Source organism: Dipodomys merriami, unplaced genomic scaffold (assembly GCF_024711535.1).
Source record: "Dipodomys merriami isolate MVZ:Mamm:240054 unplaced genomic scaffold, mDipMer1.0.p SCAF_37, whole genome shotgun sequence".
Lineage (NCBI taxonomy): Eukaryota > Metazoa > Chordata > Mammalia > Rodentia > Heteromyidae > Dipodomys > Dipodomys merriami.
The window spans coordinates 12,261,188-12,836,718 of NW_027205270.1; the positions used below are offsets into that span (position 1 = coordinate 12,261,188).

Genomic DNA, 575,531 nt, shown 5'->3' on the forward strand with positions numbered 1-575,531 from the left:
CCTAAACCGGAAGTTCCCTGGCTACTTCCTGCCACATGGTTTGCATGCTGGGACTTGGAAGAATCCTTTCCAGTTTTTCAAGGCCTTACAAGAGATTTACTATTATTTCCCATTTCCATAGTCATAGGTAATATGACAAAAAGTACCTGATGTACAGGGGTTGTGTATAAGCTCTAGAATCCTGACTTTTGTGTCTCCTTCAATCTCATCTGCAATGACAATGTGTTTCACCACAAAGTTTCTTCATTTCTCATATTTAAGAAATTGAGGATTGATTATTTTCACAATTTCTTGAGTTCAGTGCTTGGTCCATGAATTATATATAGTTGGTGTTACCCAGGTTTGAACTCAAGGCCTCACATTTGCTCAGCTAGCCCTTTACCACTGGAGGTATGCCTCCAGTCTTGCTTTATTTGCTGGGGTTTTGTTGTATGTATACCTGTCATGGGGCTTAAACTCAGGGCCTGGACATTTTCCCTGAGCTTTTGTGCTCAAGGCTAGCATTCTACCATTTGAGCCACAGCTCCACATCTGGATTTATTTCGCTAGTTAATTGGAGATAAGAATCTCATGGGTTTTCCTGGCTGGACTGACTTCAAACAGCAATCCTAGAATCTCAGCTTCCCGAGTAGCTAGGAATACAAGTATGACCCACCAGTTCCTGGCTGCTAGTTATTTTTACGAGATGGAGCATCTCAGACTTTTCTGACTCTACTGGCTTTGAACCATGATCCTCTACATCTCAACCCCCTGACTAGCCAGGTTTACAGTCATGAGCCACTGGAACCCAGCAACTCTTATTACTGGCACTCAGTAACTGTTATAACAGTTACTTTATGTCCATTTTTTAAACTTTTTATTGGCATAAATTAATTTCTGACTGACAAACAGGGCACATTGTGATTTATTTACAAATTGTATATAACATAGAGTTCACCTCCAGTGCTACTGTAGTTGCATTCCATATATTTTAAAGATCTTGAAGGATAACTTATATGACAAGTACACAAATTAGAAGAACTACCTGATGAACCTTCACAAGCCTAACACTTACATGCCACCATCCAAATGAAGAGACAGCCCCTTGGCACCCCTCATCTGCCTCTACAGTTAGGGCTCCCTTTTCCATTTGAAAGCGTGTAGAATTTGGGGGCCCATCTCTTTTATTATTCATAATTAGTGTTTTGAATGAAATTGCTTCTGCCACTATTTAGAGCTTTTTTTTTGTAACCCATGCAAGTTCAGGAAAATGTTCCACATGTGTCATTTATTGCATGCAAGTTTCCATGCATGACATTTAACTGCAACTTGCTAATTATCCTATTAATGTTTATACTTTTTCTGTCAGATTTTAAGAGAATGTAATAAGGAATACCACTTTGATTGACCATTTGTCCTTATAAATTTGGAACACTTGCCATTATATCTTACAAAATTATGCTGTTATACACAGATGGATGTAGGTAGATTATCTCCCTAGCAAATTTTTCCTTTTTAAATAATATTTCTCTTTCTGCTTCATCAATATTTTTACCTTAAAATATATTTTCTAATGTTAGTACTATTATAAAAATTTCATTAGTGGTCACCATCTCTATATTTAATCTATTCTCTATTTCCAGTCCTTTTGTATCCTAATTGTGGCTTTGGTATCTTCAGTATGATCTTAGGGTTTTGAGGCAGGAGAGTCCTTGTTGTTTAACAGGCAGTTTTTTTTTTTTTTTTGAGATGAAAATGTGAGCTTTATTACTTATTTTTTTTTTAATTGTATTTTATTTTATTTGAGAACATACTGTACAGGGGGGCTACAATTACATGGGCAGGATAATGCATACATTTCTTACCAAGCATTGCAGCCTCCTCCTTTGTTTACCCTTCACTTCCCTTCCCCGCCTCCCCCCTCCCCCCACCCAATTTTACCCCCCTCCCCCCACCCAATTATACCCCCCTCCCCCCCCCCACACCGACATTGTAAAGCTGGTTTTGACATGACATTTTGTACTTCTCATTGTTGCAACAGGTCCACCTGAATCCTTAAACGACTTGTTTGTCCCCATCTCCTCCACATGTTATACTGACATCAAATATAGTGAAAGCGGGGGTTACACTGTGGGGGAGGGACATACAAAGCAACAAAGAAATAATCTTATAAATGTGTTAGAAACACATGCATGAAAGAAACGAAAACATTAAAATACATATTTAAGGGTTCATTTTCCTAACATCACATTATCTGACCTTTTCCGCTTGACTCATACCTATACTAGATATTGCAAATAAGGGAAACCATGGGACCTATGCTTCTTTGGGCCTGGCTTACTTCACTTAATATAATTTTTTCCAAACCTTTCCATTTCCTAACAAATGGGGAAATGTCATTCTTTCTGATGGAGGCATAGAATTCCATTGTGTATATATACCACATTTTCTTGATCCATTCATCTACTGAGGGGCATCTGGGTTGGTTCCATATCTTAGCTATGGTAAATAATGCTGCAATAAACATAGTTGTGCTGGTAGCTTTAGTGTGGTCTTGTTTGTAAACATTTGGGTAAATGCCCAAAAGTGGGATTGCTGGATCATAGGGGAGATCTATGTGAAGTCTTCTGAGGAACCTCCATACTGCTTTCCAAAGTGGTTGAACAAGTTTACATTCCCACCAACAATGAAGTAAGGTTCCTTTCTGTCCACATCCCCTCCAGCATCTGTTGTTGTTAGAGTTCTTGATTTTTGCTGTTCTAACTGGAGTGAGGTGATATCTCAATGTTGTTTTGATTTGCATTTCTTTTATGGCTAGGGATGTTGAACATTTCTTCATGTGTCTATTGGCCATCCTTGTTTCTTCTTCAGAGAAGCTTCTCTTTAAGTCTTTCGCCCACTTATTTATTGGGCAGTTGATTCTTTGAGGATTTGTTGTTGGGTGGTTTAATTTTTTGAGTTCCAAGTATATTTTAGATATGAGACCCTTGTCCGTTGTATGGCTAGTAAAGATCTTCTCCCAATCGGTGGGCTTTCTATTGATCTTGCCAGCTATGTCATTTGCCCTGCAGAAGCTCTGCAATCTTATGCAATCCCATTTGTCCAACCTTTCTTTGATTTGTTGTGCTTCCGGGTCTCTATTCAGAAAATTTCGACCTGAGCCAAGGAGACCTAGGGTTTCTCCTATTCCATCCTGTAATGTTTTCAGAGTGTCTGCTTTGAGTTCAAGGTCTTTGATCCATTTGGAGTTGATTCTGGTACAGGGTGATATATAAGGATCTAGCTTTAGTTTTCTACATGTAGTTAACCAATTTTGCCAGCACCATTTACTGAAGAGGCTGTCTTTCTTCCATTCTATTGTTTTAGCTTCCTTATCGAAGATTAGATGGCTATAGGTCTGTAGGTTCATTTCTGGGTTTTCAATTCTATTCCATTGGTCCTGAGGTCTTAACAGGCAGTTTTTAATCCAAGATATTTATTACAATTATTGGTCTCCTATTTTTCTCAATAGGGGAGGGTTTTATTCCCTGGAAAACACAATGTCTGCAGATGTTTTTGTTTGCCACAGCTGGAATGCTGCTGGTTGTATCTGGTGGGTAGAATCCCAGGATGCTACTAAGCATCCAACAAAGCTCAGACCAACCTCCACAATTAATAACTACTTGGTCCATAACATCAATATTAATGACATTGAGAATCTCTGTTCTCTTCGGACTTGCTTCCATTATCTTCTCTATGAAGATTGGAGAAGAGGGTAGCTTTTTCTTTTTGGACTTCTTTCTTGACTTCAAGTGGATGAGTCAGACCCTTTTTACTCACATTCACATACACACTCACACACACACAGATGCACACTCACACTCTCACATTCACTAATACACATGCACTCACATTCACTAACATACTTGCATTCACACAAACATACCACTCATACACAGTCACACACAAATTAAATTGAAATTCAAGTTATATTTATTATATTTTTCTTAATAAATTACTCCTTGCCAGGTACCAGTGGTTCACACCTATAATCCTAGTTACTCAGGAAAGCTGAGATCTGAGGATTGTGGTTCCAAACCAGCCCAGGCAGGAAAATCTGTGAAACTCTTATCTCCAATTAACCAGCAAAAAGCCAGAAATGGAATTGTGACTCAAGTAGTATAGCACTAGCCTTGAACAAAAAAAAAATCTAAGGGACAGCACTTAGGTCCTGAGTTCAAGCCCTAGTACTGGCATAATAAATAAATAAATAAATAAATAAATAAATAAATAAATAAATACACTAGTGCGACAGTGATCGTGTAATAAATGAGAACCTCCAGGGAAGTTTTGGAGAGTCGGTTGCTTTGGTTTTATTTTAATTTACAATGAGTATTTCAGCTACCTCATCCTCAAAGGAAGTCAACCCCTTCAATTAAAGATGGCATGATGAGGTTGGCCCTGAATCATACTGTGGATCAAAAATCTTGCAAAGATTGTGAGGACACAGTCATCATGGCACCAAATTTTTTTATGTCATCGAGCTCTTCAGTTGCTATTATCAGGCTATGAGAGCATAGACAGAAAGAAAAAGGGGTTTTCAGCCTGAAAATTCAAGCCATCTCTTTCATCTGCTGTTCATCAATGGAAAACACACTGGCTATGTCTGCTCTCAGTGAGGCTTAACGCACACAGTATACCTAGGCCAACAGAAACCAGTGCTAACCCATACTATATGTATGATATAAACATTGTAGGACCAAGGAGAATTCTGTCATTTAGGATACAAGTTCATTGCTTATATTCTATCTTGGTGGGGGAGGAGATATTTCATTGTATTCTGTTTATTGGGCATAACGTATAGATGTCAGTTTATTTGTCTGTTGTTTTGTCATTCAAATTACACATGCAGGAATTTTCAGTCCTTCTGTCATAGGCTGGTGATTGTGCACCATTTCTCACCACTATTATGTCTTGCCTGCTTTCTCTTTTACCTCCAACAGTGATTATATGATGTATTCTTATGTTATTATCTGACACATTTATTGTGTTATGTTTATGTTGTGTTATGTTTTTATTATGACACTCTTTAGTACTAGGGATTGACCTTGGGGCCTTACACTTGCTGTGTAAGCATTCTACACCTTGAGTAATATACCCTGCCATTCTGCTTTGTTTTTTCTTTATGGTGCTAGGCTTGAACTTGGGACCTTGTGCCCTTACTCAACTTTTTTTCTCATGGCTAGTGCTCTACAACTTGAGCTGCACCTCTGTTTCCAGGTTTTTGTTGGTTAATTGAAGATAAAAGTCTCTTAGATTTATCTGCTGGGACGGACTTCTTACCAGGATAGTCAAATCTCAGCTTCCTTTGCAGCTAGAATTACAGACATGAGCCACCAACACACAGCTTTTTAAATTTATTTTTCAAATTGAGTCTAATGCTTTTCTCAAGACTGGCCTTGGACTATATTTCTTCTCCCTCTCCCTCCTGAGTAGCTAGGATTAGAGGCATGAACCACAACACCTGGTCTGTTTTTTTTTTTGTTTTGTTTTGTTTTGTTTTGGGTCCAGTTGTGGGGCCTGAACTCTGGGCTTGGGCGCTGTCCCTCAGCTCTTCAGCTCAAGGCTAGCGCTCTACCACTTGAGCCACAGCGCCACTTCTGGCTTTTTCTTTTTGCTTATGTGGTGCTGAGGAATCGAACCCAGGGCTTCATGCATGCAAGGCAAGCGTTCTACCACTGAGCCACCTTCCCAGTCCCTACCTGGCCTGTTTTTGCAATAGGTCACTCTAACTTTTGTCCAGGCTAATCTCTAATTGAGATCCTTCTTTCTCTGCTTTTTAATTAATATAACTTGACTTACACTTTCTCATTCAATGATTTGCCTTGAATTCTAATTTATCCAACTTATCACTTCAATTTTTTTCTCACATTTGCTTGGCATAATGCATCCCTATTTTTTAGCCTCTCTATTGTTTTAGTTTTTGTTTGCTGTTGGGCTTTTTTATGTGTATGATCTCATTTAAATGCTTTATTTTTAACTAGTTTGAATAGGGTAAGATTAATGCATTTACACTTTGGGTTATAACTTCTAATAAGAGCTGGGTGCTGGTGGCTCATACCTGTAATCCTAGCTACTCAGAAGGCTGAGATCTGATGATCACAGTTTGAAGCCAGCCCTGGCAGAAAAGTATATGAGACTATTATCTCCAACTAACCACAAAAAAACAGAAGTGGAACTGTGGCTCAAGTTGTAGAGCAATAGAGTATGTAGAGTATGAACGCTAAAGTATGAACACACTTAGATCCAGATTTCAACCCTAGGACTGGCCAAAAAAAAAAAACTTATTGTAAATATAGAGGGTTTTATATTATTATCTTTAAGTAGTTGAACAAAGGAGCTACCACTCAACAAAGCAGCTTATGAATATAATGCATCTTGATTAATGTCACTTATCCCTCCCAACTCATCCCTTCCCTTATTTTTCTTAATTTTGTAGGATATACATTGAATTCTTGACTGCATTCCCCTCCCTTCTCTTCATTTGTCAATCCCTCTCCCCTTGACCTCACCCCTGCTCTTACCACTGTTTCTTGGTGTTTATCTTGCTGACCTTTGATTTCACCTTTTTAAAGAATTGTGCCAGAAGTGGCGCTGTGGCTCAAGTGGTAGGGCACTCGCCTTGACCTGAAGAGCTGAGGGACAGCACCCAGGCCCAGAGTTCAGGCCCCATGACCGACAAAAAAAAAAAAAGTACAGAAATAATTGCACCATTTGAGATCTCCCCTGACTCTACCATATTTCAGTTAATACCTTTGTATGCACCTGCATACCACCCAAGGTATTTACTTATATGCTTATAAATGAATTCTAGCTTCCACATATGAGAAAAACATACCACTTTTGTCTCTCTGGACCTGACCTACTTCACTTAAAATAATTTTTTTCCAAATCTTTCCATTTCTTTGCAAATGATACAATATTGTTCTTTCTAATGAATGAATAAAATTTTGCTACACACACACACACACACACACACACACACACACACACACACACACACACACACACACACACACACACACATATATACATTACATTTTCTTGATCCATTTGCCCATTGAGGGGCACCTGAGCTGGTTCCATGCCTTGGCTATGATGAACAGTGCTGCAGTGAACATGGTTGTGTGGGGGCTTTTACTGTACCCAGGTTTATAATCTTTTGGACAAATGCCCGTAAGTGGAATTGCTTGATCATAAGGTAGTTATATGTTTAGTTTTGAGAAACTTCCACACTGCTTTCCAGAGTGGTTGAACAAGTTTACATTCCCTCCAAGAGGGGCTTTTTTAAAATGAACACACATGTACTTATTTAATTTAAGAATGAAGACAACTCAAGTTAAAGCATGTCTTAAAATTGCCTTTCAGGAAATTTTGAGGCTTATATTAACCCACAGTTTGGGGAAAGCCATCTTGAAATGAATGTAGAAGAGGAAAATGAAGCAACTGGGACATCTTGGATTTCAGAACTGAGCTCTTTCCACAAGCTAATTCTCATTAAGTGTTGTAGAGAGGAAAAGGTAGGCTATTTTTCAATTAAAAGACAGTATCGTGGTTATTAGATATTATAATTAAATCTAGCTGACCAAATATCATTATTGCATTTATCTGAGCCTAAATGGCCAAGTTTGGTAAATGACACTAAGAACATAAAGTCTGTACTAGAACATAACACTTTAAAGGGAGAATCATGAAGGAACTTACAACATCTGTGAAAATGGGACAGGGCTTGTCAAACTTGCCTTTAGCTGGGACTTCACAACAGTGAGGAGGGAGCACTTGAACAGCTCAGTCCAGGCTTCCTCCAACCTCCAGAAAGGAGGAATGACTAGCAGCCAGTTTCTTCTCTGTTGAGGGGAGAGGACAAGGTAATCAGAATCCCAAGGGTGAGATCTCACTTAGAGCAACAAATGCAAGGCTTTCCCAACTTGGGAGATTCCAGTTGTATAAATGGAACTTTAAGTCTTTGGTGTTAATTGTTGACTATTTATTTAAGCAAAATAGTCTGTAGAAGAAAAATTCCCCACCACATCTTCATTAATGCTTTGCACTATTGCTTGTGAAAACATTGCTGTCACAGAAATGAGGTAACCACGAGTTACCCAAATATGTTAAAGATGCCACTTAAAGCCAAGTGTGGTGGCTGACACAAGTTCCAAGGTGCTCAGGAGAGTCAGATACGAGGATTATGGTTTGAGGCCACTATAGTACTATGTGCCTGTCATCTGAGCTATTTGAGAGGCTGAGATTGGAAGGATTGTAGTCCAAAGCCCATCCTAGCCAGAAAGTGAGGGCCTATCCCAAAAATAACCAGAGCAAAAAGGGCTGAAGGTATAATTCAAGTGATACCAAGGTTGAAGCCCTGAGTTCAAACACAAGTAGCACCCAAAAAATGCCACTATTGAAGATATAAATATAAAGAGAAGGTTATGAAGTCAGCCTTACTGAAGCATAATTTATGTGCACCTAATTCACCCATTTAAGATGCTGGTTTGAATGGCTTCTGGTGTCTTCACAGAGTGTTGAAGAGGAACAGAAAGTCACTATTCCCAAATACTTAAGCTTATCTTCTCTCACCATAAAAATACAAAATCACTCCCTTCTGGATAGGGGTTCCTGGGCACAGAGAACTAGTGTTTCTCAATGGTGAATTCATATTCCATCAGCATATTGATACCAAAAAAAAAAAATGTTACGCAGTCACTGGTGGCTCATGCCTATAATCCGAACTACTCCTGAGACTGAGATCTAAGGATTGTAACTCAAAGCTAGCTCAGACAGAAAAGTGTGAGATTCTTATCTCCAATCAGCCACCTAAAAACCAGAAGTAGAGCAGTGGCGAAGCTAGAGTACCAGCCTTGAGTGAAAAAGCCAAGGGAAAGCAGGAAAGCCTAAGGTCAAGCCCCAGTACTGGCACAAAAAAACAAATGAAATATTCCTCCAAATATGCTCTCAGGGCCTAAGCCAAAGACTATATGAAAGATCAAGCAACAAAACTAGAAAGAGGTCTATGAACATTACAGAGTCACATACACCAGAATTAAAAAACTAAAAAATGGTTTCTAGAGATCTTGGTATGAGAAGAAAAAAAGAAATGACCAACCCTTCAGGACTGGAGGGGTAGCTTAGTTAGTAGAGTGCCAGCCAGTGAGCAAAGTATGAGATACTGAGTTTAAATCCAGGTGTCAGAGGAAAATGAAAAGAGATGTGGGTGCAGAGAGATCACGTAGATCTCTATACATTATAAAGAGAAATGTGTCCTACTTTCAAGAGAAACTGTCTGAATTCAAATGCATTTTGTGAGTGTTACCATGTGGGCATTTACATAGCAGCCCTACAAACAAATTACTGGTTTTGAGTATTGACATGCTTTGTAAATCCAGGAGCACCTTCTAGCAAATGTGAAAAGAAAATGAACAGTTAATAATACAAATCTTTTAGATAAAAATAATAATGAAATGAATGTCAGAGAAGCCAAATGAGTGTACACTTAGTTTCACAACTAGCCCCTTGAGATGTTCCTTCTGGACCATAACACCTTCCTAGTTAGCATCTAAATGGGCAAGCACCTTTCCCAGCTGGCCACAGGGGGAATCATCCAAGGCCATGGCCCTAGGCCAGATTGAGATGCCCTTTACATCATCACATAGACTTTGTATCATCTAACATCATCAGAAGAATGAGCATAAGAAGAGTGTACGCTGGGTGCCAGTGGCTCATGCCTGTAATCCTAGCTACTCAGGAAGCTGAGATCTGAAGATCAAGGTTCAAAGCCGACCTGGGCAGGAAGTCTGTGAGTCTCTTATCTCCAATTAACCACTAGAAAACTGGAAGTGGCGCTGTGGCTCAAGTAGTAGAGTGCTAGGCTTGAGCAAAAGAGCTCAGGGAGAGAGCCCCAGGCCCTGAGTTACAGCCCCATGACCAACAAAAGAAAAAGAAAAAGAAAATATGTGTGTGTGTGTGTATATATATATATATATATATATATATATATATATACATATATATATATATGTATATGTATATATGTATATGTATATAAAAGTACCCACAGTTTTGGTTACATACTGGAGGTCTCAGAATGTGATCTCAGTGAGTGAGCAGGAACAAATCGATGAGGGACCATCCTCTTTTTTTTTTTCAAAAGCTGAAGGCAACTTTATTGACAGTTTGTCTTTTCTTCTAGTTAGTAGCTTCATACAGATCCCTGTAAAGCCCACACCCATACCACAGAAGGCGGTCCAGGCCAGTAAGAGTAACTTGAGTGAGAAGCTTTTCCTGGCAACTCTGCCGCACCATTGATAACCCTCCAAAGTGGGGTACTTGAGATCTTGTCTGGGGGTTACTAGGCTTATGACTCAGTTGGGGGAAGAACTTCATACATGTGCAACCTTTCAACTGAAGAGAAGTCCATGCTGATGTGCATGGACAAGAATGGCAGAACAACAGTTCATCATGAGAACCCTGGCTATCAGTAGATAAGCGTGTGCATGTCCATCAATGTATGTCTTTAGGAAGAAGGCCACCCAGTCAAGAAAGAATAAGTACAGAAATCCAGGTACTACCCTCTGAGGAGTCAAAGAAGACAATTGCAGAGGATCCTTATCTAACAAACGAGTTTTAATATTTTTTTTTCTTTCCAACTTTCAGGTTGTTTTTGCTCTTACAGACTTTGTGATAGAAAATCTTGGGAAACAGTTTGTAGAGACTCCACCCGTGGACCTGGCCACTCTGTATCAGGACATGTCAAGCTCCACACCCTTGGTGTTTATCCTAAGCACAGGCTCTGATCCCATGGGTGCATTTCAGAGGTTCGCCCGTGAAAGCGGATATTCTGATCGGTAAGGTTACACTGTGGGCTTTTCATAACCCATGTGAAATCTTCTCCATTGTCCTTTGGTGTGGGGATGGGGAGATAATGTCTTAGTCTTTCCCCAGAGCAGCATGAACTATTCTACTTAGATATCCCTTTCTAAATATAGTTAGCACTTATGCTAAAATTGGGAGGGGGACCCACAGAGCTTTTAATGTTCTATTATTAATCCAGTTTTCTCATAAGGGCCTCCAGCACTGATGAGCTCCTGCATGAAGTGGCTGTTCTAGCCTGCTCCCTGGGGTGATCATTATAAGGGAGTGATAGATCCCACATCCTCCTTTGAAAGTCATGTTCTGTGTTAGTCTCTGCCAAGGAACAGAACTAATAGGAAGTGTATATGTGTGTGTATCTGTATATGCACATATGTATTACATATAGAGACTTATTATAAATAATGCAGTTATGGACTGTGAGAAGTTTGTATTCAGTAGTAAGAAAGCGGGGTATCAGAAGAGCGGATGATATGTAATTCCAGTCTGAGTCAAAAGTCTGAGAGGTTGGGCAGTTACAAGACTAGCAGGCTTGAGACACAGAAAGAACCAATATCACCATCTGGAGTCTAGAAAAGACCATTGCCCCAACTCAGTATTCAGACCAGCTGTGTTACCCTCCTATTCAGCCCTGCTGAATATTGGAGACAAGGCCCAAGACAAACACAGAGCTCTCACACAATTCTGTTAGGATTTTCATTGTGACAGTCACCTCTGGAAAGAAGAAAGGAGATAGGGATGGAAAGGGACAGAGAGGAAACATCACTGGGAGATCAGCGAAACTTCTCAACCACAGCTGTTCGGCTGTGATTATTCATAGAGCTGTATAAGAAAACTATTTGCAAGCCAGGTGCAAATGGCTCACACCAGTTATCATTGCTACTCAGGAGGCTGAGATCTAAGAATTGAGTCTCAAAGCCAACCCAGGCAGGAAAGTCTATGAAACTCTTATCTCCAATTAACTGCCCAAAAGAAGTCTGAAATGGAGCTGTGGCTCAAGTGGTAGAGTGCTAGACTTGAGCAAAAACGCTGAGGAACAGCACTCAAGCCCTGAGTTCAACCCCCAGGACTTTCACAAGGAAGGAAGGAAGGAAGGAAGGAAGGAAGGAAGGAAGGAAGGAAGGAAGGAAGGAAGGAAGGAAGGAAGGAAGGAAGGAAGGAAGGAAGGAAGGAAGGAAGGAAGGAAGGAAGGAAGGAAGGAAGGAAGGAAGGAAGGAAGGAAGGAAGGAAGGAAGGAAGGAAGGAAGGAAGGAAGGAAGGAAGGAAGGAAGGGAAAGAAAAAGAAAAGAAGGAAGGAAGGAAGGAAGGAAGGAAGAGAGAAAGAGAGAAAGAGAGAGAGAAAGAAAAGAAAGAAAAAGAAGAAAGAAAGAAGAAAGAGAAAGGAAGGAAGGAAGGAAGGAAGGGAGAGAGAGAGAAAACTATTTGCACACCTATCAGAATTAAGACCAGAAATGTATACATATTATAAGCAAACCATTTCACACCATATTTAATGTCTTTTAAAATGCCAATACTTGGGGCTGGGAAGGTGGCTCAGTGGTAGAGTACTTGCCTTGCATGCATGAGGTCCTGGGTTCAATTCCTCAGCACCACATAAGCAGAAAAAGCCAGAAGTAGTGCTGTGGCTCAAGTGGTAGAACGCTAGGCTTGAGCTGAAGAGCTGAGGGACAGCGCCCAGGCCCAGAATTCAGGCCCCACAACCAACAAAAAATAAAATAAAATAAAAAATAAAATACCAATACTTGGGCTGGGAATGTGGCTCAGTGGTAGAGTGCTTGCCTAGCATTCATGAAGCCCGGGGTTCAATTCCTTAGTAGCACATAAACAGAAAAAGCCAGAAGTGGTGCAGTGGCTCAAGTGGAAGAGTCCTAGCCTTGAGCAAAAGAAGCTCAGAGACAGTGCCCAGACCCTGAGTTCAAGCCCCAGGACTGAGAATAAATAAATAAATACCAATATTTGTATTACTTTAAAAAAAATCAATCCTTTGTTGTTCTCATTGGATTCAGAGTGCAGTCAATTTCACTGGGACAAGGACAAGGACCCATTGCTGAGAAAATGATCAAGGATGCTATGAAAGCAGGAAACTGGGTGTTTTTGCAGAACTGCCATCTTGCTGTTTCTTGGATGCTGGCAATGGAAGAGCTCATCAAAACCTTCACAGACCCAAGTACGTGAGCCCATAGCCCAGCTTAGTGTAGTTTTGCTTGTAGTACTCAATCCTTATTGTAGTTCCCTACTATAGCTATTTACTACAGCCTGGAAATCACCTTACTCAGTGCTACCTTGCTAGGGGAGTTACCTCATTCACAGGGCAGCCAGCCTGCACTGCTCACCAACACCTTCCCCCAAATAGCCCCCGATCCTAGTCCACTCCCAGCCTTCACCCTTGCCAACCAGAATTTCTGTCTGCTCTGCCCACCCTTTTGCAGCAAAGAAAATATAATCTGTACTCAATGGAAATGAAACTTCTATGAAAAAACAGGGATCTCTAATGATAGAATTTTGATTAAGAAATCAAATCTCTAGGAAAAGCATCAAGCTTCGTGAACAGAAAAAAAACATTAGCCAGGGATCCAAGGATGAACACCAGCTGAACTTGTAGGTTTGAGGTTAGCAAACTGGAAGCAATATGAAATAAAATACATTTATGTAGTAAACTGAAAAGGCAAAGGGAAAGAGGAAGGAAGGAAGGAAGCAAGGAAGCAAGGAAGCAAGGAAGCAAGGAAGCAAGGAAGCAAGGAAGGAAGGAGAAGGAGAGAGGGAGGGAGGAAAGAAGGGAGGGAGGGAGGGAGGGAAATAGTAAAATAAAAGACAAAGCCCTCTGGACTTGAAGAGCTAAGACTGAATAGAGCTTCACCCATTACTTCTTGACTGTGTGCCACATGTCTTTTTCTGCTCCTCAGTTTCCCCTGCTATAAAATTACTGCAGACCATCCTTCCCCAAAATCCTGTCCTGAGTTCTCTCCTTGCTCTGAATTTCCACATGTCTATGAAAATTGCAGTGCTTTGAGACTGAGGCTATGAGTGTAGCTCAGCAATAGACTAAGTGCTTAGCATGCTCAAAGCTCTTGGTTAATAAGGCTCTTGTTATCATTATTATTATTATTATTATTATTATTATTATTATTATTAACAAAAAAGATGTTTTATGATATTTCAGTTGTAACTGGATAAGTATGAACAAGTACTTTTCCAAATCTACTCTTTTTCTTTCTTTTTGGTTAGTACAATCACTGGCCTATAAGATTTCAATCATAGCTTATTTCTACGAGTAATTTTTACGCATAAGCAACCTTAGTACTGGTCTAGAACTGTACTAGAACTAATTTAAAATGTTGGCTATTTAATAATGTGGCTCGGGAGTTTACCAAACCAAGAGCCATCAATTCAGCTTTGAATTGCACTAGTGCAATGGGTATTTCAGAATCTGTTATATACCATGCCCTGTTCTGGGTACTTAGAGTATGCCTGTGAATGAAACCAACCTCATGGAGCTTGCATTCTAGTGGAAGGAAACCGTCAACGAGTAAGCCACTAAAGGCATGATCACATGTGCTTGTACTTTGGGAAATATTTTAAAAGCAAGTAAAATGAAGAAGGTGAGAAAGATCGGAATGGGCTGAGAGTATAGAGGAAGGAGGATCGTTTGAAATGGTGTGATCTGTGTGGACTTCCTTGAGAAGGTGATGTTTGGCCCAGACAGAAAGACAATGAGAGAATCTGAGAGAATATTCCAGGCATAGGGGAATGGCCTGTGCACAGACAACAGACGAGCCAGACTGGCATGTGTGAAAAACAGCATAATGTGCTTTTAAAATGATGGCAAGAGCCTTCTGCAGGAGACGCGACTGTGCATGGGGAGCTCTGTCCGGGCTGCTCACCACTGTTAAAGACACTGGAAAAACACCTGTGGAGCCGGAGGTGGCGATTCACCGGATTCGGATCACCCTCACCAGCCGCAACGTGAAGTCTCTGGAGAAGGTCTGTGCTGACCTGATCCGAGGCACCAAGGAGAAGAATCTCAAAGTAAAAGGAGCAGTGTGCATGCCTACCAAGACTTTGAGAAAAAAAAAAAAAACCCTTGTGGTGAAGGTTCTAAGACATGGGATCCACAAGCGACTCATTGATTAACACGTCCTTCCAAGATTGTCAAGCAGCTAACTTCCATCAGTATTGAGCCAGGAGTCGAGGTTGAGGTCACCATTGCAGATGCCTAAGGCATTTAACTTACTGTTAAAAAAAAAATGATGGCAACAGTTCATTTCCCAACATTCCTTTGGCCTCCTGAACCTACAGTGGAGCTTTGTTCCTCATGCTGTTCTCTAACCATAGCTCAGAAAAGAAGCATCCTGACTTGCCAGTTCTGTTCATCAGTCTCTCCTTATCCCTGCCCTGGTCCCTTTGCAACTTCTCTACTAAGGGGCTCCCTCTCTTCTCCCACGGGGCTTTCTGCACATTTGTATACAGTTTGCCTTAAAGTGAACAGCTTAGGGGAAAAATAACTCACAAGCTAACAATAAATATCCTCAGTTATGGAAGTGGCACAAGTGATAGTGGCTCAAGTGATAGAGCACTAGCCTTGAGCAAAAAGAAGCTCAGGGATCTGGGAAGGTGGCTCCGTGGTAGAGCACTTGCCTTGCATGCATGAGGCCCTGGGTTCGATTTCTCAGCACCACATAAGCAGAAAAAATTAAAAAGCCGGAAGTGGCGCTGTAGCTCAAGTGGTAGAGTGCTAGCCTTGAGCTGAGGAGCTGAGGGACAGCGCCCAGGCCCAGAGTTCAGGCCCCACAACCAGACCCCCCCCCAAAAAAAGAAGAAGCTCAGGGACAGTGCCCAGCCTCAGAGTTCAAGCCCCGGGACCGGCAAAAATAAATAAATAAATAAAATTAGCCTGCGTTGAAAAGGCCTTACATCTCATCAGGTATTAAAAAATTCATGGGTCCCTAATTTCTTTACCCAAATGTGCTAGCTTGTCGACTGCCAGATCCCCCTGCTGTGAAATTTCTAGAACTCCTCCACTCCCATCTTAAGATGGTTTGGTTTACAGCTTACTTGAGGCAAATCAATTAAGTCTTTAAACAGAGTTCACAGCATTTTTTTCTTTCCTAAAATAATTATTTCTTATAGAAAAGTGCTACTACAAGCTACAAGAACATGTTTCTTCCTTTTTTTCTTTATTTTAAATAGAGGCTGTTATCAAGGATACTTTCCGACTATTTCTAAGCTCCATGCCTAGTAGTACATTTCCTGTTACAGTTCTTCAGAATTCTGTCAAGGTAAGGCATTGCATATGGTTGGAATGCGAAATGATTGATCCCAGAATGTTTGCCAAGGGGACTGAGAAAAGCACAGATCCTGCACAGAGCCATGTTCTGGTCTGTGTGGCCAAGTAGAAAGCAAAAGATTCCTGAAGTCAGTGCTATCCATGCATGCCCTGGTGTTATTGGTCATTCAACTTCTCTAGTTCTTTCCTCTACAATAAAATGTTTAGCAGAGAAATGCTAAAAAGAATATCTCAGCATTGGATGGACAGAAAGGAACGCAGGGGGTGTTACTGCTTGAATTCAGTGTAGGAAGTTTCCATTATGTGGGATACTTACCAGTAGGGGTTACAAGAGGTACTTCTTCCCTCCCTGCCCACATCAAGAGACATCATGCAGGAGATACAGTGCAGGACAATGCTATACTTTAAGGTGACTATAAAATCCAATGACAAAAGCCTGGATATGCCATGCGACTCACATGTAGAAAACTGCACAGCAAATAGAAGTGACTTGAGGTTTCCAAGCAGGTGATTCAAGCATTATAGGTCTGAAGATCCCACCAAGTCCTGTGCTCCCTGGACTATGATTGAGTAAAACTCAGATACATGCCAACAATGCCTCCATAGGAATTAATTATCTACAGCCTCTCTGGGCATTTTTCAGAATTAATGCAACTCTGTGACCTCTCGCCCTCTCTGCTTTCTGAAATGCAGGTAACCAATGAGCCTCCAAAAGGCTTACGTGCAAATATCAGGCGAGCATTTACTGAAATGACATCTTCATTTTTTGAAGAAAATATACTTGGAAGAAAATGGAGACAAATAGTATTTGGCATTTGCTTCTTCCATGCAATTATTCAGGTATATTCAGTTCTGCTTTTTAGTACCAACAAGGAAGTATAATATTAAATAAGTAAATGATTAAAAATTAATTTAAAAAAAACTTGCAAGTGGTATTGTGAAACTCGGAGGGTGTTGTTTTGGTTTTGAACCCAAGTTGTTTTAACTCAACCACCAATCTCTGTATTCCCCATGCCTCGGTCTCTCACAACTTTGACTCCCACCTCTATTCTGTCCTGTCTATAGAACACGATCTCCTGGGTGAATGGAAAAAGTCCAATTTAACAAACACCAAATCTACCTCTTCTACCTCTTGTTTCCCCTCCAGAATCTCTTTCTAAAATTAGTGGTCCCATCTTCTCAATTACCTACAATCAAAAACTCAGGATTTTTTTTGGGGGGTGGGGGGGGTCGGTCATGGGGCCTGAACTCTGGGCCTGAGTGTTGTCCCTCAGCTCTTCAGCTCAAGGCGAGTGCTCTACCACTTGAACCATAGCACCACTTCCAGTTTTCTAGTGCTTTATTGGAGATGAGAGGTTCACAGACTCTCCTTCCGCCGGCTGGCTTTGAACTGTGATTCTCAGATCTCAGCCTCCTGAGTAGCTAGAATTACAGGTGTGAGCAACCAGTGCGTCAATAAAAGCTTTTGTCTACCCAAAATTAATGTTATTTTTTATTTCTAACTATTTTCATTTCCTATTCTAGGAGAGAAAGAAGTTTGGCCCCCTTGGTTGGAATATCTGCTATGAATTTAATGACAGTGACAGAGAATGTGCTTTACTGAATCTCAACCTTTACTGTCAAGAAGGAAAGATTCCCTGGGATGCACTAATTTACATTACTGGTCAGTAATTTATATTACTGGCCAGGACATCCAGCTGGGTATCTAAAAGTTGGGGATTTATGCTTACCTGACCCCTGGGAGGAGAGTGTCCTCCCAGCATGTGACTTCTCACATGCCCTATGTGAATTTCAGATGGTGGAAACATCATGAGAATATTTACATATAGAAAAGTGGGCTAATGTTTTTGATGATGATGGTGGTGGTGGTGGTGGTGATGTCAATGATAGGGAAAGCTTATATAACTCTTGCTATCTGCCAGTCCATATATTAAGCACTTCCCAAAATTGAACCCTAACAACTACCCTGACAATGTCAATATGCCATGAAATACTTCCAGGCACACAACACATGGAGAGGCATTAAAGCAATGATTGGAATTTCCCAAGGAGTTAATATTCACATTAGATACCAGTCCAGAGTGGTTCTTTCCCACTCATAATTTGGGGTGGGGGTTCGGTGGAACATTCTGAAAATAGCTTCTCTGTGGAGAGACCTCATCCGGATCACCTCAATTCCCCAGACATAATCTCTGTGAGACAAGGTCACTCTTTCACTTTGGCTCTGTCCCCCTATACAGCTTAGTAGCAATAATTTATACAGTGTGTAGAAGGCTAACATATCTATCTATAAATATTGCATTCTGTTTTATTCATGGGCCCCAAAGAGAAGCACCATTTGAAGAAAAGTATATATGTTCTGGAATTGTGTAGCCAATGACAGAATAACACTCAAAATCAATATGCTGAAGCAAAAGGACAAGAAGGACAGCCAGGCGCCGTGGCTCACACTTGTAATCCTAGCTCCTCAGGAGGCTGAGATCTGAGGATCACGGTTCAAAGCCAGCCCAGACAGGAAAGTCTGTGAGATTCTTATCTCCAGTTAACTACCAGAAAACCAGAAGTGGCCCTGTGGCTCAAGTGGTAGAGTTGTTGCCTTGAGCTGAAGAGCTCAGGGACAGCACCCAGGCCCAGAGTTCAAGCCCCACGACCAACCAAAAAATAAATAAATAAATAATAAATAAATAAAGGACAAGAAGGATAAATGTGCCTATGGAGATCAGGGGCTTCTGTTGCTGTTTTTTGGCAACAGTAAAATTATTAGACTAGAGTAGGTAAACTAAGGTTTTCTTCGTCTACTTTTTAAAAATCAGCTTTCATCATCTTGGAGGTGGGGCAGATCAGAAGGGAGGTCTGGTGCACTCTTTCTGGCTTCAGTACAAAATAAATTTGTGCCCAAATAACATGTTAGAATTGGGGTATGCTTATCAATTGAAAATGCCAGTGGTAATGTATTTGAGCATACAAACTCCTTTTCAGGTGAAATCACCTATGGTGGTAGAGTAACAGACACCTGGGATCAAAGATGCCTTCGTACTGTCTTGAAAAGGTTTTTTTCTCCTGAAACATTATATTCGGATTATAAATACTCTGATTCAGGTGAGTGACTTTTCAAGCCTCTGAAAAAGACATCTCCCAAGAAGCCACTGGTAGCATCTTGCAGTTTTCCATCCGGACACCCTCTGTGACCAGTCTTCACAACTCAGTCCCTGCCCCCACACTCAACACCTACAGTGCTGGTTGGAGAGCAAAGCTACCTATTACCCAAGTATTTTTTATTAAAGTTGATTGTATTGTGTCTAAATATGTTTTAAAGAAGCCATATTATAGTATCTCTTGGGAAACTTCCACGATAGCAAATTGAATTAAAACCAAATTTATGAATTGGTAACAGCTCATTATGAATAGACCTGAATGTTGATACCTGGAGAGGGAGTGATGTGATTAGTATAGAATAAGCTCAACAAATCTCCCACCATTGAATTTCAAGAAGCTAGACTCACATGTCCTTTCACCATTAGGCAAAACTAAGTGAGCACAGATTTCAATATATTGCAAATGCAGCTTTTAGTTTGAAGAATTTGGAGAGGACTATTATTCATCTAGCATGAAAAAAGTATATTCTAAATGAGCATAAATTTGGAGCCTTACCTTATTCATGGAACTGTAACCCCTCTGTACACTATTTTTTAAATAAAAATATTTTTAAAAAATTGTAGCCTTTTCAGGAGACACACCTTTCAGGAGTGTGTCACTGGATTCTCCGAATCCTTACACCTTCTAGGGGAGACAGCCTGAAAGCTTAGAGCACTAATATGATTAAGGCCTCAAGAAAAGGGAACAAAACTAGGCAGCACAATAAAAGCAGGAAGACTTAGAATAAGCAAAGACTCTTTTCAACTTGAGTCAGCCATCATCTGAACAAGACAGCGAAGAACCAAACCTGGCAGTTCCGAACCAGTCCATTTGAGATGTTTATCTTCTGTGTTGTTATAACAGGCATCTACTTTGCACCCCTGGCTGACAGCCTACAAGAGTTTAAGGACTACATTGAAAATCTGCCTTTGATAGATGACCCAGAAATTTTTGGAATGCATGAAAATGCCAACCTTGTTTTCCAGGTATGTGATCTTTCGAGTTAAAATAGGTATTTACGTCATGGATATGAATTCAAAACATCAGTCATCACCTCACTAGCTCCAGGGGCTGTAATACCCCTAATAAAAAGCAAATCATTGTCCCATCATACATTTAACAATAGTTCCGATTTGACCTGTTGCCTCTGATCCGTTGTAGGATCAGAAGGCCATGCATTTCCCCTGCACCAGCCTCTTCTACTTCCAAGCCTCTACTTAGTCCACTATCCACCTAAACAACACAGCATGAGGGTGTGAAGACCCACATATACTGTTTGTCCTGTCCTTTCCCCATGCTGAACATATTTATCTCATGTTATACAAAGTTTTAATAGCAGATTAAATGTCCTTGTGTTTTTTAAGAACTTTTCTCGTTTCTATATGTAAACTATACTGCTACAAATTGCATGCGAAGAATTTGAGTCTTCACTGTCTTTGTCTTAGTATAAAGAGACCAACACTTTGGTCAACACCATCCTTGAGATCCAGCCAAGGTCATCTTCTGGTGGAGAGGGGAAAAGCAATGATGAAATTGTCCAAGAACTTGTTGCTTCTATCCAGTCTAGAGTTCCAGGTAATGAATGATTTCTGGCATCTGTAGGTAATAGAAACTGAAGGAATAAGTCAGAGAAATAAGTGATAAGATCATATTCAAACTTTTCCTTTCCTTGACAAGTTCTTTTGACATGAACTCCTCTGTTTATAGAACTGAAGCCTATAGCACCTTAACATCCTAACTCCCAGAAGCAGTAGGAGCCACTTGGTTTCTTACCTACCTAATTTTAACCAGACTTCTCCTGAGTTTCACTTGGATTCATAATTCTAAAGTCTCTAGACCTGTGCTGTCCAAAACAGTAGCCAGTAGTCACATGGAGCTACATAAAATCAATTAAATTTCTGTCATATAATCAATGTGTACTAATAAAAGATATATTCATTTTAATTCCTAAAATTAAAATAAAATTCCTCTGCACACTATCCATATTTCCATGCCACTTTATTGATCAGCACAGGCAAAGAACATTTCTTATCATTTAAAGTTTTATGGATTCTATTGGATAGTCATGCTCTAGAATCCATTTCACTGTTTTTCTCTATTCAAGAGAAATGTCTAGACTACTTTAACCTTGTTTTCTGATAAGAAATTTTCCTGAAGAATCATAAGATATCCACTCTCACACTTTTCATAGACTAGCTATAGATCTAAATTTGTAGATATGTTGTCCATTATTGCAAGAAATGTCAATTAAGCTAGGCACCAGTGGCTCACATCTGTAATCCTAGCTACTCAGGAGGCTGAGATCTGAGGATCACGGTTCAAAGCTAGCCTGGGCAGGAAAGTCCATGAGACTCTTATCTCCAATAAGCCACTCAGAAAACTGGAAGTGGCGCTGTGGCTTAAATGGAAGAGTGCTAGTCTGGAGCTGAAGAGCTGAAGGACAGTGTTCAGGCCCAGAGTTGAAGCCCCATGAGGGACAAAAAAAAAAATGTCATATTAGTATGAAGAAAATTAAGGCAGATTAAAAAAAAACTGGCTAAATCCTGTCAATACTCTCCAGACCTCGAGTAAAACAGGCACTATGTGACCTCAGAAGAATTGAGCTTTAGTCGTCTCTGAGAAGCCATTTCATTCCTCCAGTAATGTCTACTTGGATAGAAAATTCTAAAGCAAATCCTGAGTGACTTATTTTAGGAAGCAATTTCTAATAGGTTTCTAATCGATTAAATTGATTCTAAGCAATTTTGAGTGTATAAAGTGCTTGGCTGGTGAAAAAGACAGGCATAGATGAATGGAGGGCTACAGGAAGAGTGAACTTGCTTCATGAAGTCCCATTGCTCCTCAGGAGGTTTTTCTTTCCAAGCTTCATAATATTTATGCTTTTACTATGAAATGTAGCTTCATCTGCTGAGACTGAGAGACAGAGATACAACTGGCTTAAGAAAAAGACCAAGGATTTGGAATTGCTCCTGAGGAGAATGATGGAGGGGAATGACAAAGGCATATGGACTTAAAGCTCTGTGGACCCAAGAGACTGTACTAACACATACTTCATCACCATTCAAGTGGTTAAGAAGAAATCTGACACATGCATTTTTGGAGCCACTGATTTACTCACACTTTCCTCAGATATGCAAGGAAAATGCATTTCTTTCCTTTTTTATAGCTCATGTGGTTCTTTACCCACCATTGAGTGCACTGTGTGGAGACAGAAGAGACCAGTTTTTCCATCCTGTTTAAATCCAGTCTCATAATTCAGCTAACTTTAAAAAGTAATCCTCAGTAACTTAGGATAAACACTGTCTCTTTGAACTTTCAATCTCCCACACCTTCCTGTCCTAGTCGCAATCAGTTCTACAGAAAAGAGCAAGTTGTTCACACCAATAGGGTAGAAGAGAAGACTCAGAGCTTCTAGGCCCTCTGGCTTCTGGAATGCCACCTGCTACTGAGGTCTTCAGGGCTCTGCCTCCCATTCAGCCAAAGCCTGGTGCATCTTCTCCAGGTCTACAGTTCTCCTCCTCACCCACTATGGAGACAGCTTTATCCAAATCCCTGTCTCATATCTATAGATATCACTAAGTCACATTGACCTTCCACATCATCCTTTTCTCTCTCATCCTCTTCCCTTTATTCCCTCAGTCACAGAAAAACGAAAATAGGGCCACTCTCCCTTGAGGCTATGTCCTTTTGTATTAGCATGGCCAGTTTCTCTTTAGCTTATGCAAGTAATCAAGAACCTACCCACCTATGTTCTGGAGCCAAAGACCACATAGCCCAAACTGTGACCAAAGATGAAAATACCCCTGGGAAGAAATGAAATGCTGGGTCAGTGTTTCTTCACACACACACACACACACACACACACACACACACACACACACACACACACACACACACACACACACACACACACACACACACAATTCTCCCTGATACATAAGGAAGTTCAGCTTGATTTCTGTGATTGCTTCTATATAAACACAGTTGAGTCACCAAAGAGCTCTAATAATAGAAAGTCTAATATTTCTAATAATAGAAAGCTTGTCACACGTAAGCTCTGTGCGTTCACATTAAATAATAAGGGAAGCTGGCTTGCGGGGGGGATGGGGAGGGTAATGTAAGGTTAAAGCCAAATGCAGAGTGATGAGGAGTGACCTCTGTGTATTTCAGAGATCCTGCAGATGGAGGGTGCTGTTGAAAGCCTTTTTGTCAAGGATCCTAAAGGACGCCTGAACTCCTTGACCACAGTTCTTGGCCAAGAAGTGGACCGGTTTAATAACCTGCTGAAGTTAATACATGTATGAGAGCTTAACTTCATCATTGCTTCTGGCTATCAAATCCTTGTAGAAAATAATATGAGTGTGCTGCAATTTTCCATTCTATTCATTTCAGATTTTCCATTTAGATATACTGCCAACTCTTAGATTCATCTAAGATTGAATTTACCCTCCTAACAAGTTCCCATTTCATGTTTCTAATAGTGACTGAGGGAATATGTGATATCAGAGTTACCATGGACTCACTAGAAACTGGTCAGTGACCTAAGCAGTTGAGAGTGAGCCAGGGCTCCTGGGGCTGTTCCTTATGTCTGTCTTTTGCCTTTAATTGCAACATCTGTCCAAGACTATGCAAATCAATATTTCTCAAAGGATGGGCCACAAAATACCTGCATTAAACTACTCTGTAGTGTGTGTTCAACATGTAAATTCCTAGATCCCACTCCAGAACAAGTGAATAGAATTTTTTTTGTCAGTATGGGGCTTGAACGCTGTCCCTCAGCTCAAGGCTAGCACTCTACCACTTGAGCCACTGCACCACTTCTGATTTTCTGAGTGGTTTATTGGAGATAAGAGTCTCATGGACTTTCCTGCCCAGGCTGGCTTTGAACCCTGATCCTCAGATCTCAGCCTCCTGAGTAGCTAGGATTACCAGCATGAGCCACCAGCTCCCAGCATATTGAATAGAATTTCTTAAGGACAGGGCTGGGAAGGTGGCTCAGTGGTAGAGTGCTTGCCTTGCATGCATGAGGACCTGGGTTCGATTCCCCAGCACCACATAAGCAAAAAGAAAAAAAGCCAGAAGTGGCGCTGTGGCTCAAGTGGTAGAGCGCTAGCCTTGAGCTGAAGAGCTGAGGGACAGCGCCCAGGCCCAGAGTTCAGGCCCCACGACCGGACCCAAAAAAAAAAAAAAGAATTTCTTAAGGACAGATTTGGGAGTATGAATTTTAAATGAACTCCCCAGCTGATTTCAATGCAACTGAAATGTGAAAACAACTGCTTTAATTTTTGTCCTGTGCTCCCAGATGCTGACTCTGGATTTCCTTGCCTTGATGATGGCAAAAGATTTCCTACTTACTCTGTCCACTAATTTGTTAACAGAAAAACAAAGACTACTAGAGATCAAATATTGAGCATAAGAGTAAATGTGTCACTGCTAAGCAGAGAACCAAATACCTGGTCTAAGGCCAGGGTAAAGTCTCCTGGGAAACTTGGTAGATCTTTCTAAAGCCAAAGACCATGTCTGTCACCTGTTGGAAAAGCAAAGTCTACAGATGTGCAGTTTGGCTGGCAATGATAGGTTTGTCAGATAAGTGGGCACTGAATCAGTTGAATATGTGAAGTCCTTACTTTAGGACCATAAATCTTCACTGGTAGGAATCAATATGAGCAGGCTGCCTGGCCAGATCAGGATTTCTCCCTTCTGCTTTGAATGGATTAGGGTACAAATGAAGCTTCTGTGATCAACACCCTCAATACTATCCAAAACAAGATAGTTATTCACTTTATCCTCCCCTCAGAGCTAGAGGAAGTCCTATCTAGGGCACACAGCTCATCAAGTTGGCTCTTCCAGCCCCAACAGATAGCATCTATTTTTGCATCTAATCTCACTACTCCAATTATTCTTTTTTGCCAATCAATGGGAAGGGGAAAAGAGAAGGCCCCAAACCAGAGCTTCCTTTGAAAAATGTGATCCAGAAGTTGCACATGTTATTTCTCATTGCATCTCATTCATCTCCATAGCAGAGAGGGTCATATGTTGTAAAAGAGTGTAAGGTCTGGCAAAGCAGACAGTATGAAAAGAGGCTGGAACCCTTCATGAGCATCGTCTACATTGTTAACTATATCTGGAAAGACCACCAATCTCTTTTGTTGTTTCAGATTTCTCTACAAACCCTAGATAAGGCCATTGCTGGGCTCGTGGTGATGTCTGAAGAAATGGAAAAGGTTTATAACAGTTTCCTCAACAACCAGGTCCCTTCTCTGTGGTCCAACACAGCCTATCCATCCTTAAAGCCACTGGCATCATGGGTCAAAGATCTTATTCTTAGAACTGCATTTCTGGATGTAAGAAACTTCATCTCTATGTGGTTTGATGAATACAGCCCTATGGATGGCTCTGAGGTTCCTAGGGAACTCTGCCTAACAACCTTTAAGGGATTAAGTCCAGAAAAAAAAAATAAGGAAATACCTAGAAATACCTAGAATGCAATCTCTTGAAAAGTCTTACACTGATTCTGATGTGGTTTTTCCATCGGTCTGTATTCCCACATTTCAACTTAATTCCAGGACATTCTTGGGATTTTACCTTTAGTGCATGGACTCTACTATGAGGTACAAATCAAAGCAACATGGGTCCACATAACACATGTGGATTTTTACTCTGCCCTTCTCCACTGGCTCTGTAGTAACCACGCTCCAGCTTTGCAGTCTAGCTGGTGGATGGGGAAGGAGAACTGGGCAGGCAAGAAAATGGGGCTGGTGACTGACTCGGGACTAGTTTAGATCCCACCCTCCAAAATATGACTTTGTTTGGTTCAGTTTGGCAAACTCTACTTCACATAAAGTACATGATGAAATAATGTTTCTCCTTCAGCTATGGCTCAGAAGAGGACAGCCAAAGTCCTTTTGGATCTCTGGTTTCTTCTTTCCTCAAGGATTTCTAACAGGTACAGGAGGGGCTGGGAAGGTGGCTCAGTGGTAGAGTGCTTGCCTTGCATGCATGAGGCCCTGGGTTTGATTCCCCAGCACCACATAAGCAAAAAAAAAAAAAAGAAAGAAAGAAAAATCCCACAAGAAAGGTGGTGTTTTGTTACTTGGGGTTTCTAGAAGCTGTGGAAATAGCATGACTGCGAAAGGCCTGTTAATAGGACCGCCAGGTCCTTGGGGAATCTGACTAGAGAGCCCAAAGCTAGCCAGACTTTAGGGCCTCTAAATGTTAATTATCCAGGCCCTTCATTTGTCTCTTAATACTTAACACATAATCCATATAAACCAAGCTGGGTAAAAACTCCCAAACTTCAGCCGGGTGCTAGTGGCTCATGCCTGTAATCCTAGCTACTCAGGAAGCTGAGATCTGAGGATCGCAGTTCAAAGACAGCCCAGGCAGGAAAGTCTGTGAGACTCTTATCTTCAATCACCAGAAAACCAGAAGTGGTGCTGTGGCTCAAGTGGTAGAGCACTCTCCTTGAGCTGAAGAGCCCAGGGACAGCGCCCAGGCCCAAAGTTCAAACCACAACCAACAACAACAACAAAAAAAAAACCACCCGAACTTCAACAGATCTTCCCCTGAAACAAACTCACTAGTTTGCCTTCTTCATGGAAGGGAAATACACTTGAGACTTGGCCCTCTTTCTCCTCTTCCCAACACTCAGAACCTGTGTGTTCCTTGGGTCCTCCCCTCCCCATATGACCCGCAGAGTTCCATTCTCTATAAAGTAGCTCAGCAAAGAGTGTTCTTTGTTGGAGGCTCTCTCATGCTCCAGTAACCTGATTGGAACGAGGGGTGCAGTGTGGGCAGGGGGGTGAGGAGGGGCCGCAGGGAGGGAGTTTACAGATCAAAGGATCGAGCTTTCCAGTTTTCATATTTTTTAGGAACTCTTCAAAACCATGCTCGGAAATACAATTTGCCTATAGATGAGCTGAGTTTCAAGTACCACGTGATTCCTGCCTACCGGGATCAGGCTGCAGTAATAGAGGCTGCCAAGATAGTGAAGTTTGGACAAGATTTGCCCATGGACCTGGAGGTACTGTCCACCTGACTCTTAAGGCAAAGAAGCTACCACTGCAGAATGCAGCCAGTCCCCCTTGCCCTCCCCTCCCTCTCTCCTTCCATTTCCAGGAACAGGAGGGGCCCAATGGTCACCATAAACCCAAGACAAGCTCTCCACTTAGTGCTAAGATTAGCAGTGACTGCCTAAATTTATAGAACTATTTTTCTGAGCATTGCTATTTTACTTCTTGAAGATATTTATAGTACCTTTTGTGTGTGTGTGTGTGCCTGTTCTGGGGCTTGAACTCGGAGCCTGGGAAACTGTCCCTGAGCTTTTGTGCACAAGGCTAGTACTCAAACCAGTTGAACCCCACTTCTACTTCCAGCTTTTTGATGGTTAATTGGAGATAGGAGTATCATGGACTTTCCTGCCTGGGCTGGCTTTAAGCTATAATCCTCAGATCTCAGCCTCTTGAGTAGCTAGGATTACAGGTCTGAGCCACCAATGCCTGGCTTATAGTAACTTTTCTCACCGTACAGTGGCAATATAACAAGGTATTAAAAATAAGAGTTCCAAGAAAGCCTAAGTTTGACTCATGACTCTCCCCGCCTTTTCAGCTCTATGCCCCACAGCAATTGCTAACATGCCTGCACTTCCATGCTCTTCTCTGTAAAGTGGGGTGAATGACAACCCCTTCAGTGGGGGACAGTATTAATGAATGGAATGTGCCATGTGGCCCACATACTGTACAAATAGTGAAGGGCTAGAATTCAATTTGCCTATGCATCTACTCCTGGCCTCCTAGGAGAACTGATACACTGACATATATTCTCCAACTGTACCACACTAATAGCAACACTCTTTGAAAGCAGTCTACCTGGTTTACTCCACTGGTGCATCGATTCTTATCCATCTCTGCACTAATGGTGTCAGCAGTGCGAATCCCCACACTTCCCTCTAAATCATAAATTCTGAGCTGGGGTCTGGAAGTGTTGGGGGAGGCAGGGTTTCTGACAGTGCTAGGGACTGAAATCAGGGCCTCACACTCGCTAGTCAAGTGCTCTTTCACTTGAGCCACACCCCCAGCCCTTTGGACTTCAGTGTATTTTCCAGAGTCTCATATATTTTACCCAGTCTTGAGCCTCAGTCCTCCAACCTCCATCTCCTGAGTAGCTGGGGTCACAGGTATGCCCCACCACACCAGGCTCAGAAGTTTATACTTTAGCAAGTCCTAAATGGAGTTTTTAAGCCCATAAAAGTTAGATAATCGCTGCTCTAAACGAGGAGTGATTCTCAACCTTGTTCAAATCACCTGATGAGCTCTTTTTAAAACTCCCAGTTCCAGGACATACCCTGATGACATCAAAATCTCTGCAAGATGTTATTTTTATAAGATCCCTGTGTGTGTAGTGTTCATGCAGGATTGAAGTCTGCCTTTGTCAGTCTCAGCTGTGCAGCTTAGCTGTGCTGAGACAGGATTGTAAAGAGGAATTTCTGTCTTAAGGCATTCCTCCACACGTGTATACCTTACAAATACCACCTTCTATACTAACTGCAAAATCAAAGACCTGGTCCACATTTCTTTTTCCAAGAAAGTCTTTACTAACCAATTAGTATAGTTGGAATAAGTGGCTTTTATTAAGCTTTCCTTAAAAATTCACAGTATTTGCATGTAAGGTTGTTGCTGGTGATTCTATCTCTAGCCACCCAACTCAGATCTAACCATTGCTTTGATTAGCAAAACAGACAAAGATTAGATTGACCTTATATTCTTCACTTGCCCTATGAAATACTATAATATCATCCATGCCCCCACAGGTCTTTAAAGAAATTCTTCACATCAAATATTTCCCAAGTAAGGAGGAAACAAATTTAGAGATGCGCTTCTCATTATTTTTGGAACTTTTTTTGGCTAAAAGGATGTCCCAGGCCCATGTCAAAAAAAATCACTGAGGCAGCAGGAAGACAAAACACCCCTCACATAAAAGCCCTCACCAAAGCCTTCTAAGATGCTGGCCCTCCTCTGTGTTTTTCCACACTCTATCACAAGGGATAACTGACAGAAGTTTACAAGTTCCATCAGGGCCTCTGCCACTGTACCCTACCCATCCTAAGTCTCAGCAGTGCCAACCTGGGCTCTCTGAGATGGGAGGGGACTCAGGTGGTCTTGCTGGCCCATCTATTGGCCCACTTAGTAAATGCCTGTTACAACTATGCAGAGTTACTGTCATCACATTTGCCCCCCTTTTAGCCAGTTATTAAAACGCTGGCTTGGCAAGTAGGTGTCAAGGTAATTTTTCAGACAAACTTACACAAGAATGTATACAGCAGCCCCCTAAACAGGAAGGCCACCCCACCTGGCTGCACATAAGAAACCGAACTTCAGGACACCAAAATAATCTATTCACTATAAAGTGCACTACATGTACCCTCACAGTGCTGAACCCTCTATCCACAGAGGCGGGCTCCTGTAGTTCTCCAAAGTGCCAGGCCCAAATTGGCCAAAGTGTTAGAGGAAGGATGACTAGGGTGCATCATGGAGACGTCTGATCACAGGACGAAAGGCCTGGCTAATCACAATGGATGATAATCCCAACCCTCTTATCCCATCCTCTTCCTAGGAGAAAGGGAGAAGTCATTACATCATGATATCAAATAGTTTGAAGCCCCTGAAAGAGTTTCCAGGGTCTCCTCTTTTAGGCATCCTCGTGGAGTGTGACAAGCCTGAGATTTGGTACCAAACTAAGAAGCAAGTTATCTACCTTGACGTGCCCCTTTCTGACCTGTAAGAACTGTAACTTCAGTGGTTTTAGAACCACCTGGAGAGGACCCAGGACATAGATGATGGCCTGCTCTTCTTCCCCTTTAAACTCTTGGGTACTTTTCAGCTGCCTTCTCCTGAGGATGGTGTTCTTGTCCATGGGATGTTCATGGATGCGTCCCGATGGGATGATAAAGACATGGTCATAGAAGACGCGTTGCCCGGACAGATGAATCCAATGCTGCCTGTGTTGCATTTTGAACCACAACAAAACTATGAGCCATCCCATATACTTTACCACTCCCCGCTGTATAAAACAGGGGCCCGCGCAGGAACACTCTCTACCACAGGTGAGGATGTTCTTACCATTAGTTCATACGATCACCAAGATACACGCCAATCAAAGCCAACTCACTCTGTGGTACAGCAAGGGAGTTTGGGAGCCAGCTTATACATTGTATCTGTTCTAATATTGAGTGTGGGTATTTTGAAGTTAGTGCCCAAGACTGGCACTAAATTAATTAATTTATCTGAATCCAAAAGAAAACTGGAACTAACGTCTCTTGAGGCAGCTAGGTCATAGAAGCCAGATGTCTCAACTCTCCATACCTGTCTCTCTGCTTGAGCCACAGTGTCACTTCTGGCTTTTTCTGTTTATGTGGGACTGAAGAATCAAACCCAGGGATTCATGCATGCTAGGCAAGCACTCTACCACTGAGCCACCTTCACAGCCCTGGAAGGTTATTCTTTTTTCTTTTTTTTTTTTTTTCCTTTTCTTTTCTTTTTGTCAGTCATGGGGCTTGAACTCTGGACCTGGGCACCATTCCTCAGCTCTTCAGCTCAAGGCTGGCACTCTACCACTGGCGCCACAGAGCATTTCCAGCTTTTTCTGCTTATGTGGTGCTGAGGAAACAAACCTAGGGCCTCATGCATGCAAGGCAATCACTCTTACCTCTGAGCCACCTTGCTAGCCCCCTGGAAGGTTATTCTTAAAGTAAGAACTCCTTTTCTACCCTGCCTCCTTTATTAGGCCATTCAACCAACTTCGTGGTGACAGTCCTCTTACCATCCAAGCTCCCCAGCGACTACTGGATTGCCAAGGGATCAGCTTTGCTCTGCCAGCTGAGTGAGTGAAGGAAAAGGTGCCAGCCAATCCAGACATCTTCCATGACCACTTAAATATGAGCAGAACAATGTTACTTTCATTTGACCTTTTTTGTTGTTGTTGTTAACCCAATGAACTGTTTTCTTTTATTCATTTGACTTAAAGGTAGTAAGTGTGAATTTTATTTCTCTTCTGACCTAAAATAAAGAGTTTGAGGGGGAGTTTTTTGTTGGAAATCCAGATTCTGATGTGGAGGTGGTGGGTTCTTTCTGTCCACTAAAACTTCCTAGGTCAAAGGGCACTAAGCATTGTCTTATTATTCCTCCCAGGACTCTTAGGACTGGTGTCTTTCCCTTGGTTTTCTTTTCCTCCCTAAATACTGCCAACTAAAGGGCCAGAGTTCCCCCTTGCAGCCCCAAGGACACACCAATCATACAAGGGCCTCACTGAGTATCCATCTAATGGCAGAGGCCTAAGGGAATATGGCCATGCTGAGGTCCTCCAGAGCCCCAAAGATCACATTTAAGCCTCTAGCTACTCCCCAGCAGGATAGATGAACAGGAAGGTTACTTGTGGATGCACCATCCAGCATGGCCCATGAAGGGACATTCCATAAAAAAAGGGGGCAGGAATATTTTAGCACACAAGGCTAACAAAGACACTCGAAATACACGCTCCAGAGGTACTGCCTGTCCAACACAATACAGTTCCAGCCAACTTTCAGTACTGGAACTCAGGACAGCCCTGCAGAAGGTCAGAGATAAGGACATTGAAGTTTACAAAGATGCAATAAGTTACGTGCACAGTCATCTTACCCAGCTAAGTGGGGATAAAGCCTAGACATGCAGGCTTTGAGAAGTAAGACCTGGTAAAAACTTCCTAGAGGAAGTGACACATGCACAGGATCCTAAAGGATGGGACTGGTCCAGGGAAAATAAGAGATTCCCAAATATGAGGAAGCAGGTAGACTGCAATTACTGAAAGGGTGGGGTAGCTACTACCCAAACATAACGTTCTTGAAAAAACTAAGGCAACCTTATCTAAAATGTGTCCTTTTCTTTCTTTCTTTCTTTCTTTTTTTTTTTTTTTTTTTGATCAGTTGTGGGGCTTGAACTCTGAGCTTCTTTTTTCTCAAGGCTAGTGCTCTACCACTTAAGCCACAGTACCACTTCAAGTTATTGAGTGGTTAACTGCAGATATGAGACTCATAGGGACTTTTCTGCCAGGGCTGGCTTCAAACCATAATCCTCAGATCTCAGCCTCCTGAGTAGCTAGGACTATAGATGTGAGCCACTGACACCTGGCATAAAATGTGTCCTTCTTAGAAGTCACAGCATAAGACCTGTCTTTTGTGGTCTTAGGAGCCATTATCAGGGATCCTAGGAGCACACAGACAGCACAGGGACTACTTAGAAAGGAGAAACAAGGCTTCTGGTTTTACTACTAAACATCTTGGAGAAAGGCCTCAGGCACCAAGGAATGGCTCTCAGTCTGTTTCTGACTAGGTATCCCCTAGAGAGGAACAAGAGTCTTTATTCCCAGTGGAAAAGTTTGGCAAAACTATTCCCTACCTTCCCCACAACACCTGCAGCCTGACCCAACTCTAATTAGAAACAGACTTCAGGACAGGGGGACAAAGCCATGACCTAGAAATAGTGGGGTGGAGGGAGGGGTTGGCTAAGACTGCCAAAGTCAGTCCAGGCAAACCAGAAGCCAACTGTCAGCATGTGCTGACTTAAGATGGCACCTAAGTAAGGACAAATATTTCTAAGTAAGGACACTTATTTCTTCAGAAATGAGGAAGGGGCAATTAAGAACACAAGATTATAGTTTTCACTGAGTACTCCAGATTTCACTCCAATTTTTTACCTTCACATATCTTCTCCAGATCCCAGGACAGATGCTTTGGTTAAATTTTAAAGCTCTTGGGCTGGGAATGTGGCTTAGTGGTAAAGTGCTTGCCTAGCATGAATGAAGCCCTGGGTTCGATTCCTCAGTACCACAAAAACAGAAGAAGCTGGAAGTGGTGCTGTGGTTCAACTGGAAGAATGCTAGCCTTGAGCAAAAGAAGCTCAGGGACAGTGCCCAGGCCTTGAGTTCCAGCTCCAGAATTGGGGTGGGGGGAGGGGGAAAGCTCTTGTGGTTTGAGGTGTTGATTTGTCTGCATTTTGCAATTAAACATTTGCTAGACACACATCTTTTTTTGTGTGTGTGTGTGTCCGGTCATGGGGCCTGAACTCTGGGCCTGGGCACTGTCCCTCAGCTCTTCAGCTCAAGGCTAGCGCTCTACCACTATGAGCCACAGCACCACTTCCGGCTTTTTGCTTTTTGCTTATGTGGTGCTGAGGAATTGAACCCAGGGCCTCGAGCATGCAAGGCAAGCGCTCTACCACTGACCTTCCCAGCCCTAGACACACATCTTTTAAACTGCCAAGGTTCCCTCTGCTCAACACCTCTTTCTCCCCAAAGACACAAGGAGAAAGCAGTAACCGGAAGGAAATGTGGTCCTAGAAGGAACCATCCAGTCTCTTCCAGGGACCCAGAGGCTGCAGGGCCTTTCTCCAGGGCTGCATCAGCATTAATGAACTGCTCTGAAAATCAGGCAGGCCCAGGTATCCATGTGCAACCCCCCCCCCCACCCAGCACAATCCTCATCCCAGAGCCCTCATCCAGCATAACCCTTTGTCCCAGCCACATTATCCCAACCCTGGATACCGAAGATACTTCAGGAGTCCAACAGGAATGGAAGGCAAAAATCCTCACTGGGCTCCTGCACTGGGTCACTTTACACCCATGCAAAGCCAAAACTGCACATCAGGACAAACCTCCAGCTACTTGCTAATGTTCAAGCAGGGGATGAGCCAGGGCAGGCACATGGGGCCTGCACCATCCATGCCTGAAGGGTAAGAGTTTGGCTAGTAACTTTGATAGAAAGCCATTTATTGAGGCTACTGGGATAAGCACAGGCCAAAAATGCCATAGGGTGCACAACCCAAATACAGAGCATGAGCCACCAGAAGGGAGAGTCCACGGACTCACAGACACCCATGCAAGGCTGTGTACATGGCAGAAAGTGAAATTTGCTTTTCAGAAGAGCTTATCAATGGACAAGATGGGAGAGGCACAACCCCCCTCCCTCTTTAATGCCAGTCCTGGGGCTTGAAATCAGGGCCTAGGCACTGTCCCTGAGCTTCTTTTGCTCAAGACTAGCTCTCTACCATTTGAGCCACAGTGCCACTTCTGGGGTTTTTGTTGTTGTTGTTGTTTATATGGTACTGAGAAATCGAACCCAGGGCTTCAAGCATGCTAGGCAAGCACTCTACCACTAAGCCACATTCTCAGCCCCACGTGTTGCTTTTTGATGGCTAACTGGAGATAAGAACCTGGAAGACTTTTCTGCTGGGACTGGCTTCATACCACAATCTTCAGATCTCTCTGTAGTTAAGGACTACAGGCATGAGCCTCAGCTCTTGATTGCTTGCATATTCCTCTGTTCTGTTAACGCACATAAGGAACCTCTTTGAGGTCCTAGAATACTTTATTGAGTGTAGAAGGTTGTTGGTGGCTCCAAAAAGAGGGAGGGAGGTGAGAGGGAGGGAGAGAGGGAGGGAAGAAGGAAGGAAGGAAGGAAGGAAGGAAGGAAGGAAGGAAGGAAGGAAGGAAGGAAGGAAGGAAGGGAGGAAAGGAGGCAGGGAGGGAGGCAGGGAGGGAGGCAGGGAGGGAGGGAGGGAGGGGGAAATAACCTATGGAGAGGCCTCGCGACAGATTCAAAAGAAGATACAGACCTCATTAAAAGCCACATATCCTATTGGCATGTTGATGTTGGATTTATCAAAAAACAACAACTATATCTATCTACCTACCTACCTACCTATCTGTCTATCTCTCTAGCTATATATGGTCATGTGAAGAGGTGAAGCCCTGCAACAAATATGCAGTCGCCACACGGTGGCAGCAAGAAGCCAGGCCTGGTGCGGTCCCATCCCCCTCGGCTCCTCCCGCCCCGGTAGAAGGCGTAGCCCCACCAAACCTCAGGGGAACACTGGTGAGGCTGCACGTGCTCAGAAAGGTTTCTATTAGGCCATCTTCTCAGTTGTCCATTATACATGGCCAGAGGTGGAAGAGGGCCGGCGATGTGATCAGGGGTCCTGGAAAGAGGACACACCCTCCTGGACCTCATCGTCCCGAGTCCCAGAGCGCTTAGGCAAGCCTGGAACCCCTCTACCCAGATCTAGGGATGTGCAGAGGTGAAAAGCACCGATTGATGAGTGCAAAAGTCAGCCCCCTCCGCGCTCGGAAGAGAAGGAGAGGACCACACACAATTCCAAGCGTAAGAAAATTGACCAAGGGAAGGAAACGTTCATCTGTTGGCCAGGGTCGCCCGTTGAAACTCCCCGCACGGGCTCCTGCAGGGCTAAGTGGACCCGGACAGATCGCTGGGTCGTACTCGCCTGTCTTTCCCTCACCCTCGCTGCAGTGATGCTAAAGCAGCTCCCCGTGCGCGGACGAGCGGCGGTCAGACAGTGGCCGCTCCCCGAAAGCGCACCGAGGTCCCCCTCCAAGGCCCCGCGGGAGGGTCCGGCTCCAGCTTACGAATCAGTCCTCCAAAACGCCAACGGCGCAGGCTGGCGAGACCCCCAGGTCCCCTCCGTGATGCCGCGGGGGCTAGCGGCAAGCCACGGTCTGGGCTTCCTGTCGCCTGCAGGGAGCAGTTTGAAGCCCGCTGGCCAGGGGGGACCCGAGTGCACGCACGGGCGCGCGAGCTAGGCGGCGCCACCCGGGTAAGGTAGAGCGGGCTCGGGGTCCGGGGGCGCGGCGCGGCGCGGCGCGGGGCGGGGCTGGCAGGACACCACGCCCCCGGGGGCAGGGCGGCCGCGCGCTGCGCGCCCCAGTGAGGGGCGTGAGCTCCCTGCGCTCCGCGCTGCGTGCGCCCTGAGGCTGCGCCCCTGGGCAGAGGCAATCTGGCCCAGGGACTCATCCTTCTCCACGCAGTTCTGCGACCCAGGACCAGAACGGGAGCACAGCGGTGGCCCGTTACCAGGTTCGCCTGAGTACCACGCACAGCACGCGGGGCTCCGGGTGCGTCCTGACCTTGGGCCCGGTGACTCTAGCCTGCCGCCTCTGGCCGTGGGCGGGGCCCTCTGCCGGTAGGACCTGGGCGATCCAGATGGCGGTGGTCACGTGGGTCAGGCCCCGCTCCCACGGTTTGTACCTCCACGCGGGAATCCCGGCTGCGTTTCTCCTGCCATAACCTTTCAGGAGCTCCTGCCACACCTCTTAAGCCAGCAACCAGGTCCCGCAGTGGCTTCTGCGCTCGGCCTGGAGTCATACCAGTTCCTGCCCTGAGTCCTGTGCTCATGCTGTGACCTTGATGGAAAGAAATGCACCTAACAAATAAAACGCCATTTGCAAAGGAAAGATTGTGTTTATTTGTGCTGGTCGGAGTTTTGAACTGAGGACCCAGGGTGCTGTCTCTGAGATTTTTTTTTTTTCTCCAGTCCTGGGGTTTGAATTCAGGGCCTGATCACTGTCCCTGAGCTTCTGCTCAAGGCTAGCACTCTACCACTTGAGTCACAGAGCCACTTCCAGCTTTTTCTGTTTATGTGGTACTGAGGAATAGAACCCAGGACTTCATGCATTCTAGGCCATCACTCTACCACTAAGCCACATTCCCAGCCCCTGTCCTTGAGATTTTTCACTCATGACTGACACTACCACTTGAGCCTCACCTCCACTTCTAGCTTTCTGTGAGATGATTGTAGATAAGAAGCATTAGAATTTGTCTGCCCCAGCTGGCTTCCAAAGGTGACCTCAGAGCTCAGCCTCCTGAGCAGCTAGGGTTACAGGCAAGAGCCAGGCAGGGAAAGATTTTTTGAAACAAAGGAAATCGCATGAAAGATTGGCTATAAAGGAATAGACAGTGTGTGCATCCACTTAAGATCCAGAATTACAAAAGGCCCCTCTCTCTTAAGTCCTCTCAAGGGATTGAGAGACTAATATTAAGGATGTTGGCATCGTACTTGGAGGATTGCTGCAAAGATCAAAGACATTTATGAAAATCACCTCCTTTGGGACACAGTGGGCCCCCAAAAGTATAGTTGCTTAGTCGGATGCTGGTGGTTCACCCCTGTAATTCTAGCTACTCAGGAGGCCAAAATCTAAGGATCCCAGCTAGGTAAGAAAGTCAGACTCTTATTCCCAATTAACCAACAAAAAAACTAGAAGTGGAGCTGTGGCTCAAAGTAGTAGAGAGCTACCTTGAGTAAAAAAAAGCTCAGGACCTTGAATTCAAGACCCATAACTGACAGAAGCAAAATGTAGTTGCTCCCTTTTGGCTCCAACACACACACACACACACACACACACACACACACACACACACACACAAAACTTTTCACAGCAATGACTCTTAAGAATGAACACAAATTATTAAAGTGTTTACATACTTCCTGCCCCACCTGCCATCCATCTTCCCTTAGAGCACCTTTACTACCTCCCTGTAGAGGCCAGGCTTAATGTTTGCAATAAGTTTTATTTTTGTTAAGAATTATTTATATGGGCAGTGGGGGAGATATTTTATTGTCTTAAGTGTTTTAAGTCACTGTACACTGTGGACAATTTCCCAGAAAGAAGAAAAGCAAGTAGGAAGGGGGCGGGGAGAGAAAGAGAGGGGAGGGGAAAGGAGAGTGGGGGTGGAGAGATGAAGGAGAGGGGAGGAGGAGGGGAGGGAAGGAGAGAGTTCAGGTGTGCCTGGTGGGGGAAGGGCATTTCTGAGTCAGGGAAACCTGTCTGCAGGATTCCTCTATTGTAAAAGACCATGTTTTTCAAGCTCCACTTCCACAAAGGTGTAGAGCTTTGATGTTTTTATGACATCCCTTTTTTCTTGTACTAAATTTGAGTAGGGATTTTCTTTCTGGAGGTGATTCCTGGCTAGTCTAGTAATGACTTGGTTTGGACTGGAGGACAATTGGGGCTCTACTAGGAGTAGCCGAAGGCAAAGTGATAACCTGGATTTTTGAGTGACAGTACTGCTACCTACTGGCAAGACCATTCTCCAGTTATAAGGTAGGGAAAGCCACAAGAAGTAAGAAGGAAGTGATTACCTATTATTACTAGGTTCTCTTTCCTGGACTCCACATGAATTCAGATGTGACTGAATTTATATTTTTCCTATTAAAGCCTTTAATTTTGTTTATCTTGATTTACATTTTCTTGATTTACTTCAGGTTGACTTTGCTATTCATTTTATATCTTCAGAGTCATTGACTTTAAACCTTCCTTCTTTTTTAATGGAAGTGTTTAAAGCTATACGTTTTTCTGAAAGTTCTGTAACTTTAAACTTTTCTCCTCTTTTTTTTTTTTTTTTTTTGCCAGGGCTGGGGCTTGAACTCAGGGCCTGGGCACTGTCCCTGAGCTCCTTTGGCTCAGGACTAGTATTCTATTACTTCAGCCACAGCACCACTTCTGACCTTTTCTGAGTAATTTTTTGTAGATAAGAGTCTCATGAGCTGGGCGCCAGTGGCTCATGCCTGTAATCTTAGCTATTCAGGAGGCTGAGCTCTGAGGATCGCAGTTCAAAGCCAGCCCAGGCAAGAAATGCCCTGAGACTCTTATCTCCAATAAACCACCAGAAAACTGCAAGCACTGTGGCTCAAGTGGTAGAGCACTAGCCTTGAGCAGAAGAGCTGAGAGACAGCGCCCAGGCCCAGGGTTCAAGCCCTATGACCAACCCAAAAAATAAAAAAAAAGTCTCATGGACTTTCCTGCCCAGGCTGGCTTCAATTCAAAATCCTTAGATCTCAGCCACCTGAGTAGCTAGGCTTATAGACATGAGCCACTGGTACCTGGCTTTCTTTTTCTAATATAAGTATTTAAAACTATAAATTTCCCTATAAGCTCTGCTTTTGCTGCATCTCACACACACACACACACACACACACACAAACTCATATACAAAACATGTTTTATTTTCATTAGTATCCATCTAATACTGGTGAATTTTTCTTTGACTATGGATTATTCAAATGTATAATATGCTAACTTCAGATTATGGAGTTTTAAAGCTCTTTTAATGTTATTATTTTTATTCTACTTCCATTAAAATCAGAGAACAGATTCTGCATGATTTCAATTATTTTAAACTTGGGAAGATAAGTGTTATATGTCTAATTCATAGACAACTCAATTCTGACCCCCTTTTTTTTTTGCCAGTCCTGGGCTTGAACTCCAGCCTGGACATTGTCCTGGAGCTTCTTTTGGAGATAAGAGTCAAGGCTAGCACTCTACCACTTGAGCCACCGTAGCACTTCTGGTTTTTTCTGTTTATGTGATATTGAGGAATCGAACCCAGGGCTTCATGCATGCTAGGCAAGTACTTTACCACTAAACCACATTCCCAACCCTTCAGACACCTTTTAAGTGTGCCTTCTTATATAGCCAGATCCATGGTCAAGTTTAATTTATTCTGTAAGACATTCAGGTCAAACATTAAGTAAAATCACATCTACTCTCCTCAGACATCCCCAAGTCTACCCTATCTAGTTCACAGGGACGCTATCTTCTGAAGACTCCTGGGTTGGAGACCTTCCTCCCTTTTCTTACCTGGTTAGGAAATATACCCATGGTGACTGACTTCTTTGCTGATTCACTATGTTTCTGCATTGTGAATTATTACTACAACACACTTCTGGCTGCCCACTTTAATAGCCTGCATGCTCTGAACCCTTTCTATGTTTTCTTTTTCCATCATGAACAACTGATTTCCATAGCAACCTTCCTTGTGTACACTCACTCTTCCATTCTTCTTTTGTGCCCCCCAGAAATGACCGCCTGAATGTACACAAACCTGTGGGGCTCACCGGGCACCAGTGGCTCACGCCTGTAATCCTAGCTACTCAGGAGGCTGAGATCTGAGGATCGCGGTTCAAAGCCAGCTGGGGCAGGAAAGACGGTGAGACTCCTATCTCCAATAAACCAGCAGAAAACTGGAATTGGCGCTGTAGCTCAAGTGGTAAAGTGCTCACTTTGAGCTGAAGAGCTGAGGGACAGCGCCCAGGCCCAGAGTTCAAGCCCCATGACAGACCAAAAAAAAAAAAAAAAACCTGTGGGGCTCAGCCCTTCAGAGCAGTCACCTGGGGAATCCATGCTATGAATGCCTCTTTGCCCTTTCCCAAAAAAAGTAGATTTACCCTGAAAACTAAAAGTCTCAAGAGCCTGCAAAGGAGGGCTGGGAATGTGGCTTAGTGGCAAAGTGCTTGCCTAGCATGCATGAAGCCCTGGGTTCAATTCCTCAGTACCACATAAACAGAAAAAGCCAGAAGTGGCACTGTGGCTTAAGTGGTAGAATGCTGGCCTTGTGCAAAAGAAACGCAAGGACAGTGCTTAGCCCCAGGACTGGCAAAAAAAAAAAAAAAGTATGCAGAGAACTAAAGGGAAGAAAAAAAAAAGTAAAATCCATTTACCACAGTACCAAAAAGATTAGATTATTTGAATATAAATTTAACTAAGAAAGTTAAACAACGAATAAAGAAACTTGAAGTTAAAAGTTAGCAAATTAAAAAATATCCAGAGGCCCATACCAGAAATAAACAACATCAATAAAATACAAAAAAATATATATATATCCAGAGGAAGCCAGGTTCACCTGTATAATCACACCTCAGCTACTCAGGGAGGCTGAGATCTGAGAAATGAAGTTTGAAGCCAGCAAAGGCAGAAAAGTCTGTGAGACTTACATTAACCACCAAAAGACTGGAAGCAGAACTGTGGCTCAAGTGCTAGAGCACAAAAGCTAAGAGATAGTGACCATGCTCTTATATTCCAGCCCCAGTACTGGTACACCACACACACACACACACACACACACACACACACACACACACACACACAGTACGCAGTATAGAAGGGTTTTTGTGGCATCAGCCATACTTATGTGCCTATATCCTGCCTTTCCCTGCCTGGCCTGGCTAACCTACAACCCTCCATGACCTGACTCAGTTGACATACTCTATAGATATCCCAAGGTGATGGAGACAGCCCAGGTATAGCAGGAAGAGTCTTGATGTTGTGTTTTTGTTTAATGTTGCCCTTGAGTGTGGAAGGATCTGTGACTTGCTTCTATTCCATGGAGGGTAGAGAAGGCAATGGGATGTACCATCATTACTTATACTAGAGTAGGTAATGACTGCATAAGCCTGTGTGCCTGCCTGGAAACAGCAGCTGCTCTGAGGCCTACAGCCAGAAGATGAGCTCTGCCAACAAGCCACATGAGTTTGGGAACAAATCCTTCCCTCTGTGAGCCTTTGAGAAAACCCAGGCCTGATCAAAACCCTGACTGCAGCCTAGGGAGACCAGACCCTAAGCCCAGGACCATGTATGCCCTCCTGCTCTTTAACAGAGATAACACTGGGCCCTAGTAGCTCATCCCTTTTAATCCTCGCTGCTCAGGAGCCTGGAATCTGAAGATTACCTTTCAAAGCCAGCTGCAGCAGGAAAGTCTGTCAGGCTCCTATCTCCAATCAACTACTCAAAGAAAAAAGCCAGAAGTGAGGCTTTGCTCAAGTGGTAGAGCACTACCCTTGAACAAAAGAAGCTCAAGGACAGCACCCAGGCACTAAGTTCAAAACCTAGGACCAGGAAAAAAAATTGAGATAAGCCAGACACCAGTGGCTCAGGAGACTGAAATCTGAAGTTCAAAGCCACCCCAAGTAGAAAAGTCCACCCGACTCTTATCTCCAATTAACCAGCAAAACATTGGCTATGGAGGTGGCATTCAAGTGGTAGAGCACTAGCTCTGAGTGAAAAAGGATGAGGCTTTGAGTTCAATTATCAGTACCAACATGTACCAACACACACACACACACACACACACACACAATCCAGCATCCCCCTATCCTGGCTAATGAATGACTCTCGCTTCTTTACTAATACTTACTTTAGCCTCCTTCCATTTCCCTACCTTATAAATGAGAAAGCTCTATTAAAATACTGTCTGGAGATTAACCACATCCTCCTGGAATCCACATGTTGAAACACTAACCTTCAGGGTCTCAGAATGTGACTATAAGTGGAAATGGGTCTCTAAAAAGCTAAGTGACTCAGTTCAAATGAGCCTATCAGAAGGCACAGTAACACAGTTTGACTGGAGTGCTCATAAGAAAGATACTAGAGAGATACTAGAGATACTAGAGAGATACTAGAAGCACACGGATCCTGCAAGATGATGGCCATTTTCAAACCAAAGCATGAGGCCAAGAGAAAGAGATCTGCCAACACCCTGATCTCAGACTTGGCCTCCAGAACTGTGAGAGCATTCTATTGTTTCCGCCTCCCAGTCTGGGGTGTTTTTTATGGCAGCTTGTGCTGACTAATACAGATACTCGCTTTCTGCCAGTGCCGCACCCACAGCAGAGCTCCACTTTTTCAACCTTCCCCAAAATCACCTGATGACACAAATCTAAATCCTACAACAAGTGTTCCTGGCACCTGTGGCCTGTGACACCCACCATTCTCCCCCACTATCAGGGAATCTGGACAGAAGACACAGGATCTGGTGAAGGGCATTGATGCCTGGATGTCTGCTTGGAATGACATTGATTAGTTCACAGGGTATTTTTCCTGTTTCTACTACCCTTGCACCAGGCTTGGGAGACCACGTTGTGTTGGCTGATGCTCATTTTCCTCTCATACTCCTCCTCTCCTGTCCTTCCCCTCCCCACATGCCACACTAGTGATGCTGTTCAGGGATTGCACAATTCCAGGTAGGGGTGTACAGTGATGGTGCTGATAGACATGACTCCTGGCCCTATGGAGATACCTATCCATGACTGCCATTCATGGTTGCATATAAATACCACCTGGAGAAGCCAGGTGCATTGGTGGATCACTCCTATAATCCTAGCTACTTAGGAGGCTGAAATCTAAAGATCTCAGTTTGAAGCCAGCCTGAGCAAACAAAGCCAAGAGATTTTCATCTCAACCTTCAAAAAGCCAGAAGTGGATGGGCCAGGAGCCAGTGGCTCACTCCTGTAATCCTAGCTACTCAGGAGGCTGAGATCTGGGGATCACGGTTCAAAGCCAGCCCTGGCAGGAAAAGTCCGTGAGACTCTTATCTCCAATAAACCACTCAGAAAACCAGAAATTGTTCTGTGGCTCAAGTGGTAGGGCACTAGCCTTGAGCTGAAGAGCTGAGGGACAGTGCCTAGGCCCAGAGTTCAAGCCCCACGACCGACAAAAAAAAAAAAAAAAAAGCCAGAAGTGGAGGTTTAGTTCAAATAGTAGATCACTAGCCTTGAGTGAAAAAGCTAAATAAGAGTTCAAGGCCCTGAGTTCAAGTTTCATTACTGTCTCACACAGACACACATATACTCACACACAGATCACTTAGCTTTTAAAACACCAAATTCAAGGTGAAGGGTGCTGGTACATATCTATAAATCCCAGCTATTTGGGAAGCAGAAATAGGAGAGCTGTTGTTCAAAGCCAGCAGAGGCAAAATAGTAATATCCTATCTCAAAAAAAAAAAAAATGTGGACATCTATGTCGGGTCTTCGTCCGTCCCACGAAAGACAGAGGGGTCCGAGGAAAGGTAAACTGCTTGCCCATTCCCCAGCCTCCATCAGCCCAGGAGACAATCAGACGCAGCAGGGAGTCAAGTCAAGCAGGAAGAAACTCATTTATTAACACAGAGCAGCCCTTTTTTTAAAGCAAAAAAGAGCGGGTGGCATGGCAGGGGAGGAAGAGGAACCAATCACTGTCAAGGTCACACCCTATCATGCACCTAAGCTTCCACGGGCTGGTTACGCACTGAACATAAAGCAAATCGGGCTCTGCCCACTCAACTCCCTCTCAGCGCCATCTTTGCTGCCCATGTGCTCTACACATCTATCCAAAATGTCACAAGCCAGGATACCCTAAAGACACTTGCACATACGTGTTCATTGCTGCACTATTCACAATGCCAAGTTGTGGAAACATCCCAGATACCCTACAATGAATGAGTGGATCCAAAAAATGTACCTATACACAATGGAATTTTACTCAGCCATTATAAAGAATAATATATCATTTACAGGGAAATGGGTGGATCTAGAACAAATTATGTTAAGTGAATCAAGCCAAGCCAAGCTCAGAAAGATAAAAGGCATAAGTTTTCACTCATATGCAGAAGCTAGATCTAAAATACTGGGACATAATAAATTACACAGGTCTCATGGGGTGCTGGTGGCTCATGCCCATAATCCTAGATACTCAGGAGGCTAAAATCTGAGGATTGCAGTTCAAAGCCAGCCCAGGCAGGAAAGTCTGTGAGACTCTTATCTCCCATTAACCACCAGAAAACCAGAAGTGGCGCTGTGGCTCAAGGGGTAGAGCACTCACCTCGAGCTAAAGAGCTCAGGAGTAGCATCTCGGCCCAGAGTTCAAGCCCCAAGACTGACAAAAGTAAATAAATAAATAAATCAAACAGGTCTCCAGGCTTCACACATAATGAAACCAAAGGAGAATACTCTTAGGAGAGGAACAGAAAGGTATGTGCGTCTGATCATGCAAAATAATATCAAAATGAACTCCAGGAAATGAAAACAAGAGTTTTTTTTTCTTTTGCTGGTTTTGTTTTCTTTCCCTTTTCTTCTGTTTGTTTGTTTACAGGTCTTTGGAGCTTAAGAGAAGGCACAGAATGGAGGGGCAAAGGGTGAACAAATCCAGTAGTGATACTCACTGGACACTATGTTGAAAATGAACTAGACAACTTGTGGGTGGAGATAGGAGGGAAAACCTGGGAGAGAGCAGGGAAAGGGGTGACATTGTCCAAAAAGAAATATACTCTTTACCTGATTTATGTAACTCTTGACCCTCTGTACATCACCTATATAATAACAATGTTTTTAATTAATTAAAATTTAAAAAATAATCTGGGGACTGAAGGTGGGGCTCAGCGGTAAAACCCCTGCCTAGCAATCTTGAGGACCTGGGTTCAAATCTCATTCCTGGAAAAAAAAATGTGATGGTACACATTTGTAATCACACTATGTGGAAAGTGGAAAAGCACATGACCCTGTCTGAAAAAGCAGCTAAAGCAAAAAGTATGGGGTCATAATTCAGGTGGCAGTTCACTTGCCTAGCAAGTGCAAGACCCTGAGTTCAAACTCCAATACCACACATACACACACACACACACACACACACACACACACACACACACACACACACACACACACACACAATTACTACCAAAGCCCAGGCTACTTCCTGGTTAGGTAACGAGAAATCTCTGGAGGGTATGACCCCAGCACCAGCATTTTAAAAGCTATCCTGGTTATTCTAATGTGAGTCCAGATTGGAGGGACAAAGAAAATTAGAAGATGTTAGAATTTATGGTAGCCCAGAACCAAGCTGTCATTCCAGGAGGATTTCCAGTGGAATATTATCCAAATACAACCCTAAAATTTAAGTGGGAATTAACCCAAGACCAGCATTTCAGAGAGAGGAAATTACATAGGTGAAGGCCTTGATGTGAGCTATGTTGACAGGATTCAGTAAGGGCAGGTAGGGGTGAGGAGAGGGGAGAGCAAAAGCCAGAGCTGAGGGCCCACAGCTGCAGAGGCACATCCCCCACAGCCTGAAGGGCTGCTGCAGAGTTCTGGCAGGCTTGCTAGCGGAGGATTGCACCATCAAACGCACACCGTAGAAAGCCTCTCAGGTTGGGGCCTCAGACTGGAAGGGAAGTCAGACAGACTGAAAGTAGAAGTGGTAAGATGAGTAGTTAATAGAGGTACTGGAGACCTGCTCTGGGCTCTGAAGGGACAGAGGAGAATTGGTGACCTTAGAGAGTTAACAGCCACTCTTCTCAATGGCTGATTGGATAGAACCTTGAGAAAAAGTTATCTTCCCAAAATTAGGCCTGCAGATCACACCCACTAGCCTCCACTCTGTAGCCCCAGCTAAGGGGCACACACACACAGAGCCTCCAATTTCATCAGCATCTCTGAGTCATGCACCATATAAGGACTTCAGAGAAAATAGGGGGAGGGCTGTCTCTCATTTCCTCCCTTCTCAAAAGCACCAACTCCCAGATCCCCAAACTCTTTCCCTCAGCACCTTCTGAAACCTCTTGATCACTCCTAGCTTTTCCAGATACCCTGTGAGCGCTGCCTGCCCAGGGCAGAGTGTCCCCCTGACAGTGTCCCCCTTGGGCCTGAATGTTGAAAAAGAAGTCAGAGGGACAGGGACCTGCCACTTATGAGCAATCATGTGGCCCTAGGCAAGTCACAGAATCTGCTGAACTTTAGTTTCCTCATCTGCGAAATGAGAATGGAAGAGTTTTTCTTGCACAGATATTGTAAAGATTAGACCAAATGTAATATATAAGGACTCAAGCAAAATAAATGTATTTGATGAAGCAAAGAACATCCATGAGATAACAAAGCTTCTAAATTTAAAAAGAGAAAGAAAAGGAAATCAGCTTCGTTAGAAAATCTGCAAAGGTAAGAGAAATACGATGAGAAAGAAGGAAGAGAAGCCAGGAAGGTTAGGAAAAAAGGAAAGAGAGGGGAAAAGTACTTAATAGTGACAGGAAAAACTGCTAATCAAATTAAACCAAATTAATTCCAAGGCCACCTATAATGCTGCTCTCCCAATAGTGTGAATGTAGCAGGGCTGTGTTAATGCAGCAGAGCTGTACAGTACCTTTTATTTTATTTATTTATTTGTTTTTTTTGTCGGTCGTGGGGCTTGAACCCTGGGCCTGGGCGCTGTCCCTCAGCTCTTCAGCTCAAGGCGAGCGCTCTACCACTTGAGCCACAGCGCCACTTCCTGTTTTTTCGTGGTTTATTGGAGATAGGAGTCTCACGGTCTCTCCTGCCCGGGCTGGCTTTGAACCGCAATCCTCAGATCTCAGCCTCCTGAGTAGCTAGGATTACAGGCGTGAGCCACCAGTGCCCGGCTGTACAGTACCTTTTAAAATGATTCAAATGGTAAATTATGCATTAGGAATATTTCACCACATTCAAAAAATAAAACAACTAGAAGCTGGGTACCAATGGTTCACACCTGTAATCCTAGCTACTCAGGAGGCTTAGATGTGAGAATCATAGTTCAAAGCCAGCTGGGGAAGGAAAGTCCATGAGACACTTGTCTCCAATAAACCACCAGAAAATTAGAAGTGGCACTCTGACTCAAAGTGGTAGAGCTCCTGTCTTGAGCTGAAGAGCGCAGACAGTGCCTAGCCCAACCAAATCCCCCTCCTCTCCAAAAAATCCTAGAGGTGTCTTTCACCTCTCATACTGGCAAAAAGGAAACCTAGACAACATCTAGTAGGAAAGTTAAAAGTTTTTAGTAAGGCTATTGGTAGCTCATACCTATTATTCTAGCTATGTTGGAAGCTGAGATCAGAAGGATTTTGGTTCAAGATAGCAAGGGCAAGAATCAAAACCCTATTTGAAAATATTAAGGTTTTAGTAAAAGTAGCTGGGTGCCAGTGGCTCATGCCTGTAATCCTAGCTACTTAGGAGGCTGAAATCTGAGGATCACAGTTCAAAGCCAGACTAGCCAGGAAAGCTCATGAGCCTCTTATCTCTAATTAACCACCAAAAAAGCCCAAAGTAGAGCTGTGGCTTAAATGCTGGAGTGCCAACCTTGAGCAAGAAAAAGAAGCTCAGGGACAGCACCCAGGCCTTGAGTTCAAGTCCCAGGACTAGCACAAAAAAGGGAGGGAGTCTAGTAGCTTGGTTCAAGTAATAGAGCAACTACTTAGCAAGTACTAGGCCCTGTGTTCAAACCTCAGTAACACAAATAAATAAAATGTGCATGCTCTTTGACCTAGAAATCCCAATATAAGAATCTATCCTAATAAAATATTGGTTCCTACGGCACCTATACACACAGGCTACAATTTAGGAGTTACTGCACTGTAGTAACTGCCTGGAGAGGGATGGAATAGGTATGGGTGAGATGTTGTAATTAGCTGGGGTGACAGGCATGCATCACTGTGCCCAGATTTTTTTTCATTTTTATTGTTATTTCAGAGGTGATATACAGCGGGGTTACAATCACATACATGAAGTAGTAAGTACATGTCCTTTTGTATAGCCTCATCCTCATTTTCTCCCATTCCCTCCCTCTCATCTCCACCCACAAGTTGCATAGCTCTCTTACATCCATGTCTAGTGAGGTCCACTTTTTCACCCTTTTTCCTTGGATTCTATGCTTGCCCCCTCCCCCAACCCTCTGTGCCCAGCCATTTTTTTTTTATTGAAAGAAAGTCTTTTTGCAGGGGCTGGCCTAAAATCTTGATCCTCTTCTGATCTCTGCCTCACATACCTATCGCTAAGATTACAGATATGAGCCAATGTGCTCATATCTGTAAGTAGCAAGCACTCCTTTTTATCAGTTCTTAAATTCTACTGATTTTAATTATTTATTTATTTATTTTTGCTAGTCCTGAGGCTTGAACTCAGGCACTGTCCCTGAATCTTTTTGTGCTCAAGACTAGTGCTCTACTATAGTGCCACTTCCAACTTTGTCTGAGTAGTTGGAGATAATAGTCTCATGAACTGGGGCTGGGAAGGTGGTTCAGTGGTAGAGTGCTTGCCTTGCATGCATGAGACCCTGAGTTCAATTCCTCAGCACCACATAAGCAGAAAAAGATGGAAGTGGTGCTGTGGCTCAAATGGTAGAGTGCTAGCCTTGAGCTGAAGAGCTGAGGGACAGCACCCAGGCCCTGAGTTCAGGCCCCACGACCAGCAAACAAACAAACAAACAAACAAACAAAGAATAGTCTCATGAACTTTCCTGTCCAGCTTGGGTTCAAACTGTGAACCTCAGAGATCAACTTCCTGAGGAGCTAGGATTACAGGCCTGAGCCACTGGTGCCCAACTAATTCTACTGATTTTTAAAAACTGGTGTGTGAGCCAGGTGCCAGTGGCTCACGCCTGTAATCCTAGCTACTCAGGAGGCTGAGATCTGAGGATCACGGTTTAAAGCCAGCCTGGGCAGAAAAGTCCGTGAGATTCTTATCTCCAACTAACCATCAAAAAACCAGAAGTGGCGCTGTGGCTCAACTGGCAGAGTACTCACCCTGAGCTGAATTGCTGAGGGACAGTGCCCAGGCCCAGAGTTCAAGTCCCATGACTGACAAAAAAAACAAAAAACTGGTTGTGTGTGTGTGTGTGTGTGTGTGTGTGTGTGTGTGTGTGTGTGTGTGTGTGTGTGTGTGTGTGTGTGTGCATGAGTGCATGCATTGGGGCTTACATCTTGAACCTAAGGCCTCAAATTCTTACTTGGTTTTTACACTTACAGTTGGCACTCTATACCTCTAGTTCAGCTTTTTGCTAGTTAATTGGAGATAGTCTCTGACTTTGGACAGGCGCATGCATGCACACAAACACGCATACACACACACACACACACAACAAGCTATCCCAGGTAGCTAGTGAAGCTTTCCAACATACTAAGTTACTTGAAGTCATTTAGGGTACCATGACAACCTATATGTACATTTGTAAATACAAAAATAAACATAATTGCTAAAGTCTGCAATAAAAGGGTCTCTGGCTTCAAACAGTGGTCTTCAAATCTCAGTCTCCTGAGTAGCTAAGATTATAGGCCTGAGCCGCCAGCATCCAGCTGAATCAAATCAGTTTCCTGAGCATGTGTTATGTATCCAGTCCTGTAGAAGTATTCATCCACTTTAGAACATAATCATCTACAGCCTCTTCCCAGTGGCAGCCCAGCTTTCCGCCAGGTGACTCAATGGCTACTTTTCTTGGTCATACACCCTGCAGGGATTCATGAAGTGAAGAGAGTTGCTGCTATAGGAAGCAACAAGAGATTATCACTCCTCTTTTTCTCTTGCTCTTCATCCTGGTTGGTTAGGAGCAGACCCCCACTCCACCCCACCCCCACCCAAATGCTGCAGCTGCTGACCAGAAGCAGAGTGGCGCTGACTGCAGCAACTCCTGCCACAGTCTCTGGGCTGGCTAGCTGTTCATGACCCCCATCTCGCCCCACCAACCTTTGGAATTCCACCCTAATATCTTTCAACTGATACTTTTATGGCTGGGCTGAGAGTGGGAGTGGTGGGGGAAAGAGCAGGATTCTCTCCCACTTCTTTTATTGATTTGTTCTTCAGATTTTACCCATTAGTCCTTGTTTCTTGGAGAGCAGATTGCTTTTGCCTGCTGCATGAACAGCAATCAGTAAGGACCTGATAATAGCGTGGGCTTTTGAATCTTGGGCGGGTATCTATCTATCTACCTGTAGGCAACAAGCCATTCTTACCTAGAGAGTCAGGAATCTGCTTTCCTTCTTGCCGTGGTCCCTAGGAAACTTCCTTGTAGCCCATAATTATCTGTCACCAAACGAACAGGGACATGTGCCCTGGAAAGGAAGATCTGTCTTCACAAAGAACAACATGGTTTACAGCCTCCCAGAAATGAAGTATCCATAAAACACCTGCATGTTTTCTTATATGTATACGTGTGTAAATGGAATGATGAAGTTTGTTGAGATTAGTTTGGGAAGGCAGAGGAAAGAGAAGTAAGAGAGAGTAATGGAGGGATGTGTGTGATGTTACATTGCATGCATATATGGACATGTTAAAACAAGACCACCCCTGTACAGCTAATTGTTAATACAAAATGTGGGAAAAGCCAGGTGCCAGTAGCTAACGCCTGTAATCCTAACTCCTCAGGAAGCTGAGATCTGAGGATCATAGTTTGAAGCTAGCCCAGGCAGAAATGTCCATGAGCCTCTTTTTTTTTTTTGTCGGTCATGGGGCTTGAACTCTGGGCCTGGGTGCTGTCCCTCAGCTCTTCAGCTCAAGGCGAGCACTCTACCGCTTGAGCTACAGCTCCACTTCCGGTTTTCTAGTGGTTTATTGGAGATAGGAGTCTCACGGTCTCTCCTGCCCGGGCTGGCTTTGAACCGCGATCCTCAGATCTCAGCCTCCTGAGTAGCTAGGATTACAGGTGTGAGCCACCAGTGCCTGGCTTCCATGAGCCTCTTAACTCCATTTAAACACCAAAAAGCTGGAAGTAGAGTTGTGATTCAAGTGGTAGAGAGCTCACCTGGAACTAAAAAGCTCAGGGACAGTGTCCAGGCCTTGAGTTCAAGCCCCAGGATCGGCATGCACACACACACACACACACACACACAGGGAAAATGTCTGCAACTTTTCCCAGTGCATGTGTAAAAGAGAGAGAGAGAGAGAGAGAGAGAAGGCATCTTACAGGAGCCACACAGTGCCCAACTTTGTCCAGAAAACAATTCCACCCAGAAGTGGGGATTATTTGTCCCAGATCACACGTGAACAGGTGCTGGAGTCAAGACCCTAACTTTAGAGCCCAAACTTTCACTCACTTCCCTCTCCAGCTGGCATTTTCTTTAAGAGGGAAAAGTACAAGACCTTTTCAAATGCATGCAAAAGAGGAGAGATGAGTACAATAAATCCAAACGTATGTATGTACATATCACCTAGCTTTTTTTTTTTTTTTGGGTCCGGTCATGGGGCCTGAACTCTGGGCCTGGGAGCTGTCCCTCAGCTCTTCAGCTCAAGGCTAGCGCTCTACCACTTGAGCCACAGTGCCACTTCCGGCTTCTTTCTTTTTGCTTATGTGGATGCGAGGCAAGCACTGTACCACTGAGCCACCTTCCCAGCCCTCACCTAGCTTTTGAAGGACACATTTATAGCTCCATGCCTGAGCTCCATGGGACACAGTTTGGGAATCACACACCTCAGTCACCATGAATGGCCCCAATAAATGTTGGCTAAAGTATGGAGGGTTATGTAAATTGGGCCCAGATTACGAAAGGAAGCATAGACAGCAGATAAGAGAGAGGTCAGAGGGATTGGGAAAGCTGGAGGAGGCAGGGAGAAACCCCTGCAGCAAGCCAGTTCCAATCTTAAGACAATCTCCCCCTAAATTCCCTGGGAGGCACCCTGTGTGGTAAGGGGCAAGTTTCCCCTCAAGGGAAGACTTGTCTCAGCAGGCCAGGAAAATCACCAGCAAAGAAGTCTCCAGGCGCCAGCCCCTGCAGCTCTAAGTTCAGAGAGCCAGCTGTTCCAAGGGCCATCTCCACCCATCTTGGGATAACTCTAGCTTCAGCAGTGCTGCTGAGCAGCAAATGAGACATTTCACTAGCACACACTGGGAGAAGAGATCAAAGGTGACAGTAAGATTCATATGTGGAGCCAAGCACCAGTGGTTCATGCCTAGCTACTCAGGAGGCTAAGCAAGATCTGAGGATCCCAGTATGAAGCCAACCCAGGCAGAATAGTCTGTGAGTTCGTATCTCCAATTAACTACTCAAAAGCCTGAAGTGGAGCTGTGGCTCAGCTGGTTAGAGTTCCAGCCTTGAAGGGAAAAGCTAAAGGACAGCAGGCCCAGGTCCTGAGTTCAAGCTCCATTCCCATTGACCCCCACCCCTCACACACCCCAGAAAAAGACATCCATAGGTGGAGAAATGCAGCTATTTGTCAGGAAGGCCTGGGCACCCTGAGCAGATAGGGCCTGGGTAAACTAGCCAAGGGTGACTGGATCACTTTCCGTCTAAAGCTTCACTGAGTCCTCCAGCAGAAACACTGTCACTGGGATCTTCCCTGACCCTCTGTCCTCCTAAGGAGGCCAAAGCTCCTGTAGCTTCATGATTGTCAGGGAGATAGGTTGCACTCAGCTCAAGTCCATGTCTCTCTGTCGGTGCTATGTCTTAGTGTCTGCTTTATCCACTGAGGTGAGGTCCAGTGGTCCCCAAGATATTGCGCCTACATAATGCATTCAGACACATCATCTCACTGATCTAGGCAGCTCAGTTAATATTTCAGTTCTTAGATGAGGAAATTGAACTTGTGAGAAAGGAACATCTGATGGTCAAGGCTATGGGCAGTGATGCCAGCCCTTAGATACAGGACTCCTGACCCCTGCTGCTTCCCAGTATCCATATATCTACATTTTCTCTAGGAAAGGGGATTTGTCTGAAAGCATGCATTTTACCAGAAGTGGGATATTAAAAAGTAACTTTTTATTCTGCTTGCCTCTTATAAATTACTACTCCTTGCTCAGTGAACTGAAAATTGTCTTTTCATAGGGGTAGATTGAGAAAAGGAGAGGGATGCCTAGAGCTATGGCTACAAGCTAAAAAAGGGAGGGGGGGTGGGGGCTGATGCTTGTCATTAAAAGAGTCAGAAAAAGAGCCTAAATTCTGAAAGGGGCAAATAAATACAAAGAAAAGTGATAAAGGTGGGTGCTAGTGACTCATAACAGTAATCCTAGCTACTTTGGAGACTGAGATCTAAGGATCATGGTTTGAAGCCATCCTGAGCAGAAAAGTCCATGAGACTCTTACCTTCAATTAACCACCAAAAAGCAGGAAGTAGAGCTGTGGCCCAAGTGGAATGGAGGTATAACTCAAGCCGCAGCCTTGAAAGGAAAAATAATTTTAAAAATACAAAATAATAAAATAAAATAATAATTTAAAAAAACACAAGCAATGTCAAAAAGCCCTGAGTTCAAGCCCCAGCTCTGGCATAAGAAGACAATTTGCATCTTCCTAAAGGACAGGATTCTGAAAGAGAGAAAATGCAAACTGAATAGAAGTCAGAAATGAAGATGAGTGAAAACTACCAAGAAGAATAAAGACATAGTGAAAGTGTGTCCTATAGTTGATTTCACAGGTTGTTACTGGTGTGTTTCTTTTGTTGTTGTTGTTTACTTTCTATGTTTTTGTTTTGTTTTGTTTGCCAGTCCTGGGTCTTGAACTCAGGGCCTGGAAACTGTCCTTGAAGATCTTATGCTCAAGGGTAGTGCTCTACCACTGAGCCACAGCGCCATTTCCGGTTTTTGAGTGGTTAATTGGAGATCAGAGTCTCACAGGGACTTTTCTGCCCTGGCTGGCTTTGAACTGCGATCCTCAGATCGCAGCCTCCTGAGTAGGATTACAGGTGTGAGCCACTGGCACCTGGCAACTTCTGGCTTTTTCTGAGTAGTTTTAGAGATGAGTCTCATGTACTTTCCTGCCCGGGGTGCCTTCCACCTGCAACCCTCTCAGATCTCAGCCTCCTTTGTTTTGACTCATTGTGTGGAAAGTAAACTCTCCTAGGCCCAGGAGGGTCTGTCATCTCACAAGTAACATGTAAGCCCTGGGCCAAGGCTTCCCTGCTCTGTGTCCTGGAAGCAAAGAATGGCTGCATCTCCAGACAAGGGAGTTTTGTGGGGAGCCCTCCCTGTCTGCAGCAGAGCTGTTGCAGCCTCTGTCTGGGGATTATTGGGGCTGGAAGTTCTTGCCTAGGAACTTTGTAATCAGAGCTTTTCTGTCTGTGATGAACAGAAGTGAACAGTATCCATTTTCCTGCCCCTTTCCCCCTCTTGCCATCTGTGGCTCCAGGAACTATCCCAAGAATTCTACTGGCTGCAGAAGTTACTCACCAATTTGGAATTAGGGTTGTACTGCAACAGCTGCATTTGACAGCTGAGGAACATTTTTGCTGTAGTAAATAGTTCCCGTTATTCTTGGATCTGTGTATGCACACCAGTCTGTATCTAACAGCCATGAAGTGACACAGATTGTTGGCATTCACAAGATGGGCAGTGAAGGTTAGGATGGCAAACTGTGTAGTTTAATAAAATTAGCAGATGAGTTGATTTACATCTACTGGAATTTTAACTAACTGTTTTATTTTTGCATACTTTGGGTTTCCACTTTTAGGTTAATAGTTATTTGAACTTTGCTTTATTTTATTTATTTAATTTTTGGCGGCACTAGGATTTGAACTCGGGGTCTTAAACTTACTAAACAAGTGCTCTACTTCTTGAACTATGCCTCCAGCCCTTTCTGATTTTAGGTAATTTTTCAGAGAGGGCATCACACTTTGTGCCCAGACCAGCCTAAGAAAGAGTCTCTGACCTATGCCTCCCATTTAGCTGGAATTACATAAATGAACTATCATACTCAGCTTATTTGTTGAGATGAGAGTCTTTCTAACTATTTGCCTAGGCTGGCCTTCAACCATGATCCTTCCAAATCTCTGCCTCTTGAGTAGAGGCAGAGATTACAATTACAAATGTTAGTTTTACTTGAAATCTAAGATAAGGTTAGTCTTCTGGAAGAAAACAACACAAAATTCATTTGGCTTTTCTTTATTAATATATTTTTATTTTCTTTAGGTTATTGTACAAAGGAGTTGTCATTTAACAGAACAGTTTACCAACACAGTGCCTCTTGATCAATGTCAGTCAGCCCTTCTAACATTCTCATCCACCGCTCCCCATTTTTTATATAATTGAATTGTATATATAGTATATATATAATTGAATTGAATTGTATTTTTAATAAAAAAATACACTTGATCTTAATTATTCATGAATTCTAGAGGTTTCTTTGTTTGCTTTGGTTTTGGGCTTGGTTTTAGATTTTCTTTGTGCCAGTAGACTTGAACTCTGAATTCACACTCTCTTGACTTGTTAATTCAAGACTGGTAACTCACTCTTTGACTTGAGCTACACCTCCACTTCTGGATTTTTGCTGGCTAATTAGAGATACAATTCTTACTGGTTTTCTGAGCAGGCTGGCTTTGAACTATGAGCCTCAGATCTCAGCCTCCTGAGGAGCTAGGATAACAGTTGTAAGCCACCAGAACCTGGCTCATATTTCTTAATCGAATTGTGTTAGAAATTGTATCTGATACACAGAAGGAGAGAATAGAACTGGTTTCACAGCATGTCAGCTTACTTTAGAACATAAATATTTTTACATACTGTTTTGTGAGTGTCTGTTTCTGTTCTTGCCCTGGACTCTGCCAATGCTGAGAAGGAGTTTGTAGCTACAGACCTTGGACACAATATAAGTGCAAATCGCCATGGTCTTGGTTAAGTAACACACCATACATCCATCTATGACAACTGCATGTTGTCTCTTTCAGCATCTCTGCATCACTCATAGGCCATAACACAGAAACTCAGAAAAATCTCAGTGGACTAAATGAAGAAATCACACATTTCCTCATTTCCCTACAGTTCCTCAGTTCCTGGCCCCAGGTTTTCCCTTTACCTCTTCATTGGCTAATTCCATAGCACAGACATAGAAATTTCACAACCTTAAGGAGTAAAATCTCCGTAAGGCCAGGAACTGAGGGCTCATACCTGTAATCCTAGATACTCAGGAGGCTGAGAACTAAGGATTGAGATACAAAGCCAGCCCAAGCAGACTACTCTAAGACTCACCTCCAAGTAACCAACAAAAAGCCACAAATAGAGCTATGGCTCAAGCGGTAGAGTACAAGCTTTGGCAGAAGTAGCTAAGGGTAGCCTTGAGGGAAAAAAAGCTCAGGGAGGGTGCCCAGGCCCTGAGTTCCTGAGTTCCTGAGTTCAAGCCCTGGCACACACACAAAAAACATATGTAGAGGTATGGGATTAGGGGAAGAGAGGGTACTCAAAATTGATGCTGGCAAGGATGGGAATAACAGAAAATGCAGAAAATGGAGATGTCAGAACAGACCAGGCACAGAAAGCTGAAGGTCTGAAGATGCTAAGTAAAGTGTGTGTATCTTTGATAACTGTGTACTTCTGGTGACTGTAAAGTTTGAAATCATCTTTTTTAATCATGTTATAAAAGTGAAGAATTTTGTTTTGCTTTTTTTTTTTTTTTTTTGGTCTGTCACGGGGTCTGTACTCACTGCTTAGGCACTGTCCTTGAACTCTTTTGCTCAAAGCTAGCATTCTACCACTTTGAGTCACAGTATCAGTTACAGTTTCCTGGTGATTAACTGGCTATACGAGTCTCACTGACTTTCCTGCCCGGGCTGGCTTTGAACCATGATCCTCAGCTCTCAACCTCCTGAGTAACTAGGATTACAGGCATGAGCCACCAGCGCCCATCTTGTTTTCCTTTTTTTTTTTTCCAGAACACAAAACACTTGTTTGGGGAAAAGGAGCATCTGTCACGAATAGAATGTTTCCAAAATGGGATCACTATGGAGGGGAACACCTTTCACCGCTAGTTTTGAGAGACTTCCAGTGGGAAGGATTCCCTAGTGCTGACACACAGCCTCCTTGTCACAAACACCTTGTGATGTGGAGAAACTCAAAATAGTTTTGTCCTCTTCCCTCTCCATCATCAGCATAGAGTTAACTCTCTTTAAACCAGTGAGACCTTGGCTAACGCTGCTTCCCAGTGTGCCAGCACTCTGGACTTTATAGTGGCATATTCAAGATGATGTTCCTTCAAATCGTAGTAGTGGATTTTCAGAATGATCATTCTGCCATTTTCATTTCATTTCCTGAGAGTTAGGGTTGGCTGGTGAAAAATTGTTTACCATGTTTAATGTGAAATGTCAACCTTCACTCTACATTTCCCCCATTCAGAGCTTCAAAAGAAGATGTCATTGGGCTTTAGAATGACTTTCTGATTTTGACCGTCCATCCAAGAAGGGAGTGTAAACGTTATTATCTACTGTTAGAAAAAAAAAGATTATCTGCCATGTCCTGCCTGAAATACCATGATTGTTTATGAAAAGTATCCTTAATAAAGCTGGATACTGTTTGGCTTGGGAATAAAAGAAGATAAAAAGAAACAGAGAAGGTCAGAGAAAGAGAGATTTCTTGTGGCGATACTTTTGTTTCATTTGAGAGTTCATGTCATGCTGGGTCACAAAGTGAAAAGCACTTTTTGGGGATGAGGGGGGTTCGCTGAGGTCAAAAGCACCTGGAAATCTACAATGTAGAGAGCAAGATGGGCTGACTCAGACACTGACAGGGAGCAGCAGATAGGCATGAAGGAGTTAAAACTGGTCCAATTCATTCAGACCGCTCCCACCTCACCATATGCCTGTCAAGCCTCCTACAAGTTTTATAATGATCTAAGAAATATGGGCCTGGTATTATTCACCATAGCTAAGATATGGAGCCAACCCAGATGCCCCTCAGTAGATGAATGGATCGAGAAAATGTGGCACATATACACAATAAGATATGGAGCCAACCCAGATGCCCCTCAGTAGATGAATGGATCGAGAAAATGTGGCACATATACACAATAGAATTCTATGCTTTCATCAGAAAGAATAATATTACTCCATTTGTAAGGAAATGGAAAGTCTTGGGGAAAATTATATTAAGTGAAGTAAGCCAAACCCAAAGAAAAGTAGGTTGCATGATTTCCCTCATTTGTAAGAACTAGAATATGTCTATGATAGTCTTAACAGGGGTTACTTAGTGGTCTAAGATCTGAGTATCATAGCTCCAAGAAAGCCCAAGAAGGAAAGCCCATGAGTCTCTTACCTCCAATTAACTAGCAAAAAGCCAAAAGTAGAGCTATGGCTTATGTGGTTTCAGAACACCAGACCAGCCTTGAGCAAAATAGCTAAGGGACAGCCAGATGCCAGTGGCTGATGCCTGTAATCCTAGCTACTCAGGAGGCTGCATCAAGATTCAAAATTAGCTTGGGCAAGAAAGTCCCTGAGACTCATATCTCTAATTGCAAACCAAAAAAAGCCAAAAGTGGAGCTGTGGCTCAAGTGGAAGAGCACTAGCCTTGAGAAAAAAAATAAAGCTCAGAGACAGTGCCCAGGCCCTGAGTTCGAGCTCCATGACCAACAAAAGAATTTTTTAAAAAAATAATCAAATTAAAAAAGAGAAAGATGTTTCTTTTGCAGTATGTCATGATCTATCTTTTCTCTCCATATTTTTTTCTTTTCCAATAGCACAGAAGTTAGAACTCATGACCCTGACTCACAAGGCAAAGGCTCTACCACTTGAGGCACATCCTCAGCTTTTTTTTCTTTTTGGTTGTCAGATAAGATCTCAAGCTAACTTTGACTTAGTTAGCCTCCATGAACCCTAACCCTCCTACTTCTACTCCCAAGTGTCTGGCATTTTCTTCACTGTGATAAAATATAAATAGCATAAAATCTCCCATTTTAATTAATCTTTTGGGGGGGCAGAGAGTACTGGGGGTTTGAACAAGGGCTTTATGCTTAGTAGGCAGGCACTCTACCACTTGCGCCATACCCTCAAGCCCTTTTTTGCTTTAGTTATTTTTTCAAATAGGGTTTCATGTGTATCTCCCAGGACCTGGGAGTCGCTGAGTTGACAGTTTTCATTGCTTGAAATGGGAGTCTCAAGATCTTTTTTCCCAAGCTGGCCTTTAACCTCTACCTTCCTGATCTCTGACTCTAAAGTAGCACGGCTCACAGCCGTGAGTCAGATGTGCCACTTGTGAGTGGCCTGTTCCATAACATGAAGCTCATTCTCACTCGGTGGGGCACCCATCACAATTTCTCACTTCTAGAACTTTTTCATCATCCCACACTGACATTCTAAACTCAAAAATCAGACCTCCCCTTTGGCTGAGGCCCTGCGTTGTTCAGGGTCTCTCATGAAGTTGCAGTTGACTTATTGCAAAGGTTGCATCAATCTGAAGACTCATCTGGGGCTAACTCATTCATGTGGTTTTTGATCAGCCGTATCTCCTCACCAGAGATTTTAGGGAGCTTTGTTGTGTGTTATTGTTGTTTTGGTTTTTTAGTGCTTCTGAGTGTTTGAACTTAGGACCTTTTGTTTGCGAGGCTGGTATGATATCACTATGCCATACCTCCAGCTCTATTTTTTTCACTAGCTATCTTCTAAAATAAAGTCTCATTTTCCCATCCAGGCATGTGTCTAGAGCCTCAGTTTATCTACCTTAGGCTTCCTATCATCACAGACCTGGGCCATGTCATTCAGCTTCCCCTCTGTGGAGATCAAGTCTCTTGAACATTTCTGTCTTGCTGTCCTGGCACTACAATCCTCTCCATCTCAGCCTGCCATGTAGCATGGGATGACAGGTATGTGATTCTAAAGTTTTGAGAAGAAGGTTTCACTAACTTTTTGCCCAGTCTGACCTCAACCCATGATCCTCCTGAGCTCAGTCTCCCAAGCAGCTAAGATTATAGATAGGAGCCACTAGCATCTGCTAAGTCTTCCTTTTTTCTTTTTCTTTTGTTGTAAGTCCTGGGGCTTGAACTTGGGGTGGGGGGGGACTGTCCCTGAGCTTCTTTTACTCAAGGCTAGCACTCTACTTCTTGAGCCACAGTGCCACTTCCAGCTTTTTCTGTTTTTGTGGTACTAAGGAATCAAACCCAAGGCTTCAGTCATGCTAGGCAAGCACTCTACCACTAAGCCACATTCCCAGCTCCAAATACTTCCATTCTTTACTACATGGGCCTCTTTAAATGGGCTGTTCACAACATGACAACTAACTGACTTGCCAAAATAACTTGGGCGTGGGGAGGGGGGGCAGGAATTCACCTCAGTGCCACTATACATAGGAAAGAAAGCTGGAGTCACTGAAAGTCATCTTGAAGGCAGATTACTACAGATAGAGACCTAGAAAAATACATACTTCTCCACTGTTTTCAGAACACCAGCCCAAACACAAAAGAAGCAACTGATGTAGGCTTCCATGCTGGGCATATATTAGAGAATGATGGAGAAGCACTGTGTCTTTTTCACTCAAGGCTACCACTTGAACCACACCCCTACATCTTGCTTTGTGTTGGTTAATTGGAACAGAGTCCTGTGCACTTTCCTGCCTGGGCTGAACTGAGATCCTCAGATCTTAGCTTCCTGGGTAGCCACAATTACAAATGTGAGCCACCAGCTCCCAGCTGCTCATTCCATTTTGATGAGGATGTCTGCACATTTGTCAATGTGTACTGATTGGCCAGTTACTCTGTGAGCACAAAGCTAAGGAAATATCATGGTAAACAAGACAGATGAGGTGTCTCATTTTTCAAGGCAGGGTATAGAAATGAGGACATGCAAATATAGAATGTTTGGATATATATTACGTAGAGGTGAATTCAGTGAAGGAACAGGAAACTTGGTGAAGAGATAGCAAATGACAGCAGTGTGACTCTACAAGAGTAGCCTATGATGGCTCTCTGAAGAAAAGGAAATTGCTGCAGCTTCCTAAAGGAAGCAGAAAAGTCATGGTGAATGGCTTCCTGTCACCGAAAGGAAATCTGGGCTGGGCTCTCTCTCTCTCTCTCTCTCTCTCTCTCTCTCTCTCTCTCTCTCTCTCTCTCACTACACAGCCACTGATCTCACCATCTGAGAGTCAACTTTGTATATCGTGAACCCTTGCACTGGTAATTTTTGTGTTAAGGCCAACAGGGCCCCACAGCTGTCCCTATTGGGTTCCTCACATATTTTGTTTATTCCTCTGCTCATTCTAGCTGGCTCTGACACTTTCAGAACTGCATCCCTTGTGATGTAATCAGTATTCAGTCTCCATCCTCATTCTAGTCCCTGATTAAAAATGTCAGACTGGACAAGGCTGAGAAATGAAGCCCCATGCAAATCTCCAAAGACCCACCAGGGCTGACGTCATCAAAGCACTCTCGGGTCCTTCTTATTAGTTCTATGCTTGCCAAAGCATTCTTTTCAACAAAGCCAGACATGTAATTGGAGATGAGTGATTCAGCTGTCTCTATACCATCTGTGAACCACATACAGTCTGTTCCAAGCAGCAAGATGGAATGCTGTCACATGTGAATGACATCCAGAATCATAAGTAAACACAAAGTGTGAGCGCCATTGGTTGAGTCATTCTATCTTCCACACTCAGCTACTTTGTCCACAAACATTTCTCTAACTATATATGTATATATATATATATGTATGTATATGTGTGTGTATATATATATATATATATATATATATATATATATATATATATATTTGGGGGGGGTCCGGTCATGGGGCCTGAACTCTGGGCCTCAGCGCTGTCCCTCAGCTCTTCAGCTCAAGGTTAGTACTCTACCACTTGAGCCACAGCGCCACTTCCGGCTTTTTTTTTCTGCATATGTGGTGCTGAGGAATCGAACCCAGGGCCTCGTGCATGCAAGGCAAGCGTTCTACCACTGAGCCACCTTCCCAGACCCATGTGTGTATATATATATATGTGTATATATATATATATACATACATATACATATACATATACATATATATGTTTATATGCATGTGTATATTATATAAGCATATATACACATTATGGAAGACATTTAGAAAAAAAATCTCCAAATAGGACCTGAGACCCTGGTACCACCCTATTATCATTCTTCTGTTTTATGCTATTCTGGTTATCTGTCCTATGTAACAAACTATGCTGAAACTCTGTAACTTCAAACAAGTGCAGGAACAGTTTGTCTCTTCTGAGATCTGAAGTATGTGACACGTGGCCTTCCCTTGCAGATGCTTGGTTTCTTCACAGCCTAAAGGCATCCTGTCTGAGAAACTATCTCCAGGCATGTGGTCTTTATGATCTGGCCACCACAAGGCACAAAGAATCACGGATGACACATTTTAGTCAATAAAACAAAGTCACTAAGACCAATCTCTATTTAAGAAATGGAGGGAGAAGTGTCAAAGAATATACAGATGTTTATAGTCACTGCTCAAGAGATTGGATGACACTAAATATCTGACCATGGTTCTTGAGCAACAAATGCCAAAGAGGCTGATCAGAGACAGGATCACAATGCTGCACTCAGAAGGAGACAGGAATGTCTACAGGTTTGCTTAAAACTCCTTTGTTTGGGAATGCTACATGCTTGCTCCAAATGTGTGTCTCCATGACTATATCTAGAACAATCAGATTCCTTTGTTTCCTAAGTAAACTTGGAATTAGAATTCACTATGGCCCAAACACAGACAATCAAATGTTTCTATGCTCAGGCCAAAGGTAGTGCCCAAGAAAGAATATCAAGATAATGGTTGGCACTACATATGAAAGCAATCAAGTACCAGTGAAACCCTCTCAAGAGTCACTGTCTCTGGATGTCTGAATACTGTCACCTCCAAATTTATCCGATACTTCAGAGACTGCTTCAAGCCCTCGTGATTTCTTTTTCTCCTGGGCATAGCCAGTCTACATTTCTTAGACTCGCTTACAGTTAGGCAAGATCATCTGACTAACTTCTAACAGAAGTAAAGGAGACTATATCTAAGTCCGGTCCTTGAAAATCTAATGTCACCATTTATCCTCTCCCCTCTCCTCATTCACGGAGAACCAAGCAGGGCAGAGCAGCAAGAGAGAAGAGGCCTGAGTGCTAGTGTCATTGCATGGAGAAGAGCTGCAGACCAGAAAATGGGCACAGTGTTGCAGCATCAGTAAAAAGTGAAATGTATTGCCTGATGAGGGTTTTAATTATCTTTAAAGGTCGTGTGGGTGTGTGTGTGTGTGTGTGTGTGCGCGCGCGCACGTGCCTTTAGGACCCTGAAGTCTAATTTTTCTTACATGATATGACAGGAATGGGAGTTTAGGACAGAAAAAAAAAAAAGAATGGGTGACCGGTTTTACCTGGAGGCTGTTAAATAATGGAACTTCATTATTTAAAGGTGTTGCACAGGCTGAAAACACACCTTTTCTAGGACAGATTTGAATGATCGCCTTACACCATTTCAGGGATGGACTCTTAAGCAAGATTTGCAGGCGTTCGGGTCTCTGTACCATCTTCAAGGTGAGCTCAAGGAGGAAAGCTGCCCCTGTGGATACAGTGTTCCCCGTGCCCTCCCGGGACACGGCGCTCCCGCCTCCGCCCTCACACACTGCCTGTAACAATGTTTAAGCAGCGCCAAGCCCGAGAACAGAGAGGGCTCTGGAGGACTAATGCCGGAGACGTGGGGCGACACGGGTGGGGTGTCTCCCGCGAGCAAGGACTGCTGCAGAGCGCGCATGCACACGCGCACACACGCACCCCCACACACTAGCCACAGACACACAATAAAACCACACACCCACCCACGCCCTTCCTCCCGCCTGAACAGCCGATTTTTGAGAAGGAGGGACAGGCAAGCCCAAAAGAAAGCCCGCAGCCCCGTGCCTGCCACCCCCACACCGGAACCCAGCTAGCTTGGGGGCGCGGGGCGGGAAGGGCGGCGCCCAGCCCGGGGGGAGGGGGGACGGGGGCAGCGGGCTGAGGGCGCGGCGCGGAGCTGCCCGCGCTGGCCCCGCCCCCTCGGTGCCGGCTCCGCCCCCGCTGCGCTGTGGGGGGGGGGGGGGAGGAGGGAAACGGGCGGGGCGCGGCGTATATAAGGCGAGGGGCGGGCGCCGCTCTTTTGTCTCTTGCTGCTGCAACGCGAGTGGGAGCACCAGACCTCGGGCTCGGAGCGAGAGGCCGCGGTGAGCGCCGCCCGGGGACGCGGGTGCGCGGGGTGGGGTTGGGGCTGGTGCGGCATGCCTGCGCGCGGTGGCCCCCCGAGCGGGCCGCGGGGCCGACCACGCCCTGGGGTGCGGGGGGCGGGTATGCGGGGTGCACCCCGGTCCTCGGCCTCGGGACGGCCGGGAACGCCCCAGCAAAGAGTGCCACGTCGAGAGGCGTTGGCGAAAAGCTCCGGGGCGCTGGCCACCGGCTCAGGGCCAACCGCCTCGCTTTGCCCCCCTAGAACTGTTGGAAGAAAATGGCAGACAAGCCCGACATGGGGGAAATCGCCAGCTTCGATAAGGCCAAGCTGAAGAAGACCGAGACACAGGAGAAGAACACCCTGCCGACCAAAGAGAGTGAGTGCGCCCCGGCTCCGGGTGCCGCGGGTCTCCGCCCTGCGCCCCACCCCGCCCTTCCCCGGCCAGCCTCGTCCTCCACCCCACCCCCACCCCACCGGGGTCCCGGGCCCCGGCGTCCCCAGACACTCTCTCCAGTCGCACAAAGCTCCCGGTGTCTCCCCAGCCCCCAGCCTTCGCGGGTGCCTCGCCCACACCGGGTTTGTGAGCTCCCCGGTGGGGTGGGGGGGTGGGGAGGAGGTGGCCAAAAGGCTTCATCCTCCAGTGCCTGCTTCCCGCTCTCTGCAGCCATTGAACAGGAAAAGCAGAGTGAGATTTCCTAAGAACCTAGAGGGTCCATCACCACCACCTCCCCGCCCCCCCACCCCCGTCATCTCGGAGACACCTCGTGATGTGGAGGAAGAGCCACCTGAAAAATGGACACGAGCCACCAGCCTGCACTGTGAACCCCGGGCACTCCGTGCCAATGCCATCGGCCTGTGGGTCTCTGAAGGGACACTACTCCCCGCCCTCCCCCCTCACCCCCCATCGGACTGCCAAATTCTCGGTTTGCCCTGGGATGTTATAGAAAATTATTTGTATGATTAATGAAAATAAAAACACACCTCGTGGCAAGGCTGGCGTGGTCTGGATCTCTTTTGAGTATGCGTGGGCAGTGCCACTGCAGCAGAGCCCCCACCCCCCCCCCCCGTCGGAGTTAGTTGTGCGGTAGAGGGGAGGGAAAGGAAGGGGGGTGGGGAGGGCAGAGGGGGAAATCACAGAACGGCTGTGGCAGTTTTTACCCGCCTCTCTCTGTTTCTTAGGTTCTAGTGACTTGGCTCTTGCTCTTAATGCAATTCCCCGTAAAAATTCAAGCCCCACTTTGTCTCCTTCCACTCACTGGCTGGGGGGAGGGGGGATGCAATCTCTAGAGAGTAAGATTTGTTATTGATAAGATTTTCCAGGCTCCGTTCTTTCACTTTTGATTCACACAAACGGTTTTAAAGTCTGGGCGGGTGCCGGGCGGGAGGGTAGGAGAGGGGGAGAGACTTGATCTGAAATGTTGGAAATGGGTTGAGGTTACAAAGCCCCCAAAATGCTTCTGGTGGTGAGTGTAGGGGGAAGGAGTCATAAAGACACAAAAAACAAAGGCAGGATCTAAGGAAACCACAGCAGGAACGGCAGAACTCCAAGCCACGGGGAGTTGGGGGGCGGGTGGGGGGTCGCCCAGCTTTTTGTCTCCACCCAGCTCAGAACCCTGCGTGGAAGCTTTAGCCATTAGAGTGCTGCGATCAGCAGGAAGGGTGGGAATGTGCTGGGGAGGCAGAGCCCCTAGCGGTCACACCCTCCGGACCCGGGGGAGGGGGGCCAGCCGGAGGCCCCTAGTGGAGGAGGAGCCTGAGGCTGCTGGGCTGGTGATTGAGGAGGGGTGGGGTTTTCTACCGGGAGAAAGGAGTAGAGGGAGGGGCATTGCCTAGTGATTTGCCCCACATTTTTGCTTGACCACGGTGGGTGAGGAGAGCTCCTTCAAGTGAGTATTGCAGTCCTTGTCCACAAGAAATTAGTGGGCCAGCAACCACGGAAGACCAGAGTGGGGAACACCTAGGCTGAGAGAGCCACAGCCTGTTTGATATAAAGGAGTGACCCCCTGATCTACTGAGACCAGCTAGGACCTGGACATATTACCTTCCCAAGTAAACAGGTGCAGGATTCTCATCCACTGATACTGTGATCCACTGCAGCCAGGGTGCGATAAACACTCAAGAACTGCACAGCCTCACCCCCTGTCTTGATCATGCTAACGCCAACTTGTTACCACAACCCCCTCCCCGCTCCTTACCGGAGATTCACAGGACCCAAGGATGGTGAACTTGTGGGTACTTCCGTGGTTCAGGGAAGGCAAGCATACTTCATTTCCCTTCCTGGGCCCAGTCTAGAATATTGTCTTAGTACAATGAGGGGAAGGAAATACTGCAATTAATGATGGAAGGCTATTACCCAAATGACAACTACATTGGTCAACCTTCTGTCACTACACAGGTCACTGCCTATACGATCACTAATAAAGGAAAATGCTTAGCTGGGCACAGGTGGCTCACACCTGTAATCCTAGCTACTCAAGAGGCTGACATCTGAGGAGCATTGTTCAAAGCCAACCCAGGCAGGAAAGTCTCTGAGACTCTTTATCTCCAATTAAGCACCAAAAAAAGATGGAAGTGGTGTGGCTCAAGCACTAGTTTTGAGCAAAAGAGCTCATGGACAGTGCCCAGGCCCTGAGTTCAAGCCCCAGGACTGGCGTGCGCACGCGCATGTATGCCTAAAGGCCTTCTACTTGATCCCATTTCACCACCTCTCAGTAGTACCACCCAAAGAACTAGGTTTTCACAGGAAATATAAGGGCCAGTTGGGATCCAAACTAAAGAAAGAACTGGGGTTGGGAATGTGGCTTAGTGGTAGGGGGCTTGCTTAGTATGTATGAAGTCCTGGATTCAATTCCTCAGTACCACATAAACAAAAAAGCCAGAAGTGGTGCTGTGGCTCAAGTAGTAGAGCAAAAGATGCCCAGACTCTTGAGTTCAAGCCCCAGGACTGGAAAGAAAGAACTGTAGATCACAACCAGCTAAAAGGTTTTGGATAGCCAGGTGCCGGTGGCTCCTGCCTGTAATCCTACCTACTCAGGAGGCTGAGGTCTGAGGATCACGGTTCAAAGCCATCCGGGGCAGGGTTATCTCCATTTAACCACCAGCAAAACGGAAGTGGTGCTGTGGCTCAAGTGGTAGAGCACTGGCCTTGAATTGAAGAGCACAGGGACAGCACCCAGGCCCAGAGTTCAAGCCCTATGAGTGACCCCCCCCCCAAAAAAAAGATTTTGTATATTGGATTAGCGCTTCTCTGAAAGTCAGAGGTTCTTTCTTGCTCTGTTTAAGTCAGCCAAGGGCTTTCTGGGCACCCATGCAGTGTTTATCCCTGCATTAAGACTGTGGAGGTTATAAAAGACATGTGCAACTAACCACAGGAAGTGCTCAAGAGAGACATAAGGAACACACCATGGGAACACAGACAAAGAAGTAAGCTGGGGCAGGGGCTGTTTACATTCTTTGAAGAGCAGGACTTGAGAGTGGGAGCAGAGCTTTCTCAACAGAAGTTGGGGCTTTACAGAACAGCAGAACATATTCAGTGAAAGGAAAAGGTAACAGTTCAGTGAAGATGGAAGCAGCCTCAAAATTAGCCTATAAAATACATTGGGTGTGTTTAGTCCTATAGATATTTAGAAACCACTTCACACATAAGAGGTAAGGCCAAGCTATCTGAGATATATGTCAGAGGATGTGGACCATGCTGTGGCAGACATAGATGGTCATCTACTCAACCATCACCACGACTACCATCTCTATAATCACCTCCAATGTCATCACCATCACTATCAATTCTACTATCTCACTATCATGGTCACCTCCACCTGCATCACCATTTCCACCATCATCACTACCCTATCTCCACCATCACCTCCACTATTACCACCACCTCCACCCTCAATACCATTACCTCCACCATCATCACAATCTCTACCATCATCACAACCCCCTCCCATCACCACTGTAGCCTACATCAGCATCACCACCTCCACTATCTCCATAATCATCACACCACCTCCACCATCATCCCCACCTGTACCAATCACATAATTATCACAACCTTTACCACTATTATCAGTACCACAACTACCATTTTCACCATCATCACCACCACCAATATCACCACCATCTTCACTACCACACATAACACTACTACTTCCATCACCACTAGAGCTACCAACAACACCTACACTTCATTCCCTCCTCCCTGCTTTGAAAAGCAGCCAATGGAAGACAATTCAGACACCTGGTAAGTTTCTAGAGACCCAACTTACCAAGGGATTCCACATTATAAAATTCATTATGCCATATTGTTGTCCTAATGATTCAGGGATATTATTGGCATTTCAAAGATAGACACCAGGAATGTTTGATGTCTTGCAATGACTGGTCTTATGATCTCAATGACTCTTTTAGAACTCTTTACTGTAGAATAACATACACATGAAAAATACACAGAGGTATAGAGTTTGATCAGTCTTCATAAACTGAATAAACTCTAGTACCTCCTTCCACTAATACACCTACGGTGTTTTTTTTTCCCTTTTGTACTGCTGGAGATTAAGGTCTTGTGCAGTATGCACAAGACCTTAGCACTCTGCACTGAGCTACATCCACAGCTCTCACCTGTGGTATGTTCTAACAGCATATTTGTCCTGTTTTTGAACCTTATACAAATAGACCCATCACATTTGTTCATGTAGATAAATTATGAATCTAGCAACAACTAATTTTCTTAGGCTCCATTTGCCAGAAATGTTCACTAACATGTACACAGAGGATTTTTTTTAATTCACAGTTTCACTAACAGTTGATCACCACTGACAGAAAAATCTGCCACTAGTAGCAACAGTTCTCTTGATTTGTGAATGGTTCCCTTCAACAATTCAGAATCTGCTGGACCATGGTATCACTATGTATAGGTGAAAACATATATGAAATGCAGACCGATTTTTATTTCATAGGTTTTTCTGTTGTTATTTTTGTTTTTTAGTACTAGGCATTGAATCCAAGGGCTCAAGCTTACTAGGCAGGTGTTTTACCACTTGATCTACATCCACCTCAAACCTTTTTTGTTGTTGTTGTTGTTGTTGTTTCAAATAGGAACTTGCTTGTTTCCCAGGCTGATCTGGACTGTGATCCTGCCTGGTGGCTGGATGACAGGCACATACAATCAGGGTCAGCTTTTGATTGGTTGAGAATAGAGTGTGGCAAACATATTTTATTTGGGCTAGCCTCTAACTTCAGTACTCCCAATGGCAGCCTCCTGAGTAGCTAAAATTAGGCATGAGTCACTCTGTCTAGGTTTTAGTTTTTTGTTTTTTGGGTTTTTGTTTTGTTTTGTTTTGGTACTGGGGCTTGAACTCAGGGCCTGGGCACTGTCCCTAAGCTCCTTTTACACAAGGCTAGTGCTCTACCATTTGAGCCACAACACCACTTCTGGCTTTTTCTGAATAGTTTTATTGGAGATGAGTCTCAGAGATTTTTCTGCCCAGGTTGTCTTCAAACTGAAATCATCAGATCTCAGCCTCCTGAGTAGCTAGGATTACAGGCCTGAGCTGCCAGTACCTGGCTCCATGGGTTTTTTGTTGTCATTATTGTTTTATTTTGCTTTTTCCAGTCCCGGGGCTTGAACTCAGAGCTTGGTCCCTGAGCTTTCGTTTGGTTTGGTTTGGTTTCGTTTTTTGTTTTGTTTTTTGGTCCCTGAGCTTTTTTTGCTCAAGGCTAGCACTCTATCATTTGAGTCACAGCACCACATCCGGCTTTTTCTGTTTACGTGGTACTGAGGAATGGATCCTAGGGCTTCATGCATGCTAGGCAAGCACTCCACCACTAAGCCACATTCCCAACCCTATGTTTTTTGTTTGTTTGTTTTTATTTTTGTCAGTCATGGGGCTTGCACTCTGGGCCTTGGCACTGTCCCTGAGCTCTCAGCTCAAGGCTGAGCCACAGAGCCACTTCCAGTTTTTCTGGTGGTTAATTGGAGTAAGAGTTTCATGGACTTTGCTGCCTGGGTTGGCTTTGAACCATGATCCTCAGATCTCAACCTCCTGAGTAACGAGGATTACAGGCATGAGCCATTGGCATGATGCTTGGCTTTTGTTTTGTAGTTGTTGTGTTTTTTGTTTTGTTTTGTTTTTGCCAGTCCTGGAGTTTGCACTCAGGTCCTGGGCACTGTCCTTGAGCCTCTTTGTGCTCAAGACTAACATTCTATCATTTGAGCCACAGCATCTATCACTTCTGGCTTTTTCTGTTTATGTGGTAATGAGGAATTGAACCCACGGCTTCAGGCATGCTAGGCAAGCATTCTATCACTAAACTACATTCCCATCCCTGTGTTTTTTTGTTTTTGTTTTTGTTTTTAATCTTCCCCCTGTAGTCCTCTACTCAATCTTGGCTGCCACAATCACGCAGACAGAAAGCGCGAGGACACTTTTTCTTGCATCTGTACTGGAAACCTTAGCAGCAGACAGTAACTGCCCTAGGTCTGTCAAATAGATGTATACCCTGTGTTGTTTTTTTGAGATAGAGTTTCAACGACTTTGCTCAGGCTGGCCTTGAACTAGAGGGCTTCTTGCCACATCCCAAGAGTAGCTGGTATTATCAGCATTAAAGCCAGACTGCTTTGTATATGTTAGTCCTTTACCATGCTGTACTAGTCAGATTTTGATAGGTTATGTAGCAATAACAAACAGACCCCTAAATCTCAACAGCTTGCCACAAGAGAAAAGTATAGTTTGTCCACATTACACAGGAGTTACTTCTCTGTTTCTGTTCCATGTATCTTTAGCATTTTGAGGGCCATGGTAGAAGAGCAGACCCTACTCAGGACATGCTATGTTTATGCAGGACAAAAGAAAAGAGAAAAGCAGTCATTCAATGGACTTTCAAGCTGCTCTGAGATATAGCATTCATATTACATTGAACAAAATAAATCATAAGGCAAGCCTGAAATCAATTGTGTGAGGTACTGTATGTCACAGCCCTTATGCCGAAATGAATAATTCTATTAAAGACACAGGAGGAAGTAACTGAAGTCCATAATGCAACCTACCATGCATATGATGATATACATATGATAATTTTTTTATGATTCATCTTTCTCTATTTTACCTTTATATTTCAGTTGGCTTGTATTGATTTATGGTTTTAAAGTGTGGGGTGGAGAGTCATATTACATTTGATTTCTATTTCAGAAAAAAAGGAGTGTTATAAAAGATCTAGTAGCCAAGCACTGGTGACTCATACCTACAATCCTAGCTTTCAAGAGGCTATGATTATGAGGATATGGTTCAAAGCCAGACAGAGAAGACAAATCCAATAAATTTTTATCTCTAACTATCCAACAAAAGGCTGGAACTGGAAGTGTGGCTCAAGTGATAAAGCACCAGCTATGAGCCAAGCAATGAGGTAAAAAAGCTGAGCAAAACTAGATGCCAATGGCTCACTCCTATAATCCTAGCTACTCAGGAAGCTGAGATCTTATAATTGTGGTTCAAAGCCAACCCAGGCTGGAAAAAAATCCATGCAATTCTTATCTCCACTACCAAAACAGCCAGAAGAAGAGCTGTAGCTCAAGTGGTAGAGCACTGGTCTTGAGAAGGAAAAAAAGTACAGAGACAGCAGTCAGGCCCTGAGTTCAATCCCCAAAACTGGCACCAAAAATATCTAATATATAATATGGTGTGTGTATATATATATATATATATGTACATATATATATATATATATATATATATATATATATATAAACTGTTAGATTGGAAAGCAGTAGTCTGAAGCAGTCAAATTCCATTACCTTGTCTGTGACTGACTTAAGAGAGGTATGTGCATAGCTACACAAGAGGCTGAGATATGAGGATCACAGCTCAAAGCCAGCCTAGGCAGTAAAGTCTGGGAGACTCTTACCTTCAATTAACTACCAAAAAGCCAGAAATAGAGCTGAGGCTCAAATGGTAAAATTCTAGCCTTGAGCACTAAAGCTCAAGGATAGCTCCCAGGCCCTGAGTTCAAGCCCCAGGACAGGCACTAAACACATACATACATACATACATACATACATACATACATACATACATACATACATACATACATACATACATAAATGTGTTCTAACAATGGTCAGCAAGAATGAGAGAGTCTCAAGGCAGAAATACTAATTAGAAGGAGAAGGTAAGAGGAATGAAGACTCAAATTAGGAAAAAGCATGGGAGGAGCAGCATGCTAGGAAATATCTAACAATTGGCCCTGTTCAGCCAAGTGGAAAAGAGCTCATTTGTAATATTTGCTGACTGTGTGTTTGTGTGTGTGTGTGTGTGTGTGTGTGCCAGAGGCTCATGTTCTTGCTCAGCCTTCTTGCTTACGACTGGCTAGCATTTGAGCCACACCTCCAGTCCAGCATTTTGCTCATTAATTGGAGATGGAGTCACATAAACTTCTCTGGCTTCAAACCTTGATCCTCCATATTTCAGGTACCTGAGTAGCTAAAATTACAGACAGGAACCACCAGTGCCCAGCTTTGCTGATTTTATTTTATTTTTTGCCCAGGTACACAAAGTACCATGTTTCTTTATAATAAGTCAAATTGATTTCTAAATGCTGTTAAATTTAAGGTAATAGAACGTTTAACCTCCATTACATTCAGTTTCCAAATAGCTTGCTCCCTGAAGCTATAGAAAAGGTAAAAGGCTTTGCTGGTTTTATGGTAGCAATATTGTGCCCATTTCAAGCTGCCAATGGTATCATAGCCAACAAAGTTAACTATTGGTTCCTGGAGAATTTGGTCCAACTGGCTCAAGAACAAGCACTGACTACAGGGACAGAAAGGCAGGAAGACAGAAAAGATTTTGCAGAGAAAGACTTCAGGTCTTATGGGCAATTACACAAATTGTAATCTTTGAGGGTGGGGATGGATGGGAGGCAAAAACTAGGAGAGAGTGAGGGAAGGGGTGACATTATCCAAAAAGAAATGTACTCATTATCTGACTTACGTAACAGTAACTCCTCTGTACATCACCCTTATAATAACAATAAAAATTTAAAATATTTTTCAAAAAAAGAAGTTGTAATCTAACTGACACAGAAACTACTGATGTGTGTGATTTCATTGTTCCACTCCAAGGTCTGGAGGAAGTCCAAAGCACCCTTTGACCAGGGCATTTCCCAGAAGTCACACAGGGAGTGCAGTACAGCTTGGAGATAAAAAATCTTCCAGGTTCCCAGAGAACTTTAGAAATTAACTTTATAGCCAGTATACTGTACCATGAGACAATAGTAACACAAGGCCATGCTTCCTAGTATCCTAGACCCAGTGTCCTAGAACCTGCAGCAAGCAAGCCCAGAACACCATGCTAATGAGAAAATGGGAAAAACAGAGGCTAAGTTGGTAAGAACCAGTAGCTAGTTAGAGCTGAACTGTAGGGGTTGTAATTATTCATTGCTCCTTGCTTTCTCCCTTTATTCCAGCATAGTATACCAAGCATCTGCTAATTCTTGTATTCTAGACTAGGTTAAGTACTCAAGAAAAGTGAAATAGAGTCTTCTGGAACTCTTTGTCTCTCAAGTAGAATGAACAGAAAACCTAGATTCAGGATGTGGAATCTTTTCTGTATCCTGATTTAAAATTAATAGGGCCCAGAGTTTTTTGGTTTCTTTCCTCCCCTGTGAAATTCAGAAAAAGCTTTAACACTCTGAGAGACTAGCCACATTTTTACTGTGGCTTCCTGTTGAGTCTGTCTTCGTCTGTATAAAGTAAAATTGGAGTGTTTCATAGACTTGCCTACTGGTTGGAAGATAAAACTCATACACACTATTAAAGTGTTTATGAACACCCATACCTTCTGGAATTTTTTCTTCTACATTGTAGAGAAATCCTGTTCTTTAGGAAGGCAATTTTGCCAAGAAAAACTTTCACTCTTATATTGATGCAGCCCCAAGACCTCCCTCTGAGTATCTGTGGCTCAAAGAAACTTCTTTTTTTTTCATTTTTTTTAATTGTGAAAATACTGTACAGAGGGGTTACAGTTACATGGGCAAGATAATGAGTACATTTCTTATCAAGCATTGTAGCCATCAAAGAAACTTCTTTGAATCTCTTTTTCATGTTCAAATGTTATCTTCTGCCAAGCTTTCTTATATTTTGTTTTCTGCTACTCAAATGTCCAGGTTATTTGATCTTGTTTGTTCTTAGGTATAATGCAATAAGGTGAAGCCAGGCGCCAGTGGCTCATGCCTGGAATCCTAGCTACTCAGGAGGCTGAGATCTGAGAATTGAGGTTTGAAGCCAGCCCAGGCAGGAAAGTCTGTGAGACTCATCTCTAATTAATCACCATAAAAGCTGGAGGTGGAACTGTGGCTTATGTGGTAGAGCAATAGCCTTGGGCAAAAAAGCTCAGGGACAGGAAGTGGTGCTGTGGCTCAAGTGGTAGAGCACTGGCCTTGGGCTAAAGAGCAGAGGGACAGCTCCCAGGCCCAGAGTTCAAGCCCCATGACTGACAAAAAAAAAAAAAAAAAATGCTCAGGGACAGTGCCCAGGTCCTGAGTTTAAACTCAGAACACACACACACACACACACACACACACACACACACACACACACACAAACACACACACACACACACACACACAGAGTCAATAAGGTGCATAATTGCCTCATGTAGTTTCCTTGGTTTGTAATCAAAAAAGGAAATAAAAATCCTTCCAATGCAGCTGGGCCACATATCCAACCCCAATAGATGCATTTTTTTCCCTCTCCTCTCCTTTCCTTTCCTCTTTTCTTTTTTCTTTTTTTCTTTCTTTCTTTCTTTTTTTTTTTTTTTTTTTTGGCCAGTTGTGGGGCTTGAACTCTGGGCCTAGGTGCTGTCCCTCAGCTCTTCAGCTCAAAGCTAGTACTCTACCACTTAAGACACAGCACCACTTCCAGTTTTTTGGTGGTTTATTGAAGATAAGAGTCTCACAAACTTTCCTTCCCGGGCTGTCTTTGAACTGTGATCCTCAGATCTCAGCCTCCTGAATAGCTAGGATTACAGGTATGAGCACTGGAGCCCAGCTTCTCTTCTCTTTTCTTTTTGGGTTCAAGATGAGGACTCAAGCTTGGTACCTGGCACTGTCGATCATTGGCTGGCTCTCTACCAACTAAGCCATGCATCCAATACCCCCCCCCAATAAATACCTTCTTTAAAAGAGAGAGTAAGCTACCCCTGATGGCTCACAACTGTAATCCTACATATTAAGAAGGCTGACCAAACAGTTCAAAGCCACATGGGCAGGAAAGTTCCTCAGGACTCCATCTCTAAAATAACTAGAAAAAGCTGGACTGGTGGCATGGTTCTAGTGATAAAGCATTAGCCCAGCAGCAAGCCAATTAAGCATAGTAGTCTGACTTCAAACCCTGGTACTGAATAAGTAAGATATAGGCATTACTCTCAGAATGCAACTCTTTAGAAGACCAGATGTTGACAAAGCTGACAATGAATCTGACTCATCATAAAATTCTTTTATCTTTGCCCTAATTTTGAAAAAATGAAAAGAAAACCCCTAGCAATGTGACTTAGGCTGTTGATGAAATATTTACTTTGGGAACAATCCATTAAAGCAACTAGGAAAGCAAAGCACAGGCACACAGTGACTTCTCAGAGCCTAAAGTGGGGCTGGGAAATACAATAATAGTAGCTGTCTTTTTTAGGGTCAAGAAAGAAAGCAGAAGGCAGGCTCTGATGATTCACACCTGTAATCCTAGCCCATCAGCAGGATGAGACCTGAGAATGGAGATTTGAAGCCAGCCTGGGCAGTAAAGTTCAGGAGACTCTTAATCTCCAATTAACTACAAAAAGCAAGACATGAAGCTGTGTCAGCCTCGAGTGAGAAAGCTGAGCAACGGCATTCATGCCTTGAATTCAAGCACCAGTACTGAGTTCAAGCCCCAAGATGGGCAGAGGGGGGTGGGGCATGGGGAAGAGAATCTACACAACTTGTGGGTGGGAACAGGAACAGGAAGGAAAAATGAAGAGAAAGTGAGGGAAGGGGTGACATTGTCCAAAAAGAAATGTACTCTTGGGGTGGGAATGTGGCTTAGTGGTAGAGTGCTTGCCTAGCATGCATGAAGCCCTGGGTTTGATTCCTCAGTACCACATGAACAGAAGCTGGAAGTGGTGCTTTGGCTCAAGTGGTAGAGTGCCAGCCTTGAGCAAAAGCAGCTCAGGAACAATGTCCAGGCCTTGAGTTCAAGCCCCAGGACTGGCAAAAGAAAAAAAAAAAAGAAATGTACTCTTTACCTTATTTATGTAACTGAAACCCTCTGTATATCACTTTTGTAATAACAATTGTAAAGATAAATAAAACAAAAATAAAGCTAAAAAAAAAAAGCTTACGGAAAGCCAGGCACTGGTGGCTTATGTTTGTAATATTAGCTACTCAGGAGGATGAAATCTGAGGATTAGGATTCAAAACCCGGAAAGGCTGTGAGACTCTTATCTCCAATGAACCACCAGAAACCAGAAGAAAATGCCAGAAGTGGCACTGTTGCTCAAAGTGACACAGCTCTAGTTTGGAGTGAAAAAGCTCTGGGACAGCACCAAGGCCCTGAGTTCAATTGCCATGACCAACCATAAAAGAGGTTACATGTAAAAATTTCTCAAAAAAACAAAAAGAAAGAAAGAAAAATTACATTTTGTTTGTTTTGCTTTTTGCCTTTTTTTTTTTTTGCCAGTCCTGGGGCTTGAACTCAGAGACTCGACACTGTCCCTGAGCTGCTTTTGTTCAAGGCTAGTGCTTTACCACTTGAGCCACAATGTCACTTCCAGCTTTTTTCTGTTATGTGATGCTGAGGAGTCGAACCTAGGACCTCATGCATATAAGGCAAGCACTCTACCACTGAGCACCTTCCCAGTTCACTTTTGGCATTTTCTCTTTTTTTTTGGGGGGGGGTGTCCGATTGTGGGCCTGAACTCTGGGCCTGGGCGCTGTCCTTCAGCTCTTCACCTAAAAGCTAGCGCTCTACTACTTGAGCCACAGCGCCACTTCCGGCTTTTTTTTTTTCTGCTTATGTGGTGCTGAGGAATCAAACCCAGGGCTTCATGCATGCTAGGCAAGCACTCTACCACTATGCCACATTCCCAGGTTGTTTTTTTTTTTTTGGTTTTTTTTTTGGGGGGGGGTCCAGTCGTGGGGCCTGAACTCTGGGCCTGGGCCCTGTCCCTCAGCTCTTCAGCTCAAGGCTAGCGCTCTACCACTTGAGCCACAGCACCACTTCTGGCTTTTTTTTCTTTTTGCTTATGTGGTGCTGAGGAATCGAACCCAGGGCCTCAGGCATGCAAGGCAAGCACTCTACCACTGAGCCACCTTCCCAGCCCCCACATTCCCAGTTTTTAAAATTACATTGTTTGAAATGTATTTCCCATTTTCTCCTCATCAGCATGGAGATTCTAAGCACGCTAAGCCTGGGTACCAGTCTATGCCAGGCTTGGTTTAGCCTACTGTGGGACACAGTAAGCAGGAATCCAGTTCCCACCCCATCCAGAGCTAGGAAATGACCCTAAGAATGCTGGGTCATAGGACAGAAAAATGGTTCTGAGCTTTAGACCTGAAAACTGCTATACTAGGCATAGGGAGCTACTCTTGGACATCCTTGTATGCAAAGGGAATAAGCTCTTATAAAATTTCTATTGCTGCCGGGTGCTGGTGGCTCATACCTGTAATCCTAGCTACTCAGGAGGCTGAGATCTGAGGATCATGATTCAAAACCAGCCTGGGCAGGAAAGGCCATGAGACTTTTATCTCCAATTAACCACCAGAAAACTGGAAATGGTGCTGTGGCTCAAGTGGTAGAGCTCTAGCCTTGAGCCAAAGAGCTCAGGGACAGTACCAAGGCCCAGAGTTCAAGCCCCATGACCAACCAACCAACCAACAAGCAAATAAATAAATTTCTATTGCTAGCCAGGTGCCAGTGGTTCATGCTTTGTAATCCCAGCTAATTAGGAGGCTGACAGCTAAGGATCCAAGTTCAAAAGTAGCCCAGGAAAGAAAGTCTGTGATATTCCTATCTCCAATTAACTACTAAAAAGCTGGAAGCAGAGCTGTGGCCCAAGTGGTAGAGCACCAGCCTTGAATGGAAAAAGTCAAATAAGAGTGTAAGGCCCTGAGATCAAGCCTCAGTACTGGCATGTAATAAAAGGCACTGCTGGGGCTGGGAAGGTGGCTCAGTGATAGAGTGCTTGCCTTACAGGCATGAGGCCCTTGGTTCGATTCCTCAGCACCACATAAACAGAAAAGGCCAGAAGTGGCACTGTGGCTCAAGTGGTAGAGCACTAGCCTTGAGCTGAAGAACTCAGGGACAACACCCAGGCCTAGAGTTCAAACCCCACAGCCAACAACAACAACAAAAAAGGCACTGCTTCATGGGGCTGGGAAGGTGGCTCAGTGGCAGAGCGCTTGCCTTGCATGCATGAAGCTTTGGGTTCGATTCCTCAGCACCACATAAGCAAAAAGAAAAAAGCTGGAAGTGGCACTGTGGCTCAACTGGTACAGTGCTAGTCTTGAGCTGAAGAGCTAAGGGACAGCGCTGAGGCCCAGAGTTCAGGCCCCATGACTGGACCCCACACCCCCAAAAAAAGGCATTGCTCTCTGGCCTGAACTTTAATTTGTTTGATGTTAACATCTTTACATATTAATCTTACCTTTCTGGAAAGTTCTCTCCCAGATGATCCTTTCCTGAAAAAGATATAGTTGAAAATAGCTTGGGCCTAATCTGAGAGTCTTTCACAAAGATTTTCTAAAAATTAATTTACAACCATAGTAGAAAAAAATCCTCTTTAGTCTAAGTTCTACTATCTTTTGTTTTGTTTTTGTCGGTAGTGGGGCTTGAACTCTAGGCTTGGGCATTGTCCCTCAGCTCTTCAGCTCAAGGCAAGCACTCTACCATTGAGCCACAGTGCCACTTCCAGTTTTCTAGTGGTTTATTGGAGGTAAGAGTCTCATGGAGTTTCCTACCCAGGCTAGCTTTGAACCACGATCCTCAGATCTCAGCCTCCTGAGTAGCTAGGATTACAGGCGTGAGCCACCGGCACCCAGCTTAATTTCTACTATCTTGAGTTATGCTCTTTAAAAATTCTTCCTTGTACTCAAGAGGCTGAGAACTACGGATTGCAGTCCAAGGCCAGCCTGAGTAGGAAAGTCTGTGAACTCTCATCTCCAATTAACCACTAGAAAACCGGAAGTGGTGCTGTGGTTCAAGTGGTAGAGCGCTAGCCTTGAGCTGAAGAGCTCAGGGACAGTGCCCAGGCCCAGAGCTCAAGCCCCAGACTGACCAAAAAGAAAAAAGAAAAAATGCTTTCTTGTAGCTGGGAATGTGACTTAGTGATAAAGTGCTTCCTAGCATGCATAAAGCCCTGGGTTCAATTCCTCAGTACCACATAAACAGAAAAAGCTGGAAGTGGTGCTGTGGTCAAGTGGTAGAGTGCTAGCCTTGAGCAAAAGCAGCTCAGGAAGTGCCTAGCCCTGATTTCAAACACCAGGACTGGGAAAAAAAAAAGTGCTTCTTGTACCAGGAACCAATGGCACACACCTGGGGCTGGGAAGGTGGCTCAGTTGTAGAGCACTTGCCTTGCATGCTCGAGGCCCTGGGTTCGATTCCTCAGCACCACATAAGAAAAAGGCCGGAAGTGGTGCTGTGGCTCAAGTGGTAGAGTGCTAGCCTTGAGCTGAAGAGCTTAGGGACAGCGCCCAGGCCCAGAGTTCAGGCCCCACGACCGGACCCAAAAAAAAAAACAAAAACAAAAACAAAAACCAATGGCACACACCTGTAATCCTAGCTACTCAGGAAACTAAGATCTGAGGATCAGTTTCAAAGCCAGCCTAGGTGGAAAAGTCTGTGAGACCTTTCTCCAATAACTACTAAAATGCAAGAAGTAAAGGGATAGATCACTAGCCTTAAGCACAAAAGCTCAGGAATAGTTTCCAGGCCCTGAGTTCAAGCCCCAGGATAGGAAAGAAAAAAAAAAAAAACAGCTAATGCTGGTGGCTCATATCCTAACTACAACCTTACCTACTCAGGAGGCTGAGATCTGAGGATCAAGGTTCAAAGCCAACTCAGACAAATCTAGTTAACCAGCAAAAAGCCAGAAGTAGAAATGTTATTCAAATGACAAAGTGTGAACCTTGAACAGAAAAAGCTAAATAAAACAATAAGACGAGCTGAGAATGTGGCTTAGTGGTAGACTGCTTGCCTAATATGCGTGAAGTCCTGGGTTCAATTCCTCAGCACCACATAAGCAGAAAAATCCAGAAGTTGTGCTGTGGCTCAAGAGGTAGAGTGCTAGCCTTGAGCTGAAGAGCTCAGGGACAGTGCCCAGGCCCTGGGTTCAAGAGAGAGGACTGACAAAAAACAAAAACAAAAAAACCCAATAAGGCCTTGAATTCAAGCCCCAGCACCCCCCCACCTTTCCCCACACACATATCAGCGATAATCCTTATGAATATCTGAATAACATAACACTCACATAAATCCTTATGAATAACTGAATAACATAACACACACACACACACACACACACACACACACACACACACACACACACACACACACACACACACACACAGAGTTGCCACTTAGAAGAGTGCCAGGCCCAGATGGTTTCACAGATGATTTCTTTCAAAGATGCAGGAAAACAATAACTTCAACTTCTCAAGATTTGTTTCAGTAACTTGGAAAGGCCATATGTCTCCTAGGATGGTTCATTTTAAGAATTGGCTAGTTTAAGAACACCTAGAGAACAAACAAAGCATTGTTTCTGGAGTGTCCAGAAAAGACTGCCCTGTGTTGGTGGCTTGAGGAAGATTTCTCCTCCTGCTCTAATCAACTGGCTGAGTCTCAGTAGAGCAAAAGAGCAGAGGAAAGATATATCCTCTTTATTTTCCTTTTTTTTGAGGGGGGGAGGGGTTATACTGGAGTTTGAACCAGTGAGGCAGGCTCTCTGCCAAATAAACTATGCCTCCATCTTTTTTTGTTATTGTTTGTATCTGTTCTGGGGTTTGAACTTGGGGCTTAAGCACTGTCCTTGAGCATTCTTGCTCAAGACTAGCACTCTACCACTTGAGCCACACTCCCCTTCTGGCTTTTTGGTGGTTAATTGAAAAAAAAAAGTTTCACAGACTTTTCTGCCAAGGCTGGCTTCAAATCAGGATCCTCAGGCCTCCCTCAGCCTCCTGTGTCATAGGATTACAGTTCTCTGTGTCTTGTCCCTTCCTCCCAGCGCCCCCTTTTGGGGTTAGTCCATATCATCTCTTCACCATCACTCTTTAGATTGATGAATTGGCCCAACTGGGATGCTGAAATCATTGACATTCCTTATGACCATGAACATACCTCTTCGCTGCTCATAAAAATACCATCATCCAGAGCAATTATGTCTATGTACCATAGTACACCATAACTATAGCCTTCATCGATCTTGTAAATAAAATAGGAACTTATAATAATGCCCTTGTGTGAGTGTGAATAAACTTGTTTCTAGAAATATTGTTGCTTATAGGTGGGATAAGCAGCATCCTTCCTAGTCACACATATCCCTAAGTGCTTCCCTTTTCTGCATCCCTTAGACCACCCCCATCCAGCCAGACTGATGCCCCTGGGCCCTTCTCTGTAGAAATTCTAGAGGTGCTGATGGAAACAAAACAAACAAATGTATCCATCCCAGCTCTCCTGGGAGGTACAGGAGCTAGCTGGCTACGCCTTCCCAGAGCTGGCTCTTCCCCATCAGTGCATAGGCTAGGGAAGATGCTGAGCCTTCCAGGACCCTTATCTTCCATTGTAACTGAGGTTGGCACTCTGCCTAGCCCACCAATATACAAGCCCAGTTCTGTCCCTACCTACCTACCCTCCAAGCCAGGACACAGGTAGACAATCCAAGCAAGTGAGATATGGAGCATAATTATTATATCCTAAGCATCATAAAAATGAAGACTCTGGGGCCAATTGCTTTCTTGTTTTGTGTCAGTACTAGGGTCTCATGTTCAACTTTGGCTTTTTTTTTGCTCAAGGCTGGCATTCTACTACTTGAGCCACAACTTCACTTCCAGTTTTTCCCTTCCTTCCTTCCTTCCTTCCTTCCTTCCTTCCTTCCTTCCTTCCTTCCTTCCTTCCTTCTTTCCTTCCTTCCTTCCTTCCTTCCTTTCTCAAAACCATGATCTCTGGATCTTAGCCTCCTGAGTAACTAGGTCTACAGGCATAAGCCACCAGCATACAGCTCAGGGACCTATTTCTTGATCTCATATTCCTCTCCCAGGGAGGAAGTTCGATTGCTGTAGGGCACAGAGGGCTGGACATTTCAGTTTACGGCAGATTTACAAGGCTCAGGAGGTCTAGCATCATTTGTAACAAGCCATTCTTTATAGCTAATAGAGCCACTAACATGCCCTTAATTGAGCTTCCTCATCAATTTGTTTCTGAATGCAGAGCCCCATCCTAAGACAGGAAGATCGCCATCTGGTGGCTGGCCATGGAAGTGGTCTAGAAAAGAGTGACTTCAGTGACTTGGTCACACTACTCTCTGCACAATCCCTGGAACACTAGGAGGTGTCAATCTCACAGACTCTAAGGGGAAAGGTGCCCCTTTGGAATTAGGCAGCCAGGTAGTTCTGCCTGTGCCAGCTTAGGTCCCCATAGCCAAGACCCATGTGTACTGGACCATCAATGAATATCCAGACCAGGAAAAGACAAAGAGCCTTGTGAACCAAGGACCTACATCCTCAACAAAGAATGTTGAAGGTCATGGCTGGGGGTTTGACTAAATATACATGGGAAGAGATGAGAGAAGGAAGAGGGATAGCAGTGGACAGGAAGAGGGATAGCAGTGGACAGGAAAGGACCCTGCAATGTAGCTTGGATATAATACTATGCCAGACATTTTAAAAGTAAGTAGCTTAAACTGAGTGCCAATGGCTCATGCCTATGATCCTAGCTACTCAGGGGGCTGAGATCTGAAGATTAGAGTTCAAAGCCAGCCCAGACAGGAAAGTTCCTGAGACTCTGATCTCCAATTAACCATCACAAAAAAAAAAAAAAAAAAACAGAAATGGAGCTGTGGCTCAAGTGGTAGAATGTTAGCCTTGAATATAAAAGTTCATAGACAGTACCAAAGCCCTGAGTTCAAGCCCCACAACTGACAGAAAAAAAAAGTAAGTAGTCTGAAGATGTGTACTTTTAAGCTAATGTGGTTTTTATTGTTATTTTAAAAGTGAGGTACAAAAGGGTTACAGTTACATAAGTCCGGTAAAGAGTACATTTCTTTTTGGACAATGTTTGAAACAATTTTGAATTTCAAAACATTCATAAAGAGCTTTCTCTGCCATTAGGCCCCACTTCACTGCAATCTGTAATTACCTACTAGCTGCACCCTCATAGACCGCTGAAGTATCTGCTTTTGTAGCCCTGCAAGGTTATTGGGTGGCCTAGAATGGTATGACTACCAGTAACAGGATTTGTGTGAGGCCAGTCTACATGCCTTCTCTCTGTGTCGTCATTATACAATGAACTCGTGTCTGACATCCCTCATGAAGCTTCTAGGTAGAGAATAGCAGTTAGCCTTCCTGTCCTCGCATGAACAAAAGCATAATTTGGGATGCCCTATTTCCAAGATGCCTAAGCCCAAGCGCAGGTCTCCAATTTTTGTGATTCTGTCCTCCCCAAAGAAACACTAAATGCTTTAGAGGGAGAATAGACATCATTTCTTATTCAAGGTTAGGAGACCAAGGAATTCAAACCACCAGGCTACAGGCAGCCATAGATGACTCCAGATACGGGAGTGAGAAAGGGGAAGGCGCTCCATCTGGTGGTCATTTTTGGGGTGGCAGTGTATAATTGAAAACCCATTTTGTACTTTGTTCCATGACCCTGAAGCAGGAAAAAAATTGGGAGAGTAGGGTAATAACTAGGGACCTCAGCAGACTACAAACAACTCAAAAAAAAATGCACTAGGTGCTAGTGGCTCATATCTGGAATCCTAGCTACTCAGGAGGCTGCAGTTCAAAGCCAGCCTGGGAAGGAAAGTCCATGAGACTCATCTCCAATTAACCGCCAGAAAGCTGGAAGTGGTGCTGTGACTCAAGTGGTAGAGCTCTCCCCTTGAGCTGAAGAGTGTAGGGACAGCACCCAAGGCCAGAGTTCAAGCCCCACAACTGACAAAAAAAAAAAAATGCTAAAGCCAGGAAGTGGTGTCTCATACCTGTAATTCTAGCTACTCAGGAGGCTGATATGTGAGGATCATGGTTCCAAGCTAGTCCAGGCAGGAAAATCCATGAAACTCTTAATTCCAATTAACTATTAAAACAGAAACAAACAAACAAATAAAAAAGCAGAAATGGAGCTGCAGCTCAAGTGGTAGATAGACTTGAACAAAAAAAACCTTAGGGACAGCACCTAAGCCCTCGGTTCAAGCCTCAGCACCAACACACACACACACACACACACACACACACACACACACACACACACACACACACACAATGCCAAAAGAAGTTTTTGTTTTTGTTTCTTTTTTGCTTAAAAAAATATTGTTGGAGCTGGGAATGTGGCTTAGTGGCAGAGTGCTTGTCTAGCATGCATGAAGCCATGGATTCAATTCCTCAGGACCACATAAACAGAGTGCTGTGGTTCAAATGGTAAAGTATTAGCCAAAGAAGCTCAGGGACAGTGCCCAGACCCTGAGTTCAAGCCTCAGGACTGGCAAAAATGATTGTTAAAATAAAGGTGATATACAGAGGGGTGATCATCACATAAGTCAGGTGATGAGTACATTTCTTTTTTGACAATGTCATCCCTTTCCTTCCCTCTCTCCGTTTCTCCCTCCCATTTCCACCCACAAATCATACAGTTCATTTTCAACATAGTGTCTAGGGAGTACCACTGCTGCATTTGTTTGTCCTATGTCCCTCCTTTCTATGCCCCTCCATTGCCCTCTCAAAAACAGATAAATGAAAACTTGACCAAAAGAAAAGACAAGAAAAAGAAGGAAAAAACCCAACTCTTTCATTTCCTTGAAGTTCTTTTAAAAGAAGAAAAATGATATAAATTAGAAACTCAAATCCACACACAAAAAACTAAGAGTGAGCTAAGGTTACAGGTTTATTCTTGTAACCCTAACTACTCAGGAGGCTGAAATCTTGAGGATCAGGGTTTGAAGCCAGCCCAGGCAGGAAAGGCCATGAGAATCTTCAATTAACCAAAAGAGGGGGGGGAAAAGCCAGAAGAGGAGCAGTGGCTCAAGTACTAGAGCACTATCCTCAAGCAAAAAAGCCTAAGTGAAATTACAAGGCCCCAAGTTCAAGCCTCAGTACTGGCACAGAAAAGAAAAGTTACTAAGAGTAGGAATGTGGCTCAGTGATGGAGTACTTTCCTAACATGTGGGAAACCCCTTGATTCTATCCCAGTACTGCAGGGGAGAAAAGAAACAAAGAAAAAATATTACAGAGAAGTAAGTACAGGTAAAATAAAATTATCATTTTTTATTCTTAGTCAAATAGTTGCAATGCAAAGTTATAAAGCAACAATGTATCTAGCAAATGGAGTATATGCATAGTGAAGTATGAAGTGAATGATTTTAATGTTATAAAGTATAACAAATAAAGAAATAAACTCACCATCCAGATTACAAAGATCAAAGATCAAAACTATCTGAGTCTTGTCTTCCAAAATCTAAAGATGGTTTAGGAGATTATTTAATCAGTTTTCCCTTTGGGATGTAGGAAAAATGTCTGTGAATGAGAAGAGAGAGGAGAGATAAAGAGAGGGAGAAGAGAGAGCAAGAGACAGAGAGACAGAGACAGAGAGAGACAGAGAGAGAGAATGAGAGGAAAAGAGGAAGAGAGGAAAAGGGAGAAGTAAAAAAAGAAGGATCCAAACTATGGAAGAAACAAGGGAGCCTGGCACCAGTGGTTCATGCCCATAATCCTAGTTACTCAGGAGGCTGAGATCTGAGGCTCACAGTTCAAAGCCAGCCCGGACAGGAAAGGCTGTGAGACTCATCTCCGAAGTGACCTGTGGCTCAAGTGGTAGAGTGCTCGCCTTGAGCTGAAGAGCACAGGGACAGTGCCCAAGCCTAGAGTTCAAGCCCCACAACCGACAAGAAAGAAAGAAAGAGAGAGGGGGGAAGAAGAAGAAGGAGGAGGAGGAGGAGAGGGAGGAGGGGGAGGGGGAGGAGGAGGGGGAGGGGGAGGAGGAAGAGGAGGAGGAGGAGGAGGAGGAGGAGGAGGAGGAGGAGGAAGAGGAGAAGGAGAAGGAGGAGAAGGAGAAGGAGAAGGAGAAGGAGAAGGAGAAGGAGAAGGAGAAGGAGAAGGAGAAGGAGAAGGAGAAGGAGAAGGAGAAGGAGAAGGAGAAGGAGAAGAAGAAGAAGAAGAAGAAGAAGAAGAAGAAGAAGAAGAAGAAGAAGAAGAAGAAGAAGAAGAAGAAGAAGAAGAAGAAGAAGAAATTTTCATGGACAACTAAGGACAAACGGATCCACAACTGAGGGCAAAGGAATCCACTCATCTTTGCTGGTAGAGCCTCATACACAGCAGAGTAGGAGCCCAAAAGAAAAAAGGCCTAGGAAAACTCAGGATCCTAGGCCAAGGAACAGCCAGATCTTACTTGTGCAAAAGCTGCTGAAGAAGAAACAGGCATGTGTGTTCTGTGACAGATGTTCTGCATCGAGCCACAAAACAGCCACAATTCCTGGGCCAATAGGACAATGTCTGCCTGAGGAGGCTCCAGTCACATAGGCACAAGCCAGGATGGATAGGACATCCAGATCTTCTCCACCTTTTTTTCAAATTAGACAAATCCTTTTTTTTTTTTCTTTTGCATCCAGTCCTGGGGCTTGAACTTAGGGCCTGGGAACTGACCTGTCCCATCCAGCTTACTCTTATTTTCTTTGGATTTGAGTTTCTAATTTATATCATTTTTCTTCTTCTTTTTTTTATTTTTATTTTTTATTTTGTCAGTCGTGAGGCCTGAACTTGGCCTGGGCGCTGTCCCTCAGCTCTTCAGCTCAAGGCTAGCGCCCTACCACTTGAGCCACAGCACCACTTCCAGCTTTTTCTGCTTATGTGGTACTGAGGAATCAAACCCAGGGCCTCATGCATACAAGGCAAGCACTTTACCACTGAGCCACTCCAGGAAATGGAAGAATTGGGTGTTGTTTTTTTTTCCTGTTTTTCTTTTCTTTTCTTTTGATCTTGTTTCCATTTATTTGTCTTTGGGAGGGTAAGGGAGGGGCACAGAAATGGAGGGACAAAGGATAAACAAATGCAGCAGTGGTACTCAATAGACACTATGTTGAAGATGAACTATACAACTTGTAAGTGGGGACCAGAAGGAAAAACTAGGAAAGAGGGAAGGGAAAGGGTGACATTGTCCAAAAAGAAAGGTACTCATCACCTGACTTATGTGATGGTCACCCCTCTGTATATCACCTTTATAATAACAATCTTTTTTTTTTTTTTTGCCAGTCCTGAGGCTTGAACTTAGGACCTGGGCACTGTCCCTGAGCTTCTTTTTGCTCAAGGCTAGCACTCTACCACTTGAACCACAGTGCCACTTCCAGCCTTTTCTGTGTATGTGGTACTGAAGAATTGAATCCATGGCTTCATGCATGATAGGCAAGCACTTTACCACTAAGCCACATTCCCAGCCCCCTAACTATTTACTGAGGAAACATTAGCTGAAACATAGGAATTCGGCTGGAGAGTGCTGTGCTTTTTAATACAAAGCATCTGTTTCTTGTAAAGCTGATTGTCTAAGCTAGGATTTGCTTGCACAGACAGCACAACCCTCCCAGCACCAGCCTCTGGAGTAGAGGAATCCTTTTCACTCACTGCTCTCTGGGTCCCATTGCTCACCAAATGGGTTTATCACTGTGTGTGTGTGTGTGTGCGCGCACGCGCGCGTGCGCATGTGTGTATGCATGTGTGCGCACATACATTAAACACCAGTACTAAGACTTGAATTCAGTCCCTTGAATATCTTGCTCAACTTTTTCACTCAAGGCTGATGCTCGACCACTTGAACTATGTCTCTACTTCCAGCATTTTGTTAATTAATTAGAGGTAAGAGTCTAAGGGACTTTCCTGCCTGAGCTGGCTTCAAAATATGATCCTTAGATCTCAGCCTCCTGAGTAGCTAGGTCTCCCTTACCTTCTCTCCTCCCCCCCCCCACTCTCTCTCTCTGGATTGAACTCAAGGCCCATACTTGCTAAGCAAGCACTTTACCATTTAAGCCAATTCATCATCCTTTTATGTACTGGTTATTACTGAGACAGGGTCTCACTCTCTGCCGAAGCCAGCCAGGGCTTCAATTCTCTTACTTTTGCTTCCTCCAGTCTCTAGGGGTGTCAGGCGCATACCAACCACCCCATTGCACCCAATAATCAGGTGAGATGGAGTCTAACAAGCTCCTTTTTGCAGGGCTACCTTCTAACACAACTCCTAAATCTCTACCAACCAAGTAGCTAGGATTACCTTTACATGCTTGAGCCATGGCACCCAGCTTGTTTTTTGTTTCTTTAACCACTTATAATATGTAAAGCATTCTTTTTGTTGGTGGTGGTGGTCATGGAGCTTGTACTCAGGACCTGGGCACTGTCCCTAAGCTTTTTTGTTCGAGGCTACCACTTTGAGCCACAGCTAATTCTGATTATCTTACAGTTACTTGGACATAAGAGTATCACAGACTTTCCTGCCCAGGTTGGCTTTGAACCGTGATCCTCAAATCTCAGCCTCTTGAATAGCTAAGATTACCAGCCTGAGCTACTAGTGCCCAGCAGTAAAAAGTATCTGTGTGTATTTGTGTGTGTGTGTGTGTGTGTGTGTGTGTGTGTGTGTGTGTGTGTGTGTGTGCTTGTGTCTGTGTGTGTACCTGTCCGGGATTTGAACTCAGGGTCTAGGACTGTCTTTGAGCTTTTTCACTCAAGGCTTGTACTCTACCACTTGAGCCACAGTTCTACCATTAGCTTTTTGAGTAGTTAATTGGAGATAAAAAGTTCATGGACTTTCCTGCTTGGGGTGACTTCAAAATGTGATCCTCAGGCCAGGTGCTGGTGGCTCATGCCTATAATCTTAGCTACTAAGGAGGCTGAGATCTGAAGACCACAGTTCAAAACCACTCTGGGCAGGAAAGTGAAAGTGGCACTGTGGCTCAAGAGGTAGAGCACTAGCCTTAAGCTGAAGAGCTCAGGCACAGCACTCAGGCCCAGAGTTCAAGCCCTACAACCAACCAAAAAAAAAATGTGATCCTCAGTTCTCAGCCTCCTGAGTAGCTAGGATTACAAGCATGAGCCACTGGTACCTGGCTCCCAAGTCTTTTTTGCTTTAGGATTTTTGTTGTTATTGTTGTTTGGGGTTTGGTGGTGGTGGTGGTGGTGGTAGTGGTGGTTAGAATCTCATGTATTTTGCCAGGGCTACTCGCAGACCAAAATTCTCTTACCTATACTTCCCAATAGTTTAAATCACAGAAATGTACTGTCACATCCAACTTGGTTGAGATGAAGTCTTCTCAACTTTTTATTTTGCCTGGTCTGACTTTGAACCACCATCATCCAATCTCTACCTCCCAAATAATTGAGATTACAGGTATGTGCTAATGTACCTAACCCTCAATTTTTCTCTCAAAAACAAATCAGTACAAATAAATAGAGTTCTGTAAGTATAAGTAAAATATACATTTAATTAAATATTCTTCTCAGGCGCTGATGGCTCATGCCTGTAATCCTAGCTACGCAGGAGGCGGAAATCTGAGGATCATGGTTTAAAGCCAGCCTGGGCAGGAAATTCTGTGAGACTCTTATCTCCAATAAACCACCAGAAAACCGGAAGTGGTGCTGTGACTCAAGTGGTAGAGCACTCGCCTTGAGGTGAAGAGCTGAGGGACAGCACCCAGGCCCAGAGTTCAAGCGCATAACCAAATAAATAAATAAATGTAAAATGAAATATTCTCCAATTAACCAACAAAAAAGCAGGACAGAGGACATGGTTCAAATGGTAGAAAGTTAATCATGAGCAGAAAAAGCCAAAATAGAGTACAAAGTCCTGAGTTCTAACACCAACACACACATAAAATATGCACAAATGCTCATAGAAACGTTATTCACAAAAACTAAAAATGTAAAACAAGGACAAGTATATAGTTCCATGGCAGATGACTGGTTTCTCACACACACAAAATGGAAACAATTTAAATATCCACTGATCAATTGGTAAAAAATGCATTATATATATATATGTATATATATATATATATATATATAATATTGTGTGTGTGTGCGTTCAATTAAACATTATTTGGCAGTAGAAAGGGAATGAAGTATTGATTTATGCTATGACATGGATAAATTTTAGAAATATGATGCTAAGTAAATGAACAAACACAAAAGGACACATTTTGCCCATAAAATAACCAGAAAAGGCAAATCTATGGTGACAGGAGTAGATTAATAAGAATCTAACCTAAGGCTGCGAAACATTTTATTAGGAGCAGGAACTGGAGTTGCTGCCAGTAGGCTTTCTTTTTGCAGGAGCATAAGAAAATGTTGTAAAGTCTATTGTTGTGATGATTGTACAACTTTATGCATATAGTAAGAGCCATGCATTGTACAATCTAAACAAAGTATGTGAATTTTGTCTTAATCAGGCTGCTACCAAAATAGTAAACTGAGAAAATAAATCTCTAATCAATAAAAAGCATTTGTGGGCTGGGAATGTGGTTTAGTGGTAGAATGCTTATCTAGCATCCATGAAGCCCTGGGTTTGATTCCTCAGTACCACATAAACAGAAAAAAAGCTGGCACTGTAGTTCAAATGGTAAAGTGTTAGCCTTGAGGAAAAGAAGCTCAGGGACTGTGCCCAAGCCCTGAGTTCAAGTCCCAGGACTGGCAAAAATAAAAAATAAAATAAAAACATTTGTGTGTATGCATGTATATGTATGTATATGCATGTATGTATGTAAGTGCTAGTACTAGGCTTGAACTTGAAGCCTAAGCATTGTCCCTGAGCTCTGTGTGTGTATGTGTGTGAGAGAGAAAGAGAGAGAGAGAGACAGACAGACAGACAGACAGACAGACAGACAGAGAGACAGACAGACAGACAAAGAGACAGATAGACAAAGAAAGAGACCAAGAGACAGAGAGAGAGACAGAAAGTACTGGGTTTGAACTCAGGGCCTGTCCTTCACCTTTTTTGCTCAAGGCTAGCACTCTACCACTTGAGCCATAGCTCCACTTCTGGCTTTTTTAGTAGTGTATTGGAGATAAGAGTCTCACAGACTTCCTGCCCTGGCTGGCTTCAAACCAAGATCCTCAGATCTCAGCCTCCTGAGTAGCTAGAATTATAGCGGTGAGCCACCAGCACCCAGCAAAAGCATACATTATTTTAAACAAGTTTTGAGCCAGGCACTGATATCTCTCCTATTCAGGAAGCTGAGATCTGAGGATCATGGTTCAAAGCCAGCCTGGGCAGGAAAGTCTGGGAAACTCATCTCCACTAAACCACCAGAAAACCAGAAGTGGAATTGTGGCTCAAGTGGTAGAGCACTAGCCTTGAGCTAAAGAGCTCATGGACAGCACCCAGGCCCAGAGTTCAAGCCCCACAACCAAAAAAAAAAAAAAAAGCTGAGGAGGAGGAGGAAGGAAGGAACGACAGACGGAAGGAACAAAGGAAGGAACGAACAAAGGAAGGGAGAAGGAGAAGGAGACGAGAGACATGAAGGATACTCAGGAGCCTTGACCTGAGGAAGTTCAAGGACAGTTTCCACATCCCGGAAGGCAAAGGCTGTGAGTAGAGAGGCTTTCTCAAGTGCTTGTGGGTACTGCTCAGACATTGGTGATGGGTAGACCTTTAGATAGAGGAGCTGGAGTTCCAGAAATGGGTGTGGCATAGAAATACAAATGTGGGCTTCACCTGTGGGAGAGTGCACTGAAAACCCTGATAACCAGATGAGGCCTGTGTGGACAAGACTTAGTACCAGTGAGAAATTGACAGAGCTCAGTGATAACATGCTTGAACCCTGTTTAATCCCTTACACCAAAGATTAAATAATTAAAGAAATAAACACATACTCAGCATGGAATCTCATGTGCCTCCTTCTCCCATGGAAAAAATATAGGCCAGGGGTAGCTTTTAGTACACCCACAACCACCACCACCACCACCACCACCACCACCACTACCACTGTCTCACCCTGGTAGTTACTCTCTGCCTGCCTGGCCCTTAAGATGCACCCTACCCCTCACTTAAGGTTTCCTAGGGAAATGGGGTGATGCCTCTTCAACCTTTCTTTTCTGAGAAAGAAAAATAGAATCATCTACTGGCTTCCTTTCACCTTTCAAAAATGATCTGCAATTTTTAGCTAAATTTAAAACATGAATCATAAAAGAAAAAGCTTGAGAAGAGGGAGCAGGGAACAAAAAAAACAACTACTCTCTGGAAGGAAAAGAATTGTAGATTCAGAAAGTGCCAGGGGTTGGCTTCCTGGAGCCCCCTGGTCTTGGCCTTGGCCTTGGATTTGTTAGGGAGGGGGCCATCTGTGAGGGTAGTAGAAGGTAGCTGGGCTGTGAAGTAATGGATGTGGGGATCTCACCCTTTTGGTGGTTGGCAGTTAGACTTTGGTTTCAGTTTAAAGCACGTGGCTTGAAAGGGGACTTTCCCTGCTGGAACAGGAAGGGCTGACTCCTGGCACAGCCTTGAGTAAGAAACATACTATGCATGCAACACAGAGAGGCTGAGCCATTTACATGATGGCTGACAGCTAGAACCAACTAGGAGACTGCCAAGTCTGAGACCTAAGACCCAGAGTTCAGGCACCATGACTGACCACACACACACACACACACACACACACACACACACACACACACACACACACACACACACACACACACACACACACACACACACACACACACACACACACACACACACACACACACACACACACACACACACACACACACACACACACACACACACACACACGGTTCAGGCAGGAAAGTCAATGAGACTCTTATCTTTATGTAACCACCAAAAAGCTGGAAGTGAAGCTGTCATTCAAATGGTAGAGCACTAGTGTTAAGCAAAATAGGTCAGAGACAGCACTCACACACACACACACACACACACACACACACACACACACACACACACACGGTTCAGGCAGGAAAGTCAATGAGACTCTTATCTTCATGTAACCACCAAAAAGCTGGAAGTGAAGCTGTCATTCAAATGATAGAGCACTAGTGTTAAGCAAAATAGGCCAGAGACAGCACTCAGACTCTTGAGTTCAAGTCCCAGGATCAACACAACGTAATAATAATAATAATAATAATAATAATAATTTTTCTATTATAATACAGCATATTAAAAAGCAGATCAGATGCATGGTTTTTTTTACTTAGAGTATTTGGGAGCATGTTCTAAATCAGTACACAGAGTTTTCTCCTTGTTCTCATGGTTGCATAAAGTTCCTTCATATGATTGCACTGTTTTCATTATTTGTGTTAAACACCAGGATTCTTTCTAAATTCAGTGATTAACAGTACAGATGCAGTGAAAAACCTGGTAAAATTATCCTTCCTCACATATGCAAGGAAAGAAAGAATCCTAGAAGAAATGAAATAGGGAAGAACAAAGTTCATGATGAAACAGGGAAGAACAAGGTTCTAGGCCAATTGGGGTGGGGATGGGGGTTGAGAAACTCCTTCCCAATAAGAGAAGCTGGGCATAGTAGTGTGCATCTGTCATCCCAGCTGTGGTGAGAAGTGTAAAATGGTAGATATCTTTTTTTCTTCCAGTCCTGGAGCTTGAACTCAAGGCCTGTCCCTGAGCCTCTCTGTGCTCAACACTAGTGCTCTACCACTTGAGCCACAGCACCACTTCTGGCTTTGTCTGAGTAGTTTATTGGAGATAAGAATCTCACAGACTTTCCTACCTGGGCTGGCTTTGAACCGTGATCCTCAGATATCAGCCTCCTGAGGAGCTAGGATTATAGATGTGAGTCACAGGTGCCTAGCAGGATCTCATTTTAAGTGCATGCCCAGGCAGGAAGCAAGATCCCATCTCAATAACATAGCCAGTGCAAAAATAGGCTAGAGGTATGGATCAGCAGTCTACTGTTGGCACTCTACTCTTTGAGCCACAGCTCCACTTCTGGCTTTTTGGTAGTTAATTGGAGATAAAAATCTTGTGAATCCCTTTTTTTGGGGGGGTCCAGTCATAGGGCCTGAACTCTGGGTCTGGGCGCTGTCCCTCAGCTCTTCAGCTCAAGGCTAGCGCTCTACCACTTGAGCCACAGCGCCACTTCCGGCTTTTTTCATTTTGCTTATGTGGTGCTGAGGAATCGAACCCAGGGCCTCAGGCATGCAAGGCAAGCACTCTCCACTGAGCCATCTTCCCAGCCCCAATCTTGTGAACCTTTACAATAAAAATATTTTTTTTTTTTATGGGCTGGGAAGGTGGCTCAGTGGTAGAGCGCTTGCCTTGCATACATGAGGCCCTGGGTTCGATTCCTCAGCACCACATAATCAGAAAAAAAAAGGCCGGAAGTAGCGCTGTGGCTCAAGTGGTAGAGCACTCACCTTGAGCTGAAGAGCTGAGGGACAGTGCCCAGGCTGAGTTCAGGCCCCACGACCGGACCCCCCCCAAAAAAAAAATATATATATATATTTATTTATATATATATATTTTTAAAGGCTTGTGAACATTTCTTCCTACACTAGTTTGAACTGTAGTCCTCAGATCTCAGCCTCCTAAGTAGCTAGGATTACAGGTGTAAGCCACCAGTGCCCAGTGGGGATATATTTCCCTGGAAAGATCAGTCTTTAATATCTGAAACAAAAAAGGCCTGTGTCTTGAAGGCATAAGGACATCTTGACTCAGCTGAAGTCCTCGTCCTTTGGGTTCACACTAACCTTCCATACCTTATTTTCTATCTCAGAATCCTGAGTGAAGTCTTTCCTAGGAGTTGCAATGTGCCAAGTGATGGGAATGTGTGAGCTCCACCTCAGGAGAGATTTCAGAGCATATTGAATACCTGGCCCTTATGCCCAGCTCTTCCCTGGACCCATCTCTCTTTCTCCAGCATAGCTTCCTGATCACAGAAATCATTCAGGGGCCAACAAACAACCTTCCTGGTCCCATCAGAGTGACTTGGGGACTGTTGCAGGCACTTAGAGATAACAGGCTTGCTCTCTTTTTTTTTGGCTTAAGTATTAAAGGAACAGGCTAGAGCTACTGCAGCTGTGTTTTGCCACTGCATGAAGAGAACCTCCTGAAAACAGAGCTGAGAGACAGGAAATGAAGCTGAATCATCAGGAGTAAAATCAAGGGCTGGATAGTGCTTACAACCCTAGATTTAGCCATGCTTCAAGTTAAGGCTTACCACACCCCCACCCCCACCCCAACACACACACCCAGTTTTCAGTTGTGTGAGTCAATAAATTTATTTTTTGTTTAAACCTATGCAGGCCATGCTTCCAGTCATACACAAGGAAGAGTCCTTGCCAAGTGTTCTCTGATCTTTCTGAGTAAAGAAAATGAGTTTTATGAGCTTTATTTCACAAAGTTGCCTGAGCTATAAGTCTGGACATGGGTAAGAGAAGAGACTTTGCTGGGCACCAGTGGCTCAGGCCTATAATCCAAGTGACTCAGGAGACTAAGATGTGAGGACTGTGGTTCAAAGCCAGCCCAGGCAGAAAAGACCATGAGACTCTTATTTCCAATAAACTACTCAAAAAAGAAAGCCAGAAGTAGAGCTGTGACAAAAAGTGGTAAAGTACTCAGCTCTGAGCAAAATAAGCTCAGAGACAGTGTCTAGGTCCTGAGTTCAAGCCCTAGGATTGGCACAAAGAGAGAGACAGAAACAGAGACAGGAAGGCAGAGACCTCTTGTAAAAACTGAGGGAAAAAAATTCTCTAGATTCATGGAAAAAAAAAAAAAAACAACATTCAGCCGGGCTCCAGTGACTCACGCCTGTAATCCTAGCTACTCAGGAGGCTGAGACCTGAGTATCACGGTTCAAAGCCAGCCTGGGCAGAAAAGTCTGTGAGACTCTCATCTCCAATAAACCACTAGAAAACCGGAAGTGGCGCTGTGGCTCAAGTGGTAGATAGAGCGCTTGCCTTGAGCTGAAGAGCTGAGGGATCAGCGCTCAAGCCCACAGTTCAAGCCCATAGCCAACAATAGCAAAAAAAAACCAAACCAACATTCATTAGGGGCAGTTCAGAAAGTAGCCTTCTGCAATACATTAAGATCTAAGAGATGAATAAACATGTGGAAGAGATTAGGGAGTTTTTTGTTTTTTGTTTCCCAATCCTGGGGCTTGAACTCAGGACTGTCCCTGAGGCTACTGCTCTACCACTTGAGCCACAGTGCCACTTCCAGCTTTTTCTGTTATGAGGTACTGAGGAATCGAACGCAGGGCTTTATGTATGCTAGGAAGCATTCTAATACTAACCTACATTCCCAGCCAACATTAGGGAATCGGTGTGTGTGTGTGTGTGTGTGTGTGTGTGTGTGTGTGTGTGTGTGTGTGTGTGTGTGTGTGTGTGTGTGTGTGTGTGTGTGTGTGTGTGTGTGTGTGTGTGTGTGTGTGTTGGGGCTTAGGGCTGTCCTTTAGCTTTTTCCCTCAAGGCTAGTGTTCTGAAACCATTTGAACTACAGCTCCATATAGGGTTTGGTGATTGCTAATTAATTGGAGATTAATCTAACAGAGATTCCTGCCCCAGGGGACTTGGCACCATAATCCTCAGAACTCAGTCTCCTGAGTAACTAGGATTTATGTGAGTGACATGCTCATAGTCAAAGAGCCCATCCAGGGTAGGGAGCAAGTAAGTTATCAGCAAAACACAGGGTAAGCTCATAAGCAGCCACCAGCCCAGAGGCTTGCTAATGTCACCCATCCATGGACCAGGTGGCCTACTGACCAGATGGCCTGATGACCAGAAGGTCTGATGACCATAGCAAATGAATATAGCCAAGGTCCTCAGGTCCCTTCCCTGGATCCATGGTAATGAAATGACATGGGCATAGCTAATGAACAAACCCCCAGGTGCTGGGAGAAGGCTGGATAAGCTAAACTAACCCTAAGGTGCACTAGGTGGCTCTGACATGCTTTAGGTCAATCCTAAGGTGACTGGGCAGTGGTCTTTTGTTGTTGTTGTTGTGAAGGTCCTGGGACTTGAACTTAGGGCCTGGGTACTGTTCCTGAGCTTCTTTTTGCTAAAGGCTAGCACTCTACCACTTGAGCCACATTACAAGGATAGTTGTCTTGATAGCTAGCAAGATAACCCTTAAGGTAGCCTGGATAAGACTCTGGGAAGAGACCATAAAAGCTCCATCTGAAGATAATCAAATCAGAGCACAGTTTCTCTTGGACCCCAAGCTTTGTACTCTAGCCTGAAGGCTCTTCTCCTGCCCTCCCAGGTCAGCCTCTCCTGCCAGCCTCCCCACTGCAGCAAAGTGCTCCCTCAGTGTGCAGGTGAACACACTCTCTTGGTCTTAGTTGGTCCTAGTCCCATCATTGTTGTCATTGCATGAACAACATAGACATTGCCATGTAAAGTGTGAATAGTAACTACTTGTTAGAATGTTATTTTTCAGTTGTTTATATATATATATATATATTTGGGTCCAGTCCTGGGGCCTGAACTCTGGGCCTGGGCACTGTCCCTCAGCTCTTTAGTTCAAGGCAAGTACTCTACCACTGAGCCACCTTCCCAGCCCCGAGTTGTTATATTATTGAAAAGCATTTTGCATTTGAATCTTTATTACATACCTTCTCAATAGGTAATCTTACACCCCAAGTGAACAAGCAGACAAGGCATGATCTATAGGTACAGGACTAAAATCTCCAATTTTTTTTTCTTTTTTTTTTTGGCCAGTCCTAGGGCCTGAACTCAGGTCCTGGGAGCTATACCTGAGCTTTTACGCTCTAGGCTAGCAAGAACTTCTGTGTGTGTGTGTGTGTGTGTGTGTGTGTGTGTGTGTGTGTGTGTGTGTGTGTGTGTGTGTGTGTGTGTGTGTGTGTGTGTGTGTGTGTGTGTGTGTGTGTGTGTGTGTGTGTGTGTGTGTGTGTGTGTGTGTGTGTGTGTGTGTTGGTAGTGAATTGGAAATAAGAGTCTCACAGTCTTTCCTGCCTCGGCTTAGCTTTGCACAGATCTCAGATCTCAGTCTCCTGAGTGGCTCGGATTACAAGAATGAGACACTAGTGAGGTTTTCTTGAGAAGCCTGGTGAGAGACTTGGCTGGAGGCCAGGCACCGGTGGCTCACACCTGTAATCCTAGCACTCAGAAGGCTAGGTCTGAGGATCACAGTTCAAAGCAACCCAGGCAGGAAAGTCCATGAGACTCTAATCTCCAATTAACCACCAAAAACCTGAAGTGGCACTGTGGCTCAAGTGGTAGAATGCTAGCCTTGAGCTGAAGAGCTCAGGGACAGCGCCCAGGCCCAGAGTTCAAGCCCTACCACCCCCCCCCCAAAAAAAGTGATTGTGAAGTTGTAAGGTTTTATGTGTTGGGGGGGGGTGGGCAGCAGCAGGCTGGGAATGTGGCTTAGTGGTAGAGTGCTTGTCTAGCATGCATGAAGCCCTGGGTTCCATTCCTCAGTACCACATAAACAGAAAAGGCCGGAAGTGGCACTGTGGCTCAAGTACTAGCCTTGAGCAAAAGCAGCTCAGAGACAGTGCTCAGGCCCCAAGACTGGCAAAAAAAAAAAAAAAAAAAAAAAGTCATCAAATGCAAAATGTTTTTCAATAATATAACGAAGTAAGGAGGCCAGGTCTGGCCCGCGCCATATTGGCCACATGGTGGATGGTAGGGTCTGGCATCCTGTCTTTATGCTGGGGGAAGAACCTCCTCACCCCCAACACCTGCCTTGCAGATAATGGGCGAGCTCCGGCTCGGACTCCTGGAGGCAGGGGCAGGCACTTGGCTGATAGGTTACTGAATCTGTTAGTCTAGTGGCTGGGACTGGGAATTTCCTGAGGATCTACCCCCTGCACTGATCCTATTTAGGCCCTGACCAGCCTAGCAGCTGGACTCCATGCCATGTGTGTCTCGTTATCTAGTACTGTGTCCTGTCTTCAGTCATCATGGAGTTCCAATTCAGCTCTCCATTGGAGCTGAATTGGCTTGTTGGTGTTGTTCTTATTTCTTTCCTCTTTAGCATGTTTCCTAGCTGTGTTATGTGTATTTGTGTCCCACAGGCCTCTGTAACAACTGGCAGCCTGCAGCCTGTTAATTGTAAAATAAAGACTCTATATTTTAAGATGTGACTTCTAGGATGATTCACCTTACAGTAACAATTCAAAAATAACATTCCAACAAGTAGTTACTATTCACACTTTACATGGCAATGTCTATGTTGTTCATGCAATGACAACAATGATGGGACTAGGACCAACTAAGACCAAGAGAGTGTGTTCACCTGCACACTGAGGGAGCACTTTGCTGCAGTGGGGAGGCTGGCAGGAGAGGCTGACCTGGGAGGGCAGGAGAAGAGCCTTCAGGCTAGAGTACAAAGCTTGGGGTCCAAGAGAAACTGTGCTCTGATTTGATTATCTTCAGATGGAGCTTTTATGATCTATTCCCAGAGTCTTATCCAGGCTACCTTAAGGGTTATCTTGCTAGCTATCAAGACAACTATCCTTGGGCTAGTAATGTGGCTCAGTGGTAGAGTGCGAGCCCAGCAAGTATGAAGCCCGGGGTTTGATTCCTCAGTACCACATTAACAGAAAAAAAAAAAAGCTGGAAGTAACGCTGTGGCTCAAGTGGTAGAGTGCTAACCTTTAGCAAAAAGAAGCTCAGAAACAGTGCCCAGACCCTGAATTCAAGCCCCAAGACTGGCAAAAAATAAAAATAAAAAAGTTTATATAGGTACATGCGCACGTGTGTGCTTGCACACACACACACACATTGAACACAAGGGCACCCTACCTGCTAGACAAGCACTCTGCCACTGAGCTACACCCAACTCACAGGCAATTTTTTCTGAAATAACCAATGAACTCCTGGTCCTAGGAAAGCTGGATCCTGGGGCCACAGTGTAAAGCTGAGGAATGCAGAACAGCAACACAGGAATTCAGAAGTAAGCCCTGGGCTAGCACAGTTGAGTGGTTCCAGGCTCCCTGGTGCTTCCTGGAATGCAGGTAGACCAGCAGGCCCTAGGATGAAGAGGCTGCTGGGAAGCAAATAGGAAGACCAGCAGGCTTTCCCCAAAGTATCTCTGAAGTGGTAGGCAGAAAGTAAATATGAGGCAGGACAGAGACTAGAGCTGTCTGGATAAAAGCAAATACTCTCAGAGAGGGCAGACATGTGCCTCAACTCCCCTAAGCTCCTGAGGCATAGCTCAGAGATAAAGTGCTTGCCTGAGTCCCTGGGTTTGAGCCTTAGCATTGCAAAACCACAAAATTCTCATGGCTTTTATGTCCCCTTCCCCAGAGAGTGCCCGTAGAAACATCACTACCGAAGCTGAGCTGCCATGGACTCTATCCCCTGTGCCTTGCCCTGGCTCAAGTTACAGAAAATAGCAGTAGAGCCAGCTCTTTCTGGGCCCAGAAGCTGTGCTAAGTGACTGTCATTATAGTTTTATCTTCTCCATTCTTTCTTCTTTAAGGGACTTTTTCTTTTTACTATGACTTATCAACCATAACGTCTGCAAAAGCAGTTGATTTAGACGAAATGACCAGCATGTGTGATAAGTAGTCCAGTGCAGATTACAAAGAAAGGCAAAGGCTGTTATTTTCTGCTCTTGAGAGGAAGCAAAACAGATGTTAATTGAACATTCTAGGACTGGAGCACTTGTATGTAAGTGGTTCTTTGACACTGTTTTAGGTTGTTTTTTTCCCAATATTTTTCTTGTTATTTAAAATACTGTTACTGTTACAGAGGATCACTGTTTCGTAAGTCAGATAATGAGTACATTTCTTTTTGGGCAATGTCACCCTTCACTCTCACACGTTGTTTTGTTTGCTTTTGTTTTTGTTTTTTGGTCCGGTCTTGGGGCCTGAACTCTGGGCCTGGATGCTGCCCCTCAGCTCTTCAGCTCAAGGCTAGCGCTCTACCACTTGAGCCACAGCGCCACTTCCGTTTTTTTTTTTTTCTTTTTTGCTTATGTGGTGCTGAGGAATCGAACCCAGGGCCTCAGGCATGCAAGGCAAGTGCTCTACCACTGAGCCACCTTCCCAGCCCTCTCACAAGTTGTTTAGTTCATTTTCAAGATAGTGTTGAGTGAATACCACTGTTGGATTTGTTCACTCTTTGTCTTTCCTTTTTTGTGCTTTACACTCCCAAAGACAGACAAACAAGACAAACAGAAAAAACAAACAAACAAAACCCTTTATTTTTCAAGGCAGCCCTCAGCCATGGTCCTCCTGCTACAGTCCTCCTCCCCCTGTCTAAATTGATGACAAGCTACTGCCACCATGTTCAGCTTATTGAGATGGGAGAGTCAATAAATTTTTGACCTGATTGGTGTCAAACTGTGATCTGCCCAGTCTCCATGTCCAAGTAGCTCAGAGGCCTCACCACTTTGAGGTTGTTGGACAGCATAACATACTTAACCCTGACATAGAAGAGTATGGAGGTATGGAGGTTGGGACTAGCTTTACAGAAAAACTGGGGCAGAAATTAGAGCAATTAGAGCACTGGAGACCAGAAAAAAAAGACATTCCAGAAAGGGGATTGGGGTTGAGAGTTACAGAGCTAGCTATGCAAGCCACTAGCCAATCTAGTGACCTGTTGTACCTGGAGAGAGGGAGTGGAAAGGAAGTGCAGAGGAAGATAGGGCCAGAGTGTGGTGAGTCTTGAACACTACACTAGCACTAGGTACCACTGTTCACAACTATAATCTTAGCTACCCAGGAAGCTGAGATCTGAGGATCAAGGTACAAAGCCAGCCGGGGTGGGAATGCCCATGAGACTTATATCCAATTAACTACCAAAAAAGCAAGAAGTGGAGCTATGGCTCAAGCAGTATCAAAAAAGCTCAGGGACAGTGACAAGGCCCTAAGGTCAAACCCCAGGATTTGGTGTGTGATCACACACACACACACACACACAAACTACACTAATAGGTTGCAGAAAAAGAGGAGTCAACAAGGTTTTCTGAGTAGAGTGATAGTCCAATGGTATTTGTATATTAGAGAAACATCTGACCACATAGTAGAACAGAATGGGAGAGGAATATCAGTAACCTAGAGAGGCCAGTTAAGTACAGCCAGAGGTAGTGGCTCAACCCTGCAATCGTAGCTACTCAGAAGGCAAATATCTGGAGGATCATGATTCCACGCTATCTGGGGCAGAAAAGTCCTTATAATTCCATCTCCAAAATAACCAACAAATAGCTGCGTTAGAGGCATGTCTCTAGTGTAGTGAACCAGCTGAGCAAGTCCAAGGTCTTGTGTTCAAGCCCCAGTACCAGTCCCTCTCCACTACCTGCAAAAAAAAACAAAACAAAACACAAGAATAAAGTGATAAAGGCCTAAATTACAGGTTGACAAGCTTCTCCTGCAGGGTAAACTGGAAAACACTTAACGCTTTGCATACCATATGGTCTTCGTTATAACTCGTTAACTATGCTGTGTTATTACTGAAGGGCAGGGCTGTGTTCTAATATAACTTAATTTACAAAAAAAAAGTTGGTGGGGGGCTGGGAGAGTGCTTGATACCATTCAGGAAGCCCTGGGTTCTATTCCTTAGCACCACATAAACAGAAAAAGCTGGAAGTAGTGCCGTGGCTCAAGTGGTAGAGTGCTAGCCTTGAGCAAAAAGCTCAGGGACAGTGCCTATGAGTTCAAGCCCCAGGACTGGCAAAAAAAAAAAAAAAAAAAAAAAAAAAAAAGTTGGTAAGGACCACATTTGGCTCATAAATTGTAGTTTCCCTACCCATAATCTAGCTATCATTTATTGAGGGCTATCATGCAGAACCATGTATTTTACAGTTTTTATTCCTGATTCTGACAGCAACCTACTGGGAGGTATTACTGACTCTATTTTATATATAAGGAAAATGAGGCTGAGAGAAGTTGGATAATTTTCTTAGGATCACACAAAGGGTGTGGCAAAGCTGGGATTCAAACTCAATTCTAAGTGCTGAGCTCATCATTCATCATACTGTTACTACTTGTACCTGTAGTTTCAAAAGGATGAAATGGGAAATACATAGGATTCTGAGTCTGAGTCTAAGAGAATTTCACTTATATATCCATTCATTCATTCCTTATATGTGTGTGTGAGTGTATTTAAAATTTTTTTTTGCCTTGAACTCAGGGCCTGGGCACTGTCCCTGAACTGTTTTGCTCAAGGCTAGCACTCTACCACTTGAGCCATAGAGCTACTTCAGGGTTTTTCTGTTTATGTGGTACTGAGGAACTGAACTCAGGGCTTCATGCATGTTAGACAAGCACTCTACCACTAAGCCACATTCCCGGCCCATATCTATAACATATACAAAGTACTAAAGAATACAAGTAAAATGAGTTATGATTCCTGTCCTTGAATGGCTCAGGAGACCAGATCTGATGATCACAATTCAAAGCCAGCTCAGTCAGGAAAAATCCATGAGTCCCTGGTCCATTAATCTGCAAAAAGCAGGAAGTGGAGCTGTAACTCAAGTGATAAGATTAGCAATTTTGAGTGAAAAAGCCAAGCAAGAGTGTGAGGTGTCAATTCAAGCCATAGTATTAGTGCAAGCATGCATGCATGCACACACACACATATCTGTAACTAGATGTAGAAGACAAAGAGAATATGATTTATTAATGAGATCAAGAAATCACAACACTTAAGTTGTTTTCATCCTGCTTCACTCCTTCCTCTCAACATCCAGAGAGCACTCTCTGATCCTTAGGGATCAGACACCTGATATTTTTACCCATGCAGTCTTAGGCATAAGCAAATGACTGTGAAACAATTAAAGCCCACATTTGAGGGTCCTTTGACTCCTAAACCAGGGCTTTCAAGGCCCATTGTTCAAAACTTGCCTTTCTTCCTTAAGAGTCTCATTTCCAAATGCATAAGCCTTGGGCTCCCAAAACCCCTGGAATAAATGTTTCTCAGGTTCCAATTTGATAGAGGCACTTTTAAAGGAATTACCGAGCCTGGGTGGCTCAAGTCTGTAATCCTAGCCACTCAGAAGGATCAAAGTTTAAGCCAGCATGGGCAGACAAGTCCATGAAACTATTTTCTCTAATTTACCACCAAAAGCCAGAAGTGGAGCAGTGGTTCAGGTGGTAGAACACTAGAGCTAAACAGCAAAAGGGAAGGAGCCTAGACCTTGAGTTCCACCCCCAGAGCCAGCACAAGACAAACAAAAACCCAACAAAAGAGATTACCACTGCAGGATTTCCCTCAGGAAAACTAAGGACATGCAACTAACTTCGAAGTCCCATACTTAGTCATAGGAACAGCCAATACTACATCTATTGAGTCTTCTCTCCTCCACTTACAATCACCAGCTAGTTACCTGTCCTCCTCCTTTAACCTAACAGCTCCAGGCTCTGTGCTATCAGCTAACATAAACTCTTTGAAATTCCAGTTGCTCAGAAATCCAAGGCTCCAAGAATCCTTCTACCACCTCCCAGTAGACCGTTTAGGTAGACCGTTCAGGTGTCTTATGCCTATAATCCTAGCTACTCAGGAGGCTGAAATCTGAGGATCAAAGTTTGAAGCCAGCCCAGGCAGGCAAGTCTATAAGATTCTTATGTCCAATTAGTTTCCCAAAAGCTAGAAGGGGAGCTGTGGCTCAAATGGTAGAACCCTAGCCTGGAGCCAACCCCCCCCCAAAAAAAACAAGATACATGCAACCCTAATGAGGTCAGGGGTTTGACTGGGAGATACTGAAGACAGGCTACTGGCTTTGGCATTTTGTCCCAGAGCCGAGATGTCTTATCAGCTTTGTATTCTGTATCTAGGGAAGATTTCTGTGTGAGCTGTATGTGATTCAAATTAGAACATTATTAATGCAAGTACAGGAAGGCTAACTGGCAGAATAATTAGCTATGGTCCTTTTACTCAAGGGAACTATACCCAACCTGGCAAAACTACAAAGCATACTGAATTACAGGTTGAAAATCTGATGAGTAAGAAAATTTGTGACAACTTAAGATACAGATACAGGACCTGTTTGGTTCATTGTCACAACTCAAAGATGGGGCTCTATAAAGGCTGATAAAAAGAACAGGAAGCCGGTTGACAGTGTCTCATGCCTATAATCCTAGCTACTCAAGAGGCTGAGATCTGAGGATCACAGTTAGAAGCTAGCCAGGGCAGGAAAAGTCTGTGACTCTTATCTCCGATAAACTACTCAGGAAAAGCCAGAAGTGGCACTGTGGCTCAGTAGAGTGCTAGTCTTAAGCACAAAGAGGCTCAAGGATAGCACCTAGGCCCCAACTTAAAGCTGCAGGACCGGCAAAAAAAAAAAAAAAGGAACCAACTGTTCTAAGTGGAAATTAAGTCTTTCTCCTAAAATGAGTCTGCATTTCTTTTAACTAGTTCTCTAGTTCAGCAGTCCAGCCTGGCACTGGTAGCTCACACCTGTTTTTTGTTGTTTTTTTTGTCCGTCATGAGCTTGAATTCACTAGCCCTGAATTCTTTTTTTTTTTTTTTGTTGGTCGTGGGGCTTGAACTCTGGGCCTGGGCGCTGTCCCTCAGCTCTTCAGCTCAAGGCGAGCGCTCTACCACTTGAGCTACAGCGCCACTTCCGGTTTTCTGGTGGTTTATTGGAGATAGGAGTCTCACGGTCTCTCCTGCCCGGGCTGGCTTTGAACCGTGATCCTCAGATCTCAGCCTCCTGAGTAGCTAGGATTACAGGCGTGAGCCACCAGCGCCCGGCTTAGCCCTGAATTCTTATGTTCAAGGCTAGTGATTTGAGCCACAGTGCCACTTCTGGTTTTCTGCAGTTAATTGGGAGATAGTTTCATGGACTTTCCTGCCCACACTGGTTCTGAATAACTATCCTCAGATCTCAGCCTCCTGAGTAGCTAGGATTATTGGTGTGAGCCACCAGCACCCGGTTTGTCACACCGGTAATTCTTGCTAGTAGGAGGCAGAGATTGGGAAGATGGAGATTTTAGTTGCTGGTGGTCATGGGGCTTGAACTCTAGACCTGGGAGCTGTCCTTGAGCTCTTCAACTCAATGCTAGCGCTCTACCACTTGAGCCACAGTACCAGTTCCAGTCTTTTGTTTATGTGGTGCTGAGGAATTCAACAGGGCCTCAGGGCCTCATGCATGCAGGGCAAGCACTTTACCATTGAGCCACCTTCCCAACCCCAGAAGACCGAGATTTAATGCCAGGCCTGGAAAAAAAATTTTTGTAAGACCTCATCTCAACCAAAAGTTAGGCACTGTGATGTGTTCCTGCCATTCTAGATAGGGCAGTAAATATAAATAGGATTGTGGTCTAGGCCCACTAAGACATAAAAGCAAGACCCTATCTCTAATTGTATTATTTTTTACTTAGGAGGGAGGGAGGGAGGGAAAAGAGGGAAGATAGAAGGGAGATAGGGAGAGGAGAAAGGAGGAAGGAGGGGAAGAAGGAAGGCAAGGCAAGAAGGAAGAAATGGAAGGAGGGAAGGGAGAGGGAAAAAGGAAGACCCCCATCTCAAAAATAATGCAGGGATGGGAATGTGGCTTAGTGGTAGAGCGCTTGCCTAGCATGCATGAAGCCCTGGGTTTGATTCCTCAGTACCACATAAACAGAAAAGGCAAGAAGTGGCACTGTGTCTCAAGCGGTACAGTGCTAGCCTTGCAGCTCAGGGACAGTGCCCAAGCCCTGAGTTCAAGTCCCAGAACTGGAAAAAAAAAAAAGGCTTATGAACTTTTCTACCTGGGTTGGCTTTGAACTGTGATCCTCAGCCTTCTGAGTAACTAGGTTTACAAGCATGATCCTCAGCCTGCTCAGTAACTAGGTTTACAAGCATGAGCCACCAGCACCTGGCTGTCTCCCCACACCTGTTTCCTTCTCTTTTCTTGTGTGTGTCTGTCCTGGGGTTAGAACAGAGGGCCAGGATGCTCTCCATGAGATTTTTGTTGTTGTTCAAGGCTATACTTTGCTATTTGAGCCACAGATCCACATCCAGCTTTTTGCTGAATAATTAGAGATGTCTCATGGACTTTCCTGCCTGAGCTGGCTTTGAACTGTGATCCTTAGATCTCAGCCTTTTGTCGGTCGTGGGGCTTGAACTCTGGGCTTCGGCGCTGTCCCTGCGCTCTTCAGCTCAAGGCAAGTGCTCTACTGCTTGAGCCACAGCGCCACTTCCGGTTTTCTAGTGGTTTATTGGAGATCAGAGTCTCTCGGACTTTTCTGCCAGGGCTGGCTTTGAACAGTGATCCTCAGATCTCAGCCTCCTGAGTAGCTAGGATTACAGGCATGAGCCACTGGCATCCGGCTCCTTCCCCCACCCGACCCCCACTCTCCACCCCTCCCCTGCCCAGTCCTGAGGTATGAACTCTGGGCCTAGGTACTGTCCCCAGTTTCTTTGGCTCAAGGTTAGTGCACTACCACTTGAGCCACAGTGCTATGTCTGGCTTTTTTTTTTTTTTCTCTTTTTGCTAGTCCTGGGGCTTGAACACAGGGCTTGGGCACTGTCCCTGAGCTTCTTTGCTCAAGACTAGCATTCTACCAGTTGAGACATAATACCAGATCTGGCTTTTTCTGTTTGTGAAAAATCAAACCCAGGGCTTCATGCATACTAGGTAAGCACTCTACCACTAAGCCAATATTCCCAGTCCACTTCTGGCTTTTTTGAGTAGTTTGTTGAAGACACAAGCCTCACAGAGTTTCCTGCCGGGGCTGTCTTTGAACTGTGACCCTTGGATCTCAGCCTCCTGAGTAGCTAGGATTGTAAGGATAAGCCCCCAGTGCCAAGTTTCATTTTCTTTTGGCTAAGGATGTTGAACATTTCTTCCTATTGTACTTTGTACAAATCATTTGTACTTCTGCTTTTATTTTGGCTATTTATTAATTGGACTATTTTTTTTTTTGGTATTTCAGTTTTTGAGGGGTTTTTTTTTTGGCCATTCCTGGGCTTGAACTCAGGGCTTGGGCACTGTCCCTGAGCTTCTTTTTGTTCAAGGCTAGCACTCTACCATTTTCAGCTTTTTCTGTTTATGTGGTACTAGGAATCGAACCCCCGGCTTCATGCATACTAGGCAAGCACTCTACCACTAAGCCACATTCCCAGCCCATAGTTTTTGAGTTTTTAATATACTCTGGATATTAAACCTTAGTCTGATGTATAGCTTACAATGGCTTTCTACAATTCTGTAAGTTTGTTCCCTCTAGTAATTATTTCCTTTCCTGAGCAGAAGCTTTTTAATTATGTAATTTCTCATTTGTTAGGTTTTGCTATTATTTCCTGATATATTGGAATCTTATTCAGAAAGTCATTGCCTATACATGTATCTTCAAGTGTTTTCTCTATGTTTTGCTCTAGCAGTTTCAAAGTTTCAGGTCTTACATTAAGATCTTTGATCTTGGGAGGGGGGTTGGTTGTGTACCAGTCCTAGTGCTTGAACTCAGGGCCCAGGTGCTGTTCCTGAGTTGTTGTTTTTTTAACTCAAGACTAGAGCTCTACCATTTGGGCCACAGCTCTACTGGCTTTTTAGGTGGTTGACAGGAGATAAGAATCTCAGAGCCAGTTGCCAATGGCTCACGCCTATAATCGTAGCTACTCAGGAGTCTGAGATCTGAGAATTTCAGTTCAAAGCCAGCCCAATCAGGAAAGTCTGTGAGACTCTTATCTCCAATTAACTACCAGAAAACTAAGTGGCACTGTTGCTCAAGTGGTAGAGTGCTAGCCTTGAGTTGAATCGTTAAGGGACAGCACATAGGCCCAAAGTTCAAGCTCCATAACCAACAACAACAAAAAAAATCTCAGAATTTCCAGGTACTGGTGGCTCACACCTGTAATCCTAGCTACTGAGGAGGCTGAGATTTGAGGACTGCAGTTCAAAGCCAGCCTGGGCAGAAAAGTCCCTATGAGACTCCTACCTCATTGATGATTATATATCTGCTTAGTTTTTTTTTCTTTTATATCCTTCTGGTAGGTTATGTATCTAGAAATCTATCCATCGTTCTTAAATCTTCTAATTTACACAAATATAAAATTACAAAATATTCCCATTTTCTTTTTTTTTAATTTTTTTGGGGGGGTTCCAGTCATGGGGCCTGTACTCTGGGTCGGGCACTGTCCCTCAGCACTTCAGCTCAAGGCTAACGCTCTACCACTTGAGCCACAGCACCACTTCCGGCTTTTTTCTTTTTTCTTTTTTGTCGGTCGTGGGGCTTGAACTCTGGGCCTGGGCGCTGTCCCTCAGCTCTTCAGCTCAAGGTGAGCGCTCTACCACTTGAGCTACAGCGCCACTTCCGGTTTTCTGGTGGTTTATTGGAGACAGGAGTCTCACGGTCTCTTCTGCCCGGGCTGGCTTTGAACCGCGATCCTCAGATCTCAGCCTCCTGAGTAGCTAGGATTACAGGCGTGAGCCACCAGTGCCCGGCTAAGATTTGCTGACTTCTTTCTTTTTTCTTATGTGGTGCTGAGGAATCGAACCCAGGGCCTCAGGCATGCAAGGCAAGCGCTCTACCACTGAGCCACCTTCCCAGACCGAATATTCCCATTTTCTTAATTCAGGACTTTTCTTTCTTTATGTTACTGTGCCTAACGGTAGTCAAATTTATCTTTTCCCAAAGCCACTTCCATTGATCCTTTGTGTTGTTCTCCACTCTCAACTATACCTTGTGAGATTCTGATCTGATTGAGCTAGGAATGTTCAGGCACTTTGAATGCTTATCAAACAAGTCTTTAAACTGTTATTAATTGTTCAAAGGGGCCACAATTCCACAAACCAGGTTATGAGTACAATGCTTTTTGGATAATGTCATCCCTTCCTTTGTTCTCTCCCATTTTCTCCCTTTAACAAAGCCTACATGTGATTTTTATTTTTGTCAGTCTTGAGGCTTGAACTCAGGGACTGAGCTCTGTCCCTGAGCTTCTTTTGCTCATGGCTAGTGATCTACCACTTGAGCCACAGTGCCACTTCTGTCTTTTTCTGTTTATGTGTTACAGAGGAATTGAACCCAGGGCTTCATGCATGCTAGGCAAGCAGTCTACCACTAAGCCACATGATTTTTTTTTTGGGGGGGGGGTTCAGCTGTGGTGCTTGAACTCTGGGCCTGGGTGCTGTCCCTCAGCTCTTCAACACACACAAACACACACACACACAAATACACACACACACAAATACACACACACACAAATACACACACACACAAATACACACACACACAAATACACACACACACAAATACACACACACACACACACACACACCCCAACCCACTACACCTCATCAGCACGTGCGCACGCACACACACACGCGCGCACACACACACACACACACACACGCACACACCCCAACCCACTACACCTCATCAGCTTTCTGGCTTTCTCTTCCAGATCTATTCTCTAAGTCTCTAAACATGCTGGTATTTTTCCCTTTCCAAAGCCAGAATTGTTCCTTTTCTTTACTCTAGGCCCTTCCACTTACCACCTAGTTCCCACTTATGTCTCTGCCAAGCTTGTTTATACACACACACAAAACTCCTGAAACCAGTATAGGATCACTATAGGAAATTTCAAGACCAAGAGGAAAAAAGTCCTTCATATCTCCTTTAAAAACTCTCAAAACGCTGGGCACCGGTGGTTCACGTCTGTAATCCTAGCTACTCAGGAGGCTGAGATCTGAGAATCGTGGTTCAAAGCCAGCCCGGGCAGGAAAGACCGTGAGACTCCTATCTCCAACAAACCACTAGAAAACCGGAAGTGGCGCTGTAGCTCAATTGGTAGAGCGCTTGCCTTGAGCTGAAGAGCTGAGGGACAGCGCCTAGGCCCAGAGTTCAAGCCCCATGACCAAAAAAAAAAAAAAAAAAATCTCAAAATATAGTAATAAAAACAAAAGCTTTCAAAACACTTTTTTTCAATTAATTTTGTCACTAGAATGAAAACACCTTGAGGATTGGGAATGTGGCTTAGTGGTAGAGTGCTTGCCTAGCATGCATGAATCCCTGGGTTCAATTCCTCAGAACCGCATAAACAGAAAACTCCAGGAATAGTGCTTTGGTTCAAGTGGTACAGTGTTAGCCTTGAGCAAAAAAAGCTCAGGGACAGAGCCCAGATCTTGAGTTCAAGCCCCAGGACTGGCAAAAAAATAAAACTAGCAAAACTGTCATCATAACCAGGTTGATTCTGATATCCATTCAGTTTTCTTGTATTTGACTTAAAAAACAAGACTGGGCACTAGTAGGTGGCTCACACCTGTAATCCTTGCTACTCAGGAAACTGAGATCTAAGGATTGTGGTTTAAAACCAACCCAGGCAGTAAAGTTCATGATGCTCATCTCCAATAAGCACCAACAAAAGTCAGAGGGGAGCTTTGGCTCAAATGATAGAACATTAGCCTTGAACAAAAAAGCTCAGGCCTTGTCGGTGTGTGTGGGGGGGAGGGGGGTATGTTTGGGTGGGGGGGAGGGGGGTGGCTGGGAAGGGAGGTGAAGGGTAAACAAAGGAGGAGGCTGCAATGCTTGGTAAGAAATGTATGCATTATCCTGCCCATGTAATTGTAACCCCTCTGTACAGTATGTTCTCAAATAAAATAAAATAAAATTTTAAATTAAAAAAAAAAAACAAAAAACAAACAAACAAAAAGCTCAGGCCTTGAGTTCAAATTCCGAGACCACCCCCCCCATACACACACAGCACATAATGTTGAATGTACATCACTTAGAAGACGATAAGCACATGTTTTGAAGCCTTTAACTAAAAACATAATAAGCATACTTTATATAATTTTTGCCTGACCTGGGGCTTGAATTCAGGGCCTGGGCACTGTCCCTGAGCTTCATTTGCTTAAGGATAGCACTCTACCACTTGAGCCACAGTCCCATTTGTTTACATGGTACTGAGGAATCGAACCCAGGACTTCATGCATGCTAGGCAGACACTCTACCACTTGAGCCACAGAACCACTTCTGGCTACAAGCATATTTTTAGTTCATTCCTATTCAACTATAACTTTTTTAGCTTTGGATAAATCATAACCTTAAGGTATCTTCAAGATTACACATTAAAAAGACAATGCAATAAAACTTTTCCACGTATTATCAAATAAACTAAATGAGACAAGGGAAAATTACAATGTTAAAAAAAAAGGGCAAAAACCTTTGGCTTTTGAAATGCACCATGATACCTTGTTTGGAAATTAATTAAAATTATTCATATTCATTTTGTCACTCCTCATTATCAAGTATAAAAATATTGTCCTCCCATCTTAAGAGGTGATATAGTATCTCCTTGTAGTTTATATTGATAATTCCTAGTGATGAAGTACTTTTCTCTTATTCTTTTTTTTTTTTTTTTTTTTTTTGGTCGGCTGTGGGGCTTGAACTCTGGGCCTGGGCGCTGTCCCTCAGCTCTTCAGCTCAAGGCGAGCGCTCTACCATTTGAGCTACAGCGCCACTTCCGGTTTTCTGGTGGTTGATTGGAGCTAGGAGTCTTACGGTCTCTCCTGCCCGGGCTGGCTTTGAACCGCGATCCTCAGATCTCAGCCTCCTGAGTAGCTAGGATTACAGGCGTGAGCCACCAGCGCCTGGCTCTCTTATTCTTTCTTTTGGAGGGCATCTTCTCTACCACTGTCAGATTCTAGGCTTCCCAGGATCCCTTCTGCCTATGGAGAGTATTTTCCTTTAAGATATTGAAGCTGAAGACAGTTCCTAAGTATGAAGTCTCTCTACCTTTTCCTGTTTGCCTAATGGCAGAATAAGTACTCAGACAAAAAGTCTTTTTAGCTAGGCATGGTGGCATGTACTTGTAATCCCAGCCCTTAGGTAACACTGGCAGGATGCTGAGTTATAGGCCAGTCTGGGTTACAAAGTGAGACTCTGTCTCAGTAAATAAATAAACAGGCTTTTCTATCCTTCACCTTTTGCTGGCTAAAACCCAACATGAATCTGAATAGTCCCTTACCAAAGAGAGTACTGATCAGACCAGCAGAGCAGCAGATGCTTCTGCAGGTATTCCCTCTGTCCCAGCTTCCTCTGAAGCCAGAGTAGAGAGCTACTTACTTCCCTAATTTCTCTCACTAGATGTCTACAGCATGCCTAAAACAGCTTGATTTTTCTTTCTTTGCTGCATTTCATTAACAGGACTCTTCCCAGTTAAGCCTTAAGAGTTGGAAAATGGAATTTTCTTTTCTTTTTTTTCTTGTCGTCATGGGGCTTGGGCGCTATCCCTGCGCTCTTCAGCTCAAGACAAGCACGCTACCCCCTAAGCCACAGTGCCACTTCCGGTTTTCTAGTGGTTTATTGGAGATAAGAGTCTCACGGACTTTTCTGCCTGGGCTGACAGAACCGTGATCCTCAGATCTCAGCCTCCAGAGTAGCTAGGATTACAGGCATGATCCACCGGCGCCTGGCTGAAATTTTATTTTCTTTCCTTGCAGTTGTGTCTTGGGTCACTGACTATGTTGACTCTGGACATTATATATATATATGCAGAGTACAGGCATGGAAGATGGTGAGTGGATCCCAGAAAAGAGCACAGGCAACAGTACAAAAGCCCAGCAGTCAGGTGTCAGGTGACAGCTGGGCAAGAGAAGTGGCAATTCTTCCAAGCTGCTTGTCTAGGGAGACAGGTAAACAGTAGGGTGAAAACCAGAGAATGTAGTTTGGTTGGGGAAAATGAACTAGTAGACCCTCAGTACTGAAAAGTTCAGATGTTAAGGGAGTTGTTCAAACAACAGAATGATGTGGGCTCACAAAGAGGTAGACCTAACAGGAAAAACGACCCCACCAGTATTTTGCAGGAGGTGTAAGGGTGTGTGACAGCAAGGACAAATTATATTAGTGGCTCACAGAGGGAAATTATCTACTGGGTTATGAAAGTACAGTTTTGTTTTGCCAGACCTGGGGCTTGAACTCAGGGCCTGGTCACTTTCCCTACGCTTCTTTTGCTGAAAGCTAGCACTCTACAACTTGAGCCACTTCTAGATTTTTGTTTATGTGGTACTGAGGAATTGAACTCAGAGCTTCATGCATGCTAGGCAAGCATTCTACCATTAAGCCACATTCCCAGCTGAAGGTACAGTTAAAGATAAGTTGTAAAGGAGGGAGAGGGAGGGCTAATCACAACTACTGCTTAAATGCTACAGCTGGTGGCTCACAAGTGTATCACTATCTATTCATGAGGCTGAATCTGAGGACTAAGGTTCAAAGCTTGCCAAAGAAGGAAAGTCCATGAGATTTGGCTGAAGTGGTAAAGCACCGACTTCAAGCAAAGGGACAGCACTCAGGCTCTAAATTCAAACCCCAGTAACGGTATGTATGCATGTGCACACATGAGCGCACACACACACACACACAAACTCAAGGTAGAAGAATTTGGGATACACATTAAAGCAGCATTAATAAGCCTCACGGAAAACAGTGTTGGTGAGGTAACCAAGTAGCATGAATGTTTCAGATCCTTCTGAGGTCTAGGCAGGTGGCAGAAATCTGCGGTTTAGCATCAAGGACTCTGAAGTCCACTGGGGCTCAAATTCTTTCTTTTTTGGGGGGGGGTCCGGTTGTGGGGCCTGAACTCTGAACTCTGGGCCTGAGCACTGTCCCTCAGCTCTTCAGCTCAAGGCTAGCACTCTACCACTTGAGCCACAGTGCCACTTCCGGCTTTTTTCTTTTTGCTTACGTGGTGCTGCGGAATCGAATCCAGGGCCTCATGCATGCAAGACTAGTGCTCTGCCCCAGGGCTCAAATTCTAATTCCCACCAATGACTGTCTCTGTGGCCTTGGGCAAGCCAATCTGCACTAACTTATCAGTAAAATGAAGACAGCATTTACATATAAAGGCATTTGTGCAACACCAGCCCCACACACCAGAGATGTCCATCACCCTCTCCTCTCATTGAATAAGGGTCTATAATGGCTCTAAGGCAGAGACTCTCAAACTATTGACTGTATAGGGCTAAAGACTAGGCTCAGATTCTCAACTTTTTGACTCAAAATCACATTACCTTTAAAAATAAAACTTTGGGGCTGGGAAGGTGGCTCAGTGGTAGAGTGTTTGCCTTGCATGCATGAGGCCCTGGGTTCGATTCCTCAGCACCACATAAGAAGAAAAAAAAAAGCCAGAAGTGGTGCTATGGCTCAAGTGGTAGAGCGCTAGCCTTGAGCTGAAGAGCTGAAGGACAGCGCCCAGGCCCAGAGTTCAGGCCCCACAACTGGACCCAAAAAAAAATAAAAAATAAAAATAAATAAAACTGAGAAGCTCGGCACCGGTGGCTCACGCCTGTAATCTTAGATACTCAGGAGGCTGAGATCTGAGAACAGCAGCTCAAAGCCAGCCTGGGCAGGAAAGTCCTTGACACTCTCATCTCCAATTAACCTCCTGAAAACAGGAAGTGGCGCTGTGGCTCAAATGGTAGAGTGCTCCCCTTGAGCTGAAGAGCTAAGGGACAGCGCCCAGGCCGAGTTCGAGCCCCACGACTGACAAAAACAAAAAACTGAGGGTCTAGGGATGTGGTTCAGGTGGTAGTGGGCTTGCCTAGCATTCAATCCTGAGTATCAAAAATAATTTTTTTTTTGTTGGTCCTAGGGCTTGAACTCTGGGGCTGGGAGCTGTCCCTCAGCTCTTCAGCTCAAGGCTAGCGCTCTATCACTTGAGCCACTTCTGGTTTTCAGGTGGTTAACTGGAGATAAAGAGTCTAATGGTGGTCTGTAATAAATGAATGTATGTATGTGAGCATCCAAACCATTATTCTTGCTATGAATGGTATGTCTCAGATTAGTGTTATCAGAATTTCTTCTCCTCATGCTTCTATTTTATATGAGTTGCTATCTTTGTTTTTATTGACAGTAAACTCATCATGTTTTTGGAAACAAACAAAAAAAAAAGAGTCTAATGGACTTTCCTACCTGGGCTGGCTTTGAACCACGATCCTCAGATCTCAGCCTCCTGAGTAGTTAGGATTATAGGTGGGAGCAATCGGCACCTGGCCAAAAATTCTTATACACCTAAAACCACTAACAAATTACCTAGATATTAATTATTAATAAATCTGTAAGGGTAGTATTATACATGAATCTTTTTAGTGTTACTAAACAGTGCATACTAAGCACATACTAAAATACAATCCTATCAACCCACTATAATATAGTCCCCTGCCAAAAACAAAAAAACAAACCCATACAAACTTTGTGGAAGGATAGTTTGATACATACATACATACATACACATATATATATATATTTTTTTTTATTTTTTTATTATTATTATTTTTTTGAGTCCGGTCGTGGGGCCTGAACTCTGGGCCTGGGTGCTGTCTCCACAGCGCCACTTCCCGCTTTTTTCTTTTTTTTTTTGGTCGGTAGTGGGACTTGAACTCTGGGCCTGGGCGCTGTCCCTCAGCTCTTCAGCTCAAGGCGAGCGCTCTACCACTTGAGCTACAGCGCCACTTCCGGTTTTCTTGTGGTTTATTGGAGATAGGAGTCTCACAGTCTCTCCTGCCCGGGCTGGCTTTGAACCGCGATCCTCAGATCTCAGCCTCCTGAGTAGCTAGGATTACAGGCGTGAGCCACCAGCGCCCGGCTCCCGCTTTTTTCTTATGTGGTGCTGAGGAATTGAACCCAGGGCCTCAAGCATGCAAGGCAAGTGCTCTACCACTGAGCCACCTTCCCAGCCCCTAGATATATATTTTTTAAATTTATTATGTCTTTTGTCCGTCATGGGGCCTGAACTCTGGGTCTGGGCACTGTCCCTCAGCTCTTCAGCTCAAGGCTAATGCTCTACCACTTGAGCCACAGCACCACTTCCGGCTTTTCTGCTTATATGGTGCTGAGGAATGGAACCCAGGGCCTCATGTATGCAAGGCAAGCACCCTACTACTGAGCCACCTTCCTAGCCCTATTTTTTTGACATTTTGCAAGTCTTTTTAAAAGTCTGTTTTACTTGAAGACTTATGAATCGTACTCATCAGTGGAGATGCTGATTGCTTAAGGTATGAAAACTAGGAAGCACCCTAAAAGGGCTTTGGGGACATTGAACCACTTTGAGAATCATTACTTTAAGCTTTCCTCTAGCTCTAAAAATCACTCATTGATTCATTTATCTAACACTCTGGGATTCCTAAAGAATGAGTGAATCCCATGGCCCACTGCACTTCAAAGAACCTACCTGAAAAGATGAAAACACATTTAAAATTACGAACATTAATATAGGAGCTATAGAGGGGAAAGTTATAAGTTACCAGAGAACCTAAGGAGTCAGGAAAGACATATTGAGATATAGGCAAAAAACTTTTTTCCTGGAGATAGGGTTTTGTAATGTAACCCAGGCTGGTCTCGATCTTAAAATCCTCCTGCCTCAGGATGGGTCTACCTACCACCATGCCAATTGCCTTTTTTTTTTTTTTGCCAGTCCTAGGTCTTGAACTCAAGAGCTTGGGCACTGCCCCTGAGCATCTTTTGCCAGCACTCTACCACTTGAGCCACAGCGCTACTTCTGGCTTTTTCTGTTTATGTGGTACAGAGAAATCAAACCCAGGGTTTCATGCATGCTAGCCAAGCATTCTACCACTAAGCCACATTCCCAGCTCAAGCACTTGCTTTTTGTGTGTATATGTGCTGGTCCTGGGGCTTGAACCCGGCCTAGATGCTCTCCCTAGGCTTCTTTTTCAAGATTAGTGCTCTACCACTTGAGCCACAGTTCTATTTTAGTGGAGAAAGCCTCACAGATTTTCTTGCCTGGGCTGGTTTTTTTTTTTTTTTTTTGGGTCCGGTTGTGGGGCCTGAACTCTGGGCCTGGGCGCTGTCCCTCAGCTCTTCAGCTCAAGGCTAGCGCTCTACCACTTGAGCCACAGCACCACTTCCGGCTTTTTTCTTTTTGCTTATATGGTGCTGAGGAATCGAACCCAGGGCCTCAGGCATGCAAGGCAAGCGCTCTACCACTGAGCCACCTTCCCAGCCCCGCCTGGGCTGGTTTTGAACCCCAACGCTTAGATCTCAGCCTTCTGAGAAGCTAGGATTACAGGCATGAAACACCAGCAACCTGCAAGCGCTTGCTTTTTAAAGTAACTTGTATTCTTTTCAGGTGTAGAGATCTTCAAGGCTTAACAAACTTGTTCAGTAATAGAAACAGTATCACAAGAATACATTTGTCATTAGTGGCTTACTAATCCTAACTACCCAGGTGGCTGAGATCTGAGGACTGTGGTGTTGGAAGCCAGCCCAGGCAGGAAAGCTTATACTTCCAATTAACTACCAAAAAGCTGGAAATAATGGTAGACTGCTAGCCTTGTGCAAAAAAGCTCAAGGAGGGCTGGGAATGTTGCTTAGGGGTAGAGTGCTTACCTAGTATGCATGAAGCCCTAGGTTCGACTCCTCAGTAACACATAAACAGAAAACGCCTGAAGTGGCACTGTGGCTCAAGTGATAAAGTGCTAGCTTTGAGCACAGAGAGGCTCAGAGACAGTGCCCATATGCCCATATCCTGAGTTCAACCCCAGGATTGGGGGGGGGGGGGAGAAAAAAAAGCTCAAGGATAGTGTTTAGGCCCTGAGTTCAAGCCCTAGGACTGGCACCAAAGTTTTGTTTAAAATCTGCATACATAAAATGTAAGTATTTCTAGTGACAACATCCTCATACTCTATAGCTTATCACCAAATAGTCTGTGGGTAGACAGAAATAACCAAAAGTCTATTCCCCCCTCCCTTTTTTTTTGGTGTGGGCCCTGGACCTTGAACTCAGGGACTAACCACCACTGTCCCACAGCTTTTTTGCGCAAGGCTACGATCCTACTCCTACACCACATAAGCAATACGTACCCTCAGTCTTATACTAAGCCCATTTTTAGATGGGGGGGGGGAGAGTTAAGGCACAGAGAGGTTAAGTAAATCAAACCTCCAGCAAAATGGGAAAGGGTGTGGTAAGAGGCCCACACCAATAATCCCAATCCCAACACCTGGGGAAGGTTGAGTCAGGAAGACTGGGTCACCTGACTACACGAGACCCTGTTTCAAAAAAAAAAAAAAAAACCGACACAGAAAACCAACCTCAAAGCAAGCAGTGCCTAATAACCTGGTTTTAGCAGACTTCGCTCGGGAAAGGGGTCCTGCCTTCCTTTTTAAGAAAAATGGCAGAATTTCAAGCGTAAATGACAAAATAATCACACACACACACACACACACACACACACACACACACACACACACACACACACACACACACACACACCCCTCTCAAAGCAAGCAGTGCCTACACACACACACACACACACCTCTCAAAGCAAGCAGTGCCTAATAACCTGGTTTTAGCAGACTTCGCTCGGGAACGGGGTCCTGCCTTCCTTTTTAAGAAAAATGGCAGAATTTCAAGCGTAAATGACAAAATAATCACACACACACACACACACACGGAAACAAAACAAAATACACCAAGCCGAAGGGAGGCTCGGCAGAGTTCAGTAACTTCTCTAAGGGTTATAGGAGACACCCGAACCAGAATCCCCCGGCCGAGGAGCGACCTGCGGTCCCCGAACGCCACGCAGCCGGCGACACGTGGCGAGGGGGAGACGAGTCCGGGCCGAGAAGAAGCCTGAAAACAAAGTGGACGAGGGGGAAGCAGGGAAGAGGGCAAGCAGGGAAGTGGGGAAGAGTCCAATATACATCAAAGCCGACAAGCAGCAGACCCGTAGGAAGCTAAGCCAGTCCCCTGCGCCCCCGGGACAGTGTCCCGCCGGCGGGCCGCCGCGGCTGAGGTCGGCTTGCGCGGGTCCTACTGCACGCCCGGGCGAGCTCGGGCCGGACTCAACCGACATGGCTCCCGAGGAGGCCGCGGCCGCCGCGGCCTCCCCTGCCCTCTGGGCCGCGAGTCACTCGGCCAACACCGGAGGCCGGCTAACTTTCCCTTCTGGGCGGCGGCGGCGGCCTTGGAAAGAAACACCAACACCGGTCCTCAGGAGGCCCGCGCCGGCCCGGCAGCCATGTGGCCTCCGGGAAACCGGGCCCTCCGGATCGCAGCCTCGCCGCCCGCGGTCAGCCGGGGCGGGACGGGGCGACACCTCCAAGCCGGCCGCGCGGCATTTCCTCTTCCTGCCCACACGCGGCGTGGCGGCGGCCCGCCGAGGCTGGGTCCCGAGGCCTGACCGCGGCCTACCAGCGAGCGCGAACCACACCGCGCCCCGAGCCGCCGCGCCCCGAGCCTCCGTGCCGCGCCGTGCCGTGCCGCCTCCGCCGCGCCCGCGGGCCGCGGGGCCTCCGGGCGGCTGGGCCCGGCGCGGGCAGCGAGAGGCGGGGCCGGCGTGCGGGCGGAAGGAGGTGGAGGAGGAGGAAGAGGAGGAGGCGGCGGCCGGGAGCCGGGGGAGAGGGGCGGGGGGCGGGCCGGGGGAGGGGAGGAGCGGGATTTGCGGAGCGCGGCGCCGCTGCCGGGAGCCGGCGGGCCCGAGAGTGACCGAGTCACGGCGGGCGCCGGCGGAGCCGCGGCGACGGACCCGCCTCCTGGAGGAGCTCAGCCCCGGCCAGGCCCGGCCCCATTCCCGCCCCGCGCCGCCTCCCCGCCGCCGCCGCCACCGCCGCCGCCGCCGCGGGAGCGCTCCCCTGCCCACCCCGCCCCCGCGGCCGAGCCCGGGAGTCGAGTGGGAGTCGGCCGGCCGCCGCGGGTAGCTCTGGGACCCCGCGGGGGACACTGCAGCCGGAGCCCGGGAGGGGCCGCGCCGCCACCGTCTGAACTAGGATGTCCCGACATGAAGGTGAGAGGAGCCTCCGCCCCCACCCCCACCGCCCGGGCCTCGGCCTACCCCGCCCGGGCCCCGCGGAGGGCGGCCGGGGAGCGGCGGAGACTTCGGCAGAGCCCGAGCCGGGCCCGAGGCGCCGGGCCCGGAGGCGAGCAAGCGAGCGAGGGCGGGCGGTCGCGGTGCGGCTGCCGCCACGGTTGCGGCCGCGGCCCAGAGCTGGGCCTGGTGCCGGAGGCGGGGCGGTCGCCCCGGCCGGAGGGTTTGCACTGTCATGGGGCGGGAGGGGGGGGAGGGGAGGCGACGGGGCCCGTTACCGGCGGGAGCCGGGCCCTCGGGACTGATACCGGACGCCGAGGCCCGGCCGGCTAGCCAGGGGCCGCGGGCCTCAGCGCGGCCTAGCTCCTGCCGCCCCGGAAGGGCCCGGTGCGATCGCAGAGCCGGGTCGAGGGAGGCGGCCGGAGGATAAGGGAGGCGGCCTGGGACCCGGCGGGCGCGTCCGGTCGCCGGGAGACGACGGCGAGTGTCCCCGCCTGCAGGCGACCGCGGGGCGGGCGGGAAGGTTCTGTGACCGGGCACGGAACTCCTCACAGACTCGAGCCCGCCCGGCCTCGCGGCTAGGCCTCAGCGCGTCCCTGGGCTCGGGTAACCAAGTTCCCGGGGTGGATCAGGGCCGGCCGCGGCGAGCAAACTCCCTGCTCGGTCACCTCGTCGGAGCGGGACCTGCTCCCAGCCGTCCCGGGGCCGTCACCCGCGTGCGCTGCACCCCCAAAACCAGGTTTAGGTAGATGGCCGTGGTGAGATCCTGTTAATGGTCGGGGGAAGGGTGTCTTTGGACTCGGTTGTGTGATTTGAAAACACGCTTGGGGTACAGTTGCAAATAAGCCGATAACTCCAGTCCCAGGGCACAAAGACACAAATGGTACGGGCCCGATGGATAGATTGGCTTTGAACAGGTAAAATTAAACACTACTAAATAAATAGCGAACTTCAATTTTACTACCATATGGTTTAGGAAAGGGGGAGGAGGGCTGTACTTTCTTTGTTTCCCTACTGTAGGTTTTTAAAATAAGTATTGACAGACTTGAGAAAAAGTTTGTGCTGGTCAGGTTATTGCTAGATGTTAGAAGTGACTTGGAAGTATTGTGTACTTTAGATTTTAACATCCTCTATAGGTAAACTGGGAGTGGAGTGAGTTTAGTAGGATTAATGTGAGATTCACATTGTGGGAAGGGCGTTCTTAAGGAAATACAGGTCTTAGGATTTCAAGGCTGAAAAAAACCCTCAGATTTATCAACGTTTTATGTAGAGCAAAGTTTCAGAATTTGCATTACTGATTGCAAACGGGGGGGATTGACTCCAAGAGCCTTTTGTGTGTGTTCAAGTATTCTGTGTTTTAGAAGTTAACAAAACTAGTAGGTAATAAGACTGTTTTCTTCAGGGAGCATTTATGGAGTAGCTTACTGTTCCAAGAATGGGACATTTTGAAATAGTAGGTTACTTAGTTTGATCTCATTGAAAAGAACAGAAATATTTGGAAACTGTGCCCTATTTTCCCACTTAATGGAAACGTATCCCCATTTATGTAATTTTTAAAAGTTGTGATTGAAGTTACATCAAATTTCGCCCGGGGGGCTTTGGAGGCATGACTTAGTTGATAAGAGTGCCAGCCAATGCGTGAGTCAGATACTGAGTTCGAGTCCAGTCTCTGACTAAAAAGAAAAAAAAAAACGAAATTTAACTTGGGGATATTAAAGTTTATCTTAGATTTGTACTGCTGTGTACATCGATCACTTTCAAGACACAATGAGAGTGAGCACTGGCTGCAGGCTTCCTTAATGGTAGGAACTGGGAGAGTTAAAATTGCAGAGTAGCCTTGGGAGTAAGGTGTTGGAGACACATGCTTTTATTGCCATAAGGAAGCATCCTGATAGCTCCAGACTGAGTATTCTAATTGAACTGTGAGTGGCCTGGGAAGGAAGTTCCTTTATATATAAACTCAGTGCTCCACTGGAATAATTAAAATATCATAGTTGGGAATATTCTTAGTCTAATATATAATATACATTGTGTAACTGAAGTCCATCCTTACCTATTTGCCCCTGTGGGAAGGTGTATTTTTATAAAACTTTCAGTTACTATCACTTGACTATTAACTGAACTGAGGCACACTAATGGACACCTTTCCTGGTAACTTATTAATGCTGAATGTTTCTGAAAAGGAGACCTATATCCCTTTGAAGACTTAAAACAGTACAATGGTTGACCAGACCCTTTTAAGGGTCTGGTTAAGGCCTAAAGCAGGAATAGCAGTCTCTGAATCACATTTAATTCATGAGATGTATGTGTCTTGTAAAATATTAATTCAGACTGCTGTTATTTTCATCAGTAGGAATCTTACCTATCTGCAGATGCACTTCCTTTCTCTTCAACTAATCCTCACCTTTCTTTTTTTTTTTTGTGGTGTGTTTGTAGTGCTGCTTAGGTTGGTGCTCAGGGCTTCATGCTTCATATGCAGGCCTTTTAGCATTTCTTTAGTGGTATGATTTTTTAGTTCTTCGGGGGGGTTTTGTTTCTTTTTTTCTTTTTTTTTTTTTTTGCTTAGTTGTGAGGCCTGAACTCTGGGCCTGGGCGCTGTCCCTGAGCTCCTCAGCTCAAGATTAGCGCTCTACCACTTGAGCCACAGCGCCACTTCCAGCTTTTTCTGCTATGTGTTGCTGAGGAATGGAACCCAGGGCCTCATGTGTGCAAGGCAAGCACTCTACCATGAAGGCACCTTCCCAGCCCATAGTTCTTTGTTTTTAGTGTGCATATCTGCACACATGCACATATTTGTGTGTATGTATGGCATTCATGGGGCCTGAACTCAGGGCCTGGGCATTGTCTCTGAGCACTTTTGCTCAGGACTGGCTCTCTACCATTTGAGCCATAGTTCCACTTCTTGCTTTTCAGTGGTTGGAGGTAATCTCACACTTTTCTACCCAGGCTAGCTTTGAACCACTATCCTTAGCTCTCAGCCTCCTGTCCTAAGGTTACAGGAATAAGCCACTGGCACCTGGCTGATTTTTGAGCTCTTTTAATCATCTGTCTACTTCCAATTTTGTAGTTATTACTTTTCTTCTCAGTTGTATGACCTAGAACTGGATATAATAGTCCAGTAAAAGGCCAGGCCAGAACTGTGCTGCCTTGTTTCTGATGGGTTTCTGTACCCAAGTAGCTTGTTACTTTGTCTTTCTGCGCACTCTAATGAGTTGTACTATATTATATGACTGTATTAATTATGTAACTTTGGACCACACAGCCCCAAGATGGATTCCTGTGAAGCTTAGAGGCTCAACTGATGAAGCAGTGAACTGACTGCCTCTGTGAAAAGAGATAAAACCAGGAGCAGAGAGAAATGCCCTAGACCAGGGTCAGCATTCTTTTCTCTGTGAAGGGCCAGGTAGTAAACAGTGTAGGCTTAGAGAGCTATAAGATTGGTAAGCTCTGCAGTTGTCCTTTTGAAAACAGCTATAGACAACATGTAATCCAATGAGCATGGATATGTTCCAATTTATGGACACTGACCTTATTTATGGACACTGACATTTGAATTTTATGTAATTTTTATGTGTCATGAAATATGACTCTTCATTTGAAACACCACCACCATTTAAAAATATAAAAGCCATTCTTAGCTAATAGGCAGCACAAAAACTAACAGTGGCCAAATTTGGTTCATGAGCTGGTTTACCTACTATGTCCTAGAGTAGACTTTATTTTATTTATTTATTTATTGGGTTGGTCATGGGGCTTGAACTCTGGGCTTGGGCGCTATCCCTGTGCTCTTCAGCTTAAGGTGAGCACTCTACCACTTGAGCCACAGCACCACTTCCGGTTTTCTAGTGGTTAATCGGAGATTAAGAGTCTCACAAACTTTTCTGCCCCGGCTGGCTTTGAACTGTGATCCTTAGATCTCAGCCTCCTCAGTAGCTCAGGATAACAGGCATGAGCCACCGATGCCAGCCTTTATTTTTTTGTACCAATCTTGGGGTTTAAACTCGGGGCCTGGATGCTGTCCCTGAGCTTCTTTTGTTCAAATTTAGCGCTTTACTACTTGAGCCACAGCTCTACTTCTGGCTTTTTGGATGGTTTATTGGAGATAAGCACCTCATAGACTTTATTGCCTGGGCTAACTTTGAACCGAAGTCCTCAGAGCCTGTCTCCTGTGCTAGGATTACAAGCAGGAGCAGGAGCCACCAGTGCCTGAGTTAAGAGACCTTTAGAGAGTTGAAGGAACTAGAACTGCAGTTCTGAAAGGGTCTCTCTGCTAGCTATTCAGCCATTCCTACAGATAATGAGAAAGAGTCTCTGTATTGACCAACTTTGCTCATTATGACTTTTCCAGAAGTGTTCCAGAATTCTAAGGCTTCTCTTAAATTCATCTGATAAGATTCTTGTCATGTTATAACACTTATGGTCACTTTATGTTCTACATATCATGTTATCTAATTCTGTGTTATAGGCAAAATAATAATTTTTCTAGTTTGTGTATTTAAAAAACAAAACAAAACTCAGAGCTGGACACCAGTGGTTCATGCCTGTAATCCTAGCTACTCAAAAGGCTGTGATCTGAGGATCATGATTCAAAGCCATGAGGAAATCCATGAGTCTCTATCTCCAATTAACCACCAAAAAACTGGACTGGACATGGAGCAATGGCTGTAGTGGTGGAGAACTAACTAGTCTTGAGCACAAAAGTTCAGAGACAGTGCCCCAGGACTGACACCAAAAAATCTCTAGGAATGTAGAGTGAGTGCATACTTAGCAAAGGGCCTGGGTTCATCCACACACACACACACACACACACACACACACTTTAGATAAAAGTTCATAATTGTGATCAATTGGTTTATTCCTCAAACTACAGAAACAATCTATAAATGTATCTTCCCCACCAGACTTAGGTTGTGTCTCATCCATTATTTCACACATTTCTTGGTTAAAAAAAAAATCCAACGATTTAAAGCCAAATATGTTTTTACTCCAGTTAATCAACTAGGCCCCAAATCAAGTAAGAATATTCATAACTTATCTAGTAAGCACTGAATAATGTTATTTCAAACTCTGAGTAAACATACTTAATACTTTAAACATGTTGGTTGTGTGTGTATGTTTGTTTTTGCCAGTCCTGGGGCTTGAACTCAGGGCCTGGACACTGTTTTTGAGCTCAAGGCTAGCACTCTACCACTTTGAGCTACATCTCTACTTCTAGCTTTTTTGGTGGTGTATTGGAGATGAGAGTCCCATGGATTTTCCTGATCAGGGTGACTTCTAACCATGATCCTCAGATCTTAGATCTCAGCCTCCTGAGTAGCTAGGATTATGAGCATGAGCCACTAGAATCTGGCTGAATCTATGTTTTTGAAAGAGTCTAGCAATGTTGCTGGGATACCCTCAAAGCTAACGCTTGGACTCAAGCAATGCTCCTGTCTCTGTCTCTAAAGATGCTGTTGCTGCTGCTCCTCTTCCTGCTCCTCCTGCTCCTACTCCTGCGCTGCTACTGTTCCTTTTCCTCCTCTTTCCCACTCTTTCTTTCCCCTACCTCCTTCCCCCCCCCCTCCTTTTTTGCCAGTCCTGGGGCTTGAACTCAGGGCCTGAGCACTATCCTTGAGCTTCTGGCTTTATCTGTTTATGAGGTACTAAGGAATCAAACCCAGGGCTTCATGCATGCCAGGCAAGCACTCTACCACTAAGCCACAGTCCCAGCCTCTGAAGAAGCTTCTTACACGTGATAGCTTACCTGACTTTTTTGTGTTTAAGGAATGAACTTAGGCCCTCTGCTTGCACAGAACCATAATCCTCCTACTTATGTCTCTTTCTTTTCTTTTCTTTTTTTTTGTTGGTCTTGGGGTCTGAACTCTGGGCTTGGGTACTGTCCCTCGGCTCTTCAGCTCAAGGCAAGTGCTCTACCACTTGAGCCACAGCGCCACTTCTGGCTTTTTTCTGCTTATGTGGTACTGAGGAATTGAACCCAGGGCCTCATGCATGTGAAGCAAACATTCTACCACTGAGCCAACTTCCCAGGCTACTTATGTCTCTTTCATAGCTTAGATTACAGGGGCGTCGTGTGCCACCATACCATCTTTTTTATTAAGATTGTAAGTGGGGTATCTATGGCTTATTCCTGTAATCCTTAGCTACTCAAGAGACTTGAGAACTTAGGATCACAATTTGAAGCCAATCCAGGCAGGAAAATCCACAAGACAATTACCTCCAGTACCCCCAAAAAGCTGGAAGTGGAGTTATGGCTCTAGTGGTGGGGCTAGCCTTGAGTGAAAAAGCTAAGAGACAGTACCCAAATCTTGAGTTTAAGCCCTAGTGCGATTGCGCGCGTGCGTGCGTGTGCGTGTGCGTGCGCGCACACACACACACACACACACACACACACACGGTTTATAGTCTCACATGAGTTTGCTGGTGGCTCAAGCCTGTCAAAAATAGTTATCTGATATTTAAGGATCACAGTTCTGCCTGAGAGACTTTTATCTCCAGTTAACCAACAGAAAGTCACAATGGAGCTGTGGTTCAAGTGGCAGAGCATGGACCTTTGAAAGTGGAAGTGTGGCTCAAATAATAGAGCACACTTGGAGTGAAACACATTGAGTTCAAGCACCAGCACCAAAAATTAAAAAAAATTGCAGTCCTGCTAACTTTTGTTCAGGCTGATCTTAAACTATGATCTTTCGATTTTTGTCTCTGGAGTATCTGATTACAGGCATAATCCACCACATCTTGCCCCTCTGATACTTTATATAATACTCTAATAGCTTTCTGTGCTACTCCAGATTTATTTATTTTACTTTATTTTATTTTGGGGGGCTTGAACTCAGGGCCTGGACATTGTCCCTGAGCTTTTGTGCTCAAAGCACAGTTCTACTTTAGGCTTTTTTGGTGGTTAATTGGAGATAAGAGTCATGGACTTTCCTGCCTGGGCTGGATTTGAAGTGTGATCCTCAGATATCAGCCTCCTGAGTAGCTAGGATTACAGGAGTGAGCCACCGTTGCCTGGCCTCCCTGAGCATTTTGCTCAACTGCTTGCTCCACTACTGGCTTTTTGGTAGTTAGAGATAAGTCTCAGGGACTTTCCTGCCTGGGCTGACTTCAAACCACAATCATCAAATCTCACCCTCCTAAGTACTGGATTCATTCTCTGAGTTCAATCTCTAGCATTCTCTGTCTTGTCTGTCTCTGTCTCTGTCTCTGTCTCTGTCTCTCTCTCTCTCTCTCTCTCTCACACACACACACACACACACACACACACACACACTATACATATATATATATATATATATATATATATAATAGAATTGTATCTCCTGTAACTAGTGCTTTTGAATATATGTATACACACATACACATTATAGAGTGCAGTCCTAACTTTCTGAAAGTTATGCTACTCTTAGGTTACATTTTTCTCTTTAAAAAATCCATTGAGGGCTGGGAAGGTGGCTCAGTGGTAGAGCGCTTGCCTTGCATGCCTGAGGCCCTGGGTTTGATTCCAGCACCACATAAGCAAAAAGAAAAAAGCCAGAAGTGGCGCTGTGGCTCTGGTGGTAGAGCGCTAGCCTTGAGCTGAAGAGCTGAGGGACAGCGCCCAGGCCCAGAGTTCAGGCCCCACGACCGGACCCAAAAAAACAAACAAATAAAAAAATCCGTTGAAAACGCATGGGACAATCTCAGAGTAGGTTGTAATAATTTTACTCTCAAAGCCAGACCTGGTAATAGTGTGATTCTTAAAATTAATATTTTTATTTTCTTTAGTTATACAAAAGAGTTGCCCTTCAACAAAGCAGTTTATGAATACATCTTAATTAAAGATACCACTTTCAACATTCTTACCCAACCCTCCCAACTCACCCTTTCCCTTATTTTTCTTAGTTTTTTAGGATATGCATTGAATTATTTTGGTGCTGCTTCTGGGGCTTGAACTCAGATCCTGGGTGCTATCCCTGAGCTTTTTTTCTTTTCTTCCTCAAGGCTAGCACTCTACCAGTTGAGCTACAGCTCCACTTTCAGAACTTTTGGTGCTTAATTGGAGTAAATGCTCATGGACTTTCCTACCAGGGCTGGCTTTGAACCATAATCCTCAGATCTCAGCCTCTGGGTAGCTAGGATTATAATAAGCATGAACCATCTGCACCTGACTTCATTGATAATTTGTTTTTACTTTGTTCTCTCCTTCTCTTCATTTCTTCTCCCCCCCCCCCCCCCACGTTTCCACCCCATCCTACCCCTTTGAAGTACCAGTTTCCTGATGTTTATTTTGTGGACCTTTGATTTAGACTTTTTAAGGAATTAACCCATATGAGATTTCCTTGAGGCTCTGTATTTCAGTTAGTACATTTATGTACAGTTGTGTACTACTCAAAGGGTTTACTTATATATTTATAAACTAATCCTAGCTTCCACATAAGAGAAAACATATAACTTTTGTCTCTTTGGGCCTGACTTTATTTTTAATATAATTTTGTCCAGGTTCTTCGATTTCTTTGCAAATGATGCAGTATCATTCTGTTGGATGAGTAACATAACCACATTTTCTTGATCCATTTGTCATTGATTCCATTCTCAGCTGATTCTATACCTTGGCTGTGGTTTATAGTGCTGCAATGAACATAGTTATGCTGGTGATTTTTTTATGTGGTCTTTTTGCCTTCATACAACTCATTAAAAGAGTATAATATTCTGAAGACTTTTAGTTTCAATAAATCATGATTTACCAGCAACTTGGACCTATATCTCTATTGCTACTGGTGCTATGTGGATTGTCCCATTTAAAAAAAAAGTCATGATTTACGTTTACTATGCTTCCAGTAAATGACAGATAAGAACATAATTTTATGGGGAAATATATCATATTTTAATTTCTAGTGTCTGTGATTTCATATAAAGTTCTATCTGAAGTGTGTTTGCCCATATTTTGGCACATTGCGTTCAAAATGTAATAATATATAACTTTCTTATTTTAACATAGAAATTTCATTGGGAGGGGTTTCCTTTTTTTAAATCTTAATATTTTAAGATGTTTTAGCACCAATTTTGTTTAAAGATAGTAAACTTTTTTTTTTTTTTTTAATGCCAGTACTGAGACTTGAACCTTAAGCCTTATGCTTTCCTCTCCCTAGCTGGATATACTTTTACTTTTTTGCCAAGCAATATAGTAAACCCTTTCATAGTAGAAACTTATTTCAGAACTTTTTCTTAACGGGTCATGTGGCTTGAATTCAGGGCCTAGGTTCTATTCCTGATTGAACCATAGTTCTACTTAGAGTTTTAATTGGACTTTGCTGTCCAGACTGGCTCTGAACTGTATCCTCAGATCTCAGCCTTATGAGTAGCTAGGATTACAGGTGTGAGACACCAGCACCCAGCTATTTTATAACTAACCAGCTACCTTTCTTCCTTTCCTTCCTTCCTTTTTTTCTTTTCTTTTTCCTTTTTTTTTTGGGGGGGGGGTGCTATTTCTGGGACTTGTATTCCAGGCCTGGGTGCTATCCTGAGCTGCTTTTACTCAAGACTAGCATTCTACCACTTGAGCCAAAGCTTCCTTCAGTCCTGGCTTTTTTGGTAGTTTAGTTCAGATAAGAGTCTTAAAGACTTTCTTGCTCAGGCTGTCTTCAAACCATGAGCCTTAGATCTTAACCTCTTAAATAGATTACAGGCATGAGCCACCACCAGCACTCAGCTTATTTCAAAACCTTTGATCAAACAAATGCTTTCATATTTGGCTTATAACTTTTATTTATTTTTTTTGGCCAGTCTTGGGGCTTGAACTCAGGACCTGGGCACTGTCCCTGAGATTCTTTTGCTCAAGGTGCTAGCCACTTGAGCCACAACATCACTTCTGGCTTTTTCTATTTATGTGGTACTGAGGAATTGAACTCAGAACTTCATGCTCGCTAGGCAGAGGCAAGCACTCTATTGCTAAGCCACATTCCTAGCCCTTAATTTATATTTTGTTATTAAAAAGGTAATATACAGAGGGGTTACAGTTATGTAAGTCAAGTAATGAGTACATTTCTTTTTTTGGGGGTGGGGGGTCTGGTCGTGGGGCCTGAACTCTGGGCCTGGGCGCTGTCCCTCATCTCCTTAGCTCAAAGCTAGCGCTCTACCACTTGAGCCACAGTGCCACTTCCAGCTTTTTTCTTTTTGCTTATGTGGTGCTGAGCGATTGAACCCAGGGCCTCATGCATGCAAGGCAAGCACTCTACCACTGAGCTGCTTCCCAGCCCCGTGAGTACATTTCTTTTTTTTTTTTTTTTTTTTGGTCGGTTGTGGGGCTTGAACTCTGGGCCTGGGCGCTGTCCCTCAGCTCTTCAGCTCAAAGCTAGTGCTCTACCACTTGAGCTACAGCGCCACTTCCGGTTTTCTGGTGGTTTATTGGAGATAGGAGTCTCACAGTCTCTCCTGCCCGGGCTGGCTTTGAACCGCGATCCTCAGATCTCAGCCTCCTGAGTAGCTAGGATTACAGGCGTGAGACACCAGCGCCCAGCGAGTACATTTCTTTTTAAACAAAGTCATCCCTTCCCTCACTTTCTCCCAGTTTTTCCCTCCATGATGTATATATAACTTCTTAAAAGAAATGTATGTGTGGCCCTAGTGGTTTACATATATAATTATAAGTGCTCAAGGAACTGACATCTGACAATTACAGTTCAAAGCAGGCAAATACTTGAGGCTCCTATCTCCAACTAACCAGCAAAAACTAGAACTGGAAGTAGTAGTAGAAAAGACATGGGCCTACCTAGCTAGAACATAAGTCCTGGAGTTAAAACCCCCAGTATTAGGATCAGAAAAGCAAAGAAATCTATTTATGAGTCATAACTTAGTTTATACAATTACCCAGATTTGGGGTTTTTTAATTGGAGGCTCTAAAAGCTGTTTTTAGTGGAAATTAAGGTATCATTGAGTTGTTCTGGAAAACTATTACATTATAATTATTGAGGAATATGGATTCAGGTGAAACATTCTCTTATACTTTATAAAAGTAGAAGGCTGGCCAAATGCTGGTATCTTATGCCTGTAATACTAGCTACTTAGGAGGCTGAAATATGAGGATCAAGGTACAAAGCCAGCTTGGGCAGGAAAGTCCATGAGACTCTTATTTCCAATTAACTACCAGAAAACTGGAAGTGGTATGATGGCTCAAAGTGGTAGAGTACTAGCCTTGAGTGAAAAGAACTCAGGGATAGCACCAAGGCCCTGAGTTCAAGGCCCACGACTGACCAAAATAAAAATTAAAAAATTGTTTATAAAAAAAATTTACAAATGATTACGTTGTTTCTTTTGTTGTTTTGTTTTTGTTTTGGCAGTTCCTGGGGCATGAACTCAGGCCCTGGGCATTGGCCTTGATTTTTCTTTGCTCAAAGCTAGCACTGTAACACTTGAGCCACAGTTCCACTTCTGACTTTTTCTGTTTATGTGGTACTGAGGAATCAAACCTAGGGCTTGGTGCATGCTAGGCAAGCACTTTATGGACCATGTTTTGGTGTGGTTTTTTTTTTTCCATTTATAAAATGACAGGTGTATTTTTTTTTTCCTGCTTCAGAAGTTACTCATTAAAATTCAGGGAAAAGGGACTGGGAAGGTGGCTCAGTAGTAGAGTGCTTGCCTGGCATGCATGAGGCCCTGGGTTCGATTCCTCAGCACCACATAAGCAGAAAAAGCCAGAAGTGGCACTGTGGCTCAAGTGGTAGAATGCTAGCCTTGAGCTGAAGAGCTGAGGGACAGCGCCTAGGCCCACAATCAACCTCCCCCCCCCCCCCCCAAAAAAAAATCAGGAAAAAGGCTTTAAAAAGTGTACTGGTAGAGCACAACATTTTATTATTGTAGTAATTTGTATATATTAGCCACGTCCTGATTGATGTTGGAGATCTAGGATAATAAGGTAGTTTCCTAGGGAAACATATTACCTAGACTACATGGGAAAGCTAGGAGAACTTAAGAAAAGATATGTTCTTGGGATAGTAAGGACAGGAGGCCTGATGAGTGTTGGCAGAGGAAAGATAAAGACAAGGTGGTTATGAAGCTTGGAAATGACATGTAGCTAGAGATAGCAGAAACAAAGTCAGCCCTTACACTAAGTATGCAGGCATATTCCAGCACTTTGGAGGGAAGAACAGGAGAAGCCCTCATTGCTTTCCACCTATGGCTATAAGACACTTTCTCCAACAAAGTCAGCACTCCTGCTTTGTGAATTGACCTTAGAATGAGGGTACCAGAAGATAAAAGCAAAATGAGCTTTTTACCAGTAGGTAAAAAAGAAAGAATTGCTTTGTTAGGTACCTTTTTTTTTTTTTTTTCTTTTTTGGTCAGTCCTGAGGCTTGAACTCAGGGCCTAGGCACTGTCACTGAGCTGCTTTTGTTCAAGGTTAGCACTCTACCACTTGAGCCACAGCACCACTTCTGGCTTTTTCTGTTTATGTGGTACTGAGGAATCAAACCCAGGGTTTCATGCATGCTAGGCAAGCACTACCACTATGCCACGTTCCCAGCCTCTTGTTAGGTATCTTCTAAAGTATTTCTCCTGCCTCCATTGTGGCTCTCCATATGTGTGCATGTCCAGGGGTGTTGGGGGGGGGCATCAGCTCAGGGCCTGTGGCTCTCCTGTTGTATGTGTGGAGAGGATAGGGGGCAGGGGTACTGGGGCATCAACTCAGGGCCTGAACAATGGCCTTGAGGTTTTCCAGCTTTAAAAGTCTCAGAGGCTTTCCTGCCCAGGCTGACTGAACTGTGAGTAGCTCCTGAATAGCTGGAATTAAGGCATGAGCCACCAGCAACCAGCCAGGCCCTCTTAAGTGATTTTGTTTTTGTTTTGTTTTGTTTTGGTCAGTTGTAGAACTTGAACTCAAGGACTGGGCATTATCCCTGCACCTCTTTGTGCTCAAGGCTAGGGCTCCACTACTTGAGCCACAGCACTACTTCCCGTGTTTGAGAGGTTAATCGGAGAAGAGAGTCTCAAGGAGACTTTTCTGCCTGGGCTGGCTTCAAACTGCAATCCTCACATCTCAGCCTCCTGAGGAGCAAGGATTCCAGGCATGAGTCACTGATGCCCAGCTCCTCCTAGTGAATTTTTTTTTTAATTTTGCCTGTCCTAGGGTTTGAACTCAGGGCCTAGGCACTGTCCCTGAGCTTCTGTTGCTCAAGGCTTATATTAGTCTACCAGTTGAGCCACAGCACCACTTCCAGTTTTTTCTGTTAATGTGGTACTGAGGAATCAAACCCAGGGCTTCATACATGCCAGGCAAGGACTCTACCACTAAGCCACATTCCTAGCCCAGAAACAAATTTCATAGTCAGTAACCTCAATTAAAAATCCCTAGGAGAGGGCTAGGAAGTGGCTTAGTGATAGAGTGTTTGACTAACATTCATAAAGCCCTGGGTTCAATTTCTCGGTACCACATAAACAGAAAAAGCTGGAAGTGGCTCTGTAGCTCCAGTGGAAGAGTGCTAGCCTTTAGCAGAATAAGCTCAGGGACAGTGCCCAGGCCCTGAGTCAGGGATAGGCAAATAATAATAATAATAGTTTCTAATTGTTATCTTTCTGAACTGTAGCAGAGTAGAGTTGTGGCTCCATTAATTGATGCACATGGTCAGTTAGTTTAATCTCTTCTGTGGTGACAGCCTTCCAGCATACAGTGCAGCAAACTTTGTCAGTGGCCACAGGCGATTCAGGGAGAAAGTATGGATAGATCCCTGTAAATCCATCACTGCTGCTAAAGAATGGGTGGGGGGAACCTGTGATATCAATTTTGTCATCTACAGCTAGTGGGGGGCAATAATGATCCAGGCAAAACTTTTGACATGACTTTTGGGGGGAGGGGCACATTATTTCTGTCAAATTGTGTGAGATATTCAGTCTGAGAGATAGCATGAGCCCCAGTACAGGCACACACACACAAAAAAAGAAAAGTCAGTGTATTCTACCACAAATCATTTTGGCTATGAATTTCTTCTCTTTTTCTTTTAACACTGTCCTCATGCCCCTCTTGGCAAAGTTAAGCATCCCTCCAATGGCAACTCTTCCTTATATTCCTGGCATTTTAAAGCTGTAATTGCTTACTTGTCAGTCTCCCCCACCAGCTCTCTGAAGAACAGGAATAGTGTTACATTTACTTTTTTTACTGTATTATCTGCCTTAATGGTAGCTTAATCTAGCCCCTGCAACATTTGTGATTGTTAGATATGTTAGTAATTGTGTAAAAATACTATGAGGTCAGGCACCATGTCTTACACCTGTAATCGTAGCCACTCAGGAAGCTGAGATTGGAGGATCAAGGTTCAAAGCCAGCCAGGGCGGCAAAGTCCATTAGACTCTTACCACCAGTTAAACACCAGAAAATCTGGAATTGGTGTTTTGTTGTGTGTTTTTGGTTTTTGTTTTTGTTTGTTGTTTGTTTTTAGCTATGACTCAAGTGGTAGAGTGCTTGAGCAAAAAAACAAAACAAAACAAAAACCTCTCAAGAACAGCACCCAGGACCTGACTCCAAGCTCTAGGACTGGCATACACACGCCCGCATAAGCACACAAATGGGTTCTATGAGACTGGAAATGTTCTCCTTTATCTGGTAAGCTGATTAACAAGGAGGAGATTGTTGGAAACTCAAAGAAGAGGATGAACAAACTATATACAGCAGAAACTACTTAAGGGAGTTGACTCCTGTGATAATGGCATGTTTTGGTCTGCCTCTGGCTCTGGTTTCAAATTAAGTGGACATGGGTTCTACATATTAGTTGCAGTGAGTGTTTCAGTTTTTTTTCTGATTCCTTTCAGCCGTTGGTTAGTGGCTATTTATGGGCTGCCTATTCTAGTACCACTCACAGTTGCTTCCAGTGTTGTTGATCCAGTGCTAGGGATGATAAATAATATTCAGTAGGTTTGAAACAGATTTGGAAATCAAATACTTTCCAGTGTGCTGGAAATATGTCTTTAAGTTTATATTTTATGACCGGGTAGTTAAAACATGTAAGTATTTTACTATTTTGGCAATATTTGCACATACTCCCTTCTCTTACACTTTTTTTTTCTTTTTGTGTGGATACTGGGGCTTGAGCTCAGTGCCTTGTGCTTTTGCTTGCTTCTTCCCTCCCCCCCCCCACACTGTTGTTAGCGCTCTACTACTTGAACCAGGCCTCTAGCCCAGCTTTTTCCCCCCCTTGGTAAATTCAAGATGAATCTTGTAGGCTTTTCTGCCCAGGCTGACTTTGAACTTTATACCTCGGATTTCAAGCTTCTGAATAACAAGGATTGCAGCCATGAGCCACCAGCACCCATCTGCTTGTTTTCACTTACATTTCACAATTCTATTTCTTCTGCCCAGCAGTTTATTTCTTTCCTTTACAATGTTATCCTTAAACTATAGTATCATTCTGAAGTCTCATATTCATCTGTATGTTAAAATATGCTCAAATATATTCCTCATAGGTTTACAGTTAACACATATTAGGGTACAGCTAGACCCTACCCTACTTCTGTTATTCTTGGTCTACCACTATTTACCTTTGGTGCCTTTTGTGGATGTGGAAGTTTGACAATATAATGGGAAGATTCTAAATTAATTAGGAGGTAAGGACACTGAAGGGAGGGAAGCAGGCAGAGATTCTATAAAGGAATGGCTACAGATGTGTTCCTTTTCAGGAGGAATAAAATCACAGGACAAGCTGGGGTTGATTAGATGATGGATGGGAAACAAGTAGTTCTCATATTCAGATATATTGTGCTTAGCAGTATTGACTTTTGAGGATTCTGATACAATTAATTATAGTTATGAATGAATGTAAACTGCAGTGTTTGTGGGGCTAATAGGTCAAGATATGCTACTGGTGACAAAGGTGGAACTAATTTTCCCTATCCTTGGAAAAACGGTCTTCAGATATTAGGCCAGGATCAGAATTTTTACACTATCTAGGTGAAATATACTATATCTCTTCATGTTCTTTTATTGTTCTGGGTCATTTTCTACAAACTTTTTTTCATTATTTCTGGTAATATTTTAAAATTGGTATAAAGGTGGTGTACAGAGGGGTTGCCATTTTATGTCAGGTAATGTGTACATTTCTTTTTGGACAGTGTTACTCCTTCCTTCACTGTCTCTTTTTTTTCCTCCTTCGCCCACCCATAGGTTGTATATAGTTCATTTTCTTTTTTTTTTTTTTTTTTTTTGGGGGGGGGTCCGGTCGTGGAGCCTGAACTCTGGGCCTGGGCGCTGTCCCTCAGCTCTTCAGCTCAAGGCTAGCACTCTACCACTTGAGCCACAGCGCCACTTCCGGCTTTTTTCTTATGTGGTGCTGAGGAATCGAACCCAGGGCCTTGAGCATGCAAGGCAAGCGCTCTACCACGGAGCCACCTTCCCAGCCCCTATAGTTCATTTTCAACATAGTATCTACTGAGTTGCATTATTTTTATTGTTATTATTAAGTAGTTGTATATAAGTCAGCTTATGAGTACAATGCTTCTTGGTCAATGTCGCCTCTATTCTCCCGTTTTCCCCTCCCATCCCTACCCTCAATCTGCAAACTTTTATTTTTGCCAGTCCTGGAGCTTGAACTTTGGGGTCTTAGCACTGTCTCTGAGCTTTTGTGCTCAAGGCTAGTGTTCTATCAGTTGAGCCATTGCTCCACTTCTGGCTCTTTGTGGTTAATTGGAGATAAGAGTCTCACAGACTTTTCTGCCTGGGCTGGCTTCAAACAAACAGATCTCAGCCTCCCAAGTAGCTAGTATTACAGGCAGGAGCCATGGATGCCTGGCTGAGGCTGATTTTAAGGACAGCCTGGGAACCATAAATAGTTCCCAGCCAACTTATGGTACATATGAGAACCTATTTCAAAAACCAAAGGCTAGGGCTAGTGGCAAAGTAGCCACTTGCCTACACATATAAGGCCCTAGATTCCATCCCTAATATTGTGAAACAAACAAAAACTAGATTTGGAAGACAATCTGTAAGAAATGAAAGGTTTAGTATTTTTTGCCTTGATTTTACTGAAGCAGCAGTTCCACTAAGCAGGGTTTTTGTTTGTTTTCATTTTAGTACTGGTCCTTGGGCTTGAACTCAGAGCCTGAGCACAGTCCCTGAACTTTTTTGTTCAAGGCTAATATTCTACCACTTGAGTCACATCACCACTTCTGGCTTCTTTGGTAGTTAATTGGAGATGAGTTTCATGGGCTTTCTAGCCTGGGCTAGCTTTAAACCTGTGACTCTCAGATCTCAGCCTCCTGAGTAGCTAGGATTACAGGCGTGAGCCACTGGTGCTGGACTTTAAGCAGTCAAGTGTGTGTGTGTGTGTGTGTGTGTGTGTGTGTGTGTGTGTGTGTGTGTGTGTGTGTGTGTGTGTGTGTGTGTGTGTGTGTGTGTGTGTGTGTGTGTGTGTGTGTGTGTGTGTGTGTGTGTGTGTGTGTGTGTCTGTCTGTCTCTGTCTGTCTGTCTGTCTGTCCAGTACAACCAAATTACTGAAACATCAGAATTTACTTTTTTCCTCAATAGATAAAAATGCTAGAACTGTAGTTGAGTGCTCTTATCCAGTGACTCTTTTAAGTAAGGTGGAAAAAGATCTGTAGTTTCATCATTACCAGGAACTTGTTAGAAATGCGTGTCCTCTGATCTCACTCTAGATCTATTGAATCAGAATTTCTGAAGTGGGCCTGGCAATCTTTTTTTTTTTTTGGTCAGTCATGGAGCTTGAACTCTGGGCCTGAGTACTGTCCCTCAGCTCTTCACCTCAAGGCTATTGCTCTACCACTTGAGCCACAGCACCACTTCTGGTTTTCTGGTGGTTTATTGGAGATGAGTTTCATGGCCTTTCCTGCCCGGGCTGGCTTTGAACCTTGATCCTCAGATCTCAACCTTCTGAGTAGCTAGGATTACAGGGGCGAGCCATAGGCATCTGGCTGGCCATCTCTATTTTTAACAAGCTCTTCCCTGGACCCAGGCATTTATATATGAAATTGCTGGTAATGGACACATGATGATCAAGGGACCATTTACCAAATGGAAATGTTGCTGGCTGCTTCATTTTTGAACTGTCTCTTGAAGAGATGGAAGGAGGAGTATAGCTCCTCCATTTCAGTCTATCACTGATTATACACATTTATTGAATACATATTTGAGTTAGGCACTGTTCTAGTAATAGGGATACCACAAAGCAGCAAGTAATACCACAAAGCAGTAAGTTCCTATTTCTGTGATACTCAGATTATCTTAGAAGGGGAAGCAAACTATGGTTCATAGGCCAAGTACTACTTTTATTGTATTGTGTGCTGATACTGGAGCTTGAATTCAGGGCCTCATGTTCTTGCTCAGCTTTTCTTGGTTAAGGCTGATGCTTAACCACTGAGCCATGTCTCTATATCTTTCTTTTTGCTGGTTAATTGGAGATAAGAGTCTCTGAGGTTTGACTGCCCAGGTTGGCTTTAAACCATGGTTTCTCTGATTTCAGCCTCCTGAGTAGCTAGGATTATAGATATGAACCACCAGCACCCAACAACTGCTATTTTTTAAAGGTAATTTTATTGTTATTATTAAGGTGTTACAAGAGGAATTACCGTTTCATAAGCCAGCTAATGAGTACATTTCTTTTTTAGACAATGTTACCCCTTCTTTTGCTTTCCCTCAGTTTCCCTCTCCCATCCCTGCTCACAAGTCCCATAGTTCGTTTTCCACATAGTGTATACTAAATACCATGACTTCATTGTTTGCCCTTTCTCCCTCCCTTTTTGAACTCTCATAGCCCACCCTAAAAAGAAAAAAGAAAAAAACCCCAGAGTAAAAACAAATGCCACCACCAATTCTTTTCTATAAATACTTGAAATGTTCAGAGGAGTTATGCCTTTGGGTTTCTCCCCCTAAGAATATCCTCCTTTAGTCTGCTTCTGAATGCTTGTAAGTTGTCCTGTCCAGTTAAATTTTAAATCTAGCTTCCACATATGAAAGAAAACATGCACTGTTGGTCTTTCTGAACTTGGCTTACCTCACTTAACATGATTTGATCTAGGTCCATCCAGTTCACTATAAATGACATAATCTTTGCAATGGATGAGTAAAATTCCATTGTGTATATGTATCAAATTTTTTGGATCCACTCATGTATTGTAGAGGATCTGGGCTGTTTTTATAACTTGCCTATTGTGAGGAGTGCAGCAATGAATGTGGATATGCAAGTGTCTACCCTATCATGACTTGTAATGTTGTGGAGATGCCCAAGAGTGGTATGACTGTGTCATAGGGAATTTCTGTTTAGTTTTTTGAGAAACCTCCAAACTACCTTTCAGACTGGTTGTACTAGTTTACATTCCCACAAGCAGTGTAATAGGATTTCTTTTTCCCCACATCCTGACTAGCATTTGTTTTTGTTCAAATTCTTTTTTTTTGGTCGGTCATGTGGCTTGAACTCGGGGCCTGCGCGCTGTCCCTCAGCTCTTCAGCTCAAGGCGAGCGCTCTACCACTTGAGCTACAGCGCCACTTCCGGTTTTCTAGTGGTTTATTGGAGATAGGAGTCTCACGGTCTTTCCTGCCCGGGCTGGCTTTGAACCGGGATTCTCAGATCTCAGCCTCCTGAGTAGCTAGGATTACAGGCGTGAGCCACCGGCACCCGGCTTTTGTTCAAATTCTTAATGTTGGCCAATTTAATTGGGGTGAGATGGAATCTTAAAGTTGTTTTGATTTTCATCTCCTATAACAATTGCTATTTTCAAAATATAATTTTATTGTTATTATTAAGCTATTATATGGAGGGGTACTGTTTCCTAAGTCAGGTAATAAGTACATTTCTTGTTTATTTTATTTTTTTAATTTTTTATTGTGAACATACTGTAGAGTGGTTACAATTACATGGGCAAGATAATGAGTACATTTCTTATCAAGCATTGTAGCCTCCTCCTTTGTTTACCCTTCACATTCCTTCCCAGCCTCCCCCAGCCCCCCCATAAGTACATTTCTTTTTTCGGACATCACCCCTTCCTTCATTTTCTCCAGTTTTCCCCTCCCATCCCTGCTCACAAGTTACATAGTTCATGTTCCACACAAGTCAACTGCTATTTCTATAAATAAAGGTTTATTGAGGGCTGGTAATGTGGCTTAGTGGTAGAGCGCTTGCCTAACATGCATAAAGCCCTCAGTTTGATTCCTCAGTACCACATAAACAGAAAAACCCAGAAGTGGCACCGCAGCCCAAGTGGTGGAATACTAGCCTTGAGCAAAAGAAGTTCAGGGACAGTGCCCAGGCCCTGAGTTCAAGCCCTAGGACAGGCAAAAAGAGAAGTTTATTGAAACACAGTCATATCTATTCATTTTTGTAAGGTTTAACACAACTTTTGTGCTTCAGTGGCAGAACTGAGTTGTAAGAAAAAAAAGCTGCAAATACACACACCTAGCTCTTTACAGAAAGTGTGTAGATACCTGCAGTAGACTTTGAAAGATTAATATGTAATAGAGAAGTAGAAGGTGATAAATGTTTGGAAAACCCTAAAGCTGGTTAAGGGAATTGAGAGGGAATTCTTTAGATAGAGTTATCAGGGAAAGCCTATCTGAGGATGGGACTTTAAAGATAATTATAAATGAAAGGTATTCAAGGAGACTGGAAATCTAAAAGAAAAGCATATTTAAAAGAGAAAAGATACAGGAAGTGTGAAAGTCCTAAAACTTGGGATGTTCTTGAAACTGAAAAGAATGTGTGGCTGGAAGACAGTGGTTGTAGTAGACAGGGTGAGGAAAGTCAGTACCATGTCCTGCACACCCTTGACTGTCTCTTGCAATAAGGATTGTTTAATTGTGAATGCTTTAGAAACATATCACAAGCCTTGTGGTAATAAAAGGTTGTTTGTTTTTTTTTCGTCTCAACAGATGGCAAACTGGAAAGTAAATATCTAGTGCTATCTTCCAAACATCTCTAACAAATACTTTTTTTTTGTCTGAACTTTCTACTGTGTTCATCACTCTTAAGTTATATCTGTCTCAGTCCCCATGTATTATGTGTCTACTTAACTGGTTATTCTTGGAGAGTGAAGCATTGGCAGAAAGCAAATTTCCTTTATTTGAAGTAGATTGTTGGGGCTGGGAAGGTGGTTCAGTTGTCTTGCATGCATGAAGTCCTGGGTTTGATTCCTCAGCACCACATAAGCAGAAAAGTCGGAAGTGGCACTGTGGCTCAAGTGGTAGAACACTAGCCTTGAGCTGAAGAGCTGAGGGACAGCGCCCAGGCCCAGAGTTCAGGCCCCATGATCAACAAAAAAAAGAAAGATTGTCTATGTTAGCAGCTTTTAATTTTTTTTTAAAAGAATATATAGTAAGACATACCATTATAAGCCAGTAGTCACATAATCATGTAAATCTGTACTAAAACAAGTGTAAGTGTGTGAGTGTGGGTGTGTGCGCGCCTGTGCATGTGCCCACGTGAGTGCATTTATCTTGGGGCTTGAACTTAGGGCCTAGGCTCTGTCCCTGAGCTTTTTTCTCTCAAGGATACTCTACCATTTGAACTACCACTCTATTTCTGGCTTTGTTGGTGATTAATTGGAGAAGATAAGAGTTTCAATGGACTTCCCTGCCCAAGTTGGCTTGGAACAGTGTCTCGGACCTCAGCCTCCTGAGTAGCTAGGATTATATGTGTGAGTCACCAGTGTCTGGCTTAAAACAAGATATTTAAAGTTGTACTTCTCCCCCTCCCCCACTTCCCCCCTACTTTTAATGATGGAAACAAAAACTAAAACTGAAGCTTCTCGAAGAACCACTTGTTCTTGCCAGTCTTGTTTGTCTCCTTAGTCTTGACCTTGGCCTCCCGTTGGGCCTTGTGTTTAAGAGCTGGGTCTCTGAAGACATCCTGTTGACCACAGTTTTGTCCAAGGGGATACCCACAGAGTACCTTTTGGGCATAAGGTGATGGCAGTTATAAGCCTTCACAAAGGACTTGGTCTTTGACCTCTTGGCTATCTTCTTGCCCATGTTAGCTGTCACTTTTTGGGGATAGCGATCAATTTCTGCCACCAAAGCATGGCTGTAGGGGTGATCTGAGGTGCCATTATCATCAGTGTTCTTCACGATGATAGCTTTACATCCAGACTAGCATCTGGCCAGGACCAGCACCACTTTCCCAGGTTTCGTGAACTTGCCCATTTTAACAGCACCCAGCAGCCAGCTGCCCCACCTTTTTTGTGATACTGGGGTTTGAACTTGGGGCTTTACACTTGCTAGGCAAGTATTCTACCATTTTTGTTATACATCCCTGCAAAATAGTACTTTTATTTGAGGATACAATCCGTTTTCTGTTATTTCCATTACAAACAAAAGTACTATGTGGCTGGGCACTGGTGGCTTACGTCTGTAATCCTAGCTACTCAGGAGGCTGAGATCTGAGGATCAAAGCCAGCCCATCAGGAAAAGTCTGTGAGACTCACCTCCAATTAATCACAGAAAAAGCTGGAAAGTGGAGTTATGGCTCAAGTGATAGAGTGCTAGCCCTGAGCAAAAAAGAGCCCACAGGTAGTGCCCAGGCCCAAGTTCCAGAACTTGGGGGGGAAAAGGAAGAAAAAGAAAACTGTAAACTTTTAGGTTGATTTTTACATTCTTCATAGGAGTTGTGACCTGCCATTTGGAGAACACTGGCCTCTGTTGATTATTCAAAATGTTTGAGTCCTTAGATGTAAAGTATTGTGATTGATAATGAGAGTTACATAGAATTTTTTTCCTGTTTCCTTTTGAAGAAGTATATAGTATGGATAGAACAGACAGACCCAAATATGTAAAATAAACACTTAGGATAATCTTAGCAGATGAGCAGAGTAGCTCAACAGCTATGTACATATGACCATATTAAGATGATGCTAAGCAAAATGAACTCTAAGACGTGGACAAAAGAGGTTTTTCTTTGTTGTTGTTTTTACTGTACTATGATTTTTTTTGTTTCTTTTGTATGTTCTTCCCCCTATGATATATCCCCTGTTGTCACTGTATTTTATTTTGGTACCCTGGGATTGTATATACCAGGGTATATACAATATAGGGAAGGGAAGGGGAACAGAATGGTGAGACAAAGGACAAGGGGAGAACCAATGCAACAGTGATATATACAAGACAATATGTTGGAAATTATCTGTACAACTTTGTGGGGGGGGGTCGGGAGGGAAAGTGAGAAAAACAAGGGAGGGGGTAACAAGATTGACAAGAAGTGTACTCACTACCTTATTTATGTAACTGTAACCTCTCTGTACATCACCTTGACAATGAAGTTTTTTTAAAAAAAATTGGAAGCTGGGAAATAATTTATTGGGACTTACGGGAGAGAAACCCAGATTAGAGAAGAATTTTTAACCCCCTACAAGAAGCCTGGGGATAAGCTATCTCTAAGGAAGAAAGTATGGAGAAGAGAGAATGGGAGTTCATATTAGGAGCAAGAGATAGAGAAGGGGTCAGAGTAGGAGAAATTAGCTAGGAACCAATGCAGTAACTTGAAAGCCATCTTCTATAGCAGTTCTTGCCTTACAGGTACTGACTTGTTTTTTCCGTTAAATATAGGCTTGGGAATAGCGATGGAAGATAGAGTAGATAGAGAGGCAGGAGGTGGGGAAGCTAATTAAATCAAACATTTGCACCCCTACACCCAGAGGTTTAAACTTAAGGCCTTGCACTTGTTCAGGTGGCACATGGGCCAGGCCTTGGTGGCTCAGTCCAACTTTTGGCTAGTTATTTTGGAGGTGGTGTCTTGATGACTTTTTTTTTTTGGCCAGTCTTGGGGCTTGAACTTAGTGCCTGGAGTACCATCTTTAAGCTTCTTTTGCTCAAGACTAATGCTCTACCACTTGAGCCACAGCACCACTTCTGGCTTTTTCTTTGGTACTGAGGAATTGATTCAAGCATGCAAGGTACTCTGCCCCTAAGCCACATTCCCAGCCCTCTTGATGACTTTTCTGCCCAGGTTGGATTCAAACCCCAGTCCTCCAGATTTTAAGCTATTGAGAAGCAAGGATTATAGGTATGAGTCACCAGTGCCCAATACATTGTCACATTAATGGTAATATTTTTTATCTTTTTCATGTGCTCAACACCATTCTTCTCAGTATTTTACATATACAAGCTAATTTAATTCTCAACAGTCTTGTGACGTATCTATTATGACCCCAGTTTTAATATATAAGTAAGGTGAAGAAGGTGCCTTTGTATGTGATAGAGTTGGAATTTATGTCCCAACCCAAGCTCTTAACACTAAGTTATCTTTTGTATCCTACACTCTGTAGACTAGTTTCTATACCAGAGATTTCAGCATTAAAATTCCAAAACAGGGCTGGGAAGGTGGCTCAGTAGCAGGGTGCTTGCCTCGACTGCATGAGGCCCTGGGTTTGATTCCTTAGCACCACATAAACAGAAAAAGCCGGAAGTGCTCTGTGGCTCAAGTGGTAGAACATTAGCCTTGAGCTGAAGAGCTGAGGGACAGCACCCAGGCCCAGAGTTCAAGCCCCACGACCTATTCCCCCCCAAAAATAAAATCACCCTGGCAAAGTATACATTTTTTTTGTGTTGTAGATTAGGAAGATGAGAGGTTATTCATCCTAAATCACACAAATAGTATATGTTCATGCCAAGATTCATCTTTTTTAAGTTACTGTATATTATACAGATATTTCATTATGATATTTCCATTCATGCATACATATAATATACTTTGACTAAACTTACCCCATCTATTACTCTTTTATATATATTATATATGTGTATATATATATATATATATATATATATATATATATATATAATATAGATAGACAGATATTTGGGGGGGTTTTTTGGTTGGTCCTGGGGCTTGAACTTGGCCTGGGCACTGTTCTGAGCTCTTCAGCTCAAGGCGAGTGCTCTAACACTTGAGCCACAGTGTCACTTCTGGCTTTCTGGTGGTTATTTTAATTATTTATTTATTTTTGGGTCCGGTCGTGGGGCCTGAACTCTGGGCCTGGGCGCTGTCCCTCAGCTCTTCAGCTCAAGGCTAGCGCTCTACCACTTGAGCCACAGCGCCACTTCCGGCTTTTTTCTTTTTGCTTATGTGGTGCTAAGGAATGGAACCCAGGGCCTCATGCATGCAAGGCAAGCACTCTACCACTGAGCCATCTTCCCAGCCCCTCTGGTGGTTATTTGGAGATAAGAGTCTCATGGACTTTCCTGCTGGGGCTGGCTTTGAACTGTGATCCTCAGATCTCAGCCTCCTGAGTAGCTAGGATTATAGGTGTGAGCCACTGGTGCCCAGCTTAATATATACACATACATAATATTTATATATTGTATATGTATATCCAACATACGTATATATGTTGGGTACACAAGATTAGATAGATAGATAGATAGATAGATAGAAAGATAGATAGATAGATAGATAGATAGATAGATAGATAGATAGATAGATAGATAGATAGTTTTAAGAATGCTACTGGACTTGAACTTAGGACCTGGGCACTGTCCTTTAAGCTTTACACTCATTGCTGGTGCTATATACTACTTGAGTTACATCTCCACTTCCAGTTTTTTGCTGGAGATAAGAGTCTCATGGCCAGGGCTTGGTTGCTCATGCCTGTAATCCTAACTACTCAGAAGGCTGAGATCTTAGGATTTTAATTTGAAGCCAGCCTAGGTAGAGACCCTTATCTCCAATTAACTACCCAAAAACCAGAAGTGGAGTTGTAGTTTTAAGTGGCACTAACCTTAAGCAAAAGAGCTAAGGGACAGTACCTAGGCTAAAAAAAAAAAAAAAAAAAAAAGGAATCTTAAGAACTTTCTTGTCTGGGCTGACGTTGAGCCCTAATCCTCAGATCTGTCTCCTAACAAGGAGGCAAGAACCACTGCACAGACAACCCCATTCTCCTCTCCCCCCAAAAAATGCATTTTGATTGTTAGTTTGCTTTTTGTTGTTTCTTTTTTTTCCTCATTTGCCTTTTTTATTTTTTTAGTTTATTATTATAAAGGTGATGTACAGAGGGATTAGTTATACAAGTCAGGTAATGAGTGCATTTCCTTTTGTACTGTGTTTTCCTTTCCTTTACTGTCTCCCAGTCTCTCCCTCTGGTCTCCACCCATAAGTTGTATGGTTCACTTTCAATACAGTGTCCAGTGAGCACCACTACTGCATTTTTTCACTCTTTTTCCCTCGAGGTCTCTGTCCCTCTTCCTAAAGATAGACACATAAATAAGCCATACAGAAAGGAAAGTAAACAAAAAGAACAGCAAAAAAGAAAGATCTTCTTTCCATTCTTTGGAGTTCATTTATATATATAATTTTATATAAATATAAAGAGAGGCACATAGGCATTTTGCCTTAGTTTATAAGAGTATCCTCTTTTGGTCTCACTGTGTGTGACTGTCTAAAATTCTGAATATTTTATTATGTACTGGTGTATTTAGATCTAACTTATGCAAATAAGAGAAAACGTGCCATTTTTCTTTCTGAACTTGGCTTATCTTTGTATGTGGGAGGATTGGGGGGCGGCTCATGGAACTTGAACTCAGGGCCTGGGCACAGGACCTGAACTTTTTGTGCTCAAGACTAGTGCTCTGCCATTTGAGCCACACCTTCATTTCTGTTTTGTTTTGTTTTGTTTTTTTGGTCCAGTCGTGGGGCCTGAACTCTGGGCCTGGGTGCTGTCCCTCAGCTCTTCAGCTCAAGGCTAGCACTCTACCATTTGAGCCACAGCACCACTTCCGGCTTTTTTCTTCGTGGGGCCTGAACTCTGGCCTGGGTGCTGTCCCTCAGCTCTTCAGCTCAAGGCTAGCACTCTACCATTTGAGCCACAGCGCCATTTCCGGCTTTTTTCTTCTTTGCTAATGTGGTGCTGAGGAATTGAACCCAGGGCCTCAGGCATGCGAGGCAAGCGCTCTACCACTGAGCCACCTTCCCAGCCCCTCATTTCTGGTTTTTTGAAGATTAATTGGAGAGTCTCATCAACTTTCCTATCCAGCCTTCAGATCTCAGCCTTCTGAATAGCTAGGATTATAGACATGAGCCACCAGCACCTGACTGGTTTTTGTTTTTTTGTTTTTTAATTAAGTAGTTGTACAAAGGAGTTTCAGTTCCAGAAGTCAGATTATAAGTACAGTGCATCTTGATGAATGCCACCCCTTCCAATGTTCCTCTACTTCTTTCTCCATCTCATCCCTACTCTTAGGTTATGTAGTTCAATTTTTACATAATGTATATTGAATATAATACTGCATTTGCTCACCCTTCCTTCCTCCATTTGTGTAACCTCATTTCCTTCCCCTTCTATTGCTCACATGTTTAAACTTGTATTTATTTTGTTAAATGGTTAGTTGTTCAAAGGAGTTACACCAATGCATTCCTCCCCTAAGTATACCATCCTTTAGTCTGTTTGTTGGTGTGTATATGCATATAATTCTGTATATGTTGTCATGTATGTTTATATTTTAGATCTGACTTCCACATACGAGCAAAAACATAAACCATTTGTCTCTGAGCATGACGTCATTTAACATTTTTTTCCAGGTCCATCCATTCCTCTGCAAATGATACACTATTCTTTTTTAAGTTAAAGAAAATATTATTAAGTAGTTGTGCAAAGAGATTACAATTCCATAAGTCAAGGTATGAGTACAATGCATTTTGTTGTTCTGGTCCTGGGGCTTGAACTCAGGACCTGGGCGCTGTTCTTGAGCTTTTTTGCTCAAGGCTAGTGCTCTGTAACTTAAGTTATGGCTTCACTTCCAGCTTTTTGGTGGTTAATTGGAGATAAGAGTTTCAGACTTTTACCCAGACTGGCTTCAAACTGCAGTCCTCAGATCTCAGCCTGCTGAGTAGCTAGGATTACAAATGTGAGCCATCACAGTATAATGCATTTTTATCAGCCATCCCTTCCATTGTTCTCTCTCATTTTTTTCACCTCCCATGTCTACCCTCAAATTATGTAGTTCAATATTGGCATAAGGTATACTGAATATAATAAATGCATTTATTCACCTTTCCTCCCTCTATTTGTGTGCCCTCCCACATTTCCTTCCCCTTCTAAGATGTTTCTGCTTCCTGGTATTCATTTTGTTAAACAATTCATTAGTTTCTCAGAGGAAGTATACCATCCTTTAAGACAGTTTGCTTGTGTAAATATGCATAATGACCTATATATCTTATTGTGTATGTTCACATTTTAGATCTGACTTCCACGTGAATGAAATCCTGTGCCATTTGTCTTTCTGAGCATGACTTAACATAATTTTTCTAGGCCCATCCTTTCCCTGCAAATGGTATAATATTCTGTCTGAGTAAAATTCCATTGCATATATGTACCACATTTTCTTGTTTTTGTTTTTGTTTTTTTGATCATGGGGCTTGAACTCAGGGTCTAAGCACTGTCCCTAAACTCTTTTTTCTTTTTTCTTAAATTTCTTATTGTGATTAAGTGGTTACATAATTTCCCAAATTTCACAGTATTGTGGGATAGTGATGCTTAGTTAAAGTCACAAACACATTCTAACTTTCATGGAGCAAATTGTCTATCATGGTCTATAACATGTATGAGTTCTTTTTTTTTATTGTGAAAATACTGTACAGAGGGGTTACAATTACATGGGCAAGATAATGAGTACATTTCTTATCAAGCATTGTAGCCTCCTCCTTTGTTTCCCCTTCCCATCGCTAACATGTATGAGTTCTATGATCTTTGCAATACAGCCTAAACTCTTTTTTCAAGGCTAATGCTCTACCACTGTGAGCACAGGGCCATTTCCAATTTTCTGGTAGTTAGTTGGAGAGAATAGTTTCATGGACTTTCCTGCCTGGGCTGACTTCGACCTTGGATCCTCATATCTCAGCCTACAGTGAGTAGCTAGGATTATAGCTGTGAGCCACTAGGGCCCAGTTACATTTTTTTCAATCTCATCTGTTGTAGGGTTTCTGGGTTGTTTCCATATCTTGGCTGTTGTGAATAGTGCATCAGTGAATATGGACATGCATGTGCCTTTTCCATATCCTGACTTGTGATATTCTGAGTAGATGCCCAAGAGTGGTATTTCTGGATCATAGAGTAGTTCTCTGTTTAATTTTTTGAGAAATCTCCAAACCACCTTCCAGAGGGGTTGTACTAGTTTACATTCTCAGCAAGGGTGTAATAGTTCACTCTCCTCTTCCCTTCCCCCCACCCCTACTAGCATTTGTTATTGGTATTTTTGAAGCTAGCTAATTGTACTAGAGTAAGATAGGATCTCACTGTTTTGATTTACATTTCCTTTATAGTCAGGGACGTTGAGCGTTTCCTTATGGGTCTATTGGCCAATCTTGCTGCTTCTTTTGAGAAGTCTATTTAGCTCCTTAGCCCATTTATTAATTGAGTTATTGATTGGGGGGGTCATTTCTTGAACTACTCTTGAACTTGTTAATCTGGATATTAGGCCTTTGTTGGATGTATAGTTGGTGAAGATCTTCTCCCATTCTATAGGCTGCCTTTTTAGGTTGTAAGTATGTCCTTAGCTGTGGAGAGACTTCTAAATTTGATATAATCCCATTTATTGATTCTCTCTTCAGTTACTGAGTCTAGAAAGTTCTTGCCCATGCCAATGTATCCTAATGTTTCTTTTATTCCTTCCTGTAGTGTTTTTAGGCCTGACATTGAGAAATCTTTGATCCATTTTGAGTTGGTACTACTGACAGACAGGCCAATTTCTGTCTTCTACATATGAATGCCCAGTTTTCCCAACACTATTTTTTGAAGAGGCCTTTTTCCAACATTCGTTGGACTTCCTTGTCAAATATCAGATGGCTTTAAGTATACAGTGTCTGGATCTTCCCATCTATTCCATTGATGTTCAGGCATGTTTTTCTACCAGTACCAAGCTGCTTTTTTTTTTTTTTTTTTTTTAACATCCTCTCTCCCTATTAAAACCAGAATTTTGAACCAAGTTCTACCAGAAACGAAAGCCCAGGTTAATGTATATTTAACTCAAAAGTCAGCAAACATTTTTATGTATAGGGCCAGTTAGCAAACATGGCTTTATGGTTTGGTCGCAAGTATTCTACTCTGTTGTTGTGTAAAAGCAGCCATAAAACTGTGTATAAACAAGGAGAGGTATGGCTGTGAGCTTGTAAATCTTTATAAACACTGAAGTTTAAATTTCATACAGTTTTCAAGTGCCACTAAATACTAATGTTATGGCTACCTTGGGAATATTAGGTAAATGCTCTATCACTGAGTGACACTCTATCCATATATTTTACTTATTTATTCAGATCTTAGGTTTGTTTGTTTGGTTTTTTTGTTTGTTTGTTTTTATGGTCTTGGAGCTTCAGGACCTTGGTACTGTCCCTCGGCTTCTCAGGCTCACGACTAGCACTTTACCACTTTGAACCATAGCACTACTTCTAGTGTTTTCTGAGTAGTTTATTGGAGATAAGAGTCTCAGGAAGTTTTCTGCCCAGCTGGCTTAGAAATGTGATTGAAGGTCAATCTAGACTAAAGTGTGTAAGACCCTTTGTCAACTGATAGCTAAGCATGGTCATCCATATTTGCTATCCAGCTATGACAAGAAGTCTAAAACAGGCAAATCATGGTCCAGACACATAACTTTGGCAAGAAGTGAGACCCTATCTCAAAAATAACCCTGGTACAAAAGAGCTAGAGATTGACTTAGTAGCAAAGCACCTGCATAGCAAACATGAAATCTTAAATTCCAGTACTATTTCCCCCTTAAAAACAACTTTCCTAGTCATTTAAAAATATAAAAAATATTATTAGCTATAGACTGCAGAAAAACAAATGGCATGTCCTATTTGACTCACAGGTTATGATTTGCTGACCCTTGCTTTCATTAAATTTACTAAGCATATATTGATACTCTGTGGAGAAACAGTGGCATTGGAGAGTTTCTGCCTTCTAAGATGAGATGGATAGTACAATGTGCTAAGAATTATAATAAACTTACAAGGAATGGTGGAGAGAACACATAGGGAAGCCTCCTCAGTTTGGTAAATTAATGTAACTCCCCCACCCCACCTCCAAAAATAAGATAGCTGTTGAATTACTAAGCCTCTGATCTTTTATAAGGAAAATGCTCTGAAGCGTGGATTTGCAGAGAAGAAGACGGAGGGGGACAGGTTAGTTACAAAATAAGACAATTGGTAGCTGGTGACAGTGTCTCACATCTGTAATCCTAACTACTCATTAGGCTGCAATCTGAGGATCCTGGTTCAAAGCCAGACCAGGCAGGAAACTCCATGAGACTCTTACTCTCCAATAAACTGCCCAAAAGCCAGAAGGGGAGCTGTGGCTCAGTTGGTACGGTTCTGACTTTGAGGGAACGAAAAAGGTCAAGAACGGCACCTTAGGCCCTGAGTTGAAGTCCTAGAACTGGCACACACACAAAGATAATTGCTATAGCTAGCTTTAAGGGAGATATTTATTAATTTGTCAGGGATCAGGTTTGTGGAAGAAGGGAGAGTTTCAGAAAACTGATTTCTGGCTTGTGCTATTCATCGGTGTATAGGACAGAGAAGCATGCTTTGAACATAAGTGGGTAACAGGAAAAAGAGAAGTGACTTCAGTATGTAGCTCATTGGAATTGAGGTACATATTAAGATGTCAGGAGGAGTTAAACATGGGAGCTTGTGATTTGGGCTAGTTGATTTCTCAGAGATGATGAGAACATGTGGATTGGGAAGGAAATTGGTCATACTTAACATTGAAGAAACCAGGAGACTAACAGCTTAGAGAAGAGAAGTTGGTATTGAAACTTAGGAAGATGACTTTCCAGAAAGATGATATGCTTGAGAAAGATCAAGAAGATAGCAAATGAGGAATACTCCTTAGCTTGAGCCCTTGGAGTAGGAAAGATTATGGTAGTTACTGAACAGTTTCAAAGGAGAAGGTAGAGCCCAGATTGTATTGAGTTGGGCCCCAAATGAACCTGAGGAATTAAGGAAACTTCCACAGATTTGACTGTGCAAAGAAAGAGTGAGAGGACAAAAATTGGAAGTATCTCTATAGCCTAGGATTTGGCATCTAATAGAAACAAAATTCATTCACCTAACAGATACTGTAACCACTGTTATAAAGCTAGACTAGAATAATGAAAGATAACATACAGTTCTCATTATAGAACTTCTTGGTGGAGTGGGGAGATGAAACAGCTTGGGTAGCAACAAATACTGTACAGAAAATAAAGCTACAGTAAGAGAATACGAATTAAATAACTGGCAGATGTTGAGTGGTCTGTGTGGGTATTTTAGAAAGGAAGATCAGGAAGGCCTTTCAGAGGAAGTGACATCAGAGCAGAGACTTCAAGTATAAAGCCCCACAATTAGAATAAGGTAAGTTGAGAAATTGCCTTGGGCAAAAGATGAAGGTGGCTTGAACCAAGGTGAATGCCTGTCAGTGAGAAGAGGTGGAATGACCTGGGAAGGAGGAGGCAGAGGCACCCTTTTTTCTCTTTTTTTTAAGTAGTTATACAAAGAAGTTCCCATTCTACAAAACAGTATATGAATACAAGGTGTCTGATAGCATTGCCACCCATTGCTCCTAACCCCATCTCTTCTCTTACTTTCCTTTTTTTTTTTAAATTGAGATTAGGTGATTACTTAAATTTCACATTGTGGAATAGTGATACTTAAAAGTAACAAACACATTTTAACCTTCACAAGGCAAATTGTCATTATCATGGTCTATAAAGTTTGTGAACTCTATGAGCTTTGACAATACAATTATTCCATATCAGGTGATGTTTACATTTCTTTCCTTTTGTTAACTGTAAGCTGTTCTCTTTCCCTTTTATTTTATAATCACAAATAGGACTTTGTCTTGCTCATCTTTTTTTTTTTGTCGGTTGTGGGGCTTGAATTCTGGGCTTGGGTGCTGTCCCTCAGCTCTTCAGGTCAAGGCGAGTGCTCTACTACTTGAGCCACAGTGCCACTTACAGTTTTCTGAGTGGTTTATTGGAGATAAGAGTCTAACGGACTTTCGTGTCCTGGCTAGCTTTGAACCACAATCCTCAGATCTCAGCCTCCTGAGTAGCTAAGATTACAGGTGTGAGCCACTGGCGCCCAGCTTACTCATCCTTTTGAATCTCCTATAGTTTACACCCAATACATGTCTTCCCAGTTAAGCTAAGTGTCACTCAGTTGGGAAACTGAGCTCCACTGTTGTACCATTAGCTAAACCTTTTGGGAGAAGGAAACTGAGAGATCTACCTTTCACATTTCACATCCCTAGGGAATTCCCAAGAGTCTCTTTGGAAAAGTGATTAGGCAAGTTCACAAGGGAACCTTGGAAGCTTAGGGAGCCCACTAGAGAAGGAGGGAGATCTGGCTGGACTGTCCTTGGGCCAGGGTGGATTTCCACAAGGAGCTATTCAGAGATGGCTCCTCACCATGGCCCACCCCCAGCTCTCAGGTCAGAGCAGGACATTTCCTTAGGGTGAACAGAATCCTTAGCCAATACTCTGTCTTGGAGGACAGAGTCAGCATATAACCAAGACTAGCCAAGTGGGGATAAGAAGCTGGATCTAAGCTGCTCCCTGAACTCCTTTCTGTTTTCAGATTAAAAAGAAAATGTAGCCAGGTGCCAGTGGCTCACACCTGTAATCCTAGCTACACAGGAGGCTGAGATCTGAGGATCACGGTTCAAAGCCAGCCCAGACAGGAAAGTCCATGAGACTCATCTCTAATAAACCACCAGAAAACGGGAAGTGGTACTGTGGCTCAAGTGGTAAAGTGCTAGCCTTGAGCTAAAGAGCTGAGGGACCGCATTCAGGTCCAGAATTCAAGCCCCACGACCAACAAAAAAAAAGAAAAAAGAAAATGTACAATATTATGTGGTTTGACTCAGTATATTATATCATTTTATGTATGGTTTTGTTAAAAGATTCTTTAATACATTGTCAGATTATTAACATTTAACTCTTGACCTATTAATAACACTATAACTCATGCCCAAACTAAGCTTGTCTTGGAGATATTAGGAACACTGGACAGTACTTCAGCATTACTCTTAGGGGCCTCATTAGAGAAAAGACTAGTAAAATAACAGAAATAGTGAAAAACATAACACTAACTAGACCATCAAAAATACATGTGTAATATGAAAAGTGTGTATTATGAAAGCTGAAACAAGAAGACAAGTATTACTTTATTCAGACTGAGCTGGGGATCTCATCTGGGAACACACCTCAACTTCTATACTGTTCTGTGCATATGATTGTGAAAACACTACAAGTATTGATAGGTATTTTTAATGCATAAATTCACATATATGTAAAGCGGGCTAAAATAATGTAAGATGCTAAGGACAGTAACTTGGAGTAGTCAGTAGAAAGAAATGTAGGGTAGACCTTTAAGGTTCTGGTAATGTTCTTGGTCCAGAACATTGGTTATTTAGTGTGTGTTCACTTTGTGAAAACCAAGCTGTGAATTCATGCTTTGTTTTTGTTTTATGTTTGTTTGTTTGTTTGTTTTAAATTTTACTCCTTAGTAAAATTCAGGATCTTGGTCAGACTTTTGAGTGTCACATCTCCAGCCTTTATCAGCTTCAAGCCTGGGATGGCATTTTCACCATCTTCCTAGTGGTTTTGATTGTTTCTCCTTCAGAATAAATTTACTGTTTCAATATCCATCTCCCCTTATTATTATTATTATTTTTTAAATCTCTTTATAAAAGGAATAGTGAGCCACCAGGCACCAATAGCTATACTGCTAGCTACTCAGGAGGCTCAGATCTGAAGGTGGTGGTTTAAAGCCAGCCAGAACAGAACATCCCTATGAGATTCTTATCTCAAATTAACCACTCAAAAACCAGAAATGGCATTGTGGCTCAAGTGGTAGAGTACTAGCCTGAGTATCAAGCACAAAGAGGCTCAGGGACAGCACCCAGGCTCTGAGTTCAAACCCTGTGACCAACCTGAAAAAACAACAACAGAAATAAAAGGATAGTGTATTATTTTCTCATTGTTGTGACCAAACACTTAAAAACAACCTAAAGGAGGAAAGATTGTTTAGCTAATTTCAGAAGATTTAGTCTGTGGTTTTGCTCCCATGTTCTTGGTGGCCATGTATTATAGTGGCAATAGCCTGTGGCAGAGAATCTTCCTAAATAGATAGAAAACAGAAGCAGACTGGGGGACCCAGTATAACTTTCAAAAGCATGCCCCCAGTAACCTCTTCCATTTAGGTCCCATCTCTTAACCTTTCTAGAGCCTCCCAAAATAGTGCCATCAGTTAGAGCATTTGAAAATCTGAACCTGTGGGGAACATCTTATATTCAAACTGTACACATGGTTCTGTAGTTTCTGAAGAAAGTGATTTTTCTTCAAATTACACATCTGAAAATGTTTTACTGCCCTCATACTTGAATACTAACTTTCTTGTTTTTAAATTAGCACATTTTAGTACAAGGCTGGTCTTTTTGGAACGTTTCCACACGTATCCACTATATGCTGTCCATTCGCAATCCCTCTATCACTCTCGCCAGTCTCATTCCCTGTTCTTAAAACAATTTCAGTTCTATATTTATATATGTAATTAAACTACATCTACTATAATAAATAACTCTTTGGTATAGAACTTTAATTTGTATTTTTTTTAACATTGATGGCATTAGTGTATAAACTTCTACAGTTCATGATCCTATTGAAAACAGACTTTTTTGGGGGGGAGGGGTGGTGGTGTCTCCCTATGCAGCTCTATGGCCTTGAATTTAGGATTCTTTTACCTCAGCTTCCTCCATGCTGGGATTATAGATATATATGTATGCCACTGTTCCCAGCCTGGCCAAGGTTCTTGATGGGTGGTGGGGAGGAAGAGCTTTGTTCTTTTCCCCTACCTCTTTTCCTGAAAGCTAGTAGGCTATCCTCTTTTTGTGTTGGTTTTCTGGAGTGTGATTAGTATAGATGCCTTAATGTCCCTTGTGTTTGTGTGCAATTTCAGCCTGACAATTCAGATTCTCTCTGCTGGGAACATTTCTTGAATTATTCTGTTGATTATTTTCTCACTTTTAGAATATTGAAGTTCCTAGACTGGTATTCCAGTTTTTCCTCTCTCATGTTTTATTTCCTTTGTCTGCTCCTTCCTTTTCCCTTCTCGTCCCTTCCCTTTCTTCCTCTCACTTTCCTTCCCTTTCCTCCCTGTAAACCTTTCCTGTTACCGGATCCCACTATTTTTATTGCAATATGCACTTCAGTCAGAAACCAACTTTTTATGATCCTTAGTGAATTTCCTTCTTCTTTTTTTTTTTTTTTTTTCTTTTTCCCTCTTTAGTGTGGGCCAGTCCTGGGGCTTGAAATCAGAGCCTGGGCACTGAGCTTTTTTGCTCATGGCTAAGGCTCTACTACTTGAGCCATAGCTCTACTGCTAGCTTTTTAGTGATTAATTGGAGATAAGAATCTCATGAACTGGGTAGGGGTGGCTCACACCAATAGTCCTAGCTACTCAGGAGGCTAAGGTCTGAGGATAATTGGAAGCCAGTCCAGGCAGGAAAGTCCATGAGACTCTTATCTCCAATAAACTACTTAGAAAAAACCAAAGTGGTGCTGGGTCTCAAGAAGCCCACAGACAGTGCTCCCGGAGTTCAAGTCCTAGGACTAACAAAAAAAAAGGGAGTCTCGTGGACTTTCCTGCCTGGAGACTGGCTTTGAACTGCAACCTTCAGCCTCCTAAGTAGCTAGGATTATAAATATGAGCCATGGTGCTTAGCATGAATATACTTCTAAAGTGGAGTATGATTTCTAATGTACTTACCTAATTCTCTCAAAAAGCTTTTACCTATCATTTGTCATTGAGCAGTTTACCATAGTTCTAGTGATATCTGATAACTATAAATTGTTTCTTATCTGTTTTCCTTTGCCATAACTAAGATTATGCTTTTCCAATTTTCCTAGTTTAGTTATTTAATTCTACTTTCCAACTTCCAAATATTTGCTGCTATTATTTACTTTTATTTTTATTTATTTATTTTTTTGTCAGTTCTGGGCTTGAATTCAGGGCCTGGGCACTGTTCCTGAGTTTCTTTTTGCTCAAGGCTAGCACTCTACCACTTATACCACAGTACCACTTCTGGCCTTTTCTGTTCAAACCCAGGGCTTCATGCATGCTAGGCAAGCACTCTACCACAAAGTCACATTCTCACCCAGGACTTGTAATCTTAAGTTATATCTACTACAAGGAATGTTTTGGTTGTTTTTTTTTTTTTAATGTTTCATTCTCCCTGATTTCCTTTTCATTTTTATTAGTATGCTGTACTCATGAATTCTCATTCAATGGGCTAAAAAATCTCTTGCTTCTCTTTTTTTTTTTTTTTTTGAGTCCGGTCGTGGGGCCTGAACTCTGGGCCTGGGCACTGTCCCTCAGCTCTTCAGCTCAAGGTTAGCACTCTACCACTTGAGCCACAGCGCCACTTCCGGCTTTTTTCTTATGTGGTGCTGAGGAATCGAACCCAGGGCCTCGAGCATGCAAGGCAAGTGCTCTACCACTGAGCCACCTTCCCAGCCCCTCTTGCTTCTCTTATACATTGTGGTGTTTAGATCATTCCCATTTAACAATGGAAGCTTAAGTATTTCTTTCATGTCCTTTTGGCATGTACCCATCCTTCTTTCTGGATCACCTCTGTATCATACATACATATATATATATACAAACAAACAAACATACAAGCTCAAGTACTTGCTCTGTCACAACCTCTTTGATCATCCATTTCTCCTAGTGAGGTGTCATTTAAACACAGGAGTTGATACTTGCCTGATGTGCCCATAGCTACTAGGCTATCACTGTTTCTAGATATCAGCGTGTGTGTGTGTGTGTGTGTGTGTGTGTGTGTGTGTGCGCGCGTGCGCGCGTGCGTGTGTGTGTGTGTGTATGTGTGTGTGTGTGTACACATGTACACTAAGGCTTGAACTCAGGGCCAGGACACTTAGCTTTTTGCTTAAGGTTGGTGCTCTGCCACTTGAGCCACACCTCCATACCTCCCCTTCTGGCTTTTGGCTCATTAATTGGAGATAAGAGTTTCATGGACTTGTCTTTCATGGCTTTGAACCATGATCTCACCCTCCTGAGTAGGATTATAGGCATGAGCCACCAGTACCTGGCTAAACCATGATTTCTTAACCGTGACATTATTGACATATTGAATGAGCCAAGAGGATGCTTTAGCAGCTCTGTTGCTACAAAATTGGTGACAGTTGTCCCTTTTATTCCCAGGGGTTACAACTGAGAATATCTTCTTATATTCTTCTTATATTTCTTCTTCTTAAATGGCCCTAGGAAATGCCCAAGGGGGATAAAGGCAATCCAGCAGACTATAGAAGGATGGTCTTAGAGCTGAGAAACAGTACTAATACAGTACAATATTTACATTATTTTAATAACAGTAGTAATAAGTACATTATTTACTTCAAATGTCCTTGGGAAGAGAAATGAATATTGATATGCTTATTATAGTTCTATAATGTAGATTATTATGTATGTTGTTGTTATCCCTCTCTCCCTCTTTGAACCCCATGCCTCATACTTGTTAGGCAAGTGTTCTACTACTTGAGCCATGCTCATCATCTCTTTTTGGCTTTTTTGTTTTGTTTTTAAGGTAAAGTCTCGGGCATTTTGCCCATGGGCCAGCTTTGGACTACAATCCTATCATATATACCTCCCATATAGTCTTTCAGATTTACTTGCTCAGGCTGACTTCAAATCTCTATCCTCACATATCATCCTCCTGATTAGGATTATAAGTGTGAGCCACTGCTGCCTGCCTCTCCTTCCCCTACTCCCAGAAGAAAAGATTGTAGAAAATCAGTTTGAAAATATTTAACTAATAATTCAAGAAGTTCCAATTCAGGTAGGAGGAAGATTTAGCTGTTTGAAGTGACATTCTCTCCCAAATACATGTGGCCTGTTTCTCTGGGCCAGAAGTCATCTGTTCTATGTTCATTATTGACAAATACAATGGAAAGCTTTCCAAGAAGCCTCTAGACCATATTAGAGCCAGTCATACAGTCTTAACATCACTTGTAAGGTGTTGTTTAGTATGTCTTGATCGTATACCATGGGAGAGGAGCTAAGAAGCACTTAGCTGAAAAATCAGTTCATACAGAAATTAACCAGCATAAAACAATTCAAGATCGTATACCATGGGAGAGGAGCTAAGAAGCACTTAGCTGAAAAATCAGTTCATACAGAAATTAACCAGCATAAAACAATTCAATTCTGGGGACAAGGAAGAGGAGGGTATGTTTAATTCATACATTTCTAGATTAAATATTTTACCTTTTTATACCTTAGTATAAAACTAGCTGGGCACCAGTGGCTCACACCTGTAATCCTAGCTACTCAGAAGGCTGAGATCTGAGGATCGAGTTTCAAAGCCAGCCAGGGCAGGAAAGGCCTTGAAACTCTAATAAACCACCAGAAAACCGGAAGTGGTACTGTGGCTCAAGTGGTAGAGCTCTAGCCTTGAGCTACAGGGCTCAGGCCCAGAGTTCAAGCCCCATAACTGACAACAACAAAAACTAATCATCCTGTTACTCAAAACTATCTTACTTCCTAGCATGTACTAGGTCTTTAATGTGATCCCCAGCACTGCAAAACCACTCATTTTACACCCTCCTTTACGATGAAATGAGATGGCAAATTTGTGGCACTTTTAATAAAACATTTTAAGTTCTCCCTCCCTGCCCCCCACCAGTACTGGGCTTGAACTAGGGTCCTGGGCACTCTCCCTGAGCTTCTTTTGCTCTAAGTAGCACTCTACCACTGGAGCCACAGCCCCACTTCCAGCTTTTTCTGTTTATGGTGGTACTGAGGAATTGATCCTAGGGCTTCATGCATGCTAGGCAAGCACTCCACCACTAAGCCACATTCCCAGCCTCAAGCATTTTAACATATAGAAAGAAACTGGTTTTAGTTTCAAATAGATTCATTGTGCTTTTTGTTTGTTTGTTTGTTTAGTTTTGTTATGCTGTGCTGGATATGGAATGCAGGGCTCTACCACTTGAGCACTTGGTTAGTGCTAGTGGTACTTTGTACCACTTCTTGATTTCATTTAATTTTCTTTTGTCTCCTTTTATTTCCCAGCTGGCATAATTGATGATGATGATGATGATGTTGTAGTTGTACAAAGAGATTACAATTCCATAAGTCGTTATGAATAGAATGCTTCTTGACCAGTGTTACCCCTTCCCTTATTTTTCCCCATTTTCCACCAGTATTTTTCTGCTAGTATTGTGTATTTCCTACTCACATTTCACTACATTTTCCACATATGTATATGTCCATAACATTTATTATTGTTTTATTGTTTATATGCATGGTATCATATCGTCTGTATCTTACATGTTTGAAAAGGCAAAAGCTAAACAGTAAAGTATTTGTTTGAGAATCAAATTGATTGTTACTCCACAGTACTATGGATTATGACACCAGACTTATTTCTAGTTTTTTTTTTATAATGTTTTAGATAAAGGAGATTGCAAGGTTTAAAACACCTACCAGTAAAAGAACATGGAGTTTCAGAGTTGAGAAATAGAAATAGTCTAAGCACTGACAAAATAGTCTAAGAACTGAGTTAGGTGTGGATAGCTGTATGTAATTGGTTTTCATCCTTTGATAAGAAAGCAGTGTTTGTAAGCACCTGCTTCAGTGCTTCGATTCCACTCATCTTAATCACTACTAATTGTCCTATGCTTTGGAGCAAGTGCTTAGTCCCTGTGTGCCTTAGATTATTCATCCATTGAAAAACAAAAGTTAGTAACCAAATCTTATCTAGGGCATCAAGGCTAGTAAACACTAATTGAAGTATCATTGCTCACTAAAGATATTCTAAATGATTTTTGCAGGCTCCCTCAAAACATTTGAAATTTAATATATTTTTCAGTAGTACTCTTCTTTAGAAGTCTCTGCAAAATGCTCACGTAATCATCAATTACAATAAAAATTGTCATCTTTTCTAAAGGGCTCTTGTCTTTTGGTGTGGCTTAGAGCCTAAACCAAGCTCTCTGCTTTGACCCAACAGATAAGGGAGAGGGGCATCTTCAGAACACAGTAGTTTGTTTCTCTCTATGTGCATTGTGTAAAACAACTGAATGGATTGTATATGTATATGAAAATGCCAGGCACTCATGGCTCATACCTGTAATTCTAGCTACTCAGGAGGCTGAGATCTGAGGATCACAGTTCAGACTAGCCCAGGCAGGAAAGTCTGTGGGCTTCTTATCGCCAATAAACTACTCAGAAAAAGCTGGAAGTAATGCTATAGCTCGAGTGGTAGAACCAGCCTTCAGCAAATGAAGGTCAGTGGCAGTACTCCGGCCTTGTGTTCAAGCCCCAGGACCAGAAAAAATTATTCTGGATACATATTTATCCCTTTTTCTCTTTTCTGTTTATGTTCTTTTACATGATTACTCTGGGAAATCAGCTCTTTTCATTCATTTTATTCATTCAGGAAGTATTTGCTAAGTCCTTACCCTGTCCCAGGCCCTCCTTTAATACTTCTTCCTTCCTGTTTTTCTTTTTCTCTTTGATTTGTTGGTTCTTTGTGAACTTCAGTGAAACAATGTTTCACTGTATTGCAAAGGCTGGCCTTACCCTCCCAAGCCTCCTGCCTCAGCCTACCAAATGTTTAATAGGGATTACAAATGCATATATCACCATGCCTGATTTCTTCCTTTGCTTTATGAGTTGGAAAATTGTTCTGATCATTGCTGGGTATAATAGTTAATTGAGTAATATAAAAACTTGACCATTACCAGGTAGGAGACTCTGAAAGACTATTCCTAAGCTTACTGATAATGAAGGCCGTTGTCAAATGATAGATTTCTGTTTGCAGACCAGGAGTGCCCTTTTTTGGGGGGAGGGGGAGCGGGAGCTATTAGTCATTGGGCGTGAACTCTGGGTCTGAGCACTATGCCTGAGTTCTTCAGCTCTAGGGTAGCACTCTACCACTTGAGCCACAGCACCACTTCCAGTTTTCTGGTGGTTTATTGGAGGTAAGAGTCCCACAGCCTTTCCTGCCTGGGCTGGCTTTGAACTGTAATCCTCAGATCTCAGCCTCCTGAGTAGATAGTATTACAGGCATGAGCCACCAGCGCCCAGTATGGAGTGCCTTTTTTATGAACAAATAATAATGTCTATGAGTGGTTTAAAACCAAGCAGTCAGTTATTTCTATTTCTTTTTTGGGGGGGTCCGTCCGGTCGTGGGGCCTGAACTCTGGGCCTGGGTGCTGTCCCTCAGCTCTTCAGCCCAAGGCTAGCGCTCTACCACTTGAACCACAGCACCACTTCCGGCTTTTTTCTTTTTGCTTATGTGGTGCTGAGGAATCGAACCCAGGACCTCATGCATGCAAGGCAAGCACTCTGCCACTGAGCCACCTTCCCAGCCCCACTCTTTATTGTCATATATCACAAGGCTTACAGAATTCTACTGGAGGGGGGGCAAAATTCCACCCTGGTGCTTCTGGCTCACACCAGTAATCCTAACTACTAGGAGGGTGAGATCTGAGGATCGCAGCTGGGAGCCAGTGCAGGCAGGAAAAGTCTGTATAACTAATCTTTTTTTTTTTGGTTGGTTGTGAGGTTTGAACTGGCCTGGGTACTGTCTCAGCTCTACAGCTCAAGGCTAGCGCCCTACCACTTGAGCCACAGTGCCACTTCCAGCTTTTTCTGCTTATGTGGTGTAGAGGAATCAAACCCAGGGCCTCATACATGCAAGGCAAGCACTCTACCACTGAGCCTCCTTCCCAGCCCCAAAGGGTTGCTGTCTTTTTAACTCAAGGTAATGCTCTTGCACATGAGCCTTTTTTTTTTAAGTGGTTAATTGGAGATGAGAGTATCATAGACTTTTCTGTTTGGGCTGGCAAGATGCTCAGATCTCTGTCTCCTGAGTAGCTATAATTACAATGTGAATCACTTGCCAGTGACCTGGCTACAGTCTTTTTCTTTTTTTATAAAGGTAATATACAGGGGCTGGGAAGGTGGCTCCGTGGTAGAGTGCTTGCCTTGCATGCATGAGGCCTTGGGTTCAATTCCTCGGCACTACATAAGCAGAAAAGGCCGGAAGTGGAGCTATGTATGGCTCAAGTGGTAGAACACTAGCCTTGAGGTAAAGAGCTGAGGGACAGTGCCCGCCCAGAGTTCAGGCCCCACAACAGGCAAAAAAAAAAAAAAAAAGTGATATACAGAGGGGGTTACTCTTTCATAAGTCAGGTAATGAGTACATTTCTTTTTTAGACAGTGTTACCCCTTCCTTTGTTCTCTCCCACTTTTTCCCTCCCATCCCACCCACAAGTTATATAATTCATTTTCAACATAGTTTCTACCAAGTGCAACTGCTTCATTTGTTCATCCTATGTCCCTCCATTTTTGTGCCTCCTCTTACCCCTCCCCAGAGACAGAAAAACCAACAAGACAAAAAAAGAAAAAAAAATCCCTCTTGCTTCAATTTCCTGGAGTTCATTTCAATAAATACTGTTTTATATGATCAAAGGCACATAGGCATTGCATCTTTGTGTTGTTTCTCCCCTAGGAGTACCCTTTGGTCTCACTGTGTGTGAATGCCAAGTCTTTCATAATTTATCATATATTTTAGATCTAGATTCTGCATATGAGAAAAAACATGAGCTGTTTGTCTCTGAGCGTGGCTTACTTCATTTAACATCATTTATTCCTAAGTCCAGGATACTTCTGTAGGTCCCTGTTCCCCGTTTTCTCTAGTTGAGTTTCTTTTTTTTTTTTTTTTTTTTTTGGGTCCAGTCGTGGGGCCTGAACTTTGGGCCTGGGCGCTGTCCCTCAGCTCTTCAGCTCAAGGCTAGCACTCTACCACTTGAGCCACAGCGCCACTTCCGGCTTTTTTCTTTTTGCTTATGTGGGGCTGAGGAATCGAACCCAGGGCCTTGAGCATGCAAGGCAAGCGCTCTACCACTGAGCCACCTTCCCAGCCCCTCTAGTTGAGTTTCTTAAATGTATAGCATAGATTATGTATGTGTTTTACTAATTCTAAAAATAACTAGAGTGCTCTTTTAATTTAACTTTTTTAAGAGGCTTACATTGGCTGGGGTGATTGTATATGTCTGTAATCCAGCTGCTGAATAGATGGAAAATAGGAGTGTAGAGGTTTGAGGATAACCCCAGTGTCTAATGAATAGAAAAAGCAGAAATGGTTGGGAACAAGCTGTATGTGGAAGCTAGACCTACAACACAAACATAGTCATGAACTTCTGTGTGCGTGTGTGTGCGTGTGCGTGTGTGTGTGTGTGTGTGTGTGTGTGTGTGTGTGTGTGTGTACAAAAAACATGATTCTAACTATGGGCCTGTGCAGGAGGATGAGGATCAGGGTAGGAGATAAAAGAAAAATGGAGGATAAATGAGTGCTTACTAAACCCTAAGTTCAAACACCAATACAACTACAAAAAAATAATCAAACATCTCACCTTTCATTGTTGCAAGGCATGATTGTTTTAATTTCCTAGATAACTATTTTACATAGAAGAGGGGAGAGGAGCTTTCTACTCCTGATTTAGGCTTCCAGCTATGAAGTATCATAAAACATGTTTTAAATTTTTTATGCCAGCAATTGGAAATATTGTTTGGCTTTTGTTCCCCCTAGTTCTAGAGCTTCAACTCAGGGCTTGGTACTGTCCTTGAACATTTTTTGTTTGTTTAGTTAGTTAAGGCTAGCACTCTACCACTTGAGCCACAGTTCCACTTCTTTTGGTGCTTAACTGGAGATATGAGTCTTGTGAGCAGAAATTTCCTGCCAGGGCTAGCTAGCTTCAAACTTCAATGCTTAGATCCAGTGTCTTGAGTAGCTAGGATTTCAGGCCTGAGCCACCAGTTCATGGCTTGACTATCTTCTTTTTGTTGTTGTTGTTGTTGTCGGTTGTGGGGGCCTGAACTCTGGGTCTGGGCACGGTCCCTCAGCTCTTCAGCTCAAGGCTAGCACTCTACCACTTTGAGCCACAGTGCCCACTTCCAGCTTTTCCTGCTTATGTGGTGCTGAGGAATCGAATCCAGAGCCTCATGCATGCATGCAAGGCAGGCAGGCACTCTACCACTGAGCCACCTTCCCAGCCCCCTTGACTATCTTCTTTAAACCAAAAAATCTGACTGCTTCTGCTATTTACTAAGTTGTTATAGTACATCTGAAGTCCTCTTTAAAGAACTGTACAGTTATTCAACCATCTAAATGCAAAGAGTGTCTTTGGGGGAGTTATCTTTACTTGTAGTTATTTTTAGTAGCACTGTATATATCATTTTCTGTTCAGTTCTCAATATTAAATTCATAGTGCAACTTTTTTTTTCCTGGTCCTGGGGCTTGAACTCAGGTACTAAGGGCTGTCCCCATGCTTTTGTGCTCAAGGCTAGCACTCTACAACTTGAGCCATTGCTCCACTTCCACTTTTTATGGTTAATTGGAGGTAAGAGTTTCATGGACTTTTCTGCCCCAGCTGGCTTCAAAAAACAATATTCTCATATCTCAGCCTCTTGAGTAGCTACGATTACAGATCTGAGGTACCGCACCTAGCCTGCATACACTTTAAGAAAGTCAGATTTGTTGTTGAGGTGCATGGTTCTTGAAAAGATAATAATGATATTATTAGCTTGGAGTTTCCCCTTCAGAAAGCTGTAGACAAAATTGAGAAACCACATTCTTTCCTTAAAAAAAAAAAAAAAGAGGGCTGGGAAGGTGGCTCAGTGGTAGAGAACTTGCCTTGCATGCATGAGGCTCTGGGTTCAATTCCTCAGCGCCACATAAGCAAAAAGAAAAAAGCCGGAAGTGGTGCTGTGGCTCAAGTGGTAGAGCGCTAGCCTTGAGCTGAAGAGCTGAGGGACAGTGCCCAGGCTCAGAGTTCAGGCCCCACGACCAGACCCAAAAATAAAAAGAAAAAAAGAAAGACTTCTTACATACTATTTCAGTGTCTTAAAAAAATTTTATTCCTGCAAGAGGGGATACTTCCTTGCCTTCTGATTTTTGTTCTAGCTTTTACGTATTCCGTTTTTCAAAACTACTAAATAGATGGTAAATGCTGAGTATATAATGTGTTCAGAGTTAAATTTTTAGGTAGAGATGTCAGGCACACTGTCAGGTTTTACCAGTGTCAAAATTGGTGTTAAACGCTTTGCTAAAGTTTTATTTATCTGGCTAGATGAACTTGATCATACAAGAATCACAAGTATCTGGGTGTTGGTGGCTCATGCCTGTAATCCTAGCTACTCAGAAGGCTGAGATCTAAGGATTGCAGTTCAAAGCCAGCCTGGGCAGGAAAATCTGTGAGACTCTTACCTCCAATTAACCACCAAAAAACCGGAAGTGGTGCTGTGGCTCAAGTAGTAGAGTGGTAGCAATGAGCTGAAGAGCTGAGGGACAGTGCCCAGGCCCAGAGTTCAAGCCCCACAACTGACCCCCAAAAAAAAAAAAAGAACCACAAGTAAGCCTCCGCCATCTTATAATATGGCATATTCTAGTGGATATTTGTTGAAGCTACTGGTTGAGTTGTTTGTATTGTTGTTTTAATTTATTGTGTAGAGTAGAGGCTGACCTAGAACCATATAGCCCAGGTTCATCCTCATTCCCAGCCCAGGAATTTGATTCTTAATATCTTAATTTACTAATATTTCATAATTTACTAATATTTCATAATTTACTAATATTTCATCAGAAGCAATCTGTCCTTACCAGGTATTGACAGTTTTGCTTATGCCACTCTTCTGTTTGAAGTTTTCCTGAGTCTCCTGGTACCAGGGAACAACACTGTTAAACCTAAAAAAAGGAGCTAACTTGTTTTCTGTAATAAGAACTTTAAGTTTCCTGTAGTTGACATTAAAGGAGCAAATTTTGTTACTCTGCTGTACATGATAGAAGTTCTAGAAAAAAATATAATTTTGAGTGGAAAATCTGTCAGGCCATCCACTAGAAGTTAAGTGTTCAGAGGTTGATTTACCTTTTTGGCCTCTGGGCTCACACCACACTTGTCAAGATTATGGTATTCAGTCATGTTAAGTAGATATTTATTCCCTTTCAGTATTTTTGATCTTAGGCTTAAAAGTATTAGCATGGCCGCAAACTATTTTGAAATACTGCTTTGGAATATTCATCTTCTTGCTCAAGTATTTCCGGAACATATTACATGTATGCATGGACAAAAACCTACCCAAGGAATATACTTAAAAATGAAATTGTAATATCATAGGAATTCGACACATTGAGGTTGCTCAACATAGTTCTGGGATGTACATTTCCACCAGTATGATCGAAGTAGCCCCCTTTTTTTTCTTTACTAGAACTTGATATGTAACTTTTTGCCAGATATAAAAATATAGCTCGTTTTTATTTGTACCTTTTTGATAAGTAATCTGAGCATCTTTTCATACAATTTGTGTTTGTTCTTTGTAGTGCTCATTGACAGTTTGTCCATTTTTCTACTGTATATAGGGTCATTTTGCTATTGATAGATTAGAAATATTGAGCTGTTCTGAATATAAAATTTTTTTCTGAATATAAAATTTATTATGTATGTCATGCATAACACCAGTTATGGGTCTTGTCTTTTTAGTCACTCAAGTGTTAAAAGATAAAAAGTCCTATGTGTAAACACTTGCCAGTACTGGAGCTTGAACTCAGAGCTTATCTTTTTTTGCTCAAGGTCATTGGCTCTACCACTTATACCATGCCTTCAGTTCTGGCTATATGCCAGTTAATTGGAAATATGAGTCTCCAGATTTTGTCTGCATAGGCTGCCTTCAAACCAGGATCCTCCTGAATAACTGGGATTAATAGGTACTAGCCACCATCACTCAACTGAAAGTCTTAATATTAGAGTGTTTTAAGTTATCTCTATAGTTTGGATTGTATGCTATATGCATGTTTGAGAGAGAGATTGATTTGAGAAATTATTTCCTGGGTTTTTGTTTGTTTGTTTGTTTTGTCAGTTGTGGGGCTTGTACTCTGCTCCTGGGCAAGCACTCTACCACTTGAGCGGTTTTCTGGTAGTTTATTGGAGATAAGAGTTTCAGGACTTTCTTGCCTGGGCTGGCTTCAAACCACGATCCTCAGATTTCAGCTGCCTGAATAGCCATGATTTCAGGCATGAGCCACCCAGTGCCCGGCTTTTATTTCCTGTTCTGAGCATATAAAATACCATCCTAAACTGTATTCTGTTATCAATTGTTTTTTATTTTCCTTTTGCATTTTTCTTTAAACCATGTGAAATTGATTTTTGTATATAGAGTATAGGGAAGAGATCCAATACTATTTTTCTTTGTACAGACTATGACAGTTTACACTGTGCTCCCTCCTTTCCTGTATTTATTTCTGTAGTTTTTTTGATATGCTCAAGTCCATCCTTCCATCTTACTTTTCTTTAGAAGTCTCTTGACTGATCTTGGCTTTTTGCAGCTTGCCTAAAAGTTTGCTCAACTTACCATGTCATAAAAAGATTCTTTGTTGATATTGATTAAAATTATGTTAAATCCACAAATGAATTTGGGGAGAAATTAGTTTTATTATGAACTGTCCTGTTTATGAACCTAATATTTCTATATTTTAAGTCCTTTAATGCCTTCTTTGAATATACTTTTTATTTGCTTCATAAAGGATTTCATAGGCATTTTGTTCATAGTCATTTTTTTAATGCTGTTGCAACTGGCTTTTGTTTTGTTTTTGGTATGTCCTGCAGCTTGAACTCAGGGCCTTGGCACTGTCCCTGAGCTTTTTTGCTGAAAGCTAGTGCTCTACTACTTGAGTCACATCTCCGCTTCTATCTTTTTTGGGGGGGAGGGGGGATTTCCGGTCATGGGGCCTGAACTCCGGGCTTGGGCACTGTCCCTCAGCTCTTCAGCTCAAGGCTAGCGCTCTACCACTTGAGCCACAGCGCACTTCTGGCTTTTTTCTTTTTGCTTATGTGGTGCTGAGGAATCGAACCCAGAGCCTCATGCATGCAAGGCAAGCGCTCTACCACTGAGCCACCTTCCCAGCCCCTCCACTTCTATCTTTTTGGTAGTTAATTAGAGATAGTCTCATGATGGATTTTCCTGTCTGGAATAGTTTAGAACCATAATCCACACATCTCAGCTTCCTGAGAACTTAGTATTACAGGTGTGAGCCACCAGCACCTGATGAAACTGGCTTATTTTTTCTGGTGTAAAATTCATTGTTTTTATGTCTTGTATTTACAAATCCATGGCATTAAGTACACATACATTGTTATTAACCATTACTAACTATCTACAATGGGTATCATCACAAACTGAAACCCTACACAATTAACCAATTCCCACCTTTCCTTGTCCCTTGGTAACCAGTATTTTACTTTCTCTCAGTTTGACTGATGTAGCTTAAATCATAAATTATTTTTGCTCTAGTTTTTTTTTCCCCTGAATAGCCTAAGGTAGCCTCCAACTCAAGTTCTTCCTGCCTCAGCCTTCTGAGATTATGCTCAGTTGATACATTTTTTAAAAATTTGTTCTGTTTTGTGTTTTTTGGTTTTTTGTACCATTTTTGGGGCTTGAACTCAGAGCCCAAGCACTGTCCCTGAGCTTTTGTACTCAAGGATCGCACTGTACCACTTGGGCCCCAGCTCTGCTTCTGCTTTTTTTGGTGTTTAATAAGATATAAGAGGACATTCCTGCCCAGGCTAACTTCAAACTTTGATCCTCAGATCTCAAGCTTCCTAAGTAGCTAGGATTATATGCATGAACCACCAGTTCCTGGCTTGATATATTTTCAAGGAAATAATTAAGTTAGTTTTTGCATCTAGCACCTTTGCTTAATACACAATTCTGATTCTAGTTGTACATGAGTTTTCTGCATAAATAAGCATGTCACATGTAAATACATGGCCTTTTCTATTTAGCTTGCTTGCCTGTTGAGTTTTAAATTTAGGGGGTTTTGTTTTGTTTTTACATAACAAGAATTGTTACAGGGAATCAGATGAAGTGTGATGCATGGCCTTAAACTTGTAATCCCAGAATCAGGTAGCTAAAGCAGGGGAATCTTGAATTAGAGGCTATCCTGATCTACATAGAGACCCTGTCTAAGAAGAAATAACAAATTTGGTGGGCTGGGAAGGTGGCTCAATGGTAGAGCGCTTGCCTTGCATGCATGAGGCCCTGGGTTCAATTCCTCAGCACCTCCTCAGCACCACATAAGCAAAAAAAAAAAAAAACCGGAAGTGGTGCCGTGGCTCAAGTGGTAGAGCACTAGCCTTGAGCTGAAGAGCTGAGGGACAGCGTCCAGGCCTAGAGTTCAGGCCCCACGACTGAACCAAAAAAAAAAATAACAAATTTGTATATGATACATATTTCTGTTATGAACTGTTGACAGCCTCAATTCTGCTGTCACGATTTTTATTTAAAGTGTATTTATTCCTTAGAAGTTTAGTCCTCTTAGGTAATACTAATTTAAGAGCACATTAAACTACATTGTTCACCCTGGCTTTTGGAACCATTTTGTAGAATTTGGACTACAAACCTATAAGAAAGCTGCTCTGTGGTTATGGCTTTTCGGATTTTTTTCCCCTGCCCCCACCTACCCTTGCCCTCCAAATACAGGTTGGGAATTCCACTAGAGCACTTTTTTTGCGGGGGGGGTGGGGGTCTGGTCCTGGGGCCTGAACTCTGGGCCTGGGTGCTGTCCCTCAGCTCTTCAGCTCAAGGCCAGCGCTCTACCACTTGAGCCACAGCGCCACTTCCGGCTTTTTTCTTTTTGCTTATGTGGTGCTGAGGAATCGAACCCAGGGCCTCATGCATTCAAGGCAAGCACTCTACCACTGAGCCACCTTCCCAGCCCAAGAGCACTTTTTTGTAATCCCTTAAAGGAAAAGATTTGTCTGCCCAGACTGGCCTCAAACTGCAATCCAGATATCAGCCTCCTTGACCTAGCATAGGATTACAGGCACAAAAAACCAGCAGCCAGCCTTAAAGCTGTTTTTATTGTTTTTGTGCCAGTACAGGGGCCTTAACTTGGGGTCTTGGTGCCTCTTGGCTTTTTTGCTCAAGGCAAAGACCCTACCACTTGAGGCATGCCTTCATGGCTGGGCTGGGCTTTTTGCTGGTTAATTGAAATTTCAGGGACTTGTCTGCCTTGACTTGAACCATAGTCTTCAGCTTTCAGCCTTCTGAGTAGCTTGAATTACAGGAATGATCATCAGTACCCAGCTTAAAGCTATTTTTGTGAGGTATATAAATCCACCATACTGCTGGAAATTGTTACTTCATTGTGGTGTTTCTAGTGATTTTGGAAAGGATATATGGAATTAAATCAACCCTAAGTGTTTATAAAAGTGAAACAGAGAGTGTACTTTTATAACTGCTAATTAAATATATTCCTTTTTAATGTTTTCAACATAGGTGTCAGCTGTGATGCATGTTTAAAAGGAAATTTTCGAGGTCGCAGATATAAGTGTTTAATTTGCTACGATTACGATCTTTGTGCATCTTGTTATGAAAGTGGTGCAACAACAACAAGGCATACAACTGACCACCCAATGCAGTGCATATTAACAAGGGTAGATTTTGGTAAGTATTCAGTGAGAATTTCCATGAATTATCTTTTAGAATTTTTTGCATATATGTGTAAGAAGTCAAACAAAATTTTCTGAAACCAACTATGTATAGCATACATCCAAATTTATTAAAACCAGAATGAACTTGTATTTGTCTCAATCAGTTTTATGGCCTCTTCTGAAAAATCCATAACTTACAAGCTATGAAATAAAAATTCACGCAACATTTGAAAGTATCTCAGGAAAGGAGTCAAATCAAGCAGACTGTTCTTGCTAATAGTATATAGTACTACTTCTTGCTCTGGTAACTAAAAAAGCAAATTGTGTAGTGTAAAAAGAGCATTGTTAGTCTGTTAGAAAAGCTGGGCTAGGAATATGGCTTATTGGCAGAATGTTGCCTAGCATGTATGAGGCCCTGGGTGAATTGAAATTCCTTGATACTATATAAACAGACCAAAAAAGAAAAAAAAAAAAGCTATAAATGTTTCATGTTATAACATCTTACTTAGCCATCACTTGTTTTTTGTTTTTTTGTTTTTTTTGGGGGGGGAGTTGGTTATAGCCTTTGTAGTAGGTGTGAAGTGGTATGTCAATGGTTTTGGTTTGCATTTCTGTGATGGTTAATTCTCATAAGCATCTTTTTTGTGTGTGGTTATTATTCACTTGTATCTTTTCTTTGAAGAAGTATCCAGATCCTTTGCCTATTTTTGAAATTATATAAGATGCATTATTGAATTATAATAATTCATGATATAGACATGTTCTGTATCACATGGGTAATTTACAAAAATTTACTTTTGGTTATCTGGTAGGTTTTAAATCATTTTTATAATAACTAATTTTTTTGTTACATGCTTTTGGTGCCTTGTCTTTAAAAAGAAATATTGCTTAATGTGACATATAGATCTTTTATCCATTCAGAATTAATATATATGGTAGAAGGTCAGCTTTTGCATAGGAGTATTCATTTGCTTTAGCATCATTGGTTTAAATAACTATGCTCTATCCTAGTGAATTTTGTGTGTGTGTGTGTGTGTGTGTGTGTGTGTGTGTGTGTGTGTGTGTGTGTGTGTGTGTGTGTGTGTGTGTGTGTTGGTCATGGGGCTTGAACTTGGGGCATTGGCTGTGTGCTGTCCGTGTGTGTGTGTGTGTGTGTGTGCGTGTGTGTGTGTGCGTGTATGCACGCGCGCATGTGTGTATGCATGTATGCTAGTCATGGGGCTTGAACTTGGGGCCTTGGCTGTGTGCTGTCCCTGAGCTTTTTCAAAAGCTCAAGGCTCACAGTCTACCATTTTGAGCTGCAGCTCTATTTCTGGCTTTTTGATGGTTAATTGGAGTGAGTCTCACAAACTTTTCCTGCCCAGGCTGTCTTCAAACTATGACCATCAGATCTCAGCCTCCTGAGTAGCTAGGATTATAGGTGTGGGCACCTGGCATCTTTGTAATCTTGTTCTGTTGATCTACATGTCACTGTTTATTTATACCAGTCCTATACTATCTTCATATCTATAGCTTTGTGGTAAGTTATGAAATTGTGTGGATTTCCCAACCATTTGTACAACAGAATCAATAAGATTTTGATAGGGATTTGTATAATCATCAAAATACTAAATCTAGTCATCCATAAACAGAATGTTTTTCCATTTGTTTAGATCTTTGGTTTCTTTTGACAGAATTCTGTAATTATCAAAATATAAGTTTGTGCTTCTCATTGAATGCATGCCTAAGTATTCTTTTTACTGTTGTAAGTGAAGTGCTTTTTTTAAAATTTAAGTCTCAGGTTATTCATTGCAGATATATAGAAAATTTTTATATGTAGACTTTGTATCCTGCAATGATGCTGTACTTGTTTATTTGATTTTAGTAGATTCCTTAGGATTTTATGTATTCCAAACTCATAAGATTGTTTTATTTCTTCCTTTCTGTCTGGATGCCTCTTATATACTCTGGTTATATCCTTCAATAAAATACTGGGTAGAAAAGTGGCAGAAGTAGACACAATGTTCTTGTCTTCCTGATCTTATGAGAAAGACATTTAAAAGTATAAAGTTTGTTCAGTTTTGGTAAATGCCTTTTATCAAGTGAGAAAACCTGTTCTTTATCCTCAACTATCCCAAATCTACCTGGCAAATCTTGTGCAGATAATAATGCTCAATATATATATATACATATATATATAATATATATATGTATATATATATATATATATATTTCCCTGGAAATTAATATGAAGAAACATAGTGAACATTTTTATTGTTTTTAGTTTTTAAAAAATTTTTTTTGTCAATTGTAGAGCTTGAGCTCAGGGTCTGGGCACTGTTCCTTTTGCTCAAGGGTAGTGCTCTACCACTTTGAGTCACAGCTCCACTTTTGTTTTTTTAGTGGTTAATTGAAGATCAGAGTCTCATGGGGACTTTTCTGCCCAAGCTGGTTTTGAACTGCATTCCTCAGATCTCAGCCTCCTAAGAAGCTAAAATTACAGACATGAGCCACTGTACCCAGCATTTATTTTTCTCTTCTAATAGAAGTGATCTTTTACTCCTAATTTGGTATTAGTTTTATGTTTAAAAAGTAAATACCAGTGCTAGAGGCTCATTTCTTTAATCCTAGCTACTCAGGAAGTTGAAATCTGAAGATGGTGCTTGGAAGCCAGCCTAAACAGGAAAGTCCATGAAAACCTTATCTCCAATTTCCACCTAAAAGTCAGAGGCTCAAGTGGTAGAGCACCAACCTTGAGTGAAAAGCTAAGGGAGAGTGCCCTGACCTTAAGTTTGAGCCCCAGTATCAGCAAAAAGAAAAAGAAAAAATATAAAGAATACTTAATTTTTTAGGTGAGATTCTTTCATAATGACATTTTTTGTAGGAGTAAAAGAAACATTGATGGGCCTGGCGCCGGTGGCTCACGCCTGTAATCCTAACTACTCAGGAGGCTGAGATCTGAGGATCAAGGTTCAAAGCCAGCCCGGGCAAGAAAGTCCCTGAAACTCTTATCTCCAATAAACCACCAGAAAACCGGAAGTTGGGCTGTAGCTCAAGTGGTAGAGCGCTAGGCTTGAACTGAAGAGCTGAGGGACAGTGCTCAGGCCCAGAGTTCAAGCCCCACAACTGACCAAAAAAAAAAAAAAAAAAGGAAAGAAAGAAAGAAAGAAACTTGATGGATTTCCGAAATGATTTTTTTTTTTTTTGTCATGGGTCTTGAACTCTGGACTTGGGCGTTGTCCCTGTGCTCTTCAGCTCAAGGGGTGTGCTCCACGGCTTGAGCCACAACGCCATTTCCTGTTTTCTAGTGCTTTATTGGAGATAAGAGTCTCACAGACTTTCCTGCCCAGGCTGGCTTTGAACCCCAATCCTCAGATCTCAGCCTCCTGAGTAGCTAGGATTACAGGAATGAGCCACCGGCGCCCGGCTCCTAAATGATTTCTAGTGTGTGCAAAGCATTCATACAGGCATTTAGTGCTCTAAGAAACCAAACAGGTTTGCCCTAGAGGAAGAGAGACATGGAGATTGGCCTTCTGTGCAATGAAGGTTGCTGAGGCTCTGACCCAATGTATCGTAGAGGAACTAACCCTGTGCCTCCCATTCTGATCACCCTTTCATTCCAACAGTGAATCTATTAGCACAGATGTAGTTAATAATCCCTTTTCTATAAATGTGTGAGAACAGGACAGAACAGTGGTTACAGGCAGGTTACTTTTGCATATAGCCTAACGGCTAACAGAAGCAGAGGCTTTAGAGGGTTAGCAATAATATGACTAAAGGTGCCAGCAATATGTAAAAGCGCAGAATCCTCTAGGATACCAGTAATATCCTACAGAGTTCATGTTTTCTTTGAATGCTTATTTAATTTTTACTTAGTATTTTGCAGAAATCTTTTTATTTTTCAGTTATGGGGCTTGAACTCTGTCCTTGAGCTTTTTTGCTTTATGCTAGAACTCTACCACTTTGAGCCACAGCACCACTTCAGTTTTCTGGTGGCTAATTAAAGAGTATCACAGACTTTTGAACCATAATCTTCATATCTCAGCCTCCTGAGTAGCTAGGATTACAAAAGTGAGCCACCAGCACCCAGCTAATAAATAATTCTTTGAGGTGAAGTGGCATAACATAGTAAATGTACTTTGACTTTTCTTGATGTGACCTATAGAGAAAAATAGGGTTATTCCTGGAGAGATGTTAATGAGGCAAAAACATTCTTTACACAGACCATAATCCATTGAGTAATGTGTTATAGTCATATTTAAGTTTGTATCACTGGAACTGAATACCTAGGAATCCTTCCTGCTGTAAGAATAGTATGGTATATAGACAAGTAATTCCATGTAGGAGCTGGCATATTGACTGTGGTCATCATTCTTTCCCTCTGTAAACTGTGTCCTTGTGTATAGAATGCCTTTTTTTATTCTTTCTGTTGATATTAATGTTGTCACTGTATATAGAGAGGGAAAAAAGTTACAATAAAATTGGATACAGTTGTAGAATGACCATTTTCAAAATTAAAGATTGTCAGCTTTCAGACAGTGTGACAAAATACTTGAAATAATCAATTTAAAAGGATCTACTAGCCAGGCACCGGTGGCTCACACCTGTAATCCTAGCTACTCAGGAGGCTGAGATCTGAGGATCACGGTTCAAAGCCAGCCCCGGCAGGAAAGTCTGTCAAACTCTTATCTCCAATAAACCCCCAGAAAACCGGAAGTGGCGCTGTGGCTCTAGCGGTAGGCGCTGGCAGGGACAGTGCCCAAGCCCAGAGTTCAAGCCCCAAGACTGACATAAATAAATAAATGAATAAATAAATAAATAATAGGATCTATGTGCCAGTGGCTCACACCTATAATTTTAGTTCCTCATTCCTTAGGAGGCTGAGATCTTAGGATTACAGTTTGATGTGAGCCTGGGCAGCAAAGTCCATGCATCTCTTTATCTCCAACTGAGCTATGGTTTACGTGGTAGAATGCTAGCCTTAACCAAAAAAAACCTTAGCAACAGCTCCCAGAGCCTGATTTCAAGCCTCTTACACACACACACAGATTGTTTTAGACACACACACACACACACACACACACACACACACACACACACAGAGAGATTGTTTTAGATGACAATTTTTGAATTTTCATTCCATGATTGTGTGGCCCTGTTGTGTTGAGTCTCTGGTGGGATACTACATTATAGCAGGAACCCATGACAGAGGAAGGTTGTTGTTTACCTCATGGTAGCTGGAAAATAAAGAGAGGAGTCTTTAGCTCCCATTTACTGCATAAGAAGCACAAAATGTTTCTCCTTTCCTGTTTCTCCCTTAACCCTGCTATACTAAATTCTTGCCAAAACTTAAAAAGAGGGAGGGTGGGGGGAAATGAAGAGAAAGGAATGGGTTAAGGTCCCAATATCCTCTTCAAGGACACATCCCTAATATTTTAACTTCTTCCAACTAGACCCTACTCTTTTTTTAAATTTCCACCACCTCCCAATATGCCACAAACTGAACTTAAGCCTTTAACATTGGGGCTTTGAAAGATACTTCAAATAATGGGGAATTGGGGTAGTGAGAGGTACTTAAGACCTTACTTAACAAAGGGAGACATTGACGGATTTTTAGGTCCATTTTTTTACTTTAGATTTTTATACCTTATGATTTTATTTTGTACATTTAGAAACTGAATTGATTCTCAATACAATACCACTTTATTTTTCAGATTTATACTATGGTGGGGAAGCTTTCTCTGTAGAGCAGCCACAGTCTTTTACTTGTCCCTATTGTGGAAAAATGGGCTATACGGAGACATCTCTTCAAGAACATGTTACTTCTGAACATGCAGAAACATCAACAGAAGTGGTATGTAGAATAGTCTTGATCTAAAATGTTGTCATAAAGTATGTTTTTCCTAATCTTGACAAAGCTAGGTAACTTTATCATCTACATCTTGCTTAGTATACTGATGTCATTTGTATAATAATTAAAATTATTTTACAAAATCATTTTCAGTTCTAGGATGCTGCATTGTATAAGATACTTGTTCACACTAGCTTTTGCCCTCTTACTGAGAGTAGTACAGCATGAAGTCTTGACCTTTTTAAACTACTTTTGCTATTGCTTGATGCCTAGTTTTTCTTCTATAAGGAACTTTCACACCAATTCTTAGAAATCTTTGGTTGTCAGCCAGGCCCCAGTGGCTCATGCCTATAATCCTAGCTACTCAGGAGACAGATCTGAGGATCACAGTTGAAAGCCAGCCATGACAGGAAAGTCTGTGAGACTCCAATTAACCGCCAGAAAACTTAAGTGGAGCTGTGGCTCAAAGTAATAAAGACTAGCCTTGAACAAAAATTGCTCAGGGACAGTGCCCAGGACAGTGCCCAAGCCCCAAGCTCAGACCCCATGACCGCCAAAAAAAAAAAAAGAAGAAATGATAAATATACCCAAAAGAATCTCTGAGGGGGCTAGGAAGATGGCTTAGTGGTAGAGTGCTTGCCTTGCATGCGTCCGATTCCTTAGCACCACATAAATAGGAAAAAAAGCCAGAAGTGGTGCTGTAGTTCAAGTGGTAGTACCTAGCCTTGAGCTGAAGAGCTGAGGGACAGTGCCCAGGCCCAGAGTTCAATCCCCACTACCAACCCCCCCCCCCAAAAAAAAAATCTGAGGAAATGAGTGGTGTGAAGCTCAAGATAGTGATTCTGTAGGGAAGAACAGATGGAGGTAGGGAGGAATGCATATAAATGGCTAGATAGATGGATGCATAGGTAGGTAGATATCTGTATAGTAACTATATCAGGCAGAGCCAGATCCAGAGTCAGCTCTTACTCTTTCCTACTGGCAATAATTGATAAAGTGATGAATTTGGAGACTTTTGGCACAGTTGCACACATATCAACAATTAAGTATACTGAAATCCAGAAAAATAAACTAGCACTCTCAAGGACAGGCAGATGTTTGCATTTCACCTAGAGGTCTTGTGAGATCCAGAGTCTCTACTTAATTTGGCTATATCTCTTCTGTCTGGAATAGTGCAATGTCACCTTTGTTCCCATGGACACTGCCAATTTGTGCTTTCTAAAATGTCATAAAGGATTTAGAGTTCAGACAATTGGTAAATTTACTTTCATTAGTCTTTAAAACAAATTTTTCTGTCTACAGGTCAGGAATGGTCTTACCTTCTTCTAGGGAAGCCTGTTGTTCCACTATACTTCTACTCTTGTTCTTTTGTTCTGTAAAATAACTTGGCTTCCATTTGGTGCAGTCTACAATAACAACATAAAGAGGCCTGATTCCTTGTATCACCATCCCAATAGTGTAGAAAACTTACTTATTTTACTTTTATTTAGTTTCTGTTAAGTTTGGGTCCTTATTACCTAGATACAACAAGGCAAGAAGTAGAGTGGGATGAGTTTCCCTTATTGTAGAGTAGATTAGTCTTTAGCCAGTAAGCTTAGTATATGTAACCAGTAGGCCTATAAGTAGGCAAGACAAGTACCTTGTTTTAATATCCAAAATTGGAGATACACTGGAAAGCTAACTCCAGTGAGTGAAAATCAAGTTACTAATTTTTTAAATTAAGAATCAGAAGCTGGGTGCTGGTGGCACAGGCCTGTAATCCTAGCTGCTCAGGAGACTGAGATCTGAGGATCTCTGTTCAAAACCAGCCCAGGCAGGTAAATCCATGAAACTCTCATCTCCAATTAACCACCAGAAAACTGGATGTGGCTCAAAGTAGCAGAGTGCTAGCCTTTAGCAATAGAGCTCAGGGACAGTGTCCAGGCCCTGAGTTCAAGTGCCACTACTGACCCAAAAAAAAAAAAAAAAAAAAAGAATCCAGCACTGGTGACTCATGCCTATAAATCCTTAATTACCCAAAAGACTGAGACCTGAAGATTGCATTTTGAAGCCAGTCTAGGTAGGAAAGTCCATGAGATTTTTTTTTTTTTTTTTTTGTCGGTCATAGGGCCTGAACTCTGGGTGCTGTCCCTCAGCTCTTTACCTCAAGGCTAGCACTCTACCACTTGAGTCACAGTGCCATTTCTGACTTTTTCTGTTTATGTGGTGCTGAGGAATCGAACCCAGGGCCTCATGCATGCAAGGCAAGCACTCTAACACTGAGCCACCTTCCCAGCTCCTATGAAATTCTTATCTCTACTTAACTACCAAAAAGCTCGTGTTCTGTTCTTTTTCCTGAAAGTAAAGAGCCAGTGGCTCATACCTGTAATCCTAGCTATTCAGGAGGCTGAGATTTTAGGATTGCAGTTTGAAGACAATCAGGGCAATTAACAACTCAAAAACAGAAGTGGTACAATGGCTCAAGTGCTAGAGCGCTAGTCTGGAGCGCAAAGAGGCTCAAGTACAGTTCTCTGGAGCGCAAAGAGGCTCAAGTACAGTTCCCCGGACCTGAGTCCAACCCCTACAACCATCCAAAAAAAAAAAAAAAAAGATTCAATATCAGGTTGCATTCCTCTATACCTGATATATAATTTGGAAATAAGTACCATTTCCAAATGTTTTTGTGGTCTGCCACCCAAAAGTAGTATTTAGTTATTTACTTACATTAAGTTGCCAGGCTTTTGGCTCCCAGCCCAAGGCAGTAACCATTTTAGTTTTCCATATTGGTTTTCTGGAATATTTCAAGGATTTCTCCTTCCTTTTAAACCTTAGTGTCTTTTTTTAATTGTTGTTATAAAGATTTATACAGAAGGGGTTACAGTTACATAAGTCAGGTAAAAAGTACATTTCTTTATTGGACAACGTCATCCCTTCCCTCACTCTCCCCATTTTCACCTCCCATACCCACCCACAAGTTGTATATAGTTCATTTTCATGATTTTTGTTTGTTTGATTGAGTGGTTGGATTTTTTTTTCTTCTTTTTGTAAGGGGGTGTTGTGGGCTTGAACTCAGAGCCTGGGTGCTGCCCTGTTCCTGAGCACTTTCGCTCAAGGCTAGAGTTCTACCACTGGGAGCCACAGCACCACTTCCAGTTTTCTGGTGATAATTGGAGATACAGTCTCATAGACTTTCCTGCCAGGGCTGGCTTTGGAGCACGGTCCTTAGATCTCAGCCTCCTAAGTAACTAGGATTACAAGCATGAGCCACCAGCGCCTGGCTTGTATAGTTCATTTTCAACAGTATCTAGTGAGTACTATTGCTATATTTGTTTACCCTTTGTCTCTCCATTTCTGCACCTCCCCTTACACTCCTAAAGACATATAAATGAACAAACAGAACAAAAAGGAATGAAAATAAAAACAAAAAAGAAAAAAACCTCGTTTTCATTTCCTAAAGTAGTTAACCCTTAGTCTTTGAATGATTAACACATCTGCCTCTTTACCTACTGTTAACACACCCAGACATTTCAAAGTGAAAAACAGCAAGTAAAAATGTTTAATGTAAAGGTATAGAATTTTCTTATTGATTATGTGGGTTGGGTCCTCCATCCAGCACTAATATTCACCAAGCAGACTAAAGTATGCTTACAGAGTAGTGGCCATGCTGAAGGATTGGTGACTGCCAGACAGGCCTCTCTATACATATGTATACATATTATCAACTCTGATATGTTAGTTACATGAAAATGTCAGTATTGCCACACAGTATTTTGCCACTTGTAGTAAATCAGACTTTTCTTTGTATCACAGCAGTGTTCAAGAGTGAACCATATCATTTTGGTAGACTATTATATTCACATAGCTATATCTATATCTCCTTTTCTATTCCTCTTAATGTTTGGTTTTCTAAGTGCTATCTTGATTTTTGTTGAGTTATTTTGTTGTTTTTTTTTTTTTTTTCTCAGTCATGAGGTTTGAACTCAGGACTTGGGCTTTTGTGTCCTTGAGCTTTTGTGCTCAAGACTAGCATTCTGCCTCTTTGAGCCACAGTTCCACTTCACTACCTTGCTTTACCTCAGTGTTACCTACATTTGTCTGCTAGACCACCAATTCATATATTACTGTATATTACTTTTAACCAAGTTTCCTTTGGAACATGTAGGATCCAGAGGATATATCACAACGAATATCATAGTAAGTGCTTGGAGAGCTGATAAAGTAAAGACTAATTTTTCCAACAATCTTGTTATCTGTCTTTCTGTCTAATGCATTTTTTATATATGTGTACTTGTATTTGTTTTGTTTTTGCGTCCTTTCCCAATGGAGCCAACAAAAGTTACTTGCTTTTTTTTGCTTATAGTACTGAGATTTTAACTCGGGCCTCCTGATTGCCAGGCAAGCACTCTTATGACTTGAGCCATGCCTCCAGCCCTTGTCTGTCTCCTTAAGATTAATTTAAATTAATTTTAGAGGCTTAGTTTTGAGCTGTGCCAGTGGCATACAAGCACTTACTCTAAGTGCCTAGGAGGCTGACACTAAGAGGATCACCATTCTATGAAGCCCAAGAGATTTTGTTGCCACAGAAGGAAGCCAAACACAGTGATACCCACTTGTGAACCATCAGTAACAAGAAGTCTAAAGTTGGTGGGTGCAGGACACAAAACCCTATCCTAAAAATAACCAGGGAAGCCAGGTGCTGATGGCTCACTCCTATAATCCTGGCTACTCAGGAGGTTGAGGTCTGAGAATCATGGTTCAAAGCCAGCCTAGGTAGGAAGTCTGTGAGATTCATATCTTCCAATTAACCACCAGAAAACGGAAGTAGACCTATAGCTGAAAGTGGTAGAGTGCTAGCCTTGAATGAAAAAGCTCAGGGACAGCACCCAGACTGAGTTCAAGCCTCACAACCAACAAAAAAAAATAAAAAAATAAAAAAAAGAGAGAGAGAGAAAGCGGGGCTGGACACATAACGTTGCAGTATCACCAACTTGGCAAGTGCAAGGCCTTGAGTTCAAAAACCCTAGTTGCAGGCTGGGAAGGTGGCTCAGTGGAGAGCGCTTGCCTTGCATGCACGAAGCCTTGGTGGGTTCGATTCCTCAGCACCACATAAGCAAAAAGAAAAAAGCCGGAAGTGGCGTTGTGGCTCACTGGCCTTGAGCTGAAGAGCTGAGGGACAGTGCTAAGGCCCAGAGTTCAAGCCCCACGACCGGACCCGCCCCCCAAAAAAAAAAGCCCTAGTTGCCTCCCTCCCTCCAAAAAAGGAGGCTTAATTTTGAAAGGATGAAGGACTAAAACCATATACCATAAACTGGGGGCATGGTTTTGGTAGTGGAGTGCCTGTCTAGCAAGCACAGAGCTATGGGTTCAAACTTCAGTACCGCTCCCCTCCAAAAATAAAGGGGGACAAAAAGCAGATAGCAGGCAAATAGGTAATTTTCCCCCCTCTTACAATCAGGATATAAGCATTTAAAAGCAAGATACATTTAGAAGAGGTGAAAAAAAGCCCTGAGATTGTGGTGACTCACACCTAATGTCATAGCTACTAGAAGGCTGAGTCCTAGAGGATTGCTGTTTGAAGCCAGCCTATGCAGAAAAGTCTATGCAGCTTCATCTTCCATTATCCAGCAAAGTAGGAATTTAAATAGGAAGGCGTGGCTCGACTTCTAAAACACCGGCCAGAAGCAACAAAGCTGAGAGCGAGCTCAAGGCCCTGACTTCAAGCTCCAGTACTGGCACCTAAAAGAGGGGGGAGGGAGAGAGAGTTGGGGAGGGAAATCTTAGTCCACTTCTTTCTAAATACTAATTCATCTGAGTTAACTTCATGTAACCCAAATATGGTAACAATATTATCTACTTGGTTTTAAATTGGTTCTCTTAATTTTCCACACCAGTTGTCAAACTGATTAATCCACCTACTCTAATAGTTTCCTTATGCTCTGTAGGAATAACTAGCATCTTGAGTCATTATGGATGCTGATTGGCAGATTCTTTTTTTTTTTTTTTTGGTTGGTCATGGGACTTGAATGCTGGGCTTGAGCGCTATCCCTCAGCTCTTCAGCTCAAGGCCAGCTCTCTACCGCTTGAGCCACAACGCTACTTCTGGTTTTCTAGTTGTTTATTGGAGATAAGAGTCTCACAGAGTTTCCTTCCCCAGGCTGACTTTGAACCTCGATCCACAGATCTCTGCCTCCTGAGTAGCTAGGATTACAGGCATGAGCCACCAGCACCCAGCTGGCAGATTGTTTTATTTCTCCCTGAACACCTTCATTTCTGCTCTCTTAGCACAGTTTCTGCAATGTACCTTAAAAGACTTTGAGTATCGAACTGAAGTTAATGCACAATAGTGACAATCTTAATTTTCTAATTTTTAACTCCCATGTCAAAAGTGCTTCTCTAGTTTGTAGAATATCTAGTTAGGGCATTTTTTTGGGGGTGGGGGTCTGGTCGTGGGGCCTGAACTCTGGGACTGGGCGTTGTCCCTCAGCTCTTCAGCTCAAGGCTAGCACTCTACCACTTGAGCCACAGCGCCACTTCCGACTTTCTTCTTTTTGCTTATGTGATGCTGAGGAATCGAACCCAGGGCCTCAGGCATGCAAGGCAAGCGCTCTACCACTGAGCCACCTTCCCAGCCCCTAATTAGGGCATTTTTTGGGGGGGGGGTCGGTTGTGGGGCCTGAACTCTGGGCCTGGGCACTGTCCCTCAGCTCTTCAGCTCAAGGCTAGCGCTCTACCACTTGAGCCACAGCGCCACCTCCGGCTTTTTTCTTTTTGCTTATGTGGTGCTGAGGAATCGAACCCAGGGCCTCAGGTATGCAAGGCAAGCGCTCTACCACTGAGCCACCTTCCCAGCCCCTAATTAGGGCATTTTTAATACACTTATTTATGCTTTATATGCTGTCTTCTAACAGTATATGTTTTTAGATGGCTTCTCATATATTGGATATATTATATATGCATATATTGGATATATATACATATATATGTATATTTTTAATTGGCTGATACTAGGGCTTGAATTCAGGGTTCAAGGTGCTTCTCACAATTGGTGCCCTACCATTTGAGCCACATCCCAGCCTGGCATTTTTTTGAAGATAGAATATCAGGGAGTTTTCTGCCGAGGCTAGCTTCAAGCCTCAGTTCTCTGATCTCAGCTAGAATTGTAGGCTTATCTAAGAATATCTAACTGTGCCCTTAAAGCACTGAAGCTTCTTCAGCTATCTTGGTTCAGTTCCAGTTCTGTCTCTGCTTAATCCAAAGGCCTGCTTAAAGGAAATATCTTAGAGAAAGATCTCTTTGGGTACTATTTTCTCTTTGGATAAAATGGCTTGGTCTGGGAATGTGCCTTAGCGGTAGAGTGCTTGCCTAGCATGCATGAAGCCCTGGGTTCAATTCCTCAGTACTACATTAAAAAAAGCCAGAAGTGGTGCTGTGGCTCAAGTGGTAGGGTGCTATCCTTGAACAAAAGAAGCTCAGAGACAGTGCTCAGGACCTGGGTTCAAGCCCCAGGACTAGCGCGCGCGCGCGCACACACACACACACACACACACACACACACACACACACTTGTATATATATGGCTTATGATACTGTAAAAATGAAGAGTCTCAACAATATGCTTGTTTTGTCTACAACTGAAACTTGTTTCTGTTTCTTTTAACTTTGTCTCTCTCTCTCTCTCTCTCTCTCTCTCTCTCTCTCTCTCTCTCTCTCTCTCTCTCTCTCTCTCTCTCTCCCTCCCTCTCCCTCTCCCTCTCCCTCTCCCTCTCCCTCTCCCTCTCCCTCTCCCTCTCCCTCTCCCTCTCCCTCTCCCTCTCCTTTCCCTCAGTTAAAAAACAAAGGAAATTTATACTTCCCAACATCTCCCAAAAGTTTCCAGTCTAAGCTGGGCATGGTGGTTCATGCTTGTAATCCCGGCTGTGCAGGAGATGTAAATAGGAGAGTTGTAGAGAGTTGTAGTCCAGACAAACCCCAAGCAAATTTATAATCTAGCCAACAATACAGAAATACAGGAGAAGTAAAATAAGTATATCAAACACAATCAGGCAATATCAGAGCACAGGAGTGATAAAGTCTATAAAACCTAAGTTCTAGGAAAGAGAAAATTGATAATATACTGTGACCAGGGAGGAAAAGAATGTTTAACCAACCTTTTGACATCTTTTAAGAAAGTCTTGAGCCTGTCTTGTCTTTTTCATTTACCCCTCAGGCACATTCCATTTTGGCCTTTATAGTTCTTTAGCACACTGTCATGTGTGTTATCTTTCAAGACCATCTTTGGGTTTTCTTGAGGATATTTCTCAAGTTGTGAGTCACAAAATAAAGATAGCTGACTGGGCACAAGAGAGACTGATTTCAAATGAGTCAGACTCTCAAGGATCTTCTTTAGTCATAGAAGATGAGAAGTTGTATTTGCTTAGGTTTTAACTTATCAGAGCCTAAGCATTGTCCTTCTGCAACTCACCTTTCGAATCTCATCTTTTGTATTTCGTCTCCCACTCTGCTGTAAACAAACAGTAAAGTTGGCTGGTGACCTGAATTTTACACATGGAAGATAATATTCACATATCCTGTCTTACCAATGGAGTAGGGCATAATCCTTAACATTAACTATGTTCCTGGGATTCCCTTTGGTCATAGCCCCTTTGCATCAGGCCTTCTTTTAGTGGCTTTCTTGATGAATTAAATTCTTCCTACTCCAAGATTTAGCCACCACTGTTAGACTATCTTCTAAAAGAAAAAGGATCTTGACTATTAAGGTTTTCTTTCTTCCTTTCTTTGTTTTTCCTTTTCTTCCTTCCCTTTCTTGTGCTGATCCTACAACTTGAACTCAGGGCCTGGGCACTGTCCTTGAGCTTTTGTAATCAAAGCTAGTAGCACTCTACCCCTTGAGCCACCACTCCATTTCCAGCATTTTGGTGGTTAATTGGAGGTAAGAGTCTCTTGGCTGGGTGTTGGTAGCTCACACCTATAATCCTAGTTGTTTAGGATGCTGAGATCGGAGGATTACAGTTCAAAACCAGCCCATGCAGGAAAGGATATCTCCAACAAACTACTCAGAAAAAGCAAGAAGTGGCACTGTGGCTCAAATAATAGAATGAAAGCCTTGAGTAAAAGAAACTGAGAGAGAGACACACACACACACACACACACACACACACACACACACACACACACACACACACACACACACACACACACACACACACACACACACACACACACACACACACACACACACACACACACACACACACACACACACACACACACACACACACACACACACACACACACACACACACACACAGAGCTAAAAGGACCGATGACATGGCTTGAGTGGCTGAGTACCTGCGTCAGACAGGCAAAATCCTGGGTTAAAGTCTCAGTACTGCAAATAAATAAATAAAAAGAGAAATAAATAATATTATAAAATAAAAAAAAAAAAGAAACTGAGAGACAGCATCCAAGCCCTGAAGGACTGGCATACACCTTTAAAAAAAAAAAAAAAAAGGTCTCTTGTACTTCTCCTGTCTAGGCTGGTTTTGAGCCATGACCCTCAGATCTCAGCCTCCTCAGTAGCTAGGATTATAGACCTGAGCCACCATTGCCCAGCCAAGATTCTCATTCTTCCTCTCCTTCCTTTCCATTTTGGTGATTCTGTTGAAACTACTATTTCAAAAATGACCTTCCCTCTGGGCACCAGTGGCTCACACCTGTAATCCTAGCTACTCAGGAGGCTGAGATCTGAGGATCACGGTTCAAAGCTAGCTCATGCAGGAAAGTCCATGAGACTCATCTCCAGTTAACCACCAAAAAACTGGAAGTGGTGCTGTAGCTCTAGTGGTAGAGCACTCGCCTTGAGCTGAAGCTCGAGACAGCACCCAAGCCCAGAGTTCAAGCTCCACGACTGACCTAAAAAAAAAGGTCTTTCCAATCAGGCCTCCTCTGAACTCTGCTTTGTACATATTGTGTTATTTTTACATTTTCTTTGTCTTGCTCAGTAGGAAGAACTTCCAAGTTTTTTTTCCCTTGAACTTGGCCTGGCCACAAATTCCTACCACACTGCTCATCTTTCTGAGAAATAAAGCTTCTTGAATGAGTTCCCATTCTGTTTGCCAAAATCGAATTTTTGAATTTAGAGAACACATTTGTACAGTAGTAACCATTACTGAACTTAATTTACCAGTCAGTGGATATAAGTTTGTACAGTTGCATTTTAATCAGGATTTTAAGGAGTGGAGAGTAAAAAACTGAGGTGTGAAATCAGAGCCTTGGACTTGTTAGGTAGTTGCTCTACCTCTGAGCCATGCTTCCAACCCTGTTTTGCACTGCTATTTATACGAGTACTAGGGCTAAATTCAAGACCTTATGCTCTTACTCAGCTTTTTCACTCATGGCTGAGACTATACCACATCTCCACTTCTGGCTTTTGGCTAGTTAATTGTAGATAAGACTCAGATTTGTCTGACTTGGCTGAATCCAAACTTCAACCTTGATTTTCAGATCTCAGCCTCCTGAGTAGCTAGAATTATAGGCTTGAGCCACTGGCACTTCGCTTATACTTGTTATTTTTGATACAGGGTCTCAATTTCTGTCCAAGTACCTAGACTTTAATCCATATGCTTTAGTCCTCCATCATTGCCAGAATGACAGGTATACACCGTTGTCCCCACCTTCCCTCCCTAAAATGGGGTCTACCAGACTTTTTTGGGGGCGGGGGGGTCCGGACGTGGGGCCTGAACTCTGGGCCTGGGTACTGTCCCTCAGCTCTTCAGCTCAAGGCTAGCGCTCTACCACTTGAGCCACAGCACCACTTCGGCTTTTTTCTTTTTGCTTATGTGGTGCTGAGGAATCGAACCCAGGGCCTCATGCATGCAAGGCAAGCGCTCTACCACTGAGCCAACTTCCCAGCCCTCTACCAGCCTTTTATGGCCAAGAGACTGACACTAGATCTCAGCCTCCCAGTAGCTAGATTACAGTTGTGAGCCACCTACATCAATGTTAGTTGAAAATTGACCCGTAAGGATACCTTGCTTTAGAGACTATAACAGACGGCTTATATCTTTCTTTATCACTCAAGAGTGGATTTAGCCATATCTATTGCAGAGCATTTTTGTAAAACAATCTTAATTTATTGTTTCTATTAAGGTATTGCACACTGGAGTTACCATTTCATAAATCAGATAATGAGTACATTTCCTTCCCTGTTGTATGTAACCTTGAAAAACTGTATTTTAGTTGTGTGGGAGCATTAATTTGCAGTAGTTCTTGCTTAGGTCTCTACTGCTCTTCAGTAGTTTAAGATCTACTACTATATTTTTGTCTGGTTAAAACTTGGTAATAGTAGAATTCTGATCCAGAAAAGTGTCTGACCCTCGTCCACTTATTAAACCTGCTTTCCTTACTTTTATTTCAGATTTGTCCAATATGTGCAGCGTTACCTGGAGGCGATCCTAATCATGTCACAGATGACTTTGCAGCTCATCTTACGCTTGAACACAGAGCCCCTAGAGATTTAATATCCTTACAAGTGCAACATGGGAAAGAATTCTTGGTAGCATTAGTCATTTTTGTTTCTTGCTTTTTGGTTTTGTGCTGGTCTTAGGACATGAACTCAGGACCTGGACACTGTCTCTGAGCTTTTGTGTTCAAGGTTAGCATTACCACATGAGCAACAGCTCCACCTCCAGTTTTTTTTTTATTTGTATTTATGTACATATTTATGTATGTATGTATGTATGTATGTATGTATGTATGTATGTATGTATGTATATATTTATGTATTTATTTTGCCAGTACCAGGGCTTAGACTCAGAGCCTGGGCCCTCTCCCTGAGCTGCTTTTGCTCAAGAGTAACACTCTACCACTTGAGCCACAATGCCACTTGCAGCTTTTTTTTTTTTTTTTGGTCCGTCGTGGGGCTTGAACTCTGGGCTTGGGCTCAAGGCTAGTGCTCTACTGCTTGAGCCACAGCGCCACTTCCCGTTTTCTAGTGGTTTATTGGAGATAAGAGTCTCACGGACTTTCCTGCCCCGGACTGGCTTTGAACCATGATCCTCAGATCTCATCCTCCTGAGTAGCTAGGATTATAGCTGAGAGCTACCAGCCCCCAGCTAACTTGCAGCTTTTTCTGCTTATGTGATACTGAGGAATGGAACGCAGGGCTTCATGCATGCTAGGCAAGCACTCTACCATTAAGCTACATTTCCCACCCTTTTTTTGGTATTTAATTGGAGATCTCATGAACTTTCCTACCTGGGCTGGCTTCAAACCCTGGACCTCAGATCTTAGCCTCTTGAGTAGCTAGGATTATAGGTATGAACCACTTGAGCCAGCTTTTTTTTTGGGGGGGGGGGTCTGTCATGAACTCTGGGCATGGGTGCTGTCCCTCTACAGCTTTAGCCACAGTGTCACTTTAGGTTTTTCTGGTGGTTTATTGGAGATTAGTCTCATGGACTTTTGTGCCTAGGCTGGCTTTGAACCACAATCCTTAGATTTCATCCTCCTGAGTAGCTAGGATTACAGGCGTGAGCCACTGGGGCCCGGCATGCCTGGCGTGCCCGGCATTTTGATTGTTTGAGTTTGGTTTGGTTTGGTCAGTTGGGCTTGAACTCAAGGCCTGGGCACTGTCCCTGAGCTCTTTTTGCTCAAAGCTAGTGCTCTATCACTTTGAGCCACAGCACCAGTTTTCTTTTTTTTTTTTTTTTTTTTTGTCGGTCGTGGGGCTTGAACTCTGGGCCTGGGCGCTGTCCCTCAGCTCTTCAGCTCAAGGCGAGCGCTCTACCACTTGAGCTACAGCGCCACTTCCGGTTTTCTGGTGGTTTATTGGAGATAGGAGTCTCACGGTCTCTCCTGCCCGGGCTGGCTTTGAACCGCGATCCTCAGATCTCAGCCTCCTGAGTAGCTAGGATTACAGGCGTGAGCCCCAGCGCCCGGCACAGCACCAGTTTTCTGGTGGTTAATGGAGATAAGAGTCTCATAGACTTTCCTACTGAGGCTTGCTTCAAACCACGATCTTCAGATCTCAGCACCTTAGTAGCTAGGATTACAGGCATGAGCCAACACCCAGCCAGTGACTCACTCCGTGTGTGTGTGTGTGTGTGTGTGTGTGTGTGTGTGTGTGTGTGTGTGTGTGTGTGTGTGTGTGTGTGTGTGTGTGTGTGTGTGTGTGTGTGTGTGTGTGTGTGTGTGTGTGTGTGTGTGTGTGTGTGTGTGTGTGTGTCAGTCATGGGGCTTGAACTCTGGGCCTGGGCACTGTCCCACAGCTCTTCAGCTCAAGACGAGCACACATTTCCAGTTTTCTGGTGGTTAATTAGAGGTAAGTCTCACAGACTCTCCTGCCTAGGCTGGCTTTAAACTGTGATCCTCAGATTTTAGCCTCCTGAGTAGCTAGGATTACAGGCGTGAGCCACAGGTGCCTGACTAGTGACTGACTCAGTTTTGAGAGGCAATTTCTTAATTCTGTTTTTATAAACTTGTTTTAGGACAGGGAGGGAAGTAATGGAGTTTGAGTTCAGGGCATTGAGTTCACTTAAGCCCCCACCTCCTCTAATTTAGTTATGTTTCAAATAGTCACGTGCTTTTTACCCAAATTGTTTTCAGACCACAATCCTTCTACCTATGCTTTCCAGGTAGCTGAGATTACAGATGTGACTCATCGTGAGTGGACCTTTTACTGTACTTTCCACTGTTTCATGAATGAGGTTTGTTAACATGATAATCGTGTTTGACAGGTGACCTCCACATCATCTTTAGTTCATTATAATCAAAAATTAACGACAGTTTGAACAACTATAAGGTTTTCAAGAAGATGTTTTCATGAAAAAGAGGATAAGGTTAATCCAAATTAAAACTGAATTTTTAAATAGAAGGAAGCTTGTTTCACTTCTGTATCTTGTTGGGAGATGAGGAGATCAGTGAGTTTCTTTCCTGCTTTTATTTCTTGGTCTTTTCCCCCATCTCTTAATAGTTCCTGGTTCTGTTTCCTGAGAGTACTTACCTACTAGAGTAGTTATTTTGAAGACTTGGTACTTCTGCAGACTTTCAGGCTATTATTTTGTCTTTTTGAAATTTAAGGTTCTGTTCTCCTGTGAAAGTTTCAATTTTATTGAAGCACTTCAGAGTTAATCAAGTCTTTTCTCTTTGCTCAACATTCTTCTGATTCCTTTAATTACCTATTGGCCATCATAACACCACTTTAGACCTGTTGGTGTTTTGTATTTGTGTATGGTGGGTAGGCGTGTAAGTGTATCTTTCCCAGCACTGGAAGTTCACTAGAGCCTATGCATAAGTAGGCAAGCTCTCTACCACTTGAGCTATGCCCTCATCCTTTTTTTTAGTCCAGGGTCTCAACATTACTTTTGCCCATTCTGGCCTCAAACTCAAAATCCTCCTGCCTCCACCTCCTAAGTAGGTGGAATTATAGGCCCGTACCACCATGCCCAACAAGCTTGCAGTTTTCTTTCTGCAACTCCCATCCTCCCTCACAGTTTATAATTTTCTAGTTGGAAATGTGGCTCTTGTAAATGAGGGTAAGTAGAAACTGAAGATAAAAGATGAAAAATAGAACCAACCTGAGTAATAAAGAGACCTAAGACAGTCCAGAGGCTGGCAGTCAGTGAACAGAAGAAACCAGTGAGCCCTCCCTCCCTATGTGAATGGGACACTGAGAAACTACAAAGAAAACAGAATGGAAGCATTCAAGTGACCTAGGAATGCTTACCACTTTTAAGTACCAGTTCATTATCTATTAAAGAATCTTTGCTGGGCGCTGATGGCTCACACCTATAATATTAGATAAAGCCAGAAGTGGAGCTGTGGCTCAAATGATAGAGCACTAGCCTACCTGCACAGTACCCAGGCTCAATCCCTAGGGCGAATACACACACAAAAAAAGAATCTTTAATGATTCCCAGAAGGGTTATCCTTGTCCACTCATCATTCCATCTTCATGGAGAAACTAAGCAAATAATTGAAAAACAGGCTGATATCCTGAATTTTTCAGCAAATTCTAGGGACTATTCAGGATATTATCATCTATGTCCCCTTTCACAAGACTTTTACAAATATCTCTAGTCAGCATGATTAAATTATGAAAAAATGTAAGAATAAAAGACATTTTATAAAAATTCTTGCTAGGTGCTGGTGGCTCACGCCTGTAATCCTAGCTATTCAGGAGGCTGAGATTTGAGGATCATGGTTCAAAGCCAGCCCAGGCAGGTAAGTATATGAGACTCTTATCTCCAATAAACCACTAGAAAACTGGAAGTGGCACTGTAGCTCAAGTGGTAGAGCGCTCACCTTGAGCTGAAGAGTGCAGGGACAGCGCCCAAGCCCAGAGTTCAAGCCCCATGACCGACCCAAAAAAAAAAAAATTCTTACCATTAAATTCTGAAAGCAAACTACTATGACAGTTATCTTGAAAATTTGTTCATTTTGTAGGTACCCCAGTGTTACCATATAGTAAATTTGTTTATTGGAGGGTGGGTACCTGAGCACCAAACTATATATTCGTGTTTTGATGGATGTCTCCTTAAGTGCACTCCACACTAAATACCACCATAAAACCATGCTTATTGCCATGGCACCTGAAGGGCTTGTAGAGCCATTTACCCTGCCCCTTAGTGACCCCATCAGTTCCAACATCAGTTGACAAACTGAAAAGCCAGCAAAACAATCTGAATTACTACAGAGCTGCTCTGTTTGCTACTTTGAAAGAAGTTTTTTTCAACAGTATCTGTCTTTTCCCCCACTCCTATGGGAAAATACAAGGTTGTCCTCATAGTTTTGTTTTGTTTTTTCAATGTTCTTTTATTGACAATCACTGGGACAGATGTAAGACATTTTCACGGGGCTTGGAAATGAAGCAAGATCACATTGTCTGCTCTCCTCTCGCCCGATCCTGTGGCCTAGCCCCTCCAGAGTGTAGTGTGCATAGTGCTCATATGTTCTGAGAGGCAGACAAGAGTGAACCGCCGCAGACTAAGTCACTAAGACAGCACGACTCACGGGGAGACACAGGCAGAAAGTGGCGACCACATCCGCTCAGATATGTCCAGTGGACAAAGAACATACTGAAAAACGTTTTCTGACCTTTCGTGTTTGAGGGAAATGGAATGTTTCCAGAACTCCTGTTTCTGTATTTATAAGTCTTCTGGTTGTCCTCATAGTTTTGACAGGTATTTGCCACTCAAGACCTTCATCAGTTTGACCTATACTCAGCTATTTAAGATGGATGAGGCTGCCAGAAATATGTTTGTTTTTTTTTTAAGACAGCTCATTTAGCCGGGCGCTGGTGGCTCACACCTGTAATCCTAGCTACTCAGGAGGCTGAGATCTGAGGATTGCGGTTCAAAGCCAGCCTGGGCAGGAGAGACCGTGAGACTCCTATCTCAAATAAACCACCAGAAAACCGGAAGTGGCACTGTAGCTCATGTGGTAGAGCGCTCGCCTTGAGCTGAAGAGCTGAGGGACAGTGCCAAGGCCCAGAGTTCAAGCCCCACCACCGACCAAAAAAAAAAAAAAAAAAAGTTAGCTCATTTCTTTTTTTAATTTGGGGGAGGGGTCCACTGTTAAATTTCTACCCATGTTTCCTCTGTATTCCAATTTCACCTCCTTTGTTCCATTCCCTTCCCTCAAGAAATCTGATTTTTTTTAATATAATTTTGTTATCAAGATGTTGTGCAGAGGGCTTACTGTTTCCTAAGTCAGGTAATGAGTACATTTCTTTATGTACAATGTCATCTCTCCCTTCTTTTTTTCCCTTCTCATCTCTGTCCACAAGTTACATAATTCATTTTCCATATAGTATGTACTATGTACCAGTCCTGCATTTGTTCATTCTTCATCCCAGAAATCTTTTTTATTATAGACAAAAAAGGTTTCCTTTTTTATTTATTTTTGTGGTTCTATTTTTTTACATCAAGAAAGTTTCTTGTGGTATCAAATATAAAAATTGACAATTATTATTATTTACATGTTGTAAACATTTGAAAATCAATACTGTGATGGTGGTATGGGAAAATGTTCACCTTGAGTATCCAGTAACCCCTTTGACCTTATGTGGCATTGTTCCTTTGGAGCCTGGAAAGAAACCTCTCCCATTCCATGGAGAAAACACACACACACACACACACACACACACACACACACACACACACACAGAGAGAGAGAGAGAGAGAGAGAGAGAGAAACTTTTTTAGGTTTAATAGGCTCCATGGATAGAGTTGGGAAATTTGTGTTCTAATTTACTTAGGTTTTTTTAAACTGCTGACAATTTAGGAGTTCTAAATGTCTTATCTAGCAATGGCTCAAATGATTTTTTTTCCCTTTGTGAAATAGTTGGTCATTTTCTTAACTTAAAATTATGATGAATCGAGTGGTGTTCGACATGTACGTAGAATGTTTCACCCTGGCCGGGGATTAGGAGGTCCTCGTGCTCGTAGATCAAACATGCACTTTACTAGCAGTTCTACTGGTGGACTTTCTTCTTCTCAGAGTTCATATTCTCCAAGCAATAGGGAAGCCATGGATCCTATCGCTGGTAAGTTTGTTTCAACTTCATTAAGGAATTGGCAGGGGTAGAAAGTGCCTTTTAAAAATGTTTTTCATGGATTTGTGGTTTTAGTCTTTTCTCATACCTATGCTCCATCACAAAATATTTTAGATTATTTCAGAATTATAAAATTATTTTTAAATAGACCATATAAGGAAGTTCATATTGTTTTGCATTTTAATTAAGTAGAGAATTAAAATAAAACAGAAAGCTTTATTTTGTATTTACGGTCTCTGTTGAAGCACAATAAAATCATAAAAGGCTTCAGAGTAAACCTTCATACATTCTTGGTTCAACACCAGAATACAGAAAGGCTCATTGACAAGACCATAAACACTTGAGCTCTTAACATGGAATGAACAAGGAATTTCTCTCTCTTTGTCTTGTTTTGCTGTGGAACATATACTGAAGGGTCATATATTAGCTGAGAAAATCTGAACACAATATTTGGTGGTAGTGGAAATGAAACCCAGGGCCTTGTACTTGATAAACAGACACTCTAGGGCTAGGAAGGTGGCTTAGTGGTAGAGTGCTTGCCTTGCATGCCTGAGGCCCTGGGTTCAATTCCTCAGCACCACATAAGCAAAAAAGAAAAAAGCCGGAAGTGGCACTGTGACTTGAGTGGTAGACCGTTAGCCTTGAGCTGAAGAACTGAAGGACAGCGCCCAGGCCCAGAGTTCAGGCCCCACAACCGGACCCAAAACAAAAAACAAAAAAAAACAGACACTCTATCATTTGAACCATCCCTAAATACTTAAAAATATGTTTGGACCTGTTTTTCATAGCCATGTTACTGAGACTAATGTATGACAAACCTGAGAACCTGGGTCAAAATACAGCATCTCAGAAGCCTGAGAATTTTTAAGATTCTCTAATAACACAAGTGATAATCCCTAGAAGTGTGCACGAGTTTTAAAGTAAATTCTGAAATGTGTTCACAATTTGTATCTGGAACCCATGATGCACCTTGCTGAATACCTGAGAATAGTGTCTGTGATGCTCAGAATAGTTTTACTCATAAAATATTTAAAACATGATATATGAAGCTGGAGCTGGTGGCTCACACCTGTAATCCTAGCTACTCAGGAGGCTGAGATCTGAGGATCATGGTTCAAAGCCAGCCCAGGCAAAAGTCCATGAGACTCTTACCTGAAATAAACTTCTTAGAAAAAGCCAGAAGTGGTGCTGTGGCTTAAGTGGTGGAGCCCTACCCTTGAGCACAAAAAGAGACAGTGCTTAGACCCTGAGTTCAAATCCCAGAATTGGCAAGGAAAAAAAATGATATAAAATTTAGTCCCAAATGTGCTCTGAACATTTGAGTGTGACAATAAAAATAAAAACAAGACCAATAAACTGAATTTAGGGAGTATTTCTTTGCTAAGCACAAGTGGGCTCACAGCTGTAATCAGAAGGCTGAGACCTGGAGGTTCAAGATTTGAAGCCATTCTAGGCAGACAAGTCCAAAGACTCTGTTAGCCAGCAAGAAAGTCAGGCTTCAGGTGTGGCTTAAATGGTAGAGTGTCAGCTATGAGCAAGAAAGGAGACTTAGATCATGAGGCTCTGAGTTCAAGCCCTGTTCTTGCAAAAAGGTAAATGTATTTATTTGTCCAAAAGGTCTGCCTTATCTGCTCTTTACAGCCCCCAAGAAGCAAAATTCATAAATGAAATACTACATTTTTTTCCATCAATGAAAAATTGTTTATTTTAGTAATGGGCTGGGGCGGGTAGTGAGTGTGTGTCCCATTACAGAGTTTTGTAAAAAACCTCTGGGATGAGCGAGAAAGCAATAACAAGCCCTATTAATAAGTTGTAGTATATATTGTTTTTTGTTTTTTGTTTGAACTCAGAGCCTTAAATTTGCCCAGCTTGCTTGTTAAGCCATCACTCTACCACTTGAGCCATTCCTCCAGCTTAGCTTTTTGCTAGTTAGCTGGAAACTTAATTCTTATACTTTTCTGCCCAAGCTGTCTTTAAACCACAATACTCTGGATTTCTACCTTCTGAATGACTAGGGTTTCAAGTGTGAGCCACCAGCATCAGCTTGTTAGTGAGTTTTAATAGTGAATCAGAGCTGTTGCTGACCTGGGAACAGAAGTACGTCATCAGTTAGCCTGTAAGATGCTCCACTCAGGAGATAGTAATGATTGCATCTATCTTAGATGAGAACATAAGGACAAAAAGATTCAATTGCTCTTGATGAGTGAACTCTTAGAAATACAACTCTGGATCATAACAGCCCACTTAATAGCCTACAAGGTCAATACTTCAGGCTCTGAGGACCATCCCTGCTGAGAAATGCTGGTAGCACTCTGGTTCTCTGAAACAAGAGGTACCAGAGAGACATGACAGAAGTAGATATGCAAGGGCCACAGTTACAAAAGGAGACAGAATTTTGGATTTGTCATAATTTTCTCTGATTTAATAAATATTGAAATCCTAAGAGCTAGGATTATAATAAGCAGTAAGCTTGATCCTTGCTTTCATGAAACTGTACATTGAGAGAGTCTACATTATGATTTTGACCTATGAACCAACCACTTCAATGTGTTGCTAAGAGGTAGTATAAATTTTTATAATATGTAAGTGATTTTTAAAAATCCCTGAGCCAAGCACTGATGGCTCATGCTTGTATAATACTGGCTACTCAGGAGGCTGAGACCTGAACAGTCTCAATTTGAAGCCAGTCTGGGCAGAAAAGTCTGCAAAACTCCACACCATTTATTTAACTATCAAAATATAGAACTGGAGATGTGACTCAAGAATATGAGGTCCTGAGTTCAAGTCCTGGTAGAAAATATTCACTGATTTCATCTCCAAAATAATCAACAAAAGACAGGGCTGGCCAGGTGCTGGTGTCTCACGCCTATAATCCTAGCTACTCAGGAGGCTGAGATATGAGGATTGCAGTTCAAAGCCAGCCCAGGCAGGAAACTCTTATCTCCAATAAACCACCAGAAAACCGGAAGTGGCGCTGTAGCTCAAGTAGTAGAGCGCTAGCCTTCAACTGAAGCACTGAGGGACAGCACTCAGGCCCAGAGTTCAAGCCCCATGACCGACAAAAAAAAAAAAAAAAGGCAGGGCTGGTAGGATGATTCATGTATAGAGAGTACTTGTCTAGCAGTCCTCAGTGCCACCAAAGAAAATACTCAAGTTTTGCTTTAAGCAGAAATAATTATATATCAGCTAGCATTCATGCATTTTCTTTCTTCATTAACAGAATTTTCTGCCTGTTAGAGGCAGGAATTGAGCCCTTAGCTGAACTGTTTATTGCTCTGTTTACCTATTCCCAGTGCTTTTGGTGTTCTCCCAGTGAAAGAATGATCTGATCTGTAGCATTCTATTTGCCTCCGTGTTAATCGTCTTCATTTCCATTGGCAGAGCTTTTATCTCAGTTGTCAGGAGTGAGACGTTCTACAGGAGGACAGCTTAATTCTTCTGGCCCTTCCGCTTCTCAGTTACAACAACTGCAGATGCAGCTGCAGCTAGAACGGCAGCACGCCCAGGCAGCACGACAACAACTGGAGACCGCTCGCAATGCAACCCGGCGCACTAACACAAGCAGTGTCACCACTACAATCACACAGTCCTCAGCAACAACCAACACAGCAAATACAGAAAGCAGTCAGCAGTCTCTCCAGAATTCCCAGTTTCTTTTAACAAGGTACTCATTTATTAATAGATTTGGGGTGGGGGGGGTGGGGAAGAAATACTGTTTTATTTGACTCTATGTAGTCTTAATATATATATATATATATATATATATATATATATATATATATATTTGTGCTCTTTGATCAAATCATGACAACTGAAAGCTCCCCAATTAAAACTACAAGAAGTATTCCACTGAGTGGGAAAAATAGTTATTTTAGATAAAGTAAGTTATTTTAGATAAAGTGTATATATATATATATATATATGGGTTATACCGAGTGTATTTATTATCATAATTAGCATTTATGATTTTCAGTCAGCTGTGAAATATGAAGAGATACAAAAGATTTTCTAATACAGTGGTGACTTTCTTTAAATTTCTGAAAACACTATATATAAATTCTTATGATTAGCACATAAAAGGATTTAAGAAGTGATGTGCCATTCCATAAATAATTTTCAGTACACAGAAGCCACCCACTGGATAAAGTTCTTATCTGCTTCTGAAACTGCAGTTTTCTGCCAAAACATCATAGGCAAACAGAAGACTGAACTTAGGGCCTCATCTTGGTAGGCAGGTGCTCCACCACTTGTTGCCATGCCTCCAGCTCCTTTATGTCTTGCCTATTTTCATGGTATTTTGAGCCAGTTGGCAGTGGATCACTCCTGTAATTCTGGCTACTTAGGAAACAGATCTGAAGATTGTGGTTCTCCTCTTTATCTACTATCACTCAGCAAAAGCCAGAAATTGAGCTGTGGCTCAAGTGGTAGAGCTCCAGTCTTGAGCAAAAAATCCCAGGACCACACCCAAGTGCTGAGTTTAAGCCCCAGTAGCAACACACACACACACACACACGCACGCGCGCACGCACGCACACACAAAAGGGAGGGGAGGAATGGAGGAAGGAAGAAATTTTAGAACAGTTTGGGATTTTAATGAAATAAAGAATATGAAGAGAGGGGCTAGGAAGGTGGCTCAGTGGTAGAGCACTTGCCTTGCATGCCTGAGGCCCTGAGTTCAATTCCTCAGCACCACATAAGCAAAAAGAAAAAAGCCAGAAGTGATGCTGTGGCTCAAGTGGTAGAGCGCTAGCCTTGAGCTGAAGAGCTGAGGGACAGCGCCCAGGCCCAGAGTTCAAGCCTCACGACCGGACCCAAAAACAAACAACAACAAAAAAAAATATGAAGAGAAAAATGAAGAGGGCTGGGAAGGTGGCTTAGTGGTAGAGTGCTTGCCTTGCATGCATGAGGCCCTGGGTTCGATTCCTCAGCACCACATAAGCAAAAAGAAAAAAAGTCGGAAGTGGCGCTGTGGCTCAAGTGGTAGAGTGCTATAGCCTTGAGCTGAAGAGCTGAGGGACAGTGCCCAGGCCCAGAGTTCAGGCCCCACGACCAGACCCCCCCCCCCAAAAAAAAAAAAAGAAGAAGAAGAAGAAGAAAATTAGTATACAGATCTACCTTTGTAGTGGGTATGATAAATTAGGATATTAGAAGAAACTATGAAATGAAAAATATGAGGGCCCATGATTTTGCAAAGTTAGATTTGGGTTATAGACAAGTGACTTGATTGATTTCTCATCAGTATCCTAGCAGTTTGCCACAAAAGAGAATTATTGAAATGTTGGGACCAGTTTCTGTCTTGAATCCAAGGAAAAGGTTTCAAATGAGAGGCATGAAAAGGACCTGTTTTCACTCAGTGGGCTTAATCTGGGATTTTTTGAGGGGGAGTGGGGAGTAGGAGTCAGTCATAGGTCTTAAACTCAGGGCCAGGGTGCTTTCCCTGAGGTTTTTTTTTTTTTTTTTTTTTTTGCTCAAGGCTAGTGCTGCTAATGCTCTACCACTTTGAACCACAGTGCCTCTTTGGTTTTCTGGTGGTGAATTAGAGATAAGAGTCTCACTGACTTTCTTACCCAGGCTGGCTTTGAGCCGCAGTCCTCAGATCCTCCTGAGTAGCTAGGATTATAGGCATAAGCCACCAGCTCCTAGCTCTGGTATTTTTTTTTTACCTTATACTCCCAGAGCATGAGGTGGGCTACCTCTTGAGTGCTGTCCTTGGATTCAAGTTGTAACTTCTGGAAGGACTTCTTGTCACCTTAAGTTGTGCGTGCAATTTGCATACCATTTTGTTAAGGGTATTCTTGTTGTTTTAAAATAAGGTCTCATTAGATATTTAGCCTAGGCTAGCCTCAAATTCACTATGTTCCTGCCTACACTTTCCTAGTTCTGGAATTACAAGATATATCACCCACCATGTCTACATTTTGAACATCTTTTTTTTTTTTTAATACATTGTTATTATCTGGTAGCTAACAAAGGAGTTGCCATTTGTCCACATCTTTTTTTTTTTTTTTTTTTTTTTGGTCGGTCGTGGGGCTTGAACTCTGGGCCTGGGCGCTGTCCCTCAGCTCTTCAGCTCAAGGCGAGCGCTCTACCACTTGAGCTACAGCGCCACTTCCGGTTTTCTGGTGGTTTATTGGAGATAGGAGTCTCACGGTCTCTCCTGCCCGGGCTGGCTTTGAACCGCGATCCTCAGATCTCAGCCTCCTGAGTAGCTAGGATTACAGGCGTGAGCCACCAGCGCCCGGCTCTTGTCCACATCTTTTATTATACCATTTGATCCAGACTCACTTGATTTATCTAAGGCAGCACTTCTCAAAAAACTTTCTCTGGGCTGGGAATGTGGCTTAGTGGTAGAGTGCCTTGCATGCATGAGGCCCTGGGTTTGATTCTTCAGCACTACGTAAGCAGAAAAGGCCTTAAGTGGCACTGTGGCTCAAGTGGTGGAGTGCAAGCCTTGAGCTGAAGAGCTGAGGGACAGCACCCAGGCCCAGAGTTCAGGCCCCACGACTGACACCCCCCCCCCCAAAAAAAAAAAAATGTTCTCTGGGCTGGGAATGTGACTTAGTGGTAGAGTGCTTGCTTAGCATGCATGAAGCTCTACACTTGATTCCTCAGTACCACATAAACAGAAAAGGCCAGAAGTTGTACTGTGGCTCAAGTGGTAGAGTGCTAGCCTTTAGCAAAAGAAGCTCAGGAACAGTACCCAGACCCTGTGTTCAAGCCTCAGGACTCCCCCCTAAAAAAAGAAAAATACAAATATATATAATGTATATATAAATATACATTTTAACATGTATAATGTGTGTATATGTATATACCCTGAAACTATATTCTGACAAATATATAATTTTCCATGTTCATTCATTTTTCCTAATGAAAGTAGAAAAACTAAGTAACAAAAATAAGATTTATTCATTGTTGATCTCCTCATAATATGACATTTTAACATACTTTTTAAGGTAAGGAAAGCAGTGTTTGTAAGATCTCTGATCATGCAATTAGTATGTAGTATATTAGGGCTGAGTTTTTTTGGTGTTTTTTTTTTTTTTTTGTCTTGTTTTGTTTTTGCTTTTTTTTTTGTGGGGTTTTTTGATGGAGGGACAGATCCTAGATACTTGATGTAGAAAGTGATCAGTTGTCTTTAGTCAGAGTTTGGTAATGGGGCCAGCTAGTTTTGCTAACCCCAGTTTGAAGATCTTTGCTAAACAATTCCTTTTAGGTATCACATGGAGTTGGCCCATCAGAAAACTAAGCCCTGCACAGAACCAGGGAAACAGGAAAATATACAACAGAGGGGCCCATCAGCTACACTGGACATTGATGAAAACAAACTTAAGCAACTCAAGGGCAGCAATGGAAGGGAGGGTATGAGAGGGAAAGAGGGAACAGCTTACATTAAGCAAAAGGAAAGAAATGTACCTATCACCCGGGGTGGAAGAATAGTTGTATTAACTAAGTATCACTATCTCACAATACTGTGAAATTTGTGAAATATATGTAATCACTTAACGTCAATAAAAAGTTATTTTTAAAAAAAAGAAAGAAAAGAAAGCCCTAGAACCAGGTTATGTCCTGAAAATCAAGACAATAGTATCAGAAACATATGCTCTCCAAAGAGCCACAGGCCTCTCCCTGTTAGTTTATAGCTCTCCTGATATAAGTAATCTATGCAACCTGTACCTTCATAGAATAGATTTGATTGGCCTTTTCACAGCAGTTGTTTTCTTGTGCCAATGTTGGACTTGTACTCTAGGCCTCAGCACTTGCCCTTCAGCTTTCTCATTCAAGGCTGGGACCCTACTACTTTAGTCACAGTTCCACTTCTGGGTCTTTGGTGGTTAATTGGAGATTAGACTCACATATTTCCCTGAGTTTGCTGGCTTTGAACTCAGATCTGAGTAGTAGAATTACAAATGCATGCCACTGGTACCTGGCCTTGCCCTTCTGTAGTTCTCATTGAGACTATGTAGCCTTCTACCCAAATGCTAGTCCATTAACTAATCTCTAGTGACTTTCTTAATTTTTTTTTTTTTTTGGTGGCGGGGGGGGGGGGGGGGGGGGCTTGATCTTAGGGCCTGGGCACTGTCCCTGAGCTCTCTTGCTCAAGGCTAGCGCTTTACCTCTGAGAACCACAGCCACAGCTCCACTTCCAGTTTTTGAGTGATTAATTAGAGATAAAAGTCTTACAGGGGCCCAGCACCTGTGGCTCACACCTATAATCCTAGCTACTCTGGAGGCTGAGATCTGAGAATCACAGTTCAAAGCCAGCCCAGGCAATAAACCACTCAAGGTGAGCGGTAGAGCACTCACCTTGAGCTGAAGAGCGCAGGGACAGTGTCCAAGCCCAGAGTTCAAGCCCCATGACCAACCAAAAATAAAAAAGTCTTACAGGGACTTCTCTGCCCAAGCTGGCTTAGAACTGTAATCCTCAGATCTAGGATTACAGGCGCGGGCCACCAGCACCAGTGCTCTTAAATTTGTCAATGTGATCTGTCATTTCCTTTCATTGCATAGTTAGTGGATGTTATACATTTTCTTTAATTTCTACATTTAGAGCTTTTCATTTCCAAACCCCAAATCTAATAATCATTCATTCTAGAGTTTTAACACCTGTGAGATTTTGAGTAACTCAAACTCTGCTTCAGGCTCCTATTCCTGTAAAATGTTGTTAATAGGTCCTAACTGACAGTTGTTCAAAGAGCTAATGCATACCAAAAACACTTAGACTAGGGTCCTGTGATTAGGGCCCAGTACATGCCATCCATGTGGCTTTGGGATGCACTTGGCCTTTCAGCCTGAAGTTAAGTCAAGCAACAGAATTCAGTAACAATGAGCTCAAGTACTCGTGGGTTTTCAGAAGTCCCTGCTATATGTGCTGCTGGGCTCTCACCAACCCCATCTTCTAATTGGTTTTGTTGTTGTTGTTGTTGTTGTTTTTATCCCTGTACTCTAGGTGGCTTTCCTTCTTTGTCTCTAAAAGCAAAATCCGTTATTGAACCAGGTGCTGGTGGCTATAGCTATAATCCAAGCTACTCAGGAGGCTGATTTCTGAGGATCTCAGTTGGAAGCCAGCCCAGACAGGGCAGTCTGTGAGATTCTTATCTCCAGTTAATCACCAAAAAGCCAGATGTAGAGCTGTGCCTCAAGTGATAGAGCACTTAGTCCTGAGAGAGAGAGAGAGCCCAAGCCCTGAGTTAAGCAAAATTTCCATGATTTTAATGTTTCTTTAAATTTAGAGCTTGACCCTTTTTGTGTGTAGGGGTGGCAGTACTGACTTGAACTTGGGATCTTGTGTTTTCTGAGTACTTGCAGGTACTCTCCCACTTGAGCTATATCCTCAACCGTTTTGCTTTAATTATTTTTTGAGTAAGGTTCTCACGTTTATACTTTTTGCCCAAGCTGGCCTGGAACTACAATCTTCCTGAGTAGCTAGGATTATAGTCATCAACCACTATGCCTGGCCAAGAACTGACATTGTTAAAAATTATTTTAACAAGTTAGTGACAGGTGATAAGTAGGATTCTGTTCATTTCTCCATGTTCTGTGGATAAGCCATGTTTCCTAGCCTAGCCCATATCTCACCAGAACACAGGTCAGCTCAGCATGGCGGTTTTTTTGCTGTTGGGTTGGGATTTTTTGTTTGTTTTCTTTTTTTTTGCCAGTCCTGGGGCACTGTCCCTGAGCTTTTTGCTCAAGGCTAACACTCTACCACTTTAGCCTCAGCACCACTTCTGGCCTTATCTGTTTCTGTGGTACAGAGGAATCAAGCGCAGTATTTCATGCATGCACCACTAAGCCAGATTCCCAGCCCATGCTGTGGCTCACACCTATAGTCCTAGCTACCAGAAGGCTGAGCTCTGAGAATCACAATTCACTGTCAGCCAGGGCATGAAAGCTCATGAGACTATTTATATCCAATTAAGCACCAGAAAAAGCCAGAAGTAGCTTTGTAGCTTAGAGTATTAGACTTGAGCAGAAAAGCTCAGGGACAGTGCCTAGGCCCTGAGTTCAAGTGCAGAACCAGCAAAAAAAAAAGAATAAAATGGAAATAATAGAAAAAAGTCAAAAGATATTTTAGAGCCGGGCGCCGGTGGCTCACGCCTGTAATCCTAGCTACTCAGGAGGCTGAGATCTGAGGATCGCGGTTCAAAGCCAGCCCGGGCAGGAGAGACCGTGAGACTCCTATCTCCAATAAACCACTAGAAAACCGGAAGTGGCGCTGTAGCTCAAGTGGTAGAGCGCTCGCCTTGAGCTGAAGAGCTGAGGGACAAGCGCCCAGGCCCAGAGTTCAAGCCCCACAACCACCAAAAAAAAAAAAAAAAAAAGATATTTTAGATATCCCCCCCCCCTCAAAACTTGAATATTCTACTGACCATGTATAGGTTTTGTTTTGTTAGCAGAGTTGCTACTTTTTCTCCCAACCCACACGTGAAATTCTGGCTAAGGAAATAACTACTTCCCTAATCATCAGAAATATTTTCTCAAAAAAAGAAAAAAATTAAACCGGTACCACTGGCTCACACCTATAATCCTAGCTACTCCAGAAGCTGAGGCCAAGGCAAAGACCCCCCATCTCTAAATAAACCAAAAAGGCAGGAGTGAGCAAATGATAGGTGGCCACCTGTCAGCAAGAAAGTGGGTGAGGCGCCCTGAGGTCCAGCCCCAGTAAGACACAGAGAGAAAAAAAAAAAAAAAAAAAAACACTTTTTTTCTAGAGGGAGTAGAAGTCTAAATGTTTATTTTTATTGCTTTGTTTTATGTTCTCACCGAGCCTAATTGAGACAGTCATACCTCAGGGCAATGGTATTGCTACAAGTGTGGGGAATTCATGTGGCTATAATACAGTAATGAGTGCAAGGCGCTCCAGTGAAGTGTCCCACATTCTGAGTGCTGCCTCTGGAGCTGGCGCAGTGGATACTGTGCCCCTAGTCTCACTGACTTTTACCAATGAATTCTTTCTCTTTTAACTTACACAGGTTGAATGATCCTAAAATGTCTGAAACAGAGCGCCAGTCCATGGAAAGTGAGCGTGCAGACCGTAGCCTGTTCGTCCAAGAGCTCCTTCTGTCCACTTTAGTGCGTGAAGAGAGTTCATCCTCAGATGAGGATGAACGGGGGGAGATGGCAGATTTTGGTGCTATGGGCTGTGTAGATATTATGCCTTTAGATGTTGCTTTAGAAAACCTAAATTTAAAAGAGAGTAATAAAGGAAATGAGCCTCCACCACCTCCTCTTTGATGACCTCCCAATTCGCAGACAATGTCCTCTGTGCTGTATTTGCCAATGAAAGTGGACAACAACTATCCTGGGTTTGTTTGGTGATTGTAATTTCAGGTCTGTCACTCTTGTTACATTGTGTACATTCAAAAGGAAGAGAGAAAATATATATGATAATCATTTCCACTTAACTAATTTTTACTTCTAGCAGGTAAATGTAGGTAGCAGTGCAGGGTGATCTCTGCTTCCTGTACCTTGACATGCAAAAGGCTCTCCTAATATTCCACATTCAAACTGAAGAGGAAAATTGAAATCTCTAATGAAGCTGCTGTGTGTATTTATGAATATTAATGAATAAAAACTGCTTGGATGGTTTACCTTAACTACTGCATGAGGTTTTTTGCAGCGTGCATGAGTTTTAGTGACCTTGTTATTTAAAAATTAAATACAAGGAGTAAAACTTTAAAAAAACAAAAACAAAGCCCAAAGCTTTCCCAAACATTATTCAATGGTTATGGGACAAAATAGCTTTTGAATAATGTCTGCCTGAATCACCTTTCTTTGTGTGCCTCCTGTGCACAAAGCCAGCTCTGCAGTGGAATCTGGGGGTCCTAGCAAGGTGTGGCGCTCCGCCTGTGTCCTGTCGCCCTGTTAGTCATCTTGCCTGTACGGAGCCAGCCTGCCTAACTCATCTGTAGAAGACACCAGCACAACAGCTGTCGGAATCTGCTGCAGGCGCGCTGTGTGCCTGCCCTTAAAACAAATCCTACTCACTATTTGTTTCAAGTTTTTACTTTTTGTGGTTGTTTAAAATTTTTTTCCGATTGTTAAACATGTTTCATTCAGGTGTAGATGAATTTCATTTATTTTACTGTTCAACAAAGTTAACATGAATTATGTTGTCTGTTTTTAAATTTTTCACATTTTCAATCATATTCTGTGTTATTTATGTATTTGCTCTGTAGTTTGCTGAGACAGATCAGTATCAGGGGAGCTTTGAGGATTTGCCTTCCCAGATTTTGTCATGATGTTACAACCAAATTCTAAATGCTAACCTTAGCACCTTTTATTTATTGGGGTTTTTCTGGCATAACAAGTAAAGCCTTTTAATTGAATCATGCCACCTATATGCCTATATTATTAATTCTATGTAAAAAAAAAAAAAAGAAACTGTACAGCCTTTTGGGGTTTGTTTTGGGGTTTGGAGGGGCCGAGTTATTTTGTTTTCTGTTTTAAGTTTTGTGCATAGATGTTCACAATCGCTCCAAGGCAGGGACAATGGGTCTGGGGGTTGGGGGGGGCAGTTTTTGGAATGTAATTTTAGGACTTTTTAAAAAGGTGCGCACAGCTTCTGATAAATTTATAACTAGACTCAAACCTAATCATGTCTCGTTCCATTCCTCTTTTCTCCTCTCTCTCTCTCCCACCATCTTTGTCTTTTCCTGTCTGTGTTTCTCTGTTTCTTCAACCTGACAAGCATACAGACTTGAGCACCTCTCCGGTGTTCTACTAAGAACTGTGAAGTTCATGTTCATCCAAATGTACCAAAAAGAAGTCACCTCTATGTCTAAGAAACTGTTGCTTCTTCTCTGAAACTCCAACAATTTCCAAACATAATAGCTTTGTTTCCTTTAGTTTCTGTAATTGAAAATGTTTTGAAGGAAAATTTTACACTGGGCTTCTAGTTATACTAGAAGTTAAGTTCAGTGAGATTTTTCTTTTTCTTTCTTTTTTTTTTTTCTTTCTTTTTCTTTCTTTTTAATTGGTTGTTGAGAAGTTTTCAAAAACCGGTTTTCAAGCTGTGGTTTTTTCAAACACATCTTCTACACACAAATCATACATTTCAATAAAGCATTTTCAAGACTGTTGACCACTTGAATTTCTTTGGTGTTGGTGAATTAGCCTAACCATAGAGATTTTATATCTCTGATACAGTATTTTTTTTCTTTTTATGCTAAGTATGGAGGTCTTGATTTTGTGTGAATGCATTATTTTGGATATGGAGAACAGAAATTGCCAATTGTGTACTTTCCCTTTTCAGCATAAATTTTGGGGAAATGTAAGAGCCTCCATTTTGAACATGGTTTTAGGGAACAATTATAAAAGTCTGTTCAGGACAATTTAAACTAGATGATCAACTTATCACTTCAGAAGACTTAGAAGTTCATAAGGTTCCATCTCATGTAGAATACTGTATAATATAATTATTTTTATCAAATATTTTACAAATACCTCACCTCATCTTGTATGTAATCAATAATAATGTATTATTTTAGGGTAGAAAGACACAGAATATCAATATAAAAATATATTTAAGCCCTTCAAATTCTTGTGTCCTTTTTCTTTAGTTTCTGAATCAACATCGTATTGTTGGATGTACTACTGGATAAAACTAACTTGCAAAGATTTTAATGGAGAAAAGACAAAATTGAAAAATACTGTTTATTTCAACACTTTAAAATTTCTAAGGACCAAATCTTACGTCTTCGGAGGTTTTTGTGTGTGTTCTTTTCTGAGTGTCTATAATATAAATTTGTAAATTCCATAGTGCTTGTCTTTACTTCCTGTTTAGAAGTAATTGTTTCTGCCCAAGGTTTTCTGGAAGGAGTTTAATTTTAATAACTTGCAGAAAAGTAAGCACTTATACTAAAGGGTAGGAAGTACAGAAAATGTTTCTCAGTACATTTCTACTTTTGTGAAGTTTATAGAATGGAATACATAAGTACGTTGAACCCCAAAGTATTCCCAGATAAACTATGTGAAAACTATCTCATGGGCGATCAGGGAAAATAATGGAATTTAAAAATTGAAATAATTCACATCTTTCTCTAATTCTTTATTTTTTTGGGGGGGGCGGATCAGTTATGGGGCTTGAATTCGGCCTGGGTGCTGTCTCTAAGCTCTTCAGCTCAAGGCTAGTTAGTGCTCTACCACTTGAGCCACAGCTTCTGGTTTTCTAGTGGTTAGTTGGAGTCTCATGGACTTTCCTGCTGGGCTGGCTTTGAAGTGTGATCCTCACATCTCAGCCTCCTGAGTAGCTAGGATTACAGTCATGAGCCACCAATACCTGGCTAATTCTTGCTTTTCTAAGATTTTTCCAACTCTGAAAAAATGCAAATAGCTGTGCTTTCTTTTTTGACCACAATCAGAAAAATGAAATCTTATGATTTGTGTTTAGGTTGCATTATTTTTGTTTAGTTTCATTTGTTTATTTTTGTGTCAATCTTAAGGCTTGAACCAACAGGGCCTGGGCACTGTCCTGCAGCTTTTTTGCTCAAGGCTAGCACTCTTCCACTTGAGTCACAGCTTCACTTATGACTTTTGGTGGGCTTTTCCTGCTGGGGCAATCTTCAGAGCTCATCCTACTGAGTAGCTAGGATTACAGGTGTGAACCACACCAGGACCTGGTTTTTGTTTAGTTTTATTCCTCAGAATTTGAATCCAGGTTTGAAGCTAACAGCATAGTGGACCCTTATTTATGATTAGTTTTTTGTTTTCTGTGTACTGGTACTGCCTTAAGCTCAACTTTCTTGCTTGGGGCTGGCCACACTACCACTTGAACCAGACCGCTAATTTCAGCATTTTGCTGGTGAGATGGAGTCTCACTGACTTTTCTGCCCAGACTAGCTTTGAACCATGAACCCTTACTATTAGACTGAGGTAAAATAGAAGTATTGCCTCTGTAGTCTCCAAATGTAATTCAGGATTGCAGCTTGTTACAAATAACATAAGCAGCACAGAAATCGATTCTTCAACTTTTCTCTCAATATTTTAAAATAGTATTTTAAGTAGTACACTAATTTTCATCAAACATCTTTTCTGGTCCATTAGGCCTCAATCAAAAATCAGTGCCAAGCAGATACAGGTGGCGCACATCTGTAATCTTCTGAGAAGGCTTGAGATTTGAGGTTCACAATTGGATACCATGAAGGCAGAAAGTCCATGAATTTCAAAAGGTTGGAAGTGAAGTTGTGGCTCAATTGGTAAGGTGCTAGCCTTGAGCACAAAGAGGCTCAGGGATAGTGCCCAGGCCCTGAGTTCAAACCTCAGGACTGGCAAAAAAAAAAAAAAAAAGTGAAAGCAGAAAGGGCTAGGGGTGTGACAAGGAACCCCGAAAGTTTTCTCAATGGGTCCTAAAGAGAGCTCACAGCAGATACTCCACATCCTTCACATATTTTACTTTATGGTTGTTGAGGCTAGACAAACTTCAGTCCCTCATAGTACTATTCGAAGATAAATAAGAAAAGTGGGCATGGGGGGTGGGGGGAATGCTGAAAGGATTTGTATACACTTTGTGTATTCTGTAGAAACAAATGCTTTTTAAATAAGATTCCTGGAACTGAACATGATTGTCCACTGTGATTGGAATCTACTTTGGATACTACAGTCCAGTGACAGGTGTGTATAAGAAAGATAACTATGTGTATGACGGGAGAGCAAGTGCTAGAAATTCTTGAACAGATATATTTTTTTGTTGTTTTGTGTTTTGTTGGCTTTTTGTTTTGTCTTAAAGTCTGGGCCTGGGCACTGTCCCTGAGCTCTTCAGCTCAAGGCTGTTCTACCACAGCACCACTTTGATTTTCTGGTGGTTAATTGGAGTTTAGAGTCTCACAGACATCCCTGTCCAGGCTGGCTTTGAGCCACATCCTCAGATCTCAGCCTCCTGAGTAGGATTACAGGCGTGAGCCACTGGCACCCAGCATATATCAGTTTTATAAAGCCCCACAACCACATCGGCTACAAATGAGGTATGTTTTTAGTCTTCTTTTGTCAGTACTAAGAATGGAATTCAAGGCTCAACTTGCCTACCTACCATTCCACTTCAGCTAAGGCCCCAGCCAAAGGAGTATCTGTTGTGTGTTGTGAGTTACTTGGATGCACAGTTGGGGCCCATGTTACACTGGCTTCAAGTGTGGTAAAGTAAAATGTTAGGAAGGAACGTTTCCTGGAATTAGGCAAACGTTGATAATGCTGGTGAAAGGTAATGACTATGCTCTTTTTAAAGCTCAGCTAGAGCCTTTAAGACAATTTTCTTCCTGAAATGGGAGGCAGCAGATACATGAATTATCTCATGTCCAATTTAGCATGGGGAGAAGTTATTATCAAAATGCAAGATAAGGAGGGCAGCACTTTGCAGATTTTTATTTTTATTTACTTTTTTTGGTTTTGGGGCTTGAACTCAGGACTTGGGCACTGTCCCTAAGCAATTATACTCAAGGCTAATGCTCTACCACTTTGAGGCACAGCACCACTTCTGGTTTTTATGTGATTTATTGGAGATAAGAGTCTCACGGACTTTTCTGCCCAGGCTGGCTTTGAACCATTATCCTCAGACCTCAGCCTCCTGAGTAGTTAGGATTACAGGCATGAGCCACCAGCACCCAGCTTGATTTTATTTTTTTAGAATAGCGTAATTCCATGTAGCCGTCAACTTCAGTCTTGTTGAAGCAGTGTTCCTTTCTGATTAGTATTCTTGGTACTCTGATTTCTCTTTCTGAAGCCTGTCTCTTGTTGAATAGTGTTTCTATAAATGCCTGTGCTCAGGGAGTTCCTTAAGGAACCTGCAGTAAACCACTTGAAGATGTAGTGTTCAGGCTGGACTGCTATGATAAGGTGCTGAACACGAAGTCCTGGGTTCTATTTCTACCACTGCCAACTTAAAAAGGAGACGATATTTCTTGCTACTTTTTCTGATTGGTTAGCAAATTCCATTTTGAAAGACAATTCACATCTTCCAGAGAAACCTGAAACTTAAATCCAAGTTATCTTTAAGCCACATGCTGTCATGGTAGGTGCCTTGGTTGATTTCCTCAAGTTACAAAGCCTGGAAGTTCACAGGTTTTAGAAAGTTGAAGCCAGGGGCTGGGAAGGTGGCTCAGTGGTAGAGCACTTGCCTTGCATGCCTGAGGCCCTGGGTTCGATTCCTCAGCACCACATAAGCAAAAAGAAAAAAGCCGGAAGTGGCGCTGTGGCTCAAGTGGTAGAGCACTAGCCTTGAGCTGAAGAGCTGAGGGACAGCACCCAGGCCCAGAGTTCAGGCCCCACGATGACCCAAAAAAAAAGAAAGTTGAAGCCAGGCCCCTGAGGCTCACAGATGCAGTCTCAGCTACTCCGGTGTGAGAGACCTGAGGGAGCACAGTTTAAAGCCTACCTTGCAGCAGAAAAGCCTGTGAAATTCTCTCTCTAGAGAAAAAAATAACTTTGCTGCAAGAGTGGTTCATATAAAGCACAGCAGAGCCAGAGCATGAGCCACTGAGTTAAAGCCCCAGAACCAGCAAAAAAGGAAAAAAGTCAGGCTTCACAGCAGCTAGTAAAAATGCATGGCCTGCAATATCCTATAATGAGATACAGGAAGCTATCAAAAGTCTTCCAACAAAAAAAAGCCCAGGACCAGATGGATTCACAGCAGAATTCTATAAGACCTTTAAACAAGAACTAATACCCATACTCCTCAAGCTCTTCAGAGAAACAGAGAAGGAAGGAGCTATCCCAAACTCATTCTACGAAGCCAATATCACACTCATCCCCAAACCAGGCAAAGACCCAACCAAAAAGGAGAATTACAGGCCAATCTCCTTGATGAACACAGATGCAAAGATCCTTAACAAGATTCTAGCTAACAGAATCCAGAAACACATAAAAAAAATAATTCACTATGACCAGGTAGGCTTCATCCCAGAGACACAGGGATGGTTTAACATACGTAAGTCAATAAATGTAATCCAACATATCAACAGAGCCAAGGTCAAGAATCACATGATTATCGCTACAGATGCAGAAAAGGCCTTTGACAAAATTCAACATTCATTCATGCTAAAAGCTCTGGAGAAAATAGGAATAGAAGGAACATTTCTAAAAACAATAAAAGCCATTTATGACAGACCAATAGCCAATATTATACTTAATGGGGAAAAGCTACAACCAATTCTCCTAAAATCAGGAACAAGGCAAGGATGCCCACTGTCTCCACTCCTCTTCAATATAGTACTAGAACCCTTAGCCAGGGCAATAAGGCAAGAAAAAGACATTAAAGGGATCCTCATAGGAAAAGAAGAAGTTAAACTATCCCTTTTTGCAGACGACATGATACTATACCTCCACGATCCCAAAAACTCCATCCCCAAACTCTTAGAAATCATAAATCACTTTGGCAAAATAGCAGGATACAAAATAAACCCACAAAAATCAGTTGCCTTCCTATACACAGATAATGTACAGGAAGAGAGGGAAATAAAGGGAGCAACCCCATTCACAATAACCTCCCGAAAAATAAAATATTTAGGAATTAACCTAACCAAAGATGTAAAAGAACTATTTAATGAGAACTATAAAAAGTTAAAGAAAGAAATTGCAGAAGACACTAGGAAATGGAAAGACCTCCCATGCTCCTGGATAGGCCGACTTAATATAGTAAAGATGGTAATACTTCCAAAACTAATATACAAATTCAACGCAATTCCTATTAAAATCCCAATGACGTACATCACTGAAATACAGAAAACAGTCCAAAAATTCATATGGAACAACAAAAGACCTAGAATAGCCAAAACAATTCTAGGGGATAAAGACAATATGGGAGGGCTATCCATGCCGAACTTCAAACTCTACTACAGAGCTATAATAACAAAGACAGCATGGTACTGGCACAAAAACAGACCCGAAGACCAATGGAACAGAATAGAAGATCCAGAAATAAATCCACAGGCCTACAGCCAGCTGATATTCGACAAAGGAGCCAAAGACATACAATGGAAGAAACACAGCCTCTTCAACCGTTGGTGCTGGGAAAACTGGGCAGCCACATGCAGAAAACTAAAAGTGGACCCCAGCCTATCACCATGCACCAACATCAACTCAAAATGGATTAAAGACCTTAACATTAAACCTGAATCTCTGAAACTACTGCAGGACAGAGTAGGAGAGACACTTGAACTAATAGGCACAGGAAGGAACTTCCTGAACAGAGTCCCAGGGTCACAACAAATTGGAGAGAGACTCGACAAATGGGACTACCTTAAAATAAAAAGCTTCTGCACAGATAAAGCTATCGCAACCAAGCTAGAAAGACAACCAACTAATTGGGAAAAAATATTTACCAGCAATATATCAGACAAGGGGTTAACATCCTGTATATACAGGGAACTCAAGAAACTAATCCCTCCCAAACCCAACACACCAATTACTAAATGGGCAAGGGAACTAAAGAGGGACTTCTCAAATGAAGAAATAAAAATGGCAAAGAAACACATGAGGAAATGTTCATCATCCCTGGTGGTGAAGGAAATGCAAATAAAGACAACCCTGAGATACCACCTTACCCCAGTCAGAATGTCCCACATCCACAAATCAGCCAACAACAAATGCTGGAGGGGATGTGGAGAACGAGGAACGCTATTACACTGCTGGTGGGAATGTACACTCATACAACCACTTTGGAAAGCAGTCTGGAGGGTCCTTAGAAAGCTAAAGATTGACCTCCCTTACAACCCAGTCATACCACTTCTAGGCATCTACCCTGAACAACAGGAACCAATATACAAGGACACGTGCACCTCCATGTTTATTGCAGCACTGTTCGCAATAGCTAGGATATGGAAACAACCTAGATGCCCCACCACAGATGAATGGATATAAAAATTGTGGTATCTATACACAATGGAATATTATGCAGCCATTAGAAATGACAAAATAATGGCATTTGCAGGGAAATGGATGGAGCTAGAAGGAATCATGTTGAGCGAGGTAAGCCAAGAACGAAGAGACAAACAGTACATGGTCTCCCTGATAAGTGGATGATGAATCCAAAAGGTTAGGTGATATGACAAAACTAACAGGACTTAAGAAACAAAGAACTCCCACTCATCTGGTTGAACCACTACTAAATATCCCCATGCTGCTGATCACATATATGGTATATAACATATGAGCACCGTTATATATTACAGACTGTGATAGACAATTTGCTCCAGGAAAGTTAGAATGAACTTGTGACTTTAAATGAGCATCATTATTCCACAATACTGTGAATTTCCGGAAATTAAGTAATCACTTAATCACGATCAAAAAAAAAAAAAAAAAAAAAAAAAGAACCTTGGGGAAGGGAGGGAGGGAGGGGATGGTAGGGGGAAAACAATGGAGGGGGTAACAATGTTCAAGAGGAAGTGGAAGTGTACTCATTACCTCACTCATGTAACTGTAACCCTCTGTATAGTATCTCTACAATAAAAAAAATTAAAAAAAAAAATGCATGGCCTGTCCAATTGTAACTGTTAATTGTACAGATAACCCACAGACATGGGTAAGTATTGGGTGTGCCTGTTTGGAAAAGTCTTGGGAGCCATGTGTGCTGTCAGGCTGCTTTCCAAGGCTGGGTGGTGGTCTTTACCTACCAGGGTCTGGTTTTTGTCCTCAGCAGGCAGTGGACATGTTCTTCTGTGGACATGTTTTCGCATTCATTCCTACTTTTTGTCCCCCAAAGGTTTGCTTCGAGTTTTCTTTCTTTTGTTCCTTCCTCCCTCCCTCCCTCCCTCCCTTTCTTCCTTTCTTTCTTCCTTCCTTCCGTCAGTCATGGGTTTGAACTCAGGACCTGTGCGCTGTACCTGAACTCTTTTGCTCAAGGGTATCACTACCACTTTGAGGCACAACGCCACTTCTGAGTTTTTGAGTGGTTAATTGGAGATAAGAGTCTCACAGGGACTTTCTGCCCCAGCAGGCTTTGAATTGGGATCCTCAGATCTCAGTCTCCTAAGTAACTCAGCAAGGATTACAGGCATGAGTCACCAGGGCCCAGCTTGCTTTAAGTTTTAAACAACCTGCAATTTTTTTTTTGGTCGGTCATGGGGCTTGAACTCTGGGCCTGAGTGATATCCCTCAGCTCTTCAGCTCAAGGCAAGCGCTCTACTACTTGAGCCACAGGCCACTTCCAGTTTTCTGGTAGTTTATTGGAGATAAGAGTTTCCTACCTAGGCTGGCTTTGAAACATGATCCTCAGATCTCAGTCTCCTCAGTAGCTAGGATTACAGGCGTGAGCCACCAGCGACCAGCTACAACCTGCAATTTTTACAGACATCCTCTTTAAAAGACTTAGCCGGGGGCTGGGAAGTGGCTCAGTGGTAGAGCGCTTGCCTTGCATGCCTGAGGCCCTGGGTTCAATTCCTCAGCCCCACATAAGCAAAAAGAAAAAAGCCGGAAGTGGCGCTGTGGCTCAAGTGGTAGAGCACTATCCTTGAACTGAAGAGCTGAGGGACAGCGCCCAGGCCCAGAGCTCAGGCCCCATCACTGGCAAAAAAAAAAAAAAAAAGACTTAGCCGGGTGCCAGTGGCTCACACCTGTAATCCTAGCTACTCGAGAGGCTGAGATCTGAGGATCTCGATTCAAAGCCAGCCGGGGCAGGAAAGTCCATGAGACTCTTATCTCCAATAAACCACCAGAAAACCAGAAGTGGCACTATGGCTTAAGTGGTACAGTGCTCTCCTTGAGCTGAATCGCTGAGGGATAGTGCCCAAGCCCAGACTTCAAGCCCTATGACCGACAAAAAATAAAGACTTCTTTAGAAACAATTTCCTAAAGGGACCTTTTCTTACAAGCCCAGTGTTTTCAAGATACCAAGCCTGTTAGAAGATCAGATGACTGAAGTGATCCTGGAATGAGCTCCTTAAGTCTACCACATTTATATGCTACAGTGTAGAAATGAACCTCAAATATGAGAAATCAGGACTGTTTAATACTGGTGCTGGCATAAAGTAGATACATGCAACTCTAAGCTAGACAGTCCACAGTCTCCTTTTAATGTCTGACCACTCCCGTCTCCAAGGTTGCAGGTGTGAGCCATGGGTGCATGGGCTATTTTGTGGCTTCTTAAACTTAGTCATGTAAGCTGTTCTTCCAGTCTTAAATGCATATAATTTTGCCTCAGAGCCTCTCATGACAAGACATTCTCCAAAACCTTCATTTTTATGAGACATGATCTCCTTTGTGGTAAGGTTGGCCAAGAGCGAGTGCTGCAATTTTAAGCCTGTGCTACTACCATGCTCCAACTAATGTTATGTTAATGTATGTAAATTAGCAAAAATGTTGCATTGTAGAAGAGCTTGTAGCTGCCGCTACAAAGTGTGAGTCCCAGTCAGATGGCAGCCCACATACTTGCTCACCACACTTGGAATTAAAATTTACCTTTAGCTGGGCACTGTCAGCTAGTCAGGAGGCTGAGATCTGAGGATCACAGTTCAAAGCCAGCCCAGTCAGGAGAGTCTGTGAGACTTTCCAATAAACCACTGGAAGTGACACTGTGGCTCAAGTAGTAGAATGCTTGCCTTGAGCTTAAGAGCTGAAGGACAGTGCCCAGGCCCAGAGTTCAAGCCTCACAAACAACAACAACAACATTTATCTTTGTGGTGGCTCATACCTATAATCCTAGCTACCCAAGACACTGAGACGGTCAATAGTAATCCTACCAAGACTACTACCCTTAACCTAAACCTTACCATAAACTTAAATCTAAACATACCTCAAACGCTAACCTTACTGTTACCCTACCTTTTAGTGAGTGTGTATGCCAGTACTGGGGCTTAAATTTGGGGCCTTGTGCTCTTGCATAGCTTTTTCACTAAAAGCTGGCAAGTTACCACTTGAGCCACACTTCCACTTATGACTTTTTGTTGCTCAATTGAAGATAACACTGTCATGGGCTTTCCTGGCTTTGAACTTGGATCTTCAGATTTCAGCCTCCTGTCCAGCTAGGAATAATGACAGAGGAATTGTGGCTCCTAGTTACCCCTACCTTTAAACCTAATCATAACCTTAACTCTAAATTCTACATCTAATTCTACATCTCTACATCTGTGTGGAGTGTGTGTGTGTGTGTGTGTGTGTGTGTTTGACAGTCCTGGGGTTTGAACGCAGGGCCTGGGCACTGTCCGTGAGCTTCTTTTGCTCAAGGCTAGCACTGTACAACTTGAGCCACCACCCCTCTTCTGCTTCTGTGTATGTGGTACTGAGGAATTGGACCCAGACTTCATGCATTCTAGGCAAACATTCTATCACTAAGCCACATGCCCAACTTACATCTAATCTTAACTCTGAGACTACCCCAAACCCAATCATTATAACCCTGACCCTGATCTTTTCCCAAACCCTAAACCTGACACCCTGGAGCCACAGGTCACCCTTTATCTCTTAATCTTATCACTACCCTAAGCTTTAACCTCTTAACAAGAACCCCTACCTCTATTCCTAACCCAGATCCCAAACCTAACCCTAACCCTAACCTACCCCTACTTAAAATCCTACTTCTAGCTAACCCTAATCTTAACCTTAAACCTATCCCTAACCCTATTGTATGGTAGCTCAATCAGGAGACACAGAGGAGCCACATTTTGAGAGGTTAAACTGGGAGCCTTAATTGGAAAGCTGGTGGTTGCAGGTAGACTTGTCCCAAAGACCTGCAGCCCCTCAAATACACTTAATACTGTTAGAAAACTGAGCCATGAGAGTAGTAAAGCAAAGAAAGAGCAGGAAAACAACAACAAACCACATCAACTCCAATGGAGAGCTGAAATGGGATGCATGGTGACAGGAGATACAGGACACGAGGCATGGTGTATGGCACCTGAGCTGGTCTGTGCCTAAATAGTGTCAGGAGCAGGGGGCCAGGGTCACAGGAAACTCGAGAGTCTCCCAAGTTCAAAGCACAGTAACCTATTGTCCAAGTCCCTGCCCCTGCTTCATGGAATTCAAGCATGCCCATCACATGGGAAGTTCACCTTCCTCCACCTTGAAGACAAAAGGGTGCCAGTTACACCCAATTCCCTATCCACCATGTAGCCAAGATGGTGCCGGCTAGACCCCACCTCCCCATTTCAACCCTAACTCTGTCCCAACTCTTGCCTTTAATATTCATCCAACCCCTACTCCCAACCCTAGCCCTAAAGCTAACCCTCCTCCTAACCTTAACCCTATATCTAGCCCTACCTCAACCACTAACTGGACCCTTAACCCTAGCTGTAACTTTACCCTACACCTAACTCTAACCCCACCATTAACTCTATTGCTAAATCTAACCCTAAGTCTATTCCTTACCCTAACCCTAAATATACCCCTAATTCTTTTTTTTTTTTTTTTTTTTTTTTTTTTTTTGTCAGTCGTGGGTCTTGAACTCTGGGCCTGGTCCCTATCCCTAAGCTCTTCAGCTAAAGGCTAGCTCTCTACCACTTGAGCAGGTGGTTTATTGTAGATAAGAGTCTCACAGATGTTTCTGCCCAGGCTAGCTTTCAACCACGATCCTCAGGTCTTAACCTCTTGAGTAGCTAGGATTACAGGTGTGAGCCACCGGTGCCCGGTTTGTACCCCTAGTTCTAACTCCACTCCTATCCTTATGACTTCCTGTACCATCTGTTGTCTGGCCCTCCTTATTTGGTGTCACCCTGCAGGACTAGAGGCACAGAGAGATTCTGATCTCTCTTTGTTTTGTTTTGATCTGCTTACTTGTCTACTTACTGCCCAAAGTATGGATATGTGCCTGGACAGGTCACAGCAGCCGTGGACTGATCATCACCACTGCTGCTGCGGCCTCACATCCCACAGATGCACAGAAGAAATAGATACCCCAAGTCTGCCGCTGCCAGAGCTAGAAACCTGTCCCAAGAGGTCTGACTCAAGTCAGACAAAATCTATCAAATGTCTGAGATGACAGTATCTTTAAAAGGACCACTGTAAGCTGGGTACCTGTAATCCTAGCTACTCAGAAGGCTGAGATCTGGGGATCATGGTTCAAAGCCAGCCCGGGCAGTAAAGTCCATGAGACGCTTATCTCCAATTAACTACCCAAAAAAAGCAAGTAATGGAGCTCAAAGAGGTAGAGCACTAGCCTTCAGCAAAAAAAAGCTCAGAGACAATGCCCAGGCCCTGAGTTCAAGCCCCATGACCAACAACAACGACAAAAAGATAGCTGTAGAGAATGCAAGATTTGTTCTGGTGTTCACTCCCACCCCTCCAGAATGTCTGCCTTCTCTTTACTACATCAGACTCAGGAAAGAACTCAGAAGTCTCTGGGGATGTGGGGGAAAATCTCCAGGGAGGGCCATCAAAGAAGCCACTTGATAAGTTAGAAACACTGGACTAGCCGACGCACACCCAGCTGTCCTTCACAGAGTTAGACAGGCAACTGCTGATCTTTCTACTATATTGGAACATTGTTCAAAACTGTCAGCAAAGTTTCCAAGATGGAAGCCCTTGCCTGTGGACTTCACTTCGGCCTACCACCCTTATCTTCCAGCTGCGGCTTCTGTATTCAGAAGCTAATGTGGCTAATTTCTGGGAAGGAGAGGTATAAGATCTTGAGAAGTTTCTGGATAGGTTCATTGTCTAAGATGTGCTATATGTAGTATAAGCCGGTTGCGCTTCTTTTTTCTTTCTTTCTTGTTTATGACTAAACCAGGACTGAGCTGAGGGCCTCTCCCTCTCACATAGCTTTCTTGCTCAAGGCTGGTGCTCTACCACTTGAGCTATCAACCTCCAGCATGGCATTTTTCTGGTTCATTGGACATGGACTCTCTCAGACTTTTCTATATAGGCAGGCTTCAAACCTCAATCCTCTCTTCTCAGCCTCCAGAGTAGCTGGGATTATAGATGTGAGCCACCTGCACCCAGATGCCCTCTTTGTGCTGGAAGACTGGAAAGCAGCCATCCTGAAGTGGCATCCAATGCTCTAAGGACACTGGGCCATAGAGAAGCACCCAGTCACTGTGTGAGCCCAGAGAAGTCTCTGATCTCTCAGCCTCTCTCCTGCTCTATGTATCTCAGAGCACAAGGCTCTGTGCTCAAACCCCAGTATCAAGCCAGGCACCAGTTGTTCATGTCTAATCCTAGCTACTTAGGAGTACAAAGCCAACTCAGGCATGTAAGTCTGTGACACTCTTAGCTCCAATTAGCCACAGAGAGAGAAAGAGAGAGCGAGAGCGAGCGAGCGAGAGAGCAAGAGAGAGAGAGAGAGAGAGAGAGAGAGAGAGAGAGAGAGAGAGCGCACCAAAAGTGGAATACAGGTGTGGGTCAAGTGATAGAGTGCGAGCATTCAGCAAAAAATCTAAGGGAGGGCTGGGAAGGTGGCTCAGTGGTAGAGCGCTTGCCTTGCATGCATGATGCCCTGGGTTCAATTCCTCAGCACCACATAAGCAAAAAGAAAAAAGCCGGAAGTGGCGCTGTGGCTTAAGTGGTAGAGCACTAGCCTTGAGCTGAAGAGCTGAGGGACAGCGCCCAGGCCCAGAGTTCAGGCCCCACGACCAAACCCCCCCCCCAAAAAAAGCTAAGGGATAGTGCTCAGGTCCTGAGTTCAAGCACATTAAATAAACAAATACCACCAAATTTTTTTTAAAGAAAAACGCCTAATCTAGCAAAATGCATCTTTCAAGGGTCTTGAAAAGGATGTGGGCTCTTGTTGAACACCAGTTCCCACCATCTGCTGCTCACTCATGATGGTAGAAGCCAGAAGAGAAAAGATAGAACCTCATCCTTCAAAGGCCCCTAGATCCCCAAACTAGGTGGATTATTTTTATTTCATCAGTTAATTTAATCTAATGTCATGTCATTTTGGAAATAATGTAGCTAAGGCTCAAGAGAGTAAAGGATTCTTTCCCAGTTTACAGAATGCTGTCTAAGGCCAGTAGGGGGTATGTTTCCCACCAGGTAAGGCTCATAGCAGTTTGGGACTCAATGAGGCTGACATTTTGAATGTGGCCACAAGAGGGCAGTAGATCAACATGAAATGGAAATGCAATCCCTTGCCCAGACCTTGAAAGGCAAGTCTTGTGTTACCATTCAAGATTTCCCAGGCAATAGTTGGAATTGGGTAAAAACATAGTATCTGGGGCCAGACTGCTTGGTTTCAGGACCACCTCTCATTTATTGCCTGTGTGATCAAAATTTTGTCTTCCTGTTTGCCTTCCCTGAGCTTCTTTCCTTCCCTGCAAAGTGGCATCACAATGAACAAGCAGGGTTAGAATGACAGAAGATAGTTATAGGTAAAGATACTTGAATTTGGTACAACCAGGTGCAAATTTAGCTCTCCAACTAACAACCTTAGAACCTTAAAGCCTCCAGTGAAATCCAGGATGGATGATACTGGAAGTTGAAGACAGTGGCTCCAATGACAAGTCACACTGCTCTGCTCAGTTTGTACGTGAATCCATTTAATTCCCAGAATCTACTTAAAAAAGGGTTCAGGAACTCCAGGAGGAAGTCACATATAACAATTGTACTTGTCAAGGTTTCTCCTGACCTTTCCCCAAAGGGATCTATAGCTATTTGCATGGGTGATTGAGAACTGGACCAGTGAAACACTTAAACATTTTGGGTTTGATGCAGACCCCTAGTTGACACCAGTAATCCAAGCTCCTGTTCCAAGAGGCGCAGATGGGGCTAAATGATAAATGTTAATAAATGAAAGTCTGGCCAAAGACCAGGACTCAGGGTTTCAATGATGTCCCTGAAGTTTTTTGCTCAGGCTGATTCTGTACTACTTGATCCAGGTGCCACTTCTGGCTTTTTGCTGGTTGATTAGAGATAAGAGTCTCATAAAGTATCCTACCCAGACTGCTTTGAACCTCCATCTTCATATCTCAGCCTCCTGCATAGCCAGGATTATGTTTTTTTTGGGGGGGGGGTCCAGTCGTGGGCCTGAACTCTGGGCCTGGGCACTGTCCCCCAGCTCTTCAGCTCAAGGCTAGCGCTCTACCACTTGAGTCACAGCACCACTTCCGGCTTTTTTCTTTTTGCTTATGTGGTGCTGAGGAATCGAACCCAGGGCCTCATGCATGCAAGGCAAGCGATCTACCACTGAGCCACCTTCCCAGGATTATGGAAGTATGTACCTGGCTCTTCCTAGTTTTTTTTTTTTTTTTTTAATTTTTCCCCCAAATTGACTAATGATGTTGAATATCCTTCATATGCTTATTAGGTATATTTTCCCTGGTAGGATATCTATTTTGCCCCTATTTTACTTTTGTTGTTGTTGTTTTGTTTTGTTGGTTGTGGAGCTTGAACTCTGAGCTTTGGTGTTGTCCCTGCACTCTTGTGCTCAAGGCTAGTACTCTACCACTTTGAGCCACAGCTCCACTTCTGGTTTTTGATGATTTTTTTTTTTTTTTTTGGTCGGCCGTGGGGCTTGAACTCTTGGCCTGGATGCTGTCCCTCAGCTCTTCAGCTCAAGGCAAGCGCTCTACCACTTGAGCTACAGCGCCACTTCCGGTTTTCTGGTGGTTTATTGGAGATAGGAGTCTCACGGTCTCTACTGCCGGGGCTGGCTTTGAACTGCGATCCTCAGATCTCAGCCTCCTGAGTAGCTAGGATTACAGGCGTGAGCCACCAGCGCCCGGCTGGTTTTTGATGATTGATTGAAGATAAACTTGCCTTGAGCTGGCTTTGAACTTGGATCCTAAAATCTCAGAATCTAGAATTATTGGCATAAGCCACCTGCATTTATTTGGCTTTAATTATTTAGTTGATGTCAGTTTGGGGTTTGAACTCATGGCCTGGGTGATGTCCCTGAGCTTTTGTGCTCAAGGCAAGCACTCTACTACTTGAACTACAGCTCTGCTTCAGGCTTTTTGGTAGTTAATTGGAGATAAGATTCTCAAGGACTTTTCTGCCAGGGCTGGCTTCCAACCACAGTCCTTAGATATCAGCTTCCTGAGCAGCTAGGATTATAGGCATGAGCTACCAGCTATACCTGGCTATTGCTCCTATTTTAACTGAGTGTGCTTGTCTTATGACCGAGTGAAATTTTTTATAGATGCTGATTACAAGTACTTATCATATATATGATGCATTCATAGTTAGCTCCCACTTAGTTCCAACTGGTAATTTGTCTTTTTGTTTTCTTTCCTTTTTTTCTAGGTCTGTCATCGGACTTGAACTCAGAGCCTAGACACAGTCCCTGAGTTTTTGTGCTCAAGGGTAGCGCTCTACCACTTTGAGACACAGGTCCACTTCCAGTTTTTAGGTGGTTAGTTGGAGATGAGAGTCTCAAGGACTTTCCTGCCCGGGCTGCCTTCAAACCACAATCCTCAGATCTCAGCCTCTTGAGCTAGGATTACAGGTGTAAGCCACCGGTGTCTGGAATGTCTTCTCATTTTCTTTTTCTTTTTTCTTTTTTTGTCCCATTTCCTGGATTTCTTTTCAATAATCTTTTCATTTTCTTAACACTCTTTCATTTGTTAAAAAAAAAAAAAAAGGTTTTATTTATTTTCTTGTATAGTTTCTCATTATATAGCCAAGGCTGGCCTCGAACTCGAAATCCTCCTGCCTCATCTTCCTGCATGCTGGTATTACAGAGAGATGTACCGCCACACCCAATTTACATGTTAATACTGATGAAGTCAAATTTTCTTTTGTGGGTCTTTTTTGGGGGCATCATGTTTAAAGATTCTTGTCTAACCCCAGGTCATGAAAGGATTTTCTTCCTATGCATGCTTCTAAGAGTTTTACAGTTATACTTTATATTTTGAAACCTATAATCAAATTTATTTTACCATGAAATTCTATTACATCATCCAAGAACTATACAATTATATTTTTACTGAGTTTAAATTCATACAACATAAAATTAACCATTTAACGTGAGCAACTCTGTGGCATTGAGTGAACTTACAATGTTGCACAACCATCATATCAACATTTTCAAAACATTTTCATTGGGGGGCGCCGACCGGAGGGGGGGGGTGGGTCACAAGTCATGTGACAGCAGCCTGCCGGGGATTTGCCTTGACTTCCAGTATGATGGCGATATTCCCGTGGCCCAGACCCCCAGGCTTGCAAGATTGATCCTGCGAAGGAAAGGGGTTCGTCATAGCGGATGTATGCTAATAATACATCTCAATAAATTTTACCAGCAGTGTCATGCTGTAGATTCTATGATTATCTCTATTGAACTGATACTGAATCTGAGACTTAGAAGAAAAGGACCTAAAGCGATTCCTGTATAAGAAGTTACCAAGTGTTGAAGGACTCCATGCTATTGTTGTGTCAGATAGAGATGGAGTACCTGTTATCAAAGTGGCTAATGATAATGCTCCCGAACATGTTTTGCGACCTGGTTTCCTCTCTACTTTTGCCCTTGCAACAGACCAAGGGAGCAAACTTGGACTTTCAAAGAATAAAAGCATCATCTGTTACTATAACACCTACCAGGTAGTTCAGTTCAATCGTTTACCTCTTGTGGTGAGTTTCATAGCCAGTAGCAATGCCAACACAGGGCTAATTGTCAGCCTAGAAAAGGAACTTGCTCCATTGTTTGAAGAATTGATCAAAGTTGTGGAAGTTTCTTAATCTTATGATGGTTTTGATGTATACCTTATCTTGTTATAAAAATACAAGTCAATCTAGCAATCTTTAGACAACAGTAATACTTTTCTCTGTATGTATGTAAGAAAGAACCCCTTTTTCCACCTTATACTAAAGAATCAGCCTGTAGGTGTAATTTATAGACAGATCAGGTATTACATTTACTTTGTAAGGTCTTTTCTTTAGCAAGATCTGGGGATAATGGGGATAATCCGAACTGGTTCAGTCTGTCACAGCTCCTGTGGAGTTAGTGCAGTCGCCACATACGGATGGGATCCTGTTCAGTGGATCAGAATCAAAATGGTTCATTGGTCCACATGAGCCAGCGAGTGCTCTCTATCATTCAGGACTCCCAGACTGCAAGGGCACAGCAGACCCTCTTATTGTGAATAATAAAAAGGACATATTTTTCTTCTGTTGTGTTTTATTTGCACTGAGTATGAGAAGATAAAATGGCTTAGTAAAAGTAATAAAATCAGTACAATCACTAACTTTATATATATATTTACTTTGCAGAGTAGATATGTGTCACTAATGAGTTTTTTCAGAGGGTGCTTCTCTTTAATGAAAAGGAAAATTATAGCTTACTCTTTTCTTCCTACTCTGCTCTCTATAACCAGTGTTTTAATGATTGTTCTTTATAGAATTTAAATATGACTTATTACTGAATCCTGTTTTCAGTATGTATATAAATGTGATAGTTTTAGCCATTTTTTCATACATGGGTATAAATAAAATAGTATTTTTTTTTTTTTTGTCGGTCGTGGGGCTTGAACTCTGGGCCTGGGCGCTGTCCCTCAGCTCTTCAGCTCAAGGCGAGCGCTCTACCACTTGAGCTATAGCACCACTTCCGGTTTTCTGGTGGTTTATTTGAGATAGGAGTCTCATGGTCTCTCCTGCCCAGGCTGGCTTTGAACCGCGATCCTCAGATCTCAGCCTCCTGAGTAGCTAGGATTACAGGCGAGAGCCACCAGCGCCTGGCTATAAAATAGTATTTTTAAAAATAAAAATAAAAAAAAAAACATTTTCATTGTAGCTGGGTGCTGGTGGCTCACTCCTGTAATCCTAGCTACTCAGGAGGCTCAGCTTGGAGGATCAAGGTTCAAATCCAGCCCAGGCAAGGAAAGTCTGTGAGACTCTTCTTTCTAAACCACCAGAAAACTGGAAGTGGCACTGTGGCTCAAGTGGTAGAGTGCTCACCTTGAGCTGAAGAGCTGAGGGACAGTGCCCAGGCCCAGAGTTCAAGCCCCACAACCAACAACAACAACAACAAAAAAAAAGTATTGGGCTGGGAAGGTGGCTCAGTGGTAGAGTGCTCGCCTTGCATGCCTGAGGCCCTGGGTTCGATTCCTCAGCACCACATAAGCAAAAAGAAAAAAGCCGGAAGTGGTGCTATGGCTCAAGTGGTAGAGAGCTAGCCTTGAGCTGAAGAGCTGAGGGACAGCACCCAGGCCCAGAGTTCAGGCCCCACGACCGGACCCAAAAAAAAAGAGTATTCATCACCACAGCATGAGCTACAGAGGTGGATCAGCTGTTGAGCAACAACTGCCTAGCAAGTTCAAGGCTCTGAATGTAATTGAAAGAAAGTAGGGAAAAAGGAAGGAAGGAAGGAAGGAGGGAAGGAGGGAGGGAGGGAAGGAGGGAGGGAAGGAAGGAAGGAGGGAGGGAAGGAAGGAAGGAAGGAGGAAGGGAGAGAGGGAATGAAAGAAGGAAGGAAGGAAGCAAGGAAAGGAAGGAAGGAAGGTAGGCAGGCAGGAACGAAGGTACGAAGGTACGAAGGAAGGAAGGAAGGAAAAAGAAGGAAGAAGGAAAGGAAAGAGGAGGGAGGAAGGTAAGGAGGGAAGGTAAGCAGAGAGGAAGGAAGAAAATAAAAAGAAAAGTTGGGGAAGGGAAGAAAGGGAAGGAAGGAAAGAAAAAAGAAAAGGAAAAGGAAGGAGGGAGGGAAGAAAGGAAGTAAGGAAGAGAGAAAGAAAAAAGAGAGAAAGAAAGGGGGAAGAAAGAATGAGAAAGAAAGCCTAAAATCTGAGGATCACAGTTCAAAGTCGGCCCAAGCAGATAAATCCAAGAAACTCTTATTTCCAATTAACCAGCAAACAACAACACAGAAGTGGAGGTGTGGTTCAAGTGATGGGAGGACCAGCCTTGAGCAAAAAGCAAAGTGAGAGAACAAGACTCTAGAATAAATAAATAAATTGATTAATTAATAATTTTAATGTATCATTACTTTACAAGCTTCTGGGGGCAATAATGATTAACTATATAGTTATTATATAGTTGTTGTTTTGTTTTGTCGGTTATGGGGCTTGAACTCTGGGCCTGGGCGCTGTCCCTCAGATCCTCAGCTCAAGGCTAGCACTCTACCACTTGAACCACAGCGCCACTTCCAGTTTTCTGGTGGTTTATTAGCTTTTCCTGCACGGGCTGGCTTTGAACCTCTATCCTCAGATCTCAGCCTCCTAAGTAGCTAGGATTATAGGCGTGAGCCACTGGCACCTGGTTATATAGTTAATATATAATAATTATTATGTTATTATATATAAATTTAACTATAATAATTTCACCGATGAGAACCTCAGAGCACAAGGGTTACCTCAATTGACCAATGTCACCCAGGACAGGCATTCATCTACATTAGACATCTGGCTTAGACTTTAATCCTGGCTAACTAGGAGGCTGGGATCTGGAGGAACATGGTTCATGGCTATCCCATTTCCATTTCCAATTAGCCAACAAAAGAGCTGGGCTGGAGGCATGGCTCAAGTGGTAGGGCACCATCTTACAAACATGAAGCTCTGAGTTTCAACCCTAGTATCACAAACAAAAGAAAACGAAACAAACAATAGGACTTCTTGCTGGGCACCAGAGGTTCACTCCTATAATCCTAGCTACTTCTGTCATCTAGCTTTTCAGGAATATGACATAAGAGGATTGTAATTTGAAGCCAGCAGAAAAGTCCAAGAAATTCTTATTTCCAATTAACCAGCAAAAAGCTGGACTGTAGGCTTGGCTCCAGTGGTAGAGAGCTAGCTAAGCAAGCATGGTAAGTCCTTAGTTTAAACCCTAGTGTTGCCTTAAAAAAAGCAAAACCAAGCCAGGTGCCAGTGGCTCATGCCTGTAATCCTAGCTACTCAGGAGACTGAGATCTGAGGATCATGGTTTAAAGCCAGCCCTGGCAAGAAAGTCTCTGAGACTCTTATCTCCAATAAACCACCAGAAATCAGAAGTGGCGCTGTGGCTCAAGTGGTAGAGCACTAGCCTTGAGCTGAAAAGCTGAGGGGACAGCATCCAGGCCCAGAGTTCAAGCCCCATGACCGACAAAAAAAAAAAAAAAAAAGCCAAACCAAAAACACAGCCTGGCTGCAGAGGCTACTCTTGACTACCTGTGATAGAGATAATGGCCTTTTTCCCCCCTTTCCCAACTGAAAAAAAAAATCTTACTGATTTTTCTGATTTGCAAAGAACTAGAGAGACATAAAAATATTTGAACAAGCTTTGTGCTGGTGGCTCATGCCTGTAATCCTAGCTGCTCAGGAGACTGAGATCTGAGGATAGCAGTTCAAAGCCAGCCCAGGCAAGAAAGTCTGTGAGACTCGTATTTCCAATTACCAGAAAACCAGAAGTGGCGCTGTGGCTCAAGTGATAGAACACTAGCCTTGAGCTGAATTGCGCAGGGACAGTGGCCAGGCCCAGAATTCAAGCCCCAGGACTGGCAAGGAAAAAGAAAATGCTATCATTCTACCACTTGAGCCCCAGTTCCACTTCCAGATTTTTTGGTGATTTAACTGGAGATAGGAGTCTCACAGACTATTCCCTGGGCTGGTTTCAAACCACACTGTACTCCTTGGATCTCAGCCTCCTCAGTAGCTAGGATGGTAGGCCTGAGCCACCGTCACCAGGCTCTATATCAAGTTCTTAACACTTCATAATAGAATCCGTTCTTTGGAGATTAAATGTGCAAATCAGATGACCTGTCAAGCCCTGCTGTGTTACAAGCCAGGGAGCTTGGACAGAGAGGAGGAGGCAGAGGAGTTGGGAGAGGAAGAGGAGCTGAGTCCTAGTTTGTGGTGTCTGAAGCAGAAGGCAGTGGAGGCCATGTGCCAGGGGGCCTGAGGAGCTCACAGGCCTGGCCAGCAGCTCGAGGCTTTGGCACTTATGAATATTCCAGGCCAGCTGCTGGACCTGCAGGAGTGCAGTCTGGCGCTCAGCAGCGAGCACAGCTGGGGCCTCAAGCTGGCACCATGCAGAAGGTGAGCAGTCTGGGAGGCCCCCAGCCCCCTGCCTGGGCCTGGGGCTGGCAGGGGAGCAGAGCTGCCCTGGACACACCCACACTCAGCCTCTTTTAATGAGCCCCACTAGGAGCTCCAGCTGTCAATCTCACACACACACACACACACACACACACACACACACACACACACACACACACACACACACACACACACACACACACACACACACACACACACACACACACACACACAGAGGCCAGCCCAGTGTGCCTGCTGCTTAAGGCTGCATTCTAGCAGCAGGAGGGCAGGGCCAAAGGCCTGGCTGGCATCTCCCTGCAGTGGAAGTCCTGGATTCTCAGAGATGCTAGGGACCCTCAACAACAACTGGGCTGTTGTCTGCTTTGGCCCTTTGGGAAGCCTAACGCTGCCTTCCCCCTTGGGTCCCTGCTGAGTGTTGCTGGGGAGAGAACACCTGATAGACGAGGTAGAGCTGTCACATGAAGAGAATGTAGGAGGAGGTAAGAAGCGTGTTAGAGGAAGAGGCATGGGATGTGTATGGGGTGGGGGTGAGGAGGACACGAGATAAGAACATTCAGAGGCAGGGGGCAATAAAGAGTCTCTTAAAAGCTGTTACTGGGCTGGGAAGGTGGCTCAGTGGTAGAGCGCTTGCCTCGCATGCATGAGGCCCTGGGTTCGATTCCTCAGCACCACATAAGCAGAAAAAAAGCCAGAAGTGGCGCTGTGGCTCAAGTGGTAGAGCGCTAGCCTTGAGCTAAAGTGCTGAGGGACAGCGCCCAGGCCCAGAGTTCAGGCCCCCCCAAAAAGCTGCTACCTTGGCCCAGACTTTTTGGGCTGACTTTGAACTACAATTGTCAGATCTCAGCCTCCTGAGTAGTTTAAGATTACAGGAATGAGCCACTGGTACTGACTTAAAGTAACTTCTCTTTAATTCTTCTTGCTTTTTGTTTCTTTTTTTAATTGTTTGTGTCAGTCCTGGGGCTTAAACTCAGGACCTGGACTGTGTCTATGAGCTTATGTGCTCAAAGCTAGTGTTTCTACCACTTGAGCCACAGGTTCATTTCTGGAGGCTTTTCTTTTTTTCTTTTTTTTTTTGGGGGGGGGGTCCGGTCGTGGGGCCTGAACTCTGGGCCTGGGCACTATCCCTCAGCTCTTCAGCTCAAGGCTAGCCCTCTACCACTTGAGCCACAGTGCCACTGCCAGCTTTTTCTGCTTATGTGGTTCTGAGGAATCAAACCCAGGGCCTCATGCATAGGAGACAAGCACTCTACCTCTGAGCCACCTTCCCAGCCCCACTATATAAATCTTTTATTGAAAATTTGTGCTACAAATATAATTTTCCTATTGGAAATCCAGCCATGCAATGATGCTCTTAGATTAAACATTTTTTTATTAACCTTTGAAGCTACATACAGGATTTGTTTTTAATTAAAGCACATATGCATACATTTTTTTAAAAATCTAACAATGGTTTTAAAAGTGTGTAATGAAGCTAGGTTCTGGTGGCTAACGCCTGTAATCCTAGCTACTCAGGAGGCTGAAATCTGAGGATCACAGTTCAAAGTCAATCTGGGCAGTTAAGTACATGATACTCTTATCTCCCAAAAAATGCCAGGAAACCAGAAGTGGCACTGTGGCTCAAGTGGTAGAGCACTAGTCTTGAGCTGAAGAGCTGAGGGACAGTGCCCAGGCCCAGAGTTCAAGCCCCACAACAGACCAAAAAAAAAAAAGTGTGTAATGAAATCATCAGTCAGCTTTTTCTTCCCTCCTTTCCCTTTTTCTGTCCTCCTCAGCTCCTCAGAGACAGCCAACATTAATTGGTTTCATTCTCTGAATTACCATTTATATGTATATTTGAAAATATTCATGTGCTACCATCTCCTGATAATTGGTCTTATTTATTATTCATTCATTATTCACTGATTTCCTCTAATGTGGTTTTAAAAAATGGGGAGGGGCTTTGGAGTTTTGTTTGTTTTGTATTGTGGGGTTTGTTTTTTTTAACCTTGGTTTTACCCCTATCTTCTAAATATTTCACAATTTTTGGTGAAATCCACAATCACCACTTTCATGATAATGCCTAAGATACACTTCACAACTAAGCAGGGGAGGTCCTGTGATTCTATTCCTTTTTGTGTGTGTTTTCTTTGAGCAAGAGACAGAGACAGACAGACAGACTTTATAGATTAACTTTGTTTTTGTTTTTGTTTTTGTTTTGGTTTTGGTTGTGGGGCTTGAACTCTGGGCCTGGGCGCAGTCCCTCAGCTCTTTAGCTCAAGGCTAGCACTCTACCACTGGAGCCAAACTGCCACTTCCGGCTTTTCTTGCTGAGGAATGGAACCCAGGGCCTCATGCATACAAGGCAAACACTCTAACACTGAGCCACCTTCCCAGCCCTATAGATTAACTTTATAGTCCAGACGAGGCTAGAACTTTTTTGCCTCAGCCTCAACTGCTAGGATTCCAGGCATGCACCACCACAGATGACCTACATTTCCTTTTTACCAGAACTTTTTTGCTTCCCATTGGCACAATTTTTGGCCATGTTTTCTATATTGCAACAATTCTAGGCAATGCGTCTTAGCGCATGTTTCCGAGGGAGGAAGGGCACCTACCTCACTACTCCCTGGCATGCGCCCTGGCTCTCCCTGCCATTCTTTGCTCCAGTCTGTCTTGGTGGGTTTCTGCCTGTGACCCACAGTAGGTTATGAGGAAGGGGCGGGGCCAGACCTCTGTTTGCTTGTTGGCTGTTTGGCTTGTTTGTTTGTTTTCATTGTTGTTGCTGCTGCTGCTGCTGTGGTCCTAGGGCTTAAACTCAGGGCTTGAGCTCTTCCCTGAGCTCTTTTGCTCAAGGCTACCACTCTACCACTTGAGCCACAGTATCACTTCCTGTTTTCTGTTAGTTACTTGGAGAGAAAGGTCTCTTGGACTTTCCTACTTGTGCTGGCTTTGAACCAGCACAACTTTTAACTTATCCTCCTGAATAGCTATGATTACAGGCATGAGCTACCAGTGCCTGGCTTAACTTGTTTTTTGTTTCTTTGTTTTTGTTTTTTTGTTGGTCATGGGGGTTGAACTCTGGGCATAGGCACTATCCCTGAGCTTCTTTTGCTCAAGTCTAGCACTCTACAACTTGAGCCACAGCACTACGTCCAGCTTTTTCTGTTTATGTGGTACTGAGGAATTGAACCCAGACTAAGCAAACACTCTACCACGAAGTCACATTCCTAACCCCTTAGCTTATTTTGTATTTACAAGTACAATGATGTTTTTAAGCTTCATATATGCATCATTGATAGTATAGCAATTTGTGGGATAATTTCTTGGATTAAAAAGCATCACTATAAAAAAAAGTATCATCATAAACCAGGCACTCCTGGTTCACGCCTGTAATCCTAACTACTCAGGAGGCTGACATCTGAGGATAGCAATACAAAGCTAGCTTGGACAGGAAAGTCCATGAGACTCTAATTGCCAATTAACCACCAAAAAGGCAGAAGTGGAGCTGTGGCTCAAGTTATTGAGTGCTAGCCTTGAGCAAATAAAAGCTCTGGCACTAGGAATGTGGGTGGGAATGTGGCTCAGAGGTAGAGTGCTTGCCTAGCATACATGAAGCCCTGGGTTTGACATCTCAGTACCACAATAATAGAAAAAGCTGGAAGTAGCACTGTGGCTCAAGTGGTAGAGCACTTGCCTTGAACAAAAGAAGCTCAGGAACAAGTTTAAGCCCCAGGACTGGCAAAAAAAAAAAAAACCTCTGGGGACAGTGCCCAGGCTCTGAGTTTAAACCCCAGGATGTGTGTGTGCGTGTGCGTGTGCACATGCTTGCACACACACACACACAGCAGCAGCAGCAGCATTATCACAACCTACCACCACCATAGATTGGAAGTCTCATAAACTGAGAACATAGCTTGTGGTAGAATAATAGCCTAGCAAGCACAAGGCTCTGAGTTTGGGCATGTTTTTGTTGTTGTTGTTGTTTTGTTGTTTTTTTTGTCGGTCATGGGGCTTGAACTCTGGGCCTGGGACCTCTCCCTAAGCTCTTCAGCTCAAGGCTAATGCTCTACCACTTAAGGCTCTGAGTTTGATTTCCAGCTACATACACACACAGACACACACACACAGACACACACACACAGACACACACAACATCAGGTAAACAGAGAAGGTGTATAAGAGTGAAAATGTATTCTGGGTACTATGGATGCATGACAAAAATAGAAACATGAAACCTACTAAGAAATGGAAAGGGGGAATAGGGAAAGTGATCGAGGGGAGAGAATGCCAGGGTGTGCTGTAGGCAAGTATGGAAATGTAATAATAAGACCTTCTTATACAACTAATATATGTGAATAAACATTTTATTTTGTAATGAACTGAGCACTGGTGGCTCACACCTGTAATCCTAGCTACTCAGAAGGCTGAGAGCTGAGGATCACAGTTCCAAGCCAGCCCAGGCAGGAAAGTCCATGATACTCATCTCCAATTAACCACCAAAGAGCAGGAAGTGGAGCTTCAGCTCAAGAGCACCAGCCTTGAGTGATAAACCTAAGGACAGTGCCCAGGCTCTGAGTTCAAGCCCGTGTGTGTGTGTGTGTGTGTGTGTGTGTGTGTGTGTGTGTGTGTGTGCGCGCGTGCGCACGCACATATATATTCATGCATACATACATACATATCTAGCTGCCTTCCTCACCCCTACTTGAAATGGGAATTGAGGACATCTTTGTGAGCCACCCAGCCCTCTCAATAAGGAGGATGGTGATGATGAGTGCTGATGGAGTCGAGCCCTGGCAGCAGGGCTCTGCTTCTCTGATGATGAGAGGTAGCATTTGTGCTGGGTGGTTCCTGACCCTCTCTGCCCATCAGAACTAGCTGCTGAAGACAGCTTCCCTGAGGTCAGAGTAGGATTTGAAGTGTCAGCTGCTTTTCAAATGCTTCCTAGGTGACTGTCCCACACAGCCTGACTGAACCACAGACAAGTCCTGGGGAAGCCCTGGCTGGATTCTAAGAAGATTCCCCAGGCCTGCTGGGGGATCGCTAAGCCATGGGCACAGATGGTGGTGCGGGCTGGATTGGAGCCATGGCAGCAGTTCTCCACTCCCCATCTTTGTGCGGCTCCTGCAGGACACTCTCCCCAGCCAGCCGGGCCCCCAGCCGGCCATGATGAGATCAGCTCAGAGTGCATGGGTCACAGCTGTGCACCTGGCAGGCAGCCGTCAAGCGGATCCACACAGCCTTGGGAGACACTAAGCAGACAGTTGTGCGGGGGTGGGCCGGGCTGGGGGTCAGCTGTCTGGGGGCCAGCTTAGTGTAGAGGCATTGCAAACCTTGGGGAGTGAAAGCTTCCAGCTGGGAGATGATGCATTGTATAAAACATGTTGGGTCTTTTTTTTTTTTTTTTTAAGTTTTTGATTCCATTAAAGTAACACATGATTATTTAAAACAAAACAAAAAATTCACAAGTACAGAACAACTGGAAATCACGTGAGATTAGCCAATCAGTGATCATCCCTGTTGATATCTTGGAATATCGTCCTGTGTCATTGTCCAGGGTACAGTCCAAAAAGCACATGATTTGTTGACCTGATCGATTGTGTTCCAACACCAGAGCAGACTTCCACACAGTAGGATAGCTGTCTAGCGCATGGTCTCTAGGTGATAACCACCTTGCAGGACCACCTTCCTATATCAGGTCTAGTGTTGATTGAGATGGGAAAACAGCTGGATTTTCTAGGCCTGCTGTAGGTCATGACCCCACCAGCTGTTGAGTGTAGTAAACACTGAAGTAATCAGGGCAAGCAAAAGGTGAGCTTGTGTTTACCACCTCATTAGATCCTGCCATAACACCAGGTGTATCTACACCTCCCCCTACCCAGAAGAAACCTACCCAGGGAGGCTGAGATCTGAGAATCAATGATTTGAAGCTAACCAGAGCAGACAGATCTGTGAAACTTTTAGCTCCAATTAATCAGCCAAAGGCCAGAAGTGGAGACATGGCTCCAGTGATAGAATGCCAGCCTTAAGCAAATAAGCCAAGTGTGAATGTAAGGTCAAAGCCCAGAGTACTGGCACAAGAGTCCCTCTTTATTAATATATTAATTAAACAAAAAATTGGCCAATCATTATGCCTTTATTGTTTCTTTAGGACTACATAAGCAAATATCATCATATGTTTCTATGTCCACTTTTTTTTTCAGTCAGTCATGGGGCTTGACTCAGGAATAATCAAGCCCCACAACTGACAACAACAACTAAGTGCTATATTGCTGGGGCTCTGGTGGCTTGTGCCTAGAATCCTAGCTACTCAGGAGGCTGAGATTTGAGGATCATTGTATGAAGCCAACCCTGGGCAGAAAAGTCTATGAGACTCTGATCTCCAAATAGCCATTAGAAAACCAGAAGTGGTGCTGTGGCTCAAAGCACTAGCCTTGAGCACAAAAGCTCAGGGACAGCACCCAAGCCCCACGACCAATTAAAAAAAAGACAGGAAGGAAGGACGTGGACTATCCTATACCTTGCTTATTTCCATTTAGCTGTGTATCCTGAAAGGCCTCCATTTTTCCATTGGGGTAGGTAACTCTCAGGTTTTTTTTGGGGGGGGGGCGATTGTTGGTCATGGGGCTTGAACTCTGGGCCTGGGCACTGCCCCTCAGCTCTTCAGCTCAAGTCTAGCTCTCTACCACAGTGCCACTTCCAGCTTTTTTCTGCTTATGTGGTGCTTAGGAATGGAATCCAGGGCCTCATGCATGCAAGCACTCTACCACTGAGCCACCTTCCCAGAACCAATTCTCAGTTTTTCATACCTTGCAATCGCTCTGTTGTGTAAATAAAATCTTCAAGCAGTCTCCAAATATTTATGTTTTTTGCCATCATGTCATCACAATTAGTGTGACAATGAATTGCCTTTTTTGCATACTGTTTCCAAGTTCACAATGAGTCCTGGAGATAGATTCCTAGAAGTAAGCTGGCTAAGCCAAAGGGTAATGCCTATTCCATTTTGCTAGAGATTGCCAAATAATTGCCTCCTGGAAAGATTGCATCCTTTTTGGGGGGTGGGAAGAGTTTCCATGAGGGCTTAAAGTCAGGGCCTCCCACTTGCTGGGAAGATGGTCTACTAGCTGAGCCAGGCCTCCAGCCCACAGATCATATTATTTTGTATTCCATAAACTATATGTGTGAGAGCCTGAGTCCCAGCAAGTGTGTTGTCAAGCTTTTGGAATTTTCCTAATCTGATAGGACAGTTATGTTATCTCAGGGTGACTTAATTTGCACTTTCTAGCACCTTTTCCATTTTTCTTTCTTTATCTACTATCTATGTTCATGTCTTTTGCTTTTTACAAAGACCAAGAACTTTATATTTTAAGAGGTTTATATAAAGCCGGGCACTGGTGGCTCACGCCTGTAATCCTAGCTACTCAGGAGGCTGAGATCTGAGGATCGCGGTTCAAAGCCAGCCCGGGCAGGAGAGACCGTGAGACTCCTATCTCCAATCAACCACCAGAAAACCGGAAGTGGTGCTGTAGCTCAAGTGGTAGAGCGCTCGCCTTGAGCTGAAGAGCTGAGGGACAGCACTCAGGCCCAGAGTTCAAGCCCCACGACCGACAAAAAAAAAAAAGAGGTTTATATAGCTTTCTTATCAAAATTATCAGTCTCATCCTCTCTCTCTCTCTCTCTCTCTCTCTCTCTTTCCCTTTCATCCCCTGTGTCCATAAAAGCATGCTTTTACTTGTGTTGTTCAAGTTATCAATATTTTATTGCTTCTGATTTATTTCTTTCTATGTAGCCCAGGCTGGCCTTGAACTTGTAATTCTCTTTCCTCAGACCTCCAGGTGCTGGGATGTTTGGCAAATCCCACTATACCATTTTTTCTGATGCTCTTCAAGTTGGAAATATTTTCCTCATTCTCAGATATAAAAGCAAGGACTCATTTTTTGTTGTGTTTTGTTTGTTTCTGTTGTGGTACTGAGGTTTGAACTCAGTACCTTGTGCTTGCTAGGCAAGTAACTCTACCACTTACACTAGTCTTCCAGCCTTCAAATTTCTTTCTAGTATTATAGAATACTAGAAAGAATACTTTTATCCCTTACTCATTTATTATTGATTCTTGTATTTGAGAAAATGGAATGGATATTATCTTTTTCTATATGAGTACAGAGCCGTCGCAACACCATTTTTTCCCTACTGCTTTAAGATGTATCCTTAGTTGTATGGCAAGTTTCCTTCAGGTCTCAGGCTTCATTTTACCTTTGGATATTAGATATCTAGCCTATTTCTTTCTTCCTTATCTGTCTCCCCAAAGAAGGTAATCTTAAGATTAACAGCAGGTGCTGTGAAGGCTGAGCTCTGAGGATCACAGTTGGAAGCCAGTCAGGGCAGAAAAGATTGTGAGACTTTTATTTCCAATTAACCACCAAAAAGCCAAAAGTGGAGCTGTGTTTCAAGTGGTCAAATGGCAGCCTTTGGGAAAAGGCTAATAGCACCCAGGCTATGAGTCCAAGCTTCAATACTAGTATACACAAAAACAAAAAACAAACAAAACAACTAGCTGATGGAATAGGAATTGAAGTTTGCTCCAATAACTTTTCTTCTTTCAAAACTTTCCTAGGAAAGACCATTCAGAACCCTGGAGCAGTTCCTAGATGAATTGACTGTAAACAGTAAGTAGATACAAGAGTGCAAGCATAACTGTGTGGATCCTATGGTGTAGACCCCACAAGATCTCCCCTCTCCCCTCCCCTCAGGATGGAGTGCTCATCTTCCCAACTTCCAGGAATAAGCCAATAGCTTCATAGCTGAATCCTGCCCTATAAAGTGTTCTGGAAAAAAGCTGGTGGCAGTTCATATTCAATCACATATCAGCGTAGGAGAACAAAGATAGTGGCCCCTATTGCTTCAATTTCCACAAATCTAAGGCATTGTCTAGCTCTAGAGTTTCCTATGGGACTGAGGACTCTATTGAAATAGCTTCATATTCACCTTATCCATCTACCCAACACACACACACACACACACACACACACACACACACACACACACACACAATGTGGAAGATAAAAGTTTCATTATTAGCACTGCTTATTGCTTGGTGAATATTACTTCAAATTCCTCTCTGTCTCTGTCTCTGTCTCTGTCTCTCTTTCTCTCTCTCTCTGTCCCTCCCTCCCTCCCAGTTTTAGGGGGTGAAACTTCAGGATCTTGTGCATGATAGGCAAGAACTGTATCACTGAGCTATACCCCAGTCTTCATTTTATTTTGAGACATGGTGGTTAAGTTACCTCATCTGGTTCTGAAACTGAGAATCCTCCTGCCTCAGCCTTCTGAGTAGCTGGATTACAGTCATGCACCACCATGTCCATAATTTGGAAAAATAATTATAATTAATATTATGTTTAAAACTAGAGATGAAGCTGTATGTTGGAGGCTCATGCCTGTAATCCTAGCTACTCAGGAGGCTGAAATCTAAGGATCGCGGTTCAAAGCCAGCTTGGGCAGAAAAGGCCGTGAGACTCTTTTTTTCCTTTTCTTTTTCTTTTTTGTTGGTGGTAGAGCTTGAACTCTGGGCCTGGGCACTGTCCCTCAACTCTTCAGCTCAAGGCTAGTGCTCTACCACTTGAGCCACGGTACCATTTCCAGTTTTCTAGTGGTTTATTGGAGATACAAGTCTCACAGACTTTCCTGCTCAGACTGGCTTTGAACCGTGATCCTCAGATCTCAGCCTTCTGAGAAGCCTGAGTGGCCTGAGCCACAGGCGCCCGGCTGCCGTAAAGAGTTGAAGAGCTCAGGGACAAAGCCCAGGCCCAGAGTTCAAGCCCCACAACCAACAACAACAACAACAAAACAGAGATGATTAGAAATAAGATTGGCGAAAATGCCAGCATTTAATAACAGAGATCTCCACAGCAAAAGCTAGCTCCCATTAGCAAACTAATGTGCATGGAGAGAGGTATAGTGCCTTTTAAACTATGATGAGTGGAAAGTACTAAGGAGCCATCTCCTCTTTCAAAATAAAAGAGAAAAATAAATAAGTAAATAATTCCTAAGAATAATAATACAAAATGGTTAGAAGCCAGAAAGATCATTCCTAAACTAAGTTAAGTCTTGTTAGAGGGAAATAGCAAATAACATGATGTTTTTGTTTGTTTTGTGCTGGTCCTGAGGCTTGAACTCAGGGCCTCGTACTGTCCCTAAGCTTTTGTGCTCAAGGTTAGGGCTTAACCACTTGAGCCATAGTTCCACTTCCAGTTGTTGTTTTTTTTTTTTGGGGGGGGGGTCCTGTCGTAGGGCCTGAACTCTGGGCCTGGGCATTGTCCCTCAACTCTTCAGCTCAAGGCTAGCACTCTACCACTTGAGCCACAGCACCACTTCTGGCTTTTTTCTTTTGCTTATGTGGTGCTGAGGAATCAAACCCAGGGCCTCAGGCATGCAAGGCAAGCACTCTACCACTGAGCCACCTTCCCAGCCCCCCACTTCCAGTTTTTTTTTTTTTTTTTTGTGATTAATTGGAGATAGGAGTCTCCAGACTTTCCTGCCCAGGCTGGCTTTGAACCACAATCCTCAGATCTCAGCCACTCAAGTATCTAGGATTACAGGGACGAGCCACCATTGCCTGGCTAACACAATGTTTTTGAGAATTGTCATTTCCTGTATTCATAGACCATGCTCACATATCCCCAGCTGACTGACAGCTGGATAAGCAAGACCACACAGAACATCTTGTGGTTCTGCTTTCTTGTCTCATACATGGATGAAGAAACCAAGATTTCAAGAGCCTAAGGTGACTTGTCCAGAGTCACATAATAACTGATCAGAACCCAAATGTAAACCCAGATCCTCTTAACTTGCAGGTTACTACATTCTCCATATTTACAGCAACAGCAACATGGTGGGTACCAAAATTTAATTTTTTTTTTTTGGTCGGTCGTGGGGCCTGAACTCTGGGTGCTGTCCCTCAGCTCTTCAGCTCAAGGCTAGCGCTCTATCACTTGAGCCACAGTGCCACTTCTGGCTTTTTCTGCTTATGTGGTGCTGAAGAATCGAACCCAGGGCCTCATGCATGCAAGGCAAGCATTCTACCATGGAACCACCTTCCCAGCCTGCAAAATTTAATTTTTTTTAATCTAAGGAATACTTGCAAGGGGTCAGTGTCTGTGACCCAGAGGATGAATATTTGAAGCCAGCTCAGTCAGAAAAAGTCCTCAAGACTCCATCTCTAAAGCAAACAGCAAAAAGCTGGGCTGGAAGCTTGGCTTAAGTGGTAGAGCACTAACAGAAAAAGCAAGCTGAGAAAGCCCAGAAAACTACAAGTGGAACTGTGGCTCAAAGTGGTAGAGTACCAGCTTTGAGCAAAGGAGCTCAGGGACAGAGCCTAGGCTCCAAGTTCAAGCTGTATGATAAATAAAATAAAAAATAAGTTTAAAAATCCAAGGAATGCTTAATATAATTTATGGGGAATATTTAGTGTATTTTTTTGTGCCAGTCTTAGGGCTTGAACTCAGGGCCTGGACACTGTCCCTGTCTTTTGCTCAAAGCTGGTGCTCTACCACTTGAGCTACAGCGCCACTTCCAGCTTTTTCTGTTTATGTGGTACTGAGAAATCAAACCCAAGGCTTCATGCATACTAGGCAAGCACTCTACCATTAAGCCACCTTCCCAGCCCTTAGTGAAATTTTTATAGATGAGAAAAATCCTTTAACTCAGCTGGGAAGGTGGCTCAGTGGTAGAGTGCTTGCCTTGCATGCATGAGGTCCTGGGTTCCATTCTTCAGCACCATATAAACAGAAAAAGCTGAAGTGGCACTGTGGCTCAAGTAGTAGAGCACTAGCTTTGAGCTGAAGAGCTGAGGGACAGCACCCAGGGCCCAGAGTTCAGGCCCCACGACCAACAAAAATAATAATAATAAATAAAATAAAATAAAATCCTTTAACTCATAGATTTAGTAAGCTATGTCCTCTTGCTCTAATCTTAACTCATCCATAAAATAATTTAATTCCATGTTTACAAAATGATGAAATGACATAGCTAGAAAAATTCCTTATGACTATAGTTGGGACTGTCATGAACAGGCATGCAGCATTACAGAAAGAACTTTAAGTGTGTATACTTGATTCTAGATGAACTGGTATTACTGTATCTATTTGCAAAGTTTTGTTTTTGTTTTTGTTTTTATCAGTCATGGAGCTTGAGCAGTCAAGCCTGGGCTATTTTGCTCAAGACTAGTACTCTACTACTTTTTTAAGCCACAGTGCCACTTCCAGTTTTCTGGTGCTTAATTAGAGATAAGAGTCTCACTTACTTGGCTGGGCTGGCTTTGAACCACAATCCTCAGATCTCAACTTCCTGAATAGCCAAGATTGTAGGCGTGATCCACCTGCACCTGGCTTATTGTGCTGTTTTATTTAGTGTTGTCTGTGTTGTTTAAAGATGACAGGTGCTCAGAGCATATTGAATACACATGTATACAGTACACAAAGATTTCTATATTTCTAACTTGATTATAATTTACAAACTCAGGACAGAAATATTGCATTGGCTTACTTCTCAACTATCATGAGCAGCAAAAGTTAAACACTTTAAGAGTTCTCTGACAATAAGCAATTAATAAATCTTTCAAAAACCACGATTGGCTGGGCACTGGTAGCTCACCTGTAATCCTCGCTACAGAGGAGGCTGAAATCTGAGGATGGCTATTCAAAGCCAGCCCAGTCAGGAAAGTCCATGAGACTATCATCTCCACTGAACGACCAAAAAAGGCCAGAAATGGAGCTGTGGCTCAAGTAGTAGAATGCTAGCCTTGAGCAAAATGAAGGTCAGGGACAGCACCTGGGCCCTGAGTTCAAGCCACAGGACTGGTACAGACCAACAAAACAAAACAAATAAACAAATAAAAAACACACTGGAGAAACAACAAAACAAAACATCTCAAGGCTTATAAATGTAGCTCAGGGGCTGGGAAGGTGGCTCAGTGGTAGAGCACTTGCCTTGCATGTATGAGGCCCTGGGTTCAATTCCTCAGCACCACATAAGCAGAAAAATCTGGAAGTGGCGCTGTGGCTCAAGTGATAGACCACTCGCCTTGAGCAAAAAGCTCAGGGACAGTGCCCAGGCTCTGGGCTGGCACACAAAATAAAATAAAATAAAATAATCAAGAGAATAGGATTCCTGGGGAAGGGGAATCATTTAGAATTTCTGTGAGTAAAGTCAAAGATGATTGAGACAACTAGGAAGAACAAATAGGTAGAGGAGTTCTTCATTAAAGTAAATTTTATTGAAGTGCACAGAGTGTAAAGTATAACTGAATGAATCTCCCAAACTGAAGATATTATGTAACCATCATGCAGATAAAGCTTTAGAGCATTAAGAACAATCTTCGTAATGGGGTGCTGCTGGCTCATTACTGTAATCCCAGCTACTTAAGAGGCTGAGATCTAAGGATAGAGGCTCAAAGCAAGCCCAGGTAATAAAGTCCATGAAACTCATAGCCAAAAAAAAAAATCCAAGCCGGGCGCTGGTGGCTCACGCCTGTAATCCTAGCTACTCAGGAGGCTGAGATCTGAGGATCGCGGTTCAAAGCCAGCCCGGGCAGGAGAGACCGTGAGACTCCTATCTCCAATAAACCACCAGAAAACCGGAAGTGGCGCTGTAGCTCAAGTGGTAGAGCGCTCGCCTTGAGCTGAGGGACAGCGCCCAGGCCCAGAGTTCAAGCCCCACGGCCGACAAAAAAAAAAAAAAAAAAAAAAAAAAAAAAAAAAATCCAGTAATTGAGGAATGGAGCTCAAAGTAGTAGAACACTAGTTTTGAGCACAAAAGCTCAAGTATAGTCCCTGAGTTCAAGCTCAGGACTAGCACACACACACAAAAAGAAAAACTTTCTAACCAGGGCATGGTAGGTCACACTTCAATCCTAGCTACTTATACAAGATGGAGATTGGGTAGGATTGTGGTTCTAATACCACAGAAAAATCTGGGCATGATGGCATGTGCCTATTACCCCAGCTATGGCAGGAAGTATTCATGGGAGGATTGTGATCCCGGCAGGCCCTAGCTAAAAGTGAGACCCTTTTCAAACAAATAAGTGCAAACAGGCTTTGAGATATGGCTCAAGTGGTAAGGCGCCTGCTTAGTAAGCACAAGGCACTGAGTTCAAACTCCATTCAACACTGAAAAAAGCAAAAAAAAACTGGATGTGGGTGGGGTGGAGGGAACCATTCTTTATGTCCTTCATCCCACTCCTCAAAACAATAGTTCTGATTCTGATCAAATTGATTCATTTTGCCCATTCTTTTTTTTTTTTTTTTTTGCGTGTGTGTGTCAGTCATGGGGCTTGAACTCTGGATCTGGGAGCTTTCCCTGTGCTCTTCAGCTCAAGGCGAGTGCTCTACTGCTTGAGCCACAGCACCACTTCTGGTTTTCTAGTGGTTTATTGGAGATAAGAGTCTCACTGAGTTTCCTGCCTAGGCTGGCTTTGAACCATGATCCTCAGATCTCAGCCTCCTGAGTAGCTAGGATTATAGGCATGAGCTACCAGTGCCCAGCTCATTTTGCCCATTCTTGATCTCTGTATGAATGGGATGAGTACTTGTTTTACATGAGATGGAGGCCCTGGTTTGCAGATCCAGAAACAAAAGAGAAAAAAGAAATCTATGCTATCTTTAGCCTTTAAAATACATTATTATGGGGCTGGGAAGGTGGCTCAGTGGTAGAGTGCTTGCCTTGCATGCCTGAGGCCCTGGGCTCGATTCCTCAGTACCACATAAGTAAAAACAAAAAAAGCCGGAAGTGGCTCTGTGGCACAAGTGGTAGAGCGCTAGCCTTGAGCTGAAGAGCTGAGGGACAGCACCCAGGCCCAGAGTTCAGGCCCCACGACCGGACCCCCCCCCAAAAAAATACATTATTATTGTTGTTGTTATTACTATTGCCAGTCCTGAGGCTTGAACTCAGGACCTCGGCTCTGTCCCTGAGTCTCTGTGCACAAGGCTAGCTAGAGCTCTATCACTTGAGCCACAATACCACTTCCAGCTTTCTCTGTTTATATGGTATTGAGGAATCAGACTCAGGACTTCATGCATACTAGGCAATCACTCTACCACCAAGTCACATTCCCAACCCTAAAAACCATATGATGATGATGATGATGATGATGATGATGATGATGATGATGATGATGACAACAACGACGACGATGACGACGACGATTTTGTGGGCCGTGGGGCTTGAACTCTGGGCTTGGACGCTATCCCTCAGCTCTTCAGCTCCAGGCTAGTGCTCTACCACTTTGAGCTACAGTACTACTTCCAGTTTTCTGATGGTTAATAGGAGATAAGAATCTCATGGACGGTCCTGCCTGGGCTGGCTTTGAATTGAGATCTTCAGATCTTAGCCTCCTGAGTAGCTAGGATTACAGGTGTGAGCCACCAGTGCCCGGCTCCATTATTATTTAATAATAATAATAATAATAATGATGATGATGCTAATCCTGGGACTTGAACTCAGGGTCTAGGCATTGTCTCTAAGCTTCTTTTGCTCAAGGCTAGTGTAAGGTCCACTCCTGGATGGCGAGCAGACTCTACCCTCCTCGCAGCAAAGTCTCCACCCAGTACCTGCATTACCTAGGCAACTGGCACACCTGGAAGAGGTCACATCTGCATCCGCTGAGGTCACATCTGAATTTGATGTGGCCACACCTTTCTCCGCCCATACCCTAGATAAGGCCTAGCCCAGGCCCAGATGCTCTCTCTGCTCTTTCCTTCTCAGCTCTTTCCCAGCTCTCTCTCTTTCCCACCTCTTTCCCAGCTCTTTCCCCAGCTCTCTGTCTTTCTCAGGTCTTTTCCAGGCCTTTCCCGGCTGCGTGGAGTGCCAAACTGGCCTGGTCCCATCAGGTCTACTGAATAAATTTACCCCTTCCCTGAATACCACGTGCGTGGTGCTGTTCTTACTCGGCTACCTCTTTTTAAAAACCTAACAGCTAGCACTCTACCACTTGAGCCACAGCACCACTTCCAGCTTTTTCTGTTTATGTGGTACTGAGGAATTAACCCAGGGCTTTATACATGATAAGCAAACACTCTACCACTGAGCCACCTTCCCAGCCTTCTTTTTTTTTTTTTTTGTTGGTCATGGGACTGGAACTCTTGGCCTGGGCGCTGTCCCTCAGCTCTTTAGTTCAAGGCTAGCACTCTGCCACTTGAGCCACAGCGCTACTTCCAGTTTTCTGATGGTTAATTGGAGATAAGAGTCTCACGGACTTTCCTGCCCCAGCTGGCTTGAACCGCAATCCTCAGATCTCAGCCTCCTGAGTAGCTAGGATTATAAGCGTGAGCCCAGGCCATATTATTTTTAAGTACAAGTTTTATTATTGTTCAGGTGTGGTGACACTGACAGATCAGAGAATAACTCCAATAAAGACAGTTTGTAATTCACAGTATCCAAGAGGAAAGAACATGCCACATTACCTAAGCCACATGGCGAAGTGTCAGAGACAGAGTGGGAGAAAGCATGGACTTTGCTGTGGTTTTCTGGGATAGGAATAGGAGGAGCAGTTAAACTGACTTAGCAGGTTTGGCATCAGCTAATTTGAATGAGTGCAGCACTCTTCCAGTGTTCAAAAGCTGTCCTGAAAGCTGGGCGCTGTTGGCTCACGCCTGTAATCCTAGCTACTCAGGAGGCTGAGATCTGAGGATCGCGGTTCAAAGCCAGACCAGGCAGGAGAGACCGTGAGACTCCTATCTCCAATAAACCACCAGAAAACTGGAAGTGGCGCTGTAGCTCAAGTGGTAAAGCACTCGCCTTGAGCTGAAGAGCTGAGGGACAGCGCCCAGGCCCAGAGTTCAAGCCCCACGACCGACAAAAAAAAAAAAAAAAAAAAAAAAGCTGTCCTGAGTAGTCAGGTACGTGACCCTGGAGTGGTTAGGGCAGAGGACTATTGACTCAGAGGTTTAGGCTATGGGCTACGGATTGATTTTGCATATGAAAGGCTCCCTCCTAGGGGAGCGATTTGCTGTCTCTAGGAATTCTCCAGCCCCTTGGCAGTTTTCCCCAGGGTTGAAAGGCTTCCATGATGTACTGAAAAGAAAGAACCAGCCAAGCACAACAGTTCACACCTGTAATCCCAACTATTTGGGATATGGAGGTAGGAGGATAGCAAGTGCTATGGCAGCCAAAGCCAAGGTAGCAAGATCCAGTGTCAAAAGCATAGTACTAACAAGAAGCCTGGGGAAGTGTCTAGAGTAGTGGAGCACCTGCTCCACAAGGCTAGGTTCAATCCCCCAGGCAAGCACATGTATACACACACACACACACACACACACACACACACACACACACACACACACACACATACATACATACATTCATTCATTCATATACATACATTCATATATACATACAACAGTCTAGAAACTTTTTTTTTTTTTGGTCCTGGAGCTTGAACTTAGTGCCTGGGCACTGTCCCTTAAACTCTTGTGCTCAAGGCTAGCACTCTACCACTTTGAGCCACAACTCCACTTCCAGGTTTCTGTTGGCTAATTGGCGATAAGAGTCTCCTGAAGGGGCTGGGAAGGTGGCTCAGTGGTAGAGCGCTTGCCTTGCATGCATGAGGTCCAGGGTTCGATTCCTCAGCACCACATAAGAAAAAAGAAAAAAGCCGGAAGTGGCACTGTGGCTCAAGTGGTAGAGTGCTTGAGCTGAAGAGCTGAGGGACAGCGTTCAGGCCCCACAACCAGACCCAGAAGAAAAAAAGAAGAGTCTCATGGACTTTCCTGCTCAGGCTAGCTTTGAACTTCCATCCTCAGATCTCAGCAGCTTCCTGAGTAGCAAGGATTACAGGTGTGAGCCACCAGTGCCCAGCTTCTCCTTTATTTTATAATTATGATAAATTATGTTGAACTTTTGAATGATAAAACTGGCATTCCTGAAATAAGTCCCATGTATCACAATCTATTATTCTTTTAGATAAGGCTAAGTTCAGAATAATAGTAATAAGAAAGATTGGCAAGTAACTTTCTTACGTCTTTGTTAACTATGATATCAAGACTATGAACCAGAGGTTCATGCCTGCATGGTTCAAAGCTAGTCTGGGCATACAAGTCAGAGAGCTTCTTATCTTCTGTTTACCAGCAAAAATGTCAGAAGTGGAAATGCAACTCAAGTGGCAGAATACCAGCCTTGAGTGAAAAAGCCAAGCAAGAACTTGAGGCTCTGAGTTCAAGCCCCAGTACTGGCAAAAAGAAAGAAAAAAAGGATAAAGAAAAAGAGAGAGAGAAAAAAAAAGAAAAAAAAAAAGAACAAACTCAGTGGTAGATCTAGCTTTTACTTAGCATGTTGGAAGGCTTGAATTTAATCCTCAGCACTACAAAGGAAAAAATTATATTGACCATATAAAATAAATTAATTATCATTATTACCACTTCTATATTCTGGAAGAATTTATATAACAAGCCATATTATAAGCCTGTTATAAAGTACCACAATTAGCTGGTTGACAGTGGCTCACACCTGTAATTCTAACTACTTAGGAGGCTGAGATCTAAGGATCTTGCTTCAAATCCAGCCCAGGCAGATAAATTAGAGTCTCTCATTTCCAATTAGTCAGCAAAAAGACAAAAAGCTCAAATGGAAGAGAGCTAACCTTGAGAGAAAAGACCTTGAGGTCTCAAGTTCAAGCCTCCGTACTGGAACACACACACACACACCTCAAATAAAAAACAGTACAACAAACAAGATAATTTAAACTTCTTTCCTTCACCCATTTTATAAAACAACTGTAGATAATATTTAAACTAATGATCATAGCCTTGTTTAAATAAAACTTGATCAATACTAAAGTTTGGATTTCACAAAATGTTCACGTGTCATAAAATATTGTCGGTTGGGAAGGTGGCTCAGTGGTAGAGCTCTTGTCTTGCATGCCTGAGGCCCTGGGTTCGATTCCTCAGTACCACATAAGCAAAAAGAAAAAAGCTGGAAGTGGCGCTGTGGCTCAAGTGGTAGTGCGCTAGCCTTGAGCTGAAGAGCTGAGGGACAGCGCCCAGGCCCAGAGTTCAGGCCTCAAGACCAGACCCAAAAATAAAAAATAAAAATAAAAAATAAAATAAAATATTGTCTCTCTTTGATTTTTTTCTATGATTTATGAATGTAAAAACACGATTCTAAGTTCACAGACATTACAAAAGCAAGGAACAGGTTACAGCTTACCTGCTCTATATAGGTTCCTGCAAATTACCAGGGCTCTAAATTGTAAAAAAAAAAAAAAAAAAATTGTAAAACAGTGGCAGATATAAACTCACCTGAATGTGTTTTTCTGCCATATCAACTCCTCAAGTCTTGACTAACTTCTTCCCTCTTGATATCTTGCAATTATCTGCATTTTTGTCCTGAGTTACAAGGTCTCTCTCTTGCTCACTCTCCTCTCTCTCTCTTCCCCCTCTTTCTTTCTTTCTCTCTCCTCTCTCTCCCACTCTCTCTTTCTCTCTCTCCTTCTCTCTCTCCCTCTCTCTCTCCCTCTCCCTCTCTCTCTCCCCCTCCCCACCTCTCAATCCTTGGCCTTGAACTAAGGGCTTGTGAACTGTTCACGAGCTTCTTTTGTTCCAGGACAGTGCTCTACCAGTTCAGCCACAAACTTCACTTCCAGGTTTTGTATAGTTTATTGGCGATACGGGTCTCACTGACTTTCTTGCCTAGTTTGACTTTGAATGACAATCCTTAGATCTCAGCCTTCTGGGCACCCTGCTAGGTTTTTGTTTTTTATATCAAAATTTTAAAAATGTTACTATAAAGGTGATATACACAGGGGTTACCATTTCATAAGTCAGGTAATGAATACATTTATTTTTGGACAATATCACCCTCTTCCTTTGCTCTCTCCCAATATTTCCCACTTGTCCCTGCCCACAAGTTGTATTGTTTGTATTGTTTCTACTGCATACCACTGTGCATTTGTTCACCCTTTGTCCTACATTTCTGTGTCCCCTTGCCCCCCAAAGATAACCAAACAAACAAGACAAAAAGAAAAGAAAAGAAAAGAAAAAGAGTCTCCCTTTTTTTGGCCAGTCCTAGAGCTTGAACTTAAGGCCTGGCACTGTTCCTGAGCTTCTTTTGCTCAAGGCTAGCACTCTACCACTTGAGCTACAGCGCCACTTCGAGCTTTTTCTGTTTATGTGGTACTCAGTAATCAAAACCCAGGGCTTCATGCATGTTAGTCAAGCACTCAACCACTAAGCCACACTCCCAGCCATCCTGGAACTCATTTAAATAAGTATCATCTTGTATGATCAGAGGCACAGGGGCACAGAGGCATTTCACCTTTGTGTACCTCACCTAAGACCATCTTCTTTTGGTCTAACTGTGTGTGAATGTCTAGAGGCCTCTATAATTTATCATGTTCTGCTGTGATTTGTGTTTTTTGTTTGTTTCTTTGTTTTTGAGACATTGTTTCCATGTGTAATATAGACTGGTCTTAAACTTTCAGTCCTGTTTCTTCCTTTTTAGTGCTGAGATTACAGGTACATGCCATCACACCCAGCTCTATACTCTATAGTTACTCTTTTTTTTTTTTTTTTTTGCCAGTCCTGGGGCTTGAACTCAGGGCCTGGGCACTGTCTCTGAGCTCAAGGCTAGCCACTCTACCACTTTAGTCACTGCACCACTTCCAGGTTTTTCTGTGTTTATGATACTGAGGAATCAAACCCAGGGCTTCATGCATGCTAGGCAAGCACTCTATCACTAAACCACATTCCCACCTCCTTTTAATCCTATCAAGAGTAACTATAGGGGCTGGGAATGTGGCTTAGTGGTAGAGTGCTGCGAATGTAGCTCAGTGGTAGAGAGCTAGCCATGAGCTAAAGAAGCTCAGGGACAATGCCCAGGCCCTGAGTTTAAGATAAAATGGATACTAATAATCCATTAAAAAGGGAAGCATTGGGCTGGAAAGGTGGCTCAGTGGTAGAGTGCTTGCCTTGCATGCATGAGGCCCTGGGTTCGATTCCTAAAAGCCAGAAGTGGCGCTGTGGCTCAAGTGGTAGAGTGCTAGCCTTGAGCTGAAGAGCTGAGGGACAGTGCCCAGGCCCAGAGTTCAGGCCCCATGATCGGACCCCTCCCCCCCAAAAAAGGGAAGCATTTTCTGTCAGTTGTGGAGCTTGAATTCTGGGCCTGGGCACTGTCCCTCAGCTCTTCAGCTCAAGGCTAGGGCTCTACCACTTGGCCACAGCACCACTTCTGGTTTTCTAGTGGATAACTGGAGATAAGAATCTCATGGAAGGGCTGGGAAGGTGGCTCAGTGGTAGAGCGCTTGCCTTGCATGCTCGACGCTCTGGGTTCGATTCCTCAGTACCACATAAGCAAAAAGAAAAAAGCCGGAAGTGGCGCTGTGGCTCAAATGGTAGAGTGCTAGCCTTGAGCTGAAGAGCTGAGGGACAGCGCCCAGGCCCAGAGTTCAGGCCCCACAACTGGACCCCCCCCCAAAAAAAAGAATCTCATGGAAGCTGGTGCCAGTGGCTCACGCCTGTAATCCTGGCTACTCAGGAGGCTGAGATCTGAGGATCACAGTTCAAAGCTAGCCCAGGCAGGAAAGTCCCTGAGATTCTTATTTCCAATAAATCACTAGAAAACCAGAAGTGACGCTGTGGCTCAAGCAGTAGAGCACTCGCCTTGAGCTGGCGAGCACAGTGACAGTGCCCAAGCCCAGAGTTCAAGACCCACAAAAAAAAAAAAAAAAAAAAAATTTTTCAGGGACTTTCCTGCCAGGGCTGGCTTTGAGCCACAATCCTCAGATCTCAGCCTTCTGAGTAGCTAGGATTACAAGTGTGAGCTACCAGTATCCAGCCCAAAGCATACATTTTTATGTGCTAATTTTATTTTATTTTGATGCTGGAGAATGGATCTAAGCTGTATCACAAGCCGCATAGGTTAATTTTTTTGTTTTGTTTTGTTTTTGTTGGTTGTGGGGCCTGAGCTCTGGGCCTGGAGCTGTCCCTCAGCTCTTCAGCTCAAGGTTAGTGCTCTACCACTTGAGCCACAATGCCATTTGGCTTTTTCTGCTTATGTGGTGCTGAGGAATCAAACCCAGGGCCTCATGCGTGCAAGGCAAGCATTCTACCACTGAGCCACCGTCCCAGCCTGGTTAATTTTAACTTATTCTTTTCACTTATTATCGTGAAAAAGTGTAATTCTTCAGTGTTACGGTGTCTGATAGATGAACATACCAGGAATTGATGTCATAGTCCTGGCTGGAAATATTGGGATAACTCTGCACTGCCTTGAGCACAATCCTCCAGGTTTACTTGCACACTTGGTTAGTTCCTTAGTATATAAAAACAATTCTAGAAGTATAAGGATGAGTTAAAAAGCATTTTCCATGTAAAGCTTTCTCCTAGTGACTGACCAACTTCCCTTCAGAAATGTTATACAATGCTACACTTCTAGGCACAAAGACCCATGTTGGTGTCACCATTCTTTTCTTCCTGTGCTAAATTAATAGATGAGAAATGATACATCTATGCTGCTTCAATTTTCATTTCTTCGAGGTTGATAGGTGTGGTAGGCTGATAATGGCTTACTTCCAAAGATTTGGCTCTGTCTATATGTCTATGTCTATGACCTAAATCCAAAGGATCTATGAGTAAGGAAAAGAGGCCAGGTGCCAGTGGCTCACTCCTATAATTGTAATTACTCAGGAGAATGAGATCTGAGGCTGAGATTGAGGTTCAAAGTCAGCCCCAGCAGAAAACTCTCCAAGACTCTTACTTCCAATTAACCACAAAAAAGCTGGAAGTGGAACTGTGGCTCAAGTGGTAGAGCACTAGCCTTGAGCACAAAAGCTCAGGGACAGTGCCTACGCCTGGATTTCAAGCCCCAGGACTGGCAAAATAAAATAAAATAAAAGGAAAAGACATCTTTTCAGATATGATTAAACCAAAAATCTTGACTGACATAAGCAGTATTCGTAGAGTAGCCCCTACTCACAATCATTAGGAGGAAGAAGAAAGCGTGATTGTACATAGATGTTGGAGTGGTTTCTACTCAATGGAATTGTTTTCTGTTCTTTACAGCTGAAAGAAGACATGTTATTCCTTCTTCTCTTCTTCTTCTTCTTCTTCTTCTTCTTCTTCTTCTTCTTCTTCTTCTTCTTCCTCTTCCTCTTCTTCTTCTTCCTCCTCCTCCTCCTCCTCCTCCTCCTCCTCCTCCTCCTCCTCCTCCTCCTCCTCCCCCTCCCCTCCTCCTCCTCCTCCTCCTCCTCCTCCTCCTCCCCCTCCCCTCCTCCTCCTCCTCCTCGTCCTCCTCCTCCTCCTCGTCCTCCTCCTCCTCCTCCTCGTCCTCGTCCTCCTCCTCCTCCTCCTCCTCCTCCTCCTCCTCCTCCTCCTCCTCCTCCTCCTCCTCCTTCTTCTTTTTTGCTAGTCTCTTGAGCTCTGTCCCTGAACCTCTCTGTGTTCAAGACTAGTGCTCTACAGCTCCACTTCTGCTTTTCTGGTGATTAATTGGGGTAAGTGTCACAGACTTTCCTGCCTGTGAATTACCATCCTTACGGCTCAGCCTCCTGAGTAGCAAGGATTACAGGCATGAGCTACTAGGGCCTGGCTACCATAGCTTTTCATCTGTTATATACCACATAAAAAGCCTCCTTCCCACTCTCCCTCCTTCTCTCTTTTTTTTTTTTCTCTTTCTCTGTCTCTCTTTTTTGTGCCTGACCTAGGACTTGAACTCAGGGTCCAGTCCTTGAACTTTTGTATTCAAAGCTAGTGCTTTACACTTGAGCCACAGCTCCATTTCCAGCTTTTGGGTGATTAATTGGAGACAAGACTTTCCTTCTTGAACTGGTTTCAAAGATCAGTCCTTAGATATCAGCCTCCTGAGGAGCTAGATTTACAGGCATGAGCCATTGGTGCCAGGCTCTAGTGAGCTTTTGTTAAGCTGTCTCAGTCTCCTGATATCTAGGATGGTAGCTATAAGCACCAATGCCCAGCTTGTTTTTGTCTTTTATGCCACATCTGGGAGCGGTCCATGAGCTTCTTTGGTCAAGGCTAGAGCTCTAACATGTGTGCATACACCTCCATTTCTGTCCTTTATTTGTTAGTTAATTAGAGGTAAAAGTCTCTGGGCTTTCAAACTGTGATTTTCAGATCTTTGCCTCCCGAGTGGCTAGGAGTACAGGCTACAGCCAGCACCCGGATCTGATTTTTTTTTTTTTTATTTATCTTTTTTTTCTTCAGTAATGGGGCTTGAACTCTGTCCCTCAGCTTTTCAGCTCAAGGTGGGTCCTCTACCACTTGATCTACAGCGCCACTTCCAGTTTTCTGAGTGGTTTATTGGAGATAAGAGTCTCACGAAGTTTCCTGCCCAGGCTGGCTTTGAACTAGGATCCTCAGCTCTCAGCCTCCTGAGTAGATAGGTTTCCTGGCTTGAGCCATGGACACCAGCTTTTTTTTAGTTTTAGAAATATTTGCTTAATTAAAGGAGAGTCACAGACGGGATCACAGGAATGTTTTACAGTGGGATGGAGTTGGGGAAAGTCTAGAGCAATAGGCACTGAGAATTACTGAAAATGTGGGGCATAAGCTCCCCCCACCAGTCTTAGCAAATGAGGCTAAAGGAAGTAACCAACGCAAACTTAAGTTAGGGCTTGGCCTGAGTTCCCTAACCCACATTTAGAATTCTATTCACTGCCAAGTTTCTAAAATCCCCACCCCACCTATCCAGTCCTTCCTTTTTCTAATGGGGGTTGAAGGAAGGGGAGGAAAAAACACCTTAAAAACCTCTCCTGCAATTCTATTCATGTAAATCTATATGCAGGTTTAAGTGTTTATAGCATTCTCAACTGCCTGGGGAAATGTCTGGGATGATACATATCAAATTAGTAACAATGGTTAATTGGAGGGACTGAAAGTAGTTAATTACAAAGCTGCTGTCCTGAGGGGAGGGGGGGAGGAACTTTCACTGAGACAGGTTTCCAGCCCACTTTTTATTTTTGTCACTTGTGGGGCTTGAATTCTGGGCCTGGGAGCTATCCTTCAGCTCTTCAGCTCAAGGCTAGTGCTCTACCACTTGGGCCACAGTGCCACTTCCGGTTTTCTGGTGGTTATTTGGAATGAGAGTCTCAGGGACTTTCCTGCTCTGGCTGGCTTTGAACTGTGATCCTCATATCTCAGCCTCCTGAGTAGCTAGGATTATAGGTGTAAGCCACTAGTGCCTGGCCCAGCCCTTTTTTTGACTTTTTTTTTTTTTGACTTGAATTCTTGCTTTCTGCCTAGGCTGGTGTCTGGACCTCAGTCCTTTTTTTCCTCCTTCTAGTGTTGCTGAGATAACAGGCATGCTCATCATGCCCAGCTTTTTCCATGGAATCTTTTGGAATTTTTCTTTTTTTTAAATTCAATTTTAATTTATTTTCATCATTTTTAATATTAAATTTCTTTTTTTAATTGTGAAAATACCGAACAGAGGGGTTACAATTACATGGGCAAGGTGATGAGTACATTTCTTATCAAGCATTGTTGCCTCTTCCTTTGCTTCCCCTTCCCATCCCTTCCCATCTCCCACCCCCCCCATTTCATCATTTTTTCATGATCCAGATATTTGTGAATGCCAAGAAAATTAACTTTGCATGATATGTCAGGGATGGGCACTAAAAAAATAACAAAATCAGACTGCAAATGAGTTATACAAATGAAAATATCAAATGGAGATCGTTATCAAAATGAAAGCATTCAACATATTAAAAGTTCACAATTACTTGTACAGCACACATAAAAAAGTCAGCTTGCTAACCAACTGTTGTGATTTAAAAGAACTATTGCAAAAGATGGATGAAAATAGATTTATTAGTAAACTTATAAAGAGGTTCAAGAGTCTGAAACAAGTATTAAAAAGAAATTCCTGTCTTTATTAGAAGGGTGTTAGGCTTTAAATATCCCAATTTTGGTAATCAAATTATTGTTTGTAGTTTTTGCTTTTCTTAGAGCTATAATACTAGTCCAACCATGTTGTCTTTTTCTTTTAAAGCAAGAAACAGAATGCAAGTAATCAGAAAGCATTAGCAGGCATCAGTTAATCCAAGATACTAGCTTCTTAGTTGCAAAGAAAACCATTGTTGGGGTAAGGGAGAGGGGAGTGGAGCAATTCATAATAACTGGAATTCCATGAGTGGTATGACAAGTCTCATAAGAGTATTTTTTTTTTTTGGGTCCGGTTGTGGAGCCTGAACTCTGGGCCTGGGCGCTGTCCCTCAGCTCTTCAGCTCAAGGCTAGCGCTCTATCACTTGAACCACAGCGCCTCTCCCGGCTTTTTTCTTTTTGCTTATGTGGTGCTGAGGAATCGAACCCAGGGCCTCAGGCATGCAAGGCAAGCGCTCTACCACTGAGCCACCTTCCCAGCCCCTCATAAGAGTATTTTTAAAATTTATTCTTTACTTGGTCACTTTTTGTTCCTTGGACACCAATTTTGCTTTGACGTTTTTTCCTCAAAGTATAAAAAGTATGAAATATAAACAAGCTCTTGCACTGCACATTTAGAAGTGTACAATTGAAGCATTATAGAGCTATCTACATACTGATAAATCCCATCAAATCTTGGATAATTCAATGATATACAGAATATCAGGGCACAGAAAGAACTAAAACCTGCTTCTTTTGTTACACATAAGATTCAAATATTCAATCTAAAGAAAAACAATCATTTTGGCTCTTCTACATTTGCATGTTGGTACACTTATTAAAATATTCCTGTACCATCATGTTTGGTCTTACTATTCAAGTCAGGTTTAAAACCTCAAAACCAGCCATGCAGATAAAACAAGTAATCAGAAAGATTATCTCTTTTCCATTTCCCAAACCCCAAATAACTAGGAAGTCAATTTTAGGACATGACTCCAAACACTGGATTGTGACAACAAATGCTAGGCCCAATTTCTTCAGTCTCGTAACTTGAACTCAGGACCTAAGTGCTCTCTGCCTGGGCTTTTGTGCTCAAACTAGTGCTCCACTACTTGAGCTACAGCTCCATTTTGGTGGTTAATTGGCGATAGGAGTCTCAAATCTGCTATAGCTGGTTTGATTTTCACATCTCAGCCTTCTAAATATTGAGGATTACAGATGTAAGCCACCAGCATCATGTTGAGCTTTACTTTTCTTTTCTTTTCTTTTCTTTTCTTTTTTTCTTTTTGGGTCCGGTCGTGGGGCCTGAACTCTGGGCCTGGGTGCTGTCCCTCAGCTCTTCAGCTCAAGGCTAGCGCTCTACCACTTGAGCCACAGCGCCACTTCCGGCTTTTTTCTTTTTGCTTATGTGGTGCTGAGGAATCGAACCCAGGGCCTCATGCATGCAAGGCAAGCGCTCTACCACTGAGCCACCTTCCCAGCCCCCTGAGCTTTACTTTTCATTCAAAATTCTACTCACAGGGCTGGGAATATGACTTAGTGGTAGAGTGCTTGCCTAGCATGCATGAAGCCCTGGGTTAGATTCCTCAGTACCACATACACAGAAAAGGCTGGAAATGGTGCTGTGGCTCAAGTGGTAGAGTGCTAGCCTTGAACAAAAAGCAGTTTAGGAACAGTGCCAAGGCCTGAATTCAAGCCCTGGCACTAGCAAAAAAAAAAAAAGTCTACTCACAATGAGTGGCAGTATGCACTGGTAATCCCAGGCTAAGGCAAGATGATCTTAAGTTAAAGGCCATTCTAGGCTATATGGAGAAACTGTCTTAAAAAAAAAAAAAAAAGAATTTGAGGGTTGGGGGTTGGAACAGGAGAGGGAAAATGGGGGAAAACAAAGGAAGAGGTGACAAAGATCAAAAAGCATTGTACTTATAATCTGATTATGGAATTATAACTCCTTTGTACAGATACTTCACAACAAGAATATATTTTTCATGATACATGCTTTTCTGAAAACATTTTGTAATGCTATTTTCACATATTGGTTGTGCAAAATAAAGGCATTATTTCAAAACAAATGAAACAGTGATACACACCTATCACCTTTCTACTAAGAGTATTTTTTTCCCAAATCAATCTGGGTCCACAGGAGCAGGGGCCTCATTCAGCCAGCTGGTTGCTGTGGAACCGCTTGTAAGGATGGAGAATGGAATGTATATACCAGTTGCCCTGAAGCTCCAAAGTTCCTTGTATCTGTGACTATTTCTTTTTTTTTCTTTTTTCTTTTTTTGGTCCGGTTGTGGGGCCTGAACTCTGGGACTGAGCACTGTCCCTCAGCTCTTCAGCTCAAGGCTAGCGCTCTACCACAGTGCCACTTCCGGCTTTTTTCTTTTTGCTTATGTGGTGCTGAGAAATCGAACCCAGGGCCTCAGGCATGCAAGGCAAGCGCTCTACCACTGAGCCAACTTCCCAGCCCCATCTGTGACTATTTCTATATGTGCTATGCCTTTAGAAAACTCTTCTGCCACTTGTATTTAAAACAGTTTAACTGAGTGCTAGTGGCTCAAGCTTGCAATCCTAGCTACTCACGAGACCGAGATCTCAAGATCATGGTTCGAAGCCAGTCCAGGCAGGAAGATCCAGTAGACTCTCATCTCCAATCACCGAAAAGCAGAAGTGGAGCTGTGGCTTCAGTGTTAAGAGTGCTAACCTTGAGCAAAAAGTTAGGGTCAGTGCCCAAGCTTTGTGTTCAAGTCCCAAGACCTGAAATTAAAAAATAACAACAAAAGTTTAGGTACTCCTAAACTGACTTCCAGATTGCTGTCACCAACAGTTTCCCACCATTGGAGGTGCAAGAAAATATCCTTCCTCTTTCTGAATTCCCCCAAACCGGCTGGAGAGGGATGGGAATCCAGGACTTCATGCATATTAAGCACAAGTTCTACAACTGGGTTATAACGATATCTTCATATAATGTCTTTCCTTGCAAACCTGGTGGGGCGTTTTTCTTATGTTCATTGGCTACGACTCTGGAGATTCTGGGATGACTGTTTTTGGGGTGGGGTGTGACCCGTTCCGATTTCAATAGTGATCATTGGATTTAAGAACTTATTCCAAACTATTTGGGGGGAGAGGGGTTCCACGTTGACTCCTGGACAAGCTCGAAACCACGTCAGGAGCGAGGAACACTGGGACCCCACAGAAAAGAACAGAAGGTCGCGGGACCAAGTTCCCAGTGCCATAAATCGCTCCGATTCGGGGCTCTGCAACCCTCTGAGCTGACCGGGGCTGAAGCGCTCGGGCCCGGCCCAGAGGCACTGCAGGGCAGCCGGGCGGGCCGCGGCAGATGTGCGGGTCCGAGGCTTTCCCGCAGGGGGCAGTGCCGCCCGCCCGCGCGCCCTCGCCGTGGGAGGGGGGTGTGGACCCGCACAAGTTCTGGGGGTTGTTTGGAAGAAAGTTAAGAGAATAACCGAGGGGTTGCGGGCAAGACTCTGGGGTTGGCAGGAGGGTGCGGAGAGAGTCTCTAGGGGTGCCGGGGAGGGGGTCGGGGTGAGTTTGGGAGGTAGGGACGGGGAGCCCCCGGAAGGTGCGAGGGAGCAGTGCGCGCGTGCGAATGTGAGTGTGTGTGCGCGCGCCGGAGCTCTCCGGGTTCCGCGAGGCGCGCGGGTGTCAGCTTGCAGCCGGGGCTCCTCCCTCCGGCCCCCCTGCCCAGCCGGGCGGGCCCTCCCCTCCGTCCCCGCTCGCCCCTCCCCGGCGGGCCAGGCTGTGGGACGCCCCGGCGGAGGCAGGCGGCGGCTGCGAGTTGGGGAGCCCCGGGCTCCGCTCTGCCGGAGGGGCCCCCCGAGCCGAGCCTTCCCCCGCCCCGGCCGGGCTGCGGCGGGCCCGCTTCCCGCGGGGCCACGCCCTGTCAAACTTTGTGGCTCTAGCGGCGGCGGCCGAGGCCGCGGCGATAGGAGCGGGCCGAGGAGCGGGAGGAAGGGGCGCCGGGCCCGGCCGGGCCGGGCAGGGCGCGGGAGGCGCGGGGCTCGGAGCGCGGCGGCCCCGGCCCGCGGCCCCACCATGCCCCAGCTCGGTGGCGGTGGCGGCGCCGGCGGCGGCGGTGGAGGCGGCGGCGGCGGAGGCGGAGGCGGCGGCGGTGGCGGTGGCGGAGCCGGAGCGGCCAGCGGCGGGGACGACCTCGGGGCGAACGACGAGCTGATCCCCTTCCAGGACGAGGGGGGCGAGGAGCAGGAGCCGAGCAGCGACAGCGCCTCGGCGCAGCGCGATCTGGACGAGGTCAAGTCGTCCCTGGTCAACGAGTCGGAGAATCAGAGCAGCAGCTCGGACTCGGAGGTGAGGCGGCTCCCGTGGGGAGCCCCGGGGGGACCCCAGCTCCTCTCCCGCTCACCCGCCCTCGCCTTTGTGTCTCCTCCGCAGGCGGAGAGGCGCCCGCAGCCCGCCCGGGACGCTTTCCAGAAGCCGCGGGACTATTTCGCCGAAGGTACGTGGCTGCCCGGCCGCTCGGGTCTCCAGTCTCGCTCGGGCCTCGGAGCGTCCCGCGCCTCGGGGGTCCCCCCCTCTCAGGTCCGGGTGTGCGAGCCCCCGCCGCTCCTCCCCGCTCTGCGGCGGCCACCCTGGGGCGCGCGTGAGGGGCGCTCGGGGTCCCCGTCCCCTCCCGGAGTTTCCTGCTGCGGCGCCGTCCCGGGGGGGCCCCCGGGCCTCACCCCGTCTTGGTTTTGTCCGCAGTGAGAAGGCCCCAGGACGGCTCGTTCTTTAAGGGACCCGCGTACCCGGGGTACCCCTTCCTGATGATCCCGGACCTGAGCAGCCCGTACCTCTCCAACGGCCCCCTGTCTCCCGGAGGAGCGCGCACGGTGAGTGCGAGTCGGCCGGCCGGGGCTGCGCCGGGGTGGGTGGGCGCCGGGCGGGGAGGGCGGGATGCACCCCCGGTGCTCGGCCACCGAGTGGGGGATGGGGCCTCCTGCGCCGATCCCGGGCAGAACTTGTTTGCAGAGTTCAACTCCTCGGTGGCCGCCGCGACCCGCGCCTGTAGAGAAAAGTTGCTTTAACTTCGTCCCTTTTACGGATCGAGGTCTAGGAGCCACCTCTGGGGTCTTCCCTTGGCCTCAAAGGAAGCTTGTGCCAAAAGGAAAACTTGGATTTGTGCGTGCTTTAAGGAGAAAGGGGTGTCCTCGCTTTCCTTCCTAGAGATCGGTCAGCTTGGCAGTTAGGCAGGGAACGGCAGGAGCCGGGTGGACGACGTGGTGCCCGATTCTCCAGGTTCTCTGGGCGACCTGGAGCTGGGTCTTGACAAACCCTGTCTTCGTGGTGGGTTATCCACGACCCTCCCCAACACCCCGTTCCCCCCCCCCCCCCCCCCCCCCCGCCATCACCGCCGGGCTTCTCTCTCCGGGGCTCTGCAGAGCTCTACTGAACTCTGGATCTTAAACTCCCTGAGAAGATTTTGAGGGAGATCCTAGGCTTTCTCCGAGTGAAGGAACTTGGCTTTTCCCCCCCTTTTGTTGCCGGCTTTTCTCATTTAAAGCGACCGCTAGGACACTTTAAACCTGTTAATGGGCGCGCATTGTGTGCTGGGGGCTGGCATTTACAGCAGTGATTAAGCAAATTGACTGGGCCCCAGACGAAGTGCAAATGAGGGCGGATTCCTTCACCCCCTTCTTGGGCTCTAAGCTCCCGCCTCCTCCCCTGCGTAGCCAGGGGTACTGTCCGGGGCCGCGAGGCCTTTGTGTCCCCCACCCCCCCACCCCCGGAACTGCCTCTCCATCCTTGGGTTGTTTGGTGCTGGGTCCGCTGGCAGGTCTCAGATGAGCACCCACCTACTGTGTGCCAGGCCTGATTCGGACTGCCATTTGGACACAGTTCATTCTTTGCTTCCCGCCCAACTTTCCAGTGCCTGCTTAGTTTGTTCTCCAGTGGGGGCTGGGAGTGTTGGCCCTTCAGGAACGGCTTTTCCCAGACAGCAAACTCACTTGGTGCTACAGTAGGCCTTAAATAAGGATCATAACTAAAGAACTGTTAGGTGTGGACAGGTGGGCTGTCCTTGCTGTCATTGTGGGATTGTTTGTGGAGATCGATGGCCTCTACGCTTGGTTCAGTGGGGAGCATGCACATCACTTGATGGAGTGTGGGGGCTAGGAGAGAGGCTCTGATGGATCCAGAGGGTTGCAGAACCACCCAGACCTCCTGGCTTTGCCCTGGCAGGGAGACCCTGCAGCTTTGCATCTGCTGAACTGGAATACCCCAGGAAATCCTGTTGTGTCATTTTTGCAGTGAAAGCTGGACATTCACCTGTGACTGTTGCCTTTTCTCATCCACATTTCAAGAAAAACGATGTGGGTAAAAGTTGGGTGAACTTTCCCTCTCATAGCTGCAGAGGATGGAAGCAGACACTTCCCGTAACTTTGTGTGAGATGAGAAGAGTTCTGCCACCAGAGTCCCAGTTTTCTATTTATCATTAGGATGTCTGGAGAGTGGGGTTTGGGAGCCACTAACATCAGTATGCCAGCTCTGAACCAGGCCCTAGGCCATCAGAAATGCTCCACATAAGACTTCAAGCTGGAAATACCTCCAGTCATTTTAGGACATTTTTAATTCTTCTAGCCTCTCAGGTTAAAAAGTTTGTACCATAACTCTGACAACTGTATCTCTTGGTCTCCTGTTTGGCTATTAAGATCCCAAGTAAGACAGGTTTTTCTGTTTGTCCCTTCTTTCTGCCCTTCTACCACATTTTCTGTGTTCTTCTGTATAAGGACGTCCAAAGACTAATTTTTGCTGACATTGTAGATTCCTGATGACTAAATCCAGGCTTGTGTAGGATTTTGGAGCTTTCCTTGGGGAAATCAGTTTCCTTCATCTGCATGCCTCTGACTGTCCCTGCTCATCTTTGAAGCCATTCCCCTATACAATAGCCAGTGTCACCACTTCCCTTCCCAGGATCCTAAGATACTTTCCTGGGGGGGCCTGGATTCTATTCTGCTTCCATTCCTACAACTTGTCTCCTGGGAGCATTGCCTTAATAGAGTTCAGCCCACCCTCACAGTCTGTGCTTCTATGCCTACTATCTGATTAGTTACAAAGTTCATTGATGTGGTAGGGAAGTTTTTTTTTTTTTCTAATTTGACTGTATTCTTGGGCATTGTGGCCAGTGAAGAAAGCCAGTGAGGAGCTGATGAAGTACTCATTTGCACAATAGGGCTGAGGTGAGGGTTTTCCTCTGGATGATTATATCATTGTAATTAGTGTAGTTTTCACTGGAGACAGACTAGATCAGAGTGGTCCTCTGATGTAGATAGATGTGGGGTGAGGAAAGGGAAGGAGTTGATAGTTTGGGGTGAAGAGGAATTTGGAATATGTATGCTCCAGTTTCTCTTTTTGGCTTCTTATGTCTTTTTGTTGTTGTTTCACTTGTAAATTGCACAACTGTTGCTCTAAGGCCTATAGGTAGTATAAGAATGAGTTGCTTGGTTCTCTGCTGCTAAATTTTGTGTGTGTACATACATGGTACAAGAGTGTAAGCCAGTCCTAGGTCTTGAACTCAGAGCCTGGGCTCTTTTTTGCTGGTCCTGGACACTATCCCTGAGCTGTTTTGCTCAAGGCTAGAGCTCTACTACTTTAGCCAGAGTGTCATTTCTGAGTTTTTTAAAAAAAATATTTATATTTTGTTAATTATTTTTGCCAGTCCTGCTTGAACCCATGGCCTGGGCATTATCCTTGAGCCTCTTTGTGCTCAAGGCTAGTGCTCTACCATATGAGCCACAGTGACACTTCCGGCATTTTCTGAGTAGTTTATGGAGGTAAGAGTTTCACAAACTATCCTGTCTGGGCTGGCTTCGAACTGTGATCCTCAGATCTCAGCCTCCTGAGTAGCTAGGATTACAGTATGAGCTATTAGCACCCAACTTCCCTAAGCATTTTTGCTCAAAGCTAGTGTTTGACCACTTGAGCCACAGCTCCATTCCAGTTTGATGGTGATTAATTGGAGGTAAGAGTCTCACAGACTTTCCTGCGTAGGCTGGCTTTGAAGCAGGATGCTCAGATAGTAGCCTCCTGTGTGGCTTGGATTACAGGTGTGAACCACTGGTGCCCAGTTTGCTGCTAACATTTTTTTATTTTATTTTATTTTATTTTATTTTTTGGGTCCGGTCGTGGAGCCTGAACTCTGGGCCTGGGCGCTGTCCCTCAGCTCTTCAGCTCAAGGCTAGCACTCTACCACTTGAGCCACAGTGCCACTTCTGGCTTTTTTTCTTTTTGTGTATGTGGTGTTGGGGAATCGAACCCGGGGCCTCATGCTCTACCACTGAGCCACCTTCCCAGCCCGCTAACATTTTTGTAGAACTTCCAAACCAGAATAGTGGGGCCCGGCTGGAGTGTTTTCAGGGTATTCCTAGACTTTAGGTATAGCTGGCAGTAGGCCTCAGCATCCTCACTCACTGGCATAGTTGCTACTGGGACAAAGGAACAGGTCGGTCCTGCTCCAGCAGCATTAGTAAGTGGATATGAAAAATTGTTTAAGATGAAACTGTTCATTATGGTTGGGCAAGCTAGCTACAAAGTGATTGAGTAGTTTGTGACTATAACTTCAGTGCTAATGACATTTTGGAAAGTAGCATGTCTAGGAAGAGTTGTTGAGTGCAACTGTAGTTTGTGTGTCCAGTGTGTACATTTAGAAGTCACTATTATGCAGTGCAAGTACAAGTTGCTTGTGTCTTTGTCAAACACTCCCAACTCAGATTTTTTACGAAATCTTTCTGGTCTTTTAAAATGTCAACTTACTTTTAAATTTCTTTGTATCTCACTTTCCCTTGGGTAGCCTTGGAATGCCATTGGCATTCCTGTTCTTCGAGGCAAGCAGAAATGTTTTTTTCTAGGAGCAGTAAGGGTTTAAACTCAGGGCCTCTTGCTTATTAGGCTAGTGTCTATCACTTAAACATGCCACTAGCCTTTGTTTGCTTTCAGTTATTTTTTTAGATAGGGTTTTGCTTTTATCTGGTCCTGGCTTCAGACCTTGGTTCCTCCATAGCTAAAATTAAACTCATACCACCATGCCTGGGACATTTGCCTTGCTTTTTGTTTGGGCTGTCCTAGAACTATGGTCCTCTTAAGGTAGCTAGAATTATAAGTATAAGGCACAGAACCTGGACACAGAAATCTCTTTGTAAGTATAGAGAGACTGTGTCAGGGAATTGTGTATAACAGCTAAGGAAAATCTTTTCTTTTGGCAGATCAGTACAAACATGCTGTTTTTGGTAAAATTCTTTTAAGTCATTTCATCTAAATATAACTTGTGTTCCATTTTTTACTAAATATAACTCTTGAGTTTAATGAGTGCTTTTCACATGGAGTAAACTTTTGGGAGGGCCTTGACTGTGTTGCTGAAGTTTTGGCACTGCGATTGCTAAGCTGACATTTGGTTTCAAATCTATGGAAGGATTTGAACCCTGTCCGTCTTTTTTTCTTTGGGTGGGTGGATCTGGCAGGGAATATCTGACTTGTTAAAATTTTGGAAAGGTCAGGTTTGTTCTCACTCTTCATTAATTTCATTTTTAGAGCTTCTTGTGAAGGAAGGCTGGTGTGCTGCATGAGCACATGTGCACACACACACACACACACACACACACACACACACACACACACAAACAAAACCTTCACCTTTAACAAAGATTATTCCAGTTATTATTGGACAGACACGATGCCTGTAGTAATCCCAGCTACTTGGGAGGAGGAGTTAGGAGGCTCTCCATTTGAAGCCAACTTGAGCAAAACATCAGAGAGACTAAGAAACAAACTGGGTGTGGTGGTATGCATCTGAAACCCCATATACTCAGGGGATGGAGGTAGGAGAATAACTGTATAAGCCTGCTTAGGCAAAAACAAGAGACTATATCTGAAAATGAACTAAAGCAAGAAAAATGGTGTGGGCCCTGAATGTGACTTTCTTTTCTTTTTTTTAATATGCCAGTAATGGGGTTTGAACTCGGTCTGGATGCTGTCCCTGAGGTTTTTTTTTTGTTTTTTTGTTTTTTGTTTCTCAAAGCTAGCACTTTGCCACTTGTGCCATAACTCCATTTCTGGCTCTTTTTTTTTTTTTTTTTTTTTCCCCGAGGGAGAGGGGATAGTTAATTGGAGTTAAGAGTCTCATAGACTTTCCTGCTCAGGCTGGCTTTGAACCATGATCCTCAGATCTCAGCCTTTGAGTGGCTAGGAATACAGGTGTGTGTCACTGGCATCCAGCTTCTTCTTCAATTCAATTGTAATAAGTATTTATCATGGATAATGGCTTCAGAACTATGAATGATAAGATGTATTAAATCTAGTCTTTGCCTTAAATAATGTTAGGATAAAGTAATATTAGCATTGCAAGAGGAAATCTTTGTTATGAGGCAGTTAAGTCTAGAGAAGCAGATGTATGTATGTATGTATGTATGTATATATGTATGTATGTTTTGGTTGGTCATGGGGCTTGAACTCTGGGCCTGAGCGCTGTCCCTCAGCTCTTCAGCTGAGCTCTTCAGTCTAGAGCTCTACTACTTGAGCTACAACGCCACTTTGGTTTTCTGGTAGTTTATTGGAGATAAGAGTTTCACAGACTTTCCTGCCCGGGCTGGCTTTGAACTGTGATCCTCAGATCTCAGCCTCCTGAGTAGCTGGGATTACAGGCGTGAACCACCAGTGCCCAGGAGAAGCAGTTTTAAAATAAAGAGAAATTTGGAAAAATTTCTTTGAGCTGAGATAATCAAGAAAGTCAGGTAGAAGAAATGGTTTTAAACTAGTGTTTGAAATGCACTTGCTTTCTTTCATTAATTTCATTTATTATTTTGTGGTGTTGGGGTTTGAACTCAGGGTCTCATGCTTTACAACTGGGCACTCCATTTCTTAGACATGCCTGCAGCCCCTTTTCATTGGTTATTTTGAGATAGGGTCTTATTTCTTGCTTTAGCTTGTGCCTGCATGACCAGCTGCCTATTTCCATGAAACTAGGATGACAGATGTGCACAACCTGTCCAGCAGTTGATTGAGGTCTTATGACCTCAAACCACTATCTTTTGTCGTTCAGCCTCTTAAGCAGCTAGCTCACTCCTTCTAAAATTCAAAATAATTCTTGTTAATTGTAGAAGAACAAAGCAGTACAGAGGAATTTAAAGAACAAGTAGTCCTTCACTTCCATCTTGAGGTGGAAGCCAGCATAGGGAGAGCAAAATCAAAGAGAGAGGAAAGGGGCTGGGAATGTGGCTTAGTGGTAGAGTGCTTGTTTAGCCGGCATGAAACCTTGGGTTTGATTCCTCAGTACCACATAAACCTAAAAGGCTGGCAGTGGCTCTGTGGCTCAAGTGGTAGAATGCTAGCCTTGAGCAAAGAAGTTCAGAGACAGTGCCAGGGAAGGAATCTGCCCTTAATTCAAGTGGCAGAAGAGAATCATCAAAAGTTACACCAGGAGTTAGAGACATAGGTCTGTGGTAGAATACTTGCAATAGCATGCTTGAGGCCCTGGATTCAATCTTTAGCCTCACACACAAAAAAAGAAGAAGCCAGTCACTGATGGTTAACACTTGTAATCCTAGCTACTCAGGAGGCTAAGATCTGAGGATCTGGGTTCAAAGCCAGTCCAGGCAAACAAGTCAGACACAATTAACCAGCTAGAAGTGGATATATTACTCATGTAGTAGAGATATAGTTTGAGTGAAAAGCCCAAGCAAGAGAGGGAGACCCTAAGTTCAAGTCCCAGTATTGGCACATACACATAAAAGTTTTGCCAAGAAGTTATGTGACTCACACCACATACTACTGCTTAGAAAGATAATTGTGGGCTGGAGGGGCATAGTGTAGGAGCTAGAATAGTGTGGAGACTTACAGGAGCCAAAGGAGAGGGAAAAGGGCTCTTTTCCTTCAGTAGAAAGGAAGCAATGTAGGGGAGAGGCAGGGTTACTTGCATTTCTTTGAGAGGAGATGGTACCTGAACAGAAAGTAGCTGATGCCACTGTTAATTCTTGGTGTCTAAGCCTGGGTAACCTGAGGAATGACTTCAACAGGTGGAACCCTGGCCTTCCATCTCAGTGCTGGGACAGATGCTCCCAGAATAGTTCTGCACTCTGAGAGGCTGTCAGTAGGTTCTAGGGGAGGATGCTAGGAGCAGGAGAAGTGAAGTGGAGGGGTGGGAGTGGATGGGGAAGGGAAGGGAGTCAAGAGGCCAGGTGGGAGGAGGCTCCAGGACACAAGCCACATTTCACCTTCTGAAAGATGTTGGAAAGCCAGACTGTAGATAACTTAGTTAAGAAGACTGGCAAACAACAACAACAACAACAACAAACACTAACCCTTTAGTTGGAGGCCTGCCAATGAACAAAAGCACCAGATACCCAATGCAACTTCCAGTCTCAGGCCAAAAAAAAGATTGGGTGTGGAAAAGGAGGAGGGGAAGAGCTATAGGCTCTATAATCTACCAAAGAAAGTGTATTAAGGATGTTTGGGAGAGGTGCTCAGACAGGACTGAAGGTGAATGGAAAAGAGGAGAGGAGAGATGAGATCACAAGAAGATAGGCTTTCTCCTCTACTGATGGAGTGAACATGTTAGATATTCTCTCACTTTTACAGTCAGTTGGCTGAGGTAAGAGTGTTGTTGGCCTTGGGGAGACTACAGGCTCCCCTCCTTTCCCTTCGGTTCTCTTCCCATCCTTTCCCCTTGGGCTTAAACTCTGGGCCACACACTCTTGCTTGGCTTTTTCACTCAAAGCTACTGCTCTACTACTTGAGCCACACTTTTACTTCCAGTTTTTTGCTGGTTAATTGGAGATAAGAGATTCTGATTTGTCTGTCCAGGTTGGCGTCAAACTTAGATTCTTACATCATTAGGACTCTGCCTCCAGAGTAGCAAGGGTTACAAGCATGAGTTTCCAGAGTCCAGCTCAGGCTTTTCCTTCTTTTCTTTTTTTTGTTGTTGTTCCTGAGTTTTGTGCTTTGGAGTAGTGTACTACTATTTGAACCTATAGTTCCACTTCTGGTTTTCTGGTGGTTAATTAAAGAGTCTCAAGAACTTTCCTGCCTGGGCTGGTTTTTAACTGCAATCCTGAGATCCCAGCCTACTGAGTAGCAGATGTGAGCCACCAGTGCCTGGCTCAGGTTTTTCCTTTCTACTTCATTATGAAGCTGAAAATGTTGTGGCTTCTTAGCTACCTGTTAAGTACAAATTGTTTGTGTGTCGATATAAAGATATAACATACTTGGGACATTCTTGCCTCTTGTCTGGAGCTGGCGGGTTTTGAAGGGTGATAAAGATGGGAATCAAAACACAAACTTGTTTGCATTTGGGGGCAGAGATGAGTACAAGATTAGTTGGGGACAGGGAAGGATTACAGAGAACTGCCCCAATTTGGCTAATCTAATCTATTTTGGAGGTGTTTGTGGTTTTTGTTTTAATTCTTTTAAGCATCCTATGCTTCATATTAATTATCTTTGTCCAAATTGGACTGAATTTATAGAGGAATGAAATAAATGAAGTTTCCAAAACTTTGGCAATTGTGAATGTAGGGGTCTGGAGAGATATGAAGGGGACTTGGGCTTTTCTCTGTGTTGGACTTGCTGTCCAGGAACTCCAGGGATTGCTTTATGTCTGTCATTCATCAGGTGTATATGCTCTGAATAGATACTTTTTAAAATTATTATTATCTTCAAATAATTGTGAAAAGGATATTGAATATATCACTTTATAAGTACAATGCATCTTGGCCAATATCACCCCTTCCATTGTTCTTTTCTCTCCCAACCACCCCATCCCCTCAAGTTTCCTGGTTCCATTTTCACATATGTACATGAATGTATTGACTACATCTGCCCACCATTTCTGTCTCCTTTTGTGTTCCTTCCCCCTTACCTCATCTCTCAAAAAACATATTTCAGCTTCCTGGTATTCATTTGGTTAAGCTGTATGTTAATTGTTCAGAGGAGTTACACGGTAAAAATCCTTCCCTGAGTAAACCCTACTTCAGTTTGTTTATGTATATATGTATATGCTCCTAGTTAAGGTTTTATTTGTTTTGTATTGGTCTTGGGGCTTGAACTCAGGGCCTAGGTGTTGGCCCTGAGCTTTTGTGCTCAAGGCTAGCACTTTACCACTTGAGCAACAGCTATACTTCCGGCTTTTGGGTGGTTAACTAGAGATAAGAGTCATGGACTTTCCTGCCTGGGTGCAATCCTCAAACCTTAGCCCTCCCAAATATCTAGGATTACAGGCATGAGCCACTAGCTCCCAGCACTTAATATAATTTTTCTGAGTACTTTCAATGCTCTAAAACAAATTTCAGAATCTTAAATCTTTCTGTTGTGTGCATAATATTGACTTTTGTGGGAAATGAGCATTTAATGTAGAAGTATACTTCAGTGTTTGAAAAGAAAATCATAAAAAATGTTTTCTTAACTATAACCTTTTAAAGAGTGTTCTGAAATCCTAACAGGTGGTAACTCTAATTAATTACTTGGAATTGCTAGGACAGGAAATGAATTCGCACTCATGCTCTCAGATAGTTACAACATTTTTGGAAATCAGTTTTCAGGAGAACAAGGCCCCAAGTGTTCACCCTGATTCTAGAAAATAAAGCCAAACATACTATTCACAGAATGAACTATATATAAATGGCTCCCAGATACATGAACCTATGTTCAACCTACCATGATGCTAATTAAGACAAGAATACCTTTTCACATCTGATTAACACTAAGATTTTGAATTCAGAGTGTTCACTGCTGTGTGTGTGACTACACATGGCAAGTGTGTGCTGAAATGGTTGCTCTTTTGGGCTGTTCATAGGGGTGTAAATGGCTTCACCCTATTTGGAAAGCATTTGTCAAGTGGCTATTACAATCTTTGTAGTTTTTATTCTTCCTGAATTGCTAGGATGGAAGAAGCTTGTTATTCCCATTTTTGCCTTCTGTGCAAACAGACTTGTAGAGGTCAAGTTTATCCTATCAAGTTGTACTGCTAGTCATTGCAAGTGTCACCATTTGAACTTGGTTGTGAGTCCAAAGTCTAGCTCTTTCCATTCTACCCTTGTAACTTTGCACCCAAGCCTGGTATCACTGGCTCCCTCTCTGAAGAGGGCACTGACCTTTATTTCCCAGCTCAGAAATCCTGGGGGGAGTTGTCACTTGGAACTGGAGGGTGGGTAGACTCATCCCAACTTTACAAACTGCAACTGGACATGTCCCTTCCTTAGTCAGAAGTGGTCTGAGTGAGGGAGTGGCCAAGAGTGAACTTGTCTTGCCTGGCTGTGCTAGAGTGGAGGAAATAACCTTTAGTCTGCTGCCCTAGGAACTTTAGCACCTGAGGAAAAAGTGTTTATCTGCTAACTTTTGACTTGTTTGGAAGCTGGAAACTGGCTTTGTTGCAATAGGTGAAGGTTGGAACAGCACATGAGTACAAGAACGCCCAAGGAGTAAATTTGCTCCCTATCCCTGTGATCTGGATTGCAACATTGTTAACAAACCAAGCTCTGGTAAACCAAGCATGCAAATATTATTTCCTTATGGTTGGTTTCATAAACTTTTGATATTTTAAGAATCTTTAAGCTATCTACAAATATAAAAAAAAATCAGTCCCAGTCATTTGTAAAATATTATTATGGTATAAAGTGACCATGAAAGAAATACTGGTGCTGGCTGATAGTGGCTCACACCTATAATCCTAGCTACTTTGGTAGGCGGAGATCTGAGGACAAGGCTCAAAGCCAGCCCAGGCAGACAAATCCTTGAGACTCTTAACCTCCAATTAACTAGCAAAAAGCTGGAACTGAGCTGGATGCTGGAGGCCCAAGCCTGTAATCTTTGCTACTCAGGAGGCTAAGGTCTGAGGATCATGGTTTGAAGCCAGCCAGGGCAGAAAGTCCAAGAGCCTCTTATCTCCAATTAACTAGTAAAAGAAGCTGGAAGTGGAGGTGTGACTCAACTGATAGAGCAGCAGCCATGACTGAAAAAGCTAAGGGACAGCACTGAGGCTCTAAATCAGATCAACTTACAAGTCGGTTGTAGTAATTTCTGATGTTTCAGACTGTACTGCTCTTCATTAATGCACTTGGCTTTGTAAAACAGACCTTCTAGGGGTGGGTTTATCCTGAGATTTTTACCAAGAATCCTTACATGAGTGTCTAGAGCTGGAAGGGATAGTTCAGTCCAATGTACTAGTGAGGAACACAAGCTCAGGTAAGCAAGAATAGACAATTATGAATGATGGACATAAGACCAGAATTCAGGTGTGCTCAGTGGAGCTCTACCCTCCCCACCATTGGGGAGGTCCACAGTGAGCCATGCCCCAGAGACCATGAACCTTAAAATACTTGTTTATCTGATGCATGATAAGTGATTCATTTGTTGAATGTTGACAGCATGAATATTTAAACATCAACATTAAAAAGCAGTGCTGTAGGCACTTTACCACACTGGTATAACTTCCCACACTGAACTTTGGTGCATGTGATATTATAACCTCTGGTTTTTCCCTGAGGAAGCAGAGACTGAGATGAAGTAAGTGGCCCAGAGTTACCTCCCCAGGTGAGAAAGCCAGCTTTGCAGCCTTGGGGCTGTGTGTGCGTGTACGTGTGTGTGTGCGTGCGTGCACGCACGCACACACATACACAAATTAATGTGAAAATGCTTTTTGGAACAGATTGTGCGCATGCATGTTGTATGTGTATCCGTGTGTGCACGCACGTGCACATGCGCGTGTGTGTGCATGTGTGCCAGTACTGGAGCTTGAACTCTGTGCCTCAGAGAGAACTCCATTTGCTGGTTAATTGGAGATAAGAATTTCACAGACTTTTCTGACCAGATTTGCTTTGAACTGGGATTCTCAGATCTCAAGCCTTCTGAATAGCTAGGATTAAAAATCATAGGTACACATCAAAATATGAGTAGCATCTCTCTGTGTTCATTCTTCACAATAGTAATTTTTTTCCCTTTCATAGGCCCTTTTCATATCTGGGTGGAGTTAGAGACTTTAATGCTGCTTTACTGAGAGTCTAGTGATGGTGTTAAGTGCTGCTTAATCTTTCTTGTTTTTTTCTGGAGCTCCAATTAGTCTTTTCCTCCAAATTTGGTTTTGATTTTCTTCTGACCTCTTGAAGTGGTCAACTTGGCTTCTTAATTAAACATCATGATATGTGGTAATTATGTTCTTCTGTTGACCTAGTCTCTTGCTTATTACTTCCTAATCCTGACCAGTCCCATTTTTTTGAATGTGTGGATATTCTTGTGTACATAATTTTGATGTAGTCATTACTTTTTTTTTTTTTTGATAGTCCTGGAGTTTGAACTTAAGAGTCTTGCACAAGCTAGACTAAGCTACACTTATAGCCCTGCTTTTTTTTTTTTTTTTTTTTTTTTACCGGTTATGTTGGCAATGGAATTTAGCAAACTTTTCTACTTGGGCTGGCCTTGAACCTTGATCCTCCAGATCCTGAGTAGTTAGGATTATGGGTGTGAGTCAGGGGTGCCCAGTTAGTCATTACTAACTGTATTATCTGCTAAACTTGTTTTCTAGGTAGGAGGCATAGAGGAGAGGTATGGCGGGAGTATTAAGAGTATTCAAAATTAAAACACTGTATGTCAACTTTCTAACATAAGCACTTTTGTCAGGAACAGAGAGACACTGGTACTGGAGCAGAGGATCCTCTTACAGGGTATTCCTAGACCTTCCTGAGGAGAGCTAATATGGGAAGGAGATAGGATAGAAGGCTGGGTCTGTTCCTAGACTAGCCTTTGACCCTTCACAAAAGAGGAATGTGTGGAGAGTAGCTTCAGGCTTAACTGATGGTAGAACTGAACCACTGACAACCAATCCCCCCCAACTTTTTTTTTTTTTTTTGTCGGTTGTGGGGCCTGAACTCTGGGCCTGGACGCTGCCTCTCAGCTCTTCAGCTCAATGTTAGTGCTCCACCACTTGAGCCACAGCACCAATTCTGGCTTTTTCTGCTTATGTGGTGCTGAGGAATCGAACCCAAGGCCTTATGCATGTGAGGCAAGCACTCTACCACTGAGTCACCTTCCCAACCCCAATCCCCTTCTTTTTAGAGAGGCTTTGTGGCAAGAGGGCCTGCGTCCATGATGGTTTTGTGATGTGTGCCCAGGCTTGGCTCTGGCAAAATAATTGTAGCACTTGAGGTTCACTAAATTAACATTTTAGGGTTTTTTTTTGTTTTTTTTTTGTTTTTGGTGGGTTGTGGGGCTTGAACTTTGGGCCTGGGTGATGCCCCTCAGCTTTTCAGCTCAAGGTTAGTGCTCTACCACTTGAGCCACAGTGCCACTTCTGGCTTTTTTTGCTTATGTGGTACTGAGGAATCAAATCCAGGGCTTCATGCATGCAAAGCAGCACTCTATCACTGAGCCACCTTCCCAGCTCAACATTTTAGTTTTATAATGCAGAGTTTTAAAATCAGGATTTAACTGACCAAGGCTAAAATGAAATGTTTATGTCTAGAAATTGATTTCTAGATTAAAAAAAAAAGAAATGAGAGATGTTATTAAAATACCTTTTTTGGTTGCTTGTGGGGCTTGAACTTGGAGCTTGGGTATTGTCCCTGAGCTCTTTAGCTCAAGGCTAGAACTTTACCAACTTGGGCTACAGCAACACTTCCATTAAAAATAATTTATTGTTACAAGATTGTAGTAGTACTATTAGGATAGATAGTGAGCAGGGATTTAGCCATATATCTACATAATTAATTAATTGATTCAAGGTCTAGCTGTTTATGTAGCACATGGTAGCCTGGAACTGTGTGTGTGTGTGTGTGTGTGTGCGCGCGCGCGCGCGCGCGCGCATACGCATGTACCCTGGGATTGAACTCAGGTCTGGGCAGTGTCCCTGAACTTCTTTTTATTTATTTATTTATTTTTGGGTCCGGTTGTGGGACCTAAACTCTGGGTCTGGGTGCTGTCCCTCAGCTCTTCAGCTCAAGGCTAGCGCTCTATCACTTGAGCCACAGCACCACTTCCGGCTTTTTTCTTTTTGCTTATGTGGTGCTGAGGAATTGAACCCAGGGCCTCATGCATGCAAGGCAAGCACTCTACCACTGAGCCACCTTCCCAGCCCCTCTCTGAACTTCTTTTGTTCAAGGCTAGCACTCTACCATTCCGGTAGTTTATTGGAGATAAGAGTCTCATGGAGTTTCCTGCCCTTGCTGGTTTTGAACCATGATCCTCAGATCTTAGCCTTCTCAGTGGGTAGGATTACAGGCACATAAGCCACTGGTACCTGGCTGGCCTGGAACTTTTGATCCTTCTCCCTCTGGTGCAAGAATTTCATGCGTGTTTCAGCACACCCACTGTTATCAACAGTTTAATAAGCAGATATATTGTTGTAGTATTTTAAAACATCTTTATAGGAAATGGCTAAATTGTATAGTCAGGAGAAAAGCCAGAGATGCCTAAAATTAATTGGTATGATAGCATCAGAATTTCATACAGATTTTGAATATGCATGGTTGGCAGTTCCCTTTGTAAGAGCTTACATATAACTTATATATAATCATGAATTTATGTGGGATCTTTTTTTTTTTTTTTTTTGTCGGTTGTGGGGCTTGAACTCTGGGCCTGGGCGCTGTCCCTCAGCTCTTCAGCTCAAGGCGAGCGCTCTACCACTTGAGCTACAGCGCCACTTCCAGTTTTCTGGTGGTTTATTAGAGATAGGAGTCTCACAGTCTTTCCTGCCCGGGCTGGCTTTGAACTGCATCCTCAGATCTTAGCCTCCTAAGTAGCTAGGATTACAGGCGTGAGCCACCGGCGCCTGGCTTATGTGGGATCTTAATCACATAGCTGTCATCAGGATGGTATGTGTATGTCTGTGCTTTTATATACCTTATATATGTGGAAAAATTTATGCAATACTAAGTATAATGTATATAAATTATATATATACACATATACATTTAATTTCCAAATGAATTTTCATAAGTTACACTCAAAGTACTTAGGAACGTGATTTCTAAAGTAGCTGGACTCTTTTTGTGTGACTGAATAGCATATATGTGAGTATTAAGTAAGATGAAGATATAAGTTGAGATCTGGAAGTTTGAAATTTGAAGCCAATCTGAGCAGAAAAGTCTTTGAGACTCCATCTCCAAAATAACCAGCAAAAAAGCAGAGCTGAAGGCCTGGCTCAAGTGGTAGAGCACCATCTGAGCAAGCAAAGTCTAGCAAGTATGAGGTCCTGAGTTCAAAGCCTAGTATTGGCCAAAACAAAACAAATAAAAGGACATTCACCATTGTATAGTTACCAAAGTCAGAAGTTAACAGAGACATACTTTTGCCTCATCTACAGACTTTAAGGTTTTTTTTTTGGGGGGGGGGGGTCCAGTTGTGGGGCCTGAACTCTGGGCCTGGGCACTGTCCCTCAGCTCTTCAGCTCAAGGCTAGTGCTCTACCACTTGAGCTACAGTGCCACTTTTGGCCTTTTCTGTGTATGTGGCACTGAGGAATCGAACCCAGGGCCTCATGCATGCAAGGCAAGTGCTCTACCACTGAGCCACCTTCCCAGCCCACAGACTTTAAGATTTTAATGATTTATTTTGTAGCAATAGGATAATATGATATATATATATATATATATATATATATATATTTGTTCTTAATATATATTTGGTTTTGTTTTTTGTTTTTTGTTTTTGGGTCCGGTTGTGGGGCCTGAACTCTGGGCCTGGGCACTGTCCCTCAGCTCTTCAGCTCAAGGCTAGCGCTCTATCACTTGAGCCACAGCACCACTTCTGGCTTTTTTCTTTTTGCTTATGTGGTGCTGAGAAATCAAACCCAGGGCCTCGTGCATGCAAGGCAAGCGCTCTACCACTGAGCCACCTTCCCATCCCCTATATATTTGTATTGTAAAGATACTGTACAGAGGGGCTACAGTTACACGAGCAAGGCAATGAGACCATTTCTTATCGAGCATTTTTATTTTTCCCCTATCATCCCTTTCCTTCCCAATATGAGATATACTATATATATATATAATTTTAAATTGGAGGCTGGGGGTGTAGCTTAGTGACAGAATGCTTGTTTAAAGTGCTTGTGAGATGCTTGGTTCAGTCCTTAGCACCAAAAAACAAAACCAAACCAAACAAACCAGCAGAAAGAAAAAAAATGCTTTTTGGTTCAGATGAGCACAAGATCACATTATGATAAGTTACCTTATTTTGTTAATCTCATCCAGTTTATTTTGCTTTTTATTTTTGTTGGTTGTGGGGCTTGAACTTGGGGCCTGTACACTGTTTCTGAGCTCTTTTGCCTTAAGGCTAGCACTCTGCCACTTGTGCTCTTGTGCCACTTCCAGTTTTCTAGTGGTTAATTGGAGACAAGAGTCTCACGGACTTTCCTGCCTTGGTTGGCGTCAGACCAAGATCCTCAGGGTAGCTAGGATTACAGGCCTGAACCACCAGTGCCTGGCATCTTTTCCAGCTTAGAATAATCTAGTTTTCAGCCTGTGTCTCTCACGTTCATGACCTTTTTCCTCATAAGTAGATTTAGGTTGTACGTTTTTGGGCAGGAAGTATGGTATTTTCAGGAGGAATTGGAAACACTATCTACTTTCTCCTCATTATAGCTGATGTTAATTTTTATCATGGTTAATATATTAACTAGGAATCTGGTGTGGTGGTGAATACCTGTAATCTTAGCACATAGGGAAGACAAGGAAGAAAAATCAGAGGTTAGCCTAGGCTACTCAGGAGTATTATGCTTATGCCTTAATCCTCCTTTTCTGCCAAAAAAAATTCTGTCAAGTTTCTTCAAGAAGGTTACCATTTTTTTCTTAATTAGTATCTTGTGGGAGATAACTTTGAGACAATATAAATATCCCCACCCCCCTTTTTTTTTTTTTTTTTTGCCAGTCCTGGGGTTTGAACTCAGGGCCTGGGCACAGTCCCTGAGCTTCTTTTGCTCAAGGCTAGTGCTCTACTACTTGAGCCACAGCTCTACTTCTGGCTTTTTCTGTGTATGTGGAACTGAGGACTTGAATCCAGGGCTTCATGCATGCTAGGCAAGCATCCTACCACTGAGCCAATCTTCCCAGCCCCAATATCCCATTTCTTACCAAACATTTACCTACTGGTTTTAGTTAGTAACCCTTAATGAGTTTTTGCCAGGAACAATTATTGCTGTAGTGGTAGTCAAATAGTCAAAAAATTAACATTATAATACAGGAATATTAGTTTTCAAGTTGCTGTCAGATTTGTGAATACTAAATAGGATGATTTGTTTGTTTGTTTGTCTTTGTCCTTGTTTTTAAAAAAATAAGGCTAGGATGTAGATACAGTATTTGGCCAGCATGTACCAGGCACTGAGTGGCCCCAGCAACACAAAAGAAAACAAAAAACAGCTTCTTTTTACTGTTTATAATATTTTATTATGTCTAGATCAAAGGTGATTTATCAAGAAATTACAGTACATGATTTTGGAGGGTATTTTCCTAGTGAAATGTTATCAGAGTTGATATTCTGCTCTGTATTCTTCAAAGGATGTAAAGGATGTAAAGAACTTCCTAATTAGGTTTTTATGTGGATGACTAAGAAGTTTTTCAAAGTCTGGATTTTGTTAAACGCAATCCCCAAATGTCTTTTGACCTGTTTCTTAGTCCCCAGCAGTTCTTCAGAATTGTTAGATTTAGATTCACTATGTAGCTTGAAATTCTCTTGTTTCCATCTCTCCAGTGCTGGGGTTCTGCCTACATTCACCATCAAGCTTCAGTGTTTCTCTGCTTCACCCGGCTACCTCTCCCATCCTCACCCCATGCTGGGGATAGAACCCAGGGTCTTGTCATGCTAGGCAAGCACTCAACCACTGAGCTATATCCTCAGCCATTTCTCTCTTTGTGTTTTTGTAAGATTGCTGCATAGAGAGCCTATGGAGAGATACTTAGATTCTGATTGTCCCTCTGATGTTAACAGTCAGAGGCACCCACTACCTCTATTTTATTTCTAGTTTTGAAATAGTAATACTTTGTATCATTTCTGTTGCATTCATCTGTTGTAATATTTTTAAAGAATGAGTGACCTATCATCAACTATTTAGTTACATTATATCAGAGGTTAGCTAACTAAAGTCCACAGGCCAATCCAATGTGCCTCTTGTTTTTGTAAGTGATGTTTAATTAGAACATAGATACACAGAACACAGATACACAGAAGTTTTATTAGAACACATGCTTAGTCATTTGCATATTACTTAGGGATGCTTTGCATTACAGGGTGCCCAGTTTTGTAGTTGTGATTGGGGCCATAAGTGGCCCACAGAAATAGAAAGATTTTTAGAAGAAGTTTACAGACTTTGGTTCCAGAGCATGGTTTTTTGTTTTTTGGTTTTTTTTTTGGGTCCAGTCGTGGGGCCTGAACTCTGGGCCTGGGTGCAGTCCCTCAGCTCTTCAGCTCAAGGCTAGTGCTCTACCCTTGAGCCACAGTGTCACTTTTTTTTCCTGCTTATGTGGTGCTGAGGAATCGAACCCAGGGCCTCATACATGCAAGGCAAGCGCTCTACCACTGAGCCATCTTCCCAGGCTGCTCCAGAGCATGGTAAAAGCAATTCAAGTGCTTGACTCTTTGCTTTTAGTTTCTGTCACCCTAAAAGGATGACCAGTGAACTTAAAGGTATTTTATAAACTTATAGATTTAAGCCTATTTAATGTTTTTCAGTCTATTGCAGTTACTATCCTTGCTGGTATTCAAACTGTCCCATCTTTGGCTAGTTGGAGTCTCTGTAAGTTGGTTCCCGAGTTCCTTGGACACAATACTGGTATGACAGGATGTTCCAGGCCCAACTTGAATATTTCCTGTCCCAGACTTATAAAGCCAGCTAGTTCGAGAAGGAACTCTGCCTCCTTTAATTGGGCAAGATTATTTGGAGACCACCATCTAAATTACTAGCAGACTAGCATGCACATATAGCCACTACAGTTTATTTTGGTTAATCTTTCTAAGGATACCAAGCAATTCTGTATGGATTAGAAGTAGAATATAGGGGCTGGGAAGGTGGCTCAGTGGTAGAGCGCTAGCCTTGAGCTGAAGAGCTGAGGGACAGTGCCCAGGCCCAGAGTTCAGGCCCCATGACTGGACCCCCCACCCAAAAAAAAAAAAAGAAGTAGAATATAATAAGTTGATTGTAATTTAAAAACATGTAAGTACTTACTTGCTCTAACATGATATCATATTCTTTGTGTGTATCCTTAACATTGGTAATATCTTGATTCCTCTATTAATTTCATAATTGCAGTTGTATGAGAAAATTGTTCTATATGTAGTCATTCATACTTTCTGTTCTTTCAATTTAAAAATGCATATATATTTTTATACCTGATGGCATTTTAACAGAAAATGTTCACAAAATTTTCCCGAGGAGAGTTCTCTTTATAGAATGCATACCTTCAGATGATGACAGCAAATCCAAACAGTATGCTTCCTTTCATTAGTGTTCATATTATTTTGCTTATTAAGTGTTTGTCACCTTAAGAACATATGATCAGGGGTTGGGAAGGTGGCTCAGTGGTAGAGTGCTTTGCTTTGCATGCATGAGGCCCTGGGTTCGATTCCTCAGCACCACATAAACAGAAAAAGGCAGAAGTGGTGCTGTGGCTCAAGTGGTAGAGCGCTAGCCTTGAGCTGAAGAGCTGAGGGATAGTGCCCAGGCCCAGAGTTCAGGCCCCACAACTGACCAAAAAAAAAAGAACATATGATCATTCATCAGGGAGAAGTTGAAGTCTTGTGAAAATTGAAGCAAAAACGGAATACTGAATTACAGATTTCCATTCAATACTGAGGCTAAGACCATACATATATACACATGGTATTTTAAGATTTTTATATACTTATATTTTTGGTGACACTAAGGCTTGAACTCAGGTCCTCACACTTGCTAGACTGGCATGATACCTCTGAGCCATGCTTCCTGCCCTCCTTTGAGGCCATATATTGCTGGGACCTACTTCGTAGTTGCAAAGATTAAATAAGGTTGTACATACACATGTAGAACAATGCCTGATACATAGTAAGTACTTTGTTTAAATGAACTTAACTGCTCCATGTGGTGGTCTGGGTTTTCAAGATTTCACTATATAATTCAGTTTCTACATAGCATCATTTCTGAGGCATTGATTGATGATTGACTGTGTGTTGGGAATTGAACCCAGTCCTCATTCATGGCTGGACAAGCACTTTTCCGAGGAGCTATACATGTATTTATTTAAGCGCTTTTTGCTGAATTTGGGGTGGCTACTTTTTGAGAATTTGTGTTCCTAAGGACCCCTGAGGTCATATTCTCTTTCTAATCACCATCAACCTGGTACGGTGCCTCATACACAAAGTCTGCCTTCTTTCTGCACATGTGTGAAGGCCTGATATTATTTATTTCTATTTCCCTCCTTTTTATGCGCAGCATGTAATAAAATAAATAGTAAAAACCTGTCTTCTTCCTGGACAGTTTTAGGCTAACAAGGGAAATCATTGTTCAGTTCTGGTATCTTTCAGTGTGAAGTTTTTGATAAGTTGATATTGGTAGCTGATCATTTTCATTTTGCTTATTATGAAAGTTTTTTCCAATTCATCTCAGAATCGAGGCTGTATATCCTTTTAAAAATAAAGCAGAGGTGCTTGCTAGAGTTAGACCTTTGTTCATGCCTGTGAACTTCATCTGTGATACTGGGAGTATGAGCACAGTTGTGGAGACCATATGTTTTCATAGGCCTGTGCCAAGGAAAATACTTTAGAATTACATTAGCAACTCCAAGGTATTTTGGCTCTTCTGAAAGGACACATGATAGTTTTCCAGTTATAGGAACAAGGGCTTTTGTATTATGCTGCAGTTTCTTATAGGCTAGAACAATAGTGCCTCTATCACTACCTCCCAGAGCAACATCTTTGGAATATTATTAGGTAGAATACACTGTGCCTCATTTCTGCAGGACTTCTCAGGCCTTTAACACACCATAATAACCCCTCAGAGGGTAGTGTATTATGCAGATTCCTGGGGCTCACTTGACCAAGGCTTTCCTTGTGTTTGGAGTACTCCCCTCCACCCACAGTCCCTCACCCCACGCCTAGGTCTCACTTTATACTTCCCTGCCTGCCAGCCTTACTGTAAATTCTCAGCTCCCTGTACTTGAGCATCTTTCACTGTTGGCAAATATGTGCCTAATTATCCTATACATATTTGTCTTCTAAACTCACTGAAGAAGACAGGAAGTGAGTCTGTTTTGTTCACTAACCATTGGCATTCTCAGCACCAGGCATATAGAAGACTTTGGTGCTGGTCCTGGGGCTTGAACTTGGGGCCTGAAGTCTCTCTGCCTGTACTTCCTTTTTGCCCAATGCTAGCACTCTACCTCGGTACCACTAATGGGTTTTTCTGAGTAGTTTTATTAGAGATAAGAATCTCACAGACTTTCCTGCCTGGGCTGACTTTGAATTATGATCCTCAGATCTCAGCCTTCTGAGTAGGATTACAGGCATGAGCCACTAGTGCCTGGTTCAGCCAATATTTGAATGAGTGGCAGAAACAGGAACCTCATAGAGCTAATGCTCCACAGAATCACTTAGGTTGCGAACTTTTTTTGTGTGTGCAAGCCTATGCTGAGACTTGAACTCAGGGCCTCATACTCTTGCCTGGCTTTTTTACTCAAGGCTGGTGCTCTACCACTTGAGCCACCTCTCTAGTTCTGGCATTTTGCTGGCTCATTGGAGATAAGAGTCTGAGATTTGTCTGCCTGGGCTGGCTTTGAACCTCCATCTTCACCTCTCAGCCTCCTGAGTAGCTAGGATTACAGATGTGAGCCACTGTCAACTGGCTTGTATTTCATTTTCAAACACAAAAAAAGATTTTCATAATGCTCATTAATTTGCTCAATGCATCCAGCTGGCAGGAAACTGTCAATTTTATTTAAAGAGGAGGCACAGTGTTTGAAATAACTTGTCTCAGAGGCACACCACCCATCAGCCAAGATTAGAAACCTTCGTTTCCTGATACCTGTCTCAGGGCCCGTTACCCACCTGGCCTGTCTGGACCACTTCTAACCTCGTTAGTTGCTTCAATGGCAACCAGTGTTTCCTACTGTAGGAAGGGAAGAAATCAGTTGCTCCTTTGTACACTAATTAACACAGGCAGAACAAAAGGCCCTGCCTTTTTCAAGTTCAAGTTTGACTCATGTATGGTCCTCAGTGAAGATTATGATCTTGGATAAATTAAAAACAAATGTTAAAGAAGTCATAATGAGGTAGAAGGGGAGTTCAGGATTCTTTTGTTTTTAAATCCTCTGGATAAACAGACCGCTCTGTAAAGCAGACATTCTCTTCTCCCTCCTCCACTTAGCCAGCCCTCCTTTTCGAAATGTCTTCAATCATTAGCATTCATTTTTCTTCAACCTAGCAAGGTGGGTCTGCAGTCCCTGTGTACAACCTTGTTCACCAAGCTACCAGCTTCTCTGAACTAAGAAAATAGTAGCACATTGAGAAGCCTGGTTTAACTCACTAAGTCAAAGGGAGTTGCACATTTGGCAAAGTGCACCCTAGCCCACCCCCACCCTCCAATGCCTCAGGAATGACTGCCACAGCAGCTCTGCTTCCTTTCCTCCAGCGTGCTCAAGGCAAGGTTTTGGGTGGGAGCACACAGAACCCCCCTGTGTTCTTCTCTCCCCCAGGCTGAATTCCCCCAGCACATTCTTGAGCAGAGGTGTGGGGTTTGGGGGCCTAGCGAGCTACTGCACTCAATGGGACTCTGTATGTATATGCCAAATGAAGTCTGCAGGCATCTTTACGAGCACAGCCACTGTGCCACAGATGTAAAGAACTCTGAAGTCCTGTGTGTGCGTGTGTGCGTGTGTGCGCATGTGCATGCACACACACACGTGTAGCATACACGTCTTGATTCCTGTAAAGTTTCCATGAGCGCATTTTAAGGGCTCTATACATGAAAATTCAGTGCTTGCTCATACCCCACTTACTGTTGACTGTATCAGAGAATATGGGGAAGGTATTTATTTGTCAGATGAGATTCTGAGCTACTATTGGAATTTTAGTTGTATGATGGAAGACCCTGGGGCTCAGAGAAAGGAAGTGAGTTCCTAACTTCATGGAGTTAGTGAGAAGCCACGCAGGACCAGAAGAACCTGGGCTGCCTCTCTCTCTCTCTCTCTGAACACTGCGTTTGCAGTGGTAACAATTTCAGTGTTCCTGTGTTCTCAATGTCCCTGAGGAGTATTGCATTCATTACTTCCGTCCTCAGAATGACGATATGGGTGGAGACTGAGGTTATCCTTGCTTTACTCAAGAGGAAACCAAAGCATAGCGAGGTCATTACCCTTACCTGAGGGCATTCAGCAATCCAGGGGCAGGAGCAGGGGCAGACTTAGAACCCAGATCCCTCCAAGCCCCTATCTTGTGGCGTCACCTCCCTTGGGGCCTGCCCTGATGATGGCTTGTGTGAGCCTTGAGGGATGAGATCCACACAGTAAAGATGCTGAACTGGAGGACCCAGAATGCTCCTTCCAGCAAGTAGATACAGTCATTGGGTCTTCTTTGGAAATGGTCACTAGTGTCTGAGCTTTGTCTCTGAAGTCTTGAGCTGTACAGCCGAGTGTATTGGGTAGGTGGGTCTGTGAGTGAAGAGGAGGTATGATGGTGGTCGTCAGTCAAGCTTGTGTGGGCCAGGAGGAGTGAGGTGGGATGGGGTAGGATGGAAGACCCTGATAGCTTTCCTACCTTCCTCAGCCTCCTCCCTCCTTCTGTCCCTCCTTACTCAGGGGAGGTCTTGGAGTTAGTGGGAGGTAAGGGGCAATTAGTCTAATTACTCATCATTTGTGCAGACTGAGGGCATGGATATCAGAGGTGCCTTCTGGGGTGGAGAGAGTTGTGTGGAGGAGAGAGAAAGCAAGAGCTCCACAGGAAGTAGAAGGTGTGGAGCTGATTCCTTGGAGGCTCTGCTCCTATGAGACTTCTTCCTGGGAGTGAGGTGCTGGCCTCAGGTGGTGTAAGCAAGGCTGAGAGTAGAAGGGGAAGACGTGGGAGTTCTGTTGGGTCAGCAGCCCTCCACATCCATCTAGAACCTCCTGCAGCCTAGTGCAAGACTCCTGCTCCGGCTCCTATAAACTGGCTTCCTTTTTCCAGAGAACTGACTTCATTTTGCCTCTGTCCTTGCTGGCTGGGGCTTTAGCACATAGCAGCAGCACTGGCCTCTGTCCTGTGGTGCCTGTAACTTTTGGCTTTGATGATCGGGAGACCATGACCATGCATGTGACTCTGAAAGGCTTCAGGGCCCAAACTCCTATGGGCTTATTCTGGCCTATTTTGGGAAAGCTTGAACTTAGTGCCTCAAGCTCTCAACTTGACTTGCTTACTCACAGCTGGAGCTCTGTCATTTGAGCCATGCTTCCAGTTCCGGTTTTTTCCTTGTTATTTTGAAGATGGAGTCTCATGGACTTTTCTGCCCAGGCTGGCTTCTTATGTTCATCTAATGTTGGCCTTCTGAGTAGCCAGGATAACAGATGTGAGCGACCAGGGACCAGTATCTTGTGGGCTTTCAAAGATGTATTTTGTTATGGTGGTGGTAGGGGAAGAAGGGGAAGGGAAAGTAGCCTATTAGAAGTAATTTCTAACCATACCTCTTGCTGAGAGAGGTTTGGGGGGAGGAAGAAATCCCACATCCAACCCTAAGGCAATCACTGTGTTTGAATAGCCAAAATCACTATAGCTAAAGCTAGATTCCTTCCCCTTTCTCCCCACCCAGAGAAGATGGTGATAAACTTTCTTGTCTCCTTTTAGAAAAAAAAATTCTGGTATTTTCTACGATGTGTAGATATGCTTTTCACTCACATGTCCTGCTTTTTTTTTTTTTTTTTTTTAAAGTCATTATGCCTTTCTGTAATTGGAATAGAGCAGCATGCCAGTTTGTTTCCCAGTCTGGCCTCTGGCATAGCTTGGTCTTTTGGAGATGGTCCAAAGACCCAAAGGCACAGCTCACCTGCCACAGGGCCTCCTGGCACTACCTAGACCAGAAACAACTCCCTTTTCTGTCTTCCCTTAGAAGGTTGTGCTCCACCCTAATGAAGATTTTCTCTGTCTAAAAAATCTGACTGTGTTCTCCATCTCTGGTACAAATTGTCTTCCCTCAGGCAAGTTTCTGTCTCACAGTTGGCAGGGAGGCCTGCCGAAGCACAATTGGGCTTTGTGGTGGAGGAGGGCTTAGCAGTGCCCTGAAAGGTGGGGCTAGCCTTGTCTAAATAAATAGCAGTGGGCTTCAGGAACAGGGGATTCCTGGAAGGACAGAGATGAAGCTCCAGACAGGAAACTCTTCCTGGTGTTCCTGTGGCTTCCTGGGCTTCCTTTGGCCTAGTTCTCTTTTACTGGGGTCACAGGCAGGCCTTGGGCCCACATTCTCTTCAGCGACTGCCCTGACTCTAAGACAGACCCTGGCCTCAGGAGCTGGTCCACCCTGTGTGGTCCAGGCCCTCCTGTTCAGGCTGCAGCCTCCACAAGTTTAGCTCTTGGCTACTCTGGGTTACTGAGAGATTGGTCAGGCAGACACCTGTGCCTCCATTGGCTCTTGTCAGTCTTTACCTATATTGTGGTTATCTGCATGCTATGATGACTTCTCCAGACAGATCCCTGGAGACCCAAGGATGACAACTGACTGTTAGAACTTAGGAAGCTCTGAATGAAGTATGAGGGGAAATGGTTTTACTTACCGCTGTCTTGTATCAATGCCAGCCCTGTTTGGGGGTATCTGACCTTTGACCTGTCAGGAAAGAGAAGCCCTGAAGAGATTTGAGGTCAAGTTATCAGGCTTCCCTGGCCCAGGGCCCTTGGGAAGCCCTGACCAAGAGAAGGCAATAGGGGGAAGGGCAACACCTGCCCTCCCAGCAGGGCTGGTCCACTGTGCTTCCGTTGGTCTTTTGTCCAGCTGCTGTGTAGGGGGCCTCGCTGTGGAGTCTCCATTGCTGTACCGAGGTCCTTGCTCCCTGTTTACCTCAGGCACTCTAACCACTCTGACTCAGTTCCTTGGGTTTAGAGCCCATGTACCTGAGTAGGGTAGGGAGAGCAGTGTTGGCATTTAGGCCCGCAGAGTCCCAGGGTTAGTCACATGTCCTGTCTCTAGCCAAAACTTTTTTTTTCTCTCCCTAAACACTTCTAACCTCCCTCCCTAACTCCTCCCCACCCACCTTCCTTCCTACTTGCTTTCCCTCCCGCTTTCTCTGCCTGCTTTGCCTGCCTGCCTTCTTTTCTCTTTCCAGTACTAGGGTTTGAACTAAGGGCTTCTTGCTATTTCTTGGCTTTTTAACTCAAGGCTGGCATTCTACTACTTGAACCACAGCTCTACTTCCAGCTCTGTTTGGTAGTTAATTGGAGATAAGAATCTCATGAACTTCCCTACCAGAGCTGGCTTTGAACCATAATCCTCAGATCTCAGTTTCATGAGTAGCTAAGATTACAATCGGGAATCATTGGCGCCTAGCCATCCCCCCACCTTTTTTTTTTGTGCTCATATTAAAAATGCTTTTCAGCTGGGCATTGGTAGCTCATGCCTATAATGGTAGCTACTCAGGAGACTAGAATCTGAGAATCGTAGTTTGAGGTCACCTGGGACAGATAAAGTCAAGACTTTTCTTTCCCTTTTTTCTGGTTGTGGTGCTTGAACTCTGGGCCTGGGCACTGTTCCTGAGCTCTTCACCCAAGGTTAATGCTCTACCACTTGAGCCACAGCACCACTTCTGGTTTTCTGGTGGTTAATTGGAGATAAGAGTCTCACGGACTTTCCTGTCCCAAATGGCTTTGAACAGCCATCCTCAGATCTCAGCCTCCTGAGTAGCTAGGATTACAGGCGTATGCCACTGGCGCCCAGCTTAAATTCTAGACTCTTATTCCAGTTAAGCAGTGAAAAGTTGGAAGTAAAGGTGTGATTCCAGTGATAGAATGCCAGCCTTGAACAGAAAAAGCCAACTAAGAGATGGAGGCCCTAAGTTTAAGCCCCAGCACTGACACAAATAAAAGACGAAAAAGCTCTTAGCTCAGTGGCTCAAGATGATGTGTGTTAAAAGACACAGAGTTCCAAGTTTGAACAAATATCTGTAGTAATCACTGTAGGTTAGAGAGTGCTCAAGGTGAAAAAGAAGAGTTGGAAAAAATGCTCAGGAAATTCTTGATTATGACTCTGGGTCTTACCTTTATTTTTCAAGTCTGAATAACCTTTTGGGGGTGGGGGAGTTTAATTTTGCTCCACAGATTATTGGCAAACCTCAGCAAGGACTCATACATCATTCCTATTTAATAGGCTTAAGAGAAGGGGTAGCTTATTGGGGTCTATCTGGGCACCCCTTGCTGCATGGAAGTATTAGGACAGCAGCCCATTAGTTCATGGACATAAAATGTCTTTAGTGGGCTGGCTTTTGGGACGACGCCAATATCCCATAGCCAAGGGCTTAACATCCGTCTTACCCTTGGAAAAATCTACTTCCCCCTGCCCACGTCCTCCTGATTACTGCGCCAGCTTCAGCTCATGAACGGGATGGTTCTCATTTAATTAAGTGTTGACTCGAACCTCCAGGATAACTGTGCTGTTGCCCAGTTTCCTGATAAATTTTCAAATTCTCTGGTGGCTTGGAGGGCCTGAATGAATTCAGGATACTTTTTAAGGTAAATAAAGTCTCTAAAATGTAATTTGGGTGTTTGGCTTTTGGTACCAGAACTTGATCAGCCCTTCCTACAGGGAAACAGAAGTCAGCTGGCAGCCTTCATTTTTCTTTAAGGTGGGGACAAGTGGGTTGAGCTGTGAGCAAGTTGGGCACACACTGGGGAAATTTCCCCAAGCTTGGAGCTCGCTGCTGGCAAAGGCCTGACTTCTGCCTCCTGGGATGAGGTGGTTACCTAAGAGGAAAGGGAAGATTTCCCAAGGTGCTGGTAGTCCCTTTGAAATGCACAGAGCATAGAAATCCCTATTTGTACCTTTGAGTACAGTATGGGGCATCCCCTAGCTGGGTTGGCACCAGGACCCTGACCTGAGAGCCAGAGCCAGAGCTAGAAGAGTGGTTAGGCCTGGCTGAGTCCTCTCAGGCACAACTTAAAGGCTCATGTGGTCAGATGGAGCCCAGAGAGGGGGACAGAGGCTGACGGTCTAACTAGGCAGGCCAGGCAAGGCAATCAAAGAAGTTTGAAGACTGAAGCTTTTAGGTCCTTCCAGATAGAGAATTATTTGCCTTCAGATTCTTTGGGGCCTGTTCTTTCTTTCCTTTCTATCTTTCTATCTATCTATCTATCTTTCTTTCTTTCTTTCTTTCTTTCTTTCTTTCTTTCTTTCTTTCTTTCTTTCTTTCTGTCTGTCTGTCTGTCTGTCTGTCTGTCTGTCTGTCTTTCTGTCTGTCTTTCTTTCTTTCTTTCTGTCTTCCTTCCTTCCTTCCTTCCTCCTTCCCTCCCTCCCTCTCTTTCTCTCTCTTTCTTTCTTTTTCTTTCTCTCTCTCTGTCTCTCTCTGTCTCTTTCTTTCTTCTTGTAGGTCATGGGGCTTGAACTGAGAACTGGACACTGTCTCTGAGCTCTTTTGTTCAAGGCTAGCAAGTTACTTCTTTGAGCCACAGCTTCTCTTCCGGTGTTTTAAGTGGTTAATTGGAGATAAGAGTCTCATGGGATTTTTCTTCCTGGGCTGGCTTTGAGCCACGATCCTCATATCTCAGCCTCTTGAGAAGCTAGAGTTGCAGGCATGAGCCACCGGTGCCTGACCTGTGTGGGGGTTTTGTTGTTGTCGTTGTTGTTCAATGTACAGGTGAGTGACCCCTTAGAATCTCTGGGTTGTAGGGTCTTGTATATGTATTTATTGAAGACCCCTTTTAAAGTTGGTGACCAGTGGGGGTAGAAATACTTGCCTGTAGTAGTAGACAGTCTCAGTCCTCTGAGACTGTCAGAAGCCAGCCCCTTCTGGAAATTGGGTACTGCCAAAGCCAAATTACAAGATTTGCTCAATAGTGGTTCTCAGATTTTCTTTGTCTTCGACGTTGCATCTTCTCTATTTCTAGCTGAACAAAGCCACTGCAGTCCATCGTGAGTCAAGCATTCCCTTACTCTTTCATATTCATGGAAGATTTTGCTTTCTCCTTTAAGTTCAACTTTGGAGTCAGCTGACAGTGGCCTTGGTATAGCACCTTGGCTCTCTGATACTAGGGCACCTATGTTTGATCAGTAGTAGTATTCCTCACTTTCGTTAGCAGTTGCCAGCTTGTTTCTGGAATGTCACTGTCAGTCTCCGGAATTCTGGATACCTGATACTGGTTATCTTTCAGCTCCTGGCACATAGGCACTTCATATGCAACCAGAACTTTTTGAGTTGTTGAGTAAGAAAGCTATTTCTTTATGTTCTGGTACTGGGGTAGAACTCAGGGCCTTGGAGCTGTCCCTTAGCTTTTTTGCTCAAGGCTGGCTCTGCTCAAGGCCACAGCTCTGCATCTAGTTTTTTTTTTTTTTTTTTTGGGTCCGGTCGTGGGGCCTGAACTCTGGGCCTGGGCGCTGTCCCTCAGCTCTTCAGCTCAAGGCTAGCACTCTACCACTTGAGCCACAGCGCCACTTCCGGCTTTTTTCTTTTTGCTTATGTGGTGCTGAGGAATCGAACCCAGGGCCTCATGCATGCAAGGCAAGCTCTCTACCACTGAGCCACCTTCCCAGCCCCTGCATCTAGTTTTTTGGAAGTTAGTTGAAAATAAGAATTCCATGGACTCTTCTGCCTGAACTGGCTTTGAACTGTGATGCTCAGGTCTCAGCCTCCTGAGTAGTTAACAAAAAGGCTCTATTTTAAATTTTAGTGGGTTTTAAAAATTTGGTTTTTTTTTTGCCACTGAACCCTGATCATAATTAGTCATCCACTCATTTTGCACGAAGGATGCCCTGGCCTGAAAACCTGTATGAAACCAGACTCCAAGCAACCCTGGAGCACACTCCGAGAACCACTAAGATAAACACAAAATGCACTCTCGCTGAATTCTGAGAAGGAAAAGCCCTCAGAGGTCATAGGGTCCAGTGGCTCTCAACCCTGGCCTCACATTAGAATCATCTGGGGAGTTTGTTAAAAATGTTCGTGCCCAACCCCCAACCCCAAAGATTGTGATTCAGCTGGTTTGGGGTGGGGCCCAAGCTCTGGTGGAATTTTCTAAAAGCTCCCCAGGGGCTTCTGATACACAGCCAAGTTTGTGAAGTGCTGCTCTAGTCTGAAACTCCTTGCTTGACACTTGAATGAAGGGATTGAAAAGATCCCTTTCTCTTGAGGTGATGGCCCCCCATCAGACTGTAGCTGCTGGTAAAGTTGTCAATGTTTTTTGTCAGTTGTGGGGCCTGGCACTGAGCTTTTTTACTCAAGGCTAGTGCTCTACCACTTTGAGCCACAGCACCACTTCTAGTTTTCTGGGAGTTAATTGGAGATATGAGTCTCACAGACTCTCTTATCCAGGCTGGCTTTGAACTGCAGTCCTCAGATCTCAGCCTTCTGAGTAGCTACGATTTCAGGTGTGAGCCACTAGCACCCAGCTTCAGATGTTAGTGTTTTAACTCCAAATTTCCTAAACCCCTCCACTGTCCAGCAACACTTGACCTCTACTATCCCTCCTGTCCAGAGACCAGAAGCAGACCCTGAACAACATCTAATTTCAAATTCATTCGTGGCAAACATTAAGAAGGTATGCTATGGTGAGCTCCAAGTAAAAAATCTCCTTTATCTTTTTTTCTTTTTTTCACTGCCAGTATTGGGGCTTAAACTTAGGGCTGTGGCTCTGTGCTTTAGCTCTTTTACTCTACCACTTGAGCCACAGCTCCAACTTTCAGCTTTTTGGTGGTTAATTGAAAATAAGAGTCTCTAGGACTTTCTTGCCGAGGCTGGCTTTGAACTGTGGTCATCAGATCTCAGTCTTCTGAGTAGCTAGGATCACAGGTGTGATGCCCAGCTCTTGCTTTGTTTTTGTATTTTTTTGTTTGTGTTGAGTTTTGGTCTTGCCATGTTGCTCAGGCTGGGCTTTGTTCTAGTGATCTTCCTGCCTTAGCTTCCTGAGTAACTATTACAGGTTCACACTACCACTCCACGTCAAATCTATTAGATTATTATATTAATTTTCTGGGGCTACCATAACCAAATTTCCACAGAATGACTGTGTGGCTTCACCAGCAAGAGTGAAGATTGAGTCTGAGAGCTATGTAGAAAGGATTCCTCCCACTTCCAACCTCTCTCCTTGGCTTGTAGGTGGTGTCTTCTGTATTCACATAGTTTTCCCTGTGACAAACTAAATGTCTTGTTATTTTATTTTTTTGTGGTCTTAGGGATAGACCCCACATGCTGGGCAAGTGCTCTACCACTGAGCCACATACCCCAGCCAAGATTCTTCCTTTTTATAAAGATGACTTCAGATGGGGTTAGAGTCAAATACCTCTGTGAAGACCCTAACCTCTGTGTGTGTGTGTGTGTGTGTGTGTGTGTGTGTGTGTGTGTGTGTGTGTGTGTGTGTGTGTGTGTGTGTGTGTGTGTGTGTGTGTGTGTGTGTGTGTGTGTGTGTGTGTGTGTGTGTGTGTGTGTGTGTGTGTGTGTGTTGGTTGTAGGGCCTGAACTCAGGACCTGGGCACTGTCTCTGAGCTCTTTTGCTCAAGGATAGTGCTCTACCACTTTGAGCCACAGCCCCACTTCCTATTTTGAGTCATTAATTGGAGATAAGAGTCTCACAGGGACTTTTCTGCCTGGACTAGCTTCAAACTGTGATCCTTAGATCTCAGCCTCAGTATCTAGGATTACAGGCATGAGCCCCCGGTGCCCAGCCCTAACTTTCAAATCAAGTAATAGTCTGAAGTCCTAAGGGTTAGGATTTTACCAAGCAGAGAGCCTATTTAAGGTGGAGTGACTTAGATTTTTCCGCCTTTACAGTGGGGTGTAAATGATGCATCCAATAGGAATCATACTTGGAATTTTGACCTTTTCCTGAGCTCATGACGCCATGTGAAAATCGCTTAGAATGCCAGTCAGTGGTGACAAGCTGCAGCTCCATACAAGCCCTGCACAATCAGGAAGGGAAACAGCTGATACTAGTATGATGTGTTACTAAGCTGCCTGTGCAGTAGGTAAGGTGCCTTTACAACTTCCAAAATTTTCAATTTATGATGGGTTTATTGGGATGGAATTCTACCATTGGTAAAGTACCTACGTCTTTTCTAGTGGGGGTTACACTTCAGTCCCTAATAGCCAAGTTTGCCTCCTTGACTACAGCTTTTAATATGTAGAGCCACTTACTCAATTTTTTTTTCTCTTTATACCCACTCCTGCTCTTAAATTGCTCAAAGAATAGAGCCCAGAGCTAGTTACTTTCAGTGTTCATCAAGAATGTGCCCACTGATGACATTTGTCTCTGAGCTTGGACTTGGAGGATCAGGCATGGTTCATGTTCAGATTACTCCAGGGATGGATAAAATTGCTCTCATTTCCTCATAGCAGCAGGAATGATGGAGAGGTGAACTGGGAGAGTAGACCTCTTCCGCACCAGGTGAAAGCTGGAGTTAGATGCCAATGTTAAACATCAGTTGCAGTGATATGACAGCTCTTGGAATAAGAGAGATTTGATACAGTAATGGTAAAGCGATGGCATTTCTTTGGAATATAAATGTGTTCTTGTTAGTGAACAGGTGAGGCAAGTGACAGGGCTTGAAAGGAAGCAGTGTTTGATTCCCATGGCAGCTATGTATCTATTGGTAGCTGCTGAATCTATTATGAATATAGTTGTGGATTGATTTGTCTTAAGGTTCTTAACCTACTAATTCAGGGGCCAAGCTTCCAAAAACTTGAATGGAAAAGAAGTACTTCTTATTTTCACTAACCAGAAATTTGCATTTCCTTCAGTTATGATTGTAAGCAATAGACCCTAATGATTTTAGCAGTATATGTGACTATCAGCATTAGAAGTAGAGATGATTTTGTTTTAATAGGTCTGGGGCTTGAACCCAGGGCCTGGGCACTGACCCTAAGCCTCTTGTGCTCAAAGCTAGCACTTTACCACTTTGAGCCACAGCACCGCTTCCAGCTTTTTCTGAGTAGTTTATTGGAGATAAGAGTCTCCCAGGCTTTTCTGCTCAGGCTTAGAACTGCGATCCTCAGATCTCAGCCTCCTGAGTAGTTAGGATTACAGGCATGAGCCACTGGCATCTATCTGGCTGTTAATTGTATTTTAATTATAAACTTAAAACAAATTAAAAACATTTTTTAATGTAGCTCAGGCTGGCCTGGAACTTAGAATCTTCCTGTCTTACCATCCAAAATGCTGGTTTACAGGTATGCACCCTCATGCCTGAATATAGAGTTGATATTTTATGTGTTAGAGCCACTATAGGTGTCTTGAAATATCCTTATTAGTACTTCAAAATTAAAGTGATTACGAGATTTATTGCTAGGTCATGTTTAGTGTTTTACTTAATATAAGTATTGGCATGGTAGCATTTTTAAGGTTTTTTATTTTACTTGGACCAGATGTATGGCAGAGCACATAGCAAGCACAAATGCCAGAGTTCAAATTCCAGTACCACCAAAAATAAATAAATAAAAGAATGATCTCTTTTACTTTTAGTTGCTTTTATTTCACGACAAATGTATTCCTGTACCTTGAGGTTTTGTTTCTCCCATTTCTTCTGTGTAACCTCTTTTGGCTCAGAAACAGCAGGATCATTTAGTGTGGCGGGGGTTACTTATGAATGGGCTGATCCAGTTGTGGGCCTTGTGAGTATCATGATGCCTCTTGGGTGCTTTGTTTACCCGGACATGTTCAATGACCACAGAATCTGCACCTCGCCCCTTTGATTCAGCACTACCTTGTAGTTTAAAGCTTGTGCAGCAAAAATTCAGCACTATTTTTAACCATTGACTGTTTGTCCAGGCCCCTTGTTTAACCCAGATCTAGCTACCAACTCCATCATTGTAAGAACTGAATGGAATCTTTCAGATACTGGTGTCTTTTGGCCTGAGGAATATGATGCTCATAGAGTGAGCATTAGGATTTGCATGATTTTTGTGAATAGTAAACCATTTTCACCAATCATTTTAGCCTCACTTCAAGAAGAGTTTAAAATATTTTGATAGCTATGCAACTACTTACATTTGGCTTTGTTTATGATGCTATGCATTTCATTAGTGTGTTTAATAACATTTTCAGAAAGGTCCAGGGACTTCTTTTTTTTTTTTTTTTTTTTTTTTTTGTCGGTCGTGGGGCTTGAACTCTGGGCCTGGGCGCTGTCCCTCAGCTCTTCAGCTCAAGGCGAGCGCTCTACCACTTGAGCTACAGCGCCACTTCCGGTTTTCTGGTGGTTTATTGGAGATAGGAGTCTCACGGTCTCTCCTGCCCGGGCTGGCTTTGAACCGCGATCCTCAGATCTCAGCCTCCTGAGTAGCTAGGATTACAGGCGTGAGCCACCAGCGCCCGGCGGTCCAGGGACTTCTTAAGGTTACCACAGAGGTCAGTGGCACTGAGGAAGTTGGCGACCCTGGGTTGATGTTTGTAATAGAATAGCTAACTGCTTGCTGGCTCCCACTCAGTGTATAAATTCTTTAATGGAGATCATTCTAGAACAGTTTTGACAATCACTTGATTTAGTATTTACAACTCCTTTTTCTTTCCTTTCTTTTCTCCTTCCTTCCTTCCTTCCTTCTTTCCTTCCTCTCTTTTTCTTTCTTTCTTTCTTTCCTTCCTCTCTTTCTCTTTCTTTCTTTCTTTCCTTCCTCTCTTTCTCTTTCTTTCTTTCTTTCCTTCCTCTCTTTCTCTTTCTTTCTTTCTTTCTTTCTTTCTTTCTTTCTTTCTTTCTTTCTTTCTTTCTTTCTCTGTCTCTTTCTCTCTCTCTCTCTTTCTCTGTCTCTTTCTTTCTTTCCTTTTTTCTTTTTTTGGTTGTTGGTCATGGGACTTGAACTTAGGGCCAGGGCACTGTCCCTGAGACTTTTAATACAGGCTAGTGCTCTACCACTTTGAACCATAGCTCCACTTCCAGTTTTCTGGTGGTTAATTTGAGATAAGACTCTCATGGACTTTTCTGCCCAGACTAGCTTCCAAATGTGATCCTCAATCTCAGCCTCCTGAGTAGCTAGGATTACAGGTATGAGCCGCCAGCACCTGGCTTTGTGGCTCCTTAGGGCTAAGTAAGCTGTCTGTGCAAGAGTGTGTATCGTTTAATCCCATGTATAAACCGACGTAACAGGCACAATTATAGTGCAGAACAGTTTTATGAAGCATTTTTAAAAGTTGCTTTTGAGGCAGATACTATAGTGAATTTTTTTCAGTTCCCATTAAACTGTCTTCCAGCCTGAAGGCCCAGTAGCGATTATAACATCTGCCTCCTGAGTCACCTGCCCGTCAGGCTTCAGGACTAGAGGCGATGATTTCATTGCAAGGCTGGGCTCCAGAGCACTGGACCTGGAGCATCTGCCTGAGGTAGCGCTGGTGCTCACGTATTGCAGGCAGGAAGGCTCTGAGTCCAGACTTGGGGAGTAGAGTTTGATTCTCTGGGCTTGGGAAGAGACGTAAAACAAGAGGGAGGAGGGAACGAGGCAACAGCCAAGTACTCTAGGATTCAGAAAAGGGGTCCAGATCACATCACATGTGATGGCAGGGAATAGGGAGAGATGACCTGACAGAGCCTGAGGAGATGGAACAGTTGTGGGAAAATGTGGTACCTTGGCGGGCATAGGGACCCTCCTCCACCTTATCATGTACACCAGAACTGACTGTGCTAAGTACAGTCAGTTCAGATCCCATTGGCTGAACATCGATTCTAGAAGCTAGGTAGAGGGAACAATAGTTGCTCTGCTACCTGTCACTGGGAAACCCAGATATGGTACTATCAGGAAAGATAATACAAATCCTAGAGCATACTCAAGACTAAGATGGTGATGGTGTTAAAGCCTGTCATGTGTTTATTGTCTCTTACATCTCTTAGCCAGGATGACTAAATAAGCCAGGATGACTAAATACTTCATTGTCCACCCACAAAAGAGCAGTATTTAAAGTATATTTGGGTTTTATCACTTCAGTTTCTGGCAATGATAGTGCATGTGTTTCTATTTTTATTTAATTGCTGCTATGTTTTTAGTTAGTTTGATGGATGTTTTCAGGCAGGTACTTACCTTTATAGTGAGACAGTGTTTTGTTCTATACTTAAAACCTTCCTACCCTCCACCTTTTCTCCTAGCTGATTCCAGCAACATGGGGCTGCCTGGGTAAGTAAGAGCTAACATGGTACAAGAGCACCTTGGGAGGACAAGTGTAAGGTGCAACCACTATGGTAAACAGTTTCTCAGAAAATTAAATATTAAATTGCCATATGACCCAGCAATCCTACTACCATGTGTATATCAAAAAAAAACTGAGAGCAGAGTCTCAAAGAGATGGATGATCTCAAGTGTGTGGCAGTCCATTCACAATAGCCAAGATATGGAAATGACCAAGGTGTCCATCCATAGACAAATAGACAAAGAAAATGTGGCATTGACATAGAGTGGAATGTTATTAAGCCTTAGAGAAGATGGAAATCCTGCTATTTTTGGATAGACCTAGAAAACATTAAGCTAAGTGAAATAAGCCAGCCACAGAAGGACATACTTTAATTATATGATTTTTGCTTACATGAGGAATATATAAAAGAGACATAGGAGAAGAATGGAGAGTGATGGCTGCTTGGGAGAGAGGAAGACATGAGAAGATAATACTCAGTGGATCAAATTGCAGACACCTACAGTTATCAATATTATATTGTGCACTTAAAACTTTGTTAAGAAGGTAGATTTAGGGGCTGGGAAGGTGGCTCAGTGGTAGAGTGCTTGCCTTGCATGCATGATCATGGCCCTGGGTTCGATTCCTCAGCACCACATAAGCAAAAAGAAAAAAGCCGGAAATGGTGCTGAGGCTCAAGTGGTACAGTGCTAGCCTTGAGCTGAAGAGCTGAGGGACAGAGTTCAGGCCCCACAACCATGCACAAAAAAAAAAAAAAAAAAAAAAAAAAAAGAAGGTAGATTTAGAGCCTGTGCTGCTGGCTTACATCTATAATCCTCCCTACTCAGGAGGCTGAAATTTGAGGATCCTGAGGATCACAGTTCAAAGCTAGCCCTGGCAAGAAAGTCTGTGAGACTCAGATCTCCAATTAACTACCAAAAAAAAGCCAGAAGTGAAGCTGTGGCTCAAGGGCTAGAGTGCTAGCCTTAAGCAAAAACGATCAGGGACAGTGTGCAAACCCTGAATTCAAGCCCCAAGACTAGTGCACATGCCCCCTTTGCCCCCCTGCAACCCACACGTAGATTTAGAACTAAATGTTTGTATAATCCTAGCTACTCAGGAAGCTGACATCTGAGGATCATGGTTTGAAACCAGTTAGGGTAGACAAATCTAAGGGACTCTTATCTCTACTTAGCCAGCAAAAAGTGGAGGTTGTGGGCTCAAATGGTATCTCACAGTTGTAAGTGAAAGAGCCAAGTGACAGTGCAAGGTCCTGTGTAAGCCCTAGTACTGACCAAAAAATAAAAAGTAGATTTATTGTTACAGTTACCTTACTACCATCACAATAACATGAAGCTAGGGACACAAAGAAACTTTAAGGTATTGGATATATTTATTATATCCTGATTATGGTGATGGTATCAGGAGTGTGTTTGACACACACACACACACTCATCAAATGAATCTATTCAATACATGAGATTGGGGATATAGCTTTCATATACCAGTGAAGCTGTGAAACAAACAGACGAATAAAAACAGCAGACATTCTATTTCAACATCAGGTTGAAAATAAGGAAGAGAAGGAAGGATGTATTGAGATGCTGGCTCAACACAGCCTCATGGGCACTCAGTAAGTATACCCAGGAGGTATGGGGAAAAGACTGAAATGGGGAGGGAATTGGTCATTCTAGGTACTGCCAGCTCTGCTGCCTGGCAAACCTGGGTTTAGACAGCCTGCAGGTCTTACAGTTCTGAGTAGGTTCTCAGAAGAGACCTTCAAGTCACTTATGAATATAGTGCTTAAAACTAAAGTGGGGCAGGAGACTAGGGTTGCCCCCGTCCCAGGACAGAAATACTGCCTGTGCTTCCACTCACCTTACCTCTTCAAAAGGATCATCAGTCTTGTCACTAGGCTTTTAGCTGCAGTTGTGTACACACACACACACACACACACACACACACACACACACACACACACACACACACACACACACACACACACACACACACACACACACACACACACACACACACACACACACACACACACACACTTCCCATCGAACTCTGAAGAGCTTTGACTTCACCATATCAGATCAGCCACACTTCCAATCAATCCTTCCATTCAGTAGTCTCTAAAACCACCCTCTCCCCACATTTAGTACCCACCCCTTTCCTTCAGAGTTTACCCTACCACATTCTGACCTTTTCCTAACAATGCTAGCTTTCATAACCCAAGTGCCAGATTAATCTACCTGTTCTCAGGGTACTGGGATTTGAACTTGAGCTGTGCTTCCAGCCCAGGTCCCTGTTTCATATGGACCTCACAGTCAACACAATTGGTTTGTTATATAATCATACTGCCCTATGACTTACCTTTTATACATGTGTGATTACTGAACATGACAAAGTATATTATGTTGTTCCCACATGCAGGTCTTATATCCCTAGCCAGGTGAGGGCAATGACCTGTGCTTGTTTTTGTTTGTTTGTTTGTTTTGTTTTGTTTTTGGGTCCAGTTGTGGGGCCTGAACTCTAGGCCTGGGCGCTGTCCCTCAGCTCTTCAGCTCAAGGCTAGCGCTCTACCACTTGAGCCACAGCACCACTTCCAGCTTTTTTCTTTTTGCTTATGTGGTGCCGAGAAATCGAACCCAGGGCCTCATGCATGCAAGGCAAGCGCTCTACCACTGAGCCACCTTCCCAGCCCGTGCTAGGTTTTTTTTTTTTTTGTCCTCCCTTGGTCCAGTATTGTCATATAGTTGCTAGCCATCAGTGCTTGCTGAGTGATACCCACAGCCAGCTCCCTGCTAGTATGTCAAGCAGTTCTGGTCTGGGTCTTTGAGATGAGACTTTTCCAAAGCAGACTGAAATTTGTAATTGCAACAATCATTAGCCTGGAATGCAAGGGGCTGGCCATCACAATATTTTAGTTAACTATTTAGGTTTTATTTGATTGTGAGATAGTAGTAAGCTAAAATTATTTTGAGATAACTGTGGAAAATGAACTTTTTTTTTTGTCCATCTTGGGGCTTAAACTCTGAGCCTGGGCGCTGTCCCTCAGCTCTTCAGCTCAAGGCAAGCTCTCTACCACTCGAGCCACAGTGCCACTTACAGTTTTCTGGTGGTTTATTGTAGATAAGAATCTCATGGACTTTTCTGCTTGTGCTGGCTTTGAACTACGATCCTCAGATTTCAACCTCCTGAGTAGCTAGGATTCCAGGCATGAGCCACCGGTGCCCAACTGAACACTTGTTGTTTTTTGTGTGTGTTGGTTGTGGGGCCTGAACTCTGGGCTAGTGCTTTACCACTTGAGCCACAGTACCACTTCTGGCCTTTTCTGCTTATGAATCGGACCCAGGGCTTCTTGATGTGAGGCAAGCACTCTACCACTAAGCTACCTTCCTAGCCCTGAACACTTTTTTTTTTTTTATAAAACTGAAAGTTTGCTTTCTTCAAATGGGGTTAAAACCCCTAAAGGTCATGACAAGGTAGACTTGAAAGGGAGAAAAATGAAACCCCAGTGGCTGATCTAACAGTTGCTACCTCACAGCACAGGGAGGGAAGCGGTACTCTGCTGAGCTGTCTTAGATACTGTCTCCCATAGGTAGACTTCATTTTTAGGAGATATCAAGTCTAGAATTTTAAATAAAATAAACCATCTTTGACTTTAAAATTAATTTTGGAAGGAGAAAGGTCACCCATATTAATCAAAATAAAATTGGAGCCAGGTGCCAGTGGCTCACACTTAGAATCCTAGCTACTCAGGAAACTGAGATCAGAAGATGGAGGTTGCGGGCTGGGAAGGTGGCTCAGTGGTAGAGCGCTTGCCTTGCATGCATGAGGCCCTGGGTTCGATTCTTCAGCACCACATAAGCAAAAAGAAAAAAGCCAGAAGTGGCGCTGTGGCTCAAGTGGTAGAGCGCTAGCCTTGAGCTGAAGAGCTGAGGGACAGCGCCCAGGCGCAGAGTTCAGGCCCCACGACCGGACCCCCCAAAAAAAAAAAAAAAAAAGAAGATGGAGGTTGCAAGCAGCCTAGGTAGACAAATCTAAGAGACTTTTGTTGTTGTTGTTGTTGTGGTTGTGGTTGACTTGGGGCTTGAACTCAGGGCCTGGGCACTGTCCTTGAGCTTTTCTGTTCAGGGCTAGTGCTCTAACACTTTGAGACACAGCTTCACTTCTGGTTTTTCAGTGGTTGATGGGAGACAAGAGTGTCATGGACTTTCCTGCACAGGCGGGCTTTGAACTGTGTTCCTCAGATATCAGCTTCCTGGGTAGGTAGGATTCCAGGCATGAGCCACCAGCACCCTGCCCAAGAGACTTTTATCTCCAATTAAGCCAGCAAAAAAAAGGAAGTGGAAGTGTGACTCACGTGGTAGAGTCAGCCTTGAGCAAAAAGGCTAAGCAAGAGTATACAGCCTTGAATTCAAGTCCCAGCACCAGCAAAGGAAGGAAAGAAGGAGGGAGGGAGGGTGAGGAAAAGAAAGAAAGGAAAAAAAGAAAAGAGAAAGGAGAGAGAGCGAGAAAAAGAAAAAATGAGCCATGTAGGGAGTTGAGATGTTATTTAAAAATTACAGAACAAGTAATTGTGCTCATATTTTGGAGAACCAAGTCTACAATTGTTCCAGACTACCATGGTCCTTGTTCTAAGACAAGTCTGAATATCCACTTGTATTTTTTTTTTTTTTTTTTGTCGGTCGTGGGGCTTGAACTCTGGGCCTGAACGCTGTCCCTCAGCTCTTCAGCTCAAGGCGAGCGCTCTACCACTTGAGCTACAGCGCCACTTCCGGTTTTCTGGTGGTTTATTGGAGATAGGAGTCTCACGGTCTCTCCTGCCCGGGCTGGCTTTGAACCGCGATCCTCAGATCTCAGCCTCCTGAGTAGCTAGGATTACAGGCGTGAGCCACCAGCGCCCGGCCTCCACTTGTATTTAATAGCTGTTCCACTTTCTTCTGGCTGCCATCTGGAGACTTTCAGAGTTCTCTCTGGTCTTGAACCAGAGCAGCTTATATGTCATAAAGATCTTAATTTTGAACAAACCAAGAAAGAAAAGTTAGTGTCCTGGAAACCTACCTGGAATGGAGTCTTGGAAATATCCTGCCTGCTCAAGAAGCCAGTGCACTATAGGTATGATGGTGATCTCGCTTCCTACAATCTCCCCTTGACTGGACCCTCCAGGGTAGGACGTCAGGTGGCCCGTGGACAGCAGTTTCCGGCTTTAGGGCATCTTGGAATATGCACATTTTGAAATTAGGTCTGTATTTGCTAAAGGAATGATGAGGTGGTTGGTTTTTTAGACTTTTGGGAAGAGTTGTGTTGTCAGAATGATGTAAAGGTGCTGTTTCAAAATGTAGATGGAGTCGAACATGGTGACTCAAGCCTGTAATCCTAGCTGGAGATGGAAGTGGAGATCAGGGGATATTGAGATGCCATTAAGGGCAAAACATTCACGTAACTCCATCTCAATCATTGGCTTGGCATCATGGCATACACTTGTTATCCTAGCTACCAAGGGAAGCACAATGGCTGGGCACAGTATAGGAGGATAGCCCAGGATAGTCAGGCATCAAGTGAGACCTCACCTTGGGGCAGGGGGAGATTGTAAAAGGGACTGGAGGTATTGTTCAAGCCATAGAGTGTCTGTTTCGCAAGCGTGGATCCTTGAATTGCACCTTTAATACTGTCTCTAGTCCAAATGCATATGGGCTTCATCCCTGGATATTCAGATCTAGAAGGGGAGCCAGAATTACTAGGGTGGTTCTGACCATAGCCAGTCTTGAGTCCTACATGGACTCATGAGTATCCCCAAGTGACAGTGTCTAATCTGTCTAGGGCCTCCTCAGAGTCTGTATAAATAAATATTAGGAATGCCAGGCCTCTCTAAAAGCCATAGGAAACAGCTGTTTGGGAAGGTAAAAAATAGTTGATAACGAGCAGGTTCCATATGATTCAAGTGATAGACAGACCCAGGAAATGAGGCTGATCTGGGCTTAGAGTTGAACATCTCCCTGATTACAAGCTTTGTAGCATTGGCCAAGCATTCTTCAAATCTCATCTTGTCATCTCTAAGATGGTGATTGTTATATCTCCTTTGCTAACTTTTTATCAAGTGTTGGGATCATATATATCTAGCTTTGTTGATACTCAGTAACTGCTGCTTATAGCCTATCGGGACATTCTTCTCCATCTCCTCCTACCCCACAGTGCCCTCAACACATCCTTTGTTTCTTGAGTCCTGGTGCCACCATTGGAGACCAGAAACTGGTCTTTACTGCCCCCATCTGCCCTCCTGGACCATCCTGTGTGCTGGGTAGAGCCCTTACCTCAAGGCTCATTACTATTACTTAACTGTGTCCACCATGAGGCCTTCATGATAGTTGTCTTAGACAAGATTCTCCAAAACAGAAACAATATAATTTTAAAAGATGATTTGTTAATTTGACTTGCAGTTGAAGGTTGGGTAGTCTCAATGGCCTGGTATACACTGGAAAACTAGATAACCTTATAGCTTGCTCAGTCTAAGACCGTGGAAGCCTCACAATAATGGAGATAAATGATGGACCAATGATTCAGCCCCAATCTGAAGCTGAAGGCCTGGGACCCCATGAGGAGTGTCTGGTGTGAGTTGATGTTATAAAAGACGGAAGATATTGGAGTGATATACACAGATGATGTCAGCAACAGTAGATACATGTACTCAGGAAGAGTAAGCTTGCACATACTACTTCTCTTTCCATTTTTATATCTCCAAGCCCCCAGCCTATTGGATGCTGCTGCCCACACGTACATCTTCTGCCCCTTGGTTGCTTTTCCACTTGTCAGTCTTTGGAAATGTGTCTGATAGACACACTCAGAGGTGTGCTTTACTAATCTCCTTAGTATCTCTCAGTCCAGATAAGTTGGCCATGGAGATTATCCATCATATACCCCATATCATGCTCAGTGGTACGCTCATCCCAGCATGTCCAGTCTGGACTGCAATCCTCCTATTTGTGTTTCCCTGAACTGCTGGGATGACAGGCATATATGATCTCATCTAGGCACTGGTTAAGATGTAATCTTGTTAACTTTTTGCCTTACTAATCTAGAACTTCAATCCCCTGCTTTTGTCTCTATCTCTGCCTCCCAAGTAGGATTACAGATAGAGCCACTGCATCCAGTTTTAATGAGATTTCTAAACTAAGGCAAAGTGGCCTACTGGGAGGCTTGGTGATGGAAAAAAAAAATATATCATCTCATCAATAATTATCTGCTTTGCTGGGAAGGTGGCTCAGTGGTAGAGCACTTGCCTTGCATGCCTGAGGCCCTGGGTTCGATTTCTCAGCACCACATAAACAAAAAGAAAAAAGCCGGGAGTGGCGCTGTGGCTCATGTGGTAGAGCGCTAGCCTTGAGCTGAAGAGCTGAGGGACAGCGCCCAGGCCCAGAGTTCAGGCCCCACAAGTGGACCCCCCAAAAAATAATAATAATTATCTGCTTTGATTATGGAGTTTAGCTAGGTACTAGTGGATCACATCTATAATCCTACCTACATAGGAAACTGATGTTTTAGGATTGAAGTTCAAAGACAGCCCAGCAGACAAATCTGACAAGACTGTTTTTTGTTTTTCCAATTAACCAGCAAGAAGCCAGGATTCTTGATGCCAGTGGTAAAGCACCAGCTGTGAATGAAAAAGCTAAGCAAGAGCCCAAGGGTCCTGAGTTCAAGTCCCACTAAAGCCCACCCCCCAAAAAAAAAGAAAGCGGAGTTGCGATGCTTCTATGGCCTTTCTGGAATATATAATTTTTTTGGGGGGGTCGGTCATGGGGCCTGAACTCTGGGCCTGGGCGCAGTCCCTCAGCTCTTCAGCTCAAGGCTAGCTCAAGCCACAGCGCCACTTCCAGTTTTCTGGTAGCTTATTGGAGATAAGAGTCTCATGGACTTTCCTGCCCGGGCTGGCTTTGAACCATGATCCTCAGATCTCAGCCTCCTGAGTAGCTAAGACTACAGGTATGAGCCATCAGCACCCAGCTTAAATGAATACATTTTTGTGCTTGGTTCTGTAGGTCAAGTCTAAACTCACTGACCTTGCACTTGAAGGCCTCCCCATGGAGGGGTGTTCTTCCCCAACTCCTTTCTCCTCAGTCTTCACTCTTACCTAGTCAGGTTCCTTTACCTCTGCTGTGAGAGCATCAAGCTTGCATCCTTTTCTATGAATAATAAAATGCTAGTCCCCACTCAACCCAGCCTTTCTTTCTCATAACCTCATGTTAGGTCAAATCCTTAGGGCTTTTTTACTTTACCATCTTACACTATTTAAGTGTATATTTTCTTGTTTATATATGTGATTTTGTGTCATTGGTAATGTATTCTATTATGGCTTCAGTCAAACTGGTGTGGCACAGACAGTGTCTTATCCTCAATCCTGTTCAACTCAACACACAGTAGTTTTCTGAATGCTGGCTGGTTTGGTGTCTGGGAGTTTCAAGCCCTTTGCCATGTAATAGGAGAAGAAGGGAGATGTGAATGGAAGCACCTGCTCAGTTGTGCAATGGTCTTTGGAGGGGAGATCAGGTTTAAATCATTTTGAAGCCTGCTTTACTTCCATTGTTATTTCCTGAAAGCACATGGTTGACCTAGCTAAAAAATAGCCTGAGGTTTGATCAAAACGTAAATCGTGCCGGGCGCTGGTGGCTCACGCCTGTAATCCTAGCTACTCAGGAGGCTGAGATCTGAGGATCGCGGTTCAAAGCCAGCCCGGGCAGGAGAGACTGTGAGACTCCTATCTCCAATAAACCACCAGAAAACCGGAAGTGGCGCTGTAGCTCAAGTGGTAGAGCGCTCGCCTTGAGCTGAAGAGCTGAGGGACAACGCCCAGGCCCAGAGTTCAAGCCCCACGACCGACAAAAAAAAAAAAAAAAAAAAAAAAAAAACGTAAATCGTGGGTTTCCTTTTTGATAATGTCCACCCGAGTAAATTCCACAGCATAACAGCAGGTGCTAGCCACCCTTCAGCAGGACCTGTGATAAGAGAAGCATGAGGAGCTACTGTGACAAAGGCTTCCTGCCTGCGGTGCACAGACTTGAGCCTGGGCAGTTAGGAATGGAGGGCGGGGTGTGGGTTGAGATAACTGAATCAATAACAATGAGGTCCACCCCAGTCTTTGTCCACTTGTCAACTTCTGATTTCCCCATGGACAAGGTGATAGCCATTAGCAGGTAACTAAGTTGAGATTTTTTTCCGCTGCCTCTCTGTTGTCTGTGTGAATTGTCTGCCGAGATAGTAGTGAACTAACAAAAAAGAAAATTAAAATAGGAAGCTGGGAAGGACAGGAAGTGTGAATCTGTAAGCCTGATTTAAAAAAAAAAAAAAAAAAGGTGGACTGTAACATGAGCCAGGATATGGAAGTGTGATTAAGGGCTTCTGAATGTCCAGGGCAGGCCTGCTGTGGTTTCCTTGGAGCTGGATTTTCTCTCCCCCGATGTCACCAGATTTGATCATGTCAGTCTTCTTTTTGGCTATTGTCCCTGAAGGAAAAAAAAAAAAAAAAAGAAGAAAGATGATCTGAGGTCAGTTTTAAAATTAGGATTAGGGGCTGGGAAGATGGCTCAGTGGTAGAGCACTTGCCTTGCATGCATGAGGCCCTGGGTTCAATTCCTCAGCACCACATAAGCAAAAAGAAAAAAGCTGGAAGTGGCACTGTGGCTCAAGTGGTAGAGTGCTAACCTTGAGCTGAAGAACTGAGGGACAGCATCCAGGCCCAGAGTTCAGGCCCCACGACCGGACCCTAAATAAATAAATAAATAAAAATTAGGGTTAGGACATGAGTGCAAACCTCAATTCTGAAAAAAGAATATGTGTGTGTGTATGTGTATGTGTGTGTGAATAGAATATTGGCTGGGACAGTTCCCATGAAGACAGATTTCCTTCTGATGAAACAATCACACGCTTTTCTGGGGAACCATCTCCTCCTATCTGCTGTGGTGAGGAGTACACCCAGTCTTTCTGCCCACAGCAAAAGTGGGAAATAATAATATTTGTAGAGCATAGTGAGGGGATCCTAAAGGTTAGGTGTCTCCAAAAGGCCTGGGACATCCCTGATTTACTTGGTAACAAAGAAATACGATTGGAAGTCTTAGGGTAGCTGCTGAGTGTGCCTCAGGCCCTGGGAAGTCTGGGAAGGAAGGAAGCATCCTCCACTGACTGTGTTTGTTGAGGTGAGAAGTGAGACCTAGAAGCACCTGAGCCCCAGTTCCTACAGGTAGATATTGTTCAGTACTTGCTTCCACACATATCTTGGTCAGGAGCTTGGGCCTTAACAACTGATGACGGGTAGGTCCACTTTGGAGAATTCTTCCTTATTTTTAGCTGTTAACTTCTTTGTTTAATCCTGGGGAAGCCTCTCCGCTCTAGCCCCTACAGGGTGTATCTGCACTCACTTTCCTGGCTTAGGCTCCACATGCTTTGGTGTCTCAAGGGAACAGGCCTTTTTATTTTTTCGGTGTTGGTCTTGGCTTGAACTCAGGGCCTAGGTGCTGTCTCTGAGATTCTTTTTCTCAAAGCTAGATCTGTACCACTTGAGCCACAGCACCACTTGTGGCTTTTTCTGAGTTTATTGGAGATACGACTCTTCATGGACATTCCTCCCAGGGGTGGCTTCAAACCGAGATCTTCAGATCTCAGCATCTTGAGTAGCTAGGATTATAGGCATGAGCCACCAGCACCCAGTAAGGGAACTCTTTCTTAATGAGCTGTAACCTTCTCACTCATGGTCTCCAACTTGCAAGATGATTATTTTCTTTTCTTCTTTTTGGTCCTGGTCCTAAGGCTTGAACTCAGAGCCTGGGCACTACCCCGAGTTTCTTTTCTTAAGGCAGTGCTCTACGTATCAGTCATGGTTCCACTTCTGGCTTGTTTGTTTCTCTCCCCCCCCCCTTTCCCCTCTCCTCCTCTCCTTCTCTTCTTCCCTCCCTCTCTGCCCCCCCTCTCATTTTGGTCATTAATTGGAGATAAGAATCTTATGGTCTTTCCTGCTTAGGCTGGCTGCAATCCTCAGATCTCAGTCTCATGAGTAGCTAGGATTATGGGCATAAGCTACAAGTTTCTGGTTTCTAAAGAACATTTTTTAAAGTATGAAGTCAGTATCTTTGTATATAAAGGAAAAAACATATAGTTCTACTACCTAACAAAAGGTGTTTTCTTTCTCTTTAATTTTTAAAATTTTATTATTATTATTTTTTGTACTGGGGCTTGCACTTAAGGCCTAAGCTTGCTTTTTAGTGCTCTACCACCTAAGCCATGTCCCCAAGTCTGTTTTACTTCTGATGTTTTTTTCAGATAGGATCATGCTTTTTTTTTTTTTGCCCAGGCACCCTCAAATCCAATCATCAGAGTATATGTGTAAGTTGTTGATAGTTCCTTCATTTCACTGTGAATGGTCTACCCCCCACAGTTTTAGGCCTTGTAAAGCAAAGACAAAATAACACAATAGTTCCACCAGCCTCATTCCTTAGAATGGATAGAGAAATTAACTAGAGACATCAGTCAGAGAGTGGATCAATGAAGAGAGAACATAAACCCCCACCTCTTAGAGAAAGGGGCCTTTGGGAGGGTGCTGGGTGGTAGGGACAGTTCTGTGGCTTGGGAATGTCTCCATATTGGACAGTAAGTGGTTTAGAAAAGAAAGGAATAGCTTTTGAGCTGTTTTAATACTTTAGAAGGAAAAAAGAAAATTCCTTCTCTGCAGAATTACCTGTGTTTTGGGGGCTGGGAAGGTGGCTCAATGGTAGAGTGCTTGCCTGGCATGCCTGAGGCCCTGGGTTCGATTGCTCAGCACATAAGAAAGAAGCTGGAAGTGGCGCTGTGGCTCAAGTGGTAGAGTGCTGGCCTTGAGCCGAAGAGCTGAGGGACAGTGCCCAGGCCCAGAGTTCAGTCCCCACGACCGGACCCCCCCAAAAAAGAATTACCTGTGTTTTTACCTGTTATTAGCTGGTTATGTTTGGGCTTCCTTCCATGTTTGTTTTGTTTAGCCTCTCCTCCCCAAATACCATCATGATCAACTCTGCCTTTGCCGGAGACCGTAGTCTCCTTCCATCTCTGTCCTTTCAATTCACTGTTGAACCCCTTCTGTTCCCCGAGGGACTGGGGAAGAAGGAACAGCTAGCTAGCTCTAAGGGAGACAGTGGGGAAGGGTGTTTTTATCCTCCTTTTGAGAAAACTTCCTTCTAGACTAGGGATACTGACCCAGCACTTAGTAGGTAGTAATTCGTGTGTGTGTGTGTGTGTGTGTGTGTGATTTTTTTTTTTTTGATTGGTCATGGGGCTTGAACTCAAGGGCCTGGGTGCTATCCCTGAGCTCATTTGCTCCAGGCTAATGCTCACTTTGAGCTATACCACTCCTGGTTTTCTGGTGGTTAATTGGAGATAAGAGTCTGTTGGCTTAGTTGTAAGTGCTTGCCTTGCATGCCTGAGGCCCTGGATTCGATTCCTCAGCACCACATAAGCAAAAAGAAAAAAGCCGGAAGTGGCGCTGTGGCTCAAGTGGTAGAGCACTAGCCTTGAGCTGAGGAGCTGAGGGAAAGCGCCCAGGCCCAGAGTTCAGGCCCCATGATCGGACCTCCCCCCGTGCCCCCCCCCAAAAAAAAGAGTCTCACAGACACTTTCCTTCCTAGGCTGGCTTCAAATCATGATTCTCAGATCTTAGCCACCTGAGTAGCTTGAATTACAGGTGTGAACCACGAGCACCCAGATGTAATTCATATTGATAGGAAAATTTAGACCTGTCTTTTCCAAGGCTTAGTTGTGTTTCAATTTTCTGATATTGGTACAACCATCACTGAAGCCCTGGCTTGGCTGTGGTTGCCTCTTCTCAGCTTTCTGAGTTTTGAGAAGGATTGTTGCCTTAGGTATCTCAAGGTGGGGTCAGTTGGGAGCCTCTGCCAGCCAACCCCCATTGTGACTGGTTTTTCTGCTGTCTGCTGTTTATGGGAGAGTGGCATTTGAATGGGAAGACAGTAAAGGACAGAATGGAAAGAAGAAAAGGCTGAGGTGAACCAGAGAAAGGAGCCACCAGCCTGGTGGGCTTTTCAAAGCCCTGGGCAGAGAAGGGGGCTTTATAAGGCTGAGATGTTATTCACACACATAGGCTTTCCATTCCCTCTACAGCTCCCTTGGGGGGTGGGGGGGCACAGGCATTGTCTTTTGCTTCTTGATAGCGAAAGATTTGTTGGAGTCAATAGAGCCACTCACCCTGAACCTAAAAGTTCTGTTTGTTGACCTAGGGAATGCAATTGGTAGTACCTGTTGTTTCCTCCCAATTGGGCACAGAACAGGTTCTTGTTTTCTTCAGCAGAAACAACTTAAACGATGGATAGGTGGCTCTTAAATGCAGCTGAATCACCTGGAGAGCGTGCTAACACACTGCTGGGCTCCATTCCCACGGTGTTAATATGGCAAGTCTGGGGTGGGACCCTGAGAATTTATGTTTTTCAGTTCTGCTGCTGATGTACTGTACTGTGAGAACCTCTTTACTGGGGCATCTCTTAGATTTCAGCGCTTGTCTCTATTTTCTCCCTCAAAATCGTTAACGGGACTGTGTGGAAGTGTGGCAGATAGTCATGGTTTAAAAGGGGCTTTTTTTCTTTCTTTTTCTTTTTTTTTTTTTTTTTTTTGTCGGTCATGGGGCTTGAACTCTGGGCCTGGGCACTGTCCTTCAGCTCTTCAGCTCAAGGCTAGCGCTCTACCACTTGAGCTACAGCGCCACTTCCGGTTTTCTGGTAGTTTATTGGAGATAGGAGTCTCACAGTCTTTCCTGCCCGGGCTGGCTTTGAACCGTGATCCTCAGATCTCAGCCTCCTGAGTAGCTAGGATTACAGGCGTGAGCCACCAGCACCCGGCGGGGCTTTCTTTTTTAACATAGAACAGTCTTAGGAGATTTTGGCTAAGTCCCACAACTCAGATTGTCCCTTTGCTCTGCTCATACCCAGGTCCCCAAGGCTGAAACTGTCTATTACCTGACAGCCTAGTAATTCGATTAGGGTACAAGTGGGCTGGTGGGATGAAGGTCCTGCTGAAGTGTTGGCTTCACTCCTTTTAGCATGTGGAATTTGATGAGCTTAGGATTTTCCATGGCAAGTGCATTAAACAAAGAGATTTTTCTCATCCTTTTTTTGAAAGAAGAAAATACATCCTCTCTCTTCAGTCATAACTATTGTTAGATGTTAAATAAAAAGACTATTAACATTTTGTCCTTTGAAACATTTTTCTCTGGGTGACTCTAACTCCACAAGAGTTAATTGTTAATAACTTCACCTGTGGGGTGTGTCTCCCTGTGCTGTGTGGGTCTTACTGCCCAGGGCAGTGCCCACTGAGGTCCTAGGAACCGCTCCAAGGCTGAGGAGGGAAGAGAGGTAGAGGCAACAAGTGGAGAGAGTATCAAGAAGACCCCTTTTGAAGAGAAGGGGATAGAGATGTGATGCCAGAGAACTCAGCCTTGAGTGCCAAGGCTTCTGACTTGCAAAGTGCTTTCTTTTCTGCACCCTTCCCCTCCCTACCCCACCTCCATCCCTATACTGGGGGCTTGAACCCAGTGCCTGGCCACTTGGCCCTTAGCTTTTTCACTAAGTGGTAGGCTGACACTCTACCACTTGAGCCACAACTTCACTTCTGGCTTTTGCTTGTTAATTGGAGATATGAGTCTCACAGGCTTTTCTGCCCTGGCTGACTTAGAACTTCATTCCTCAGATCTCAGCCTTCTTAGTAGTTGGTGTGAGCCACCAGCGCCAGGCATACAAAGTATTCTTTATGGTTAACTTATGAACAACAATATACTAGCCAAGAAGCCAGCTGCCTGTGAGTATGTCCATTTGCCTGATTCACAGCTCTCTCCATCTCATTAAGGCCAGCTCCAGCCCTTAGAATCTCTGTCCAATCTTCTTGTCCACTCTGCAAACCACAGTGGAATCTTCCACACCACCTGGCTCACAATGGACTCTCGTTACTTTCACATTCTTCCCAGGCTCATGACCTCTAAAAGTGAGGATTGAGGAAATAATAACGATCACAAGAGTAACAACAGTTGACCCCTGTGGAGTGTCTCTTATGCTCCGGGCACTGTTCCAAGTGTCTGTATCCCTCATGCAATCTCTAGCAGCCCTGGGAGGTAGGTTAATAATACCTACTCTAGCCTTACTTTTATGACCATGAGGGAACCTGAAATGCCAGTGAGGCTGCATGATTTGCCCAGCATTCCACAGCCAGCAATAGTAAGCAGCTAGACAGCCTCCTTGCTGGAAAATCTGAGGCTAAAGAGTCACAGTGCCAGCATGAGTAGGGCCCTGGTAGATATCCCCCCTTCCCCTGGTGTCCTGTACAACTCTGCTGACTTGCCTATCAGTTGCTTCTTCTCTGCAGTAACTGAGGGAAAGAGAGCAAGGGAACCTAGTGGTTTCAGGTTTTAGCTGCTCTGTGGCCCTCTCTGGATGGGGACATTTGGGGGATTGAAGACGAAACTTCTGGCACTGGGAGGTCAGTGGGTATACTAGCCCAACAGCAGTGGCTAGCTTGGTACATGGATATGGGGGAGGTGTGTGCAGGAGGGGATACATTTTTTTGTCTAGTTTTGGTGTGTGCCAAAAACTAGGTGTGAAGTGAATAAACTGCAACTACTTCAGTCACCCCCAGGAGGGCCTAGGGTGGTGGCACACACCTTTAATTCTAACAGTATAGGCCAATACAGGAGGATTATAAATTTGAGGCCACTTGGGCTACTTACCAAGATCCTGTCTTAGAAAGAAAGCAGAGGGAAAAAAAATGAAAGAAAGAAAGCAGAGGGCTGGGGGGTGGAGTAAGCCAAAACTACCCCCAAAGAAAGGCCCAGCTTTAGAAATAGAAGAGGGTCTGCAGCACAAAGGTGCTATACCTGTATCCTGTTTGCTTGGAACCCTAACAAAAAGGAGCAAATGGCCCAGGGAAAGGAGAATTTGTGTTGGTAAGGCAAGGATATAATAACTTCACAACAGCAATGGAGCCCCAGGTGCCTTCTGCAGTAAGGGGGGAAGCATTCTTTTGGGGACTGAATAATCATAGTAGGTATAGGAGGCTGGGCAGGGCAAAGAGAAGGGAATTCTCCTTAGAGAAGACTTGGGACAAAGTGGGCCCCAGCATCTGACAGATCACCATCTACGCCTTAGTCTTACAGACCATTGTTTACTGGGGCTGAGGAGCAATACCATTAGGGCACAGTTCCAGGATGCTCATGTGCCTTGCCTTCTCTCGCACCTCACTTGTCAATCATTAAGCAAACATTTGGTGGGTACCAATTTCATGAATATCTTTTGTCTGGTGCCAAGGATAGGGGTATGTGGCAGGCATGCCAAATGCAGCCCCTGGCTTTAGCAACTATGTGTTCATACAGAGACACAAACTGTGTAAAACAGCTTAACCTCAAGGGGTAAGTTCCATGATGTCAGGCCATTCCAGGAGGCTCAGATGTACAAAGCCAAAGGATATAGGTGAAGGAGGCAGAATGTGTGAGACCTAGAGGTAGTAAGTGGGATTTTGAGGTAGAAGAAAGGGAAAGTTGGTACGTAAGATGAAGCCCTTCCAGCTCAACTTTACTGTTACACAGATAGATGACAAGACTTTGAGCAGCTAACTGCTGGTCTTGGGAACTACAGACCTATGGACTCTGACACTCTCTAGGGCCAGATGCGGGTCCTGTACATTCAGCTGAGAAGCAGACGGGCACCCTAAGCTGGCGCCAGAAGACTGAGGGCAGCAGGAATGTGTTAACACCAGCAGCTGGCTGCTATCTGATCCTGGCTATTGGTGACTTCCGCTTCACCCATTGTTAACATACCAGCCGGCCTGTGAACGAATGAATGAAATGGGTAGACTGTGTTCCTGTGCAGACCCCGACAGCCAGGAGAGAATGACCCTGGCTCTCTGCACACCAAGGACTTGTTCTGCCGGCCTTCGATGCTTTCCACCCTAGGTGGAAAATAGCCCTGATGAATAGACAGGATTGGACCAGTATTGGGGAGTTACAAATGGCTTAGCACAATGCAGGTTTATTTCTCATTCATGTTACTGTCAGTGCAGGTGTGCAGTAGTGCTTCTCCATTCATTCAGACTCAGGTCTATGGCAATAAATAGAAGCTGTCTTCCAGAGCAGTGGCTCTCTCTACAGTCTGAGAATTCACCTTGTTCAGATATTGCTGGTCCAGGGGACACACTTTGAGAACAGCTGTTTTAAGACTTCCTAGATCCATCTTAAAGCTTCTGGTTCCCTCCAAAAGATAAGAGGAGGAGAAAGAACAGAAATATAGGTGCCACTTAATTCCAAAGGACCCTGAGAGATCCAGTCCTCTTTTGCACCCAGGAGGAAAATAGCAGGGCACAGAGCCTGCTTTATCTTGGTCTTAAATAATGCTAGATCTCAAAATGCATTTTAGATAAATAGAAAATAAACTAAGAGTCTCATTTACTAATAGTAAGGATAACCTTCAGGAAGGCAGATGGTAAATGGAGGTCCCTGTTGAGTGTTCAGTTTGGCTGTATGAGCACAGACAAAGATTCCTAGGATGGCTAGTCCATGATGCCCATGCCCCTTAGTCCAGCAATTATCCCTATGTCTAGGAAAGACTGCTAAAAGTAGTAATCTAGTAATGGCTGGATGGGATAGACTTCACTTCTGACATCCCCAATTCTTTCTTAGTGTCTTTCTTCACATCTCATGACAGAATCTACGACCCATTTACTTGAATAGGGAGATGTAGGTGGCCTATAGACCATTGAGATCTTTGTAAAGTTGGGCTGCAGTTGTAGGAATAGAGTTGATGACATGAATAGTTCAGGAAGAGGAACAGGCCTATGTGTGAATCAGATAGAATGAGGTCAGTTTTTTATTTGGGTGTGTAGAAACCACATGGAGTCAGGTGGATTCTGTGTTAAGGGAGTATTATGGGAGAGAAATTAAACTGGAAGAACAAGGAAATTTGGAAGGGCTTTGACCATACAGCGGCTTATCAAGCAAGCTGTAATGGTCAGGCAGGATTTGGGTATAGAAAAACAGGAATAGGGCCTTCTAGTCTGCAGATGCATATTGAAAGTAGGACAGTAAGGAGATAGATTTGATGGCCAGGAGGAAGAGCTAGGCCAGAACTGGTGTTGCCAAGATGGACAGACAGAGACAATGTTCTAGTAAAAGGAGTTTGTCTGAGGGCTGGGATGTAGCTTAGTGGCAAAGTTTGTCTGCAATTCTGAGATCTTCTGCAGTGTAGATGACCCAGAAGCAGTTTTAGAAATGTGGTAGATGGACTGGAGGTGTAGCTTAAATGGTAGAGCACCCGCTATGATTGAAAAGCTAAGCAAGAGCTCAAGGACCTGAGTTCAAGTCAGAGTACCACACCTCTCTCCCTCTCCCCAAAAGCAGTGTGGTGGCTAGGATCCCAATTGCATATGCATGAGATTCAGATGAGAAGAGGCAAATTTAGGAGCTGTTTCTTCTGACAAAGGCCTGAAATCCTCCATGGCTCAGGTATATATGTGGTGATGACTATGAGTAATCTCTACACATCTCTAATGCTCTGAGTGGAAAGCTGGAGGCCTTTCCTCACAGGGAGAGCATGGGTAGAAGACAAACTTATGGTCCATCCTTCTGCCCAAGGTGATAGCTCATAAACCTTCTATGGAGGCTGTTTAACTTCTTTTTTTTTTTTTTTGTCGGTCGTGGGGCTTGAACTCTGGGCCTGGGCGCTGTCCCTCAGCTCTTCAGCACTCTACCACTTGAGCTACAGTGCCATTTCCGGTTTTCTGGTGGTTTATTGGAGATAGGAGTCTCACAGTCTTTCCTGCCCAGGCTGGCTTTGAACCGTGATCCTTAGATCTCAGCTTCCTGAGTAGCTAGGATTACAGGCGTGAGCCACCAGCGCCCGGCTGGCTGTTTAACTTCTGCTCAGAAGGTGATTATGTACCGGGGTGGGTGAGGACATGGGCAGTTACCAGTGACTCTGCCTCCTCTCACTCGCCTTGAGGACCTGGCCTTTTGCTATTGTACCTGGGCCTGCCTGTGTCAGGAAGCAAACTATGTTGTTTGATTTGACTCATGACCTCCTGTGCTAGCCAGGTGGCCTGGGCTCTCACATAAGTTCTCTCTTCTTGTCCTCCTAGAACTCCTGCAAGGCCAAGACTCCTTCCTAATATCCAATCTGGTATTTCAGAAATGAGGAAATGAGCTCAGAGAGGTCACAGACCTGCCTCAAGATCTCTCAGTAAAGTTCAGGGACAGGTTCTGCTGGTGTCTTGGTCCCTGACTCCACATGAGGGGTACATTCTCTTCCACTGCCCAGAATCTTCTACAGACCTGATGAAGAATTCCACATTCTGCATGTGTGTGGCTAGGCATTCCTGGGAGGGTCAGAACCAAGGACTAGGATACATGCAAGGGGCAGGTTTCCACTTGGCCATGGGGTAGCTTGAACACCTGGCAAAAGCTTTCTGGGTCCAGAGTGGCCTCCAGCTCCAGAGAAGGTTGTCTCAGCTGTTCTGTGGGTATTGTCTCAGAGGCAGCATTTGGATGTGTAGGATGACTGGGTCTCAGCCTGCACACTGCACTGAGTTTGTGGCAGCCCCTCACCCTAGACTAGAGCATTTTCCAAAGCAGGCTCATGGTTTGTGGTGGGTTTTGTGACTATAACTAGCTGATAGGGGATGATGGGAGGGCTCTCATTGTACATGTTGCCTACCCTAGTCTGACTTTGTATACTCTGCTGCCTCATCAAACGTGAGGATCTAGCATCAGGCAAATTGAGGTTCACTGTTAAGAATGAAGATAGGACTTTCTTTTTCCCCCCTAGGGGTATAAAGAGGAAAAGCGACATTATTATTAAAGGGGAAGGTATAATGACACCTCATGACAGTGGTACTGTTTAGTGTCTCAATTGAGATATTAATACAAAGATATATAGGTGATTAAAATTATATAAAGCTATACATGAATGTTTTTTGTGGGGGGATGATAGTAGAGCTTGAACATATTTTTTGCCTAGCTGGCGTTCTACACATTTGAATCATACCTTTAGCCCAGCTTTTTGCTTGTTGCTTTGGTGCCAAGCTGGCTTCAAACCTTGGTCCTCTAGATCTCAGCCTCCCAGGGTTTCTAGTATTACAAGAGTGAACTACCAGTACCCAGCATGTGAGTGCTTTTAAAACTAGTGAAATCTGAGAAAGCTTTGTAGATTGTCTCAGAGTTAATGTCCTGGTTTTGGTGCTACAGTTGGTTACATAAGATGTGAACTTTGAAGGAGGCTGGGTAAGGGGTGCATGAGACTTCCCTCTATGTTTTTTTCACTTACCTGTAAACCTGTAACTATTCCATGGTCTAAAGGTAAAGAAAACACAGTACAATATTACATTCTGTTTATTTCCCATCAACAGTGGCAAAACTATTAAAAACACAGATGTGTGTTTGTTTCTGCATGAGGAGAGCACGTGGTTTTATCTGGTTCTGTAACATTTTATTTCTAAAATTCCACTCTGGAAGCTGGGCATCTGTAGCCCACCTGCAATCCCAGCTATTCAAAGCCAGCTCAGCTAGAAATTGGAGACTTCATCTCCAAATAGCCAGCAAAATGTTTGTCTACAGGCATGGCTCAAGGGATAAAGCACCAGTTATGAGTAAGAAAGCTGAGTGAGACCCTGAGTTCAAGCCACCTTACTGTATACACATTCACTCTCTCTCTCACATACACACCCCAGAGAGAGAGAGAGAGAGAGAGAGAGAGAGAGAGAGAGAGAGAGAGAGAGAGGGAGAGAGAGAGAGAGAGAGAGAGAGAGAGAGAGAAAGAGAAAGAGAAAGAGAAAGAAAATATAAACTACCCTGACTTGAAGCACATATGGCCAAGTGTTAACATTTGTGAGTCGAAAATGATGGATTTATTGGTTCTTGTTTTTTGTTTCTCCATCTTTAAATATGCCAGGTGCTGGTGACTCACATCTATAATCCTAGCTATTCAGGAGTTGGAGATCTGAGGATCATGGCTTGAAGCCAGGAAAGTCTGTGAGGAGTCATCTTTGTTGTTGACCTCTTCTTCCTCTTCTTCCTCTCTCCTTCTCCTCCTCCTCCTCCTCCTTCTCTTTTTTTTTTTCCGTCGGCCATGGGGCTTGAACTCTGGGCCTGGGCGCTGTCCCTCAGCTCTTCAGCTCAAGGCGAGCGCTCTACCACTTGACTTACAGCGCCACTTCCGTTTTTCTGGTGGTTTATTGGAGATAGGAGTCTCATGGTCTCTCCTGCCCGGGCTGGCTTTGAACCGCGATCCTCAGATCTCAGCCTCCTGAGTAGCTAGCCACCAGCACCCGGCCTCCTCCTTCTCTTGTTCTTCTTTTTGCCAGTCCTGGGGTTTGAACTTAGAGCCTAGGCACTGTCCCTGAGCTTCTTTTGCTCAAGGCTAGTACTCTACCATTTGAGCCACAGCACCACCTCCGGCCTTTTCTGTTTATGTGGTACTGAGGAATCAAACCCAGGGCTTCATGCATGCTAGGCAAGCACTCTACCACTAAGCCACATTCCCAGTCCCATTCTGTGAGATTTCTAAAGAGTAGTTTTCAGAATATTAGATGGTATTCGTTGTATACACAGAAATTTTAATTTTCCTGACATTTTCATATCCATTTAAAAAGTCCTAAGAAGGGCTGGGAAGGTGGGTCAGTGATAAAGTGCTTGCCTCGCATGCATGAGGCCCTGGGTTGGATTCTTCAGCACCACATAAGCAGAAAAAGCCGGAAGTGGCGCTGTGGCTCAAGTGGTAGAGGGCTAGCCTTGAGCTAAAGAGCTGAGGGACAGCGCCCAGGCCCCAGGACCTACCAAAACAAACAAACCAAAAAACTTAAGAAGAGCAAGGTGCTGGTGGCTTATATATGTAATCTTAGCTATTTAAGAGGCTGAGCCAGCTGGCACAGAAAAGTCTGAGATTCTTTTCAGTTAACTACCAAAAATATCCCCCACAAACAAAGCTGGAAGTAGACTTGTAACTTAACTTGTAGAGTGCCAGTCTTAAGCCAAAAAGGCTAAGGGAAAGTGCTTAGGTACTGAGTTCAAGCTCCAATAGCTGAAATAGAAATAAATTCATTTGCACCATTCCATTATTTAGAAAAATAAAAACGTAGACAAAAGCAATCATCACACTAGGGTACGCATCTTCGTTCACAAAATTAGTGTTCAACATTTACTACTTACTTAGGAAGGATTCTCCCTACAAGTTGCTAACTCTGGGTTGTGAAGCCTAAGAGCCTGATCCATCTTTTTTATTATGACAAGCTAATTTAATTTTAATTGCTCATTACAGTATTGCATTATGAGAAGGAGCTATCTTTTAATTATCTTTGGGGGGACGGTTTCTAAAGCAATGGGTTCTTAGACGCTGAGCCATCCTTTCTTAGGTAGCAGCCTGACAGTGAACTGTATCCCCAAGCTCAGTGCAGCCTGCCCCTCCCCCTGGGGCAGTTGAAAGAATTTCAGGTGGGTGGTTCTCCTCTTCCTGGTCCTATTTAAAAATACAAATGTGGTTTCAGGCATTACCCCCACACCCTGGAATAAACCATTTGAGTGACACAAGAATAGGACCCTGTCTCTCCAGTCCTCATTTAAATATTGGCCGTGTCCTTTGGAGATCATTTTTCTTGGTGACACGCTAAACAATCTCAGGTCAGCCACAGTCCTTAAAGGTCATGGTGGGTGTCAGGAATGCAGCTGACAAATGAACAAGATGGGCACATGGAGGCGCCCTTCGGCTCAGATCGCATAGCATGCCAATCAGGAGAATGGTGCTGTCGATTGGTTTGTCTTTTGGATGTGAATTTTTGCCTCTAGCCTGGCAGCTTCTCCATGGAGTGCCATCCTCTGCCGATGCCACTGTGCGGGGGAGGGGCAGCACTCTGCAGTTGGTGGCCAGAGGATGTCATTGAAAACTTAGAGACGTCTTCACACTGCTCTTTGTGGTAGATTGGCCTCCCTTCCCGTGGGCAAACCCAGGCTGGAGCCCTCCCGGCTGCCCAGTGGCTTTTGTGTATATGCAGCTTTCAGCTTCCTGTCCATCAGGCTGAATGGACCCATTCAGGGGTATTCATGCGCCTCAGAGACCCTGGCTGCTGGGACACAATCAGCTGTGAGTGTGTTTCGGGCTCCACACATGAGAATGCGCCTGCTCGGCTTGCCTCCAGGAGCCCCTGATTGTTTGGAGGAGCCCAAGGCCCAGGAGTAAGCCCAGAGGGGTGAACACTGGACACTGGGCTGGGGAAGCGGGGGCGGGGGATACCTTGCAGCCAGAGAGGAATGAGCAAGCTTGGGCTGACTGGAGCTTATCTTTGGCTCTGACCTTCAGCTTTATCTTTGTATACTGGGGTCTGATCCCCTGTTAAGAGTAGAGAGTGTGTCTGTTTTATCTTTATAGGCCTGCATACCTGAGTCACTTAATAAATGCGTATTGAAGAAGTGAACCACGTTGTTGCAGCTCCCATTTAGTCCTAGAATATACTACTGTTCTTTTGAAGAGGCCCCAATGTACTTGGGGTCCTTGGTCATCCCCCTAAACAGTAGGGGATCACCTCATATGTGAAAGACAGTAAAATTTGATATACTAGGAAGTCAAGACTTTTTCGACCTTTTTTTCTTTTTTCCTTCCTTCCTCCCTTCCCTTCCATTCCATTCCTTCCCCTCCCTCCCTCTCTCCCTCCCTTCCTCCCTCCCTCCCTTCTCCTCCTCCTTTCTTCCTTTCCCTTCCTCCCTCCCTCCCTCCCTCCCTCCCTCCCTTCCTTCCTTCCTTCCTTCCTTCCTTCCTTCCTTCCTTCCTTCCTTCCTTCCTTCCTGTTTTCTAGCCCAGTCCTGGGGCTTGAACTCAGGGCCTTAGCACTGTCCTTGAACTCTTTTATTTGCTCAAGGCTAACAGTCTAGCACTTGAGCCATAGCTCCACTTCTGGCTTGTTTGGTGTTAATTGGAGATAAGAGTTTCAGGGATTTTTGCCTCATCTAGCTTTGACCCATGCTCCTTAGATCTTTAGCTTCCTGAGTAGCTAGGATGATAGGTGTGAGCCTTGATGCTCCTTCCCCATCAGGACATTTTCAAGGTAGGAAGTGGTCACAGAGAAGGGGATTTTTGTAGTCTGGGATATAGGGATAAATACCTGAGATGTCAGAGGCTTTGTATAGAGCATCCTTATGAATGTCACTGTTGGACCAGTCAGTATGCTGTGAGGGCTTCAAATCAGCTGGTGGTAGATGTGGATTTAGAGGCACAGACTCAACAAACTCATTGCCTACTAATTGGTGGGCAACACTTTTTTTTTTTTTTTGGTCCAGTCGTGGGACCTGAACTCTGGGCCTGGGCGCTGTCCCTCAGCTCTTCAGCTCAAGGCTAGTGCTCTACCACTTGAGCCACAGGGCCACTTCTGGCTTTTTTTTCCTTTTTGCTTATGTGGTGCTGAGGAATCGAACCCAGAGCCTCAGGCATGTAAGGCAAGCGCTCTACCACTGAACCACCTTCCCAGCCCCCCTCCTTTTTTCTTAATGTAATAATTATGAAGAAAACTTGGTTGACTGCACTGGAATGATTATTCATAAAGCCATCCTGTCTCCATTGCTACAAGCCCAAACTTTGCTTCAACAGAAGCTCTGCCATTCTCCTTGAAAACCACTTTATGTGCCTGAAGCCAGGTGTTAGAGAATAATAATCTATCCTGCCTTACAGTGCTATGGCACTTATAAATGTATAATGTACATACTTTACACATCCATAAAACAGTTAAATGAAACACCATGTACCAATCACTTAATCTGGTTAGTTTCTAATAGAAGATTTTGCTATTTCTTCTGCTATCATGACTGATGTTGCTGATATTACACTAGATTGTAAACCTAGGGAATACAACTTGCCATCTAGGCCTGTGCTTTTCATTCCCTCCTGTTCCTAGCACCTTGGGTACCTGACCCATTGTGGGGACATAAACCAGATCGAGGACCAGAGGTTTCAAAAGTGTTGCCCACCGGGGCTGGGATTCCTCAGCACCACATAAGCAAAAAGAAAAAAGCCGGAAGTGGCACTGTGGCTCAAGTGGTAGAGTGCTAGCCTTGAGCTGAAGAGCTTAGGGACAGCGCCCAGGCCCAGAGTTCAGGCCCCAAGACCGGACCTAAAAAGAAAAAGAAAAAGAAAAAAAAGAAAAAAGGAACGCTGGGAATGTGGCTTAGTGGTAGAGTGCTTGCCTAGCACTCATGAAGCCCTAGGTTCGATTCCTTGGTACCACATACACAGAAAAAGCCAGAAGTAGCACTGTGGCTCAAGTGGTAGAGTGCTACCTAGAGCAAAAGAAGCTCAGGGAGAGTGCTCAGGCCCCAAGTTCAAGCCCAGGACTGGCAAAAAAAAGAAAAAGAAAAGAAAAAATAGAGAGAGCGAAAGAAAGAAAAAGAAAGAAAGAAAGAAAGAAAGAAAGAAGGAGTTGGGCACCAGTGGCTCATGCTAACTACTCAGGAGGCTAAGATATGAGGATTGCAGGTTGAAACAGCCTGGACAGGCAAGTCTGAGATTTCTTACCTCCAGTTAACCAGCAGAAAGCCATAAGTGGTTAAGGCTTAAGTGGTAGAGTACCAGCCTTGAGCAAAAACAGCTAAGGAGCAATTCCTAGGACCTGAGTTCAGGCCCAGGACTGGCACAGAAAGGGGGTAGGGGGGAGGCGAAGGAGAGAGAGAGGGAGATGCAGGCATGTCTTTATTAGGACCATGGCAAGCCCCTATAGAGACTCACACTTTAGTTGAGGGAAACACAATGCACAACTTAGAAACACTTTCCCAAAATGGCAGCCACTGGGTTTGTGTTGCGGGTATTCAGGAAAAAGCTCTCCACCCGTCATGTAGTCTGGGAGGTGGTTGTGAGCTCTCTGGAACAGTTGCACAGCCTTCTTCCCAAGGAAACAGTTAACCTGTTTCACTGCTATGAGCAAGATGTGATCTGCTTAACAAAACACTAGTTTCAAACCTTCTGGTCCCAACAGCTTTGCCCATCAGTTCTCACAGACCCAGGTTTGTGAGCTGTGCCACAAGAGCCAAGGCTGGGCATCTGAGCTCTGCCTGCCCTTGGCTCCCTCAGCTGTGGGATGGACAACATGCCTTGTCTAGTTAGCCGGCATTGGGTACATAATATGTGCTTTGTAGTCTTCTGTTTAGTGCAAATAGGAATTGACTTCTCCATTGGAGGTGGCTAGTTCCTGCAAGGGAAAAAGATAGGATATTCAGGCCCAAGGGTTTTCATAGAGAGGGGACAAAAATTCAACTCTCAGACATCAAGAGACATAGTTTTGCAGATGAAACTCGGTGTGGTTTTGTTTGCACTGCAGACCCAGAGTCCATTCTTTTGTGCTGAGGATGTCTATGCTGCAGATTAATACAGTATCCTAACCCTGCAGCTCTGTATCCAATTTCAGCTGCAGCCATGGCAGGCCAGGGAGTGGTGGTCTCTGTTTGGAGTTTCATTCATTTCAGCCTCCTAACCTAGGAGCCTCATTTCTTCAGCCTCGAGAAGTATTCTCATTTTTGCAAATGGGAGGACCAGTTTTCTACTCTTCTTACCCCAGTCTTCATCCTGAGTTGGAAAACTTTGAGCCCGGTCCCATCTTCCACGCACAGAACTAATGGGTGGGGATTGAATGAGCAGGTTCATGTGAAACATGTATTGTTTTCACTCAGCTAATTAAACACTCCAGTAAAATCAATTTCTTTTCTTCAGCTGAAGAAATTGTATCTCTACTTGGGAGCAAAGATGCTATGCTAATTGTGACTTCACCGGCTGACTCCCTGATAGGTATGTAGAGATTAGGACTAAAACACCCATAGCTTCTCTCTGGAAGCTATGGAAGGTAGAGCCCAGAAAGGAGAGTCCAGGCAGACAGTGACAAGTCTCCATTCAGGGCTCTGCACAAAGAAGGAAGCTAAGGTCTCAGGTTCAGAAGCTGGCAGTTTCAGGCTAGTTGGGATAGCATCCTGGACCATGGACATTATTAAGACAACTGGCAACATTTGAATGAAGTCTGTAGATAGTATTGTATCCATGTTAATTTCCTGATTAGGTAATTAACCTGGTGATATAAGGGAATGTCTTTTTTAGGAAATGCACACTGACTGAAGTATTTAAAAATATAGGAGTATCCTGTGTTCAACTTGCTCCCCAGTGGGCCACAAATAGAGACAGAGGAGAAAGAGCATGCCAAGAGAATTAACATGCTAACATGGGAGTCTTTCGGTGAAGGGGATATGAGAGTTCATTTTGCTATTTTTGCAACTTTCCTATATGTATGAAAGTATTTCAAATTAAATGTGTGTTTTTTTTTAAGGTCCATACCACAAAAAAAGGTGAGGGTTTTTTTGTTTTCTTTTCAAAATCCCTCATGTGTCCAGGACCCCTGGTGTGTGTGACAGTGGGCGATCAGTGTGAAGAGGTTGTGGGAAGGGTTATGGGGCAGGAGTGGGAGGGTTCCATCAGGAGGTTGGAGCGGTTATGTGTGTGTGTGAAGATGTGTGAGAGAAGAAAGGAAAGGGTGAACTAGTTGAGGAAGAAAGGCCCCTTGAATGTGGGCAGCTGTCAATGGTCTTGTCAAGTGGCAATTCAGGAACCTGAGCCAAGAAAGTGGGGAAAAAGCAAGGCTGTCTAGGGAAATAAATATCTTTTAATTTGTACCTTGGAGAATGAAAAATGTAAGCAAGAGCCAGATGTGGTGTGCATACCTGTAATATTAGTAATCAAGTGGTTGAGACAGGAGGGTTTTGAGTGTAAGCCCAGCACGGAATGGAGCCTCAAGACCCTGAATCAAAAAGAAAACGTAAGAAGAAAAAGAAAAGCCAAAACCAAATACAATAAAGTAGGACAACTTAAAGCATAGCCTAAGACCCTGTGGGTACGTACCATGGGGATCCTGTGACTAAGGCCAGCCAGACTTGAGAAAAGCCCTCAGGGTGCCCTGGAGCTCAGGGTGCGTAGCCCAGCAGCCAGCCCTTGTGCCACATCACAGATTTCAATAGCTTATTCTGGAGGATTGGGAGGAAACCCCTGGCAGGAGATTTTTGAGCTGATTTCCCCCTCCAGTCCTTGGGCAGTAGAAGCAGCAAATGACCTCAAATGCTATGCAGTCACAGTTGCAGGGCTTTTAGTTGGCAAGTGGGCTAGTTTAAGTTTAATAACAATGAAAGTGCTATTTTGTCTGAAAGTAACACACAAATGGTTCTTACTGAAAAGATTCAAAGGGAGCAGAAGCAGCCCACCGTCCTTCAGCCTCACCGTCCATCTATAAGGTGACAGTTTCGAACAAGGTTTTCTTTTCAAAGCATTTATAGTGGAGCCCAGAGCACTGGAACCAGACCTCCCCTGAGTTCGCCAACATCTGTATTCTATCCCATCTTCATAATTCTGAGTATTCTTTCCTAAACCTCTGTTTTCTCATCTGTAAAATCAAGATCATAACAGACTTGATATGGTTCTTTTAAAGAAAACATAAAAAATAGAGAACTGTAACTACCATTGTCTATTGACATAAAGTCCCATTTATTTCTTTCATTCCTTCTTGTGTGTGTGAGAGAGTGTATATGAGTGTGAGAAAGAGTGCGTGTATGTGTGCACATGTGTGCATGCACACTCCTGCCTAGGTGCTTCTGCTTGTGCCTGTGCCTGCCTGTCCCGGGGCTTGAACTCAGGGCCTCAACACTGTCCCTGAACTTTTGTGTTCAAGCCTAGTGTTTTACCACTTTGAACCACAACTCCATATCTAGCTTTGATGGTGGTCAGAGTCTCACAGATCTTCCTGGCTTTGAATCATGATCCTCAGATCTCAGCCTCCTGAGTATCCAGGATTACAGGTGTGAGCCACCAGCACCCAGCTCCTTCCTCCTTTTAACAAAGCCTCACTCTGTAGTCCAGGCTGCTTTCTAGGCTCATGATTCTCCCACCTCCGCCTCCCTAGTATTGGAATTACTGGCATGTGCCACAATCTTCTTCTGTGGATTCTTTTTTTGGGGGGGAGGGGCTCCACGGGGATTGGGGGTGGGAATTGTGCTATGGTTTGAACTCACTATCTTGTGCTTGCACTCTACTGCTTCAGCTATATGCCTCCAGCTTGATTTTCTTTTTTAAAAACTTAAAATAGAGGTAGGCACCAATAATTCATGTCTATTATCCTATCTACTCAGGAGGCTAAGGTCTAAAAATTGCAATTCAAAGCCAGCCTGGGCAGGCAAATTCAAGAGCCATAGCTCAAGTAGTGGAGAACAGCTTTGAGCAAAAATACTAAATACTAACTGGGCACCAGTGGCTCATGCCTGTAATCCTAGCTGCTCAGGAGGCTGAGATCTGAGGATCACAGTTCAAAGCCAGCCCAGGCCTGGCTACACTTTTCTCATTGTTGGCATACAGAAAAGCCATTGATTTTGGGGGGGGGGGAGGGGGGTCCAGTCGTGGGGCCTGAACTCTGGGCCTGGGCGCTGTCCCTCAGCTCTTCAGCTCAAGGCTAGCGCTCTACCACCTGAGCCACAGCGCCACTTCCGGCTTTTTTCTTTTTGCTTATGTGGTACTGAGGAATCCATGCATGCAAGGCAAGTGCTCTACCACTGAGCCACCTTCCCAGCCCCTGCTGGCCTTTTCTGTTTGTGGAATGGGTTGTGAATCTGGCCTCCCACTGAGACTCATGTAGGGCTCAGAAATTCCTAAATCTGAGACAATAGTTCAGATGCCAGGGGCCAAGTGCCTCTCTGAGTCAGATATTTATTTGGGCTCTTTGGGACCACATACATGGACTCTGATTCTTCTTAAAGGTTGCATAGTATTGGACCCTGGCTTGTTCAGTGGCTTTCCTACTAGCAAGTTTTAGGTGCTTATGCTCTTTGCCTTCTCGCAACATGTCCATTGAAGACACCTGTACATATGAATGTTATACAAATGTGATCTTTCTCTCACTATGTGTCTCTCTTGGTCTGTTTGTCTCTGTCTCTATCTTTCTGTCTCTTCCTTTCTTTCTCTTTCATGCTGGCACTAAGGCTTAAACTCAGAGCTTGAGGGCTGATCTTAGCGTTTTCGCTCAAGCCTGCTACTTGAGCCACAACTCCACTTCCAGCTTTTTGTTAAGGTTAATTGGAGATAAAACTTTTCTGCCTGCGCTGGCTTCAAACTTTGATTCTCAGTCACCAGAATAGCTAAGATTCCAGGCCTGAGCTCCCTTGCCTGGCTACAGATATAGCATTTCTGTTGAATAGATTCTTAGGAATGTAAATTTTCATTTATGTATGTATGTATGTATGTATGTATGTATGTATGTATGTATGTATGTATGTATGTATGTATGTGTATGCATGCATACATGCATTTGTTGGTTGTAGGGCTCAGAGCTTGGGCGCCGTCTTTGAGCTTTTGTGCTCAAAACCAGCACACTACCATTTTGAGTCACAACACCACTTCCTATTTTCTCATGGTTAATTGGAGATAAGAGTCTCATAGTCTTTCCTGCCTGTGCTGGCTTTGAACTGCAATCCTCAGATCTCAGTCTCCTGAGTAGCTAGGATTATAGGCATGAGCCATCAGCACCTAGTGTTCAGTTAATTTTTAAGTTAACTTGTAAAAATATTCTGCTACATTTAAAGACAATATAAGTCAATTAGATTGTAAGCAGTATGTTTTAAAATTGTGGTAAAATACAGAACACACAGATGACTTCTCATCATTGTTAACTTAGCAGTGGCTTTCGGTACATACAAACTATGCAACCATCACCACTATCCCTTTTCATCTGCCCAGCTACAGTTTTGTACCCATTAAACAACTGTCCATCACCCCTCCCCTATCAACCACCTTCTTCCTGTCTCTTAGCTTTGACTGTTAAGCAGTTTTTACCATTTCTATCAAATGTCATCTGCACAGGAATAATGGTTGAAATGCTGAGAGATTCGTTTGTTTTTTTTTTTTTTTTTTTTTGATGAGGAGTGTGAACATTGCTTTTAAAGTTAAGAGGGAGAGAATGAAGGTGCAGCTAATGGTAGTAGCTGACATGATTGTGAGCCATGGTTCTTACCCCATATGCACAACAGAGTCCGTTGGAAAGCTTTGACAAATTGGTTTGGCCATACCAATCCTACTGCTTGCTGATGGGCATCAAGACTTTGTAAGACTCCAACAGAGTCCAGTGTGTAATCAAGCTTCTAAAAGATGGCTGTATTTAACAACATCTGTCATCTAGGATAGATAGTTGATTTTTTTTTTTTTTTTGGTCTGTCATGGGGCTTGAACTCTGGGCCTGAGGCCTATCCCTTAGCTTTTCAGCTCAAGGCTAGCATTCTACCACCTGAACCATTGTACCACTTCCGGTTTTCTGGTGGTTTATTGGAGATAAGAGTTTCACAGCCTTTCCTGCCCAGGCTGGCTTTGAACCTCAATCCTCAGATAAGCCTCCTGAGTAGCTAGGATTACAGGCCTGAGCCACCAGTGCCTGGTGCTCTCTCACTTGCTCTCTCACTTGCTCTCTCACTTGCTCTCTCACTTGCTCTCGCTCTCGCTCTCGCTCTCTCTCTCTCTCTCTCTCTCTCTCTCTCTCCCCAGTTGATATATAGGTATATAGATAGGTGTGTGTGTGTGTGTGTGTATACACATATACATATGTATATATATAGCTATATAGGTAGTCAATAAATAAGAGATGGATGGATGGGAAGAACACAGGTATGCAGGTAAAAAGCAAGAGAACTCCTATGTCTGAGTGGTAGGCAGGAGACCAGGCAGAAATGGCCTGCTTCTAGGGGGCAGACAAGAGGCTTGGATTGTGGCTGCTGGAATTGTCTCCTGAAAATGGAAGTGGAAATTCAGATTAGAGCTGTAGTTCTGCCTTCTGCTGTATACAGTAAACTAGGGGGCTTCAAAGCTGGAGCTGCCAGGGCCAGGGTCACCAGGGTCCAATGGATGCGATACTTGGGCTGGGGTAGGGAGAAGCAGCAGCTGAGGGACATGCATCAGCTTGGAGGAGGGGAGAATGGGGTGGGAAGGAGGGAGCAGGTGGGAGACCCCTGCAGGAATTGGCGCTGTTCCAGCATTGCTGATCATACCCAAGAGTCCTGGGATGTCATTGGTAATTCAGATTCCCTATCATGGATCTAGTACTTTTTTTTTTTTTTTTCAACTGTTAGAATTTGATTATGTTGTAAAAATCCTATTCTTGACATTTCAAAATGGTGATGGAGGGGGCGGGGGTGGGAGAGGACAGGCCCAATTAAATATTCCATGTCAACAAACTAGAGACCACCAGTGCATGGACTGGCTCACCCAGGGTGGCTGACGTTGTTGCATGTAGTACCCCCCACTCTCTGTGTCTGTTGGAATTTCTTATAAATGTGGTATTGGTTAGGGAGCTTGTAGCTGAGCACCAGTTAATGTTAAATATTCAGGCATGCATATTCTCTTCTCTTCCATTCTCCACATGCTCACACTTCTCCTTGGTGGTCTCAGCTTCAGTGTCATCATGTGCTTATTACAATTTTAGGTGTATCTTTACCAGCTGTTGAAATTTGTGATAAGGAAACAAAAGCAGTTATGCAGTAGTGTTGGAATGCAATGCTGCCTAGGGGGTTCAGGGTGGAGCTTGACTTGACTCCCCTAGCTTGGCCATCTACTTTCTGAGTGCCCTTGTGCAAATCATCTAACCTCTGTGTGCCTCATTCCTCATTTTCTTCATTCATCTATTAAATGAGTATAATAGGATGGGGATGTAGCTCAGTGGCAATTTGTGTGAGGCCTTGGCTCCCTGCAGCAGCAACTCCCCCCTCCCCCCCACACACACACACGAGGGTAAGCCAATAAGGATGACTATGGAATTATTTTTTTTAAGGGGGGGAGGTTGGTCATGGGCTTGAACTCTGGGCCTGGGCACTGTCCCTCAGCTCTTCACCTCAAGGCTAGTACTCTACCACTTGAGCCACAGTGCCACTTTTGAGTTTTTGATGGTTTATTGGAGGTAAGAATCATATGGACGTTCCTGCTCTGGCTGGCTTTGAACTGAGATCCTCAGATCTCAGCCTCCTGTGTAGCTAGGATTACAGGTGTGAGCCACTGGCATCCGGCTGACTATGGGATTTTAAGACTTACAGTAACTATAGGTGAAGTGTTTCTGGTACATAATTTTCATGTGAGAATTTTCCATTATTTTTTGTGGGTTTTGTATGTGTGTGCTGGTCCTGGAGCTTGAACACAGAGCCTGGGTGCTCTCCCTGAGATTCCCTTCCCCCCAACCCACCCCCTCAAGGCATCTACCACTTGAGCCACAGTTCCATTTCTGACTTTTTTTTTTGGAAATTAGAGTCTCATAGACTTTCCTGCCTGGGCCAGCTTTGAATTGGGATCTTCAGAACTCAGCCTTTTTAGTAGCTAAGGTTACAGGCACGAACCACTGGTGTCTGGCTCCACTATTGTTCCTAATATTATAGTTCTAATGGTCTGATCCTAGAATGTAATGTTTCCACCACTCTTTCAAGCCTTGTATCAATTAAACTAATGAATTTTTATAAGGGCTGGGCCCTCACTCCAACACGGTGCATGGCCTCCAACATAAACAGCTGTACAGTCAGTGGTACTAAGCTATTGGAAGTGGGAGGGGGGAGACACAAACAAGCAAAATGTCTACAAAGGATTCTCTGACAATAATGAAAGAAAGGCTAACAAACACTGATTTAACTAAAGACTGATTTAACTAAAGACTGATTTAACTAAAGCATTCTAAAAACCTGTTAGTATTTCCTACCACTTATCTGTGGAAATAAAGAATATTCCCCCCAGTTTTCTGTAATCAAAACAAATTAAAAAAATAAGTAACCAGCTGGGCACTAAGGGTTCATGCTTGTAATCCTAGCTACTAAGGAAGCTGAGATCTTAGGATCATGGTTCAAAGCCAGACCCAGCAGGAATATCTTATCTCTAATAAACCACCAGAAAATCGGAAGTGGTGCTATAGCTTAAGTGGTAGAATGCTAGCCTTGAGCTGAGGGACAGTACCCAGACCCAGAGTTCAAGCCCACCACTGACCCCCCCCCCCCAAAAAAAAAGTGACCAGATGATGCATCTAATATAGGACAACTCAGCTGTCCTACAGATGTTGCAAAACACCTTTGTCCTTCTTGTTGATTTGTCTGATATATTTTTAATTTTATTTTTGATGGTATTGAGGTTTGAACTTACTAAAGCAGGCACTCTACTGCTGATCTACACCTCTAGCCTTATGTTGGGAATTTGTGTGGATTTTGCTCCTAACAAAACATTCTCTGCGTCTGAGTGTCTGAGCAGCTTCCTGGGTGCAATGGGCCTGGCCAGGGTTGTTGGTTTCCCTGGCTATTGTAGAGGCTGCTACTTGGAGCAAAGTTGGGAGCCCTGCCCAGTGGTCAGAGCAAGGAAGGAGCAGAAGAGGCGGATTCAGGGGGGTATATTGGTCCTCAGCTCTGTTAGGGCTGCCTGCAGGAGCCCTCAGAACTGGTCAGGACCCAAGTTCCCAGCCAGGAGAGACAAAGACCTTCTTTATTGCTATAGAGGTGTGTGAGGGACTGAAGCCCCCAGATGGGAGACAGGCTTGAAATCCAAATCAAGTTGACCAACAACCTTTGGTTACAGTCACGTGGCATCTTCACTACTCCTGAATTTCCTGTTTGGGGTTTTATTAGCTTTTAGTGAAAGGAGACATTGTGAAGAAACTCAGATTAGAATTCAAGTTATGAAACAGCTGAGTAAGTGAGAAAGTGGGATGCAGGAGCCAGGGAACTGCCTAGAAAAATCACAGAGTGATTACTCAACACAGTTAGAACTCAAACACCACTGGCCATGTGTTCCTGAGCCAGAGAGCAGGGCAAGGAGTACAGAGTAGAGGAGGTGGTGGCGGCTGCCTCCTTCCTGATCACAGAGGACCTACCTGGTCCTCAGATTGAGGAAAATATCCATAGCCTCCTACATAACTTCTAATGAATAACTCACCCTGACCATACCTTCTATAATTGGAAACACCTTTGGGACTCCAGAATGAAGAAAGTGAAACAAATAGGGTACATATTAATGAGCACTTTGGGGTGGCTTACCAGACCTCATCTTAGAAAGCAGGTTGGATTTTTTTTTGAGGGGGGGGGACAGAGAATGAAGGAGGGGTTTGCATTTTACTAAATCAGAATGTGCACTTGAGAATTTGCAGTTTTTCAGACTCTGAGGCTCCACCCAGATTTCCTGTCTCTTCTGCCAGTGTTAGGGTGCTGCCCTCCCTTACCTCCTGTGCCGAGAGGGTGTCTCCAGTGTGTGTGATGGCTCTAGATGGACTGGGCAGAAAAAGAGCTAAGTGAGGTTCTCAAGGATGGAGTTGATTCAACCCTGCCCCAACTTGGGATGGTGACCTCAGTGTGTACCTCCATCATTTTCTCCCCCATTTTGTCTATAAAATAGCAATTTGCTGATCTTAAAAAATGTGGAAGAAACAATAAAATACAATCCCAGTTCTCCTGAATTCTAACAGCCAGAAACCAAGAGCCATTTAAAATTTTGTTTGTCTCATGTTTATGAGAAAGGCTAAAATAACCGATATCTAAACCAACACCAGGGACTCCTTTAAGAGCTCAAATTCTAAGGCAGCAGTCCTCAGCACCGACTGCACCTGAGGAACTTCTGAAAACCATCAGTCCCCAAACTCCACCTCCACAGCAATTAAGTCATAATCTCTGGGAAGGAAGGCCAGGCATCTGTGTGTTTTTAAAAGCTTGCTGAATGATTCCAGTGGGCAGCTAGGGTGGGAACCATTGTTTGGGGTATACCAGTTGGATGTGAAGATTCAGGCTTATTTCAGAAGTATTATATAAAGAGAATGCTTTTTATTTCCTTAATGATTTAAATATGTACCTTATTTAAATATACTGTACATACCATAAAGTTCACCCTTTTATTAAAGTGTGCGTTCAGTGGTTTTAGTATATTCACAGAGTTGTACAGCCATCACTATTGTCTGATTCCAGAACATTTTCATTATCCTGAAAAGAAATCCATACTCAAGAGCAGTCACTCTTCTTTATTTTCTCCTTCTAATCCTTGGCAACCACTAATCTAAGTGTCTGTCTCTATGGAGTTGCCTGTACATTTTGCATAAATGGAATCATGCAACATGTAGCCTTTCTGACTGACTTCTTTCATTTCGCATAGATGCTTTCAAGGTTTATTCATACTGTAATGTGAATCAGTACACATTCCTTTTTATGGCTGGATAATATTCCATTGTACATATGTCACATTTTGTAAACAAAATATGATAGACATTTGGTTTATTTCTACTCCTTGGCTCTTATGACCAGTGGCTTCTGTACATTCATGTACAATTATTTGTATAGGCATATGGTTTCAATTTTCTTGGGTACATACCCAGAAGTGGGGTTGCTCTGTTATAGTACCTACATAACCAGTTAAGGGGCTTATCACTCTTCCAATTGGATACCTCATTTTACTTTGCCATCAGTAGTAGATGAGGGTTCCAGTTTTTTAATTTTTGTATCCTCCCCCACATTTGTTGATGTTGGTCCTGTGATTATATCTGTCCCAGTGAGTATGAAGTTGTATGTCACAGTATTATGTCATTACAATAGCTAGAATTTTCCCAGTGACTAGTGATGTTGGACACTTAAAAAAATGTTCCTTTCAGCCATTAGTATGTCTTTAATCAGGGTGCTTTTGTTTGTTTGTTTGTTTTGTTTTTGCTGGTCTTAGGGATTGAACTCAGGGTTTGGGCACTGTCCTTCAGCTTTTGTGTTCAAGGCTAGCACTCTACCACTTAAAGCCATAGCTCTATGTCTTTCAAGGAAAAGTATTCTCATGTGTTTTGATCTTTTAAAATTAGGTTGTTGGGGTTGTTTTGTTTGGTGCTGGTTCTGCTGCTTGAACTTTGGGCCTGGGCACTGTTCTTGAGCTTTTGTGCTCAAGGCTAGCACTCTACCACTAGAGCCACACACAGCTCTACTTCCAGCTTTCATGGTAGTTTATTGGTAATAAGGGTCTTACAAAGTTTCCTGCATGGCCTGGCTTTCAGTGGTGATCCTCAAATCTCAGCCTTGTACATACATAGCTAGGATTACAGATGTGAGCCACCAGTGTCCACCTAGTCATAATTTTAGTATCTTAATTCTTGGGTAGATAGATAGCCAAAGTAGTTGAAATCCAAGTCCAGATTTTGGATTCACTAGACTCAAAACTAAATGGGAAACACATACCATTGAGAGAAAATCAATTCCAAATGGATTTTTTTAACCCAAACTAGAAAATTAGCTGGTGTGTGTCTCAAGTGGTAGAGCACCTGCCCAGCAAGCAAGAGGCCGTAAGTTTAGACTTGTGAGAAAAAAACAAAAGAGAAAGTCAAAATTTTGAAGATACTTACAAAAGTTTTTGTTTTGTTTTGGTTTTTTTTGGTCCGGTCGTGGGGCCTGAATTCTGGGCCTGGGCGCTGTCCCTCAGTTCTTCAGCTCAAGGCTAGCGCTCTACCACTTGAGCCACAGCACCACTTCCGGCTTTTTTCTTTTTGCTTATGTGGTGCTGAGGAATCGAACCCAGGGCCTCATGCATGCAAGGCAAGCACTCTACCACTGAGCCACCTTCCCAGCCCCTACTTTCAAAAGTTTTGAGAAAGATGGCAAAGAAAGCCACAGCGATTTGGAATGATGTGGAATAGATTAGAGAAACATGTCCAGATCTATTATGTATATAGTTTGGGAGGGGGAGTTGGAGCCTTCATGTACCAACTGGATTAAAGTTTTTTTTTTTTTTGTTTGTTTGTTTTTGTTTTTGTTTTTTTTTTTTGGGTCCGGTTGTGGGGCTTGAACTCTGGGCCTGGGCGCTGTCCCTCAGCTCTTCAGCTCAAGGCTAGCGCTCTACCACTTGAGCCACAGTGCCACTTCCAGCTTTTTTCTTTTTGGTTATGTGGTACTGAGGAATCGAACCCAGGGCCTCAGGCATTGCAAGGCAAGCGCTCTACCACTGAGCCACCTTCCCAGCCCCTGGATTAAAGTTTTTAATATAATACTTTTTATACTATTATTAATAAAGAAATGCATGTAAATGAGAGTTAAGACACTGCCCAGCTAAGGGTTGAAATGGGGCCTTGTGAACTTTGGATCAGGTTGGTCTCAGACCACAGTCCTCCCAATCTCCAGTTTCCTAGTAGCTAGGATTACAGGTCTGTGCCACTAAAACCTGGCAAAAGATTTGTTTAAAAAAAAAGAAGTCATTCAACAGAAATGGAGCCGTGACTCAAGTGGTAGAAAACTAGCCTTGAAGATAAACGCTAAAGGACCGCACCCAGGCCCTGAGTGTAAGCCCCAGGACAGACACCAAAAACAAAGTAAAAAGAATCATTCAAGAGTGTTCTGCATGGTAGCTTACTGTTGCAGAGGAAAGTCTAGAACTGAGGATAAGCAGGTGTGTGGTATGTTATAAAAGCCTTGGTAGAGAAGCTATACCTTTGTAGAACCTTTGTGTCTACTCACAGTGGACTATTTCCAGCCTCAGCTGGTGGTTGAGTATCCACACGATGGCTCTGTGTATAGGTGGATTGTTGTCTGTCTGTGCTTCATTCTCATGATCAAGTATCTTTCTTCACTACTGTACCTTTTTTTAATAGTGAATTTTTGTAAGAATTAAGTTACCTTTTTAGCTGGGTCCTAGGGACTAATAAGTTATTGATAAGAACTTCTATCAACTTGGATGCTTCCTTCAGCCCCATTACCAAGAACTGATCAGCAGTCCATTTCTTTGTATGATGGCCAACCTTTATTCCTGACAAAAAGAACAGTTCCAAGTAACGGCCTTGTTAGCTGGGAGCCATTAGCTCCTTCTTGTTTGGTGCCTGTGCCCTGCCCTTGAGAGACTTGGGACAGTGGCCATAGTGGGGATTGAAGGCTTGTGGCCCAGGCAATGTCTATCACTTGCCCATTGGGATTGTGTTCACTTTGTGAGAAGTTTGTGGAAACTCTTGCATTCATGTATCTCTGACCTTGCCTTGTTGGTGGCTGTTTCATCACCAAGACTATTTATTTATTTATGCTTTGGCTCTTGACTAGATAGATGACACACTTATTTTTCCATGGGGCTTTGTATCAGTGAGTTAGTGGGGTTTTTGCCAGGTGAAGATTCTGATGGAAGGCAGTTAAGACAGACGTGCTGACGGTATATGAGCAATCATGGTTCTGCTTGCATTTTAGGAGATACACAGCCATCCTTGCAATAATAGTTGATTGATGGCCAGTTCTTCACCTTCACATGGATACTCTGTAAATCATTTCAGGGGCTGGGAAGATGGTTCAGTGGTAGAGTGCTTGCTTCACATGCATGAGGCCCTGGGTTCAATTCCTCAGCATCGCATAAGCAGAAAAGCCAGAAGGGGTGCTGTGGTTCTAGTGATAGAGCACTAGCCTTGAGCTGAAGATCTGAGGGACAGCGCCCAGGCCCAGAGTTCAGGCCCCATGACCAACCCTCCTCCCCCCCCAAAAAAAAATGTACAGCTAGTTTGTGGCTAACATTGCATTTCAGGGTGGGGTTTGTGGAATCCACACTCAGCAAAATCTTGACTAATGGGTGCCATTTGATCCTATTCAACAATTTTTAAAAATTTCTTTGGGTTAAGGCATTGTTCTTGGTGCTGGGAATGTAGTTCAACAAGGTAACTCATTTAATTAAAATTGTTGCATAGACTATAATTTTAGAAGAAAATACCAGGAGAAGGACTTCATTGTTAAAAATTGGACTTGCTTGTTAAAAAAAGACAATTTAGTCTAAGGATTTGAGGATAGAGTTGGGTTATTTTTGTTTTGTTGATGTTTTTTGGTGCTGGTACTGGGGCTTGAAGTCAGAGCCTGGGCACTGCCCCTAAGCTTTTTTGCTCAATATTGATGCTCTACAATTTGTACCATGGCTCCACTTCTGGCTTTTTGGTGGTTAATTGGGGATAAGAGTTTTGTGGACTTTCCTGCTAGGGCTGGCTCTGAACCATGATCCTTAGATCTCAGCTCCCTGAGTAGCTAGGATTACAGGTATAAACTACTGGCTCCCAGCTTAAGGATTTGTTTTTCATGGAATTACAAATTAACTCTGGTCTCCTGAATATGACTGTTGACCCCTCTCTATATATCAGAAATGTCATTCTGAACAATGATAACAAGGGACTGTGTGATATTTTATCACCAAAAACATCCTGGCCATATTTACTCATTACCAAGGTTGACTCAGATATAGGAAGCATTTCACTGATGCAGGAAAGAAAAAAAAGAAGAATTTCAACCTACTATTTTGGGGGGTGGGGTGAAGTAGGGGTCAGTTATAAGGCTTGAACACTGGGTATTGTCCCTGAGCTCTCTTGCTCAAGGATAGTGCTCTACCACTTTGAGCCATGACTCCACTTCGGTTTTTGAGTGGTTAATTGGAGATAAGAGTCTCATAGGGTCTTTTCTGTCAAGGCTGGCTTTGAACCACAACTCTCAGATCTCAGCCTCCTGAGTAGCTAAGATTACAGGAGTGAGCCACAGGCACCAGCTTAAAGTTTCCTTTCCTTTTTTTTTTTTTTCTTCCAAGTTATGGACCTTGATTTCAGGGCCTGGGCACTGTCCCCGAGCTTTTTCATTTAAGGCTAGTGCTTTAAGGCTGCCACTTTGAGCCACAGCGCACATTCTCAACACATATTTTAATAACTAATTTTAGTATTTTATAATGGCTAGAGGAACATGTAAAATTTGTCTATGTCTTGCTTCTGGAAATGTTGTAAACAAAGTTGATACTTGACTGTCACTGATGTTTTCCATTCCAAGTTACTTTACCACCTGCCAACTTATTACATGCACAGCTCAGTGGTTCCTACCAGGTGTGTTCTGAGTTCTCTTCATTTCAAGCCATTTCCTTGACTGTCAAGGGGGACCCTCCACCCACCTGCCTTTCCACAGTGTGTATGCCCTCTTCTTTACCTAGGTAGCTCTTTCTTGATCGCTGGGTCTCTGTACTCACATTCTGGACTTGGCAAGTTGAGCTCTGTGTGTGTGTGTGTGTGTGTGTGTGTGTGTGTGTGTGTGTGTGTGTGTGTGTGTACACATGTATATATAAATATTATATAATTTTTCCTCCCTTATCTGCTGTAGAAATATACAGCATGCTACTTCCTTGGGGAAAACTGTTCTGATTCACTAGTCTTAAGAGCTTTCCTTTTTTTTCTTTCTTCTTTTTTTTTTTTTAATACACATATCTGTTTACTACTTCTTCCTGCCCACAAGAGCCAATTCTGGGTCTGTTCTTTACCCCATTCACAAAATGTTCATCATGGTGTCTTGCTTATGGTTAGCTCTTGAGGGGATGGATGGGTGGCTAAAGGACTAGGGGAATGGATGGACAGATGAACAAATACTGTGGGGCTTTCGTGGAACAAATATTTGAGCCCTGTGATATATTAAGCACTTTTCAGGGCTGGCCTACTAACAGTGAATAATTAGAGTTTGCAAGTTGCTGTTACCTTTGCAAGTTTTATGTTGGGAGAGAGGCAGTGGGCACCTGTGCATTATGTCAGGAGGCAGTGAGTACCAAGAAGAAAACAAAGCAGAGTAAGAGAGGTAGAGAGCAGAATTTTTTGGATGTTGGGGATCTCCTGAGGGCTGGGAAGGCTTCAGGGAGATGGGGACATTTGATTGGAGGCCTGAAAGGAAGTATGGGAATGACTCATATCCCTATTTGTGGCAAAGCAACTAAGTTCTTACCATTCTATCTTTCCAGTGTGATTTCTAGATGTACATTGATGTTCTCACACAAAGCAGTTATAGCTTGCCACAAAAGCTGCATACAAGTTGGCGCCAGTGGCTCACGCCTGTAATCCTAGCTACTCAGGAAGCTGAGATCTGAGGATCATAGTTCAAAGCCAGCCCGGACAGGAAAGTCCATGAGACTCTTATCCCAATAAACCATGGAAAACCAGAAGTGCTGCTGTGGCTCAAGTGAGCGCTTGCCTTGATCTGAAGAGCACAGGGACAGTGCCCAAGCCCAGAGTTCAAGTCCCACAGCCACCACACACACACACACACACACACACACACCCAATGACAGAATACACAAAGTTCAGTGGATAGAGAACCTTCACAATAATCAAACTGCCTTTTGGCTGGGAGGGACATGTCACAGGGAGAAAGATGTTTATTTTTATAGCTTCAGATCACTCTTTATTATCGTGAGGAAGTGATGACTCAAAAAAATGTGCCCCCCCACTCCTTTCTCCCTTGAGCGTTAGTGTGAAGTTTAACAAAAGAACAAAATTGCTCTTGAAAATATTCTGGACTTGGCAGGTTAGCCCCATTTGGTTGTCTCTGATTTTCCTTTCCCTCCCCATCTGCTGTAGAAATTTACACCATTGGATAACAGAGTCTCCTAGTTCTCTCTTTTTAATTAACATCAGTTAATTATGCAGGGGTTGTATTTTAATGTCTGTATACATTTTGGTCATTCTCCCTCCTCCCCTTTCCATATTGTTGCATATTAAAACTAGGTGCTTTGGTTCTGAGTTTCTTCCACATGGAACAGATCAAGGCTTGGATACCTAGTCAGGTAGCAGGCAAGTCAAGTCACCAGGACAGCAGCTCTCAGAATCAGCTGTCCTGTCAATCATTAGAGCATGAATAAAGCAGTGAATCCCTAGGCCTTAGCCCAATAGGAAGGTTATTATAGTCTACAGTCCAGGGACCAAAAGAACATAGGAGCCTGAGTGGCATCTCTACCTTCTCTGCCTGAAGCTGTGAACGCAGTCATGCTCAAGGGTTCTGGCACCTGCTCTATTTGGGTAGGTACATGTGTAAGGCAGAAAGGCTTTGCTGGCATTTCTTTTTTAAAAAATATTTTATTGTAAAAATACTGTACAGAGGGGTTACAGTTACTTGAGGAAGGTAGTGAGTATATTTCCTATCAAGCATTGTTACCTCCTTTGTTTTTCCCCCAGCATTCCTTCTCCCCCTCTCTCCCCTCCCTCTCCACCTCCCCTACTCCTCTCCCCCAAGTTGTAATGTTCGTTTTCAACATAGTGTCTTGTACATCTCATTGTTACAATGGGTCAACCTGTATCCTTATTTAAGCATTTTTTAAAATTTCCCTTCCCCTCCCCAAATTAGGAAAATGTATATACAAGATGCAGGGCACCGGAATCAAATACAGTGAAAACGGGTTTTACTGTGGGGGAAGAACGTACAAAAGAAACAAAAAAGAAATCACATAGTTCATTATAAATACGTTAAAAACAGTTTAACTGGCATTTCTATAGCCTACAACTCTTTCCATGGTGGGTGATATGAGAACTTCACTGGAAAGCTGCTATTTTTTCCAGGCTATGTAATTGCTTATGTTCCTAGTAGGCATTTTGCTGGAACCTTCCATGTCTTGAGGAGCCTCTTGGGTTGAAATGCCAGAGCAGTAGTGAGGCAGACCCTCAACGCAGAATCTTCACACGTGTTTGCTGTCATGCAGATTCTAGGTCCTTCCAGGGGACTGGAAGGTGTGGCTTTGAGACTGAAAGGCTGATTTCCAGGGCTGACTTGGGAACACACCCCAGCAATGGAAGCAGTGCTCTGTGCCAAACCCACTGCTGCAACTACTGCATCCTTACAGTATGAGACGATTTATCTTTCCTCCAAAGACTTATAGCAGCATTTCCAGAGAATCTAACAAAGCAAGTGTAGCATGGTTCCAGATAAGGAAATCATTTAGGATTTATGTTTTTTGGGCAAGAATGTCCCATTTGTTACATGAGCATCTCTTGTTAAATTTAAGACCATTGGCTCTCCATGTATTTAAAATCCTGGATAAGGGAAGGATCCAGAAAGGCCTAACTGGGAACCAGACATAATTGTCACAGGTCATAGTTACCAGGTCACAACTGTCAATGGTACATCTTCAGGCCCATAGGGGACATTGCCAGCCATGTGACTGTGACTGGTTTCCTATAGTGGCTCAGATCTGTCATTCCCCTTACTTCCTCTGAGAGGCCCCCTCTTGCCCACCTTCTCCCCCAACCCTCCACTCACTAGGACATCCCCATCCCTATTCTAGCTGTTTCTGCCCAGCATAGATGCAGTCTTAGCAGGCCTCTCCAATGGTGTCTTAGAGTCACTGCCAGGTAGACAAGATGTTTAGCAAACAAGTGCACTGGGCTAGGAAAGGGGACTGAGTTTTGCATTGGCCAGTAGCCAAGACAAAAAGATTATAAAAAGAATAAGCAAAGTGATTACTATTTGAAGACTGTCCAGTGAGCACCCATCATAAACAGTGAGACACAGCCAAGACACATCCAGAGCAGGAAGTTTTCACAAGGCCACAGAAGGAAGGTCACATGACAGTGAACAGCTTGGTTTATCCAGGTTGTTCCCAACCCTTTATTCTTGTCTGCTACAGTCTTCTCTTTTCATGGAGGATGTTAAGTGAACATCAACTAGGAGTTCTAAATAATAAGACCTCTAGTGCAGTGCTTGACCTGTGCCGGGCCTTTAACTAGTTCAACTGCAACAGCAGCCCTGTGAGATTGAGTCCTCATTTTCCCTGTTATAGGGAAGGAAACTCAAGTGTGCTCCAGTGAGCTCACACAGCTTTGAGTAAGTAGAGCCCTGAACTCTTTACAGGCAGCACCTGCACCAGTACCCTTACTACAAGCCTGGTGGGTCTCTTCCCCACACACATTTCCAGTCTTGCACTTCTGGACCAGGCCCTTTTGGATTATTCAGGAAACTCCACTGAAGAAGCCTCCATCTCTAAGGTCGTGGTTCATGTTCAAGGTAAAACCACATTGCTGAAAGCTCTGTGAATTATGCTGTCCAGGCCAGGGAAACAGATGCTTGATTGTTTACCAAGAGAAAGGCTAATTAATTTAGTAATTAATTTCCCTACCCTAGCACTGTTGAGATGCAGATATTTATATTATATCAGTTCCGTGAGCTAAAAGGTGTGTGCGGCACCAAAGTCTGTGGTCTTAATCAGGAGATTTAACTTCATGCTCCTCTTTGTTTAAAATGAAGCTAGGTCGATGGGTCATTGAGAGGATTAAATGAGGAATTGTCTTTTCACAGTGCTGGCTTGTAGCAAGGTCTCTATAAAGATAAGTCTCTTTCCATTCTTCTTGGGAGGGGCAAGAGGCTGAGTAGGGTTTCACAAGACATAACGGATTATAGTACCTGGTCCCTGTCCCCACATAGCTTGTATTTTGGGCAATGGGGGTTGCCTGTTACACAAACATTTAAATTGTAAATGCAGGTCATAGAAGTGGGGGATCCACATGGCTGTGCCCGCCAGGTGCATGATGTTCTGTTTAAAGCAGACATGGCTTGCATCCACTGGCCCAGGCCTCTTTCACTGTGGCTTGGGTCTGGAATAGTAATTTTCACAAGGTCAAAAAATGTTATGTAGAAATCTTACATTTCCAGCTTGTCATGAAGAAACAGGAGGCAAAGCTACGTTTGGCTCTAATCTCTGCATAGTAACCCTCAGCAGATTCCCTCAGAAAGACTGCGGCCACCCTTCCTACAGGGCCCTGTTGTGTTGGGTTCTACTTTGGTTGGACTGAGTTCATTTCCTAGCCCTTCCACTTGCCATCTGGCATGACCTCAAGTGGCTACCTGCCCTGTCTGGGCTGCCCACCTCCTAAGTTGTGAAATTCAGAACCTAGTTCATAGGATGCCTCCAATGCTTATTCTTGACCACTAGTGCTGTGGTCCTTGGATCTAGTCACATATTGGACCTGGGGGTTAGAGGAAGGTAGGCTCATCACAACCTGGTATCATTTTTATTTTTTAAATTTAAATTGGATCTGAAGTACATGAGAGCATTCAGGCAAAAGAAGAATTAGATTAAAAGCTTGGAGGTAGAAAAGTACAGACCATATTAAGTGGCTCTAAATACAGGTTTTGTTTGTTTTCTGTGATGTGTGTGAGTGCTCATACCTGGTCATGAACTAGAGCCTTTCACTTTGACTCAGCTTTTTTGCTCACCAGCAAGGTTCTATCACTGACCATGTGTCCAGTTTGGCATTTTGCTAGTTATGAGACAAAGTGTTGGACTTTTCTGCTATAGCTAGCTAGATTCTCAGACCTCAGCCCCCTGAGTAGCTAGGATTCAGGAGTGAGCCACAGATACAGGACTATATGTATGATCTTTTTTTTTTTTTTTGGTCAGTCATGGAGTCTGAACTCTGGGCCTGGGCGCTGTCCCTCAGCTCTTCAGCTCAAGGCTAGCGCTCTACCACCTGAGCCACAGCACCACTTCCGGCTTTTTTTCTTTTTGCTTATGTGGTGCTGAGGAATCGAACCCAGGGCCTCAGGCATGCAAGGCAGGCACTTTACCACTGAGCCACCTTTCCAGCCCCCTATATGTGTAATCTTTTATTACTGTGGAAAATCTCTCCTGTTTTAGTGAGAGTAGAGTTTAGGTTTAGGCCTTGGTAGCCATCAGCATCTTCAACTCCTAGAAAGTGTTGTGCTCACTCAAAGGTTGGGCCTATGTAGCCTTCTTCAGGACAGAGACACTAGCATGCTGAGCAGGGCCATTATGGGGTACTAAATGAAGACATGGGAAGAATCAAAAGCCCCTCTGGTATCTTTGGAGGAATCAGAGGTAGTCTAGCCTGAAGATCCACCCCCAGGACTAGAGCAGGACAAAACCCTGTAAGCCAACGGAAGAGAACCGTCTTCCATTTGAAGAGGCTTGGAAGGTAAAGGGTGGGCTATGGGAGAGGAGGTATGCAGCTCACAGGCTGAAGTAATGGGGCCACCCAAGGAAGGCCTTGAATCAGGGGGCAGAAGGTAGAGAAGCCTAGAATTCTCCTGTGTACTAAGACCAGGGCAGGGTTTGGTGAGTGTTACTATCAATGGACCCTAGATTCGTTATAGACTTGAGTGGCCTAGCCAGGAGCTTACCCTGGGCTTCAAAGCACCGTCTTGAGAGTACCTCATGTTAAATTCTAGAATTTGCTAGCAGTCCTCATTACAGATAACCAGACAAATCCCTGCAAACCAAGCTAATCCCACTATTTCCACATCTAAATGACATTTCTTCAATTGTCTATCAGATGAAGAAATAATACCCAAAATAGCCTTTGAGGAATCCCGTGTCCCAGTGTTTTATTTGGAAGGTAAGGTCACTGTATTTATGTGGCAGCCATAAATACTTGGATGAGAGTTTGAGTGCCCTAAGGATTTGCCACTTCCGGCTGATAGCATTAGATCCTTTGGAAGTGTCCTGTGTCATAATATGCCAGCAGATTTAGAATTTTAAACGGTCATGGAAATAAACAGGTGCTTAGTGCTGCTATAAATAACCATCCTGGGAAATGGCAATAGGTTTGTGCCAAAGTGCTAAGGTGGGTACCTCCACCCCACTGTGGGAGACATAAGGATGGTGAGGAGGAAATCTTCCCTTGCCCCCACAAGCACCCACATGTGGTTTTCTCTTCTCAGAATCCCTTTCTGTGGTGCCGGCCTGTTTGAATCATCTCGGCTGGAGTATCTTGCAGCCATGGCCCACTGCACAGCTTTTCTGTCCAGATTTCAAGGCAAATAGCTAGTCTAGAGAAAGGGCCCCACTGTGTGTACATGCACAATGGGTACTTCCACTTGACTCTAGTGAGATGTCCCCACTTCTGTCCTCACCCCAGGACACCCTTGAATTAGACCCAGAGGACCTCTGGGATGGTGAAAGTTGTGAGGAATGGTGAGAAAGTGCTTTGCCTCAGTAACCTGACCAGACTCAGGGAGCCCAGGCCTTCTAGCACCATTAATCCTCATCCTCCTCCTCTTCCTCCTCCTCCTGCGAAGAGAATCAGCACATCCTCCAGGCCCCACTACACTTCCTGAGCAGTGAAAGATGGTGGCTGTCAGCGGGTAAAGGATGATGGGTGGCAAGTGAGGTAAACATAGCTTGTTACTACCAGATTCGATTACCAGGCATAGCTCGAAGACAAATGGCTGGGGCCTCTCTGCCCCTTGAGGGCAGGAGCAGTCCTAGTCGCCAGGAACAGGGTCTTGTGACAAGGAGTTACAAATGTTGTAAAATATTCTCACAAACCCAAGTAAGTACCCAACACCATGAAGACACAGGGCGAATTGTGTTAGTTCAGTTTCCTTTATTTGTTGATAGTTTTGATTAGGGGCTCTGGTTTGACCCTGAGAATAACCCAAACTGCACAAAAGCCAAATATTCAGAAGACACAATAATATTCAAAAGCACAACAATATTCAGAAATATTTTATGGTAATAAAAGTTAGAATAGTAGTTTCCTTGCAAGTAAAGGAATGTTGACCAAATGAGGACATGTGAGAACCTTTTCCAAAGAGTCCTAAAATGCTGCATGTCTTGATCTACAGTGGTGACACAAATGCACTCATGTATGTGTGCATATATATATATATGTATATAATATAAAATATATTCATCATATATTTTATATATGTAAATTAAGTGACACAGTTAAGATGTATGTACTTGGGTATGTCAGTCTCAATAAACACAGGAAAAAAAAAGTGAGATATATGAACAGAAACACTCCAGCAACATTTGAGTAACTTATCTTTTTTTATACCTAAAATTTGCTATTTCCTGGTCCTAAAAACCTGACTTAACTCAGTCCAGACATTTAAAGCACAACTACCTGAGAAATAAAATAATGACATCTCTTCCTATTTTGACAGTTCCGGGAAAAATTTGGAAAGTATTAGCCTGTACCCTAAGTCAATCTCTCCATTGCTCAACTAATGAATGGGGTTACTCAGACATTGTAGTCAAGCAGACCTTGCTTTCATTTGCTGCTCTGTTACGTTCTAGCATTGAAAACAGTTGTCTGTCCGAGACTCAGTTTGTTCATCTGTGAATTGGGTAAAATACTCATAGAGAGTTCATTCATAAGCAGAGTCTCCATAAAGTCCTTGGTCCAGTGCCTAGTTTGTAGCAAGCAACCTATAACGTTAAAGATGCTGTTGATTGTCATTGTTGCCATCATCACTAAATTGTGACGCCTTTTCAGGAACTCGGCTGGCGGGTCCTCATCAGTGGGGAAAGCATTGTACCTCCACAATTGCTCCTCCAACAAACAGTTCCCACACGACCCAACTTTTCATATAGTTGAGCAGGCTCCAGGGTGCAGAGGCCCCCTCTGGTTTGGCAGACTGTTTGGCTTGAGCCTCTGCTGGTTCTCAGTGCAAACAAGGAGCATGGTTGAGTTGGCCAACAGTGTACCCACGTCGAAGCAGCTGTGGTGAACATCTGGCTCTGATTATCTGGTTGGGAATGGCTGGGGGTGGGGGCACTGTGATTTATAGATTGCTCCTTTGGCTGTAAATCCCATCTGTAATTGTGACTTCTCTGTCCCTAATTGTTTGCAGAGAAGAGAGAAGCTCAATGGCTTACAATCCCTGGCAGAACCCTAGGCTGCTGGGGTGGGGGGTGGGGGGGGTGAGGTTTGTTGCTAGGACACCGCTGTCTTTGTTTTGGTCCCTGCTCAGCAGTGTTTTTAAGGCCCTGTATACATTTCTCTGTATTGTTAATGTAATTTGTTCAGGCAGTGAACGGCCAAGTTCAGCCGAAGGAATCTGATACTCATAACAGAAACACCAGAGGCCAGGTTTTTGTGGTCAAATTAGGGTTTTGAGGCCTTGGAAGAGAATGAAATGTTGAGCTATGAAAAGGGGGACAATCCTCTCTCTCTCTCTCTCTCTCTCTCTCTCTCTCTCTCTCTCTCTCTCTCTCTCTCTCTCTCTCCCTCTCCCTCCCTCCCTCCCTCCCTCCCTCCCTCCCTCCCTCCATCCTCTCTTTCTCTCTCTCCTCTCTCTCCTCTCTCTTCTCTCTCTCAATGCTGGCCTGGGTTCAGCTTCCTCAAGGAACTTGGCTTTGGGGGGGTCATCAAGTCCACCACATTCAGAGCTCTGTTAGATGGGGAACATGGCGGCCCTTTTTCCCTGAGAAAAAGAATGCAGACTTTATTGAAAATGGATGAAAGGAGGCTCCTAGAGCATTGGCCTGCCAGCCTGGCCTCTCCTGTGCCCTGGTTCCAGGCACCTTTATCTGCCCTTTCTCCATTCTCTCAATGACCCACCTAGGATGGAATAATAGTTGGGATCTGTAAAGAAGGTATGTAACTGTGCAAAATGCAATTTGCCCATTTCTGTTGTTCCTGAAACCCTGAAAAAACCCAGACCATCTGTGAACCCTGTGGATCCAAACAACCCCCAGTGAACTGTTAGTGATACTAAGTTAACTCAGTTCATCCTGACCTCTTCCATTTGTTTCAGAAAGTAAGATATAAAAATAAACACAGCAGCCACAAACATTCTCCATGTTCTTTTGCTCCTAGAATGTATACATATTGTGAGTCAAGCCAGCATGAACCAGCCTCCCCGCCCCCCTCACCTGGTATACACACACCCGCCATCCACATAACAATTACTGCACATCCTCTATGGGTACCAGGCGGAATGCAATAGAGTCCTGTCCTCTAGAGCTTAAAATATAGGGGACTAAACAGGAAAATGAGTCCTTATAATCATGGCCTGAGTGGCTGATGAGACAGAATCAAAGCTACCTAAACATCTGAGAAAGGATCAGCTCAAGCTGGGGCAGCAGGAGGGGCCTCAGCGAGGATGTTTGAGCTGAGCCCTGCAGGAGCACACCGGGTGAAGGTTCTGTTCTGCTCATCGCTGTGTCTTGCTAGCCTTTCCTTCCCTCCGTACAGGTGCTGGAGGCCCCGGAGTAGGGAGCAAGTTGTCCTCTTCTTAATGATCCTGTTATGCCTAGAACCTGGTGATTTACCAGAAGTGTTCAGAGTCAAGTCTCCTTCAATTTAGGGGATGAATCCCCTGTGGGGTCAACAGGATACCTCCTACCTCACCAGGCACACACAGTCAGTTCCTAAGTCTGTGCACTATGGGTATGTTCACCCAGCTGTCAGGATTCCTAGTGTCTTGATTGAATCAGCCAATACCTAGCTCTCATCATAGCATACATGATGTAGATAAGATTGAAGCACTGACATTCACCTGGAGTAATCCCAAAAGCCTTACCTGGCTGTATTAGCATAATGCAATCTTCAGATAGTTGTTCACTTCTAAGGCAGAGTGAAGGTTCTGCACAGCACTTAAAGTAAGCTGGGCACCAGTGGCTCATGCCTATGATAACTACTCAGGAGGTTGAGATGTAAAGATTGCAGTCCAAAGCTAGCCCAGGCAGGAAAGTCTGTGAGGTTCCTGCCTGTAATAAACCAGCCAAAAGTCAGAAGTGGTGGTATGGATTCAGTGGTAGAGAATCAGCTTTGATTGAAAAACATGAATGGGTAGTGCCCTGAGTTCAAACCCCAGTACCAGGACAATGAATGAATGAATGAGTTCAACAGAAGGATCAAAGGAAGGAAAACTTGGGCTGTTTACCTTTGTCACTATTGTCAGAGGTTCTTAGCATTGAAGCCTGTGGCCCATCCTGTTCCATCAACATTGTGTCCCTTAGCCACAGACGCAGATGTTCTGCTGAAGACCATTCTACCCCCAGAGAACTTGTCACTGATCCCAGGATGTTGTAGAAGCCCTTTTCTTGCTTGCAAGAGTTGCTGAACACCCCTACCCTACTAAATTGCTGGTTCCTTGACCATGATTTACTTCTACACCTTTCCCTAAGTGTGCTCTATATTAGCTTTAGATTCAAACTTATCCATCTGTATTAAAATACTTATTTTTCTTGTTTGTCTCCCCTATTAGATCATGAATTCCTTAGGACCAGAAATGGTGTCCTTCCTCCTTTCCCCATTCTTAGAAGAGTACCCAAGAGGCTTTCATTGTATATTCAGGGGATAAATATGAAAACAACAATGAATGGCAAAAGTTAAGGTTCAAGAATACAGATGCTGCCAAGAATGTAAGTTAGTAAATGATACGTAAATTAGTGTAAGTACTTCAGAGGATTATTTGGCAATATCCTAGGCAAATGGAATATGCATGTGTCTTTGGACCCAGCAAGTCTTGTAAAGGGTTGTAAAGAATCATCCTTGTTGCACTGCTTTTAGAAGCTTAAGCTGGGAACTTCATATGTGGTCATTGATATAATAAATAGATCCATACAGCCATACACCAGAATACATGGAATCAACTAGACTTAAATGTATTAACATACAGATCTTTGCACTATAGACACATTCATCCAACATCTAATGTTGGCTAGAGAAAGCAAGTTGCTAAACAATACTCAAAATGTGGTACCATTCATGTTAATGTTTTAAAATTCCCAAGAGAATGGAGGGTGTGGCTCAGTGGAAGAGTGCTTGCCTAACAGTGCCCTGCGTTAGATTCCCCAGCACAAAACAAAACTCCCAAGAGAATGGCAATGCATTTGGTTACATGAGAATCTTGCGTGTTGAAGAGATCCAGGCTGAGGCATTTGAGGGAAAGATATTACAGGGGTGGTCTACAACTGACCTTTACATGCTTCAACAAAATATTAATAGGTGTGTGAATGCATTATAAGGGAGGGAAGTAAACAGAAACCAAGTTGAACAGATATTAATTATGGTGAGCCTGGTTAAAGATCAGAATTGTACTTTTCCTACAGTTTTCCTGAAAACCTGAGGGTTTTTCCCGAAATATAAACTTGGAGAAGTCACTGAAATGAAACTACAAATTGTTTATGATAATACATATGCAACTTAGAAACATGTGAAGACAATGTACAGTGCCTCTGACAACAGTTACTTCTTAGAGGGTGTAGAAAAATGGCTGACTGGTATGGATACTGTATTCATAAGACTTTAAGAAAGTGTTTAAAGAAAGACACAGTCAGGGAAGTACAAAATAAAACAACAAAGGGAGAGCAAGAATTTAGATGTTGGGAAGAATGTAAGAATGATTGGGCAGTACCCCCCTCATCCCCCCGCCAAAAAACCCAGCAGCTCTATCTAAAATCAATATGGGGAAATCTATTCAGTCTGGATAATGGTACATTAATGTTCTTATTGTGTCCACTTAAAAAAAACCTTTTGGGGAGCTGGGAAGATGGCTCAGTGGTAAAGTGCTTGCCTTCCATGCATGAGGCCCTGGGTTCGATTCCCCAGCACCACATAAGAAAAAAAGCCAGAAGTGGCGCTATAGCTCAAGTGGTAGAGCGCTAGCCTTGAGCTGAAGAGCTGAGGGACAGTGCCCAGGCCCAGAGTTCAGGCCCCACGACCGGACCCAACAAAAACAAAAACAAAACAAAACTTTTGTATTTTTTTTTTTTATATCCATTATGAGGCTTGAACTCTGGGCCTTGGGCTCTGTCCCTCAGCTCTTCAGCTCAAGGTGAGCGCTCTACTGCTTGAGCCATAGCACCACTGCCAGTGTTCTGGTGATTTACTGGAAATAAGAGTCTCACGGACTTTACTGCCCTGGCTGGCTTTGAGCCGCGATCCTCAAATCTCAGCCTCCTGAGTAGCTAGTATTACAGGCATGAGCCACCAGTGAGTGCCTGGCTCCAAAATATTTTCTAATAGTAATTTTTACCTTAAAAATAAAGGCAAGCCGGGTGTCGGTGGCTCACGCCTGTAATCCTAGCTACTCAGGAGGCTGAGATCTGAGGATCGCGGTTCAAAGCCAGCCCGGGCAGAAAAGTCCGTGAGACTCTTGTTGTTGTTGTTGTTTTTGTCGGTTGTGGGGCTTGAACTCTGGGCCTGGGCGCTGTCCCTCAGCTCTTCAGCTCAAGGCAAGCGCTCTACCAGTTGAGCTACAGCGCCACTTCCATCTGTGAGACTCTTATCTCCAATAAACCACTAGAAAACTGGCAGTGGTGCTGTGGCTCACGTGGTAGAGCACTCGCCTTGAGCTGAAGAGCGGAGGGACAGTGCCCAAGCCCAGAGTTCAAGGCCCATGACTGAACTCCCCCCAAAAAAGAAGATTTTTGGAGCCAGAACACTGAGACCTGGGGGGGTCCAGGTTCAAACCCAGCCCAGACAAAAAAAAGTCTGAGAGACTTCATGTCCAGTTACCTGGCAAAATGTCACACTGAAAGCATGACTTAAATTGTAGAGAACCAGCTGGGGGGCTGGGAAAGTGGCTCAGTGGTAGAGCGCTTGCCTTGCATGCATTAGGCCCTGGGTTCGATTCCTCAGCACCACATAAGCAAAAAACCGGAAGTGGTGCTGTGGCTCAAGTGGTAGAGCACTGGCCTTGAGCTGAAGAGCTGAGGGACAGCACCCAGGCCCAGAGTTCAGGCCCCATGACTGGACCCCCCCCCAAAAAAAAAAAAAAGAAAAGAAAAGAAAAAAAGAGAACCAGCTAAATAAGCACAGAGTCCTGTGTTTCTTTCTCCATCTCCGTCTCCATCTCCGTCTCTCTCTCTCTCTCTCTCTCAGCTAGCACTCTACCACTTTGAGCCATAGTCCTACTTCTGGTTTTTGATTGGTTAATTGGAGATAAGAGTCTCACAGGGACCTTCCTTCCTTCCTTCCTTCCTTCCTTCCTTCCTTCCTTCCTTCCTTCCTTCCTTCCTTCCTTCCTTCCTTCCTTCCTTCCTTCTTGTTATACCCTCCTTTTCCCCCCCCCTAACATTCCCCCTCCCCCTGCAGAGTTCATTTTCAACATACTGTCTCATTGTTACAATGGGTAATCCTGTATCCTTATTTCAGCATTTTGTTATTTCTCACAGGGACTTTTCTGCTCAGGCTGGCTTAGAACTGCAATCCTCAGATCTCAGCCTCCTGAATAGCTAGGATTACAGTTGTGAGCCACTGGGGCCTGGCTCCACAATCTTTTAAGTATTTAAATATTTTATTAATTAATTTATTTATTTTGCAATACTAGGAATTACAACCAGGGCTTTGTACATGTTAGGCAATTACTTTACTATCAAGTTACATCTTCTGCTTTTCTTTTTTTTTTTTGACAGGGTCTTGTTGTGTTGCCTATGTAACCCAGGTTAGCCTTGAGCTCAAGATCTGTGTGGAGCCCCATGCTCAGCCCAAAAATACTCTGTGTGTGTGTGTGTGTGTGTGTGTGTGTGTGTGTGTGTGTGTGTGTGTGTGTGTGTGTGTGTATGAGAGAGAGGAGAGAGAGAGAGAGAGGTTGTGGAACCTTGCGTTCTTTCCAATAGGCACCAATCAGCCACCTACAAGGGAGTTTCCACAGAGAATGCCATGGCTATAGAGGTTCCAGATGCAAGGAGACCATCTGTTTTAGGCCTGGCCACCATAGACAATCACTCATCCAAATTGTGGCCAAAGGGCAAGCATGGCATGCCCAGGCTTTGAGCCGATTAGGTCCAAGCCTAGTGGAGCACGTATAGTTTCTTAGGTAATGAAGCCTGAAGCCTGGCATCTGCTATGGTTTGGTCTCTCCTCTGGTTTACACTAGGTCCAGCTTTTGGAGTAGAGCTGCCAAGAAGAGGCAGGATGTCACAGCTCAGCTAAAAATCAGAGAGCTTAAGTCCCCAGGCCTGAGTCAGACTGGAAATCAGGTTGCCTAAGCAAAACTCGGTTGTATAAACACACAAATTTGTATATTTCTAGTGGAATATAACACAAAAAATAAAAGAAGTTCACCCCCCCCAAAAAAAAACCTCTTAAAGTATTTTCATTAACCACATTGTTTGTTGATGATGGTGTTAGTGTTGTTATTCCGAGCTGTTGTGTATGTACTTTAGAGTAAATGTGTAATTGTAAATGGTGTGATAGAAAATAAAGATTTTCATAATGGGAGAAAGTACTATTGGAAGGTCACAGGCTAAAGAAAAAAAGATCTTGCCATCCTGAATTCATATTGTAAGGATTGATATAAACTCACATTTATGTATGTACATATGAGAAAATACATTTGCTAGCTGTCTCCACTGCAGAGGCCTAGAGGCCTAGAACCAATGGTCATCTCATTCACACTAACTCCGGTGCTCCAAATTCTATTTCACATTTTCACACAAAGCAAAACCAAACTGTACAGGGCTCCTGGGAGAAATAGCCCATGTCATGTATAAGAGGAGCCTGGAATACATAGTTATATAAGAAACTTGCAGGGCTGGGAAGGTGGCTCAGTGGTAGAGCGCTTGCCTTGCATGCCTGAGGCCCTGGGTTCGATTCTTCAGCACCACATAAGCAAAAACAAAAAAGCTGGAAGTGGCGCTGTGGCTCAAGTGGTAGAGCACTAGCCTTGAGCTGAAGAGCTGAGGGACAGCGCCCAGGCCGAGACTTCAGGCCCCACAAGCGGACCCCCCCCCCCCCCAAAAAAAAAAAAAACTTGCAAAGTCATCCAAGACCACTAGGGACTTGGATTTGTTTTTATGGATGCAGGTTTTAGGATACTGGGTCAAAAAGTGATAAACCCACAAGTTCACAGTTACACTGAAAATGACAACTAGATAAATAACAACTCTAGTTTCACCTGGAGGATAACAAGCTAATGATTGTTTTCAACCTGGTATGGAAAGAGCAGGAATCATGTATCTGTATTATATGCTATCTGCTCCTCACCACTCATTAAAGAATGTTTTTCTTTCAGAGAAAGTCCAACTAAAACAAAGGGGGAAAAACCTTGATCCCTCTCTCCTAAGTAAAATTAAATAACATTGGACCTAAATTTGCTCAAGCCAAGAGATGTAATTATTATGTTATTAAAAATACATGGTTCAGAGGAACATGTTAAATGGCACCATAAGGGTATGATTAGCAAATGCAGATTATTAAAACAAACAAACAAACACCTAGGATCAATAGACTGGTTTCCTGTACAGGAGAAGAGAGGGAGAAGGAGAGGGAAAAAAAGGGAATGAGAAATTTCCTAAACATTAAAACACTGAAAAATCTGGGCACTGTTAGCTTTTACCTGTAATCCTAGCAGTTCAGAATGCTGAGATCTGAGAATCACAGTTTGAAACAAGCCAAAGCAAGAAAGTGGATGAGACTCTTACCTCTAATTAACCACCAAAAATCCACAAGTGGAGCTGTGGCTAAAGTAGCTCAAGGCCCTGAGTTCATACCCTAGTCCCAATTGAGAGTTTTGGGGGAGATACTCTAGGGAAAAATAATTTATAAGACAATCAGAAAAAATATAAAAGGCATGACTAGATGTTTCATATGATTAGATGATTATTAGTTTTAAAAAATCATTTTATAGTCTTCAATCTCGATTTTCTGGACATATACACAGTAAAAGTGATCAATGAGACATTAGCTGCTTGGCATCTGTTTAAAAAGTAGTTTGGGGTTTAGGAGTAGTGAGCAGGGAGTAGGTAAACAGTTCTGCAGAGCAGAGTGGCCATGAGCTGGGAATGACAGAGCATGGATGGTGGTCATTGAATTATTCTCTTGTGTATCCCTTATATATTTGAAATTTTCCAAAACAAAACGTTTAAATATTCTCTTTTGGGAGGTGAAATGCTTGGTAATTGAGTATCAAAATAGGGTTCTGGCAGACTTCCCAAGGGGTAGACCACCTGGAGAAGGCTGAGGAGGTGTGTTGATGGAATGGATGCATGGAACGTGTTTCACTAGGTCACAGTGGGATGTGGTGGGCCTTGGATGAGAAAGAGTAAAGGATACAAGACCTGGTTAAAGTAAATAAAAGCAATATACAGGAAGACATGTGACTTGGTGCTGTGTGGTATGTACTGTCTACAGCTTTACAGTCATCCCTCTATGAGATATGTTCTGTTCTTTAGTTCTGTTTCATATTTGATGAAACTGAGGCACACCTCCTGGGTAGCTAGAATTACAGGCATGTGCCTGCCACCAGCTCTATGCTGCTATTCTTGTGTGTGTCCCTAGCATATTTAGGTGGAAATCTATGACTTATAAAATAGTTCTGGCCAAGGGCTGGGAAGGTGGCTCAGTGGTAGAGCGCTTGCCTTGCATGCTCGAGGCCCTGGGTTCGATACCTCAGCACCACATAAGCAAAAAGAAAAAAGCCGGAAGTGGCGCTGTGGCTCATAGTGGTAGAGCGCTAGCCTTGAGCTGAAGAGCTGAGGGACAGCGCCCAGGCCCAGAGTTCAGGCCCCACGACCGGACCCAAAAAAAAATAAATAGTTCTGGCCAAACTCTCCTCCTGTAGTTCGCATTCTCAAGATCTTGCCGCTTTCATGTCTTTTGTTAACCACTCAGCCCTTGGTCTTGTTGATTGTGCCCCTCAGAGGATACAGTTTATGGGCTTCCACCTTTATCATGTTAGCCATGCCTTGGTTACTTTGAATTAAAAAGAAAAAAAAATCTCCTACTTCCTTCATGTCTTCCTGTTGAAAGACCACCAGAGCATCCTCACTGGCCATGGAATGAATACAGAAGGAGTCTTGTTTCTAAGGCTGAAGTACATAGGTTAGTGCCTAGTTCAAATACCCACTCGGCTACTTTCTTACTTGAAGACAAATCTATGCTTTACTCTCTGCAGAGTAGGGTGACATAGCTCAGGGAGGCTTTGGCTGGTCAGATTTGCAAACACAAAGACAATAAAGACAATTACTTGATTCCCAGAACAAGTTGGTGCTTGGTAAATTTTCCTATCCCACTTTCTATGTTCTAGTTCTACCTTAAGGACTCTACAGAAACCTGCTTACTAGCCTCCTTTCATTCTCCTCATGCCCCCATCCCTTTATACATTCAGCTGTCTCCACTGTGTTGATATCTGCTGACTAAATCAAACCCACCCCCAAGGACTCACCTAAGAGCCTCCACCCCAGGCCATGGTCATCTGGTCTGAGCCATTTTCCTCTGAATTCCACTTGCAGGCTCAAATTTCAGGACATTTTTGCTAGCTTTTGGTTTTTACCAAGTAAGGATATTATAAACATTGACCCTATTGTATCTCTAAAAGTTCATTTTCAAAAAAAGTGAACAATAACAAAAAGAATTAACCCCAGAGCAAAAGACAGTGCTTTAAATAGAGATTTTAGTTTCAGTAAAAACCTTCCCTTATTTCTACTATTTTGACAGGAACCATGGGATGTGGCACATTGCTGAATGCATGTATGTCTTATTTGTCATCCTATTTCCAAGCTCTTTGCTTTCTGGGAATTTCTCTTTATGGTGAAGTTTCTCAGTAAATATTTGATATTCAATTGGCTTTAAATCAATCATAAACATGTTTGTGGTATTCTGGTATTTGTTTTTCCCTTAACAAATAATTACTGAGCAGCTCCTGGCAGTCTGGCAGTATCTTGGGGACGGAGATGTAAAAATGATAAGGTCTTGCTCAGCAGGGACTACATTACCTGTAGAAACCACGAGTCAGTGCCCAGTCACATACTGGGGAAGAGTAGGACAGCCTCCTTGAGTTTGGACCTTGCAAGAGAGAGCAGGTCCCTCTTCAAGGTATACAGCCTGACTTGGAGCCCCTTAAGAATTCCAAATACTAACGAGGAAGCATGGAAGATAATGTTGAGAGAAGAGGGTTGAGGGAGGTGACACCTCTCATAAAAGATTACAGACCTTGGAGGTTGATTGAACCCCAAGGCCCTGGGGTTCAATCCCCAGTACTGCTTTGTGACTTGACACTGCTGAAAGGAGACTGGGAAGATTCACCCCTGTTGGAAGGAAGCAGGTACAGAAGGAATATTTGCTTCTCTAACTTGAGCTATGGGAAGGGAAAGAAGGAGAAGCATGTTTATTTTATTTTTATCTTAATCAGTCATGGGGCTTGAACTCGAAGGCCTGGCACTATCACTGAGTTCTTTTGCTCAAGGCTAGCACTCTACCACTTTGACCCACAGTTCCACTTCTGGTTTTGTGGTGGTTAGTTGGAGAGTCCCACAGACTTTCCTGCCCCTGCTGGCTTTCAACTGTGAACCTCAGATTTCAACCTCCTGAGTAGCGAGACTTACAGGTACAAGCCACTTGCTCCTGGTTGTTTGGTTTTTGTTTGTTTGTTTAAGTTGAAAATTGGGGGAAGAATTTTTTTTTGTCATTTAATAATGTTGTCACTTGTAAATAGACATTTAAACATATTTGCCCAACTTCTGCCTGTCCATTCTACTGATGTATAAAGTTACTCCTTTTTAAATATCACTATCTTCATGCTGAAGTACAGACCAATGTCCTGCTTATTTCACTTACACTTATGTTTTTGTCATTTTCTCCAACTGTCTTACCTAACAGTTCCCCTGTTTTTAGAAATTAAGAATTTTCAGGCATACTACTCTCAAATAGTAATCCATGCATGTAAAAAGTATTTTTTTTTTAGAAATTTAGTTATTACCTAGAGTAGATTCCCAGATTTAGGCTCATTGTGTAAAAGAATAAGAACATTTTAAAACTCTTCATCCTATGATCAGATCACTTTGAAAGGGAATGAATCAGTCTATACTCAAGGCAAGAATGGGATACCCATTTCTCTTTTATGCCTGCATTTCACTATCTATTTTGTGGGCTCTCTTTTTATTGAGAACAACCCGTATGTTTATAAGACTTGGAAAAAAATTAAAGAAATAGTCTCAAGTCACTTTTTCCTCGGCCCACACTACATGCAGCATTGCCAGAAGGAAAGCCTCAGGGATGGTTGGATATCACCTTTTAATTTGCTGTTGGTTTTTCATAAAGGAACAAATGTCGAAAGCTTTCCAAAATGTAGTCTAAGCTTGGACGGTTCTCTTGACTTTTGAAATCTTAGTTCCCTCAGGATTAATAGACTATTTAGAAGGAAAGAACATAGTAATGTTCCCGGAAACATTACAGGATACGCTGAAAATCCATTGTAACATCTGTGGGAATGTTGAATATGGATGAGATTGCTAAGTCAGCCAGAAGGGGCACCCCCTTGTCCCCCAGGGGAACACCAGTCTGTTAGGATGGGTCTGTCATGTGCTCTGGACTGCTAGTTTGTTCCTGGGTCTTAACCCAGACTCCCAAGCATGTCCTGTCTGTCTGACACTGTCTCTTAGCTTCTTTGTTGGTATTCTTTAAGCTGGAACTTGACTTTTTTGCTTACACATGGCTCCAGGAGACCTGAGAACCCTTCCATCTGAGAGTAATTAATCAGTGGCTGAGATCACAGGGTTATCTCGTCCAACAATTTGTTGTCTGGCCTCTGCCTGAACACCTGCAGTGATGGGGCAGCCTAGAATGTATCAAATTCCTCCTTGTCCACGTGACACCTTTCCAGTAATCAGACCTTCATGCAGAAGGCCTCCTGCAACATTGTTCTAAATATCTTTAGCCTGTAGCTCTATACCAGACCATCCAGAAGGGTCTGTCCACCATCAAAGCACGGCTCCCTGAACACTGAGGAGCACATCAGCTGTGCCAACAGGTGCCTAGGTTGCAGAACTCATTCGCCAGTAGTTAGCTGTCATTTCAGCTACCTCACTCTTCCATGTACCCTGTTCCCAGGGATGTTCATGGGTATGGGATTATCATGCGTGGTAACCTTTGTCTTGATGAGCTTTATCTATTTTCCCAGAGAAATGTAGAAGTTGGATGTGTAGACAGAGAGCTTTCTTATGTCTCAGAGTTTCCTCATCTATAAAATAAAACTCTTAACAGTCCATTTCTCAGAATTTAGTGTGTTAATACTAGCAAAGTACTTAGAATAGTGCCTGCCATGTTTTGATTCCTTAGGATCTTTAATGTGTTCCCTCTGAATCTAGTCAATAACAAAACAGTCTCCTACCCCACAAAGTATCATGGCAGTCCAGTAAGGGTATTCAGCAGACCTGTACAAGCTAAAGAAGTAAGCTCGTGCCTCCTCTGTGCTTGCCTATGCTTGCTTTTTGTCTTTAGTTTCTGGGGAATTTTTTTTCTTTTCTTTATAGATGCTTGTTTTTGTGACTGATTCATTCACTCATCCATCCATCTACCAATTCATTCATTCATTCATCATTCATTGTGAAGAGGGGGAAGGAACCCAGGGTATTTTACATGTCAGGCAAGCACTGTACCACTGAACTACATCCTCAGCCTGTGATTATTACCATTTTAAATCTTCATGATACCCAGCCTAGACCACTGAATTGTATCAATTCTCAATGTGTATTTCTTCTTTAATCAGATTTCACCTCTGAGCTTCTGCCCTCATATTTACCCATTAGTCATCAAACTCTGATTGTATACATCCTTAGTCCCACAGCAGGGGAGTGAGTTTGCTGGTGTGTTTGACACTCTGGATGAAACCAGAGAAGGTGTTATCATGATGTACCAGTGCTTAATGATGCCACCTTCCCCTTCACCTGGCTGGAGAAAACAGCCACAGAACTAAAAGGGGATGGGCTACACTGACAGCTTAGGAGGCATCACTTAGGAGAACAAGAAAATGTGTTGTTGTTTTATCCCATCCGGAAGCATCAACATCCTTTTGTGTCTATTGGACTAAATGGTACGGGGCGGGGGGGGGGGGGGGGTGGCGGCGGAGGAGATGGGAAGGCTTGGTAAAGGAAAACAAAGGAGGAGGCAACAATGCTTGATAAGAAATGCATTCATTACCTTGCTCATGTAATTGTAACCCCTCTGTACGGTATTTTCACAATAAAAAAAAGAATCAACCTTTGAGCCTTACCATGGTTATAGAATAATTCCATCCACCCCTAAATTTTGCTGAGCATCCTCTATGTAGTCAGCATTTCTCCTGTAGCCAATTCCATGTCATGACAACATGAATCTGGTTATATTCCTATAGCCTGGCCTTTTCCAGAATATCTAAGTAGACCTGTATGAGGGTAGTGGTGTTTTCAGTCTGGCTTCCATCATTTAGTAAAATAATAAAAATCTGCTTGGCACTGGTGGCTTATGTCTGTAATCCTGGCTAGTCAAGAGGCTGAGCTCTGAAGATTGCGGTTCAAAGCCAACCCAGGCAGTAAAGTCCCCCTGAGACTCTTATCTCCAATTAACTACTCAAAAACTGGAAGTGGTGCTATGGCTCAAAGTAGTAGAGCACTAGCCTTGAGCAAAAGAGCTCAGGGACAATGCCCAAGCTGAGTCCAAACCCCACAACTGCCCCCCCCCCGCAAAGATGGATATTTAGCCATGTTACTGCAGTCACCCGTATTTCCTCATTGCTGAAAATATTATTCTATTGCATGGGTGAGCCTGTATTATTTTTTATTTTTTACTTTTTATTTTTTTGCTGGTCATGGAACTTGAACTCTGGGCCTGGGTGCTGTCCCTGGGCTCTTCAGCTCAAGGCTAGCTCTCTACCACTTGAGCCACAATGCCACTTCCAGCTTTTTCTGCTTATGTGGTGCTGAGGAATCAAACCCAGGGCCTCAGGTATGCAAGGAAAGCACTCTACCACTGAGCCACCTTCCCAGCCCTGAGCCTCTATTTTTTAAATGCAGTTACCTATTGGAGAATTGGACTGCTTCCAATTTGAGATGATAAAACTCATATATAAAACTGCTATAAACATTCATCTAAAGGTCTTTGTGTATGGCAAAGTGCCTTGTTAAAAGATTATTTTTACTTTTTACCTCTTCTGTTTCCCTCTGGCTCAAAGTCTGTGGAAATGTTGGTTGAACTTCCGAATTGCACATGACTGCACCTTTTGAAGAGATACCTCCCTTCTTTCAAAGAAGAGATTTCAAGAATTCCCCAATAAATGCCAAAGAATCTCTGTCTCCTTCAGAAGTATTGGATAGGAACTACGTTCTCCACTAGAATTTATTTTATGCCCAAAGTGAATCACCTGCTTAACTTGAAATTCTTGAGTCTTTTAGTTCACAAAAGTGCTATCTATCTTATTGCCAGATGTGATGGCATATCCCTGTTGACCCAGCTTATGGGTAGGCTGAGGCAGGTTGAAGTACCAGGATAGCGTGGGATAACCACTAAAACGCTGAAAATGGAGGTGTAGCTCAGATGGTAGAATGCTAACTTGGATTTTAAAAAACGATGGGACAGCACCCTGACCCTGAGTCCAAGGCCCAGAACAAAACAAAACAAAACACAAATAAGCCACCATGTTGTCAAGGAATAAATGAAGATGCTAAAAGTGACAGACCTACTGGACCTCACAAGAGGGAACTGTCCTCTCAACATGAGAAGACCTGAGTATATAGACATTATAGAAAAAGAGACTTGGGTTGTGGAGACTATTCAAGGCAGACATGTTGGGAATGGGGTGACTTGGGGATTTAACTTCTCAAGGGTATTCCCAAATCCTGCTCTGGGTAATTCCCTGACTACCATTTAATCAGCTCCATTAAACCGTGCCCTGTCTAGTGCACTGTGCTCCAGACACTGCTCTCCTGGGCTCCCAGTAATAGCTCAATTGTGTGTAAGTGGCTGTGAAGAGGCTCTGTGTGTTGGATGAATAGGCCCCATCTCCATGGAAACCAGCCTTGGCTAAGGGGCTGACCTTTGACCCACTTGTTGCCACCATACTGTTAACCACTGGTGCCTCTTGGGTGGAGAAAGAAAGCAAGGAAATGGCTGTCAGAGTTGTTTTCATTTGCCTTTAGTTTAGGCCTAGGCCCACACTAAGTAGAAATAACACACCAGTATTAATCCAAAACACAGCAATAGTTTATTTTAATTAGAGATTCTGCCCATCTTTCCCAGACCCCTCTTTTTACTTGTTCTACAATGCAGTAGGGGCCATGTTCACAAAGGGGAGAACTCTTATCTGGGAGCCTCGTACTCCAGTTCAGGACTGAGCTTCCTTGTGTAGCCCTGGGTGCATTTCCTCCCTTTACAATGGCACTAATGTTCTACCTAGTGCCAGAACCCTGGGAAACTTCACTGAGATGAGGAAAGAGGCTGATACATCTCTTACCTGTGGTAATCTCCATCAACCGGCATTGGGATCTCAGGGCAAGGGTCAAACATGCCTCTTTTTAGATCCCAGTCAGTTGGCAGCACAACCACCAGGGAGGTCAGGGCAAAATGGCTTTAGCAACTCTGAGGAATTACTAGCCTAGTAAGATCATAATGACTACTAATAAGATCTCCATCATTTGCTTTTTAAAAAAAAATAATTGTGATTTTTTTTGGCTTTAATTTTTTTAACTTTTTGTTGTTATTATAAAGGAGATGTACAGAGGAGCTATAGTTACATAGGTTCAGGTAAAGAGTACATTTCATTTTGGATAATCATTTGTTTGGAGCTGACCATGGTTTTCCTGTACTGCAACAGGAGATACCACAGATAGAATCAGGTCTGTCCTTCCCAGGTTTCTTGCAGAGGGGCCTCTGGACTGGGTCAGACCCCTGGAGGAGGCTCCTCTCCTAGCGATGCATCTAAGTTGATGCTGGTCCTACCAGTGTGACACCTGAGGTTTTGAGCGAATGTTTCGAGAAAAAAGTGACAGACAGGTGCTGGGATTTTCAGGTTTCTGTTTGAAGCTATCCTATAAGACAAGTCAGGTAATCTCTTGAAAAAAGAAAAAAGAAATTCATTCTGTAATGGAAAAGGAGAATTCTTTTGGGGTGGAGGTAGTTAGATGCATCTACTCCTTAGTGTGTCCCATTCTGAGGTTGGGTTGGAGGTGGCAACATTAGGGGTAGCAAGGGCTCAGTCTGAGATCCTTAGAGTCAGAATGCAGAGAATAACAATTCTCCTTTTAAGACAGAAGGAAAGATCATAATCACTCAATTAAGAGCCATAGGCATACAGAGAGGTAAACTTACTCCAGGCTTTTCACAGAGGGAGAACACATACTCATCAAAGCTGGAGTGGGTGATGTGGTGGGGCCATAGCTTTCTCGGAATTGCAAAGTAAAGGGGACAAGGAGGAGAGGAGGGACTTCAAGGAACATTTGCAGTGACCCAGATATGCAATTGCCGAGTTCCTAAACCTGTCACTCACCATGAGATCATGGCACCAACTTATCCTGTCTTGCATTCTTTAGACCTCAGGTCACTTTCTTGAGTTCTTTCATTGTTATTCTGTCAGGTGGCTAAGGTACCATTCCCAACTCTGGCTATGAGAGATATTTCCTGTACTTATCTGGTTTTGGGTTTTCCATCTGTCCTGCATCTTTTCAAGGCCTTTAGTTAAAGGTCTATGATATTCCTGAGAACTCCTGGGCTATCTGTCTCTGAGGTGTTTTTGTTGTTTTGTTTTTAAAAACAGATAGATGTCTATAACACTCAGCTGAATGTGAGAATTCAGGCTACTCAGATCAAGGTTCTCTGCTATAATTTGTGGTCTCTGGGTAGAATCCTGGTGACTGAAGTCTGTAGTCTGCCCACCTTAGTGTGTCACTTGATCAGGGCTCACACAGGACAGAGCAGCTGTCTCTTCCTTAGGCTGCAGGAAGGCCCGAGCTGGCATCCAGGGTCAGCCATTGTAAGTGGTTCAGCATGCTTTCCCATCTCCAGAAAGTACCATTAGCAGTGTATGGTCTATTTACCCAGGACTGGATTGGCCTAAGTTGTGGGGAGCTGGAAATACATATATATTAACCCTGGGCTTGGGAAGGGGAGAAGCAGCATCCCTTCCTTCTGCAGCTGTGTAAACAGTCCAAGGGGAGACAGCCTGTGTTAAAGATACTAGGGGTGGGAGAAAAGCTGAGGGGAGCTGGAGGGCAGGTAAAATGAAGCTCCAACAGCATAAAAGGAGGTAAACAGCTCCTAGTTTTTTCACATAGGAAAGACATATACACTCACCAAAGCCAGAGGGATGGGAGTGATGAAAAGTGTGAACAGTCTCCAGGAAGGTGAGGCAGGCAGGCCAGGGCAGGTGGTGGCATTTCAGCTGAGAAATGCTTCTGCCCTGGACGGGTTATACTGGGCTGTTGGGGTCAATGGGAGGAATCTCCTTACATGTCTCACCTCATGCAACAAGCAGTGAGTAGTTCTCTGCAGAATGCCCGGAGAGTACTGATACAGTGGTAGCAGACAGGAGGTTGGGGCATGGTGGGTGGAGATTGAGCTATGTAAGACATGGGCCCTATTCATGGAGAGTTCATAAGTGGGGAAGAAAGGCCAGCACACAGATGGCTCCTGTCCTCTACCCTTTGTGTCCTGTGAGGATGTTTTAGAGGAAGGAGAGAAGACACGAAGTCAGGGCATATTTTTGCTACTGGAGGAGTGTTTAAGGGCTTTAGCTGGAGTGTAGAAACCTGTTTTCTAGGTATTTGTGGGTGCCAGCAAAATGGCAAAAGCTACAGACATGTAGTCTTCAATCAAATCATGACCACTATCAGGAAAGAATCAGAAGCAGCCTAGTCTCAGTTAAGTTTCATTTTTATAATTTGGGGAGGGGAAGGGAAATAACAAAATGCTGAAATAAGGATGCAGGTTGACCCATTGTAACAATGGGGTGGGGGGAGAGAGAAGGGTTGGGGAGGTGGGGGGAGAGGGAAGGGTTAGGGAGGTGGGGAGGGAAGGGATGGTAGGAGAAAAACAAAGGAGGGGGTAACAATGCTCGATTGGAAATGTACTCATTACCTTACTCATGTTGTCACTGTAACTCCTCTGTATAGTATCTTTACTTTTTTGGGGGGGAGTCAATCGTGGGGTCTGAAATCTGGGCCTGGGCGCTGTCCCTCAGCTCTTCAGCTCAAGGCTAGCACTCTACCACTGAGCCACCCTCCCAGCCCTAAAAAAATATTTTTTTAAAAAAAGATAATTAGAGGTCAACACACACACACACACACACACACACACACACACAAATGTGGGTCACCCATGCCTCCTTCATTCTTCACTAAGCTGCATTCTACTAGCCATCACTGTGCTGCGACCTGAGATCAACCAAGCCATGTCTGTACCAGCTTCAAGGCTATCCCTATTCTACTTCAGGGAGAGAGACAGTAAAGAAACAGAATAACTTTAGACAGCCATAATACACCACAGTCTGTTGTGGCAGTATAGAAGCTCTATTTCAGGACATTGAGTGGACAGATGGGAATCTACTAGAGGATTTTAAGCCAGGTGGGGGAGGCGGTTAAGACCCCTTCTCCTCAACGTGTGTGTCTATGTATGCATGTACACGTACATACATCTCTATGTGTCTCTTTCTTGCTCCATCTCAGCTACACACACATATACACACACCTTTTTCTTTAATTGCCTTTGTGGTGCTAAGAATAGTCAAGCAGTGCTACTGGGCCACATCCCTAGCACTGGTACAAATTTTAAGATAGTAAGTACTCTGCTTACTGTGTAGAAAATGGATGGAAATCTGGCATCTGGGGCTTATGCCTGTACTCCAAGGTACTCAGGAGCCTGAGACCCAGAGGATTGTGATTTGAAGCCAGCCTAGGCAGAGAAGTCTGTGAGACTACAAAACCATGACAAAAACATAAAACCCAACTAGACTAGATGCATGGCTCAGGTGGTAGAGCACTAGCAGTGAGCAAGCAAAACAAAGAAGATAGAAGGCTGCTGGTGTGATGATGCCTATAATCCCAGCACTCCAGTAGGCTGAGACAGGAAGATCTCTAGTTGCAAGCCAGCTTGGATTACATAGTAAAACCCTTTTTCAAAAAAAACAGAGGAGCTGTGAAGATGTCTCAGTGGTGGAATGCTTGCCTCCCATGCATGAAGCCCTAGGTTTGATTCCTCAGTACCACATAAACAGAAAAGGCCAGAAGTAGTGCTGTGGCTCAAGGGGTAGAGTGCTAGCCTTGAGCAAAAGCTCAGGGACAGTGCCCAGGCCCTGAGTTCAAGTCCCAGGACTGACCTAAAATAAAATAAAATGGAAGAAGGATATGAGTTGAATCCATAGGGGTCCTTATTTTGGAGTGTGTCCACCCCACTCCTCTTGCTAGACCAGCTGCCAGCCTGAGGGGGGGGGGTTCACTTCCTCCTTCTGCTTGTGTGGTTCAGTAGCAATCCTCTCCTTTCATCCCAGGGTCTTGAATGTCCTCCCCCCTCAACTCCTCTCCCCAGCCTTTCAAGATCCTTCCTGCCTTGCCATACCATGAGCAGATGAATGCCCAGCATCCTTCCTGATTCATTAGGCCTAGAAATGCTTCAGCCATGCTATAGAAGCAGTGGCCTAGACTCATCTTTCTGCAGCCTGCTCAGGGATTTTGTACCAATCTCTCTAGAACTGCACTATCCAATGAAAATATAACATGAGCCACAAGGTAACTTAAATTTTTTCACCTTAAGTATAACCAACGTCAAATTGGTGAAAAGGAAACAATTTTAATCATATTTTACTTAACATTTAAGTAGTATATTTCAACTTTTTGTTGTTGTTGTTGTTGGTCGTGGGGCTTGAACTCTGGGCCTGGGCGCTGTCCCTCAGCTCTTCAGCTCTAGGTGAGCACTCTACCACTTGAGCTACAGCGCCACTTCCGGTTTTCTGGTGGTTTATTGGAGATAGGAGTCTCACGGTCTCTCCTGCCCAGGCTGGCTTTGAACCGCGATCCTCAAATCTCAGCCTCCTGAGTGTAGCTAGGATTACAGGCGTGAGCCACAAGCGCCCGCTATTTCAACATTTAAGTAGTATAGAAAGTAGTATAGAAAGTTACTACTAGCCGGGCACCAGTGTTTCAAGCCTGTAATCCTATTTTTACTCGGGAGGCTGTGATCTGAGGGCCCTGGTTCAAAACAAGCCCAGGCAAGACGATGTGTGTGTGTGAGACTCATCTCCAACTAATCACTAAAACACCAGAAGTAGAACTATGGCCCAAGAGGTAGAGCACCAGCTTTGAGCCAAAAAGGTAAGGACAAGCACCCAAGCCCCGAGTTCAGACCAAAGAAGACATGTGTGCATGTGCACCCCCCCCCCCCACACACACACTGTGACATCTTAAGTGTCCAGTAAGAAATCATTGCAGCTAAATGGCCTGCACAGAGCAGCCCCAGGTGCCTCCTTCCTCCCTGGTCCTCCTTCCTCAATTGATAGATTCTGGCTGCTGCAGAGGTTTAGGATCCAATAAACCTCAGACTGTAGCCACAAACGGTGTGAACGCTGAATCCACCGGACAGTAAAGGGGCCAATGTGGCAATTTCCTTCTGATCCTAACAGTAGCCATGTTCTAGGTGAGAGCAATGACTGAGAAAACTACACATCAACAATAGCATCTGTTGCCTTTAACAGTGTTTCTAAAGCGGACTTAACTCAGAGTTTAGTGCCAGAGGCAATGGAGGAGGGGTGAAAGTGTTACAGTAGAGAGAGGAAGAGAGAGAAAGATGGAGGAGAACTATTCTTTTCCCCTAAGCCACAGTAACACAGTAAAAGTGTGTGATGCGTTTTTGTTATGTCTTAATGGAAATATTAAATCTGTATCTTTTGTTTTTGTTTTTAAGGAAATGGAGAAAGGAAGGAAACTGGAGGGTTTGAATTTGTTATGCTAGGTTTGGATTCTGCAAAATCAGGAAATCAGAAAGTACAAATTCTCAAGGCAGTGACATTTAACGTGATTGGGAAGGGCACACCCAAGGTCACCCTTTTAAAGGGTTTGTCTTCCTTTTTCAACATTTTTTTTTTTAACAGAGCATGTCATTTTGGAGCTCAGCACTTTTTGATTTCTTTCTTTCTCAGTGTAGAAACTGAAGTTAGTACTTGCTTAGCTTTTCTTTTGGGATACCTTGTCCTTGTGACTTTCTCTAGGGCGATGCTAGCAGAACTTTGACCTTCTGATGGAGCATCAGGGAGGGGACTGCTAATGTTCTTTGGCCCAGAAGACGGATGCTTTTTTTTTTTCCATCCTGAGGTTTGAACTCTCAGCCCTGCATTTTTATATAGTACTTGCCCATGGTAGATATAATATATCTAGGTATAATTTTATTTTCTCAATTTCCTTAAAAAAAATTTTTAAGGGGCTAGGTATGTGGCTTAGTGGTAGAGTGCTTGCCTAGTATGCATGAAGCCCTGGGTTTGATTCCTTAGTACCATATAAACGGAAAAACCCAGAAGTACTGCTGTGGCTCAAGTGGTAGAGTGCTAGCCTTGAGCAAAAGAAGCTAAGGGACAGTGCCCAGGCCCCAAGTTCAAGCTCCAGGACTGGCCAAAAAAAAAAATCAAACATAACCACTATTTGTTTTTAGTATTTCAACTAAGTTCCTTGTTAGGACTATTTGTACTTAATTAATTCCAGGGGGTCAAGAATAGATTGCTTGTATATCTCAGTGAATACTCCTTATAATTTTCTTTCTTTCTTTCTTTCTTTCTTTCTTTCTTTCTTTCTTTCTTTCTTTCTTTCTTTCTTTCTTTCTTTCTTTCTTTCTTTCTTTCTACATTTATATCTTTAAGTAGTTGTACAAAGAAGTTCCCATTCTACAAAACAGTATATTGAGTATAAGGTGTTTGACAATATTGTCACCCATTTGCTTTCTTTCTTTAAAAAGAAAAAAAAAATGTTTGAATCACCAGATCCAAACATCAGTAAGTCTAAAGGGCTTTCTTTAGCCATGTGCCAGTAGTTCACTCCTATAATCCTAACTACTCCAGCCAGGGCAGGAAAGTCTGTGAGACTCATATCTCCAGTTAACCACCAAAATGCCAGCAGTGGAGCTATGGTTCAAGTGGTAGAGCACCAGACTTCAGTGGAAAAGGCAAAGGGACAATGCTCAGGCTCTTGAGTTTAAGTCCAGTACTGGCACAAAAAGATAAAATGAATAAAAGGTGAAGCCAGGTGTTGGTGGCTCATGTCTGTAATCCTAGCTACTCAGGAAACTGAGATCTGAAGGACTATGGTTCAAAGCCAGGTGGGAAAATCCTTGAGACTATTATCTTCCAATTAACCACCAAAAAACTGGAAGTGGTGCTGTGGCTCAAAGTGGTAGCATGCTAGCCTTGAGCAAATAGATCCGGGACAGCCTTCAAGTCCCACAACAGACATAAATAAGTAAATAAACATATGACTTTCTTAAGCCAATAATTACTTTTTTCCACTACTGGATAACTTGAAAATCAAACCGTTCACCTAGTAGATGAATGACCTCACAGGGGAGAGAGGCTTTGATGTAACCCAGAAGGTCTTTTCCATCTCTTACGTTTATGATCCCATAATTTGTGTCAGTACAATGAGCTGGGAACCTTATGGTCTCTGACTTCCTCTGGGTTGCCAGCATTAATTCCACCTTCCCCACACACACATGGAATAAAGCCCCAGCCTGAATGTAGTGCCAGCATCTGGGCCAGGTCTACACTTTTCTACTTAGGAGCACATCACATCACACTTACAACTTCTCTTTCTCCTCATATGGGACTCCTCATATAACACAAAGAATGGTCCCACCTAACCCTCAGCCTCGCTTTATCGATGCAGAGGATGTTAGCACCATCTGCCTTCCCCTCCCAGAGTAGAGCCAACTCCCTGCCTCTCTCATCCTCAAATGGCAAGTGTTAAGGCCAGCCTGTCCATGTTTACATTACAGTTCTCCCATAGAGGGGCTCCCCCAAGTCTGCAAAACTTGGGTGCAAGTGTTAATAATGAGTAACTGTTAAACTGGCTTCTAGCTGAGCCTCATATCTTTGTTAGCATGTACAAAATTGGTATGCATTCAGCTCTCGTTTTATTACTCTGTTAGCTTGTTTTTGCAGTTTATTAATAATCACTTGTAAGACATGCAGCTTTGAAAGGACTAATTCTGGACTGAGCATGTAGCTCAGGTAGTAGTGTTTGCCTGGCACCTTTGAGGCCCCGGGTCCAATCCCAGCACCACACACACAAACAAACATCAAACACAATTGATTCTTCTTTCATTTATTTGTATATGTATTTATTTATTTATTTGGTGCCAATACTGGGGCTTGAATTTGGCCAGGGTGCTGTTCCTTAGCTTTTACACCGAAGGCAGTTTCTTTGCCACTAGACCCACAATTCCAATTCTAGCTTTTTGGTGGTTAGTTGGAGAGTCTCACAGAGAACCAAGCACTGGTAGCTTATGTAACCAGTTACTCAGAAGGCTAAGATCTGAGGATCATGGTTCAAAGCCAGACTGGACAGGAAAGTCCATGAGACTTTGATCTCCAATTACCCACCCAAAGCTAGAAGTGGAGCTGTGACTCAAAGTAGTAGAGCACTAATCTTGAGCACTAAAACTGGGGGACAGTGCCCAGAGTTCAAGCCCCAGGCCCAGCTCCAAAAAGAAAAAAAAAAATGTCTCACAGACCTCCTTGCGTGGGCTGGCTTTGAATCTCAGTCCTCAGAGCTCATCTTCCTAAGTATCTAGGATTACAGTCATGAGCCACCAACACCTAGCCCACATCTAATTTTTTAAGTGCTATGGTCCCTTGACACCCATTGGTTCTTGTGATCCGCTTGTTGTTATTAATTCAAATGAACATCCAGAGTTGGTATAGGTTTCAGTAGGCCATGCACAGTGGTTCATAATCTTAGCTACTCAGGAGGCTGAGATCTGAGGATTGTGGTTTAGAGCTGACTCAGTCAGAAAAGTCCACCATACTTTTATTTCTGATAACTAGAAAGCCAGAAATAAAGCTGTGGCTCAATTGGTAGAGCACTAGCTTTGAGCAAAAAGGCTCAGGGATAGTGCCTAGGTCCTGAGTTCAAGCTCAGGACCAGTGCGTGCGTGTGCGCACGCACGCGCGCGCGCGCGCGCACACACACACACACACAGGAAAAGGAAAGAAAAAAGGTTTGACAGCAGGGTGCCCATGGCTCACACCTGTAATCCTAGCTACTCAGGAGGCTGAGATCTGAGGATCGCAGTTCAAGCCCATCCTGGGCAAAAAAGTCTGTGAGACTCTCCAATAAACTACTCAGGAAAAGCCAAAAGTGGCACTGTGGCTCAAGTGGCACAGAGCTAACCTTGAGCACAGAGAGGCTCAGGGACAGACTAAGTTTTGACTATTTACTGTAGTTTATTGCTGGAGGCCAAGGAGGGGCCATTGTTTTCCCATTTTGTACCTTATCCATGAGGAGGCATTGTATGCCATTGTGCCCACCTCTTTATAGAGTCTGAGAAGGAGTTGGGGTGCCTGTGGTTCTGCATGGGAAAGCTGTGTTTACACATTCTTTATGGGAATCCAGTGTTTTGAAATAATCTAGGTCTGAGTAGCATAATAGGTTTTGGAAGCTGAGCAAGGAAAGGGTGGGAAGGGGCCCAGGAGAAGGCTAGGATGCTGGCTTGTATATGGAGAAAGAGCTACCTGGCAGAGGCAGGATGCTGGTTCAGTCAGGGGAAAGAGTGAAGTAGTGTTTGCTTCATTTACTCATTCAGTAGATTTATTCTGTGACACTCTAGCTGTACAGATCTCTCTTCTCATTCAGAAGACAGGTCTGGAAAGTTGGCTTTGAAACCCCCCTACCATTGTGGACCTCAGCCACACCTGCAAATGTGAGATGTGGTATCAAGAAAGTTTAGGACCCAGCCCCAGGGGAATAACTAACAGGGATGAGGCAAACACGGCATCAGCCCACCAGTGAGAGTAAAGCCATTAGTTCTTCTGCTTATTCACATTCTTCTCTCCTCTTCTCCCCTCCCTTCCCCTCCCCTCCCCTCCCCTCCCCTCTCCTCCCTTCCCCTCCCCTCCCCTCCCCTCCTCTCCTCTCCTCTTCTCTTCTTCTCTTCTCTTCTCTTTTTAAATCAGTACTGGGGCTTGAACTCGAAACCTAGGTACCCTCCTTTAGCTTTTTCTGTCAAGGCTGGCCCTGTGCTACTTGAGCCATATCTCTACTTTTGCTGGTTAGTGGAAGGTAATTTTCCCATGGGTTCATCTGCCTGGGCTGGCTTCAAACCTGGATCAACAAATCTCAGTCTCCTGAGTAGCTAAGATTACAGGCATGAGCCACTGCCACCCACCATTCATTTGCTTTTCACTATTAACCAAAGAGAGCCAATTATGCAGACCCTTCAGGAAAGGGCATCGCAGGCAGAGAGCAAGTACGAAGGGTCTCAGGAGAACTCACGTGCTATAGAAGCATGGATCACAGGGCAGCCAGAGAAGAATGGGTTGGGTTGTTATGGGGAACATCAAGGGGCCGACAATTAGAAAAGTGGCAGAAAGCTAGTACCTTAAAGGGTGTGGTAAGAGCTTGAGCCCTTCTTTGTATGAGGTGTGCAGCATTGGGGTGTTGGGCAAAGAGGTGACATGATCTGATCCTTTTTTTCTCACCATCATTTTTGTCTGCCCCTTATTTTAGTGAAGCTTTCTAGTTACTGTTTTTTAAAATAGAATGGGAGAAAGGGCAAAAAAGTCAGACAAGTTGTGGGGGCAGTGTGGCTTGGATCGTGGGAATAGAAATAGAGGCGAGAAGAGTTGTCAGATTCTGCTTCCCATTTTGAAGACAGAGTGACAGCATTTGTGGGTGGACTGAATGCAGGGAGCAAAAAGAAAAGAGTCAGGAATGTTTCCTGAGCAAGAGGACAGATAGCTGTTACCCAAAGTTATAGGGGCTGGGTTGGGAGGAAATACTCAGGAGCAACTGAGATACTCTTTGGTGTCCAGTAAGAGTGGTGATAGGCAGTAGATTGATTGAGTCTAGATGTCAGGGAAGGGGTCTGTGTGAGAGAAACTTGAGAGTCAACAGCAAGATGCAAGACATGAGGCTGGAAAAGATCCTTGGGGAATGAGCTGGGAAGAAAGGGCACTGCAGTTTTTGTACTTTGTAGAGGGAAGTGTGAGAAATGGTGGAGCCAGAGAAAGAAAACAAATAATCGTTAACTTCAGGATGAAAGTATACATGGAAGAGGGAAAGACCAGCCAAGTCAGATGTTGTTGAAGGGTAAATGCAGTGAGGACTGAGTGGGTGCAGCAAATAGAAGTCATCACTGCCTACAAAAGATGGACCATATTCTGCCAGGGAACAGGACCAATTAAGAGTAGGGAATCAAGACAGATGCCATGCAATTGTGGTTACCGAAGAAATATAATCCTTGAGCTTGAGCCTGACCTGGTTATACTCATGTCATCAGCGGTTCAGTGTCAGATTCCTACAGGGAATGTGACTAGGGCTGGCCCAGCACTGGTTTTGGAACAGGGATCCTAGAGGTGGAGAGCTGCAGGCAGATCCATTCCCTCTCCCATCCCAGAGGGAATGATTTGGGTGAAGAGGTTTCTGTCTTGTTATAGTGCAAATAAGAAAAATAGACAGGGACCAGGAGTCATGCAGCGAATCTTCAAGCTGCAGGATCAGGCCCCCAGGACCCCTTTAAAATGGAACAATGTTGCTCATTCACTGAAAGGTATTTCTCAGGTGGAAACTATTAATGGATGGCCATGTCCCTCCGGCATACATCACTAGTTTTGGGCACCTTTGCACAGGAAAATATCCCATCGAATGGCATTCAGGTGCTCCTTGTGGTGCGTGGCTTTAGCAGGACAAGCACAAGGCAGACTCAATGCCACTGTTATTTATTGCTCCTACTAGTGATGGTGGTTGGCTTGGTTCTGGCCTCCAGATGTAGCAAAGCCATTAGGCAGCTCAGTCCTGCCCCAGGAAGAAATTAGTGATGAATGTCTCAGCACAAGTGAATGGGTGGAGTTTCAGCTTCCAATTACTCCCAAGCCTGACAGGCTTAGAGGAACTTCAACTACCCTCAAAAGAAAACTCAATTAGATCAAAATGGATTCAACTGCTTTATGAATTCTAAATGTGTTAATATGTAAAGGCAGTCTTGTTGGGGGGCCCAGGATGGAGGTACTATGGGGAAAATCATATGCCTTCATGTGCTATTTATGATGGAGACCCTCCCAACACAACCCTACCATCTGTTCCAGGTGACTAAGGACTCACACCCATAGTCCCATTAGAAGCACAAATAGTTGTAAGAATGGAGTGAAGCTGGTCAGACTACTGCTGAATAGAGATGAGCTGATGAGCCTTGGCTTACGGAGGTGACAGATTTGCCTCTGGCAGTGCAGGCCCTCAGCTCAGGACTCCTGACTTCCACATCTGGCTATTGAAGGGAAAGAGGAGGGGCTGGAAATAGCCCTTTTGACAAGTCTACTCGTGGATATTGCCACTGGCATTTATTAATAACATATGAGCTAAGGACTCTGCAGAACTGCAATCCTAAGCCTCCCAAGCGTGTAACTGTCAAGACATTGTGTCCTTATCTTGTGAAATCATGCTGTCTAGTCATTACCTGATACATGTACCCCCATGAAATGTTTGGCCAGCATCTAGTTAGTAGATAGAAACGACTAACAGCAACAGCCTTATTTCCTTCTCTTTAACTTACAGGACAGGAGTTTGGCCCTGTGGCTGATGTCACCATAAGCCCTGGCTCTCCACCATCTCCCGTACAGAGTGAATGCCAAGAGCTTTCAACAAGATACATTTCTTTTGAGTAGGAGGTTTTTGTGGCTGTTTCCTTCATAAATGAAACAATTGATTGATTATGCTATTGCCTTCTTCTGTTTGCTTGCCCCACTGGGTTTATATCCCTGTAAGAGACCCCTCTGTCTTTGCAGATGTTTGAACAAGTATATCATGAGCAGCTCAATAGATGCCACACTAGAGGAGAAACTGATCCAGTGAACAAAGCTTACCAGGATACAAAGACATCTAAATTGTGGCACAATAACCACTGTTCTTAATAGCTAGGCCCCCTTACATAAACAACACTCATTCAGATACATTCTCTTTTAGAAGATCTATTCACTCCAAGTCTAATATGATTGTCACATCTTACTGGAAGTGTAAGAGGCCAGGAAACATCAGCCATGCTAGACCCTAGTCTTGAAATCCTAAAGTCTTCCAAGACAAAAAAATCTCTGCCAGTTAGACAAATTTTTCTCATTTTTCACTCTGCCTCAAGGTATTTCAAGAAACAGCATCAGATTTATTCAGATATTTAGCTTTCATTTTAAAACTGAAATGGCCTTTTCTATTTGCTTTATTTTCAGATTCATGGGGGAAAAAAAATCAAATCCATTTTCTTCTTCAAGCAGTTGAATTTAAGTTTTGCCAAAATTGTGAGCATTTGAAAGCCAGCTTTAAATTTAGAGCATGTCCTGGTGAGGTTGTGCATATGTCCTCTGTCTCTGTGGTACTAAGCACTAATGTTGCTGCTAGAATCTATTCTTTTGTGAACATGCAAATTAACATCTTTGTGGCTCCCTCTGCCAGCATACTTCTACCAATCTCCAAATGTGTTATTTGTTATTAAAATCACCATATTTATGTGTGGAGGTTTGTGGTGACTTCCCCAGATGCAGTGATCCTAATTGTAACCATACAGGTTATTCTAACATAGCTTGGGTATTTAAAACCAAAGAGAATCTAGGCCAGCATGCACTGCCAGTTGAATGTACTGTAGAAGTGTAAGGGATGTCTTGTGCTCAGTTCTGTTGACTCCAAGAACGTATCTTCCTATATCAACAATGTTGAACTGGGTGACCTGTTTTTAAGAGTTATATCCTTAAAAAAAATCTTCAAGCCAGGTGCCAGTAGGTCACGCATGTAATCCTAGCTACTTAGGAGGCTGAGGTCTGAGGATCTTGGTTCAAAGCCAGCCCAGGCAGGAAAGTCCGTGAGATTCTTATCTCTAATGAACCACCAGAAAATTGGAAGTGGCACTGTGGCTCAGATGGTACAGTGCTAGTCTTGAGCTGAAGAGCTCAGGGACAGTGCCCAGGCCAAGCTCAAGCCCTGGGACCGACAAAATTATTTTAGACTTTGGGAACAGAAAATCTAGGGAGCCTATTAACTGCTCCTTTAGGATATATAGAAGGCAGGTGTGCCCCAAATGTGACCTTAGGAAATCTCCTGGTTTGAAGAATAAGGAATTACTTGGTTATCTGGAAGGGTGTCTCTCAGACTTGTCTGTGCACAAATGAAAGGAAAAAATAAAGCAGTTTATCTTGCTTAATGTTTGGTAATAACCCAGAATGGGTCAGTGTACCAAGTGATGAGTTTGTACCAAGTAAGAGTTTGCTAGAGGCCAAATGCCAGTGTACACATAAGAATTGCCCAAGATGCTCACAGAAATGCAGATTTGGGAAGCCTGCAACTCTGCATTTCCAGTACAATTCCAAGGCACAAAGGTCCTTGGGACACTCTTTGAGTAGCAAGATCTAAAGTCCCCTTTCCAAACTAGAGAAGATAACCTCATCCCCCAAAGCTGTGTCATAGACTCTAGGTTTTCCTCTCTCATCTAGCTCATGCACTTTTACATTTGCAGAGGAGAAAATGGTGAGCCATCTGACAACATGTGTGTAACTGATTTTGATTGTTGCAAGGCCTTTTGGGGAGTAGGGAAGGAGAAAGATGATCTCAGGCACTAAGCCCAACCCCCAGCCCCAAACCGTCAAGATTGTCAGCATTGTGCTTGTAGTTTTCCAAAAATGTGCACGAACATGGTTGATCCGCCCACATTGGCCTTTCTGATAACAGAGGCAGCTCAGCCAGGAGCAAGCAGCTAGTCCAGAATAAACCCACCCAGGGTGGCAGTCAGTTCTTTATAGCTCTGTTCAGACCCGGCCTGAAGACTGACATTTCCTTTAGCCATCTCAAGTGAGAGCTATCCTGGGCTTCGTCCAGCAGCCCACGTCTCCCCCCTGGCTCTGCAATCCTGTGGGTGCTTCATAAATACTTGTTGACTGACTTGACTCATTCCCTGGAAAAGAAAAATCTGAAGGCAGTAGGGAAAAGGGAAGTGGACTTGATTTTCTTCTGTCCTGAGCATCAGAGGGAAAGGCTTAGCCTCATGTCTCTGCTGGCCAGACATAGTTTTTTTCATCCTCTTCTTTTGAGGGGCTGAAGTCAGAAGTTGGTTCCCTTTAGAATTTCTAACTAGAGATTCAGCTGAAGAATCAGCAACTGTCCCTGCCATCACTCCAGCTTAAAAGAATTGGCCCCTGCCTATTTGGTGCTATGTAGGCCTCACTTTTTGTCGATTACTCTTGAGAAGAATGAGAGACCTTTTCATGCCTGCTTTGGCAGCATCCAGTTTTAGACAGACTGAAGGTTGGACTTTTTCCTCCCAATAGTTCAACTGTGAGCCTATGAGGATGCTTTCATATGCTGTACCTCTTGGTTTTCTTCCCTTTGTATAGGTGGAAGGCATTTTTTTGCCTCCAGAAAGAGATTTATGGAATGGGCCCCACCTGCCACCCAGCTACTCTTCTTGGGGTCTTCTTAGAGCCCACATAACTTACATCACTTCTAAAAGCACAGCGTAATTCAGAGGTAAAAATTTTAATAAGCCTACCTAGTTTTGTATTTAACTGTTTTGTGTGTGCTCGTGTTAAAAAAAAAAAAACAAAACAAAAACTTGCCACCAAGTTATATGTCCCCTGGAAGGAAGCTCTAACTCAGGGAATTAGGCACATCTTGGGGACTGATAACCTTTGAGACCTTTTGGAGTCACTTAAGAAAAGAAAAGGAAAAACTGTAATCTCTGGAGGATTCTTAGAGTTCAGATTGAGCAGCAAAAGGTGTTAAAGAACTAATTAGCAGCTGGATTCTAACTAGCAGCTGAGAGTTTGCTAGAGGCCAAATGCCAGAACATCGCTAAAGAACAACAGAGGTGGGAAGAGAGATGACTGGCCAATATTTAGGAGGAAAACAGATGGCAGAATCAAGGTTCTACTTTGTATTTAGGAGTTCTGTTGCTTCTCTCCCTACCCCCTATCTAATTAATTTAATGATTTAGGAGTGGAAGGAAAAAATGAAGCAGTTTATCTTGCTGTCTGAATAATGTTTTGGAATAACCCAGAATAGGTCAGTGTACCAAGTGGGTAGGTCATTGCCCTGTGTAATGACCCATATCCGGATATTATTATGTCTGGATGATAGTCAGCATTCATTTCCACTACATATAAAGAGAAACTTGTAGGGAAGAAATAAAAACCCTTTGACTTTTAATGTCTATGTTATGTAGGATAAATATTAGGTGCTTAATACATATTTTTTCCATAAATGTCTTTTATATAGCTGTTCATCATAGTGAGCCACCTGTGTTGTCAGACCCAAGTGTCTGGGCCCAGCCTTCTACCATTTACCCTTCGCAGTGCAACAGGAGGAACCAACTGGATATAAAACTGAAGCAAGGAACCAGCAAAAACTTTATGTCAGTAACAGAAATAGTAATATAGTGTCTGATAATTAGACATAACTTGTCTAGAGTTACTCTTGCAAGGCTCTGCTTTTGATGATTTCATGACTGATTAAGAGAATGTCACCAGATGCTGTCTTCTGCTGGCCTCTTAAACAAGCTGTCAGTTTTCTATTCAAGTTCAAGCAACAGTTAGGAAAAAGTCTAGCTGCTTCTTTGTTGAGGATACTGCATACTGGTTGTATGTGTGTTTGGGGCTGGTGATAAGAGGGCTGGAAGAAGGTAGAGAATACACAAAGGAATCTGAGGGGCTGGGAAGGTGGCTCAGTGGTAGAGCGCTTGCCTTGCATGCCTGAGGCCCTGGGTTCAATTCCTCAGCACCACATAAGCAAAAAGAAAAAAAAGCCGGAAGTGGCGCTGTGGCTCAAGTGGAAAGAGCGCTAGCCTTGAGCTAAAGAGCTGAAGGACAGAGCCCAGGCCCAGAGTTCAGGCCTCACGACCAGACCCCACAAAAAAAGGAATCTGAAGGGTGTGAGTCATTCTTGCAGAGAAATCGGGAAATCTCAGATTGGTTCGTGTGGTGTTGTCCCCTCCCCCCCTCCCCCCCCCCCCCCCCCCCCCCCCCCCGCCTTGACACACAGTAGCCTATGCTTCTGGGTTCCCAATGGTTTTCAGCTGGGAGACCCGTGCAGCAAAGTCACAGCTATAGCAGCTCAGGACTATAGCCAACTCCTCTACTCTGTGTCCCATAGTTATGCTCTTGTGGTAGCTAACCTAAGCTCTCCAGGCAGACTGCACAAAATGATTGGGCACTAGTGCCTACTTCCTGTTATACCTTGATCCGAGCTCAGAGTGACTTCCTTGTAGACCTCTCCAAAAGTGATCCTTTCCCAGATATTTGGGATTCCTTGTTTGTCAACAAAGAATAATAGAACAAAGCCAAGCCAGGGAAGAAAAGGCCACCAAAAAGGTATGTGTGTGATGGAGCATGTTTCTCAGAGCCATTTCCAAAGAAAAATCTATAAATGTCTCCACACAAAGAGTCATCTGAATATAGTCAGTGTCCACCAACTCCCCCAGGACACTTCCTAAAGTGTCCATTCTTCTCTATGCCCAGAAAACAGAGCAGCTAGGCTGAATGGCTGACCACTCAAGGAAACAGAAGGGCTTTCTGATTTTGAAACCTCAGAAAACCTGAAAACGTGACCTCTGTGTCCTACTCTAGGACAAGCTGGGGAAACAGCTCTGCAGTTTCTCAGAAAGCCTAAAATTAGACCTCAGCCGCTCCCAACCAAAGTACATCTTGGACCTGGAAGAAGGTGGTCCCTGACCTAATGACCCATTTCCGTAAAAATAAGGTCGGATGTATGGACACTGCAATGAGACTACTGAACAATACACTTGGGGCTTGTGTCACATTGAATAGAAACGTACCGGATCCATATTTATGAAGTGCTGAAAAGCCTATTAAGCCACTCAGTTTGTGATTACTCATTGTGTGGCGGACATGTCAGTATTATGAAGAGTTTAGTGCTCAGTCAGAAGTGCTTCTCCTTCCTCTCTTAACTAAATGTAGTTCCGATTGTTCTTTTTTTTTTTTTTTTTTGGTTGGTCGTGGGGCTTGAACTCTGGGCCTGGGCGCTGTCCCTCAGCTCTTCAGCTCAAGGCGAGCGCTCTACCACTTGAACTACAGCGCCACTTCCGGTTTTCTGGTGGTTTATTGGAGATAGGAGTCTCACAGTCTCTCCTGCCTGGGCTGGCTTTGAACCGCGATCCTCAGATCTCAGCCTCTTGAGTAGCTAGGATTACAGGCGTGAGCCACCAGCGCCCGGCTCTGATTGTTCTTAAGGAAAGACATTGGAACTTGTGGGTGGGAGTTTGGGCCCAAATGGCTGCTTTGACCCTTCTCGAATTGTCATGTTTTTTTTACTGACTTAGGCTGGACAAGTGAGTATAACAAATATCAGTCAGGTGGGCTGGGAAGGTGGCTCAGTGGTAGAGTGTTAGCCTTGCATGCATGAGGCCCTAGGTTTGATTCCTCAGTACCACATAAGCAGAAAAAGCCGGAAGTGGCGCTGTGGCTCAAGTGGTAGAGTGCTAGCCTTGAGCTGAAGAGCTGAGGGACAGCACCCAGGCCCAGAGTTCAGGTCCCATGACCAGCAAAAAAAAAAAAAAGTCAGGTTCCTACTACTTACAAACATCAGCTTGAGCATTTAAGAAAAAAGACAAGCCTATCAGATCAACAAGCAGTTGAATGAAACCAGGTGCCTTTTTAAAAATTTTGGTTGGTCGTAGGACTTGAACTGGGAGCCTCAGCACTGTCTCTGAGCTCTTTTGCTCAAGGCTAGCTCTATACCACTTTGAGCCACAGTCCTACTTAAGTGTTATAGTTGTTAATTGAAGAGTCTCATGGACTTTCCTGCCAGAGCTGGCTTTGAATCACCATCCTCAGATCTCAGCCTCCTGAGTAGTCAGGAGTCACCAGCGCTCAGCCAAGATGCTTTTATTATAGCCTCATGCTGGTAACAATCCTAGCTACTCATGAGGCTGAGATGTGATGATCATGCCCAGGCAGTCAAATCCAAGAGTCTCCAGTTATCAAAACACCAGGCTGGGCACTGGTAGCTCACACCTGTAATGCTAGCCTAGCTACTCAGGAAGCTAGGATCTGAGGGTCATGGTTCAAAGCCAGTCCTGGCAGGAAAGTCCATGAGACTTATTTCTAAGTAACCATCAGAAAATCAGAAGTGGCATTGTGGCTCAAAGTGGTAGAGCGCTAGCCTTGAGCAAAAAGAGCTCAAGGACAACGTCCAGGCCTAGAGTTCAAGCCCCACGACAGTCCCCCTCCCCCCCCCCAAAAAAAAGCTGGAAGTGGAGTCAGGGGTTCAACTAGTAGAGAAACAGCTTTGAGCCAAAAAACCAAATGAGAGCATGAGGCCTTGAGTTCAAGCCCTAGAACCAGCATGGAAAGAAGGAAGGCAGGCAGGCAGGCTGACTGGCTGGCTGGCTGGCTATCAGATCATCAAGCAGTTGAATGTATCTCAAGATAAGCTTTGTGCCTTGAAGACTGTAAGAATCAGAGGCGTTAGACCATCTCCTTTACCTTTAACGGAAATACCCTTCCTACTCTTCAGTGCCAATTCAAGAGCTTGCTTCAAGCCCTCTGCTTTCTAAACAATCATTCAAACCACAACCTTAAGAACTAGATTTTAATACATGGCAACCGAGGCTCAGAAAGAGGAACCAACTAATAAGGGGTGCAGTCAGGCACCAGCCCTTGCTTAGCCAGCCCTCAGTCTCTAAGTGGCAGCAGATCTTTGAGGCAGTTCAGCCTTTAAGCACTCCAGGGCCTATCTTCCTTTGAGATCAAGGCCTGGAGCAGGTGGAAGGCAGGAAGCTCAGCTGGGTGTGGGTAGGCTGATGGGTACTTTATTTTGGATAAAGCATCACTTCATGATTAGGGATAATTACTTATCATTTGTAGACTTGCTGCATAAGCCCTGCTCAATCAAGGAAGTGACAAGGAAGTGGCTTCCCTGGCAATAGTACCGTGGCAACACAGATTCTTCAGGATTGTGGGTGGGTCAACACTAATTCAGGGAAGCTTCTGAGTTATGAAACCTGTCTAAAAGGGCAAGTTATTGTTGTTGTTGTTTTGATGGTGCTGGTGATGGAACCCAGGACTTCATGCATGCTAGACAAGCACTCTCATACCCAGCTGAGCTATATACCCCAGGTCTAAGAGTCAGGGTTTATTCCTGGTATCTGGACTTTGCATGGAACTCAAGCCAGACTGGCAAGGGTCTCCCTGGGTAAGGCTCTCGGTGCATCCATTTGGAGTCGGAGATACTCTCCCCTTCATCTGGGGGCCCAAAGTTGGTTTCATAGCTATTTAAATACCTCCCCCGCCCCCTTGGGATCTCATTTTTTTTACCTAATGTGTGCACTGCCTATAAAGACAGGGTTTGTGCAGCAAAGGTAAACTTGAGCTGCACAACCCACACTTAATGAGTTTTGCCTGTGTAAACCATATTAATTGTGGTTGCTGCTTTTTAATTGTCCTTAAGTTTCTTGTATGTTAACTGCCCTAGGGCAGGAGCTCTGGTTTCTGTTTCCGCTGTGGGCTCTATTCCCACCCCTCTGCCCAATGGCCTCATCAGTCTGTGCTGTGTTCTGAGCTGCTCCCCGCCCCCACCCTGTCTGGCATTAGTCCTGTGAATAGAACAGCGGGTCAGGAAAACAGCCTCTTCTTGGCCTAGACTAGAAGGCAGAAGTGGGTGCAGAAAAACTGAGTGACAGCTAGGAGGCTCATGATCATCCAGATCTTACTTAGCAGATCAAAGAAAATGGACTTGTGATGGCTGTGTGTGTATAGATGACCTTCCTGATATGTCAGCATGGTCTCCATCAGAACTGTTTGTATCTGAAACTGGCTGCCTGGAGAGGTGGTGGCCTGTGTTTATTCTCCTAAAACCAGACAGCCACCTGGTGAAGGAATCATGCCACATGAGCCCAAGTAGACATCACCTGGAAGCTTGTTAGGAACTTAGACTTTAACCTTATGCCACCTCCCACCTACATCCTGCCATCTACAGGGCAAGAGTCCCCAGTTGAGGACACAGTAGCAGGAGAGTCACCTGGAGGAGGTTGTAGAGAACAGGAATGTCAAGCCTTCATGCTTCAGCGAGGCTAAGCTCCCTCGGACATTCTGCTCCTTTCCAAGTTCACATGTGTGTACTCATGCGTGCATGTGTACACACACATCTGTAACAAAAGAGCAAGAAAATGACATTGGAGTGTGGAATAATGTCTGCAGACTGCATCAAGCAGAACCCCTTGGAGCTAAGAAAAGAAGGAGCCCCTTGGTCAAGCAGAGTCACAACTTTTGGTGCTATTCACTAAGCCTCTCAGCACGATGGGTTGGGTCTCTTGCTTCCTAGCCCCACCACCCCCAGCCCTTCTGTGGTCACCGGTCCCTCTGGTCTCTGCTAACTTTCCAAGTTAGACTAGGCTGCATTCCCATAGGCCTATGTTCCATAACCCAGCCAGCCCCTTTCTCTCCTCCCCCCCCCCCCCGCCCGCCCCCCACAATGGAGTAGAGTACATGCCCAGAGCCAGGAATGAAATGGTTGTGATTCCTGGGTATCCAGGAGCCCCTACTACTTTCAACCAGTAGTCACTGTGCAATGATTGACTGGGCCTGGTGTCTGGAGTCTTTGTCTGAGCCCCTTGCATCCCTCCCCGGGGACCATTGTCTGGGTTGGTGGGTGTTAATCCGCTGCCTCTGAGAAGCTGCCTGGCAAATGGGAGGTTAATGTGCAAACAGCAGGGAGTGTTGTCAGTGTGTGAGGCTGGACAGCAAGTAGGAGGGAAATAGTTAAAAATCCTATTCATGGAGGGGAGGAGGGGTGGGCGAGGGAGCAGGCCTGGCCTTGTGCTAATCTTGCTGGAATGTAACCAGTTTGGGCAGTTTCTGGCTTCCACAGTGGTATTGCTCCCGGGCCCAGTGCCCCCGCCTCTTAGAGCCTCTTGGAGATTGGTGTGCACCCCCGCCCCTGCCCCTCTTCCTTGTGGAGGCCCAGCAGCCCGAAGCATGCTCTTTCTTTGTGACATCCAAAGCTTCGACTTCATTAAGTTGCAAGGATGGGGCGAACCATGCAGGCCTCACCACGGAGGAAGCTCGGAGAGGCTGTTATGCGAGCCAGGCTTTCTTTATCTATGGAGGGATTGGGTGGGGGAGGGGCGAGCAGAAGAGAATGTTGGAGGAGAAAACCCTCAAACCTGTTTGGTCAGGCTGCTTAGCTGCCTGGAGGCCTGGGAATGCTTGTGGAGGGAAATCGAGCTTCTGGACACAATGCTAACAGTGGGGTCTGTGTGTGCTTGGAAGGATGCTAGGAGAGGTCAGCCCCTGAGCCAAGTTTTAATTCTTTACTTGGAGAGTATGCTCGTGTCTTCTGCAATTTACGGTCAACTTTAAATCAATCTACTACTTTGGTCTGGGCACTGCTTGTATAATATCTACATATTTGAAGTTCATTGAGCTGTACATAGGATTTGTGCCCATGACCACGTAAACATTATAGTTTAATCTTAAAAGTTTAAGAAAATACATTGAGAGGGAGGTGGGGGGGGAGGAAGGGAGAGAAAGAAAAGAAACCCTTCCTGATCTATAAGTCCTTACACAGCTGCTGGGAGCTAGATCAGGGTCCAACTCCCAGGGCATTTCAGACCATGGGGAGATTAGGTCTCTAAATTCCTGTTCTGCTGTTGGGAAACTAATGCACAAAAATGCCAGATTCTGGGACTTCCCCAACCTTCTCCAGGCTGCCACTTTGCTCATGGGATTTAGAGAAAACACCAAGGGCAAACACTTTAGGAAAGAACTCCAACACCCCACTTGGAGTGAAGTCACCTTCCCAGTTCACTGAGGGCCATAGGGCTAACACATGGCTCCGGGGCTGTCATGGCCCTGGCTGGCTTCATCCATCCTCAACCCATATCGACTCCACTGCATATCCACCAGGTGCTGTTGTCCAGGTGCTGAACTCTGCATTGTATCTTGCTGCTTTCAGGGGGACAAACCAACAGGTAGAACCCCAGGGTCCTCCTCTGTTACTGCCCACCAGACAGCCCTGTTATGAGAGTTCCATATAATGAATTTTATGGTTTCTTCCTGATCTTGATTTTCCATGATTCAGGATGAGGAAATGATTTTCCTCTGAGTATTTTTAGGCTATGAGACTCAGCCTCTAACATCTAAATCCTGGCTCTACTTGAGCTGAGTGACCTTGGATAAATTAAACTCTCACCCATCTTAGTTTCCTCATATGTGAAATGGGAATAACACAACACTAAACTCTGGCTGATGGAAGGATTAGGTATAAATCTTTCTAGTGTTGTACTGATTATCTGGGATAAACATTAGCTCATATCATCATCATAATCAGAACCGCACACCACATTGTGCCTTGCATTCCAGCAAATTGAATTCTTCCTGCACAAACACCACCCATAGACCTCAATACTAGGGTCTCCACATTAGGAGTCCCCCACTTTAGAGTTCTCTGCATGGCCTCCATCTGCTACTGCCTTCTTGTAAGACAGCCATGGACAGCCATGGAATGGAGGAGCCAAAGAAAGGCTCACGCCTGCAATCCTAACTACTCAGGAGACTGAGATCTGAACATTGCAGTTCAGAGCTAGCCCAGGCAGGAGGGTCCATGAGACTCTTACCTCCAATTAACCACCAGAAAAACATAACATGGTCCTGTGGTTCAAGTAGTAGAGCACTTGCCTTGATCTGAAGAGCTCAGGGATAGCACCCAGACCCAGAGTTCAAGCCTCATGACGGGGGGGGGGGGGGGGGGGGGAGGGGGGGAGGAAGGAAGGAAGAAAGAAAGAAACTCTAGCCCTCCAGGAACCTCTCAGGGGCTTCTCTAGTCTGTGCCTATAAGGTATACACCCTAATTTTTTGTTTGCTTATTTGTCTTCTTTTTAAATATTAGCTCATATAAGTTGTACCGGAGAAAGGTGTCCACTGTGTTTCTACTCCTGCACATACCTAATTTGAGGAGGGCTGCTAGCCTGTCTCCGTGGGGCCAAGGCTTGAGGGAGTTCCATGTGTAGTCCTGAGACCTGCTGGGGTAGATGGAAGTAGGATGGGCAGAGAAAGGGGCTTCTAGGTCAGGCTCGGTACCACCACCCCATCATTCTGTTGAATTCAGGTGTCTAGCGTATCTACATCTGGGCCTAGCCTTTTCCTATCATTAGGAAGGTAAGATGTCAAAAGAGGATCCTAGTTTGAAATCCAGATCCAGATCAAAGTTCAAAGTTGACCCAGGCAGAAAAGGCTGAGACTTTGTCTCTAAAATAACCAGCAAAAAGCTGGGCTAAATGCAGGGTTCAGGTGGTAGAGCAACAAGCAAATTGAACAAGTATGAGGCCCTGAGTTCAATCCCTATATCACAAAATAAAACCATGTTTTAGCTTTAGACTCCTCTCAGCTGGGATCTGAACTCAGGGCCTTGTACTTATTGAGGAAGTGCTCTACCACTTGAAATATACACCTGCTCCTAGTTTGAGTTATAACGTTTAAGTATGTAAGCATATGAGCATCCTATCCTAGATCCTGCAGATAGTATAGTGGGCCTGCCTGTGTATCCCTCTTTTCTAATGGGTGACCAGAACTGACTTCTGAAACGAAAGCCAATTTTAACCATCTTCTTTAAGAAATAGTGCTCTAGATTTTTGAAATTATTCAGAAATATTGTTTATATATAAATTCTGCAGTAGAGGGCTTGCTTTGTGTGAGTTGTCATCTGGACTTCCTATCCTCCAAGGTCTAGTTCAAATCTCATCTCCCCTGTTCACCTTCACTACCCACTCCAACACTGTGCGGCTTGTCACTTGGGACTTCGTTCTGTCCTCCCTTACCAGGCTGGGCCCACCTCCTTGGTTACATTGTCCACCGTCCCCCACAGCACCCCATGTAGTGGTCTAGCACGGTAGATGCACAGTGAGTATTTGTGGAATGAGAGGCTCAGCTGGCTGCCAACTGATTAGTGTTCTGTGGGCCCATGTTGATTTTCTCAAACTGCCAATTCAGTAACGTCTCTCCTGCCTCCATGTAAACAGATTCAGACCCTAAAGAAAATCAAGCAACCAACCTTTAACAAGACCAATAAATCCAACCTTCATTTTTATTATCTTTGGGCTAGGTTTGCTTGGGAATTTCTATCTGTAGAAAAATCTTCACATTCGCTGCTGTAAGGCAAATTTTTTGCATTCATTTATTCTTTCAGTGGTTTGGCCCCATAAAGCAAAGGGCCAGCCTGAGGGAAAAGCTGGCCTGAAAGAATCCAAGTTTGTCTTTGGTGGTAGAAATTAAACAACATCTCTAGGCCATGCCCTCAAACTTCAGCCCCGTTTACGATTGAAAATTGTGTCTCAAGGGGGTAAAGAGAGTCGTGGGATAATAGACACTGAAAAATGTTTGAGATTTAGCCTTTTTTTTTTCCTTTTTCCTTGGAGAATAATCTTTTGGGGGAAAAAATAAACTTGGATGGAGATTATTAGAGCCACACAAATTTTTTCAAGTTAAATTCAAGTCTCAAGTCTTGGCTTAATTCACTTTTGTGAACAATGGACAAAGAAGAATACCAATGGAAGGCTTGAAAAGCTGGGAATGTTGAATGATAGGATAGAAGAAGAGCCATGGGTTGCTGGTTGTCCTGTGTGCTGGCTGCACTCCACAGAAGTTTCTAGTCATTCTGAATCTCTAGAACTGGGTGGCTGAGATGCCAGACATGGGAGGAGAAGGTCTTTGAGAACTCCCCAGAGATGTTCAGCACCCCCAGCGGACCTCTCAGAGTTTGAATAAACTGCAAGCTTATCTCATTCCTCCATTTCCAGGAATGCAAATCATAGCACTTGAAAGTGTAGGGCGGGCCCTAGAAGACCTCCCTCATTCATTCAGGCAAAGCAAACACTGCTTCATCCCATGTGTCAGTGCCATCAATAAAGAGATATGAAGCCTGTAATCCTGGCTACTCTGGAGGTTGAGAACTGAGGATCACAGTTCAGTGACATCTCCTGCAGGAAAGTCCATGAGACTCTTATCTCCAATTAGCCACCAAAAAGCTCAAAATGGAGTTGTAGCTCAAGTAATAAGAGTGCTAACTTTGAGCAAAAAAGCTCAGAGACGGTATCCAGACCCTGAGTTCAAGCTCCAAGGCCAGCACACACACACATACCCAAAATGATCCTGATCATTCAAGTTTGTTATTTAAAAAAGTCTTGTATGTGAGAACCTGTGTACAAGATGATTTGGTGGTCATAATGAACTTGTATTATAGTGCTATTCTCCATACACTAATTCAAAACTAAAAGATAATCCCTTGGCCTTCAGGAAGTTTTGTGTCACCCATTTTCCATCTGGATCAATCAGAGTGCATCCAAGTGGAAACATCCCCTGGGTAGTCTTCAACTCTAGGATATAGCAGGAATTCTGCTGAGACTAAGTTTTTATATACAATACCATAGCATTTGCTCTCTTGTAGTATGGTATCTGTTTGTGACAGGATCTGCACACATCTTTGAGATCCTACCTGCCAGGAACCTTTCTGCCATTTCTAGTTCCTATCTTGCTAAGTTGTGTTGAAAGTACTCAAGCATATTATAGGTATCAACTACTTGCTGTGGTATGTATGTGTGTGTGTGTGCGCGTGCACACACACACACACACACACACACACACACACACACACACAAAAGCAATATTTCAAAGCCTAAGCTATAAAATTTATTTCCAACAATATTGGTAGGATTACTTAAGCCCTACCATAAAAGTTAACTAGAGGGGCTGGGAAGGTGGCTCAGTAGTAGAGTGCTTACCTTGCATGCATGAAGTCCTGGGTTCGATTCCTCAGTACCACATAAGCAGAAAAAGCCAGAAATAGCACTGTGGCTCTAGTGCTAGAGCGCTAGCCTTGAGCTGAAGAGCTGAGGGACAGCGCCCGGGCCCAGAGTTCAGGCCCCACGACTGGCCAAAAAAAAAAAGTTAACTAGAATAACAGAAGGCCTATAGGCCTATACATAGGGACATTTGGTTTCTATCAAGGTGTATTTCTAGCAAGGTGATTTCCCCACTTTTAGTGGCCATCTCTTTTTTTTTGGGGGGGGGGGTCCGGTGGGGCCTGAACTCTGGTCCTGGGCGCTGTCCCTCAACTCTTCAGCTCAAGGCTAGCGCTCTACCACTTGAGCCACAGCACCACTTCCGGCTTTTTCTGCTTATGTGGTACTGAGGAATCGAACCCAGGGCCTCATGCATGCAAGGCAAGCGCTCTACCACTGAGCCACCTTCCCAGCCCCTAGTGGCCATCTCTTAGCAGGCATTTAGAGAAAGGGTGTTTTCAGTGGGTTTGTGCCTAGGTAGCCTATTAGCTCTGGACTCATGCTGCTGCTGAATGCTTGCTGTCACCACCTCCCTGGACGATGGCATGAATGAGTATTAGGGAGTCCCTAGAGGTGCTGTGCATGCCTGTGTAACATCTCTTGTACTATGGATGGTTCTACCAGCACCCGTATGTCTTGACAGGATGAAGTGCTCTAACTATAGCCAAAAGCCAGCCCAAGCAGAGAGGGTGAGTAGAAGTGGGTGTCCCAGCCAAAAAGAACAGGATGTCAGCTTAAGGCTTCCTCTCCTGAGGAATTCCCTGGTCTCTCGGTCCCCAGCAAGCCAAGTGGAGTAAGGGGGAAGGCGTCAGAAGGCGTCTGCAGGGTGCAGAGGCTGCCAGCTTGGAAGAAAAAGCTACCCCTAGTCCAGGGTAAAGGCACAGTGGTTCCAAGCATCTCATTAAGGACTTGTTACAGATCCAAGTTCAAAATCTCCCAGGAAGACTTGTTTTCAAGATGTTGCCAGAAGGAAAGAGATGAAACTATACAGAAGAATGGACCATTATATACATCAGGGAGACCTTGAGGTCTCTTGAGAACTCTCAGTGTAATTGGAGAGCAGGAATTTGGGCTGCGATCCTAATGGATTCCCGATGGATACCAAAGGAGCAGCTATACTGGAGGGTGGCAAACTGGAGAGTAGTATTAGTTATGGCATCAGATGCCCTGTCCTCACCCCAAATTTGGGCCAGGCCACTTACACTTCTATTCAAGAAGTATGTATGGGGGCTGGGAAGGTGGCTCAGTGGTAGTGCGCTTGCCTTGCATGCATGAGGCCCTGGGTTCGATTCCTCAGCACCACATAAGCAGAAAAAAAAAGCCGGAAGTGGTGTTACTGCTCAAGTGGTAGTGCGCAAGCCTTGAGCTGAAGAGCTGAGGGACAGCGTCCAGGCCCAGAGTTCAGGCCCCATGACCGGACCCCCCCCAAAAAAAAAGAAGTATGTATGGGGGGAGGAGAGAGAGAGAGAGAGAGAGAGAGAGAGAGAGAGAGAGAGAGAGAGAGAGAGAGAGAGAGAGAGAGAGAGAGAGAGAGATTGTGACGGCAACACAGCTTCCAAATGCAACTGGGGAGAGTCAAAGTACCCAGGCTGGTAGTCCAACTCTGGAAAAACCATGACAGACTTTTGACAGCAGGTTCACAGGTATAAGTAGGGCATCACATATATCCAGAACCAGGTAGGATGGTGCTGTTGGGGGTTGGGCCCTGGGACCTTGAGGCCCCAGATAGGCATCTTTTCTGCAAGCATTAGCAAAATGGTGGCATGGCAAGCAGCAGGAAAGATGGGCTGTCCTGAGCACTGGCTGAAGGTTAGCTTGGAGTATTCACCGAGGTTCTGGATGGTCATGAGGAGAACTGAGTAAGGGATGACTTGAGAGATCATCTAGAATTAGAATGACAGGGCTTGATCCTCTCCATCAGGTGTAGGGGATTAGAGAAGGAAAGAAGAAAACATCATCCCCAAGGTTTGTCCAAAAGATAGACTGACTTTGGGTCATTAGTTAAGCGAGTATTCCCTTTGCTTTAAGAAGAGTACTGGATCCATTTCTATGAGTCTTAAGCAGCCTATGGCAAGGGATAGGAAGCAGGTGGAAATGAAGAGGCCGGCTGAGGCAGTGTAAGAGTGATCACCAAGTGGGTGACAACCCATTGGACCTAGGTGTGAGTAGTTAAGAACATTAACTTTCTAGAGGTAGAAAGGAAGGTCCTAGAAGCAGAGGGGCTACTTGGTGGGGGGGAGGGGGAATGGACAGAAATCTGGAAGTACATTGCTCATGAATGAATTTAGATTTTTGATTGGGGATTGAAGCCAGGGCCCTTTGCACACTAAATGTGCCTCTGCCACTGAGCACTTATTCTGTTTTCATTTTATGCTCTTCTTTTACACCCCCAGAACAAGCACCCATCCATCCACCCATTGAACATTTTACAGTGTTCTTGAATGCCAGCTTCCATGGTAGAGAAGCCAGAAGAACAGTTAGAAACTTCAGTGATATGGAGGGGGTTTGTTTGAGCATTTATGGATAGCTCTGACCTCATATTACCAATCTTATCTGAGATCAAAAGCCTGCACTGCTTACAGGTGGACCCATTGCAACAATGAGATATACAAGTCATTATGTCAAAAACGAACTTTACAACTTTGGTGGTGAGGGGAGGAGGATTGGGTGGGAGGGTGGAGGGAGGATGGGAAGGGATGGGAAGGGAAGGGGAAACAAAGGAGGAGGCTACAATGCTTGATAAGAAATGTACTCATTATCTTGCCCATGTAATTGTAACCCCTCTGTATAGTATTTTCACAATTAAAAAAAAAAAGCCTGCACTGCTAGGCTGGGAATGTGGCTTAGTGGTAGAGTGCTTGCCTAGCATGCATGAAGCCCTGGGTTCAATTCCTCAGTACCATATAAACAGAAAAAGCCTTAAGTGGTGCTGTAGCTCAACTGGTAGAGTGCTATCCTTGAGCAAGAGAAGTTCAGGGACAGTGCCTAGTCCATGAGTTCAAGCCTCAGGACTGGGGGGGAAAAAGAGCCTGCACTGGACTTTAGCAGTTACAGAGGTCAGAGTGGCCTTAACCATCAATAATAATGTCTATAACAGGGAAGTCAGATGGCAATGGACTGAGGAAACAAAGGGTTTGGGTTTAATAAAGAGTGTATAAGGGGAAAAAGCAACAGCATGGCAGATTGCCCCACTGTGGGACTCTGGACACCTACTTCTGGACCCTGTTTCCTTTTTGTGTGTGGGGGTCGGATGATGGGATAGAAATTGAGGAGGAAGAAGCCAATGATACATGTGAACCATGGCTTTAAACTTATTTATTTCAGTATGTATTTGGGGTGACCAATAAGAATGCTTGACCTCAGGGAATAAGAACTATGGAACATGCAAAATGGGGGATTTAGCCAGTGAACTACACCAGCATTGAAATAGGCCACACCTACCCATTCTGGCCCTGTGTATGTGTCATCGATCCCAAAATGTGGAGATGGAGTTGTCACTCAAGTCAGTGATTGCCTTTTATAGTCATTGGATAGGAATTACCCAATCATTTCAATAAAATATAGGAAGTGACATAACATCTTTGGGTCAGATGCAGGCTCTGAACAAGATCTGGTCACCTCCCAGTCTCCACCCCAAACAGCTGAACTGGAGTTCAGTTCCATACTGTAACCAACCTCATGGATGGACTATGCCAAGAATTGATATGCTCCCAGGTCACCCAGGGAAATGACAGATTTGGGGAATGTTTTAGAGCTTCTGGGTTCAGAAATGTACCCTCCTAGCCCAGCCTGGATGCCTGAAATTCCATAAAGAGGGAGCCTTCCCTTTGGCTGGGTTGATAGAGGAATGTATTGCGGCCCCTCTTCCAACCCAGACGTAAGGCGTGTAATCTACCTACACCATTAGGAATATTAAAGGAATATTGACTGTAATGGTGAATGTGTCCAGTAAACTATCAGAAATCCCATTGTAGATATTTCTTATCTAACCTCAGTCTGTGGCTCATTTATGAGAATCCCACAACTCTTACCCCCCAGGCCCCGCTGCCCCCCCAACCAGGGCAATCTGCATTGAAACTGTGGATTTTCCACATTTGAAAGAAGCCTTCCACTTGAGCCTTCTAATGGGCCTTCTAATGCAGATAAGCTTTCTCCGTGAGCATTTAGTCAGAGAAGAGACCATGGTAGCTGATATACAATATCACTGTGAAGTGTTCAGTGGATGGGTAGTTGCATGCTTGCTCTGAAAGTGTAAAAGAAGAGCATACAAAGCAAGCTGAGTATAAGCCTGGGGATATAACTTAATGGCAGCACATATTGAGAACCTTAATGTGCATGGAGACCTGGGTTCAGTCCCCAGCACTAGAAAAAAATGTGTATAAAAGGTCTAGCTCTGTAGAACCTGAGGGGTCATCTTTGAAGGAAAGCCTGAACAGTGAGAAGAAACTGCTGTTTTGTGGAGGGATATGTGTGAACATTTGGACATACCTCTGTCCTCAGATTACCATCCCTTAGAGAGCGTTAAAAAGAAAGCAGATGCTGGAGCCTCACCCGAGAACAATTAAATTGTTTTGAGGGAAGGGGACAAGAATCAGTCATTTATAGCTGCTGCAGGAAGTCTTGTAGCCCAATGAGGTCTGAGAACGATCACACTGGGTGTCTCTACAGCCTTTGTCTGTCCTCTGGTCCAGGTGGCAAGCCTTCTAGTGGAAGAGAATGGGCAGGAGGAAAAAGGTGAACAGGCAAGGCCTTCAGACTAAAACTTTCCCCAGCAGAGGAAAGGCACACAAATACCACTTGGAAGCTTAAAAATGAGTAGAGTTTATTTTATTTTTTTGCCAGTCCTAGGGCTTGAACTCAGTGTCTGGGTACTGTTCCTGAGCTTCTTTTGCTCAAGGTTAGCATTCTACCACTTGAGTCACAGTGCCACGTCTGTTTTCTGTTTATGTGGTACTGAGGTATCTAACCCAGGGCTTCATGCATGCTAGGCAAGCACTCTACCACTAAGCCACATTCCCAGCTGTATTGAATTATTTTTTCTGATTGGTTTTATATTGTAGCCTATGGCATTTATTCTAAAAACAATGGTTAGGCAAAAGAAGGCAAAAACACTCAATCTTGTCAACCACAAACAGGTTCAACTCACCTCTTAGTGTCTATCCTTCCAGATCTCTTCACAGTGCATTTATAAAGGGATCTTTATATCTTTATATGTGCTCTATTCAGCTTTTTCAATTTCATAGCTTTTTCAATTTCATATATGTTGTAAAAGATGGACATAGTGGCTCACTCCTATAATCCCAGAAATTTTCAAAGTTGAGTTTAGGAGGAAGAGCTATACAACCTATCTTGGAAACTAAAATGAAACAAGAATGTGTAGTTAAGCAGTAGTTTCCAACTACTACTTAAATTCAAATAACATAATTGTGACAAGGTATTTAATATCTTTTGACTATTATAAACAGCTCTTTAGTGAACATCCTTGCAGTTGGATTTTGCTCACATTCTTAATTATTTCCTTAGGATATATTCCTAAAGGTGGTGAGCTTTTGGAAGACTTGATACATATCTCCAAATTGCACAAGAAATGATTTACTAATTTATTCTCCCACCAACAAGTAATGAAAAAATGCCCATGGTAATTAAAGAGGAAAATTTAAAAAAGGTCCTTTGCCAACTTGACAGACTAAAAGTAGTTACCTTATTACTAAGTTCATAACTTCTTTGTCTCGAATTCTACAAACAAGTGGAAGTAGAACCCAGATATTTTCCTTGATTGCTTGCTGCCCAGTCTAGAGGATCTTTGCTCACTTAATCACCAGGTCCCTGGCTGATTACTACTGAGATTTTTCAGTATGGCTGGTATTCTTATCTTTGTTCATTAGCCTAACATGCTTCCAGTGGGTGCATGGGAACCGCCAGGGGGCAGTGTAGAGCTGTTGAGCCTACTCAGAGTGCCTTCCAGTTTAGCCATAGTGAACTCTTGAATAATACAATTGTTCTTTTGTTCTGTGCTTTATGACTTCAGATTGGCATTCATAATATGGGTTTGTTTGCATCCATATCTCACCTCCAATTAATTTTACATTTGCCCCTATAGTTTATATAATACTTTTAAAAAAAGTAACTCGAGCCATCATAACTGTTTTGCAGCCAAGGGCCAGCACATCTGGGTTGTTCTACTCCAGTCTCTACTAGTGCTTCTGACAATGGTGGGACGAGTTACCCCTGTGGCTTGCGAGCCCTTGTCTGAGGAATTCCAGGGTAGGCTGCGGAAGTCTCTTCTCTGAGTACTGGTGGATGAGACAGGACTTTGGCAAGTTACTTAACTTCTCTGTACAGTAGTCCCTGAGGATGAAGGGGACAACAGTGACATCAACTTAGAAACCCATGAGGACTAAATAAAATAACACATGGAAATAGCCTAGGTGAGTCCCTGCCACAAGTTATCCAATCAACAAATGTTATCTTTAAAGAAAGCATTCCTTTGTGCAGATCTTGTGTGCTGTCATTGGCTTTTGCACAGACCTTTTTGCTTACCTAGAATACTATTGATACCAAAGAATACAAATTAAAAAAAAACAACACTGCTGGTGCTGAGAAGGTGGCTCAGTGGTAGAGTGTTTGCCTTGCATGTATGAGGCCGTAGGTTCAATTCCTCAGCACCACATAAGCAGAAAAAAAAAGCTGGGAGTAGCGCTGTGGCTCAAGTGGTAGGGCACTAGCCTTGAGCTGAAGAGCTGAGGGACAGTGCCCAGGCCCAGAGTTCAGCCCCCACAACCCACAAAAAAACAAACAACAACAAAAAGTTGCTTTCCACAAGGCAGAAAAAATATGACGTAAACATCATAGTCCCCAGCTACAGAGAGTTAGATACTTAGTTGTCCCTTGGTATCTGAGGGGAATTTGTTTTTAGTCTTCCTGGATACCAAAATGCAGTCGTACTCAACTCTCTTAGATACAATAGTGTAATATTTATATATAGCCTAGGCATATCCTCCCATATGCCTTAAGTCAGCTCTCAATTCTTGAAATACCTAACACAAAGCTATGCAGGATAACAGTGATGATGGTGTAGAAAATCTGTACTCATTCTGTGTAGACACAACCATTACGCGCTTGACTGCATTACAATATATATGCAGTTGAACCCATGACATTGAAGTGTAGTTGGTAGAATCCTATAGATACTGAACCTATGGATGTGAAATCCACAGGTGGTTAGGGCTGTGTTCATTTAGTTTTTGTAATCAATGTATGAACTGTATGGAAAATATAAAAATACTTGGATATGGATTATGATATCTAATTTTTTTTCAATATGAAGGATCATAGGGAGGCACTCTACTTCCACTGACTACTTTCCCAGCCCTTGTTGTTTTTGTTTTTGTTTTAAAGGATCTCCATACTTAGCCTAAGCTGGCCTCAAACTCAGTTCTCTTGCCTCTGCTTCCAAGTGGGAGGATTACAAGCATGTACTACCATGTCCAGCTCAGTAACTATTGAATGGAGTTCTGTTTGGTGAGTAGACCACTCACCCACAGTGAGACCACTCTTGGCAGTTTAACTGCTTTCACTATTTGTCAACCAGAATGGCAGCAGTCTCAGGAGCAGTCACTAGTAGGCTTTGGATCTGACATTTCCATCTTTGTTGACAAATAGTACTTTGGAGAGGAACACTTTCACCTCTCAGTCAGTTACTCCTGAAATGTCTTCTTACAAGTAGTGTGCTGGGCCAAGGGCTGGGAGGACCAAGGGAAAACATGAGTTGGATTCCTGCCTTTAGAAGCATATAGGGAAAAGAGCAAATACAAGCCTAGCTGGGAGCAAGAAGCCTGTGGGCAGTAGAATGTGTCACTGGCTCAGAGTAGGGACTGAAGCAAGCAAGAGAGCAGTAGGAAGCCATCTAGGGGTGGAAAAATCTCTGCACACTCCATGGGATAAAACTTGATGGACGAATGAGAGAGCAGGTGGAGGGTAAGGTATTTTGGCCTAGTTGCACAGAGGATAGTAGATTTGAGGATGATGGAATCGAATGAGAAGCAATTTGGAAAGGGAGTTTTGGCATCTTGAGGACATGCAGGCTTTGGGAATTGTGTGCAGAGCCTCGTCTTCCAGTTCTAAGGATTACCCTTAACCATAATATGCTTTAGGCTCCGGATGACTGAAAACACGTGACTCCCAACAATCTTTCCCAGATGTTGCTTATTTGCATAATCTTTCCCACATACCACCTACACTATTTACTTCATATTCTTCTTTGAGCAAATTCATTTATTCCTACTTTTTCTTTCCCCCCATGCCAATCCTGAGGCTTGAAGTCAGGTCCTAAGTGCTGTCCCTTAGCTTTTACGCTCAAGGTTGACACTCTACCACTTGAACCACAGCTCCATTTCTGACCATTTTGGTGCTTAATCGAAAGTAAGAGTCTCATAGACTTTAATACCGGGGCTGGCTTCAAACGTTGATTCTCAGATCTCAACCTCCTGAGTAGCTAGGATTTACAAGTGTGAGCCACAGACATCTGGCTCAATCTTTCCAACCTTCTAAAGAGACCTTTACTGTAAGCAGCAGTGTCCAGGAAATCAAAGCTTTTTTATAATATGTAAATACAGATACTAAACCTATATACTTTAGTGTTAGGTATGCATTGAGTTTGGAATTGTGAGAAACACTCAAAAAAAAAAAAAAATGGACCAAAGGCCTACATTCAGTGTTGGATAATACACATGAAGTATCTTAGCTACTATGACCACCATCTCCCATGCCCTCCCTTCAGGGTAAATGTCCTATCTTAATCTGGAAGCCAGGATATACATGTGCCAGGATACGGTACAGAGGGCCTTGCTGTAGCTCCTCCATCAGGAGCCATGGCCCCATGTAGAGGTGGCCAGGGCATCCCTTACTCTCCTTCCTTTGGGATCAGAGGCCTCTTCTGGAACAGCCCACCTGTGGAGGGGTAACTTCTATAGGAAGGGGTTGTTGACTTTGGCCAGCCCCTGGACGGGGCAGGGAGGAGCCATGGAGAATGCTCTGAGAGGGGCCCCTCAAAGCTCTGTTTGCTGGGAGGCCGCTCCAGGCTGCCTGGCTGCTCTTTTGTGTTGCATGTTTTACTGGCTCCAGATAAACACTTCCTGTTCCCCATTGAGTCTGCACAGATCCTGCTTCCTTTCTCCTCAATACCTGGGATGCTTTCCAGCTCCTTCTCCCACAAGGGAAAATCCATAAAGTTCAGAATTCCCAGGCCTGCTTTTGGTCAATGGACTCTGAAAATTATGACTGGTACCATCTAGTCACGTTCTCTCTGGAGCCATCACCCCTTTCCAGGAACTTATTCTTCACTCTTCGTTGTGCCAGCCAAGAGAGAACATTTCCCTGGATCTAGTTCCTGCTCCAGCTGTCCAGACAGAAAATCCATTATCTACATTCAGGACTAAATCAGACAGAATAAGTATCTGCACCTTACAGAGTAATTTTCATCAACTGTTAGTGGCTGCTTGGCATTACTGTGTTGTGTGTTCCGAGGCCCTGCCTGGCAGAGGCAGGAAATAGACTATGATTTGGTGGCAGGGCAGATAAGTACACACCTATGCTCCACGGTTGCTCTTCCAAAGCTCTGAGGTTACGTGAAACCTTTAGAAAGAAAAATTCATGTCTTTGTGCCCTTGAAGTCATCCATCAAAGACCAAAGCCCTACATTCTGTGCCAGTATCAACTATTTTAGGTGACTGGCATAATTAAATGCAGGAGCTTCCAGAAGGCTCCATTTCCCTTTGTAAATTTTTTCCATTTTCGTTTTCTGAGACAGGGTCACATGTAGCCCAGGTTGGCCTCAAGCGTGTGGTCCTCCTGCTTCAGCCTCTTGAGTGCTGGGATTACAGGTGTGCACCACGATGCTGACTTAGTTCCTTCTTTTTGAAATGAGAAGAGTGTCAGGCACCAGTGGTTCACACCTGTAATCCTAGCTACTCAGGCTCTTATCTACAATTAACCCCCAAAACCCTGGATAAGGACCAGCCTTGACAAAGCTCCCAAGCCCTGAGTTTAAGCCCTAGGACCAGCATGAGGGAAAGGGGGGGGGGGAAGAGGGGGGAGGGAGAATCTGCTTCTGCTTTATATGCAAGAATCAGTATGATCACATCAGAAAAAAATTCATTTTCCCTCCCTCCCTCCCTCCCTCCCTCCCTCCCTCCCTCCCTCCCTTCCTTCCTTCCTTCCTTTCCTTTCTTTCTTTCTTTCTTTCTTTCTTTCTTTCTTTCTTTCTTTCTTTCTTTCTTTCTTTCTTTCTTTCTTTCTTTCTTTCTTTCTTCTTTCTTTCTTTCTTTCTTTCTTTCCTTCTTTCTTTTCTTTCTTTTTCTTTTCAGCTAGTCCTGGGGCTTGACCTCAGGGCCTGGGCACTGTCCCTGAGCTGCTTTCACTCAAGACTAGCACTCTACCCCTTGAGCCACAGCACCACTTCCCAGAGAAAATATTTTTAAGAATTAAAATGAAGGGCTGGGAAGGTGGCTCAATGGTAGAAGTGCTTGCCTTGCATGCGTTCTTCAGCACCACATAAGCAGAAAAAGCTGGAAGTGGCACTGTGGCTCAAGTGATAGAGCGCTAGCCTTGAGTTGAAGAGCTGAGGGACAGTGCCCAGGCCCAGAGTTCAGGCCCCATGACCGACCAAAAAAATAGAAAAAGAAGAAGAATTAAAATGACTGCAGCAGAGTGTCTTGCCTGCATTTCTCAGCTCAGATGCCTCTTCTAAGGTGAAAACTTCTAGCTTTCTACAGGAAGTCCTGCCCCTGTAATCCTTCCTGATTGGATCTTGTTATTTATGCATGAGTTATTTTTGTACATTAAAAAAAATCTGACATATCATGCCATAAACAACCACCTTCTTTCCATATCTGGTACTTACTAAACATTGAGTGCTCAGCTGAACACTGACGGCTTACACTTGCCATCCAGCTACTCAGGAGGCCAAAATCTGAGGATAGTGGTTTGAAGCTAGCCCAGGCAGGAAAGTCTATGAGACTATTATCTCCAATTACCCACCAAAAAGCCAGAAGTATATCTGTGGCTCAAATATTATAGTGCCAGCCTTGAGAGAAAAAGCTAATGGACAGTGCCTAGGCTCTGAGTTCAAGTCCCAGTATTTGAGCACACACACACATAAAATGTTTATGAGTGCTCTCTACACAAAGTCATCATCCCTGGATTGGTTTTGCAAAAGTGCACAGCCTCTTTATTTTCAAATAAACTATTGAATATGTTTATATTTTGGGAAGTTTTTTTTTTTTTGGGTGTGGGGCCTGAACTCTGAGCCTGGGCGCTGTCACTCAGCTCTTCTGCTCAAGGCGAGTGCTCTACCACTTGAGCCACAGCGCCACTTCTGGTTTTCTAGTGGTTTATTGGAGAGAGGAGTCTCACAATCTTTCCTGCCAGGGCTGGCTTTGAACCGAATTCCTCAGATCTCAGCCTCCTAAGTAGTAGGATTACAGGCATGAGCCACCAGTGCCCGGCTTTGGGAAGATATTTCTAAAGGTAAATGAAGGATGAACTGGTAGAAATGGGGATAAGGGCAGAGGCAGTGGCTAATACTGAGGAGAGTGAATTTAGAACCCTTTTATTTCCAACTACCTACCCCTTTTTCCTTCACACAGACAACAGGTTTTTTTGTCCATCTAAAGAGGGAAAACTTGCTAATGCACCAGGGAAGGGCTGACACTGTCCAAAAAGAAAAGTACCTGACTTATGTAACTGTATCTACCTCTTTACATCACCTTTATAATAACAATTAAAAAAAAAACTTGCTAATGCAACCCACTACCTGATCCTTTTAAACCAGGTTCTACCCCTAAGTTCCTCCAAGGAAGGTATCAGCCTCCAGCTGCAGGCAGGAAGTTGCTGAGTGGCCCACAGCAAGATGGGACATCCGAAGATGGCTAGAATCCTAAGGCTGCCTATGACTCAAGTGATGGAGCCACCTGCCTAGCAAGTGTGAGGCCCTGAGTTCGAATCCCAGTACCACCACCTCCTCCTGGAGAGAGAGAGACAGACAGATGGACGGACGGGGGGGGGGGGGGGGGGGTTGGGGAGGAAGGAAGGAGGGAGGGAGAGGGAGAGGGAGAGGGAGAGGTGATAAACTCCATAGAACTTAGTGGCCAATGAGAGGTTTCTGGTTGAGAAAACTAAAAGCACAGTGAAGAAGTCTGAGGATGAAAAATGTTAATCTCGGGTTACTTTTAATAGCATTACTGATAATAAATAATACATGATTATTATAAAAAAATTCTAAGTGAAGAAAAGAGCAAGAACAAAACAAATTGCCTGAAATGTTAAAGCTCTATGATATCATTTTGGCAGCTGTACCTTCAGACCCTGTAACTGGCTTTTCTCACTGAACACTTCATCCCTAAGTGCAGACCAGCCCACTAGAAGGCACACAGAACCTGAAGCCATCTGCAGGGGAGAAGGGAAGAGAAGACTTCAGGCAGGAAACATATTTCCCCTGAGCTGCCAGACATGGCCTTGCAAAGAAAGTACAGTGTCTACAGAAACAGCGGGTAGACAGGGATAGTAAAGGAGCTGGGACTGAAGACAGGCTGCCAGGAGTGAGGAGCTGTAACAGGAAATGGAAGCTGCCTGTGCAGATCCTGGGAAGGGCGGGAAGGAGAGTGAGAAAAGTATTCACCCTGCCACCAGCAGTGGCTTCTTGGCCTCCCTCCCCATCTTCCTCCTCACCCCTTACAGGTCCCACAGACAGAGTCCTCAGCTCTTATCAGAGCTGCCCTCTTCTCCTGTGAAGGCCAAGTGCATTGAGAGGTTGCATAGTCCTCTGGTCACTTTCAAAGAGCCACAAAGACCCCTCCCCTATGGTCTCCAAGATGCCACTTCTCGACCTGCAGGGAACACTCACTCCCTATTGCAGTCCTCAACAGACCAGAAACCCGCCCACTTCCATGTGCCCCACCTGGCTCTTTTCTCTCCTTCAAATGGCTACCAGTATATCTGATCATTTCCAGCCTTACTCACTTAAACAACAAGAGAGGGGCTGGGAAGGTGGCTCAGTAGTAGCGTGCTTGCCTTGTATGCATGAGGCCCAGGGTTCGATTCCTCAGCACCACATAAGCAGAAAAAGCCAGAAGTGGCGCTGTGGCTCAAGTGGTAGAGTGCTAGCCTTGAGATGAATTACCTAGGCCCATGACCAGCCAAAACACATACACACACACACACACACACACACACACACACACACACACACACAAGAGAAACCCAAATTGAAACTACTGACGTACTTTTTTTTAACCTGTAATCTGGCAAAGCTAAAAACATTCAAGACCTTTATGTGGATTGGGATACTGGGATGCAAACTCTCTCCTCTTGCTGATAGCAGTGTTCATTGTAACAAGTTGTGTGATATTCAAAACCTAAATGTGTATACCTGATACCTCATCATTCCCCAGACAGCTAGAAATGCAATTCAAATAAAACAAAATGGTGACTGTTCAAGGAGGCCGTGAAGGTATTCATTTCAGGACAAGATAGAGAACTGTCTACTTGCTTAAGAACAATAAAATGGCTCTTATACAGATGGATTTTTTTTTAATTTTTATTTTTTGTTGATTATGGGGCTTTAACTCAAGGCCTGGGTGCTGTCCCTGAGCTCTCTCATTCAGGCTAGCACTCTACCACTTTGAGCCACAGCAGTCACTTCCGGTTTTCTGGTGGTTAATTGGAGATAAGAGTCTCATGGGCTTTCCTGCCTGGGCTGGCTCATCCAGATTCACCCAAAACAAGGTGAACTTTCACTTTTTTTTTTTTTTTTTTTTAAGTGCTCAGGGCTCCAGAGACCCCCTCAGACAGGCTACTATTGTGGCCATGTGCTCTGGGGACAGAGTTTCCCCTACAGCTATCAGAAAGACAAGCCTCCATTGAGAGCTCAGGTCATGTCAGCTGAAGACTGTATGTGTCAGCTTTCCAGCCACTGGCAGATGAAGCTAGCAGCTTGAGCTATGAGGGCAGACCCAAACCCCCTCTGCTCCTGCCCGCAGCGTGGCCTGTGGATATACCTACCACAGACAGCTGATACCAGGCCAGTTAGCAGCTCTTCCCAACTTTGTCCTCTGTGACTCACATGGCACCTTGAAATCAGACTCAGTGAGAATGTTTGCACCATGTGTACCAGCAAATGCCACAAAGAAAGGGTTTGGTGTTATTTTTTTTTTAAGAGAGCCAATTGGTAAGAAATTTTTAGCAGGGAGTTGGCTCAAGTAAACACATTTTAAGTATATTGTTATTATTATCTTGAAGTAGTTATAACACAAAAGGGTTTCATTTTGTTTCGTTTTTTCTTTTCTTTTCTTTTCTTTTTTTTTGGTCAGTCCTGGGGCTTGAACTCAGGGCCTGGGTTGATATCCATGAGCTTCTTTTACTCAGGCCACAGCGTTTTCTGAGTAGTTTATTGGAGATAAGAGTTTCACAGGGACTTTTTTTCCCCATCTGGCATTGGACCACGATCCTCAGATCTCAGCCTCCTGAGTAGCTAGGTGTGAGCAACTGGTGCCGAGCTCAATAGGGCTTCAATTTAACATGTCAGTTTGTGGCTACAGTGCATCTTGATCAGTGTCATCATTCTCCCCCAGACACATTTTTCTTTTCTCTTTTTTAGTATTATCTTTATTTCTCCCTTTTCTTTTTCTCCCCCTTTTTTCTTCTTTAGAGATGGGACCTGGCCATGTTGCCTAGGCTGGGCTTGAACTCCCGGCCTCAAACAGTCTTCCCACTTCAGTCACCAGAGAAACTGGGAAAAGAAAGGATCCTCACTTCTTGTGGAGCTTTATTGTTGTTGGGGTTTTTGGGTTTTTTTTTTTGTTTGTCTGTTATGCATATACCCAGCAGTCTGTTTTCTCTTCCCAAGTATTATGACCACACTCAGATGAGTTCATTCCCAGCAGGTTAAGGGTGTTCACTTTATAGGTGAGGAACAGACATTCTGAGAGGTCAGGTCTTTTCTCACCTTTTCCAAACCAGTATTCCTGACCACAAACTCACTGAGCACTTCAAAAACACAGTCTTGGTTTTTAGGCCACAGCTGCATCTGATTTTTTTTTTTAATTCTCTAGCAAGCCATCTGGTCCAGATCCTACCTTTAGATTGATGAGGTAAAATACCCTATTATAAAGGTGAGATGATTTAAGTCCAGAGAGGTTAGGAAGGGCCTTGACCCCTGGTCTCTTGCCTCCTGTACTCTGCTCTTTTACCACTAAAAATTGGACTTGAGGGATAGCATACTTTCTAAAACAAACATTTGGTTAAGTGGCAAAACTGCCAGTTCTGCCAGGCACTGGTGGCTCACACCTGTAATCCTAGCTACTCAGGAGACTGAGATCTAAGGATCACAGTTTAATGCCAGCCAGAGCAGGAAAGTCCATGGGACAATCTCCAATTAACTACCAGAAAACCTTCGAAGTGGATCTGTGGCTCAAAATGGTACAGTATTAACCTTCAGCAAAAGAGCTCAGGGATAGTGCCTAGGCCCTGCATTCAAGCCCCATGACTAACCCCCCAAAAATACTGCCAGTTCCTCTAGAATGGGAGAAGAGAATATAGTGAAGTGATTTGGAACAAGATGGAAGATGTAAGGGTAATAAGTATTTATGAGGAATCTGAAACTTTGCCAATCCACTTTTTTTTTAAAGTTTACTATTCAGTCATGACATATTTTTGTAACTTGTCTGTGAAGATATGCTGTGGGTGGAGCTTAAACATATTTGTTGACTAAATTCTGTGACAAGTAGGAGTGGGAAAAGTGACTTTGTTTGGCTTTAAAATGCTACAAAAGTGTGGTTTTAAATAACTGCCACATAAAAGTATATCTCTCATATTAAGTTCAAAAGTAGTTTATGGTAGAGCATTACAGGCTTATAAATGGGATTTATTTGCAAGAACTTAGCTGTCAACAAACTTCAAGAAGGTCACACCCATCCATCCTCAGGTAAAACAAACAGATTCTATTTGGATTTGTTGCCATTTGTTCAATTTCTGCGAATGCTCAAACTACTCACTTCAGAAAAGAAACTAAGGGACCAGAGTGGAAGCCTGACCTTTTGCCCCTAGAGCTTTTTGCTTCATCTGTTTGTTTGGTAACTAGGTTCCTAAGACTGAGACTTGGTCTTCTTCAGTGGCTTCTGAAAAATAAGTACTTTTTCCCACTTGGGGAAGCATTTCTGTATCCATGCTACTGAGGTGATTGTTCATAGTAGTTGCATTTTTCAGGCTTAGAGCAATTTGTGTCCATTTCCTCAGAAGATAAAGTATCTTTTTTAAAATTTTTAAAATTTTTATTTTTGTTATAAAGGTGATGTACAGAGGGGTTGCAGTTCAGATGAAGGATCTTAAACAGGCCTCTAGGATCTGGCAGATCTGAGCACCATGGCCTGTGTTCTGCCTCTGTATATCCTGGACTGTACTATGCCAGTTCTGGAGAAAACCAGTTACTGATGAGGACCAGTAGCTCCAAACAGAAACAGAAGACTGGGAGAGTGGCTCATGCCTATAATCCCAGCAACATGGGAAACAGCAGGTAGGAAGATCACAGTCTAAGGGATGATCACAGTCCTGGAAAAAACAAGCTACTATTTAAAAAATAATAATGCAAAAAAGAGCTGGGTGTGTGTGTCAGCCTAGCAAACTTGAACCCCTAAATTCAAACGCCAGTACTGCCACAGAAAGGAAAAAGTGAGATGGACTGCCTTGCTCATGGGCACAAGAGATGCAACCTGGGGCTCAGCTCATGGGACAAGGTAAAGCATGCAAGTGCCAAGGGACACGTCAGGCCCAAGTGGGAGAAAGGGGCAAGTGACTATCAGAGAAAGTGACCTTGGTTCTGGATTTTAGTGTCCCAAGAGTAAAAGAGATAGCCGGCCAGGGAGCAGCAGAGCCATTTGGCACATTTGAGGCTGGCATGGAGTGAATACAGCTGGTTTGGGGGAACACAGAGGGGCAGAGGTTAAGGATGGTGTGACACTGGATTACTGGGGAGTGTGGAGCTTATCCCTTGACCACAGAAACCACCATGAGATGAATTTTAAGCAGGAAGGATCTGGTTGGTTGGTTTTCAGGAAGCTGAACTCCTGCTGGAGCTGGGAAGCCCTGGCTGTGGGAGGAAGCTCTTGGTGCCTCAAGTGTGGTAGTGTGAGGCATGAGGAGATAGTGATTGTTTCTTCACATTTTTTATTTGTTGTTTTTCTATCTTTTTTTAAAAATAAGTTTTTTGTTGTGAAAATACTGTACAAAAGGGCTACAGTTACATGAGCAAAGTAATGAGTACATTTCTTAGCAAGTATTGTTGCCTCCTCCTTTGTTTTTCCCCTACCATCCCTTCCCTCCCACCTCCACAACTACACTCCCCCCCCCACTACCACCACCACACAAACACATTTTTCATTTGTAATACAATTATTTCTGCTGGTATTGGGACTTGAACTTGGGACCTGAGTGCTGTCCCTTAGCTTTTTCACTCAAGACTAAAGTTCTACCACTATAGCTTCACTTCCAGCTTTTTGATGGTTGACTGGAGGGAGATAAGAGGCTCTCAGGTTTATCATCCCCAGGCTGACTTTGAACTTCATCCTCAGATCTCACCCTCCTGAGTAACTAGGACTACAGGCTATGTCTACACAGCCTGTAATATATTTATTTTTTATTTTTTTATGCACCATTCCTGGGGCTTGAACTCAGGGCCTGGGCACTCTCCCTGAGCTTTTGTTCAAGGCTAGCATTCTGCCACTAGAGCCACAACCACCACTTCTGGCTTTTTCTGTTTATGTGGTACAGAGGAATCGAACCCAGGGCTTCATGCATGCTAGGCAAGCACTCTACCACTAAGGCACATTCCCAGACCTGTAACATAATTCTTTTTTTTTTTGGTCCGGACATGGGGCCTAAACTCTGGGCCTGGGCACTGTCCCTCAGTTCTTCAGCTCAAGGCTAGCGCTCTACCACTTGAGCTACTTCCGGCTTTTATTCTTTTTGCTTATGTGGTGCTGAGGAATCAACCCAGGGCCTCATGCATGCAAGGCAAGCACTCTACCACTGAGCCACCTTCCCAGCCCCTGTAATATAATTCTTTACATTAACAATTGCCTTTAAAAGGAAGAGGAGAGCATTTTGAGAGCTCAGTGCCGTGGCACTGTGGTAACAACCATCTGCCTGTGGGGTTTGAGTTTGGATCCTTTTCCCTTAGAGGGAAGTTTGAGAAACTCTTTTGCTTCTTTGCTTGAGGGGGCACTGGCTTTAGATCTCCAACGTTTAGATCTCCCCATTTACCACTGGGGACCAGACAGGCAAGAAAGACTGGCCACCTAAAATGAGGACATACATTTTCTGCTACTAAAGCACAGAAACTGGAAATCTGGGGAAAGATGTCTTTCTCTCCAGGACTTGTGGCAGGAGGTTGGGGCTGGGGTTTTCTCACTAGGAGATCACTTGTGTCCATGCTTCCCACTGTAAGTATGTCCCTTTTTGTTGTTGTTGTTTTCCCATGCTCAGGCCCTGCTTCTAGAGTTTTCTCTGAAACAATGTCTACCCGGAGCTCACGCTCGTCTGGCTGGAGCAAGGGGCTCTGTCTACCTTCTGGGAGCCAAAGGGTTAATCTCCATAGCTCATTGGCAGTTCTGCCTCTGTACAGGGCATGCTGGGATTTCCTCCCAGCTGTTTTACATCATGAAGATTTGTGTGTTGGGGAAATTCCAGGGCACAGCTGCAATTAATCTGCTGTTCAGTTTCCAAGCGGAGCAGGGATCGTGTAGGACGATTCTCTGGCTCCTTGCAGGAAAGAGGGCTCTACTCTCTCCTGACAGCGTCCCTCAGAGGCACCCTTTCCCAAGCCTGCCTGAGTCAAGTGGAACCAGCCCACCTGGCCAAGTGCTCAGTTTATTCAGCAAGGAGCCCAAGAGCTGAAAGTGACCCAGAACATTAGGAAAAAGGAGCAGAGGATGACATTGATAGCAACACTCAATACACAACAGCAAAGGCTTGTGCACCCTTATCTAGGATTGCAGAACTAAAATTTTTTAAGCTCTGGGCACTGGTGGCTCACACCTATAATCCTAGCTACTCAGGAGGCTGAGATCTGAGGATCTCAATTCAAAGCCAGCCCAGGCAGTATAGTGTGTGGGACTCTCCTAACCAGAAAGCCACAAGTGGAGCTATGGCACAAGTGGTAGAATACTAGCCTTAAAGGGGTACAGGGGAGAAGCTCAAGGGCACCAGTCCAGGCCCTGAGTTCAAGCCCTAGTACTAGCACTAAAAGATTAAAAAATTAAAGCATTCTGACTGGCCTTCCACAATATAGCTTAAGAAAAAAAACCACACAATCTAAAAGGGTTCTCTTGTGGAATGCAAGAGTGCTCTAGTATAAAAATCCATTACTGTGCATCCATCTCATGAATGAGTCTAACAAGAGAAACCACATGACCATTTTGGTGTACTGAGAGAATTCAACAACCATTCCAGTGAAAACAATGTGAAAATAAGAATAGAATCATAGTCATCCTTTCTTAACAAGGTAAAGACATGCTCTAAACCACAGCCTTATTCCACTTAACTGTGAATCACAATAGGAGAAACCCAGTCTCTCCTCCCCCAAGAGAAAAAAATATCTCCCAGATTCATTCTGATTGGGAACCTACATATTTGTCTTGTCTTGTACTAACAAGGCATGATGGCATATTAAATAGCAAATGTCCATCAACAATGCTTACACCTGCCATTATGGTTTGGTTTTCTTCTATTTCTGAATATCAGAAGAGTCCTTTGGCCAATGCCTCCACCAGTTATCCTAACTCCTTAGGAAGCTGAAATCTGAGGATTGCAGGGGTTTTTTTGTTGTTGTTGTTGTTGTTTTTTTGTCATTCGTGGGGCTTGAACTCTGGGCCTGGGCGCTGTCCCTCAGCTCTTCAGCTCAAGGCGAGCGCTCTACCACTTGAGCTACAGTGCCACTTCCAGTTTTATGGTGGTTTATTGGAGATAGGAGTCTCATGGTCTCTCCTGCCCGGGCTGGCTTTGAACCGAGATCCTCAGATCTCAGCCTCCTGAGTAGCTAGGATTACAGGCGTGAGCCACCAGCGCCCAGCTCTGAGGATTGCAGTTTAAACCAGCCTAGGCAAAAAAAAAAAAAAAGTCTGAGATTCTTGTTTCCAATTAACCATCATAAAAACAAAACGCTGGAGGTGTGACTCTAAACTCTCCACAAGTGGTAGCTACTACTGTAGCATTCCTATCAGTTGCAGTGATGACACATAGCTATGGCCAGAGTTGTTGTTTTTGTTGGTTGTGGGGCTTGAACTCTGGGCCTGGGTACTGTCCCTGAGCTCTTCAGCTCAAGGCAAACACACTACCACTTAAGCCACAGCGCCACTTCCAGCTTTCTGGTGGTTTATTGGAGATAAGAGTTTCGTGGACTTCCCTGCCCGAGCTGGCTTTGAACCATGATCCTCAGATCTCAGCCTTCTGAGTAAGTAGGATTACAGGCGTGAGCCACCGGTGCCCAGCCTTAGACTTTTATTAGTAAAGTGGGCATCCCAGAAGAGAGGCAGTTGGATGGTGCTATGTACAAATCCTCATTGGACCAGCCATGATATCCTGGTCAGGAGCTGAGCCTTAAGTTACCAGTTGAATAGAGCCCAGATGAAGCTAGGAGAAAACAACACTTTTAATTTACTCACATTCTATTATCAAGCAAAGCATCTATGTTCAGCCACGTGCCATTTACTCCCCGGAGACACACTCCACCCATCAGTGATTACCCCCAGGGTGATCACGGGGCTGGCCTCACCTGAGAAATTACTGCCAAGAAAAGCTTGATTTCCACTGCATGTTGGACTAGGCCTGACCTGAGAACTCAGAACTGCCCAACTACCTCCGAGTTCCTGGTACCCAAGTGACAAAGAACGTCATGGCTCCTGTTGCCCTGATTCATGATCTTGGGAATTTCTTAGGACTTGGAGTTGCCATTCAGGGGCTCAGTTGCAGTCCATCGCATCTTGCTTTAAAATCTTTTACTTTTAGATGGGAGCCGGTAGCTCACACCTGTAATCCTGGTTACTCAGGAGGCTGAGATCTAAGGATCATGGTTCAAAGCCAGCCTGGGCAGGAAAGTCCCATGAGATTCTTGTCTCCAATTAACCACCAGAAAACTGGAAGTGGTGCTATGGCTCAAATGGTGGAGCCCTAGCTTTGAGCTGAAGAGCACAGGGACCACACCCAAGCCCAGAGTTCAAGCTCCAGAACTAACCAAAAAACCCAAAAAACAAAAAACTTTTACCAGTCCTGGGGCTTAAACTCTGGGTCTGGGTGCTGTCCCTCACTTCTTCAGCTCAAGGCTAGCACTCTACCACTTGAGCCACAGCACCACTTCCAGCTTTTTCTGTTTATGTGGTGCTGAGGACTTGAACCCAGGGCCTCATGCATGCAAGCACTCTACCACTGAGCCACCTTCCCAGCCCCTAGTGCAGTGTTTTGTTATGTTTTGCTTTGTTTTTCTGTGGTCGTGGGGCTTGAACTCTGGACCTGGGAACTGACCCTCAGCTCTTCAGCTCAAGGCAAGCACTCTACCACTTGAGCCACAGTACCACTTCCAGTTTTCTGGTGGTTTATTGGAGATAAAAGTCTCACAGACTTTCCTTCCCCCAGCTGGCTTTGAACTGTGATCCTCAGATCTCAGCCTCCTGAGTAACTAGGATTACAGACATGAGCCACCAGCATCCATCTTATACTGCAGTGTTTTAAACAAATGTTCCAGTTGTTCTAGAATTCAGTGGGGAAACCTTTTTTTCTAACGACCATTTGGATAATAATACCATCATTTTCAGGCTATACAGAATTGGCAACATAGGCACGCAGGCTGAGGAACGGTCACTGAAAAGCATATATGTCTGTCCTATCACATACTAGATGATTTCAAGTGCCTTTTATGCCCCACAGGCCAAATGTTCCTCTCCTCTCTTCTTCATGTTTGGTGCCCACATATAAGTTCTAGCCATCTGCAGAATCTCTACAGAAGAACATTGATATCTGCATATCCATATAGCCTCTGGTGGGCCAGATAGTCAAAGAAGGGGAAAACCCATCTGAGCAAAGGAAATACTGCGGTCTGGTGGTATGCATAAAGATCCTGTTATAAAGAAGCTCAACATACAGGCTGCCTCACATCTGGTGCTCTACCACTTGAGCCACACCGCCACTTCTGTTTTTTTGTTGGTTATTTGATAAGAGATAGGAGTCTCCTGGATTAGTCTGCCTGGGCTGGCTTCAAACTGAGATCTTCAGATCTCAGCCTCCTGAGTAGCTATAATAGATAGACATGAGCCACTGGTGCTCTGCTATGATTTTTTAAATTTCTTCCCTGAAATTGAATTAACAAAGCAAGTAAAGAGTCAGGGTCTTGAACTCTGGGGCTTGAACTCTGGGCCTGGGCGTTGTCCCTCAGCTCTTCAGCTCAAGGCGAGAGCTCTACCACTTGAGCTACAGCACCACTTTCGGTTTTCTGGTGGTTTATTGGAGATAGGAGTCTCACGGTCTCTCCTGCCCGGGCTGGCTTTGAACCACGATCCTCAGATCTCAGCCTCCTGAGTAGCTAGGATTACAGGCGTGAGCTACCAGCGCCCGGCAGGGTCTTCATTCTGTATCCCTCTGAAACTTCCTGGAGCTGTCATTTTCTTTTTTTTTCTTTCTTTCTTTTTTTTTTTTTTTTTTTTTTTGTCGGTTGTGGGACTTGAACTCTGGGCCTGGGTGCTGTCCCTCAGCTCTTCAGCTCAGGGTGAGCGCTCTACCACTTGAGCTACAGCGCCACTTCCGGTTTTCTGGTGGTTTATTGGAGATAGGAGTCTCACGGTCTCTCCTGCCCGGGCTGGCTTTGAACCACGATCCTCAGATCTCAGCCTCCTGAGTAGCTAGGATTACAGGCGTGAGCCACCAGCGCCCGGCGCCTGGCTGGAGCTGTCATTTTTTATAGCACTCTAGTTCTCAAAGTAGTCTCAAGAAGTTTCCACAGAGAAGCTTGCCTTGCTGGTCGGCTGCCCAGAAGCACCCCATCAGTGTTGCCACTGGGACAACATGTGTGTTTTGGCTCCTGGCAAAGACTAATGGTTTGCTTATGGACACAATAGCTGCCATTTATCAAAAGTCTCCCACATGCCAGGTACTGTGTTCCATACCTGGCATTGCCCTCTGCTCCTTCTAACAACTAGTAAAGGCAGTAATAACAGCTTGCCTTCCTGTTGACAATAGACTGCAAGTAGTACGTCTCTTGTCCTATATCACTCGGCCCACCTTGGCTGAGTGAGACCTGATCCCATGGATGCTGGACTCAGCCCAGGTGGGCCCTTCCCAGGCTCCTAAAGTGTCCACACTCTTGCCAAGACCTCAAGATTTTTTCCATTAATGTGTGCGTGTTCATGCATTGGTGAGTGCAGAAGAGATCTGCCATTGGAGTAGGTTTTTTTTTTTTTTTTGGTCCAGTCGTGGGGCCTGAACTCTGGCCTGGGCGCTGTCCCTCAGCTCTTCAGCTCAAAGCTAGCGCTCTACCACTAGAGCCACAGCGCCACTTCCGGCTTTTTTCTTTTTGCTTATGTGGTGCTGAGGAATCAAACCCAGGGCCTCATGCATGCAAGGCAAGCGCTCTACCACTGAGCCACCTTCCCAGCCCCTGGAGTAGGTTTTTGCACTGACCCATAACAGAAGATGGGGTGCTAGGCAGTATTATCAAAGATGGGAGGGCTGGAGACTTAGCTCAGGTGGTAGAACACTAGCCAATGAGTAAAAGCAAGTGTCAGATACTGAGATCAAGTCCCAGCCTTGAAGGAGAAAAAGGGGGGGGGGAAGGATGAGAAGCTTCATAATAAAGATCAGCATCCTTGAAAGTAGGTCGGTAATTAATTACCCATGAATATATCATACTGAAGGTTTTCATTCCTTTGTTCTCTATATAGTCTTATAGAAATTGTTTCTTGGAGAGCACTGTGTGATACTGTAGGAGATGGAAATGGACCAAGACAGGTCTGTCATCTGGGAACCTCGGATTTGAGCCTTAGTGATCGGTTCTTATGGTCTGACCATTTGTGCTGGACTAAATCAGCTCTCTTCCTCACTTCAAAGTCCCGCTGAGTTGTGTTTTCTCCTCCCAGCAATGACAGAGGAGATGCTTGTTGTGGGGTAACTACATGTGTGTGCTGTATGCTGCTAGAGTTATTGAAGTTGACCCTGCTGGAAATGGTAATGGCTGTAACAGCACGCCTCCCTGTGACACCCATGACTTCACTACAGAGCTTTTCTCTGCTCACTTTGGATCCTGTGAGGCTGCATCTCACCCATTGCTTTGTGTTTTCTGTCCCTGTGCAGTACCTGCAGATGAAATGGCCCCTCCTTGATGTCCCCTCCAGTGCCACAGTCAAAGACACGAGGTCACCATCTCCAGCACACTTGGTAAGTCTGTTTCAACTACATCATCCTTCTAGCTGGCTTGTCCCTACTTCTGCCTCCTCTCCACTTTCCACTAGCTGCTGGGGTCTGCCAGTGCTCCTCTAGTATGCGAGAACAATCAGTTAGCAGTGACATTGTGTCTTACATACTCTGCACACACATGTACACCTCTTGCCTCTCAGCCAAAGGCACACACACACACTTGATTAGAAACATATGATCCTGACCATTAACCTTGGTCCTTTATACCTGTCCTTTATACAAGTCCTTTGTACCTGACCTCTGGATCCTGTGCCCCAGTTCACACAGGCACAAGGTCTTTTCCATCATATTAGAGCTCATTCAGAATCAACTACTCTTTTGTCTCTTGGCTGCCAGGCCACAGTTGAAGAGACTTCCCTAAACCAGCTGTTAGAGGGAAGAATCTATTAAAACATGTGCCAGCAAAAAGTCCAGGGCCTCTTTTGCCAAACCCACTGACCATAGTGGCCTGCAAATGAAGGACCTGGGGCTCTGGGGAGGCAGGCACAAGAAGATCTGAGTGGGTTTTCTCACCTCCTCAGGACTTGCAGAGGACTGGAATCCAAAGGAGATGAGACCAGTCCTTGAAACTTAGCCTTACATTCCATTTTTCTGAACTGTGGAGGTTTAAATCAGTGCCTGCCCTCTACTTACCCACTCACCTCACAAAGCTTTCCAGTGTTCATTCTCTGCGCAGTGACTCAAAAGAGGGTGCAGTTAGAGGACCCACAGCTGCCTCAACCTGTCTTGCTTTATAGACAAGGAAAACTCAGACTTCTTCATTGCCAGCAAAAAGATTGTTGCAACTTTATTACGGAAATATTCAAGGATCTATAAAGTAGAGCACATTACATAATGAGCCCTGTTTTCCTTCACCCACACTCCCCCCCTCGCACCACATTGTATTTTAAAGCAAATCCCAGACCTATTATTTCCTCTCAGGACATCTTAAGATATTCTGATACTCTTGCTCACTAAAAGCTTAGAGTCCAGTTGAGGGGACAGAGGATCTAACGTAGAATATAAATAGTGGTGCAGTGGAGCGTTTATCATTTCCAGCCACCATCGGGTCAGCTTCCATTGGCAGAGAGATGGTTTGCAACACGATGGATGTCAAGTGCAGCTCTCAGATGACTGTGATAGTCAACCTCCAGGAAGGCAGGCAGGCAGGGATGGCTGGGTAAAAGGAGTGGGTGGTCAGATTAGCCATCTAGAAAAGGGTGCCACAGGACAGGCAAACTTCTGGCGGCACATTCTGTGGCTGGTCAGGAGGGCATGGGCATTGGACAAGCATGCTAACAAGCATGGCGCTAGTTCCCAGTGTCCTGACAGGTACAAGTTACAGGTGCCCTCTAGTGGTCGGAGTCAGCTACCGTGGAAGATATCCATTGGGCATCTACATCACCACAAACCTGGCTTGTCCCCTTGCAGCCAGCCACCTTTCTCTAACTTTCTCCCATCCCTGCTCCCCCTTACCTGTCTTATGCCATTCCCTAGTCCCAGGAGCAGAACTAAATATGTTAGGGCCTAGCCTGCTGTCCCATCTCTATTTACAAACTGTCTTTTATTTTTTCCCCTGGCTGCTTTTAGAGAATGTGATTTCCCTTTAAAAACTTATCCCTAACTCTAAATTTCTCATCTGTCCTGTAGCACAAAGCATTCCATGTCTGAGAAGCCTGTTTCCAGCCTTCATCCTGTGAACACCTCCCTACTTCTCTTCTAAAATCTACTACCCAGAGTCTCACACGTCCTTGCAGTGACAGTCCGAGCTCAGTTCTCTAACTGCCATTCAATAACTATGCTCAGTCAACACAAGTGACGTCTGACAATATTCACTACTCTCTGCTTCTGTGGCTGGCTCTGAGATACACTATAAACATACAGTTTCCATCCTCGTCTTTTCTAAGCTTTTGTTTTCTTTCTAGACTCTTTTCCTCAGACCTGCTCCTTGTCAGTTACTTTCTTGGTGTGACAGAAAAGTATGTGAAGTTCCTAAACTCTCAAGAAGGTTCTGTGGTCCCACTTGAAACTGCCAAACATCCATAGATGTGTGATCTGCAAGTAATAATACAGCACTGTGGCAGGGCCAGAGGTGTCTCACTTTGAGAGCAGACAAGTATGAACTGTTGATACACATTGCATTATACGTAGCAAAATGGACAATTTTCTGGGAAATTACATATTCTCATATGATTTATTCTATATGGCAAAGCAGAAACAGACTTCAAAACTTAAGTGACACTTGGAGGTGTGGGATAGGGAGGACAAAAAATGTGAATGTGAGATTGTTCCGATTGGGAGAAGACCTCTATTTTCCATTTTAGAGTCGAGCAGTTCATTCCAACTCTTGCCAGGACTATACATGTAGGCTGAAGATCTGCGATGCCTGAAGAGGAGGGTGTTTGTGTCGGAGGTTATAAAATGCAGCAAGTTTGAAACCGAGATTCTACTTCCTTCTCTTTGTAAGGCTTCAGGGAAATGACCTCATCTATATTGTCCTCAGTTTCCTCATCTATTAAATGGGGATTAGAGGAAGGTTGACGTCATAGGCTTGTGCAGAAATGAGCTGATATGTTGTAATTAGTGTAGCATTGTACCTAGCACAAAGTAACTCACTTCTCCCATCCCAACACCATCGCTGTGGCTGCCATTGCTATTATTAAGAAATTAGAAAGGGAATGAACAATTAAAATCCTGTTTAATTAGCAAAACTTAAGAGGTAACTGAGAGCCCAAATTAGGTGCCAGAACAAATGGACAGACTGCAAAGGTAATAGAGATAATGAGGCCATACAATTTAACATCTAATCCCCCAAGGATAAGATTTAATTGGTCTGGGGTGGGGCTCTCCGGAGGATTCTAAGGGGGCAGCCAAGTTGAGATTCACTGCTGAAATTTGTAAATCACAAATTGGAAGCAAAGCACAGGAAGGAGATGAAGACAGTCCAGTATACGGGAGGCAAGTTTCCCTCTAAGGTAGAGGTGTAAAGCTGGAAGGTTTTTAGGAGTCATCAAAGATTAGACATTGGCTTTCTTAGTAGAGAAATTAAAATACTATCCAAGCCAGGGACTAGCGACCCACTCCTGTAATCCTAACTATTGGGGAGGCTGAAATCCAAGGATCTGGGCTCTAAAGCCAATCTAACTAGTAAAGTCCATGAGTCTCTTATCTCCAGTTAGCCAGCAAAAAGCTAGAAGTGGGGGTACAGCTTAAGTAGTAGAGGGTCAGCTTGAGGAAAAAGGCTAAGGGATAGCCACCAGGCCCTAAATTTAAGTTCTAGTATTAGCACACATATATCTACACACACACACACACACACACACACACACACACACACACACACACACACACACACACACACACACACACACACACACACACACACACACACACACACACACACACACACACACACACACACACACACACACACACATTTTAAGAAGAGGCTTACCCTGGGAGTAGAGCAAATGAAGAAAAGAGCTTGCATACTTGCAGAGATTTAAGTGAGTCATTTGGAAGCTGTCTGTTAAGGAAATGTGTATAAACAAGTCATAACCAGGCCAGGCTGAGGGTGGAGTGAAACATAGCCACATTTTGATGCCTATAAAGCAAGTTTTAAAACCCGATTACAAAAATATTTCATATTATTGTAATGCAGTGCTTGAGGATTTTTGTCCAGACAAAGCATGGCCCTGTGGGCCTGGGCCATGTGTCCCCTGTACTCCCTGCAGGGAGTGCTGTGTCTAGCCATACAAAACAAAAACACACTTCCACATCTGTCTTGTTCATATTTATTTGCCCTGCATCTATTATAATAATGCCACGGGAGATTATGTTAAATGCATAGAAGAATAAAAGCTTTGGTAAAAGATCAATACTCCTGGGTCTGGGAAGGTGGCTCAGTGGTAGAGCACTTGCCTTGCATGCATGAGGCCCTGGGTTCGATTCCTCAGCACCACATAAGCAGAAAAAAAAAAGCCCGAAGTGGCGCTGTGGCTCAAGTGGTAGAGTGCTAGCCTTGAGCTGAAGAGCTAAGGGACAGTGCCCAGGCCCAGAGTTCAGGCCCCACAACCAGACCCAAAAAATAAATAAACCAAAAAACAAAAGATCAATACTCCTTCATTTACTCCAAGTTTATTCTTCTCATTGAGAATTTTAAAAATTAAACAATAGCCAGCCAGGCACTGGTGGCTCATGTCTGTAATCCTAGTTATTCAGGAGGCTGAAATCTGAGGATGGCACTTTGAAGCCAGCTTAGGCAGTAAAGTCTGTGAGACTCTTGTCTCCAGTAAACTACTCAGAAAACGCTGGAAGTGACACTGTGGCTCAAGTGTAAGAGTGCTAGTCTTGAACAAAAAAAGTTCAGGGACAGCGCCTAGGCCCTGAGTTCAAGCCCCAGGACTGGCACAAAAATAAATTAAATCAATAAATATAGGCAAGCATGCTGGATCATGTTTGTAATTCTAGCTACTCAGGAGGCTGAGATTAGAGACCCTATCTTAACCAATTAAAAAAAAATAGGATGCCTAAATGGGGAGATTATGTTTAGTACCAACCCTAGGCAGAATATGAGACTCTATTTAAAAAAATAATAAGTAAAAAAAGATGGGGACATGATTAGAAAACAAGCAGTTGCCTTGCAAGTACAAAGCTCCCAAGTTCAAACCTCACTACCACATGCATATGCATGCATGTGAAGGTGTGTATGTGTCTGTGTCTGCGTGTAGCACCATAAGGGTATTAAGGGAATTAAATTTGAGATTTAAGAACGTGCCTCACAATTTTGACAGATGTAAATAATATTAGGTAAAAGAAGTTCTGGGGGCTGGGAAGGTGGCTCAGTGGTAAAGCGCTTGCCTTGCATGCATGAGGCCCTGGGTTCGATTCCGCAGCACCACATAAGCAAAAAAAAAAAAAAAAAAAAAAGGAGTTCTGATTTTCTTTTTTACAAAAGCCATAATAAATTAGTAATGCAAGAGAGAGAAAAAAAGAAAGTGGCTCACAGATTCATAGATGCAATTGGAAAAATCTGTAGAATAGTCTAGCCTGGAGAAAAGTGTGATGTTTTTAAAATACAAAGAACAAACCAAAAAACTACAGAAAATATTAATTAGTCCTAGGTGGCAAATTTTTATACTTTTCTGTTTTAACAACAAAAAAAAATTTTTTTTTTTTTTTTTTTGCAGACTTCACGTGTTACGAAGTCAGGGGTTTAGGTTTGTTTTGTTTTGTTTTTTGTGATGGGGGCAGGTTTTTTTCCTTGTAACAATTCAGTGGCTTGCGACAAGCACTTCTTTTCCACTCTGTGGCTCCTTTAAGTTAGGGATGACGGTCAAGTTTTCTTCACGTGGCTCCCATTCCTGATACATGCGGTCCCAATGTGTGTATACTGCTCATGATCTATGGCAGATGTATAAGAAGGAAAGCACATCTATTGATTGGTTGGCTGGTTGATTTTTATTGTGAGGATTGAAACCTGGGCCTCAACCATGCTAGACCCTCTATGCTTGCTTAAGCTCCTGTCAGGAAAGCATGTTTAAAAGTTTCCTCTGGGGCCCTGGGTTCGATTCCTCAGTACCACATAAGCAGAAAAAAAAAAAGAAAAAAAAAGCCAGAAGTGGCGCTGTGGCTCAAGTGGTAGAGCGCTTGCCTTGAGCTGAAGAGCTGAGAAACAGCGCTCAGGCCCAGAGTTCAGGCCCCACAACCGGATCCAAAAAAAAAAGTTTCCTCTAGTCAGGCTTTGGTGGCTCATACCTGTAATCCTAGCTATTCAGGAGGCTGAGCTTGGATAATGGCGGTTCAAAGCTAGCCAGGCAGCAAAATCCACATATTCTTATCTCCAGTTAACCAACAGAAAACCAGAAGTGGCACTATGGCTCAAAGTGGCAAAGTACTAACCTTGAGCAAAAAAAAGCTCAGGGACAAAGCCCAGGCCCTGAGTTCAAGCCCCATGGATGACCAAAAAAAATTTTTTTTCTCAGGGCTGGGAAGATGGCTCAGTGGTAGAGTGCTTGCCTTGCATGCCTGAGGCCCTGGGTTTGATTCCTCAGCACCACATAAGCAAAAAGAAAAAAGCCGGAGGTGGCGCTGTGGCTCAAGTGGTAGAGCGCTCACCTTGAGCTGAAGAGCTGAGGGACAGCGCCCAGGCCCAGAGTTCAGGCCCCACGACCGGACCCAAAAAAAAAAAATTTTTTTTTCTCAATTTGTGTTGGCTCTTAATCCATTGGTCCAAGCAAGTCATAGAGGCAAGGCTATTATCAGTGGGGCAAGGGAATGAAAGATTGTAAATAATAAAAACTTACAGCCGGGCGCTGTTGGCTCACGCCTGTAATCCTAGCTACTCAGGAGGCTGAGATCTGAGGATCGCGGTTCAAAGCCAGCCCGGGCAGGAGAGACCGTGAGACTCCTATCTCCAATAAACCACCAGAAAACCGGAAGTGGCGCTGTAGCTCAAGTGGTAGAGCGCTCACCTTGAGCTGAAGAGCTGAGGGACAGCGCCCAGGCCCAGAGTTCAAGCCCCACGACCAACCAAAAAAAAAAAAACAACAACTTACATATGTGACCCAAATTATTGATCTTCTCTAGCATTTAGAAAATATTGCAGAACATACTCTAAAAAGAAAGGAATTATCATTGCATGTGAATTCTGTCCAGTTTTGTCATTTTTTTACACCTTTGGAGGGATCAAGATTAGAATTTTTGCCAGGCACAACTGGCTCATGCCTATGAGTCCTAGCTATTCAGGAGGCTGAGAGCTGAGGATCATGGTTCGAAACTAACCCAGGCAGGAAAGTTCATGAGACCCTTTAAAAATTTATTTATTTATTTATTTGGGTTAGTGGTACCAATAGAATCAAACCCAGGGCCTCATGCATTCTAGGCAAACACGCTACCACTAAGCCACATTCCCAGGCCTTCATGAGACTCTTATCTCCAGTCAACCTCCAAAAAGCCAGAAGTAAAGCACTAGCCTTGAGCACAAAAGCCCAGGGACAGCACCCAGGTCCTGAGTTCAAGCCCTCTGACTAGCACTGATGCGGGCGCGCGCACGCACACACACACACACACACACACACACACACACACACAGAGAGAGAGATTAGAATATTTTGGTGGCTCACGCCTTTATCCTACTCAGAAGACTTAGTTCAAAGCCAGCTTGGGTAGGAAAATCTGTGAGAATCTTATCTCCAATAACTACTCAGAAAAACCCAGAAATAGTGTGTCTCAAGTGGTAGAGTACTAGGAAAAGAGCTTAGGGATGGACAGTGCTCAGACCCTGAGTTCAAACCCCAAAACTGACTCCCCCCAGAAAAGACAAAAATAATTTCTCTTGGTTGTCATCTTCTTACTATTAGAAGGACCCTACCCTACTAAAAGCATTTAGACCTGGCAGCTCTGTGTGTGTGTACGCATGTGCGCGTATGTGTGTGTGCGTGTGTGTGTGTGTGTGTGTGTGTGTGTGTGTGTGTGTGTGTGTGTGTGTGTGTGTTTTGATATAGGAGTTGAACTAGTAAAGTTAGGGCCTTGCATTCTCATACTTTCATACTTTTTGTACTAATAGCTGCTGCATAGATAATTAGAGATAACACTCTCATGGACTTCCCACCCTCCACCCCCACCCCCACCCCAGGCTGGCTTCAAACTTTGATCTCAGCCTTCAGATCTCAGGCCTCTAAAGTAAGTAGTATTACAGATGTAAGCAGCCAGCACCCACCCTAACATCATCTTACACATCATTTTAATTTTATTTTTTTTAACTTGTCAAGGGGCTTGAACTCAGGGTCTGGATGCTGTACCTGAACTCTTTCCCTCAAGGCTAGTACTCTACCACTTTGAGCCACAGTTCCACTTCTAGTTTTCTGGTGGTTAACTGGAGATAAGAGTCTCACAGACTTTCCTCCCAAGTCTCGCTTTGAACCACAATTCTCAGATCTCATCCTCCTGAGTAGCTAGGATGACAGGTGTGAGCCACCGGCACCCAGCTTGCTTGTCATTCTTTGTCCCTTATTAGACATATCAGAATGATCCCGGGAGCTTGTCAAACTCATGCCTGCCAGGCCCACCCATAGAGTTCTAATGGAATTTAGTGGCAGCTGGAACATTTGGGGATTGTGAAACTTTCCAGGTGGTTCTTTTGTTGTTGTTGTTGGTGGTGGTGGTAGTGGTAATGGTGGTGGTCGTCATAGGCCTTGAACTCTGGGCCTGGGCACTGTGCCTCAGCTCTTTAGCTCAAGGCAAGCACTCTACCTCTTGAACCACTGCCACTTCTGGTTTTCTGGTGCTTAATTGGAGATAAGAGTCTCACAGGAGACCCTGCCCGACCTGGCTTTGAACCGAAATCCTCAGATCTCAGCCTCCTGAGTAGCTAGGATTACAGGCATGAGCCACCAGCACCTGGCATCCAGGTGGTTCTTTAGCAGGCCTCAGAATCATCTAGAGGGCTGAAAGGAACTGGGTAAGGGGAAATGCATGTGACCAAGAAATGAATCATTCCCCTTAGTACTGAGGATTGAACTCCCTCCTGCTTGCTAGGTAAGCCCTTCCCAATTTGAGCCATGTCTCCAGCCCCATATGTGTGTGTGTGTATGTATACACATATATGTAAATGTATTTACATACACACACTATATCTACACACATATACACTTTTTCCCCCCTGAGTAGGGTTTCACTTTATGCCCTGGACAGCCTACATACTTCCTTCTGTTGTTAGGAATGGCAGGTGCATTCCATAGCATCCAGCCATTATAATTCCTTTGTAGCTGTGTCAGCATGCCCAGAATTGGTTGAGATGTAGTCTCAAGAAGTTTTATGCGGGCTGGGAAGGTGGCTCAGTGGTAGAGCACTTGCCTTGCATGCTCGAGGCCCTGGGTTTGATTCCTCAGCACCACATAAGAAAAAAAAAAGCCAGAAGTGGTGCTGTGGCTTGTGGTAGAGTGCTAGCCTTGAGCTGGAGAGCTGAGGGACAGCGCCTAGGCCCAGAGTTCAGGCCCCACAACCGGACCAAAAAAAAAAAAGAAAGAAAAAGAAGTTTTATGCCTGGGCTGTCCTTAAAATGTGGTTCTCAAAAATTACTAACAGAGTTAAATAAATAAAATCACTGCTCAGAAGGCAATTTCCAGTTTTCAGAGCATTTTTAGCTCTCCTTTTGCCCTCCAGAGATTCTGGATTTATCTTCACATTTTTCTCTGTTCTATCCCTCCTCTTTCCCTTCTCTTTTTCCACGCCCCCCCCTTTTTTTTCTATACTGAGGATTGCGCTCAAGGCCTTTGCACTACCACTTGTATATGATCAGCCCTATCTTTGTATCTTTCATAGCCTGCAGCACACATGGTGCATGCCATGTGTCAGTAGCTGAGAAAGTTTTACTTTATTGCGTTTTCCACATCGTCATTTTAACTCGGGACCTCACGTTTGTAAGTTTTCATGCTTAAGTGATGACTCCTGTCCTTTTGTCTTTTCTTTTTCTTTTTCTTCTTGTCGTTCGTGGGGCTTGAACTCTGGGCTTGGGCGCTGTCCCTCAGCTCTGAAGTTCAAGGCGAGTGCTCTACTGCTTGAGCCACAGCACCACTTCGGTTTTCTAGTGATTTATTGGGAATAAGAGTCTCATGGAGTTTCCCGCCTAGGCTGGCTGGTTTTGAACTGTGGTCCTCTCAGCCTCCTGAGTAGCTAGGATTACAGGCATGAGCCACTGGCGCCCAGCTTCCTTTTGTCTTTTCACATAGAATCTCAAGCTAACTTTGTCTAGCTTTGTCTGGACCAGCCTTAAACTGAGATTTCCCCCTGCTGTTATTACCTGCCTTAAGATTATAGGCATTCACCACCTCAGCTATTTGGGGTTTTGTGTGAAAAGGGTCACTTTAGATTGCTCAGGCTGAGTTTGACTTATCTTCCTGCCTCTAACTACTGAGTACTAGAATCACAGCTTTTTTGTTTGTTTGGTTTTTGTTATTTTTTAGTGCTGGGGATTCAACGTAGGGCCTCACTCGTGCTAGGCAAAAGCTCTGCCACTGACCTATATCCCCAACTGGGATTTTCTTTTTTTTTTTGTCAGTCATGGGGCCTGGGTGTTGTACCTGAGATTTTTTTGCTCAAGGCTCGTGCCTTGTTGTCTGGGCTGGCTTTGAATAGCAACCCTCAGAACTTAGCCTCCTGAGTCGCTAGGATTATAGGACTTGAGCCACCAGCACAGACTAGTTAGAAAGTATTGATAAGCAACATCACTTCCTCTTCCTTCTGTCCACATCTCAACATAGAGCCCTCCCTGGATTCCATTCTCTTCTATAGCCTCTCTGACCATTTCAGATCCCACTCTATGGGGCTGTGCAGTGCTGTCCACAGGTAGTTTTGTTATGCACAACTCGTTTCCTTTTTCCTCCAAATTCTGTTTTTATGCAGTCTCAGGAAAGCAGTCCTGACCTCTCCATATCAGTAATATATAATCCCAGAGACTTTAGCCACACACTGGTGTGTGTGCGTGTGTGTGTGTGTGTGTGTGTGTGTGTGTGTGTGTGTGTGTGTGTGTGTGTGTGTGTGTGCACCAGTACTGGGGCCTAGGTACTATCTCTTAGCTTTTTTACTCAACTGCTCTACCACTTGAGTCACAGTTCCACATCCAGCTTTTTGGTGGTTGAGATGAGAGTCTCATGGACTTTTCTGCCTAACTGGCCTGGAACCATGATCCTTAGATCTCAAAGTTCCTAACTTCTTTACAAATGATGGTAAAAGAGAAGCCTCTACTTTGCTAGAGCTATAAACACTCATACTTCCTATCTCTGAAACTATGGTTAGGAGAAGAATAATGAGTAAACATTAGCGTCAGGGGCTTAGTGGAGGCTTCAGACCAGTATGCAGGAACAAGCAGCAAATGCAGGAGTTGGGGGAGGGGGTGACTGAAGAGAGAGAGAGGACACATCCTTCCTTTGGATTCAGAAACTTGAGGAGATTTGGCTGGGCCAAGTCCAGAAACAGATACTAGGTATAGTGGTTCACGTCTATCATCCCAGAACTTGTGAGTCCAAGGCAGGAGGATCACAGGTTCTAGGTCAGTCTGATTAAGGTAAAAACAGCACAAGTGCATTTAAATAGAAGAGATACCTGAATCCACGTGACTTGTAGTACTGATTCAGATCTGAGATGTTGTTTAAATGATTGCATGTGGCACTTAGGCTTCCACTATATAAGGTGTATTGGTTAGATGCTGGTGGCTCATGCCTCCAATCCTAACTACTCAGGAGTCTAAGATCTGAGGATCTTGATTTAAAACCAGAACAGGTAGGAAACTCCATGAAACTCCTGTCTGGTTAACCACCAAAAAGCAGAGCTGTAGCTCAAGTGGTAAAGGCCCAGCCTTGAGCAAAAAACTAAGGGACAGTACCCAGGTCCTGAGTTCAAGGCCCAGTCCTGGCTAAATAAATAAGAAGAAAGAAAGAAAAGCACACCTCTGTCTTGCATTTGACTTTATACTCTGAATGGATGCTGCTTCTGTAAGTTTTAGTTTCTCTATCTTGCATAATGAACAGGGACTTAATGCTTAACCAGGAATTCATTAACTAAATTCTTTAATTAAATTTAATTAAATTCATTAATTAAATTCATTAATTAAATTCTTCTATGAGATAAATCAATATGCTTTCAAAATGATGTGAAAACTTGTTGGTATTATCTAAGTATTTGACAGGCAATATGCTATTGACAAGCAAATTTTAGGGCCTAAAACTTATTAGGTAGCTGCTCTACCACTTTGGCCATGCCTCTAGTCTGTCTCTAGCTTTTTTGTTATTTCAGCTGTTTGAAAATACCACACTCCCAAAAGCTCTCTCAGAGCATATCTGTATTCTAATTCTATATTCACACCACAGGTCTTTTCACTGTTGTTACTATGGTATTGGTCATGAATGGTTACATTTGTTATTGTTTGTATCATTTTCCTAAACCAATCTTAAGAATTACAGATATATAAGACAACCATATGTTGTAAAGTGCAAATCTAACAAGAACTTGGTGGTGAACATGCTGTTACTTTCATACTGCCTGGTCAATACAACCTTCCTTGCATACATCCACATCAACCACACTACTATCAATTAGGCATTTTCACTTAATATTTAAAAAAATAATTATATGCATATGGTTTATGAAATACATACAAATTAGATGTATGTGTAGGTAAACCACCTTTCTAATCAGCCTCAAGAGAACTATTTTCCGTTAGCATGGGGCTTGAACTCTGGGCCTGTCCTCTTCAGCTCAAGGGCGAGCACCCTACTGCTTGAGCCACAGCGCCATTTCCGGTTTTCTAGTGGTTTATTGGAGATAAGAGTCTCACGGACTATCCTGCCCGGGCTGCCTTTGAACCGAGATCCTCAGATCTCAGCCTCCTGAGTAGCCAGAATTACAGGTGTGAGTCAACGGCGCCCTGCGCCCTGCTCCCTTAGCAATTTTTAAAACCACATATAGGTAATTCCTGTCTTTCCCTCCCAGTTTATTTTCTGAACAACGCTGCCACCTAGTGGGAGACAGTTACAAGTAACTAATAAAGCATTTAGGCACGATAACCTAGATTTCTGAGTGTAACCAGTTTCTTATTTTGTGTGAGTTTGCCATCCTCTAAAGAGGCCAAACTCAACAGCATATAGGCAGTCAGAACATCATAGTACTACTGCCTGTTGAAAATGGCTATAAATGGTGTAAATTGATGTAAATTAACAATTGATAGGTGAAGCCTGGTAAGGTGATGCGTGCCATGATCCCAGCATTTGAAAGGCTGAATCTGGAAAGGATTTTGAATTCTACATAGTGAGACTGCCTTTACAGAAAAATACCAAGGGTCGGGGCAGGAGATGGGATTATGGTAGAAATGAGTTTGTTCAAAGTGTACAGTATGCATGTACAGAAATACCTCAACAAAACCCACTGACTACAAAATATAAACTGATTCAAAAGTAAAAGCATGGCTCAAGGTGTAGAGTGCCAGCTTGGAAAGGAAACTCCATTATTGTCAATAATAAAAACATTTACTAAAAGATAAAATTTAATTAAAAGATTGGGAGGGGGAGGGGAATGTGGCTTAGTGGTAGAGTGCTTGCCTAGCATGCATGAAGCCCTGAGTTTGATTCCTCAGTACCATAAACAGAAAAGTCCAGAAGTGACGCTGTGGCTCAAGTGGTAGAGTGCTAGCCTTGAGCCAAAGAAACCCAAGGACAGTGCCCAGTCCCTGAGTTCAAGCTCCAGGACTGGAAAAAATAAAAATAAAAGATTAGGAGGGCACAGAAGTGGAAAGACAAAGGGTGAACAGATGCAGAAGTGGTGCTCACTAGATTCTATGTTGAAAATGAACCATGACACTTGTGGGTGGGTGGGGATGGGAGGGAAAAACAGAGAAGAGCAAGGGAAGGGGTGGTGTAACTATAACCCCTCTACATCACCTTTAATATAATATATAATAATATAATATAATAATAACAATTTTTTAAAAGATGACTAAAAATTGGTGCTGAGGCCAGGGAATCATGAGTTTAAAGCCAGGCTGAGCTATGTAAGAAGTCCAAGAAAAGAAAGAAAATGAGTACAAAATAGGTATAACAGGAGGTAAACCAAAGTGATAATTGAGCTAAATGATGTGACTGTTTTATAAGTATTTTATGGTAAGGGGCTGGGAGGTTGGCTCAGTGGTAGAGCACTTGCTTGCATGCATGAGGCCCTGGGCTCAATTCCTCGGCACCACATAAGCAGAAAAGGCCAGAAGTTGCACAGTCGCTCAAGTGGTAGAGCACTAGCCTTGAGCTGAAGAGCTGAGGGATAGTGCCAGAGCCCAGAGTTCAGCCTGTATGACCGACCAAAAAAAAAAAAAAAGTGACCAAGGACTGATACCCTGGTAGTCAAAAAAAATATTTTATGGTAGAGTTTGTGCTCCCTACTTAAAAAAAAAAATAAAACTTTTACTCATAAGGCGTGTTTTAAATAGTAGATGATAATTACAAGTAAAAATTGAAAATATAGAAAAAGAAACAAAATCACTCATCATTAGACTTAAAATATTAGACTGCTTACATTCTGGTGTGCTTCTAGTTAGTCTTTAAAAAATTGTCATTTGTATATTTATGTGCTCTGTGTCACTTTATCACCTTCACTTTGGTAATAGTCTTTCTGCCTAAAGGATAAAAAGCACCCTTTAGATGAGGCTTTTTGTAGAAACCCATATATATTATTCAGATGCATTTTTTTTTTTAGAAATCTGATCTACAGAGGCCAGGTGCCTGTAGTTCACACCTGTAACCCTAGCTACTCAGGAAGCTGAGATCTGAAGATCGCAGTTCAAAGACAGCCAGGCAGGAAAGTCTGTGAGACTCTTATCTCCAATTAATCACCAGAAAACTGGAAGTGACGCTGTGGCTCAAGTGGTAGAGTGCTCGCCTTGAGCTGAAGAGCTGAGGCACAGTGCCCAGGCCCAGAGTTCAAGCTCTACAACTGAACAAAGAAAAGAAAAACATCTGATCTACACATTATTTTTTATAGTCCTAGTGTACTGGCCTCAGCCTCTAAATTTCAGCTGTTTGGGAAGCAGAAGCAGGAGGATCCCAAGGTCATAACCAGCCCAAGCAAGGTTAGGAAAACCTTGTCTTACAAACTAAAAATGAAAGGTCTAAGAGCATAGCTCAAGTGGCAGAGCCCTTGGCTAGCATATAGAAGAAACCTTGGATTCAATCCCCAATCTTAAGGGATAAATGATTTCTTCTACTTTCATTTCTGTTGTATGTTTTTTTTTTTTTGGGGGGGGGGTCCGGTCGTGGGGCCTGAACTCTGGGCTTGGGTGCTGTCCCTCAGCTCTTCAGCTCAAGGCTAGCGCTCTAGCCACAGCGCCACTTCCGGCTTTTTTTTTTTTCTTATGTGGTGCTGAGGAATCGAACCCAGGGCCTCATGCATGCAAGGCAAGCGCTCTACCACTGAGCCAACTTCCCAGCCCTCTGTTGTATGTTTTTGTATGAAGACATCATCAACAGCCAGAAAATAAACAGGTGGAAACAGTAAGACAAAAAAAATTTACAATTTTTATGGTATATCCACTGAGCCTACCTGCATGAGATGATAGGAAATTGCCCAAGTGAAGTCCATCTCTACCAGTAGAGCTAACCTAGCAATTGTGATATTAAGGGTCTGGTTTTCTAGTGCTCATTTCTGTGCAATCTGTGAAAAATGCAACAAGACCATCGTCATCACAGGCACCTCCAGGAAGTATGCCAATCAACGTTAGCATTATAAGTTCCAAATAAAAGGAAAGAAAGAAAGGGCTGGTAGAATCTACAGTGAAATATTCAAACAGGAACATGGGTGTTTGGAGTCCTGGCCCTTTTAAACAAATCTCGTCTGTCTTCATCCAACTTGGAATTCATTTCTTAGATGTTCTACCTATGTTGACTCAACAGTAAGGATGTTTATCACACAGTGACAGGAGAGATGGGAGAATGATGTAAGGGGTGACATTTGGTACTCACGAACTGACATGTTGAGACTCCTTTGAACAACTACTGAAGGATAATTTAAACATGAGAAATAAAAACAGCTGGTGCTGGTGGCTCACAACTATAATCCTAGCTACTCAGGAGGCTGAGATCTGAGGATTGTGGTTCAAAGCCCAGCCCAGGCAGAAAAGTCTATATGGCTCTTATCTCCAATTAAACATCAGAAAACAGGAAGTGGAGCTGAGGCTCACAGTGTTAGAGTGCTAGCAAAAAAGTGCTCAGGACTGACAAACAAAAATACAAAAATTTTTAGAAAGTGACATTTTATGCAACACCCACACTGGAAATATGGCATCACGCACAATGTCTGCTCCTTATGAAACCTGGCAAGAAGCTCTAATTGCCCCCTATCATAGAGACAAGGAAACCAAGCCCAGAAGACTTAAAGGACTTCATGTGGCAAGTAAATGGCAAGGCTGGGGCTCCTCTCTGCTCTGTGGGGGTGCAACCAAACCAGTATTTTGCTTTTCTTTTTTTAATTGTGAAAATACTGTACAGAGGGGTTACAATTACATGGGCAAGATAATGAGTACATTTCTTATAAAGCATTGTAGCCTCCTCCTGCTTTTTTTTTTTTCTTCTCTCTCTCCACTACCTCCTTCCCTTGAGCCCAAAACATCTGTTGAGCCAGAATATTTGGTGGCACCCAGGAGGCTGGGGCATGAGGATTGTGAGTTCAAGGCTGACCAGTTCTGTAGCAAGCCTGTCTGGAATAGAATAGAATAGAACAGAACAGAATAGAAATTGGTTTACCAATTCTAAGTTATACAGGCTTTTAGTATCTCTGATAGGAAGATACATCATGAAATCCAATGTTTCTTCCTAGTTTTATAAAATTTTTGTTCCCATCCAGTGTTGCTGGTTGTAACAAATATAGGAATTGGTCAGCCAGGTGACTTGCTTCAGAGAGAATGGAAAGCGCCCTTGGTGAAGAAAGTACAATGGTGGTAACAGGTTGTATAAAGTCTGCCAGGTTACCCTCTGCTCTATCTGCTGTCTCAGATCTCCATCCTGAACCCATCCTTTCAGAGGGGTTGATTACCAGTGTGTGTTGAGCTCTTCAAGTTCAGAACCAAACACAGAACAGTTGAGAAGCAAACACGTTAGCACTGCGTGGTGGTGGTGAGGGGAAGGCCAGTAGGGGCCTGGAGAAAGTCTATGGGAGGATGGAGAACCCACCCTCTAATCCCCTCACTTACTTCTCCCCCAGGTTGCTGTGAGGACTGGCTGGATGGTGCATGGAAAATACCTGACGCACATTCCACTCAGTAAATCACAGCTGATTGTACTCCCCACCCCTCTGGACCTGTTCCTAGTGTCTCCTCTCTGTCTTTCAGTCTAACAAAGTTCCCGTTGTCCAGCACGCACATCACATGCACCCGTTGACACCCCTCATCACCTACAGCAACGACCACTTCTCCCCTGGCTCCCCTCCTACACACCTCTCCCCAGAGATCGATCCAAAGACAGGTGAGTCTCCACGCAGGCAGTGTTCCCATGAGATGGAAGAACTTGGGGGGAGGGTAAGAGAACATAAAAGCCCTTAAATGAGGCATACCTAAGTTCAGATCATGCATTTGAATCTCCACCAGGTTCATGGCCTTCCACACGTGAGCCTTGTGGTTTTCTCATGTGCCCCTCCTGCCCCTTCTACAGCAGCGTCATCAGGATTGAAGCAAATGAAAGAGCTGAGAGCCAGTGGCTCATGCCTGCAATCCTAGTTACTCAAGGGGCTTAGATCAAGGGATCAGGATTCAAAGCAAGACTATCCAGAGTTTCTCTATGAATGAGGGAAATTGCCCTCTTCTAGGGGCTTCCTGACCCTCTTATAAGATGCTCATTCCTGTCTCACAGACAGCTCTCTGGAGGTACTTAGGCCCACATAGGTGGAATCTGAGTAGCTAGAGAGAAGATAGATTTGTCTTTCCTCCCTGGCTATAACGTTGGGGATGGAAGGAGAGAGCCCTCCAGACTCCAGAACCCCTCGGGAGAAGGAGAAAGAAGCTCCCATTTGTGGTGAAGTTACTATGTTTGGGTGAGTGTGCAGCTGACACCTCTCTCTTTGGAAGCAGGAATCCCTCGGCCCCCTCACCCGTCTGAGCTGTCACCATATTACCCACTATCTCCTGGAGCTGTTGGACAGATCCCCCATCCTCTCGGCTGGCTTGTCCCACAGTAAGGAAACTGCTATCTTTCTCACCCTCGTTCCTCCCTGCTCTCACCCTGCACAGCTCGCTCCTGACTTTTCCACCTTCCAGCCCCTGTTTCTCAGCCCCTCTCCATCCCAACCCTGAACTTCCCAATGTCTGGCCCTCACAGGCAAGGACAGCCCATGTACTCCCTCCCTCCTGGTGGCTTCCGGCACCCTTACCCTGCCCTTGCCATGAACGCCTCAATGTCCAGGTGAGTCCCAGGGCTGGACTATGAAACCACCTTTTTCTTGTCAGTTAGTGAAAAAGCACAGTGCTCCCCTCCTCTGCCCCTGCTTATCAGGGACATCTCGTGCCCCATGCTTCCTTCCTTGTGGGGTAGAGTGGAAACCACTGGATCATTCATTTCTCCTTTCTCCAGACAAGAACTTCAGTCTTTGCCCTTTATCCTGACACCACATCCACCACAAAGGCCAGGCTTTGTGGCATGAATATTTTGAGTATGACACTAAAGCCAGAGACAAGGAGAAAAGATACTTTTCCCTGAAATGAGTGGGCAGAGCAGATGGGAAAGGGGATCTTGTGTCTTGGGGGTGGCTCCACCTGAGAATGGAATCTCCAGTGTCACCCGTGACCCAAACTCTGCCTGGCTCCTGTCCCTCTGGCCCTGTGCACCTTTTGTGGTTTTCATTGTCTCCATGCTTCCAGTGCCAGATCTGGGAGCCTCATGTACTGTGGGGAGGAAGCATGTGGCGAGGTGTTCCCCACACCTGAGACTCTGCCAGGGCAAAGGTATCTGCGTGTTTGTGTGTCTCTCTGTTGTAATCTGTCTCCATTTGACATACAGCCTGGTCTCCAGTCGCTTCTCCCCTCACATGGTGGCTCCTGCCCATCCCGGCCTGCCCACCTCAGGGATCCCCCACCCAGCCATCGTCTCCCCCATTGTCAAACAGGAGCCAGCACCCCCCAGCCTGAGCCCCGCGGTGAGCGCGTAAGTAAGAGGCCGGGTCGCGGGGACGGAATGACATAGGCAGCACTGACCAGTCTCTGAGCTGCAAATGCCATTTGTTTTTCTCTCCTGGTGGCACTTGGCAAGCAGGCCACAGCTTCCCTCCACCTCTCCTGCCCCTCAATGTGTGTTCATTCCTCCCCTTGCCCCCTCCCCCGGCTCCTTTTCTTTTTGTACTGGTCCTAGGGCTTGAACTCAGGGCCTTTTGCTCTCATTTGGCTTTTCTAGTCAAGTCTATAGCTTTTGCCACTTGAGCTGTTACACCTCAGGTTCATTGAAGATAAAAGTCTCATGGACTTTTATGACTTATGACCAGGCTGGCTTTGAACTTTGTGAGTAACTAGGATTACACGCATGAGCCCCTAACATGCAGCCCCCTTTTGCCTTCCTGTAGCCCCATCTTTACAGGGACTTAGTGTCTCTGTTCGCACTGTAAGAAAAACTTCACAGTTGTGTCCTTGAGGCTGAAAGAGAACCTGAGACCACTTTTCGTTTCTGTCCTCTCCTTATCATCTCACAAAAAAGTGAGGCCGGGAAAGGATAACGTTTCTCTCAAGGCCAGGAAAGTCCTCTTACCCAGAGGCACCCAATGGGCCCCCACCCCATTTCCTCCTAGCTGCCAGTTTTTGGAAGAGTTCCTCTCAGTGTGCTCTCTGATAGGAAATGACTAGGTAGGTCTTCAAAGGCTATGGCATGGGGGTGATTCGGAGCATGGGAACTCCATGAGGAAGATGCTCATTTGGGGAAAGCAGTCATGGGCTGCCCAAATTAGTGGCCAAGCCTGTCATAATTGGCCCGCTTCTTTGAGGAGAGGCCGGGATAGGGAAGTGGGTAAGAGCTGCCCTATGCTGACCTATGCCATGTGCCTCCCCAGGAAATCCCCCGTCACCGTGAAGAAGGAGGAGGAGAAGAAGCCACATGTGAAGAAGCCTCTGAATGCCTTCATGTTGTATATGAAGGAGATGAGGGCCAAGGTGGTGGCTGAGTGCACCCTGAAGGAAAGTGCGGCCATTAACCAAATCCTGGGAAGAAAAGTAAGTCCCTCCCTTGCCCCCACTGCCCTGCAGGGGTCTGCCTCTTGCCCTGATGGCTCTATATATCTGTTCTCTCTCTCTCTCAGTGGCACAATCTGTCTCGAGAAGAGCAGGCCAAATACTACGAGCTGGCCCGGAAGGAGCGGCAGCTTCATTCCCAACTCTACCCAACCTGGTCAGCGCGGGACAATTATGTGAGTGTCAATGCCAGGCAGGGGGACACTCAGGCCCCAAGAGCTACATCTGAAAGAGGCAGAGGGCAGAACAAAGCTGTGCTTGTTCGTTGAAAGGACTCAAGATAGCCTGAGGGTAGACTTCAGTTGTGCCCTGTGTAGGCACTGGTGGCTTATGCCTATAATCCAAACTACTTAGGAGGTTGAGATCTGAGGATTAAGGTTCAAAGCCACTCAAGCAGGAAAGTCCACGAGACTTTTATCTCCAGTTACTAAAAGCAGCCAGAAGTATAGTTGTGGCTCAAACAGAAGCTAGCCTTGAGCACAAAAGCTCAGGGACAATGTCTAGGACCTGACTTCAAACCCCAGGAGTAGCACGCATGCGCGCGCTCGCGCACGCACGCACGCACACACACACACACACACACAAAGTTGTGCCTTTCCCAGTTGAGATGGTTCCCTAACACTTGGTACAGTGCTGACTCCCAAGTAATAGGATCTCTAGACACAGGCTCTACCCTGAGGCTCAAAGACCAATGTGCAAGCCTCAAGAACCCATCTGTGCAGGGCACTGGTGGCTCACGCCTATAATCCTAGCTACTTAGGAGGCTGAGATCTGAGGATCATGGTTCAAAGCCAGCCCGGGCAGGGAAATCTGTGAGAATCTTATCTCCAGCTAACCGTCAGAAAACCAGAAGTGGCCCTGTGGCTCAAGTGGTAGAGCACTAGCCTTGAGCTGAAGAGCTGAGGGACAGCGCCCAGGCCCAGAGTTCAAGTCTCAGGACCAAAAAAAAAAACCAATCATCTATAAACTCCCTGAGACTAGGCAGATTTTTGTATGTACATTCATATTTTTTTTCTAATAAGAGGATACATAGATGCATCAGTTTGAGGACTAGAGGCTCCTCAAAAATGATCAGGAGCCACTGTTCTAGGGGGAAGAAATGAAAGAAAATAGCCTGCATCCAGGTGTGGCAGTACATACCTGTAATCTCAGCACTTAAGCAGAGGGTCTTGAGTTTGCAGTCACAGCAAGACTATACATAAGTAAGCCCTCCTCCCTCCCCAACCCCACCCCACCCCTAAAGAAGAAAAAAGAAAGTAAAGGAAAACCATCCTAAAGGCCTTCCAAGAAGGAAGTTCCTCTCTGACCAGCTGGTGTTACCAATTCCTATGGCCATTTGTTTTTCAGGGTAAGAAAAAGAAGAGGAAGCGAGAGAAGCAACTGTCACAGACACAGTCGCAGCAGCAAGTCCAAGAGGCAGAGGGTAAGCCCAGGGGCCCAGACCTCTACTTCCCTCTCTCCTGTCTCAGCTACACCGGCCTCTATGGATTCTCTGACTGCTTCAGTGCTGCCTCAGAGGGGAGTGCTCCTCAGCTGTACTCAGTAGGGGTCGCTGCGGCCCGCCTTTTTAGAGATGATCAATTAAGGGGCTTGGAAGCTAGGGACATTGCTAATGTGGTGAGCATTTGCTTCATGTGTGTGAAGTTTCAGGTTCAGTCTCTAGCATGCACACATGCGTGCGCGTGCACACGCGCGCACACACGCACACACACACACACGCACACACACGCCCAGAGAAATTCAGAGACCTTGCCAGTTATTCTGCTTCTCTTGAACCTTTTCTCTTCAAAGTACAAGCACTTAGTTCAGTTGAATTACATCTTAAGGGTAAGGTTTTAGAATGACTGCCTAAGATAAAAATGGGTTGTGTCCACAGGAAAGTGGCATGTTTGAAATGTACAGACCTCCTATTGGTGGATTCAGTTGAGTAAGATTTTCCTCTAATGTTTCTTTGGTTGAACACCAAAAGAAAAAGAAAAATAGTTTACTTTGGTTTAGGAGTCACTTTGTGCCAAAAATTTATTTTATTTTATTTTTGGTTGGTCATGGGGTTTGAACTCAAGGCCTGGGTGCTGTCCCTGAGCTCCTTTTGCTCAAGGCTAGTGCTCTACTCTTGGAGCCACAGTGCCACTTTCAATTTTCTGGTGGTTACGTGGAGATAAGTGGGCTCATGGATTTTCCTGCACCCAGCTTCGATACTATCTCTTGATTACAGAATCTCCTCTAGCACAGAGATGCTCACACTGTGACAGGTATACAGGTCACGTCCCACATCTCATGCTCACACCAGGACACATATGTGACTACTTACCCCATACGCAATACATTCCATCTTCCCTGACTGTACCATAAACCAAAGATTTTAAAGCACATTGTACGAGATTCAAGTCCCCCATAGAAAATGGCATTGTTTTTGTATTTAAACTACACACACACTCCTGCATCCTTTAAATCATCTTTAGATGCCTTATAACACCACATAAAATGTAAGTGCTGTGTACATTGTTGTTATACTCTGTTGTTCAGAGAAAAATGACAACAGAAAAAAGAATTATATATTTCGTACAGGTGCAGTTATTTTTTTCTGAATCTTTTCCATCCACCATTGGTTAAATCCACAGATGTGGAAGCCATGGATATGAAGGGCCAATTCTGCATGAATATAGCCTGGGCTCTGACTCTTGTCTCTGCTCTTCCCAGTACTACTTGTGGCTTACTTTCTGGTGTTTCTTTTTCCTAGGTGCTCTGGCCTCCAAGAGCAAGAAGCCATGTGTTCAGTACCTGCCCCCTGAGAAGTCTTGCGACAGCCCTGCCTCTTCCCATGGCAGCATGCTAGACTCCCCTGCTACCCCCTCTGCCGCCTTAGCCTCACCAGCTGCACCAGCTGCCACTCACTCAGAGCAAGCTCAGCCCCTCTCCCTTACCACCAAGCCAGAGACACGGGCCCAGCTGGCTCTCCACTCAGCTGCCTTCCTGTCAGCTAAGGCTGCAGCCACTTCGTCCAGCCAGATGGGTAGCCAGCCTCCTCTCCTTTCCCGACCCCTTCCTCTAGGGTCCATGCCCACCGCTCTGCTCACCTCTCCCCCTTCCTTCCCAGCCACACTCCATGCCCACCAGGCTCTCCCTGTGCTACAGGCCCAGCCCCTTTCCTTGGTCACCAAGTCTGCCCACTAAGCCGCCCCCCCCTCCCCACTTCCCACTCCCAATCTATGCAGGCTGTCACGTGACTCATTGAGTAGTAATCATTCAGAAGAAGAAAAAAAAAGGAAACTTTATTGGTCAATATTTGACCACTCTGGACTGTTTTGTAAAGTGACTGGTAACAAACAGCGCTTTACATTTTGTAGATGTAACCAGTAGCTGATCTTCAGGCTTTTTTTTTTTTTTAAATAAAAAAAAACAAAAACAAAAGCAAAAAAAAAAAACCAAAAAACGAAAAAAAACCTTTACAAGAAAGAGAACTGAAAAGTAGTGTGTTATTCTCCCTGTGTGTGCTGTGGTGGACGTATCTGGGCAGGAGACACCTTCTCTCTACCTCTCTACTATCTGCCCTTCTCTCTCCTCTTCAGTCCCTGCCTGTCTGAGCTTTGGTGTTCAGGGTCACTAGAGCCTGAAGCTCTCGCCTGGTGCCTCCTCATCTGAATCCATTCCTGTTCCCCAGCCTGTTCTTACCATGTGCTCAACACCATGGGCTCTTCCCCTTTTGTCCTCTGCCCAGTGTAAGGCTGTGACCATGTGTGATGACACCTTGGCCTGATTGCTTTCCACCAGCATCCCTTCTCCCTTGGTAGGCCCATACTGGCCAACCTCCAATTCATGCTGGAGAAATAGGTCCCCTGAAATGGTTCCCCCACCCCCATATTTAAAGGGACTCAAGGTGCCTGTCATTTCCTCCATGAAGAAGTCAGTGTTCCTCTCTCACTTACCAGTTGAGACCTTCCTGCTCACAGCCTCAGAGTGACAGGCAAGACCTGGACCCAGGGTCTGGCTCCTGTCACCTGAGTCTGTGCCAGCACAATCTGCCAAAGTTTCTAAGACCCTCTGCCCTCTCCCCAACACTTCACGTGCTTCTGTGTGTATTTCATTTTTGTTTTTAATGGTTTTTTGGAGCAATTTAAATTCCCAATTGTTTATTTTCACAAAAGAAAATAAAAATGCAGTTGTAAGACTTCTTTGCTGGATGTTTCTTCAGTCTTTTGGTTGAGTCGAGCTACCTTCTTCATACTAAGCCCTGTGTATGATTTTTTTTTGCACCCCACCTGTTGGAGGGGATATATCAAATATGTCCTGCAAGGGTTAGGGTTAATGTTAGGACACCAACCAGGAAATCTGTTTTACAATGGATTTATATCAGCTTGCCACCTAGGATCCTTTTGTTTATGCTTTTGACATCCATTTGTCTTCTAATTGTCAAGATCTGTCAATCCTTTGTGTGATTTCTGCTAGCTGACTCTGCAACTAAAACTTAGTATAACCACTTTATTGAGATATGTTATGATTTACCCATTTAAAATAGTGCTCAGGGCTGGGGGTATGGCTCAGAGGAAAAACACTTGCCTGGATTTGCATCCTCCCGCCCCCCCCCCCTCGCACGCGCGAGCACACACACACACACACACACACACACACACACATATACAAAATGGGGAACCATTTCAGTAACTTTTAGTTTGTTGAGCTGTGTACCTGTTATCACAGCCAATTGTAGAATATGTCCATTGTCTTGAAACTCTACATTATGTGGTCAGACTTCTTTCCTTCAAGTTCATCCATGTTGTATGATGTCAGTATTTCACTTCTTTCACAGCACTAAAATATATGTAACAAAGTCTGTCATGTTAAGCTGAGTACTGCGGCTAACAGCCTATAATCCTAGCTACTCAGGAGAATCACAGTTCAAAACCAGCCTACACAGAAAAGTCTGTGAGACCTTTATCTCCAATTATCCCCCAAAAAGCTAGAAGTGGAGCTGTGACTCAAGTGGTAGAACACCAGCCTTGAGTGAAAAAGCCAAGGCATAGCACAAGGCCCAGTACTGGTGCATGTACACATGCACACACACACTATTTTAACTATTTTTAACTGGCATTAAGTATAACTATAATGTTGAGCAACCATGACCATTGTCAGTTTCTAGCACTCTTTCATCATTCTAAACAGAAACTGTACCCATTAAACAAAATTCACCATTTTCCTCCTTCTAGCCTCACCACTTGATTCTTCTTTCAGTGTCTTGAATCTGTTTACTATAGGTACTTCATGTAAGTGGAATCACACACTATGTGTCCTTTTGTGTCTGGTTTATTCTTTTTACAGTACATCTATATTGTACCATGTATCTGAATATATTCCTTTTATAGCTGAATAATATTTCATTGTATGCTGTGATAGATACTTTTGCTAATGAGGTCTTTTATTTATGGTAAGCCTGGGCTTGAACTCAGGGCCGGGGCGCTGTCCTTCAGCTCTTCAGCTCAAGGTGAGCACTCTACCACTTGAGCTACAGCGCCACTTCCGGTTTTCTGTTGGTTTATTGAAAATAGGAGTTTCAAAGTCTTTCCTGCCTGGGCTGGCTTTGAACCATGATCCTCAGATCTCAGCCTCCTGAGTAGCTAGGCGTGAGCCACCAGCGCCCGGCTATCACTGAACTTTTGTGCTCAAGGCTAGTGCTCTACCAATTGAGCCACAGCTCCACTTCCAACTTTTTGCTGGTTAATTGGAGATAAGAGTCTCAGGCATTCCTGCCCCAGCTGGCTTCCATCCATAATCCTCAGATCTCAGCCTCCTGAATAGCTAGGATTACAAGCATGAGCCATCAGTGCCAGGCCAATGAGGTCTAATACAGTGAATGTAAACTCTAGTCCTGCCCAGACAGGGTTCCCAGGAGGTGGTCATGAATGTTCACAGTGTACCTTTCCCAGTGTGCTTCTCCATATCCTGGTGAACATTCTAATGCCTAAGTGTCTGTGATCAGAGGACATGACATGTTGACTAGGTGATCTCAGGAAATATCTATACTGAGAGATGCCCTTGTGGCTCGTCTGACCAATGTGCAGTTTCTCCCTACTATGATAGCAGCTGTCTAAGTGAGTTCTGACCAAGAAGGAGGTTAGGTTTGGGTGAGAGCCCAATATAGTACATGAAACACCAGATCCTAAGGGAAGAGGGCAGCATACCTCTTGGGACCAGCAGAAAAGAGTGGGCCTTTGGGACACTAGTCCTCAACAAAGGGGTGAAGAACAAGAAAGAAACTAAAGGACCCATGGGGCCAAGGCCTTTACTGGGGTCCAGAAGTCACAGACTAAGGGGTGGTCACCTATGCATGTCTGGGTACTCCAGGTGGAAGGTGGGGTGCAAGTTAAATAGATGGAATACCTCTTTAAATCAGACTGTTCAAAAGAGCTATTGTCCTTAATTGCTGTCACACCCTGAACAAACATTATGACCAACTGGATTCCAGTACTGCTGCAATGTTTTTATTACCTGAACTTTGTTTGAGTTGACCACAGGGAAGTAGTCAGCCGGAGATGGTTATATCCGGTTATACCAGGCAGATAACAAAGATGGATTACACTGAGAAATAAGGCAAGGTGGAGCAGTGAAATAGTTGTAAAGAGTGATTGAATTCTGCTTCTAGGATAAGGAAGTTAAACATTCAAAACAACCACAGAGTCAACACAAAGTGGGAATCATTCACTAGTATGTAATATATATATATTTTTTTTAATTTGGTGGTGTTGGGGATTGTACCCAGGTCCCATGCACCCTAAGTGAACGTTCTACCACTGAAATAAGTCTCCAGTGTTTTGTAGTTTGCAGAATAAGATCTTGTACCTCTTTTGTTAAATTTATTCCTACAGGCTTTATTTAATTGGTGTGTGTATGTGTGTGTGTGTGGTGGTTTTTTTTTTGTTTGGATTTGTTTTTGTTTTTGTTTTGGTCTTTCCTATTTTGGAACTGGGGATCAAAACCAAGATGTTGTGCTTGATGCTTTGCCACTGAGCTACATCCCAGACCAGGGCTTTACTTATTTATGCTAGTCCTGGGGCTTGAACTCAGGGCCTACGCACTGTCCCTGAGCTTTTTTACTCACAGCTGGCACTCTACCACTTGAGAGACAGCTCTACTTCTGTTTTTTTTGTTGTTAGAGAGTCTTAAGAACTTTGCTGCCCGGGCTAACTTTGGTCCTCCATGCATTGATCTCAGCCTCCTGAGTAGCTAGGACTACAGGCATAAGCCACCAGCACATGGCTAGGGTTGTGTTCTATTTGATGCTATTAGGCGTAGAATTGCTTCTTGGTTTCATTTTCAGACTGTCCATGACAAAAGCATGGAGATACAACAAGTTTCTAGGCACACTACCACTGAGAGACAGCACTAGCTGATTTTATATGTTGATGTCACATTTTAAAACCTAGTTAAGCAAAATCTTATTATTAATGGATTCCATAGGGTTTTTTTTTTTTTTGTTAGTTTTTTGTCTGAGACCAGGACTTGAACGTGATATCTGAGTATTGTTTTCACTCATTGGTTGGCACTCTACAACCTGAGCCAGGCCTCAACCCCCCCCCCTTTTTGTGTGTGCTGGTCCCAGGCTTGAACTCAGAGCCTGACACTGTCCCTGAGCTTCTTTTACTCAAGGCTAGTGCTCTACCACTTGAGCCACAGTGTCACTTCCTTAGTAGTTTTTTTTTTTTTTTTTTTTTTTTTTTCCTTTTTGCTTATGTGGTACTGAGGAATCGAACCCAGGGCCTCAGGCATGCAAAGCAAGCACTCTACCACTGAGCCACCTTCCCAGCCCTCCTTAGTAGTTTTTATTGGAGGTCTCATGGACTTCCCTGCCAGGGCTGGCTTCTAACCACGATCCTCTGATCTCAGCCTCCTCAGCTAAGATTACAGACATGAGCCTCCAGCATCCAGTACAGGGTTTTATAATGTGCTTTCTCTTCAGGCAACTAGCATATGTACATGTGTTTTAGCAAGGGAAAATAGGGAATCAACAAAACACTCAAGCAGGCATGAGTTTGCTGTACCCCAAGTTAAACTCAAAAAGAAAAAATAAGATTATAGCTCTTTTTTTTGGGGGGGGGGCACCTGGGCGCTGTCCCTCAGCTCTTCAGCTCAAGGTGAGCACTCTACCACTTGAGCCACAGCACCACTTTTGGTTTTCTGGTGCTTTATTGGGGATAATAGTCTCACGGTCTTTCCTGCCCAGGCTGGCTTGGACTGCAATCCTCAGATCTCAGCCTCCTGAGTAGCTAGGATTACAAGCATGAGCCACTGGCACCTGACAAGATTATAGCTCTTGATTAAGGATATTTTTGTTTTCCCACTTTGACTTATCTTTATATGCTGATTTTTCTTTTCTTTTTTTTTTTAATTTTTTTTTCCGGTCATGGGGCCTGAATTCTGGGCCTGGGCACTGTCCCTCAGCTCTTCAGCTCACGGCTAGTGTTCTACCACTTGAGCCACAGCGCGACTTCCGGCTTTTTTCTTTTTGCTTATGTGGGGCTGAGGAATCAAACCCAGGGCCTGGAGCATGCAAGGCAAGCGCTCTACCACTGAGCCACCTTCCCAGCCCTATATGCTGATTTTTCTATAATGAACCTATTTTAAGAATAAATTTCAAGCCAGGCACTGGTGGCTCATGCCTGTAATCCTAGCTACTCAGAAGGCTGAGATCTGAGGATCTCAGTTCAAAGCCAGCCTGGGCAGGAAGATGTGTGAGACTCTTATCTCCAATAACCACCAGATAACTGGAAGTGGTGCTGTAGCTCAAAGTGGTAGAGTACTAGCCTTGAGCTGAAGAGCTCAGGGACAGTGCCCAGGCCCAGAGTTCAAGCCCCACAACTGACCAAAACAAAAAACAAAAAACAAAAACAAATTTTAGAACCTTAATTAAATGCAACATATTCTGTTAAACACTATTCACTATGATTTATCTAATTCTCAACGTTTTTAAAACCATTTCATAATGAACTAATACAGCAATTAAGGTAATTGCCCATGGCCATGTGAATTAATGTGTTAAGTATTAAAGAACAATAGGAGCCAGGAATGATGACATACACTTTTTTTTAATATATTTTTATTGTGAAAATACCGTACAGAGGGGTTACAATTACGTGGGTAAGATAATGAGCACATTTCTTATCAATCAGTGTAGCCTCCTGCTTTGTTTCCCCTTCCCATCCCTTCATATCCTCCCCACCCACCCCCCCGCCCCGTCCCCCTCACCAAAGTTGTAAAGTTCGTTTTTCGACATAACGACCAGTACATCTCATTGTTGCAATGGATCCTCCTGTATCCCTGTTTTAACCATTTGTTTTTTCCCTTCCCCTCCACATATACCAACATCATATATAGTGAAAGCAAGGGTTGTACCATGGGGGAGGGACATACAAGGCAACAAAGACATAATCTTATAAATATGTTAGAAACAATCGCATGAAAGATCTCTCTCTCTCTCTCTCTTTTTTTTTCTTTTTTTTCTTTTTTTTTTTTGTCAGTCGTGGAGCTTGAGCTCTAGGCCTGGGAGCTGATGACATACACTTTTAACACAGAGGAGGCAGAAACAGGAGGATCAAAAATTCTAAGCCAGTCTGGTATACATAGTGAGTTTAAGGCTACCCAGAACTACACAGCAAAACCATGTTTAAAACAAAACAAAACAAAAAAAACAGATTTCTCTCATCAATCTGGCAGATTAGAAATACTGCTAGCCATATGCTGTAGCACACCCTTGTAGTCCCAGCTATTCAAGAAGTTAAAACAGGAGGGTCACTTGACCTCAGGACTTGCATTGGCAACATAGTGAAATTCCATCAAAATATATACATGCATGCATATATACATTAGAGCAATCACTGCCTTCAGAGGTTTATTTTTTATTTATTTTTGCCAATCCTGGGCTTGAAGTGGGCCTGGGTGCTATCCTTGAGCTTCTTTTGCTCTACCACTTAAGCCACAACACCACTTCCAGATTTTTCTGAGTAGTTTATTGGAGGTCAGAGTCTCACAGGCTTTCCTGGCTGGGCTGGCTTTGAACTGTGATCCTCAGATCTCAGCCTCCTGAGTAACTAGGATTACAGGGATGAGACATTAGCACCAGGCACTTCAGAGGTTTAATGACAAAATAGCATGACCTTAAACAAGTAGCTCCGTCCTTTTTAGTGTCTGTCTCATCTGAATGCATCTGACTGTACCTGATCACAGTTACTAGTAGTATGAAGGCAAAAAGAACCCTTATATACAACAGTAAGAAAATGGCCACAATCATAAGCTCATAAATCACTTGTAAAGAAACTACTGAGAGCTGGGCACTTAGTGGCTCACAACAGTAATCCTGGCTACTCAAGAGGCTGAGATCTGAGGATGAAGCCAACTTAGGTTAAAAAAGAAAGTCCACAACAGGAACCAATATACAAGGACACATGCACCTCCATGTTTATTGCAGCACTGTTCGCAATAGCTAGGATATGGAAACAACCTAGATGCCCCACCACAGATGAATGGATCCAAAAATTGTGGTATCTATACACAATGGAATATTATGCAGCCATTAGAAATGACAAAATAATGGCATTTGCAGGGAAATGGATGGAGCTAGAAGGAATCATGTTGAGCGAGGTAAGCCAAGAACGAAGAGACAAACAGTACGTGGTCTCCCTGATAAGTGGATGATAAATCCAAAATGTTAGGTGATATGACAAAACTAACAGGACTTAAGAAACAAAGAACTCCCACTCATCTGGTTGAACCACTACCAAATATCCCCATGCTGCTGATCACATATATGGTATATAACATGTGAGCACCGTTATATATTACAGACTGTGATAGACAATTTGCTCCAGGAAAGTTAGAATGAACTTGTGACTTTAAACGAGCATCATTATTCCACAATACTGTGAATTACCGGAAATTAAGTAATCACTTAATCACAATCAAAAAAAAAAAAAAAAGAACCTTGGGGAAGGAGGAAGGGAGGGGATGGTAGGGGGAAAACAATGGAGGGGGTAACAATGCTCAAGAGGAAGTGTACTCATTATCTCACTCATGTAACTGTAACCCTCTGTATAGTATCTTTACAATAAAAAAATTAAAAAAAAAAAAAAGAAAGTCCAGACTCTTATCTCCAATTAACCACACACAAACACAGAAAAAAGCTGGAAGTGGAGATGTATCTCAAGTAGTAGAGTGCCAGGCTTGAGCAAAAAAACTAAGACGGCACGCAGGCTAACTTCAAGCCTCAGTATTGGCAAGCACAAGCACATGTGTGCACATGTGCACACACGCGCACACACACATGCACGTGCATGTGCACATGTGTGCACCTGTATGCAGAAGCTAGATCTAAAATACACTGGGACATGATAAAGTGTACAGGACTTAAGCATTCACACACAGTGAGATCAAAGGAGAATACTCTTGGAGTATGTGCATACAAAATAATATTTATCAAAATGAACTCCAAGAAATGGAATCAATCTTTGTTGTTGTTTTCTTTTCTTTTTTGTCTTGTTTGTTCATTTATATGTTTTTGGGAGTGTTAAAAGGGAGGCATAGAAGTGGAGGGACAAAAGGTGAACAAACGCAGCAGTGATACTAAACACTACTTTGAAAATGAACTATACAACTTGTGGATGGGGATGGCAGGGAAAAAGTGGGAGATAGCACGGGAAGGGGTGACATTGTCCAAAAAGAAATGTACTCTGCACCAAACTTATGTAACTAACCGGTCTATACATCACCTGTATAATAACAATAAAAAAAATTTAAGCCTGTTGGTACTACCTCCACTGATCTTGAATACAGCCACTTCCTCCACCCTCACAGTCCTTGTACTACAATTATTGCAACAGTCCCTAAATGATTGACTCCTCAATCTACTCTTCCTTCCCCATCCAAGTAGATTCTTCTGGATACAAATTAATTTTCAAACATTCCCAACTCTGATTATATCTTTTTTCCCCCTACTTAAATCTCTTTAATGGAGCCTTGTTACTGTCCAGATAAAATACAAACTCTGGGCATGGTCTGAGAATTCTACGTTTTCTACGCTTCTTTGCTCTCCAGCACCAGAGTAAGCACAATAATTTGCCATTACCTTCTCCAGCACACACACGCCCTCACTAAACCAATATTCCTAAATGCTAGTCAAACTAGTTAAGGCAAATAGTAGAATTTTCTTTTAGAAATAGATTCATTAACCAATTCATTTCCTTTAGCCAAAAGAGTCAACATTCTAAAGTAATTTTCTTCTTCATTGCTGGAGATCGATCTCAAGGCCTTGTATGTACTACATAAACTACCACTGAGCAACGCACATAGCTCTGAAATGCCTTGGTAGATTTCATACTTCTCTAATTCTTATTTTCTCTTCAGTCATTTTGTGTGGCTGGGCAAGGTGGTGGCACACTATAATCTCAACTACTTTGGAGGAGGGGAAAGAAGTGCTATGAGTTCAAGGCCTGCCCTGATAAAGTTAGTGAGATATTGTCTTAAAAACAAAACAGGAACATTAATAAAGGGAACAATCCAAGAGGAGGATATAACCATCATCAACTTATATGCCCCAAATATTGGTGCACCCAGATATGTCAAACAAATGCTCTCAAACTTACAGAATAAAATAGATCCCAATACGATAATACTAGGAGACTTTAACACACCACTCTCACCAAAGGACAGGTCTACCAACCAGAGGATTGGCAAAGAAGCTACCGAATTAAGAGAGGCCATACTTCAAGCGGAATTAACTGACATCTACCGAGTATTTCACCCTAAAACAACACAGTACACATTCTTCTCAGCAGCTCACGGAACTTTCTCCAAAATAGACCATATCATAGTTCATGCAAGGAACTTAAGCAAATACAAAGGGATCGACATAATCCCCTGTATCCTATCTGACCACAGTGGAATCAAGCTAGCTCTCAATAACAAAGCATACCGCAGAAATTTCTCCAATACATGGAAATTGAACAGCACACTCCTTAACAATGCCTGGATAACAGAAGAGATCAGAGAAGAAATAAAGCATTTCCTACAACTCAATGAAAATGAAAACACCTCACAAAGAAACTTGTGGGACACAGCAAAAGCAGTCCTGAGGGGCAAATTTATTGCCCTCAGTGCCCACATCAAGAGAATGGAGACAGACCAAGTAAATAATCTCATGTTGCAATTAAAACAGCTAGAAAAACAGGAAAAAATGGGACCTAAAGCTACTAGAAGAAGCCAGATAACCAAATTAAAAGCAGAGATTAACCAATTAGAAAATCAGAAAACCATAACCAAAATAAACCAAACAAAAAGCTGGTTCTTTGAAAAAATAAACAAAATTGATGGCCCATTGGCTAGATTAATTAAAAAAAGAAGAGAGGAAACCCATATTAATAGGATTAGGGATGCCACGGGAAACATCACCACACGTACCCAAGATATCCAAACAATTCTAACAGACTACTTTCAAAAGCTATACTCTCTAAAGGAAGAAAATCGGGCAGAAATGGATGCATTTTTAGAGAAATACAAGTTGCCCAAACTGAGCAAAGAAGAAGTTAACCAATTAAATAAGCCAATATCCTATAATGAGATACAGGAAGCTATCAAAAGTCTTCCAACAAAAAAAAGCCCAGGACCAGATGGATTCACAGCAGAATTCTATAAGACCTTTAAACAAGAACTAATACCCATACTCCTCAAGCTCTTCAGAGAAACAGAGAAGGAAGGAGCTATCCCAAACTCATTCTACGAAGCCAATATCACACTCATCCCCAAACCAGGCAAAGACCCAACCAAAAAGGAGAATTACAGGCCAATCTCCTTGATGAACACAGATGCAAAGATCCTTAACAAGATTCTAGCTAACAGAATCCAGAAACACATAAAAAAAATAATTCACTATGACCAGGTAGGCTTCATCCCAGAGACACAGGGATGGTTTAACATACGTAAGTCAATAAATGTAATCCAACATATCAACAGAGCCAAGGTCAAGAATCACATGATTATCGCTACAGATGCAGAAAAGGCCTTTGACAAAATTCAACATTCATTCATGCTAAAAGCTCTGGAGAAAATAGGAATAGAAGGAACATTTCTAAAAACAATAAAAGCCATTTATGACAGACCAATAGCCAATATTATACTTAATGGGGAAAAGCTACAACCAATTCTCCTAAAATCAGGAACTAGGCAAGGATGCCCACTGTCTCCACTCCTCTTCAATATAGTCCTAGAACCCTTAGCCAGGGCAATAAGGCAAGAAAAAGACATTAAAGGGATCCGCATAGGGAAAGAAGAAGTTAAACTATCCCTTTTTGCAGACGACATGATACTATACCTCCACGATCCCAAAAACTCCATCCCCAAACTCTTAGAAATCATAAATCACTTCGGCAAAATAGCAGGATACAAAATAAACCCACAAAAATCAGTTGCCTTCCTATACACTGATAATGTACAGGAAGAGAGGGAAATAAAGGGAGCAACCCCATTCACAATAACCTCCCGAAAAATAAAATATTTAGGAATTAACCTAACCAAAGATGTAAAAGAACTATTTAATGAGAACTATAAAAAGTTAAAGAAAGAAATTGCAGAAGACACTAGGAAATGGAAAGACCTCCCATGCTCCTGGATAGGCCGACTTAATATAGTAAAGATGGTAATACTTCCAAAACTAATATACAAATTCAACGCAATTCCTATTAAAATCCCAAGACGTACATCACTGAAATACAGAAAACAGTCCAAAAATTCATATGGAACAACAAAAGACCTAGAATAGCCAAAACAATTCTAGGGGATAAAGACAATATGGGAGGGCTATCCATGCCGAACTTCAAACTCTACTACAGAGCGATAATAACAAAGACAGCATGGTACTGGCACAAAAACAGACCCGAAGACCAATGGAACAGAATAGAAGATCCAGAAATAAATCCACAGGCCTACAGCCAGCTGATATTCGACAAAGGAGCCAAAGACATACAATGGAAGAAACACAGCCTCTTCAACCACTGGTGCTGGGAAAACTGGGCAGCCACATGCAGAAAACTAAAAGTGGACCCCAGCCTATCACCAGGCACCAACATCAACTCAAAATGGATTAAAGACCTTAACATTAAACCTGAATCTCTGAAACTACTGCAGGACAGAGTAGGAGAGACACTTGAACTAATAGGCACAGGAAGGAACTTCCTGAACAGAGTCCCAGGGTCACAACAAATTGGAGAGAGACTCGACAAATGGGACTACCTTAAAATAAAAAGCTTCTGCACAGATAAAGCTATCGCAACCAAGCTAGAAAGACAACCAACTAATTGGGAAAAAATATTTACCAGCAATATATCAGACAAGGGGTTAACATCCTGTATATACAGGGAACTCAAGAAACTAATCCCTCCCAAACCCAACAAACCAATTACTAAATGGGCAAGGGAACTAAAGAGGGACTTCTCAAATGAAGAAATAAAAATGGCAAAGAAACACATGAGGAAATGTTCATCATCCCTGGTGGTGAAGGAAATGCAAATAAAGACAACCCTGAGATACCACCTTACCCCAGTCAGAATGGCCCACATCCACAACGACAAATGCTGGAGGGGATGTGGAGAACGAGGAACGCTATTACACTGCTGGTGGGAATGTACACTCATACAACCACTTTGGAAAGCAGTCTGGAGGGTCCTTAGAAAGCTAAAGATTGACCTCCCTTACGACCCAGTCATACCACTTCTAGGCATCTACTCTGAACAACAGGAACCAATATACAAGGACACGTGCACCTCCATGTTTATTGCAGCACTGTTCGCAATAGCTAGGATATGGAAACAACCTAGATGCCCCACCACAGATGAATGGATCCAAAAATTGTGGTATCTATACACAATGGAATATTATGCAGCCATTAGAAATGACAAAATAATGGCATTTGCAGGGAAATGGATGGAGCTAGAAGGAATCATGTTGAGCGAGGTAAGCCAAGAACGAAGAGACAAACAGTACATGGTCTCCCTGATAAGTGGATGATGAATCCAAAATGTTAGGTGATATGACAAAACTAACAGGACTTAAGAAACAAAGAACTCCCACTCACCTGGTTGAACCACTACTAAATATCCCCATGCTGCTGATCACATATAAGGTATATAACATATGAGCACCATTATATATTACAGACTGTGATAGACAATTTGCTCCAGGAAAGTTAGAATGAACTTGTGACTTTAAATGAGCATCATTATTCCACAATACTGTGAATTTCCGGAAATTAAGTAATCACTTAATCACAATCAAAAAAAAAAAAAAAAAAAAGAACCTTGGGGAAGGGAGGGAGGGAGGGGATAGTAGGGGGAAAACAATGGAGGGGGTAACTGTTCAAGAGGAAGTGGAAGTGTACTCATTACCTCACTCATGTAACTGTAACCCTCTGTATAGTATCTTTACAATAAAAAAATTAAAAAAAAAAAAAAAAAAAAAAACAGGAGCTAGTGGCTTACGCCTATAATCTCAGCTAGCCAGGAGGGTGAGATTTGGAGGATTATGGTTTAAAGTTAGCTTAGGCAGAAAAATCCATGGCATTCCATCTCCAATTAACAAGCAAAATAGGAAGAAAAAGAAAGAAAGAAAGAAAGAAAGAAAGAAAGAAAGAAAGAAAGAAAGAAAGAAAGAAAGAAAGAAAGAAAGAAAGAAAGAAAGAAAGAAAGAAAGAAGGAAGGAAAGAAGGAAAGAAGGAAAGAGAAAGAAGGAAGGGCTGGGAAGGTGGCTCAGTGGTAGAGTGCTTGCCTTGCATGCATGAGGCCCTGGATTCGATTCCTTAGCACCACATAAGCAGAAAAAGCCAGAGGTGGCACTGTGGCTCAAGTGGTAGAGTGCTAGCCTTGAGCTGAAGAGCTGAGGGACAGTGCCAGGCCCAGAGTTCAGGCCCCATGACCGCCAAAAAAAAAAAAAAAAAGAAGGAAGGAAGGAAGGAGGGAAGGAAGGAAGGAGGGAAGAAAAAAAAACTAGAGTCAGTATCAGCTGAGCAAGCTAGCAGATACAAGGCTCTGACTTCAACTTTTGGTACCAGCATAAAAGAAAACAAAATTTTAAAAAAATTTAAGGGGAGTAACTTAAGTGGAAGAGTGCTCACCTAGCCCTGCCTGGGTTTTGGGAGGGAAAAAAAAGGCTGGGAGGGAGAGAGAAAGATTTCTTGTAACACAGAAACACTGAGAAAAACCTATTATGAGGGTTTTCAGTTAAATAACAAAATTAAGCACTTATTCCTGAAAACTGTATTTGCATCATGTACTATTCCTTGAAATTCTAAGGAATTTCAACAACTAGAACTGTGTGTCATGTAGCAGATACTATACTCAGAGAACTACTGGGAATACTGTTTCTTTGTGGCTTTAGTCTTTGTTGGCAGGGTGGGGCCAGTTTACAATTTGACAAGAGTTAACTGGCCTATTTTTCTGGTGTAATTAATTCTGTGCCCACAGAAATTTATGATCCAGACAACTACTAGGTCATTTATTCGTTAATCTGGCTCTGCTCCAGCTTCATTCTGTTATTCACTTCCTTTTATTGGATAGGCCTGGTCTTTAGACTGACACAAAATACCAGGTTCCCACCTGTATGTAGCTGTCTACAAGCAACCAGGAAAGGCCATTCTCATCTTCTTGTTCCTTACCTGGGAATACCTACAACCTTCAGCAACAAGCGTCCCTTCCTCAACTGATTCATCCTTTTCACACCTTTCTTGGAAGTTCTTGGAATTCAAGCATGCACACACAGCTATCTATGATTTAATGTTTATGTGCACTGCCAGATTATATATACACTATGCAGTTAAAATCTCTCTCTCTCCCTCTCAGTCTCTCTCATTCTCTATTGTGCCCATCATTCTGGGGCTTGAACTCAAGTCCTGAGCCTTTTTGCTCAAAGCTAGTGCTCTACCAATTGAGCCATAATTCCACTTCTGGCTTTTTGCTAGTTAATTGGAGGTGGAGTTTCTGCCCAGGCTAGCTTTAACCCTCGATCCTCCAGATCTCAGCCTCCAGAATAGCTAGGATTATAGATATGAGCCACAGGGGACTAGTTTATTTTATTTATTGACACAGGTTTTCACTATGTTACCCAAGCTGGTCCTAAACTCCTGAGATAAAGTGACTCTTCTGCCCCAAGACTCCTAAGTAACTGGGACTCTTAAGCTTCTGTCACTCAAGCCCAACGTAAAAAAAAAAAGTGTGTGTGTGTATGTAATTTACAAAATACCTAGCCTAGAAAATATTCATTAAGGGCTGGGAAGGTGGCTCAGTGGTAGAGCGCTTGCCTTGCATGCTTGAGGCCCTGGGTTCGATTCCTCAGCACCACATAAGCAAAAAAAGAAAAAAGCCAGAAGTAGCACTGTGGCTCAAGTGGTAGAGCGCTAGCCTTGAGATGAAGAGCTGAGGGACAGCACCCAGGCCCAGAGTTCAGGCCCCACGACCAGACCAAAAAAAAAAAAAAATTCATAAAATACTTTAAAGCATGGGCTGGAAAGGTGGCTCAGTGGTAGAGTGCTTGCCTTGCATGCATGAAGCCCTGGGTTCGATTCCTCAGCACCACATAAGCAAAAAGAAAAAAGCCGGAAGTGGCGCTGGGGCTCAAGTGGTAGAGCGCTAGCCTTGCGCTGAAGAGCTGAGGGACAGCACCCAGGCCCAGAGTTGGACAGCACCCAGGCCCAGAGTTCAGGCCCCACGACCGGACCCAAAAATAAATAAATAAATAAATAAGTACTTTAAAGCAATATAATATTTAAGCATAACACTGTAAATAGTGGCATACAAAACTATTTTCTCAAGGATCCTAATTTGAGGAGAAAAATATGCATAGGAAAAAGTCAGAACAAAAAACAAAGTGGAAAAGAGGCTGGAGGTGTGACGCAAGAGGTAGAGTACTTGCCTTGCAAGAGAAGATTAAGGCTCTGGGTTCAATCCCCAGCACCAAAAAATACATAAATGACAACAACAACAACAACAAACCCCACAAAGCACAACAACCAGATGAAAATATCTACAAAGGACAGAAAGCACAAATTTGTACGTGTGTGTGTGTGTGTGTGTGTGTGTGTGTGTGTGCGTGCTCGCACATACGCATGTGCACCAGTACTGGGGCTTGAACTCAGAGCACGGGGCTGTTCCTTAGCTTTTTTACTAAAGGCTAGTGCTCTACCATTTTAGTCACAGCTCTATTTCTGGCTATTTGGTGGTTAACTTACTAAGAATCTCACAGGCTTTCCTGCCAGGGCTAACCTCAAACCAAAATCGCAAGGTAGGATATGAGGGAGATCTGGCTCTGCCATCTGTCACCCCACTGACAGCCAGGGTTTATTCGGCTGATCTGGTTGGCTAGATGAGTGTCCCCTTCCTCCCTCACCACTCCATGTGTGTCCCTCTTGAAGCTGCGTGCTTAATAAAAGAGGTTGACCAACCCTAGTGAGGAGGACAAGTCTTTGGTCATAGGTATACAAGTAGCTGCACTCCCCTGCTAAAACCTCCAAACAAGCTCTTGAAATCTCAAGGTATTCTCTATGCTATAGCTGGCCTTAACTGCTATGCTCCTACTTGTGTCTCCTTGTGTCACAGTAAGTGGGAGGCACGTGCTACTGTGCCCAGCCACAGGTTAATATGGAGTCCCTTGAACTTTTTTTTTTTTTTTTGCCAGATCTGGGGCTTGAACTCAGGGCCTAGACATTGTCCCTGAGCTTCTTTTGCTCAAGGCTAGTACTCTACCACTTGAGCCTAAATGCCATTTCTGGCTTTTTCTGTTTATATGGTACTGAGGAATCAAACCCAGGGCTTCCTGCATGCTAGGCAAGCAGTCTACCATTAAGCCACATTCCCAGCCCCTAAAATAATTTTTAAAAGAATACACAGGAAAAAGAAAACAACAGAAAAACTCATAGAGTGGAAGTTAAGCAAGCTTATAAAAATAGGACAAAGTTGAGAGATACAGAAAAGGGAAGGAAAAGCATCTCCTACCTGACATGAAGATGGGAACAGAAGCTCAAAATGGTAGTCTTCATCCCAAGTGTATATATACCTTCTTGATTAAACAGGAGATTTCCCATTAAACCTTTCCCTGATAAGTGGTCACATCATCTGGTAATCTTTAATCACTACCGTTTCTACTTTATTACCCAAATATGAAGACAATAGGTTTTAGGGTGACCTTACTATTACTCAGATGGGTTTAGTGACATGGGGATCTGCTTTTAGTCATCTTTAGTCAAAGAATTAACTCACCAGCTATACTATTTGGGGGTCCTTTACTCATGCAGGGAGACCTAGAATTCGCTTAACATGTAAAAGAAAAGAGTAAATGCAGATTGTGTGTGTGTGTGTGTGTGTGTGTGTGTGTGTGTGTGTGTGTGTGTCCTGGAGCTTGAATTCATCAGGGTGTGTGTGTGTGTGTGTGTGTGTGTGTGTGTGTGTGTGTGTGTGTGTGTCTCCTGGAGCTTGAATTCATCAGGGCCTGGGCAGTGTCCCTGAGGTTTTCTGCTCAAGGCTAGCTAGCTCACTACAACTTTAGACACAGTTCCACTCACCAACTTTTTTGCTGGTTAATTGGAGAGTTTAAAACCTATTGTCTTCATGTTTGGGTAATGATGTAGAAACAAGAGTGATTAAAATTACCAGATGATGTGACCACTTATCTAGGAAAGGTTTAAATGAAATAGTCCAGTTTAATAAGAGTATGAACTTTCCTGCTGGGGCTGCCTTGGAACCACAGTTCTCAGAGCTCAGCCTCCTGAGTAGCTAGGATTACAGGTGAGGGCAGCTACAGGTACCCAGAGCAGGTACTTTAAAAAAGGGCGGGGGGCGGCGGCAGGGGGTTAACTTTTATAGCTCTAAAGGAAAGCTTATTTGCAAGGAACATCTTACCTCATTTTGGTATAGCTTCTCCTTAGAATGCTAACGGTGACAACTCCCAATGGAAGAGACGCCAGTGTTATGGTGTGGCAGTGTGCTAACACAAGTCAGTGTTGGGGCTTGAACTGAGGACCTTACATACCTTGCTCAAGGCCCGAACTCTACCACTTGCATATACTGTGGCATTTTATTCACATCTAACATTTCGGTCTTTTGGTGATGTCTCTTGGTCTTAGTTCCTGACTGTGCCTTATCTTCAGATGGTCTTGTTTCCCTGTCATTTTGTCCCACCTACCCTGTCTCACAGGGAGGAGAGTCAAGATACTAAACCTACTGCTAGAAACGTGATGGGGTGAGTCTGGGAAGGACCTGGCCACGCAGGCCTCTGTGTTCAGTTGAGAAAGAAGCATCAGAAAGGGAGGCAGATAAATGGGAGCCGAGGATGAGAAGAGGGGCCTGAACCAGCATCCCCACCCGGAGAGGGGCTTTGGCCCTGCCTCGGACATGCGAGGTGAGAGAACAGAAAAGGGAGTTCCGGTCTGTCGTGGCTGCTGAGGAGAAAAGCAAGCAGAAAGAGTTGGATTCAACCCGCGACAGTAAGGAACGCCAGAACCTAAGCTCCAGGCCCACCGCCCGCCGCGCTCCCGCTCCCGCTCCCGCTCCCGCCGGGCGGGCGGAGAGACGCGCGCCGGAAGGGGCGTGGCCACGAGCTTGGAGTTCTTGCTGGCGGCTCTCGCGAGACCAGTGGAAGGCGGAAGCGCAGAATGTCCAGGATGCTGTTCCTGGTGTCGTTGCTCCTGCTCAGTGTCGTCGAGGCTGGTGAGACCCCTTCCCCACCCCCCTCGCCCCCAGGCCAGACCTGGGCTAGCTTCGGGCCCTGTCGGCCCCCTCCGCCTTCCCCCAGCGCTCTCTCGCCTCCCACCGCTGCCTTCCCCGCCTCCTTCCCGGGTCGCCCCTCACCCTTCCCCGGCGGAGGAGTCCCTTTCTGTTCTCTCGGTTCCCCCGATCCAGGTGGTTCTGGGTTTTTCTATTTCAGGAGACCAGGTGCTGTCAGCCACCCACAGTCCATCTACCAGCCTGCCGGGTACAACCGCCCGGCCCAAGAATAATTCTGGGGAAGTGTTACCCTCGTTTTCAGCCGTAGGAAGCCCGAGCAAACCGGAGGACCCGCAACCCCAACCGCAGGCTGCGGGCCAAGAAGCCACCAACCCTGAGCCGAAGGCCCAGGAACAAAACTCCGGAGATGCCATCAAGAAGCAACCTGCGACCGAGATGAAGCTGAAGTCAGAGGAAGGAACATCCCCTAAGCTTGTGGGATCTGAGCCGAAGCCTGGGGGAAGAGAGTCTACCAACTCCTCGGGGTCGGAGCTGAAGGCCAGGGAAGGAGTGGAACCCCACAATCCTGTAGAGCCAGCGACGAAGTCTGCGGCAGGAAAGTCGGCCAAGCCCATAATCACGAAGGAGCAGTCCCCAGAAGGAGTCTCCAACAAGCCTAACTCCAGCCCCTCTGTTAAGGAGACCCCCAAGACTGACGAAATCCAGCTAGATGGAGGAGAGACGCCTCCACAGATTTCCAAAACAGAATCTGGGGAGACACTGACAGTGGACTCTGAGCTCTCTTCTCATCAGCAGGAGAGCGAGGAAAAGCCTTCAGAACCCACAGAGGAAGTGGAACCCAAGGAGACTGAAGGGGATTCAGAGATTGCGGAGGGCCCACCCCCCGATGAAGAGAAAGAAAACGTGCCCGGCCCTGCCTCCAGTGACAACCGTGAAGGGACACTTTTGGATCCTATGAGTAATGGGAAAGATGACCTTTATAAGGACAATCCTGGGAGTGCCCACGCAGAGAGCAGTCATTTCTTTGCATATCTAGTGACCGCTGCCATTCTTGTGGCTGTGCTCTATATTGCCTATCACAACAAGCGGAAGGTAAGTTGAGCATTGCCTTAGGAAGGCAAATGGAATTTCCTTCCAATCTGAAAGTCTGCTGAAAGGGCAAATGTCCACTTGCTCACCTGCCTGTGAACACTGGGATTATTTATTTATTTATTTATTTTTTGTGTGGGGCTTGAACTTGGAGCCTGGGTACTGTCCCTCAGCTCTTCAGCTCAAGGTGAACACTATCACTTAAGCCACAACGTCACTTCCAGTTTTCTGAGTGGTTTATTGGAGATAAGAGTCTCACAGACTTTCTTGCCCAGACTGGCTTTGAACTACAATCCTCAGATCTCAGCTTCCTGAGTAGCTAGGATTACAGGCGTGAGCCACCATGCCTGGCAACACTGGGAATTTTAAGACAAAATTCTGTTTTCTTCAGACCCTACTAGGGATCTTTGCTCTTATTTTGAAAATCGTGTGTTTTCATTATGGGACTTGCCTCCTTGGAGTGCTGCTGCTGTAAGGATGCTTGTAACAAACCTAAAAATGGGATCTCCTGCCAGGCACTGGTGGCTAAAACCCCTATCTGTAATACTAGTTACTTAGGAGGTGCTCAGATCGCAGTTCAAGGCAGCCTAGGGAGGAAAGTCCCATAAAACACTTTTATCCGGTTAGCTACCAAGAAACTAGAAGTGGGGCTGTAGTTCAAGTGGGTGTGAAAAAAGTTAAAGGGAAAGTGCCCAGGCCTCGAGATCAAGAAGCCCCAGTACTGGGGAAAGAAAAAAAAAAAAAAGAATTCCTTTCAAACCTTGAACTCAGGTCCTGCACAGCCTCCTTGGGCCTGAGTACTTGACAGTTGCATCTTATCTTTCCCTTTACCATGCATATAAACTACAAAAGCCCAAGAGGACCCTCTTCTGCAGTCACTGATATTAGAAGCCCTGAGATTGCACACCTTTTCTTTTTTTTTTTCTTTTTGGTCTGTCCTGGGGCCTGAATTCAGGGCCTGGGTGCTGTCCCTGAGTTCTTTTGCTCAAGGCTAGCAGGAGACACTCTCTACCACTTGAGCCACAGTTCCACTTCTGGCTTTTTGTAGTTAATTGGAGATAGTCTCATGGACTTTGCTGCTCCGACTGGCTATGATCCTCAGATCTCAGCCTTCTGAGTAGCTAGGATTACACTTGTGAGCTACCACTTTTTAAGCCATAGCTCCACTTCTGGTTTTGAGTAGTTAAATAGAGGTAAAAGTCTCACGGGACTTTTCTGCCTGGGCTGTCTTCCAACTGTTATCCTCAGATCTCAGCCTCCTGAGTAGTTAGGATTACAGGTATGAGCTACCAGTGCCTGGCCATCTTTTCTTTAACAGAATTTGGTGTGAAGTGATAACCAGTGTCCCTTAGCAACCACTCTAATGCCAAATGACTACATTTCCTATTGAACCCTGAGAATTTAGAAGTTTTCAGCAACCTGGTTAAAATTGGAGAGATTCAGTTCATGATTGCCATTAGGTCTCCTGCCATAAAAAGTGAGGGAAGGGCTGGGAATGTGGCTTAGTGGTAGAGTGCTTGCCTAGCATGTATTAAGCCCTGGGTTTGATTCCTCTGTACCACATAAACAGAAAAAGCCAGAAGTGGCATTGTGGCCCAAGTGGTAGAGTGCTAGGGTTGAACAAAAGCAGCTTGGGGACAGTGCCCAGGCCCTAAGTTCAAGCCCCAGGACTAGCAAAAAAAAAAAAAAAATGAAGTTGTTGATGAGTCAACAACTCTAAAAGAGTATATTTACATATAGGAAATAATTACTGATTTTGATTTAAAGACAAAGCAGTTCTAGTGCTCTATGGGAAGAGCTTGGCAGATCTTTGAGCAACCTAGATTAAATCATACAGAATTCCACAAGTTAGAGCACAGAACAACCATCCTCCATTATTTCCAATAGGCAGTATAAAGGATTTTGATGTATTTAGGACCTATCCCTTCTCAAAATCTTTATGATTTTTTTTTTAAAGTGGTGCTAGGGATTGAACCCAGTACCTCACACATACTAGGCAGAGGCTCTACCACTAAGCCACATCTCATTTTGAGCCTGGTGGAATGTTTGCCTAGCATGTATGCGTGTTTGATCCCCAGCACTGCCAAAAGTTTAGGTTTCTTGTGGATGTGCCCCCTCTTCCCCCCCTACCCCCCCATCCTTTTCTGCTGTCAGGGTCATTAACAAATTAGGTTGGTACCTACTGGAAGACTCAAAGAGTGACCCGCTATTTGCTTTTTTCCCCCCCAGATTATTGCTTTTGCTTTGGAAGGAAAAAGATCCAAAGTCACTCGTAGGCCAAAGGCTAGTGACTACCAACGTCTGAATCTAAAGGTAAGAAAGAAGAAACCAAGTAGGTGCATGGAAGGATGTGGAACCCCAGATGAGTGTAACCACTGGGCTTGTGTTTGGCGTGATGGCTGATGTTGGGATCACAGCTGTCATTACCCTCTTGACTGGAACCACACACTCTATCCACATACTGTACACAGACGGACAAGGTTAGAGCTGGAAGATAGCGTTTAGTTCTCTCCCTCCCTTCACGGATAAAGTAACAGGCCTGCCCAGAAACATTAACATTTCTTTCCTAAATTTTCACTCCCAAGTTAGTGGCAACATTAGTACCGAGAGCAGTTCCCAAGTTGTGAGCCTTTTTCACTATACTAGTTTTTTTGCAAACCTTTTTTTTTTGTGTGTGTGTATGTGGGGGGAGGGGTGGTGAGAGAGAGAGAGGAGAGAGAGAGAGAGAAAGAGAGAAAGCAAAAGCCTGTTTCGGGATTTGAACTTAATTTAAAGCCTTGGCACTGTCCCTGAGCTGTTTTTGCTCAGGACTAGCTCTCTATCACTTGAGCCACAGTTCCACTTCTGGTTTTTTTTTTTGATTAATTGGAGATAAGTCTCATGGACTTTCCTGTTCAGACTGGCTATGATTCGCAGATCTCAGCCTTCTGAATAGCTAGAATTAGACTTGTGAGCTACGGGCACCCAGCTACTCCAGTTATTTTTGAAATAGGTCACACTTTTTGCCCACAGTGGCCTGAATTGTGTTCCTCCTATTTACAATTTCCATTGTAGCTGGGATGACAGGTGCATATTTTGTCAAAATCTGAGTAACTTGGTAGGTGATAGATACATAGGTATTATGTGTTTTTATTTCCAGGAAGTTTCCAGGGGATACCAAATACTCCTGGAAACATACTTTATGTGGCAAAGCACTAGACTAAACTCTGAAAACAAATGAGCCCAGAAACACAACTTCCCAGATCAGCACTGTGGCACTACCTCCTGAGTACAGTCTGCCTCTGCCAGGGAAAAGAGCCCTCTTTTAATCACACAGCAGCAAGTGCTGAGCATAGTTCTCCCCAAAAGTAACCTGTCAAAGCAGGAAGTGTGTACTCTCACTGAGTTGTTGCCAACATGCATTCTTCCTACCTATTCTGTTTAGCAGTAGAGAGGGCATTGGCATAGAACAGTGACCTAGGTGTAAATTGTCCAAGACTTCCTGTAGGAACACAGTTCACTTGTACAACTCATCACCAGCTACAGAATGAGCCACTCAGATCGACTTCAATAGCTGATAGGTGTTAGGTCACTTTCTCTAATAACTTATTTTCTCTAACTTGAGCCACATCTCCATTTCTAATTTTAAATAGTCAATTGGAGATAAAGTCTCAAGGACTTTCCCAGCCCAGGTTGGCTTTGAACTATAATCCTGAAATCTTAGCCTCCTGAGTATCTAGAATTACAGGTGTGAGCCACCAACCAGACAGTGTTTTATTTTAAACTGGTTTTAAGGCTCATTAATGTGGTTGATTTTGTGGGTTATTATTTTCATTAATTGTTGTTTCTATTAACTGCAGTTCTTTTGTTGTTGTTGGTGGTGGTGGTGGTCCTGGGCCTGAACTCTGGGCCTGGGCGCTGTCTATCAGCTCTTCAGCTCAAGGCTAGTGCTCTACTGCTTGAGCCACAGCGCCACTTCTGGCTTTTTCTGCTTATGTGGTGCTGAGGAATCAAACCCAGGGCCTCATGCATACAAGGCAAGCATTCTACCACTCAGCCACCTTCCCAGTCCCATAGCTGCAGTTCCTATATGATCTTTTATTTCTCCAAAATCATAGTTGTATTCCTCTGAGAAAGGTAAATGTTACCAACAGACTATGTTGCTCTCATTTCAGCTTTGATCTACATCTTCAAGAACTTTGTCCTCCCTGCTGATTTGTTTCCAAATCAAGAGAAATGAAAAATACTGTGACCTCCTCTGGGGTTTGGTGGCAAGTCTGGGCTGGCAGAGACAGGGGATTGATTGCTTTGGGTTTTGCACCTGCACTTTGGTGATACTGTGCTCTGTGATCATTGTACTTTTGTGTTCCCTTGATGCTGAAGTGTTCCATTCATCCTTTCTTCCTCTTGAATGTGAATAAGGGAGCATGTGGAAACACGGCTATGACCAAAAGGAGACTCCAGCCCTGGGCAGGCTATACTGCTGACCACCCTCCCTTGGCTTTGGCTCTGTAGTGAAGTTAGCCCTTGACTGTAGCATTGCACTATTTATCTTTGCAGAACTAAGAGAAAACTCTGTAATCAAAAGTTTTTTCTACTAAGGCCTCTTTTGAATTGATACACCCTTTTAGAAGATGATGAAATGCTGATGGGGAGAGGACTATTTTGGACATGAAATTTACTTCACAAAGAGTTTAACAGCAAACCAAAATAGCAGGCTAAAAGTGCTTTATTGCCTGTAAATCTAATTAATCGAGTATAGTTCTCTGCATTTTTCTGATATTTTGTGTTAATTAAGAAAAAAGTGAATTAACTTCTGTTTGCTTTTGTGAGCACAAAACTGAACTTAGGGTTTCTGGGAGTAAAGCCACTGTCCCATCAGATTGCTTTATAAACATGCTTGATTATTGAAACAGTGTCTCCTTTCCTACATTTGTAATCAGTAGAACTTCCTGAAAATGGGCAAATTCATATTATGTGTAAGAAACCATATAGGAGGGTTTTAGTCTGGTTTTTTTTTTCCCCCCAAAGGGCTTTATAGAACAGGTTTCCCACAAACTTCTTTACCTTTGTTGTCTAAAATAGAGAAAATATTTATATTTAGAAACTTAATGCATTGTGCACATTTTACTTTAATCTGTTTAATGGTCCTCTCCTCTAAAATATTAAGGATAACTAGTAGAAGTTTTTGTTTTCATTTTAGGGGTCCTTAAACTTTAAGAAGTCCAGTGGACTCCCTGAAGTAACTGAGAGTAGTGTCTTAGATGACACTGTTGTTCAAAGTTTTATTTCAGTCTGCCTAAAGAGAGGTGAATCTCAGCTAATCTCAGGGACATGCAAAGAATGTAGAAGGAGGAGGTAAGATGAACTCTGTTGAGTAGTCTAAAAAAGAGACCATCCTGATAAAGTATCTTCTACCTTGCTGACAATAGTACCTGGCTTAGAGTTGTAATTTACATTCTTGGCAAGTAACACACTTAATGGGGATAGAGAATCAGTGCATACTTCTCTTGGTATCATTGTGTCTGCTATGCACAAGTCTTAATACAATGATCCCTCACCTATCCAAGGAGTTAATTCCAGAGACCCCACCCCCCAACTTAAGAAATCTCTGACCATGGTCATTTTATTCTCCTGTCTGTCTCCCCTTTTGTTCCCCCCTCCTCTGGCATTTTTTTCTTTGTGTCTGTCCCCTCTAGTACCTTCTTTTGATGATTTTCTAGTCACCCATCTTATTTGCTGATCATTGTGCTCTTCTGCTGCTCTAATAGGTTGCTTCCATTATCTTGCCATTCGTTCTCATCACGACTAACAAACTCACTTTGATTCCTTCTTTTTCCAAAGGTTATTCATTTATCAGATCACCAAATCCAGTGGCCAATTCTCAAGCTTAGTATTACTGTTTGCTAGGATTGAATGCTAATTGACCATATATATTGAGATTCATCTTCCCAGGTATCTCTGGCAACTGGTTTTTGCCTTATCATTATTCTGGAGGGGTAAAAGGCCCTCAGAACCAGACCCATTCCTTTGTTTCCTCAAAAATTCCTCCATTCTTCATCCTCCAAGTGACGTCTTTTATCTTTAGCCTGCTTCCTAAAGAACCCACTTCTGCTAAATGCTGAATAGTTCAGCTAAGTTGTCCTGTTATCATTAAGTCTGAATTACTGCCTCCTCAAGCTGTCCCTCTCAGCTACCTTAGTCTTTGAAATCATTGAGTTCTATGAAAAGGTCTACCATTTTTCTCATCACGAAGTCCTATCCAAGTGTTTTTTTTAAGTCTCTGTAGACATTTGAGCAGTGTGTGTGTGTGAGTGTATGTGTGTGTGTGAGAGAGAAATGGTTGAGTGCCTGCCTAGCAAGCCCAAGGCCACTTAATTGTTTCTCCTGTCCATATTCTTGGAAAGAGCAGTCTTAGAAATACTGATCTTTATGGTTTACTTGCCCTAGTGTCAGGCTTCAGTCTGGACCATCCATCTCATGGCTTAATCAAGTTATAGAGTCTTGTAATTTGAAAGAATTCTGCAGTTGACAACCTTCCATCTTGAGTATCTGTGCCTCTGCCTTTCCTCATTTTCCCCCCTTTCACAGCTTTCTGTGGTGGTTGATTTTCTTTCTTCCCTTCTCTCATTCTGCTGAGATCATCCTGTTCTTTACTGCCCCATCCTACACTAGCCCTTTCTGTTCTACTCTGATAGCTTTTTGTGTATGTGCTAGTCTTTTGGGGGCTTGAACTCAGGGCCTGGATACTGTCTCTGAGCTTGACTAGCACTCATTCCACTTAAACCAAAACTCCAGGCTTTTTTATTTGGGGGGCGAGGGAAACAGGGGACTGGTGGTTAACTGGAGATATGTCATGGATTCTCTTGCCCAAACTGGCTTTGAACTACAATCCTCAGATCTCAGCCTCCTGAGAAACTAGGATTACAGGAGTAACCCACCAATTCCTGGCTTACTCTGATAACTCTTAATAATGCTGTTCATTTGGAACTTCAGCAGAACAGAGCAGTCATCTGATGTTGCTCTGGTCTCTCCAAGAAAACTAAGCTCTGAGACAGCCCTTGGCATTTTTGCATCTGCCTAGTGTTAGTGACACTTAAGGACTTAAGCATTGACTTCGGTAGGTTTGCTTCATGTCATCTGGATGTCACTTAACTGAGGGCTAGTGGCTATGATCTCATAGATGTTGGCTTTTGCTCTTAAAGAGGAGAGAAGAAAGATTGACAGCAAGTAGAAACATTAGGATTGCCAGAGTCCATTTCTACCAGAGAACTATGATTCCTGTGCTGAAAGAGATTATACTGAATTATCTATCTCCCACCAAGGGAAAATTTATTTTCAGGATGGTTGTCTTTTTGAAGATAGAATTTTTTTTTCTTTTTTTTTTTTTGTTGATCGTGGGGCTTGAACTCTGGGCATGGGTGCTGTCCCTGCGCTCTTCAGCTCAAGGCCAGCACTCTATCACTTGAGCTATAGTACCACTTCCAGTTTTCTGGTGGTTTTTTATTGGACATAAGAGTCTCGAGGACTTTCCTGCCCCAGCTGGCTTTGAACCATGATCCTCAGATCTCAGCCTCCTAAGTAGCTAGGTTACAGACATGAGCCACAGATGCCCAGCAAGATAGAACATTTGAAGCATCTTTCCTAAAGATTGTGTGAATGTGAGTGAACTGTCTGGAGGCATTGAGCCAGGGTCTGTGGTAGGGGAGGGGGCACAGATATGAAGCATGTGGAGCTTCAAGCCTCCTTGTACAGACCATTACAGTCTTCCCTTCCTGCCCTAGCTTTTCGCTGAATGTCAATTGCTGTTAGGAGGAATTTGCTCGAGTCATGGATACTAATAAAACTCATTTTTCTTCTATGGATTACTGAGTTTATTGCTTAGACTCCATTCCTAGACTCAGAATTAAAGGCCAGTTCCTCTAGACAGGCTAAGGCAACTTGGAAAGACCTGACCAAAGCTGTACATTCTTGACATTTTTTCCCTCATGATGTCTTTAAGTAGACCAATTGGTGATACAGTTCTACCTGCAGATTTCTCTTGGTAGTGAAGCTTATTTTCTTCTATTTTTACACAATAAGCTGATAGATAATGCTAGTATATAATCGAAAGCTAGAGCACTTAAGAGAGAGAGCTAGAACCAGACCTGTGGTTCTGCTAGACTGTTTTCTAAAAACCCTTGCTAGGAAGGTTGAATTTAGCATTGCTTAAGAAATGCTTGATAGAAATTTTTTTTTTTTTTTTTTTTGTCGGTCGTGGGGCTTGAACTCTGGGCCTGGGAGCTGTCCCTCAGCTCTTCAGCTCAAGGCGAGCGCTCTACCACTTGAGCTACAGCGCCACTTCCGGTTTTCTGGTGGTTTATTGGAAATAGGAGTCTCATGGTCTCTCCTGCCCGGGCTGGCTTTGAACCGTGATCCTCAGACCTCAGCCTCCTGAGTAGCTAGGATTACAGGCGTGAGCCACCAGCGCCCGGCTTGATAGAAATCTTTAAGGTTTAAATTTTTTTTTTTTTTTTGGGTCCGGTTGTGGGGCCTGAACTCTGGGCCTGGGCACTGTCCCTCAGCTCTTCAGCTCAAGGCTAGTGCTCTACCACTTGAGCCACAGCACCACTTCTGGCTTTTTCTTATGTGGTGCTGAGGAATTGAACCCAGGGCCTCAGGCATGCAAGGCAAGCGCTCTACCACTGAGCCAACTTCCCAGCCTTAAGGTTTAAATGTAACTGTACACTCAGAGCCAAGAGTGACTCAGTTCACTTAGTCCCATGAGTCAGATGTGAATTTCCTAAATATTCCAATGTAGAACTCTTCTGTAAAAGGTCTAGGTCTGAGCTGAGCAGTATTTCCAACTGCCAACACAGCCAGTCCCAAACACTGATAGGTATTTAGCTCATAAGACTTAAGTTAAAGGGCTGGGACTGTGGCTCAGTGATAGAGTGCTTGCGTAGCATGCAGGAAGCCTGGGTTTGATTCCTCAGTACCACATAAACAGAAAAAGCCAGAAGTGGTGCTGTAGTTCAAGTGGCAGAGTGCTATCCTTGAGCCCAGAGAGGCTCAGGGACAGAGCCTAGGCCCTGAGTTCAAGTCCCAGGCCTGGCCAAAAAAAAAAAAAAAGACTATGTTAAGTAAATTATTGTTGAAACTGTTTCCTTTGCCCAATTAGTAGATAACCACTGTTGAGTAATGTTTATATTTTCAGCTTTTTGTAACTTAATGAATTTTATTTTTTTAAGGCATATTGTGATCTAATGACAGTCATTTTTCAGTATATGTTGTACCAAGCTTCTGTAAATGTCATTCCAATGTGTTGTCAGTGAACAGAAACCAAAATAAATTTCAGTTAATGAAACCATTGAATTTATGAACAATATATTAACATGAACTAAAGCCCTTGGTGCTTCAGTGTTAACAAAAGTAAAAGGTTATTTTTCTTAACTTTTAGCCTTTATTCGCCTTCACACCCATTCTTCACACACATTGAATAATCTTAAATGTTCTAAAATGGAGTTATTTGAGGGCCTCACTGACAGTTTAGAATTACTTGAAATAGTGTATAAAATTACTCTGTACTTACATACATAAAGTATGTAAGTATGTATTCACCTGAGTGAATTCTGTATTTAGACCTGGTCCTATCCTCAGGATTTCTTGTTTGTATGCAAATATTCCAAAATCTGGAGGAGGGGGGGAAAGCTAGTAACAAATTGGATTCTGAGCATTTCTGAAAAAGAACGCTCAACTTTTACATACACCAGCAAACCATAAATGCCATCCTGGGCTTTGTGCACGTTCTATGCCTTTCAGTCCTGACTTTAGACTCCCATCCCTACTCCTACCAGAAAGGTCAGGTCCTATCCAGGAGCTTGCTAAGCTGCTGCCATGAGAAATACCATTGCCTCAGTGATTTCCTTGCTGTATATTCGATTTAGACCTGGAATAACCCTTCAGCCTCCCTTAATCTCACTGAAGTCTTATTTAATTTTTTCTTTTTGCTGGTCCTAGCACTTGAATTCAGGGCCTGAGTGGTGTCCCTGAGCTTTAGTGCACAAGGCTAGCACTCTACCAGTTGAGTCACAGCTCTACTTCTGGCTTTTTTGTGGTTAACAGGAGTCTCACTGATTTTCCTGCCCAGGCTGGCTTTGAACTGTGATCCTCAAATCTCAGCCTCCTGAGAAGCTAAGATTATAGGTGTGAGCCATCAGTGCCCAGCTCCCAGTCTCTATCCCTGAATATTTTAAAGAACAAGGCTTGAGACTCAAATATTGAGGGTGTCTTGGCACTGCATTTGGAGAATCATTTTGTCACACTATAATAAGATATACTTGGGACTCAGTTGTATACTAACTGGATCTTACCTTCTAACATACAGCTTACTAACTAGTAAATCTTGTCATTACCCGCCCCCCCCCCCCCAACCTTCAGAAACACAATGAGCCTGTCCTGACCTCCAAGAGAGCCAGAAAAAAAATGAGACCTGGAACCCTCTGAATTTCTTTTCTTTTCTTTGCCAGTCCTGGGGCTTGAACTCAGGGCCTGGGCATGGTCCCTGAGCTTTTGCTCAAGTCTAGCACTCTACTACCACTTAAGCCACAGCGCCACTTCCAGCTTTTTCTGTTTATGTGGTACTGAGGAATAAAACACAGGGCTTCATGCATGCAAGGCAAGCACCCTACCACTGAGCCACATTCCCAGCCCTGAATTTCTTGGGACTACAACCAAACCATGCCTGGGTTGTTGGTAGAGGTGGTTTGTTTTCTGATCCTGGGTCTTGAACTCAGGACCTAGGTACTGACCCTTGAGCCTCTTTGTGCTCAAGATTAGCACTCTACCACTTGAACTATAGTGCCACTTCCAGCTTTTTTGAGTAGTTTATTGGAGATGAGTCTCACGAGGACTTTTCTGCCCCAGGTGGGTTCAAACTGCGATCCTCAGCTTCCTGAGTAGCTAGATTTCAGGTGTGAACCACCGGCGCTTGGCCATGCCTAGGTTTTGACCACTCTGATGGTATAGAACTCAGAGCAACATCAAGAGTGAAAGGGAAGAAAAATCTCAGGTTAGCATGGAACCAACATTCAGGGGTTCTGAATGAATATTAAATTTGATGGTTAAGAGATAGGGGGCATTGGAAAGGGAAAGGGTTGCAGAACACTGATTAGGATGAGGGCACCAAAACTTAATGCATATTGACAGTCTCAACTAGGTATTTAGTAGAAACAGCATAATATAGAGAGTTCCAGCAGAGCTGTAATTTATGCTAAACTTCTGATCAGCAATAAGAAATGAGTGTGCTTTATATTCACAAAGGACTAATACAGAAGAATATTATAGATAAGTTGGAGAGGTGCAATTCCTTTGACTCTTCCCTGACCACACTACATCTTCTTCTTCTGTGCTTGAACCCTTGCTCCAAGAGCCTTAAGGTCTGAGTACAGGTTCCGCTTCAGGATGGCGCTGCTGCACAGCAAGGCCCCTTGCAGGGCCCCCATCAGGCCATTGGTGAAGATATCCTGACCTATGAGGCAAGAACACAGGCCCCTAAATGTCCACACACATAGAGAGTAAGAGGAGAACAAGGGTGTTTGAATACATCTCTCTCTGCTAGAGCTATGCAGAGGTGGCTTCAGCACAGAACCAGGCCAGCATCCTCCTAGGATGGGAGGTGCAGAAGATAGCAAGACCCGAGGACAGGGACAGAGGACTGATCACCAGGGAGACCCAAGATCTTGGCAAGGTTGGGCAGCGTACCTGTCAGGTAAAGGTTGGGGATGGGGCTTTGGGCCCTTATAGAAGCCATCACATGAGGATGTAGACGATTCAGGTCATGGTCAGCACCATAGGTTGCACCTTGAGGAGCAGCCAGGAAGAACTGGTTGGTAAGTGGGGATCCTGCAGTCACACTCTCCACCTGGACCAGCAAACAGAAGGCAGGCAAGGGGTGAATGGGAACTCTTTTTTAAAAGATTTTAATTTTTTACTATCTTTATGTAGTTGTACAAAGAAGTCCCTATTCTATAAAACAGTATATGAATACTAAGTGTCTGATAACATTGTCACCCATTGCCCCTAACTGAATGGGAAATTTTGAGAGCTCTGTCTCTTCTTTCTGGCTAGGCACGCCATCATTCTCTGGAGCTCAGTTATCTTGGGGTTTATTCTACTGTAAGGTCACCAAGAAATATGCCATCACCACTGCTATTGTATGCTTTGGCCCTACCTTCCCCTCCAGCTGTGGAAACAGTTTCATGGCCACCGACATAGAGGCTTCAGCGAAGGAGTTTTTGACCGTCTCGTAGTCAATGCCTCGCTTTCCCTGTGGCTCCTGCTGCCACTCCTCAAACCACTCAAAGGCAGCAGGCATCAGGAAGATCATTGTGGATCGGCCTGGGGATGAAAAGCCAGTTACTGGCTGCCGGGTCCCACTCCTTTCCACTTCCCAAGCTCCACTCCCACCATCTTAAGCCCTACCTGGGAATCGGTCCTCCCAAGTTGGGTCCTTAGCTGATGGGAAAGCTATGAAGAAAAATGGGATGTGTTCTGGAGCCTTTTCCCTGGGCACAGAGATGTAGTTCTCCATCCTGTGGATGAGAGGAAGTTGTGCTGTCGATGCACAGGCCTTTTTTCTCAAGGCTACCAGCCCCACCCAAGGATGGCTCATCCCCCGAGACTCCCCATAGGGGTGAAACTGATGTACAGCCTTGGTGTTAAAAGATCCTTCCAAGAGTCCAGAGAAACTTGCCTACCTCCTCCCATGCCATGTCCTACCACTCATTCCCAAGTCAAGCACAGAAATGAAATTCCTAATGGTTGCAGACTATGGGCTACCCTCTCACCACACACCTTCCTCCTTCCCCATGCCTTACGCTTTGTCCATGTCAGTGTCAAAATAAACATAATAGTTGGTGGACTGCAGACCCAAGTCTTCCTTAGTGCCTTTCAGACAGATGAAAACGGAAAGCATGCCCATGCTAGGCCGCACCATCCCCAGCTGCTGCTTCACACCTGCAAATGGAGACAGGACTGAGAACTGTATGGCCAAAGATGGCCACTGCTGCCTTAACAGCCTAGGATGATTGTCCATTTGGGGTACTTCAGCTGCAGCCATAAAAGGGTCTAACCCATTTTTTTAGTCTTTTTTAAAATAATTATTATAGGAGCTGGGAAGTTGGCTCAGTGGTAGAGCGCTTGCCTTGCATGCCTGAGGCCCTGCGTTCGATTCCCAGCACCACATAAGCAAAAAAGCTGGAAGTGGCGCTGTGGCTCAAGTGGTAGAGCACTAGCCTTGAGCTGAAAAGCTGAGGGACAGTGCCCAGGCCCAGAGTTCAGGCCCTACGACCAGACACACACACACAAAAAAAATTATTATAGAGATGATGTACAGAGGATTACAATTACATGAGTCAGGTAATGAGTACATTTTCTTTTTGTCTTTTTTTTTGGCAGTCGTGGGGCTTGAACTCTGGGCCTGGGCGCTGTCCCTCAGTTCTTCAGCTCAAGGCTAGGGCTCTTACCACTTGAGCCACAGCGCCACTTCTGGTTTTCTGAGTGGTTTAGTGGAGATAAGAGTTTCACAGACGTTCTTGCCCAGGCTGGCTTTGAGCCATGATCCTCAGGTCTCAGCCTCTTGAGTAGCTAGCCACCTGGCGCCCGGCAGTGAGTACATTTTCTTTCATACAATATCTTCTGTCCTCGTTATCTCCCAGTCCCTCCCTCCTCTCTCTACCCACAAGTTGTATAGTTTCACTTTCATCAGTGTCCAGTGAATTCCACTCCTGTACTTTTTCACCCTTGCCCCTGACCCCAAGTTCTGTACCCTCCCCCCAACCCTTCCAAAGATGAATACATCATACATAAGGTTAAAAAAAAAAAAAAAGACTTTAAAAAAGAAAGAGAAAAAAATATGCCTCGTCTAGGCCATTCTTTTTGTTTCTTTTGTCAGTTGTGGGGCTTGAACTCTGGGTCTGGGCACCGCCCCTGAGCTCTTCAGCTCAAGGCTAGCGCTCTACCACTTGAGCCACAGCTCTACCACTTGAGCCACAGCGCCACTTCCAGTTTTCTGAGTGGTTCATTGGAGGTAAGAGTCTCATGGACTTTCCTGCTGTGATCCTCAACTCCCAGCTTCCCGAGTAGCTAGGATTACAGGTGTGAGCCACAAGTGCCTTACAGGAATTTGGCAGGCAGGCAGGCACTTGCTCTTCTGTCTCCTGGCTGTTATCAGCCTCAGACTCCAACTCCACTCACCTCTGCTCTCACAGGTACTGGCCTCCCACTGGCTCACAGCACCCTGCTAAACAGTCAAGCTAACTGCCTCAATCCTCCCCTTATGTCTTTATATTAAGAGATGATGCAAAGTACTCTTTATAAACAGTACAATGAGCAGAACTTTGTTATACGCCTAGATTTCAGAATTGTCTTTAAGAATAAACTATCTGATGAATAGTCATTATTCCTAAAATACTATGCAACTAGGATAGGGCCTTCAACTGATACATAATGCAAGTGAACAGATGCAAATAAAATTATCTTGAACTCAGGGCCTGGGCACTGTCCCAGAGCTGCTTTTGCTCAAGGCTAGTACTCTACCATTTGAGCCACAGAGCCACTTCCAGCTTTTTCTGTTTATGTGGTACTGAGGAATTGAAGCCAGGGTTTCATGCATGCTAGACAAGCACTCTACCACTAAGTGACATTCCCCGTTCTATGTTATGTTTATAACATAATTTGTTGGCCATACCAAATGACTAATCCAGTCACACAGCCACAGAAAGCTGAGGAAAAACATGAGTCTGTCCCATCATGTCCCAATGATTTTGCGGTCTTTATACAGCCTGGGTTAGATAGTTCCCACTCCTGAACTAGAGGAAGGAGGGAAAAACAGCATCATGAAGGAAAGCCAGAGCCCCTGTGTGGGACACCTGCTGTCCCCAGACCTAAGCTGCTGGGCTTCCCCACCTCAACACATGACTCCATTTTTCTAGAGAATACACCCAGAAATTATTTGACCCCATGCTCAGGAGCATCTCTAACACCTGGCCAAGGACTCAGCCATTAGCTGCTCTGCCTTGTTTAACACACAATAGATGATGTCCTAAAATGTACTGGGACTTGTGTGTGCTAGTCAGCCACATGATGAGTCAGATATGAGGCCTGTCTCCTGGAACAGACACTTTCCTAAAACAAACTGGCTATCTTAATAGAAACTATAGACCATAAGGAACTATGGAGACTAAGTGACTATGGACTCTATTAGCCTAAATAGGTCCCTTATGTGAGAGAAAGGAGCATTAATAACAATTATAGCAGGACAGCACAGCTCAGATTTATGGACAATAATCTGGGGAGGGGGGGTGTCAAGGAACATGGTGCGGAGCTGCAGGCATAGGTGGATATAGGCAAACAGCATCTTCCAAGATCTCTCAGAACATAACTACCTCCTCAGCTCCTTCCTTTTTACTCCAGCAAGAAGGAAGGGGCCAGAACTGTCATAGTGGCTCATAATGTGATTGAGCACTAGCCTTGAGCAAAAGAAGCTCAAGGACAGTGCCCAGGTCCTGAGCCCCATGACCAACAAAAGCAAGCAAGCAAGCAAGCAAGCAAGAAAGGAAGGAAAGAAAGAAAGAAAGAAAGAAAGGAAAGGAAGAAAAGAAAGAAAAGGAAGAAAGAAAAGGAAAGAAAAGAAGCTTTTTAGCAATAATCCTAGCTACTCAGGAGGCTGAGATCTGAGGACCATGGTTCAAAGCCAGCCCATGAGATTCTTATCTCCATTTTAACCCCCCAGAAAACTGGAAGTAGTGCTGTGGCTCAAAGTGGTAGAGTGCTGGCTTTGAGCAAAAAAAAACCCTTCAGGAACAGCACCCAGACCCTGAGTTTAAGCCCTACAACCAACCAACCAACCAACAAAACAAAACAAAACAAAACAAAAAAAAAAGAAGGAAAGGGCCAAGGAACTGTATCTCTTCTCTTTTGAGCCACCCTCAGTGGCCTCTCAGCCTGGGCAGTGGATGTAAGCAAGGCTCCCTCTGGGAGCCATGGGATGCAACTGGGAATCATGGAATCTAACATCTGGAATCTCTGGGTTAAGTTTCACCACTGCCAATGCCCAGAAAGTTTTCAGACTGGCATTTGTCTGGGATGGTATCTGACCCTCTGCCCAAAGGGAGTGATTGATACTTCAGCCCTGTTGGGGCTGACTCCACTAAATTGTTTTTGGGGTTAAGATACATAAAGTGTACTGGGCGCCGGTGGCTCACATCTGTAATCCTAGCTACTCAGGAGGCTGAGATCTGAGGATTGTGGTTCAAAGCCAGCCTGGTCAAGAAAGTCCATGAGACTCTTACCTCCAATAAACCACTAGGAAACTGGAAGTGGTGCTGTTGCTCAAGTGGTAGAGCACTAGCCTTGAGCTGAAGAGCTCAGGGACAGCATCCAAGCCAAGAGTTCAAGCCCCATGACCAACAAAACAAAACAAAACAAGATATATAAAGTGTGAGAGCTATAATTGCATTATAAGGAGAGACAGGCATTACAGGTAACTCACACGTAACTGCCTAGAGAAAAAACAGGCCTGAGTAGGACACTGAGGCCCATCAGAGGACAGTGTCAAAGTTCAGAGGTCATAGGCAAGAAGAAGTCACACAGAGAAAGGAATGAAGGACCAAAGTGGCAGCTCATGTTGCCTGAGGAACAAGAGACTGGATTTTGGTGATGTCCATCTGCTATGGTTTGGATGTGTTCCCCAAAGGCCCATGTGGAAAGGCTGGGCTGCCAGTATGTGCTGCTACTGGGATGTAGTGGGACCTATAAAAGTTGGGCCAAGGGGCTGGGAAGGTGGCTCAGTGGTAGAGTGCTTGCCTTGCATGCCTGAGGCCCTGGGTTCGATTCCTCAGCACCACATAAACAAAAAGAAAAAACCCGGAAGTAGCGCTGTGGCTCAAGTGGTAGAGTGCTAGCCTTGAGCTGAAGAGCTCAGGGACAGCACCCAGGCCCAGAGTAGTTCAGGCCCCACGACCGGACCCAAAAAAAACAAAAGTTGGGCCAGCCAGACCCCCCTGCCTGTAATCCTAGCTACTTAAGAGGCTGAGATCTGAGGATCATGGTTCAAAGCCAGCTCAGGCAAGAGAGTTTGTGAAACTCTTATCTCCTATTAACCACCAAAAACCAGTAGTGGAGCTCTCACTCAAGTGGTAGCACAATAGTCTTAAGCAAAAAAGCTGAGGTACACCACCAAGGTCCTGAGTTCAAGCCCTGGGACTGGCACACACACACAAAAGACAGTTCCTAGTGGGAAGAATTTGTGTAACTAAGGTATGTTCTTGAAGGAGTATCTTAGAAGCCATGGCTTCCTCTCTTTGCTTCTTACCTCCAGAGATGCACAAGCCTCCTTCTACCACATATGCCTGCCATAATGGATGGTCATCACAGGCCCAGAGCCTGGGTCACAGAGCCCAGCAACCATGACCTTCCTCTACTTGGGGTGAAGGCATGGGGCGGGGGGGGGGGGGGATGTTGGGGGGGGCGCTGATGTATCAGACTATAGGGATCACCCTACAGAGCTCACCTTCCTTCTCCATTGTTCTGCTCTGTCCTTTCCTCCCCTGCCATTGCCTCAAGCCTTTATTTGGACCCCTTTGTCAACTCTTAGGCTACTGGTGCTCTCTGACTAGTAGCCCCAGATCACTTTGTACTTTTTTGTGTGTGGGGGGGGTGTGCGCGCACACGCATGCGCCCACGCTTGAACTGAGGCTCAAACTCGGCTCTCATTCAGCTTTTTTACTCATAGCTGATATTCTTTTCTTTTTTGGTCGGTCGTGGGGCCTGAACTCTGGGCCTGGGCGCTGTCCCTCAGCTCTTCAGCTCAAGGCAAGAGCTCTACCACTTGAGCCACAGCGCCACTTCCCCACTCTGGTTTTTTAAGTCATATAATATCCTGAGGAAACTTCTGGGCCATGTCCCCTATGGGTCTCCTTCCCTTGTAGTGAGGCTTTTTCTGTGGAAACCCCACAAATCTCAGCTCGGGGAGTGCCAAGAACCCAGCTTTTCACATCTGACAGACCAGTGCCCTCACAGCTGGGTGGCAGTGGGTGTTTATTTACTTGTGGGCTCCTCAGTTTCCCCAGACATAAATGTTAGGATAGTGGCTTTACAGACCAGAGGTCTTTTCCATTTAAGGACAAGCACAGACATGGCCAAGAAGAAATGCAACATCCAGGTTGCACAGCTCAGCTCCAGACAGGAAAGGCCAGCAGCTTGGAAGTTCAGTCTATTACCTGGCAGACAGCGGGCACTCTCTGGAAGTAGGTGTTTGTAGGTATTGAACAGTCCTGCACTGGAGATCACAATGGGGCAATAGATGTTCACCAGCTCATGACCCTTCTTCACACTCACACCTGCAGGCAAAAAGAACTTGGAGAGGTTCTGTATACTCCAGGAAGAGCCCGTATTCTCTCCAGATCTTGCTGAGTTTGTGCCCCATTTTCTCAGACCTGGAAGTCCAGTTTGCCAAGAGCCAGACAAGACAGGCCTCAGGCACACTGCAAAACCAGGAAGTTTCCCCAGGCATTCAGGGGACAATTGTGTCTATTCTTACCTTCCTAAGCTCTCTCTACCCACCCTCTGTGTACTTGTTTAAATTTAGCCAAGGCCCCTCCTAACTCCCACCACCACAACACAGCCGAGGCCCTTCCATGGAAACCCAGGCCCTCTTTGCATCTGCTGAAGTTCTATGTCCAAATGACTCCCCAGCAACACCTCAACCTCTGTAAGAGAAATTCCATTTTCTGTGATCTGGTGAAGCTATCTACGTGTCTAGACTCATCTCTGGCCACTCTTATGAAACTATTATGCAGATCCACATCAAATAGCTAATCAACTACTCTTTGACCTTTTTATAAAAATGTCAGTTTTGTATGGTTCAATCGTTTTTCTAGATGCCTGAAAATAACCAACTCTTTCATAACTTCTATACATGCTGTTCCTGCTTCCTGTAACTTCTTCCAGTCCCATCTACTTCCAGGCTGCTTCTCACCCTTCATAATGTGGCTTAAACTGCTTTGAGGTCTTTCTGGTTCCATCACTCTCTGTGTAGGCTGTCTCTTCATATAAATGCTCATCAATGGCCCTTCAATTACTTCCCTATGAGACTGAAAACTTGAGACAGAGACTCGTACTTATTGATCTTATATCTCTGTCTTTTATATCTAACACATCATGAAAATAACACACACACATCTACACACACACCTTTTTTGGTGCTGGTACTGGGGCTTGAACTAAGGACCTGGGCACCATCCCTTAGTTTTCTTGCATAAGGCTGGAACACTACCACTTCAGCTATAGCTCCACAACTGGCTTTTTGCTGGTTATCTGTAGATAAGAGTCTTAGAGATTTTCCTGTCTGGGCTAGCTTCAAGCTTCAGTCATCAGATCTCACCTCCTGAGTAGCTAGTATGTATCTTCAACACCCAGTAACATAAATGGATCCTGAATTGAGTTGATAATGCCACCCAATTTCACTGACCCCTTTCATCTCAAAGGACAACTTGCTCATAAGTATCACAACGAAAGATACAACTAAGTGACACCAACCTCTCTTTCACGATGAGATAACTTTTCAGTCCCTTATACAAACATATACTCTGAGATTACAGGTGGCCTTCGTTTAGTATATGTGTGTACAAACATGCACATAACTCTGGGCGACCTCACCACCTTCTTCTTTTTAAATGTTTCTCTGGCATTTTTTTTTTTTTTTTGGTCAGTCATGGGGCCTGAACTCTGACCTGGGCGCTATCCCTCAGCTCTTTAGCTCAAGGTAAGGCTAGTTCTCTATCACTTGAGCCACAGTGCCATTTCCGGCCTTTGCTGCTTATCTGGTGCTGAGGAATCAAACCCAGGGCCTCCTGCATGCAAGGCAAGCACTCTACCACTAAGCCACCTTCCCAGCCCTCTCTGGCTAATACTTGTTCCCAGCAACCTTGTTTTCCTCAGGCATTTTCTAACCCCTCCCTGAGAGTTGTGTTTTGTTGTTGTTGTTGTTGTTGTTTTTAGCATTGCTGCTTTTTTTTTTTTTTTGGTCGGTTGTGAGGCTTGAACTCAGGGCCTGGACGCTATCCCTGAGCCTCTTTGTACTCAGGACTGGTGCTCTACCACTTGAGCTACAGTGTCACTTCTGGTTTTTGTGTAGTTAAAGAGTCTCATGGAGACTTTTCTGCCCAGGCTGGCTTTGAACCACAATCCTCAGATCTCAGACTCCTGAGTAACTCGGATTACAGGTGTGAGCCACACCCATAGCCAGCCACATTGGTGTACCTCTCATCTTGAACAGCTGGTTCTGCTTAACAAGGGTCCTTCCACACACAGCCTATCTCTTCAAAGAGTTCATACATCATAAAAGTAACAGTACCAACCTGAGCCAGGATAAGATTCAAGGCCCCACTCTACCACTACAGATGGAGTGCATGATGCCCTGCCAGACTGCCCCTTAGAATACAAGGTTGCTCGTTCATTCCATCAACCACTGAGCCAACACACTGACTGAGCCTCTTTGATTGAGAAGGACTGCAGACATAGAAAAACTCTACCCTCACTCACGGTGGTCACAGATACTGGTTATGTTTATCTATCAAACAAATGATTAAGTACTATTCTTTGAGGCCCGTGCATTCCTTTATCCTTCTTGCTTCCTTTTATTTCCAGACTAATTGCTATCCTATCCCCCAGCTCCTGCTCTGCAGTAGATTCTCATCTTTCACCCTGTGTGAAGTCAGTTCATCAGGAGGACCTCAGGTCTCTCTCACACCAGAACAGCGACCCCACTACCCAGTTCAAGGTTCTTACCACAGGCTTTCCCGGCTGAGTCCAACAGCACACTCTGCACAGTAGCCCTGGTAAGCACAGCACCCCCAGCCCGCTCAATCAGAGGGATGGTGTGGAAGGCGATCTCACTGGAACCCCCTCGGGGATAAAAGGCCCCTTTTAAGTAGTGATTAACCAGCAGAGCATGCATTGAAAAGGTAGTGTGGCTGGGGGTCACACCTACAGAAAAAAGGGAAAAAATGATGAGCAGGCACCCAGAATCACTCAGGGGGAAACAGTTTCCTGATAGGTGACACACGCAGTCCATCTCAAGATATATGTGTTCTCCAGGGCCAAAGGCCACCAGAAGAGCTGTGTCCACACCAACATAGGCACCATCCAGTTCTGGGGCTGGTGGGAATAGATTCCCTGAAATCTGCCATTCTGCCAAGAGGAAAGAATGCAGCATTGGCTGAAGGGATTTCTGGACTGCATGAAGGGAATCTCTACCAGGAGATCCAAAGGGGAGGAGTCAGATTTCTCATCCACAAGGGCCTGGGGTCTATTCTGCTCCATTTCAGACAGCCAGACAGGTTCAGGAAGAAAGATGGAGAGGTGCAGGGCAGCTGGCTTATCCTTCGAGGAGCTGCCAAGAATCTGTGGCCAGTACACACCATAGGTGGGGAAGATGTAGCTAAGCACAGCCCGGAGCTCAGGGGAGGCCCCCAGCTGGCGCAGGACCTCAGCCAGACTCTGGGTGGAGGCACGGAGGAATGGAGAGAAGCGAGTCAGCAGCCCACACTTGCTGAGGAGCTGAGCCACAGGCAACGGGAGCAGCTTCAGGATGATGGCATGAGCAGCTCCATTAGAAACTGCCTGGGAAAGAAAACCAGCTATGGGTAGCAGTTCTCATCTTTGGGACTGAAGCAATAGTTACCATTCTACCAGACAGTGGGCCCAGCAACACTTATTCCTGGCTGATCTTGGCTGAATTTGTATTTAAAAACAAGCTAGACTCTGAATTCTCCCATCCTGTACACCTGCCCTGTCCCCCCCCTTCCCCCCCCCCCCCCCCCCCCCCCGGTCGTGGGGCTTAAATTCTGGGCTTGGGCGCTATCCCTGCACTCTTCAGCTCAAGGCAAGCGCTCTACTGCTTGAGCCAGAGCAGCACTTCTGACTTCTGGTTTTCTAGTGGTTTATTGGAGATAAGAGTCTCATGGACTTTCCTGCCCAGGCTGGCTTTGAACTGTGATCCTCAGATCTCAGTGTTCTGAGTAGCTAGGATTACAGGTGTGAGCCACCAGCACCTTGCCTTTTGTTGCTTTTTAATTACCTGTTCAAATTCCTTTTCAAAAAAAAGAAGTCAAATCAGCCTAACCAGGGAGGAGAGTGGGTGCCTCCCCGCCCCCTCCCCCCCTGCTTTGGGAATAACCTGGGGTTCCTGAGGATGTCATGCACCTTACCTTAACCAGATTCATATACTTGTCAATGACAGCTTCTTCCTGGGGAAACTTCTCCTTCAGGCCTCGAATGTATGCTTTTGTCCCACTGTACATGGGGTACTCCTTTCGGCCATTAGGCCCTTCTAGTATCATGATGTCAAAGGGCGAGGACAGAGCAGCCCAGTCCAGCTGCCCTTCGGTGATCTGGTCCAAGATAAAACGGCCAGTGCTGCCCTCCTGCATACGCCCAATATAATGAATTCCTATTGGAAGGCAGAAAGACAAGAATGGCAGAGGGAGCCAGGCACTGACAGCTCACACCTGTAATCCTAGCTACTCAGGAGGCTGAGATCTAAGGATCATACTTTGAAGCCAGCCTGGGCAGGAAAGTCTTTTAAACTCTTATCTCAAATTTGATCCACAGCTCAAAGTGATAGAAAGCTAGACTTGAGCAAAAAGAGCCCAGGGATAGCACCCAGGCCCAGTGCAAGCCCAGGACTGACAAAAAAAAAAAAAAAAAGGAAGAGGATAAGTGATCTGAGCCCTGGTCAAAGAATCAGGTGGAAGAAGCTATCCAGCCTGGACAAGTTCAGGCCCAGAGAAGTATGTCCATCCTCCCATAGGAAAGTGTCAGAAAGCAGGGTACTAGTTGCTCACTCCTGTAATCCTTGCTACTCAGGAAGCTGAGATCTAAGGATTGAAGTTCAAAGTCAGCCCTAGCAGGAAAATCCAGAAAAGATCCATAATTAACCACCAAAAAGCCAGAAGTGGAGCTGTAGCTCAAGTGGTAGAGTATCAGCTTTTAGCAAAACAGCTAAGGTGTGACATTGTCCTTCCTCCTTAGCTGATGGCTCATACCATAATCCTAGGTACTAAGGAGACTGAGATCTGAGGATCAGGTTTCAAAGCCAGCCCAGGCTGGAAAGTCTGTGAGACTCTTAGCTCCAATAAACTACTCAAAAAAAAAAAGAAAAAAAAGCTGGAAGTGGAGCTGTAACTCATGTGGTAGAGCACTAGCCTTGGGCACAAAGAGGCTCAGAGACAGTGTCTAGACCTGAGTTCAAGCCCCAGGATCAGGAAAAAAAAAAAACAAAACAAAACTGTAGCCCCGCTGTATATCACTTTTATAATAACAACTTAAAAATAAAAATAAATAAACTAAGGGACAGTGTCCAGGCCCTGAGTTCAAGCCCCAGTACAGATACCAAAAAAGGAAAAGAAAGGGTATCAGATCATAGGAGATACCACCAGATCTGTGCCCAGCTCATATAGTTGTAAAACAAGAAACAGTGGTGTCCAGAAGGAAGATGGCACCTCCAAAATAACTCAAATACCCAATACCACCCTACAGTGACTGCTACAAGCTTCTTAAAGATACATCTATGCTTGAACCCTGTTCTGTATAAGCCTTACCTGTGTCAAATTCAAGGCCATTTTTTCCAAAAGTATGACAACAGCCCCCAGCTTTGGTATGTTGTTCCAGCACAAGTACTCGCTTGCCAGCTTTAGCCAGAAAAGCTGCGGAGGCCAGTCCCCCGATGCCACTGCCGATCACCACCACATCCAACTTCTCTGGCACTCGGCTGGCTGAGAAAGCTGCAGTAGGAAGGAGACGGATAGTGAGCTTTTCAGAAAGGGTCAGAAGTAGCAAAGACTAAGAAACCAAGGAGGCTTTCTCTAGCCCAATCAGACCAAGAAACCTCCACAGTAATTTAGCTTAGAAAAAGAACTTTTTTTTTTAATTTTAATTTTTTGTGAACATACTGTACAGAGGGGTTACAATTACATGGGCAAGATAATGCGTACATTTCTTATCAAGCATTGCAGCCACCTCCTTTGGTTTTTTTTTTGTTTTTTTTTTTTTTAATTTAATTTAATTTAATTTGTGAACATACTGTACAGAGGAGTTACAATTTCATGGGCAGGATAATGCGTACATTTCTTACCAAGCATTGCAGCCTCCTCCTTTGTTTACCCTTCACATCCCTTCCCAGCCTCCCCCCTCCCCCCCAATCCCAATCCTTCTCCTTCCCCCCCCCCCCCACCGACGTTGTAAAGCTCGTTTTGGACCTGACAACTTGTATTTCTCATTGTTGCAACAGGTCCACCTGTATCCTTAAACAACTGGTTTTTCCCCATCTCCTCCACAAGTTATACTGACATCAAATATAGTGAAAGCAGGGGTTATACTGTGGAGGAGGGACATACAAAGCAACAAAGAGATAATCTTGAGGGACATACAAAGCAACAAAGAGATAATCTTATAAATGCGTTAGAAACACATGCATGAAAGAAAAAAACATTAAAATACATATCTAAGCGTTCATTTTCCTGACATCACATTATCTGACCTCTTCCGCTTGACTCATACATATACTAGATATTGCAAATAAGGGAAACCATGGGACCTATGTTTCTTTGGGCCTGGCTTACTTCACTTAATATAATTTTTTCCAAGTTTTTCCATTTCCTAACAAATGGGGCAATGTCATTCTTTCTGATGGAGGCATAGAATTCCATTGTGTATATATACCACATTTTCTTGATCCATTCATCTACTGAGGGGCATCTGGGTTGGTTCCATATCTTAGCTATGGTAAATAATGCTGCAATAAACATAGTTGTGCTGGTAGCTTTAGTGTGGTCTTGTTTGTAAACATTGGGGTAAATGCCCAAAAGTGGGATTGCTGGGTCATAGGGGAGTTCTATGTGAAGGCTTTTGAGGAACCTCCATACTGCCTTCCAAAGTGGTTGAACAAGTTTACGTTCCCACCAACAATGAAGTAAGGTTCCTTTCTGTCCACATCCCTTCCAGCATCTGTTGTTGTTAGAGTTCCTGATTTTTGCCATTCTAACTGGGGTGAGGTGATATCTCAATGTTGTTTTGATTTGCATTTCTTTTATGGCTAGGGATGTTGAACATTTCTTCATGTGTCTATTGGCCATCCTTCTTTCTTCTTCAGAGAAGTTTCTCTTTAAGTCCTTCACCCACTTATTTATTGGGCAGTTGTTTCTTTGAGGATTTGTTGTTGGGGGGTTTAATTTTTTGAGTTCCAAGTATATTTTAGATATGAGACCCTTGTCCGTTGTATGGCTAGTAAAGATCTTCTCCCAATCCGTGGGCTTTCTATTGATCTTGCTAGCTATGTCATTTGCCCTGCAGAAGCTCTGCAACTTTATGCAATCCCATTTGTCCAACCTTTCTTTGATTTGTTGTGTTTCCGGGTCTCTATTCAAAAAATTTCGGCCTGAGCCAAGGAGACCTAGGGTTTCTCCTATTCCATCCTGAGAAAAAGAACTCTTGACTTAGACAATTCAAACACTTTCTCTGAGAGTACTCAGGACCAACCAAGGAGATTAAATATAAGGTGACTTCAGTGAAGCCAGAAAGGTATCAACAGTCCAGGTGGAAAAAACTAAGTGCAAATACTAAAAGAGAGAACAAGGGAAGGAAAAAGAACCAAAACGGTCAGAAGGAAGAATTCTGGGGTTGGGACAGGCTGGTTTCACTGAGTTCCTGGAAGCTTCAGGGTCTGGAGCTTCATGGCAATGGAGCAGCTATATCCTGCTCTAAGAAATCACAGCATCAGACTCTCATATTGAGGAAGTGTCAGGAGAGGGCACCATGGCTAAGGGCCAGACTGGACAGTATATGGTGCCATACTGCAGTTCCAACATAATATCTGTTCTTTAAAAGGATCTTTTTGTTTTGTTTTTTTCTTGACAGTACTAGAGTTTGAAATCAGGGCCTTTACTTGCTAGGTAGGCATTTTTCCACTTCCAACTAAGCCCCTACTACAGTTCTTGGGCTGAGAAGGTGGCTCAGTGGTAGAGTGCTTGCCGAGCATGCATGAGGCCCTGGGTTCGATTATTCAGTACCACATAAACAGAAAAAGCCTGAAGTGGCACTGTGGCTCAAGTGGCAGAGTGCCAGCCTTGAGCTGAAGAGCTGAGGGACAGCGCCCAGGCCCTGAGTTCAAGCCCCATGGTTGCAAAAAAAAAAAAAAAATCTGTTCTTTAAAAGTCACTGACCAAGCCAACCACTGGTAGCTCACACCTGTAATCCTAGACCTGAGGATTAAGGTTTGAAACCAGTGCTATCAGAAACATTTGTGAGAATCTTATTTCTTTTTTTTTTTTTTGGGTCCGGTCATGGGGCCTGAACTCTGGGCCTGGGCGCTGTCCCTCAGCTCTTCAGCTCAAGGCTAGCGCTCTACCACTTGAGCCACAGAGCCACTTCCGGCTTTTTTCTTTTTGCTTATATGGTGCTGAGGAATCGAACCCAGGGCTTCTGGCATGCAAGGCATGCGCTCTACCACTAAGCCACCACCTTCCCAGCCCCCTTATTTCTTATCTCTAATTAACCACCAAAAAAAAAGCCAGAAGTGGAGCTGTGACTCAAGTGGTAGAGCTCTACCCTTGAACAAAAAAGCTTAGTGACAGTGTCCAGACCCTGAGTTCAAGCCCCAGGACTGGCCCAAAAAAACAAACAAAAGTCACTGCCCAACAGTGGCTTATGCCTATAAATCTAGCTATTTAGAGGGCAGAGATTTGAAGGATTATCGCAGGCAAAAAAAAATTAGGGGATACTCCATCTCAATCAATAAGCTGGGTATGACTGTATATATTTGTAACCTCAGCTATACATAAAACAATGGGGAGGATTAAAGTTGAAGGCCTACCCAGGCAAAAACACAAGACTTGACTTGAAAAAGAACTAAAGCAAAAAAAAGGACAGATAGCAAGAGGGAGTAGGAGAGTGATGAAGAGGTGACTTTGATCAATACATGTTATATGGCTATGTCAAAACTCCCTTGTGCTGATATGAAAAAATAGGACAGAAGGTCTGGTTCAAATAGGCACCTGCCTAGCAAGTACAGGGGCCTGAGTTCAAGTCTCAGTACTACCAAAAAACCTAAAATCAGTATTACAAAAAAAAAAAAAAAAAAAAAAAAAAGACTACCCAAGAACTGAGATTTGGAATTTTTGAAGTTGCAGAAGAACTTGGCAAACTTTTGTGTGTATGTTTAGTACTAGGGCTTGAACACCAAGCCTCATGCTTTTGTTCTGCTCATAGTTGGCACACTATTACTGTGACCCCCATCTTCTCTTCTGACTATTTTCTGGCTAATTGGTGGTAAGTCTCTCAGATTTGTCTGTCTGGGCTGGCTTTGATCCACAATCCTCACATCTCAGCCTCCTGAGAAGCTAGGATTACAGGTGTGAGCCACTGGCATCCAGCAACACTCTTTCTTTTAAAACCTTGGAATCAGGGCTGGGAAGATGGCTCAGTGGTAGAGCGCTTGCCTTGCATGCATGAGGCCCTGGGTTCGATTCCTTTCTTGCCGGAAGTGGCACTGCTGCTCAAGTGGTAGAGCGCTGGCCTTGAGATGAAGAGCTGAGGGACAGCGCCCAGGCCCAGAGGTCAGGCCCCACAACAGGACCAAAAGAAAGAAAAAACCTTGGAATCAACAGCAAATTTTTGTTGTTTTGTTTTTTTGCCTGCTCTGGTGCTTGAAGTCAAGGCCTGGCACTGTCCCTGAGCTTTTTTGCTTATGGTTGGTGCTCTACCACTTAACTTACAGCTCCACTTATAGCTTTTTAGTGGTAAATTGAAGAGACTCAGTGACTTTCCTGCCGGGGTGGCTCTGAACCACGATCCTCAGATCTCAGCTTCCTACATGTAAGGCCCACCTTTGGTCCTTAGCTCCACCCAGACCCTGCCCTGGAGTTCCCACCATACAGCTGGCCCCTCCCTCTCTCCGCCCAGACCCACCTGAACTCCCATCACCTTACTTCCTATCCCCTAGACCCTGCTGCTACCTAGATTGTAGAGGCTGCTATGTGCTGCTCTCTCTCCGGGGCAAATATGGCTCCCCTAGTAAACCTTGTAATCATCTATCTCCTGTGCCTGCTTGCCTCCGCGTGGTTCCCTGGCATGGATGTGTCGGATCCTTTCATTGTTCCTTTCACTAAATAGCTAGGATTACGGTGTAAGCCACCAGAGCCCAGCCACCACTATGTTTTTTTAAAAGATGAGAGTGGAGGTACCTAGTTAACTGAAGGACTTTGAGCCTAAAACATCCGGTTGGAGCTCTCCAAAGTTACAGAATCTCCATTTCTGAGTTGGGATCACATTTAAAATTTCAGATACCCAACTGGAAAATCACAATTTCCTATGAGAACTGGGAAAGATCTCTGGGCAGCTGTCCCACGCCCGTGGGCCAACAATGAAATACAAGAAAAAGTTAAGGTCTTAAGAGCCAAGTGGGAGAAAGGTCTGTTTTTATCAGGGATCCGAAGCAATTCCACATGGGATGGCCCAGAGCCAAATGGCGAGCAGAAGAGACTGCCAGCGCCAGGACGAGGGGCTGTGCCAAGCCCTGAGCAACCTCAAGGACTATGCTCGCGCCCTGGACGCAACTCTGTCCAAGAGTGCAGGGATAAAGATTCTTTCCACGGCTGACACTCAAAATGGGGCGTCCGAGGAAGCCTTCCCCACCCTTTGCTCTGTGGCCGCTCGGAGGCCCGGCTCAGGCACCATCTTGCTCCGCAGGGATGCGAAGCGAGAACTCTCCAGAGCAGGGCCAAGCGCAGTCCCAAGCCCCAGGGTCACCTCCCGCTGACCTTGCTTGAGAACCTTCTTCCTGGTCTCCTTGTCGGTGACCAGGGGCGCGGGCGGCCGCTTGACATCCTGGGAGAAGGGGTTCGGGGATCTTCCGGAGCACAGCCACAGGCAAACCTGGCGGAGCACGGCCCCCAGCAGCACGGCCGCCAGCACCGCGGAGAGCCACATGGCGCCGCGCTGGGATCGGGCGACGGCTCGCGCCCCCGGGGTCCAGGTTTTATAGCCGTAGCTCCGCCCCGAGCCCTCCTCACCCGAGTCGGCCCTCCCAGTCCGGAAGACAGAGGCAGTGGTGACCTTTGGTTAAGTCTGGTTTACTTAGCAAAGCCAACAACACCCCCGACTTGGACTGACCCACCCGGCTCTCCATACTTCCTTTTGTTGTCTATTTGCCAGTCCCGGGGCTTGAACTCAGGGTCTGAGCCCTGTCCCGGGAGCCTCGTTTTACTCCAGGTTAGCCCTCTAACACTTGAGCCACAGCGCCTCCCTCTGGCTTTTTCTGTGTCTGTGGTGCTGAAGAATCGAACCCAGGGGCTTCCCGCACGCACTCCACCGCTAAGTCTCATGCCCAGACGCTCCACCTCGCTCATTTTGCCGCGCGAAATTCCCATTGCCTGCTGGGAAATGCAGTTCCTGGGGGCGGGAACGCCGGAACGGCAAGCAGCGGGCGCATGCGCAGATGAGGCCCAGCCAAGGATGTCGGAGGCTGCCGGGAATCCTGGGGAACGCTGGGGACGCGTCGGGTGAGCGGAGGGGCGATTTGAGGAGGGAGGTTATGGGGTGACGGTGGCCACTGTGGGGCCACAGCACGTTGAAAGATGCAAGACTGGGAAGGAATCGTGACGAGGAGGCGCACGGATGGCCTGGGTTCTGGTCCTGGTGTCTGCTATGGACGTACCGAGAGCTCCGGGGCTGACCGCAGACCTCCGCGTACCCCTCCGAGTAGCGAGGAAGTTTCTGTCCCGAACCTGCCCGCAGCTGCCGGGCGGCCGGGCGTCTGGATGACCCGAGATCCCTGTGGAGACGCGCGCTGGCAGCCCCGGGCCCGGAGCCTCTCGCTCCGTACGGCTCATGGTTTTGGCCAAGACGCTGCACACAAACGAAGTTGCCTGTGGCTGGGAACCAGATGGCAATCTGAGATCCCCAGGGTCCCCAAGGCCACCCAGGGTAAAACCTGATGGAAGATTCAGCCACGGACGTGTGTGTGTGTGTGTGTGTGTGTGTCTGTGTCTGTCTGTCTGTCTGTCTGTCTGTCTGTCCGTCCTAAGACTTGAATTTAGGGCCTGTGTGCTGACCTTGAGTTTTTGCTCAAGACTAGCTCTCGATCACTTGAGCCATAGCTCTCCTGCCTACTTTTTGGTGGTTAATTAGAGTTAAGAGTCTCATGGACTTTCCCGCTGGGGCTGTTTTAGGACCACAGTCCTCAGATCTCCTCCTGAATAGCTATGAACACAAGCGTGTTAGCCACCAGCACCCAGTCTCTGTGGATATTTGTAACCATCGTTTCGGCTTCTAAATCAATGAGCTAAAATGAGTTAAAAGTTTGACTTCCAACAACAATTGACAAATCACATCCTTTCAAGGTAGTTCCTGGCTAAAGTCGGTGTCCAAGGGTTTGTTTCTCTAGGATGCTAATTTCCTCAGTTCCAGGAATGTGCCTAATAGTAGCAATAAGTGACTTCATAATCCTGAGTACCTGTTTGACAGTTTTTGTTCTTCTGTTGTTTGACTAATTTTCCATTTTGCAGCCCCCAGCTGTGCTTCTGCTAGCTATGTAAAAGCTAGTCCTGTTTCTATGCTGCTTTAAGCATTTCAGGCACAGCCTTCTTAAGATTGCTGTTACTTGTCTGCTAGTCACTTGCCACATTGGCTGATTGAGGTGTGTTTGTGTGAGTGTGTGTGTGTATACATACATATGTGTAAACATGCATACATACATATATATATTATATATAGTCACTTTACCAAGGTACAAGGAACCAAAATGGCAGATACTGAAGTTCCAGTGAATGAAGGCTAATTCCTGGGGTGTCACACCTGAGGGACAGTACCTCACTCTCACCCCCTTCCAGTACAGTACACCAGATGATCAGCCTGAGAGCTAGGAGGTATTCCTCTTCTTAGTGTTAAACATTGAATCCTGACGAAGAGCACAGTTTGTTTCTGACACCTGGTTCTTAGGGAATCCAATCCAATCCCTGAACTGGGAAGCTGACAGCATAAAGAAGCCACCCTCTTTCCACAATCACATGAGCCTATGGTGAATGTCAGTTGTCTGTGGGGCATATGCCCATTTATAATCTAGAAATCCATGATGTCTAGTTCCCCTGTGATTAAGATATGATCCCGTCTATCCTTTTACCTGAGGCAGACAACATGGAATGAAACACAGTAGAATGCTTGTGTAGTATGCAAAAGGCCCTAGATTTAATCTCCAACACTACAACAACACCCCCACCACACACACAGACACACACAGACACACACACACACACACACACACACACACACACACACACAGAGTAAACCAAACTGCTGGAGATCTGGGGAAGATTAGAACATCATGTTGCATTTTGGGTTTCTGTCATCCTAGAAACCAGTTGTAATATTATAAGTCCCTAGCTCCAACCTGTGTCTAGGACCTAAACAAAATATAAGCTCTTCAGCTAAGACTACCAACCAGTGAGACTCACCCCTTTGTTTTGTTTTATTTTGTTGTTTTTTTTGGGGGGGGTCCAGTCATGGGGCCTGAACTCTGGGCCTGGGTGCTGTCCCTCAGCTCTTGGCTAGCGCTCTACCACTTGAGCCACAGCACCACTTCCGGCTTTTTTTTTTTTTTTTTGCTTATGTGGTGCTGAGGAATTGAACCCAGGGCCTCATGCATTCAAGGCAAGCACTCTACCACTGAGCCACCTTCCCAGCCCCTGTTTTGTTTTATTTTGTTCCAGTACTAGGACTTGCACTCATGGCCTTATACTCTAGTTTTTTTTGTTTGTTTGTTTGTTTGTTTTAAGGTGGTTAATTGGAGATGAGAGTGTCATAGGCTTTTCTGCCAGGACTGACTTTGAAGCTGAATCATCAGATCTCAGCCTCTTGAGTAGCTAGGATTATAAACTCTAGTGCCAGGAAAGCCTCACCTTTGATAAGCTCTTCGGTAAGTTTGCCCAGGTCCCAAAGACTTCACAGCTAGAAACAGAGCCCATCACTTACAGAAGTGCTACTGACTTCTAGATACTCAAACTCAACCCCCAGACTGGTGCATGGTTCTTTCTATCCAATGGCCTGGACAGTAAGGGATAGACATTTGGCTAAGGTAGCTCGTTTGTTCACAGTAAGTTCATAACTGCTTAAAAATGTTTAAAGTTGCCAGGTACTGTTGGCACACACCTGTAATCCTAGCTATTCAGGAATCAGAGATCTGAGGATTGAAGTTCAAAGCCAGCCTGGGCAGGAAAGCCTGTGAGATTCTTATCTTCACTAAACTACCAGAAAAGCTGGAAGTAGAGCTGTAGCCCAAGTGGTAGAGTGCTAGCCTTGAGCAAAAGAAGCTCAAAGACGAGTCCAGGCAGGCCCTGAGTTCAAGCCTCAAGACTGGCACACACAAAAAAATGTTTAAAGTCACCTTTTTCCTCAGTAGAGCTGGAACTGAATAATGAAACCAGTGTTTCTTTCTTTTTCCAGAGCAGAGGCTTCAGAGTCTCCAAGGACTTTGTCTACTCACATCACCCTAGTGATGGCACAAAGGGACTGTTTTCCTACTTTTAATCTTAATGACTGCCAAGAAGGAAGGCAAAGGTAGAGCAATTGGATCTACTGCTTTCCTCATAGTTTCAGATCTCAGACTCTATAAAACTCCTTCTGAGCCTAAGGATAAAGCCTACCTGAACAAATGATTCTGCGTCATGAATGAAAAATCTTGCTCTTTCCATAATGAGAAAGAATTAAGAGAAGAACAGGTAAGTACTCCAATTTGGGAAAGAAGGCGTTGGTTTGTTAATTTATTGTTAATAATGACACAGAGACTATCTTGAAAATGTGAAGTTTTAGAAATATTTTGGGGAAACCAGTATTAGAGCATAGAGGCACACACCTGTAATCCCAGCACTGAGTAGGCAGAGACAGTGGGATCATTGATTTCAAGGGCAGCCTAGGCTCACTATATAGTAAGTTCAAGGCCAACTGGAATACATAGTGAGACTCTGTCTCAGAAAAAGAAAAAAAGCCAGGATCTGGTGGCTGATGCCAGTAATCCTACTTATTCAGGAGGCTGAGGTCTGAAGATGCCAGGCTAGGCAGAAAAAAATCTCTGAGACTCTTATCTCCAATTAACCAGCAAAAAGCCAGAAATAGAGGTATGGCTCCAGTGGTAGAGCACCAGTCTTGAAGGGAAAAAAGCCAAGCCAGAATGCAAGACCTTGACAAATAAATAGCCCCAATAAATAAACAAATGAATGACGCTGTAAATGTAAATATGTCATTTTGCAAATGGATGAGTATATATGATAGATGAATTACTAGAATGCAAGTGCAGACCCAAGATGTACAAAACATGATGATTTTGCTAGGTATTGTCAAGTGAAGGAGTAGAAACTGCTTATTCTTCCCTGATCTTGTAACATAACCTTTGGCACACTGAGCAATGTAGTGTATTACTTTTTGACCTTGATAATCTGACAGTTCAAACATTATCTCAGGGTAGTTTTATTTGGCATTTCTTTCCTGAGTGATATTGAGCATGTTTATATGTTTAAGATGATATGTGTTGTTTTAGTATAAATTATGTGTTTCTTTTGCCTGTATTTCCACTGGGTTTAGTTTCAGATGTTTTTTGGTTGGTTTGCTTTTTTTTTTTTTTTTTTTTTAGCCAGAGTTACTGTGCAGCCTAGGCTGCTCTCAAATTTGATATCCAACTGCCCTAATCTCCCAAATGTTGGGATTACAGGTGTATACAGTCATGCTCAGCCTGGTTTTTGGTTTGTTTTAAGTTCCCAATTTTTAGGACTTGAAAAAAATAGATTTGGAAAATTAGCCCTGTATCTGTGATAGAAGTTTCAAACAGTTGGTCAAGTGTTGTTGTTTTTTTTTTTTTTTTGGTCGGTCATGGGGCTTGAACTCTGGGCCTGGGTGCTGTCTCTCAGCAATTCAGCTCAAGGCTAGCGCGCTACCACTTGAGCCACTGTGCCACTTCCAGTTTTCTGAGTGGTTTATTGGCGATAAGAGTCTCATGGACTTTCGTGCCCCGGCTGGCTTTGAACCGCGATCCTCACATCTCAGCCTCCTGAGTAGTTAGGATTACAGGCGTGAGCCACCAGCACCTGGCTCAAGTGTATTTTTTGTTTGTTTTGAATTAACAGTAGTAGGGAAAAGGTTTAGCTGTGCACAAACTACCTCATTTAGAGTCTTGAGCTATTTAATGGATTTGTGAAATCCATATAAGGTTTTGGAAACAGCATTAACTAAACTTTCTTCTCTCTCTTTTTCCCTCTCCCTCCCGTTCCCCCCCTTCCCACTCTCCCTCTTTCATACTGGGGATCACAGGGTCTAGTATACTAGGGCCTACTAGGCAATCACTGTACCATTAGGCCCTACCCTCAGCATGCAGTTTTTCTTACAGCCATATTAAACGAAAGTTTTACTTTTTTGTTTTTGTGGTACTAGGGATTAAACCCAAGGTCTCAAGCTGAGGTTTTTCTATCTAATAACTAATTTACCTGGAATTCTCCTCTGTGTGTGTGTGTGTGTGTGTGTGTGTGTGTGTGTGTGTGTGTGTGTGTGTGTGTGTGTGTGTGTGTGTGTGTGTGTGTGTGTGTGTGTGTGTTAGTACTGGAGCTTGAACTCATGTCAATACTTACTTCTGTTGGGTTTGCATGCGGCTGTGTGTTGCCAGACCCTGTGCCAGGAACTGGAGGGACCTGAAGAGGGTGGGAAGTGAGGGAGGAAATGTACAAACACGCCATACTACCTCTATCCCAATAAGATGATTGGATATACAACCATAATGTGTAAAAGGCATGGGCAATACCAAAGCTACACCTCATTTTCATTTATTTACTGTTCAAGGAAGATATAAACTTGTTCTCCACATTGATTAACTTCTACATCATAGCTGGAAGTTTTCCAGGTACCTTACTTAAAGTCTGGCTTTGTTAGGCATTGGTGTCTCACACCTGTAATCCTAGCTACTCAGGAAGCTGAGATTCCAGGATCAAAGTTCTAAGCCAACCAATCAGAAAAGTCTTTTCTTCAGTTGACCAGTAATAAGCCAGAAGTGGAAGAATGGCTCAAGTGATAGTCTTGAACAAAAAAGTCAAGGGAAAGCAGGAGCAGGAGGCCCTGAGTTCAAGACCCAGTACACACACACACACACACACACACACACACACACACACACACACACACACACACACACACACACACACACACACACACACACACACACACACACACACACACACACACACACACACACACACACACACACACACACACACACACACACATTAATTTCAAGCCAGATGTGGTCATGCATGCTCATAATCGCAGTATTTTGGAGGCTGAGGTGGTGGATTCCATAGTAAAGATCTTCCTGAGCTATGTAACAACTAGGAGTCTTTAATTCTAATTCCCTGCATAGAAAGCAGGAAATGCTTCTCTCTTTTCTACTTTTCCCTACTTTAACCCTGTTATACTAAAATTTATCCTTGTTAAAACTTCAAAAACTAAAAAAAAAAAAAAAAAGACTTTGGGGCCAGGATATGGCTCAGTAGAAGAATGTGCTTAGCATATACAAAGTTCACTTTGCAGCACACATACACACACACACACACACATAAAAAAACAAATTAAAAATAAAAACATTGAGCTGGGCGCACTGGTGGCTCAGGCCTATACTCCTAGCTGCTCTGGAAGGTGAGGCCGAGGATCCCAGTTCAAAGCCTGCCCAGACAGTAAAAACTGTGGGACTCATTTCCAATTTACCGCCAGAAAACCAGAAGTGGAGCTATATCTCAAAGTGGTAAAGTGTTAACCTTTAGCACAAAAGCTCAGGGAGAAAACTCAGGCCCTGAGTTCAAGCCCTACGTCTAACAAAACACTGACTTCAATCAGGCTATCAAAGCAGAGCAGATCCTTTGGATCTGCCAAGCATTTACTATCTTCTGGATACAGAGAATCCTCTGTCAAGAATTCAGTATGGTGCATGGGAAATGCTCATGTATGTATGGGGGAGTGGATTCACTCTAACTCTAAAGGTCTCCTGCCCCTACAGATCTCAGAGTTGAAGAACCATAGCCTTCTCCAGGCCTTGAGAGCTGAAGCCAATGGATGGGAACCAGCCGGTAAGGATCTCCCAGGACTCTTAGAGCCTGGGTGGAACCCAGATCAGACCTGCCACAGATGTACTTCCCCTAATCCGAAGTTCTCTTGCTCTTTGTCCTTCAGGATTTTGTAGATTTATTATTCCTCAAGGAAAACTAGAATCAACACTGAATTAGGAATCTGTTTCTCTGTTTATGGTTTACTTTGTTATTCTGGGCAGGTCATGTAAGCCCTATGATAAAAGTGGAAATATTATTAACACTATTATCCTTGACTTCCGTCCACGTGGTCTTTTGGATTACTTTCTACCTAGGTTTACATTTTCTCCTTCAGTGTTATTATGAAAATGAGGGGAGTATAGTGGGGGGGCACTGGGGCTTGAATTTAGGGGTTTAGGTACTCTCCCTTAGTTTTTTCCACCCCAGGTTGGTGTTCTACCAATTGAACCATAGCCCCACTGCCAGCTTTTTGGTGTTTAATTGGAGATTCCTTTCTGGGCTATCTTCAAACTGTGATCTTCAGATCAGCCTTCTGAGGGTATAGGCAAGAGCCACTCATGTCTAGCTTATACTGGTGTTTTTGAGCTAGTATCTCTCTTTAGGCCTGGGCTAACCTGGACTGCGATCCTCTTCGCGCTTCCCTGAGTCACTGGGATACAGGCATGTACCACTATGCCAGCCATTGATCAAGATGGAGTTTTGTAACTTTTTTCCCCCATTTCCCAAGTAGTTAAGGTTACAAGCTTTGAGTTACTGTACCCTTAAATACATTAACAAATTTTACTTTAAATGGTAATTTTTTTTTAGTTGGTATGGGGCTTGAACTCTGGGCCTGGGCACTGTCCCTTGAGCCACAGCACTAGTACTGTTTTCTAGTGGTTTATTGGAGATAAGAGTCTCACAAACTTGGGGCTGGGAAGGTGGCTCAGTGGTAGAGCACTTGCCTTGCATGCCTGAGGCCCTGGGTTCGATTCCTCAGCACCACATAAGCAAAAAGAAAAAAGCCGGAAGTGGCATTGTGGCTCAAGTGGTAGAGCGCTAGCCTTGAGCTGAAGAGCTGAGGGACAGCGCCCAGGCCCAGAGTTCAGGCCCCACGACTGGACCAAAAAAAAAGTCTCACAAACTTCTTTCCTGGGCCGGCTTTGAACCACAATCCTCAGATCTCAGCCTCCTGAGTAGCTAGGTTTACAGGTGTGAGCCTCTGGCACCCAGACATATTTTTCTTTAAATATTTAAATATTTTATATTTGAAAACAACTGGCAGTTTTGTGCCAAATAGTTTTTTTGTTTGTTGTTGTTGTTGTTTTGTTTTTGTACCAGTCTTGGTGCTTGAACTCCTAGCCTGGGTGCTGTTCTAGAGCTTTTTTGCTCAAGGCTATCATTCAGACACTTAAGCTACAGCTCTACTTCATCATTTTTGGTGGCTAAATGGAGATAAGAGTCTCCTAAACTTTCCTGCCAGGTCTGGTTTTAAACTTTGATCCTCAGATCTCAGCCTCTTGAGTAGCTATGATTACAGATATAAGCTACTGCCACCTAGCTCCAAACAATTTTTTTGTTTGTTTGTTTTGTTTTTTGTCTGTTGTGTGGCTTGAACTCTGGACCTGGGCGCTGTCCCTGAGTTCTTTAGCTCAAGACAAGTGCTCTACTACTTGAGCTGGAGCACCACTTCCAGTTTTCTGGTTGTTTATTGGAGATAAGAGTCTCAGAGACTTTTCTTCCCTGAGCTGGCTTTGAACCATGATCCTCAGATCTCAGCCGACCAAAAAAAAAAAAAAAATTAACTAGTTAATATACTATTTTAATTGATGGTTCTGTTTAATATATAAACATCTGGAAGATAGTCAGAGGTTGGGCATTTGTTTCCAGATTTTAGGCACCAGCTTAGCTTAATATTGTTAGTTGAAGCTTTGAACTTTCTTGTTGTCTAACTCATTATAATAGCAGATTCCTACTCGGTGACTCTAAGCTCACAGACTGATAGGTAACAAAAGGATCTAATTGCTCAGAGATGAGGGTCTGAAGGGTAAAGAATCAGTACAGCCGTATGAAAGTGAGGAGTAAGATAGAAAGTCTTGCTCAGCATTCCTCATAGCTTTTTGGGGTTCTTTTGTATGTTTCTATGTTTGTTTTGGGCCTGGTCTTAGGGCCTGAACTCTGGGCCTGGGTGCTGTCCCTCAGCTCTTCAGCTCAAGGCTAACGCTCTACCACTTGAACCACAGCTCCACTTCTGGCTTTTTTTTTTTCTGCTTATGTAGTGCTGAGGAATCAAACCCAGGGCCTCATACATGCAAGGCAAGCGCTCTACCACTGAGCCACCTTCCCAGCCCCTTTGTTTTGTTTTGTTCAGCCACTTTGCCCCACTTTTTCCCCCTCCTAGGACCTTACATGTCAAAAGCACATTTTATTTTCTTGGCCATTGAAAGTCAAGTATTCTGTTGAAGTTGTTTAGCTTGATAGCCCTGATACTCTTTACCCCAAGCTGGAGGTAGCAAATGGAATTTCCTAGAGATCTAGACATCTAGGACCCTGTGGTCCACAGCCCTGTCAGCCAAGGCTATGCCAACCAACATCAATAACTAACATTACTGAGCACTTAACCTTTGGCTTACATTCTTCCCTCAGAAGTTAGAAAATTGCCTCATCCTCACAGCAGTCCCATGAGGGGTGACAGATGGTTAAGTAACTAGTCCAACTAGTCTAGTAAACAGCAGAGGAAACCCTTTACTCTTGTGTGCTTTCAGAAACTATCCTCTACCCCTTCCCTGCTGCATCCCATTAGTATTTGGTAGTATTGTTTTTAATGTACAAGTCAGTCCTTTTTTTTTGTTACTGTAATTAAACACTAAGGCTTGAACTCAGGGCCTACATGCTATCCCTGAGCTTTTGTGCTCAAGGCTAGCACTCTACCACTTTAGCCACAGCACCACTTCCAGCTTTTTTGGTGATTAATTGGAGATAAGCATGTCACAGACTTTCCTGACCTGGCTGGCTTCAAGCCATGATCTCCAGATCTCAGCCTCCTAAATAGCTAGGATTACAGGCATGAGCCACTGGCCTTTGTGCTGGTATAGTTCTGAATTGTTGCCGGGTGACATATAGAAGAGATTGAGTGTACCTTTGTATCTTCGCTGACTCTTTTTCTCTTGGTGATAGTAAGGTTTGAACTCAGAGCCTAAACAGGCATTTAACCGATTAAGCCATGAGCCCAGCTTCCTCTCTTCTTTTTTTTTAATTTTTTATTATTATTTTATTATCTTTAGCTGTACAAAGGGGTTTCAGCTCAACACGTCAGTTTATGAGTACAATGCACCTTGACCCATGTCACCCCTTTCATCATTCTCTTTTACCTCTCCCTATCTCTCCCCTAATTAGCTTTCTTCTTATAAAACCATTGTAGTGATCATGGGGGAGAGGAGGGAGAGGGAGAGTTCACCTTCAGAACTTTAATCTATCTGGGCTACTTGCCAGGGCCCCAACTCTAAACACCATAATCAGATTATTTCTACTCTATTAATAACTCACAGGAAAACTTAGGGACACACCAAACCTACATCCACACTATAGCACCTTTCAGGCAGTTTTCTGCCAAGTGATGAGGTTATCAGCCAAGACTGTGAGCTATCCTAACCTATTTTTCCCACTGTGGCTGGAGAAATCCTAATTTCTGGTAACAAAGTCTCCATCATACACATTGTTGATATTGTATATGGCAAATTGGAAAGGATAGTGACAAAAAATATGCCACTGGTAGCCAGGAGTTGGTGGCTCACACCTACAATCCAGCTACTCAGGAGGCTGAGATCTGAGAATCACAGTTCAAACCCAGCCTCGGCAAGAAAGTCCATAAGACTTAATCTTCAATTAACCACCCAAAAGTTGGAAATGGAGCTATGGCTCAAGTGGTAGAATGTTAGCCTTGAGCACAAAAGCCCAGGGACAGTATCTAGTCCCCAAGTTCAAGCCCTAGGACTGGAGCAGAAAGAAAAAAAAATTCTACTGGTGATTTGGTCTGGAGAAGAGCACTGTGGTGTGGAAAAAAGTGGCAGTGTGTTGGTGAGGGAAAGCCTGTCCTGGTGCTTTTTTTTCCCCAGCCACCTTTTTATATTGTGAGTTAATTCATTGAACATTCATTCATCAGGCATTGTTCTAGTCTGCACAGAGACCTGTCCTTGGATGGCTTACTATAGGAGAGATCATTATACCACTACAACAAGTACTGAGGGTCAGCCCCTTGTAAAACAGTGGCAACATAATCAGACTGATGAGCGAACTGAAGCAGAAGAGAGCTGAACCAGCAGGACCCTGTGGTCCTGCCTCTTGAGCAGAGGATGAGCAAAAGCATTGAGGTGTTAGAGGGCAGATCATACCACGGACCTCAGGTAGCTCTCCTGGAAAGGTAGAAACTGGAAAGGAACTTAGGTACTGTGCTGTAGAGTGTTCTCTTTTGAGGGTTTTGGGGAGGTTGGAAAAACAGATCGGCCTTTTCAAAAGCTCATTCTGGGATTAGAGGCATGGTTCAAGTGGTAAAGTGCCAACCGAGCAAGTGTGAAGCCTTCAAATCCCAATACTGGCTAAAACAAAACAAAACCTTCTGGCAGCCGTATGAGGAAGGAAGGGACAGGAGACCAACAAGACCCAAGTCATGCAGTGGAAGTTGGGGTCTGCAACAATGATTCTGATAGACCTAAATTTCACAGGGCCTCTCTTTCTCACTATTGCAGCTGTGAGTGCTGAGGTACTCAGAGCCCAAGAAGAATGGGAAGCTGTGGACACCATCCAGCCAGACACAGGTAACTAACTGCAGCTGTTGACAAAGACTCCCTTCCACATGTGTAGCTATACATATACACCTGTAACTCTGGGACCGGAGATAGAATTCCTGAGTGTTCTCATTTTATAGCTGCATGATGTAGAAGAAAGTCCCTTTCCCAAGTTCAAAATGACAACTCAAGAGGAAATAGGAATACACACCACAGGGAAAGGGCTGTGGTTCCTTTCCCTCTCCAGGGAAGACAGGGAGGACCTGGATCAGAGTCAGCCTCTGTGTAGGGTGACAAGGATGCAGAAGAATGGAAGCAGGCAGCTAGAGCTCCTGCATGAGGCTGGGACTGAAGCCATCCACAGGAAGTCTCTGAAGGCTGAGTTAAAGCTGTCTTAACTCCCTTTTTGATAGAGGTCTGGGAGTCCCACCAAGGTCCCAGAGACATGTTGCAATGATAATGCCAATAATGCTCTACAGACTGTAATAACAGATAGGGAGGTGAGTCTTCTAAAGGTGTGAGAAGGGGCAAAGTAGAAATTAGGAAAGACTTCAGAACAAACCAGTGTCACACACCTCTATGGATACCTATTCCAGGAGTGATTTGCTCCCTCAGAGATAAGTAGAATTTAGGGAGTTCCTTAAGAGCAGGTCTGAGAGGTCAGTTTTCTGACCTCACCGCAGAGGTCAGCTATCAAGACAGGAGTTAGTGTGGCAGATTATGCCAGCTCCTTTAGTTGTAGGTTTGTGCTGTCCAGCTAAGCCAGAGCTGAGCTCAGAGGTGTCAACTAGGAGGCATTCCGTGTTTGCTGATGGAATAACCACCGTTATAAACCTTCAGGTATCTTCCATTTTGCCCCTGGGAGCCAGGCCAGCTCAGACCATCCTGGACAGCTTGTCTCCTTCAGCGAAGCTCTGCAGCACTTCCAGACTGTGGACCTCTCCTCCTTCAAGGTGTGGCAGTAGAGAGGCTTGGGGGGCTCCAGCAAGTTCCATCTTCCCAGGAGCCAGGTTTTCATCTCAGCAGGATAGGGCATTGTATAATGGCAAGATAGAAACTTCCAATTGATGGCCTAGTCTCACCTAAGCTATCTTTAGGTACAGTACCACAGCAATGCGTGCAGGTCCCTCTTAGAGCTGGGGAGGTCTGGAATTGAGGATGATGTAGCTCCTTGGGGAGGTGAGGCAAACAGCCCAGAATGTTGAGTCTTTCATTGCCAGTGAAGGAAAATTCCCTGAGGGAGTCAGCAGCTATTTAAGCATTTTCAGAAACTATGGGATTGTTGTATTGCTAATGATGGGTAAACCTTGGAGGAAGACTTCTGAGCAGCTACTTCCAGAACAAATAGAAAAGAAAGCAGCAGAGGCTTAAAAAAAAAAGTGGGAATGGAAAAAGAAGAAATATCTGGGGGAATAAAAGTTGTAAGGTACCAGGTGTTGGTGGCTCATGCCTGTAATCCTAGCTACTCAGGAGCCTGAGATCTGAGTATCTCAGAGGAAAGTTTCAGAGACTCTTATATCCAGGTAACTACCAAAAAGCCAGAACTGACACTGTGGCTCCAAGTGGTAGAGCACTAACTTTGAACACAAAAGCTCAGGGACAGTATTCAGGCTCTGAGTTCCAACCCCAGGACAAGCACACACAAAGCTGTGAGGCATTCTGGGATGTCTTAAATGACTAAGAATAAGTTTAGGGGAATATGATTTCAGGTATTTAATCTGAAACCTGGCTCAGGAGAGAGAAGCTAAAGAGATAGAAGTTGAGTTGCTTGATAAAAATCCAGAAGCAGAATATTCAATGGCTGGCCACAATGACTTTCCATGGAAAGTCATCATACCTAATGCAGGAATGCTGGTGGTCCAGAAGGCTCCAACCACCTTTCAATGACATCTGACTCCAGTGAGTCCCCACTAACTCCCCTCCCCATAGGCCCTGTCATCCTGGAAGTAGAAAAGGAAGCTGTTAGATTTTTTTTTTTTAAACTCATGTCTTTACAGGGACAGAAAGATGAATGTACAAGGGTAAAAGTGATCTGGCTGGGAACCCTGGCCAGGCTTTTGTCTGACCCTATAGAAGACTTCCCAGTTGGGCATCTGGGTACATGTATAGGACTGGCTGATGATGCTTATGTTCGGAGACATTTTTCTCCTTGCAAAAAATCTAGGAGCTTGAACAGAGCTTATTATCTCTGACATGCCAGCAGGTTCCTTCCATTTCTTCCCCCTTTCAAAGACCAGCCATTAGTTTGGAGAATCTAATTGACTTGAGGTTGATCAAGTTGAGGCAGGTATAATACTCTGTTCATTGCTTGCTTCATCCTCCCCCAGAAAAGAATCCAGCCAACTATTCGTAGGACTGGGTTTGCTGCTCTCCGGCACTGCCTCTTTGGACCTCCAAAGCTCCACCAGGGCCTTCGGGAAGAAAGGGACCTGGTCCTGACTATTGCTCAGTGTGAGTGCATGGGCACCGCCACAAAGCAGAGGCTGCATGTGGAAACAGGATAGTGCTCTTGGCCCACTCCATAGCTGAGGCTAAGCCAGAGCTCTTGCATGTACCACGTTGGTGGTACATGCAATCAGAGATCAGAGGAAATTAAAAAACCCAGATATGCTGTTCCCTGAGATGTACCCAGTCCTGTCCTAAGGGATGGCCCAACAGAGAGTATTGGTGTGTTTTGAGACAGGTGGTTTGGACAGTCAAGATCCAATGCATGGCCGAGTTCTCCAGACCATCTACAAGAAGCTGACGGGCTCCAAGTTTGACTGTGCCCTCCATGGAGACCACTGGGAGGACCTGGGCTTCCAGGGTAAGAAATGGCTCATCTTTCCTTGCCTCTGATTCCAGCATCAGAATGAGAGACCAAATGGGCCTCTCCCAGCCAGGCCTGCATGATGAGGCAGGACATGTAGGAGGAGGATGTTGGAGGGAGAAGCAGATACAGAGGCCCAACCTCTGCCCAACAGAGGCAGCACTCTGTTAGAAAATCAGCAAGAATGGTTGAAGGCTTGACAAAAGTGATGAGAGAAAAGGTTGCTTTATGGCTTCCAAGCTTTGTGGTCTCAGAGTCTGTTACAGCACATTTACCATGCACAGATGAAAAGCATTGCAATTATATGATTTGGGATCTAATTTCCTTGGGTTTTTTTCCCCTTTTTAATGAAAAACATTTTTTTTGGCGGGTGGGGGAGGAGGGGACCATGGGCTTGAACTTAGCACCTGGTCTTCATACCTGAGCTTTTGTGTTCAAGGCTAGTGTTCTACCACTTTGAGCCACAACACCATTTCCAGTTTTCTCATTGTTAATTGGAGATAGTCTCGTGGACTTTCCTGCCTGGGCTGGCTTTGAACTGCTATCCTTGGATCTCAATCTCTTGAGTAGCTGGGATTACAGGCCTGAGCTACCAGTACCCAGCTTCCCAGCTTCCAGAGAGAATATAATTATATAATATATTCATATATATACACACATATATATACATACATATATACTATTATTATATGTTTGCATATATTTGCATATATAAAATTGAAATAAACTTCACTTGTTTTGAAATTATACTGGTTTATTTTTCCAGTCATCAAATTTACACTTGCAAGTTTGGGAATTGGCAAGGTGTCTAATCCCCTGCATTTTCCCTCATCTACGGCATAGTTGTCCTAAAATATGTCTTCTCTACATATGGAGAATTGAAGTTGGAAATGTTAGGATTCTTGTTTCAATCATTAAACTTAATTTTAGTTAGCTTTGCAGCTTGTGCTGGTAGCTCACGTCTTTATAATCCTAGCTACTCAGGAGGTTAAGATCTGAGGATCAGGATTCAGAACCAACTAGGGCAGGAAAGTCTGTGAGACTCTTTTTTATCTCCAATTAATCAACAGAAAGCCAGAAGTAGAGGTATAGTAAAATTGATAGAGCATCAGTCTTGAATGCAAAAGTTAAGGGAGAGTGCCTAATCCTGAGTTCAGTCCCCAGTACCAAAAGAGAGAGAAAGTGAAGGATGACATTGTTTAAAAAAAAAATAGAGGGGCTGGGAAGGTGGCTCAGTGGTAGAGCGCTTGCCTTGCATGCATGAGGCCCTGAGTTCGATTCCTCAGCACCACATAAGCAAAAAAGAAAAAAAAGCCAGAAGTGGTGCTGTGGCTCAAGTGGTAGAGCGCTAGCCTTGAGCTGAAGAGCTGAGGGACAGCACCCAGGCCCAGAGTTCAGGCCCCATGACCGGACCCCAGAAAAAAAAAATAGAGCTGGGTGCAGGTGGCTCACTCCTGTAATCCTAGTTACTCAGGAAGCTGAGATCTGAGGATCTGGCTAGTCCAGGCATGAAAGTAGTCCCTGAAACTCTTTATCTCCAGTTAACCACCAGAAAACTTGGAAGTGGCACTGTGGCTCAAGTGGTAGAGCACTCACTCGCTTTGAGCTGAAGGACACCGCTCATGCCCAGAGTTCAAGCCCCATGACCGACAAAAAAAAAAAAAGGAATATACTCATTGACTTATAAAATGGTAGCCCCTCTGTACAACACCTTAACAATAAGCTAAATTAAGAAAAAAAAAACAAAAGGAGAAGAGGGAGGAAAGAAAAGGGGGGGGGGGAGAAGGAAGGAAGGGAGGGAAGGAAGGAAAGAAAAAGAAAGAAGAGAAAGAGAGAGGAGAGAGAGAGAAAGGAAAAGAGAGAAAGAAGGGGAGACTAAATCAAGTCCCAGAAACTCAAGGAAGCAAGACTTCACAAGCCTGCTCACTGGCACCCCATTTGCTCATGGTTTCTGTTACAGGAGCAAATCCAGCCACAGACCTGAGAGGGGCGGGCTTCCTTGCCCTCTTGCATCTGCTGTACCTGGTGATGGACTCAAAGACTTTACCTATGGCCCTGGAGATTTTACGCCTGTCTCGTCACCATATCCAGGTGGGACGTGGGTGGAAAGCCTGATGGAAGGGCTGTAGAGGCAGGCCCTAAGCAGCCAGGCCCACCTTGCAGATCCCCATCTCTGGTTGCTGAGGGCTGTCAGGATCCTGGAGGCAAACCTGGGAGAGGCTTCTCTGTCCATCTATTCACCCTGGAATCTGACCTCTGCCACTTATTAGCTGTGGGCCTCCAGCAAGTTTCTTGCAATTTAGGGCCTTGGTTTTCTCCCCTGCCAAAGCTTTAACTGGCTCCCTGGAGCTAATGGCATAATACAAGAAATGCTTGCACACAGTGAGGCACTGCTTCTGCTCTGCACCCTGGGGAAATCGTTGCACAGTGCTGGTGCTGCTCCTCACCCTGAAGGGGGGAGTTGATCTTCAAATGACCCATGAACTTGCTGGCAGTCTATAACCCCTTGGTCTCTGTCCAAATCTGTCTTCTGGGAGAAGGTATGATAGTTTACTCAAGTAGTAAAAGATGATACTCCCTCCATTGTAGAAAACTGATTTGACCTGCTTCCTATCCTTTGTCTACCCAGATCCATGGGGCATAGAATTCATTTGTTCAATATGAGTTTAATACAAAGAAAGTAGTTAATGCTGCCTTTTTTAGTTTGAGCTCTTGGAAAGACAGTTGCCATCACCTTTTTTTTTTAAAGATAGAGCAAAACTGGGCACTAATGGCTCACAGCTATAAGATATGATAATTGCCGTTCAAAGCCAGACCAGGCAAAAGAGTCTATGAGACTTTTATCTCCAATTAACAACCCCCAAAACCTTAAGTGGAACTATGGCTCATAGTAGTAGAGTGCTAGCTTTGAGCAAAAGAGCTTAGGGACAGTACAGTGTACAGACCCTGAGTCCAAGTACCATGACTAACAAAATAAGTAAGCAAATAAATAAATAAATAAAAGAAGGACCTGCAGAGGGGTTCAGTTTTGCCATATACATTTGGAGAAATACATCCAACTCCCAAGTATAGTTGGAAATATGCATGTGGAATCAGGGAGAAAGTTCTAGATTTGAGATTAAAATTGGAGAATTGTCAGCACATAGATCTGTGGCTATTCTATGGCTGTCCTCAAGCCAGAAATACACCATTACCTGGGAGCTTGTTAGAACCACATATTCTGAGACAGTATGGTGGCACACTCCTGTAGTGCAGCATTCAGGGAATTGAGGCAGGAAGAGCTTGGGTTCAAGGACAGCCTGGATTATATAGCAAGACTTATATCAAAGAAAATAAAGCCAGGTACCTGTGGCTTACACCTGTAATTCTACTTACACAGGAGACTGAGATCTGAGGATCGTGATTTGAAGCCAGACAGACAGGAAGGTCCGTGAAACTCATCTCCATTTAAAACTAGAAAACAGGAAGTAGTACTGTGGCTCAAAGTAGGAGAGTGCTAGCCTTGAGTGGAAAAAAACTCAAGAGACAGCACGCAGGCCCTGAGTTCAAGTCCCACGACTGACAAAAAGAGAAAATAAAGCAAGGTGTTGATGGTTCATACTTATAGTCCTAGCTTCTCAGGAGACTGAGATGTGAGGGGTGTGGTTGGAAGCCAGCCCAGGCTGGGAAGTACCTGAGACTCTTATCTCCAATTAATCACCAGAAGGCCAGATGAAGACCAAGCAGAGATTTGTCTCAAGTGATAAAGCACTAGACTTGAGCAAAAAGTTGAGGGACAATGCCCAGGACTAGTGCATGTACATGCGCACACACACACATACAATAAAGAGAAAAAGAGGAAGGAAGGAAAAGAAGAAAAGAACAGCACAACACATTCTAGAGCCCATCCTCAGATTCTCTGAATCCTGTGTTGTAACCAACCCTGCAGGAAATTCTGAGTACTACTGGAAAGATCCTGCTTCCACTTGTGAAACTGGAGCGTGAGCATGTTCTGAACTGTTCCAACACTGAGTGGGTGGAGACAGGGAAGGAGGAAAGTAAGAGGAGCTCAGGAGGAGCAGATCTCTGGAAGCTATGGCAAGAAAGCACATGGAGCAATCCTGGACCACTGGCTCATGTGCTGACGGATGTGAGGATTGCTTGGACATGTGACTAGGGACCAGGGGATCACAGTAGTAGTACTTTTGTAACTTTGTTGTTGTTGTTGTTGTTCCAGTTCTCTGGGGCTTGAACTCAGGGCCTGGACGCTGTCCCTGAGTTTGTTTTGCTCAGGCTAGGGCTTTACCACTTGTGCCACAGCTTTACTTCGAGTTTTGTTATTTTGCTTTTGCTGGTCTAAGGGCTTGAACTCTGGGCCTGGGCTCTGTCCCTGAGCTCCTTTTGCTTAAGGCTAGCACTCCACTAGTCACAGTGCCACTTCCAGCTTTTTCCTGTGATTAATTGGAAATAAGAGACTGACTGACTTTCCTGCCTGGGCTGGCTTTGAACCACAGTCCTCAGATCTCAGCTTCCTGAGTAGCTAGGATTACAAGCATGAACCACCAGCACCTGGCTTAGTGGGAGTACTTGGAGTAGGTATTAGAAACATGAAGCTTTGATGCAGATTAGGTTTAACAGGGAATGGGAGAGATAAGTTGGAGACAGTAAGTATAGACAGTTTTTTTCAAGGAATTTTCTTGCAACAAGAAGAAAAAGAAATGGTAATGGGTAAAGATCCTTTTTAAGGAGTTTTTGTTTTTGTATATTTCCAATGTCAGAAAATGTGTGCAGTAGCAATGTCATCTAATAACATGACAAATCAAAGATGAAGCCTTCTAGGGAGGATGGGAGAATGGTCAGGAACATAGCAGAATATTTCCCCTACCTCCAGGCCCAACGATAGGAGGGCTGTCAGAGAAAAAGTCCTGAGCATTTGACAGCCCTGCCCCCAGAACCACCTGTCCTCAGCAGAGAGCTAGGTCCTCAAATAGGCTGAGTCTTTATTTGTAGGGCTATTTGTTGATACTGGCAGCATTACCAACAAATCATGTGACAAGCATTGACCGTGACCATTGTGCCAGGAACATGGTGGCACAGTTTGGGAAATTGGGGCAGAGTGAAAGATGAGGACAGACCAAGGGTTGCCCAGGACTGGGGAACAGATTTGTTGTAACTATAGCAAGAGCTACAAAGAACAGGAGACTGGCCCTAATACACTCAAGATAAGTAAATGGAGGTGCAAAAATAGTTCAGAGAGCTCATATACCAACTTCACCCATGATAATCTTGCATACTCATAATACAGTTATCAAAACCAAGAAATGATTAACTAAACTATAGCCTTTGTTCAGATTGTGTTTTTCTCCAGTTTGTCACCTGTGCCTGGATCCTATTATGTTTGGTTCTCTTGTTTCTTTTTCTTTTCTTTTGTCAGTCATGGGGGCCTGAACACTCTACCACTTGAGCCACAGCACCACTTCCGGCTTTTTCTGCTTATGTGGTGCCAAGGAATCAAACCCAGGGCCTCATGCATGCAAGGCAAGCGCTCTACCACTGAGCCATCTTCCCAGCTCCTGGTTCTCCTGTTTCTTTATTCACTTCCAACACCTAACAGCTACTCAGTGATTCTTTGTCCTTTGTGACCTTGACATGTTTGAGAGGGCTGCTCAGTGACTTTGTAGCATGTCTTTCAATCTGGCTTTGTCTGATGGTTTTCTAAAGTTCAATCAAGATTATGCATTTGGGTGAGAATGGCACCAGGAGAGTGCCATGACCTTCTCAGGGCCTCATATAACGATACATACACCGTCAGTATGCCTTACTGTACTGATGATAACTTGGGCCACTTGGTGAAGATGATGTTGGCTGTGTTTCTACACTATAAAGCTACCGTTTTCCCTTTGTAGTTAATAACTGTCTTAAGGAAAGATACTTTGACACTGTGCAAATCTGTTTATCCTCAAACTTTTACCTGTTACTTTTTGTATATGTGAGTATGTGTGTGTGTACAGTACTGGGACCTGAACTCAGGGCTTAGGTGCTGTCTCCTAATTCTTTTTGCTAAAGAATGGCTCTTTACCACTTAAGCCACAGCTTCCAGCTTTTTGGAGATTAGAGTCTCACAGACTTTCCTGCCCATGCAAGCTTCAAACCACAATCCTCAGACCTCAGCCTCCTGAATACCTGGAATTACAGGCATGTGCCACCACCCCTGACTAGCAGTTACAGTGTTTCAATGTAAAACTTGACCTCCAACCCATACAAGTTTGCTATACACATTTTTTGTTTTTGTTGTTGTTGTTGTTGGTCATGGGGCTGAACTTAGGCCTGGTGCTGTCCCTCAGCTCTTCAGCTCAAGGCAAGCATTCTACCACTTGAACCACAGTGCCACTTCCAGTTTTCTAGTGCTTTATTGGATATAAGAGTCTCACAGACTTTCCTGCCCAGGCTAGCTTTGAACCGTGACCCTCAGATCTCAGCCTCCTGAGTAACTAGGATTACAGGCGTGAGCCACCAGTGCCCAGCTCCACATTTTCTTTCCTTTCCTTTGCTTTCTTTCTTTCTTTTTTATCCCCAGTCCTGGAGCTTGAACTCAGGGCCTAGGCACTGTCCCTGAGCCTCTTTTGCTCATGGCTAGCACTCTACTACTTGAGCTACAGTGCCACTTTCAGCTTTTTCTGTTTATGTGGTACTGAGGAAACAAACCCAAGGCTTCATGCATGCTAGACAAGCATTCTACCACTAAGCCACATTCCCAGTCTGGCTAAACACATTTTCCAGATGTAGTCTGTGAAAGCTGAGGAACAGTTGGAGGATACTTATTAGGTAGCAGCTGGTCTTGTTCTCTCCTAAAGAGGGAGCTGAAGTTTCAGGGGTCTTTTAGTCCCTAAACATAACCCTGAGCAGTATTTTAGCTTCAGGAAACTTTATGTCTTGGGGAAAGTGCAAAAGGAAAGAGACATTTAAAACTGGAATCCAGGTGACCCATGTAAAACTGTTTCTGAGAATAGGGATAGATCCTTCATGAATAATTATATTTTACCATACACTTGCTCTTTATTTTTACACTGAAAAAAAGAGAAAGGATGATACCACGCAAGTATGTATGATAATGAAACAGGCAGTAATCCTGGTTCAAAGCCAGCCTGACCAGGAAAGTCTTTGAGACTCTTCTCTAGTTAACTAGCAAAAAGCCACAAGTGGATCAGTGGCTAAAGTAATAGAATACCAGCATTGAGTTAAAAAGCTAAGGATCAGCACCCAGTCCCTGAGTTCAAACCCAGTATGAGCACAAAAAAAATTTTAGGAAGGAACTTGCCTCTCTAAAAAGAAAGCATTAAAGCATTTAACATGAGCATTTATGTATTATGGATATGTGTATGAATAAACATAAGAAAGGAGCATTAAGGTGGACCCATAGGTATTCTGAGGCCCATCATGGTTTAAACACCACTCCAGTACCCCTGCTGCATCCTTAGATGTGACCTGCACAGCAGCTTCTTGGGCATTTCTATTGTGCAATAGCACATGCCAACAAGTCATGGCTGCCTTTTTACCTACTTGGCATCTTCTCTGTTTTTGAATGAGGTGCCCATGAGCAGCCAGATAGCCAGAAGCCAGAGGAAGAACAGATTAAGAACCTATAAGAGGAGACAGGCTCTGGTGGCTCACGCCAGTAATCCTAGCTACTCAGGAGGTTGAGATCTGAGGATAGTAGTTTAAAGCCAGCCTGGGCAGGAAAGTCTGTGAGACTTTTATCTTCAATTAACCACCAGAACACTGGAAGTGGACCTGTGGCTCCAAGTGGTACCATGCTAGCCTTGAGCAAAAGGAGCTCAGGGACAGAACCCAGGCCCAGAGTTCAAGCCCCAGTACTTGCAAACAAAACAACAAAACCAACCAAGCTTGGTTTCTAAACAGAAAGGGCAATTTCCCAGGGAACCTGCAGTTGTGATGGGTTAGTTTCCAGAGTAGCACATACAGAGGTGTACACTGAGGAAGACATGCAGAAAGCTGCCTTCCTTAGTATAGAACAAAAGCCAAAGGTTCCCAGGTCCTGACTTCAAGTCCCAAGACTGACCAAAAAAAAAAAAAAAAAAAAAAGCCTATAGAAGCTAAGTGCCAGTGACTCATGCCTATAATCCTAGCTACTCAGGAGGCTGAGATCTGAGGATCACTACTTGAAGCCAGCCTGGGAAGAAAAGTTCATGAGGCTCTTATCCCCAACTAACCACCCAAAAGCCAAAAGTAGAGCTGTAGCTCCAGTGGTAAAGCACTAGCTTTGGGCAGAAAATCTCAAGGAACAAGAATCTAGAGTTAGGGATCCGAGCTTTATGACTCCTGCGTCCCAACCCAAGTCGGTACGTGGTCTGTGAGCATCGTGAAGAGCAAGGAAAGGGTCAGAATGCTAAAAAGGCTAGAGAACTGGCTCCTGGTCATGAAGACCAGCTGTGGGAGAAATCAGCTCAGGCAGAATCCTGGTTCCTAGGCTCCAGGAAAGCTTTGTAAGTCACTAAGCTGAGCTTCCTCATCTGTGAGATGGGAATAGGTAAAAGTAATGTCAGCTTCTGCTTCAAAGGCCAGTACTGCTTTCAGGCCACCCTAGGGTGCTGATGACAGAAAGAACACAAGGAGACGCCTGGCATGGCAACTGACCTGATCCCTCCTGCCCCATTCCAGCAGTTTCCTTTCTGTTTGATGTCCGTGAATATCACACGCATCGCTATCCAGGCCTTGAGGGAGGAGTGTCTCTCCAGGTGAGTCCTCCCCACTGCCACCAGCAGAGGCCAGGCCTGTCCCACCCCAGCCTTATTCTCCACAACTCCCTTCCTCACCTGACAGCTCCTCCAGAACCTGGTCAGAGTCTCCATGTGCCTGTCTTTCAGGCCAACCTGCTCCTTCCCAAACTGACCCTGATGCGTAGGGAGAAAGATGGGGCCTTCCTTGGTTAGAACATGGTGCCCCTAGGGGACCAAGAGGGAGGGCAGAAGAATCTGGAGGTGGTGGCCTCCAGCTGTGGCTAAGCAGATCACTTCCCTTGTCCTGCAGGGAGTGTAATCGGCAACAAAAGGTTATCCCAGTGGTAAACAGCTTCTATGCCGCCACTTTCCTCCGCCTGGCACATGTGTGGAGGACCCAGAAGAAGACCATCTCAGACTCAGGCTTTGTCCTCAAAGGTGTGTTCTTTCTCCTGGTAAGGTGGAGGCCAAGAACACCTGTGTTCCCAGGTCCAAAGACCCCAGTGTGATTGTTAGATGGTTCTAGGCTGCACTCCCAGCTTCTGTCCAGTCCAGTCTCTGGAGCCCACTTGTTCTCCATTATCTCCCACCACTTCTCTCCCTTTCCAGCTATATACCTGATAATCACATCTTCTGAAGCAAAAACCAGAAGCTGGAGCCCAGCCATGGGATTGTCTCTTCAGAGTTGAGATGGGTGTGTGGTCCCTGGGCTCTGTGGTTGCTCATCTTCCTGTTTCCTCCATCCTAGGAGTCTTAGTTTTGTCTCGTAGGATAAGTGTTGAGGTGCTGGGCTTGAGGCCCTGTCTACTGAGCCATCTAAAGCTCCTTAAGCCTTCAGGTCCCCAATCCTTTCTGTTCCAGACTTGGAAGCATTGGCCAAGAAGAGCCCACGGCGTCTGCTCAGGACCCTGGAGATCTATCTGGCGCGGGTCTCGAAGGGCCAGGCCTCCTTGTTGGGATCCCAGAAGCATTGTGGGCCACAAGGCCATAACTCCAAGGATCTCACCTTCACTGGTGTGTGTGACCTGCAGCCTCACTCCTCTGAAGGTGCAGGACTGATCTGACCAAACCCAGAGACAGACGGGAGGAAGATTTGGTGGCTATGCCACAAGCACTTTCAGAAGAAGGTGTGTGGCTAGGCCAAGCCCCTTACTGCCTCAGCAGGTGAGATTAGGAAGCTCTTGGATTTGGTTAAAGAAAGCCAAGCACCCTCACCAGCCTGGAACATTCTCGGGCACTAGACTTGACCCCTTCTCTGGACCAAGGAGAACTCTGCTCATTCCCAGATGGGATCCAGTCTACAGTGTTGAATTCCAGGTATCTCAATGAGAGGGAACAGATCCTGAGGGAACAGCCCTACCAGGCATTCCCATAACCCCATCTGAAAGGAAATTCCCAAGTAGAAGAAGCTAGAATTCTAACAGCAATTGAGCTCCACTGTTTGGAATTCTAAGAGGAAAAAAAAGTGGTAATGGCTGCAGCCAGCAGAGGGCAGCATAACCTAGATGAAACCTCTGCCTGGCTGACGGTGGGGTGGGGATGTGCTTTTCCCTCCAGCCACCGGCATTATCAGGGCCCTCTGAGCTTCCAGTCCTTACACTTGCCTAGCCTTCGCTTGCCCCTCTCTTCCCCACATTGTTTATGATGTAGAAATGGACAAGTGGCTACTTTAGGATCTCTGTGACTGCACCATCCTAACCACCTCTAGGCTGGAGCCTCTTGTAGAAGCTGACGCTTCCCTTGAGGATGGTTTTCTGGCCTAGTTGGGTAAAGAAGGACATTTACTTAAACACCAGCAATTTTTAAATAAAAGGAATTGTTCTAGTGTATGGGTTTCAGATATTTTCTTCCAAGACAGGTCTTGCAAGGCCTTCTTATGACTCTCTTGTCCCGGATCTGGGCGGGGGCGGGGGGGGGGGGGGGGGAGAGGCAGGAGGCTATCAGTCTCTTCAGGGCCCTAGGAAGGAGAAGTTGCACACTGGCTGAACTCCAGTTAAGCTTGCAGGAGTCCATTTTCCTTATGTCTGCACTTGCAGGACCAGAGACCCAGTGTAAGCTCTGGCCAATGGGATGAGGTATCCTGGCTCTTGTTAATGATAACTAGTAGGTCCACACTCGGTTTTCCTTCCAACCTTGGCTCTGTTGCTCCCCACTGACCAGGGAATCAGATCTGAGGCAGGAACAGGTAAGAGACACACCAGGTTCCCGTTCTCCCTCAAGGGGAGCTATGGGTGACTCTTGCCCAACCCCTGCAGCCCTCTCTGGGACTGAATCACTAGAGGTGGCTCTATCCAAATCTAGAAGGAACTTGTGACTACTGCCAGCAGATGTAGCTTGTGACTACTGCCTCCAGATGTAGCTTCACCCCTGCAGTTTTGTCCCGCTTTGTTCCCAAGACTTCCTCTAGAACTGTCCTCAGCTGACTGGCAGAGATGGCAGGAAAGTCACTGTGCATGAGGCAGGGGGAGGGGGATGTTGAAAGACAGCTCAGCCTCCACTTGGGAGCAAATGTCAGGATGTGTGGTTCCTCTCCATTTGCTTGTTCTCAGACTCATTTAGCAGGCTAAGAACACAGCTCCCAGCACATCAGGAACCAGGCCTTGAGGGTGCTGGGAGCCTCTGGCTGGAAGGGAGCCAGTGACCTCAGCAGGGGTGGCAGCAGCCTTTCTTTCCTCCAGACCAGAGTGCTCACGCATTCAGGCTTCAGGATAAGCCCAGGAATTTTTAAGTTGCAATTCTGCTGATGGCCTGGTTTGGGGATGGGAATGAGAATATGAGCCCACTGAATACTAATGCTAATCCTATATTTTTCTTGGGAAAACCTAGGCATTTCATGGGAGACATAAAATACTAGATAGATCTAAAAATGAGAGGTGTACCCCTCACTCTCAACCCTGTTTGTAAAAAAATCCAGTCAATGACCATCTAAACAGGAAGTTGTGCTTCGGTAAAATAGCTGAAGGTTGGTGGCTCATGCCTATATTCCTAGCTACTCAAGAGGCTGAGCTCTGAGCAGCGTGTTTTGAAGCCAGCCCAGGCAGGAAAATTTGTGAAATCCATCTCCAATTAAATACTAAAAAGCTAGAAGTGGAACTGTGGCTTGAGTGGTAGAGTGCTAGCCTTGAACACAAAAGCGCAGGGAAAGTGCTTAGGCCCTGAATCCAAGCCCCAGGACCAGCACAGACACAAAAATCCGGGGCAAAAATTCCTGTGTAGATTGTCAGACAAGGGCTGGGAGAGGATCACACACAGGACCTCATTTTTCTATGCTGACATAGAATCAGCAAGATAAACTTGATGTTTGTTTATATGTGGGACGGAGAATCCATTGTGTCATAGCTCAAAAGCCACAATATGCCTTATGGTACAAAGGTAGGATGAGTCAGGGCAACTAGAGCCCTTCCGGGTCACACGGCCTCTGGTCCAGGCTCCCTTGGGTTCACACCCTGTCCTTGTCATGCACATACTCTAAGACGGGGCTTCTTTTTGGCTGCTTCTTTCTTCTTGCTATTTGGCTCTCTTTCCTCTTTGATATTTTACTAACACACCATTATACAATAAAATGAACTGAGTATCAATGGCTCATGCCTGTAATCCTATCTATTCAAGAAACAGATCTGGAGGATTGAGGTTTGAAGCCAGTCTGGAGACATGGCTCAAGTGGTGAAGAGCCAATGCTGAACAAAAAAGCTGAGTAAACTTGGCACCAGTGGCTCCTGTCTGTAATCCTAGCTACTCAGGAGGCTGAGATCTGGGGAACATGATGTGAAGCTATCTCAGGCAGGAAAAGTTGGTGAGACTTACTTCAAATTAACCACAAAATGCCAAAAGTAGAGCTACACTCACTAACCTTGAGTAAAAGAGCTCAGGGACAACACCCAGGCCTAGAGTTCAAGCCCAGTACACACACACACACACACACACACACACACACACACACACACACACACACAAAGAATGTAAGGCCCTGAGTTTAAGCCACATTACTGGGGGGGGGGGGGGGGGGGGCAAGCACTGGTATCTCATGCCTATAATCCTAGCCACTCCAGAGGCTGAAATCTAAATATTGTGGTTCCAAGCCAGCCGGATAGGAAAATCCATGAAACTCTTATCTCTAATTAATCACTGAAAGCCAAAAGTGGAGGTATGGCCCAAGTGGTAGAACACTAGCCTTGAGTGAAAAAGCTCAGGGACAGAGGCCTAGGCCCTGAGTTCAACCTCCATGACTGACAAAAAAAAAGGACCCAGGCCCTAAATTCAAGCCCCAAGACTGGCACAGAAGAACAAGGGGGAGGGCGTGGAGGTTACCCTGGAGCAGCAGGGTAAAAACAGCCAGGTCTATCAGCGTACCATATCTGTGAAGAAGCTGCCAGATTTGTACTGCAGGCCACGATCCTCTAGCTCTGCCAGCATAATCATTCAAATCTGCCTTGCAGGAATTTTTTTAGGGTGTGTAAAGAAATACTGGGACCAGGGGCTGGTGGCTCACTAGCTACCGGAAACAGATCTGAGAATCACGGTTCAAAGCCAGCCCAGGGAGGAAAGTTTGTGAGACTCCAATTAACCACTAGAAAGCCAGAAGTAGCGCTGTGACTCAAGTAGTAGAGCACTTTGGGCTGAAGTTCTGAGGGACAGTACCCAGCCCCAGCCCCAGGAATGACAGAAAGAAAGAAGGAAAGGAAGGAAGGAAGGAAAGAAAGAAAGGAAGGAAGGAAAACTGGGTCTAGTGGAGATTCATCACAGACACAACCTTCTGTCAGGGAATGTGAAGCTGAACTAAACCCTAGCTAAAGCAGCCCTGAGCCTGGGAGCCATGCACTTCCCTGTTGGGTTCACAGCAGTACCTGCCAGCCCCTAGCACTTCCGACACTTCTGTCTTAGTCTTGCCAAGCCAGTGCTGGCCCCTCAGAGGCTGTGGAATTGGCATCTGTGTCTTGCAGGTAGGACATAGGAATCAGCCCAGAGCAGGCAGCACAGGAAGAAAGCTGGAGAAGGCACTTGTTTTCCTTTATTTTCCATCTGCAGAGGGGTACCTCAGCACTGACCCCGCAGCCAGAGGAAAGCACGGACAGGAAGCCCAGGGGCGGGGGAAGGGACAGAAGCAAACACAGAGACCCTCTCTCCCTCACTTCCAGTTCTTGAAGAATTGCTTGAAGATAGGACTCTCGCGGCCCTGGGGCAGAATCTCCACCTGCAGGACAATGGGAGAGAAATAAGGCTGACCTGGCGGCCATCTCTGCCTCTGCCAGAGAGGAAATGGCACCCTAGGCCCAAGTCTATATGCTGTCCAGGCTAGAAATGCTCCCTCAGACAAGACCAGACACAAGATCACAGATACAAGCTAAGAACACATCATGGGCTGGGAATGTGGCTAGAATGTGGTAGAATGTTTGCCTAGCATGCAGGAAGCCCTGGGTTCCATACCTCAGTACCACCTAAGCATAAAAAGCTGGAAGTAGTGCTGTGGCTCAAGTGTCCTAGCTTTGAGCAAAAGCAGCTTGGGGACAGTGCCCAGGCCTCAGTCTAAGACCCAGGCCCGCCAAAAAAAAATCATATCAGGTGCATGGATGTAGTTTTAGAGATGCCATCAGTTATGGATGAGCTATATGGGAATGACTTATAGAATCCTTGTGCTGGGGTGACAAGAGGCTGTAGCAGCCAGAAACAGTGGCCAAGAGGAGAAATACAAGGTTCCCAGGGTGAAAACCAGCCCATAACATATTGCCCAACATCCTCTTTAAAATAACACTTGTTTTTTTTCTCCTGGTGCTGATATTGGGGCAAGAATGCAGAGCCTAGGTGCAGTCCCTTTGCTTTTTTGCTAAGGCTGGCACTCTTCCACTTGAGTCACCGCTTCACCTCTGGATTTTTGCTGGTTAATTAGAGGTACAAGTTTCACAGACTCTCTTGCCCAGGCTGGCAATCATTAGATCTCAGTATCCTGAGCAGCTAAGATTATAGGCATGAGCCACTGCAGCCCAGCAATAACACACTTGTAAACCGTGAAGGATTGAGAAGGACGTTCTCCAGGGTGGGTCTGAGAGGAGGTGTGAGTGTTCCTGACTCCTATGGCTGTCCTGCTCCTTTTATCTGGTCTGAAGGGTGGGAGGCTTGGGAAGGGCCCCAGGACTAGGGCCTAGGAACTAGGGGTGTGGGTGTCTCCTTACCTGAGTGTTGGGGGCATACTGCATGCGGGAGATGAAGTCCTCAGCCACTTGGAGGGCCGCCTGCCTCTCCTTCTCATTAGCTTTTCGCCCTGGATAACAGTAGAAGATATTTTTTAAAAAGTGAACCTCTCTCATCTTCATCCATTTTTTTTTCTTTTTGGTTGGTTGTGGTGCTTGAACTCAGGCCCTGGGCACTGACCCTGAACTCTTTTGTTTAAGGCTAGTGTTCTACCACTTTGAGCCACAGAATCACATTGGTTGTTAATTGGAGATAAGAGTCATGTATTTTCCTGCCTAGGTAGGTTTTGAAACATGATCCACAGATCTCAACATCCTGAGTAGCTAGAATTACAGTCATGAGCCACCAGTGTCCCAGCTTTCATCCTACTTTAATTAAGCAAATTTAAGGCAGGGAAGGGTCACAGAATAGCTGACAACTTTATAAACAACTGGACCAGGAGATTCCAAGAATGTTAAGGGACTCTTTAGCAGTATGAAGTCAGTTGCTAAAGAATTTTAGCTCCAAGCTAAAACAAAAACTTCACTCCTGCCTTGGTCTGATCAAAATCTGCTCAGAAATATTTCAAAGAACTCTGATTGTCTCCCTTCACCTCAAACTGTATGGTGGCAAGCTGACTCTAATTAACCCAACAAGCCAATGGTGGCTTAGTTATCATGCTAACAAAGTGCATATAAAAATGAATGCCACGATGGGCACTGGTGGCTCATACCTGTAATCCTAGCTACTTAGGAGGCTGAGATCTGAGGATTACGATTCAAAGCCAGCCCAGGCAGGAAAGTCCTTGAGACTCTTATCTCCAATTAACCACAAGAAAACCGGAAGTGGTAGAGTGCTAGCCTTGAGCTGAAAAGTTAAGGGACAGCTCCCAGGTAGAGAGTTCAAGCCCCTCAACTGACCAAAAAAAAAAAAAAGAAAAAAAGAATATCACAACCTGGGCATTGGTGACTCATACCTGTAATCTTAGCTACTCAGGAGGCTGAGATCTGAGGATCACGGTTCAAAATCAACCCAGGCAGGAAAGTCTATGAGACTCTTATCTCCAATTAACCAGAAAAAAATAGAGATACAGCTCAAGTGGTAGAACACTAGCCTTGAGTATAAAAGCTTAGGGCCAGTACCCAGGCCCTGAATTCAAGCCTCAAGACTAAGAGAAAGAGCGAGCGAGCGAGCGAGCGAGAGTGAGAGTGAGAGAGAGAGAGAGAGAGAGAGAGAGAGAGAGAAAGAGAGAGCGCACAAGCCCTACTGAAATCACCTGAAATTGCCTTCAGGCAATGCCTGTACTCCTAAGGAGGGCATCTTCCCTAGGACAGATACTCTAGCCAGGCTCTCAGAGTCCTAAGAAGTACAGAGGATCTGAAACTAACCCTCTGGGTCCTTCCTCAGTGAACTGCCCAGCTCCACGCCAACCTATTAGGCATTTTCCTTCTTGGCCTCCCAAGTTTCCTGTCTCTTCTCTGCTTTCTCTTTCTGCAATGGTTCCTTGCTTGAGGATTAAAGACCCTTTTATGGGACTTGACATTGGCCTTAGGGATCACATGAGTCTCAGCAACAGAGGGCTAGTCTCACCCTAAGGGTTAATTAGTGTTTCTTAATCTTTAGAAACTTGCTAGTGGCACTTGCTGCTCCAGGTCAGTTCCTGCAACAGCAAGTCACCACTATTCCTAACCAGAATAGGAACTAGTGATTTCTCAGCCTTGGTTCATTCAACCCTATCTATTGAGCAAATGCTGTGACATCAGGAGCTTCAGGGAAGTACAGAAATTTATAATCTGATGAGGTAAGAAAAGATCAAGAAATGACAACTAGCTGGTGCCAGTGGCTCATGCCTATAATCTTAGGAAGCTGAGATCTGAGGATCATGGTTCAAAGCCAGCCTGAGCAGAAAAGTCGGTGAGATTCTTGTTTCCACCAGAAAACCCAAAGTGGCATTGTGACTCAAAGTGGTTGAGTGCTAGCCTTGAGTGAAAAAGCAAGGAAGGAAGGGGGAGGGAGAGAGAGAGAAAGAAAGAGAGAGAGGGGGAGGGGAGAGAGAGAGAGAGAGAGAGAGAGAGAGAGAGAGAGAGAGAGAGAGAGAAAGAAAGAAAGAAAGAAAGAAAGGAAGGAAGGAAGGAAGGAAGAAAGAAAGAAAGAAAGAAAGAAAGAAAGAAAGAAAGAAAGAAAGAAAGAAAGAAAAAACCACAGAAAAGTGCCTGCATACTCAGGATCTTTAGTTTCAATATTTTCCTGTTGTCAAAGCCAGACAGCCTTCTGCCCAACAGCATTTCTTTCTAGTTGATAACATCTCTTCCCAAAACAAGTTCTGCTAGTTTTCTTTGTACCGCATAAAGTGACAATTTATCTAAAAGTTACCTCTGTCACACCTCATGACAAAAATCTTTGATCAGGGAACCAAAAGCTCTGGAGGCCTAGGAAAGGGCTAGGACAAAGATTCTCAAAGCGTGCTCTCTGGGATTACAGGGCACCCCTTGGGAACCTGTTAGGTATGCATGCTCAGGGTTCACCTCCAAAAGTGAATCTCTGGGGCAGTGCCCAACAATGTGTTGAAGCAGGTTTTGTGGATTCTGAAGCTGGCTGTAGAGAGCCACCACCTAGATTTATGGGGTGGGAGTGGCCACCAAGGGTCAGGCTGATCCATGCAGTGGAAAACCTGTTCAGCTCAGGACAGCTACAGAGACCTCAGGCTGGTGGGAAGGAGCCACACATACCCTTCCAGATGTAGATCTTGCCACAGAGCCCATTGTCTAGCACAAAGCAGTCATCGGGGATCAGCAGCTCCAGGGCAAAAGGGCTGGAGTCTGCCACCTTGGTCAGGTTCATCTGTCCAGTGGCGTCAGAGACCTAGGAAGGACAGGCAGCATTCACATCCCAATTCTCACCTGAGCCCCAGGCTGCTGCCCAGGCCTGCCTCTTCGGTGAGCCTCAGCCCCATCACCGAGGAGCAGATGGTAGAAAATAAGCTCTGAAAAGCAAACCCAAGGTGCCCTTCTCCAACCCAGCACCTCACTCACCACACAGCACCCAGGCCCTAAATTCATTTCAGAATGCACAGATTTAAAAGAATTAAAACTCAGTCCTGGCTTGAAACCTTCACTAAGAAGGGACCAGAAGTGAAATGGCATGTATCGCCGACCATCTCCCCAACTCCCACCCCACCTTGCCTCCCCTTTCCCTCTCCCTCCCCCCCAATACTGATGTCTGCCTCTGCAACCCCTGCATAAACTCCCCTGGTTCCTACATCCACCTTCCTACATCCTCCTCTTGTCTTCAGCCCCAAGCCCCCTCAGCTGCTCTATGTAGGCTCCTACCCCCTCACTGGTCCCAGGGGAAGGTCCCACCTTATACAGAGCTGCAGCCTGTGCATTGGTCTGGTCAGCTGTGAGGTCTTCTTCAGGGTTGCCCTCCTTCAGAGCAGGCTTGGGGCCCAGAACCTACAGGAACCAGAGCAGATCAAGTAGGGTGGGATTTCTGCCCCAAAGCTTCCAAGCCATCATATCCAGATTAGATGTGTGTGTGTGTGTGTGTGTGTGTGTGTGTGTGTGTTACCATAAACTAGAACCTTTCCCTCTTTTTCTGCCCATGGTGAGTGCTCACTTACACCACCCCTCAAGATCTGCCAGAGTCTGTCAGACTTCTGCTGGGCTGGATTTGAAGTACAATCCTCAGATCTCAGCCTCCTGAGTAACTAGGATTACAAGCATGAGCCACAGGTGCCCAGCCCACATTAGATTTCTAAGATAACAAATTAGATTTATTTTCAATACTATTTATTTCTATAACATATCCATTGCATGATCAATTATAGAATGTATGATATATACACTAAGACTCAAATACTAGCAATTATTTCTCAATTGACACTGAATTACCATTTAAACTATAAATGTAGCTCTTTCTCAGCATGCTCCTATGGGGTACATTTTGTCCCATACTAGCGCTCCAAGCAGAAATGATCCAGGGCTGAGTCCACTCTACCCATACCCAGGGTGCTTGTCCCAACTGTGCACCTGGAGGGGCGCTTATTCTTCATCACAGAGAAACACTATGTGAGCTAGTCATAGCCCCAAGTAGTGCCCCTACCATCCTCTATCTGCCATCCACACACTTCTGGCATATCACTGCTGCTGGCCATCTGGCCATCCACCCCAGTATTCTCCAACCTGGATCATCTCGGTAGGCTCTTCCCCATCAGTGATGATCTCCACCTGGGCCTTGCCCTGCCGCTCACTGTCCCGGATGGCCAAGGCCAGGTCCCTCGCCTTGTTGCGCTCCAGGATGTTGGACTTCCCACCACACCAGGCAAAGATGTTCTGCAAGGAAGCAAAGAGTCCAGTCATAGCCAGCTGCCTGAGTCCTGCCCCTCCTGCTCTCCTCCCTGAAGAACTGTCCCCAGAGGCAGATAATCAAGGAGACAGAGGCCTCAGAGAAAAGCAGTTACAACACTCTGTGAGAGTGCTTTATTATCTATATTATCTCACTGTTTTATTTTTCACCACATCATGTCATATACTTAAGCATATTTCTCTTTTCTCCCTTCTCTTAAAAGTAAGCTTCAGAGAAAAGATGTTGTTATTTTGTGTCAATCCTGGGGCTTGAACTGGCACTGTCCCTTAGGCTAAAACTCCACCACTTGAGCTCCCTTCCATTTCCAGAGTTGTAGGGGTGTGTGTGTGTGTGTGTGTGTGTGTGTGTGTGTGTGTGTGTGTGTGTGTGTGTGTGTGTGTGTGTGTGTGTGTGTGTGTGTGTGTGTGTGTGTGTGTGTGTGTGTGTGTGTGTGTGTGTGTGTGTGTGTGTTTTTGTTTTTGTTTTTTACTCAAGGTTAATGCTCTACCACTTGAACCATAGCTCTACTTCTGGTTTTCTGGTGGTTAACTGTAGATAAGAGTATCACAGACTTTACTGCCCAGGCTCACATCAAAACACAATCTTCAGCTCTCAGCTTCCTGAGTAGCTAAGATTCAGATATGAGCCACGGGTGCTTGGCTTAAGAGATGCTTTCTTTTGTGTTGTTACCTGGCATTCACCCACTGCTAAAATAGAGCTGGCACATATTTAGATACAAAGTAAATTTGTACTGAATGAGTGAGTAAAAGAGTGAATGAGGGGCTGGGAAGGTAGCTCAGTGGTAGAGTGCTTGCCTTGTATGCATGAGGCCCTGGATTCAATTCCTCAGGACCACATTAACAGAAAAGGCCAGAAGTGGCATTGTGGCTCAAGTGGTAGAGCACTAGCCTTTAGCTGAAGAGCTGAGGGACAGCGCCCAAGCCCAGAGTTCAGGCCCCAGGACCAACAACAACAACAACAACAACAAAAGGCGAATGAATGGGCTGGGAAGGTAGCTTAGTGGTAGAGTGGTAGAGTGCTTGCCTCGCATGCATGAAGTCCTGGGTTCGATTCGTCAGTACCATATACACAGAAAAAGCCAGAAATGGGAGCTGGGAAGGTGGCTCAATGGTAGAATGGTAGAATGGTGTGTATTATATATATATATATACACACACACACACACACACTAAAGGACAATTGTCTAGGCCCTGAATCCAAGCCCTAGTACTGGGACACACACACAAAAGAAGAAAATATTCAGGAAAAAAAAAACTGCATCTGAACTGAACAGACTTTTTTTTTCTTTCTTGTTATTATTCCCTAAACAATATAGTGAAACAACTATTTTCACAGCATTCACAATGTAATATTAGGAGTCATGGAAAATATAGGAGACTTGAGCATCCGTGGATTCTGGTGTCCCTGGTGGGGCTTGGAAATGATTCCTTGTGGATGCTAAGGGCTAAATATAAGGACTTCCTCTCATGCTTGCATCGATCCACTGGGAATGAGAGGGCTTACAGCTTCTTGACTCCTCTCCATTTTCCCAACTCCAGGCCCTGCCCCCTTCAACTATAGTGCCAACACAAGTGCCCAGTCTGGACATCTACCCACATGGCCCAGGTCCAGGATGAAGCAGTCCCCAGTGTTGAAGCTGTCCCAGCTCAACGCCCGCTCGGTGGCACGGATGTTCTTTTTCCCTTTCACCTGGTAGAGTTTCTTGATGACAGCTGGGGTGGCACCGGAGGCCGTCTTGTGAAATGCTGACTCAACACCTCCTTCCTGCAAACCAGAAGGCTTGTCTGAGTTGGCTGAGAGACCCAGATCCCTCTGCACCCCTTCCCACTGGAAGATGGGAAGAAAAGGGGAGAAACATGATTGTGTGTACTGGGGAAGGTCTGACAGAGTATGAACTAGCCAGAAACAGGGTTGAGCCAGGTGCCAGTGGCTCAAGCCTATCATCCTAGCTACTCAAGAGGCTGAGATCTGAGGATAACAGTTTGAAGCCAATCCTGGAAGGCAAGCCCATGAAACTATTATCTCCAAGTAATCACCAAAAATCTAGAATTAGAGGTATGGATCAGGTGGTAGAGCAAAAAAAGCCAACAGGCAGAGGCCAGGACCTGAGTTCAAGCTCCAGTACTAGCACACACACACACACACACACACACACACACACACACACACACACACCTGAGTTCAAGCTCCAGTACTAGCACACACACACACACACACACACACACACACACACACACACACACACACACACACACACACACACACACACACACCAGAAGCAGAAGCAATGTTGACTCTGAGAGAAGCCCCAGGGGTGGGTGTGTGGAGGCGGGTTCTGACCTGGTATTTGAGGCCCTGTGGGAAGTAGCTCATGAAAAGGTCAGACTCATTGCCCTGCACTTCACGATGTTGCACAGGCCTCTCTCCAAGCAGGGTATTGAGGTGCACAGCTAGCACAGCACAAGCCCCCTGCTCATCCCGAGATGACTGCTGGCCTGAGACAGGTGGGAGGGGACAGGAAAAAGCCTTTGAGAATCATGCCAGCCTCCACCCCTGCCCAGGCCACATCCCTCACTCAGCCCAAACCCTTTACCTATCCACAGGTGCAGATGAGAGAGCTCTTCTGGGCCATTGTGCAGCACTAGGTAAGAGTCTCCTGAGAAGAAGATGCCCTGGTTCTCACGTGCCACAGGCACTGGCTTTAGCTTCTCCACTCGCCATATGTGCAGGCCAGGATCTTGTACCGAGGCTGGGAATGGAGAGCCACTGTGGGAAGGGAGAGAGGGTTGGCAGTGTCCAGGGCCCACAAGGAGAGACCTGGCTCAAGGAGAGACCTGAACAGGCCTGGGCCTGAGGTCTGGGAATGAGGACAGCAATGCAGAGGGAGGAGAAGCCCTTGAAAGGAAGAGAATATGGGAAGGGGATTGAGGCAATGGGACATACTACCTACCTCTGGGGGATGGGTGTGTACATACTGTTTCCAGATCTGGAAAGAAAGAAGCCATAGTTATCACAAAGGCCACAATAATCGCCTCTTACACTGGTCTGGGGAAGCCTGTCCCGGAGGCCAAGTTTTCATCAACTAATAGATATATAGATATATCTGTATATATATATTCTTTATATATACATATACTTCGTATATATTTATACATATTCATCAACTACTTTACATCTAGAAGCCCAAGAAAAGATTGTCCTGGCTTTATTACACAGGCAAAAAAAATAATAATAAGGCAGAGACAGTAAGACCACGATCACACAGCTAGTGAGGGTAGTTCATGGAAACTAGATCTCAGACCTCTAGGCCAGTGTCTTCTTCCTGCCATGACTTCTCAGACATTCTTCTCATCTATCCTGAATCCTGGATATTGTGCAAACTTGGGGTATAGCTTTCTGACTAATCACTGCTTATATTAGAAAAGTTTAAAATCAGCTTGGCAGCAGTGGCTCATACCTGTAATCTTAGTAACTACTCAGGAAGCTGAGGTCTGAGGATCACAATTCAAAGTCAGCCCAGGCAAAAAAGTTCATGAGTCTTTTTTTTTTTTTTTTCTGTTGGCCGTGGGGCTTGAGATCAGGGCCTGGACACTGTCCCTGGGCTCTTGAGAGCTCTACCACTTTGAGCCATAGTGCTACTTCCAGTTTTCTAGTGGTTAATTGGACGTAAGAGTCTCATAGACTTTCCTGACAGGGCTGATTTTAAATTACATTTCTCAGATCTCAGCCTTCTAAGTAGCTAGGATTACAGGTGTGAGCCACCAGCAGCTGACTTGTAAGACTCTTATCTCAATTAACTACCAAAAAAGCCAGTAGCGGAGCTGTGGCACAAGTAGTAAGGTGCTAGCCTTGACCAAAGGAAGCTTAGGATACCAGGCATGTCATGCCTATAATCCTAGAGGCTGAGATCTGAGGATTGTAGTTCAAAACCAGCTAGGACAGGAAAGCCCTTGAGATTCTTTTTTTTTCTTTTCTTTCTTTCTTTCTTTCTTTCTTTCTTTCTTTCTTTTCTTTCTTTCTTTTCTTTCTTTCTTTCTTTCTTTTTGTGGTCAGTCGTGGGGCTTGAACTCTGGGCTTGGGCGCTGTCCCTGTGCTCTTCAGCTCAAGGCGAGCACTCTACCACTTGAGCCACAGCACCACTCCCAGTTTTCTAGTGGTTTATTGGAGATAAGAGTATCACGGACTTTCCTGCCTCGGCTGGCTTTGAACCATGATTCTCAGATCTCAGCCTCCTGAGTAGCTAGGATTACAGGCATGAGCCACAGGTGCCCAGCTGCCCTTGAGTTTCTTATCTCTAATTAACTACCAAAAAAGCCAGAAGTGGAGCTGTGGTTCAAATGGTAGAGCACTAGCCTTGAGAAAAATAGCTCAGAGACTGCCCAGTCTCTGAGTTCAAGCCCTAGGACAGGCACCAAAATAAATAAAGAAACAAAAGAAATTAAAAATAAAAAATACTACTGGCCCTGGTGGCACACCCTGGTAATCAACAAGGAAGATGAGACAGGAGGATCACAAGTTTTGCCTGGGACACACACACACACACACACACACACACACACACACACACACACACACACACACACACACACACACACACACACACACACACACACACACACACACACACACACACACACACACACACACACACACACCAAATAATTAAATGAAAAATTGGGAATGCTCACTCCAAAAGAAACAAATTACCTGTGTTGTGGCTCAGAAAGTAATACCCCAGGGTATGGTGTGCTTTGGTTGTTGAGTACTCTAAAGAAGCAGTCTCAGGGTCTCCTGACCATCTCTTTTTCTCCAACTGCAGGAAGGAACTTTCTATGAAGTTCTCTTATCTGACTAAAGAGAGTTTCTTCTGTAGAAATGCATTTGTCAAGTCCACTCCCTTTACACATACTTTCTCACTAAATAGAGAAGATGAACTTAGAGGGAAAGGTCTGATACCCTGCCCAGAGTGTGCCACAGCAGCCATCTATCTATTCTTCTGAAGCTGTTACCCTAAAGGCTTTATTTCTGCAGTAGCCAACCTTTGTTGTCATGTGTTTCTTCTCCTCAGCCTCCCATAGCCAGTGGCTACTGCCCCCTCAGAATCCCAAACCCCTATACCTTTCTGTAACTCAGCACCCTATTAAAACTTCAACTGGAGCAATGCATCAGTGGCTCACACTTGTAAACCCCGGGAGTCTGAGATCCAGAGGACAATCTGAAGCCAGTTGGGACTAAAAAAGTCTGTGAGACAGTGCTAGCTGTGAATAAGTAAATGGAGTGATCACGGGCCCTGAGTTTAAGCCCTAGTACCAGCATGAAAATAAATAAATAAGCCAAGTGCCAGTGGCTCATGCTTGTAATCCTAGCTACTCAGGAGGCTGATATCTGAGGATTGCAATTCAAAACCAGCTGGGCAGGGCTGGGAAGGTGGCTCAGTGGTAGAGCACTTGCCTTGCATACATGAGGCCCTGTGTTCGATTCCTCAGCACCACATAAGCAAAAAGAAAAAAGCTAGAAGTGGTACTGTGTCTCAAGTGGTAGAGCGCTAGCCTTGAGCTGAAGAGCTGAGGGACAGCCCCCAGGCCCAGAGTCCAGGCCCCACGACCGGACCAAAAAAAAAAAAAACCAGCTGGGCAGGTTTTAACCACTAAGATATCAGACAGAAGTGGTGCTGTGGCTCAAAGTGGTAGAACACTAGCCTTGAGTTAAAGAGCTCAGGGACAGCACTCAGGCCCTGATCTTCAAGCCCCAAAACCTAGCTACTTAGGAGGTTGAGATCTGAGGATCACGGTTCAAAGCCAGCCTGGTCAGGAAAGTCCGTGAAACTCTTACCTCCAATAAATCATCAGAAAAACGGAAGTGGTGCTTTAGTTCAAATGGTAGAGCACTAGCCTTGAGCTGAAGAACTGAGGGACAGAGCTCAGGCCCAGAGTTCAAGCCCCACAACCGACAAAAAAATAATAATGATGATGATGATGATGACCAGGAATGCAAGGTTGGCTTAACCTCTGGGATTCAACCAATGTAATTTGCCCTATTAATAAACATATATGTGTGAAGCATATTTGTGTGTGTGTATATATATATATATGTGTGTGTGTGTGTGTGTGTGTTATATACTACCAAATATAAATTCCAATACATGTAGAGAAAAGCATTTAGCAAAATTCTATACATCCATTTTGATTTTTTTTTAAAAGGGGGGGGGGGCGCTGGCCATGGTAACATCCTTGTACTCAGTATTCCGAGGCATAAAGATCATGAGAATGAGGTCAGTTTGGATCTCATATTGAAACTGTGTCTCATTCCCAGGCATCAGCTATCACTTCTGAGTGCTTAGCTTGCCTCCAATACTAGAATGATGAATGCCATCATTATTCCGTAGGTCAGCAGGGCCAGAATTCCTTGGACAAAATATATTAGAACGGGGAGAGAATTCTAAAGGCAAACATCTTTAAAAACTCATTATCTTTTTTTTAATTCAAAAAATATAATTACTACAGTTTCATTCACTGTCTTTTCTATGTTCCCATTGTTAGCTGGTTTCTTGGTGGGGATGAGGGGTTAAAATGTAGAGACTAAATTCCATCAAGCACTTAATATAACACATAGGTCCATTCAACTAAGGTTTTTGTTCATTTGTTAGTTGGTTGGTTTTGTTTTGTTTTTGGGGGGTTGCTAGTCATAGGACTTGAACTCAGGGCCTGGGGGCTTCTACTCAAGGCTAGCATGAACCACAGCTCCACTTCCAATTTTCTGATGGTTAATTGGACATAAGACTTGCCTACCCAGGCTGACTCAGGTCTTAACCTCCTGAGTAGCTAGGATTACAGGTATGAACCACCAATGTCCAACTCAGTTAAGGTTTTTGTAAGGCTCTCTGCCTCTGTGGTGTTGGATTAAGGTCTGGGGAAACTGAAGGTGAAAATATAAAGTAGAAAATAATAGCTGAGCACTGGTGGCTCATGCCTGTAATCCTAGCTACTCAGGAGGATGAGATCTGAGGATCACAGTTCAAAGCCAGCTCTGGCAGGAAAGGCCATGAAACTAATCTCCAATAAACCACCAGAAAACTAGAAGTAGGGCTGTGGCTCAAGTGGTAGAGCACTAGCCTTGAGCTGAAGAGCTCAAACCCCATGACTGACCAAAAAAAAATTGTAAAATTAGAAGACTCTTGTTGGGAAGGTGGATCAGTGGTAGAGTGTTTGCCTTGCATCCATGAGGCCCTGGGTTCGATTCCTCAGCACCACATAAGCAGAAAAAGCCAGAAGTGGTGCTGAGGCTCAAGTGGTAGAGTGCTAGCCACTAGTCGTGAGCTGAAGAGCTGAGGGACAGGGTCTCAGAGTTCAAGCCCCACGACCGACAAAAAAGTTAATTAATTAATTAATTAGAGGACTCTTGGAGATTGAGGCTGCCGGAGGGGAGAAGAGACTCTGAATGGTAGCTTGGAGAGCAAGGTATTGAATCTGAGTAGAAAAGAGAAGGGGAGGCAGAGCCTTGGTAATAATGGCTATGAAATACCATCTGAATTATGACTTTCCATTATCAACCTAAAAATAGTGGAAGGCATTTTTCTTTTTCTTTTTCTTTTTCTTTTTTTTTTTGGTGTCACATTTCCCTGAGACTGGGAGGCAGTCAGGGGGCGGGGAAGAGCTAAAGTTTCTCCATCCCACATAGGATCACATGGTATGCCCACATCCCCTGCTACAGACAGCCCACCAGCTGGTGACTCAGGTGGGAAGTGGTAGCCACCCCACCCAAGCTGGCAGGAAGAGCTCAGAATGAGAAATGGAGTGAGCCAGTTGCCAGCCTTGTCATTCTGTTCCTGAAATAAGAACTTAGGACAAAATTAGCCCACCTTCCTCAGACATTTCAGGGTTCTGATGAAAGAGGTTTGGCTACCAGCTCCTTTATCACCCTAGCTGCCCAATAGAATTACCCCGAGACCTTATATAATTTTATCCACTCACAAAGGTTCGTTGTCCAAAAATCCCTCAGGCTTTTGAATCTTCTCCTAGGCCCATCAGTACACTTCCTTGCAAAATCCAGTTTGGGCCAGTTTGCTAGGCCTGTTTAGTCACAAGTTCCTATCCTCCTTCCCTCCACAGTCAGTCATCTCCTGATCAGATTCATTTGTCTTCCACTCCCCCTCCAGGTGATTTCTGATCAACCTGGACAAACTTCTTCTAGAATCCTGTTAAGTCAGTTTGGACAGAACCTTCCTTACCCCTGGCATTTCTTTCAGTAATTTTCCACTCCTTGACCCCTTACTCTGCTCCTTAGATAAAAATTCTCACTTGCAGGGATGGAAAGGTGGCTCAGTGGTAGAGTGCTTGCCCCGCATGCATGAGGCCCTGGGTTCGATTCCTCAGCACCACATAAGCAGAAAAAGCCAAAAGTGGCACTGTGGCTCAAGTGGTAGAGCGAGCCATGAGCTAAATTGCTCAGGGATAGCACCCAGGCCTAGAGTTCAAGCCCCATGACCGACAAAAAATAAAATAAAATAAAATAAAATAAAATAAATTTCTCACTTGTCCATGCTGTATTCAGCATTAAACACAGTCTCTCTCCCAAACTCAAGACCCTGATGCTACGGTCCCTACACCCAGGGCATCATTCTCAAAGTCTTTATTGTGCATTTTCACGTATTACTACATTTTTCCCTAACAGTACCCATGTCCCCAGCCTAGAAAATCTGCCTCCACAGTTCTGAAACATGTTTGAAGTGACCTCAATACTAGCAGCATATTCTGTAAGAATAACATCGAACTCTTGGCAAACTGAATCATCTGGGGATCCTTAAAACTCCTGATGTCTAAGTGAGTATCAGTGACTCAGTTCAAAGCCAGCCCAAGCAGGAAAGTCTGCAACTTTTACCTCCAGTAAACTACAAAAAAAGAAAAAAGAAAAAAAAAAAGCGGAGCTGTGACTCAAGTCGAGTGCTAGCCTTGAGTCAAAGATGCTCAAAGATAGTGCCTAAGAGTTCAAGTCCCAGGACTGGCAAAAAAAAAAAAAAAGCCCTCCTGATGCCTCAAAGCCATTTTGGGTTAGCTAAAAATCAGACTCAGAGCCTGGCTACCAGTTTTTGAGAAGTTCTGGAGCAGGGTTAAGGATCCTGCTGCATATCCTGACCCTCTGTCCAGGCTCTTCCAGGGAAAAGGTCCATCCTAACATCTGGCCTTTCAGTCTTTCCTCCTTGTCCCAGCCCTTTGGCTCATCAATGTTCCCGAGTATCTCGCCTCCATCAAAGTCCAACATCCCTGCAGGCCCATATCAAGCCCCAGCTGTCTTAGGAATCTCTGGGCCATTTGGTGTCTCGGCTTCCTATGGAAGTTCTCCCAAGCCTCTCTGCTAGGAGCACACACTTCAGCCCCTGTGTGCTGACTGGCTGGAAGCATGTCCGGACTGTTTCATGTCTCCAGAACCTGATACCTTGGTGCACTGGTCTAGCAAGCAGTCTATGACAGAGTCTATTCAATTCCATTCAAGGCCCATGCTGGGTGCTCTCCAAAGGCAGACTTCAGGGTGGGAGGCAGGGTCAAGAATACACAGAGATGAAAAAAGGCCCAGGCCTTGTGGCCTATTTAGATGGCACAGAGACATGGGGAGCCAACCATCTAATGAACCTGCCAACTTCCCCCAGGAGAGGAATGTCACAGAATCACAGATGTCAGCCTTAGAAGGAGCCTTAGTGTTGATCTAGTCCTGATCTGAATCTGCCTCCCAACATAGAACCTGTACACGCACAGCACTTCTGTAATAGCCCTCACCAACCATTCCCTTCTTGAATGCTCTGATGGGAAACTTATTTATTCTCTCTCTCTCTCCCCCCTTTCCCTCTCCCTCTCCCTCTCTCTCCCTCCTTCTCCCCTTTCTCTCAGGGTTTTGTGCATGCTAGGAAGTACTCTGCCAATGAGCTACAGCCAGCTCCTTTCTAGATCTTCTGCTCTTCCATAGTGAGGAGAGTTAGGCACTGTCCCCCCTTCTACCAGACTATAAGGGAGGGCCTTTGGAGCAGAAGCTAGATTCTGTTTCTCAGAACTAGATTCCACATCTAGCTAAACCTCTTAGTGCCTACTACCTTGCAGATACTCAAAGACATTTATTGTTGTTGTTGTTGCTGTTGTTGTTGTTGTTGTTTTGCCAGTCCTGGGGTTTGAACTCAGGGCATTGGGCTCTGTCTATGAGCTTCTTTTGCTCAAGGCTAGCACTCTACCACTTGAGCCACAGAGCCACATCCAGCTTTTTCTGTTTATGTGATACTGAGAAATCAAACCCAGGGCTTCATGAATGCTCGGTAAGCATTCTACCACTAAGCCACATTCCCAGCCCCAGTTTAGCAGTTCTTAATGAGCTCCAGTTATTACACCAGATGGAATCTAAAGGACAGCCCAAGATTTTAACAGATAAGGACTGAAGCAGCCTTGGGGCAGAAAGCTGGGGCTAAGTGTCCCATTAAACTGTCCAGGGCTTCTCAGGAGCCATCCAGAGGAGCCTCTCTGGGATCAAGTACTCTTTTCCCCAGATCCCAGCTCCCAGCCCTCCAGCTCCACCTCCATCTCCTTCCTGCCCTGCCTTCAGCCAGATCTGCTGGGAACTATTAAACCCCATCCTATACCCAATGTTTGAATTCATATGGTTAGGCCTGCCACATTTCTCCACAAACTCTCTGCCACAATGCTGTCTTGGAGCCTGGGAGAACCAAATCTAAATTCACCACTAGGCTGGTTGAGGGCTTCGGCATTGAAGTCTGACACCCCTTCCCACAGGCTAGGATGAAAGACTACAAGTTCCTCCATTGGCAGCTTGGGCACAAGCCAGATGGCCCACCTACAAACCCGCAAGACTGCAGTCAAGGAAGGCACCTGGAGCCTGGCATAAATGTGCCAGGACGGCATCATTCTTAACTCAGTTTCAAGACCCTGGCAACCAACTCTCATCTGTGTCCCCCTAAAGTGTCCTGGACAGCCCCCAGCTCCCTCTGCTGACCACTGATGGGAAATGCCTTCAACTCAAACCACTCACCTTTGTCATAAATACTGCCCTTGGGGCAGACTTCAATTAATCTGAATCATCTCCCACCCTCTTCCCTCTCGCCAAACACACCCTGCCATTGCAAAAGGGTAACCTGTAGATTGAGGGCCCTACCATGAGTTGACATGTCTGCTAAAAACAAATGCTATAAGCTTCAATCTCTGCACAAAGAACCCCTTCCCCTGTTCCCATCCTGTCCCCTCTCCCGTGACAAATTACCCCCAGGCTCCTGGCCTGACTGATTGCATTCTCTGTGCCTAAATAAAAGGAGACCTCAGTTGTAAAAGAGTGCATCATCGTCTCTCCAGTCTGGCTGGAAGATTGGCAGCCCTCTCAGGCTTTAACCCTGAATAAAAGCCTGTTCTAATCTGTGGAGGTTTCTGGATTCCTTCGTTTTCTCCTCCCCATAATCATTTCTTACAGCCACCTCCCACTTTATTACCTCTGACACCACTTCTTCCTGCTCCAGCGTCTTGAACTGCTTCTTTCCAGCTGCTCCACCCCAACTTCTAACTTCCCATTTTCTTTCTCCTCCAGCCCCACCCCATCCACCCCCTCCAAAAGGAGGCTCTGGGCTTGGAGTCTGGCAGGTCTAGACAGAGCAGAGCGCGCCTGGAACCCAGGCTACCAGGCTACCTGGTCATAAGTGCACAGGGCGAGGCGAGAGGTCCCCACCCCAGCCTTGAACAGTGACCGGCTTCGAGTAAGGCAGGCCCAGGTGGCATTTCTGCATGTAGAGCTCACAAGACACCCTGTTTCCCACTCCCCAGCACCCCTACTCACCAGACCCAACAGGCACGTCTGTACAACCCCTGATGCTCCGGATTAGTCACACTTCCTGGGTGGGGTCAATGGCTCCACAGCACTTTTTCCTCCTCCCCCTGACTTCTTGTCTGAATGCATTTGACTTTTTTTTTTTCCTTAAAGCTCAGTGCTGAGGGCGTGGCTGGGGCTCTGACTTGTTCTTTGTGGTCTCCTGCCTGCCCCAGACAGTTCTGTTGCTAATCAGTCACCAGATGTCCACTGTCACAGAATCTGAGCGCAGAGCACTCAGGAACAGCCATAGAAATAAGCAGGGTGCAGGCTGCACTGGGGGCAGCCAACCCCTCCTACATCACAGTCTTGTCCCAGTGGCTGGCTCTGCAGAGGATACTGAGGCCCTGTGAACACAAGTGACCATCCACAGTCACACTCAGAGTAGGAGGCCAGTCAAGATAGTCTCCCATCTCCCTCAGACTCCATGGAGAAGGGCAAAATCTGGGTAAAGCTCCAGGAAAAAATGAACACCCCCAATTATGCAGCCACACAAGCGTGGCTTACTGCCCAGGATGCTGGCAGCCTGTTGTAGAAAACTGTGGGTCAACCTCTGGTTCCAGATAGAGCTTGGTGTGGAGGGTCAAGGTTTCTGCCCTGGCACTGGTAATTAAAATTTGGACCAAATCTTCACACTTAGTCAACCTTCAAACCAAATCCTAGCAAGAATTTAGCCTGAAACTGGATTGATGTGGTTTTTGGTTGGTTGGTTGGTTTTGTTGTGCTGGTACTTAGGCTTGAACTCAGGGCTTTGCATTTTCATTCTGCTTTTTCCACACACAACTGGTGCTGAACACCACCTGTGGGATTAGACCTCCAAGCATCTCTGTGGCCTGTTGACACCAGTTTAAGCGCTCTCACTTAACCCTCATCTCAGTTCTTTTTGCTTTTAGGTGTTCTGTTTCCTTTTGTTTTTCCATATTGAGTCTCATGTTTTTGCCTGTTCAACTCAGCTGAAAACCTCTTACCTTGGCCTCTGGTATAGCTAGGATTACAGCCATGAACTACCACATCCTGGATCTTTTCTTTTTACTCAGATTTGGTCTTGCTACATTAGCCTAGCTGACCTTTAACTCTAGATCCTCCTGACCCAGCCTCCCTAGTATTGGGATTACAGAGAGTCATGGACACCATGCCTGGTTCCAAAAGACAGCCTTAAATACAAGATATTTGTATTTAAAGTTGGAATCCCAGGAAGGCCTTGTTCACACAAGCACCAGAGGCTGGGCAGACAACCTGGAAGAGAAGTTAAAAGCTGAATAGTTTGGCTACTTACCAACTGTGCTTTCTCAGGTCAGTTACTCAACTTCCTGTAGCCTCCTCGTAAAATGAGCATACAGAAGAATATGAAGATTAACTGAGAGCCTATAAATAATAAGCAAGTAATAGATGCTCAACAAATCTAGGCTTCTTTCTCTTCAGTTTGCTATTTATTTCATATCAGCAACAAAAGTTTTCTTTTGGGGGAGGGTTTGCCACAATGAGAATTTGTGAGGGGACCCTAGTAAGTGTACCTAGCACCTCTTGTCCCCCATTTGCCAGTTTAGTGAATAGTTCCGGGGGAAGAAAGTTACAGTATACCTCACCCCTTCCCCACCCCCCTTTACCTCCCTCTGAGGTTGTCATACTGGTTGTACCAGTGTGAACCTGGGTGGCTCCATTCTGTGCACCCACCCAGGGGACAGGATGAATGGGGATCACTGTTACCTACACGGAGGGTCTCTCCAAGCCAGAGAAAGTCCTATCATCACAGGAAGGGAGAAAAAAAAATGAGAGGATGACAAAGAAGGAGAAACATACTGGGACAGGCCAGGCAGCCCGTGGGTTTCTCCCCAGCCCCTGGGAACTCTAAAGCATATGCTAATAAATAATCTGCAATCTTTAGAACTTGTTTTCTTTTCTTTTTCTTTTCTGGTGCCAGTCCTGGAGCTTGAACTCAAGGCCTGAGTGCTGTCTCTGAGCATCTCTGCTCAAAGCTAGTGCTCTCCTAGCCACTTGAGCCACAGCTCCACTTCTGGATTTTGGGTGGTTAATTGGAGATTAGAGTCTAACAGGCTGTCCTGCCCAGGCTGGCTTCAAAACCACCATCCTCACATCTCAGCCTCCAGAGTAGCTAAGATTACAGGCATGAGCCACCAGCCCTCCATCTCTCCCCTTCCCTCCTCCCCTCTCTTTCGACTCAAAGTTTACTCCCACTGCAGTCTCCCCAGAACAAGACAGACTTTGTCTCCAAAGAAGAGAACACTTCGTTCGCATGACCTCGCTCTCTCCGGGCCAGGAGCTTGCCTGCAGGTGTGGACTGCTAGAAGACCCAGAATCAGTGAAGCCCCACCTTTACCCCCCACAGGCCGACCTCGGGTCTCAAACCAGAAGCCTAAGCGCCTGCTACTTGCCAGCTAGTGCTTGTGGCTCAGGCCATCCCCAGCCACCGCCCCAGGAGATGAGGGGCGGAAGCACCACAGTGAGTCAGAGGGAGGGGCTTGGCCGGCCAGTGCTGCGGATCTGCCCTCCCGGCCACTCTGAGACCCACACTGTGGGGCGCTGAGGGGGTGGGGCCTGGTGAGGGTGGGGCCTGGGGACGCTAAAGTCCAGCATGCCATTCGAAAGCTTTGTTTCAGGACCCGCATAAGAGATGACAAAGTGTGTGGGGAGGCCGGGGTAGGATCCACACCTCCCTTCCCAGCTATCACTGCAAGTCAGCTGCTCCTGTCAGCTGTTTCCCCTCAGGTCCTTCTCTTCCTTCTCTCCTCAGGCCCACCCTGCTTCTAGTCGTGAAAAACAGCCGGGAGTCCTTTACATGCAACAAGCTATATCTTACTTTAAAAGAGAATTTATTTCAAAATATAGACTCAAAAAAATCTTCCAAAAGTACTATACAGTAACCAGGTGCTGGTGTCTCATGCCTGCAATACTAACTATTCAGGAAGCTGATATCCAGAGCATCACCCTTTGAAACCAACATGAAATGCCATCTCCAAAATAACCAGCAAAATGCTGGGCTGGAGGCATGACACAAGTGGTAGAGTGTAGCTAAAGAAGCAAGCCAGCAAGCAAGCGATAGGCCCTGAGCTCAAATGCAAGGGCAGTAGATAGACAGTACCAAACACACACACACACACACACACACACACACACACACACACACACACACACACACACACACACACACAACCTAGATGGATTTTGAAAGCATTCTGCTAAAACAGCCAGTCAACAAAGAATTACACATTGTATGACTCCATTTACAGAAATATCCCAAACAAGCAAATCCATGGAAATAGAAAGTATGTTAATAGTTGCCTACAGGCAGAAGGAATTCAGGAGGATGGGTAGGAAGGGGTGGCTGCTAATTTATTCAGGATAATAAAAATGTTTCAGAAATATATCGTAGTGATGGTTACACAATCCTAAATGTACTAAAATACTGATATTACACTTGAAATGAGTGAACTATATATAGCTTATATCATAACAAGCAAACAAGGTTTAGTAAAAAAAAAAAATCTTCATAACCTTAAATGGTAAAGCACCATTGCTCCTGCACCCCACTTTTTTTTTTAATGGTCATACGGCTTGAAGTGAGGGCCTGGGCACTATCCCTGAACTCTTTTGCTCAAAGGCACTCTACCACTTTGAGCCACAGCTCCATTTCTGGTTTTGTGGTGGTTAATTGGAGATAAGAGTCTCACATTTTCCTGCCCAGACTGGCTCTGAACTGTAATCCTCAGATCTCAGCCTCCTGAGTAGCTAAGATTACAGTGCCTGGCTGCACCCCACTTTTTATTAAAATAATGTGGAACCTATCCACCATCTTCAGGTAAATAGGGCTTCTCACTATAGTAAATGTGCCTCCCCCTTGCTTTTTGTTGTTTGAATTCTTTGGTACTAGAGTTTAAAATCAGGGCATCTGACCTATTGGGGCTACCACTTAAGCCAAGTCCTTAGACCTATCCCAAACTCCCTTTTTAAGAAAAAGTACCACTCTGTGGCACAGACTGCCTGGAGATTGAGAGCTTCTTGCTTCCATCTCCCTAGTGCTGGTGTTCACCACTCCCAAAACCCAGCTTGTACTTTCCCTTTTAAAATTTAGCTCCCCAAGGCCTCGAACTTTTCTTCAGAGGCTTGAGTTCAGATTGTAATGGGTGGAATCTACCAAACACTTCACTCATAACCTGGGTAAAAGAGTTTAACTAAACACACACACACACACACACACACACACACACACACACACACACAATCCCATTTATCTGATCCTTAAAGCGAAGTGCAGTCCAGAATTGTCCATTTAATGTCTTAAACAGAGGAGACTTCCTTTCTGGATTTGCTTCTGTGAAGTAGACAAATTTGTCAAATAATTTTTTTTTCCAACTTATGGGGGAGTACGCGTCTAGAACTCAGGAGTATGGGGCAAAAGGATCATGAGTTCCAGGACAGCCTGCTATATAGCAAGATACTACCAAATTTAGATAGTTGACTAACACACACACACACGCACACACCAGGGGAAGGTACATATATAGGTATGTGTGTATCTCAGCCATCTCACGTGTAATCAGCATGTAATAATCATGGACCAAGGGGGTGAACCCTGGCCAGAGAGCTCCACTTTTGGTGTCCCAATTTGCCCATCCTAGACGCTGGTTCTGCAGACGCTAGTATCTATATAGTGTGTCGGTCATGAGAAGCTTGCACAAACTGGTGGAGGTGCAGATTCCGGGTTGGTTGGTACACCAGAACTGGGAAAGACACGTACTCCAGTTCGGCTCCGCCTGCCCAAGGCCGAGTGAGTATAAACTACAAGTCCCAGTAGACAGCGCGCCAAAGGGGCGGGGTCTTGGGAGCTCGGGTCTGCGACGCAGCTAAATCCAGGTTCAGAAGTCCAGAAGGACAAGATTAGAACTCTGGAGACGATACTGTGGCTGCGATACAATTATTTACACACACACACACACACACACACACACACACACACACACACACACACACACACACACACACGGCGCGTGCGCGTACACGTGAAGTCTCTGTCTCCCTCCCCTAGGAACTACAAACCCCAGCAGGCAGCGGGCGGCCTCGGGGCGGGGCCTCGAGTGCTCCTCTCCTTGAGGTGTTAGGCAGGGTAGGATATCCGGGTCTCCGACAGGGTCTGCGAGTTGAGGACAGGGGTCTCATCTCCTGAAGTCATGGTTATGCGCCCCTGCACCTGGGCTTGACCCTGGAGTTGCTATGCCAACTCTCCTCTACGAGCCGGAGCCCCGCCCTTCCCCTCCCCCCCCAGGCTGGGACCGCTGGGGCGGAGGCTGGTAGGTGGGGACTTGGGCCCACACTTGGTAGAGATGTGGAGTGTGCCCTTATGAAGCCTCCTCCATCTCCTGGAGCAAATTTCCTGTCCTAGAGAGAGGAGCATCCTAAACCCTAAGATGGGGACTAAGCCTGCCACGGATCCTTGGTGGCCTGCAGGTCTCCTGGAGAAAAGCCCTCCACATCCCAGGATGTAAGTCCCTGTCTGTTGGGGCCTTGCCCCCCAGGTATCAGCTTTACACAGCGAAGTCAAGGTGCTGGATGAGGAGCTTCCTGGAAGTGTATAACCAAGGCACTTGCATTCAGCATCCTCTTTCTCAAGGGCTTCAGCTCACAATTCTGCCTCAGGTGTCACAACTCTTCTCCTGACTTACCAGGCTGCAGAAGGGATTTACCTACCTTTGGTGCAAATCAGCCTGCTGGTGAGATGAGCTGTTCTGAGAACCTACTTCATCCCCCCTCGCTGGCCAGGGCAGCCTCTCTCCAGAGACCTCTTCTCAGCTGATTTCTGGCTCCCAAGTGGTGGCTCAGGTTACACCTGTATCGGGAACAGTGACACCACAGTGGCCAGGAACACAATGGACTGTCTTTAACCCCATTTTCAGCTTTTAGACTTCCTGATCTGGGCATATACTGTTCATGCCTAATCCTCAAGATAGGTAGAAAAATATATAGGTGATAAGGACACAGCCATGACCCTATAATGTCAATGAGATTTCTCTCTTATGTAGTTAGGTTAAGACTGCCTACTTCTAAAAATATTCCCTTTAATCTTGAAATAATCTGTAGTTTCTCCTGAAGTGATAATTAAAGTATATGTCCCAGATTCTCGTAGTAGCAAGAATGAGGTTTATATTAACTGGCTGAACATTCCCATTTCTTTCTTTTTTTTTTTTTTTGTCGGTCATAGGGCCTGAACTCTGGGCCTGGGTGCTGTCCCTCAGCTCTTCAGCTCAAGGCTAGTGCTCTACCACTTGAGCCACAGCACCATTTCCGGTTTTTCTGCTTATATGGTGCTGAGGAATCGAACCCAAGGCAAGCACTGTACCACTGAACCACCTTCCCAGCTCGCATTCCCATTCCTGTCTGGGAATTTCTGGAAGACTTGTTTTTCTGCACACTTTCTGCTAAGACCTTAAGCAGATGCTGTTAGCTCACACTTGTAATCCTAGATACTCAGGAGGCTGAGATCTGGAGGATTGTTTTTCACAGTCAGCCTGAGAAAGAAAAGTAAACAAGACTTTTCTCTCCAGCTAACTGACAAAATGCTGGGGTGAAGGTATGTCTCGAGTGGTAGCACACCAGCCATAAAAGCACAAAGCCTTTAGTTGAAGCTCCAGTACTGACATACATACATAACAACTAGTCATTATTAAGTAGCCTCTTCCCTTAGAGAAGACAAACAACTACTATAAACTCTTGAGATAATCTTTCTGTGTAGCCCATGATATCCTTAAAATTTATGGTCCCCTGCCTCAGCCTCCTAGCTGCTAGGATTCCAGGCTTGACTCCACATTTTAAACATATGTAAACATATGACATACTGAAATGCTATTGCTTGAGTCTTTGGACTCTACAAGCCCATTATCTCAAAGAAAGTACATTTTTTGGCTGTTCCAGAAAAAGATGGATTAAGAAGTTGTATTTTCCAACTCTTCAAATATTACAAACATAAAGTAGAATATTCTTCTAAATCTAAGGAATAAGCAAGCATGATGGTGTACCTGTAATCTTAACACTCAGGAAGCTGAGGTAGAAAGGTAATGAGTTTGAGGCTAGCTTTGGATAGGGATACATAATAAGACCCTGGCTCCAAAAAGCAAAACTAACCAGACAAAAAAATCTTAGGAGTAGGTCTTGAAATGTGGCTTAGTGGTAGAGTGCTTGCCTAGCATGCATGAAGCCTGGGTTCGGTTCCTCTGTACCACATAACCAGAAAAAGCCAGAAATGGTTCTGTGGCTCAAGGGTAGAGTGGTAGCCTTGAACAAAAAAGCAGCTTAGGGACAGTGTCCAGGCCCTGAGTTCAAGCCCCAGGACTTGCAAAAAAAAAAAAATCTTAGGAGTAATGAATTACATCCAATTTTTCAAAAATAAGATTTTATTGTTATTATTAAGATGTGCACAGAGGGATTACCAATTCATAAGTTAGGTAATAAATTTCTTTTTTGGACAATGTCATCCCTTCTTTCACTTTCCCCCAGTTGAAACACTCAATTTTAAAAAAAGGTTTCCCTTTCTAAAATATAACCATCCAGCAAATAAAGGATATATGACATTTTAGTACAGAAACACTAGAACTTCACTTAGGAAAATGGTATATTTTTGTAGTTGGTGGTAAGATTTTTTTTTTTTTTGGTCGGCCATGGGGCTTGAACTCTGGGCCTGGGCGCTGTCCCTCAGCTCTTCAGCTCAGGGCAAGCGCTCTACCACTTGAGCTACAGCACCACTTCTGGATTTCTGGTGGTTTATTGGAGATAGGAGTCTCACGGTCTCTCCTGCCCAGGCTGGCTTTGAACCGCAATCCTCAGATCTCAGCCTCCTGAGTAGCTAGGATTACAGGCGTGAGCCACCAGTGCCCGGCTGGTGGTAAGATTTTTGTGTTTATATAAAATAATTCAAGATGACCATTATATTTTAAAGCTGTTCCTTCATGTGCTTTCCTGATTTGAATAGAAACTCACTGGTTTCTGTAGAAGCTTGCTTCTAGGACTGAGTCACAGGAAAGGTATAACATACCTAAAAGACATTTGGCTAGAGAAGTGTTTTCTTGAAACTCGGAAGCAATTGGCTATCACCTGATGCATGAAAACATTTGTCAGCCAATTCAGTCTTAACAGTTACTCACAGAATCTGGGCTTCCAGGAAGAGAGGCCTTGGCTGGGACTGAAGGGACAGGACATCTTTTCAGGCTTTTCTCTATGTGGTACTGAATGCCAGTCCTAATTCCTGAAGATCTCAAGGCCAGGGTGCAGTTAAAGTTGCAGGACGGTGTTATTAGAGCATTTTAGGAAATGTAGCTAAGGATAGGCACAGCAAAATTTGGGTTTTTTACCCTTGGGTTACTTCTCTGTAGCATCGTGATAATTAGGGCCTGGGCCTTGCTTGATGTCACTTCCTCTAGGAGCCTCCACATCTTGGGAAATGAGCAACGGGCTCAACAGGCTGTTCTCACCACCAGGGGTCGCCCTTTCCCTTACAGACTATTTAAATGCTTCTAATGGCTTTGGTGGAGCAGACTAAGGCGTTGTGTATATAATTAAATAGCTTTGGCCAATGCCCAGCACCCATCTCCTGTTTAGTTTCTCAGCTTTTCTGTTAGTAAAAGGTAGAGTGGGAGATCTCAGGGCCCTGGGGGAAGGAAGGAGGAAGGTTGTAGGAAGGGGAAACATCTGTGATCTGGACTCCTAAAGGGGAGGGTAAGAAGTCAGGCCAATGTCCAAAACTGTTCTTCCTTATCAGTCCTGGGAGAAGGAAAGTGCTGGGAATAGGAGATGCTTGACTACCAGGCTCTGACCTGGAGGAAGCTCAAACAGGCCCATATAACATCTGTGGGAGATTGGGGTTGGATGGAATGCTTGGAAAAGTGGGCAGGAAGGAAGTTACCTTCTATGGAAGGCAAATAGAGGGAAAGACCCAGTGGGATGTGGGAAGTCAGAAGGTAGCCGGTGAAGACAGCTTGTGATTACTGTTTTTCATTTAGAGATGAAGGCTGTTTTCAGTAGATCAACAGGTAATGACCCTCATGGTGCCTTCTGTCTAGGCCTAGTGATTGGTGACATATGGGCAGGAAAGGAACAAGGAGAGGCACTGTTGGTGGAGAGGAAGACTTTCTCTAGGTGGTAAAAGTGAGCAAGATTTGAATATGCGTTTGGAACAAATATTGCAGGAGAGCCTACTTACTGTGTGTCAGGCCCTTGGAATTTGATTGTGAACCTTAGACATGACAGCTATCTATTTATAGAGCTTATGGTCAAGTGGGGGTGTCTTCAGTATATTTGTGAAATAAATCCATCAGCCTAGTTACTGTGGGAGTTGTGAGGGTAGGTCTGGGAGGTCCTGGGAGGACTGGTCTGGAACACCCTCTGAGAAAAGGTTCCCCTAATCTAAGGCCTGCAGAAAGAGGGCTGAAGGAGGCAAGCTGTTCCAAGAGAGCAAAGGCAAATGCGTAGCCCCCAGATAAAAAGGAGGTCCTGAGCTGAGAAGGATTGGAAGAATCCATGTGTTGTTCTGTTTCCCCCCAGCACCCCCCCCACCCAGGATTCCTGAGTATCTGCCATCTCCTTCTGTCTGCAGAATTGTAGTAGTAGGCTAATGGATCAAGATAAAAGACAGTTCAAGAACCTGGTGACACACACAGAAATCCCCTCATGAGGGAGACTGAGACAGGAGGATTATGATTCTGAGGTCAGCCTAATCCATGTAAAAGAACAAAAGGAGGTCAGAGAGGAAGCAGAATGAGCCGCTGAGAGATGTGCAGCACAAAGCTGAAGAGGACAGGATTGGGAGAAGGAGGGTCATTTGGAGGAGAGCCATTTGTGGATAGTGTCTTTATTGTACTTTTGCTTGGTAATTTTTTAAGTGTAATGTATATATAGAAGTATCCTTTTTGTCTTCTTCCTTTCAATTGTGTTTTGCTATATATTAAGAAAATTCTTCACTGGGAGCCCATGGTTCACACCTATAATCTTAGCTACTCAAGAGGCTGAGAACTGAGGATCATGGTTCAAAGCCGGCCATGGCAGAAATGTCCATCAGACTCTCATCTCCAATCAACCACCAGGAAACGAGAAGTGGTGCTGTGACTCAAAGTGGTAGAGCTCAGGGACAACACCCAGACCCTGAGTTCAAGCTGCACAACAGACAAAAAAAAAAAAGTCCTTCCTCAGTTTGCAATATGTGGACTAGGTAAGATTCTCAATTTCTTCCAACTGAAATTTCCCTAAATTACAGGATGCTGAATGGGCCACTTGAGTCCCAGTCATACTAGAAGTCATGAGACCTGGGGGCTGAAGTCAGCAGAGGCCTGATCTTACAATCATTGAGCCCTAGAGTCACATTAGGGCTTTGGTCAGATCTGCAATTCAGCCAGATATACTATAAGGAAGTTCCAAAGAAGGGCAAGGCAGGGGAGTGGCGCAAATTCGCACCACCCTCTAGGGCAGAGGAAACAGGGCAGTGCTGGGCTGGTGCCCTTTAACCTTAGAGGGCAGAAAAAGCCAGCCTCAACTCAGCCTCCAATGAGTCTGAGAATAGAAGGCCTACCCTCTGGGGAAAAATAGAGAGAAACGTTATTGTACATCACAGTCTCAAGGTATTTTCACCTCAGAAGATGGAGGTAGCATAGCCCAGACTTCTGAAAATCAGTTGTCCATGCACCAGGGATAGGCTTGGGGGCTGTCTGTCCCTCTAGCCATTCTTCATCACAGATGTCACCGAGGAAACTGAGTCCCAGGCCTGGGAAGGAAGCATGGTAGGAGAAAGTGTGGACACAGTTGGCTTGTGTAGACCAAACTCTTCATCCACCAGCCTTGGACAGCACCTTCCTGACACACCCCCTTCCTGCAGGATTGTCTCTGACATCATGTACTAGACCACACAGTTCAGTGGACACCTGAAACATCTTGGGCCTCCATCTTGGCTGCCTGTATTCCCTTCCCTCATTGGGCTCTGTCTCTGCCCCCAGCTCTCCTCTCCCATCCCCCATCCCTCATGGTCAGGACTTTCCCCATGCCATTGCCTCTTGTTCAGAAAGTTCTCCCATCCCTCTTTCTGCTCCATCTAAACTTCTACCTCAGGGCTGGGAATGTGGCTTCGTGGTAGAGTGCTTGCCTAGCATGCAGGAAGCCCTGGGTTCAATTCCTCAGTATCGCATAAACAGAAAGAGCTGGAAGTGGCGCTGTGGCTCAAGTGGAAGAGTGCTAGCCTTGAGCAAAAGAAGCTCAGGGACAGTGCCCAGGCCCTGAGTTCAAGCCCCAGAAATGGCAATAAATAAACAACAAACTCCTACCTCCTCTATGAATCCCCACTCCCAGGAGAAGAATCCTTGCATTACCAGCACCCTTGGGGGTTTCCACCGCTCTCAACTTCCTTGGCTAAGGGAAACCTGGCTGTCCTCACTTCTAGCCTGGCCTCCCATTTCCAGAGTCCTGGCTGCTCCTAGTATATCTGTTCCTGTCCCTGCTTCCTTATTGTGGGACTCTAGATTAATCTCTCCCTTCCTCCTTTCCTCCCTCCATTTTTTTTTCTAGTTTTACTGATTAACTCTGTGTGTGTGTGTGTGTGTGTGTGTGTGTGTGTGTGTGTGTGTGTGTGTACACCATTACTGAGGCTTGAACTCAGGGGCTGGGCGCTGACCCTTAACCTTTTCCACTCAAGGCTGGTACTCTACCAGTTGAGCCATAGATTCTGGCTTTTATTTTGGAGATTAACTGGAACTTCGACTCATAAGGGCTTTCCTGCCCAGGCTGGCATTGAACATTTTTCTCAGATCTTAGCCTCCTGAGTAGCTAGGATTACAAGTGTGAGCCACCTGGCTCACATTACCTTTAAAAAAAAATTTTTTTTTTTTTGGCAGTCCTGGGTCTTGAACTTAGGGCCTGGTCACTGTCCTGAGTTTCTTTTTGCTTAAGGCTAGCACTCCACCACTTGAGCCACAGCGTGTCTTCCAGCCTTTTCTGTTTATGTGGTACCAAGGAATTGAACCCAGAGCTTCATGCATGCTAGGGCAAGCACTCCACCACTAAACTACACTCCCAATTCTTTCATTAATTTTTTTTTTTTTTTTTTTTTGTCAGTTGTGGGCCTGAACTCTGGGCCTGGGCGCTGTCCCTCAGCTCTTCAGCTCAAGGCTACTGCTCTACCACTTGAGCCATAGCACCACTTCTGGCTTTTTCTGCTCATATGTTGCTGAGGAATTGAACCCAGGGCCTCATGTGAGCTAGGCAAGCACTCTACCACTGAGCCACCTTCCCAGCCCCTTTCATTAACTTTTTATTTTTATTTTATTTTATTTATTTATTTATTTTGTCGGTCATGGGCTCGAACTCTGGGCCTGGGCACTGTCCCTCAGCTCTCCAGCTCAAAGCTAGTGCTCTACCACTTGAGTCACAGCATCCAGAGTTCAGGCCCCACAATTGACAATAATAATAATAATAATAATAATTTATGCTAGCTAGCCACTGATGACTCATGTCTGTAATCTTAGGTACTCAGAAGCTGAGATCTGAGGATCAAAGTACAATGCTAGTCCAGGCAGAAAAGTCTATCAGAGTCTTAACTCCAATAACCAGCCAAAAGCCAGAAGTGAAGGTATGGCTCAAGTGGTAGAGCACCAGCCTTAGCAAAATAAGCTAAGGTACAGTTCCCAGGCCCTGAGTTCAAGGCCCAGCATACACACACACACACACACACGCACACACACACACACACACACACACACACACACACACACACACACACACACACACACACACACACACACACACACACACACACACACACCCCACATAATTTAAAAGTCTCTAGAGTCTAGAAGTAAAGCTATGATACTGGATTCTACCTGGTCCTACCTTCCCAGGAGACACCATTCTCGGGCTCCATTTTTTGAGCATCATGTCATCCCCTAGTAAGACCTCAGTGATGCTGTGGTTTTATCTGTAGATTAGAGTCCATCATTGAAAGTACAAGAAAGCATCTGTGGGCTGGGAATGTGGCTTAGTGGTTGAGTGCTTGCCTAGTATGCATGAAGCCCTGGGTTTGATTCTGGTTCAAGTGGTAGAGTGCTAGCCTTGAGCAAAAGAAGCTCAGAGACAGTGCCCAGGCCCTGAGTTCAAGCTCCAGGACTGGGAAAGCAAGGAAGCAAGAAAGGAAGGAAGGAAGGAAGGAAGGAAGGAAGGAAGGAAGGAAGGAAGGAAGGAAGGAAGGAAGAAGAAAAGCAAGTATCTGTAGCTAGTTCAGGTTGAAAAATAGTTAATTATAAACATACCATAGCTAGAAGGACACCACCTGCTGTGGGTCCTGTGGGTCCAGGGCCCAGGAAGAGGATGGGGGAGGGAGGGGACCTTGGCAGAACACTTGGAGGCCATTGCCAAGATTCTGTGTACAGATCCTCAAGGACTTCATCTTGACTGCCATTGGCCTCTGAGAGGAGCATGCTGGCGTCTGTCTGCTCCCACCAGCAGCTGAGCTAACTTCTGACCCCACTGACAGTCCTGTGCTTGGAATGGGACAAGGGGAACATTTAATTCAGATACACAATAGCATCCAGTAGTAGTGCATTTAATGGTTCCTTGAATATCTCCTGTCTGCTATCCAGAAGCCAATCTTTAAGACTTCCTCCTGCCCACACCTTGCAAAACTAACAATAGTCCAGTAGTTCAGCTAATCATTTAGAGTGCCTTGGATATTTTTTCTATTTATTTTAGAGTAAATTGCTCTTGAACATTCTCTGGACTCACCTATTGAGTGATTACAAAGAAAGATTAGGTTTTAAAGTACTAGGTCCAGGAAGTGGTGCTGTAGCTCAAGTGGTAGAGCGCTTGCCTTGAGCTGAACAGCTGAGGGACAGCGCCCAGGCCCAGAGTTCAAGCCCCACGACCGACAAAAAAAAAAAAAAGAAGAAAAAAAAAAGAATAAAGTACTAGGTCCAAATTATTTGTATTGAGAATTTTATGTTTAATAATTCTGTTCAGAGGGAGAAAATTCCTATAGCTCACAGTATCTCCAGGAGTGCCAGAGAAGCTGTCAGAAATAATGTCCTGAAGAATCTAGCCTAGCAGAGGCTCCCTGGGTCAGACACCACAATATGCAAACAACCATAGGCCTCAGTCCTCTGGAAACGGGGGTGACTGTCACCACCCTCCCCAAGGTAGAGTCCTCTTTGTGTCTGATTCAGCTCATAGGGAGCTGGTGGCTGTATTCCTAGCTACTCGGGAGGCTGAGGTCTGAGGATTGAGGTTTGAGGCCAGCCCAGCAGAAAAGTCTTTGAGCTTTTTATCTCCAATTAATCAACATAAAGCCAGAAGTGAAGTTGTGGATCATGTAGTTGAGCTCCAGACTTGAGTGGAAAAAGCCAAGAGAAAGCTTGAGACCTTGAGTTCAAGCCCTAGTCCTAGCACAAAAAGAGAGACAGAGAAAAAGGAGAAAGAAGGAAGGAAGGGAGGAAAAGGAAAAGCCTAGCAGATTCATCTGACTAAAGGAGGCTGGGAAGGCACAGTGGCTTCTGCGAACAGAAGCCTAAGGTGGAGAACCCACCAAGTATATGAAATGCTCAATAGTCAAAAAGAACTCACCTGTCCTCATTGGATCTCCAGGAGCCCAGCCACACACATCCTAGCAGCTCTTCCTCCATATGCTGCTCTCTTTCCTCTGAGAGCTGTCTCCTTCAGGTCCTCAGAATCCCCTGACCCAAACTCCTTCTCAAGTGCCTCCCCCTCCACTCATACCAGGGATCTCAGCTAGACCTGTCCACCTTCTCTGTGGACCACTACGTCAATGGCTGCACCCCAAGTTCAAGGAGTTCATGGAGAGCTCACATTTATGTGTCAACTCTCAAGCACCTTTCCTCTCTCAATGAGGAATGCTTTGGGGATTTTTTTGTTCTAGTTGTTGTTGTTGTTCGTTACGATTTTCTGCTGGTGGTGGGGCTTGAACTGAGGGACCTTGGTGTTGTCCCTGAGCTTTTTTGCTCAAGGCTAGAGCTCTACCACTTGGGCCACAGCTCCACTTCCAGCATTTGGGCAGTTAAATTGGAGATTAGAGTCTAATCTCCAAAGACTAATATTCTTGGGCTGGGTTGAAACCAGGATCCTCCAATCTGAGCCTCCTCAGTAGTTAAGATTACAGGCTTGAACCACCAGTGCCCAGAGAAAAATGCTTTGTTAGTGCTCCTATTTACACAAGAGGAAATGGAAGCCCAGAGAGCTGACATCAATCCTCTCCATCACTCACAGAGACGCCTGGAGGGCAGGGCCTGTGTTCCATTCCTCCTCTGCCAAGACTTATGTTCTCAAGAATTGCATGTGATTCTAAAAATTGTCCCACGAGTCTTGGCTTGGAATGTTTCCAACAGAACACTGTTTCTCAAACTTGGCTTTTTGTAAGACAGATCTAAGATGCCAGTTAAAAATAATGTAGACTTCCTGGAAGATCGAAGTCTTACAATCTTGGGAAGGGTTTGGGGACCCAAAGATACTAGACAGGTGTTCTACCACTGAGCTATATCCCCAGTCCCCTCCCCATTTTTTGTTTTATTTTAAGTAGGATCTTGCTCTCTAGCTCAGAGTGGCCTTGAGGTTAGGGATTTGGAGCAATCTTTCTGCCTCAGTCTCCTGAGTGCTGGGATTACAGCATCATTTCTCTGAGTTACATACACAGATATATACATATATACATATATATATGTACATATCTTTTTATAGATATATACATGACTAATATTGAAGCCTGAGTTCAGGCCTTCCTGCTTATTAGTCATTTTACCGCTAGAGCCATACCTTTTTGTTTGGGATATTTTTTTTTCGTTCCAGTCTCCACTTGATGAAATCCTCCTACATTCTCCTTCCCACAAAGCTGGGATCATAGGCATATGTCAACACATTTCACTTATTGATTGAGGTGTGGTCTTGAGAACTTTTGGTTGTGCTAGCTTCAAACTGTGATCTTCTTGATCTTGATCTCCGAAATAGCTAGGGTTACAAGAATGAGCCACTGTGCCACCAAGGGACCTTCAGCAATTCTTATTATCAGGCAAATGGCAAAATCTTTGTTTGCTTTCAAAAGATATATTTATACTACTCTGGGCCAGTACAGTTGGGTCTGTTCTCACGGGGGGTTCAGTGGCTGAGATCTGCGCATTTTGAAGCATCTGGAAGGACTAGAAACTTTCAAAATATAAGCAACTGGCCAGGCACTGGTGGCTCATGCCTGTAATCCTAGCTACTCAGGATGCTGAGATCTGAGGATTTCAGTTAGACAGCAGGAAAGTCTATGAGACTCTTATCTCCAATTAACTTCTAGAAAACTGGAAGTGACACAGTGGCTCAAGTGGTATAGCGCTAGCCTTGAGCAAAAAAGCTCAGGGATGGGGCTGGCAAGGTGGCTCAGTGGTAGAGTGCTTGCCTTGCATGCATGAGGCCCTGGGTTCGATTCCTCAGCACCACATAAGCAAAAAGAAAAAAGCCGGAAGTGGCACTGTGGCTCAAGTGGTAGAGCGCTAGCCTTGAGCTGAAGAGCTGAGGGACAGCATCCAGGCCCAGAGTTCAGGCCCCACGACTGAACCCCCCCCCCCAAAAAAAAAAGCTCAGGGACAGTACCCAGGCACTGAGTTCAAGCTCCACAACTGCCAAAAAAAAAAAAGTATCTATGGTATGGACAAAGTAATCCTGTGCCCAATACGTAAAGAAGAGGTCTAAATATGTCTGTGATTAACAAGATGCCCAGCCCTGAAGGGCTGCCCAACAGACAAGGCCACTGGAGTAGGCCAGCTTCCTGCCCCGCACCCAGGTCTGTGCAGCAAGTGCTCCAGCCAAGAGGGCACAAACTCCATCCTCCACCTCAGATCCTATCATTCACCCAGGCCTCAGTATTTTCCTATGCAAAGCCCTAAACAGGGAGGAGGTGGCTGAAGAGGAAAGCTTGATCAATTTGGGGTTTGTGGTGAGTGCTATCCAGAACCTTCAGTTCATTCTACCTGTGGACTCTGATCCCATAGGAGGCCCCACTAAGTAAGGGAAGTTGCTCCCTGCCTTGTGGAAGATAGGTCATCTGGGGAGTGAAGGGCAAGGAATAGATCCAAGTCCTTAACCTCAACTGACAATTGTTTCTTTATCCTTTTTTTCTTTTTTTCAGTACTGGAATTTGAACTCTGGGCCTTGCTTGCTAAGCAACTATGCCTCATCTCCTCAGTGATTCTTTTTTTTGGGGGGTCTGGTCGTGGGGCCTGAACTCTGGGCCTGGGCACTGTCCTTCAGCTCAAGGCTAGCGCTCTACCACTTGAGCCACAGCGCCACTTCTGGCTTTTTTCTTTTTGCTTATGTGGTGCTGAGGAATCAAACCCAGGGCCTCAGGCCTGCAAGGCAAGTGCTCTACCACTGAGCCACCTTCCCAGCCCTACTCAGTGATTCTTATGGCTCGTTAAGTGTCATTGGCCTCTAGGTCCCAGGAAGCACTTGGCCTTTTTCTCTTAAGGTTATGTCCTGCTGGGGGCTGGTGGCTCATGCCTGTATCTTAGCTACTCAGGAGGCTGAAATCTGAGGATTGAGGTTCAAAGCCAGCCTGGGCAGGAAAGTTCGTGAGACTATCTCCAATTAACCACCAGCAAACCAGAAGTACCACTGTGGCTCAAGTGGTACAGCACTAGCCTTGAGCTGAAGAGCTCAGGGACAGTGCCCAAGCCCAGTCCAAGCCCCACAACCAACAACAACAACAACAAAAAAAGGTTATGTCCTACTCCAACTCCCCATGCAAGTTACCTGGGCTTTGTTTTTACTTTGTGCCAACAGCTAGTGCATCCACAAAGTGAAAAATACAAGAAAGGAAGAGGCCTATAAGTTTCAATATTCACGATCATGGTCTGAATTTCCTCGTTTCTTGTTGTTTTGCTTTTTGGTTCCAGTACTGCGGCTTGAACTCAGCTTTTTCATTCAAGGCTGGAGCTCTACTACTACTTAAGCTATAACTCTGCTTCTGGCAGGTGACAGGGACTTGATGAAAACTTTTAGAGGTAAAATCCCACCCCCAGGTAGATTCCTAGAAGCAGGGGCAGGGACTTGAACAATAGATTACCAGACCTGCCATACCTGTACCATGAACTCAGGAGACTCTTTGAACTCGAGCTCCTTGTGACCCTATCTCCTGACTGTGACCTTATTTAGGCCCCAGCACTTCAGCGGCCAATGCACCATGTCTCCTGCCTCCTGCCTCTCCTCCGGTTACCATGGCATCCCTCTTCAACTTTCCATTAGAGTTGATCTCGTTTGTTCAGAATGTTTTTCTGCTCTTTCTTTACCACCCTTGTGGCTCAGTTTCCTATCAGTTTTAAGTGCATTGAAGGCTGCACATTTTTTGGGGACATGTATCTGCTCATAGTCACTGGCTTTCTAATAAAGACTCCAGATTCAACCACTCAAAATGTGGCTTCTCTGTATCTCCCCATCAAATTACTGTCAAGTAATATGAGTCTCACAGATTTTTCCAGCCCTGGCTGGCTGAATCTCTATCCTCAAGTCTCAGCCTCTGGAGTAACTAGGATTACAAGCATGAGCCACTGGTACCCAGCTCTCATTTTCTGGTTTAAACAGAGTCAAACACCAGACCCCACCCTTCCTTTTATCCCAACATGTCTCAGAAGTCAATGTTCCAAATTCATGGAGTGACTTCGAAATCATGAACCCCTTAAGGAATCTCCAGTGGCTAGGCGACAGGGTCCTGATTCCCTCCTAGATGAGGTAGGAGGACGTCCATTGTTTACCCTTCAGGTTCTGGAGCCTCACATCCATCACTGAGTGCATGACCTCAGGAAAGATATGCAATTTATCAAGGCCTTAGTGTTATAGACTGTAATTGTGCCACAAACACGATTCATATATTGAAGACCTAATGCCCAATGTGCCTATGATAGGACTGTTTTGGGCCTTACTCCAACAGCTCTGCTGACTTCATAAGAAAAGGGAGTGCATACCAGCTTTGTTCTCTCTTTAGACATGTGCAGACAAGGGGCCATGTGAGGACATGGGGAGGCTGCTGTCTCCAAGCCAGGAAGAGCAGCCACACCAGAAACCAACCCTGATGGCACCTTGATCTTGGACTTTCATCCTCCAGAATTGTGAGGAAATAAAAGATCTGTTGTTTAAGTCACCAGTCTGTGCTATTGTTATGGTGGTCCAAGCTGACTAATGCACTCCATTTCTTTGTTTAAAGAGATAAAACTAGAACTTGCATCATGGGGTTATTTTGAGAGCACAATGAGGAAGCACACATGTAATGCCTGCCTGTTTTATTTTCGATGGGTGTCTTCACCACCTGGAATAGCACCTAGTACATAGAGAGTGTTTGGTGATGTGTCCACTGGATGAATAAACACATCCATCAATAATAATAATAATAAAGCTGTCACTGAACATGACAGTTCTAACTTTTATGTCTTTGATCATTGATCACCACTCACCAGCAAATGACAAGTGTAAGGATTTTAAAAAATTGTCTGAAAGGGGCCTACCTAGTAACACATGCATTTTGGAAATGGGACATTGGGCCAGCTTCCTTCTGGAGGACTTGGGGGGTAGGGGGGAGTAGCAACACAGAAGCTAGGTCTCATCTGGGAGTGTCCTGAGTGAAGTCCATTTGGAATGGGAGGCCACCCACCTTCCGGGTGCTTAAGAGATGCAAATAATATTGATAGAAGGGGATAGGGAACAAAAGGGCCCCTATGCCTCACACCTTTTGTGCCAAATCCTGGACTACTGGAAGGCAGAGCTCATCTAATCCAGCCATGGTGAGACTTGGTCCCAGAACAGCTCCAGGCACACAAACCTGCCTGGTTCTGGGGTGGGAGGGCGGGGGAGAACTCTGGGCAGGGAGAGGTGTCCTAATCCCAATAGTACTAACTATCCTTTATTTTCCCCTCTTTCTAGGACAAGCTCAGTGGGACCAAGGCCCGGTGAGTACTGGGGCTCTTCTTTCTCCCACCCTCTTCTCTAGTCTCCCTTGCCCACCCCCTATCCCTCCTTCACTGGCACTGCTGCTCTAGGTGTGGTGCTGGCTCTGACTACTCCCAGCCCACTTGCCACCATTCATCTGCTTTTACCCATCAGTACTGGGGCTCCCCTGTCTCCCAGCTTACCTGGGGTACCAGGCCATCCAGTTGTGTTCCCCAAGGGCACTGGCTCTGCCCCTCTACCCCCAGGAACCCTCCCACCCATTCTGCTGCCCCAGTCCAAGGCCACCATGTCACACAACTCTTGGGGGGGTAGGCATTCATGGTGATGGATATCAGTGTGACGGAGTGCAATGTCTATTTGACACAAACTCCAGAACCTTTTGGGCTAAGTTGAGTAGAGTCTGCTTGCAGGTTGGGGCCACCTCTTCCACCCCCCAGATGCATGGGTAAGTGACACAGTAGACCAGAGGGTTCCAGTACATTAGGGGCCCCCACAAGTTTAGTATCTCTTGAGTGGCTCAGGACACGCATCTGCCATAGTCCTACACTGCTTGGTTCTGGGGCTTAGCTCTCCCATTTGTCTTAAGGAAAGTCAAGGGTGTCAGGAGGCGTGGAACTGATGTAGGTAAAACAAGCGACTGGGAGGTTCCCTTCTTTCTCGGGCCAACTCATTGGCCCTGCTGCCATGATAAAAATTTCCCTCAAGAATTAAGTTCCTAGGGGCTGGGAAGGTGGCTCAGTGGTAGAGCGCTTGCCTTGCATGCCTGAGGCCCTGGGTTCGATTCCTCAGCACCACATAAGCAAAAAGAAAAAAGCCGGAAGTGGCGCTGTGGCTCAAGTGGTAGAGCGCTAGCCTTGAGCTGAAGAGCTGAGGGACAGCGCCCAGGCCCAGAGTTCAGGCCCCACGACAGGACCAAAAAAAAAAAAAAAAAAAAAAAAAGAATTAAGTTCCTAGCCAGGCACTGGTGGCTCATGCCTATAATCCTAGATACTCAGAAGGCTGAGATCTGAGGATCGAGATTTAAAGCTACCTGGGACAGGAAAGTCCATGAGATTCTTATCTCCAATTAACCACCAGAAAACTGAAGTGGTGTTATGGCTCAAGTGGTAGAGTGCTAGCCTTGAGCTGAAGAGCTTAGGGACAGTGCCCAGGCCCAGAGTTCAAGCCCCATGACTGACAAAAAAAAGAGTAAATTCTTGGCTGGGAATGTAGCTTAGTGGTAGAGTGCTTGCCTAACAGGCAGGAAGCCCTGGGTTCAATTCCTTAGTGCCACATAAACAGAAAAAGCCAGAAGGGGCTCTATGGCTCAAGTGGTAGAGTGCTAGCCTTGAGCAAGAGCAGCTCAGGGTCAGTGCCCAGGCCCTAAGTTCAAGTCCCAAGACTGGCAGAAGAAAGAAAGAAAGAAAGAAAGAAAGAAAGAAAGAAAGAAAGAAAGAAAGAAAGAAAGAAAGAAAGAAAGAAAGAAAGAAAAGAAAGAAAGAAAGAAAGAAAGAAAGAAAGAAAGAGAAAGAAAGAGGGGGGGGAGGGAGGGAAGGAGGGAGGGAGGGAGGGAGGGAAGGGAAGGGAAGGGAAGGGAAGGGAAGGGAAGGGAAGGAAGGAAGGAAGGAAGGAAGGAAGGAAGGAAGGAAAGATAGGTTCCTGAAGCCTGGTGGCTCATGCTTGTAATTCTAATTACTCTGGAGGGTGAGATCTGAAGATCTCCATTTGAACACACTAGGGCAATAAAGTACTTGAGATTCTTTTTTTTTTTTTTTTTTTGTCGGTCATGGGGCTTGAACTCTGGGCCTGGGCGCTGTCCCTCAGCTCTTCAGCTCAAGGCAAGCGCTCTACCACTTGAGCTACAGTGCTACTTCTGGTTTTCTAGTGGTTTATTGGAGATAGGAGTCTCACGGTCTTTCCTGCCCGGGCTGGCTTTGAACCGTGATTCTCAGATCTCAGCCTCCTGAGTAGCTAGGATTACAGGCGTGAGCCACCTGTGCCCGGCAATACTTGAGATTCTTATCTCCAATTAACCACCAAAAAGCCAAAAGTGGAGCTGTGGCTCCTGTGACAGAGCACTAGCCTTGAGCAAAAAAGCTCAGGCATTCAGATCAAGCCCCAGGACTGCCCTAAACCTTCCCTCCTCCCCCAGGAGAACTGGTTTCTTTAGTAGAGGATTAAAGCTTGTTATAGGTGTGTTGGGGGGAACATCAGACATTGTGCTAGAAGGGGGTGGGGTGGGAGGAGGCAAGGCCAGTCTGTCTGTCCAGATGCCTCAGCTTGGAGAGAGGATGCCCTCAGCTCATCTCCTCTGCCTACTCCAGAGACCTGGAGACACAGGGTAAGTTCAGCAGCTGAGATGGAGGCTGGGGAGGAGGGGGGACGGGCGGGGGGGGGGGGGGAGGCAGCAGCCATCAGTGTCCTGGGCATGTTCCACCCTCCATCTCCTCTGTACCCAGCAGCACTTTCTGAAGGCCCAAGAGGAGGAGGAAGAGGATAAGTATGAGCTGCCCCCCTGTGAGGCCCTGTCCCTCAATCTGGCCCCTGCACACCTTGCGGGTGCTGAGGAGGAGTCCTTGTACCTGGGTGAGGGCAGGGAAGTGAGAGGCAGGGAGGTGGGGATTTGGGTAGAGAACCCAGGCCTTGCTTTCCTCCTGCCTGAGCAGGGGCAGGGACAGGGTGGTCACTGGGGCCTCTTGGCTGGGGCAGAGATGGAAGTTAGAAAAGAGTCACTGACAGGAGGAGGGAAAGGAGAGTAGGGAAGGCAGAGAATTGAGTGCCATGTAACCAAGGCAACAGCAGAAAAGCAGGAGGCTAGACCCTGGTCCCTGGGGGCCTCCAGTACCCCCTCTATGATTCTAGAATGTTCTCTGAGATGAGGGTACCATGGGTATTCCACTCCCACTGCTTAGGGTCTTGGCCAGGTCGGAGCAGGGAAGCTGGCTGCCTCCAGAGAGACAAAGCTGTCGGAAGATAATAAGCTAAGGAGAGGGAAGGAGAAGGAAATGGAAGGACAGTTGGGAAGGAGCTGGAAGAAAATGGGAATCGACATGGGAGGGCCCAAAATGTCTGGGGTCTTTTCCAGATTGCTCTGGCCCCTTCGGACCATCCAAGCCACCACCCACCATGGGGAGAGACCTTCCCCCAAGTCACTCCTTCTCCATTCACCCCACCCCAGGCAACCATTTTCCGGTGAGTAAATTGTGAGAGGTAGATCATTTGCAAGAGCACTAACATTTGCATTCAAGAAAGCCCCAAAATCTCAGGTGCCAGAGACTTGAGAAGCCAAAGTCCTTTGGCCCTCCCAGCCAGCCTGACCTGCTACTCCCTCCCTCTGTTCTCCCCTGAGCTGGACCTAGGATTCTAGGTTCCACTGTACTCCCCTGAACTTTGAGCTTGAGGACTCCATCCTGTCCAGAGATTACACAAGCCTCTCCATTTAGCTGCCAGTCAGTGCCAGATCCCAGTCCCAATGAGTCCCACACATGGACTCCAAAAGCTACCATTTTCATTCCATATTTTACTAGAAAAGAAAAAAAAAGTAGAGAAGTGCACAGCCAAGAGCCACAGAAAAGAAGCTGAGAAAAATGTCCTTTTGGTACATTTCATCTTGAGCTTATAGTGGCAGGTTTTGTTTCTGTTTTTGTTGGTTGTGGGGCTTGAACTCAGGGCCTGGGCACTGTCCCTGAGCTCTTTTGCTGGAGGCTAATGCTATACCACAGCTCTACTTCCAGTTTTGTGGAGATAAGTCTCACAGGGACTTTTCTGCCCAGGCTGGCTTTGAACTGCAATCCTCAGATCTCAGCCTCCTGAATAGTATGAGCCATGGGCACCCAGCAGGTTTTTGTGGGTTTTTTGGTTTTTTTTTTTTTGTTTGTTTTGGTTGGTTGAACTCAGGGCCTGGGCACTGTCCCTCAGCTCCTCAGCTCAAGGCTAGCTGTTAACCACTTGGGCCATAGTGCCACTTCCAGTTTTCTGATGGTTAATTGGAAATAAGAGTCTCACCTACTTGACTGCCTTGGGCTGTCTTTGAACTATGATCCTCAGATCCCAACCTCCTGAGTAGCTGGTATTACAGGCATGAACCATTGGTGCCTGGTTTTTGTGTTTTGTTTTGTCTTTATGCCGGTCTTGTGGCTTGAACTCAAGGTCTGGGATCTGTCCTTTAGCTTTTTTTCCTAGTCCTGGACTTGAACTCAGGGCCTAGGCATTGTCCCTGAGCTTCTTTTGCTCAAGGCTAGCACTCTACCACTTGAGCCACAGTGCCACTTCCAGCTTTTTCTGTTTATGTAGTACTGAGGAATCCATTGGAGGGCTTCATGCACGCTAGGCAAGCACTCTACCATGCCTCAGTTTCCCTCCTCCCTCACCAGCTCTATTACGCCCACAGCTGAAGGCAGCAATGAACCCGCAGCTGACCACAAAGCCAGGACCTGCCTTTGGGAGTCGAGGTAAGGGACATGTCCTCTTGCCTCTCTCCACCCTGGGAGAGGTGGAGTTGGGTGTGCCTCACACTAGAGTCATCCTCTGCCGTTCTGTTGCACCCTCCTGGCTGTAACTTCCTTTTTTCTGGCCAAGTTCCGGAGGTAGCATGGCTTCCAGTGTACAAATGAGACAGAGACCCAGAGATGTCAACTGCTGTGCCTGAGAAGGCATCAAAGCATCAAATCTGACCTGATGCTCCCTCTCCAGCAGGTGTAGAATATCTGGTACAGGGTCAGACTGGGGGGACCCCAGAATAAAGAGGTCAGAAGGGCAGCCTACTCTATCTCCAGTACCCTCTCTATGGGGATATCTGTGCACCATCCCCCCAGCAAAGGGACATCCTTGGGCCACCACTGACTTCATTCCGGTCACTATTGCTGTCACTGTTCAGGGACTTGCCCCTAGGGTCAGTGCCTCTGAGGCTTGTGACACCACAACTCTGGGATGTCAGGAAAGGATAGAACTCCAGGAAATTTTCCTGTCTGAAAGAGGATGTGGGAAGAGTGGTGTTGTAGTCCCTCCATCCTGATGGCTTCCTCCACCCAAGGTCAAACTGCTCACCTGAGGCACATTTGGTTAGCCCTACTGACCTTGAGGGTGGCTTTGAGTTTTGGCTCAGCCCAAAGTCATCTGGAGCCAAGCCTGGAAAATCATTTGGGAGGTCAAGTTAGGTGACACTACAGCCTTGTGTAAGAAATGACAAGGAGAGGAGGATGGTTTCCTCTTGGAGTTTCAAAGTTGGCTCCAAGGACCCCATGTCCCAGCCCCTCCTCCCTGCTCCTCCTGACTGCTGCTTTCCTTCTTGCAGGGCGAGAGGTGATATCCAGAGTGGTGAGTAACCACCCCCCCCCATCCTCACTTTGCAGGGACAGAGTAGGGCTTGAAAAGGCCAGGAAATACTCTTAGATCCCAGGAGAAAGGCCCCAAAGAGTCTTTCCCTTCTGCCACAGGCCCCTAGCAGGCAGAAGCCAGTTATCCTAAAGGCACTGGCCAGAGCTCCTCTTTGACACCTGCATACCCTGGCAGTTGTCACCTGTGGGTACCACTGAAAAGGAAGGTGTTCATGAGATGCTTCCTTCCAGGCAGAGGGACAAATTTTTTTTTTTTTGGATCCGGTCATGGGGCCTGAACTCTGGGCCTCGCTCTTCAGCTCAAGGCTAGTGCTCTACCACTTGAGCCACAGCACCACTTCTGGCTTTTTTTTCTGCTTATGTGGTACTGAGGAATCGAACCCAGGACCTCATGCATGCAAGGCAAGCGCTCTACCACTGAGCCACCTTCCCAGCCCCAGAGGGACAATTTTAGTCATTCAACCCTCCCCAAAAGAGGATCAACTGGCAAGGAGGGAATGTGGTCCACTGGAGCCCCACCTCCTGATCAAGGCTCTTTCCCTGACTGTCACCCTACTGCTTGTGGCAAAGGTCTGTTAGTCCTAGCAGGACGTCCAGGGCTGGGCAAACTCATGATCATACATACCCCTTCCTCCCTACCTTAGGTGGCAGCAGGCCCTGCAAAGGATCAGGATGAGGATGTCTACCTGAAGTGTGAGCCTGATCCAGGTGAGGGCCTCCCTCCAAACCATCCTGCCCCACAGTCACCCTCCAGGCCCCACTTCTGTCCCTTACTGGTGTGCATGGGCCTTCAGATACTGCATAGACATCTTCAGTTCTCACTGGGAAGGTAGCTCAGTGGTAGAGCACTTGCCTAGCACATGCCAGGTGCTGGGTTCAATCACCACTGCTGCAAAACCAAACTAAGTTAAAAAAATAATAATAATGAGCCTGGAGATGGTGGCTCATGCCTGTAATCCTAGCTACTCAGGAGGCTGAGATCTGAGGATTTAGGCCAGGTTCAAAGCCAGCCGAGGCAAAAAAGTACATGAGACTTATCTCCAATTAACCACCAGAAAACTGGAAGTGACACTGTGGCTCAAGTGGTAGAGCACTAGCCTTGAGCTGAAGAACTCAGGGATAGTGCCCAGGCCCAGAGTTCAAGCCCCACACGTGCGAGCGCGCGCGCGCTCGCGCACGCACGCACGCGCACACACACACACACACACACACACACACAAATGATAACCTTCACTCCTGCCTTTGGTCTGAGTTGATGCACCCTGTGCCTATTAGGGGGAGCCAACCCCTTAAAAGAAGGGCTGGGTGGAGCTTCTCAGCTGCTGTGGCCAGGCTAGCATCTCCCTCTAGTTAGAAGGAATTCCAGGGGCCCAGACAGCAGAGAAGACCCTGAAGCCATTCTTAGTCCCTCCCTGACCAGCCTGGATTTCCTTGCCTGATCCCAGGTCAACCTCAGCCTGCCTTCTCTGTTTCAGTCCCAGCCTTAACTAGGTCTCTGAGCTCCAAAGCCCTGATGCCCTCAGTCCCTCTGCCAAGGACATCTGTGATTCCTAGGTAGGTACCTCACCAGATGCACACGTGCCTACATGAAGGAGAGAAAGTAAGAGAGCTTAAGAGAATGCTAACGCAGGCTGCCTCAGTCCTGACCGTGAAATGGCAGTCTCATTCCATTGTCCTGGGTCACTGACAGGGGTGGTAAGGGAAGGTTGGGATATTGGCTCATTTCTGAAAGTGATGAGGACCCTGAGCTCTGCCCTGATTTGCTCCCTACAGGCCCAACATAGTACCCCAGGATGCCTGGAGTGTAAGAGGCTTGTGGTCAAGGGGAAACTGAACTGGGTAGGGGGAGAGAGAGAAGGGAGGCTCAGGGTGGGACTCGCTGCAAGGCCAGTGATCATCTGACCAGACCTCCTGTTTCCCAGGGAGCAGCAGATGCCACCTCTAAAGGTCAGTGCATACATCTCTGGATGGTTCTGCCCAAGCCTGCGGGCTTGTAGACTCCTTCCTCACCCCTTTCCACTCCCCGACTTTGCAGCTGAGTCCAGCCAGGGTCAGGTTGGGGTGGCAGCAGTGTGTGTGGGGGGTGAGGGGGAATCCTCTTGGACATTTTCCAGAGCCTGCACCAAATTGGGAAGCTCCCAATTTGGGCCTCACGGTCACATCTCACCTGGAAGTTTCCCAAGGCTGGGCTGGTGGGTCTTGGGAGGATGTTGGACCTGGAGAATAGGAGTTCAGGGTGCTCCATTTTGGACTTCAGGTTTCCTGTATCCCCTGCCTCTGCTCCTACCCCTAAAGCTGTTCCTTGGAACCTTTGCCTAACCCCTTCCAGGCCCTAACTCTGTAATTTCCTTCTTTCAGTGGGAAGGAAAGCCCCTCTTCCCTCCATAGCCCACCCTGGGAGCAGTTCAGCTGCCAAGGTGAGTAGGGGCTTGGGGGGGCAGGCTGAGGGCAAGGCCTTTGGCAACCAGAGTCTGAGTCCTCACCCAGGACCCTTATGGCAGAGGCATGAATTACCACCACCAGAAATGTATGTATGTGTGCACCAGGCACGACGCAGCTTTGTTCTGCTTTTGGGGCTCAGTCTGGCACTGGCAGATGTGAATGCAAACAACGGCACTCCAGGGTTCTCTGCTCCCATTCAATTCCCTGACACATCTCTGAGTGGCCTTGTGTGTGTGTGGTTGTATATAGGACAGTAACCTGCTGGCCCAGCCTTGGTACTCAGGGAACTGTGACCGCCATGCTGTAGAGAGAGCCTTGCTCTGCTTCCAAAAGGTAGGCAGCTATAGACTCCTGAGTCTTCTCTGAAATCCCTGCTGCTCACAGGCTGTGGTGGGCTGAGCTGGCAGATGGAGGTCTAGAGAGGTTCTGGATCATCCTGGGTCAGGGCTGGAATGAGTAGTTGGGAAATAAGGTTCATGATTGGGGTCTCCTTCACAGGATGGGGCCTACACAGTGCGCCCCAGCTCAGGGCCTCACACCTCCCAGCCCTTTACCCTGGCAGTGCTTCTCCAAGGCCGGGTCTTCAACATTCCCATCCGGCAGCTGGATGGTGGGCGCCACTATGCCCTGGGCCGGGAGGGCAGGAACCACGAGGAGGTAAGAGCTTGCTGGAGGAGTTGGACTTCCCAAATAAGGAGAGTACAGAGACCAGCATTCTGAGCCTAGCTAAGAGCATATGTCTGGGGGAGAAATCCAGTTGGCATTTTTCTTTTCTTTTTTCTTTTTGCCAGCCCTGGGGCTTGAACTCAGGGCCTGGGTACTGTCCCTGAGCTTCTTTTGCTCAAGGCTAGCACTCTACCACTTGAGCTACAGCACCACTTCTGGCTTCTTCTGTTTATGTGGTTCTGAGGAATCGAACCCAGGGCTTCATGCATGCTATGTGAGCATTCAACCAGTAAGCTGCATTCCCAGCCCCCAGTTTGCATTTTTCTAGGGCAGGTTGAAATAACAGGAGCCTGTAGCTTAAGCTTCCTAGATTCCGGGCACTTTGAGAAGAGGTATTCCCTCTGGCTATGACTCCCATCTGCACACGGTTGAGGTGGGGCATTTGTACTTACAGCCTAATGAGGAAGGCAGGATCCAGAGTCCAGATTCCTGCCTCTCTGCCCAGCTCAACTCAATTTTATACCCAGCATTTGCTGGGCTATAAGGTAGAGATGATAACCTAGCATTCAGCTCCAGGCACAGCAAGGCCTGAAAGTTACTTTTACTTGGCCTTGGAAACCCAAGGCTAGCCAACAATGATCACAGGAAAGTTGTAGGAGGTTTAAAGTAGGGCAGCATCTTTCAGAGACAATCTGCCCCCTTACCAGTCATCTTTGGAAGTTGCTGGACATGTGAGGCTCACAAAACTCATGTGCCAAGTGCTGGTGGCTCATGCCTGTATTCCTAGGTACTCAGGAGGCTGAGAGCTGATGCTAGCCTGTGCAGAAAAGTCCATGAGATTCTTCTCTCCAATTAACCATCAAAAAGCCAGAAGCGAGGCTGGAAATATGGCTTAGTGGTAGAGTGCTTGCCTAGCATGCACAAAGCCTTGGGTTCAATTACTCAGCACCACATAAACAGAAAAGGCCAAAAGTGGTGCTGTGGCTCAAGTGGCAGAGTGCTAGCTTTGAACAAAAGAAGCTCAGGCCCTGAGTTTAAGCCCCAGGACTGGGAAAAAAACAAAAACAAAACCCCCAAACCAGAAGTGGTGCTATGGCTCAAGGCAAAAAGTTCAGAGAGAGCGCATCCAGCCTCTGAGTTCAAATCCCAGGGCCAGAAGATGATAGATAGATAGATAGATAGATAGATAGATAGATAGATAGATAGATAGATAGATAGATAGATAGATAGATAGATGAATTGTTGATATGGCACAAGTGGTAGAAAGCCAACTTTGGGTGAAAAAAAAAAACACCCAAGGAGAACTCAAGGCCTTGAGTTCAAGCCCTAGTACTGGCACAAACAAAACAAAAATTCATGGTTGCCCTACCTCTTTGTGTAGGTCTTCTCTTCCGTGACCACCATGGTTCAGCACTATTCGAAGCATCCCCTGCCCCTGGTGGACAGACACAGTGGCAACCGGGAACTTGCCTTCCTGCTCTTCCCCCTCAAGCCTTAAGGCCATGCAACATACACACCCATCATTGGCCCAAAGGGTGTGCCTTCATCTTCTGGACACCACCTAGGGCTGCCTGCTCTCCCTCTCTAGTCTCTACTACTCCACTCCCTGTAGGCCCCAGATGAGAGGCACTGGGCAAAGGTTGCCCATAGAGACAAAGGACCTTGGGGATGCTACCTAATGTACATCCAGCGCCTCCCAGCTGCATCCCTGAGACCCTCCCTCCACCATTGCTAGTTTCAAGCAATGACATGGTCTGCCATAGTACACTCCCCTCCCTCTCTCTCCCTATCCTCTCCCCACCCCCACCCCCCTTCTCTGCAGGACTGAGGATTGAACTCTGTGTCTTCAAGCTTGCTAGGCATATACTCTACAACTTGGGCCATGCATGCCCCCCTCCCCCACCTTTTGCATTTTATGTATTTTAGTTTGCTTTTCAGCTAGTCTTCCTGCTAAGTTTCCCATGGGCCAGCCTCCAACTGCAATCCTCCTGTATCTGGCTCTTGAGTAACTGGGATTCATTACAATCTTATACTTATCACCAGCATAGTACACAATAAATATTTGTTGAATGAAGTCTTTAATCTGCTAAGAGAAACTGCAGTGGCCCCCAGGAAGCCTCTATGTTTCTCAGGTTTCACAGAGCACACTGGCTAGAAGTGATGGCGCCAGGGTGGACTGCACCACCGCAGAAGGGAACATATTTCTAACAGATTAGGACCTTTGCTTCTAAATGTGTTGTGTGGGGGCTGGGAAGGTGGCTCAGTGGTAGAGTGCTTGCCTTGTATGCATGAGGCCCTGGGTTCGATTCCTCAGCACCACTTAAACAGAAAAAGCAGGAAGTGGTGCTCTGGCTCAAGTGGTAGAGAGCCCTAAGCTGAAGAGCTGAGGGACAGTGCCCAGGCCCAGAGTTCAAGCCCCACGGCCGATTAAATAACTAAATAAATGTGTTGTGTGCCAAGGAGGATGAAGGGCAGCTGCTGGTTTTTGTTTTGTTCTTCTTGTTGGCATCAGAGGGAGGGAGGGAAGGGAGGCCCAAAACTGCCTCCTCCATCCCTCTAAAGGAGAATGGAATCCATTAACGACTGTTCTCCACCTACTAGCCACACAGGACTCCCGGGAGGTTGATTTTTGAGCCCTGGGAATGGTCGAGGGTTGGGGAAACTGAGGGCCCCAGCAAATAACCGGGCTAGATTGCCCATCTAGTGTTGGAAGAAAAGCCAGGGAACACTGAAGCCCGGGCGCTCAGAGATGAACGTGGGGGGTGGGGGTGGCGGTCCGCCCCAACCCGGGGGGTCCAGGCGGGGCTGCGTGTCGGAGTAGGGCGTGGGCCTGGAAAGCTGGCGTGGGGGGGGGGGGAGGCGCCCCTCGAGGGGCTGACAGCCGGCAGAAGGGGAGCGGGGTCGGGGGCGGGGGCATCTCCGGGCCCTGGCACGCCGCCTGGAACACCCCGTGCCGGAAGCGCCATGTGACCGTGACTCTGCACACGTCCAGAGCGCCAGGGGGAAACAAAGGGCAGCGCTGCGGCCCCCACCCCCTGCGCGCGCGGGTTGGCACCGAGCGTCCCGCCCGCACCCCGCACCCCCACACCGCCCGCCCTCCCCGCCGATCGCAGGCTCTGGCGCAGCAGGGGGAGTGGGAGGGTCTCGGGGAGCCTTATGAGGGGAGGACTGCGCGCGCGCACACACACACATACGCGCACACACACGCGCGCGCGCGCGCGCCTGGGCGGGGTTGGGGTCCAGGCGCGTTCTAGCTGGCGCGCTGACGTGCGTGCCTGACTCCGGCGGATCACCATCTCCGAACTGTCATTTCCTCCTGGGCAAGAGCTGGAAAGATCATTGTTCCCGCACAATCGTCCACCCCTGCCCAGGAGGCTTGGGTGAGGCCTTCTACGTAAGAAGCGTCGAAGGGCGGCCCCGCAGCGGCCCTCCTCCCAAACCACAGCCCGAGAATTCAGGTCAATTACTCACCACCCACCCAAGTCCCAGCGGGGAGACCATTTCGGGGTGGGGTGCCCGGAAGAGGCTGAGGATGGGGCAGCAGATGGATGCAGAGGGGATTGGCAGCTGGGGCCTCTAATGGAAGCTGGGTAGGCGGCCAGGGTACTCTCCTCCGCTCCATTAGCCAGCCCCACGGCCCTCCGTGGCAGGAGGGGCTATCGCCTCCTCCTCTCCAGCCTCACCTGTATAGTTTGGCAGGCTGGCAATTTGGGGTGGTCCGATCCTACATTCAGTCTCTATTTGCTGGCTCTACTTTCTAAGGAGAGACCCCACACTCCAAAGTCATAAAGGCCCCATGGCCTGGTTTTACTGAATTCTCTGTTTTGTCCCCAAGGTCAAAGCCACTGCCCTTGAGCTTTTGAATTAGTGGCCACAGGAAACCTCTTTGCTTGTCCTATCTGAGAGACTCACTTCAAGGAACTGCTGCTCTCCATTATTCTCTTCCCTGAGGAAAAGATGAGGAGAGCAATCCGAGCAAGAGTGGGAGAGGGGCGGGGAGATAGGGAGGAGCAGAAAAGAGGAAGGCCTTCTCACCTTTCCAGGGGGACCCTCTGTTTAGCCCATCCCACCTCATCCTCCCCTGTCTGGGAGCTGGTACTTGAGGCACCCCCTCTAAACCACCTTTTCCCTCCCAGGATCCATGTGCTACTCCCACTATTGAGTATTTGAGGCCCTGGATACAGTAAAGGGAGAGACAATATTTGTCAAAAGATTTGAAACTAGACCCAAGGCCCAAAGTCTAGGAGTCCCAAGTTAGGTTCAGCTACTTACCCTCATGTGCCAGATAGACATGGTGAAGGGCAGAGAAAGATTTATCCCATGGCAGCCATGGGAAGCCAGCACTTCGGCACATCTTCACCATCTTCAAGGGGGATAGATGGACAGCTTTAGGTTAAATCGAATTAGAGGCAGGTGGTGAGAAAAATATGCATAGTTAAAACAGCCCAGGTCACAGGTGTGTAGCCCAGTTGACCATTATCTCAGTCTTTGTCCTTGAAGTTAGTTGTTCCAGAGAATTATCACTTTATTGTTGGAACAGAGCTTGAACAAGGTGGTTTCTTGAGTTTGGGGCTGTTTTCTTTAAGATGATAAAAGTTGTTGCCTGTTGAAGGGCCAGATTTCCTTTCACTCAAGACGCAGTTATCACTGATTTTTCTCTTCCCTACTGCACCGTTAGGTGCATCAGAGAATACTTCAGATCAAAGAGCACCAACTAGGTCAAGTCTATCCTGGGTTCCACTAAACTGATAATCAGAACTTCCTTTGTTAAAAGTCCAACAGAGTGCTATTCAAAAGGGTTTTCTGTGATGATAAAAAGATATTAAGCATGACTTAATATTAAACCCAGTTGTTAATTACTAATTTAATTAATCTTAAATGCCTGTAGCCACATGTGGTTGGTGATCATCATATTGCTCCAGGTGTCTTGAGGATGGCAGGTTCTAGGTCTGTAGCCTAATAGGCCTAGCAAGGAATATGGATACTGGGGAGTCATTGAGGGTATATACTGTGGTGGGGTATCAGAGGGTATCAGATGGATGGTATTTTAGGAACATCCTGCTAGCTGTGTCATGCAGAATGGCTAGAGGGGCAGCAAAGAGTCTGGGAGAACAGTTAGGGACTGCAGCTATTTCTGCAATTCAGGCCAGCTAATACCCCTTGACTTTTTACCATGCTACTATCCTAGTGATAGAAACTAGCAGAAATGCAGACCTCTATAACTTGCAGATGGAAAGATAGGTGATAAACCAAAACCTCCCTGACAATAAAATGGGGGCAGAGGGTTACAAAAGAATGAGAAAGTAGCTGGGCATCGGTGGCTCATGCCTATAATCCTAGCTACTCAGGAGGTTGAGATCTGAGGATCACAGTTCAAAGCCAGCCTGGGCAAGAAAGTCTGTGAGACTCTAATCACTATCAGAAAACTGGAAGTGGTGCTGTGGCTCAAAATGGTAGAGCACTAGCCTTGAGCAAAAGAACTCAGGGACAATGCCCGAGTCCCATAATAGACAAAAAAAAGAAGGAGGAGAAGGAGGAGGAAGTGGAGGAGGAGGAGGAGGAAGAAGAGGAGGTGGAAGAGGTGGTAAATGAAGACTATATCTGACATCACAACCTTACAGGAAACAGAAAGGAACTTACCAATGAGAAAGCCATATGCTTCTCACTAACCATAGGTCAAGATAGCAGACATAGACATAAGTTAACTGTGGGCTTCTCTATGGTGCATTTATGCCACGTGCTTTCTTTATCTTATTTCTTTTCTTTTTTCTTCTTCTTCTTTTTTTTTTTTTTCCGTGTTGGTCGTGGGGCCTAAACTCTGGGCCTGGGCACTGTCCCTCAGCTCTTCAGATCAAGGCTAGCGCTCTACCACTTGAACCACAGCACAACTTCTGGCTTTTTCTGCTTATGTGAGGCTGAGGAATTGAACCCAGGGCCTTAGGCATGCAAGGCAAGCATTCTACCACTGAGCCACCTTCCTAGTCAATCTTATTTCTTTTGTGATAATTTTTCTATCATCTTTACTTATGGTCATGTCTTGGTTGAATTCTTCTGTTGCCAGATGCAAGGACCAATATTGTTTAGCTGCTGTAAACTTTCTGGCAAAACTAGCTTGCATGCCATTCACATATTCTCCAGTAGAAAAGCCATAGTCTAAGGAATTCCAAATAGGGTCACCAATGTGTATGGGGGAATAAAATCTTTGAGACATGCCATTCGGTAAAGAAGCCCACGTATGACAGGTGCTGTTTTGTCTGTCTCCAAGAACACTAGGGCGAGAGGAGCCCAGGCAGTATATAGTTGTTCAGGACTTAAAACCATGGCTATCGTCCTGGCCAAATGGGTTCAGAGTGTGGTCTAAGCAATCATCCTAAACTTTCAGCTGTCCTTTGTGAAAAGACAGCCTGACCAGGGATGAAAGCTTCAGCAGAGAAGCTGGGTGCTGATAGTTCACTCCTGTAATCCTAGCTACTCAGGAGGCTGAGATCTAAGGATTTTTTTTTTTTGGAGTCAGCTGGGGCAGAAAAGTCGTGATACTCTAATCTTCAATTAACTGCTAAAAAAGCCAGAAGTGGAGCTATGGCTCAAGTGGTAGAGCACTAACCTTGAGCAAAAAAGCTCAGGGACAGTGCCCAGGCAGTAAGTTCAAGGCCCAGGATATTCACACACATAGACACACACACACACACACACACACACACACACACACACACACACACACACACACACACACACACACACACACACACACACACACTCGGGGGAATGGTCAAGTAGTAGGCACCTTCCTAAGCAGCATGAAGCCCTGAATTCAATCCTTAGTACTGATGGAAAAAAAAAAAAAAAAAAAAAAAAGAGGAGAAAAGCAACCCATGGAATGAGAAATAAGCTTTTCTTTTTTTTTTTTTTTTTTTTTTTTTTATTTGAACTTATTTTATTTATTTATTTATTTGGGGGGGGGGAGGTCTGGTCATGGGGCCTGATCTCTGGGCCTGGGTGCTGTCCCTCAGCTCTTCAGCTCAAGGCTAGTGCTCTACCACTTGAGTCACAGCGCCACTTCCAGCTTTTTTCTTTTTTGCTTATGTGGTGTTGAGGAATGGAACCCAGGGCCTCAAGCAGAGAAATAAGCTTTTCTTGAAGCAAATTTATTACATTTTAAGGACTGATCATCCTTCAAACCATGATCAAGTTCTTCCTCTTGCTTTGCCTTTAAATTATATAGTTTGTTATCTGAGGAAACTTGGATCCAGGACCCCTGAGGATAGATACCAAAATCCATGAATGTTTAGCTCTCTTCTATAAGATAGTGTAGTGTTTGCATATATAGCCTTCCCATATACTTATAAATTGTGTCTATATTACTTGCAGTTGTTATATTGTTTAGGACAGAATGACCAGAATAATGTATACATTCAGTATATATCAATTTTTCCCTCTATTGTCAGGTTTTATTTGAGAAGATTTCAATAGGCACGAGTTATTTCTTGGGTATGAATGTGCGTGTGTGTGTGTGTGCAAGTGCACACACATGTGCTTTGTGCCAATCTGTATTTTTTGTCCTGTCAAGGCTGGTACTTTTCCATCTGAAAAGATTTAAGTGACTCATATCACTTGCCTCGCAGGATTCTTGTTAAGTAGTGGAGCTAAAGTAAATATAGATATTACATATGTTCATAATTGGTGGAAAGTCAGATTCCAAGGATCTTCTATATTTTTGTCTGTTTTGGTAGGATCCCTGAACAGGTCAGCCATCTCTCTTGTAAGTCTCTTTCTGTGGCTATTGTATATACACAATTTTTAAATTTTGTTATTTTTGATCTTCAGTTGATTGAATCCATCAAAACTCAGGGATACAGAGGATTAACTGTACTTTCAGGTCATTTGATTTTACTGGGCCTTCGTTTCTCCATCTTTAAAATGGGGTAGGAAGGCCGAGTGTTTGGCCTAGATGACACTTAAGGCCTTTCCAACCCCATTATTTTCAGGGTCCAAGTGCACACTCTCTGGGATTTTTGTCTCTCACACCAAGCCTGCTTTCCCCCTCAGCTGTGCCCCATCAGCTCTTCCTTGCTCAGCCCCAACATTTTGCTCTGCTAGGTGTTTCATGAGATGTGTCCCTTTGCAGTGCTGGATTAAATGGTAACTGAAGAGATAATAGTTTCTTGGTGTGTGTGTGTGTGTGTGTGTGTGTGTGTGTGTGTGTGAGAGAGAGAGAGAGAGAGAGAGAGAGAGAGAGAGAGAGAGAGACTACTGGGCTTGAATTTAGGGCCTTGTGCTCTCCCTTAGCTTTCTTGCTCAGAGCTGGCATTCTACAACTTGAGAGCCACAACTCCACTTCCCAGCTTTTTACTTGTTAATTTGAGATAAGAATCTCTTGGTTTTTGTCTACCTGGGTGGCTTCGAACCTGGATCCTCAGATCTCAATCTCCTCTGTAGCTACAATTATAGATAAACTTGAGCTACAATTATAGATAAACTTGAGCCACTGGTGCGGGTCTTAGATAGCAGTTTCTAAAAAGAAAACCTGAGTTTCAGAAAGCTTCATGTTTAGCTGGGCACCTGTGCCTCACACCTATAATCCTAGCTACTCAGGAGGCTGAGATCCGAGGATCACAATTCAAAGCCAGCCCTGCCAGAAAAGTCCCTGTGAGACTCTTATCTCCAGCTAAATACTCAAAAACCAGAAGTAGAGCTGTGGCTCAAAGTTGTAGAGCACTAGCCTTAAGCAAAGGAGCTCAGGGACAGCTCCTAGACCCTGAGTTCAAGTCCCCAAACAAACAAACTAATTAATTAATTAAAAAAAAAAGTAGTGATGACTTAGGCTGGAGAGGAACCAGCGCCAAAATCCCCAGATTTAAATGTGAGAAATCATCACCTTTAGGAAAGCTTCCAGCAGAGACCTCTGCCTTAATCACACGGGACGCTTGCTGCCTGGGTAGTTGAGAGCCAGGCAACAAGAGAGGCCAGGAAATAGAAGAGCTCAAGAGCCTCTGGCTTGTCACTTATCTTTGCTCCCCTCTCCCTGAGAACAACGGGCAAGGCCAGGAGGCTCTTAGGGACCTTCCTAATTCCCAAGGCTTGGAAGCCAGCACTGCAGCTGATGCAAGGCCTGTGGTGGGTGAGCTCAGCCTGACTTCAACACTAGGAGTCTCCTGTGCTCCACCTGTACTATCAACACATCCATTCACTGTCCCCCTTCAGATCTGTTCCTTCTGCAAGCAGAGCAGGGCCACCTAAACATCTGGAAGTAGGTCCTACTTGGACACTGAGCATACCTGAGTAAAACCATGCAGTGGAAATGGAGAGTCAAAGCATCCTTCAGACTTTCATCCTGAAGTTCTGTATACACCAGTCCATTTCTTCCTCTGGGAAGTTTTAGACTTTCTTCTGCCTTCTGAAATCCTATCACACATCAAAGACCAATGCATCCTCAGCTCAGAACCAGGACTCATTCAGCACGTTTACTAAGAGATCAGTGGGAACAGCATCATACATTTCACATGTGAATTTCATCTTACAAAGTGCTGTTGTGACTAATCTGTGCTTCCTGTGACCCTGGTGAGGATTCTATAACATAGGGAGAAACGGAGGCTCAGGGAGTCGAGGTGGCAGAACCAGAGCTACAATGGCAGTATCTTTCCATTTAGTGTGCCCTATAACCAGCTCCAGATGTCTATGAGGGCCAGCAGAGGAGGGTTTCCAGTGGGCAGTGAGGAGTGAGTGAAGATTTGGGGTAGAGGCACGCTGAGGACCATACCTATCTGTCAGGGAATGAAGACATTCGGTGGAGCACTTGGATCTATAGAGAGGGAATGAGAAACACTGCAATAGCTCACCAAAAGGCTCATTGGTCACACTGCTCAGGTTGGCACCAGCAGGTTTGGGGTAGCTGTCTGGGGGCTAAGGCTGGCTTCAGAACTGGTACTTCTAGTTTTAATTTTAATTTTTGTGTGTGCTACAAGGTAGTTTCACCTTTTTGGTGGTTAATTAGAGATAAAAGTCTCCCAACTTTCCCTGCCCCAGTTGGCTTTGAATCTTGATGCTCAGATCGCAGCCTCCCATGTAGCTAGACTACAGGGATGAGACACCAGCACCTAGTTTTAAAATATCTTTAAGTTGTACAAAGAAGTTTCAATTCAACATGCCAGCTTATGCATCTTGATCAGTGTCACATCTTCCATTATTGGTACTTCTGGGGGTTTTGACCCATAACTGGTAGCAGTAGCCATCTTTAGCCTCCCTGCTGACATTGGGGTTGAATGGATCTTCCTAATCTACCCAGTTTTACTTGGACTCTGGTCTTTCTTCTGAGCCTTGACCAATCTTCTCAGGATGTCCACACACCCACTTTCATATCCCTCTCATCTATGCTCCCAGCATTTCTGGCAACCAATACAGATTCAGAGGCAAGTGAACTCAGGCCATTCAGGCCTGTGGGTGGGGGGAGCACAATGCCCTGTGCTAGAGGGTACAATCTGTGCCAGCTGCACCTGCCCATCTCAGACTCTGGCTCTCAGGCCTGGCAGGAGGCCTGTGGTAGAGCGGAGAGTTCACTGGAAAAGTTCATGAGATGCCCCAGCCTGCAGGGCACACCATGCTCTTTCTTCTCACCTACCCTTTTACTGACCCATCAGGGAGTCAGAGAAAGGGCATCTAAGAAGAAAGCTCAATGGCTTTGCCCTAAACCCTAGAACTACTTGAATGCCTTTTTATTATTTGTTACTAAATGTTATAATCACATGGGGGGAACATTCAAAAGGTACAAAGGAGTCTAATACAGAGAAAAGCAAGTCTTTATTATGCCTAAGACATCATAAAAGATGACTACTATCACTGACCTTTTTTCTTTTATGAGAAGTTAAGGAGTCCAAGATTTTAAGTTCTTACACTGGGACATTCCTAATTTTCCCATACCATCATTCCACCTCCCTAATATCTTTTTGCTTTATAAACAATGTCAGGTTTTTGAGTATCTTGCCACAGTGTTTATGGACACTTCAAGGGCAGAGTTTGAGACTTGTGACATCCCACCTTGTGAGCTGGACTCTGAGCTGGGATCCTGAGGGCTCAATGATGCTGAGGGAGACAGATAGACTGCTGTTCTTCCAAGATACCTAAGGCTTTCACCTGGATCCTGTATCTCTGACCAAAATCACTGACCCTCAGGTTCTAAGCCTCATTAGTATTTTTCTGCATAATTGGCTCAGAAGGCCAAAGTTGCTATGGACTGAGCCCCTAGGGGTGAGATTATCCTGTGGGAAACATTCTGTCCTTATCCATGAACTGAACAGATTGTTGCAAATTACAATAGCAAAAAGAGACTATTCTTTTGAAAAATACCAAGTTCCTTTATGCATCCTCCTCTCCCAGCTCCTCCTCACCCCACCTTCTGATCCATAGTGTTTTTCTGGTGTGAACCTTGTCTATTCTATTCTGTTTTGGATGTGAAAGCTATCTTCAAGAAAGCTGGTCTCAACCAGGCACTGATGGCTCACGCTTGTAACCCTAGCTATTCAGGATGCTGAGATTTGAGAATCGTGATTCAAAGCCAGCCCTGGCAGGAAAGTTGTAGGACCAGCACAAAAATAAATTTAAAAGGGGGGTGGGCTGGGAATGTGGCTTAGTGATAAAGTGCTTGCCTCGCATGCATGAAGCCCTAGGTTCAATTCCTCAGTACCACATAAACAGAAAAAGCTGGAAGTGGCGCTGTGGCTCAAGTGGTAGAGCACTAGCCTTGAGCAAAAAAGTTCAGAGACAGTGCCCAGGCCCTGAATTCAAGTCCCAGGACTGGCAAAAATAAAAACAAATAAATAAAGAAATCTGGTCTCTCTAAAAGTGCTTAGAAGGTTAGGTTTTTGGGAAACAGATAATGAGAGGGTACTGTGTCTTCATAGGGCATGAGCTGTGTCTGATTAGTGAGGCAGCGGGAACAAGGAGGAACAAGGGGAAGACTTTTTTTTTTTGGTTGGTTATGGGGCTTGAACTCTGGGCCTGGGAGTTATCCCTCAGCTCTTCAGCTCAAGGTAAGCGCTCTACCACTTGAGCCACAGCACCACTTCCAGTTTTCTGAGTGGTTTATTGGAGAAAAGAGTCTCACGGACTTTCCTGCCCAGGCTGGCTTTGAAGCTCAATCCTCAGATCTCAGCCTCAGTAGCTAGGAGCCACCAACGCCCAGCTAAGATTTATTTCTTTCCCAAGACAAAAATTAGCTGTCATGTTTATTTTGTGAATTCAGGCTCAGTTCAAGTGAATGTGGGCCCACCAGAGGGAGAGGAACCCTGAGGAGAGACAGACATGAACTAAAGGGCTGCTGACTTGAGAGGACAGAAAAACAGAGCTGCTAGCCTTTTTGCTCAAGGCTAGAGCACTCTATGTCAAAGTTAGGTTAGTATCAGAGGGAAAATTGCTGAGTATGGAGAAAGGGTGGCTCTAAGGTGTGGCCAATCATGGGTCACAGGGAAGGAATCTGGAAGCGCCACTTGGAGTGGGATTCCCCACTGGAAATCAGTGTTCTCACTGAAGAGCTCATATGCTCCAAAAACATGTTCCCCTCCCTGTTTGCTCATTCTGTCCAGTGTCACCACCTCCATGAGCCAGGATCTCACCTGACACAGGCTCCCCCCAGGGGCCAGTGCTTGATTGTGGGACCCGAGGCCCACCCGGAATTCTGTCCATGGTCTGCTGCCTAGCTCAGCTTCTCACAATACTCTACAGTATTTTTTTTTTTCTTTTTGCAGTTCTGGGGTTTGAACTCAGGACCTGGGCACTGTCCCTGAGTTTCTTTTGCTCAAGGCTAGCACTCTATCACTGAGTTACAGTGCCACTTCTGGTCTTTTCTGTGTATGTGGTACTAAGGAATTGAACCCAGGGCTTTATGTATGCTAGGCAAGCCACATTCCCAGCCCCCCCACTATACTTTTAACTCCCAATTTCTACTACAAGTGACCTATCATCAGTAAAACCCTGCCTGGGGCAAAGGTTGATTGTTGTATTCAATTGTGTGGAATGGGTTTCTTCAATCATTAGCCATTAAAAATGACAGTCTTTCTTCCAGATAGCCATAAAGGATACCACTCCTCTAGAGATATGGATGACCAAGTACTAAGACATTCACTTTGCTATGGCCTGCATTCAGACCATCAGCAATACAATGGTTCATGTGTGTTAAAAACATCCTCACTTTTGGTTCCCCTTTCTCTATCTTTAGCCTCTCTTTCTTTCTTTCTCTAGTTTTCTTTCATCTTCCTAAGGGTGAAATACTATAGAGACCCAAAGTCCTTTCTTACATCCCAGATGATCTTGCTCAGATTTGTAGCTTTAAGATCCATCTCTTGATGAATACCCGTGGCTCACACCTGTAATCCTAGCAACTCAGGAGGCTGAGATCTGAGATTCACGGTTCAAAACCAGCCTGAGTAGGAAAGTCTGTGAAACTCTTATTGCCAATTAACCAAAAAAGCCAAAAGTAGAGCTGTGGCTCAAGTAGTGAAATGTAAGCCTTGAGCAAGAAAAGCTCAGTGACAGTGCCCAGGCCCTAAGTTCAAGCCCTAGGAGCAGCACAAAAGCAAAATGATTCATCTCTCTAAACTGCGCCTAGATTTATATCTCTGGCCCTCGCCTGTACTTGAACATGCCTATTGAACTTGGCACTTTAACATGCACGTGCCTATTCAATACCTGGAACTCGGCATTCAATAGACATGGCCAAAATATTGTCCAAAATCAAACTTTCATTTTTCTCCAAAATCTGCTCTTATCTACAGCCTCTCTTAGATCACGTCTCAAATTGAAACCAAACTGAGAATTCTCAGCTCATAGTACTCACACAGCTGGCTCTCCTATAGCCTTCTGGTCTCTTTTTAGATGTTACCTTCACAGTGAGGCCTCCATAGGGCACCCCAATTAAGACATCAGCCCTTCCCACATGCCACACTCTATAGAGTTCTAGTCTTTGCATTTTTTCATAGCTCTTAATTACCTCTGGAATCTCACACATGTGTGTAAACACACATACGTGTATGTGTAAAAATACATATAAACTATCTGGGGTTCAAAAATAATTATGTAAGAGGGATAAATTCTGATGTTTTGTAGCACAGTTGAGTAACTAGAGTCGCACTTATGTATTGCTATACAACATCTAGAAGCAAGGATACTGAATGTTTTCAGCACAAGAAATAAATGCCTGAGATGATGGTTTAATCATTATACATAGCATATGTGAATTGATGTATCACACGGTTCTCTATAAATATGTGGTTATTCTATATTGACTAAAAATAAATGAAATGAAATATAGCATATCTCCCACCTGTTTGTTATCTGCCTCCCTCTAGAATATAAAACTCCATGAGGATGGATAATTTGTCAGAATTATTTGCCCCTAGGATACAGCATGTACATATTAAAGCTGGAAGATAAATGAGGATCAAAGGGTCTAAAGTAGTTTCCTAGGGTCACATAATTAGTAAACATAGACTCCAAAGGTTAGCTGATTTATCAAAAGTCACAGAGAGGCAAAGCTGAGATTCAAGACTAGGTCTGAATTAACTTTGGCTTATGACCATGAAACGTCCCTTGTTCACCCTCAAGGTCAAATACCCCCTAACTGGATTGGCCTCACAGCACCCTCATGAAGATGACCCAGCCTCCAGCCTCTCCCTAGTTTAAATACACTCTCTAAAAAACATGATAAAGTTTATGTTCTTTGTACAATTGCAGCATGATTAATGCTCATCTGAGAGAACAGAAAAAGATATTTTAAAAGGAAAAATAAAGAACTGCCAATCACCTGGAATTCAGCCTGCATGACAACTATGTTGTCATTTCTATGACATCTGTGCATAGTAGAGGTAATCATTATAATCCAGGCCCAAAGTCACCAGTCCTTCATTCTAATCCCAACACAAGAAGGCATGGAAAAGACAGACTGGCTTTGTTAGAAAGAACAAAGAGAAGTCTCCCCAAGCAGAGGACGTAGGCAGGCTTGAAAGGACCAGGAGAATCTGATGGACAAGAGTGGAGTCCAGGAGAGGCGAGAGTGGTTGTTCCAATAGAAGATAAGGGAAAGTGATAGGAAAGATAGGTGAGGGGACCCATGGAGAGCTGTCACTACAGTCGATTTGGACAAAGCAAAGGAAGCCTGCCTAGCTAGCCTTCCAATGTGGAGATACTGGCCATGAGTTTAATCCCTGGTACAAAAGGAAAAAACCAAAACACCAACAACAGTAAGAATTCTGTAAGAATCCTCTCATCTAAGCCTCTGGGTTTACTCTTTTTTTTTTCCAGTTCCTAACTCTGAGTTTACTCTTGACTTGGCTTTAATTCTTTTTCCTTTTTAGGGCCAGTCCTGAGGCTTGAACTCAGGGCCTGAGTACTATCCCTGAACTTTTTTTTTTTTTTTTGCTCAAGTGGAACCATACTCCACTTCTAGCTTTTTGTTTTGTTTTGTTTTGTTTTGTTTGTAGCTCATTGGAGATAAGAGTCCAACTCATAAGAGTCTCACGGACTTTCCTGCCTGGGCTGACTTTGAACTGTTCTTCACGGGTCTCAGCCTCCTGAGCAACTAGGATTATAGGCATGAGCCACCAGTCACAGGTACCTTGCTAGCTTCAATTCCTACTGTTCTGTTTATATGACCCACTGTTACTGTGGGGATCTGGCATAGACTTTAAGCATGTCTTCCATCCTTTCCTGTTGGTCCCTTTGGGCCTCATCTCAGGCCATTTTTTGATGCTTGTAACAGTTTTCCGTACTGACGACAGCTTCCTGGGTAATGTTCTGTTCTGTTCCTGATCTCCTGATCTCCTGATCTCTGTGTCAAGTTTACACCCACAGCCAGCTCCCAGGCAGACCCAGTGAGATGAGTGTATGAAAGCCATTGTTGGCTTTCATAACTACGCCATGGTGACTAACCAGGTACTTGTGCCAAAGAAGAGGTAGGAGTTGAAAATATTTCCCAGGTTTCAAACCTGGCAAGAGGAAAACGGATGAGGTCAGTTGAGAGCATTGAGCTTTGGGGCTAAACTTTTATGGGACAGTAGAGTGCAACTATCCCACAAGCAGTAGGAGGGTCACCAGGAAGGTCAGGCAAAGGTGGAAGGTTTCAAGACACTCTTCTGGATGCATTTACTGCATTTGTGTAGGGAGAAAAGAGCAGAAGACTGAGAATCTGACATTTTGGGACATCTCTGTTTGCCAACACAACAAAAGTAAATTTGCAGGAGAGGGTCATTTTGACCAG

At 44.4% G+C, this 575,531-nt stretch overlaps 9 protein-coding genes, 1 non-coding gene and 3 pseudogenes across 20 annotated transcripts in view; 9 read left to right on the forward strand and 4 right to left on the reverse strand.

Moving 5' to 3' along the window:
- Dnah6 (dynein axonemal heavy chain 6) overlaps positions 1 to 31,380 on the forward strand; it is a 196,070-nt gene extending 164,690 nt beyond the window's left edge. For all 3 annotated transcript variants that reach the window (XM_069989108.1, XM_069989109.1, XM_069989110.1), the window contains 16 exons: positions 1 to 127; positions 7,387 to 7,538; positions 10,669 to 10,859; positions 12,891 to 13,051; positions 16,072 to 16,160; positions 16,862 to 17,008; positions 17,693 to 17,831; positions 19,148 to 19,267; positions 20,168 to 20,289; positions 20,749 to 20,878; positions 23,474 to 23,601; positions 25,462 to 25,647; positions 26,177 to 26,249; positions 27,175 to 27,326; positions 30,182 to 30,404; positions 31,085 to 31,380. The exon at positions 1 to 127 is cut by the window's left edge and continues 9 nt beyond it. In XM_069989108.1, the coding sequence (XP_069845209.1) occupies positions 1 to 127; positions 7,387 to 7,538; positions 10,669 to 10,859; positions 12,891 to 13,051; positions 16,072 to 16,160; positions 16,862 to 17,008; positions 17,693 to 17,831; positions 19,148 to 19,267; positions 20,168 to 20,289; positions 20,749 to 20,878; positions 23,474 to 23,601; positions 25,462 to 25,647; positions 26,177 to 26,249; positions 27,175 to 27,326; positions 30,182 to 30,404; positions 31,085 to 31,188 (2,244 nt within the window). In that variant the 3' untranslated portion in view covers positions 31,189 to 31,380. The remainder of the gene's footprint in view (positions 128 to 7,386; positions 7,539 to 10,668; positions 10,860 to 12,890; positions 13,052 to 16,071; positions 16,161 to 16,861; positions 17,009 to 17,692; positions 17,832 to 19,147; positions 19,268 to 20,167; positions 20,290 to 20,748; positions 20,879 to 23,473; positions 23,602 to 25,461; positions 25,648 to 26,176; positions 26,250 to 27,174; positions 27,327 to 30,181; positions 30,405 to 31,084) is intronic.
- Positions 14,693 to 15,172, forward strand: LOC138804582 (small ribosomal subunit protein uS10-like; annotated as a pseudogene).
- A 32,846-nt stretch (positions 31,381 to 64,226) lies between the features above and the next one.
- Tmsb10 (thymosin beta 10) lies at positions 64,227 to 65,306 on the forward strand. The gene is made up of 3 exons (XM_069988900.1): positions 64,227 to 64,313; positions 64,577 to 64,691; positions 64,980 to 65,306. Exons 2-3 carry the CDS (start codon positions 64,592 to 64,594, stop codon positions 65,012 to 65,014), a joined length of 135 nt encoding a protein of 44 aa, XP_069845001.1. The 5' UTR covers positions 64,227 to 64,313; positions 64,577 to 64,591; the 3' UTR covers positions 65,015 to 65,306.
- A 5,371-nt stretch (positions 65,307 to 70,677) lies between these two features.
- On the reverse strand, positions 70,678 to 70,809 carry LOC138804731 (small nucleolar RNA SNORA31). Its single transcript, XR_011365326.1, has one exon. It is a non-coding gene; the product is annotated as a small nucleolar RNA SNORA31 (small nucleolar RNA).
- A 49,928-nt stretch (positions 70,810 to 120,737) lies between these two features.
- On the forward strand, positions 120,738 to 209,647 carry Kcmf1 (potassium channel modulatory factor 1). Its single transcript, XM_069989111.1, has 7 exons — positions 120,738 to 121,105; positions 172,410 to 172,577; positions 178,258 to 178,397; positions 189,790 to 189,891; positions 195,741 to 195,915; positions 199,306 to 199,588; positions 206,898 to 209,647. Exons 1-7 carry the CDS (start codon positions 121,090 to 121,092, stop codon positions 207,157 to 207,159), a joined length of 1,146 nt encoding a protein of 381 aa, XP_069845212.1. The 5' UTR covers positions 120,738 to 121,089; the 3' UTR covers positions 207,160 to 209,647.
- LOC138804584 (large ribosomal subunit protein eL27-like) lies at positions 142,824 to 143,233 on the reverse strand (annotated as a pseudogene).
- A 16,132-nt stretch (positions 209,648 to 225,779) lies between the features above and the next one.
- On the forward strand, positions 225,780 to 226,860 carry LOC138804607 (ragulator complex protein LAMTOR3 pseudogene; annotated as a pseudogene).
- A 3,762-nt stretch (positions 226,861 to 230,622) lies between these two features.
- Tcf7l1 (transcription factor 7 like 1) lies at positions 230,623 to 437,427 on the forward strand. The gene is made up of 13 exons (XM_069988914.1): positions 230,623 to 230,717; positions 260,495 to 260,900; positions 260,985 to 261,048; positions 261,294 to 261,421; positions 413,417 to 413,500; positions 430,383 to 430,515; positions 431,118 to 431,220; positions 431,365 to 431,448; positions 432,043 to 432,186; positions 433,079 to 433,238; positions 433,325 to 433,432; positions 434,604 to 434,679; positions 435,997 to 437,427. The coding sequence occupies exons 1-13, from the start codon at positions 230,623 to 230,625 to the stop codon at positions 436,428 to 436,430; spliced, it is 2,019 nt and encodes a 672-aa protein (XP_069845015.1). The 3' UTR covers positions 436,431 to 437,427.
- Positions 437,428 to 454,912: 17,485 nt separating this feature from the next.
- Tgoln2 (trans-golgi network protein 2) lies at positions 454,913 to 465,421 on the forward strand. Its single transcript, XM_069989113.1, has 4 exons — positions 454,913 to 454,981; positions 455,199 to 456,091; positions 458,318 to 458,401; positions 460,243 to 465,421. Exons 1-4 carry the CDS (start codon positions 454,927 to 454,929, stop codon positions 460,246 to 460,248), a joined length of 1,038 nt encoding a protein of 345 aa, XP_069845214.1. The 5' UTR covers positions 454,913 to 454,926; the 3' UTR covers positions 460,249 to 465,421.
- A 1,867-nt stretch (positions 465,422 to 467,288) lies between these two features.
- Positions 467,289 to 485,138, reverse strand: Retsat (retinol saturase). The gene is made up of 11 exons (XM_069989112.1): positions 484,924 to 485,138; positions 479,710 to 479,892; positions 478,318 to 478,559; positions 477,529 to 477,730; positions 476,897 to 477,094; positions 474,328 to 474,447; positions 468,925 to 469,063; positions 468,530 to 468,639; positions 468,279 to 468,445; positions 467,810 to 467,969; positions 467,289 to 467,576 (listed from the first exon to the last, which is right to left on the reverse strand). Exons 1-11 carry the CDS (start codon positions 485,090 to 485,092, stop codon positions 467,437 to 467,439), a joined length of 1,830 nt encoding a protein of 609 aa, XP_069845213.1. The 5' UTR covers positions 485,093 to 485,138; the 3' UTR covers positions 467,289 to 467,436.
- A 442-nt stretch (positions 485,139 to 485,580) lies between these two features.
- On the forward strand, positions 485,581 to 510,355 carry Elmod3 (ELMO domain containing 3). Of its 5 annotated transcripts, none has more exons than XM_069989114.1 (11): positions 485,581 to 485,664; positions 488,603 to 488,877; positions 492,189 to 492,258; positions 496,962 to 497,030; positions 497,841 to 497,953; positions 499,328 to 499,451; positions 499,684 to 499,806; positions 501,770 to 501,900; positions 508,468 to 508,544; positions 508,837 to 508,964; positions 509,388 to 510,355. In XM_069989114.1, exons 2-11 carry the CDS (start codon positions 488,824 to 488,826, stop codon positions 509,588 to 509,590), a joined length of 1,092 nt encoding a protein of 363 aa, XP_069845215.1. In that variant the 5' UTR covers positions 485,581 to 485,664; positions 488,603 to 488,823; the 3' UTR covers positions 509,591 to 510,355. The 5 variants fall into 5 exon arrangements, with proteins under 5 accessions (XP_069845215.1, XP_069845219.1, XP_069845217.1 ...); XM_069989118.1 differs by having other exon boundaries at positions 508,471 to 508,544; XM_069989116.1 differs by having other exon boundaries at positions 488,608 to 488,877.
- A 3,157-nt stretch (positions 510,356 to 513,512) lies between these two features.
- On the reverse strand, positions 513,513 to 541,616 carry Capg (capping actin protein, gelsolin like). 5 transcript variants are annotated; one of them, XM_069989123.1, is made up of 11 exons: positions 541,530 to 541,616; positions 536,607 to 536,745; positions 522,007 to 522,042; positions 521,650 to 521,822; positions 521,397 to 521,551; positions 520,653 to 520,820; positions 518,873 to 519,022; positions 518,051 to 518,143; positions 517,421 to 517,553; positions 514,694 to 514,782; positions 513,513 to 513,717 (listed from the first exon to the last, which is right to left on the reverse strand). In XM_069989123.1, the coding sequence occupies exons 3-11, from the start codon at positions 522,027 to 522,029 to the stop codon at positions 513,652 to 513,654; spliced, it is 1,050 nt and encodes a 349-aa protein (XP_069845224.1). In that variant the 5' UTR covers positions 522,030 to 522,042; positions 536,607 to 536,745; positions 541,530 to 541,616; the 3' UTR covers positions 513,513 to 513,651. The 5 variants fall into 5 exon arrangements, with proteins under 5 accessions (XP_069845224.1, XP_069845222.1, XP_069845221.1 ...); XM_069989121.1 differs by lacking the exons at positions 536,607 to 536,745; positions 541,530 to 541,616 and adding an exon at positions 532,180 to 532,268; XM_069989120.1 differs by lacking the exons at positions 536,607 to 536,745; positions 541,530 to 541,616 and adding an exon at positions 530,874 to 530,988.
- Positions 541,617 to 550,843: 9,227 nt separating this feature from the next.
- On the forward strand, positions 550,844 to 561,751 carry Sh2d6 (SH2 domain containing 6). Its single transcript, XM_069989126.1, has 15 exons — positions 550,844 to 550,864; positions 551,276 to 551,310; positions 553,115 to 553,185; positions 553,304 to 553,430; positions 553,930 to 554,036; positions 555,235 to 555,295; positions 556,138 to 556,160; positions 556,825 to 556,888; positions 557,656 to 557,734; positions 557,954 to 557,984; positions 558,103 to 558,127; positions 558,539 to 558,597; positions 558,872 to 558,955; positions 559,121 to 559,279; positions 560,670 to 561,751. Exons 2-15 carry the CDS (start codon positions 551,307 to 551,309, stop codon positions 560,784 to 560,786), a joined length of 1,011 nt encoding a protein of 336 aa, XP_069845227.1. The 5' UTR covers positions 550,844 to 550,864; positions 551,276 to 551,306; the 3' UTR covers positions 560,787 to 561,751.
- The last annotated feature ends 13,780 nt before the right edge of the window (positions 561,752 to 575,531 follow it).

Coding starts and splice junctions, on each gene's coding strand:
- Tmsb10 (XM_069988900.1), top strand. CDS start 64,592: ATGGCAGACAAGCCCGACATGGGGGAAATCGCCAGCTTCGATAAGGCC. Junction 64,692..64,979: donor CACCCTGCCGACCAAAGAGA/GTGAGTGCGCCC, acceptor CGCTCTCTGCAG/CCATTGAACAGGAAAAGCAG.
- Kcmf1 (XM_069989111.1), top strand. Junction 178,398..189,789: donor CAGAAACATCAACAGAAGTG/GTATGTAGAATA, acceptor CTTTTATTTCAG/ATTTGTCCAATATGTGCAGC. Junction 195,916..199,305: donor AGCCATGGATCCTATCGCTG/GTAAGTTTGTTT, acceptor TTCCATTGGCAG/AGCTTTTATCTCAGTTGTCA.
- Tcf7l1 (XM_069988914.1), top strand. CDS start 230,623: ATGAATATTCCAGGCCAGCTGCTGGACCTGCAGGAGTGCAGTCTGGCG. Junction 230,718..260,494: donor AAGCTGGCACCATGCAGAAG/GTGAGCAGTCTG, acceptor TTGTGGCTCTAG/CGGCGGCGGCCGAGGCCGCG. Junction 433,239..433,324: donor ACCAAATCCTGGGAAGAAAA/GTAAGTCCCTCC, acceptor TCTCTCTCTCAG/TGGCACAATCTGTCTCGAGA.
- Tgoln2 (XM_069989113.1), top strand. CDS start 454,927: ATGTCCAGGATGCTGTTCCTGGTGTCGTTGCTCCTGCTCAGTGTCGTC. Junction 454,982..455,198: donor GCTCAGTGTCGTCGAGGCTG/GTGAGACCCCTT, acceptor TTTCTATTTCAG/GAGACCAGGTGCTGTCAGCC. Junction 456,092..458,317: donor CCTATCACAACAAGCGGAAG/GTAAGTTGAGCA, acceptor TTTCCCCCCCAG/ATTATTGCTTTTGCTTTGGA.
- Retsat (XM_069989112.1), bottom strand. CDS start 485,092: ATGTGGCTCTCCGCGGTGCTGGCGGCCGTGCTGCTGGGGGCCGTGCTC. Junction 477,731..478,317: donor AGTATATGAATCTGGTTAAG/GTAAGGTGCATG, acceptor TTTCTTTCCCAG/GCAGTTTCTAATGGAGCTGC. Junction 469,064..474,327: donor GAGTGCCCGCTGTCTGCCAG/GTAATAGACTGA, acceptor CTCCATTTGCAG/GTGTGAAGCAGCAGCTGGGG.
- Elmod3 (XM_069989114.1), top strand. CDS start 488,824: ATGAATGAAAAATCTTGCTCTTTCCATAATGAGAAAGAATTAAGAGAA. Junction 501,901..508,467: donor TGTCTCGTCACCATATCCAG/GTGGGACGTGGG, acceptor GCCCCATTCCAG/CAGTTTCCTTTCTGTTTGAT. Junction 508,965..509,387: donor CTCAGGCTTTGTCCTCAAAG/GTGTGTTCTTTC, acceptor TTTCTGTTCCAG/ACTTGGAAGCATTGGCCAAG.
- Capg (XM_069989123.1), bottom strand. CDS start 522,029: ATGTACACACCCATCCCCCAGAG. Junction 521,823..522,006: donor TACACACCCATCCCCCAGAG/GTAGGTAGTATG, acceptor CCCTTCCCACAG/TGGCTCTCCATTCCCAGCCT. Junction 520,821..521,396: donor CACAGGGCCTCAAATACCAG/GTCAGAACCCGC, acceptor TCTGGTTTGCAG/GAAGGAGGTGTTGAGTCAGC.
- Sh2d6 (XM_069989126.1), top strand. Junction 554,037..555,234: donor CCCCAGGCAACCATTTTCCG/GTGAGTAAATTG, acceptor TTACGCCCACAG/CTGAAGGCAGCAATGAACCC. Junction 558,598..558,871: donor GGAGCAGTTCAGCTGCCAAG/GTGAGTAGGGGC, acceptor GGTTGTATATAG/GACAGTAACCTGCTGGCCCA.